This window comes from Dendrobates tinctorius, unplaced genomic scaffold (genome assembly GCF_039654945.1).
Source record: "Dendrobates tinctorius isolate UK_male_01 unplaced genomic scaffold, ASM3965494v1 ptg000022l, whole genome shotgun sequence".
Classification (NCBI taxonomy): Eukaryota; Metazoa; Chordata; class Amphibia; order Anura; family Dendrobatidae; genus Dendrobates; species Dendrobates tinctorius.
The window spans coordinates 46,657,501-47,150,225 of NW_027361690.1; the positions used below are offsets into that span (position 1 = coordinate 46,657,501).

At 43.7% G+C, this 492,725-nt stretch overlaps 3 protein-coding genes across 11 annotated transcripts; 1 reads left to right on the plus strand and 2 right to left on the minus strand.

Moving 5' to 3' along the window:
• The first annotated feature begins 50,804 nt into the window (after nucleotides 1-50,804).
• Nucleotides 50,805-297,777, plus strand: PEX11A (peroxisomal biogenesis factor 11 alpha). Of its 8 annotated transcripts, none has more exons than XM_073568685.1 (6): nucleotides 50,805-50,877; nucleotides 141,586-141,711; nucleotides 189,148-189,227; nucleotides 189,388-189,503; nucleotides 196,574-196,713; nucleotides 296,021-297,777. In XM_073568685.1, the coding sequence occupies exons 2-6, from the start codon at nucleotides 141,646-141,648 to the stop codon at nucleotides 296,057-296,059; spliced, it is 441 nt and encodes a 146-aa protein (XP_073424786.1). In that variant the 5' UTR covers nucleotides 50,805-50,877; nucleotides 141,586-141,645; the 3' UTR covers nucleotides 296,060-297,777. The 8 variants fall into 8 exon arrangements, with proteins under 8 accessions (XP_073424786.1, XP_073424779.1, XP_073424778.1 ...); XM_073568678.1 differs by lacking the exon at nucleotides 296,021-297,777 and adding an exon at nucleotides 108,789-108,846 and having other exon boundaries at nucleotides 196,574-198,917; XM_073568677.1 differs by lacking the exon at nucleotides 296,021-297,777 and having other exon boundaries at nucleotides 196,574-198,917.
• WDR93 (WD repeat domain 93) lies at nucleotides 85,745-183,542 on the minus strand. 2 transcript variants are annotated; one of them, XM_073568675.1, is made up of 16 exons: nucleotides 183,410-183,542; nucleotides 166,587-166,939; nucleotides 153,556-153,751; nucleotides 153,390-153,454; nucleotides 153,236-153,314; nucleotides 149,924-150,033; nucleotides 142,876-142,957; nucleotides 139,142-139,325; nucleotides 136,039-136,106; nucleotides 130,953-131,039; nucleotides 123,084-123,218; nucleotides 122,796-122,991; nucleotides 122,311-122,371; nucleotides 110,074-110,230; nucleotides 91,752-91,923; nucleotides 85,745-91,659 (listed from the first exon to the last, which is right to left on the minus strand). In XM_073568675.1, the coding sequence occupies exons 2-16, from the start codon at nucleotides 166,851-166,853 to the stop codon at nucleotides 91,557-91,559; spliced, it is 1,962 nt and encodes a 653-aa protein (XP_073424776.1). In that variant the 5' UTR covers nucleotides 166,854-166,939; nucleotides 183,410-183,542; the 3' UTR covers nucleotides 85,745-91,556. The 2 variants fall into 2 exon arrangements, with proteins under 2 accessions (XP_073424776.1, XP_073424777.1); XM_073568676.1 differs by lacking the exons at nucleotides 85,745-91,659; nucleotides 91,752-91,923; nucleotides 110,074-110,230 and adding an exon at nucleotides 119,984-121,030.
• Nucleotides 297,778-455,240: 157,463 nt separating the features above from the next.
• Nucleotides 455,241-467,622, minus strand: LOC141084177 (ras-related and estrogen-regulated growth inhibitor-like protein). The gene is made up of 4 exons (XM_073568686.1): nucleotides 467,366-467,622; nucleotides 465,549-465,602; nucleotides 464,395-464,471; nucleotides 455,241-458,393 (listed from the first exon to the last, which is right to left on the minus strand). Exons 1-4 carry the CDS (start codon nucleotides 467,511-467,513, stop codon nucleotides 457,965-457,967), a joined length of 708 nt encoding a protein of 235 aa, XP_073424787.1. The 5' UTR covers nucleotides 467,514-467,622; the 3' UTR covers nucleotides 455,241-457,964.
• Nucleotides 467,623-492,725: the final 25,103 nt, after the last annotated feature.

A 492,725-nucleotide genomic window follows, 5' to 3' on the forward strand; every position in this document is an offset into this window, starting at 1 on the left:
ACAGAGATACGGCACACAAAAAACTTGATAACTAACATTTCCCACATGTTTACTTTACATCAGTACAATTTTGGAACCAAAATTTTTTTGTTAGGAAGTTATAAGGGTTAAAAGTTGACCAGCGATTTCTCATTTTTACAACACCATTTTATTTTTACGGACCACATCACATTTGAAGCCACTTTGAGGGGTCTATATGATAGAAAATACCCAAAAGTGACACCATTCTAAAAACTGCACCCCTTAAGGTGCTCAAAACCACATTCAAGAAGTTTATTAACCCTTTAGGTGCGTCACAGGAATTTTTTTGAATATTTAAAAAAAAATGAACATCTATCTTTTTTTCACAAAAAAAGTACTTCAGGTTCAATTTTTTTTATTTTACCAAGGGTAACAAGAGAAATTGGACTGCAAAAGTTATTGTGCAATTTGTCCTGAGTACGCTGATACCTGATATGTGGGGGGGAACGACTGTTTCGGCGCATGGCAGAGCTCAGAATGGAAGGAGCGCCGTTTGACTTTTTCAATGCAAAATTGTCTGGAATTCAGATCGGACGCCATGTCACGTTTGGAGAGTCCCTGATGTACCTAAACAGTGGAAACCCCCTACAAGTGACCCCATTTTGGAAACTAGACCCCCCACGGAACTTATCTAGATGTGTGGTGAGCACTTTGAACCCCCAAGTGCTTCACAGAATTTTATAACGCTTGGACGTGAAAATAAAAAAATCATTTTTTTCCACAAAAATGATATTTTTGCCCCAAATTTTTTATTTTCCTAAGGGTAACAGGAGAAATTGGACCCCAAAAATTGTTTTGCAATTTGTCCTGAGTAGGCTGATACCCTACATGTGGGGGTAAAACACTGCTTGGGCGCATGTCAGAGCTTGGAAGGGAAGGAGCACCATTTGACTTTTTCAACTCAGAATTGGCTGGAATTGAAATCAGATGCCATGTTGCATTTGGAGAGCCCCTGATGTGCCCAAACAGTGGAAACCCCCAATTCTAACTCCAACCCGAACCCCAACACACCCCTAACCCTAATCTCAGCCCTAGCCCTAACCCTAGCCCTAACCCTAACCCAAGCCCTAACCCTAACCCTAGCCCTAACCCTAGCCCTAGCCCTAACCCTAACCCTACCCTAACCCTAACCCTAACCGTAATGGAAAAATGGAAATAAATACATTTTTTTTATTTTATTATTTTTCCCTAACTAAGGGGGTGATAACGGGCGGTTTGATTTACTATTTATGGCGGTTTTTATGTTTGGCGGCTGTCGCACGCTAAAAGACGCTTTCTATTGTAAAAATAGTTTTTGCATCACCACATATTGAGAGCTATAATTTTTCTGTATTTTGACCCACCGAGTCATGTGAGGTCTTATTTTTTGCGGGACGAGTTGACGTTTTTATTGGTACCATTTTTGGGCACGTGACATTTTTGATCACTTTTTATTCCGATTTTTGGGACGCAGAATGAACAAAAACCAGCGTTTCATGAATTTCTTTTGGGGGGGTGCGTTTACACCGTTCCGCATGCGGTAAAATTGATAAAGCGGTTTTATTCTTCGGGTCAGTACGGTTACAGCGATACCTCATTTAGGTCGTTTTTTATGTTTTGTCGGTTTTATGCAATGAAAACTATTTTATATAAAAAATAATTAATTTTGCATCGCTTTATTCTGCGAGCTATAACTTTTTTATTTTTTCGCTGATGATGCTGTGTGGCAGCTCGTTTTTTGCGGGACAAGATGACGTCTTCAGCGGTACCATGGAAATTTATATGCGTCTTTTTGATCGCACGTTATTACACTTTTTGTTTGGCGGTATGATAATAAATCATTATTTTTTGCTTTGTTTTTTATTTTTATTTTTTAAGGGGTTCGCTAAAGGGGTTAACTAATGGGACAGTTTTATAAGGCGGGTCATTACGGACGCGGCGATACCTAATATGTGTACTTTTATTGTTTGTTTTTTTTATTTTCAAAAAATGGATTTATTTGGGGGAATATTTTTTTTTTTTTTGTAATTTATTTGGCGATTTTTTTAAATTATTTTAACACTTTATTTTTTTTCACTTTATTAAATAGTCCCAGGTGGGACATCACTGTTCTGTGACAGATCGCTGATCTGTCACATCACAGATCACTGTGACAGGTCAGCGATCTGTCACAGGCAGTACACAAGGCTTCCTCATGCCGGCGCTTTGCAGGCACTGAGTAAGCCAACTTCCTGCAGGCCCCCGAAGGCCCCCGTCGCCATCTTGGATTCGGGGGCCTGCAGGAAAGGAGCCCCCGGCAGCAGCGCTGCACATTGCGCTGCCGTGGGGGCTCAGGGAAGCACGGAGGGAGCCCCCTCCCTGCCAATGCTTCCCTTTAACTCCCGGTACACCGCGATCATGTTTGATCGCGGTGTGCAAGGGGTTAACGTGTCGGGGGCGGTCCGTGACCGCCCCTGACACATTGTGCCAGGTGTCAGCTGTGATAATCAGCTGACATCCGGCCGCGATCAGCGGCGCTCACCACGTGGGCGCCGCTGATCGCGGTAGACGTACTATCCCGTCCATGGGCATAGGGGCCCGGGTCCCATGGACAGGATGGTACGTCTGATGTCAGGAAGGGGTTAAGTCTCCTCTCAGTCTTCTCTTTTGCAAACTAAACAATCCCAAATCCTGCAACCTTTCCTCATAAGACAGACAGGTCACCATTCTGGTTGCTCTTTTCTGAACTTGCTCCAGTTTGTTGATGTCTTTTTTAAAATGGGGTGCCCAAAACTGGACACAGTATTCCAGGTGAGGTCTGACCAAAGAGGAGTAGAGGGAAATGACTTCATGTGATCTAGACTGTATGCTTCTGTTGATACATTCTAGAATTGCATTTGCCTTTTTTGCTGCTGCATCACACTGTTGACTCATAATCAGTATACAGTATCAGGATACATAATATTTTTTGATTGCTTTTTATTCAGATTTTTTGCGCTGTTCACCGTGTGGTAAAAGTGATAAAACCAATTTGTTTGTTGGGTCGGTACGATTACAGCGAAACCGGATTTATGTTTTTTATGATTTGCTATTTTTACAGTTTTGGTTTTCCACTTATATATTTTTTTTTACATATGACTTTTTGATCGCTTTTTATTCACTTTTTTGTGAGTCACTATGATGAAAAAGCGACATTTTTGGCATGTTTTTTTTTTTTTACAGAGTTCGCTAAATGGAATAAATAACATGCCAGTTTTATAAGTTTTATAGAGTGGGTCGTTATGGATGCGACGATACTAATTATGTGTACTTTTTTTGTTGTTTCATCAGAAACGCTGAGTTTTGAGTGGTGAAACGGATTATAGTGATTTGTGTGTGTATTTTTGTGTGTTTTTCTCTTTTACATATTTTATTTTTTATTTTACTTTTTTCACTTTTTTACACTTTTTCTCTGTGGGCTATGTATAATTTTTACTTTGATCACTGGTCTAATACACATGCAAACATTATACATTAAAAAATATATATAAAATAATTTCGCGCACACAAACCTCACTATAATAAGAAATTTATTGAGATAAAAAAAACTCTTAGTTTGCAATACACACAATTCACCAAAGGAGTAGTGAATTAATTGGTTCCATGGAAAAAAACAAAAGTGCTTATGTTAAAAAAAATTTTCAAACCTGCTATTGGAGGCTCAATTGATGAAATTCCAATCAAGAAAACAATACTTTTGAGAATTAAGGAATGTGTTCTAAGGCTATAGCAATTTACTTAACATGCGTATAGATCTAGAAATTCTCATTAGAAGACAAAACCCCAATTATAAACATATAAGATTTCAACAGTAGGTAAATAAATAAAATGAATATAGCGCTATATCTCTAAAAAACTGCAAAAAGGTCAAAAAAAAGTGTAAATCACACCACCTGAGGTAAAAAAAGGTTACTAAATGTCATCCAGCTATAAAAAAATTCCTGAAATGCCGCTAGGCAAAATTAAAAAAAAAAAAAAAACAACATGAGATTCTTAGCTTATCATTCTGATCTTACTGTATGAAGCCCAATGCCACATCACGGCAAACCGCCCAGTGGGTCTCTAATTCCTAATTTAAAAGGTGTGGTGTTATGAGCCGACCACCACCAAAGCAACGGCACACCAGCGGGGGGGAGAAATCTGTTGCCACCAGTACCCATTGTGCAAAGCAAAGCCCCCACAGCTCCAGGTCACTCTACCCCACAGGCACACCACCACAGCAGGAATGGCCACCAGCACCTCCAGCACCACACAGCACCAACACCATGTGAAAGGAGCTAAAAAAATAGCCAAAATGTGAGCTGAGAGAAAAAATAGGAGGAACCCCTCTTGCAGTCTCTTGCTAATTATAAACACCTGGATCAAATGGGATGAGTTCTGATACAAGTAAAACAAAAAAGAAGGGGACAGTCCATTTATCTTGAAATTCTTCAGGAGCTCACCATACATGCACTGCTTCTTCTGATGAACCGACTCGGGTAATAGCGGCGCATGTGCAGGGGAGACAGATCACTTTATGAAGAGTGACCTGGCAATCAATGACCGGAGGCCGGCGGTTGGCAGCGAAGTACAGCAGAGCTGGTGAGTAGAGTTGAGCGATACCGTCCGATACTTCAAAGTATCGTATCGGATGGTATCGGCCGATCTTTAAAAAAAGTATCGGTATCGCCGATTCCGATACCGGAAGTCCCATTCAAGTCTATGGGACTTCCGGTATCGGAATAAGAAAAACCCTTTCCTGCCCTTGTACAGCCTCTCTGGGGTCTGTACGGGCCTTTCGGGGGGCTGTGCCGGCCTGCCAGGGGGTCTGTGCAGGCTCCGGTGGTCTGTGCCGGCCTGCCGGTGGTCTGTGCAGGCTCCGGGGGGCTGTGCCGGCCTGCCGGGGGGCTGTGCCGGCCTGCCGGGGGGCTGTGCCGGCCTGCCGGGGGGCTGTGCAGGCATCGTCCGATGGGACTACAAGTCCCATCGGGCGATGCCTGCTACCATGACAGTGATTGACACATTAGCCAATGATGGGACAGTAGTAGTCCCATCATCCGGCTAATGTGTTAAATGTAAAAAAAAAAAAAAAAAAAAAATTACATGCTACATACATACAACATGCATACTACATACATGCTACATACATACTACATATATACTACATGCATGCTACATACATACTGCATGCTACATACATACCACATACATACTACATACATACTACATACATACTACATGCTACATACATACCACATACATACTACATATATACTACATGCATGCTACATACATACTACATGCTACATACATACCACATATATACTACATACATACTACATATATACTGCATGCTACATACATACTACATATATACTACATGCATGCTACATACATACTACATGCTACATACATACCACATACATACTACATACATACTACATACATACTACATACATACTACATGCTACATACATACTACATATATACTACATGCATGCTACATACATACTACATGCTACATACATACCACATATATACTACATACATACTACATATATACTGCATGCTACATACATACTACATATATACTACATGCATGCTACATACATACTACATGCTACATACATACCACATATATACTACATACATACTACATATATACTGCATGCTACATACATACTACATATATACTACATGCATGCTACATACATACTACATGCTACATACATACCACATACATACTACATACATACTACATACATACTACATACATACTACATGCTACATACATACTACATATATACTACATGCATGCTACATACATGCTACATACATACCACATATATACTACATACATACTACATATATACTGCATGCTACATACATACTACATATATACTACATGCATGCTACATACATACTACATGCTACATACATACCACATACATACTACATACATACTACATACATACTACATACATACTACATTCATACTACATGCTACATACATACTACATATATACTACATGCATGCTACATACATACTACATATATACTACATGCATGCTACATACATACTACATGCTACATGCATGCTACATACATACTACATACATACTACATGCTACATACATACCACATATATACTACATACATACAATACATTCATACAATACATACATAGACATACAGTACATATAACATAGAGTAACATACTTACCAATACTTGTCACATTGTTCCCCGAAGCCATTGTCGTCTACGGAATAAATATTAACATAACAAACCACAAAAATACTCACCCACGATCCGAAGCAGTCCACGAGTGTGTCCCACGACGATCTTGGGTAGAGAACTGCAGCATCGGATGATGCTGCCGTTCTCTACGGGCTGCAGGAATCCAATGACGGAAGGTAGGTATCCTTCCGCACTGTATTCCTCCGCCACTTAAAAAAAAAAAAGTCCCTAGTCTCACTTTATGCCATTGCTGTGTGGGAATTTCCCACACAGCAATGGCATAAAGTGAGACTAGGGACTTTTTTTTTTTAAGTGGCGGAGGAATACAGTGCGGAAGGATACCTACCTTCCGTCATTGGATTCCTGCAGCCCGTAGAGAACGGCAGCATCATCCGATGCTGCAGTTCTCTACCCAAGATCGTCGTGGGACACACTCGTGGACTGCTTCGGATCGTGGGTGAGTATTTTTGTGGTTTGTTATGTTAATATTTATTCCGTAGACGACAATGGCTTCGGGGAACAATGTGACAAGTATTGGTAAGTATGTTACTCTATGTTATATGTACTGTATGTCTATGTATGTATTGTATGAATGTATTGTATGTATGTAGTATATATGTGGTATGTATGTAGCATGTAGTATGTATGTAGTATGTATGTAGCATGCATGTAGCATGTAGTATGTATGTAGCATGCATGTAGTATATATGTAGTATGTATGTAGCATGCATGTAGTATATATGTAGTATGTATGTAGCATGTAGTATGTATGTAGCATGTAGTATGTATGTAGTATGTATGTAGTATGTATGTGGTATGTATGTAGCATGTAGTATGTATGTAGCATGCATGTAGTATATATGTAGTATGTATGTAGCATGCAGTATATATGTAGTATGTATGTAGTATATATGTGGTATGTATGTAGCATGTAGTATGTATGTAGCATGCATGTAGTATATATGTAGTATGTATGTAGCATGCATGTAGTATATATGTAGTATGTAGTATGTATGTAGCATGCAGTATGTATGTAGTATGTATGTAGTATGTATGTAGCATGCATGTAGTATGTATGTAGCATGCATGTAGTATGTATGTAGCATGTATGTAGTATGTATGTAGCATGTAGTATGTATGTAGCATGCATGTAGTATGTATGTAGTATTTTTTTTTTTTTTTTTTTTTTTTAACATTTAACACATTAGCCGGATGATGGGACTACTACTGTCCCATCATTGGCTAATGTGTCAATCACTGTCATGGTAGCAGGCATCGCCCGATGGGACTTGTAGTCCCATCGGACGATGCTTGCACAGACCCCCGGACATCAGCACAGCCCCCCGGCAGGCCGGCACAGCCCCCCGGCAGGCCGGTACAGACCCCCACAGGGTGCACAGACCACCGGCAGGCCGGCACAGCCCCCCGGCAGGCCGGTACAGACCCCGGGCAGTCCACACAGCCCCCCGGCAGGCCGGCACAGCCCCCCGGCAGGCCGGCAGAGACCCCCGGAAGGCCCGAAATGACGGCGCATCATGATGCGCACACACCGCGCATCATGATGACGTCAGGCCGTCAATCAACTGAACTTCCGATTCCGATGCCGAATTCCGATATTGAAAAAATATCGGAAGTCGGTATCGGAATTCCGATACAGCAAGTATCGGCCGATACCCGATACTTGCGGTATCGGAATGCTCAACACTACTGGTGAGTGAAGTGCCCAATTTGATGCACTTGAGAATAAAGCTTCAAAAATAGATCTCAAAATATGCCCAAAAAATTCTGAAATAGGTATGAATATAATCACTAAAGGGGTCTTAAACTAATACCTTTCGCTAGGGGCGCAGATCCTGCTGAAGTGGAAGTTCTTATTTGCCCACATCCAGATATGCGCTAGAACAACATAAGAGCCAAAAATAAAAGAAGAGCTGTGCTAAAAACAATCCAGATGCTAAATAGGAACAAGGTTCTGCTTCATATTAAAAAATATAAATCTACCGTCATATTATTTTTAGCTTTCGCCTTTTACATTTTGCTAAAATAAGAGGAAAATAAAGCATTCACTGTGACAGAAAGGCAGGATCCGGTGTCTTAAGTGCACCCACGCATCAGTGTTGTTCAGTTTGTTATAAACCTTACTGGGGTCAAGATGACAGTATATTAGAGACGACACTTGGGAGAACAGTTTATCTTACCTTGTTACATCAAGAAGACGATAGTGGAAAATTTTGTATCATTACTGTCATACATCTGAATATAGGAGCACCAGCAGAGCATTATCACATTGCACATATTATATTTTATAGCACTCCCAGATAATATAATCTGTGCAATTACAGATCTTAAAACGAAACCTGGAAATAGTCTGTAAACTGTTTCCTTGTAGGAATTGAAATATTCTATATATAGATGTCCCTATGAGCTTCCTAGTATTAATACATGAATACCAAATGCAGGTTAACAGCCTCCAATAACAGCTTGTGTAGAAAGTCAGGGAATAAATGCACAACAGGACATTTCTTCCCACATAACCCTGTCTAATATATAAAATAAATAAATGCTTTGATCTGTTAAGTTATAGTAACATAGTTAGCAAAGCCAAAAAAAGACATTTGTCCATCCAGTTCTGCCTATATTCAGTCAGAATAAATGCCCAGATCTACGTCCTTCTAAAGAACCTAATCACTGTAAGATACAATATTGTTACGCTACAGGAAGACATCCATGTCTCTCTTGAACCCCTAGACTGAGTTCGCCATCACCACCTCCTCAGGCAAGGAATTCCAGATTCTCAGTGCCCTAACAGTAAAGAATCCTCTTCTATGTTAGTGAAAGAACCTTCTCTCCTCCAGGTGCAGAGAATGCACCCTTGTGACCGTCACCTTCCTTGGTATAAAGAGATCCTACATGGTTATAAGTTCGCACCTCTGTCGTCTTTTTTCTAGACTAAATAATCCTAATTTTGCTAAACTCTCTGGGTATTGTAGTTCCCCCATCCCCTTTATTAATTTTGTTGCCCTCCTTTGTACCTGCTCTAGTTCCATTATATCCTTCCTGAGTACCGGTGCCCAAAACTGTACACAGTACTCCATGTGCGGTCTAACCAGAGATTTGTACAGAGGCAGTATAATGCTCTCATCATGTGTATCCAGACCTCTTTTAATGCACCCCATGATCCTGTTTGCCTTGGCAGCCGCTGCCTGGCACTGGCTGCTCCAGGTAAGTTTATCATTAACTAGGATCCCCAAGTCCTTCTCCATGTCAGATTTACCCAGTGGTTTACCGTTCAGTGTGTAATGGTGATATTGATTCCTTCTTCCCATGTGTATAACCTTACATTTATCATTGTTAAATCGCATCTGCCACCTTTCGGCTCAAGTTTCCAACTTAACAAGATCCATCTGTAGCAGAATACTATCTTCTCTTGTATTGACTGCTTTACATAGTTTTCTATCATCTGCAAATATTGATATTTTACAGTGTAAACCTTCTACCAGATCGTTAATAAATATGTTGAAGAGAATAGGTCCCAACACTGACCCCTGCGGTACCCCACTGGTCACAGCGACCCAGTTAAAGAATATACCATTTATAACCACCCTCTGCTTTCTATCACTAAGCCAGTTACTTACCCATTTACACACATTTTCTCCCAGACCTAGCATTCTCATTTTGTGTACCAACCTCTTGTGTGGCATGGTATCAAACGGTTTGGAAAAATCAAGATATACCACTTCCAATGACTCACCTTGGTCCAGTCTATAGCTTACCTCTTCATAAAAACTGATTAGATTGGTCTGACAGGAGCGATTCCTCATAAACCCATGTTGATATGGAGTTAAACAGTTATTCTCATTGAGATAATCCAGAATAACATCCCTCAGAAACCCTTCAAATATTTTACCAACAATAGAGGTTAGACTTACTGGCCTATAAATTCCAGGTTCACTTTTAGAGCCCTTTTTGCATATTGGTACCACGTTTGCTATGCGCCAGTCCTGTGAAACAGACTCCGTCGCTATAGAGTCCCTAAATATAAGAAATAATAGCTTGTCTATTACATTACTTAGTTCTCTTAGTACTCATGGGTGTATGCCATCCGGACCTGGAGATTTACCTTCAGTATTTTAATCTTATTTAGCAGGTTTCGCACTTCTTCTTGGGTTAGATTGGTGACCCTTAATGTAGGGTTTTCTTTGTTTCTCGGCATTTCACCTAGCATTTCATTTTCCACCGTGAATACTGTGGAGAAGACGGTGTTTAATATATTAGCCTTTTCCTCTTCATCTACAACCATACTTTCCTCAATTTTTTAAGGGGCTTACACTTTCACTTATGATTCTTTTACTATTGATATAGTTGAAGAACAGTTTGGGATTAGTTTTACTCTCCTTAGCAATGTGCTTCTCTCTTTCCTTTTTGGCAGCTTTAATTATTTTTTTAGATAAAGTATTTTTCTCCCTATGGTTTTTTAGAGCTTCAAAGGTGCCATTCTGCTTTAGTAGGTTAAATGCTTTCTTTTTGCTGTTAATTGCCCCTCTTCTACTTCTTTGTTTAGCCACATTGGGTTTTTCCTATTTCTTGTCCTTTTATTCCCACAAGGTATAAACCGCTTACAGTGCCTATTATGGATGTTCATAAACATTTACCATTTATTATTGGATACAACAGATCCACTGTGTGACACAGTTTACCGGATATGTTCTGTTATTTATAGGATTCATTTCAAAAGTATCCTAAATTTTCAATATTTTTAAGAAGATTTTTTTTCCCATATGGATTGAATAAAACTTCTTAAGAGGAGGATTATACATAGATAACATCTGTGGCATGCATGTGAGCTATGCGGGCCTATTAGCATCCTTTAGTGGCTTCTTCTTAAAACAGAATGCAAGTAAGATAATGAATTAGTGAGAAAGAGGGCTAAATACTGAGCATGGTGGCTCAGTGATTAGCACTGTTTCTTTGCAGCGCTGGGGTCCTGGGTTCGAATAACACCAAGGACAAAATCTGTAAGGAGTTTGTATGTTCTCCCCATGTTTGCGTGAGTTTCCTCTGGGTACTCCGGTTTCCTCCGACACTCCAAAGACATACTGACAGTGATGATAACATTTAGAAAGCGCTGCAGAATATTAATAAATGATCTGGACTATAAGTTGGTATACGTGTAAAAGGAAGTTCTCACTGTGATCATTTCACAGACAAAACCCAAGAAAAAAAGCAAAATGAGCATATTCCCTATAGCAAGCAAATAAGTAGAAACTAATAGTACATGTAAATAACATAGGGTACAGAGTTAACACTATTTTGATCAAAAAAGCATGAAAGCCATCCTACCAAGACAAGGTATACCCATCGGGATGGTCTGACTGCTAACCTGTCACTAGAATGACCTATAATCGTAAGGAAAAAGTTCTTATATTATATTTTCACTATCATGGAACTTCATTTAAAAATATTTATCTCCAATGAACAACTTATGAAGTATGGTAGCCAATGTTCACTGTTGCAATGTCAGACATAAATGTATTTTTTTCTACCAGATTGAGTATAATGAGATACTGTACTGTAGCCTTTCCTGGCTATTAAAATGGAGGATCCCCCCCAAAAATGACATGGGGTCCCCCTATAATTAATAGCCAGCAAAGGCTATGCAGACAGCTGCGGACTGATATTAATAGCCTAGGAAGGGGTCATGGATACTGGCCCCTTGGCTAAAAGCATCAGCTCTCAGCTGCCACAGAAAAGGCGCATCTCTAAGATGCGCCAATTCTGGCACTTAGCCTCTGCTCTTCCCACTTGCCCTGTAACGGTGGCAAGTGGGGTAATAGTTGTGGGGTTAATATCACCTTTGTGACATCAAGCCCCAAGGTTAGTAATGGAGAGGCGTCAATAAGATGCCCCTATTACTAACCCCATAGTCAAATTGTAAATACAACACAGACACCCAGTAAAAAAAATCACATAATTGAAATAAAGACACAGAAGAATCCTTTAATATTCTTAATTAAACAATACTTACAACCACGCCTAATCCATGCAAAGCCCTTGATCTCCTTTAATAAAAGTAAAATAATAACCCAACAATATACCATACCTGTCCCACACAGTAATCCATACTGGGGTATATACAGTTTTCAACCAGGACGGTGCCAAGATGCAACCGCCTTGGCTGAAACCCATTGGTGAATGAGAAGATGCTAGGAGTGCAGACTCAGTGACCAGCGGTGACGTCACTGTGTCTGCGCTCCCTCACAGCCTAAACTGCTGTGCTCTCTGGACTATGGGAAAATGCCAGTGTTGAGGTGACCGCAGTTCATGCTCAGTGTATTCACAGCAGATTTTCTCACAGTGATCTGCTGTGAATACACTGAGCATGGACAGCAGAAGGCTGGGAGCTGATATTTTCAGGCTGGTAAGGGGCCATGGATATTAATCCCCCCAGCCTAAAAATAACAGCCTACAGCCACCCAGAAAAGGCACATCCATTACATGCGCCAATTCTGGCGTTTTGTCTGACTTTTCCCACTTGCTCTGTAGTGGTGGCAAGTGGGGTTCATATTTGTAAGGTTGATGTCACCTTTGTATTGTCTGGTGACATCAAGCCCACAGCTGAGTAATGGAGTGGTGTCTATAAGACACCTCTCCATTAGTAATCCTATAGATATATGGTAAATAAAGACACAACATGTATAAAGTCCTTTATCTAATATATAAAGCTCAATGTGTGTGTGTATGAATGTGTGTATGTCCGGGATTGGCATCTGCACCGCCGCAGCTAAAGCCACAAAATTTTGCACAGTCACACATCTGGACCCCGAGAGCATCATAGGCTATGTTGTGAGGTGACATTTTAACCCTGCGCGTTCCAATTCACCAAACGATTTTGCCACTATGTACATAATGAGGAAAAAGTGTATATATGTATGTACACTGTATGCAGAATTATTAGGCAAATTAGTATTTTGATCACATCATCCTTTTTATTCATGTTGTCCTACTGCAAGCTGTATAGGCTTAAAAGCCAACTGCCAGTTATGTAAATCAGGTGATTTGTATCTCTGTAATGAGGAGGGGTGTGGTCTAATGACATCAACTCCCTATGTAATGTGTGCTGAATTATTAGGCAACTTCCTTTCCTTTGGCAAAATGGGTCAGAATAAAGATTTGATGGACTCTGAAAAGTCAAAAATTGTGAGATGTCTTGCAGAGGGATGCAGCAGTCTTGAAATTGCCAAACTTTTGAAGCGTGATCACTGAACAATCAAGTGTTTCATGGCAAATAGCCAACAGGGTCGCAAGGAGCGTGTTGATAAAAAAGGGCACAAAATAACTGCCCATGAATTGAGGAAAATCGAGCGTGAAGCTGTCAAGATGCCATTTGCCATCAGTTTTGCCATATTTCAGAGCTGCAAGGTTACTGGAGTATCAAAAAGCACAAGGTGTGCCATACTCAGGGACATGGCCAAGGTAAGGAAGGCTGAAAAATGACGACCTTTGAACAAGAAACATAAGATAAAATGTCAAGACTGAGCCAAGAAATATCTTAAGACTGATTTTTCTAAGGTTTTATGGACTGGTGAAATGAGAGTGACTCTTGATGGGCCAGATGGATGGGCCGAGGCTGGATCATTAAAGGGCAGAGAGCTCCACTCTGACTCAGACGCCAGCAAGGTGGAGGTGGGGTACAGGTATGGGCTGGTATCATCAAAGATGAACTTGTGGGACCTTTTTGGGTTGAGGATGGAGTGAAGCTCAACTCCCAGACCTACTGCCAGTTTCAGGAAGACAACTTCTTCAAGCAGTGGTACAGGAAAAAGTCGGTATAGTTCAAGAAAAGCATGATTTTCCTGCAGGACAATGCTCCATCACATGCATCCAAATACTCCACAGCGTGGCTGCCCAGTAAAGGTCTAAATGAAGAAAAAATAATGACATGGCCCCCTTGTTCACCTGATCTGAACCCCATAGAGAACCTGTGGTCCCTTATAAAATGTGAGATCTACAAGGAGGGAAAACAGTACACCTCTCGGAACATTGTCTGGGAGGCTGTGGTGACTGCTGCTGCAGTGTTGATCGTAAACAGATCAAGCAACTGACAGAATCTATGGATGGAAGGCTTTTGAGTGTCGTCGTAAAGAAAGGTGGCTATATTAGTCACTGATTTTTTTTGTTTGTTTTTGAACATCAGAAATGTTTATTTCTAAATTTTGTGTTGTTATATTGGTTTACCTGGTGAAAATAAACAAGTGAGATGGGTATATATTTGTTTTTTATTGAGTTGCCTAATAATTCTGCACAGTAATAGTTTCCTGAAAAAACAGATATCCTCCTAAGATAGCCAAATCTAAAAAAAAACACTCCAAGTTCCAAAAATATTAACCTTTGATATTTATGAGTCTTTTGGGTTGATTGAGAACATAGTTGTTGTTCAATAATAAAAAGAATCCTCTCAAATACAACTTGCCTAATAATTCTGCACGCAGTATATGTATGTATGAATGTCCGGGATTGGCATCTGCACCGTCACAGCTACAGCCACAAAATTTTGCACAGGCACACGTCTGGACCCCGAGAGTGTCATAGGTAATGTTGTGAGGCAAAATTTTAACCCCGCGCATTCCAATTCACCAAACAATTTTTCCCCTATCTACATAATGGGGAAAATGTGAAAGGAAAAGTGTTGGAGGCAAATTGACAGCTGCTAGATGTGAACAAGGGGGACTTAAAGAATGAGAGTGTTGGCGCTAAAGAGTATATACCGCACAGTTGCTAAGGTGGGGCCCTGACATGCGATACTCATCACACACGGGGATATGAACACACACACAAAATGCGCCACACACTACCACGTGCTTCAACACATATACCACCCTCAGCACACATTTCACCACACATACACCAACCTCGCCACATAAAAGTCGAAACACAAAAGTCGCCACTCAAAACTCACCACGCTGTCCCAGAGCTGTTTAAAAGATGAAAAATGAGCTGTGATTGGTTGCTATCAGCAACAGTTTTCTTTGTAGACAGTTGTGGTAACTGAGGCCTATTATTCTTATCATTTCTATGGTGTTATCGTCCTTCTGTAAAGCTGGAAATAACACAATTTATTACCATGCCAACACAGACCACCCTCTGACACAGACTGCAGGGGGAGCCCAGTATCACACAGGATAGGATTAGATACACAGCTCAGCAGTCAGTATCACACAGGATAGGAATAGATACACGGCTCAGCAGTCAGTATCACACAGGAAAGGATTAAGGTCCCTTTACATTTAGCGATGCACCAGCGATCCGACCTGCGATCCGACCCAGTCAGGATCTCTGGTGCATCGCTAAATGATCGCTAGTGAGCTGTCACACAGGCAGACCTCACAGTGATGCAGCAGCGACGCAGTGCACGATACTCACCTTTCACGCACAGCGATCCTGACATCCTCCCGCCCGCCTCCACGCGTCGCTCGTCGGCGCCAGCAGGAAGCCCAGCAGGAAGCGCCCGACAAGAAATGGAGCCGGACATTCTCGCGCGATCAGCGATGGACAGCGGGGGAGCCGGTCGGAGGTAAGTATAACACATAGCGATATCGCTAGCGATATCGCTATAACGTCACAAAATCGGTGACGTTATAGCGATATCGCTAGCGATATCGCTATGTGTAAAACCCCCTTTAGACACATAGCTCAGCAGTTAGTATCACACAGGATAGGATTAGATACACAGCTCAGCAGTCAGTATCACACAGGATAGGAATTGATACATGGCTCAGCAGGCAGTATCACACAGGATAGGATTAGATACAAAGCTCAGCACACAGTATCACACAGAATAGTATTAGATACACAGCTCAGCAGACAGTATCACACAGGATAGGATTAGATACATGGCTCAGCAGTCAGTATCACACAGGATAGGATTAGATACATGGCTCAGCAGTCAGTATCACACAGCATAGGATTAGATACACGGCTCTGCAGTCAGTATCACACAGGATAGGATTAGATACACGTCTCAGCAGTTAGTATCACACAGGATAGGTTTAGATACACGGCTGAGCAGTCAGTAACACACATGATAGGATTAGGTACACTGCTCAGCAGTTAGTATAACAAAGGATAGGGTTAGACACATGGCTCAGCAGACAGTATCACACAGAATAGGATTAGATACACGGCTCTGCAGTCAGTATCACACAGGATAGGATTAGATACAAAGCTCAGCAGTCATTGTCACACAGGATAGGATTAGATACATGGCTCAGCAGTTAGTATAACACAGGATAGGATTAGATACACAGCTCAGCAGACAGTATCACACAGAATAAGATTAGATACACGGCTCAGCAGACAGTATCACACAGAATAGGATTAGATACACGGCTCTGCAGTCAGCATCACACAGGATAGGATTAGATACACAGCTCAGCAGTCATTATCACACAGGATAGGATTAGATACACACCTCAGCAGTCAGTATCACACAGGATAGGAATGGATACACGGCTCAGCAGACAGTATCACACACGATCGGATTAGATACACAGCTCAGCACACAGTATCACACAGAATAGTATTAGATACATGACTCAGCAGACAGTATCACACAGAATAGGATTAGATACATGGCTCTGCAGTCAGTATCACACAGGATAGGATTAGATACATGGCTCAGCAGTTAGTATAACACAGGATAGGATTAGATACACGGCTGAGCAGTCTGTAACACACATGATAGGATTAGGTACACAGCTCAGCAGTCAGTATCACACAGGATAGGGTTAGATACATGGCTCAGCAGATGGTATCTCACAAGATAGGATTAGATACACTGCTCAGCAGTCAGTATCACACAGGATAGGATTAGATACACAGCTCAGCAGTCAGTATCACACAGGAGAGGATTAGACACACAGCTCAGCAGACAGTATCACACAGAATAGGATTAGATACACGGCTCTGCAGTCAGTATCACACAGGATAGGATTAGATACACGGCTCAGCAGTTAGTATCACACAGGATAGGATTAGATACACGGCTGAGCAGTCAGTAACACACATGATAGGATTAGGTACACGGCTCAGCAGTTAGTATAACACAGGATAGGGTTAGACACACGGCTCAGCAGACAGTATCACACAGAATAGGATTAGATACACAGCTCTGCAGTCAGTATCACACAGGATAAGATTAGATACACAGCTCAGCAGTCATTATCACACAGGATAGGATTAGATACACAGCTCAGCAGTCAGTATCACACAGAATAGGAATGGATACACGGCTTAGCAGACAGTATCACACAGGACAGGATTAGATACACAGCTCAGCACATGTTAAATATTAATAATCCGTTAATTTCTTATAAGACTCAGTTCTGTACATTGCTTTAGCTTACACGACATAGGCTATTTTTAAGCTTGGCTCATGGTACAGGACAACTCCATATATACCGAGATCACGTGCTTTAAGAGACGTATATAATTCATGGCTCACTCTAGCGCTCGTTCCTTCCCTCATCATCATGAGACACAGACGCAAGATGTCATAACTGAACAGCTGGTATGTTACTTTACTACAAAGAAGCCTAAGAGAGACAGAGGCCATTTGCCATGTGGGATCTCAGAGAAAGAAGGTGACAAGCTTTTGCAATGAACTAATGGACAATTTCTCTTTCACCTATTTTTTATTTTTCTGTAATAATCTTTTCTTTGATGGAAGAATCCAAATAAACCACTACATTTTTATCTGGTAACTAGTCCTGAGTATTTTACAGGATAAGCATTATTTTACATTGGAGAGCCAGCCAGATCTGAATTTTTGTATTTTTTTTTGCGGATTGCCCTCAACTTGCCCAAAAGGGGGATTGAACTTTGCTAACGTCAGTCATATGTGCAAGTTATCAGGAACTCCACTATTCACAAGAATCAGACAGAATCTAGAAGTGGGGACTAAGAATTGCCAGATAGATTGAGAAGTACTACAAGTGCCAAAGTGCCAGACGTGCTGAAGCCAGACGTGTGAAGACAAGAGCCCAGCGTTGTCCATCAAAGGAACAAGCTGAGACATTTCAAGGTAAGAGAAATAAAATGGATGTCATTAATTCTTATGCTAAGCAGAGTAAATTGAAATTTAAATCTGTAGATGAGTCTAATGTAGACGTTTTATGGCTCAGCTTATATGCCGAGTGTGAAAAAGAGAATCAGAAGTTAGATTCTAAGTTTTTCAACAGAGAAAGAGATAAATTAAAAAATATTCTACAGATCGTAGATATATTTCATAGATCTGTGTCAGAGAAATCCAAAAATGATTGTGTGAAGGAAAATAGTGATGTTCCCGAGATTCACTGTAATGTGGAGAAACAGTTACAAGTAGCAGCAGCTATTGAAGGTGACCTTGCAGACGTTGAACAAGATGGAGAAGTAGGAGGAGACTTCAGAATTGACGTAGATGACGTACAAGAGAAAGACGTACCACTAAAAATAGATGACCTGTCCCAATTGGACAGACCATCAGCAGATTTGGCTTTCAGTACCATCTTTATGCTGATGACACACAACTATACACGTCTTCCCCCGACCTTACCCCCGCTGTACTACAGAACGCCAGTGACTGTCTGTCCGCAGTCTCCAATATCATGTCCGCTCTCTATCTGAAACTCAACCTCTCCAAAACTGAACTTCTTCTGCTCCCGCCGTCTACTAACCTCCCTAAATCTGACATTTCCTTCTCCGTGGGTGGTACCACAATAACACCCCGGCAGCAGGTGCGCTGTCTGGGTGTTATGTTTGACACCAATCTCTCCTTTACATCCCATATACAATCCCTTGCCCGCTCTTGCCGCTTACACCTAAAGAACATCTCTAGAATCCGCCCTTTTCTCACTATGGAAACAACAAAAACCCTCACTGTTGCATTGATCCACTCTCGCCTGGATTACTGCAATGCTCTATTAATTGGCCTCCCCATCACTCGACTATCCCCTCTCCAGTCCATACTCAATGCAGCAGCCAGGATCGTCCATCTGGGTAATCGGTACTCGGACGCGTCCGCTCTTCGCCAGTCCTTACATTGGCTGCCCATTCATTATAGGATCCAATTCAAAGTACTTGTTCTCACCCATAAAGCTCTCCACAGTGCGGCACCCCCTTACATCTCTTCTCTCATTTCTGTCTATCGGCCTAGCCGATCGCTGCGCTCTGCAAACGACTTTCGACTAACCTCTGCACTAATCCGTACCTCCCACTCCCGACTCCAAGACTTCTCCCGTGCTGCTCCTATCCTCTGGAATGCTCTACCCCAAGAAATCAGGACTATCCACAATTTGCATAGTTTTAGGCGCTCCCTCAAAACACACCTGTTCAGAGCGGCCTATCACATTCACTAATCAAAGTCATTCTCTGTGTAAGTGTGCGTGCGTAGCCCATTCACTATCTCCATCCATCCTTCACTCCTGCAAGATGGCTGGACCTTCATTGTAAATACACCATTGTAAATACACACCTGTACTCTGTATCTCCCTCACCTCATTGTAGATTGTACGCTCTCACGAGCAGGGTCGTCTTATTTCGTCTTATTTCGTCTTATTTCGCTTTAATTATTGTATTGTTAGCGTTGTTACTTATGACTTGTGTTTTGAAACTGTTAAACTGTAAAGCGCTGCGGAATATGTTGGCGCTATATAAATAAAGATTATTATTATTATTATTATGACTCACAGGCCCAACTCCGAAGTAACGTAAGAAAAACTTTGCTAAAAATATGCAAAATCATTCCTGCATATGATAACAAAATCCATGTTTGTAGAAACTCTGAGGTTTTTGAAAGTTGTGTTGACAAATTTGATTTATCTAACGAGGAGAAGAATCAGTTGTTCAAAATGTGGATCCCTGTAAACTTTGCTAGGAGATTATCTTTAAAGTTATCTGGTGAAAAACATGATAATTTATCTGATAAGGATAGATTACAAATTCTCATTTTTTGTTCAAATGAAAATCAGCCAGATATTGATATTCTTCAAAAATTAAGGATTGGTCGGAAGGAATGTACTTTTACGTTTATGTCCATATATGAACGTCTGTACAAAATGCTGAGTGAGGATGTCAATACACAGTCCCTCATAAGGAGTTTTGTAAGCAAATTTTGGTTTTTAAATCCTGCATCTCGTGTTATTGCATCACAAAAAGATTCTTTCTTGGAATGTGCGCAATCCCTTGATTTTGCCAGAAAACACGAGAATCGTGAAAGGAAAGTAAATTGTGCTAATTTTGTGAAGACAGGCAGAGTAAAATCTTATCAGAAGCCTGTATTAGCAAAGCCTTCTAAAACGAGTTTTCTCCAAAATCAAATCTATGAAGAACGAAGAAAATCACATGTTTGTTATAAGCGATATGGAATGATGCAAAGGATCACCGAAAAAACTTCACAGTTTAAGCCCTATAAAATTCCAAGTTCTGATTTTCTTTCTGTAACAAAGATGGCCGAATTTGACAGACAGAAGCAGGTGGTGAGTGACATCATGGCCTGTAAACTGAATACTCTGCTCCAAGAATCTATCAGCTTCAAAATGGCAAGAACCTTTCAGGATATTTTTTGCAGAGAAATAAGTATGGGTGTAGGAATTGGCTAGAAAAATTAATTATATATTGTGTAAAAGAATTATACAATGTATTAGTCAGTTATATGTAATTATTATATAGAGTATAATCTTGTAGTTCTATGGTTTGTGGATAGATACATATTCATACAGTATATACAGTATATAGTGTTTGTAGAAGTAATCTACTTCAGTAATAATATTTAGAATTATGAATATGATATTAACCTTCTCTTTTATTTTTCCTTAGAATTTTTATTTCAAAGCAGGACTTAATAGGAAAAAAATTCTCTTACAAGGATTTCTGCCTTCATTTACACAGGAAGTTGCAATAATTGCATGATTTCTTATATTTAACACTTAAAAGAAAATAACTAACTGCATTTTAAATGTGTTCTGTGTGTGCCTTTACTGCATGGCATGAATGACAACCACAGCATGTGAAATTTGAACCGTGTTCTAAAAAAAAAATAAGTATACCAGTATACTATGTCCCTGTTCTTTAGGAAAATAATTTTTAGGGGGTCTCAACTTTTGCAAACCAATGGAATTTCTTTTCCAGGCCTAAATGTCAAGTATAGCTATACAACATATATTTATGTCATGTGTATTTGTGGAATTTTCAAAGAAATATTAAGACTAAATTTAAATAGTTTACAATGCATTGATAATTAGGGTTAAAATATGTGTATTTATCACACCTTCGTATGTGGGATAATATGTGACACAGTCTGAGTGACAGTGACTGAGTGTATGAGCAGCTGCTGAGAGAGTAATGTGATACGCTTGTTGTGTGAGGCCTCAGGATTCTGAATGCAAGAAAAAAAAAAAAAACTGTCTTTAGGAGAAATATGCAGATCAGTTAAATTATTAGAATATTAAGATATAATAATATTATCTACACAACATATATTTCTATATTTCTATAGTAATTATTATTTCTTGACTTAGTTAATTGTGGATAAGTGCAATCGCACATCAAAATGGTTTATGAAGGAAATCTACATTTAAATTAATTTTCCAAAGGATAATTTTATGATATTCAAATTAGTTTTAATGGTTACATAGATGGTTACACCTCTTCAGACAAATAATGGTATAAGCAAGTATAATATTTACACAATTTATAAATTAATTATTTTTCATTTTGGTTTTGATAAATGAATTATTTTATGAAACAATATTTTTTGGTATTAAGGGGGAAAATATGTTTTTGATCCTGACTACATCATCACATTTGTTTAATACCTCTTCTTCACAAATTTTAATAGAAAAGAAATATTAATAAGGTACAATGGTATAAGTATTGGGTATAATAACAAGTATATAAAGAGTCATTTCTTTACACTAAGAGGAATATTATATGCAAAGTTGCATAATTTGAATATTTTGGTAACACAAGTTTATGACAATTATGAAATAATCCAGATCATGAAAATATTAAGGGTATATGTTACTGAAGACATAACTACTCTGCATCAACATAAAGGCCTTATTCTTATTCTTATTTTTATTTTTATTCTTATTCTTATTTTTAATTTTCAATTTTTTAATCTATTTTTATTTTAATTCTTAAATTTTTATTTTTTTCTTTCATCATGATGATATGGTTCTATTACAAAGGAAAATGTTTCACTTCTGAGTTATATGCAACAATTCTTTTATTCCTTCATTCGCTCACTCATATATTCTTATTTTGGTTCATGGCTATACATTCCTACATATTATTAGTATAATAAATATATTCCTTATTAATAAAGATGAAAACACTGGTTACATAAAACACACTGACACCTATGGGTTGAAAAAAGGTAATTACACCTGTGACATAAAAAATGTTCTATCACGTGAAGAATGTGGATAATAATCTATTATCACTTATTATTGGTTTATTATTTCAATCATTAAAATCCATATACGGTACAAATTCTGATAATGATTATATGGATATTACTGATTGCTATGGTACACTGTGATATTATAGGATAGGAAAACTACCAGATTTGGTATAGAATAGGGAATGAAGACTTCAAGCAAGATACTGAAATTACGTTAATAAAGACTTTTTCATATTTCTAAACTTTATTGATTCTTACCAGTTGCAAGAAAAAGAATGCCGCTATCCAGAAGTCCCAGAAGGTAACAAAGCTATGATTTCTGTGTTAATTACAAGTGCAGTATCCACCACTGACAGTCACAAGTGCAGTATCCACCACTGACAGTCACAATTAAAGTGTCTAACCTGATAACCGGAGGATGATGATCCTATGATGCTGAGATGAACTGTGTTATCACGTTCTTATCAAGTTCCAGAGGTTTCCAATCACCTGTAAAGCTTCGATGAAGGCTGGTGAACAATAAGGTAATTGTCAGGAAGCTACAACCCTGACATGTGTCCTGTGCATTAGGACAAGGACTGGTTATGGTGCTATGTTTAGCAAGGAAGAGTCATTTTAACACTTGCTTTGCTGACCAAAGACGTCACACCTGTTCAAAGACCAGTACCGATGAAGGATTCCAGAAATATCCAAGGCGAGCCAATGTAAGCCCAGGTTTTTAAAGATGACACTGCACAGATATTAAAGCTGCATTTCATCTATAAACTTTGTTTTCGTATTAACATTTGAATTTATGGACTTTGATTTGATACACAACACGATTTCTACAACATCTATATGCTATAGAAAAACTGTGTTTCTAAAAGAACCAAGAAGAAGACAGAAGACATCAAAATGAAGACCAGATGACATCAGATGATGATGACTGGACCTGAGATGCTTCAATTTAGACTTAGGGAAGTATAATTATACATATTTTATATGAATATTGTTCATGGCTTACCATAACATGAATTCACATCAATTATGTCATTGAGTACTTATAACGGTAATCTGATATTATTATTATTGATATTAAATTATTTTGTCAAAGAAGAAGAAAAGAAGAAAGAAGATCTTGTTATATTTTGAGGGTTCCAATTAATGTCTGTCTCCCTCAAAAGGGGGAATTGTTAAATATTAATAATCTGTTAATTTCTTATAAGACTCAGTTCTGTACATTGCTTTAGCTTACACGACATAGGCTATTTTTAAGCTTGGCTCATGGTACAGGACAACTCCATATATACCGAGATCACGTGCTTTAAGAGACGTATATAATTCATGGCTCACTCTAGCGCTCGTTCCTTCCCTCATCATCATGAGACACAGACGCAAGATGTCATAACTGAACAGCTGGTATGTTACTTTACTACAAAGAAGCCTAAGAGAGACAGAGGCCATTTGCCATGTGGGATCTCAGAGAAAGAAGGTGACAAGCTTTTGCAATGAACTAATGGACAATTTCTCTTTCACCTATTTTTATATTTTTCTGTAATAATCTTTTCTTTGATGGAAGAATCCAAATAAACCACTACTTTTTTATCTGGTAACTAGTCCTGAGTATTTTACTGGATAAGCATTATTTTACAGCACACAGTATCACACAGAATAGTATTAGATACATGGCTCAGCAGACAGTATCACACACGATAAGATTAGATACACAGCTCAGCACACAGTATCACACAGAATAGTATTAGATACATGGCTCAGCAGACAGTATCACACAGAATAGTATTAGATACATGGCTCGGCAGACAGTATCACACAGAATAGGATTAGATACACGGCTCTGCAGTCAGTATCACACAGGATAGGATTAGATACACGGCTCAGCAGTTAGTATCACACAGGATAAGATTAGATACACGGCTGAGCAGTCAGTAACACACATGATAGGATTAGGTACATGGCTCAGCAGTTAGTATAACACAGGATAGGGTTAGACACACAGCTCAGCAGTCAGTATCACACAGGATAGGATTAGATACACGGCTCAGCAGACAGTATCACACAGAATAGGATTAGATACACAGCTCAGCACAAAGTATCACACAGGATAGGATTAGATACACAGCTCTGCAGTCAGTATCACACAGGATAGGGTTAGACACACGGCTCAGCAGACAGTATCACACAGAATAGGATTAGATACACGGCTCTGCAGTCAGTATCACACAGGATAGGATTAGATACACAGCTCAGCAGTCATTATCACACAGGATAGGATTAGATACACACCTCAGCAGTCAGTATCACACAGGATAGGAATGGATACACGGCTCAGCAGACAGTATCACACACGATAGGATTAGATACACAGCTCAGCACACAGTATCACACAGAATAGTATTAGATACATGGCTCAGCAGACAGTATCACACAGAATAGGATTAGATACACGGCTCTGCAGTCAGTATCACACAGGATAGGATTAGATACACGGCTCAGCAGTTAGTATAACACAGGATAGGATTAGATACACAGCAGAGCAGTCAGTAACACACATGATAGGATTAGGTACACAGCTCAGCAGTCAGTATCACACAGGATAGGGTTAGATACATGGCTCAGCAGACGGTATCTCACAAGATAGGATTAGATACACTGCTCAGCAGTCAGTATCACACAGGATAGGATTAGATACACGGCTCAGCAGTCAGTATCACACAGGAGAGGATTAGATACACGGCTCAGCAGACATTATCACACAGAATAGGATTAGATACACGGCTCTGCAGTCAGTATCACACAGGATAGGATTAGATACACGGCTCAGCAGTTAGTATAACACAGGATAGGGTTAGACACACGGCTCAGCAGACAGTATCACACAGAATAGGATTAGATACACGGCTCTGCAGTCAGTATCACACAGGATAGGATTAGATACACAGCTCAGCAGTCATTATCACACAGGATAGGATTAGATACACAGCTCAGCAGTATCACACAGGATAGGAATGGATACACGGCTTAGCAGACAGTATCACACAGGACAGGATTAGATTCACAGCTCAGCACACAGTATCACACAGAATAGTATTAGATACATGGCTCAGCAGACAGTATCACACAGGATAGGATTAGATACACGGCTTAGCAGTTAGTATCCCACAGGATAGGATTAGATACACGGCTGAGCAGTCAGTAACACACATGATAGGATTAGGTACATGGCTCAGCAGTTAGTATAACACAGGATAGGGTTAGATACACGGCTCAGCAGACGATATCACTCAGGATAGGATTAGATACACTGCTCAGCAGTCCGTATCACACAGGATAGGATTAGATACACGGCTGAGCAGTCAGTAACACACAATAGGATTAGATACACAGCTCAGAAGAAAGTATCACACAGGAGAGCATTAGGTACACAGCTCAGCAAACATCACACAGAATAGGGTTAGATACACAGATACACATGTTGTTTATCAAAAGGCTCTTGAATGAGTTGAAAATAAAATACTATCAATACTTGGGCAATCGTTTAGTTAATTTGTGTTGCAAATCTGTAGTGTTGAATATATGATGTGAAATGTTTTTATGTGCCATATAATCATTATAATTTGTTATAACTAACCACAGTTGGTTACTGTGCCCAGGCAACGCTGGGCTCTTCAGCTAGTTTGAAATAAAACAAATCACAGATATACTCACCTAACACCTAATTCCACTGAATCTCTCGTCTCCTGTAATTAAAATAAAAATTAAAAAACAACAATATCTCTCACCTGTCCATCGCTCTGTCCCATGCCATAATCCATGTCTGGGGGATAAATAATTTTCAAACTGGATGGTGCCAAGATGCGACCGTCCAGGCTGAGAATCACTGCAATCATAGCATCAGTCACTGGCGATGACATCATCAAGGTTACCGCCAGTTAATGAGGCTGTGTTCCCAGCCAGGCTGAAATGTGGTGACCTCAGCACCGTGGGAAAAAGTCACTGAGTTCACCACAGTTCAGCTCAGTGATCTGTGGTGATGTCACTGAGTTTGAATTGCAGTGATGTCATCGCTGACTTTTCCCCAGTTTTGGAGATCACAGAAATGTATTCCACACTATGGTATAATATATGGCTGGGAAATGTAGCCCAGGAAAAGGTTTCAATGATTTTTGGGTGTGTCACATAACACAAAATAAGACCTCCAAGCACATAATACTTGATCAATCAAAATATATTAATAATCCCTGTCTACAGACTAGATTCTGTCACTCTCCCTGCTCCAGCGACTCTCTCTCCCTCCCTAGGCTAAATGCAGATTGTATATGATACAAACAGCAAAGCAAAAATTTAGCCCTTAGTATGATGGCTCAGCTTCAGCACCAGTATCAACACTACAGTCCTCTGATTCGTTATACTGTGCACACAGGTCTAAACAAGCACTCTCTCCATCCAGTACGAAGTGTCACAGAGCTGTGGCAATGGTGCCAGAGTGCTGAGCCGGGCAGAACCTGTTCTTTTATAATCAATGATGTCAGACGGCCAGCCAATCACAGCACTGCCACAACCAAGATTGCTATGGCATTATAGTGACTCACAGGCAATCCTCGCATGCTTATTGGCTGCATGTCAGGCACCAAAGATGAGAGGCAGGGATTTACATTGAGCACCAACTAACAAGGACATGAGCACGCTCGCTCATCCCCAGTGAGTAATGACAGCTGGGAAAAGGAACTGGAAGAGGTGTTGTTATTGTCTGTAGGGGTGGTTTGGAATGGGGATGGGGAGATTTGGAGTGGGGATGGGGAGATTTAATGTGTGTGGGGAGATTTGGAGTTGGGATGGGGAGATTTAATGTGTGGGATGATTTGGAGTGGGGATGGGGAGATTTAATGTGTAGGGATTGTGAGTGGGGATGGGGGATTTAAATATTATTATTTATTTATAAAGCACCATTGGTTCCATGGTGCTGTACATGAGAAGGGGTTACATACAAATTACAGATATCACTTACAGTAAACAAACTAACAATCACAGACTGACATAGAGGGGAGATAGGACCCTGCCCTTGCAGGCTTACATTCTACAGGATGATGGGGAAGGAGAGAGTAGGTTGGGGGTTTCAGCAGCTCCAGTGATGGTGATGCGGTAGCTCCAGTAGTGGTGAGGAGGCAGCGGGATCATTGCAGGCTGTAAGCTTTCCTGAAGAGATGGGTTTTCAGGTTCCGTCTGAAGGATCCGAGTGTGGTTGATAGTCGGACGTGTTGGGGCAGAGAATTCCAGAGGATGGTGGCTATTCGGGAGAAGTCTTGGAGGTGACTGGGTGAGGAGCGAATAAGTGTGGAGAGAAGGAGGTCTTGGGAGGACCGGAGATTACATAAGGGAAGATATCGGGAGATTAGTTCAGAGATATATGGAGGAGACAGGTTATAGATGGCCTTGTAGGTCAGTATTAGTAATCTGAATTGGATACACTGAGGAAATGGGAGTCAGTGAAGAGATTTGCACAGGGGAGAAGCGGGGGAGTAGCGAGGAGAGAGATTAATTAGTCAGGCAGCAGAGTTAAGGATGGACTGGAGAGGTGCGAGGGTGTTAGCAGGGAGGCCACAGAAAAGGATGTTGCAGTAGTCGAGACGGGAGATGATGAGGGCATGCACAAGCATTTTAGTAGAGTGAGGGTTGAGGGACAGATTCTGGAAATATTTTTGTGCTGGAGGCAACAGGAGGTGGAGAGAGCTTGGATGTGCGGTTTGAAGGACAGAGCAGAGTCAAGGGTTACTCTGAGGCAGCGGACCTCCGGTATGGGGGAAAGTGTGATGTCATCAATTGTTATGGATAGGTCGGGTAAGGAAGATCTGTGAGATGGGGGAAAGATGATCAGTTCATATTTGTCCACATTGAGTTTGAGGAAGCGGGAGTAGAAGGAGGATATGGCTGATAGACACTTCGGGATTCTGGAGAGCAGAGAGGTGACATCTGGGCCAGAGAGGTAGATCTGAGTATCATCGGCATAAAGGTGGTACTGGAATCCGTGGGACTTTATGAGTTGCCCCATGCCAAGTTTATAGATTGAGAAGAGTAGGGGTCCTAGAACAGAGCCTTGGGGGACTCCAACAGAGAGAGGGTGGGATGAGGAGGTAGTGTGGGAGTGGGAGATGCTGAATGTGCGGTTGGAGGGATATGAGGAGATCCAGGATAGGGCGAGGTCTTTGATGCCAAAGGAGGAGAGGATCTGTAGTAGGAGGCAGTGGTCAACTGTGTCAAAAGCAGAGGACAGGTTTAGAAGGAGTATAGAGTATTGTCTATTAGCTTTGGTCGGGGCTATCTCAGTGGAATGATGGGGACAGAAACCAGATTGTAGATTGTCAAAGAGCAAGTTAGATGAGAGGTGGGAGGAAAGTTCAGAGTGGACGTGCTGTTCCAGGAGTTTGGAAGCGAATGGGAGCAGCGATATTGGGCGATAGCTGGACATAGTGGTTGGGTCGAGGATTGGCTTTTTGAGGATAGAAGTGATTGTGGCATGTTTGAAAGCAGAAGGTGTAATATCCCTGCTGGCATCGTTGCATGGCCTCCCATTCCCCACTTACCAACTTGCTCACTGCTCTAGGCCATGCTGTGATTTCTGTCTGCTGCCAGCTCCATGTTCTGTGCCTCTTGTGTCCTCTATGCTCTGTGAATATATCCTTGCTGTGTGTATAGGGGGGCGGCGCCGGAACTCTCTGGTTCTTATGGAATCAGTGTGCACCTGCCTGATGTGTCCCTGGCCAATCACCAAGAGCCCTCTAGTATTTAGGGCAGCTGCTCCCAATGGACTAGGCCTGTACAATGTGTTAACTCAGTATCTTGCTACTGAGCCTGTCAGGTACTCTTCTGTTTATCTCCTTCTCTGGAGGTGTTGCTCCTAGCCTTGCTTGGTATCTGTGTATACTCTGTCCCAGTGTCCTTGGCCGTGTACCTTGTCTTGTACAGTTACCCTGTCTGAACTCTGTCCTACCTTGTCTCTCTGTCTCCTTGCCTGTGGCTTCTTTCCTTGCCGTGTCTTTCCTTGTGTCCTCCCTGTCTGTGCTCTGCCTGCTCTGTACCATTGCAAGCTCTAGCTGCTCTGCACCATCGCAAGCTTTGCCTGCTCTGCACCCTTGCGAGCTCTGCCTGCTCTGCACTCTTGCAAGCTCTGCTTGCTCTGCACCCTTGCAAGCTCTGCCTACTCTGCACCCTTGCAAGCTCTTTATCCATGGGAAAACAATCAAAAAGCAGGGATGCCCCTGATGGCAGGTCACTAGTATAGTTGTTGGAGATGTGTGAAGAGAATGCATCCGCTTCCCCCTCTTTGGAGACGTCATCACACCTTGACTCAGCGTCCAGCAGACTAGATAGAATCATAGAATCATAGAGTTGAAAGGGACCTCTTGGGCCATCTGGTCCAACCTCATGCTCAAAGCAGGATTCGCTAAATCATCCCAGTCAGATGTCTGTCCAGCCTCTGTTTGAAGACTTCCATTGAAGGAGAACTCACCACTTCTCATGGCAGCCTGTTCCACTCATTGATCACTCTGTCAAAAAGTTTTTTCTAATATCTAATCTGTGTCTCCTCCCATGCAGTTTCATCCCATTGCTTCTAGTCTTTCCTTGTGCAAAAGAGAATAAAGATGATCCTTCTACAATGTGACAGCCCTTTAGATATTTGTAGACAGCTATTAAGTCTCCTCTCAGTCTTCTCTTTTGCAAACTAAACATTCCCAAATCCTGCAACCTTTCCTCATAAGACAGGGTTTGCAGACCGGTCACCATTCTGGTCGCTCTTTTCTGAACTTGCTCCAGTTTGTTGATGTCTTTTTTAAAATGTGGTGCCCAAACCTGGACACAATATTCCAGATGAGGTCTGACCAAAGAGGAGTAGAGGGCAATAATGACTTCACATGATCTAGACTGTATGCTTCTGTTAATACATCCTAGAATTGCATTTGCCTTTTTTGCTGCTGCATCACACTGTTGACTCATATTCAGTCTGTGATCTATTAGTATACCCAAGTCTTTTTCACATGTGCTGTTGCTTAGCTCTATTCCTCCCATTCTGTATTTGCTTTTTTCATTTTTATTGCCCAAATGTAGTACTTTGCATTTTTCCCTGTTAAAAACCATTCTGTTAGTTGCTGCCCACTGCTCCAGTTTATTGATATCTTTTTGAATCCTCTCTCTCTCTTCTCCAGTATTAGCTATCCCTCTTAGCTTTGTGTCATCAGCAAATTTAATCAGTTTACCCTCAATTCCTTCATCTAAATCGTTGATAAAGATGTTGAACAATACAGGGCCCAGGACAGAGCCCTGTGGTACCCCACTTGAGACATTCTTCCAACTGGATGTGCAGCCATTTACGACCACTCTTTGGGTCCGATCACTAGAGAGATGAAGAAGATGAGACTGCCAACTGACTCTGAAGCAAGGGAACCAGACACCTTTTGTCACATTGTTTCAAGTGAAGCACCTTGCTGGGTCTCCAGACATAAATGGGTACTAGTATCTCTGGTGCAGAATGACCCATGGGCATACCAGTCAGCAAGTGGAAGATGACCTTCTTCGTGTATAAAGCTCCAACCTGGAGCTGTAGTTGTCCCTGCAGGACTAGACTGTTCTCAATTAGGGCTCGGCCACCTCGAGACAACGTCCACACTGGCTTCGGGAGCTGTACTACAGAGACCACACACTGACTCCGTATGGCAGGCGGCTTAAACACACAAAAGCTCCCGGAGGGCAGAGAAACAGTCATGGTTTTCACAGGGCAGAGACCGTCAGGATGTTCCTTCACAAGAGCAGTCTGCCATCCCCTTTTTATTAGGCCTCTTGGTTCTTACACGGGAGGCCAGCTTGGCAGGCTGTGGAACAGGAGTGTCAGGGACGGTTACAGGCGATTGAGACGATTCACCCTCAGGTTTTTTTCGTCTGGTCTGTTTCTGGAAGCTTGGGGGGAAGGCTTCTCAGGAGGCATGGTACTAGGCTTGTGGAAGGCTTTGCAGAAGGCCACCATGAAGGCTGAAAGACTCGAGGTAATAGGATCACCTGCTTCCCAGAAGGGGCTAAGCCACTCCAAGGTATCTCCTGTTAAGTAAGTCATTAGCAGTTCTACCTTTACCCGATCAGTGGCAAAGAAGGGAGCATGCCATTGGAAGTACCGTAAGCACTGTTCCAAGAAGACACAACACTGTTCAGGATCCCCATCATATCTTGCTGGCTCCGAGGGAGGTTTAACTTTAGGAATGCCAGCCTCAAGCTGAGAAAACAGTTCATTGGAGACCACAATGGTGGGTGGAGCAGTGAAGGACCCAGTTTCAGACACGGTAAAGAATATATTAGTTGCCCACGCTGGGAAAAATGTTCATCTCACTCCAGGAGCGAATGGACATGGGACTCAGCAGGGATGATGGCCTGTACAAACGTCACGCTTGTGCCTTGGCAGGTTGGCGTGAGCCGGTGTCTTGTGGCCCCACTGTGCCACAAACCAGTCTACCAGCCTGCCCTGTGTCAAGCCGTGCCCGCTTGCCAGTGTCTCAAGCTTTGCCTGCCTGCCCCTGTCTCTGCTGTGTCTGCCTGCCAGTGTCGCAGCCGTGTCCGCCTGCCAGTGTCTCAGCCATGGCAACGTCTGCCCAAGTGGGATCAGCAGCCACAGCCAGACACCACCCTGGAGTGGCACCTGGCAGCTGCCTGCCGCACAAGCCTGACTTCACCATCAGAGGCTCCAGTGAAAACCAAGGCAGCTGTCATAGTCATGCCCCTTCCAGGGTAGTGTGGCTTGTGGCACAGTAGGGCCACAACCCCCCGGCTCATGCCAACCTGTCAAAGCGCGAGCGTGACAGAAGGAAAGGTACCAGAAGTTAGTGATAGGTTAAAGAGGTGGGTTAGAGATGGGATAAGAGTGGTGGTGGTGATGTTGGGGAGGAGGTAAGATGGGATAGGGTCAAGTACACAAGTGGTGAGGTGTGACTTAGAGAGAAGATGAGCAAGCTCCCCTTCAGTGATGTTGCATAAGGAGGTTATGGGGTTTGGGCATTGGTCTGGTATACAAAGGGGTTGTGGTGGTTGAACAATAAAGACTTACTGTGTTTGTTCTATCTTGTTTTTGAAGTGTGTGGCAAAGTCCTCAGCAGAGATTAGGGAAGTCGGAGGGGGCAGTGGTAGGCGGAGGAGGGAGTTAAAAGTATTGAACAACTGTTTGGGTTTGTGGGATAAGGAAGATACAAGGGATGTAAAGTAGGCCTGTTTAGCAGAGGTGAGGGCAGATTTGAATTCGAATGTTGCTTGCTTGAGTGCAGTGAAGTCACCTTGCGAATGTGTTTTCTTCCAGCGCCGTTCTGCAATTCTGGATGCTTGCTGAAGCTTTTTAGTGATGTTATTGTGCCAGAGTTGTCTATTGATTTGTCACACTCTGTTATGCATGACATGGGCGACCGAGTTGATAGCTGATGCAAGAGTGGCATTGTAGAAATTAGTGGCAGTGTCTGTGTCGTGGAGTGAAGATATGGAGGACAGTGGTAGAATAGAGTCAGAGAGATTTGGAATGGGGATGGGGGATTTAATGGGTGAGGGGAGATTTGGAGTAAGGATGGGAGGATTTAATGTGTGGGGTGAGATTTAGAGTGGGCATGGAGGATTTAATGTGTGGGGAAATTTGGAGTGGGGATGGAGGATTTAATGTGTAGTGGGATTTGAGGACACAAAATGAGGAGCAAAAGGAGAGATGCAGGGCATGTATGAGGAAACAGCATGGGGGCATGAGTGCAGACACAGTACGGGGAGTGGGGGATGGGTGGAGACAGTATGGGGAGAGAACAGGGGAATATATGCGGACATAGTATGGGGAGTGAGGGTTATGGGATGTGCAGACACAGTATATGGAGTCGGAGGTATGTGTGAGCAGGCAGTATAGAGAGTGAGGGAGTAAATATATGAGGAAACAATATGGTGAACAGGGGGATGTAAGAGGAGACAGTATTGAGAGAGAGGGGAACAATGTGAGGAGACAGTATAGGGAGGAGAAAAGTGAGTGGGCACAGAAGAGACTTAGTAATGGTGGGCATAGCATGGGGGGAACAGGGTAAGGGTTCAGCCAGGAGGGGACAGTATACCAAGGGAGGGGTTGTGATGAGAGGGTACAATATAGAGACTGGGCTCTATAGGAAGGACACAGTGTGAGAGGACAGTGTGAAGAGGGGTTCCAGTATGGAAAGGAGAGGTCAGTGTGAAGAGCATGTACCATAAGAGAGACAGCTTGGGGTCATATTTTGTGCAGCTAATATAGTGAGGGGCAATTATTTATTTAGGGGCTCAGCATAAGGCAGATATTTAATATAAAACCACTGCCATCAACCCATTATCTACCAATGTTTTTTGGGACGCCTAATCTTTTGCTTCTAGCAACTAAGATTTTATAATTAGGTCCAATTTTTTGTGTTGTGTTTGTAAAATGAATGTTTTCAAAACAGGAAATCATGTCATTGTCATTTTTAATTGAATATTCTTCCACCCTGAGAGCTTTCAAAGCACCTATTTTTGAGGTTTTTTCAAAATTAGGATCATAAGCTGAAATTATTATTTAAAATCACAGTTCTGTGATCACAAAGTTATTAGAACTATTGTTTATACTTGAAGGAAGGTATATAATGCAATGGCATTGATGTAGATTTACCAAGGCCAGAGTTATATTCAAGTGAAATTGCCGTCCCATTTTTGGGACATTGGCAGAATGCACTATCTATTTTCGATGTTTTTTTTTACATGGAAATTTTTGTTTGATTCACTAGTTTTTAAACATAACCCTAAATCATTTACAACTGATATGGCAGGCAGAGGTCTTTTAGTTTCATTTCTTCCTTCTTACCAGATAGTCTGGAAATCCCTCACCCCTCCACCCCCCTTCCCCAGTACCTTTCTGACTATATATGCTTTGTGAAACCTGATATCTCAGCTGTACTGAAGACAATCAGGAGAACAGTCCCTGTAACTTGCTGGCTTGTCAGACATTGTTTACGATCACATCACTGTATTTAAGGTTGGTATTTTATGTTTTTATTCATCACAATTGTTTATTTAGCTTGTTTTATGAATGGATAGTGAAATGTGAAATATATTTACATATATATATATCTAAAATAATAATATATATTTTTATCTGTAGTTTTCTAAATGTTACTATACTAATTTTTGTTTTTGTTGTATCAGCAGTAAGAACATGGCATATCGATATAAAAAGGACTTACTGTTGATGAAATACTAGGTTATCTTGAGGAATTAGATGACCAAGAAGAGGAAGTTTCTGATGTTGAAGTAGTGATTGTGCCCCCTGACCCTGATGAGGCAACTGATGAGGAAGATTTTCAGGAAAATTAGCTTCTTGCTCATGAATTGAATGATGCAGCAGGAACTTTGGAGGTATTGCACACTTCAACAGAAATTGAAGAGGCTCCTGAGGTGGCATCAACTGAGAATTTACCATCCACCTCAGCAGGAACTTCAAGCACCAGTAGCAGAAAACGACCAAGGAATCAAACTTCAAAACCAGTTGTGAGCAAGAAAAAAAAAATGCAACAGAAATATTACAATTTGCAGCAACTCCAAAATGGAAAAAATGTCAACCAACATATGAAAGCAGTGCGAACCAGGATACGTCCGAAATACGCAACATTTGTGACCTTTTAGAAAATAAAAATGAAGTTGAAGTATTTGAAGAGTTTTTTTCTCATGATGTTATGAATATTATTTTGACCCAAAGCATGCTATATGCAAACCAAAAAAAAACCCCTCCTTTTCCATCAGCAAGGAAGAATTACAAGTTTTCTTAGGCATATTATTACTGTCTGGATATCATTCTCTCCCCCAAGAGGACATGTACTGGGAAGAAGCTCAAGATGTGGGAGTTCCATTAGTGTACAAAGCAATGTCAAAGAACCGTTTTAGGGAAATTAAAAAATATATACACCTAAATGACAATTCTAAAATTGACAAGTCTAACAAGATGTACAAAGTTAGTTTATTCTTTGAAGTACTGGGGAAAGAATTCCTGAAATTTGGTGTATTCCGCTAGGAACTTTCCTTAGATGAAATGATAGTTCGCGACTATGGCAAACACCCTACAAAAATGTACATGCGAGGTAAGCCAATAAAATTCGGCTACAAAATTTGGTGTCTGTGCAGTTCCAATGGCTACCTCTACAAATTTGTGCCATACTGTGGTAAGTCTGACAAAGAGGAAGGACCGTTAGGCTTGAGAGTAATTTCACAACTTACAAATGTAATTCCTAATTCCCAGTCATTCAGTTACAAGTTATTTTTTGACAATTTCTTTACAAGTATTGATGCTCTGGTGATGCTGAAAAACAAAAACATCCAAGCTACTGGCACTATGAGAGAAAATCGCACAACACAGTGTCCTCTTATGCCAAGCAAGGAGATTGAAAAACAAAAGGAAAGAGGATTTTGTGATTACCGGTTTGATAAAGCAAATAACATTCTTGTGGTGAAATGGAAGGATAAAAAGGTTTTCACGTTTGGCACGAACTTCAGCACAATAGAGCCTTTGTCAACAGCTCTTAGGTACTCTAAAAAACAGAAAAAACATGTCCAAATCTCAATGCCGCTGATGGTTCAGGAATATAATTCCCACTTGGGGGGAGTTGATTTATTGGACAAACAAATCTCCCTGTACCATGTCAGAATCCGTTCCAAAAAGTGGTGGTGGCCCCTTTTCACTCAAATGATAGACATTGCCATTGTCAACACCTGGAGGGCATATCAAAAGGCAAATCCAGAAGAAAGTGTGCCACTGCTAAGTGTAAGGAGGAGGATTGCATTGGCATATCTAAGCAAAAGAACACAATCAACCCCAAAGCGATGTGGACCTCAATGGAGTAAACTATTAGGTGCCTGAATTAGTGATGACATCAGATTTGATTCTGGTAATCATTTGATAGAGCCAATTGCTACACAAAGAAGGTGTGCTTTATGTAAGAAAAAAACAACCAGAATTTGCAAACGGTGTGATGTTCCCCTTCATGTTAAGTGTTTTGCTGTATTCCATTCCCCTAACTGAGTTATTTGGAGAATTTTGTAATTTAATATTTTGAAAAAAGTGCATAAACATATTGTTTGCATAATAGTTTGTAAGCAAAAAATGCAAAAAAATAAAGTTGAATAAGTTCTATCTTTTCTGAGTTTTTGCTATCACTTTCTGCCAATGTCCCAAAATTTGGACGCCCTTTTCTGAAAAATCCGTACTTGTAAAAATTTGGCAAATTATGTTTCTGATTCATTAGGACCCAAATCATTAAAAATCTGTCATTTAAAAAAAAAAAATGAAAATTGCTAATTTGGCAAGTAATGGGTTAAGGGCATTGTGTGGGGATGTTCTGCAGAAGACCGGAGAAGATGCAAGTCTGTAGGGATGGGCTGTGGATGAGAAAACTCATCATGGAATCTGGACAAGATGAAGAAAATAAGGAGGACGACTCCAGAGAAAACATCATCTATAAGGTACCTGGATGTAAATGTTATTTGTGACACTGACTAATTCTCATGTTATTATTTATGTTAAAGCATTAAAGGGGTTGTCCAGGGTTGCAGACTTTTGAATTCTCACAGTGCTCACTGCACGCTGTTAGGATTCTCTCGTGCCGGTGATTTACATACATGCGGTCACGTGCTGACTAGACATGTGTGGCCTCACTCAATGAAAATGAACTGAGCGAGGCCGGACACGTATAGTCTTAGAATCATGGAATCATAGAATCTTAGAGTTGGAAGGGACCTCCTGGGCCATCTGGTCCAACCCCCTGCTCAAAGCAGGATTCGCTAAATCATCCCAGTCAGATGTCTGTCCAGCCTCTGTTTGAAGACTTCCATTGAAGGAGAACTCACCACTTCTCGTGGCAGCCTGTTCCACTCAGTGATCACTCTAACTGTCAAAAAGTTTTTTCTAATATCTAATCTGTGTCTCCTCCCATGCAGTTTCATCCCATTGCTTCTAGTCTTTCCTTGTGCAAATGAGAATAAAGTTGATCCTTCTACAATGTGACAGCCATTTAGATATTTGTAGACAGCTATTAAGTCTCCTCTCAGTCTTCTCTTTTGCAAACTAAACATTCCCAAATCCTGCAACCTTTCCTCATAAGACAGGGTTTGCAGACCGATCACCATTCTGGTCGCTCTTTTCTGAACTTGCTCCAGTTTGTAGATGTCTTTTTTAAAATGTGGTGCCCAAAACTGGACACAATATTCCAGATGAGGTCTGACCAAAGAGGAGTAGAGGGAAATAATGACTTCACGTGATCTAGACTGTATGCTTCTGTTAATACATCCTAGAATTGCATTTGCCTTTTTTGCTGCTGCATCACACTGTTGACTCATATTCAGTCTGTGATCTATTAGTATACCCAAGTCTTTTTCACATGTGCTCTCACTTATCCCTATTCCTCCCATTCTGTATATGCTTTTTCATTTTTATTGCCCAGATGTAGTACTTTGTATTTCTACCTGTTAAAAACCATTCTGTTAGTTGCTGCCCACTTCTCCAGTTTATTTATATCTTTTTGAATCCTCTCTCTCTCTTCTATAGTATTAGCTATCCCTCCTAGCTTTGTGTCATCAGAAAATTTAATCAGTTTACCCTCAATTCCTTCATCTAAATCATTGATAAAGATGTTGAACAATAGAGGGCCCAGGACAGAGCCCTGTGGTACCCCACTTGCGACATTCTTCCAACTGGATGTACAGCCATTTATGACCACTCTTTGGGTCCGATCACTAAGCCAGTTATGAATCCACCTAACAGTTGCCTTGTCCATTCCATACTTAGTCATTTTTTCAATAAGGATTGTATGAGAGACTTTGTCAAATGCTTTGCTGAAGTCAAGATATACTATATCTTAATGTGAGCAAGGGGATGTGGAAACCACATAAATTACGACCAATAAATCCAATTGTCAAAAAATAATAATAAATACTTTATTCAGGGAATTGCACAGAACGGGTAGTGGGGAACATGTGTACAGAAATAACAAAGTGCAACAGTGCAAGAGGACACGTGGCCTGGCCCTGGCCATATATATCACTATATACACAAAACTCTATGAGTAAAAATGGCGTTATTACCAACTCCACAATAGGCAGGAAAATAGCCAAGCAGCCTAAAATTAAACAGGGGAAATGTGTTATACACAAGATCCCTTGTTAATGTGTATGCTTATGCTAATTAGCAGAAGAGCAATTGTTTGTAGCAAACATGTACTAAAACTACATCATAACCATGATTAGTTGCGCATACATAGACAGTAGAATCTGCCAAAGACTGCAATAGAATGACCACCCCTGTGTGTGACCGTAATCTGCCCACCCGCATAGGAGTGAGCAATGCTGGGGCAGAGCATACCTCGGATTGGGAAAAACCTGGATGGCCGGGAGGTCCACGCGTCACCCCGACGCGCGTTTTGGAGGGATTCTCCTTTGTCAGGGGGCATGTGGACTAATATACCGGGAGGTTTAAATACCGCCGGACCGGAAGTACCCATGTCGCGGACCAGAAGTGACGCGGGTGTAGTCATGGAGCCGGGAACGCCGGACAGCCGCGGCGTCATGGGGCGGGGAGGGGCTCACACGTGAGCCGGACCCACACCACATGAAGACACCGAGAGCCGACCAGCGCACCGGGACATGGCTCACCCGCGTGCAAAGTCCGCGGCACATCAGCTCCGCTTTCACAGAATCATGGAGGAATTGTCATAGAACATCGTACAGTGATCTCCATTGCAAAACGGGATCTGCTATATCCCAACAGCCAAATACATGAATACAAGTATTATAACATATTGCCATAATATCAGAGCCTCATAACATACATATTCAGATATGATGACAAATCAGATAAATAACATTACCATTATAATATCAGAGCCTCATAACATGTATATTCTGATATGATGACAAATCAAATGAATAACATTACCATTATAATATCAGAGCCTCATAACATATATATTCAGATATGATGACAAATCAGATAAGTGACAGCACAGTGCTATAAAAAATTATGATGTTAATAATAAAGCCATAATAAATGTTCCAATATATTATCCATTTGATTGTCTCACAAATCTCAGGACACGGGAGAAGGGAGGAGGGAAAGAAACAGATACCATGTATGCATATGGAGATATATATATATATCTCTCTCCAACTGTGTCACTCACAATATATATGGGAGGTGGAAAATCATATATTATGATTATAGCAAAAACTTGCTATAAATGTTATCAAAATCGAGCTATACATCAATGTAATATATGCAATACATATATATGACAATAAGGGAAAAGAAGAGGGAGGAGGAAAAAGGAAGGGGGGGGAGAAAGGGGGGGAAGGGGGAGGGGGAGAAGGAAGGGAGGGGAAGAAAGAAAGGAAATCTTCATCTGTGGCAGAGGAGCCGGGATCTTCTAGGTTGTTCTAGTCCGGACCATGAAAAATATGCTCTAAAAATAACTGAAACACAAAAACTCATTAAAATCATTAAAAAACAAAAGCTGCTGCACAGTGTATGACCATGCACTGCTCCAAACAGACAAAGAATCACAAGAATGGAACATACGATAGATTCTCATTTAATCCCAGAGGGTGCACCGTGTCTAGTGTCCATATCCATCGTGTTTCTTTCTGGGCCAATCGTTGAGACACTTTTCCACCCCGAATCCCCATATCAATCATGTCTATTCCCTTCACTTTTAGGCCACTACTGTCACAGCCATGATAGATCTTAAAATGTCTAGGTAGCGTTTTAAGTACATTTGGATCATTCTCCTTCACCGCGGCCTGTATGCCCAAAACATGTTCCCTGATCCTCACTTTTAACCTCTTCACGACCGCCCACAGTAGATAAACGTTGGCGCTTGCTGGGCTTTGTGCAGCGCCGACGTTTATCTACTGTCGGCGGTTTTGTGCCCCCCGGGACCCCCACATACCTTACAACGCGGGGATCCCGGTGCGCAATGCATGCTGGGACCCCCGACGTCATCGAGACCTGATTGGTTCAGGTCCCGATGACGTCAGCGTCACAGCAGCCAATGGGAGCGATCGCTGGGAAAGCTGCTTGTTTCCCGGCGATCTCCCTCATTGTATCGCGGCTTCTCCTTCTGATCTAACACTGACAGCTGGTCAGAGGTGAAGCAGCGTTATTGTGTGACTAGATCGCTGCCTGGCACAGCTGTGCCAGGCAGCGATCTTGTCACACAGTAACGCTGCTTCACCTCTGATCATCTGTCATTGTGAGATCAGAGGAGAAGTCGCGTTATTATGTGCCAGGCAGCGATCTTGTCACATAGTAACGCTGCTTCTCCTCTGATCTCACACTGACAGATGATCAGAGGTGAAGTGGCGTTACTATGAGTCAGATCGCAGGGCAGCGATCTTGTGACAAAAATAAAAAAAAAAGTAAAAAAAAAAAATGCTAGGGCTAGGGCTAGGGTTAGGGCTAGGGTTAGGGTTAGGGTTAGGGCTAGGGCTAGGGTTAGGGCTAGGGTTAGGGTTAGGGTTAGGGCTAGGGCTGGGATTAAGGTTATGGGTGTGTTGGTGTTAGGTTTGTGGTTAGGGTTATGGTTAGGGCTGAGATTAGGGTTAGGGTTGTGTTGGGGTTAGGGTTGGAATTAGAATTGGGGGTTTCCACTGTTTAGGTACATCAGGGGCTCTGTAAATGCAATATGACGCCCGCAGACCATTCCATCAAAGTCTGCATTTCAGAACGTCACTACTTCCCTTCCGAGCCCCACCGTGTGCCCAAACAGTAGTTTTCTCCAACATATGGCGTACCAGCATACTCAGGACAAATTGGACAACAACTCTTAGGGTCCAATTTCTCCTGTTACCCTTGTGAAAATAAAAATTGGGGGCTAAAAGATCATTTTTGTGGAAAAAAAATGATTTTTTTATTTTCACGCCTCTACATTATAAACTTTACTGAAACACTTGGGGGTTCAAAGTGCTCACCACACATCTATATAAGTTCCTTGGGGGGTCTAGTTTCCAAAATGGGGTCACTTGTGTGGGGTTTCCACTGTTTAGGTACATCAGGGGATCTGCAAACTCGACATGACACCCACAGACCATTCCATCAAAGTCTGCATTTCAGAACGTCACTACTTCCCTTCCGAGCCCCACCGTGTGCCCAAACAGTAGTTTTCTCCAACATATGGCATACCAGCATACTCAGGACAAATTGGACAACAACTCTTAGGGTCCAATTTCTCCTGTTACCCTTGTGAAAATAAAAATTGGGGGCTAAAAGATCATTTTTGTGGAAAAAAAAAGATTTTTTTATTTTCACGCCTCTACATTATAAACTTTACTGAAACACTTGGGGGTTCAAAGTGCTCACCACACATCTATATAAGTTCCTTGGGGGGTCTAGTTTCCAAAATGGGGTCACTTGTGGGGGGTTGCCACTGTTTAGGTACATCAGGGGCTCTGCAAACGCGACATGACACCTGCAGACCATTCCATCAAAGTCTGCATTTCAGAACGTCACTACTTCCCTTCCGAGCCCCACCGTGTGCCCAAACAGTAGTTTTCTCCAACATATGGCATACCAGCGTACTCAGGACAAATTGGACAACAACTCTTAGGGTCCAATTTCTCCTGTTACCCTTGTGAAAATAAAAATTGGGGGCTAAAAGATCATTTTTGTGGAAAAAAAATGATTTTTTTTTATTTTCACGGCTCTACATTATAAACTTTAGTGAAACACTTGGGGGTTCAAAGTGCTCACCACACATCTAGATAAGTCCCTTGGGGGGTCTAATTTCCAAAATGGGGTCACTTGTGGGGGGTTTCCACTGTTTAGGTACATCAGGGGCTCTCCAAATGCGACATGGCATCCGATCTCAATTCCAGCCAATTCTGCATTGAAAAAGTCAAACGGCACTCCTTCCGTTCTGAGCTCTGCCGTGTGCTCAAACAGTGCTTTAGCCCCACATACGGGGTATTGGCGTATTCGGGAGAAATTGCACAAAAAATTTAGTGGTTCATTTTCTCTTTTTACACTTGCGAAAATAAAAAAAATGGTTTTGAAGTAAAATGTTTGTGAAAAAAAGTTAAATGTTTATTTTTTCCTTCCATATTCCATTCATTCATGTAAAGCACCTGAAGGGTTAATAAACTTCTTGAATGTGGTTTTGAGTACATTGAGAGGTGCAGTTTTTAGAATGGTGTCAATTTTGGGTATTTTCTGTCATATTGACCCCCCAAACTCACTTCAAATGTGAGGTGGTCCCTAAAAAAAATGGTGTTGCAAATTTTGTTGTAAAAATGAGAAATCGCTGGTCAACTTTTAACCCTTATAACTTCCTAAAAAAAAAAATTATGTTTCCAAAATTGTGCAGATGTAAAGTAGACATGTGGGAAATGTTATTTATTAACTATTTTGTGCGATATCACTCTCTGATTTAAGGGCATAAAAATTAAAAGTTTGAAAATTGCAAAATTTTCTAAATTTTTGCCAAATTTTGATTTTTTTAACAAATAAGTGCAGATCAGATCTAAAAATTTTTACCACCATCATGAAGTACAATATGTCACGAGAAAACAATGTCAGAATCAGTAGGATCCGTTGAAGCGTTCTAGAGTTATGACCTCATAAAGTGACACTGGTCAGAATTGAAAAAATTGGCCCGGTCACGAAGGCAAAAACAGGCTCGGGTGCGAAGGGGTTAAATGTCGGGTAGTCAACCCTATATAAATCAAGGAGCAGGGACATGTGGCATAATAGATAACATTGCGGGAGGTGCAAGTGATGGATTGCCTGATCTTATATACCTTCTGGCCAGAGGAATCTACAAAGGTGTCCCCCTTAACCATGTTAGTGCACGCCACACAGTGGCCACAGGCCTTACTTCCACCTCTATTTTTTGGAGGAAGATCATCCAAAAATGTCTTAGATGGTTCACCTATATAGTGACTACGCACAATATGGTCACCTAGATTTCTGGCTCTCCTAAAAGTGATTTGCGGTCTATTCGGGATAATCTGAGCGATAATGGGATCCGTTTTCAATATAGCCCAAGAATTGTTCAGAATCCCACGCAGCTGCTCCGACCGTGCATTAAAGTTGGTAATGAATCTCACCGTATCCGATTTGCCATTAATATCCTTGGTTTTATATAAGAGAGAGTCTCTATTACTGTGCTTAGCACGAAAGTATGCTCTTTTAATTGAGCGGTTACTATATCCCCTGTCTAAAAAACGATTTCTCAAATCGGAAGCCTGGGACTCCTCTTCAGTTGAGCAGATGCGTCGGATATGCAGAAACTGGCCGACCGGTACGGATCGCACCATGTGTGCTGGATGGGAGGAGGATGCATGTAGGAGTGCATTCGTCGATGTCGGTTTGCGAAATATGGATGTTTGAATCAGACCTTCTCTTCCCTTCATTAAAGAGACATCCAAAAACTCGGCTTTATCTCTATTGATTACAGCGGTAAGGTGAATGTTCCGATCGTTCTCATTAAGGGTCCCTATAAAATCCTCCAAGGATGTGACATCACCCTGCCAGATGACCAGAATGTCATCTATGTAGCGCGTCCACAAGAGGACGGTCCGGCGGTATTTAAACATCCCGGTATATTAGTCCACACTCCCCCTGACGAAGGAGAATCCTTCCGAAACGCGCGTCGGGGTGACGCGTGAACCGCCCGGCCATCCAGGTTTTTCCCACTCCGAGGTATGTTCTGCCTCAGCATTGCTCACTCCTATGCGGGTGGGCAGATTACGGTCACACACAGGAGTGGTCATTCTATTGCAGTCTTTGGCAGATTCTACTGCCTATGTATGCGCAACTAATCATGGTTATGATGTAGTTTTAGTACATGTTTGCTACAAACAATTGCTCTTCTGCTAATTAGCATAAGCATACACATTAACAAGGGATCTTGTGTATAACACATTTCCCCTGTTTAATTTTAGGCTGCTTGGCTATTTTCCTGCCTATTGTGGAGTTGGTAATAACGCCATTTTTACTCATAGAGTTTTGTGTATATAGTGATATATATGGCCAGGGCCAGGCCATGTGACCTCTTGCACTGTTGCACTTTGTTATTTCTGTACACATGTTCCCCACTACCCGTTCTGTGCAATTCCCTGAATAAAGTATTTATTATTATTTTGCAGCGCTGGGGTCCTGGGTTCGAATCCCACCAAGGACAACATCTGCAAGGAGTTTGTATGTTCTCCCCGTGTTTGCGTGGGTTTCCTCCGGGCACTCCGGTTTCCTCCCACACTCCAAAGACATACTGATAGGGAATTTAGATTGTGAGCCCCATTGGGGACAGTGATGAAAATGTGTGCAAACTGTAAAGCGCTGCGGAATATGTTAGCGCTATATAAAAATAAAGATTAATAAAGATTATTATTATTTTTTGACAATTGGATTTATTGGTCGTAATTTATGTGGTTTCCACATCCCCTTGCTCTTATCATGTACGACTGATCCCATGACTATCCTATATTATCAGCTTGTATTATACAGAATGCTATTTTATACCTTTGCCTGCTTTTTCTACTGTTATTGTTCTGTGTTTCGCACAGGTTTTGGCACTGGTCAAATGGATTACAAGGCCAGGGAAAAATCCTGGCTGGGACAAATTGATGATGTCTTTGGTCAGGACGGGACTAGTGGTATACAGGCTGGTGATTTCAAGAATGATGTATTGTTTGATTCTATAAAGAAAATGCTTACCAAGCGTACTAAAATATGGTGGAATAGAATTTTCCTAGAGAAATACTTTACAAAAAATATGATACCAAGAGGTCTCCGTGTCCGTGTGTTGCCCACCTTTCCCATTGATGATGCAGAATTTGTGGCTGGATGGGAGGATGCATGTGGGACTTGCTCATTTACCCTTATGAAATTATTAGTGGGACATAACACCAAATCTATTAATTCTTTGGATAAAGAGATTGATCAGGCGTTAATTGACCTCCGGACCACATGCTCAACTGAACAGTTGAAAATATATGAAGAGACTCTTGATAAAGCTGTTGATGCAACTGTTAAGAAAATTAATGAGACACAGATCTCCAAATTCAACAGGGACCAAAAAGACTACCAAAATAAATCAGTATATCAATGGAGGAAAACCATTACACATCCATCCTCCATACATCGCAGTGTGTCTAATACTTCGGTATCATCATACAGTACACAATCCGATGTCTCAACCTCTTCTGTAGTCACCCGGTCTGGAATCAATCATGGGAGGATAAGGAGCCATAATTTCCATCCATATAAGAGAAATAAGAACCGGTCACCTGGAGGCTACAATAGGGGCAATAAGGTAATCAACCTCAGTACTTATACACTTACGCGAGCAGATTGTACACTTTTATGTAAAGGCCTGTCTTTCTCACCAGTGGCGGGTTTTGATAGGTTTACGGCTATCAAGGACTTACATATTTTCGCTAGGTCCCTCTTATTCAAATGTTTCTTTTTTGATGACAATCTGAATAAATTATTTCCCACAGAGGAAGAACGATCATCCTTGAGGATATTAGAGGATTTGTCTGATGAACATGCAACACCAGTAGGAGGTAAGATCCCTCCGTCAATCAGACCTCACTCTAAGAAATTTCCCCCTCTCTCGAGCTGTAATGCTATAGATCTCTTTGTAAAGGTGGTGAGCAAGGAGTTTTTGAAAGTACCTCAATACATCCAGAGAGATAATCTAACGGTAGAGGAAAGGAGGCGTCTTACTCACCTCAGGAATCTCCCTGGGGTTGTGATCAAACCAGCAGACAAGGGGGGAAACATTGTCATTTGGCCTAAACATCTCTATGAGAAGGAAGCCATGCGTCAGCTTTCTGACGGCACTTGCTACAGAAAGTTGACATATAACCCCTTGTCCGCTTTTTGTGGTCAACTCAGGGAGATTCTAACGAGGGCTATGATAGCTAATGTTAGCTCTAAAGTGCTCTTTTCTGCCCTTATTGTAGTTGAACCAACTATTCCCACCTTTTACTTACTTCCCAAGACTCATAAGAACATGCACACGCCACCAGGTAGACCCATAGTCTCGGGGCGGGGGAGTTACTTAGAGTGTGTCAACAAATGGCTGGATTCACTTCTCCAGCCGCTTGTTGAAACTATGCCCTCATATTTAAAAGACACTAATCAGCTGTTGCGTAAAACGGATGGTCTCTTTTTAGATGAGGACACCCTTTTAGTCACCATGGATGTGGAATCGTTGTACACCAGCATCCGTCATTGTGACGGTCTACGAGCCACGAAATTCTTTTTGTCCATGTCTGATTTCCCTTTGGGATTAAGGGCCCTTATCCTTGAGATTTTGGAATTTGCTCTTACGCACAGCTTTTTTGTCTTCAGGGGGTCCTTTTTTCTGCAGCTCCAGGGGACAGCCATGGGAGCGGCCTATGCGCCCTTCTATGCTAATCTGTTCCTGGGGCTGTGGGAAAGGGACCTCCTGATGTCTGACTGTCTGTCGTCTATGGAGCGCGTCCTCTTGTGGACGCGCTACATAGATGACATTCTGGTCATCTGGCAGGGTGATGTCACATCATTGGAGGATTTTATAGGGACTCTTAATGTGAACGATCGGAACATTAACCTTACCGCTGTAATCAATAGAGATGAGTTTTTGGATGTCTCTTTAATGAAGGGAAGAGAAGGTCTGATTCAAACATCCATATTTCGCAAACCGACATCGACGAATGCACTCCTACATGCATCCTCCTCCCATCCAGCACACATGGTGCGATCCGTACCGGTCAGCCAGTTTCTGCATATCCGACGCATCTGCTCAACTGAAGAGGATTTTGAGTCCCAGGCTTCCGATTTGAGAAATCGTTTTTTAGAGAGGGGATATAGTAACCGCTCAATTAAAAGAGCATACTTTCGTGCTAAGCACAGTAATAGAGACTCTCTCTTATATAAAACCAAGGATATTAATGGCAAATCGGATACGGCGATATTCATTACCAACTTTAATGCACGGTCGGAGCATCTGCGTGGGATTCTGAACAATTCTTGGGCTATATTGAAAACGGATCCCATTATCGCTCAGATTATCCCGAATAGACCACAAATCACTTTTAGGAGTGCCAGAAATCTAGGTGACCATATTGTGCGTAGTCACTATATAGGTGAACCATCTAAGACATTTTTGGATGATCTTCCTCCAAAAAATAGAGGTGGAAGTAAGGCCTGTGGCCACTGTGTGGCGTGCACTAACATGGTTAAGGGGGACACCTTTGTAGATTCCTCTGGCCAGAAGGTATATAAGATCAGGCAATCCATCACTTGCACCTCCCGCAATGTTATCTATTATGCCACATATCCCTGCTCCTTGATTTATTTAGGGTTGACTACCCGACAGTTAAAAGTGATGATCAGGGAACATGTTTTGGGCATACAGGCCGCGGTGAAGGAGGATGATCCAAATGTACTTAAAACGCTACCTAGACATTTTAAGATCTATCATGGCTGTGACAGTAGTGGCCTAAAAGTGAAGGGAATAGACATGATTGATATGGGGATTCGGGGTGGAAAAGTGTCTCAACGATTGGCCCAGAAAGAAACACGAAGGATATGGACACTAGACACGGTGCACCCTCTGGGATTAAATGAGAATCTATCGTATGTTCCATTCTTGTGATTCTTTGTCTGTTTGGAGCAGTGCATGGTCATACACTGTGCAGCAGCTTTTGTTTTTTAATGATTTTAATTAGTTTTTGTGCTTCAGTTATTTTTTGAGCATATTTTTCATGGTCCGGACTAGAACAACCTAGAAGATCCCGGCTCCTCTGCCACAGATGAAGATTTCCTTTCTTTCTTCCCCTCCCTTCCTTCTCCCCCTCCCCCCCTTTCCCCCCCCCCCTTCCTTTTTCATCCTCCCTCTTCTTTTCCCTTATTGTCATATATATGTATTGCATATATTACATTGATGTATAGCTCAATTTTGATAACATTTATAGCAAGTTTTTGCTTAACATGTATAATCCTTCTGGCAATCATAATATATGATTTTCCACCTCCCATATATATTGTGAGTGACACAGTTGGAGAGATATATACCGGGTGAGTCATAAAGGACGGACGTTTTTAAACTAATCATAAAATCGTTAAATATTTATTAAATATAAATGTATTCACAGATTTGGTTACGTATACTAATAGCATTTGACAAATTCAAGTGTGGAAAACAACATCTGCCATGTGGTGGCCATTATCAGTGATGCATTTCCAAAGGCGTTCTTGGAAGTTGGCATCAACACGTTCCAACACAACTCTGTCGATTTGGGCAACTTCCACTCGAATAGCTTCCTTCAGTTCTTGTAATGATCGAGGCTTAAGCTTGTATACACGTGATTTGAGGTGACCCCATAAGTAATAATCGCACATGGACAGGTCTGGGGACCTAGGAGGCCAATTAATATCGCCAAACCTGGAAATGATGCGACCAGGGAAGAGAGGGCGAAGAACGTTCATTGTTGCTCTGGCTGTGTGGGCCGTTGCCCCATCTTGTTGAAACCACACACTAGAGATGGGGATATGTTGCCGTCATAACTCAGGAACAAAGAAGTTATTTATCATGGCGATATAATGTTGTGAGTTCACGGTAACAGTATTGCCATTATCGCCTTCAAAAAAGTACGGACCGATCACGCCATATTTGCCCATAGCGCACCACACCGTTACCTTAGGGCTGTGCAGCGGTCGTTCATGTAATTCTTTCGGATTTTCATAGGCCCAATAATGGCAGTTCTGCTGATTAACCATGCCATTGACATGGAAATGAGCTTCATCACTCATGAATAAAATAAGGTTGTCGTTTTGCTCAATAATTGCTTCCATCTCATGTGCGAACTTCAGTCGCGCTGCGTAATCCCCGCGCTCCAACTGTTGCACAATGGCCAATTTATAGGGGTGGAAATGCAGGTCTAAATGCAAAATACGCCTTACTGTACGATTACTGAGGGCAAGTTCTAAAGAATGTTTCCGAGCAGATCGACTCGGACTACGCAGCATGGCTTGCCTGACGCGTTCCACATTTTCAGGGGTACGTGCCGTTCGTGGAGCCCCCGGTGGTCGTTTGTTCATTAGTGTACCTCGTGTACGGAGTGCTTCAACCCAACGTAGGATAGTGTTACGAGCGGGAACAGCTTGATTTCTGTGAATATTGAAATGACGCCGAAACTCACGCTGAACGGCTGTGATACACTCATTATTCTTGACAAAACTGTCGTACGCAAAAACGCGATGTTCTATCGTCCACGGCACCATAGCTTAAACTGAAACTAAAATAAAAACAATGCTTTCACCTCACAAACATAACCCCGCCTCCCGCACATCTCTACCTCCACCTGGTGGTGAGTTATAGCCACTTCAAATACATCCGTCCTTTATATTTAACGATTTTATGATTAGTTTAAAAACGTCCATCCTTTATGACTCACCCGGTATATATCTCCATATGCATACATGGTATCTGTTTGTTTCTTTCCCTCCTCCCTTCTCCCGTGTCCCGAGATTTGTGAGACAATCAAATGGATAATATATTGGAACATTTATTATGGCTTTATTATTAACATCATAATTTTTTATAGCACGGTGCTGTCACTTATCTGATTTGTCATCATATCTGAATATATATGTTATGAGGCTCTGATATTATAATGGTAATGTTATTTATCTGATTTGTCATCATATCTGAATATGTATGTTATGAGGCTCTGATATTATTATGGCAATATGTTATAATGCTTGTATTCATGTATTTGGCTGTTGGGATATAGCAGATCCCGTTTTGCAATGGAGATCACTGTACGATGTTCTATGACAGTTCCATGATTCTGCGACAGCGGAGCTGACGTGCCGTGGACTTTGCACGTGGGTGAGCCATGTCCCGGTGCGCTGGTCGGCTATCGGCGTCTTCATGTGGTGTGGGGCCGGCTCACGTGTGAGCCCCTCCCCGCCCCATGATGCCGCGGCTGTCCGGCGTTCCCGGCTCCATGACTACACCCGCGTCACTTCCGGTCCGCGACACGGGTACTTCCGGTCCGGCGGTATTTAAACCTCCCGGTATATTAGTCCACACGCCCCCTGAAGGAGAATCCCTCCGAAACGCTCGTCGGGGTGACGCGTGGACCTCCCGGCCATCCAGGTTTTTCCCACTCCAAGGTATGCTCTGCCCCAGCATTGCTCACTCCTATGCGGGTGGGCAGATTACGGTCACACACATGGGTGGTCATTCTATTGCAGTCTTTGGCAGATTCTACTGTCTATGTATGCGCAACTAATCATGGTTATGATGTAGTTTTAGTACATGTTTGCTACAAACAATTGCTCTTCTGCTAATTAGCATAAGCATACACATTAACAAGGGATCTTGTGTATAACACATTTCCCCTGTTTAATTTTAGGCTGCTTGGCTATTTTCCTGCCTATTGTGGAGTTGGTAATAACGCCATTTTTACTCATAGAGTTTTGTGTATATAGTGATATATATGGCCAGGGCCAGGCCACGTGTCCTCTTGCACTGTTGCACTTTGTTATTTCTGTACACATGTTCCCCACTACCCGTTCTGTGCAATTCCCTGAATAAAGTATTTATTATTATTATTATTTTTTGACAATTGGATTTATTGGTCATAATTTATGTGGTTTCCACATCCCCTTGCTCTTATCATGTACGACTGATCCCATGACTATCCTATATTATCAGCTTGTATTATACAGAATGCTGTTTTATACCTTTGCCTGCTTTTTCTACTATATCTTAATGTGGCCAGAAGTATACAAATCACATGCTTGTGCTGACATGACTGTGTACTCTTACCACCGGCCAAGGGGAATTTTAAAAGTGTGCAGTGCATTTGTCGTGAGAATTCAGAAGCCTGCAATGTCAGGATTCAGCTCTGCAGGTTCCAGTAGTCATCACATGGACACTTCACTCATATGTGATTTTCATACTTATGGTACTGTGACAACGAGCTTCTCTTCCTGCTTCTCTCAGTTTTTCACTGAATATTGAGAGCATTAGGGAGAGCAGCTCGTCGGTACATGACTATTTGTGCAAATTGCATATTTTCTTGAGGGGGAGCAGCAAACTGAATTCTTGCCCTGGTGCCAGAAAACCTAGATACACTTGTGCATTTTGATACAATATAGCATTGGAACATGGCATTTCTCAGATGTGCAGGTGGTCAGATAGGGTCCCAACCTGTAAAATTAATGTAGAAATGAATCAGGCACTATTAAGTGGATTATGTAGAAAAATTATTTAACTGTATGGTCTAATATAGCATATAAATCATGTGACCTTCTAGGCAAACCGACTTATCAAACATAAACTGTAAAAACAATGGTATAGCATCAGAAAAAGGCAAATAGGATAAATCAAATACATAAGACATCTGCAAATACCGTATATACTCGAGTATAAGTGGACTTGAGTATAAGCCGAGGCACCTAATTTTGCCACGGAAAACTGGGTAAGCTTATTGACGCAAGTGTAAGCCGGGTATGCATTGTCTCCTCATCCCTGTCCTGTCCTGTCCTGGTATGCGTGGCTCCTCTGTCCTGTCCTGGTATGCATAGCTCACCCCGTAGCTGTCCTGGTATGCGTGGCTCCCCGTAGATGTCCTGGTATGCATGGTTTCTCCCGTAGCTGTCCTGGTATGCGTGGCTTTCCCCATCGCTGTCCTGGTATGTGTGACTCTCCCCATCGCTGTCCTGGTATGCGTGGATCCCCCCTCCCATCCTTGTATACATGCTTCCTATTGCAAAAAAACAAACATCCTACTCAACCTGAAGCGTACCCTCACAGCACCTCGTTCCAGATTCAGCAGCTCTTTCTGTGCTGAACGATCAGGCAGCACCGCTCATTAAGGTAATGAATATTCCCTCCACGCCTATGGGAGTGGAGACACGTGCATATTCATTACCTTAATGAGCGGTGCCACGTGATTGCTAAGCACAGGAAGCGCTGCCGGAAGCCAGCATTAACAGGAGACTGCGAGGGCGCCAGGACGAATGAGATGTAGGGCACGCTGAAGGGTGAGTATGAGGTCTTCTGGAAGCTGGCAGCTGTCACTGTGTGTGCTATAAGAGGAATGAATATTCATAGTCAGTGCAGTGAATATTCATTTCTCTTTAGCATCGGTACAGGCTGTAGCCACAGCCGCCTGCTCCTGCCGCTGTCACCTACTGCTCCTCCCACTGCTCCGCCACTCCCCCTCCCCCGCTGGTCATCAGGGACAATTGAATTGCGTATAAGCTGAGGGGGGCGTTTTCAGCACAAAAAAATGTGCTGAAAAACTCGGCTTACATACCGTATACTAAAACAACACACAATCATGTCAGAGAAAATCTGTTCACAAAGAGTGACTAATGATAAGTATTGGAAAACGAACAGTACAAAGATTATCAGGTGAACAAAGGGTTAAGCACCAGGCCGATATATAATAGAAATATATAATGAAATATATATAGAAAGAAAAAAAAAAAAGGATACAAAAAACTTGAAGGTATGAACCAGGGACATAATATCCATGGCACATTGTTGACATACTATATGGTGATAAATATCTTGAAAATAAAAAAGTAAATCATAATAGAAACAGGATTCTTTCAGCAACTACAAAGGACATACCTAGCAATGGCTTATAGACTTAATAATATCATGACAAAACCTGTTCATGAGAGGAGACTTCAAACATACAATATAGGAGATACACTAGATAGCAAAGAGGATATGCAGGGAAGTAACGGTGAAACATCCATAGCTAGTATATCATGAAAATGTAAATAGAAATACAGAGTAAAACTTACCGATATGATCCAAATGCATAGCATACAATGTCCTCATCTATGATAGTCATAGGCAGGGCCGGACTGGCCATCTGGCATTTCTGGCAAATGCCGGAAGGGCCGGTCCCTGTAGTGGGCTGCTCAATCTATCATCACCTCCACTCTTGCTTCAGCAGGATGTCAGTCCGGCAGCATTATCTTCCTTGCACACATGATTGCACTGTACTGCACAGCTGAAACCAACAGGATCAGAGGGCGGTACACTATGCTGTTCTGTGCCACCCCTTGGCCATGCTGATTTCAGTTGTACATCATGATCGTATGCGCAAGGCAAACTAATGCTGTATGAGAACACTTGTGAAGGCAGCTCTATGTGAACTGTGACCACTGTCGCTGAAAGTAAGGCGAAGGTGAGCTGTGATGAGACGACTGCTTTAAATTACATCACCGGGGGTCATATCTGGTGATGGCGTCGGAAATGACATAAGAGCGGCTGGCAATGGATGACAGTGGATGGCAAGACGTATACTGGAAATGATGCCAACTAGAAGTGGCATCAGCATATCAATCAGAGTGAATATCTCAATGGAGACCACTAAACAAATCACACAGAAGTTCTCAAGTACAAAGGACGCAGAGAAGGAGGAATTAAAGCAAGCTAGGTATGAAGGAAAACTGCTTATGAGAAAAGGAAAGAAAGACAATCGGGAATAATGGGAAAAGAAAAAATAGAGATGCAGAACAAAGTGGTAGATAGAAAAGAAAATAGGCAAAGAAAAAGGAAAAGAGAAAAAAGTGCAATATGAGAAAAATAGAAAAATAAATAAAAATCAAGTGTAAAAAATAAATAAAAAACATTAAAAAAAGAAGAGATTTTCCAACTCTCACCATTACAATTTTTTTTTTTTTAACAAATTAAAGTACAATTCACTGTGATGAATTAAAACAGGTGTGTAAAAAACACATGTAACAGATATGTTTGGCTGCACACAAGCTATTTCTTGGTAAAGTGGCAGAGGACAACAAACTCAAGCACATGTCATTTATGATGACTGTAACTTGAAGCAATACTTCTGCGAATGTGACATGATGGGCCTCCAGCTTGCACTATACATTTCTATTAAATTGGATGCTACAAGAATGTCATAGATAATATATGAAATATAATAAAAGAACAACCCCAGGAATGTAAAAAATTAATTATGGTACTTTCGAATAATTAGATTTTTTGGATTGCAAGATCAGTGTGCCTCTATAAATGTGTTCTTGGATCTCTGCAACTTTTCAACTGAAACGGAGCCTTAAGGAAGGCAGGAAAATGAGGCTGCACCCAAAATTTATTTTACAAACATTTTATCAAAGGTTTAAAAGTGAGGTACAAAACAATAAGATATCACAACGTATCATACTGATAGAAAACCAATCTCTTCTAATAGTAGTATAAAAAAAATGGAAATAAATCCCATATGGTGTTTTTTTGTTTTAAGACTGTAGAGATAAAAGTTGTAAGGTACATGATTTAAATGTTCAAACATGTCCACTATTAAAAGAATAAGGGTATGTGCACACTAGGGTGACCGGATCTCATATGGGGGGGAAAAAATGTCAGAATTTTGTCCGTCTGGACCCCACAAAACGATTCCCCTTTCCAGATATTGAGATAGCCAAAATTTGAGCTCGATCAAACGACGTTAACCCGTGCCGCTCGTCGCTCAAAGTTTGAAAAAATCCAAATTGAGGTTTTTAAGATTTAGGTATTTTGCATAGTCTGTTAGACTATAAAGAATGTGACAACAACATTGCAGAAATAGCCCTGACCACATTTTCGAACCATTTGTGGTATTTGAATGCAGAGTTGGTGGGATTATCGTTTTTTGATCCCACCATTACAGACAATGAAAAGTTGTTAATGGCTAATAAATTGCTCAGTAGCACAGATGAACCATCAGAGCACGCTAACCTACATGAGTTGATAATTTTACATAGTTATCTAATCTATTCTAGAGCTTTTGTTAAAGTAGTTTTTGAAACGTCAGAATATAATGCTCGGCATTTGCTTACAACTTGCAGGACATATTGCTTTTGTTCTTCATCTTTTGTCAGAAGGTCGTTAAAGTCGGTTACTTCCTACCTCTTTTAATTTTTCTTTCCTAACTTTTGGATTTACAACCCTAGCGTGCTCTGATGGTTCATCTGTGCTACTGAGCAATTTATTAGCCATTAACAACTTTTCATTGTCTGTAATGGTGGGATCAAAAAACGATAATCCCACCAACTCTGCATTCAAATACCACAAATGGTTCGAAAATTTGGTCAGGGCTATATCTGCAATGTTGTTGTCACATTCTTTATAGTCTAACAGACTATGCAAAATACCTAAATCTTAAAATACCTCAATTTGGATTTTTTCAAACTCTGAGCGACGAGCGGCACGGGTTAACGTCGCTTGATCGAGCTCAAATTTTGGCTATCTCAATATCTGGAAAGGGGAATCGTTTTGTGGGGTCCAGATGGACAAAATTCCGACATCGATTTTTTACGGTCACCCTAGTGCACACGCTGCGGTTTTGCTGCGGTTTTGGCCCTGCAGAACTGCAGCAGTTCCGCAGACATGGTACTTTACCATGTTAGCCTATGGGTTTTCAAAACCGCAGTGCTCGCGCTGTGGTTTTTTACCTGCGGAAAAGCTGTGTTTTTTTTTCCGCAGCATGTCAATTGTTTCTGCGGATTCTGCTGCGGTTTCACACCTTTAACATAGTAGATGTGTGAAACCGCAGGGAAAAACCGCAGGCCAAACCGCAGCAAAACCGCAGGTCACTTTACCTGCGGTTTTACCTGCGTTTCCGCGGGAAAAAACCCGCAGCAGAATCCGCAGCGTGTGCACTCACCCTAAAGAAAGCTTTCAGGAATATCAAAGTGTCTAAAAGCAGAAAAAAGAAACAAAACAAAATCATGATTCAATGTTATATTCTTTATAAAAATTCTATTTATAATCAGGGTACAGCCAGGCCCATTAACGTTGGCGGTGTAAACTGGGGTGTCTGTCCTCATTGGATAGACTTATACAGTGATGGACATCCCGCCTAATCTAATAGTATGGGCGTCACTAATAGGCTGTAAGGCAGACACCGCATATTATCTGTGTGTGATCAATGCCCCATACAAGCCTTTTTTGTGTCTAATATTAATTTTAAACAATCACCCCCTCCATGAACTGGTAGGTTGTCTCAACAGTATTTTGCACCTGCGTTGCTGCCATCTTTATCACATGGATTTGCTGCATCCTGACTTCTGAGACCTGGGCAGGTAAATACTAATGCCCCTTTTTTGCTATGTGAATCTTTGAATTGCATTTTTGTTATTTTCTTACTCGCGAGGAGCGAGCACTAAAATGGCTCAGGCACTCGTTACTCGAGTTGAGTAAATCGTAATGCTCGGATGCTCGACCCAAGTAACGAATACAATGGAAGTCAATGGGAATCAAGCGTTTTTCTGGCGGCTCCCCAGAGGTTTGGAGGGGGATCTAGAAGTTGCTGAAAATTATGGAAACAGCACTGAAATGGCATGGGGAAAGCAGAGGAAAGACCCCTGGAAGCATCTCTGAATCCCAGTTTGATGCTAGGAACAATGTTGTCAGAGTACTACGCCACTTTTATGGACTGACAATAAAACATTCTTTCCAGGATAATGACTTGTATATAAGGAAAAATAAATGAGAGAAAAAAATGGTCTTCCATACCTTGGGCTATGTTCCCATGCAGTGTTTTTGCAAGTTGCATTGCTTTCAATAGTGAAAAAAACATTCAACAGGAAAAGTAATTTTATAATTTTAATACTTTATCTTGTCATGTGGTGTGTGAGATCAGATACATTCTGAAAGTCCCATTTTTTTTTTCTTTCGGGATCATCAGGTGGCCATCACGATTTGTAGAGGACCATCAGGCGGCCCTTTCTATTGTTAGAGGGCCAGCAGGTGGGTCTCACTATTGTCAGAGGGCCATCAGGCGGCCCCACTCTAATTTTTGGAGGGCCAGCAGACAGCTATGCTTTGCATAGCTGTATATTGATACTGCAATATAATTTATTCATCTGAGGTCAGCAAATTTTCTTTTTCCTCTTAATACTGTAAAGTTTGAAACTTGAAAAGCCAGCAGGTGGCCCTCCCAACTTGTAGAGGGCCAGCAGATGGTCCCCACTATTTCTAGAGGGCCAGTAGGTGTCTTGTGGACAGATAAGACCAAGACAGAGTTATTTGGTAAAGCACATCATTTTTCTGTTTACTGTAAACCGAATGAGGCCTACTAATAAAAGGACACAGTAGTTATAATCAAATATGGTGGTGGTTCAAAGATATTTTAGGGTTATTTTGCTGTCTCTAGCCCTGAGTGCATTGACTGTGTGCAAGGCATCATGAAATGTGAAGATTCCCAAAGAATTTTAGGTCGCAATGTAATGCCCGATGTCAGAAAACTGGGTTTGCATAGTAGGTCATGGGTCTTCCAGCAGGACAATGACCCCAAACATACTTCAAGAACCACCCAAAAATAGATGGAAAAAAAGCACTGCAGAGTTCAGAAGTGGTAATTCCAGCTCCAATAGTTTAACGTCACCCACCACTACCTCCTACATAAATATGCTACAGAGAAACTGCAAACACATTAAATCAGTTCATTTTGCCTGCTTTGATGAATTTCTGAGTACAGATCATAGTAAAAAAACATGAACCATCAATGAGTGCATGAAAAAAATCAGTAGCAAGGTTTTGAATTTATAAGGCATTAATCACTGACTAGATGCGTTTCATATGCTGTACCTGCTGCCACACCTAACCCTACATGAATTGCAGATAAGAACAGTATTATTGTAGAATAAAGAAGGGATTTTAACCTGCCCTGAAAAGATTTTTTCTTGTAAGTGACAGCAATAAACTCTGAAGGAACGCACGCAACACTGCCAGCTTTGATGAATTTCAGAGTAGAGATCACTGTAAAAAGCAAGAATCGGTCAATGAATGTTTGTAAAAAAGCAGTATCAAAGATTATAATTTATAAGGCAATAATCTCTGACTAGATACCTGTCATACACTATACCTACTGCCACACCTTGCTGTAGACAAAGTGCAGATAAGAGTGGTATTATTATAACAGAATAGAATCTATTTAAATTAGTCCTGAAATAAGTGATTAGTTTAATGCAGCAGGATCAAGGACTGTTATTTTATCAACCCTTATGGGGATTATAGTGGGGGATTTCGAATCTACTCGGCCTGATCTTCTGTACTTATTGTACAAAGTTTTTTCTCTGGCTAGGAAATCCTGTATGCATTGTGAGGACTCCCTAAGTGATGGCCACATGAGAGCAAACTGCATCGTATACTAATAGAACCCACCGGCTCTTTTGGTTTTCAAAAATTTTCCCTCAACTAGAGGTTGTAGCCTCAGAAAAACATTTATTCCCATTTATAAGGCGTGGGTCTCCTACACTGGTAAAGCATTGCACTAAGTGTAAGGGATGCAAAAAATTAGAAGGAATCACTCTAGTACCCCCTTAGAATAAACTTAGTGGAGGAGCCCTCAGAAAATATTTTTTTTCCAATTATTAAGGAGTGGGTATTCTAGACTGGTAATTTGCATGCAATAAGTGCATGGGCTAAAAAACATTTACCCCTGGGTAGTATACATATATATTAAAAAAGTTTGAGGTAGGCCTCTAAAAATTGTTATTGTGGGCTTCATAAACACTCAAACACCCTTAAACAATTTATAGCGAGGATAGCATGATCACTCTGTTGATATGGTGCTGGAGAATAAGAAGGATGACACAAAAAAGACAAAACCCTGAAGAGTATACCCAAGTTTGGGTGGGAAGGGGTGCATGGGAACAGAACAGAAAAAAAAAATAAAAAAACACTGGATTTGAGTTTATGTTCCACTGCTATCATCTGGTGGTGTACAGAAGTCAGGCCTAAGCCAGCCCAGAGGTGTTGATTCATGATTAATTTTCTTATTGATTATATTTCCTATTGCCTAGCACATTGGAGGAGGTGAGCTTTAGGTCCTCACATGGACCTTGAGTGGTGTTTCTATGGGGCCAATTTTTGGCTTTTTTAATTTTTTTTTAAGCTTTGTCTCTTTTGTGTGTCTTGTGTATCAATAAAAAATTGTTATTTTTTTATTATTGCCTCTATTGCGTGGTTGATCTCGACCTCTTTACACACTACTTTTTCTTTGTTTCTAGTTTACATGCATTTGTGTGTGGTCTGTGATCCCCTTTAATATTTAGTAGTGCCCTCAAGTTTCTACTTTTCAATAATTGCAGCAAGATAAATAGTGAATAAAATTTCACTACTGAAAAATATTGCAGTATTACAATAGCAGGAACATTGGCCCTCTTCAGATGGGCTTAATAAACTGCAGTATCAATATAATGATGCAATTTATAATGAAACAAGTTTTTGGATTTTGAGGCACAACTGCAGCATGATAAATGCCACATAAATTTTCGCTGCTGAAAAAAATTGCAGTATTACAATGGCAGGAATATTGGCCCACTTAAGATGCACTTCTATAGCTGCCGTATCAATATAGTGACGCTATTTCTAACGAAGCAAAGTTTTTTTTTTGTTTTGAGGCACAACTGGAGCACTATAAATGCTGTATTAAATTTCACTGCTCAAAAAATTTGCAGTATTACTATTGCAGGAAATTTTTCACACCTCAGATGGACTGGTTGCAGGAGCAATACAGCGATGCTATTGAGATCCAACCAAGCCTGGCTGTACTCCTTTGGCGCACAACTGCCGCAGTAAAAATGGTGTATAATATTTCCCTGCTCAAAACAATTTGCAGAATTAAGAGCACAAAGAATATTATTAGCCATGAGAAGGGTTTTGGTATGAGTTGCAGGCTGTAGCATAAAGGATGTTCAATTCACCCTATCCTGTCCTACACGATCCCTTCAGCACAATCTCCCCCAAAGTGCTTCTAACAGCAGTATTACTATTGATTATCACTGGCCCTAAGATGGGCTGTTGTACTTAATAGAAATGTAAATGAGTTTGAATCCCTGGCTAATGCACAGCTATAATTTTGTCCCTCTTTCACCAGCACCTTTCCGTATGCTGCTTGTTTCCGGGATACAGTTCGATGAGGATAGTGTCACGGGTCTTATATAGCCAATCATTACAGTGACTGGCAGACAATCCCCACATATTTATTGGCTGTCTAAAAAGCGCCAGGGGAGACTCGAGTTCCTGCTCAAGCATTAAAAAAATACTTGCTGCGTAATGAGCATCCTGAGCACACCGATGCTCGAGCGAGTTACGAATAGTGACGCGTACGCTTGCTCATCACCAAGCAGCACTCTTCGACTTCATACATTATTGAGTTGCAGGGCTGCATTATGTCAGGGTCCAAGGAACATTTAAAATCCATACAGATATAAAAGATTCACAGCACATAGCACTCCGAAAGTGATCCAAAAAATAAATAGTATTTAGTCAAACAGGTACTTGCAATGCTTCAAAACCAATGGCCAACAGTTGTTGACAAAGAACATCAATCGCTGAAACATTTCATGTCCCTAGAGAATAAGCACTGTTTGCTTTTGGGTCAATTTTGCAGTGTTGCAGATCTTGTCTTTTATAGTCCATAAAGAAGGCAATTACTATGCAAGTTATGTTAGAAATATAAGTTCCATAACAGCTGAGTAAGGCACCTCCTGCGTCTACAAACTGTTTCTAGGCTCAGACGCATGCAGAGAAGCAGGAAATAGAGTTTAATTTGATAAGGTCTCTACTGCATGTTCAATAGAATTTAAAGGGAACCTGTCACCATGATTGGCCGAGATGAGATACATCACTTTTCAGGACTGATATACAGCATTCTATAATGCTGTATATCTGCCCCCAACCTGACCTGAAAAATAAGAAAAAGAGCTTATATTATCCTCACTTGCGCAGCGTTCCGCTCCAAGGGGAGTCGTTCTTCTTGGTCAAGGGCCTTCCTTCTTCTTGTGATGGCGTCAACCTTCTTGCTTCATGTGGATGATGCGTCCCTACATTATCCACACAGTCTCCTCGGCATCGCGCTCTTGCACAGGCATACTTCTCTTGAGGGCAGAGCAAAGTACTGCAGTGCGCAGGTGCGCATGAAGCAAGAATGAGGACAGCATCGCAAGAAGTTACATAATAACATAGTTAGTGTTCTGTCCCCACATGAGGCGAATGGAGGTGTAGTTGATTGGGGCTGGGAGAGATTCCTACCTTCCGTTTCCTCATTACAGAGCAGACAGGACCAATGCTAGGCGTCCAGAGAGATGATGCAACCAGGGATTGTGAAGTCCAGACTTGTTTATTTGGAAGTCCGGACATACAGCATATGATTGTTAATACAGTACTTCTCCAGAAATGCAGGTGTAACAACCAAGGTGGTTCAGCAAAGTGGTCAAAAAATGATGCCTTTTACAGCTCGGTACAAGCATGTCTCTCCCAGAGAAAGTGAAACTAACAATGAGTGCTAGGAGGAAAAAGAAGGCGTGACCTTTGAACCGGAAGTGAAAGGCATGTACAATAATTACTTAGTTACAGGCTGCTATACAGAAAGGGCCATTAGGTGGCAGCAGATCAGAATGTAAGAACAGTACATTGCAAAACATGACAAATTCAATACTTAGAAACATAACATAACTTACACGGAACAGCACAGTTAGCAAGGCTGAAAAAAGACATTTGTCCACCCAGATCAGCCTATATTTCGTCAGAATAAATCCCCAGATCTACGTCCTTCTAAAGAACTTAATTGTAAGATACAATATTGTTACGCTCCAGGAAGACATCCAGGCCTCTCTTGAACCCCTCGACTGAGTTCTCCATCACCACCTCCTCAGGCAAGGAATTCCATATTCTCACTGCCCTAACAGTAAAGAATCCTCTTCTTCTCTCCTTGTGACAATCACAGGTATAAACAGATCCTCGGAGAGATATTTGTATTGTCCCCTTATATACTTATACATGGTTATTAGATCGCCCCTCAGTCGTCTTTTTTCTAGACTAAATAATCCTAATTTTGCTAATCTCTCTGGGTATTGTAGCAAAGCTCCCAACCATCCCGGATTTGTCGGGACAGTCCCATTTTTGATTGCATGTCCCGCTGTCCCGGGCAGTAGCTTATTTTTCCCGCATTTCACTGAGTTGCATGCCCTCCCAGACAGACCCACCAGCCACCGCAGCCCCACAGTGATGAATCCCAGCAATGACATCGCCGATCGCTGGGTTGTTCAGTGCGCACAGGACCTGTGATGAGGTCACAAGAGGGGAGGAGTCAGGGGTGACATGATCAGGGGTGTCCAAGGCCCCTGATCATGTGACCCCTGACTCCTCCCCTCCTGTGACCTCATCACAGGTCCTGTGCACACAGCCCTCAGTGTCTGAAGGACTCTGCTGTGCTGGTTGTCATGGTGCTGGATGAGGTGAAGTTTATGTGTGAGGTCAGGAGGTGTTTTCAGTGTGGATGTAGCAGAGCAGTTTGTGTACGAGGTGTACGGAGCGGAGCCGCGCATGTGTGAGGTGTACAGAGCGGAGCTGCATGTGTACAAGGTGTGCGGAGTGGAGCCGCGCGTGTACGAGGTGTGCGGAGTGGAGCTGCGCGTGTACGAGGTGTGCGGAGGGGAGCCACACGTGTACAAAGTGTGCGGAGGGGAGCCACGCGTGTACAAAAGTGTGCGGAGCGGAGCCGCACGTGTACGAGGTGTACGGAGCGGAGCCGTGCATGTACAAGGTGTGCGGAGCGGAGTCGCGTGTGTACGAGGTGTGCGGAGTGGAGCCGTGTGTGTATGGAGCAGAGCCACGTGTATTCGAGGTGTACGGAGCGGAGCCACGTATGTAGATGTACCGATTTTGATAGTCTGTCCCTGCCGGGAGCGTACTTTTCCCGCGGACACAGGAGTACACGGCGGAGCCCCAAAGAGCACTTTAAAATTCACACGTGACGTTCCACCAGAAGCGACGTGCTAGAAGCTGACCGGAAATTAGGTAATTTTGGGAGGAGATTATGACGGAACCATGGAGGCACTTCAGGGAATGCTTCAGATCCATCACCGTGTCCTCCTCCAATAGCGCGGACAGTGGGATCACCTTGGACTCGGGGATGCCAGCCATGTGAGTGGATCGTGATATGTCCTGCATCGGGAGGCTCAGATGGACATTACAATGGGGGCTGGGCTGCTATAGTATCTTTAGAGAATCTTTCACTTTCTCTCTGTTTCTTTCTTTCTCTCGCTAATCTTTCTTTCCTCTCTTTCTTTCTCTCTGTTCTTTCTTTCTCCTCTTCCTTTCTCTCGCTCTCTGTTCTTTCTTTCCCCTCTTTCTTTCTCTCTGTTCTTTCTTTCCTTTCTCTTTCTTTCTCTCTGTTCTTTATTTCTTTCCCCTCTTCCTTTCTCTCTCTGTTCTTTCTTTTGCTATGTTCTTTCTTTCCCCTCTTTCTTTCTGTTCTCTTTCTTTCTTTCCCCTCTTTCTTTCTCTCTATCTGTTCTTTTTCTCTCTCTGTTCTTCCTTTCTCTCTCTCTGTTCTTTCCTCTGTTTCTCTCTGTTCTTTCTTACTCTCTCTGTTCTTTCTGTACCATCTTTCTTTCTCTCCCATCTCTCTCTCTGTTCTTTTTCTTTCCCCTCTTTCTTTCTTTCCCCTCGCTCTCCTTTCTTTCTCTCTGTTTTCTTTTTTCTCTATTCTCTTTTCCTCAGTACCAGTCAGTGTGCCCACAGTACCAGCCTCTGTGCCCTCAGTACCAGTGTGATCAGCAGTGCTAAATGGGTGTGGCTGGGGCATGGACATGGGTGTGACTAGTTTAGAAATGGGTGTGGTCGGGGGCATGGCCTAAAATTGGCCTTTGTCCCTCTTTCCCTTCTTCAAAAGTTGGGAGATATGATTATAGTTCCCCATCCCCTTTAATTAATTAATTTTGTTGCCCTCCTTTGACCTTGCTCTAGTTCCATTATATCCTTCCTGAGCACCAGTGTCCAAAACTGTACACAGTACTCCAAGTGCGGTCTAACCAGGGATTTGTACAGAGGCAGTATAATGCTCTCATCATGTGTAGCAGACCTCTTTTAATGCACCTCATGATCCTGCTTGCCTTGGCAGCTGCTGCCTGGCACTAGATGCTCCAGGTAAGTTTATCATTAACTAAGAACCACAAGTCCTTCTCCATGTCAGATTTACCCAGTGGTTTCCCGTTCAGTGTATAATGGTGATATTGATTCCTTCTTCCCATGTGTATAACCTTACATTTATCATTGTTAAACCGCATCTGCCACCTTTTGGCCCAAGTTTCCAACTTATCCAGATCCATCTGTAGCAGAATACTATCTTCTCTTGTATTGACTGCTTTACATAGTTTTGTATCATCTGCAAATATCGATATTTTACTGTGTAAACCTTCTACCAGATCATTATTAAATATGTTGAAGAGAAAAGGTCCCAACACCGACCCCTGCAGTACCCCACTGGTCACAGCGACCCAGTTAGATAATATATCATTTATAACCACCCTCTGCATCTATTACTAAGGTGAGGTTTACATTTGCGGTTGAGTACACAGCGTATTGTCCGCAAACGCATTCAAAAACGATTGGCAAGTGCTATTTTCACGGCAAATTTTTGAATGTACACAAGCCATGCCCAATGGGTGTGTCTATGTAAATTCTTGCATATGCAAATCGTACTCCTGTGCTGGTGTACGCATGCGTTCCCATAGACTGTAATGCGTTATTTAGACGCATTCCTTCCGCAAGCGTCCACATGCATTTGGTGGCGCCAATTTGCCACCTTCAAAATCGCAGCATGTTGTGTTAGCCCCGCCGCACACCCCGAAATGATGCATGCGTAAGAAAACGCGGTTGAATGCATACAGACGCATGTACCTGCGTTCACAATGATAAAGATAGAAAAACACGACACATGCGGATGTATGCGTCAGAAACGCTGCGGACACAACCGCAAATGTTAACCCAGCCTAAGCCAATTACTTACCCATTTACAAACATTTTCAACCCAGACCCAGCATTCTCATTTTATGTACCATGCTCTTGTGGTACACAAAGGAAAGAAGAAGGGAATCGCTGAACCAAGACCAGCGACGCACCTCAGTCCGGACTGCTCAGCAGGTGAGTATAATAAAAGCTCTTTTTCTTCTCTTACAGGTCGGGTTGAGGGCTTATATACAGCATTATAGAATGCTATATATGAGCCCTGAAAAGTGGTGGACGAATCTCATATCAGTCAAACCTGGTGACAAGTTTGCTTTAAAGGCAATAAACACTATTACTATGGACAATTATTTTTACTTAGTCTCATAGTTTTTTTATAACTGCAATTTTTATTGTTAATTTGTTATTTTAAATTTTAACAAATGGAATAACCACAAATATTCATATTGTAAGAAGCAAAACAGAAAGTCAATGAAGATGGAGTACATTAAGGATTAACTCTTAGGAAGCATTTCCCTCTAGTGGTATCAAAGCATATTACATGTGGAAACAAAAGACAAAACTCCAATAAGTCTTTATATATTAGTTATACTTGATGCCATATTAAACAGACCCCATCCACAAATTAACTTCAAAAATCCTACATAACAGTTAACAAACAATGGACGAGACATACACACATAAAGATGTTTGGAAAGGGGAACAGCAGTTCAAAAAAGTCCTAGGTATTATTTTGAGCCCAGAAATAATCCGAGGTAGCCCAGATAACCTCAAATCTGGCAACCTTCACATTTATTAAAGCTTTCACGTATTACATTATGTGAATATCAACTTTTCTATTTAATTTGTTTTGGCAACAGGGAGGAGTGGTCCGTTTCCTTTGGAGAGCAAGCAAGAATCTAGCTGCAGTTAACATAGGCAATAGTAATTTTGAATAATTTCATACTTTTTTTAAGGTTTAAGGTCGACTTAAGTTCATCAAGTTCAACCTATAGCCTAACATGTTGATCCAGAGACTGGAAGAAACTCCTTGCGTCAGATGCTAATTGTCCCATATAAATTCCTTCCCGACTTCACATATGGCAATTGGACCAGTTCCCTGGATTAACCTCCCATTGCAGAACTTGGTAGTTAAAGGTGCTAAGTGTATAAGCCCCAGCGTCGGACATTCTCCAGGGTCTCAGCTACCGGGCCTAGCTGAGATCCCGGAGAACATGATTCGGGTCGGTTTTTAGCAACCCCAATGTTGTGATCATCGTTATTCACGGAATAACGGTGACCGCAAATAAAAAGTCAGATTTCCCATTTAATTTCTCTTTCCACTTATGTGATCTAGAGAAAAGGAGTCCTCAGAGCCACCCCGGTACCTCCGGTGTCATTGGACTCTCTTGCATCCCCTGGTCCTGTCCCCTGGCATCTTCTTCTGGGAAGAAACTGGAGGGCACATGTGTAGTGCGCCTGCTGAAATCTGCCGGCTGGCACCCGGCAACAATAGGAATTTTTTCCTATTGGTTCATTTTGATCACTGTGATAGCCCCGATCACAGTGATCAAAATAAAAAAATAGTAAATGAAACCCCCCTTTTTCTCCCCCTTAGTTAGTTAAACATAATAAAATAAAAATTTTTATTTATTTCCATTTTTCCATTAGGGTTAGGGTTGGGTCTAGAGTTAGGGTTGGTGCTAGAACTAGGGTTAGGGTTGGGGTTAGAGTTGGGGCTAGGGTTAGCCTAATGTTAGGGTTGGGGCTAGGGTTAGGGATGGCCTAATGATAAGATTGGGGCTAGAGTTAGGGTTGGGCTAGGATTGGGGCTAGGGCTAGGATTGGGGCTAGGATTAGGGTTGGAGCTAGGGTTAGGGTTGGAGATAGGGTTAGGGCTGGGAATATGGTTGGGGTTAGGGTTTGGCTACAGATATGGGTTAGACTAGAGGTAGGGTTGGGGCTTGGGTTGGGGATAGGGCTAGGGTTAGAGTTGCGGCTAGAGTTAGGGTTGGGGCTAGAGTTGGGCTAGGGTTAGGGTTGGGGCTAGGGTTAGAGTTGGGGCTAGGGTTGTGTTCGGGTTAGGGTTGTGGTTAAGGTTATGGTTGGGATTACGGTTAAGCTCGAGATTAGAGATAAGGGTGTGTTGGGATTAGGGTTGTGGTTAGGGTTATGTTTATGGCTGGGATTAGGGTTAGGGGTGTGTTGGGTTTAGGGTTGTGGTTAGGGTTATGGTTTGGGTTGGAATTAGGGTTAGGGGTATGTTGGCGTTAAGGTTGGAGATAGAATTTGGGGTTCCACTGTTAGGTACATCAGGGGGTCTCCAAACACAACAAGGCGCCCACCATTGAGTCCACCCAATTTTGCGTTCAAAAAGTCAAACGGTGCTCCCTCCTTTCTGAGCCCTGGCATTTGCTCTGTGGCTTTCACCTAAATATGGGGTATCGGCGGCATACTCAGGAGAAATTGCACAACAAATTTTGTGATTCATTTTCTCCCGATACCCTTGTGAAATTAAAAAAAATTGGTTCCAATGTATATTTTTTGTGAAAAAAGTAAAATATTCATTTTTTCCTTCATTACTTTAGTTCTCGTGAAGCACACAAAGTGTTAATAAACTTCTTGAATGTGGTTTTGCGCACCTTGAGGGGTGCAGTTTTTAGAATGGTATCACTTTTGGGTATTTTCTGTTATAAAGGACATCATTGTAGGCATTTACTACAGGCCACCTGTGCAAGCCGAAGATATGAATGAACTCTTTGTGCATCAAATGGCCAAGTTCTCCAAAAAATATGACATACTGGTCGTGGGAGATTTCAACTATCCAGACATTTGTTGGGATTCTCTCTCAGGCAAAACTAACAAGGTCAAGGAAATTCTTATCCTCTCTTGCTGACAATTTTATCTTCCAAAAGGTAGGGGAGAAAACAAGGGGATCTGCTACCTTGGATCTAATCCTTAAAAACAGGGAGGAAATGGTTGAGGAGGTAAAGGTCCCGTTACATTTAGCGATGCACCAGCGATCCTGACAACGATATGACCCGGTCATGATCGCTGGTGCATCGCTAAATGGTCGCTAGTGAGCTACCAAACAGGCAGATCTCACCAGCGATGCAGCAGTGGTCAGAGGTCGTCACTTACCTGTCACAGGCAGCGAGGGTGACGTCTTCCGCCCGCGTCCATGGAGTCGCTCGTTGGCGCCAGCAAGAAGCCGACGACGAGAAATGGACCATCCCGTTCTCGCACGATCAGTGACATCCAGCGGGGAGCCGGGTCGGAGGTAAGTGTCACATGTAGCGATATCGCTAGCGATATCGCTGCTGCGTCACAAAATCAATGACGCTTTAGCAATATCGCTAGCGATCTCGCTATGTGTGAAGGGGGCTTAAGAGTGGCTAGGACCCTAGGAGGTAGCGGCCAAGCTATTTTAGAATTTTGGATAACTAGAGGAGGAAGACCTGTGAAGACTCAGACGTCAAGGTTAGATTTAAGAAAGGCAGATTTTAAGGGACTCACAAAACTTACACGCATGCTAAAAAGGAAGAAATAAATGTTTATCAATTGGAAAGAGGGAGGCATATCTAAAGAAGAATATAATGCTGTCTGAAAAACCTCCAGGGCATGAATCAGATTAGCCCTGACAATGAATTAAGGCTTTCAAGAGACGTCAAAACTCAAAAGCAATAAAAAAAGATTTTGGGGATGTGTCAAAAGTGAAAGAAAAGTCAAAGATGCTATTGGATTTTTACGGGATGAAAATGATGAAATGGTAAGACAGTTGAGAAGGCCGAACTTTTAAATTCCTATTTTGCATCAGTTTTCTCTCTCAAAGGAAATGTAGCATCAACTGATTTTCACTGTCCTATTAAGGGAATAGAAGAATCCAGGATATCTATAAACAGAAAGATAGTGAGGAAACATTTAGCTAACCTAAATGAATTCAAGTCTCCATGTCCAGATGAATTATACCCCAGAGTACTGAAAGAGATAGCAGAAGAAATTTTTGAACCACTCTCCATAATCTTTGAAAAGTCTTGGAGAACAGGAGAAGTGCAAAACAGCAATAGCACAAAAAGAGGACTTAAAAATCCTCCAAAAATTCAAAAATACAACAAAAAAAGGCAGAAATGCTTACCTGCCCAGGCCTCCAAACAAATGCACTATAGCTATTGCTGTTTTGCAGTAAGGTTAGGGACTCGTAAACGTGGGGATCCGTGATGAGGATTACGAGCTTACGTATTTTGGCCAAAATATCAATTAATACCTCACATTTTGTATGTGTTTTTTGCACTTTATTTTTCAGGGTGCAGTTGGGCCCATTTGGTCTTGTAAACTGTGCTGTCTGTTCACATGGGATGCATTTTGATAGCGCTGGGCAGTCCGGCTGACCTAATAGAAGGGCGTAACTAATAGGCTGTTAACCTGGATGCTGTGCATTGCCATAGTGTGAACAGTGCCGCATACAAGTCTTCATTGTGCATTTATATACCAAGCAACCACCCCCTCCATGGATTGGTAGGATGTGAGCGATTGTTTCATCGGTATTCTTGTACCTGTGTTGCCACCATCTTAACTATATGGGTCCACTGCATCCTGATAGTGCATTTGTTTGGAGGCCTGGGCAGGTAAGAACAGGAGAAGTCCCAGAAGACTGAAGAAGAGCAAATGTTGTTCCTATCTTCAAAAAAAGCAAGAAGTTGGACCCAGGGAACTATAGGCCAGTGAGTCTGAATTCTACACCAGGAAAGATCTTTGAACAAATAATTAAACAACATGTATGTAAGTACCTGGATAAGAATAAAGTGATTAAACAGAGTCAGCATGGGTTTGTAACTAAAAAGTCATGTCAGACTAACTTAATTTCCTTGTTTGACAGAATCACTGACTGGGTGGATCAGGGAAATGTTGTAGATATAGTATATCTTGACTTCAGCAAAGCATTTGACAAAGTATCTCACACAATCCTTATTGAAAAAATGGCTAAGTATGGAATGGACAAGGCAACTGTTAGGTGGATTCATAACTGGCTTAGTGATCAGACGCAAAAAGTGGTCGTAAATGGCTGCACATCCAGTTGGAAGAATGTCTCAAGTGGGGTACCACAGGGCTCTGTCCTGGGCCCTGTATTGTTCAACATCTTTATCAATGATTTAGATGAAGGAATTGAGGGTAAACTGCTTAAATTTGCTGACGAGACAAAGCTAGGAGAGATAGCTAATACTAGAGAAGAGAGAGAGAGGATTCAAAAAGATATAAATAAACTGGAGCAGTGGGCAGCAACTAACAGAATGGTTTTAAACAGGGAAAAAATGCAAAGTACTACATCTAGGCAATAAAAATGAAAAAAAGCATATACAGAATGGAAGGAATAGGGCTAAGCAACAGCATATGTGAAAAAGATTTGGGTATACTAATAGATCACAGACTGAACACGAGTCAACAGTGTAATGCAGCAGCAAAAAAGGCAAATACAATTCTAGGATGTATTAACAGAAGCATACAGTCTAGATCACGTGAAGTCATTATTGCCCTCTACTCCTCTTTGGTCAGACCTCATCTGAAATACTGTGTCCAGTTTGGGGCACCACATTTTAAAAAATATATCAACAAACTGGAACAAGTTCAGAGAAGAGCTACCAGAATGGTGACCCGTCTGCAAACCATGTCCTATGAGGAACGGTTGCAGGATTTGGGAATGTTTATCTTGCAAATGAGAAGATTGAGAGGAGACTTAATAGCTGACTACAAATATCTGAAGGGCTGTCACATTGTAGAAGGATCATCTTTATTCTCATTTGCACAAGGAAAGACTACAAGCAATGGGATGAAACTGAATGGGAAGAGACACAGATTAGATATTAGAAAAAAACTTTTTGACAGTTAAGGCCCCGTCACACTAAGCGATCTCGGTAGCGAGATCGCTGCTGAGTCACAACTTTTGTGACGTAACAGCGATCTCACCAGCGAGATCGCTGTGTGTGACAGCGATCAGCGAGCGGCCCCACTGCCGGTATCGCTGATTGCTGGAAGAAACCTCTGGACATTTCTTTGGTCGCTGGTCTCCCGCTGGCCAGCACGCATCGCTGTGTGTGACAGGCAGGAGACCAGCGATCAGGTGTAAAAAATAATTAAAAAAATAAAAAATATAGTTATTCTCACCTTTCGACGTCCCGTTCAGCCATCCTGCCTCTCTCCACGCTCCAGTCCCAGTGATCCTTTGCACGAATGACCGCGAGACTTTGTTATCCCTCGAGACCGTGACATCTCGTGGTCATTTTCGCAAAGGATCACTGGGACTGGAGCGTGGAGAGAGGCAGGATGGCTGAACGGGACGTCGGAAGGTGAGAATAACTATATTTTTTATTTTGATTCTATTTTTTACAGGGATGGCCAGCGATGCCGGGCGCTCGGTGTCGCTGTGCTGATCGCTGGTGAAGCTGTCTGTGTGACAGCTCACCAGCGATCACATAGCGACTTACTAGCGATCCTGACACCTTGATATCGGTGTCGGGATCCCTGGTAAGTCGCTTAGTGTGACGGGGCCTTTAGGGTGATCAATGAGTGGAACAGGCTGCCACGAGAGGTGGTAAGTTCTCCTTCAAGTCTACAAACAGAGGCTGGACAGACATCTGTCTGGGATGATTTAGTGAATCCTGCTTTGAGCAGGGGGTTGGACCAGATGGCCCAGGAGGTCCTTTCTAACTCAACCATTCTATGATTCTATGATTTTATGATCTTCCTCTACATTCCAGAGGTTTTCAATGATGTTGAGAAGGCTGAACTTTTATATTCATATTTTGCATCTGTGTTTTCTAAGAAAGCAAATGTAACATCATTGGATCTTTAGGCTATGTGCAAACGGTGCAGATTCTGTGCAGGTCTGCAGCAGATTTGGCCCTGCAGAACTGCAGCAGAACTGCAGCAGAACTGCAAGTGATGTACAGTACCATTTAAGGCTATGTAAAACAAAAAACGCTGTGCACATGCTGCAGATTTTTCCATGCAGACTAGGTGCAGGTTTAAAACTGCAGCATGTCACTTCTTTTGTGCAGTTCTGCAGCAGTTTTTCATCTGCTCCATCTGAACCGCAGCAAAAACCACAGCATGTGCACATAGCCTAAGGCTATGTGCACACGGTGCGTATTCTGTGCATGCATTTTCTGCGCAGAATTCACGAAATCCGCAGGTCAAATGACCTGCAATTTTCCTGCAGAGTTCTTCCTGCTTTTTTGCAGTTTTCTTGCGGTTTTTGTGCGGTTTTCCACTGTGGTTTTCCACCTGCGGATTCCTATAGTGGAGTAGGTGGAAAACTGCAGGAGAACCGCACAAAAGAAGTCACATGCTGCTTTTTTTTTTCCGCACGAAAACCGCGCTGAAAAATACGCAGCATGTGCACAGCGCTTTTTTCTTCATAGTGTTTAATGGTACTGTACATCACCTGCAGTTCTGCTGCAGATCCGCAGCAGCAAAACCGCTGCCGATCTGCGGCAGAATCCGCACCGTGTGTACAGGGCCTAAAACTGCACTAAAACTGCAGGTAAAACGCAAGTCATTTTACCTGCAGATTTAGCCAAATCTGCACAGAAAATTCAACAGCAGAATCTGCACCGTGTGCACATAGCCTTACTGTGCTATCGAAGGAACAAAATAATCCACACTATCTATAAATAGAGAGATGGTGAGGGAATACTTAGCTAAGTTAAATGACTTTAAATCTCCTGGTTTAGATGAATTACATCCTAGGGTACTGAAAGAGATAGCAGAGGAAATTGCAGAACCATTAGCCAGAATTTTTAAAAATTCCTGGAGAACAGGAAAAGTCTCAGAAGATGGGAGAAGGGCAAATGTTGTCCCTATCTTCAAAAAATAAAAAGAATACGGAGCCAGTAAATTACAGGCCAGTGAGCCTTAATTCTATACCAGGAAAGATCTTTGAACAAATTATTAAACAGCGTGTATTTAAGTACTTGGATAAGAATACAGTAATTAACCAGAGCCAGCATGGGTTTGTAGCAAACAAGACAAGCCAGACTAATTTCCTTCTGTGGAGGAATCACTGACTGGATGGATCAGGGAAATGCAGTAGATATAGTATATCTCAACTTCAGGAATGCATTTAATAAAGTATCTCATACTATCTTTATTAAAAAAAAATACCAAATATGGGATTGACAAGGCTAGGGTTAGGTAAATTCATAACTGGCTCAGTGATAGTACTCAAAGAGTGGTAAAATTGGTTGCACATCCAGTTAGAAGAATGTTTCAAGTGGGGAAAAACAAGGCTCTGTCCCTTGTAAGGGAACTGAAGGCAAGCTAATCAAATTTGTAGACAATGCAAAGCTACAAAGGATAGCTTATACTAGTGGAGAGAGTGAAAGGATTCAGAAGAAACTAGATAAGCTTGAACAATGGGCAGCGACTAATAGAATGGCATTTAGCTGGGAGAAATGCAAGATTCTTCATTTGGGCAAGAAAAACTAAAATTACATCTACAGAATGACAGGATTAGAAGAAACAGCATGTGTAAAAAAAACTTGCATATACTAATAGATCACAGGCTGCACATGAGTCAACAGTGTGATTCAGCAGTACAAAAGGCAAACAGGACACACATTACTAAAGTGGCATCAATTTCCCCAAAGCAGATACAGTATAAGAGGGCTCTGAGACCCCATCCACTACAGGCAACCCACCAGATGGAGAGCCAACTTGGAGTCTCCACATTTCAAAAAATGATTGGCACGCACCACTAAAATCTTTGGATAGGATGAGCCAATGTTTGTTCAGTAACATTATTACCTACCTCACGTACTCCTCGAACACCACGCCTATTCCCCTTCAACCACGACCTCGCTTTTTCCCACTCATGTTTGATGTATCCTTCCCCTCTTTTAACCAGCTGTTTGACAAACCTAAGCACAAAACTGACACTAAATTATCAAAATTTATTTGCGGAGATAGTGTAGCTGGACCACACAATTAGCACAAAAGATTTTTATGCTGAAATGTGGACTGGTGGCTGGACCACACAATTTGCACAATGGATTAATATGCTGAAATGTGGACTGGTGGCTGGACCACACAACTTGAACAAAGGATTGATATGCTGAAATGTGGACTGGTGGTAGGACCACACAAATAGCACAAAGGATTGATATGCTGAAATGGAGACTGGTGGCTGGACACACAATTACCACAAAGGATTTATATGCTGAAGTGGTGACTCGCTGTACTACAGAATCAGCAGTACTATGGATTTATATGCTGACAAGGCGACTTGTGGTTGCACCACAGCAGCAACAGCTTTACTACGCTGTTACACTCACAAAATGGTGCCAAAGCCACACGTCCACTTTTATATGGAAAGAACATGTGATTTCGATGACCAATGACACAAGCTATTGTGTCTGGACGTTGTGGATGGTTTCTGTGCTCCGATTGGCTGCTGGAATCGCCACACATTAAGTTAATAAAATTAAAAAAAAAAAAACAGTCCGCCACTCCTCTGACCTCTCCCCACCCCTTCCCCTCATCAAACATGTCCCCACCCGCTCATCATACAGTACCACTACCCTAGTCAAAGTCCTAACAGAAGCATTAGTGCAAACTCTATCATTTTCCGAACTTTTACCGAATTTTGCTGAATTCGAGAAAAATGCTCGGGAATCCGAATGTGCAACTTTTGTGCCGTATTTGTGATTGGCGAGCAATTTTGGTGAGCATTTTCCAAACAAGTTTGCTCATCTCTAATTATGGTCACTCTGTACTCACTGATTTAAAAATAAAAGTAATTATGCTCACCTTCCCTCTGCTCACCCACTGTGGAGTCCACTTTTGAAGTCGGCAGTTGACGTCAGCGTATCAGCAACAGGTGCGCATGAAGTCACTGCCATACGTCCCCAGTCACGTGCACGCCGACATCAGCTGCTGGCCTCTGACTGACCATCAGCCTGGATTGCCGCACTCGGACCCGACTGGTCTGTGCACCATAATACACATCAACTGTATTAAAGTTTCTGCTGGCATCAGTGGGCCCCTCACCACCACAGGCCCGGTAGCAGTCACGACCTCTGAGACTGCCATCATTACACCCCTGCTAATAAGATTACCCCTATTGTTACGTGCTACAGAACCACTCAGCACCCAGAATATGTTGTGTAGTTATATGCATGTCCCTAATGCATCAGCCCACAGGCTGCGCCCCTGGGCAGAGGGGACACGATATTCTACTTTTGTCCGCCCTCCCCCCACCTTTGTAATTCCCACAGTAAACATCGGCAGGCTCCGGCCACCTGCGGCTTTTGTAATGCATGTCTGGCCTGCCGCTTTTCTATTGGCCTGCTCTCCTTATCTGTGTGATATATTCTGTGTCCTGTGAGTAAAGTGTTGTCAGACTGGAAATACGTGGAGAAGCAGTGATCTTTTATATGCGTCCATGTAACCAAGGAATTCCAGCCAGCGTCATTCATTCAGACTCCAGCCAACGCAGAGTGGACCTCCGAAAACACGGGGTGGTACTGAAAGAGGTACTCCAGCTTGGTAGACCCCGTTACACCTATGCCTTCCATTTTCCATTCTTAATAACCCCAAGTTTGATAACCTATCTTGATATTGCAGTCCATTCATTCCCTTACTAATCTTGGTTGGTCTTCTCTGCACCCTTTCTAGTTTAGCTACGTCCTACTTAAACATGTTTTCTTACAATACATTTTTTAGGCTCCCCACAGAAGGCTAGAGGAAAAAAATTCACCAAAAATCACACAATTTAACACCATCCTTAGGCTGGAGTCACACGCAACGTATAAAAATACGGTCCGTATTTTACGGCCGTAATACGCAGAAATGGCCTCTAAATAGTGACCCGTATGTGATCCGTTGTCAGGGTCAGTCCGCGTATTTTGCCCATGTAAGCATCCGTAAGTATGTGATTCGTATACCGTTTTTTTCCCGCAGGGTTGCAAAATGGACATATAATGGATCCCCAAGACAGGTTAAAACCCAAACGAAAGAATAGATATATACAAATAGAATGCATATATATATATATACACTCACTGGCCACTTTATTAGGTACACCATGCTAGTAACGGGTTGGACCCCCTTTTGCCTTCAGAACTGCCTCAATTCTTCGTGGCAGAGATTCAACAAGGTGCTGGAAGCATTCCTCAGAGATTTTGGACCATATTGACATGATGGCATCACACAGTTGGCGCGGATTTGTCGGCTGCACATCCCTGATACGAATCTCCCGTTCCACCACATCCCAAAGATGCTCTATTGGATTGAGATCTGGTGACTGAGGAGGCCATTTGAGTACAGTGAACTCATTGTCATGTTCAAGAAACCAATCTGAGATGATTCGAGCTTTATGACATGGCGCATTATCCTGCTGAAAGTAGCCATCAGATGCCTGTTCTTAGCTGAGAGGAGTGGTACCCAGTGTGGTCTTCTGCTGCTGTAGCCCATCTGCCTCAAAGTTCGACGCACTGTGCGTTCAGAGATGCTCTTCTGCCTACCTTGGTTGTAACGGGTGGCAATTTGAGTCACTGTTGCCTTTCTATCAGCTCGAACCAGTATGCCCATTCTCCTCTGACCTCTGGCATCAACAAGGCATTTCCGGCCACAGAACTGCCGCTCACTGGATTTTTTTTCTTTTTCGGACCATTCTCTGTAAACCCTAGAGATGGTTGTGCGTGAAAATCCCAGTAGATCAGCAGTTTCTGAAATACTCAGACCAGCCCTTCTGGCACCAACAATCTTGCCACGTTCAAAGGCACTCAAATCACCTTTCTTCCCCATACTGATGCTCGGTTTGAACTGCAGGAGATTGTCTTGACCATGTCTACATGCCTAAATGCACTGAGTTGCCGCCATGTGATTGGCTGATTAGAAATTAAGTCTTAACACACAGTTGGACAGGTGTACCTAATAAAGTGGCCAGTGAGTGTATATATATATATATATATATAGTCATGTCATGGAGGCACATACATATATAAATATATATATATATAAATAATATATATTTACATTTCATAGAGTTCTACATAGCAGAATAGCTGCTAATTCAATTGCCGACTTATGTAAAATCATTCCCAAAACCGACTTGAAATGACACATGGTTTACATACAGTAAACCATTTCATTTAATGTATTTTTTTATATGTCCCTGACTAATAATTAAAGTAGGATTTGTGAGTAATATTTGGGACGTCTAGATGTTAAATTAAGGGGTTGATTATTTGGAAAAAAATGCGTGGGCTCCCGTGGCAAAGTCGCAACCAGAGAGGTAAAGCAGGTGAGTGAGGGCAGATTTTAATAGCCTTCAGAGAGACCATTGTTTTTGCCCCCCCCGGCTACAAAAATCTGCCCCCAGACACCCAGAAAAGGCGCATCTGCGCCTTTTCTGGCACTTATCTTCTCTATTCCCATTGCCCTGTAGCGGTAGCTAATGGGTTAACCCCTTTCCTACATTAGACGTACTATTCCGTCCATGTGACCTGAGACCTAAGTCCCAAGGACGGAATAGTACGTCTAGGGCAATCAGCGGCGCTCACGGGGGGGGAGCGCCGCTGATCACAGCCGGGTGCCAGCTGATTATCACAGCTGACACCGGCACACCGACACATTAACCCCCGGTACACTGCGATCAAACATGATCGCAGTGTACAGGCGGCATAGGAGAGAAGCGGACAGGGCGGGAGCTCCCTCCGTGCTTCCGAGACCCCGCATCAGCGCGATGTGCTGCGCTGCTCTGGGGGCTTCCTTCCCTGCAGGTCCCCGGATCCAATATGGCGGCGGGGACCTTCGGGGGCCTGCAGGGAGCCGGCTTCCTCACTGCCTGCAGAGCGCAGTCAAGAGGAAGCCTGTGCAGCGCCTGTGACAGATCGCTGATCTGTCACAGCGATCTGTGATGTGACAGATCAGCGATCTGTCACATGACTGTGATGTCCCCCCTGGGACAATGTAATAAAGTTAAAAAAAAAAGTGCAAAAATAATTTATAAAAAAAAATCGCTAAATAAATAAAAAAAAAAAATTCCCTAATACAGGGGTCCCCAACCGCCGGTCCGCGGCCCAGCACCGGGCCGCTGCAGTGCCCTTGCCGGTCCGCGGACACAAGGTGAGCCAGGGGCGGTCAGTGGCATAGCGGGGGCAGGGGCGGCGCGCAGCAGTTCTTAGCGGCGGGCAGGGAGCGATCAAGCAGCTCCGCTGCCTGCAAGAGGGAATAGCAGGAGCGGAGCTGCAAGGACCCGTCCACTGCGTCCAGCTTCCTGCCCGCGGCCCGCGCTTCCTGTCTCTGACTGACACAGAGAGGAGAGCGCGGCCGCTGCTGTGTCAGAGCGAGGAAGCGCGGGCGGCGGGCAGGTGAGAGGAGAGAGGTGGTGTCTGTGTGTATATGTATGTCTGTCTGTGTGTGTGTGTATAATGTGTGTACATGTATGTCTGTGTGTGTGTTGGTCTGTGTTTGTGTAGCCTGGCCCTGGAGGAGATGGGGACATGAGGAGAAGGCCATGAGGGGAGTGATGGGGTGAAGGCAATGATGGGGAGAGGGGAGTGATGGGGTGAAGGCAATGATAGGGAGAAGGGAGTGATGGGGTGAAGGCAATGATGGGGAGAGGGGAGTGATGGGGTGAAGGCAGTGATGGGGAGAAGGGAGTGATGGGGTGAAGGCAATGATGGGGAGAAGGGAGTGATGGGGTGAAGGCAATGATGGGGAGAGGGGAGTGATGGGGTGAAGGCAGTGATGGGGAGAAGGGAGTGATGGGGTGAAGGCAATGATGGGGAGAAGGGAGTGATGGGGTGAAGGCAATGATGGGGAGAGGGGAGTGATGGGGTGAAGGCAATGATGGAGAGACGGCAGTGATGGGGTGAAGGCAATGATGGGGAGAAGGGAGTGATGGGGTGAAAGCAATGATGGGGAGAAGGGAGTGATGGGGTGAAGGCAATGATGGAGAGACGGCAGTGATGGGGTGAAGGCAATGATGGGGAGACAGCAGTGATGGGGTGAATGCAATGATGGGGAGATGGCAGTGATGGGGTGAAGGCAATGATGGAGAGACAGCAGTGATGGGGTGAAGGCAATGATGGGGAGACAGCAGTGATGGGGTGAAGGCAATGATGGGGAGACAGCAGTGATGGGGTGAAGGCAATGATGGAGAGATGGCAGTGATGGGGTGAAGGCAATGATGGAGAGATGGCAGTGATGGGGTGAAGGCAATGATGGGGAGAAGGGGGTGATGGAGCACTTATTCAAAACCTATGGTGAGTTGAGTCACATTATAAATGTTATTTAATTATAAGTATGCACTGCTACACTACAACTGTGTCCATAGCCCCGCCCCCTTATGACCAAAGCCCCACCCCTGCCACACCTCCATCCCCGCCCTGCCGGGCCATGGAAGAATGGTCTTGCTTGAAACCGGTCCCTGGTGCAAAAAAGGTTGGGGACCACTGCCCTAATAGATTCATTTTTTGAAAATAAAAAAACAATCAAAGTACAGATATTTGGTATCGCCGCGTCCGTAACGACCCGCCCTATAAAACTGTCCCACTATTTAACGCTTTTATTGAACCCCTTAAAAAATAAAAAACGAAGCAAAAAATAATGCTTTATCATCATACCGCCGAACAAAAAGTGCAATAACGCGCGATCAAAAAGACAGATATAAATAACCTTGGTACTGCTGAAAACGTCATCTTGTCCTGCAAAAAACGAGCCGCCACACAGCGTCATCAGCGTCATGCAAAAATAATTATTTTTTATATAAAATTGTTTTCATTGCATAAAAGCACCAAAACATAAAAAAAGACATAAATGAGGTATCTCTGTAACCGTACTGACCCGAAGAATAAAACCGCATTATCAATTTTACCACACGCGTAACGGTGTAAATGCACCCCCCAAAAGAAATTCATGAAACGCTGGCTTTTGTTCACTCTGCGTCCCAAAAATCCCAATAAAAAGCGATCAAAAAAGTCACGTGCCCGAAAATAGTACCAATAAAAACGTCAACTCGTCCCGCAAAAAATAAGACCTCGCATGACTCGGTGGGTCAAAATATGGAAAAATTATAGCTCTCAAAATGTGGTAATACATACAGTTGTGGCCAAAAGTATTGACACCCCTGCAATTTTGTCAGGTAATACTCAGTTTCTTCCTGAAAATGATTGCAAACACAAATTCTTTGGTATTATTATCTTCATTTAATTTGTCTTAAATGAAAAAACACAAAAAGAATTGTCCTAAAGCCAAATTGGATATAATTCCACACCAAACATAAAAAAGAGGGTGGACAAAAGTATTGGCACTGTTCGAAAAATCATGTGATGCTTCTCTAATTTGTGTAATTAACAGCACATGTAACTTACCTGTGGCACCTAACAGGTGTTGGCAATAACTAAATCACACTTGCAGCCAGTTGACATGGATTAAAGTTGACTCAACCTCTGTCCTGTGTCTTTGTGTGTACCACATTGAGCATGGAGAAAAGAAAGAAGACCAAAGAACTGTCTGAGGACTTGAAAAACCAAATTGTGAGGAAGCATGAGCAATCTCAAGGCTACAAGTCCATCTCCAAAGACCTGAATGTTCCTGTGTCTACCGTGCGCAGTGTCATCAAGAAGTTTAAAGCCCATGGCACTGTGGCTAACCTCCCTAGATGTGGACAGAAAAGAAAAATTGACAAAAGATTTCAACGCAAGATTGTGCGGATGTTGGATAAAGAACCTCGACTAACATCCAAACAAGTTCAAGCTGCCCTGCAGTCCGAGGGTACAACAGTGTCAACCCGTACTATCCGTCGGTGTCTGAATGAAAAGGGACTGTATGGTAGGAGACTCAGGAAGACCCCGCTTCTTACCCCGAGACATAAAAAAGCCAGGCTGGAGTTTGCCTAAACTTACCTGAAAAAGCCTAAAGCGTTTTGGAAGAAGGTTCTCTGGTCAGATGAGACAAAAGTAGAGCTTTTTGGGCAAAGGCATCAACATAGAGTTTACAGGAGAAAAAAAGGCATTCAAAGAAAAAAACACGGTCCCTACAGTCAAACATGGCGGAGGTTCCCTGATGTTTTGGGGTTGCTTTGCTGCCTCTGGCACTGGACTGCTTGACCGTGTGCATGGCATTATGAAGTCTGAAGACTACCAACAAATTTTGCAGCATAATGTACGGCCCAGTGTGAGAAAGCTGGGTCTCCCTCAGAGGTCATGAGTCTTCCAGCAGGACAATGACCCAAAACATACTTCAAAAAGCACTAGAAAATGGTTTGAGAGAAAGAACTGGAGACTTCTAAGGTGGCCAGCAATGAGTCCAGACCTGAATCCCATAGAACACCTGTGGTGAGATCTAAAAATGGCAGTTTGGAGAAGGCACCCTTCTAATATCAGGGACCTGGAGCAGTTTGCCAAAGAAGAATGGTCTAAAATTCCAGCAGAGCATTGTAAGAAACTCATTGATGGTTACCGGAAGCAGTTGGTCGCAGTTATTTTGGCTAAAAGTTGTGCAACCAAGTATTAGGCTGAGGGTGCCAATACTTTTGTCTGGCCGATTTTTGGAGTTTTGTGTGAAATGATCAATGTTTTGCTTTTTGCTTCATTCTCTTTTGTGTTTTTTCATTTAAGACAAATTAAATGAAGATAATAATACCAAAGAATTTGTGTTTGCGATCATTTTGAGGAAGAAACTGAGTATTATCTGACAGAATTGCAGGGGTGTCAATACTTTTGGCCACAACTGTAAACTATTTTTACAATAAAAAGCGTCTTTTAGCGTGCGACAGCTGCCAAATATAAAAACCTGCTATAAATAGTTAATCAAACCTCCCGTTATCACCCCCTTAGTAAAGGAAAAATAATAAAATTTAAAAAAAGTATTTATTTCCATTTTCCCATTAGGGCTAGGGTTAGGGCTATGGTTAGGGGTGTGTTGGGGTTAGGGTTGGAGTTAGAATTGGGGGGTTTCCACTGTTTTGGCACATCAGGGGCTTTCCAAACGCGACATGGCGTCCGATCTCAATTCCAGCCAAAAAAGTCAAATGGCGCTGCTTCCCTTCCGAGCTCTGTCATGCGCCCAAATAGTGGTTTACCCCACATGAGGTATCAGTGTACTCAGGACAAATTGCACAAAAAATTTTGGTGTCCTGTTACCCTTGGGAAAATAAAAATTAGGGGTGAAAAGATCTTTTTTGTGGAAAAAATATGATTTTTTAATTGTACGGCTGTACGTTATAAACTTCTGTGAAGCCCTGGGGGTTCAAAGTGCTCACCACATATCTAGATAAGTTCCTTGGGGGGGTCTAGCTTCCAAAATAGGGTCACTTGTGGGGGGTTTCTACTGTTTAGGCATATGAGGAGCTCTCCAAACTTGACATGGCATCCGATCTGAATTCCAGCCAATTTTGCAGTGTAAAAGTCAAACGGCGCTCCTTCCCTTCCAAGCTCTGCCATGCGCCCAAACAGTGGTTCCCCCCCCACATATCAGGTATCAGCGTACTCAGGACAAATTGCACAATAACTTTTCCAGTCCAATTTCTCCTGTTACCCTTGGTAAAATAAAAAAATTGAACCTGAACTAATTTTTTTGTGAAAAAAAGTTAAATTTTTTCATTTTTTTTTAAACATTCAAAAAATTCCTGTGAAGCACCTGAAGGGTTAATAAACTTCTTGAGTCTGGTTTTGAGCACCTTGAGGGGTGCAGTTTTTTTAATGGTGTCACTTTGGGGTATTTTCTATCATATAGACCCCTCAAAGTGACTTCAAATGTGATGTGGTCCCTAAAAATAAAATGGTGTTGTAAAAATGAGAAATCGCTGGTCAACTTTTAACCCTTATAACTTCCTAACAAAAAAAATTTTGGTTCCCAAATTGTGCTGATGTAAAGTAAACATGTGGGAAATGTTACTTATTAAGTTTTTTGAGTGCCATATCTCTGTGATTTAAGAGCATAAAAATTCTCAAAGTTGGAAAATTACAAAATTTTCAAAATTTTTGTCAAATTTCCGTTTTTTTCACAAATAAACATAAATTATATGAATGAAATTTTACCACTAAAATGAAGTACAATTTGTCACGAGAAAACAATGTCAGAATCACCGTAATCCATGGAAGCGTTCCAGAGTTATTACCTCATAGAGAGACAGTGGTCAGAATTGTAAAAATTGGCCCGGGCATTAAAATGCAAACCACCCTTGGGAGTAAAGGGATTAATATTAATGGGTTAATGTCATCTTGCAACTGGAAGGTGACATTAAGCCGATTAATAATGGAGAGGTGTCAATTAGACACTTATCCATTATTAACCCTAGACTATTAAACGGTTAAAAAACACACAGACATTAATTAAAAATTATTTTAATGAAATAAAGACACCTAGTTTTTGTTACAGGTCGATGGTTTATTTTTGGATTAGCAGAGCAATAAGTCTTGTCAAAAACTTATTGCTATGCTAATCCAAAAATAAACCATCGACCTGTAACAAAAATAAAACAAAAAATCAACCATATCCTTACCTCTCCGCTGCTCAGTCAGGTCCCCCGCTGCAATCCATCAGAAAGGGTTATGTGGTTTACACAGGGATCGGTGCTAATGTGACCAGCCCCATGTAAACCACTGCCAGAATGAATTATTTAATCTCTGCGCAGCCTCCCTGGCTGCCCTGGGATGAACTAATTACCGTGGGAAAGTTTCTGAATTTTTTCCCACGCTCATTAGTTCAGCTCGGGTCAGCCAAGGACTCCTGGTTGATTTTTTGCTTTATTTTTGTTACAGGTCGATGGTTTATTTTTGGATTAGCAGAGCAATAAATCTTGTCAAAAACTAGGTGTCTTTATTTCATTAAAATAATTTTTAATTATTGTCTGTGTTTTTTAACCGTTTAAAAGTCAAGGGTCAATAATGGATAAGTGTCTAATTGACACCTCTCCATTATTAATTGGCTTAATCCAATTGCAAGATGACATTAAGCCATTAATATTAACCCATTAGCCACCGCTACGGGGCAATGGCAAAAGAGAGGATAAGTGCCTGAAAAGGCGCATCTTATAGATGCGCCTTTTCTGGGGTGTCTGGGGGCAGATTTTTGTAGCCGGGGGGGGGGGGCAAAAACAATGGTCTCTCTCAAGGCTATTAAAATCTGCCCTCACTCACCTGCTTTATCTCTCTGGTTGCGATTTTGCCGCGGGAGCCCACGCATTTTTTCCAAATAATTAACCCCTTATGGCTGGGTCTTCTTGTGGCTAGGTCTTTTTGTAGCTTTTTGTAATTAACAAAAAGCTACAAAAAGACCTAGCCACAAGAAGACCCAGCCATAGGAAGATTTGACACAAGACCCAATGCCGCAAGCAGAAGACCCCATGCAACAAGCAGGACACACAGCCACAAGAGAAACAGTTACAAGAAGACCAAGCCATAAGAGGACCCAGCAACAACAAAAAGGGCTGATGCCACAAGAAGACCCAGCCAACAGAAGACCCAATACCACAAGAAGAGCCAGCCACAAGAAGACTACATAGAAGACCCAGCCAGAAGAATACAGCACAAAAAAAGACTCAATGTCATAAGAAGACACCATGCCACAAGAAGACCTGATGCCACAACACAAATTCCCAGCCACAGGACTCTATACATGACCCATCCAAAAGAAGATCCGATGCCACAAGAAGACCCAACCACAAGAAGACCCAGCCACAAGTAGATGATCCAGTCACATGATCCAGCCACAAGAAGATCCAGTCAGAAGACCCAGCCACAAGAAGACCCATTCACAAGAAGACCCATTCATGAGAAGACCTGATGCCACGAGACCAGATGCCACAAGAAGACCCAGCAACAAGAATAAGACCCAGCACCCAGCAATATGAAGACCCAACAAGAAGAATGCCCAGCAACAAGAAGACCCAGTAACAAGGAGAAGATCCAGTAACAAGAAGATCCAACTAGCTTTACTTCTTTGTAAAGTGGTAGAGGACGACAAACTCAAGCGCATGTCATTCCTGATCACTGTATCACCAGAGGCAATACACGTGTGAATGTTTTATGATTTGCCTCCAGACTGCACTAAACATTTCTATTAAATAGCATGATGCAAAAAAGTCCTAGATAATACATGAAAGATAATAAAAGAACAACCCTGGGTGTTTACAAAATTAATTACTTTCCAATAATTACATTTTTTGTATTGGAAAATCAGTGTGCCTCCATAAATGTATTCTTGGATATTTCCCACTTGTCAGCTGAAATTGTGACCTAACAAAAATAGAAAAATAAGGCTGCTCCCAAAATGTATTTTACAAACATTTTATTAAAGGTTTCAAAGCGCTGTACAACACAATAACATATCACAGGGCATCATACCCTGAGTAGTCTCGAAAGCTTGCAATGTGTTACCATCTTTTCAGTTAGCCATTAAAAGGTATCAACCACTGAGGACTCTCAAATCTTAATATTTTTCTGTATACTGGCTAATGCGGTACAAAGATATCATAGCATCATAGAATTCAAGAATTCAAGGAAACCCTGTCCCCCATAGAATCATAGAGTTGGAGGGGACCTCCTGGGCTATCTGGTCCAACCCCCTGCTCAAAGCAGGATTCGCTAAATCATCCCAGACAGATGTCTGTCCAGCCTCTGTTTGAAGACTTCTATTGAAGGAGAACTCACCACCTCTTGTGGCAGCCTGTTCCACTCATTGATCACTCTGTCAAAAAGTTTTTTCTAATATCTAATCTGTGTCTCCTCCCATTCAGTTTCATCCCATTGCTTCTAGTCTTTCCTTGTGCAAATGAGAATAAAGATGATCCTTCTACAATGTGACAGCCCTTGAGATATTTGTAGACAGCTATTAAGTCTCTTCTCAGTCTTCTCTTTTGCAAGCTAAACATTCCCAAATCCTGCAACCTTTCCTCATAAGACAGGGTTTACAGACCGGTCACCATTCTGGTAGCTCTTTTCTGAACTTGCTCCAGTTTGTTGATGTCTTTTTTAAAATGTGGTGCCCAAAACTGGACACAGTATTACAGATGAGGTCTGACCAAAGAGGAGTAGAGGGCAATAATGACTTCACGTGATCTAGACTGTATGCTTCTGTTAATACATCCTAGAATTGCATTTGCCTTTTTTGCTGCTGCATCACACTGTTGACTCATATTGAGTCTGTGATCTATTAGTATACCCAACACTTTTTCACATGTGCTGTTGCTTAGCCCTATTCCTCCCATTCTATATATGCTCTCTTCATTTTTATTGCCCAGATGTAGTACTTTGCATTTTTCCCTGTTAAAAACCATTCTGTTAGTTGCTGTGCACTGCTCCAGTTTATTTATATCTTTTTGAATCCTCTCTCTCTCTTCTCTGGTATTAGCTATCCCTCCTAGCTTTGTGTCATCAGCAAATTTAATCAGTTTACCCTCAATTCCTTCATCTAAATAGTTGATAAAGATGTTGAACAATACAGGGCCCAGGACAGAGCCCTGTGGTACCCCACTTGAGACATTCTTCCAAATGGATGTGCAGCCATTTACGACCACTCTTTGGGTCCGATCACTAAGCCAGTTATGAATCCACCTAACAGTTGCCTTGTCCATTCCATACTTAGTCATTTTTTCAATAAGAATTGTGTGAGATACTTTGTCAAATGCTTTGCTGAAGTCAAGATATACTATATCTACAGCATTTCCCTGATCCATCCAATCAGTGATTCTGTCATAGAAGGAAATTAAGTTAGTCTGACATGACTTATTAGTTACAAACCCATGCTGACTGTTTAATCACTTCACTCTTATCTAGGTACGTACATACATGTTGTTTAATAATTTGCTCAAAGATCTTTCCTGGTGTAGAAGTCAGACTCACTGGCCTATAGTTGCCTGAGTCCACCTTCTTCCCCTTTTTGAAGATAGGAACAACATTTGCCCTTCTCCAGTCTTCTGGGACTTCTGTTCTCCAAGAATTTTCAAAGATCATGGAGAGCGGTTCAAAAATTTCTTCTTCTATCTCCTTCAGTACTCTGGGGTGTAATTCATCTGTGGACCTGGAGACTTAAATTAATTTAGGTTAGCTAAGTGTTTCCTCACTATCTTTCTGCTTATAGATATCCTGGATTCTTCTATTCCCTTAATAGGACAGTGAAGAACAGTTGATGTTACATTTCCTTTCTGAGAGAAAACAGATGCAAAATAGGAATTTAAAAGTTTGGCCTTCTCAACATCCTGGCTTACCATTTCACCATTTTCATCCTGTAAAAATCCTATTGTATCTTTGACTTTTCTTTTACTTTTGACATATCCCCAAAATCCTTTATTATTGCTTTTGACGTCTTGCAAGCCTCAATTCATTGTCAGCTTTAGATAATCTGATTTGTGTCCTGCATGTTCTGCAGACAGCATTATATTCTTCTGTAGATATGCCTCCCTCTTTCCATTTTATAAACATTTCTTTCTTCCTTTTTAGCATGTGCTTAAGTTCTGTGTTCATCCATCCTGGTTTCCTTAAATGCTTCATATTCTTCCTTCTTTTTGGAATTGTTAATAATTGTGTTTTGAGAATTTCATTTTTCAAGATTTCCCATCCTTCCTGAACATTTTTGTCTTTAAGGATATCCAGCCATTGGATCCCTCCAATTCTCTTTCTGAGTCCCTTAAAATCTGCCTTTCTGAAATCTAACCTTGACGTCTGAGTCTTCACAGGTTGTCTTCCTCTAGTTATCCAAAATTCTAAAATAGCATGGTCGCTACCTCCTAGGGTCCCAGCCACTTTTACCTCCTCAACCATTTCATCCTTGTTTATAAGGATTAGATCCAAGGTAGCAGATCCCCTTGTTTTCTCCCCTACCTTTTGGAAGATAAAGTTGTCAGCAAGAGAGCATAAGAATTTCCTTGACCTGTTAGTTTTGCCTGAGAGAGATTCCCAACAAATGTTTGGATAGTTGAAATCTTCCATGACAACTATGTCATAATTTTTGGAGAACTTAGCCATTTGATGCATAAAGAGTTCATCCATATCTTCAGCTTGCCCAGGCGGCCTGTAGTAAATGCCTACAATGGTGTCCTTTCCATTGTTCTGTCCTTGTATTCTTACCCAAACAGTTTCCACATAACTCCCAGTCTCGGAAGCTTGGATCTCTGTGCAGATATACGCGTTTCTAACATACAATGCGACACCTCCTCCTCGTTTATCAAGTCTGTTTCTAGCAAATAAGTTGTATCCTTCTAGCCTTGTATTCCAATCATGTGTATCGTCTCACCAAGTTTCAGTGATTCCAAAGACATCATATTTCTTTTCCTGTGTTAGTAGTTCCAATTCTCCTTGTTTGTTGCCCATGCTTTGTGCCTTAGTATAGAAACATTTTAGTTTGTGATTGGTTTCTCTTTCTCCAATATTTTTATTATTTAGATTCTTTTGTCTTTGTTCTTCCTTTCCACTTTTAATAGCAGAGTTCTCAATAGCATTTATCAGGTGTATGGCTTTTTCTGGTCTTTTGCTTCTCTTCCCACATTGTTCTAGTACATATTTCCTGCTTGAAACAACAAACGCTTTTGTATGTATGTCAGGTTCTGACCATAGCTACAATAAATTGGATATGTTGGATGAGAAGATCACAAAATACAATAAAATAATTGCTACCAAAAGCCACAGCATGCTGAGCGCCATGTTACATTCCCTGTTCTGCATTCTGCACATTTATTGGTCATAGAAAGGGCAGTAAACAGAGGTCTTCACTTTTCAGAAAATCAATACTTTCCCATTTTTCTTAGTCTGAGTGAAGAGAAGACTTTCACTTACAGAATCTGACAACTTTACCATAAGTAATCTTTACCCATCAGCGTTCTCTTTTTTCAGGTAAAATGTGCAATACAGAACTCTTCATCTGAAATTTGGACATCAAGTCTGAAAACTTGTGTGGTTACATACAGTGCCACAGAAGTAGGAAACAAGGGTCTACTGCCTCATACCTGGCTGTAGAATATGCACAACCAGATCTACTCTTCTGTGCGAAGCTACTCACAAAAGTCATCTGGAGACCTGCTCTTCATAATCTGTTGCTAGGTCTGGTGCTAATACATCAATCTGACAGACAATTGCGAACCACACATCTTGGGCCCACAAGCTAAATATTGGGAACCCCTGGTTTAAGGGCTAACATTTTTGCATGGAGTGCTTCTTTAATGGAGACCCAAGTATTAGACCCATACCAAGTTCCTTTACTGAAAATAACATATCAAATATTATAAGTTGAAATAATTGATATACTGTTCTTCATGTAAAGACCCTTAGAGGGGTGGGCAGTCTATGAGAACATCATTTTGTTTTTACTTAAACACATGTATTTTGTTCAAAAAAATGATTTTGGCACTTGGCTTTCATTACAAACTGTGCACCATTTGGCTTTTACAGGCTCTTTGTTTCCCTGCATATTCAACTTTAATGTGGTCTGTGGCCATAGATAGGAAGAGAGGAGGTTGGAAACAGACATTAAATAAGTTAGAGAATTTCCAGTTGGACTGTCAGAACGAGCTGGCTGACAGATTCACAGGTAAAGAGGTCAACCAACATCTCGTTAATGCAGCATTCCTACAAACTCAGCACCAGCAGTTTTCCCATGTGAGGTGTTTTACAATTGGAGGAGGCTGATAGACTGGTCTGGTCACCGCTTCTCCGTTAGCTGCCATTTTTATGGACAGGCGCCGCCTTTACCTGAGAATACGTCATGGAGCTCGTCCTGGCAGTCTAACAGGAAAGTTTGTATCTCTTTATGTCTTTTCATTTTCTGAGCTTCTCTCAACCGATTGATGGTCACAGACTACATTAAAATTACATTATAGGGGCGTCCCAGTAGGCGCACAATCTATTTTTAAATACAGTAATCCCCCTTATATAATAAAAATAACAGATATGCACCCCAGTACCGATGCTGTTCCAGCATCGGATCTCCCAGGGCTCACCTACATTGTTATGCTATGTGAGCCCTGCAGCCAATCAGTGACTGCTATTAGGCTGCTGGGCTCTCACTACATCAGTATGTCCAAGGTTCAGACAAAGGATGTGATCATGCAGCAGCCAATAGTGGGAAGATTAGGTGCCAACATCACTGGAATGGCACAAGTGAGGTAGGTGACCATATCTTATTTTAATTTACCAGTATTTTTATATTATTTTTATTTTAAATTTTAAAGGGTGGCTACTTTATTTAAAAAGTATTTGCTCAGGTAGTGAACTGCATCTTTAAAGTTGAATGTGTTTGGAAAAAAAAGCCTGTAAAAGCCAAATGGAGAAACAGATGTAATGAAAATCAACTGCAAAAATTATTTTGGGCCCAAATTACATGTATTTAAGCAAAACAAAATTGTCCCTAAAGGCGATCAACCCCTTAGAAAGGGAATCTGTCACCCATCAAGTTTTTGGCACCTAATGTAAGAACAGTAGAATACAGGGGCAGAGATCCTGATCAGTCAATTCCTGACCTGTTTAGTGTAGTTTTGCTAAAAATCACTGTTTTATCAGTAGGAGATTATTAGGTAGTCAAGCATATTCATGAGCACTGTATAATCCAGCCCCCACCAGTGAGTGGCAGTTTTCTATATACACTGTATGTGGGCAGAAATCTGCCAATCGGTAGTGTGGGCGGGGTTATACAGAGCTCAGCATTCAGAGAACTGCTATATCTGCAGGAGATAAAACAGTGATTGTATCAAAATCACAGCAAACAGCACAGTAAGTGACACATTGATGAAATCAGGGTCTCTGAACCCACATCATGCTGCTCTCAGATGAAGTACCAAAAACCCGATGCCAGATTCCCTTTAACAGCAAAAGCTATACTACACAGAATTCAAGTTAATCTAACCTACTAAAGTCCTGTAAAAACATCACAACACAATAATTAGCTGCTTGCAGCTCCTGTGGTGGTCAGGTGTGCACAGTGCACAGAACCAGTGCAGCATAGCTTTATACAATGTAGGGGCATCTTCCACATACTACAACTAGGCCGGAGCTGTAAGATCCTGCAGTCCAATATCATCTTGGCACTTTAACTTGTCGATGAATTAAAAAAATAAATGATCCTCTAATTTAGGGTTTTTGCAAGTTTTTTTTTTCTCTCATCTGCTCAGGGTGTTACTCTGGGTAAAATCAGAGGCTTGCGTTCTGAGAAGGGACCAGGATTCCGAAATCTGCCTTTTTCTTTCAGAAAAAGTTTGTGACCTTAGAAAAACAAAAAGGCACATACAGGTAAGATCACAGTTTCCTCTGCATAAGTAAATTACCTGTATGTATGGAACATTGGATGAACTCACCTGATCTGAAACAACGACTTGCATCTTTCTTCCCACGGTATACTTTGTGCATGGAGAGAGGCCGGTGGTTCACACTTTAGCATAGATCCAAAAACTTCCAGACTGAACACAAATAGAGAACAAGTGGAATTTTCACTGGTCATGTTCTCTCCAGAAGCCGTGTCCTCATTAGCTACAAGATAAAAATAGAGAATGGGAAATGTACTGTACCTGCTGAGGAGCAAGGTGGTCATCTCTCATACACAACCCCATCCATCTGACCGGGCTGCTGTACGTAACAGTGACATAAAATAGGAATTATTCTGGAATCTGCGTATTGAGGTTAGTGACATGACTAAATGATAATACGTACAAATGTGCTGGACAGGACTTACAACCTGCAGGAATAAATACATGTGAAAATATGAAACTAATCCATCATATTAGGTGAATGCGGCATAGTCTTCACCTTCTACTAGCAGGTCTCCCGCTTTCCCTACTATCATCCTCTCGGGAACCCCTACGTTATCAGATACATGTGTCCTACTCAGTAAGTGATACTGTACATAGAAGACAATGGCCGGATGACATGATAAGGAAGAGCAATGCTGTAAATGATGATTTCTAGGTCTTCAATTTACAAACTATGCTAAATTATCACAAAAAGCTTAACTAATATTGAGAGCCCAAGTGCAGCAAATAATAAAATGGACAGGACTCACTTATTAAACTCTTTTGCTCCACAAGTTCCTATATAACAAGCCATCAGCGACATTGCACTGTCACACTGCCAGGTAAAGCCTGATCAATGCAGGATTGGCCGACCATCTAATGTGTATGGGGGCCTCCCAACACTCCCCCAACAGATGATGTTGGGGAAAAGACGGTTCCGGTGTGCTGAATTGCAGAGGTTAAACTGCTTGCTCTCTGGAAGATCAGCCTATGCCACATAGAAGCGGCTCTCAGAGAGAAAAAAGGAATGTTCCTGTTTGGGGAAATCATGAGAGACAACTTTCAGCGGAACCATTTTTTGGTCTACAGATATCTAATGTGCATGAGGACCTAAAGGAAAATGCAGATAAAAAATGCAATGACCTGTGGGCACCGATTTTTGCTTGTTGTACCCCAACTTTTCACCTTCACTAGTTCCTGGATTTAGCAATCTCTAGAGCCAAGGTAAAGAGATGAATGTAAATGCATTTACATGGACCAACTGGCGGTATGGTATGACCAAGGATCTGTAAACTGTAGATGTGTAAAGCAAACGATGTGCACTAAGAGATCTACACTAGCTCAATCATTGCGCATAGGCTGCCATGGTTCTTGGTAGTGCAAGACCTGATTACAAGGGACGATGTCCTGATGAGAACGAAGATCTTTAATGCTGCACAAAATCGTTCATTGTCAGCCTGTTTACACTGCAAGATAATCATAAAACATACTCATTCACCATTACCTTGCAGTATAAATGCCCATTTATACTAAATGTGGGTCATTCTTCATATGCTAGATACTGTGCACAAATATAGCATCACTTTGACAACTCTAATCTGATTTTAGCTTCAAATTATCTGCTAATTCTAAAGGTTCACATACTTTTGCCACTCAGTCACGTGATATTAGATCATTTTCACTATGGCTTTACTACGCCCAGGAGCAGTCTCAGACTAACAGACATTTTAAAAACATTCTATCCATGCAGTTTTCCTGGTTTTATCATAGATGTCGTGCAAAATACCAGTAGCTCGATTTTGTATATCAGTTTTTGTTATGCATGAGCAGGTAGTGAGGGGAAATTTTGCAGCTTTTTTAAGCACATAAGTGGAAGCACTAGTGTATCTGTATAGAAATTTCCTTATTTTGGAAATCTCTTATAGCCATATTTTATTTACAAGTAAACACAGCGGAGGTTGAAACTGAAATTTTCCCATTTAATTTAAAAAAAATTACTGGTAACTCATTTAGAAACTGATGGCAGAAACACATGTCAAAAAAGTTGGGACAGGATTAACTAAAGTCTGGAAAAGTAAGTGCCACTAATGAAAAACAGCTAGGGTCATTTTTTTTAATTAATTCATATGATTTTGTATAAAAAAAGAGCAAGAGGTTCACCAATCCATAAATAATTGCTTATAAAAATTGTGTAAGAATTTCAAAACAATGTACATCAATGTAAAATTGCAACGCAGAATTGCAAAGAATTTCCTTATCCCACCATCTACCGAACATAATCTCATGAAAAGATTCAGAGTTGATAGAAAACTCCATGTACACAAGGGACAAGGCCGATGGCCAATATTGGATGCTCGTGGTCTACGGTCCCTCAGGGGACACTGCATTAACCCCTTTGTGACCTCCGCCGTACTACTATTGTGCAGGTCCCTTCCCTTCCTTTGAGGTGGGGTCCGTCAGTGAGCCCACATCTTTCCCAGCACATATCAGGTGTTTTGAACAGCTGACATGTGTCCGCAACAGCTGCGGGTGGAATTGTGATCCACCCGCAACTCTTAACTCATTAAATGCTGCTGTCAAACTCTGTAGCTTTGCAGGGATGGAGTTTTGGGCTCAAATCCCAACAAAAACAACATCTGCAAGTAGTATGTTCTTCCTGTGTTTACATGGGTTTCCTCTTGGTTGTTCAAAAAGATATACTATTAAACACGAGTGTAGATATAAGGGGCCTTCAATCTCCCAGTAAAAGGGTTAAGATTATTGACTTTGTTATCATTAAGCCGCATTGTTACTATTTTAGCAGTATGATTTGGGTAATTGTTCATTTGGAAGACTCATTCCGCCCAAGCTTTAACTTCCTGGCTGATGCCTTGAAATGTTGCTTCAGTATTGCCAAATAATCTTCTTTTCTAATGATGCCACCTATTTTGTGACCTGCACCAGAGAGGGTTAAAGGGAATCTGTCACCACATTTGATCTAAACTATTAATATGGGCATATAGAATACTGAAAACAATCCTACCTGTGTGTCTCATATCAGATGTGTTGTTGCTGAGAAATCATCTTTTACCACTTTATATAAATGACCTATTGCAGGCTCTGGGGAGGACGCTGCCTGGAAAATATCTATGCCTCCTTAGCATTGTTTTAAGATAATGGGGAGTTTTCAATGTGATATGTAATGGCCGCTCTCTGCTCTCCTGATCTCACTGCAGAGCTGTGTGCGATTATACCTGATTCATTTGCAGGTTCCTCTCCGCTTCAGCTACCATTTCACAGGCAGACAGGTTTGCAATATTGTTACAATACAGCAGAGCTCAAGAGCTGCAAAAACGTGTTTGCAAGACAAATGTAATTTCTTCTGTTCTGTATTAGTTACTTGTCTCACACTGGGAACTCCACCTTCATGCAAAATCAGCTCTGGAGGCAGATTTATCTTCCAGGCAGTGACCTCCCAAGAGCCTGGAAGGGGTAATTTATATAAAATGATAAAACAGGATTTTTGGTTACTCACCATAAAATCTGTTTCTCGTAATCCTCTTTTCTCTATCGCTTCATTGGGGGACACAGGAAACCATAAGTGTATTCTGTTGCCACTAGGAGGCTGACACTATGCACAGAAAGGTTAGCTCCCCCTCCGCAGTGTACACCCCACCGACTGGCACTAGGTTAATCAGTTAGTGAGAAAGCAGTAGGAGAAGCAACAAGTAAAAGAAACAAACACAACTCAAACTGTAGCACAGTAAGCAGAGCTGATAAACATGGGAGGGTGCTGTGTCCCCCAAAGAAGGCTCCAAGAAATAGATTTTACGGTGAGTAACCAAAAATCCTGTTTTCTCTATCACTTCATTGGGGGACACAGGAAATCATGGGATGTCCCAAAGCAGTCCCCGGGGAGGGAACAGCAGAAACTCCATTCAGGTCGGAGAACTCACCACTGCCGCCTGCAAGATCCTTTTACCTAAGCTGGTGTCCGCCGAAGCGTACGCATGGACCCTGTAAAGTTTGGTGAACGTGTGGATGGAAGACCAGTTTGCCGCTTTGAAGAGTTGTAGGGCGGATGCCCTATGGTGTATCTCCCAGGAGGAGCCCACTGCTCGGGTAGAGTGTGCCTTAATCCCAGGGGAAGGCGCTCTGTTCTTAACCCGGTATGCCTAAAAAATTGCAGTCCAGTTCCAGTGAGCAGTCGTAGCCTTGGAGGTCAGCAGGCCTCTACGCACACACTCTGGAATGACAAAGAGAGAGTCTGTCTTACTAAAGGGGGCAGTCCTAGCCCTGACCAGGTCTATCCTGTTCAGTGAACACTCCAAAGGATGAATCAGAGCCGGGCAAAAGGAAAAGAGGACAATATCCTCATTTAGGTGAAAGGCAGACACCACTTTAGGAAGGAAAGAAAGTAGAGGCCGCAAAACCACTTTATCCTGGTGGAGAACCAGGAAAGGGGGACAACAGGAGAGAGCTGCCGAATCCGAGACACACCCAATGGAGCTGATGGCCACAAGAAACATCACCTTCCAAGACAAAAAGGACAGAGAGACCTCTCGGAGAGGTTCAAAGGAAGAACTCCTAAGGGCATCCAGGACCACATTGAGGTCCCAGGGTTCCAGGGGTGTCTGATACGGGGGTGCAGCATGAGCTACCCCTTAGAGAAAAGTTCTAATCTGAGAATGGGAGGATAAGTTTTTCTGAAAAAGAATAGAAAGCGCTGACACCTAGCCCTTTAGCGAACTAAGAGCCAGACCCACGTCATGTCCCAGCAGGAGAAAAGCCAGAATGAAAGGGAGAGGAAAGGACATAGCCGGTATGTGATTACACTCACACCTGCTGAAATAGGCTCTCCAATAATAGATCCAGGATCATGGTCTGAATCACCCGATCTGAAAACCTGGATGCTTTCAGAACCGCGGTTTCAACAGCCACGCCGTTAAATTGAGCGACCGAGAATTCTGGTGGCAGATCGGTCATTGTGACAGAATACCCGGTCTGTCTGGAAGCCTCCAGGTGGCGTCCGTGAGAAGATTGACGATCTCTGTGAACAAAGACCTCCTGGGCCAATCAAATGCAATCAGAATGACCGACACCCCTTCCGCCTTGATCTTCTTCAACAGCCTTGGAAGAAGAGGGAGAGGAGGAAACAGATAGGGAAGAACAAACTGTGACCAGGGTATTGCCAGAGCGTCGGGGCCACCGACGAACAGTGGAACCTTCCTGTTCAGCCAAGACACCATGAATCATAGAATCATAGAATCGCAGAGGGACTTCCAGGGCCATCTGGTCCAACCCCCTGTTCAAAGCAGGATTCGCTAAATCATCCCAGTCAGATGTCTGTCCAGCCTCTGTTTCAATACTTCCATTGAAGGAGAACTCACCACTTCTCGTGGCAGCCTGTTCCACTCATTGATCACTCTAACTGTCAAAAAGTTTTTTCTAATATCTAATCTGTGTCTCCTCCCATTCAGTTTCATCCCATTGCTTCTAGTCTTTCCTTGTGCAAATGAGAATAAAGATGATCCTTCTACAATGAGTCAGCCCATTAGATATTTGTAGACAGCTATTAAGTCTCCTCTCAGTCTTCTCTTTTGCAAACTAAACATTCCCAAATCCTGCAACCTTTCCTCATAAGACAGGGTTTGCAGACCGGTCACCATTCTAGTCGCTCTTTTCTGAACTTGCTTCAGTTTGTTGATGTCTTTTTTAAAATGTGGTGCCCAAAACTGGACACAATATTCCAGATGAGGTCTGACCAAAGAGGAGTAGAGGGCAGTAATGACTTCACGTAATCTAGACTGTATGCTTCTGTTAATACATCCTAGAATTGCATTTGCCTTTTTTGCTGCTGCATCACACTGTTGACTCATATTGAGTCTGTGATCTATTAGTATACCTGTTATGAATGAGTCACCGTAGGAGGCAAAAACAGAAATACAAGCTAAGTCCAGAAAACCAGAGAAGTTGGCAACTATCAGATTGCAGACCCCTGAACCTATCAACAACAACTAGCAGTAGCCGTGGGGGGTTCCTACGATGCCCTAGACCCCTCGATCACAGCCGGAGAATTAAATAGGCCTAAAGAAAGAGAGGGGAAATCTAAACTGCCCCAGAGCAGACCCCAAAGCAATAGGCAGCCCCCAACATATAATGACGGTGAAGCAAGATGAAAACACTAACACAGACAGAAAGATAGACTGAGCAAAGACGGGGCCCAAAACTACCTAGATAGGAAAGGACAGGAAGGCTGCTGTCTGCAATCTGCCAAAACCATATCAAAGACATAAGCCAACAAGCTGATATGAAAAAGGCCCTGAAGCAGCAAGGCTTCAAAAACTAAATCAGCACTCAGGTATTTTCAGAAGACAGAGCTAAAGGAATTCAGCACACCCCAGCAGGGAATGGCAGAAATCCAGAAAAACAAAGCAAAACAAAGTCAAAGCACCAATGCAAAAGGCCGAGCAGCAAACTTAGCTTTAGAGGAGCAGGAATTCAGACTGGTCTCCAAGGATCCCACAGAGAAATCACCCGCAGGGCAGAAGGGCGTCGGCAGCCTTATATCCAGTCAGTAACTCCACTCAGCCAGTCATCATCATCAGCCTCAGGTGTTTGATAATCAGGCTCACTACCTTTCTTTACCAGAAGAGGGAGTTCCTCAGGCCTCAGTAATGAAGGGGAAAATGAACTCACAACATATACCCATGTCTTTTTCACATGTGCTGTTGCTTAGCCCTATTCCTCCCATTCTTTATATGCTTTTTTCATTTTTATTGCCCAGATGTAGTACTTTGCATTTTTCCCTGTTAAAAACCATTCTTTTAGTTGCTGCCCACTGCTCCAGTTTATTTATATATTTTTGAATCCTCTCTCTCTCTTCTCTAGTATTAGCTATCCCTCCTAGCTTTGTGTCATCAGCAAATTTAATCAGTTTACCCTCAATTCCTTCATCTAAATCGTTGATAAAGATATTGAACAATACAGAGCCCAGGACAGAGCCCTGTGGTACCCCACTTGAGACATTCTTCCAACTGGATGTGCAGCCATTTACGACCAATCTTTGGGTCCGATCACTAAGCCAGTTATGAATCCACCTAACAGTTGCCTTGTCCATTTCATACTTAGTCATTTTTTCAATAAGGATTGTATGAGATACTTCGTCAAATGCTTTGCTGAAGTCAAGATATACTATATCTACAGCATTTCCTTGATCCACCCACTTAGTGATTCCGTCATAGAAGGAAATTAAGTTAGTCTGACATGACTTATTAGTTACAAACCCATGCTGACTCTGTTTAATCACTTCACTCTTATCTAGGTACGTACATACATGTTGTTTAATAATTTGTTCAAAGATCTTTCCTGGTATAGAAGTCAGACTCGCCGGCCTATAGTTGCCTGAGTCCACCTTCTTCCCCTTTTTGAAGATAGGAACATTTGCCCTTCTCCAGTCTTCTGGGACTTCTGTTCTCCAAGAATTTTCAAAGATTATGGAGAGGGGTTCAAAAATTTATTCTGCTATCTCCTTCAGTACTCTGAGGTGTAATTCATCTGGACCTGGAGACTTGAATTAATTTAGGTTAGCTAAGTGTTTCCTCACTATCTTTCTGTTTATAGATATCCTGGATTCTTCTATTCCCTTAATAGGACAGTGAAGAACAGTTGATGTTACATTTCCTTTCTGAGAGAAAACAGATGCAAAATAGGAATTTAAAAGTTCGGCCTTCTCAACATCCTGGCTTACCATTTCACCATTTTCATCCTGTAAAAATCCTATAGCATCTTTGACTTTTCTTTTACTTTTGACATATCCCCAAAATTCTTTATTATTGCTTTTGACGTCTCTTGCAAGCCTCAATTCATAATAATAATAATAATAATAATAATCTTTATTTATATAGCGCCAACATATTCCGCAGCGCTTTACAGTTTAACAGTTTCAAAACACAAGTTATAAGTAACAACACTAACAATACAATAATTAAAGCAAAATAAGACGAAATAAGACGACCCTGCTCGTGACAGCTTACAATCTACAATGAGGTGAGGGAGATACAGAGTACAGGTGTGTATTTACAATGGTGTATTTACAATGAAGGTCCAGCCATCTTGCGGGAGTGAAGGATGGATGGAGATAGTGAATGGGCTACACACGCACACTTACACAGAGAATGACTTTCATTTCAATTCATTGTCAGCTTTAGATAATCTGATTTGTGCCCTGCAGGTTGTGCAGACAGCATTACATTCTTCTTTAGATATGCCTCCCTCTTTCCATTTTATAAACATTTCTTTCTTCCTTTTTAGCATGTGCTTAAGTTCTGTGTTCATCCATCCTGGTTTCCTTAAATGCTTCCTGTTCTTCCTTCTTTTTGGAATTAACAATTGTGTTTTGAGAATTTCATTTTTCAAGATTTCCCATCCTTCCTGTACATTTTTGTCTTTAAGGATATCCAGCCATTGGATCCCTCCAATTCTCTTTCTGAGTCCCTTAAAATCTGCCTTTCTGAAATCTAACCTTGACGTCTGAGTCTTCATAGGTTGTCTTCCTCTAGTTATCCAAAATTCTAAAATAGCATGGTCGCTACCTCCTAGGGTCCCAGCCACTTTTACCTCCTCAACCATTTCCTCCCTGTTTATAAGGATTAGATCCAAGGTAGCAGATCCCCTTGTTTTCTCCCCTACCTTTTGGAAGATAAAGTTGTCAGCAAGAGAGCATAAGAATTTCCTTGACCTGTTAGTTTTGCCTGAGAGAGATTCCCAACAAATGTCTGGATAGTTGAAATCTCCCATGACAACTATGTCATATTTTTTGGAGAACTTGGCCATTTGATGCATAAAGAGTTCATCCATATCTTCAGCTTGCACAGGCGGCCTGTAGTAAATGCCTACAATGGTGTCCTTTCCATTGTTCTGTCCCTGTATTCTTACCCAAACAGGTTCCACAGAACTCCCAGTCTCTGAAACTTCAATCTCTGTGCAGATGTACGCGTTTCTAACATACAATGCGACACCTCCTCCTCGTTTATCAAGTCTGTTTCTTGCAAATAAGTTGTATCCTTCTAGCCATCGTCCCACCAAGTTTCAGTGATTCCAATGACATCATATTTCTTTTCCTGCGTTAGCAGTTCCAATTTTCCTTGTTTGTTGCCCATGCTTTGTGCATTAGTATAGAAACATTTTAGTTTGTGATTGGTTTCTCTTTCTCCAATATTTTTATTATTTAGATTCTTTTGTCTTTGTTCTTCCTTTCCACTTCTAATAGCAGAGTTCTCAATAGCATTTGTCAGGTGTATGGCTTTTTCTGGTCTTTTGCTTCCCTTCCCACGTTGTTCTAGTTTAAAGCTCTCCTTACAAGTGTAGCAAGGCGACTTCCAAATACTTGTTTTCCAGTCTTCGTAAGGTGCACCCCATTTCTAGCAAGTAGCCCATCGTATAGGTAATTCACTCCGTGATCCAGAAATCCAAATCGTTGCTGACGGCACCATCGACGTAGCCAATTGCTCACCTGCAGAATCTTATTCCACTTCCTTGTTCCATGGCCATCCACTGGCAGGATGGTAGAGAAGACCACCTGCGCTCCCAGTTCTTTCACTTTCTTGCCTAAGTTTCAAAGTCTCTGCAGATGGTTTCCAGGTCGTTTCTTGTGGTGTCATTTGTCCCCACATGTAGTAGCAGGATGTGAGCAGGGTACTACTAATGTGAGATCCACATTAGTAGTACCCCATCGAAGGCAAATCTGAGGGAAGACTTCCTGATGCAGAGTCCACTCTCCTGCCTTGAGACCCTCACAGCTGAGAAAGTTGGAGGCCCAACTGTTCAAGCAGGGGATACGTACTGCAGATATTGTCGGAACCTCTGCCCAGAGCAGAATCTTGGATACCTCAGCCATAGCCAACGGATTCCGAGTTCCTCCCTGGTGATTGACATATGCCACCGCCGTGGCATTGTCTGTCTGAACTCAGCAGACCCCTGAGAAGCCTTTCCCAGTGATATAGGGACAGAAGAATAGCCCTTTTCTCGTGGATGTTGATCAACAGAGATGATTCCTCTGCCGACCAACGACCCTAGACAGTCAGTTGGCAAAAGAAAGCACCCTAGCATCCATCGTCACCACCTGAGAGTGAACGGGAAGGAAAGACCAACTCTGGAAGAAGAGAGGGGATGACAGCCACCAATTGAGAGATCGTTTGACTCAGAAGGAGAGCCGAACTGGACGATCCAGAGATAGAACTTACTTGTTGTTATACTGAGATAGGGTGGCCTGCTGAAGCGGTCTTGAATGGAATTGCACAAAAGGAATCGCTTCCAATGCTGCCACCATCCTTCCCAGGACCGCAATGGAAGAGCGGAAGGAAGGAAGCCAAGGGACCTGCAGGGAGCGAATCCCCTGCTGGAGGATTGCTCTGTTTTCCTTGGGAAGAAAAACCCTTGTCTGGTGGGTGTTGAACAGCATGCCTAGAAAAATGAGTCGGGACAAGGCAAGACTTTGCCCTGTTGATTAGCCATCCAAATCGGGACAGACTTTCCTGGGCCTGATAAAAGGACGGAGTCTTGATGAGAATGTCGTTGAGGTACGGGATGAGAAACAGAATTCTGATCCACAAAATGGCCATTAAAGATGCCATGATTTTTGTGAAAACTGTTATGATGAGTCACCGAAGGAGGAAAAAACAAAATACCAGCTAAGTCCAGAAAAACCAGAGAGGTTGGCAGCTATCAGATTGCAGACCCCTGGACCTATCCACAACAACTAGCAGTAGCCGTGGGGGTTCCTACGGTGCCCTAGACCCCTCGATCACAGCCGGAGAACTACATAGCCTAAAGACAGAAAGGGGAAAAACTAAACTGCCCCAGAGCAGACCCCAAAGCAATAGGCAGCCCCCAACATATAATGACGGTGAGGCAAGATGAAAACACTAACCCAGATAGAAAGATAGGTTAAGCAAATGATGGGGCCCAAGCTAACTACATAGGACAGGATAGGAAAGCTGCTGTCTGCCATCCGCAAAAACCCTATCAAAATGAGCCAACCGACTGATAGGAAAAACAGGCCCTGAAGTCGCTAGGCTTCAAAAGACTATATCAGCACTCGGGTATATTCTGAAGACAGAGCAAAAGATCAACAGATCAGAGACAAAAATGGAATTCAGCTCACCCCCGGCCGGGGATGGCAGAACTCCCAAAAAACAAGGCAGAACAAAAACAAAACTGAAGAGTACAAAGCAGAGCAGAAAAATTTAGCTTTGAGATGCAGGAATCAGACTGGTCTCCAAGAATCCAGCAGGAAAATCACCAGCCAGGAAGAAGGGCGTCGGCAGCCTTATATCCAGTCCTCAATTCCAGCCACCCAGTCATCATCTAGCTGCCCAGGTGTTTGGTAATCAGCCTCACTACCTTCCTTCACATGAGGAGGGAGTTCATCAGACCTCAATGGTGAAGGGAAAAATGAACTCACAACAGTACCTCCCCCTTGAGGAGGGGTCACCGAACCCTCATCCACGCCACCAGGGCGATCCGGGAGAGCCCGATTAAAGGCACGCACCAATCTTTCGGCATGAATATCAGAGGCAGAGACGCAGGAATTATTCTCCTGACCATAACCCTTCCACTTAACCAAATACTGGAGTCTCCGTCTAGCCAGACGGGAATCCAGTATCTTCTCTACCTCATATTCCATGTTACCTTCAACCAATATAGGGTCAGGAGGTGCCACCACAGGAACTACTGGTTCAACAAACCTCTTCAACAAGGACTTATGAAACACATTATGAATTTTAAATGTGACAGGAAGAGCCAACCGAAAAGAGACCGGATTAATAATCTCCAAAATCTTGTAAGGTCCAATAAATCTAGGCTTAAACTTAGGAGAAGCCACCTTCATAGCGATATTTTTTGATGACAACCAAACCATATCACCCACCTTAAACTGGGGACCAATGGTCCTATGCCGGTTGGAAAACCGCTGGGCCTTTTCCTGGGAGAGAGACAACTTATCCACTACTTGGTCCCAGATCTGGTGCATTCTCTCCACCACAGTGTCAACACCTGGGCAGGCAGAAGGCTCCACCTGCCCTGAAGAAAATCGAGGGTGAAAACCAAAGTTACAAAAAAAAGGTGACATCAAAGTGGCAGAACTAGCTCTATTATTTAAAGCAAATTCGGCCAAGGGCAAAAATGAAACCAAATCATCCTGATCGGCAGAAATAAAACATCTCAAATACGATTCCAAGGTCTGGTTTGTTCTCTCCGTCTGCCCATTGGTCTGAGGGTGAAACGCAGAGGAGAAGGACAACTGAATTCCCAGCTTGGAACAGAAAGTCCTCCAAAATCTAGACACAAACTGAACTCCTCTGTCAGATACAATGTTCTCAGGAATCCCGTGCAAGCGAACCACCTGTTGCAAAAACAAGGGCACCAACTCAGAGGAAGATGGCAACTTAGGGAGTGGTACAAGATGGACCATCTTAGAGAATCTATCACAAATCACCCAAATAACAGTCATTCTCTGAGAGACAGGCATATCAGAGATAAAATCCATTGAAATATGGGTCCATGGCCTCCTGGGCACCGGCAAAGGCATCAACAAGCCACTAGAGCGAGAACAAGGTTTAGACCGGGAGCAAGTCCCACAGGACTGCACAAAATTCCTGACATCATGAGACAAGGCGGACCACCAAAAAGACCAACTCACCAGATCTCTAGTACCAAAAATACCTGAATCACCAGCCAGGAAGAAGGGCGTCGGCAGCCTTATATCCAGTCCTCAATTCCAGCCACCCAGTCATCATCTAGCTGCCCAGGTGTTTGGTAATCAACCTCACTACCTTCCTTCACCAGAGGAGGGAGTTCATCAGACCTCAATGGTGAAGGGAAAAATGAACTCACAACAGAAAACCCTGGGAGCGGTTGCAAGCCTGAATGGCAGGGCAACGAACTGAAAATGGTCCTGCCGCACTGCAAAACGCAGGAATCTCTGATGCACTGGGAAGATAGGGACATGGAGGTAGGAATTCTGGATGTCTATGGAGCACAGGAAACTCCAGCGACTCCATGGAAGCAATTACTGAACGAGGGGACTCCATGTTGAAATGTCGCAGACGAACCCTTTGTTCGGTAACTTTAAGGCTGAGTTCACACGTGGCGTTTTTTTCGCGTTTCCGCGGCTGTTTTAACCGCGCGATTTTGCCGCGAAAACGCGAAAAATAAGCATCCCATGCATTCCTATGGGATTCCGCAATGCTGTGCTAATGCTGCGGTTTTTACCGCGGCGGAATCACTTCGCGGTAAAAACCGCAGCATGCTCATTATTTTGCGGAATCGCGGCGATCCCGCACCCATAGGAATGCATTGTTCCGCTTACTTCCCGCATGTGGTTGTGCACAACATGCGGAAAGTAAGCAGAACAATTGCGGATGGTACCCACGGTCTGGAGGAGAGGAGACTGTCCTCCGGGCTTTGGGTACCATACCCCTGTAAAAAATAGAATTTAAAAATAAAAAATATTGTTATTCTTACCTTCCGACGTCCCGCGCAGTCTTTCCGCTTCTCTTCACGCTCCCGTTCCCAGTAGTCCTTTGCGAAAATGCCCGCGATGGCGTCCGTTCTCGCGGGATCGCGAAGTCTCGCGGTCATTTGCGCGACGTCATCGCGAATTACCGCGAGACGTCGCGATCCCGCGAGAACTGACGTCATCGCGGGCATTTTCGCAAAGGATTACTGGGAACGGATGCGCGGGACGTCGGAGGGTAAGAATAACACTATTTTTTATTTTTTTTTACATTTTATCTTTTACTATTGATGCCGCATAGGCGGCCTCAGTAGTAAAAAGTTGGTCACACTCGTCAAACACTATGTTTGACAAGTGTGACCAATCTGTCAATCAGTTCTCCCAGCGATGCTACAGATCGCTTGGAGAACGCTAGCATTTTGCAAGCTAATTACGCTTGCAAAATGCTAGTTTTTCCGCGGGAAAATCGCGAGAATTTAAAATGCGATTTTCCCGCGGACTGGAATTCCGGAATTCTCGCGGTAATTTCCGTGAGAGTTCCGGTACGTGTGCACTTAGCCTAAGTCCAGGATGGGTCGAACCGTGCCATCCTTCCACGGCACAACAAATAAAACAACGTGAAACGTTCCTGGTCTGGCATGGGAACGATGACACATGAACTGAGAAGAGAGATAATGGACGCAAAGAACCCAAGAGCCAGAGAAGCATCTCTTGGAGGATGGGATTCGAAGAATCGATCTTGGGGCCTCGAAACAAATTCTATTTTGTATCCAGAGGATACAACCACCCTAATTCAAGCGTCCTCCACCAAGGCGAGCCAAATATCTCTGAAACACTAGAGATGGCCGCCAAGCCTGCGAGATTTCCTGGAATCTGGAGATGAGTCATGCAGAGGGAGATCTGCCAGGTCTAGGCCTGGTGGATCTATCCTGTGCATTACAGGAATGCCAGGAGGATGTGGGTTTAAAAGAAGTCCTTTTCCTATCCTGGTGAGCCTGTGGCCTATCCTGGCAGGAAAAATCTTCCGTTGCAGAGAAACGGCGAAAAGGTCGAAAGGATTGAAACTTACGCTATAGAGGAAGCCGGCGAGATCTGGACTCAGGAAAGAGGGAGCTCATTCCTCCGGTGGCCTCCTTAATAATTTGGTCCCCCTTTGAGCCAAATAGACGGGAACCCTGGAAAGGCAAGCTGGTAAGGGACTTTTTTAAGATAAGTCCGCCTGCCAAACCTTAAGCCAAATAGTCTGTTGAACTTGAATGGCCGCAATATTGCTGGATGCCTGAGCAGCACATGTAGCGGCGTCCAGGGAGACGGATCCCATGTACTTCCCTGCATGAGAAATCTGGTCAGCGAGGTGTGACAATTCCTCCAGTCAGGCTTCAGAAAGAATGCCCTGATGGAGTTGTCTAACCCATGTGGCTAAGGACTTTGATACCCAGGTGGTGGCAAAGGCAGAGCACAATGCAGAAGCAGCCGCTTCGAAGGCAGACTTAGACAAAGACTCTATGATCCTGTCATTGGAGTCCTTGAGGGATGCTCCATTCGTAAGCGAGAGGACCATGTTGGTGGATAGTCCGCAGTTGGTGAAACTGTCCAGTTCGCCGTGAGCTTAGAGGCGAAGGGATAAAGGATGCCGAGGTGCTTCCCTCTTTGGAAGTGTCTGGTCGGGTTTTTCCATTCCCTGGAAAGTACTCCTCAAATTCTCTGTGTTTGGCAAAGACATTAGGAGCTGGTCTCGACCATCTAAATGAAACCGCCTGTTCTGCGAGTTCCGTAGGTCTGATTGACCGCCACAATGTGGCTTTGGACAATTTCTCTCATATTAGAGGCCAGGTCAGAATCCAGGTCCGAGTCATCCTATAACAGTGCGTCTGACACCGCCTCGCCTGACTTGGTGGAGGAGGATCAGCAAGAAGTAATCCGGTGGGAAAGAGCAAGAGGAGAGACAGAGTGGGAGGAGGACCTAGAACGACGCCCCTGCTTGGATCTCTTACGGACCATGTTGGTAGGCACAGCCGGTGAGTTCTGCGATCCGCTAGCAACGGCGGAGACAGGAAGGGGCAACCTGTCAAGAGTGGACACCAGGGTCTGCGAAACCTTGCTGAAGTCCGCCACAGATTGAGACAGAGAGGTAGCCCGCACTGGGATAGGGACACCACTATCCTGGGGCAGTAGGGGACTCCTGGGTAGCAGGCAGGAGGGGCTGCTGCAGTCCTGACAGAGGGGAGAGGATTGGCTTGAAGGGACTTTGCAATTACATGAAGAGCAAACAAAGTGCCTGACAAGAGCAAAATTAGAAGAGGGACCAGGAGGGCGAGAGCGCACTCCTTTAGGATTAGGCATGATAAGAAGCAGACCCACTAACTAACACCAGAAGGTTAGGGGACAGGAAGAGATATGCTGAGTAGAGTTTCAGTCTGCAGAGCAGAGCTACTCACAAGAAGATGCAGGACCTGCCTGGTTCCGGGTTGTATAGGGAGCTCCAGGACAGTTGCAGGAGTGAATGCAGAACTTCCTGCAGAGAAAAGCCACCTTCTGGATTCCGATGCCGGCAAATGGTGACTGCAGGGAGGAAGAGAAGGGCCTGCAGTGTGAAAAGCGCGCGAAAAATCCACGCCACTGGAGGAAAGCGGAGCGTGTGCAGAAGAACTTACACGATGAGGCCGGAAAAGGGAATGGAGCTAACTGTGGGAGCTCCAAGAAGGAGAAGGAGTTAACAGCAGGAGCTCCAATAAGGTGTGGAGCTAACCATTGGAGTCCCGATAAGGGGTGTAGCTATTAAGATGAGTTGGCGTGTCTACAACGGGCAGGAAAAAAGCCCATCCGATGATGCTGGAAAGAGGGGCGGAGCTAGTTGCCCAGGCTAGGTCGTGCTGAAATCGGGGACTAAAGTGGAAAACACTCAACAATGAAGCAGGGGAGGTGTCCACTTCCTACTCACACTAAGCTAAAACTGATTAACCTATCGCCAGTCGGTGGGGTGTACACTGCAGAGGAGGAGCTATCTTTTTTGTGCATAGTGTCAGCCTCCTAGTGGCAGCAGCATACATCTATGGTTTCATGCGTCCCCCAATGAAGCGATAGAGAAAAGAGGATTACTCAGCAACAAGGCATCTGATATGAGACACACAGGTAGGACTTTTTTCAGCATTCTGTAGCCTCTATGCCATTATTAATAGTTTAGTTACTGCTCTGCTAAACTATAATCCCTCACCAATAAAGCCCCTTAACATATTTTCGATGACATCATAGGTCTTTGTAAGTATGGAGGAACAATAATGAGTTCAGATTTATCCACATTGAGCTTGAGAAAGCGACAGGAGAAGAAGGAGGATATGGCTGATAGACACTCCGGGAACTCCATGGAACTTGAGTACAGAGCCCTAACAATCACCATTCATAGCCAAGAGATGGACAGAATTCCCATACAGCAGGGCTTAGTTTGCAAGATAGATGTGTGTCCTATTGGTGCGATCTGCATTGACTATACATTTATGTAACATTCTGTCAATCTGCCAAGTGCAGTACACCCACTGAGGGACACCTGTCACTGGCCGGGACAGTGCCCCAGAAGACTTCGTACAATCATCTTTTTTTTCTTTTTCCCTCAGAAGGATACTGTTTTAAGTGGACATTATTCACTCATTGGACGCATTCACTTCCACAAAGGTAAAATTATAAATGTGACACCATTGAATCATCAGCCTCTATTTAAGCAAGTAACCTCTAAATCACGCATCTCTGTATGTTTTTATGTTTATTATCATTTAAGAGCCATGCTTTGACTAATGCTAATTTCTTGGCAATTCAGGATACATATCAGCGCAAATTATATTTATATATTCTAATATGAAAAATATGTTCAAGATAAGAAAATCCATTTATGTTGAAGTGGTTGTCCAGACTTCGCATGCTATCAGGATACTCCGCTGTCGGAGACAAAAGCAGGAAGTCATATATGCGATTTGCATACTTCCAGCCACATTCCAACTAGACGGGTCATTACAGGTTGCAACCGGAAAAAACACCACTCAAAACATATGCCTCAATTGTTAGAGGATCAGCATTGCAAACAACTTACCTGATCTGCTCACTCAGCCAATGAATAGGGCTGAGGGAAAAAAACCGCTTTTCTTGACGCAGTGAGCACAACGGGCTTTGAGCAGTGTTTCTTCAAGCAGCAAGCTTCACTGACGTGTGACTAGAACGGGTTTGAGTTTGAAATATGTAATGGCGGCCATATTTATGAGATTCTTGTTGAACCCCTTTACGAAGTTCAAATAAAAAACAAAAACATATATTCACCATTTAAGAATAATGAAATGATGACACTCGTTAGAACTATTTCTCCATTCACTACTTATTAAGCTAGCCTGTATATCAGCAGTCATCATTGTATTGCATACACCGATATAAAAGTCCATTTCAGTAAAATGACAATTTGTATACAATGCAATCCATCCACTCGCTTCCCAACTGAATCCATCCAGAGTGAACTGCTCTGTACTTAAAATAATATGTAACTGTGATTGTGCAGAATGATTGTGGAGACCGTGTGAAGCACTGAAGGCAAGTCTCTTAGGGATATCTTGAAAAGAAGTTCAAAATGTTTGCTTGCATTTTTTTACAGCACAAATGCATTATACAAAGTAAAATAAGAAGTCATTCTGAAAGTGACACTAGATATTTTAGGTTTAATATTCTCTATAATATGAAGGAGCCTTGAAACAGAGTTTTTAAATCAAGTAATAACAATGTAATATGCCTGGTGCCAGATCTATAGTTAAAGTGATAATAAATGAAATGCAGTTTGAATAATGGGAAAAAATACAAGAAAGTCCTAGTGGAGTCAGTACTAAAGGTTTGAGCTACGCAATGTTAGATATTATTACCTACCTTTGACAATAAGATGGAGGGTCACTGCATCAAGAGCATATACTGGCTGCCAGGGAAATGCTACTTTATAGGGTGAAGGGAGACCAAACTGGCAAACTGGTTGCCGTTCTGCAGTATCTAGTAGCTTTACCATACCGTTGCGGTGGAATAGGAGAACCTAGAAAAAAATAATGAAAGCTTATCCAACTCAGCTATTGCAATATATTACACACAAGTTATATAAAATACTATCATCATAATATATTGATATATAATTTATTATAGCTTATAACATACGTCATGATCCAGAAACCGTCATCACTTCTGTCATTGCCCCCAATAAGGAACATACGGTAATCACTTTTTTCTATTTGACACATACATACATACAGGTGCTTCTCACAAAATTAGAATATCATCAAAAAGTTAATTTATTTCAGTTCTTCAATACAAAAAGTGAATCTCATATATTATATAGGGTCATTACACACAGAGTGATCTATTTCACATGTTTATTTCTGTTAATGTTGATGATTATGGCTTACAGCCAATGAAAACCAGTAAATTAAAATACTTTATAACACCAGCTTGAAAAATGATTTTAAAATCCGAAATGTTGGCCTACTGAAATCTATGTTCAGTAAATGCACTCAATACTTGGTCAGGGCTCCTTTTGCATCAATTACTGCGTCACTGCGGCGTGGTATGGAGGCGATCAGCCTGTGGCACTGCTGAGGTGTTATGGAAGCTTTTTGGCAGTGTGGACAGGTGCCAAGTCCTTCTGGAGAATGAAATTCCCATCTCCAAAAAGCTTGTCAGCAAAGGGAAGCATGAAGGGCATTAAAATTTCCTGGTAGACGGTTGCACTGACTTTGGTCTTGATAAAACACAGTGGACCTACACCAGCAGATGACAAGGCTCCCCAAACCATCACTGATTGTGGAAACTTCGCACTAGACCTCAAGCAGCTTGGATTGTCTGTCTCTCCACTCTTCTTCCAGACTCTGGGACCTTGATTACCAAATGGAATGCAAAATGTACTTTCATCTGAAAATAACACCCTGGAACACTGAGCAACAGTCCAGTTCTTTTTCTCCTTAGCCCAGGTAAGACGCTTCTGACATAGCCTAGTGGTCATGAATGGCTTGACACAAGGAATGCAACACTTGTAGCCCATGTCCTGGGTATGTCTGTGTGTGGTGGCTCTTGAAACAATGACTCCAGCAGCAGTCCACTCCTTGTGAATCTCACCCAAATTTTTGAATGGCCTTTTCAAGGCAGCAGTTATCCCGGTGGCTTATGCAACTTTTTCTACCACACTTTTTTCTTCTACTCAACTTTCCATTAATATGCTTGGATACAGCACTCTGTGAGCAGCCAGCTTCTTTAGCAATGACCTTTTGTGGCCTACCCTCCTTGTGGAGTGTGTCAATGACTGCCTTCTGGACATCTGTCAAATCAGCAGTCTTCCCCATGATTGTGGAGCCTACTGAAACAGACTACGGGACCTTTTTGAACGCTTAGGAAGACTTTGCAGGTGTTTTTGTCAATTATTCTAATTTACTGAGATATTAACTTTTTGGTTTTCATTGGTTGTAAGCCATAATCATCAACATTTTCTTGAGAAGCACCTATATATACATACACAGAAGCAAAATACCAATGAGACAACCACTCACAACCTACCAATTCATGGAGGGGGTGATAGCACAAAAAACGCTTGTATAGGGCATTCGTCACACACAGGTAATGCACAGTATATGTCTAACAACCTATTAGTGACGCTCATATTATTAGATTAGGCGGGCTGCCAAGCATTGAGAACCGACACCCTAGTTTACAAGGCCAAAAATGCTAGGCCTGGCTGCACCCTGAAAAATGAAGTGCAAAATATATATATATGTAATATATGAGGTACTGATCCATATTTTGGCCAAGATATGCGAGCTCGCAATCCGTGTCAAGGGCCTTCACACTTGCGAGTCCTAACAGTAAACTAAAAAGCAAAGCCACGAAAAGAGGAATAAAAATCCTCCAAAAATTCAGTATTTTGCACCTGTGTTGCCGCCATCTTTACTACATGGGATTGCTGCATCCTGAGAGTGCATTAGTTAGTTCTCAGTCCTGGGCAGGTAAACACTGCTGCCCTTTTTTGCTATATTAATTCTTTAATTTTGAACTGCAGAAACGGCTGACGGTTAGAGGGTGAGTGAATTAAGAGTGAGTTTTAACCCTTTCACCACCTTAGGTTTTTCCGTTTTTGAGTTTTCGCTTATTTTTCTGTCAATATGGCCATGTGAGGGCTTATTTTTAGCAGGAAGAGTTGCACTTTTGAACGACACCATTCATTTTACCATATAAGGTACTGGAAAATGGGAAAAAAATTCAAAGTGCAGTGAAATTGCAAAAAAAGTGCAATTCCACAATTGATTTTTGTTCTTTTTACTATGTTCACTAAATGCTAAAACAAGTTCATAGATACCAAACATGTCTAGGTTCTTTTTTATTTAAGTGGTGAAAAAAAAAATCCAATTTTGTAAAAAAAAAAAAAAAAAAAAAAAAAAGGCGCCATTTTCCGAGACCTGTAGGGTCTCCATTTTTTGTGATCTGGGGCTGAGTGAGGGCTTATTTTTTGTGTCCCGAGCTGACGTTTTTATTTGTACCATCTTAGGGTAGATATGATGTTTGATCGCCCGTTATTGCATTTTATTGCAATGGTGTGGCGACCAAAAAAAGTTATTATGGCTTTTTGACTTCTTTTCTCGTTACGCCGTTTACCAATCAGATTAACTCATATACCGATCCTGAATATGTATATATTTTTTTCAATTGTTTTATTTTGAATGGGGCAAGCAGAAAGTAACATAGTAACATAGTTATTAAGGTTGAAGGAAGACTTTAAGTCCATCTAGTTCAACCCATATCCTATCCTAACTTGCCCTAACATGTTGATCCAGAGGAAGGCAAAAAAACCCTATGTGGCAAACAGTAAGCTTCACATTGGGGAAAAAAATTCCTTCCCGACTCCACATACGGCAATCAGACTAGCTCCCTGGATCAACGCAATATTAAGGAAACTATTGTATATACCCTGTAATATTATACTTTTCAAGAAAGGCATCCAGTCCCTTTTAAATTTTAGTAGGGAATTACTCATTACAACATCATATGGCAGAGAGTTCCATAGTCTCACTGCTCTTACAGTAAAGAATCCGCGTCTGTGAGTATGCTTAAACCTTCTTTCCTCCAGACGTAGAGGATAATAATAATAATAATAAATTTTATTTCTATAGCGCCGACATATTCCGCAGCACTTTACATTTCAGATGGGACTTGTACAGACAATAGACATTACACCATAACAATAATCACATAGATTATAACAAATACCAAGAGGAATGAGGGCCCTGCTCGCAAGCTTACAGTCTATGAGGAAAGAGGTAGACACGAAAGGTGGGTGGTAACAGTTGCCCTGATTGTATGGACCAGCCATAATGTTAAGTGTGTAACAGTACAGACACAGAGGGCTAATGGATGCATAAAGCATGTGGGAACATGATGCGGGGAACCTGGTTATGGTAAAACTTTTGGCTGTGCCACACAGGGATAGATTAGGTTAATGTGTTGAGGCGATAGGCCAGTCTGAATAAATGCGTTTTCAGGGCACGCTTAAAATTGTGCGGATTGGGGACTAATCATATTGACCTGGGAAGTGCATTCCAAAGTTTGGCGCAGCATGTGTAAAGTCTTGGAGACGGGAGTGGGAGGTTCTGATTATTGAGGATGCTAACCTCAGGTCATCAGCAGAACGGAGGGCGCGGGTAGGGTGGTATACTGAAACAAGGGAGGAGATGTAGGGTGGTGCTAAGCCATGGAGGGCTTTGTGGGTGCGGGTAATAAGTTTATACTGAATTCTGGAGTGGATGGGTAGCCAGTGTAATGACTGGCACAAGGTAGAGGCATCGGTGTAACGATTGGTGAGGAATATGATCATGGCTGCAGCATTCAAGACAGATTGGAGAGGGGAGAGTTTGGTAAGAGGGAGACCGATTAGAATTAGAAGAGAGTTACAATAGTCGAGACGAGAATGAATAAGAGAAAGAGTAAGAGTTTTTGCAGAGTCAAAAGTAAGAAAAGGTCGAATTCTAGAAATGTTTTTGAGGTGCAGATGACAAGAGCGAGCCAGTGATCGAATGTGGGGGGCAAAGGAAAGCTCGGAGTCAAGTATGACCCCAAGACAGCGGGCATGTTGCTGGGGAGTAATAATGGAACCACACACAGAAATGGCAATGTTGGGTATAGGTACATTAGTAGAGGGAGGAAACACAAGGAGTTCAGTCTTTGACAGGTTCAGTTTCAGATATAGTGAAGACATGATGTTAGACACAGCGTTTAGACAATCGCCGGTGTTTTCTAGGAAGGCTGGCGTGATGTCAGGAGAAGAAGCGTATAATTGGGTGTCATCAGCATAGAGATGGTACTGGAAACCAAATCTACTGATTGTTTGACCAATAGGGGCAGTGTACAAGGAGAAGAGGAGGGGGCCTAGAACCGATCCTTGAGGAACCCCAACAGTAAGGGGAAGGCGAGAGGAGGAGAAACCGGCAAAAGATACAGTAAAGGAGCGGTCAAAGAGATAGGAGGAGAACCAGGAGAGAACGGTGTCCTTGAGGCCAATGGAACGGAGAATAGTGAGGAGGAGCTGATGATCCACAGTGTCGAATGCTGCAGAGAGATCCAAGAGAATTAGCATGGAGTAATGACCATTTCATTTAGCTGTTAGTAGATCATTAGAGACTTTAGTGAGGGCAGTTTCAGTAGAGTGGAGAGGGTCGAGAAGAGAGTTATCAAAGAGATAGCGGATGAGACGGAAGTGGACCAGGCATTCCAGGAGTTTAGAGATGAAGGGAAGATTAGAGACAGGTCTATAGTTAGCGGCACAGTTTTGGTTCGAGGGATGGTTTTTTAAGTAGTGGATGTATGATGGTATGCTTAATGAGGAGGGAAAGATACCAGAAGAGAGAGAGGTTAAATATTTTAGTTAGGTGAGAGGTGACAGCAGGGGAAAGGGACTGGAGGAGATGTGACGGAAATGGGTCACTGGTGCATGTGGTTGGGCGAGATGATGCAAGGAGCCTGCTTACTTCTTCTGTGACTGGTTCAAAATCAGAGAGTGAGCTAGATGCAGTGGGGGAGGGAGGACAGTGCATGGTATGAGGTGACTGGGAGATAATTTCCTGTCAAATCTGGTCAATTTTTTCTTTGAAGTAATTGGCCAGATCGTCAGCTCGGAGCTCCGTGGTTGGGGCGTGTACTCTTGGGTTGAGTAGAGAATAAAAAGTGTCAAAGAGACGTTTCGGGTTATTGGACAGTGAGGTGATGAGGGTGTTGAAATAGGTTTGTTTGGATACGTGAAGGGCAGTGTTGTATGTTCTAAGCATAAACTTATAATGGATGAAATCTTGGTGTAGATTGGATTTTCTCCACAGATGTTCGGCGCACCTGGAGCACCGCTGCAGAAAACGTGTTTGCAGGGTGTGCCAGGGTTGTCGCCGTCTGTGTTGTGGTGTTCTATTTATAGGGGGTGCAAATTCATCCAGGGCCCTTTGAAGTGTTTCATTGTAATGCTTCAATGCAGAATCAGGACATGAGAGAGAGGAGGAGGAGATAGGGGCCAATGATGACTGCAAGTTCTTCATAAGTTTCTGGGTGTTAATGGCCTGTATGTTTCTATAAGTATGGACAGTGGGGGTAACCTGAGCAGCCTGGCAGTTCTTGATAGAAAAAGAAAGAAGATTGTGGCCAGAGAGCGGGAGAGGGAAGTTTGCAAAATCATCCACTGCACAAAGCCGAGAGAAGACCAAGTCGAGGGAGTTTCCGTCTTCATGCGTTGGAGAATTAGTAAGCTGCAAAAGGCCAAACGAGGAGGTTAGAGATAAAAGGTGAGTAGCAGATGGGGAGAGGGGAAAAGCAATGGGGATGTTGAAATCTCCCATGATGAGGGTAGGTATGTCACAGGAGAGAAAATGTGGAAGCCAAGTGGCAAAATGATCCAGGAACTGATGGAAGGGGCCGGGAAGACGATAGACCACCGCCACTCGCATGGAGAAGGGGGTGTAGAGTCAGACGGCATGGACCTCAAAAGAAGGGAAGACAAGTGAGGGTACTTGAGGGATAACCTGAAAGGTACATTTTGGTGATAGGAGCACACCAACGCCTCCTCCTGCTCTATTTTCTGATCTTGGGGTATGAGAGAAGTGTAGCCCCCCGTATGAAAGAGCAGCAGCAGTGGTAGTGTCTGACTGCTGGATCCAGATTTCAGTAAGAGCCAGGAGGTTAAGAGAATTAGAAAGGAAAAAGTCATAAGTGAAGGAGCTTTTGTTACACACTGAGCGAGAATTCCAAAGTGCACAATTAAGAGAGACAGATGGCATGCAGGGAATATTAATAAGATTAGAGGGGTTTCTGAGTGTAGCAGTTGGGGGGTTTGACTTTGGATGCCCCCTTGTCCCCGTCACAGGTCTAAGAGTAAAAAGATCATTAGAATGGTCTTTGCATCGTTCCCGCATATATTTATACATTGTAATAAGATCACCCCTAAGTCTTCGATTTTCCAAACTAAATAACCCCAAGTGAACTAACCTATCTTGGTATTGCAGACCCCCCAGTTCCCTAATAACCTTGGTCGCTCTTCTCTGCATCCGCTCCAGTTCAGCTATGTCTTTCTTATACACCGGAGACCAGAACTGTACACAGTATTCTAAGTGTGGTCGCACTAGTGACTTATATAGAGGTAAAATTATGTTCTCCTCATGAGCATCTATGCCTCTTTTAATGCATCCTATTATTTTATTTGCCTTTGCAGCAGCTGCCTGACACTGGCCACTAAATGTGAGTTTGTCGTCCACCCATACACCCAGGTCTTTTTCAGTGACAGTTTTGCCCAGTGTTTTACAATTAAGCACATAATTATACATCTTGTTTGTTCTACCCAAGTGCATGACCTTACATTTATCCCCATTAAAGCTCATTTGCCATTTATCAGCCCAAGCTTCTGGTTTACATTAAACCTCCTGTAATATAAAATTGTCGTTCTCTGTATTAATTACCCTGCAGAGTTTAGTGTCATCTGCAAATATTGAAATTCTACTCTCTATGCCCCCTACAAGGTCATTAATAAATATGTTAAAAAGAAGCGGGCCCAAAACTGACCCCTGTGGTACCCCACTGCTATCCGTGACCCAGTCTGAGTGTGCTCCATTAATAACCACCCTTTGTTTCCTATATGTGAGCCAGCTCTTAACCCACTTACACATATTTTCCCTTATCCCCATTGTTCTCATTTTATGTATCAACCTTTTGTGTGGCACCGTATCAAAAGCTTTTGAAAAGTCCATGAACACCACGTCCACTGCATTCCCTTGGTCCAGTCCGGAACTTAGCTCCTCATAAAAGCTTATCAGATTAGTTTGACAGGAACGGTCCGTTGTAAACCAATGTTGATTTTGGGTCATGAGGTTATTCTTCTCCAGATACTCCAGTATAGTATCTCTTAGAAAACCCTCCAGGATTTTACCCACAGTTGAGGATAAACTTACTGGCCTATAATTTCCAAGTTCAGTTTTTGTCCCCTTTTTGAATATTGGCACCACATTTGCTATACGCCAATCCTGTGGTACAGACCCTGTTATTATGGAATCTTTAAAGATTAAAAATAATGGTCTATCTATGACTGTGCTTAATTCCTGCAGTACTTGGGGGTGTATCCCATCAGGGCCCGGGGATTTGTCATTTTTAGACGCCGCCGTACTTCCTGCTGGGTTAAGCAGGTGACATTTAAAATTAATGGAGAATTTTTATCCCTGATCATGCTATCCGTCATGGGATTTTCTTGTGTAAATAGTGTTGAAAAAAAGTCATTTAGCATATTGGCTTTTTCCTCATCCTCATCCACCATTTCACCCAGACTATTTTTAAGGGGACCAACACTATCATTTTTTAGTTTCTTACTATTTATGTAGTTAAATAATACTTTGGGATTATTTTTACTTTCTCTGGCAATGAGTCTCTCTGTCTCAATCTTTGCTATTTTGATTTGCTTTTTACAGAATTTATTTAATTTTTCCCCCTTCCCTTATCTCTACCCACAGGGACTCTACATTTTCATTAGATTCATATATAGTATCACGCAGGATGGGTTTTAAGGATGATTTTACATATAAACACATGCCTCCCCCTCGCTTATTTGTACGGTCATTTCTGAACAGACTATAGCCCTGTAAATTAACCGCCAGTCATGGCTCTCGTCCAGCCATGTCTCAGATATCCCCACCATGTCATAATTATGTTCCAACAACATTTAGGCCTCTTTCACACTTCAGTTTTTTTGCATCAGTCAAAATCCGCCAAAAGGACGGATGCTTGAAGAAGTTTAAAGGAATCGCAGCCTGGAAAAGGAGAGAGAGAGAGGAGAGAGAGGAGAGAGAGGAGAGAGAGAGAGAGATGCAACGGACAGCAATCCGTCACAATCCGCCATTAATGAAAGTCAATGGAGAAAAAAAACGGATCCTCAAAAGAAAATTGAGGATCCGTTTTTTTCAAAACCTGGCGGATTGTGACTGATTGTAAAAAACTGAAGTGTGAAACTCCAATTCCTCTATTTTGTTGGCGAGGCTTCTGGCATTAGTATACATGCACTTTATGTATCTCTCTGTACCTCTATTCTTTCTTGAATTATTACCTGTTCTAACAACACCCCCCACCCCCCATGCCACCACCACCCCCAATTTCATTATTTGTGCCCAGGTCTCTATCCCTAGTTTAAACACTCCTCCAACCTTCTAGCCATTTTCTCCCCCAGCACAGCTGCACCCTCCCCATTGAGGTGCAGCCCGTCCCTAGCGTAGAACCTGTAGCCAACTCAGAAATCGTCCCAGTTCTCCAGGAACCCAAACCCCTCCTTCCTACACCAATTCCTGAGCCACTTCTTAACCTCCCTAATCTCCCGTTGCCTCTCTGGTGTGGCACATGGTACAGGAAGTATTTCCGAAAATACCACCTTGGAGGTCCTCGCTTTAAGCTTGCAGCCTAATTCCCTGAAATCATTTTATACTTTTGAAAACTTTTATTTTTTTTACTGTCTTTAATAGTTTCCATTGGAGAGTAGAAGCTGCAATCATCCGATCGTCTGTGCTACACATAGCATGGCTTCAGTCCTGCTATATGTAGCTAAAATGCTCATCTGGCCGGCGCTCTTAGCGCTGGCTGGCGCTCATAGAAATCCGGCCATGACAACCACAGGGGTCTCCTGCAGACCCCGGGTTGTCATGCCAACCCATCAGCAACCCATGATCACGAGACATGGGCACAGCTAATGGGTGGGTAGAAATACAAATGAAATGGGCATTACCAGTGTGAAACAAGTTAGAAGTGAACTTTGTCTTCTTACAAGCATATTTGCTGTAGCTCTCACAGCTCTGCTGTTTTGCATCAAAATTGCAACCCTGTCTGCCTGTGAGATGAAAGCTGAGAGGAACCTGCAGAGGTGTCAGTTATAATCACACACAGCTCTGCAGTGAGATCAGGAGAGCAGAGAACATCCATTACACATCACTCTGGTAAATCCCATTTTATTCATAATAAGCTCTAGAGTAAAAGTCATATCTCTTTTTATTGAAAGGAATTACTGTCGGCTGAATAAGCATCGGGCTGGCAGCTATCTAAGGTGTATGGCTTCCATACACACTAGATCTTGTTTTAAAAAGAACAACAACTGTCCAATAGAAACCAGCCAGAAGATATACCTTATATTACTTGGATTTTCCTTATCATTTTATCTACAATAGTTTGGCATAATACTAAAGTCATAACTGTTCCAGAAAATGAAGTATTTCTCCCAGAAAATTATTGCAATTACACAGGTTTTGTAATATACATGTTTATTTCCTTTGTGTGTATTGACACAGCACAAGAAAAAAAGAGGAGAAAAGGAAAAATTGACATAATTTTACACAAAACCACAAAAATGGGCTGGACAAAATTGTTGGCACCCTCAGCTTAATATTTGGCTGTACACCCTTTGCAATAAATAATTGCAGTCAATCACTTCCTATAACCATCATCAAGCTTCTAGCACCTCTCAACTGGGATTTTGGACCACTCTTCTTTTGCAAACTGCTTCGGTCTCACATATTTGAAAGGTGCCTTCTCCCAACAGCAGTTTTAAGGTCTCTCTGCTGGTGTTCAATGGGTTTTAGATGAGGACTCATTGCAGGCCACTTCAGAACACTCACTCCAGTGCTTTGTTTCCATCCATTTCTGGGTGCTTCTTGAAGTATGTTTGGAGTCTCTGTCTTCCTGACAGACCTTGACCTAGGACACAAACCCAGCTTTCTGACACTTAGCACTACAATGTGACCCAAAATCCTTTGGTAATCTTCTGATTTAAAAATGCCTTATACACAGTCAAGGCACCTAGTGCCAGAGGCAGAATAACAACCCCAAAACATCTTTAAACCTCCACCGTATTTGACTGTAGGTAATGTGTTCTTTCATTTGTAGGCATCATTCTATTTTCAGTAAACAGTAGAATGATATGCTTTACCAAACAGCTCTATCTTTGTCTCATCTGTCCCAGAAGGATTTTGACTCACTCACGTATATTTTGGCAAACTGCAGTATAGCATTTTTATGTCTCTGTGTCAGCAGTGGGGTCCTCCTGGGTCTCCTGCCATATCATTTCATTTCATTCAAATGTCAATGGGTAGCTCGCAATAATTTTCTGGAAGAATTACTTCATTTTCTGGAACAATTTGAAGGGTGCCATCACTTTCGTCCATGACTGTACATATGTCAGAGTAGTGTGTCTGCATTGCTGTAACTCCAATACACAATGAGACCACAGGCACTGATGTGTGAAGCTGGTAAATATAAGACTTGTACGCCAGAGGATACGGTTAAGGAAGGAAAAGCACACGGACTTGATATTTAGATATTGATTGAAGAACAGACATGAAGCAGAGAAAAAAGTAAGAACACAAGAAAATTACATTTAAGATTACAAAGGTATATAGATAAATAGGAATGTTTACTGTATATATCAGAGTATAAGCCGAGTTTTTCAGCACATTTTTTGAGCTGAAAAAGCCCCCCTCGGCTTATACTCGAGTGAGGGTTCCAGAAGACGGAGGGGGAGCGGCAGTGGCGGAACAGCAGGTCACAGGAGGCAGGAATCGGCTGCTGAGGATAAAGCCTGTGCCCGCTGCTAAAGAGAATTTAATATTCACTATGCTCGCAGTGAATAATCGTTTCTCTTTAGCAGCGGGTACACGTGATCGCCCCACTGCCGCAGCATCGGAAGAAGACACTGCGAGGGAGCGCAGGGATGGTAAGTAGGATGGTTTTTTTTTTTCTGATGGGGGCCATGCATACCAGGATAGGGATGAGGAGCCATGCCGACCAGGATAGGGATGAGAAGCCATGCCTACCAGGATAGGGATGAGAAGCCATGCCTACCAGGATAGGGATGAGGAGCCATGCATATCAGGATAGGGATAAGGAGGGCCATGCATACCAGGATAGGGATAAGGAGGGCCATGCATACCAGGATAGGGATGAGGAGGCCATGTATACCAGGATAGGGATGAGGGGGTCATGCATACCAGGATAGAGATGAGGAGCCATGTCTACCAGGATAGGGATGAGGGGGCCAAGCATACCAGGATAGGGATGAAGAGCACTACATACCAGGATACGGATGAGGGGGCCATGCATACCAGAATAGGGATGAGGGGGCCATGCCAACCAGGATAGGGATGAGGAGCCATGCATACCAGGATAGGGATGAGGGGGCCATGTGTACCAGGATGAAGATGAGGAGGCCATGCATACCAGGATGGGGATGAGGAGGCCGTGCATACCAGGATGGGGATGAGGAGGCCATGCATACTAGGATGGGGATGAGGAGCCATGTATACCAAAATATGGATGAGGAGGCCATGCATACAGGATAGGGATGAGGAGGTCATGCATACAAGGATGGTGATGAGGAGGCCGTGTATACCAGGCTTATACTTGAGTTAAAAAGTTTTCCCAGTTTTTTGTGATAAAATTAGGTGCCTTTAACTCGAGAACATACGGTACTGAAGCACAGAGTAGCACAGATATGATTGTGACATGCAGGGAAACATGGGGGAGAATATGGGTACTACATTGATGGGGGGCAATGAGAGGTTTTAGTGGTAATAAACTAAAACTCACACGATTAGGAAGTGAGGACATCGGGACCACTGCACTTATAAGGTCATCTGACGAGCCAGCGCTATACAAATGAAGAAAGACAATGTCATTTACCGTATTACCTGCACATGTATATTATACACCCCCAGATAACTGTAGTCCAGAATAACATCTAACTTATTGATAGAAAATCTATTACGTTGTCTTTTTATTAATATTATAATGGGAAAACCCTAAGTAATGTACAATATCAAATGTATTGTTCATTAAAAAGGCAATTAGAACTTAGTTAAAAATTATAATTATAAATTAGGCAAAAGCAACCAATCATTATTAATGGCAGACACAGTAATGCAGCCATTGGCAACCAAGAGGCATAATCATAGATAAAAGGGTAAGTCATTGGACTAACTCTGTCATCAGGAACAGTCATGTGTAGACAAAGCCAACTACTGGCACCTAATGAAATTAAGATTTATAGACCAAAACATTAGTCTAGGACTCACCTGTCATGGATAAGAACAAGGCTGGACTCCTTTCCCCCAGCTGCAGTCACAAGGTAGAGAGACTTATCAGTACACCACACCATGACCCGGGCTCTTGGTATAGCTAGGGGACCTTCATTAGAAGGCAGGTGCTCCAAGAAATAAAGACTGCCTACAGATTTTCCCTCTGGCAGGACAACAACACCTAATGGGAATCCTGAAAAAGAGGAAAGAGGTTGTCCTTAAATTTCTATGGAAATATGGGCCAAGTCACAAAGAAACATGCCCGAGACAAACACAACCACTCACCAGACTGTTTCATGCCCCAAACCGTAATTGTTTCATCTTCAAGGCCAAAAGCTAAGTATGAGGAGCAAGAACTAATGGCTGAAACTTTTATAGGAGCTGCACACGGCCAAACCACATCAGGTTTCATGTCTGTATCTAAAAAGTATATACAGTAATTAATTCTGGTCTTATAATGAAAACACAGATAGCCACGCAAAAATATCTATATGCAGTATAAGTTTTATTTAACATTGTGAACAGTGAGAGTCGTACGTTGCTTATTGTTATACATTAGCACCATTGTTGCCGTTGGCCCACCGGTGACATAGATTCTGGGGGCCTACTGTTTAGTTACTTGCAATAGCACCTGATCCTTGTAAACAAATTTGACTTTGCTCCTATAAGCTGGGAAGATGTGAGGTGCTGCGCTTGTCTGTACATGTGGCAATAAAAGTACAGTGACAAAAACTGCAGGTAGGTGATTGGGTTGCCCACTCCTGCACATGGGCCTTCCAGGGAATTCACCAGTTCCCCTGTAGGCCAGTCTGAGTCTGCTTGGCTTACATTGGCGCTTTCAGTCATATTGGGTGGGGATACTCCAGACATGGCGAAAGTTGGCATCAGCCCTAACCGTTTGAAAAGAGGGTTATTGCCGGCACCTACTCCTGTGATTATCTCAGCTGAAATTGAAATCTACCTGGGTGTAAGCTGGGCACCAGACAACTGAGGGAATACAGGTGCATACCAAGAAATGAAGGAATACGTGGTCTTCCTCGTGAAATGTGCGTCGGGGGGCTGCTGTTGGGCACATACACTGACAGCCACTAATGGGTAAGACTCATACCTCTTTACTTATGACTTCCCATGTTTGGTATACATGACTATTGTTTGGTGTTAACCTTTTAACAGGTGTGGAGTCCAGGTTACAATGTATTGCACTTTATATGCACTTAGCACTTTTTTCTAGCCTTTTTGGGTATACATATACACTATCAGTAATTTTTGTGCAATTTTCTATTGAGGATTATGAGCTTTGCCCATGCTGTTATTGCAGTGTTTGGTGTGTCCTCACACATGAGCTTTGGGTTACGCTTTGTTTTATGAGCTTGTAGAATATATGTTTTATGTGAGCAATAAAATTTATGTGATATTTTTTCATACATATCTAGTTGGACTTTTTAGCTCCGGTGTTTTTGCTTGTAGGATCTATATTCTGTGGAGTGTCCATATTTACAACTTGTCCTAAAAATAGATTATCTCATGAATTAATATGTATCAGTGGGCAAATTGCCTCTTCAGAGAAAAAGATGACTTGAACTCTATAGCGCCACCTGTTGGTAGTAGCGATCCTATGTATCGGTGGACATTTTTCTTATGTTTAACGTGTGACTGAGCATATATATTAATGTATGCTTCCAACAGATGCAACAAAGTACCGTATTTTTCGGACTATAAGATGCACTTTTTTCCTCCAAAACTTTGGAGGAAAGTTGCGGTTGCATCTCATAGTCCGTATGTACCTTAAATATAAATATATGTCCTATGTGGCTGTGAATGAGGAGGAAGAGGGGGGAGCGGCAGAGGAGTGGGTCACAGGAGGCAGGAACCGGCTGCTGCAGCTAACACTGTGCCCGCTGTTAAAGAAAATGAATATTCACTGCTCTCCATGCCTTTAGTCTCTTCCACTATGCAATGAAGCCGGCGCCGAGAGGTGGGAAAGACTATGGGCATGTGGAGCAATGAATACAGTAACGGGCACACTGTTAGCAGCTTCTGGAGCCGGCCGCTGCTGCTGGGTGATCATGTGTGCCCGCTATTAAAGAGAATGAATATTCACTGCTCCCCACGTCCATGGGACTGGAGAGCAATGAATATTCTTTCTCTTTAATAGCGGGCACATGTAATCGCCCAGTGGCTGTATTCACTGTTCTGCACACCCATTATTTCAGGCGTGGAGAGCAGTGAATACTCTGGCAGCTGACTTTGGTGTTTGAGTACACATGGCAGTGATGTCATGTACTGCTTAATGTCATGACATCACTGCCATGTCATGTACTGCTTAAATACTACAGACCACTGCTGGCAACAGAACAGGACGCCGCTGCGAGGGAGCGGAAGGAAAGTAAGTAGAATTGTTTATTTTATGTTATGTGTGCAGCATGATGGGGGCCATGTATACCAGGTTGGATATGGGGGCCATGTATATCAGGATGGGGGGCATGTATATCAGGATGGGAATGGGGGCCATGTGTGCCAGGATGGGGATGGGGGCCATGTATACCAGGACGGAGATCGGGGGCCATGTATGCCAGGACGGAGATAGGAGCCATGTAAACCATGATGGGGATGGGAGCCATGTATACCAGGATGGAGGGGGGGGGGTCATGTATAAAAGGATGAGGGACCATGTACACCAGGATGGGGGACCATTTATGCCACTCAGCCTCAAACCAGCAGCAATTCCAGATCGTGGGCACATACCCTTATTGCTCTATGACATATATATTTATAATAGAGCAATTCTGGGAGTGTGGAGCAGGCTCAGGAGCTGAGCCCACACCACAAAGGGCAGATGTCGGCCTTGTTAAATAACTGGCATCAGCCTCTAATAACAACAAATGGCGATACTGCCAATTGTTGCTGATAACTTCTTAAAGAAAACTCGTATTACCACTGCTGCCCTCAGTAAACAGCTTTATTTTTATTTTTTTAAATTCACTATATGGTTCCAGAGATTAGTGAAGATTTCTACGGTTTTTACAAAGGAGTCGTGCATGACATGATTTCCTGCAATGTGTTTTTGGTAAGGACCATAAAAATTTGTACTAATATTACAGCAAATTAAGAAAAAAAATGCTCAGGAGATGATCGCAAATAAAATAAGCGCAAAATCTGCCCCCTTTTCACCTCATGACAGGTCCTCTTTATATGCTGCTGTCAACACTAACAGCGGAATTTATATGCTGCAATTCAGCCCAGGCGTTTGGTTGGGTATCTATCGGCCCCCACCCTACAACGCAGGGTGCCTACTAGTGATGAGCGAGTATACTCGTTGCTCGGGTTTCCTAAGCATGCTCGGGTGTCCTCCGAGTGTTTTGGCATGCTTGGAGATTTAGTTTTCGTCGTCTAATCTGCATGACTTGCGAATTGTAGACAGGCTGAATACATGTGGGAATTCCCTAACAAACAGGCATTCCACACATGTATTCAAGCTGTCTAGCAGTCGTAAATTATGCAGCTGAGAGGACGAAAACTAAATCTCCGAGCACTACAAAATACTCGGAGGACACCCGAGCATGCTCGGAAAACCCGAGCAACGAGTATACTCGCTCATCACTAGTGCCTACGTGTTGCCATTGTAACTAGGGGCCTGCTGAAGGTCCCTGACACTGCCATGTTCATTCTTCTGTGAAGTTTAGCCATAAACTAAGCTTTATGGGAGACCATAATTTTTACCATTTACAGAAATACTGAAGTATTATTGTATACAGTATCGTGCTTCCTCGAAAATAAACCTTAGCATGATGTTACAAGATTTTTGGAGTGTGTTTAAAATATAAGCCCTACTCCAAAAATAAGCCGTAGTTACAGTCAGGGCTGGCGTAAGGGGGAGTCAAATTGGGCAATTACTCAGCACCCTCTATCTCTTAGAGGCCCCAGCATTTCTATTCTGAGGTTAAGCCTGAGGACCTTGTTGCCATTACTGTCTTGTGATAATGATGTCACCAAAGGTTTCTTAACTGCAAGATTTCAGAGTAACTGAAGAGGAGACAGGCTGGTATGTACTGTATGTGCAGTGTATATATATATACACACACACATACACAAACTAGATGGAGGCCTGACGCTATTGCATAGGGAGGGCGGTAATGTCACGATGGGGGCAGGCTTTGCAGCGTTGAGAATCTCTCCCCCATGTGCTCACCCACCTATCCACTCTCTCTTTCCCCATGTGCTGACTTCGCCTGTCTGTGCTCTCTTTGACCTGTCTACCCCATGTGCTATCCCCCTTGACTGCGGTCTCTCTCCTTCCTGTGCTGTGTTCTCCCCTCATGTGATGTCCCGTTTGAGCTGTCTCGCCCCTGTGCTCTGTCTCTCTCACCCCTGTGAATGACCGTGTACAGAACATACCACAGCTCCTGGGCAGGGGAGGAAGCAAAAGATAATACTGACATTAGAGCAGGAGATCACAGATTATACAGTGCGCAGGATAACATTAAGGCTATGGTCACACTATCAGTATTTGGTCAGTATTTTACATCAGTATTTGTAAGCCAAAACCAGGAGTGGATCAATCAGAGGAAAAGTATAATAGAAACACGTCACCACTTCTGTATTTATCACCCACTCCTGGTTTTGGCTTATAAATACTGATGTAAAATACTGACCAAATACTGATAGTGTGACCATGGCCTAACATTACATTAACATAACTAACATTACAGCAGGATACACAGTGCAACGGTGTTCCGCTGTTGGTACTGCACAAGAGGCTGCATGAGTGTGAGAGTGTATGAGTGTACTGGATAAATGAAGATCCGCCGACGTTGAGGGAATTTTTCAGACAGTCTGTCTCTATTGTGAATATGGAAAAAAACATTTAAGTTAAGAGAAAAGGCATAAGAACATTTGAGACACTGTGGTCGCCTTGGATGGAGAGATGACTCTGAACTTAGGTTACACCATGCATTATTTGCTGCTCTTGTATGTAATGGGGGGGAGGGGAGGGAGGGAATTTATGAAACTAATGACCATGGTTAATGTTTTTCTCATAGTGATTTTTGTTCTATTGCTTTGTACCTTGAATTTGGTTAAATAAAAAATTATCTGATTTGAAAAAAAAAGAGAGTATGAGTGTGTGAGTGTGAATGTGAGTGAGTGTGTGATTCTGAGAGTGAGTGTGAGACTGTGAATGTGAGTGTGAGAGAGTGCATGTGTGATTCTGAGTGTGAATGTGAGTGTGTGCGAGTGTGAGAGTGTGAATGAGAGTGTCAGTGAGTGTGTGATTCTGAGAGTGAGTTTAAGTGTGAGAGTGTGAGAGTGTGAATGAGAGGGTGATTGTGTGAGAGTGAGTGTATGAGTGTGTGTGTGTGTGTGTGTGTGAGTGAGTGTGAGTGTGTGAGTCTGAGTGTGAATGTGAATGTGAGAGTGTGTGAGTGTGAATGTGAGTGTGTGTGTGAGTGTGTGTTGCGTACGGTGTATAGAGTGTGTGTGTGTGTGTGTGGTGCGACGGTGTTCCTCTGATGTTACTGCCCAACAGGTTTGTACCGGCAGCAGGTTCCATATTGAGACACCCATCACTTGGGTGTCCCAATATGTTGGTTGGTGAACTCCCTCCGCTTGGAATTCTGGGATACGGTGACATCTGGACAGAACAGGAAATGAAAACATTACAAGGCAATAATTTAAATAGATGTTCTGCCAAATGTGCACATTACTTGTAAGATTCCTAATGCATTAAGTGGTGCGCCTTATAGTGAATTAGGTGCATCTTACTGCAGTGGCCCAGTTCATTAACCCCTTAATGACAGCCAATACGTCTTTTTACTGACCTGAGATATAAGAGAATATCATCCCCACACAATCCAGCAGCTGTCGGCTGTCCACTATAGCTGACAACTTGCTGTATCACAAACAATCAGTGTTGGCGCCGTCCATATCTGTTTAACCCCTTAGTTGCTGCTGTCAAAAGTGACTACATCGGAAAAATGGTTAAAAGATTGTGGGGGCTTCCACTTTAATCTAATTGACACACCGAGAATATGATTGTGTGTGGTCCTGATGTTTGCCATAGCAGTACATGGCCAAATAGCGGCCTAAAGGCCCCTTTAATTTAGCGATGCACCAGCGATCCCGACCACGATACGACCCGGTCAGGATCGCTGGTGCATCACTAAATGGTCGCTAGTGAGCTGCTACACAGGCAGATCTCACCAGCGATGCAGCAGCGGTCGTTACTTACCTTTCAGACGCGACGATGATGACGTCCTCCTCCCGCGTCCACGCGTCGCTCGTCGGCGCCAGCAGGAAGCCCAGCAGGAAGCGCCTGATGAGAAATGGACCTTCTCGATCTCGCGCGATCAGCGACAGACAGCGGGGGAGCCGGTCGGAGGTAAGTATCACATGTAGCGATATTGCTAGCAATATTGCTGCTGCATCACAAAATCGGTGACACTTTAGCAATATTGCTAGCGATATCGCTATGTGTAAAGCCCCCTTTAGAGTCTCCCGGCTATAGCGTCAGTTCAGAAGTTAGCGACATTTAGGTGGTAAACAAACATTTTTTCATTCCTGCTAAACCACTTTGCATTAATTCCTGAAAATCACCTGAAGGGTTAATAAACTACCTGACAGATGTTTTCAATATGTCAGGGGGTGCTGTTTTTCAAATGGTATCACATTTGGGGTCTTCCAAAATATAGGACCCCCAAAGTCACTTCAAACCTGGGTAGGTCCCTCAAAAAAATAAATTATGTAACTTTCCTTGAAAAAATGAAAAATTACTGCTACAATTTTAAACCTCCTAAACGCCTAACAAAATAAATTAGCGGTTTAAAAATGGTGCTGATGTAAGGCAGACATGTGGGAAATGTTATTTATTAATGTTTTTGTGTGGTATGACTATCTGGATTAAACGGATAATCATTCAAAGTTTGAAAATTGCAATTCTTTTACATTTTTGTCAAGTTTCTGATATTTTTTATAAATAAACACAAAACATATCAACCTAAATGTACCATTATCATAAAGTATAATGTGCCACGAAAAAACAGTCTCAAAATCAATGGGATTTGTCGAAGTGTTCCAGAGTTATCCCCACATAAAGTGATATTGGCAAGAATTTTAAAAATTGCCTCCGTCACTAAAGGGTTAAGACTGGCCTGCACAACGCTAGTCTTCATTAATCAGGGCCATTGTTCTCGATAGCACATCGGCTGGCGTAAACAGGTGATGTGCTCCTGACACCATGATAAGTATGGGTACAAAATGATCTATAAGTGATCGCTCTAACCCCATTGTTCTTCGTCAGCATTTGTAAAGAGTAAATTATTGTACATGGAAAAAGGAAATAGAATCTCAAGAAATTCATGATGGAATTCAGGGTTTGGAAAATGATGTTGCTGTTCCAGAATGTGGTGACATGATTATATTTGAATAAATGTTGATTGTTGTTCATGGGTGAGAAAGAAAAAAAAACACACACACACCAAAGTAGCACTTTTTTATCGCAGCACCTATCAGAAATAATGCAATAAAAAGTGGTCAAAGCTTAGCATGTATCCTAAAATGGTATAATTTAAAAAAACAGCACCCACGCAGCGTCATTGAAGGAAAAATAAAAAAAAAGTTATGGGTCTGGAAAAATGGTGCTAAAACTTTTCATTTTCTTTTTAAACCACTAAATTAACAAAACAAAACCCTCTAAATTTGGTATATTGTGCTGCCCTATTAAAATAAAAATATGGAGTAAATGCATTTTTTTTTATTTTCACTACACTCAACTTTTTTCCTGATTTTAGTACATCACATGAATGGTGTTTGTCTTTCAAAAGTACAACTTGTCCTGAAAAATACAAACCTTTTATACCTCAATGTCTATGGAAAAAAATGCTTGCGCCTTTAAGGGGTTAATCTTTTTTTCTAACTAAATATTGGCTAAATATCCAGAATACAGAATAGTTAATAGTTTTACATTGGAGAATGACCTTATTTAATACCGGCACAATACATTTAGTAGCTCCAAGTCTCCCTTCAATATTTAATTTTGTAAAGTTATGGCAATTTTAATAGCACAATGGTTTAGAAATAACATTATATTGTTATATGTTGCAAAAACTGTTGGAATTAGATTTTTCAGCCTCGTGTATTTTGCACATTTACAGCATGTACCTGCTTTGTCCTTCGTCTGTTTGCCCAGTAGGTAGAAGAGATGATTGTGGCATGAATCCCAGTGCACACTTACAGCATTAGGTTCGGCTACAAGAAACAATTAGGAACAAATCATCACTGTATTATCCCAATACATTGAGGTGAATGGCAGATTGAGGTCATGCCACCATCTAGTGGGCAGGAGTAGAGTTACACACCAAAACCATACAGTTGGGGCAAATAGGTGCTAGACTGACACACATTTTGATTTCCACAGTTTGCTGTTTCAGTATTTTTTTTCATCTTTTAAGCAGATGATTCTATGGTCACTGAAGTACAGTTATCAGAATTCATAAGTTTTACTTTTATTGACAAACACATCAAATTTATATAAAGACCCAATATTTACAGGGTTGTCTCTTATTTTTCCAGACTTCTGCAATTCGCCCTGGCTACTGGATATAAGCTTCTGGGTTCCACGGCCAGGGAACTTCCCAGATCTCATTACTAGAGTTGAGCGATACCGTCCGATACTTCAAAGTATCGTATCGGATGGTATCGGCCGATCTTTAAAAAAAGTATCGGTATCGCCGATTCCGATACCGGAAGTCCCATTCAAGTCTATGGGACTTCCGGTATCGGAATAAGAAAAACCCTTTCCTGCCCTTGTACAGCCTCTCTGGGGTCTGTACGGGCCTTTCGGGGGGCTGTGCCGGCCTGCCAGGGGGTCTGTGCAGGCTCCGGTGGTCTGTGCCGGCCTGCCGGTGGTCTGTGCAGGCTCCGGGGGGCTGTGCCGGCCTGCCGGGGGGCTGTGCCGGCCTGCCGGGGGGCTGTGCAGGCTCCGGGGGGCTGTGCCGGCCTGCCGGGGGGCTGTGCCGGCCTGCCGGGGGGCTGTGCCGGCCTGCCGGTGGTCTGTGCAGGCTCCGGGGGTCTGTGCAGGCATCGTCCGATGGGACTACAAGTCCCATCGGGCGATGCCTGCTACCATGACAGTGATTGACACATTAGCCAATGATGGGACAGTAGTAGTCCCATCATCCGGCTAATGTGTTAAATGTAAAAAAAAAAAATAAAAATTACATGCTACATACATACAACATGCATACTACATACATGCTACATTCATACTACATAAATACTACATGCAACATACATACTACATATATACTACATGCATGCTACATACATACTGCATGCTACATACATACCACATATATACTACATACATACTACATGCATGCTACATGCATGCTACATGCTACATACATAACACATATATACTACATGCATGCTACATACATACTACCTGCTACATACTACATATATACTACATGCATGCTACATACTACATGCTACATACATACTACATATATACTACATGCATGCTACATACATACTGCATGCTACATGCATGCTACATACATACTACATACATACTACATGCTACATACATACTACATATATACTACATGCATGCTACATGCATGCTACATACATACCACATACATAACACATATATACTACATGCATGCTACATACATACTACATGCTACATACATAACACATATATACTACATGCATGCTACATACATACTACCTGCTACATACTACATATATACTACATGCATGCTACATACTACATGCTACATACATACTACATATATACTACATGCATGCTACATACATACTGCATGCTACATGCATGCTACATACATACTACATACATACTACATGCTACATACATACTGCATGCTACATACATACCACATATATACTACATACATACTACATGCATGCTACATGCATGCTACATACATACCACATACATAACACATATATACTACATGCATGCTACATACATACTACATGCTACATACATACCATATACATACTACATGCATGCTACATACATACTACATGCATGCTACATACATACTACATGCTACATACATACTACATATATACTACATGCATGCTACATACATACTACATGCTACATACATACTACATATATACTACATGCATGCTACATACTACATGCTACATACATACTACATATATACTACATGCATGCTACATACATACTACATGCTACATACCACATACATACTACATATATACTACATGCATGCTACATACATACTACATATATACTACATGCATGCTACATACATACTACATGCATGCTACATACATACTACATGCTACATACATACCACATACATGCTACATATATACTACATGCATGCTACATACATACTACATATATACTACATGCATGCTACATACATACTGCATGCTACATGCATGCTACATACATACTACATACATACTACATGCTACATACATACCACATATATACTACATACATACAATACATTCATACAATACATACATAGACATACAGTACATATAACATAGAGTAACATACTTACCAATACTTGTCACATTGTTCCCCGAAGCCATTGTCGTCTACGGAATAAATATTAACATAACAAACCACAAAAATACTCACCCACGATCCGAAGCAGTCCACGAGTGTGTCCCACGACGATCTTGGGTAGAGAACTGCAGCATCAGCTGTTGCTGCCGTTCTCTACGGGCTGCAGGAATCCAATGACGGAAGGTAGGTATCCTTCCGCACTGTATTCCTCCGCCACTTAAAAAAAAAAAGTCCCTAGTCTCACTTTATGCCATTGCTGTGTGGGAAATTCCCATGCAGCAATGGCATAAAGTGAGACTAGGGACTTTTTATTTTTTAAGTGGCGGAGGAATACAGTGCGGAAGGATACCTACCTTCCGTCATTGGATTCCTGCAGCCCGTAGAGAACGGCAGCATCATCTGATGCTGCAGTTCTCTACCCAAGATCGTCGTGGGACACACTCGTGGACTGCTTCGGATCGTGGGTGAGTATTTTTGTGGTTTGTTATGTTAATATTTATTCCGTAGACGACAATGGCTTCGGGGAACAATGTGACAAGTATTGGTAAGTATGTTACTCTATGTTATATGTACTGTATGTCTATGTATGTATTGTATGAATGTATTGTATGTATGTAGTATATATGTGGTATGTATGTAGCATGTAGTATGTATGTAGTATGTATGTAGCATGCATGTAGCATGTAGTATGTATGTAGCATGCATGTAGTATATATGTAGTATGTATGTAGCATGCATGTAGTATATATGTAGTATGTATGTAGCATGTAGTATGTATGTAGTATGTATGTAGTATGTATGTGGTATGTATGTAGCATGTAGTATGTATGTAGCATGCATGTAGTATATATGTAGTATGTATGTAGCATGTAGTATGTATGTAGTATGTATGTAGTATGTATTGTATGTATGTAGTATATATGTGGTATGTATGTAGCATGTAGTATGTATGTAGCATGCATGTAGTATATATGTAGTATGTAGTATGTATGTAGTATGTATGTGGTATGTATGTAGCATGTAGTATGTATGTAGCATGCATGTAGTATGTATGTAGTATGTATGTAGTATGTATGTAGTATGTATGTAGTATGTAGTATGTATGTAGCATGCATGTAGTATGTATGTAGTATGTATGTAGTATGTATGTAGCATGTATGTAGTATATATGTAGTATGTATGTAGCATGCATGTAGTATGTATGTAGCATGTATGTAGTATGTATGTAGTATATATGTAGTATGTATGTAGCATGTAGTATGTATGTAGCATGCATGTAGTATGTATGTAGTATTTTTTTTTTTTTTTTTTTTTTTTTAACATTTAACACATTAGCCGGATGATGGGACTACTACTGTCCCATCATTGGCTAATGTGTCAATCACTGTCATGGTAGCAGGCATCGCCAGATGGGACTTGTAGTCCCATCGGACGATGCTTGCACAGACCCCCGGACATCAGCACAGCCCCCCGGCAGGCCGGCACAGCCCCCCGGCAGGCCGGTACAGACCCCCACAGGGTGCACAGACCACCGGCAGGCCGGCACAGCCCCCCGGCAGGCCGGTACAGACCCCGGGCAGTCCACACAGCCCCCCGGCAGGCCGGCACAGCCCCCCGGCAGGCCGGCAGAGACCCCCGGAAGGCCCGAAATGACGGCGCATCATGATGCGCACACACCGCGCATCATGATGACGTCAGGCCGTCAATCAACTGAACTTCCGATTCCGATGCCGAATTCCGATATTGAAAAAATATCGGAAGTCGGTATCGGAATTCCGATACAGCAAGTATCGGCCGATACCCGATACTTGCGGTATCGGAATGCTCAACACTACTCATTACCATTAAGAACCTTTGGTCAATCCCAAAAAAAGTGAGTGGAAAAGCAAAAACACATAAAATGTAATCATCTTCAAGCCCTGATTAGACAAGAATGGGCTGTCATCACTCAGGATCTGGCCCAGAAGCGGATATTCAACATTAGAGATGGGAGAATGGATGTGAAGGATTCCAGTCCATCGGCAAGTCAGTAATCGGTGACCCCAGGACGGAAGCGCCGCAAATCTCCTTACCTCCTGTCCATGGGTCAGAGATTACGGACATGGCCGATGTACCAGAGTCCTGCAAATCCATTCTTCCATCTCTATTCAATATGCGAGGGCAAAATGGAGAAGTCTTGAAAAATAAGGGTCAACACTGGAAAAAATAGCTCTTTGCATAAACTATGTATTTGTCAATTAACAAACTAACTAGTGATCAATTCCCCCAATCCCCGAGGTCTACCCCAATCTTCACATATTGAATAAAACAATTTACCACTTTAGAATTAACATACTCAATGAGACCTAAATGTCCCACACTTATAATATTTAGAGTTGGTGTGAATGGATTCCAGGATCCTACTCAACATCCCTATCAGTAATCAGTGACTTCTGGACAGGAGCCTGGAGAACCCCATCCTACCTCCAGGCATTCACGGCTTTTCTTTTGATTGGTTGGCCTGATGTGACGTCCACATCAATGACGTTGACCCAGAAGAGCAGCAGATGCCATCAGTCTAGAGGCGGTTCTCAAGGCTCCTGTGAGTTACATGTTGCAGATTGGGCTAATGGCCAGGTCCCTGGGAACCGATTCGCACCAACTCTAATAATGTTGCGCACTTACCTGCGTTCCTCTGTTCTGAATTGCTGTGAATCATTTTATTACGTTGAAGAAAATGAAACATGGTGTTCCTAATAAAACAGAGTATTTTCAATGGTTACTCTAGTCACATATAGTACATGCACAATGCTAAAGTCAATACTATTCAGATTAGCTACAAGAAAACAAAATAACATAACATAGATTAAAAATTTAGAGCTAATTCTATAGAAAAGCAGCAGAGCTGAATTGTCATATTACTCTATAGAAAGCTGCATTGTGCATAAAAACACTGGTTCAAGACATTGTCACCGAAGTTGCTGGGGCAAATTTCTGTCTTTTAAAATAACAAAGACTCTTCTTTAGGGGGACCCTTCATCAGTTTAGAATGTTAAATTGGCCACAGAATAGTGGCTGTAGCGCTGAGAAAAACTTTTGTTTTTATATTTTAATTTCTCATTTCTATTGCTAAAATATTAGAATGTAAAGTCTAAGTTACAATTTATGATGTTCAATGGGGTGTTACCAAAGATTTGTCTCTGGGGTGTGGAGAGCCTCCCCTGCATGAAACTGACCCATCATCTGTGCAGACCAGAGTTGTGTCAATCAGTGCTGGGGGAGAGAGAGTAAAAGTTGCCAGCACTGTAGATTTGAAGTTTGGAAGCGTTTGTAATGATACAGAACAGCTCTGCACATCTCTCTACACAGTAGCTGCAGAGATCAGTGAGGAAAGGAGGGTGTTTTCTTTTCACCCCTGCATGAAACTGCCTGCATACGATTGGTCGTCCTCATGGAGAGGAAGAAGAACACGCCCCCAGAGGCAAATCTCTGGAAACACTCAGTTGAACTATGGCAAAAAAACATAACCGCAACTTTAGCAGCTAATATTTCCATTCTCAGCTCTGCAACCACTATTCCATGATGTGGCCAATTTAACCTACTCAAACTGGTGAATGTTTCTGTTCAAATGTGTCACAAGGTAAGATCCATCACTAAAAAAATGGCCAAAAAAAGTCCCATCACACAGGATCACACAGGCACTCTTCATCCATTAACATCTACAAAGTCTTAGTTTACTTTATTGCATACCTCTTACTATATACACAAAGCTAGAGATCTGCAACCTTTTACAGAACCATATTCAAAGAAAAGGGATCACTCTGAGGCACTTTACATGCTAGAAAATGAAATGTCTATAAAAGGCTGATCCAAATTAAAAAAATATATTAATAGCTACAGTTACAGCTGAAATTGTTGGCACCCTTGAAATTATTCCAGAAAATGAAGTATTTCTCCCAGAAAATTATTTCAATACACATGTTTTGTTATACACATGTTTATTTCCTTTGTGTGTATTAGAACAACACAAGAAAGCAGAGAAAAAAAGGCAATTTGGACATCATTTCACACAAAACCCCAGAAATAGGCTAGACAAAATTGTTGGCACCCTCAACTTAATATTTGGTTGTACACCCTTTGGAATAAATAACTGCAGTCAATCACTTCCTACAACTATCAGTAAACTTCTTACACCTCTCCAATGGAATTTTGGACTATTTATCGTTTGCAAACTGCTTCAGGTCTCTCATATTTCAAGGGTGCTTTATCCCAACAGCAATTTTAAGATTTCTCCACAGGTGTTCAATGGGATTTAGATCTGGACTCATGGTTGACCATTTCGGAACTTTTCAGAGATTTGTTTCCATCCATTTTTAGATGCTTCATGAAATATGTTTGGGGTCATTGTCCTGCTGGAAGACCCATGATCTAGGACATAAACCCAACTTTCTGGCATTGGGCTTTTTATTGCCACCCAAAATCTGTGGGTAGTCTTAGGATTTTATGATGCCTTGCATACAGTCAAGGCACCCAGTGCCCAAAGCAGCAAATCAAACCCAAAAAATCTTTGATCCTCCACAATATCTGACTGGAGGTACGGTGCTCTTTTCTTTGTAATCCTCATTCCACTTTCAGTATTTCAGTAAACAGTAGAATCGTGTTTTACCAAAAATCTCTATCTTGCTCTTATCAAGACACTTTCCCAGAAGGAGTTTGGCTTACTCACATGCATTTTATCGAACTGCAGTCTAGCTTTTTATGTCTCTGTGTCAGCAGTGGGGTCTTCCTGGATCTCCTGCAATAGCATTTCATTTCATTCAAATATCGATGTATAGTTCATGCTGACAATGATGCACCCTGAGCCTGCAGGACAGATTGAATTTCTTTGGACTTAATTAATTAGGGTTGCTCATCCACCATCCAGACTATCCTACGTTGCAGCCTTTTATCAATTTTTCTCTGCCGTCCATATCCAGGTAGATTAGCTACAGTGCCATGGGTTGTAAACTACTTGATTATGTTGCACACCATGGAGAAAGGAACATCAAGATCTCTGGAGATGCACTTGTAATCTTCAGATTGTTATTTTTCACCAATTTTGGTTCTCGCGTCCTCAGACAGTTCCCTTCTTTAAGCTTAGTATAGCACACACAGACACACATTGCAAAGATTGAGTCAACTTCTCTCCATTGAATCTGGTTTCAGGTATGATTTTCAGATTGTCCATACCTGTTTCTTGCCACAGTTGAGGTTGAATGAGCTTCACATGCTTGAAATAAAGTTGTTTACACACAATTTTGGAAGGGTGCCAACAATTTTGTTCGGACCAATTTAGGGGTTTTGTGTCCAATTTTAATTTTTTTTCTCTTTTTTTGTTGTTCCAATACACACTGGAAACAAACATGTTTATTACAAAATATGAGTAATTGAAATAATTTTCTGGGAGAAAATTTTTATTTTCTGGAACAATTTCAAGGGTGCCAAAACTTTCAGCCATGCCTGTATATTTTATTATGAAATTACAGACAAACTGGGTCTATTGCATGTTATATGAGCCTGACTTTCCAAGAGCGTTACTGGTAAGGTTGTTAACTAACTGCCGCTATGTTTCTGATCCTGATATAAAGATGTACTTGTGCTCTGCAATCCAAGGGGCCACAGCAGCACAAGGGCATTGGCATCTTGCAGGGGAGATGCAGGCAGGGAGCCGGAGAACCTCATGTGACTTATGAGGACACTGATGTAGAGCACATAGAAAGGTGTTCTATCCATCGGTCATCTCGTTTACCTTGACATCCTTACATCTTGGGTCTTTGGCAAGTCTAATGTCAGATACTTTTCAAACATTCCCATAAATATTGAATCTTGTTGATCCCACTGATGAGAACCGATCAAGTGATTCTGTCCAGTGCCAAACACATTGCAGTCTTCATTCTTCTGCACAGCCTCCTGCACACTTCTGAAGGTGCTGCCTGAGAGAGAAAACATCACTATGAAGTCGGGTTTGTACGGACATATGTGACGATCATGATATGGGTCATGGTGCCTAGACTGACCATGTGTTATGAGGCTGTTAAGTTGAGCTGGGAGAATCATGGTCAGTCCGGTCATTGCAGTCGAAATAAGGACCGTAGTATAACGCCTGCGCGTACATGGTCCTAAAACGGGGTGTAGAGCAGTTTTTAATAGGGCCTGTCAAAAGTGATCAGTTTCTGCTCTTACTTTATTCCCATTGCTTCCCTGAATATTCCTTTTTTTACTTCTTTCTTTGAAATCTGCTATATGCTTCCAGAAATCTGAGTATTTTTATTTTGTGCTAATTTTTCTGATCTACTGGTCTGACAAGGGGGCGTGGCTCACAGGATTATAATGCAGAGCAGCCTAAAGGCACGCCCCAAGGAATCCTGTATACTCCGCCCCCTTGGTAAAGACCACAAAAAATAGCACAGAATAAAAAGTCCCATGTCTCTGGAACCGTATGGTGGATTTAATAAAAAACAAAATAAATAGTCAGAAGAGCAGTGGAAATAAAATAGAAGAAAAAAATGGTCCTTTAGACCTATTTAAAGCATATTTTGTGTTCTTATTAATGGGGTTGTCTCACAAATTTAAGTCAACTAACTAATCAGCCACAGTGTTCTGCTGTGCCCCTGCTTGTGTGGGGGCAAGTATGCGCATACTGTACCTCCTCAACTGAAATAAATAGTTCTGCAATAGCTGTTTAGTCCCTTTCTCCACCTCCACTATCCATGTACAGTGGTTGTCAGGACAGCGTGTATGGGCCAGACTCAGGAGCTGACCCCACTCTATACGTGTGGGACAAATGCAGAGTTAGAGAGTCAGAACCTGCCAATAATAGCGACGATTCCCACTTCGTGCTAGCTCTCCATCGCTGCTGCTAAATTCTAACAGAAGTATTTAGGTTGTGTGAGCCAAAATGATGAGGTTTGTTCCGGCATCCAATGAGTTGATGTGTCAGCCTGCGGATGACTGTAGGAACCCATTATCCTAGTACATTTGCGTTTGCCTTCACAGAAGATCCTCACAAATGTAAAGTCCAAACTTTAGGCTGCAGTATTCAGTCATCACATCTAGTCAATAGATCATTTCTTTCCATTTCAAAGCCATATCCCAAATTCTCTCCATGGCAAACAAATACAGAGCTAAGTTTAAATTCCGTAAGTAAATATTTTTAGTAGAAAAAAGAGGGTTGTCAGTACCTGATATATCAGAGAATACTTGTATAACATATAAGCTCCACCAGGAAAAAGAGTGAACATTTTGTCCAGCAATATAATACATATGGTAAAAAAAAAGGAACTCGGAATATTTAATATAGATATGGCCATAAAAGCCGCTATGAAGCCAATTCCTTAAGGCCGATATTGCACAAGCCAGTCATACTAAAGGGGCTCACTGGAGTACAATGCACCTAATTCATTAAGAGGTGCACATTGCTTAATGAATTGGGTGAATCTATTAACTGGTGTGAGTCATCACCAGAGATATACTCTAGTCAAGGATTGGATTACATATTTCTGGAGTACCGTAAGTTAAACCATTAAAGTGGGGTAGTTTCTCATGAACTTGACAGGCAAAGCCACTCCAGTCCCATACCACGCACATATTGGTGTAGCTGCCCAAGGCCGGTGTGTAAACATCAAATATCAAAATATTTTTGAGCAAATTATGAGTTGTGCAAAAATATTGGAACATATTAAGGTGTTTTAAGCCAGAATTCTAGCATAAACAAATCAGACCCATAACAAGTACCCTCTACTAAAGGGGATATCCTGGATTTTGTAAAAAAACAAATGTGCCCGATGCCGTTCTTCGCCTGCACAGAGAGGTCACAGACCACTTCTGTTGGCGGTTCAGCTGCCTCAGATGATGTCCGCCTCGCTCTATCGATAAGGCGTGACTGCAGACATCATACTGATTGACAGCAAGCTCTCCCAGATAGGCAGCAGGATCCGGCTGTCAATCATCATGACGTCAGCAGCGCAGCGCTTTCAACAATGCAGAGTGGAAAAGAAGCCACTGCTCTGTCGACATAATGTCAGCACAGGCAGCTCAATCGCCAGCAGGAGCAGTCTGTGACCACTTTGTGCCGGTGAAAAACGGCGCTGAGTACAACAGGCAGTTAGGTAGTAACTACCTACCTGTTTGCTGCCTTCAAATGTTCATGTTTCAGGAATCCATTTTTTATACATGTCTGTTTTTTACCAACAGCATGGATGACAAGGTGGAATACAAGTCTATGGATCTATGTAAAACATGTAAGGAACACAGATGGCATTGCTGTTTCTTAAGCCACACTGGAAAAAAATGGATGGCACACTGATGACACCAGGACAGGTTTGTCTGGTACCAGCATTATACTGATGTGTGAAGGGCGTCTTAGTGTTTAGGCACTTTTTTTCTTTTTCTTTACCAAATCCCAGAAATCCCCTTCTAGGTCTTTTGATATTTGTTTACATGAATAATAAAGACTGACCGTCACTTCATATTTGCATGCTACAGTGCTACTTTATTTGTTGGTTATATGTGGAGATGGCTACTCTTAGTAAGCACCTATACACACCGGATTTCTGTTTGGCAGGGACGGTCAGTCTTTTGATATTTGTATACATTGGCTCTCTGAGTTCATCTGTGGAATTAGTAGCCATCAGAAAGTGTTTGTGACCATTAGATGTGTTTTACAGAAGCAGTATTGGTTTCATACAGTGCTACGCCTTGTTCCACATCTTTTTTAAAGTGAACCCGTCACCAGGTTTGACCGATATGAGATACGGCCACCACCTTTCAGGTCTGATACAAAGCATTCTGTAATGGAGACTATGATAAGCAACCAAGGACCTCAAACAAAAAGACTTGTTGGGGCCAAACAACACAAGGACTGGACATTAGATCAATGGAAATCTATACTACGGACCGATTAGTCAAAATTTGAGATTTCTGATACTAACGACCATGCCTTTGTAAATTGACAAAAAGGTAACTGGGTGGATTCTACAGGTGTTGTGCTGACTGTGAAGCATGGATGGTTGGTGTGATGGTGCTTTTATGGGGACACTGCTGGTAACTTATTACAAAGACAAGGCTCGCTTGCCCAGCATGGCTGCCACAGCATTCTAAAACGAAATGCCATCCAATATGGTTTGACCTTATTGGGTCCATCACTTGTGTTGCAACAAAACAATGACCTAATCAAAAAAATTGTTTATGGATTTTGAGATCATAGTGAGAATACATGATTGTACTAGATAACTTGGATAACTATGATTATTTTAAAGCAAATCTCATGTTTAGTTACAGGTTTGACAGCTGCCCCTTATTAACAGACCCCAAAATCAAAAATTGTGAAAATGCTGACAGTACAAAGAATGGGAATTGCACATCACTATGAGATGACAGCTTTCTTCATATATAACAGAGAAGGTATCCCAGAAGGAATATACCCAGTGCAGCTATATCTCATAAGAGGTTACTGCATATTCAACATAGATCATAAGACGTTACCTGCAAGTGGCTTAGGTGGCCGAATCTTCATTAAAAGTGCTGGTTGTGTTATCTTTGGGTCAGTCTCTGGCATACTGTCTGTCTAATGCAGATATAAAATATTTCAATATAATATAAGCTACATTGAAAGCACCATTACAAAAAAGTCACTGTAATAATGACATACCCGAGCAAACATACCTAACACGCCGCAGGCTTGATAGCTTCATTGACCGTACTCCCCCAAGCTTATACGCGAATAACGCTTGGTGAATTAAATATCTGACAATCATAGGAAGTATTAAATAGATGAATAGATGCTTGATTACCCTTTTATATTTCAGCAGGAATTTTCCCAAATGCTTTTACAAGGAACTTTCCCCACAACCCAACCAGAAACAGACTCTTCTACAATGCAGTGAAAGGGAGCCTGTCAGCACAGGAGACATTTGAAACCAAGCACAGGCGCTGGGTGCACCCTTGGCGTGAACAAACAGCTGAGTGCACCTTCCTAACTGCTTGCTTTCTATCTATTGCTCCTCCTTCTTCCTTAAAGGGAACATGTCGGCAGGATTGTGCATAGGAATCTAAACACAGTGTCAGGTCGGCGCCATTATACTGATTACAGTAATACCTTGGTTGATGAAATCCATCTGGTTGTTGTTTCTTAATCCTTATTTTTAGTTTTTAGTTAATGATATGCTGGTATCCTAAGGTAGGTCTGGAGGGGAGGTCTTCATGTGGTGCTGATTATATATTCATAATGCAGACTGCTGACAGGTCACTGCTCCCTCAGTGACCTCCCCCTTAGTTTGCATAATCAATATACATGTGTGTATTTGAAAAAAAAAGCATGTCACTTAATCAAAATGGTGGCGGGTGTGGACTTTCTCTTATCGATTAGTGCCTATTGTCTTCCTGTGTTTCAAAGAAAAAAAAAATCACCATCAACATGGCGCCGTCGGGTGCGCCTGCGCATTAGCATCTATTGCGTTCCGATAAATGCTACTGCGCAAGCACCGCCACCAGCTCCTTGTTGCTGCTACCAAAAAAAATGTACTCTACAAGAAAATGGCGCCGACGCTTGCGCAGTAGCATCTCTTGGTATGAGACAGATGCTACTGCACAAGCGCCTCCACCGGATTCTTGTTATCTTGTTGCTGCAGTAAAAAAAAAAAAAATTACACTACAACAAAATGGCGCCAAAGGCGACACATGCGCAATAGCATCTATCTACCAAGATATGCTACTGCGCAAGAGCCACGGCCATTTTCTAAGGGGGCGCTCGGATGGACCGACAGCTATCTATAGTATATGGAGCCTTAAAGGAGTATAGCCATCTCCTATATCCTATCCCAATATGTAGTAGGTGTAATAATAATAATAATAATAATAATGGCAAATACCTCCAGTTAGAAATGTAGTATAGTTTTTCTGATTCGCCATGTCTCTTTCCTCATGTGCTGGCATGGCAGGACCTTAGGTATATCCATAGTTATGACCACTAGCTAACTGTCACTATATCAGTGGTTGTAACCATGGATACCTAAGGTCCTGCAATGCCTGCACATGAGGAAAGAGAAATAGCGAATCAGAAAAACTATATTACATTTCTAATTGGAGGTATTTGCTAATATTATTATTATTGCACCTACTACAAATTGAGCCCAAGGGTGTTTATAATCAACTCTGGTTCCTACCAGCTTACTTTAACCCCTTTACCCCCAAGGGTGGCTTGCATGTTCATGACGGGCCAATTTTTACCATTCTGACCACTGTCCCTTTATGAGCTAATAACTCTGAAACGCTTCCATGGATCCCACTGATTCTGACATTGTTTTCTCGTGACATATTGTACTTCATGTTAGTGGTAAAATTTCATTGATATAACTTGCGTTTATTTGTGAAAAAAACTGAAATTTGGCGAAAATTTCGCAATTTTCCAAATTTGAATTTTTATGCCCTTAAATCACAGAGATGCAACATTTCACATATGTTTACTTTACATCAGCACAATTTTGGAACCAAAATTTTTTTGTTTGGTAGTTATAAGGGTTAAAAGTTGACCAGAGATTTCTAATTTTTGCAACACCATTTTATTTTTACGGACCACATCACATTTGAAGTCACTTTGAGGGGTCTATATGATAGAAAATACCCAAAAGTGACACCATTCTAAAAACTGCACCCCTCAAGGTGCTCAAAACCACATTCAAGAAGTTTATTAACCCTTCAGGTGCTTCACAGGAATTTTTTGAATGTTTAAAAAAAATTACTTCAGGTCCAATTTTTTTTTTATTTTACCAAGGGTAACAGGAGAAATTGGACTGCAAAAGTCATTGTGCAATTTGTCCTGAGTACGCTAATACCTGATATGTGGGGGGAAACCACTGTTTCGGCACATGGCAGAGCTCAGAAGGGAAGGAGCGCCGTTTGACTTTTTCAATGCAAAATTGGCTGGAATTCAGATCGGACGCCATGTCACGTTTCGAGAGCTGCTGATGTGCCTAAACAGTGGAAACCCCCCACAAGTGACCCCATTTTGGAACCTAGACCCCCCAAGGAACTTATCTAGATATGTGGTGAGAACTTTGAAAACATAAGGGCTTCACAGAAGTTTATAACGTACAGCCGTACAATTAAAAAATCATATTTTTTTCCACAAAAATGATCTTTTCACCCCCAATTTTTATTTTCCCAAGGGTAACAGGACCCCAAAAGTTATTGTGCAATTTGTCCTGAGTACGCTGATACCCCATATGTGGGTGTAAAACACTATTTGGGCGCATGGCAGAGCTTGGAAGGGAAGGAGCACCATTTGACTTTTTCAACGCAGAATTGGCTGGAATTGAGATCAGACGCCATGTTGCGTTTGGAGAGCACCTGATGTGCCCAAACAGTGGAAACCCCCAATTCTAACTCCAACCCTAACCCCAACACACCCCTAACCCTAATCTCAGCCCTAACCCTAGCCCTAACCCTAATGGGAAAATGGAAATAAATACATTTTCTTTTAATTTTATTATTTTTCCCTAACTAAGGGGGTGAAAAAGGGGGGTTTGATTTACTACTTATGGTGGGTTTTTATGTTTGGCAGCTGTCACACGCTAAAAGACGCTTTTTATTGCAAAAATAGTTTTTGCATCACCACATTTTGAGAGCTATAATTTTTCCATATTTTGACCCACCGAGTCCCATGAGGTCTTATTTTTTGCGGGACGAGTTGACGTTTTTATTGGTACCATTTTCGGCCACGTGACATTTTTTGATCGCTTTTTATTCCGATTTTTGGGACGCAGAATGAACAAAAACCAGCGTTTCATGAATTTCTTTTGGGTTGCAATTACACCGTTCCGTGTGCGGTAAAATTGATAAAGCGGCTTTATTCTTCGGGTCAGTACGGTTACAGCGATACCTCATTTATGTTTATTTTATGTTTTGGCGCTTTTATGCAATGTAAACAATTTTATATAAAAAATAATTATTTTTGCATCTCTTTATTCTGCGAGCTATAACTTTTTTATTTTTTCGCTGATGACGCTGTGTGGCGGCTCGTTCTTTGTGGGACAAGATGATGTTTTCAGCGGTACCATGGTTATTTATATCTGTCTTTTTGATCGTGCGTTATTGCACTTTTTGTTCGGCGGTATGATAATAAAGCATTATTTTTGGCTTTGTTTTTTATTTTTATTTTTTAAGGGGTTCGCTAAAGGGGTTAACTAATGGGACAGTTGTATAGGGCGGGTCGTTACGGACACGGCGATACTAAATATGTGTACTTTTATTGTTTTTTTTATTTCCAAAAAATTAATTTATTAGGGAATATTTTTTTTTTAAATTTATTTAGCGATTTTTTGATAAATTATTTTTACACTTTTTTTTTTTTTTTTAACTTTATTACACTGTCCCAGGGGGGACATCACTGTCATGTGTGAGATCGCTGATCTGACACATCACAGATCGCTGTGACAGATCAGCGATCTGACACAGGCACTGTTGAAGGCTTCCTCATGCCTGCGCTTTGCAGGCACTGAGGAAGCCGACTCCCTGCAGGCCCCCGAAGGTCCCCGCCACCATATTGGATCCGGGGACCTGCAGGGAAGGAGGCCCCCGCAGCAGCGCTGCACATCGCACTGCTGCGGGGGTCTCAGGGAAGCAAGGAGGGAGCCCCCTCCCTGCCGATGTTTCCCTAAACCCCCGGTACACTGCGATTGCGTTTGATCGCAGTGTGCCAGGGGTTAACGTGCCGGGGGCGGTGCGTGACCGCCCCTGACATATAGTGCCGGGTGTCAGCTGTGATAATCAGCTGACACCCGGCCACGATCAGCGGCGCTCCCCCCGTGAGCGCTGCTGATCGCTATGACGTACTATCCCGTCCATGGGCATAGGGGCCCGGGTCCCATGGACGGGATAGTACATCAGATGTCAGGAAGGGGTTAATGTGCAAGTTTGTTAATCAGGAGAGGCATGTTTGCCCATTCACACTGTAGACTTTTACAGCACAAGAGAGGCATTTATTAGATGATAGGACCAATTATAGAAGTGTCACCTCGGCAAGGTTGATGGGCTCACACGAATTGGCCAATTTATATGCTAAGAACCTTCACTTTTGTAAGTTTTTTTTACTTTTTATCACAGTTTACTCAGCAATTATGATAGATTTTGTGTTCGCATGTGTATTGGTCTCTACAGAGTGCTGCTGCGTTCCTACTTTTTGCAAGTTACATATTGAGATAGGATCATGGAAATGGGAAAAACTCTTTTAACATTATGAAGTCAGTTCAATAGACAACATGAAATTTAAAAAAAAATAGGTACATTATAATATAAACTAATAGCACAATATGTTTCCACTAGTATTCTATAACAAGGTTTCAAAATGTGGACTCTATGGAATTTTTCAGGATTCTCGGGCATTACAAATTGGTGTACTTTATATTATTTCATAAAGAAAAGTCACTTTAAGCATACTGTAATAAAAGATGAGGTGCGCCTTTTCACCTTTCATAAAGTGGTCTAACGGGTAACGTCTCCATGTGAAGAGTGACATACCAGTGTAAGGAGACTTACAGGCCACGCAATGATCATTTGTGAAATGAAATAAGCAAATTTGCCTCTTCAGAGAATGGTGTAGACAAAGATTTTTGACTGCATGTTGTTCAACAAGATCATTAACACAGGTGATCCATGTATGTTGACGTATTGTAATTGGGTCTTGTAGTAAACAAAATACACCAACTACATCTTCAACCATTTATTCCATGGGAGAGCAATACATTTTCCAGAGGTTCGACATGACAGGCCGTGACTGTTGTGGATGGATGAATAAATAGGCTTTAATTAATTCTGCTCAATAATAATATTAAGATATTAATAATTATTATTTTATAGTAATATTGATTGTATCACTTGATATGGAGAATTACAGTATGCCTTCAGAACCCTATATACTGTATGAGCCCACACACAGCCTCCCAATAAATATTATGCGCCCACACAGGCCCCTATATACAGTATGACCCCATCGCAGCCCCTCTATATACAGTATAAGCGTGCACAAAGCTCCCTCTATATAATACATTAGCTCCCTCCTAACCCTATCATACAAGCCCCCTCTAAATGCAGCATGAGCCCCACAGTCCCCCTATATACAGTGAACCATATATATATATATTTTGTGGTGTGACTGGTGGTCGCGTGGTTAATGGGAGGTATATGTCACAGGGATGGATGCTCCCTGCGATGTACCCTGGAGTATTTTGTCTCTAGTGCACACGAGCACTAATATGTCGTTTAGTGCACCTGGGTCCGGGTTGCGGGTAGCTATGAGAGATGGGCTGCTCAGTATTGAGCTAGTACAGCCATGAGTCTTCTTGGGAATGATGCAACAAGTTTTTCACACCTGGATTTAGGGATCCTGTGCCATTCTTCCTTGCAGATCCTCTCCAGTTCTGTCATGTTGAATGGTGAAAATTGTTGGACAGCCATTTTCAGGTCTCTCCAGAGATGCTCAATTGGGTTTAGGTCAGGGCTCTGGCTGGGCCAGTCAAGAATGGTCACAGGCCACTGGAACCATGAGTACTGTAGAAATTCCTTTGTAACCTTGGCCAGATCTGTGCCTTGCCACAATTCTGTCTCTGAGCTCCTTGGCCAGTTCCTTTGATCTCATGATTCTCATTTGGTCTGACATGCACTGTGAGCTGTGAGGTCTTATATAGACAGGTGTGTGCCTTTACAAATCAAGTCCTATCATTTAATTAAACACAGCTGGACTACAATGAAGGAGTAGAACCATCTTAAGGAGGATCACACGGAAATGGACAGCATGTGACTTAAATATGAGTGTCTGAGCAAAGGGTCTGAATACTTATGACCATGTGATATTTCAGTTTTTCTTTAATAAATTTGCAAAAATGTCTACATTTCTGTTTTTTTTCAGTCAAGATGGGGTGCAGAGTGTACATCAATGAGAAAAAAGATGAGTTTTTTGGAATTTAAAAAATGGCTGCAATGAAAAGAGTCTGAATACTTTCCGCACCCACTGTGTGTATATAGATATACTGTATATACACATGCACAGTATGAACCCTCACATAGCCCTCCTATATACAGTATGATCCTTCACATAGCCTCCTATTACATGCAGTGTAAAACCCTCACATAGCTTTTGTATATGCAGTATGGGCTCCACACAGCAGATGCAATGTAGTGATGTAATCATGTCTGCTGTCTCAGTCGCACTCGCTGATTGGTGGAAGAAGGAGCCGAGGCCCCTCTTCCACCACTATAATCACTGCTGCCTGAGACGCAGTCAGGGGTGGCAGCATAGTACAGCCCTTGAGCCAGTGTTTTCAGCCCTCCGGCTGTCTCGGCCAGGCCGGACTGGAACAGCCAGAGGGTCGGATGTGACCCGCGGGCTGCACTTTGCACATGTTTTGTCTACACCATGCTTACTTATGTAAAAACTGCATGCAGTTTTGATTGCATCAGATCTGCACTATGTGGCCTTACCTTCAATATCTGGTTCTGAAAAGTTTGAACAATAGGTTTCTTCTATAGACGCACTCACCTGGGTGTCGGATACAGCAGGTGTGGTTAGAAGAGCTGGAGAAGTTTCCAGCTCCTTTATCCAGATTTCCTTTGGCAACTTATACACTTCCAGACAAAAGTCTCCAACACCTGCAGCAAACATGTGAACAAGTTGGAATTTTAGTGCAGCATTAGATACTGTAAAGATGTATTAATTGTATAAGAATAACTGTGGTTTAAATTATTTTTCATCAATCAATAGTACACGTGACTTTCTTTCTCCTCCCGGACAGATCAATCTCAAATTCTCAATTCATAGGCAAAATGTGTCTTTAAAGATTATAGATTTCCCATTACTGAGCTAGGAGATGGCAGCTGGTGCTCATAAAGTTCTATGGAACTTGCAGTAGAATGTCTGTATCTGCCTCTAGCTCCTCCCACCACAGAATTTTAACCCCTTCCCTCAGCAGCCAATTTTTGTTTTGCAATTTTTTCCTCCCCTTCCAAGAGTAATAACTTTTTTATTTTTCCATCCACAAGGATGCATGAGGGATTGTTTTTCTGCGGGATGGGTTGTAGTTTTCAATGCCGCCATTCGTTTCTTCATTCAATGTGCTGAAAAATGGGGAACAAAATGCAATTCTGCAATTTTTTTTTAATTTTGTTTTTACAGCATACATCCTGTGGTAAAAATGAATCTGAAACATGTTTCTCCAGGTCAGTAAGATTAAGGCGGTACCAAACTTGTGTTAGTTTTCTTTTATTATTTAAGTGGAGAAAAAAAAAATCAGAAATGCATAAAAAAATTGTTTCGTTTGTATTCTGAGACTTGTTTCTTTTTTTTTTTTTTCCATTGTTTGAGATAAGTGAGGGCTTGTTTTTTGCTTGGGACGAGCTGACATTCTATTGAAGCCATTTTTGGCTATATATGTCATTTTTATCTATTTTATTACATTTTTTTTTAGGAAGTAGGGATATTTGGGGGTTTTGATTTTTTTCTTATTACAGCATATAATGATGGGTTTAATTAATTTTATATTTTGACATGTCCTGGATGTATTTTGCTGTGACATAGTTCACCCGGCGCATGCGCACTAATGCTTTTCGGCTTTGCGCGCAGTTGGGCAAAGCATACTGCGCACGCGCGGGAGGCAATTTGAATGGGCACACACGGGACCTGTACGTGGACAATGCTATTCACAGAACGGAATACATACAGCACGCCGATTTGGGGTGGAGAGAGGGACCAGAACCAACGCCCATCAGACCGAGGATATTACCATACCGCGCAGGAGCAATATAAAACGTTTTTATGGGGGATCCATGGGGAGTCAGGGGGTTTCACAAGTAGATGGGGAATGTATAGCTCACACTCTATTAGATCAGGGTTCCTCAACTCCAGTCCTCAAGGCCCACCAACAGATCATGTTTTCAGGATTTCCTTAGTATTGCTCTGGTGATAATTGCTTCACCTGTGCAATAAAAAGGAAATCCTGAAAACATGATCTGTTGGTGGGCCTTGAGGACTGGAGTTGGGGAACTCTGTATTAGATGATATTTTTTGCTGATAGGCCAAAAACTGGTGACAGATTCCCTTTAAGCTAAAACAAGGCAAATATAAAGCCAAATGTATCACCAAATGTCAGGAAGCTTATTATTCCTACAAAGTTGATCACATTATTAAGAAAAAGTCAGTATTTGATGTCCATAAAAGTGCTGTACAGATTTTGAACAAAATGAAGAAAGAATATGGCGTCAAAGTGAGTCACCAAACTGTGGGGCGACGGATAAGAGCAGTAGGGTTGAATGTACGAGTTCCAGTCAAGAAGCCTTTCATTTCTGCAAAGAACCGGAAGGTCCAACTTGAGTTTGCCAAAGAACACAGCCATTTTGCAAACTTTTGGTCGCTACTGTAGTGTAATTCTCAGTCTCCTTGGAACCTCAACATAGGGCTGTGCTTTGGAAAAGTACCAAGATGGAGTCCACTGGAGTCTTTTGCTGGTTGCCATTATAACCCATCGGCACCCCATAATTGCATCACAGGGTGCCGATGGGATCTGGTAGGCGCGAATAGTCGCGCACGTTCCATTTAAATGCCACTGTCTGAGATTGAAAGCAGAGTTTAAATGGTTAACAATCACGGCCGGAGCTCATCTCTGGCCTGGACTGTTAGATACAGACGCCGGCTATGTAGTATAGCTAGTATCTGCCACGTGTGGACACAGCTCCTGAGCTCCCTCCGTATCCAATCAAGGACATGTAGGTGATATTGCACTAAAGTGTTAAACGCATCAAATGTCACAGTCCATCGAATTTCCGAAAATAGATGAATTCTTTCCCTGAAAAGGACAAATGGCAGTGATAAAGATAGGCCCCATTTTGTCTCTACTGGTACTTGCAAAATGCATGGCTCACATCCATGTTGCTTTGGATGTAGGATTGGAGCATATTTTTTATGTTGCCTGAACAGTAGTATATTAGAGCACAATTCCAGCTAATTATTTGTTGGCATATTGAAAAGTGAGTCTGTGCATAGCATTTGGCTATTTTACATCGACAGCTACTATGCAGACAGTCGTTTCCATGGTAACAGACTACAATTACCGTGTAGTCTGACCTTATGGTCACAGTCCCATGCACCTGTCACCCGCATCTTACTAATATACAAGAAGTTGAGGACAAATAGACAGTAATATAACTGAAGGATTAGACTACAGAGTTTTCTTAGAGTTTAGATTCATAGGGGGTGTGCTGGAGTCAGACTTTCCTGATTCAAGAAAAGGTGCATGCGTCTTTATGAATCAGGAGGAGTGTGACAAAAGGAGTGCACCTCCGGGCGCCACGCCAGAAATCTGACTCCAGTCAGGTACCGGAGTTAGATTTCTGGCCTAGGGAACACCACAAATCATCATGAGATAAGCTCTTGAGTCTCGCCTCCGCCACACCCTTGTCCTGCTCCAGTTCCTCCTATTTTGACAGAGCTGGAAGCAAATTGCGCAAAGTTTAGATGTCAAAAAACTGGCAACTTTTCAAAGCTTTTACACCAGAATTCTGGCACGAAAGCTTTGATGAAGTAGTCCCACACTGTATTGTTTCAGGTCTCTGTCACCAGCTGGGATGTACACATGAAATAGAATGGGGTTTTTTTTAAGCAAAGATTATTTGCACGGTTGTTTTGTTTTAGAGCCATTAGAACAATAAAATATGATTTCGGAGGTGTATATTCTGTTAAGATGAATTTAGCAATAACACAAAAACATTACAAAGTCTTTACAGAGCAGAAAATGTTTATTGTGACAGCCGTGCAAAAAACTTAACACTAAAAGTCAAATCATTTTTACACTGTGCCCACCTTCTAAAAGAATGCCAGCATAAGCACCTCCGTGGGACAGCTGAAACATGATGCAGTTGGTCCTCTTACTGACATCTTCCTGTAAAAAAAGGATTACACATACAATTATGGAGTATAATCACCCCTGACACAAAAATTAAAAAACAGCTCCTACCGGCTCATTGAAGGTCTTCAGAAAACTAAGGTTTTCATCAGAAAAATAAAAGAGACGCGCGATACCTAGAGAAGAAGAGAGCAGAACATTATATAACGTACACAACCGTCCATCCACCTGAATGAAAATGACGTGCAGAATGCCCCTGGCAATTCCCATGCCTTACCCATGTCATCCACTGTGCCAAGGAAGTAGACTTGATCTTGCACTGCGCACACCGTGAGGGTGCACACCTCTACTTTATTGGCTTCCCAACCACAAATCCAGTCGTGATCAGCGAGGGCGTACACTTTCAGTCCCCCGGAAAGACCAATAAATAAATATGATCCTCCAACGGCCATACAATTAACTCTTTTGGACACCTAACAAAGCACAAAAAGAATAAAAAGTTAAAAGGGAATCTGTCACCAGGTTTTTTTCCACCTAGTCTGAGAGCAACATGATGTAGGGGCAGAGACCCTGATTCCAGCGACTTATTACTTACTGGGTTACTTGTTATAGGTTTTATAAAATCAGTTTTATCTGATATCAGGAGATGATATCATTAGAGGACTAGTAAACCTGCTGTCATGTATTCCTCCATATTCATGAGTTCTTTTCAACCCCATCCCCTCCACTGATTGTCAGCTTTCTGTGTACATTGTGCATGAGCGGAAAGCTGTCAATCAGTGGTGTGGGCGGGGTTATACAGAGCTCAGTATTCAGAGACCTGCTAGATCCGCAACAGATAAATCAATGTTTTTATCAAAATGATAGCTCAGTAAGTGACACATCGTTGGAATCGGGGGTCTCTTTGCTAACATTTTGCTCCTCTTAGATGGGTAAATCATACGAAAAAAACAAAGCGGAAGCTATATGCCAAAAAAACTATAGAATTTTATTATAAATCAATTTAAAAGCACTGAAATGCAATGCAATAGAAATGCAAAAAGACAAAGGCCTATAAATCAGGTACAGTCAATTTCATGAAAAAATATATGCACATATAGTAATTCAATAATCTATATATGGAGCTTTCCTTATATATAAAGCAAGCTTCCCGGAGGGATAGTTCCTAAAATGTGCAGATAACAAGGATTATATCAAAAATTCGTTACATGCAAAGGCCACAAAAAGCCATAATCAATATAGTAATTCAATAGTCCATATGTGGAGCTTTTACTATATATAAAACAAGCTTCCCCAAGGGATAGTTCCTAAAAATGTGCAGATAACAAGAATTATATCAAAAATTCTTTACATGCAAAGTCTGCAAAAAGCCATAATCAAAAAGTGGCAACAATATATATATACTTTTCAAAATATGCACTGTACAAAGATAAGTAATGTGCGCCAAAAAATAAGTTAGTATTTAAATTGCCTACATGAATCATGGCATACAGCAGTAGAGCAAATCCTCCATCCCTAATAAATGCAAATACTTAATCCTGAGCATAGTGCAGTAAGCAAATAGGCTAAGAGGAGAGGCATAATGCAGTCATAAAAGCCAAAAAGCTAAAGTAAACCAAGGAGAAAGAGTGGAGAGGAAAGGGTTAAGAGCTGCTGCTGCTGCTAGGCGGCAGATACTGTACCTGGATGGCTGAAGCACCCCTTGACACGTGTTTCGCAATGAAGCTTTATCTAAAGGATTGTGCAATATCTTTAGATAAAGCTTCATTGCGAAACATGTGTCAAGGGGTGCTTTGGCCATCCAGGTACAGTATCTGCCGCCTAGCAGCAGCAGCAGCTCTTAACCCTTTCCTCTCCCCTCTTTCTCCTTGGTTTACTTTAGCTTTTTGGCTTTTATGACTGCATTATGCCTCTCCTCTTAGCCTATTTGCTTACTGCACTATGCTCAGGATTAAGTATTTGCATTTATTAGGGATGGAGGATTTTCTCTACTGCTGTATGCCATGATTCATGTAGGCAATTTAAACACAAACTTATTTTTTTGGCGCACTTTACTTATCTTTGTACAGCGCATATTTTGAAGAGTATATATATATTGTTGCCACTTTTTGATTGTGGCTTTTTGCGGACTTTGCATGTAAAGAATTTTTGATATAATCCTTGTTATCTGCACATTTTAGGAACTATCCCTTCAGGAAGCTTGCTTTATATATAAGGAAAGCTCCATATACAGTATAGATTATTGAATTACTATATGTGCATATATTTTTTCATGAAATTGATTGTACCTGATTTATAGGCCTTTGTCTTTTCGCATTTATTGCCCCGAAAAATATTACATTGCATTTGAGTGTTTTTTAATTGATTTATAATAAAATTCTATTTTTATGGCATATAGTTTCCGCTTTGTTTCTTTCGTATGATTTATGAATTTATTGGAAATGCCGCCTTTATTAGGCAATATATAATATTATGATATTTTCCTCTTAGATGGGGTAGCAAAATGCTGGTGACAGATTCCCTTTATCTGGTTAATAAAGAAAAACGCAATCCATTGGATATTATATATTTATGACAAATCACACAAGCAGAACATTACTACCGTGCTCAGTAAAAGCCAAAATCTAACTGCACTTAAAAGCTGACATTTCAGGGGTGACAGCAGGTGTCTCCAATAACGGCTTGTTATGGTTGCTTTCTTTATAATGCCCTTTTACACAGGCCGATGATTGACTGAGCGAATGTCGATCACTGCCCACATAAACATGCCGGCAATCAGCCAACCAATGAGCAAAAACTTGTTATATCAGCAACTTACATCTTTAATGCTAGTTGTCAGCACATCATGCTATGTAATCAGCGGGTATACAGCCCAAATATGCAAATTACATAGGGGCCATTTGAAATAATGATCTTTCATCCCCACACTGTTTGCACTTTCTGTAAATCGATACAGTATATCGGTTATTGACACTGATGTGCAGATTATTTCCTAGAGTAAAAGGACCCTTCCACAAAGAACTTCACCCTACAGACATGCACCTAATAATACGGCACTCTAGATTGCAAAATCTATACCAAAAATTGAGCTGGAACACATGTTGATATAAGTGTAATGTGTATGCACTGTATACATTCACACTGTGAACATTAACAAACATAACCTAGACTAAAAACAGTATGAACAAATACCCTGCAGTAAGTAAAGAGTAATACTACAAGTAAATAACATGGTGCTTAGTTGACACTGTTTTGATCAATAAAGCGTAAAAGCCATCCCACCGCAACAAGGTGAACCCAATGAGGATGGTCCTATCCCTAAAGTAAAACCTCTCTATGAGCCAGCCGGCCTCTATAGATGCGGGCAGAGAAGGACCCAAGTCTGAGGGTTTAAAAACCTGACTGTGGAAAGCTATAAAAACTAAATACACAGCCCAAAAAAATTAGAAGTCCTTCCCTGCATGTACAAAGTACAAAAAACTAAAGCAACACCAAAAATTGAGCAGGAAGACAGGTTGATAACAGTGTAAAACGTAGGGATCTTCTAAGGACATGTGTTTAAACAAGGAGAGGCTTTACTTTTGTGATAGGACCATCCTGAGTGGGTACACCTTGTCGCGGTGGTGTCGTGGTTATTTACATGTATTATTACGATTTACTTACTGCAGGGTATTTGTTCATTTTGCTTTTATCCCAGGGTGCAAAATGTGACTGATTTGCCTCGAAATAATAACAGTAGTGCTATACCTTTATCATATCAATGGGGTTGTCCAGTGAGTGAAGACATCACCTACCAGGATAGGTTATAACTTACAGATCGATGAGGGTCCAACCGCTGGGACCTGTTTTGTTTGACAGAAACGGGGAACTTTTATCCCCATTACAATATGGAGCGGCAGGTTGGATGGCCGACCACCGTTCCTTTCATTCTCTAATGGGCTGTATGTGTATTGCCACTCCAGAGAGCCTCATTATGCGGATCCGTTACATTTTTAAAACACATCTACTAATATTTAAAAGGACTGTCAGCACAGAATGATTGTTCAAAGTATAGACACTCACTTGGTGCACCCTTGACGTGGCCAAATTTTTAAGTGCAACTTCCCACCCCCACCCTGCTTTTTCTTTGATCGACAGCTCTGGCTTTATAGAACCAGAGAAGGATACAGATAGATGGAAAACAAGCAGGTGGGAAGGTGCAGTTAAATGTTTGTCCAGGCCATGATGGACGGAGCACCTGTACTTGGTTTGAACAGTCATTCTGTGTTGAGAGAGTCCCCTTAACCCCTTAGTGACGGAGCCAATTTTGACCTTAATGACCAGGCCAAATTTTGCAATTCTGACCACTGTCACTTTATGTGGGAATAACTCTGGAACATTTCAACGGATCCCACTGATTCTGAGACTATTTTTTTGTGACATATTGTACTTCATGGTAGTGGTAAAATGTCTTAAATATGACTTACATTTATTTAAGAAAAAAAAGGAAAAAAAAAGTTATGTCACACAAAATAGTTCATAAATAACATTTCCCACGAGTCCACTTTATATCAGCATAAATTTGGAAAATTTTTGTTTTGATAGGACGCTATAAGGGTTAAAAGTTGACCAGCGATTTCTCATTGTTCCTACAAAAATTTACAAAACCATTTTTTTAAGGACCACATCACATTTGAAGTGACTTTGACGGGTCTATATGAAAGGAAATACCCCAAAATGACAACCATTCAAAAAACTGCACCTTCCCCCAAGGTGCTCAAAACCACATTCAAGAAGTTTATTAACCCTTCCGTTGCCCGGATGGGATACACCCCCGAGTACTGCAGGAATTAAGTACAGTCATAGATAGACCATTATTTTTAATCTTTAAAGATTCCATAATAACGGGTCTGTACCACAGCACTGGCGTATAGCAAATATGGTGCCAATATTCAAAAAGGGGACAAAAACTGAACTTTGAAATTATAGGCCAATAAGTTTAACCTCAACTGTGGGTAAAATCCTGGAGGGTTTTCTAAGAGATACTATACTGGAGTATCTCAAGAAGAATAACCTCATGACCCAACATCAACATGGGTTTACGAGGAACCGTTCCTGTCAGACTAATCTGATAAGCTTTTATGAAGAGGTAAGTTCAGGACTGGACCAAGGGAATGCAGTGGACGTGGTGTACATAGACTTTTCAAAAGCTTTTGATACGGTGCCACACAAAAGGTTGATACATAAAATGAGAACAATGGGGATAGGGGAAAATATGTGTAGGTAGGTTAAGAGCTGGCTCAGGGATAGGAAACAAAGGGTTGTTATTAATTGAGCACACTCGGACTGGGTCATGGTTAGCAGTGGGGTACCACAGGGGTCAGTTTTGGGCCCGCTTCTTTTTAACATATTTATTAATGACCTTGTAGGGGGCATAGAGAGTAGAATTTCAATATTTGCAGATGACACTAAACTCTGCAGGGTAATCAATACAGAGGAGGATAATTTTATAATACAGGAGGATTTATGTAAACTAGAAGCTTGGGCTGATAAATGGCAAATGAGCTTTAATGGGGATAAATGTAAGGTTATGCACTTGGCTAGAATGAACAAGATGTATAATTATGTGCTTACTTGTAAAACACTGGGCAAAACTGTCACTGAAAAAGACCTGGGTGTATGAGTGGACGATAAACTCACATTTAGTGGCCAGTGTCAGGCAGCTGCTGCAAAGGCAAATAAAATAATGGGATGCATTAAAAGAGGCATAGATGCTCATGAGGAGAACATAATTTTACCTCTATATAAGTTACTAGTGCGACCACACTTAGAATACTGTGTACAGTTCTGGTCTCCGGTGTATAAGAAAGACATAGCTGAACTGGAGCGGGTGCAGAGAAGAGCGACCAAGGTTATTAGGGAACTAGCGGGTCTGTAATACTAAGACAGGTTATTACACTTGGGGTTATTTAGTTTGGAAAATCGAAGGCTTAGGGGTGATCTTATTACAATGTATAAATATATGCGGGGACAATACAAAGTCCTTTCTAATGATCTTTTTACTCTTAGACCTGTGACGGGGACAAGGGGGCATCCTCTACGTCTGGAGGAAAGAAGGTTTAAGCATACTCACAGACGCGGATTCTTTACTGTAAGAGCAGTGAGACTATGGAACTCTCTGCCATATGATGTTGTAATGAGTGATTCCCTAATAAAATTTAAGAAGGGACTGGATGCCTTTCTTGAAAAGTATACTATTATAGGGTATATACACTAGATTCTATAATATTGCGTTGATCCAGGGAGCTAGTCTGATTGCCGTATGTGGAGTCGGGAAGGAATTTTTTTCCCCAATGTGAAGCTTACTGTTTGCCACATGGGTTTTTTTTTTGCCTTCCTCTGGATCAACATGTTAGGGCAAGTTAGGATAGGATATGGGTTGAACTAGATGGACTTAAAGTCTTCCTTCAACCTTAATAACTATGTTGCTTCACGAGAACTGAAGCAATGTGGAAGAAAAAATAACATTTAACTTTTTTCACAAAAAAATTACTTTAGAATTTTTTTTATTTTCTCAAGGGTAACAGGAGAAAATGGACCACAAAATTTGTTGTGCAATTTCTCTTGAGTACGCCGATAACCCATATGTGGGGGAATCCACTGTTTGGGCACACAGCAGGGCTTGCAAGGGAAAGACCGCCATTTGACTTTTTGAACGTAAAATTAGCTGGAATCAAGAGTGGACTTCATGTCACTTTTGGAGAGCTCCTGAAGAACATAAACAGTGCAAACCCCCCACAAATGACCCCATTTTGAAAACCACACCCCTCAAGGATTTTATCCATGGGTATAGTTAGCATTTTGAACAAACAGGTATGACACAGAATTGAATAATCTTTAATAATCTTTATTTTTATATAGCGCTAACATATTCCGCAGCGCTTTACAGTTTGCACATATTTTCAACACTGTCCCTGATGGGGCTCACAATGTAAATTCCCTATCAGTTTGTCTTTGGAATGTGGGAGGAAACCGGAGAACCCGGAGGAAACCCACACAAACACGGGGAGAACATACAAACTCCTTGCAGATGTTGTCCTTGGTGGGATTCGAAGCCAGGACTCCAGCGTTGCAAGGCAGCAGTGCTAACCACTGAGACACCGTGCTGCCCATATTAGGTTGACATATTGAGTATGTCGTCATTAGTGTTGAGCGCAAGTGCTCGCTACTCTAGTTTGCAACGGGTGCTCAGATATGCACCAAATATCGCGGGTGCTCGAGTGACATGCTCGCGTCCCTGCCCCACGTTTTGTGGCTGTTAGACACCCTAAAAAAACATGGAGGGATCCGCAATATTCCGTGCATACCCGAGCACCCGATGCATTTATCTCCAGGAAGATGACGCGGAGGCCAGGGGAAACTCGGGGGACTCCATTTCTCTCTTATCTGATATGTTAGATCATATCCGAGGAGAGAGAAATTAATTTTAAATCACACTTTTTTTGTTATTGCCGTTATTCACGATCATGATCATGTGACAGGGGACCGCAAAAACCGGCCCTGATCATGTTCTCCAGGGTTTCAGCTGCCTCCCATTACCCTGGAGATTTTCCGATGTTGGGGGGCGCTATAACCAAATTTCTCAGCACCGTTAAAAAGCAGCGCTGAAGAATAAGTAGCCTTAACTGTCGCCGTTAAAAATGTGTATCAGTCGTTAAGGTGTTAAAGGGAACTGATTATGAGCAGAAATGATATTTACCTGAAGGTAAAGGGTTATTCTGCAGATAAACATTGTTGAAACAATGACTGCCTGTCCTACTGGAGCAGAGATTACAGGGAGAAAATACATTTAAATTCTTCCTGCAGCCGCTGATTTCCAGTAAACGTGGCGGTGCAGGGAGTGGCTGCAGTCACGACACACTATACAGTTACTGCATCTATAATCACTCCCAGGGGCCCAGTTTACAAAGCGTAAGTGTGTAGGGCGTGTGGAGCAGAAGCTGTCAGAGTGCCGGGCAGTGATTACAGCCATGGTCACTGTGCAATGAGCGATGGCTGCAACCGCTCGCAGCGCTAACTGGAAAAGAGTGGCCGCAGGGAACATATACGTTTTTTCCTATGTCACTGCTCCAGTAATTGGCTTATCTATCAGAGAACTACAGGCCGGATCCTTATGACCCTCCCACACAATCTGTCTGGCGAGAGGTGAGACATCCCCATAAACATTAGCCAGGGTGTTATGAATGGGTCACCGAGGAGAAAAAAAAAGCAACACACGCTAAGTCTCAGAAAACCAGAGAGATTGGTAACTATGCAGATTGCAGATCCCTGATCTTAACACACAACTAGCAGCAGTCGTGGAGCGTGCCTACGATGGCCCTGGACGCCTTGTCACAACCGGAGAGCTAAATAAGCCTAAAGTAAGAAAAGAGGAAAACTAACTCCCCCAGAGCAGACCCCAAAGGAAAGACAGCCCCCCACATGTATTGACGGTGAAGCAAGATGAAAACACAAACAAAGGCAGAAAAATAGGCTGAGCAAACGATGGGGCCAAACTAACTTGAAAGGACAGGAAAGGAAAGATACTGTCTGCAATCTGCCAAAAAACCCTACCCAAAATAATGTCCAACACTTCTGATAACAAAATTAACCCTGAAGTCACTAGACTTCTCCCACTATAATCAGCACTCTGAAATATTCTGAGACAGAGCCAAAAAGAGGCCAATCTAATAAAGGACAAAAATGCAAATTGGCAAATACAGCTAAATAAGAGTGGAAGTTCAGCACAGCCCAGCCGGGCTGGCTGACTACAAAAAAACTGAGTTGACCAACAAGAGCAAGTGTGAACATTAGCAAAAACAAACTTAACTTGAGAAGACTGGAGCAGAGCTGAAGTCCAAGACCTGAGAAGCAGACTGAATCACCAGCAACTGGATAAGGCATCGGCTGTCTCACATCCAGTCCGACACTCCAGAGATCCAATCACTATCCTCCCCGTCAGGCGGCAGACCACCACCAACCAAACCAACCTCACCACCTCCCGTCACCACCAGAGGGAGAACGGAAGGAGAACTCCCAGCTGGTGGAGCAGAAAATTAGCTCATAACATCAGGGGTGGGGAACCTGAGGCCCGTTGGCCATTTACAGCCTGTGACGACCTTTTCTCCGGCCCCCGGGCAAATTCCCATGGACTGCAGTGCTTGGGCCGGCAGTTGCGTTTTGACAGCCACCGGCCTTTCAATTTCTTCTTAGTCTGTGAGCACTGAATCTGAAAATATCAGAAACACTAAAGGACTCTGATTAGTTAAACTGTGCACACCCAGGCCTGGACAAGAACTCTCTCCCTTTAATACGAAGTGTCCATGAGCTGTGCGATGGCGTCAGTGAGCTGAACATGGTGGAGACTGTCCTTTTATACCCCTGATGATGTCATACGTCCAGCCAATCACAGTAATGCTACTTCCAAGATGGCTACAGCATTACAGTGATGCACGGACAATCCCAGCATGCTTAGTGGCTGTGTAACAGGCGCCAGACACGCAAAGTGGGGAATCAAGTTTTTAATAGAGCAGCGCCCAATGCTCGCTGAGTAACAAGCACAACCGAGCACCCAGATACTGGAGTGATATCCAAGTATGACAGAGGACGTTCGCTCATCCCTATTCTGTACACATCCCCTGTGGCGTTGGATTACAAACAATTGTTCTTGAGATGGACTTGTAGGTTTTGGCCAAAATGAATACCCTCAGGCCTTTTTGACAGTAGGACTTTATTCTAAATCCAAGGACGCCAGCCACAGGAAGCTGATGACCATTGCAACCATATACTTTCTCATGTTGCCAAGAGAGGATTGGACATTCTGTCACAAAGGAAACCAGGGTAAGGGTGCAGTTGTGGGTTGTATGTGAATGTGGATGTGATCTTGTTTAGCATATATAGAAGGATCAATTAGATCTCTCTCTCTCACATGAAGGATTACTGCTATGTGCAAATAGATAACAAGACATACACATAGTATAAGGGTTTGTATTTTCTCTAATTATAGGACATTGAAGAAAGGTTTTGCCATTTACTTTGTTGTTTTAAATTTATTATTTCAAGTTAGGATTATTGCTTATAGTAGATATTCAGGTTAGGACAGTTAGCGGAAAAATAGAAAAACAGTAGAACAAAGTCCAGTCATAGAGATTGCATTATGCTTGGATAAATGTAGCAAAGGTGAACCTGACAATTAATTCTGGGGCTACATTGTTGTGATAAAGGAAACGTGATATTGTTTGCCGGTTCAGCTCTGCAACATCTGTATATATTATGTACTTTATACATGTGATTTTACATTGGACAGCAGAGAATCCACAATTCCTTATATTAACACATAGGAAACAGCGGACAAGCCCGACTCTCTCTGCACACTATTATTTTACACTACTTTGGTTTTCTCTAGGACTGCAGCATAAACTGGACTCTGCTACATCTTACAATAGGATACATTTTTATGCAGAGCTGCTGCGTTTACATAACATTTTACCCTCGGTTCACTGGTTCCATCGGGGCTTACGTCCGAACCCTCGAAATCAGGATTCAGGCGTATGCCATGACGAGGCCACTGTCTATAACGATGCCGGCTGAGTCACAGTGTGCTCTGACATACATCGTTTTCGGCCATATACAGATACTAGAAGCAGTCACCAAGACTTACAGTCATATGTAAAAGTTTGGGCACCCCTATTAATGTTAACCATTTTTCTTTATAACAATTTTGGTTTTTGCAACAGCTATTTCAGTTTCATATATCTAATAACTGATGGACTCAGTTATATTTCTGGATTCAAATGAGGTTTATTGTACTAACAGAAAATGTGCAATCTGCATTTAAACAAAATTTGACCGGTGCAAAAGTATGGGCACCCTTATCATTTTCTTGATTTGAACACTCCTAACTACTTTTTACTGACTTCCTGAAGCACTAAATTGGTTTTGTAACCTCATTGAGCTTTGAACTTCATAGCCAGGTGTATCAAATCATGAGAAAAGGTATTTAAAGTGGCCACTTGCAAGTAGTTCTCCTATTTGATTCTCCTATGAAGAGTGGCATCATGGGCTCCTCAAAACAACTCTCAAATGATCTGAAAACAAAGATTATTCAACATAGCTTTTCAGGGGAAGGATACAAAAAGTTGTCTCAGAGATTTAACCTGTCAGTTTCCACTGTGAGGAACATAGTAAGGAAATGGAAGAACACAGGTACAGTTCTTGTTAAGCCCAGAAGTGGCAGGCCAAGAAAAATATCAAAAAGGCAGAGAAGAAGAATGGTGAGAACAGTCAAGGACAATCCACAGACCACCTCCAAAGACCTGCAGCATCATCTTGCTGCAGATGGTGTCACTGTGCATCGGTCAACAATACAGCGCATGCATAACGCCTTTTTGTATGACCAAACAACTCAATCTTTGTTTCATCAGTCCACAGGACCTTCTTCCAAAATGTAACTGGCTTGTTCTAATGTGCTTTTGCATACCTCAGGTGACTCTGTTTGTGGCGTGCTTGCAGAAACGGCTTCTTTCGCATCACTCTCCCATACAGCTTCTCCTTGTGCAAAGTGCGCTGTATTGTTGACCGATGCACAGTGACACCATCTGCAGCAAGATGATGCTGCAGGTCTTTGGAGGTGGTCTGTGGATTGTCCTTGACAGTTCTCACCATTCTTCTTCTCTGCCTTTCTGATATTTTTCTTGGCCTGCCACTTCTGGGCTTAACAAGAACTGTACCTGTGTTCTTCCATTTCCTTACTATGTTCCTCACAGTGGAAACTGACAGGTTAAATCTCTGAGACAACTTTTTGTATCCTTCCCCTGAAAAGCTATGTTGAATAATCTTTATTTTCAGATCATTTGAGAGTTGTTTTGAGGAGTCCATGATGCCACTCTTCATAGGAGAATCAAATAGGAGAACGACTTGCAAGTGGCCACTTTAAATACCTTTTCTCATGATTTGATACACCTGGCTATGAAGTTCAAAGCTCAATGAGGTTACAAAACCAATTTAGTGCTTCAGGAAGTCAGTAAAAAGTAGTTAGGAGTGTTCAAATCAAGAAAATGATAAGGGTGCCCATACTTTTGCACCGGTCAAATTTTGTTTAAATGCAGATTGCACATTTTCTGTTAGTACAATAAACCTCATTTGAATCCAGAAATATAACTGAGTCCATCAGTTATTAGATATATGAAACTGAAATACCTGTTGCAAAAACCAAAATTGCTATTAAGAAAAAAGGTTAACATTAATAGGGGTGCCCAAACTTTTACATATGACTGTAGTTGACTGTGCCTTGCTGCCACCCTCAACTAGACATATACAGCCAAAAATTACGTATGACAGAGCCCTGTTAAAACATCCTGTTTTGCGTGGATTCGGACCTAAAGCACAATGGAGCCACTGAACGCAAGGTAAAACGTGATTTGAATGTTGCCTTAGTCGGAGTGCAGAGACGTGGCTAAATTTAGTGCGAAACCATAACCACTGTAAAATCATATGGTGGCCAGATGTAGCTTGAGAGAACACAAACCGAGCTCTGCTAGATCTGTGCACACTATGGTTATACATTCCGTGCTATCACACATGTTTATGACACTCTGATCTCGCCGTGTAGCAGAGCTGGTCGGCAGCTTGTCCTCTGTAAAGCCACAGATGACGATGTAGTGTGGTGTCATAACGTTTTCAGCTCTGTGGCCTTGCCTTATACTGCAGGGAGACCTCCTCTATTTCGATGCCCGGACTAAACAGATAACCAGATTTATTTGTTTTTTTATCAGATGTCATGCCTTCTTCAATGCAGAGGAGGGTCCAGGGCTAGTAGTGATGTGTCAGGGAGCAGAGGAAAGGGGTCTCTGTTGCAATGAGAGCATTTACATGGCATCGGCCACCTGATTTAAATACCAGCCTGTGCCTGCGTGCAGCAGAAGCCTCATGCGTAGTAATATGCATGAACCTTTTTTTAACGCATAAACCAGCTTGCACAGGCATCTATGACACGTCTACAGCCGTTATTACGACTTCTACGTTAGGCCTTAATCAGCAAAGATAGATGGATTTCAGCATCTATACCAACTAGGACTAACGGCATCATGGGCAGTTATGGTACTATTAGCCTGGCAATAACACCTGCATTTAGTGGTCAATTTCTTAAATAAGGGTCAGCACATACAATTTTCTTGCTCACATCCCTTCCCCCTTCCTATATAGATCCATGTAGTTCTTAAACACATATAGATGATAGAAACCCTGAAGCATGCCCCATCAACATGCGGATACATGTGTCACCGTCCTTACGTGAATTTCAGCAGTTGGCTGGAGGATGTTCAGTTTCGCCTTGAGTTTCTCCTCTTCTTGATTTTGCTGCCGTATGTTGATCCGCTGAATAGCCTGGTCTACGAGAAACTCCACCACTTTGGCAATCATCCTGTATGGCTGTGGTAGACGGTCTCGTGACTGCTCCGGATCCCTTAGAAAATATTTTTCCTCCTCTTCTTCATTGGCCCAATCTTTCTCAGATCCTGGAGGTATTTCTAAAGGCCCCTTTCTTATGTACACAGGCATAGTGTAAGCTGTGGTACTTGATGGCAAAATATTGGTAACCAGGTTCCTTGCCTAATTAATTAAAGAACTGTTTACTCACAAAACACCTAAGAAAAAAAACACAAATGTAACAAATTGAGAATATAACCACAAACTTTCTGAAGTTAATTACCTTCTTTTTCCTTCCCTTAAACCAGCCAATTGCTTCTGCATGGAAGAAAAACACTGAACTCCTCTGTGGTCACACCTGACTAGGAAGATTAACATCCATTTTGGCTGATTGCCCTTGATATATTTCTGAGAGTTTGAGCTCCTCGGATTTATCCTTCCCAAACTTCAAACACAGCAGAAATTTAGGCCCCGATTCATCATCATCATCATCATCATCATCATCACCATCATCGTCATCGTCATCGTCAGCGGTTTGGTTTAAGTCACTCCCTCTTTGCTTTGTGGCATTAGCTGCGGTTTTTGGCAACTTTTTTCTGCTTTCAACTGTATTTGCAACGAAACTATCACGTTTCACAAAATGATGGCAAAATACTGTGGTGCTCAAAAAATATACCAGATGGGCCTGTAGTGGACTTGAGCCAAATTTTGTTACTTTTTAAAAAGTTGCGATTGATGAATTAGTCAAAAACATTGGGAATCACTAAACTCAAATTTCAAAATGGAAAAAAAACAGACAAGCACATATAAAATAGACTAAAAAATAGCATAAATAGAATAACAAATCAAGTGTACACAAAAAGGGCACAAAACACACAAAAATAGACAAAAAACAGCTTCAAAGGCGATCATGAATCAGAGCCTTGCTGGTCTATGGTATACAGAGACTTTATTGCTGACCCTAGAGGTCACTGCCCAGCAATAGAGGGCTGAATATACCAATTCTTGTTTTTCTTTCCACTTTCATCCTTAATCTTTTTATGCTCTCTATGGTTCTCTAATAAATAGCTCGTCTTACCATGGCCTTTTTTGTTTTATCTTGATCACATAAAGGGGTAAAGGGGTTTCCACTACTTTAAGTGTTGGGTGCTGCAGATCAGATGCTATTGAAGAGAATAGGAACATCCTCCATGCACCTGTGCCCTATGTACACACTCCGTGCACCTATGCCCCGTACACCTGTGCCCTCAGTAAACCCCACGTTCACCTGCACCTTACGGACATCCCACATGCACCTGTAGTCTACATACACCCTCCGTGCCCCTGTGTCCTACATATAGCCTACACCCTTCGCTCACCTGTGCCCTACATACTGCCTACACCCTCCGTGCACCTGTGCCCTACAGACAGCCTATAACCTACGTGTACCTGTGCCCTACATGCAGCCTACACACTACGTCAGGGCCGGCGTTAGGGGAAGGCAGACCAGGCAGCTGCCTAGGGCCCCCCTCTCCCCCAGGGGCCCCCAGCAGGCGGCACATCATGCCGCCGCTATGGGGCCCCTATGAGGCAGGGTGGCCCGCCTGCCCCCGGCGCCGACTTCCCCCGCCACCATCACAGCAATGATGGAGGAGAGAGCGTCAGCTGACGCTCCCTCTCCCATCATTCCCGGCTCTGCGTGTCACACAGCGGGTGGGAGATGACGTCATCGCGCTCTCACTGTGTGCCAGGCAGCGCTGGAGACGGGAGCAGCGTGGGCACGAGGAGAAGGTGAGGAAAGTGTTTTGGTTTTTTTTTAATTTTTTTTTAGTACATCATTGTGGGTGCTGGACTGTGGTGCCACTCTCGGGGGTGAGGGGTATGCTATGTGTGGCTGGGCTATATATACCATGTGCGGCTGGGCTGTGTATACCATGTGGGGCTGGGCTATATATACCATGTGCGGCTGGGCTGTATATACCATGTGGGGCTGGGCTATATATACCATGTGGGGCTGGGCTGTATATACCATGTGGGGCTGGGCTGTGTATACCATGTGGGGCTGGGCTGTATATACCATGTGGGGCTGGGCTGTATATACCATGTGGGGCTGGGCTGTATATACCATATGGGGCTGGGCTGTATGTACCATGTGGTATTGGGCTGTGTATACCATGTGGGGCTAGGTTGTATATACCATGTGGGGCTGGGCTGTATATACCATGTGGGGCTGGGCTGTGTATACCATGTGGGGCTGGCCTGTATATACCATGTGCGGCTGGGCTGTATATACCATGTGGGGCTGGGCTGTGTATACCATGTGGGGCTGGGCTGTATATACCATGTGGGGCTGGGCTGTGTATACCATGTGGGGCTGGGCTGTATATACCATGTGGGCCTGGGCTGTATATACCATGTGGGGCTGGGCTGTGTATACAATGTGGGGATGGGCTGTATATACCATGTGGGGCTGAGCTGTATATACCATGTGGGGCTGGGCTGTATATACCATGTGGGGCTGGACTGTATATACCATGTGGGGCTGGGCTGTATATACCATATGGGGCTGGGCTATATATAACATGTGGGGCTGGGCTGTATATACCATGTGGGGCTGGGCTGTGTATACCATGTGGGGCTGGGCTGTATATACCATGTGGGGCTGGGCTGTGCGTACCATATGGGGCTGAGCTGTATATACCATGTGGGGCTGAGCTGTATATACCATGTGGGGCTGGCCTGTATATACCATGTGCGGCTGGGCTGTATATACCATGTGGGGCTGGGCTGTGTATACCATGTGGGGCTGGGCTGTATATACCATGTGGGGCTGGGCTGTGTATACCATGTGGGGCTGGGCTGTATATACCATGTGGGCCTGGGCTGTATATACCATGTGGGGCTGGGCTGTGTATACCATGGGGGGATGGGCTGTATATACCATGTGGGGCTGAGCTGTATATACCATGTGGGGCTGGGCTGTATATACCATGTGGGGCTGGGCTGTATATACCATGTGGGGCTGGGCTGTATATACCATATGGGGCTGGGCTATATATAACATGTGGGGCTGGGCTGTATATACCATGTGGGGCTGGGCTGTGTATACCATGTGGGGCTGGGCTGTATATACCATGTGGGGCTGGGCTGTGCGTACCATATGGGGCTGAGCTGTATATACCATGTGGGGCTGAGCTGTATATACTATGTGGGGCTGGGCTGTATATACAATGTGGGGCTGGGCTGTGTGTACCATGTGGGGCAGAGCTGTATATTCCATGCGGGGCTGGGCTGTGTATACCATGTGGGGCTGGGCTGTATATACCATGTGGGGCTCGGCTGTGTGTACCATGTGGGGCTGGGCTGTGTGTACCATGTGGGGCTGGGCTGTGTGTACCATGTGGGGCTGGGCTATATATACCATGTGGGGCTGGGCTGTTTATACCATGTGGGGCTGAGCTGTATATACCATGTGGGGCTGAGCTGTATATACCATGTGGGGCTGGGCTGTGTATACCATGTGGGGCTGGGCTATATATACCATGTGGGGCTGGGCTGTTTATACCATGTGGGGCTGAGCTGTATATACCATGTGGGGCTGAGCTGTATATACCATGTGGGGCTGGGCTGTGTATACCATGTGGGGATGGGCTGTATATACCATGTGGGAATGGGCTGTATATACCATGTGGGGCTGAGCTGTATATACCATGTGGGGCTGGGCTGTATATACCATGTGGGGCTGGGCTGTATATACCATGTGGGGCTGGGCTGTATATACCATGTGGGGCTGGGCTGTATATACCATGTGGGGCTGGGCTATATATAACATGTGGGGCTGGGCTGTATATACCATGTGGGGCTGGGCTGTGTATACCATGTGGGGCTGGGCTGTATATACCATGTGGGGCTGGGCTGTGCGTACCATATGGGGCTGAGCTGTATATACCATGTGGGGCTGAGCTGTATATACTATGTGGGGCTGGGCTGTATATACCAATATACCATGTGGGGCTGGGCTGTATATACCATGTGGGGCTGGGCTGTATATACCATGTGGGGCTGGGCTGTATATACCATGTGGGGCTGGGCTGTATATACCATATGGGGATGGGCTGTATGTACCATGTGGGGCTGGGCTGTGTATACCATGTGGGGCTGGGCTGTGTATACCATGTGGGGCAGGGCTGTATATACCATGTGGGGCTGGGCTGTATATACCATGTGGGGTTGGGCAGTGTATACCATGTGGGGCTGGGCTGTATATACCATTTTCGGCTGGGCTATATATACCATGTGGGGCTGGGCTGTATATACCATGTGGGGGTGGGCTGTATATACAATATGGTGCTGGGCTGTATATACCATGTGGGGCTGGGCTGTGTATACCATGTGGGGCTGGGCTGTGTATACCATGTGGGGCTGAGCTGTAAATACCATGTGGGGCTGGGCTGCGTATACCATGTGAGGCTGGGCTGCGTATACCATGTGAGGCTGGGCTGTATATACCATGTGGGGCTGGCCTGTATATACCATGTAGGGCTGGGCTGCATATACCATGTGCGGCTGCGCTGTATATACCATGTGGGGCTGGGCTGTATATACCATGTGGGGCTGGGCTGTATATACCATGTGGGGCTGGGCTGTATACTATGTGCGGCTGGGCTATATATACCATGTGCGGCTTGCTGTATATACCATGTGGGGCTGGGCTGTATACTATGTGCGGCTGGGCTGTATATACCATGTGCGGCTGGGCTGTATATACCATGTGCGGCTGGGCTGTATATACCATGTGCGGCTGGGCTATATATACCATGTGCGGCTGGGCTGTATATACCATGTGGGGCTCAACTGTATATACCATGTGGGGCTGGGCTGTATATACCATGTGATGCTGGGCTGTATATACCATGTGGTGCTGGGCTGTATATACCATGTGGTGCTGGGCTGTATATACACCATGTGGTGCTGGGCTGTATATACACCATGTGGTGCTGGGCTATATATACCATGTGGGGGCTGGGCTGTATATACCATGTTGTGCTTGGCTGTATATATCATGTGGGGCTGGGCTGTATATACCATGTGGGGCTGGGCTGTATATACCATGTGGGGCTGGGCTGTATATACCATGTGGGGCTGGGCTGTACATACCATGTGGGGCTGGGCTGTACATACCATGTGGGGCTGGGCTGTACATACCATGTGGGGGGCAGGGCTATATATACCATGTGGCACTGGGCTATATATACCATGTGGGACTGGGAGCTATATACTATGGTGCTGGGCGGTATACCATGTGTGGCTGGGCTATATATACCATGCGGTGCTGGGCTGTATACCATGTGTGGCTGGTATACATACAATGGGGCTGGGCTATATACCATGGTGGGGTTGGGCTATATAGTATGCGGCTGTGTTATATACCATGGGGGGTACATTTTACATTATATTCTATGGGGGAGGCTGTGTTATATAATATGGGGGGCTGCATTATTTTCTATGGGGAGGTGGACTATATTATATTCTATTTGGGGCTACATTGTATTCTATGGGGGGGCTTTATTATATTTATAATATTCTATAGGGGGTGATTGCATCCTTATACTATATAAGGAGGCTACATTGTATTCCATGGGGGGCTGCATTATATTCTGTTAGGGGGCTAGATTATATTGTATGGGGCTTCATTATACATTGAGGGGGCTCCATTATATTCTATGGGGGCTGCATTATACTATATGAGGAGGGCTAGATTGTATTCTATGGAGGGGCTACATTATACTATATAAGGGGCTGCATTATATTCTATGGGGGCTGCAATATACTCTATGAGGGGGCTACCATATATTCTATGGAGGGGCTGCATTATACTATATGAGGGGGGGCTGTATTATATTCTATGGGGGGGTTACATTATAGTCTGTGGAGTGGCTGCATTATACTCCGTGGGGTAGCTGCATTATACTATAAGAGGGGGGCTTCATTATATTCTATGGGGGGTTACGTTATATTGTATGGCGAGGCTGCTTTATACTCTGTGGGGTGGCTGCATTATGCTCTATGGGGTGGCTTCATTATACTATATCGAAGACTATGGGGAATACATTATATGAAGAACTATGTGGTGCATTACACTATGGTAAGTGAATTGTACTACATGGATGACTATGGAAGGGCTGTACACTATATGGAGCACTATGAGGAGTGTATTATACTATATGGAGGACTGAGCAGTGTATTTTAATATATGGGGGGCTATGAGGAGTGTATTATACTATATGGAGGACTATGGGGCACATTATATTATATGGAGGACTATGGGGTGTAAACTGTAGATGTGCTGCCGATAACATGATACTGTATTATGATCCATTAGTGATCATTCTGTCCCCATCATTCTTTCTCAGACGGTGGAAAGAGGGAAAGAAGTGTTGAACGACTTCAATATTGTTGATCACACTCATTTAGCGGCCTGAACTCAGCGCGTGTAACTACAACCAAAATGCTTCTGTGTGATGTGCAATATGTTAGCATTTGGGGCCCCATTTTAAACTTTGCCTAGGGCCCCACTTTGCCTAAAACCGGCCCTGAGTGTACCTGTGCCCTACAGACAGCCTACACCCTCTGTGCACCTGTGCCCTACATACAGCCTACGCCCTACGTGCACCTCTGCCCTTCATACAGCCTACACCCTACGTGCACCTGTGCCCCACATACAGCCAACACCCCACGTGCACCTGTGCCCTACATACAGCCAACACCTTACGCGCACCTGTGCCCTACATACAGTCTACACCCTAGGTGCACCTGTGCCCTACATAAAGCCTACACCCTGCATGCACCTGTGCCCTACATACAGCATACAGCCTACACCCTACATGCACCTGTGCCCTACATACAGCCTGCTTGCACCTGTGCCCCACATACAGCCCACACCCTGGTGTACCTGTGGCCTACACACAGCCAACACCCCACGTGCACCTGTGCCCTACATACAGCCAACACCCTACGTGCACCTGTGCCCTACATACAGTCTACACCCTAGGTGCACCTGTGCCTTACATACAGCCTACACCCTGCATGCACCTGTGCCCTACAAACAGCATACAGCCTACACCCTACATGCACCTGTGCCCTACATACAGCCTACACCCTACGTACACCTGTGCCCCACATACAGCCTACACCCTGCTTGCACCTGTGCCCACAAACAGCCCACACCCTGCGTGTACTTGTGGCCTACATACAGCCAACACCCCGCGTGCACCTGTGTCCTACATACAGCCTACACCCTACACCCTACATGTACCTGTGCCCTACATGCAGTCCACACCCTACGTGCACCTGTTCCCTACATACAGCATACACCCTACATGCACCTGTACCTTACATACAGCCTACACCCTACGTGCACCTGTGCCCCACATACAGCCTACACCCTGCTTGCACCTGTGACCCACATACAGCCCACACCCTGCGTGTACCTGTGGCCTACATACAGCCAACACCCCGCGTGCACCTGTGCCCTACATACAGCCCACACCCTGCGTGCACCTGTGTCCTACATACAGCCTACACCCTACGTGCACCTGTGTCCTACATACTGTCTACACCCTACGTGCACCTGTGCCCTACATACAGCCTACACCCTGCGTGTACCTGTGCCCTACATACAGCCCACACCCTACGTGCACCTGTGCCCTACATAAAGCCTACACCCTATGTGCACCTGTGCCCTACATACAGCCTACACCCTGCGTGTACCTGTGCCCTACATACAGCTTACACCCTGCGTGTACCTGTGTTCTACATGAAGCCCACACTCTACGTGCACCTGTTCCCTACATACAGCCTACACCCTACGTGTAAATGTGCCCTACATACAGCCTACCCCCTGCGTGCTCCTGTGCCCTACATACAGCCTACACCCTACATGCACCTGTACCCTACATACAGCCTACGTGCACCTGTGACCTATATACAGTCTACACCCTATGTGCACCTGTTCTCTACATACAGCCTACAACCTACGTGCACCTGTACCCTACATATAGCCTACACCCTATGTGCACATGTGCCCTACATACAGCCTACGCCCTGCGTGCACCTGTGCCCTACATACAACCTACACCCTCCCTGCACCTGTACCCTACATACAGCCTACACCCTATGTGCACATGTGCCCTACATACAGCCTACGCCCTATGTGCACCTCTGCCCTTCATACAGCCTACACCCTGCGTGCACCTGTGCCCTACATACAGCCTACACCCTCCGTGCACCTGTACCCTACATACAGCCTACACTCTATGTGCACATGTGCCCTGCATACAGCCTACACCCTGCGTGCACCTGTGCCCTACAAACAACCTACACCCTCCATGCACCTGTCCCTACATACAGCCTACGCCCTACGTGCACCTCTGCCCTTCATACAGCCTGCACCCTATGTGCACATGTGCCCTGCATACAGCCTACACCCTGCGTGTACCTGTGCCCTACATACAGCCTACACCCTGCGTGCACCTGTCCCTACATACAGCCTACACCCTATGTGCACATGTGCCCTACTTACAGCCAACACACTGCGTGCACCTGTGCCCTACATACAGCCTACACCCTCCGTGCACCTGTACCCTACATACAGCCTACACCCTGCGTGCACCTGTGCCCTACATACAGCCTACACCCTGCGTGCACCTGTGCCCCACATACAGCCCACACCCTACGTGCACCTTTGCCCTACATACAGCCTACGCCCTACGTGCACCTCTGCCCTTCATACAGCCTACACCCTGCGTGCACCTGTGCCCTACACACAACCTACACCCTCCGTGCACCTGTACTCTACATACAGCCTACACCCTATGTGCACATGTGCCCTGCATACAGCCTACACCCTCTGTGCACCTGTGCCCTACATACAGCCTACACCCTGCGTGCACCTGTGCCCTACGTACAGCCTACACCCTGCGTGCACCTGTGCCCCACATACAGCCCACACACTACGTGCACCTGTGCCCTACATACAGCCTACGCCCTACGTGCACCTCTGCCCTTCATACAGCCTACACCCTGCGTGCACCTGTGCCCTACATACAGCCTACACCCTGCGTGCACCTGTGCCCTACATACAGCCTACGCCCTACGTGCACCTCTGCCCTTCATACAGCCTACACCCTGCGTGCACCTGTGCCCTACATACAGCCTACACCATGCGTGCACCTGTGCCCTACATACAACCTACACCCTCCCTGCACCTGTACCCTACATACAGCCCACGCCCTACGTGCACCTGTGCCCTACATACAGCCTACACCCTGCGTGCACCTGTCCCTACATACAGCCTACACCCTCCGTGCACCTGTGCCCTACATACAGCCTACGCCCTACGTGCACCTCTGCCCTTCATATAGCCTACACCCTGCGTGCACCTGTGCCCTACATACAACCTACACCCTCCGTGCACCTGTGCCCTACATACAGCCTACACCCTGCGTGCACCTGTCCCTACATACACCTTACACCCTCCGTGCACCTGTGCCCTACATACAGCCTACGCTCTACGTGCACCTCTGCCCTTCATACAGCCTACACCCTGCGTGCACCTGTGCCCTACATACAACCTACACCCTCCGTGCACCTGTACCCTACATACAGCCTACACCCTATGTGCACATGTGCCCTGCATACAGCCTACACCCTCTGTGCACCTGTGCCCTACATACAGCCTACACCCTGCGTGCACCTGTGCCCCACATACAGCCCACACCCTACGTGCACCTCTGCCCTACATACAGCCTACGCCCTACGTGCACCTCTGCCCTTCATACAGCCTACGCCCTGCGTGCACCTGTGCCCTACATACAGCCTACGCCCTATGTGCACCTCTGCCCTTCATACAGCCTACACCCTGCGTGCACCTGTGCCCTACATACAGCCTACACCCTGCGTGCACCTGTGCCCTACATACAGCCTACACCCTACGTGCACCTCTGCCCTTCATACAGCCTACGCCCTGCGTGCACCTGTGCCCTACATACAGCCTACGCCCTGCGTGCACCTGTGCCCTACATACAGCCTACGCCCTACGTGCACCTCTGCCCTTCATACAGCCTACACCCTGCGTGCACCTGTGCCCTACATACAGCCTACGCCCTACGTGCACCTGTGCCCTACATACAGCCTACACCCTCCGTGCACCTGTACCCTACATACAGCCTACACGCTCCGTGCACCTGTACCCTACATACAGCCTACACCCTGCGTGCACCTGTACCCTACATACAGCCTACACCCTCCGTGCTCCTGCACACTACATACAGCCTACACCCTCCGTGCACCTGTACCCTACATACAGCCTACACCCTCCGTGCACCTGTACCCTACATACAGCCTACACCCTCCGTGCACCTGTACCCTACATACAGCCTACAACCTCCGTGCTCCTGCACACTACATACAGCCTACACCCTGCGTGCACCTGTACCCTACATACAGCCTACACCCTGCGTGCACCTGTACCCTACATACAGCCTACACCCTACGTGCACCTGTGCCCTACATACAGCCTACACCCTGCGTGCACTTGTACCCTACATACAGCCTACACCCTCCGTGCACCTGTACCCTACATACAGCCTACACCCTCCGTGCACCTGTACCCTACATACAGCCTACACCCTCCGTGCTCCTGCACACTACATACAGCCTACACCCTACGTGCACCTGTGCCCTACATACAGCCTACACCCTGCGTGCATCTGTACCCTACATACAGCCTACACCCTCCGTGCACCTGTACCCTACAGACAGCCCACACCCTGCGTGCACTTGTACCCTCCAAACAGCCTACACCCTCCGTGCACCTGTACCCTACATATAGCCTACACCCTATGTGCACATGTGCCCTACATACAGCCAACACCCTGCGTGCACCTTTGCCCTACATACAACCTACACCCTCCGTGCACCTGTACCCTACATACAGCCTACACCCTATGTGCACATGTGCCCTACATACAGCCTACACCCTGCGTGCACCTGTGCCCTACATACAGCCTACACCCTGCGTGCACCTGTCCCTACATACAGCCTACACCCTCCGTGCACCTGTGCCCTACATACAGCCTACGCCCTACGTGCACCTCTGTCCTTCATACAGCCTACACCCTGTGTGCACCTGTGCCCTACATACAGCCTACACCCTCCGTGCACCTGTACCCTACATACAGCCTACACTCTATGTGCACATGTGCCCTGCATACAGCCTACACCCTGCGTGCACCTGTGCCCTACAAACAACCTACACCCTCCATGCACCTGTCCCTACATACAGCCTACGCCCTACGTGCACCTCTGCCCTTCATACAGCCTGCACCCTATGTGCACATGTGCCCTGCATACAGCCTACACCCTGCGTGTACCTGTGCCCTACATACAGCCTACACCCTGCGTGCACCTGTCCCTACATACAGCCTACACCCTATGTGCACATGTGCCCTACATACAGCCAACACACTGCGTGCACCTGTGCCCTACATACAACCTACACCCTCCGTGCACCTGTACCCTACATACAGCCTACACCCTGCGTGCACCTGTGCCCTACCTACAGCCTACACCCTGCGTGCACCTGTGCCCCACATACAGCCCACACCCTACGTGCACCTTTGCCCTACATACAGCCTACGCCCTACGTGCACCTCTGCCCTTCATACAGCCTACACCCTGCGTGCACCTGTGCCCTACACACAACCTACACCCTCCGTGCACCTGTACTCTACATACAGCCTACACCCTATGTGCACATGTGCCCTGCATACAGCCTACACCCTCTGTGCACCTGTGCCCTACATACAGCCTACACCCTGCGTGCACCTGTGCCCTACGTACAGCCTACACCCTGCGTCCACCTGTGCCCCACATACAGCCCACACACTACGTGCACCTGTGCCCTACATACAGCCTACGCCCTACGTGCACCTCTGCCCTTCATACAGCCTACACCCTGCGTGCACCTGTGCCCTACATACAGCCTACACCCTGCGTGCACCTGTGCCCTACATACAGCCTACGCCCTACGTGCACCTCTGCCCTTCATACAGCCTACACCCTGCGTGCACCTGTGCCCTACATACAGCCTACACCCTGCGTGCACCTGTGCCCTACCTACAGCCCACGCCCTACGTGCACCTGTGCCCTACATACAGCCTACACCCTGCGTGCACCTGTCCCTACATACAGCCTACACCCTCCGTGCACCTGTGCCCTACATACAGCCTATGCCCTACGTGCACCTGTGCCCTACATACAGCCTACGCCCTACGTGCACCTCTGCCCTTCATACAGCCTACGCCCTGCGTGCACCTGTGCCCTACATACAACCTACGCCCTCCGTGCACCTGTGCCCTACATACAGCCTACACCCTGCGTGCACCTGTCCCTACATACACCCTACACCCTCCGTGCACCTGTGCCCTACATACAGCCTACGCTCTACGTGCACCTCTGCCCTTCATACAGCCTACACCCTGCTTGCACCTGTGCCCTACATACAGCCTACACCCTCCGTGCACCTGTGCCCTACATACAGCCTACACCCTGCTTGCACCTCTGCCCTTCATACACCCTACACCCTCCGTGCACCTGTGCCCTACATACAGCCTACGCTCTACGTGCACCTCTGCCCTACATACAACCTACACCCTCCGTGCACCTGTGCCCTTCATACAGCCTACACCCTGCTTGCACCTCTGCCCTTCATACACCCTACACCCTCCGTGCACCTGTGCCCTACATACAGCCTACGCTCTACGTGCACCTCTGCCCTACAACCTACACCCTCCGTGCACCTGTACCCTACATACAGCCTACACCCTATGTGCACATGTGTCCTGCATACAGCCTACACCCTCTGTGCACCTGTGCCCTACATACAGCTTACACCCTGCGTGCACCTGTGCCCTACATACAGCCTACACCCTGCGTGCACCTGTGCCCCACATACAGCCCACACCCTACGTGCACCTCTGCCCTTCATACAGCCTACACCCTGCGTGCACCTGTGCCCTACATACAGCCTACACCCTGCGTGCACCTGTGCCCTACATACAGCCTACACCCTACGTGCACCTCTGCCCTTCATACAGCCTACGCCCTGCGTGCACCTGTGCCCTACATACAGCCTACGCCCTGCGTGCACCTGTGCCCTACATACAGCCTACGCCCTACGTGCACCTCTGCCCTTCATACAGCCTACACCCTGCGTGCACCTGTGCCCTACATACAGCCTACGCCCTACGTGCACCTGTGCCCTACATACAGCCTACACCCTGCGTGCACTTGTGCCCTACATACAGCCTACACCCTCCGTGCATCTGTACCCTACATACAGCCTACACCCTCCGTGCACCTGTACCCTACATACAGCCTACACCCTGCGTGCACCTGTACCCTACATACAGCCTACACCCTCCGTGCTCCTGCACACTACATACAGCCTACACCCTCCGTGCACCTGTACCCTACATACAGCCTACACCCTCCGTGCACCTGTACCCTACATACAGCCTACACCCTCCGTGCACCTGTACCCTACATACAGCCTACAACCTCCGTGCTCCTGCACACTACATACAGCCTACACCCTGCGTGCACCTGTACCCTACATACAGCCTACACCCTGCGTGCACCTGTACCCTACATACAGCCTACACCCTACGTGCACCTGTGCCCTACATACAGCCTACACCCTGCGTGCACTTGTACCCTACATACAGCCTACACCCTCCGTGCACCTGTACCCTACATACAGCCTACACCCTCCGTGCACCTGTACCCTACATACAGCCTACACCCTCCGTGCTCCTGCACACTACATACAGCCTACACCCTACGTGCACCTGTGCCCTACATACAGCCTACACCCTGCGTGCACCTGTACCCTACATACAGCCTACACCCTCCGTGCACCTGTACCCTACAGACAGCCCACACCCTGCGTGCACTTGTACCCTACATACAGCCTACACCCTCCGTGCTCCTGCACACTACATACAGCCTACACCCTACGTGCACCTGTGCCCTACATACAGCCTACACCCTGCGTGCACCTGTGCCCTACATACAGCCTACACCCTCCGTGCTCCTGTACCCTACAGACAGCCCACACCCTGCGTGCACTTGTACCCTACATACAGCCTACACCCTGCGTGCACTTGTACCCTACATACAGCCTACACCCTCCGTGCACCTGTACCCTACATACAGCCTACACCCTGCGTGCTCCTGCACACTACATACAGCCTACACCCTCCGTGCACCTGTACCCTACAGACAGCCCACACCCTGCGTGCACATGTACCCTACATACAGCCTACACCCTCCGTGCTCCTGCACACTACATACAGCCTACACCCTACGTGCACCTGTACCCTACATACAGCCTACACCCTCCGTGCACCTGTACCCTACATACAGCCTACACCCTGCGTGCACCTGTACCCTACATACAGCCTACACCCTCCGTGCACCTGTACCCTACAGACAGCCCACACCCTGCGTGCACTTGTACCCTACATACAGCCTACACCCTCCGTGCTCCTGCACACTACATACAGCCTACACCCTACGTGCACCTGTACCCTACATACAGCCTACACCCTCCGTGCACCTGTACCCTACATACAGCCTACACCCTGCGTGCACCTGTACCCTACATACAGCCTACACCCTCCGTGCACCTGTACCCTACAGACAGCCCACACCCTACGTGCTCCTGCACACTACATACAGCCTACACCCTGCGTGCACCTGTACCCTACATACAGCCTACACCCTCCGTGCACCTGTACCCTACATACAGCCTACACCCTCCGTGCTCCTGCACACTACATACAGCCTACACCCTACGTGCACCTGTGCCCTACATACAGCCTACACCCTGCGTGCACCTGTACCCTACATACAGCCTACACCCTCCGTGCACCTGTACCCTACAGACAGCCCACACCCTGCGTGCACTTGTACCCTACATACAGCCTACACCCTGCGTGCACTTGTACCCTACATACAGCCTACACCCTCCGTGCACCTGTACCCTACATACAGCCTACACCCTGCGTGCTCCTGCACACTACATACAGCCTACACCCTCCGTGCACCTGTACCCTACAGACAGCCCACACCCTGCGTGCACTTGTACCCTACATACAGCCTACACCCTCCGTGCTCCTGCACACTACATACAGCCTACACCCTACGTGCACCTGTACCCTACATACAGCCTACACCCTCCGTGCACCTGTACCCTACATACAGCCTACACCCTGCGTGCACCTGTACCCTACATACAGCCTACACCCTCCGTGCACCTGTACCCTACAGACAGCCCACACCCTACGTGCTCCTGCACACTACATACAGCCTACACCCTGCGTGCACCTGTACCCTACATACAGCCTACACCCTCCGTGCACCTGTACCCTACAGACAGCCCACACCCTACGTGCTCCTGCACACTACATACAGCCTACACCCTGCGTGCACCTGTACCCTACATACAGCCTACACCCTCCGTGCACTTGTACCCTACATACAGCCTACACCCTCCGTGCTCCTGCACACTACATACAGCCTACACCCTGCGTGCACCTGTACCCTACATACAGCCTACACCCTCCGTGCACCTGTACCCTACATACAGCCTACACCCTCCGTGCTCCTGCACACTACATACAGCCTACACCCTGCGTGCTCCTGTACCCTACATACAGCCTACACCCTCCGTGCACCTGTACCCTACATACAGCCTACACCCTGCGTGCACCTGTACCCTACATACAGCCTACACCCTCCGTGCACCTGTACCCTACAGACAGCCCACACCCTACGTGCTCCTGCACACTACATACAGCCTACACCCTGCGTGCACCTGTACCCTACATACAGCCTACACCCTCCGTGCACCTGTACCCTACAGACAGCCCACACCCTACGTGCTCCTGCACACTACATACAGCCTACACCCTGCGTGCACCTGTACCCTACATACAGCCTACACCCTCCGTGCACTTGTACCCTACATACAGCCTACACCCTCCGTGCTCCTGCACACTACATACAGCCTACACCCTGCGTGCACCTGTACCCTACATACAGCCTACACCCTCCGTGCACCTGTACCCTACATACAGCCTACACCCTCCGTGCTCCTGCACACTACATACAGCCTACACCCTGCGTGCTCCTGTACCCTACATACAGCCTACACCCTCCGTGCACTTGTACCCTACATACAGCCTACACCCTCCGTGCACCTGTACCCTACATACAGCCTACACCCTGCGTGCTCCTGTACCCTACATACAGCCTACACCCTCCGTGCACTTGTACCCTACATACAGCCTACACCCTCCGTGCACCTGTACCCTACATACAGCCTACACCCTCCGTGCTCCTGCACACTACATACAGCCTACACCCTCCGTGCACCTGTACCCTACAGACAGCCCACACCCTCCGTGCACCTGTACCCTACATACAGCCTACACCCTCCGTGCACCTGTACCCTACAGACAGCCCACACCCTCCGTGCACCTGTACCCTACATACAGCCTACACCCTCCGTGCACCTGTACCCTACATACAGCCTACACCCTCCGTGCACCTGTACCCTACATAGATGATCAGATCTTCCTCACCTACTGCTCTCCCGGGGTCACCAGTACCAGACTCCTTGCACTTTGCTCCGCTTACTTCTCGTCACCATAGTAACCAAAAACAGGAAGAGCCTGAGGAAGCAGTCCCGGAAATAGAACAGGGCTCCGCTTTTTCTTTCTACCGCTGCCATTACTGAGTGTGGAGTCAGTCGCTGAGGCATTGTGGAGCAGGTGGTTAGACAGCATGTCGCGGATTCCTGGGTCGGGCTGGGGACGGTGAGACGACGGAACCTTCCTTCTATGTATGTACGGCACTTTCAGGCGGAACAGAAAGCAGGCGGACAGTCACGTGACCAGGCACTTGTCAGATGTCAGTCACTTGCTGGCGGGCGGCGGCGCTTCAGAGAATAGTGGCCGGCGGCTATGATCAGGTGGTAGGAGGAAACCCTGCCAGAGCCCGAGCAGCACCACTCTGTGGCATGAGGTGGGTGTCATGTCCGGACCGGAGAGATTTCTGGTTACAGATGGTGTTTTCAGTAATTGTTTGTGTAAAGCTGTAGTGGAAGGTTTCCCTGTAGAGCCCGTGTCTGTACCCCATGTAGCAATGGTGATCCAGCAATGGCTGCATACAGGTTGTACCTGACTCCTTCCATTCCTGCAGGTCACCAGACATGGAGATGGACAGGGGCCGGCTGAGCCTCATAATATGGGGACCGGCCGCAGTCTTCCTAAACTCAACAGCACCATATAAGGCTGTGTGCACACACACTGCGGATTATCCTGCGGTTTTACCATCTCCACAATGGAGGAGATGTTAAACCGCTGCGGAATCCGCAGAAAGAATTGACATGCATTTTTTTCTGTGGATTAGAAACCGCAGCAAAATCCGCGCGGAAAATTCCACAGCATCTGCACTGCGGTTTCCTTTTCCCATAGAGAATAATGGTACTGTACACCGCAGCAGAAACTGCTGCGCATCCGCAGAGCCAAATCCACTGCGGAACCGCAGCAGAATCCGCAGCGTGTGCATATACCCTAACCCTCCTCAGCTGCGGAGTCCCACACCGTGGGGCGCACTCGTCTTGTGAATGTCAGAAGTGTGAAGCTGGCCTCAGGAAAAGGAAGATAGTCCTCTGGAGGGGACGTCATGGGCACCCCGTGGGGCCAGTACCCCCCATTGACTATGTATGGGGTCCTTCAAGTTTCTGTCAAGATGTCTTTTCATATGAAAAAAAATTGCAACATTTTTTTTCCCGGCAAAATAGGAACTAGATGGACCTGAATACAGTTAATGGTGGTTTTTGGGGCCTTTGATATCCATCATCTGACATGTCGGTGCTTTCCACACTCTGCCTGAAGCTCATTTTTCTATTTCTAGAACAAACATATCAATTCTCGAACGCATATGTGACCCTTAACGGCGCCTTTAGAAGCCAATTTTTTTTTATTGCACCAATGCATTTATAGTAACAAATGAAGCTGCTCTACAAACAGTGTTAATAAATTGATACTGTTCTGTATCTATACTTAAAAACAAAAAAAATAAATACTCCACTGTTGAACTATTGCCGTTCTTGCATAAATCGCTCTGTCTCGCCCATCAGATTTCTGTGTGCTTCTGCTGATGGAGAGAGCATTGCAAGACCTCTGCAGCCAATCGGTGTCCCTGATTATCTGTGGCCGTAACATTTTGTCCTAGTCAGAAGAAATTTTCAGTTCCAGGTTTGGTGGTAAACAACGGCTGTCGACGGTCAAAAACGTTGATTGGCTGCATTCGGTCACATGATTCCTTTTGTCAGAACAAGCAGTCAGCAGTCGCCAGAGGACATTGTACAGATGAGCAACATCAGGTTGATAAGTGTGTGTGTATACATACAGCAGGGTAAAATGATTATTGAACACGTCTCCAGTTTTCTATTTAAATATATTTCTAAAGGTACTGTTGACGTGAAATTCTCACCAGATGTCGGTAACAACCCATCCAATACACACAGGCAAGGAAATCTGTTGTGAGTTCATTCTCTGGTTCACCAGTTGTGAGATCTCCTTCCAGACTCCCTCTGGTGATAACAGGAGGTAGTGAGGCTGATTTGGTCGGTGGAGATCTGCCACCTGAGAATGAGGATGACAATTGGACCTCGGGAGGCTCAGATTGGATTTAAGACAGCCGACGCCCTATTCAGTTGCTGGTGATTCCTTCTGGCTTGTCAGCTCTTGGTTTTCAGCTCTGTTCCAGTCATCTAAAGCTAAGTTTTTCTGCTAATGTTCACACTTGATTTTGTTGGTCTATTCGGTTTTTTTGTGTGGTCAGCCAGCCCCGGCTGGGGGCTGTGTTGAATTTCTACTCTTATTTATCAGTATTTTGCCAATTTTCTTTTTGTCCCTTACTAATTTGGCCTCTTTTTGCTCTGTCTCAGAATATTTCAGAGTGCTGATATAGTGGGATAAGTCTAGTGACTTCAGGGTTAATTTTGCTATCAGAAGTGTTGGACATTATTTTTGTAGGGTTTTTTGCAGGTTGCAGACAGTGCCTTTCCTTTCCTTTCTAGTTAGTCTGTGCTTTCATCTTGTTTCACCGTCAATACATGTGTGAGGGCTATCTATTCCTTTGGGGTCTGCTCTGGGGCAGTTAGTTTTCCCCTTTTCATGCTTGAAGCTTATTTAGTCCTCCGGCTGTGACGAATCGTCTAGGAACATCGTAGGTACGCTCCACAGCTGCTGCTAGTTGTGTGGTAGGATCAGGGATCTGCAATCTGCATAGTTACCAACCTCTCTGGTTTTCTGTGACTTAGCTTCTTTTGCTTTTTTCTCCTCGGTGACCCATTCATAACAGAAATCAAACCATAGATGTCCATAAACTAAGTTATGTGTAATAATGAGACGTGCCACCGGCAAAAAAGTATTGAACGCATGAAGAAAGAGGTGCAAAACGCCAAGTAAAGTCATGACGCAAGTTCAGATTTATCAGCAATTAGAAAGAAATATTGCCACTTAGTGAAAAATATCAGCTGGTTCAACTGATGGCCTATAAAAAGATGTCTAATTCCCAAGGTACCACACTAGAAACCTCTCATGATAGGTAAAACCAGTGAGCTGTCTCAAGACCTTCGCAACCTTATTGTTACAAAACATGCTGATGGCATTCATTACAGAACAATTTCTACACTACTGAAGGTTCCATTGAGCACTGTTGCGGCCATAATCCAGAAGTGGAAAGAACATAATTTTACCATAAAATAGGCCACAACTGGTGTTCCACGCAAGATTTCATTCAGGGGAATTAAAATAATAAGAGTTGTCCAAGAGCCAAGTAGCACCTGCGGAGAGCTACAGAAAGACCTGGAATCAGCATATACTATTGTTTTAAGGAAAACAGTAAGTAGTGCTCTCAATCTCCATGGCCTGTATGCACACGGTCACCATGCAAGACTCCATTGCTGAACAAAAAGCATGTTCAAGCGCGTTTAACCCCTTCGCGCCGGAGCCCTTTTTCGTTTTTGCGTTACCTGTTTTTCGCTCCCCTTCTTCCCAGAGCCATAGCTTTTCTTATTTTTCCATTAATATGGCCATGTGAGGGCTTGTTTTTTTGCAGGACGAGTTGTACTTTTGAACGACACCATTGGTTTTACCATATCGTGTACTCAAAAATGGGAAAAAAATTTAAAGTGCGGTGAAATTGCAAAAAAAAGTGCAATTCCACAAGGGTTTTTTTGGATTTTTTTTTTTTAATATCATGTTCACCAAATGCTAAAACTGACCTGCCATTATGATTTTCCAGGTCATTACGAGTTCATAGACACCAAGCATGTCTAGGTTCTTTTTTTATTTAAGTGGTGAAAAAATCCAAAGTTTGTTAAAAAAAAATTGCACTATTTTCTAACACCTGTAAAGTCTCCATTTTTCATGATCTCGAATTGGGTGAGGGCTTATTTTTCTCTTGCTTCATTGGGGGACACAGGAAACCATGGGTGTATGCTGCCACTAGGAGATTGACACTATGCGAAAAAAGGATTAGCTCCTCCCCAGCAGTATATACCCACGAACTGGCAGAAAGCTATTCAGTTTTAGCTTAGTATCAGTAGGAGGTGGACACGGGCTGCTCTCAGCCCCATATCTACCTTTAGGTTTTGTTGTATTTACAGTGAGTACCCAAAATCTAGGTTTTTTCTTTTGTTTTTGTTTTTTGCGCACCAAGCTGACATTTTTATTGATACCATTTTGGTGCAGATACGATCTTTTGATCGCTCGTTATTGCATTTTAATGCAATGTCATGACGACCAAAAAAACGTAATTCTGGCATATTGACTTTTTTCTCGCTCTGCCGTTTAGCGATCAGGTTAATCCTTTATTTTTTTTATTGTTAGAGCGATTCTGAACGTGGCGATACCAAATGTGTGTTTTTTTTTGTTTTTTTTTCAAGAATCTGCCAAACCCAATCGGCTCTGCTACATACAGGCGATGATCACATCACACCTGTATGTAGCAGAATGCCTCACTTGCTATGAGCGCCGGGCGACGCTCACATCAAGCCGGCAGTGACAACCATAGAGGTCTCCAGGAGACCTGTGGTTGTCATGCAAACCCATTGGTGACAGGCAATCATGTGACGGGGGTCACCGATGGGCAGATTTCCACCCCAGTGGCCGGATGTGCGCTTTGAATACCGTTGTCAGCTTGACTGAGGCATTTAACGGGTTAATAGCCGCAGGTGGATCACGATTCCACCTGCTTCTGTTCCGTGCACATGTCAGCTGTACAAAACAGCTGATATGTGCCAGGAAAGATGTGGGCTCACCGCCGGAGCCCACATCAAAAGGAGAGAAGCGGCATGCGCGGTACTAGTACGGCGCATGTCGCAAATGGGTTAAAGTTTGCTCAACAACATTTAGAGAAGGCTGATAAAAACTGGAAGAATATAGTATGGTCAGATGGGATCAAAATTGAACTTTTTTGATGCCATAATTCACACAATGTTTGGACGCCAACAGGCACTACATATCACACCCAAAAGCACCATACCAGCAGTGAAGTTTGGAGGTGGGTACATCATGGCGTGGGGCTGTTTTTCAGCATACGGACCTGGCAAACTTCATGTGCTTGAAGGAAGGATGAATAGACAAATGTGCCAAGACATTGTTGAAAAAAATCTGTCATCTACCAGGATGATGAAGATGAAACGAGGGTGGACATTTCACACAGCCAAGGAAATTCTCAATTGATTTCAGAGACAGAAGATAAAGCAGCTAGGATGGCCCAGCCAATAACCTGACCTGAATCCAAAAGAGAATTTATGGAAGGAACTAATGCTCAGAGTTCATAGGAGCCCATGAAGCCTTCAGGATTTGAAGAGGATTTGTGCGGAAGAATGTGTCAAAATTACACCTGAGCAATGGCTGTGACTAGCTGTGTACTAAATAAATATATGTAATTTTTTTTTTTTCACCATCACAAATCCATTTAGAATATGTTTAAAAAGTAGTGCCTTTTTAGAAAAAAAAAGTGTCCTACTATCCTGCACTTAGTAAAGTCCTTTTATTAAGTGATTTTAAACATTTAGTTGCTCATAAATGCAGTTAACTTGTAGGTGGTATTCTGTGGTGTGATGTGTTAATGAACGGCTTCAGCATTTTGTAACCGCGAGTCATGCACTGTATACAGTATATACTCGCTGTAAAAAATATTATATACATATGTTGTGATGTCTTTCTATATTCTAAGTACAGTATTTCTGTTCTGGGAGCAGGTTTGTCTGTAATAATTTGCCAAGTCTTACTTACAGAAGCCGCTCTGCATGTCACTAATGATGGAGTCATTCGTGAAGTTCACAAACCAAAGTCAGGGAAGAGACCGACTTTTCAGGTACTGTTTCTGACTTGATCATCCCTATAGTAACATATACACCCTGCAATACGTTTAGATTTAGTTCCTAAAATTTCACCCATAGTGTAAGAGAAGAGCCAGGAATCCTCATTCTGTTCCTTCATAAAACCTCCATCACACTCATTTTTTTCCATTTCAGAGCTACTCAGTATGCATGCATGTTGCTTAGTTATGTTTTAGAGAATAAGGCTGGCAGAGAGAAAGTGGTAAAGAAGCTCAAACGAGTGGAATCTAACATGAGTTCTGGCCGTAAATGTAAGTACTAGTATTGGGTGTCTCTAGTTGCGTTTATTTCCCTTCATCCACTAATTATTTCCCTGCTGTTTACTTGTCTGGCTACTTCTTGTGTCATTTTTCATTGTCCAATCTACCTAATACATTCATTTGTTAAACTAATGCCACGAAAACGTACGTATAATTTTTTTTTTTTTTGTTTTATTTAAAATGTTGCAAAACAGAAAACACGATGAGCTAGAACAAGATATGCAATCAAGGAGGTTTTCTAGTCTAGACACCCAGTTTTTATACTATTTTTGTGATTCTGCGGGAAATATAAACAAAAATTACTTTGATTGTCGCTATGTTTAATAGCAAAATTTAAAAAAAAAAATGGCGTCATGCTGAAAATTGAGTATCATTTTTTTGCCACAATTCGAGGCCTGTTAAAATTACTAAAAAAAAAAAAAAAAAAAAGATTTTGACTCGATTCTCGTATAGAAGATAGACACTTGTACACACATTTTCAGAATATAGTATATAAGCCCTGTTTAATTGAACAATTGGTTCTGGAGATATCGTGGCTACTGATTTGAAAAAAGTGGTTTCAAGAAAAACTTTAAGTTATTCGTACTGAATACACAGAGACACATTTACTTATGGCAATCATCAAATTCCTGCAAAGCTACACCCTTTTCTGTAGTGAGATCTGTCATCTCAAACGGAGGCAAACGCCGCTCCGAGCAACTTAAAGAAGCCTCGTCCCAAGTGTGCGCTTACGTCTCCGCCTGCTGTCCAATAGTCATTCTCATCATGTCCGTTACTTTAAGAATTAGCATAAATCCCTCGTTACAGATAATTATTGCCATAATCAGCTATGTTCACAATCTTTGCACCCGACTCAAGACATTTTGGAGCAAAAGTTCAAATGAGTGAGTTGAGCGATTCGTTGGTTTACGTTTCAGCTCCAACACAACGTTCCAGCAAATCATCCGATGACCGCTCTTCCTAAATTGGCTTTATTACCTCCAATACCTTTGCATTACAAGGTGGTTTATAGTGATGGAAGTCTGCAAGTGTACCTTTCTCTTTACGCCACTTGCACCAGCTCTCTTTACTCGGTGGACAGTTGTCATGTTGCAGTTTATAGCCAACCCAACATTCCAGCACCTTTTACCACCAATACTTTTTTGCATGGCCATTATTTTTTGTACGTGGCCGACACATTCTTTTATTCACTACAGTAGCTTCATCTTCATACAGATTCACATTTAAAATTCTGCAAGACATTTTGCTCTGTCTCCGATAATACTTTTCATAAAGAATTGTGTTTCTCCTGCGATCTCAAAAACATTTCAGTGACCGTGTCAGTCTCCATTTTACCCGCACCGCCTTCTTGATTTATGGAGCACTCTTCTTCGTGTGTTTCATACTATTCATTGTATTCCTCGATATTGTAGATTCTGAGATATATATATATTTCCGAGGCAAATGTAATAAGTGTTTGTTTATAGGCAAATGTCCAACAAGCCTCAAAATAAATTAGGGTCTTCTTGTCCAACATCTAATAGTTGAAAAACAAAGCGGAATACGACGGTTGATTTCAAATGCCTTGTCAATAATTGGCGAGGAAACCATCTAAACATCGTTAGAGCAGCACTTAGTTTTAATTCCTACATCTCGATGTGGCGTCTGAGAGATTTTTACATTCTTTTTGCAAGTTTGCATATTATGAGTGATGCAGTTGATGAAAACACTGGAAAAAATTCAGAATGTAGTAACCAAATTCTCTCTAAACGGGCAACTTGATATTTTTCAAAGTTCTTAGGTTTTTTTTTTGCCGACTTGCTTGCAAACTATGAATCCTGTTCACTCTTGTGTTGGTAGCTTCGAAATATCCAGTTTTTAGAACAATATAGATGCGCTTTGTAAATTTTTGACCCTTTTTTTATCAATTTCCACACATTTTTGGAACTTCTAAAATTCACAAATAACTTAGTTAGCGTCCTCTCGACTTGAGGTTTAAGACAAATTACCTATAGCAACCAGAGTGCAGCTTTTAGCATTGAAATTGCTGAGGTAAAGGTGAAAGTTTAGCTCTGATTGTTTGCTATGGACAACTAGAACAGTCTGTGAGGCAGTATTCATAACTGAGATTTGAGATCCTTCAGGACACGCATGCTTTGTCAGCATTCTGGGAGTCTCCTTGGGCAGCCCGGGTCTGCATCTACCTAGGAAGCGAGTGGATGAATCTGTCGTAACAACTTGCTTGACCATCTGGGCTGGAGGACTCCAGCTGCAACCACTTCTGTACCAGATGTAGTAGGTCACACCTTTGGGAATGAGGGGGTTTGTCGCCGCAGTATGCTTAGTGGTGGACCCTTTGGGCTCTAACAGATAGTCACTCCTGAGTGTGCCAATATCTCCGTGTTTTATTTGGCATACTCCTGGGCATCCTGTAAGGTTCGTTCAGAATTAGCTCAAATAATTTGAATTTTATTGCATGTAATATGTAAAAATCCTACAATGTGATTTTTATGGATTAGTGTACTTACGATAAAAATTAGACCTCTCCATTCTTTGTAGGTGGGAAAACTTGCTAAATCGACAGTGTATCAAATACTTATTTTCCTGTGTGTGTATTGTGACAAGTCACTGGCAAAGTGCTGGAGGGGAGAAATGTATCACTGAGGTTGTTGGCTTCAGTGATATGAACCTAAGAAAACGCTCCAGCAAACTAAGTGCTGAGAGGGGTTAATCGGCGATGTTTATGGGCCAGGTTTAGTGGACGGCTGTAGAGTGGGTGGGAGCCTGTTCACTATATCTCCGCACCAGGGTGGAGTCCAGAGGATAAATACACAGCCTTCTGGCTCATTCAGTGTTTGGTGTCTCTGAAGACAAGATCTCCAAAGCTGTGTTCATGTTAAAGCGGAACCTTGTGTTTGTTTTCTGAGTGGTCGGATCCCCGCAGCAACACGGACTGTGCCATTTAGTTTTGTCTTGTTTCCCTGTTAGGCAAGAAAGGCCATGTTTATTTGCTTACTCTACACTGGTTTATGCAGTCCTTCAATAAACCTGTGGCAGATTAAGAGAGACAGCTTTCCCGTGTCCACCTCTATGTGCAGCTGAGTAAGATGATCTGCCATTAACCCCTTCACTCCCGGAGCTTTTTTCGTTTTTCGCTCCCCTTCTTTCCAGAGCCATAACTTTTTTTATATTTCCATTAATATGGCCATGTGAGGGCTTATTGTTTGCGGGACGAGTTGTACTTTTAAACAACACCATTGGTTTTACCATGTCGTGTACTCGAAAACGGGAAAAAAATTCCAAGTGCGGTGAAATTGCAGAAAAAAGTGCAATCCCACACTTGCTTTTTGCTTGGCTTTTTTGCTAGGTTCACTATATACTAAATCTGACCTGCCATTATGATTCTCCAGGTCATTATGAGTTCATAGACACCAAACATGTCTATATTCTCTTTTATCTAAGTGGTGAAAAAAAATTCCAGTTTGCTAAAAAAAAAAAAAAAAAAAAAAAAAAATTTGCACAATATTCTGAGACCCGTAGTGTCTCATTTTTCGTGATCTGGGGTCGGGTGAGGGCCTATTTTTTGCATGCCGAGCTGACATTTTCAATGATACCACTTTTGTGCAAATACGTTCTTTTGATCGCCCGTTATTGCATTTTAATGCAATGTCGCAGCGACCAAAAAAACGTAATTCTGGCTTTGTGAATTTTTATTTCTCGCTACGCCGTTTAGCGATCAGGTTAATGCTTTTATTTATTTATTTTTTTTATTGTTTCATTTTGACTGGGGCAAAAGAGGGTGATTTGAACTTTTAGGTTTTTTTTATTTTTAAACTTTTTTTTTTTACTTTTGGCATGCTGCAATAGCCTCCAAAGGAGGCTAGAATCATGCACAACCCGATCGGCTCTGCTACATATGGGTGATGAGCAGATCTCCCATATGTAGCAGATTTACTGCTGTGCTTTGAGCCCCGACCACCGGGCGGCGCTCAAAGCCATCTGCCTGGAACATCCATAGAGGTCTCTGAGACCTGTGGTTGTCCAGGCAACATGACGCCGACCCCTGATCACATGACGGGGGTCAGCGATGAGCTCATTTCCGGCCCGGCGGCTGAAAATGCTATTTAAATGCCTGCTGTCAGCTTTTGACAGCGGGATTTAACTAGTTAATAGGTGTGGGCGGACGGCGATTCTGCTCGCGCTTATTGCGGGCACATGTCAGCTGTTCATAACAGCTGACATGTCGCGGCTTTGAGGTGGGCTCACCGCCGGAGCCCACCACAAAGCGGGGATCCTTACTGATGGCGTACTATTATCGGTAAGGAAGGGGTTAATCCTTCAATCAATGTGAGGTAGTGATTACTAAGGGGGCAAAGTACTAAGGACTGTGCACGTGCCAGAAAGTACTCACTGTAAGGTTCTATAAGTTTTTTTAATATTGCGAATTGATCTTAATTGTTTTGCTGATATATTCTCCACACTAAATACATGAAGAATTTTTTTTCTCTGATCCGCTTGACTAGAAGGCCCCCTTTAGCTGTTACAAATACAAAACAAATCCTATTAAAGCCTGGGAGACCATATACACTGCTCAAAGAAATAAAGGGAACACTTAAACAACAGAATATAACTCCAAGTAAATCCAACTTCTGTGAAATCAAACTGTCCACTTAGGAAGCAACACTGATTGACAATCAATTTCACATGCTGTTGTGCAAATAGAATAGACAACAGATGGACATTATTGGCAATTATCAAGACACCCTCAATAAAGGAGTGGTTCTGCAGGTGGGGACCACAGACCACATCTCAGTACCAATGCTTTCTGGCTGATGTTTTGGTCACTTTTGAATGTTGGATGTGCTTTCACATTCATGCTAGCATGAGACGGACTCTACAACCCACACAAGTGGCTCAGTTACTGCTGGTCATCCAGGATGGCACATGAATGCAGGCTGTGGCAAGAAGGTTTGCTGTGTCTGTCAGCATAGTTTCCAGAGGCTGGAGGCGCTACCAGGAGACAGGCCAGTACACTAGGAGACGTGGAGTGGGCTGTAGGAGGGCAACAACCCAGCAGCAGGACCGCTACCTCTGTCTTTGTGCAGGGAGGAACAGGAGGAGCACTGACAGAGCTCTGCAAAATGACCTCCAGCAGGCCACAAATGTGCATGTGTCTGCACAAACGGTTAGAAACTGACTCCATGAGGATGGCTGAGGGCCGGACGTCCACAGATGGGGGTTGTGCTCACAGCCCAACACTGTGCAGGATGTTTGGCATTTGCCACAGAACACCAGGATTGGCAAATTCGCCACTGGCGCCCTGTGATCTTCACAGATGAAAGCAGGTTCACACTGAGCACATGTGACAGTCTGGAGTTGCCGTGGAGAGCGATCTGTTGCCTGTAACATCCTTCGGCATGACCGGTTTGGCAGTGGGTCAGTAATGGTGTGGGGTGGCATATCTTTGGAGGGCCGCACAGCCCTCCATGTGCTCACAAGAGGTAGCCTGACTGCCATTAGGTACCGAGATGAGAGCCTCAGACCCCTTGTGAGACCATATGCTGGTGCGGTTGGCCCTGGGTTCTTCCTAATGCAGGACAATGCCAGACCCCATGTGGCTGAAGTGTCAGCAGTTCCTGCAAGATGAAGGCATTGAAGCTATGGACTGGCCCGCCTGTTCTCAGACCTGATTCCAATTGAGCACATCTGGGACATCATATTTTGCTCCATCCACCAACTTCATGTTGCACCACACACTGTCCAGGAGTTGGTGGATGCTTTAGTCCAGGTCTGGGAGGAGATCCCTCAGGAGACCATCCGCCGCCTCATCAGGAGCATGCCCAGGCGTTGTACAGTAGGGAGGTCATACAGGCACGTGGAGACCACACACAATACTGAGCATCTTTTCCTTGTCATGAGGCATTTCCACTGAAGTTGGATCAGCCTGTAATTTGATTTTCCACTTTGATTTTGAGTATCATTCCAAATCCAGAGCTCCATGGGATATTCATTTTGATTTACATTGATAATTGTTTTATTGTTCTGAACACATTCCACTATGCAATGAATAAAAATTTGCAACTGAAATATTTCATTCAGAGATATCTAGGATGTGGTATTTTAGTGTTCCCTTTATTTTTTGAGCTGTGTACATTAAACTGAGAAATATAAAGGATTCTCCGGCTAGATAAGATATTGGGACAAAGAGACCCAAGCCATGAGCCAAACCCAGGAGGGGTGCAGGTATCAGGTCCACAACAGTTCAGGCTGAGATGAGGGAAAGTAAAAAACACATATAACAGAAAAGGAACATAACAAGAATGAAACTTAACTACTGCGATACTTGCTTTCCCAGGGTTAGTAGACTAGCCATCCAAAGACCCTAGACCTTTATGTAGCTGGGCATTCCCTATTCTGAAAGACAAGGTTGAAGATGTATCTTGTAATCTTGCAACATTAAAGGTGATGTACAGTTAATTGTATTTTCAAGGTCACCAATAGTTTGTTCAGACCTTCTGTAATTTTTAGTCTTTTTTCACAAGTGTGAATTTTCCATCTTTTACATTTTTAGTCAAAAAATCCTTCTTGTCTAACCCAAACTTGCATGCAGAAGTAAAAATACTGGGTCAGTTCCATCTCCAGAAACCCCTGTGTTTAAAAATGTCAGGGGATGCATCATAATGACCATACCTTCCATCCTTGCATCTGTGCTGCAGAGACAAATAGTTATACATGGCAGAATTTTAAAAAAATGGCCAACCATGCATGGACAGGTCAGAGCAATAATTAGTGGCTTCCCATTGTGGCTCATAGGTGATATCGATATGATACCCTTATAGGTGGTGTATGGTCGGGATCCTGTTTCAGGGACATTCACCATTTCAGAGGGGTCTTTGTAAGTTCTTGTTATTTCTGTAGGAGAAACGGATATTGATATGTTGAGAATAATACCATGATCCGCTCTAAGTTACTGTTTTGGAATGTGCTTGGTGATAATGGGACATTATGACATTAATGTGACTGTGACATTTGTCACAATGGTGATCTCACAGATGTATAATTAACTATTTCTTGTCTTTTAGTATTTCGGCTGGGTAACATGGTGCATGCCATTGAAGCCTCAAAAGCCTCGATCCAACTGTCAGACCCCGTTCTGTGCTACTGCCTTACTGCTGCCAATCTGAACCGCGTTCTGTATTTTACCTGCGACACTGTCCTATGGGTAAGAAGTGTGGATCTAGTTTCTGACATCAACAAGGAGAAGTGGCAGCACCGAGCCAGCCAGTGTTATTTCTATTCTCTCCTCTTTCATCTAGCCAGGGATTTATATGTAATAATAAACTGCATAGAGAACGAAAGGAAATGTGGACAACGGTGGGCTAATCAGGAGAACGGTCCTGCTCTGAATTCAACCAATACTTCACTGAAAAGCCTTGAGAACGTCTTACTTTTCCTCCTTTTGAGTTTAAAGAAGCACTCTCCCGTCTTATTAGACACAATCAAAAATGTGTGTGATCTTTTTAGTCCTCTTGATCGTTTAGGATTTTACAAAACCAATCCTGGATTCATTGGCATTTGTGGCCTGATATCTTCAATTGTGGGTATTCTGACCATAGCAAATCCCCAACTAAGGTTAAAAAACTGATTGGAGGAAGGATATCCTCACAATTTTGATATTTCATTGGCAGCTAGTTGGTAAAAATCATACTTTTAGCTGTGTTGAAGGAACACAACACTAATGCTGGTTTTTGTGCAAAGCTGGCTACTCAAGCAGGCTGTAATGATTTCTCGTGCAATGCAAATAGTATTTTCAAATAATTTTTTATAGGGTGCCAACATATTGTACAGCACTTTACACTCAGGGGAAACTGAAATTTAATATGGACTGTTCAAAAAATAAGTGGAGAAATGACCCCGGTCGTCGATCGGTTGCAGTGTGCTAATTTTCTGGCTTTGGGTTGTTTTGGCAATCGCAAAGTTAAATATGCAGCAGAGTTGGTAGAAGATGGAATGACAAGGTCAGTTAAACCTGTCATTGGCCATGTTTATTGCTGCAGTACAGATTTGCAACATGCACCTAAAAGTTGCATTTTCTAGTCAGGCCTAAAATCATTTTGTAAAACTTTTTACATGTCTTTGCAATCATATAGAAAATCAATGAGTCATATTACTGCTCATTTGTCTCTGTGGAGAGCCAAGGAAAAATGAACGGACCCTCCTCTTCTGCCTCTGACTGCAATCTGCCCTTTTTCTCAGCACCCAGGTCAGCTATGCTTTATCCCATTTCCACTGCCTTACGTACTTTTTTTAAGAATTTAAAAACATTTTAAGCCCCTAAACTTAAAAAAATACACATTTTTAGTATCACCCTAATTGTACAGGCCAATTTTACTGCACGGATTGAATGCATGGGTTTGGTTTTTTTTTTTTTTTTTTTGAAAAGGCAGAATTTTTTATTTTATTTTACCATTTCACTTCACTTTGAATTTTGTTTTTTTGTTTTTCAGCATATTATGTGGTAAAGCTAATGGTGTTTGAAATTGCAATCCATTCTGGGAAAAAAAAAACCCTCATGCCTAGAGTTAAGCGAATATGTTCGGAAATGATCACCGAATTTGAATTTGCCTTCTTCATGCCGTATTGGTATTCTATTTGTGCCGAATATATTTGATCGGTTCCGAACATATTAGTTCATTTCTACTCCCATTGACGCCAATGATGATCGGCTATGTTTGGCGAATATTGCAAATTCATTATTCGACGCTAATCGTAATCCAAGCCGAATATTGAAAAATTCGCTCAACAACTACTCATGATCATGAGCATTTTCCAGGAGTCCAGTGTAATCCTAAGGGAAGCGCTTCCCCGCCCTTCTCACAATGATTGACATCTGGCACATGAATTACTGTGAGACTGTTGGGGGCAGTGATTCCACTATAAAGATACCAGACTTGGGGCCCATGCATACAGACATTATGGCTCTGTATGACCACCAGTATAAATGGAGGCATCACATGGCCCTTGTACGAAGCCCTGCTGTACCTCTGTATAGATTCTCTCTTTCTGTTGGATATACATCGTACACTGTGTTTTGGAGGTAATTGTCTCTAAATGAGCTGGAAATAAAAGGTTCGGATTAAGGCCAGGGTCACACTTGCGAGTGTGATGCGAGAAACTCACATCAATACTAGCCTCTGCCGCCGGCACTTGGGACCGGAGTGTGCAGCTGCATAGAAATACATGCAGCCGCACACTCTTGTCTCGAGTGCCGTGTATTGATGCGAGAGACTCGCGCATTGCACACGGAAGTGTGAACCCGGCATAAGGAGGAAAATGGCCATAACATACAGTTAGGTCCATATATATTTGGACAGAGACAACATTTACAACATTTTTCTAATTTTGGTTCTAGACATTACCACAATGAATTTTAAACAAAACAATTCAGATGCAGTTGAAGTTCAGACTTTCAGCTTTCATTTGAGGGTATCCACATTAAAATTGGATGAAGGGTTTAGGAGTTTCAGCTCCTTAACATGTGCCACCCTGTTTTTAAAGGGACCAAAAGTAATTGGACAGATTAAATAATTGTAAATAAAATGTTCATTTCTAGTACTTGGTTGAAAATTCTTTGTTGGCAATGACTGCCTGAAGTCTTGCACTCATGGACATCACCAGACGCTGTGTTTCCTCCTTTTTGATGCTCTGCCAGGCCTTCACTGCGGTGGTTTTCAGTTGCTGTTTGTTTGTGGGCCTTTCTGTCTGAAGTTTAGTCTTTAACAAGTGAAATGCATGCTCAATTGGGTTGAGATCAGGTGACTGACTTGGCCATTCAAGAATATTCCACTTATTTGCTTTAATAAACTCCTGGGTTGCTTTGGCTTTATGTTTTGGGTCATTGTCCATCTGTAGTATGAAACGACGACCAATCAGTTTGGCTGCATTTGGCTGGATCTGAGCACACAGTATGGCTCTGAATACCTTCGGCTGCTTCTGTCCTGTGTCACATCATCAATAAACACTAGTGACCCAGTGCCACTGGCAGCCATGCATGCCCAAGCCATCACACTGCCTCCGCCGTGTTTTACAGATGATGTGGTATGCTTTGGATCATGAGCTGTACCACGCCTTCACCATACTTTTCTCTTTCCATCATTCTGGTAGAGGTTGATCTTGGTTTCATCTGTCCAAAGAATGTTCATCCAGAACTGTGCTGACTTTTTTAGATGTGTTTAGCAAAGTCCAGTCTAGCCTTTGATTCTTGATGCTTATGAGTGGCTTGCACCGTGCAGTGAACCCTCTGTATTTACTTTCATGCAGTCTTCTCTTTATGGTAGATTTGGATATTGATACGCCTACCTCCTGGAGAGTGTTGTTCACTTGGTTGGCTGTTGTGAAGCGGTTTCTCCACCATGGAGATTATGCTGCGATCATCCACCACTGTTGTCTTCCGTGGTCGCCCAGGTCTTTTTGCATTGATGAGTTCACCAGTGCTTTCTTTCTCAGGATGTACCAAACTGTAGATTTTGCCACTCCTAATGTTGTAGCAATTTCTCGGATAGGTTTTTTCTGTTTTTGCAGTTTAAGGATGGCTTGTTTCACCTGCATGGAGAGCTCCTTTGACCGGATGTTTCCTTCACAGCAAAACCTTCCAAATGCAAGCACCACACCTCAAATCAACTCCAGGCCTTTTATCTGCTTAATTGAGAATGACATAACAAAAGGATTGCCCACACCTGTCCATGAAATAGCCTTGGAGTCATTTGTCCAATTACTTTTGGTCCCTTTAAAAACAGGGTGGCACATGTTAAGGAGCTGAAACGCCTAAACCCTTCATCCAGTTTTAATGTGGATACCCTCAAATGAAAGCTGAAAGTCTGAACTTCAACTGCATCTGAATTGTTTTGTTTAAAATTCATTGTGGTAATGTCTAGAACCAAAATTCGAAAAATGTTGTCTCTGTCCAAATATATATGGACCTAACTGTAATTGGTAGGAAAATGTAATCCTGATTTTTGATGAGAGCTGTGTAATGACATGTATTTGGCAGTCTGACAAGTCCTGAAGAAGAATAACATTCTGATTGTGGAGTTTCCATTGACAATGAAAAATATACAAAGTTTATGGCTCATTTCAAATAGTGTGAAAAGCCGTTCTCCGAAGGTGCACTCACCAAGACAAAGGGGCATTCCTAGCTGTAGAAAGAAGATTTAAAGACAATGACATAAAGAAAAGCTCATGTGATTTATTATTTTACATTATATAAAGTAAAATCATCCATTTTCTCATGTGTGTAGTACCTGCACATCACATACTGAGTGCAAGTGTATGGAGTGGGCTCAGGAGCTGAGCCTGCACAATAGCCGGCTGATCATGACTGTGTTACCCAGCTGGCGTCTGTATGTCACTGTAGCAAATGATGCAAAGCTCCAATCAATCCCATTAAATACCTTGCACTTTCTGATAGCAGCATTAAGGTGCACAGCACAAAAGGCAAACTGTTCTGGCTGCCCATCGCCCCTCGGGCCACTACTGTAAGATGCTGATTAGTTGGCATGCTATAATAAATATAAACTTTTGATTTAAAAAAAAAAATTCTAACTACCCTCCCCACTCCTTTTCCACTATTAAAAACTTTAAAAAATTGACATCGCCGCATTCATAGAAGTCCAATAATGTACTTATTTAACTTGTATAGTAAAAATTGAAACTCTTGATCATTTTTTCTTTATTTTCCTCTTCTCTTGACTGCTGCACTTTTTCCAAAAATACAATGAAAACATCCTGTGTACCCAAAATGGTATCAATAAAATCATCAGCTCGCTACTTAAAAAATATAATGCTATTGGGCCACCTATGGAAAAATTAGAAAATGTCAACATCTGCCAAGTGTGTGTGGTGTTTTTTTTTTTTTTTTTTTTTTTTATTCACACAAAAATAAGTAAAATAGTTATACAAGTTTGATCTCGCCAGACTTGTACGGACTTGGAGAATAGCGTTGCCTTGCTAGTTTTACCACACAATGAATGCTATAAAAACAAAATTAATTGTGGAATTTGGAATTTTGCCATTTCACCTTGCATGGGAAACTTTTTTTTTTTTTTTCATCACTTTTTATTGTATAGGTAAACTGATGTTGTTTGAAACCGTGACTCATCGCATAAAAAAGGCCTTTTACAGAGAACTAAAATTGTCTTTTGGAAGAAGGGCATGTCGCCATCGCCCTGGTTTGCACTTTTTATTTTGGGTATACAATTATTGTTTGTTGATTTTGTCTGATGGCCTTTTGGGGTTGGAACATTTTCCGGTTTCTAAGGCCGATAGTCTGTCCTTGGCTTTTTTCCTTCCTCTGGATCATTCTGTACGATGAATCATGGATGATAAAACTGATGACAACTTTTACATTAGTAATACAATTTTTACAGATTTGTTATCTTTTAAAGAGAATTTTTTTTTTTTTAACCGAGGCTTAATCAGAATCTGGTGCAGTCTTCACGGGCCTGACGATTACACAGGCATTGAGTTCACTACACCTGACGATTTCTCCAGCCATCACTACACTGTAACAAATCCTAGTGCAATAGTAACAGGTTTACAAAATCCGGGAGCGGACGCCCCCTGTTCTACTATTTCTCACATTGGGGAAGAATTACATTACGTTGGGTTTTCTTGTAGAGCTCCTGCCATCTGAAGTGTGTGTTGTATTCATAGAATCACTGCTATACTCAGATTCCTATACTGCAGGTCTGATTTTTAGTTGTTTGTTTTTTGTTAAATTAATATGTAAATGAAATGCTTGTAGCCTTAACTATGTCAAGACTAATGACTTTATTGCTGCCGTTTATGTACTACACTTCCTAATACTTTAAAACTATAAAGATGACTTGTTTGATCAGAAATAAAATACTCTAAACTTAAATATTCCTTTAGTATTTTATTTTCATTTTTTTTTTTTTAGTTCACACCTGTCCATGTGATGGAGATTCAGGTAAAAGAAAGGTTATGGTACAGTAGCAGAACATTGTAATAAGACAATCGAGAACCTGTGCTCCCATCACATGACCAAGACAGATTTTATCCATTGGAGACATACAATGAGGGTTCCAAATAATTTAGCTTGCAGAAGCCAAGGAATTGGTAATAGAAAGTATTAGTAATGTTTGGTGAACCCCTTTTGATAAACCACTTGCTCCCTATTTAGTTATGGTTGGCAGTTGTGTGTAGTCTTCGAATTCTCTGTCGTCTTGGTTTCTGTTTTTTTCTGGAGCTGATGGCACTTGCCACCAATTAGGAATCCATTAATACTGTAAATCTAACAGCTTCTCAACAGAGGATGATGACACAGATGGGTAAAGATGTGATAAAAAATACGTACTAGCAAATTTTATCAAAAATCAACAGCTATGGCTGGGGAATGTTTTGATTAAAATTTGAATCTGTGCTCTCCTAACAATTCCTCCATTTTTAGTCAGAGCAGCACATTTTCCACAAGGGGGCAGTAGTTACCAAATGGAAGCAGGCATCCAAATAATTAAGAATTAACTTCACTTCTGGCTTCCAAGGTCCTTGAATACCTGAGACATGTACAGCTCCTCTCAGGCCCTGCAATGAGCGTTACATAGTGTAAAGGTTTCACCTGGAGACTTTCCTTTTGGAAACATTTAATATTGAAGTTATCGAATCCCTTTAACTGGCATAGCATTTCTCCTTGTATATAAGTATCACCTCTTCAGATAAGTTGGACTTCTGTGAAATAGACCATCTAACTTAAAAGGAATATTTCCCTATAATGATTGGCGGGAACGAACACACTCTGTAAACTGTTTAGTGGCCGTTCCCATAGCAAATCCTATTGAAATGAATAGGGGCCGATTTGCAGTACTTGGGAGCGGCCATTATATAGGGTGACCTAGTGGTGGTCTATTCTGTACCTGACACCTATATGGTTTCCAAATTTATTTTCAGTTTGCCTTACCGGTACCGGGCAGGAAACTTATCGGTTTATTCTTCATATCCCCTGCCATTGTCGTCAATACAAAAATTTCTTCAGCACACAGACTTTAGTATAACATTGCATGCTATATTGAACCCTGATGAAAATTGTTTTCAGAAATCCTTGCACAATGGGTCAGGGAATGTAATGAGAAAACCAATTAAAGTCAGATGATGTCGTCCGCATACTCTGTGCACTCTAAGCATCCTGCATTTCTATCCATGACTCAGTAAGTGTACTCAAGTACTCACTTATTTTAGCAGAACTGTTAGGGAGTATATCAAAATGCAACTAAGTATTTTCTGTCTTCAGTGACTCCAGTAATGTTTAGTGATGTAGGAAGCATGAGTTAAATTGCAAGGAGTGAGTAGTTTTTGCACAAGAGGGATGCAAAATTAGTTTTTGTTTTAATGATCTACATAATCAGTCTTTAAACTGGATTTCTGATGCAAATTGTATATGTTATTCAATAAATCTCAAAAGATCTATAATGGAATAAATAGACCCAACTGATGTACTGTAGTTACTTTGAAAATCCCATGTCCGAATGGCTATAGAATACTTTTTTTAAAGATTTGTTCACATTAAAAGATAGTTCCTCAGTGTCCCTCCTGCTGCTGAGATCTCACACTGCTCAGTACAAGCTGCAGCTGCCAGTTAGGCAGAGAGCCTAAGTTGGACTCCGGAACTCTATCACTCTATAGATGGAATTTTAAAATGCTAATTTTAATACTGCGTTTATACAGCCATTTTGCATAGATTTTTCAAGGTAGATACGCCAAACTCATTAGTTCTAACATATTTTTTTTCTTTAGTACTGTATGCAATTTGTGAAATTAAGTGAAAGATCTGCTTGAAAGCACCACTTGTTTTTTATTTTATTTATCGCACTGTTAAAGTGATGCTTTAAATGTTATTCCCCTGCCCTCTGTCTCATACTCACTTGCTGCTGCCTTCATCCTGGGCCAGTGTCATTCCCATCTGTCTCCGGTGAAAAGTGACCTGCCGGCAGCTCCAGTGTTTCATGGAGATAACTTTTCAATAAGTCTCTGAGAGCCTCGTTCTGGCTGTCATAGCGTTGCATTGAGCTGTTGTGACATAGCTTCTGACTTCCGGCCAGTCAGAAGTTACGGGCTCAAGATGGCGCCGCGGGACCAGATCAGTGTCGGTAAAAGGTGAATGTAAGAACGGGGGAAGGGGATTTGCATTTAAAGCGCCACTCCAGCTAAGGAAAAAACACTGGATTGGTGCTTTACCTTTTGAATCCCCCATCATTTTTGTACGTGTACATTCTTCACTTAACTAATTGTATCTCGTCATTGCCTCAGCAGTTAGGCTGGCATGCACAGTATATGACAATTTAGGCCAGTGATTAGCTGCAGTGGTTTTGTGACTGTCATGCAGCGTATTTACAGTGGGGGAAAGAAGTATTTGATCCCTTGCTGATGTTCATAGACATGAACAGTCTATATTGTTAAGAGTAGTTTAATTTTAACATGTATAGATAGAATATCAAAACTAAAATCCAGAAAATCACATTGTATAAATTATATAAATTTATTTGCATTTTGCAGTGAGAAATAAGTATTTGATCCCCTACCAACCATTAAGAGTTCTGGCTCCTACAGACCAGTTAGACGCTCTTAATCAACTCCTTACCTGCATTAAAGGCAGCTGACTTAGGCTGGTTTCACAATAGCATATCGGGGCTCTACGGCGGGCTGCGTACTTCCCTGAATCTCGGCCCACTTTCCGCACTTTCATTTAGGTCCACCTACTTCTGCATGCGTCCTGTGTACCTATCTTTAACATTGGGTACACAGGACATGCGGATGTGTCGTTTTGATGCGCCTGCCGTCTGCAAAATGCAACTTGTTGCGTTCCCGTGCAGGCGGCAGGTGCGTCAAAATAACGCATCCACATGTCCTGCATATCAAATGTTAAAGATAGGTAGGCGGACCTAAATGGAAGTGGGCGGAGCTTCACAGAGGAAGTACGCAGCCCTTCGCAGAGCCCCGGTATGCTAATGTGAACCTAGCCTTACATAGTCACTTTTATAAAAGACTCCTGTCAACAGACTCAATCAGTCAGACTCTAACCTCTACAACATGGGTAAGACCAAATAGCTTTATAATGATGACAGGGACAAGATTGTAGACCTGTACAAAGCTGGAATGGGCTACAAAACTACGTAAGACACTGGGTGAGGAGACAACTGTTGGTGCAATAGTAAGAAAATGGAAGAAATACAAAATGACTGTCAATCGACATCGATCAGGGGCACCATGCAAAATCTCACCTCGTGGGGTGTCCTTGATCATGAGGAAGCTGAGTGATCAGCCTAAAACTACATGGGGAGAACATGTTAATGATCTCAAGGCAGCTGGGACCACAGTCACCAAGAAAACCATTGGTAACACATTACGCCCTAAAGGTTTAAAATCTTGCAGTGCCCGCAAGATCCCCCTGCTCAAGATGGCACATGTGCAGGCCTGTCTGAAGTTTGCTAATGAACACCTGGATGAGTCTGAGTGTTTGGGAGAAGGTGCTGTGGTCAGATGAGACACAAATTGAACTCTGGCATTAATTCAACTCCCTGTGTTCGGAGGAAGAGAAGTGCCTATGACCCAAAGAACACCGTCCCCACTGTCAAGCATGGAGGTGGAAACATTATGCTTTGGGGGTGTTTCTCTGCTAAGGGCACAGAACTACTTCCCCGCATCAATGGGAGAATGGATGGAGCCATGTACCGTAAAATCCTGAGTGACAACCTCCTTCCCTCTGCCAGGACATTAAAAATTGGTCGTGGCTGGGACTTACAGCAAGACAATGACCCAAAACATACAGCCAAGGCAACAAAGTAGTGGCTCAAAAAGAAGCACATTAAGGTCATGGAGTGGCTTAGCCAGTCTCCAGACCTTAATTCCATAGAAAACTTATGGGAGGGATTTGAAGCTCCAAGTTGCCAAGCGACAGCCTCAAAATCTTAATGATTTAGAGATGATCTGCAAAGAAGAGTGGACCAAAATTCCTCTTGACGTGTGCAAACCTGATCAACTACAAAAACCGTCTGACTGCTGTACTTGCCAACAAGGGTTTAGCCATCAAGTATTAAGCCTTCTTTGCTAGAGGGATCAAATACTTATTTCTCACTGCAAAATGCAAATAAATTTATATAATGTATACAATGTGATTTTCTGGATTCTAGTTTTAATCTATCTCTCAATGTTAAAATTAACCTACACTTAAAATTATAGACTATTCATGTCTTTGACAGTGGGCAAACTTAAAAAATCAGTAAGAGATCAAATACATATTTCTCCCACTGTATAAACATGGCCAAGGATTTGAAAGGCAAGTTATTATTACACATGTTTTATCATATAGAGAGATGTTGGGCAACTTTCATAAAATCTCAGAAAACTCCTTCATTTTTCTGTCAATATCGCTATGTGAAGGCTTGTTTTTTGTGGGACAAGTTGTACTTTTAATCGACACCATTACTTTTACCATATCGTGACTCAAAAGCGAGAAATATTCCAAGTGCGGTGAAATTGCAGAAAAAGTGCAATTCCACAATTGTTTTGGGATTTTTTTTTTTTTACAGTGTTCACCAAATACTAAAACTGACCTGCCATTATGATTCTCCAGGTCATTACGAGTTCTAGAGACACCAAATATGTCTAGGTTCTTTTTCATTTAAGTGGTGAAAAAAATCCAAAGTTTGCTTAAAAAAAATAGTTGCATCATTTTCCGAGACCCGTAGCGTCTCCATTTTTCGTGATCTCTGCTTGGGTGAGGGCTTGTTTTTTGCGTGCCCAGCTGATGTTTTTAGTGATACCATATTGGTGCAGATATGATCTTTTGATCGCCCGTTATTGCATTTTAATTCAATGTTGTGGCAACCAAAAAAAACGTAATTATGGCGCGTTTTAATTTTTTTCTTCTCTTTTAGCGATCGGGATAATTATTTTTTTATATTGATAGGGCGATTATGAACACGTCGATACCAAATATGTGTGTTTTTGATTTTTTTGATTTTTTTTTATTGCTTTATTTTGAATGGGACGAAAGGGGGGTGATTTGAACTTTTATATTTTTATTTTTTATTTTTTTTTTACTTTTGGCATGCTTCAATAGTCTCCATGAGAGACTAGAAGCTGCCATAACCCGATCGGGTCTGCTACATACAGGCGATGATCAGATCGCCTGTAAGGAGCAGAATTGCTAACCTGCTTTGAGCGCCGACCACCGGCTGCAGAAAATCTTCAAGATCTAAAACTAACCAAAAGCTCATCATGGGAACCTAGCCTTGGGCTATGTTTACATGTTGTCTTTCTCAGATTGATTCTGCCACAAAAGTGCCCCATAAAGTGAACCTAGTACACAACAATGTCAAAACTACATTGATGTGCACATATTCCATCTTGTGTCCCATCTTTTAACTGCTTCAAGGTTTCTGAACTCTCAAGTAGTTTAAAGAAGTGACATGCTCATTCTTTGGGCGGCTTCAGCTCTGAAGTTTCCCACTCTCTATATTTCATACTTTAGAGTAAAAAAAAAAGCAAGCGGGAGTGTCACCAGATGAACGATGGTAAAACTGCATGTGATGCCTCTACAGGAAAATGACTGTCATGCCTCCACCGCCGCCAAGTACTCACCCTGCCTCCGCTCCCTTGTCGCAGCCTCCCGCCGCCCGGCAGCTGCGGCGGTCTCTCCTTCCAGGTCTGCGGCCGATGGCATCTCTGCATGCTATGCGCATGTGCCGTAGGCCGCGGCCGCGCCTCCTCCCCGTCTCTTGTGCTCCGGCGGTGCCCTGACCCGGAAGCACCGCCGGGCCAATAGGAGACCGGGCAGGGGCATATCGGGCCACCCTCCTGTAATGGAGGCGCCTGATCTTTGTTTTAAGTCACGTTAAGCCCTCTTCCCCTACCTCTGCATTTACCCTGCTACTCCTGTCTTCCGTAGTCCTACTCCGATCCTGCTGTCTACTCCAGTTCCCTTCCTGCTGTCTGTGGTCCAGTCCTACTTTGGTCCTGCTGTCCATGCTCCAGTCCCCGTCCTGCTGTCTGTGGTCCAGTCCTACTTTGGTCCTGCTGTCCATGCTCCAGTCCCCGTCCTGCTGTCTGTGGTCCAGTCCTACTCCGGTCCTACTGTCCGTGCTCCAGTCCCCATCTTGCTGTCTGTGGTCCAGCCCTACTCCGGTCTGGCTCCGTCCTGCCCGTACTCCAGTCCCCGTCCTGCTGTCTGTGGTCCAGTCCTACTCCGGTCCTGTCCTCCGTGTCCTTGTTCCGTCCTGCTGTCTGTGGTCCAGTCTTACTCCGGTCCAGCTCTGTTCTGTTGTCCGTACGCTAGTCCCCGTCCTGCTGTCTGTGGTCCAGTCCTGCCTTCCGACTCCAGTCCTGTCTTCCGTGTCCTTGTTCCATCCTCCTGTCTGTGGTCTTACTCCAGTCCATTCTGAGCCGCCCCTCTCGGTACCGGCTATCATGGTACCCGAGCCCCTGGGCCTGCTCTTAACGATCCCTGTATATGGGTCGGCTCCACCTGGTGGTTCGCCCAGGGCCCCTCGGTGCCACGATCCAGAGGGTCCACTCCTGGAGACTTTCTCACCTGACCAGTTTGCTTACAGTAAGATCAGGCCATGGATCCCGCCGGTACTCCTGCTGCCACCCAAAAAGAGTTGCTCTTTTTATGGGAGAACCAGGGACGCCTAATGTCCATCATGAAGTCCATGGACTCCCGATTGTTGGCCCTGCAGGTGGCCGATCCTGGAAATACTACTCAGCTGGCCAGCCTTCAGCAGGAGCTGGGTCAGCAACGGGATACCCAAGCTCATTTTAAGTTATATGGCCTCTGTCGATAGCCGTTTGGTGGCCCTCCAGTCAGCCGCCGCGGTCCAGACTCCACCCCCTGTCTCGGCTGCTCTCCCCTCGCCCCGCCTCGCCAAGACACCCCGGTTTAGTGGCGACCCCAAACTCTGTAGGGGGTTCTTTAAACCAGTGTAGCCTCCATTTTGAATGGTTGCCTCCGCAATATCCGTCTGACCGGTCCAAAGTAGCCTTCATTATGTCCCATCTGGAGGGAGAGGCCCTGTCCTGGCTGAACCCACTCTGGGAACGGGATGACCCCGTTGTCTCAAGCCTCCCGGCCTTCTTGGATACATTTCGCAGGGTCTTTGACGAACCGGGTCAGTTAGCGTCTCTCACCGAATCCCTTTTCAACTTTCATCAGGGTTCCCTCACGGTTGGGCAGTATGCCATCCGCTTTCGTACTCTCTCCTCGGAGCTTGGATGGAATAATGCGGCGTTGGTAGGGGCATTTTGGCGCGGTCTCGAGCAGGATAAAAGATGAACGCACAGGCCGGGATACCCCGACCACCCTGGAAGACCTTATCTCGCTGGCCACACGTATTGACCTGCGATTCCAGGAACGCGCTCGGGAGTTTGCGAGAGGAGACCGACTAGACCAGTTCCCCTTCCCAATCGATCCACCAGCCCTCGTCCAGCTGGGCCCTCTGCTTCCTCCCCTGTCGAAACCATGAACTCATGCAGGTGGATCGCCTCAAGGTGGCTGAGTTACGTCGGAGGGAGAGACGGGCGCAAGGTCTATGCCTCTATTGCGGAGGTTCTTCGCATTTGGTCCGCACCTGTCCGGAGAGACCGGGAAACTCCTCCACCTAGGTCAGGTAAGAGAGGCCTCCCTAGGTGCTATTGATTCCTCTCAATCTCTTACCATGACTGTTCTTGTGGTTTCAGGACAGAGACGTGGGTCCGAGGTGGCCTACGTGGATTCGGGCTCGGCAGGTAACTTCATCCGGCGTGAAGAGGTGGACAAGTACCAAATTCCCGTGGTTACCCTATGTAATCCTCGCCTGATTGCTGCAGTGGATGGCAAACCGCTACAGGAGACCGTCACCTTGGTCACGGAGGAGGTGGAGTTGCAAGTCGGAGCCTTACATCGAGAGAAGATGGCCTTTTACGTTTTGCCTAAGTTGTCCCATGCGAGTCTTCTTGGTCTTCCCTGGCTAAGGACATACCAGCCGGTCCTCGACTGGTCTTCTGGGGAGGTACTCCGCTGGGTACACTCGTGCCAGGATCATTGCCTATCTCCGGTCTGACTTGCTGCCGCTCCCCAGCCACTCCCTAACCTTGCGGGCCTCCCTTCAGCCTACAGTTCTTACGCAGACGTCTTTGATAAGAGGGAGGCAGAGGTTCTTCCCCCACACCGGCCCTTTGACTGCCCAGTTGAACTAATCCCCGGTTCAACTCCTCCAAGGGGCAGAATCTACCCACTGTCTCCTGCTGTGACCTTAGCCATGTCTGAATACATGCGGAAGAACCTCGCCAAGGGGTTTATACAGAAGTCCTCATCGCCCGCGGGAGCCGGGTTTTCCTTCGTCAAGAAGGACTGAACTCTGCGGCCGTGTATTGACTATAGAGGATTGAATGAGATTACCATCAAGAACAGGTATCCTCTTCCCCTCATTCCGGAGTTGTTTGACCGTCTTAGAGGGGCCCGGGTTTTCTCCAAGTTGGACCTTAGGGGAGCCTACAATCTGATCCGTATCCGCGCAGGGATGAGTGGAAGACTGCGTTCAACACTCGAGACGGCCACTACGAGTACCTGGTTATGCCCTTTGGTCTTTGCAATGCTCCCGCTGTGTTTCAAGAGTTTGTCAACGAGATCTTCTGGGACCTCTTGTACTCCTGTGTGGTGGTTTACCTGGATGACATTCTAGTCTTCTCGCCGGATCTTGCATCCCACAGAAAGAGTGTTCGCCTGTTGTTACAGCGTCTTTGGGAGAATCGCCTGTACGCCAAGATAGAGAAATGCCTCTTTGAGCAAACCTCCCTGCCGCTTCTGGGCTACATTATCTCCGACGCTGGATTAAGAATGGATCCCGAGAAACTGACTACAGTCCTCAAATGGCCTCGTCCCGTCAGGGTAAAAGCCATACAACGGTTTCTCGGATTTGCCAATTACTACAATCACTAAACCTATTTCTGCTCTCACCCGGAAGGGGACGAGTCCCAATTCCTGGACTTTCGGTCTCTAAAACAGGCTTTCGCAGCAGCCCCGGTGTTGCACTGCCCCGAGAGTAACCGACCCATTGTGCTTGAAGTAGACGCTTCCTCAACAGGGGCCGGGGCAGTACTGTCCCCGAGATCTGCCTCCGGCTGACTATGTCCCTATGGCTTCTTTTCGAAGGCTTTCTCTTCGTCCGAGTGCAGCTACTCGATCGGCGACCGGGAACTGCTGGCCATAAAATTAGCCCTGGAGGAATGGCGTCACCTTCTGGAGGGGGCTGTCCACCCCTTTGTAATCTTCTCTGACCACATAAACTTGGCCTATCTTCAGTCTGCCCACAGACTCAACCCTCGTCAGGCCAGGTGGTCCTTATTCTTCGCTCGTTTTGATTTCGAGCTCCATTTTCGCCCAGGCAACAAGAACGCTAAAGCCGACGCCTTATCCAGAGCATTCCAGCCGACCGAGACAGTGGAGGAACCTTCGCACATTATTGAGCCCACTAAAATCATCACTGTGGCTCTGGTGAATTGGCTGTCTGCACCTCCAGGCAAGACCCTGGTACCAGAGCATCTCAAGAAAAAGGTTCTACTCCGGGGCCATTCCTCCAAACTGGCTGGTCATGCCAGAACCAAGAAGACGCTAGCCCTCATCACGCGTCACTACTGGTGGCCTACGCTTCGCCAAGACTTGCTTGATTTCGTGGCCTCTTGTCCCTCCTGCGCCAAGAACAAAGTGCCACGACAACTTCCGTCCGGCCTGCTGCTCCCTTTGCCAGTCCCTACGGTTCCCTGGGAACATATCGCCATGGATTTTATCACTGAACTGCCTCGGTCTTCCGGTTGTACAGTCATCCGGGTGGTGGTGGTCCGGTTCTCCAAGATGGCCCATTTCATCCCTCTGTCCGGTCTTCCCTCGGCTCCTGAGTTAGCCAAAGTATTTATCCATCAGATCTTCAGACTCCATGGACTACCTCAACGTATTGTGACTGACCGGGGGGTCCAGTTCACCTCCAAGTTATGGCGGGCACTTTGTAAGCTCAAGAACGATTCCCTCGGCTTCTCCTCCACTTACCATCCGCAGTCTAACGGGCAGGTGGAGCGAACCAACCAGACGTTGACTGGGTACCTATGCCATTTCTCCAACGCTCACCAAAACGACTGGGTTGATCTGCTTCCCTGGGCAGAATTCGCCTATAACAACCATACTTGTGAATCTTCGACCAAGTCTCCATTCTTCATTGTATTTGGCAGACACCCCAGCATTCCTGTTCCTGTAACTCCTGCCTCCGAGGTAGCCAACGCCTTGTCCTCTGAATTTTCCAAAATCTGGGCCGAGACCAACACGTCACTCAGGAGGGCCAGTGATCGGATAAAAAATTATGCCGATAAGAAGAGATTGGACCCTCCACCGTATTGCACCGGAGACAAAGTCTGGCTGTCATCCAAATATATCCGGTTGAAATTGCCCTCTTACAAGTTGGGCCCGCGGTACATCAGTCCTTTTGAAATTCTTGGTCGTGTCAATAAAGTCGCCTACAAATTGAGGTTGCCTGCTTCGCTATGGGTCCCGAACACCTTCCATGTCTCTCTCCTGAACCCCATGGTGCTGAATCGCTTCCACTCTGTGCCTGATCCGTTTCTCAGCCAGTTGGTTCCGACAATATCTTTGAGGTGGAGGATATCCTCGCCATGAAAAAGGTTAGAGGTAGGACCCTTTTTCTTATTGATTGGAAGGGCTTTGGTCCTGAGGAGAAGTCCTGGAAACTTCGGGAGAACATCGATGCCCCCTGCATTCTCAGGAGATTTTTTGCAAATCTCAGGGGAGAGCGGCTTAAGGGAGGGGGTACTGTCACGCCTCCACTGCCGCCAAGTACTCACCCTGCCTCCGCTCCCGCGTCGCAGCCTTCCGCCGCCCGGCAGCTGCGGCGGTCTCTCCTTCCAGGTCCGCGGCCAATGGCGTCTCTGCATGCTAAGCGCATGTGCCGTAGGCCGCGGCCGCGCCTCCTCCCCGTCTCTTGTGCTCCGGCGGTGCCCTAACCTGGAAGCACCGCCGGGCCAATAGGAGACCAAGCAGGGGCATATCAGGCCACCCTCCTGTAATGGAGGCGCCTGATTTTTGTGTTAAGTCACGTTAGGCCCTCTTTCGCTACCTCTGCATTTACCCTGCTACTCCTGTCTTCAGCAGTCCTACTCCGGTCCTGCTGTCTGTGCTCCAGTCCCCGTCCTGCTGTCTGTGGTTCAGTCCTACTCCGGTCCTGCTGTCCGTGCTCCATTCCCTGTCATGCTGTCTGTGGTCCAGTCCTACTCCGGTCCTGCTGTCCGTGCTCCAGTCCCCATCCTGCTGTCTGTGGCCCAGTCCTACTCCGGTCCTGCTGTCCGTGCTCCAGTCCCTGTCCTGCTGTCTGTGGTCCAGTCCTACTCCGGTCCTGCTGTCCGTGCTCCAGTCCCCATCCTGCTGTCTGTGGCCCAGTCCTACTCCGGTCCTGCTGTCCGTGCTCCAGTCCCTGTCCTGCTGTCTGTGGTCCAGTCCTACTCCAGTCCTGCTGTCTGTGTTCCAGTCCCCGTCTTGCTGTCTGTGGTCCAGTCTTACTCCGGTCCTGCTCCGTTCTGTTCTTCATGCGGCAGTCCCCGTCCTGCTGTCTGTGATCCAGTCCTGCCTTCTGACTCCAGTCCTGTCTTCCATGTCCTTGCTCCATCCTCCTGTCTGTGGTCTTACTCCAGTCCATTCTGAACGGCCCCACCCGGTACCGGCTATCGTGGTACCCAAGCCCCTGGGCCTGCTCTTAACGATCCCTGTATAAGGGTCGGCTCCACCTGGCGGTTCGCCCAGGGCCCCTCGGTGCCACGATCCAGAGGGTCCACTCCTGGAGACTTTTTCTCACCTGACCAGTTTGCTTACAATGACTACTGTCGTTTTCCTAAAGGGGCTTCACATGGGAAAACTCGGTGACTCTGCCAGTGTCTAAAAGACGTCATGTGCACATGGCCTCGAGCAGGATGACGCCTGTATTTCTGGCTTTTCAAGATTTTAGCTTTTAGTATCAGATAATATGGAAGCTGTGAAGACCTAAGGTATAAAGTTACAGACACTATGAGTACATATATTCCATAACAGAGGGATCTTACTTTTATTGTATGTCTACTATACATGGTGATCAGGTTTATGCAGACTTTTGTGGGAAAAGAGATTGATTTAAATACCTGCTCCCTCGGGGCTCAGGAGTCCTGTGTGGGTCGACAGTTTTCTGTATATTCTCTCACACAGAATGCTGTGAATAATTGACTGAGATCACCTGTTGCCTAGTTAATTATATAATGGTAAGGCCAGGTGGAGCATCTAGGGAGCTGTCACAAACCTCGGTAGCAGTTAACCTTTGCAGTTTATTTATTGTGTAGCTATCCCTTAACTGCCTCTGAGGCTTGTGGCCATATCCTCTATACCACCATAAGATGCACCAATTCTGGTGCTTATCCTCGCACTCCCCACTTCACCTAGTGTGTTGGCAAGTGGAGTGATGGTATTGGGGTTGATGTTAGCTTCCAGTACAAAGCTGACATCAACCTCAAGACTCATCAACACACTTGCCACCCTGCACCAGGGCAAGTGGTAAGAGCGAGGCTAAGTGCCAGAATTGGAGCATCTTATGGATCTGCCATTTCTGGGGCAGCTGAGGTGATTTTTTTTCTGGGAGGGGCCAAAATGCGTGGCCCCTTGCTAGGCTATTTAATGTCAGTCTGCAGATTTCTGCCTAGCCTTTGGTAATTAATTATAGGGGCACCTGGGCTAAAGTTAGGGTGGGGCAAGGGTTAGGGTGAGGCTAAAGTTAGTGTTAGGGATGTGTTAGGGTTGTGATTAGGGTTAGGGGTGTTTTGGGGTTAGGGAGGAAGTTAGATTTGGAGGGTTCCACTGTTTAGGTACATCAGGGGGTTCCCAAGCAACATGATACTACCATTGATTCCAGCCAATTTTGCGTTTAAAACGTCAAATGGTGCTCCCTCCCTTCTGAACCCTGCCATGCACTCAAACAGCTTTACCCCACATATGGGGTATCAGCGTATTCAGGAGAAATTACACAACAAATTTTGTGGTTTATTTTCTCCTGATACTCTTATGGAATTAAAAAAAAATGGTTCCAAAGTAAAAAAAAATTTGTGAAAAAAGTAAAATGTTAATTTTTTCCTTCCACATTACTTTAGTTCTCGTGAAGCACCTGTAGGGTTAATAAGCTTAGTGAATGTGGTTTTGCGCACCTTAAGGGGTGCAGTTTTTACAATGTTGTCACTTTTGGGTATTTTCTGGTATATTGACCCCCCAGACTCCCTTCAAATGTGAGGTGGTCCCTAAACAATGGTTTTGTAAATTTTGTTGGAAAAATGAGAAATCACTGGTCAAATTTTAACCCTTATAACATCCTAACAAAAAAATTGTTTCCAAAATTGTGCTGAAGTAAAGTAGACATGTGGGAAACGTTATTTATTAACTATTTTGTGTGACACCACTCTCTGATTTAAGGGTACAAAAATTAAAAATTTAGAAAATTGCAAAATTTTCAATTTTTGCCAAATTTCCATTTTTTTCATAAATAAACGCACGTTACATCACAGAAATGTTACCACTAACGTGAAGTACAATATGTCATGAAAAAATCTCAGAATCAGTGGGATCCATGGAAGCGTTCCAGAGCTATAACCTCTTAAATTGACTGTGGTCAGAATTGTAAAAATTGGCCTGGTCATTAACTCCTTTCTGACATCAGACGTACTATCCCGTCCATGGGACCTGGGCCCCTATGCCCATGGACGGGATAGTACGTCTAGCGCGATCAGCGGCGCCCACTTGGTGAGCGCCGCTAATCGCGGCCGGGTGTCAGCTGATTATCACAGCTGACAGCCGGCACTGTGTCGGGGCGGTCACGGACCGCCCCCGACACATTAACCCCTTGCACACCGCGATCAAACATGATCGCGGTGTACCGGGGGTTAAAGGGAAGCATCGGCAGGGAGGGTGCTTCCCTGAGCCCCCCACAGTAGCGCAATGTGCAGCGCTGCTGCGGGGGGCTCTTTCCCTGCAGTCCCCCGAATCCAAGATGGCGACGGGGGCCTTCGGGGGCCTGCAGGGAGCTGACTTCCTCAGTGCCTGCAAAGCGCAGGCATGAGGAAGTCTGCAGCAGTGCCTGTGACAGATCGCTGATCTGTCACAGTGATCTGTGATGTGACAGATCAGCGATCTGTCACAGGACAGTGATGTCCCACCTGGGACTATGTAATAAAGTTTAAAAAAAAAAAAGAAAGTGTTACAATTTTTAAAAAATTGCCAAATAAATTAGAAAAAAAGAAAAAATATTCCCCCAATAAATCCATTTTTTGGAAATAAAAAAAACAATTAAAGTACACATATTAGGTATCGCCGCGTCCGTAACGACCTGCCCTATAAAACTGTCCCATTAGTTAACCCCTTTAGCGAACCCCTTAAAAAATAAAAATAAAAAACGAGGCAAAAAATAATGATTTATTATCATACCGCCTAGCAAAAAGTGCAATAATGCGCGATCAAAAAGACACATATAAATATCCATGGTACCGCTGAAAACGTCATCTTGTCCCGCAAAAAACGAGCCACCATACAGCATCATCAGCGAAAAAATTAAAAAAGTGATAGCTCGCAGAATAAAGCGATGCAAAAATAATTATTTTTTATATAAAATAGTTTTCATTGCATAAAACCGACAAAACAAAAAACGACCTAAATGAGGTATCGCTGTAACCGTACTGACCCGAAGAATAAAACCGCTTTATCAATTTTACCACACGCGGAACGGTGTAAACGCACCCTCCACAAAAGAAATTCATGAAACGCTGGTTTTTGTTCACTCTGCGTCCCAAAAATCGGAATAAAAAGCGATCAAAAAATGTCACATGCCCGAAAATGGTACCAATAAAAACGTCAACTCGTCCCGCAAAAAATAAGACCTCACATGACTCGGTGGGTCAAAATACGAAAAAATTATAGCTCTCAATATGTGGTGATGCTAAAAGTATTTTTACAATAAAAAGCGTCTTTTAGGCTGTGTGCCCACAATGCGATTTTTAAGCGTTTTTGCCGCGATTTTCGGCGCAAAAACGTTTAAAAATCGTGTACAGACTGCCCTCCATTCATTCCTATGGCATTCCGCACATGCTGTGCTAATGCTGCGCTTTTTTCCGCGGCGGAATCACATCGCGGAAAAAATCGCAGCATGATCATTCTTTTGTGCGGAATCGCAAAGAATTGCCGCGATTCCGCACCCATAGGAATGCATGAGAATCGCTTACTTCCCGCATGTGGCTATGCCCACCATGCGGGATTTTAAGCGTCTCATGTGCGGTTGGTACCCACGGTGTGGAGGAGAGGAGACTGTCCTCCAGGCCCTGGGTACCATACCGCTGTAAAAAAAAGAATAAAAAGTAAAAAATCGGGGTATATTTACCTTCCGATGTTCCGTGCTGCATTCCCGGCCTAAGCGTTCCCAGTAATGCCTTGCGGCAGGGTCCTGTGATGACGTAGTCTCGCGTGACTCTAGCGGTCTCGCGAGATCGCTATAGTAACGCGAGACCAACGTCATCACAGGTCTCGCAAGGCATTACTGGGAACGCTGAGGCCCGGGATGGCAGCGCGGGACGTCGGTAGGTAAATATACCCCGATTTTTTTATTTTTTTAACATTTTATCTTTTACTATTGAGGCCGCATAGGCGGCCTCAATAGTAAAAAGCTGCTCACACTTGTCAAACACTATGTTTGACAAGTGTGACCAACCTGTCAATTACTTTCCAAGCGATGCTTCAAATTGCTTGGAAAGTGCTTGAGAAAATCGCGGCAAAATCGCAAACAGAATCGCGGTGAAATCGCACGGAAAACAACGCGCGATTTCTGGGGAGGAGTCCGGTTTTCAGTGTGCGTTTTAACACGCAACGTGGGCACATAGCCTTAGCGTATGACAGCTGCCAAAAATAAAAACCGCCATAAATAGTAAATCAGACCCCCCGTTATCACCCCCTTAGTTAGGGAAAAATAATAAAATTAAAAGAAAATGTATTTATTTCCATTTTCCCGTTAGGGCCAGGGCTAGGGCTAGGGTTAGGGCTGAGATTAGGGTTAGGAGTGTGTTGGGGTTTGGGTTGGAGTTAGAATTGGGGGTTTCCACTGTTTGGGCACATCAGGTGCTCTCCAAATGCAACATGGCGTGTGATCTCAATTCCAGCCAATTCTGAGTTAAAAAGTCAAATGGTGCTCCTTCCCTTCCAAGCTCTGCCATGCGCCCAAACAGTGTTTTACCCCCACATGTAGGGTATCAGCCTACTCAGGACAAATTGGACAACAACTTTTGGGGTTCAATTTCTCCTGTTACCCTTGGGAAAATAAAACAATTGGGGACTAATTGATCATGTTTGTGGAAAAAATACAATTTTTTTATTTTCCTGCCCGGGCATTATAAACTTCTGTGAAGCCCTTGGGGGGTCAAAGTGCTCACCACACATCTAGATAAGTTCCTTAGGGGGTCTAGTTTCCAAAATAGGGTCATTTGTGGGGGGTTTCCACTGTTTAGGTACATTAGGGGCTCTCCAAAGGCAACATGACACCCGCAGACCATTCCATCAAAGTCTGCATTCCAAAACGTCACTACTTCTCTTCCGAGCCCCGACATGTGCCTATACAGTAGTTTTCTCCCGCATATGGGGTATCCGCATACTCAGGACAAATTGGACAACAACATTTGGGGTCCAATTTCTCCTGGTACCCTTGGGAAAATAAAAAACATTGGTGACTAAAAGATCATGTTTGTGGAAAAAATACGAATTTTTTATTTTCACGCCCGGGCGTTATAAACTTCTGTGAAGCACTGGGGGGGTTCAAAGTGCTCACCACACATCTAGATAAGTTCCTTGGGGGGGTCTAGTTTCCAAAATGGTGTAATTTGTGGGGGGTTTCCACTGTTTTGGTACATCAGGGTTTTCCAATCACGACATGGTGTCCGATCTCAATTCCAGCCAAAAACGTCAAATGGCGCTGCTTCCCTTCCGAGCTCTGCCATGCACCCAAATAGTGGTTTACCCCCACATGTGGGGTATCAGCATACTCAGGACAAATTGCACAATAACTTTTAGGGTCCTATTACCCTTGTAAAAATAAGAATGGAGGGTGAAAAGATCATTTTTTTGGAAAAAATATGATTTTTTAATTGTACCGCTGTACGTTATAAACTTCTGTGAAGCCCTTGTGGGTTCAAAGTTCTCACCACATATCTAGATAAGTTCCTTGGGGGGTCTAGTTTCCAAAATTGGGTCACTTGTGGGGGGTTTCCACTGTTTAGGTACATCAGGGGCTCTCCAAACGTGACATGGCGTACGATCTGAATTCCAGCCAATTTTGCATTGAAAAAGTCAAACGGCGCGCTCCTTCCCTTCTGAGCTCTGCCATGCGCCGAAACAGTGGTTCCCCCCCACATATCAGGTATCAGCGTACTCAGGACAAATTGCACAATAACTTTTGCAGTCCAATTTCTCCTGTTACCCTTGGTAAAATAAAAAAAATTGAACCTGAATTTTTTTTTGTGAAAAAAAGTTAGATGTTCATATTTTTTTTAAATATTCAAAAAATTCCTGTGATGCACCTAAAGGGTTAATAAACTTCTTGAATGTGGTTTTGAGCACCTTAAGGAGTGCAGTTTTTAGAATGGTGTCACTTTTGGGTATTTTCTATCATATAGACCCCTCAAAGTGGCTTCAAATGTGATGTGGTCCATAAAAATAAAATGGCGTTGCAAAAATGAGAAATCGCTGGTCAATTTTTAACCCTTATAACTTCCTAACAACAAAAAATGTTGGTTCCAAAATTGTGCTGATGTAAAGTAAACATGTGAGAAATGTTACTTATCAAGTTTTTTGCGTGTCGTATCTCTGTGATTTAAGGGCATAAAAATTCAAAGTTGGAAAATTGCAAAATTTTCAAAATGTTCGCCAAATTTCCATTTTTTTCACAAATAAACGCAAGTTATTTAAATGAAATTTTACCACTATCATGAAGTACAATATGTCACGAGAAAACAATGTCAGAATCACCTGGATCCATGGAAGCGTTCCAGAGTTATGACCTCATAAAGGGACAGTGGTCAGAATTGTAAAAATTGGCCCGGTCATGAACGTGCAAACCACCCTTGGGGGTGAAGGGGTTAAGTACTAAATTGGCTCTGTCACTAAGGGGCTAATGGTGTTGCAGCCTCTGTGGCCTCTGAGAAAAGGTGTGTATATACTGACAGACCATGTGACACTTAAGGCCGGGGTCACACTAACCGACGCAAAATACGGTCAGTATTTTACATGCGTAATACGGATCAATTGCCCCTAAACAGTGCTCCGTATGTCATCCGTAATCAAGGTGTGGTCGCGTATTTTGCGCATGTAAGCATCCGTATGCAATCCGTATGGCGAGATTTTCTCGTCACCTTGCAAAATGGACATATAATGGAGCCCTATGACAGGTTTTATAACACAAACCAAAGAATAGATATATACTCATAGAATGCATAGAATGTGTGTGTGTGTGTGTGTGTGTGTGTGTGTGTGTATATATCTGTTCTTTTGTTTCTTTATTAAAACTGTCAGTGTGAGTTTACTGTATAGCGCACTGAATTGCCGGCTTTGCTAAAAGACACCGGGTGCGTGTTTCTCGCAAGTCACATGTGTGGTCCATGTGTAATCCGTATTTTTTGCGCACCCATAGACTTGCATTGGCGTACTACGGCCATAGTACGCTGACAATCGCAGCATGCTGCGATTGGCACGGACCGTAGAATACGGATGAGAAATATACAGCTGGTGCGAGGGACCCCATAGAGAATCATTGGTCCGTGTCTAATGCGTGCTTTTAGCGCCTCTCACTCGGCCGTATTCCTCGCCAGTGTGACCCCGGCCTAAGGTTCATTCACACATCAGTATTTGGTCAGTATTTTGCATCATGTTTGTATGCCAAAGCCATGAATGGAACTTACCGAGAAAAAAATATAATTGAAAGACTGACTCCTGTTCCTTATTTTGGAGGCATTCCTGGTTTTAGCATACAAATACTGATGAAATACTGATCAAAAATACTGATGTGTGAAAGAGGCCTTAGATTGTACACAGGGGGACTTCCTTTCACTAAGCATGTGACTTATGAAGGTAATTGCTTACACCAAAAATTTGTAGGGGCTTCATAGCAAAAGGGGTGAATACATATGCACATGCCAATTTTTAGTTGTTTGATTCTATAAATTAAATTTTAACCTGTATTTTTCTCACTTCAATAACTTGGACTATTTAGTGCTGATGCACCATACATAAATCGGATTACAAAGATATTTAAACACAGGTTGTAATGTAACAAAATAGGTAAAAAGCCAAGTGGGTGCACTGGCTCCGAACCATGTCAACTTTTGTTGGTTCTGCTGATTTGGTTGTTCAGAGGGAGCTTTTTGAAGAGTCTGTATCTCCCCAATTATCATCAAAAGTTCTTAGCCCTATCATTGACTCACATTTATATTTGTCTGTTGAAAACATTTTTCATAATTATGCTATATGCTGTACAATCTCCTTTTAAAATGCGTCTTTTCCTAATCCAATGGAGGTACACCTTGTAAAAATAACATTTTTCAGGCGGGTTTGTTCTTTAGGAACAATTGAAATGTTTGGCAAAAAGTCCAGGATGGATGAGTCATTTTTGTCCAAAAATTGATACCAGAGTCGTCTTAAAATCCCTCATACAAAAGTTTGTAGGCAATTTTGAAATAGTTTTAAAGTCATTCCGCTACTTGAGCCTCCTGAAGCTTTTACGGGAGACATGCCCTCGCCTCCTTTTTAAACTGTTTTATAACTTGTCATTGAAAAAGATTGTTGTTTAAAATAACTAAAATGAGACTGGTCTTTGGAACGCTACTTCATTAGAGTCATTCACTCTGCCTCCTCCTCGAGGCCTGGAACAAAACCCTTTACAATCTCCCAGAGAGATCGTAACTAAACACAACAAAAGTGAAGTTGTTCCATAAAGGCATCTCACTTTTATCTGTATCTAAATTTAAACCGTGATTAATGGAATGAAATGAAAAAAAATATTTGTGCAGGAATGTAGGATCTGAAAAAAAGTAAAACAGCAGAAAGAAAAATAGCCAGAGGAAATACCTAACTGAAGAGAAGTCTACACAAAGCGCTGTATAGGGTTTTTGCAGATCTCAGAATGATTGCAGAGAATAAACGATCAGATCTTAAAAATCTAGAGATTAGCAGTCCGGCACAGGCTGTTCAGTGCGGAATGTGCTGTATTACTTCTAAATATGTTCTGCTTGTGTGACAGACAGAAAAATTGCATATGGTGCAGTCCTGAAAACCCACTCACTGTTTGTAAAGCTACTGCATTTCTGAGCTGTTTATAGCTCAATTGGCTTATGAACTAGTGATAGAATTTATTCTCTAGGTAGATGTATTAAATATTTCCCCTTTAACAAAATATTTTGAACTTTAATTTTTCACATTTAACTTTTAGCTGACCAACATACATTTGTTTTAAATGGAAATTCACACTTTAAAGAGGTTTAGTACTTCATTTTTTGGGGGAGTTTAAGAAACTTTCTGCAGCCTGGTGACCCGGGGGTCATCACAACGATCCCGGGTCACCTTGCCAATGTTTGGGCTCTTTTCTCTCCCTGCCTCCATTTAGGGAGTTAAACAGCCAGTGGCGGTGCTGGCACAGTGTCTGGCTGTCACAGTAGGAGCTCTTCCACTAGCATCCTTGAGCTCCTGCTGTGATTGGGCAGGAGGTGCTGATATTTCTCCAACACTTGCACGATCATGCTGTGATCGGTCAGTCAGATTTCTGAGTGCGGGGACCCATTGCTTGGGTTCCCACACCTTTTCCTGTGACGCTCAGCTGTCATTGACCGCAGTCGGCATGGAACTGTCGCTGCCTGTTTACATGCAGTGACAGTTTAAAGTTATGACAGATAAAGCACGTCATGATGCGGGAACGGACACCCGCTCATGATGTGCTCTGTCCATCATTGGTGGTTAAGGGACTAAACAAAAAAAAAACTAGTGGACAATCCATTCAACTTTCAGGCATATCTGCAGGATTCACTGTTCATTTTTAACCCCTTCACCCCCAAGGGTGGTTTGCACGTTCATGACCGGGCCAATTTTTACAATTCTGACCACTGTACCTTTATGAGGTCATAACTCTCGAACGCTTCCTTGGATCCCGGTGATTCTGACATTGTTTTCTCGTGACATATTGTACTTCATGTTAGTGGTAAAATTTCATTCAAATAACTTGCGTTTATTTGTGAGAAAAACGGAAATTTGGCGAAAATTTTGAAAATTTCGCAATTTTCCAACTTTGAATTTTTATGCCCTTAAATCACAGAGATACGGCACACAAAAAACTTGATAACTAACATTTCCCACATGTTTACTTTACATCAGCACAATTTTGGAACCAAAATTTTTTTTTGTTAGGAAGTTATAAGGGTTAAAAGTTGACCAGCGATTTCTCATTTTTACAACACCATTTTATTTTTAGGACCACATCACATTTGAAGCCACTTTGAGGGGTCTATATGATAGAAAATACACAAAAGTGACACCATTCTAAAAACTGCACCCCTTAAGGTGCTCAAAACCACATTCAAGAAGTTTATTAACCCTTTAGGTGCGTCACAGGAATTTTTTTGAATATTTAAAAAAAAATGAACATCTAACTTTTTTTCATAAAAAAAATACTTCAGGTTCAATTTTTTTTATTTTACCAAGGGTAACAGGAGAAATTGAACTGCAAAAGTTATTGTGCAATTTGTCCTGAGTACGCAGATACCTGATATGTGGGGGGGAACGACTGTTTCGGCGCATGGCAGAGCTCAGAATGGAAGGAGCGCCGTTTGACTTTTTCAATGCAAAATTGGCTAGAATTCAGATTGGACGCCATGTCACATTTGGAGAGTCCCTGATGTACCTAAACAGTGGAAACCCCCTACAAGTGACCCCATTTTGGAAACTAGACCCCCCCAAGGAACTTATCTAGATATGTGGTGAGAACTTTGAACCCACAAGGGCTTTACAGAAGTTTATAACGTACAGCGGTACAATTAAAAAATCATATTTTTTTCCACAAAAATGATCTTTTCACCCCAATTTTTATTTTCCCAAGGGTAACAGGACCCTAAAAGTTATTGTGCAATTTGTCCTGAGTACGCTGATACCCCACATGTGGGGGTAAACCACTATTTGGGCGCATGGCAGAGCTCGGAAGGGAAGCAGCGCCATTTGACGTTTTTGGCTGGAATTGAGATCGGACACCATGTCGCGTTTGGAAAACCCCTGATGTATCAAAACAGTGGAAACCCCCCACAAATGACACCATTTTGGAAACTAGACCCCCTAAGGAACTTATCTAGATGTGTGGTGAGAACTTTGAACCCCCATGGGCTTCACAGAAGTTTATAACATAAAGCCATACAATTAAAAAAATCATATTTTTTCAACAAAAATGATCTTTTCACCCTCAATTCTTATTTTTCCAAGGGTAACAGGACCCTAAAAGTTATTGTGCAATTTGTCCTGAGTACGCTGATACCCCACATGTGGGGGTAAACCACTATTTGGGCGCATGGCAGAGCTCGGAAGGGAAGCAGCGCCATTTGACGTTTTTGGCTGGAATTGAGATCGGACACCATGTCGCGTTTGGAAAACTCCTGATGTACCAAAACAGTGGAACCCCCCACAAATGACACCATTTTGGAAACTAGACCCCCTAAGGAACTTATCTAGATGTGTGGTGAGCACTTTGACCCCCCCAGTGCTTCACAGAAGTTTACAACGCCCGGGCGTGAAAATAAAAAATTCATATTTTTTCCACAAACATGATCTTTTAGTCACCATTTTTTTATTTTCCCAAGGGTACCAGGAGAAATTGGACCCCAAAAGTTGTTGTCCAATTTGTCCTGAGTATGCTGATACCCCATATGTGGGAGAAAACTACTGTATGGGCACACGTCGGGGATCGGAAGGGAAGTAGTGACGTTTTGGAATGCAGACTTTGATGGAATGGTCTGCGGGTGTCATGTTGCCTTTGGAGAGCCCCTAATGTACCTAAACAGTGGAAACCCCCCACAAATGACACCATTTTGTAAACTAGACCCCCCAAGGAACTTATCTAGATGTGTGGTGAGCACTTTGAACCCCCCAGTGCTTCACAGAAGTTTACAACGCCCGGGCGTGAAAATAAAAAATTCGTATTTTTTCCACAAACATGATCTTTTAGTCACCATTTTTTTATTTTCCCAAGGGTACCAGGAGAAATTGGACCCCAAAAGTTGTTGTCCAATTTGTCCTGAGTATGCTGATACCCCATATGTGGGAGAAAACTACTGTATGGGCACACGTTGGGGCTCGGAAGGGAGGTAGTGAGGTTTTGGAATGCAGACTTTGATGGAATGGTCTGCGGGTGTCATTGCCTTTGGAGAGCCCCTAATGTACCTAAACAGTGGAAACCCCCCACAAATGACACCATTTTGTAAACTAGACCCCCCAAGGAACTTATCTAGATGTGTGGTGAGCACTTTGACCCCCCCAGTGCTTCACAGAAGTTTACAACGCCCGGGCGTGAAAATAAAAAATTCGTATTTTTTCCGCAAACATGATCTTTTAGTCACCATTTTTATATTTTCCCAAGGGTACCAGGATAAATTGGACCCCAAAAGTTGTTTTCCAATTTGTCCTGAGTACGCTGCTACCCCATATGTGGGAGAAAACTACTGTATGGACACACGTCGGGGCTCGGAAGGGAAGCAGTGACGTTTTGGAATGCAGACTTTGATGGAATGGTCTGCGGGTGTCATGTGCGTTTGGAGAGCCCCTGATGTACCTAAACTATTGAAACTCCCCACAAGTGACCCCATTTTGGACACTAGACCCCCCACGGAACTTATCTAGATGTGTGGTGAGCACTTTGAACCCCCAAGTGCTTCACAGAAGTTTATAACACTCGGACGTGAAAATAAAAAAATCATTTTTTTCCACAAAAATGATATTTTTGCCCCCAATTTTTTATTTTCCTAAGGGTAACAGGAGAAATTGGACCCCAAAAATTGTTTTGCAATTTGTCCTGAGTAGGCTGATACCCTACATGAGGGGGTAAAACACTGTTTGGGCGCATAGCAGAGCTTGGAAGGGAAGGAGCACCATTTGACTTTTTCAACTCAGAATTGGCTGGAATTGAGATCAGACGCCATGTTGCATTTGGAGAGCCCCTGATGTGCCCAAACAGTGGAAACCCCCAATTCTAACTCCAACCCGAACCCTAACCCTAGCCCTAGCCCTAACCCTAACCCTAGCCCTAACCCTAACCCTAGCCCTAACCCTAACCCTAGCCCTAACCCTAACCCTAACCTAACCCTACCCTAACCCTACCCCAACACACCCCTAGCCCTAACCCTAGCCCTAACCCTAATGGAAAAATGGAAATAAATACATTTTTTTTATTTTATTATTTTTCCCTAACTAAAGGGGTGATAACGGGGGGTTTGATTTACTATTTATGGCGGTTTTTATGTTTGCACGCTAAAAGACGCTTTTTATTGTAAAAATAGTTTTTGCATCACCACATATTGAGAGCTATAATTTTTCCGTATTTTGACCCACCGAGTCATGTGAGGTCTTATTTTTTGCGGGACGAGTTGACGTTTTTATTGGTACCATTTTCGGGCACGTGAAATTTTTTGATCGCTTTTTATTCCGATTTTTGGGACGCAGAATGAACAAAAACCAGCGTTTCATGAATTTCTTTTGGGGGGGTGCGTTTACACTGTTCCGCGTGCGGTAAAATTGATAAAGCGGTTTTATTCTTCGGGTCAGTACGGTTACAGCGATACCTCATTTAGGTCTTTTTTTATGTTTTTGTCGGTTTTATGCAATGAAAACTATTTTATATAAAAAATAATTATTTTTGCATCGCTTTATTCTGCGAGTTATAACTTTTTTGTTTTTTCGCTGATGATGCTGTGTGGCGGCTTGTTTTTTGCAGGACAAGATGACGTTTTCAGCGGTACCATGGATATTTATATGCGTCTTTTTGATCGCGCGTTATTGCACTTTTTGTTTGGCGGTATGATAATAAATCATTATTTTTTGCTTCGTTTTTTATTTTTTTTTTTTAAGGGGTTCGCTAAAGGGGTTAACTAATGGGACAGTTTTATAGGGCAGGTCGTTACGGACGCGGCGATACCTAATATGTGTACATTTATTGTTTTTTTTTATTATTATTTTAAAAAAATGAATTTATTGGGGAATATTTTTTTTTTTTTTTACTAATTTATTTGGCGATTTTTTTTTTAATTTATTTTTACACTTTTTTTTTACTTTATTACATAGTCCCAGGTGGGACATCACTGTCCTGTGACAGATCGCTGATCTGTCACATCACAGATCACTGTGACAGATCAGCAATCTGTCACAGGCAGTGCACAAGGCTTCCTCATGCCTGCGCTTTGCAGGCACTGAGGAAGCCAGCTTCCCCAGGCCCCCGAAGGCCCCCGTCGCCATCTTGGATTCGGGGGCCTGGAGGATAGGAGTCCCCCGCAGCAGCGCTGCACATTGCGCTGCCGTGGGGGGCTCAGGGAAGCACGGAGGGAGCCCCCTCCCTGCCGATGCTTCCCTTTAACTCCCGGTACACCGCGATCGCGTTTGATCGCGGTGTGCAAGGGGTTAACGTGTCGGGGGCGGTCCGTGACCGCCCCTGACACATTGTGCCGGGTGTCAGCTGTGATAATCAGCTGACACTCGGCCGCGATCAGCGGCGCTCACCACGTGGGCGCCGCTGATCGCGGTAGACGTACTATCCCGTCCCCGGTCATACGGGCCCGGGTACCGTGGACGGGATAGTACGTCTCATGTCAGGAAGGGGTTAAAGTGTTGTGAAATATAATGGCTATACTGAGATAAAAAAAAATTCTATAATCCTCAGACTTTAATCTATGAATATCATAACCTCTAATTGACTTCATTGGGGACAATAAATTGACAAATAGGTTTATATCACCATTATCCACTTAATAGATGAGACACCTATGAGGAATTTATGGGAGATATAATAGACATGCCATAAATGTTGTATATGGTGTAAGGATTCTACTCGCTTAGGTGTGACGGGAGACAGTCAGGAGGCAGGTTCCCTTAAAGTTCATGCGGTTTATTACGTCATAAACCAAACAGCACATCACCAAAATAAACAGCCTTCAGTTCAGGAGACAAAGTAACATCGAATGTCCTTTCCTTCAGGCTCAGTCCGCGAGCCTCAGCGCACACAGGAGGTGTATACCCCCCTTACACACAGCCCCCTGGTTCAGGAGCAGGCCACATTATAAGGGTGTAGCCACACCCACAAACCCAGCAGCTGACTGGTCACATGACTTTGACCTCACCACAGGTCCTTCAAACAATAATAATACAGCAATATTTGTTTTGCCTTACATTATGGAGACAAGCCATTTATGAGACACATATCTCCCATCGACTACACAACCCTTAGCCACGCCACAATGGGAATAGTCTTGTCTAAACAGATTGCAGGAGAGCAAGGCATATTACCATTTAATTTCTGGGGTTTAGTACTGATGCATTACCTGGCTTCAAAGAGTTGTCCACTACTTGGACAACCCTATCTTAAATACCTGAGTCATCGGAGTAATATAGAAAAAAGCTTGTACTTTCCCTGTGCACCAGTGTTGTTCTAGCCACGTGTTCACATGGTCTCCTGGAGCTTGCGTGACATTATTATTACATGTGAGCAGATATTTCAACGTTTGCTGATTGGCAGCAATGGTCACATGACAATGTCACGTCATCCACTGGGAACGGTAGCATTAGCATCGCTGGAACGACGGTGCTGTAGGAGGCACAGCTGTGGAGTCGGTAAGTCAAACCTCTGACTCCTCAACTTCTCTGACTCCACAGCACTGGTCACTACTGAGCATGTGCATAAAGTGCAGCACAGATTCATCTCCATTGAAAGCAGAGATCCTTAGATCAGGAGCAGAACAGACATTTATAGGACATTTCATAATTTAATAAGTTATCTTTTAAAGCTGTGGTCCTCTCAACAAAGGTGGTGACAGAACATAATAAATGATAAAACTGAAATTCTGTCACCGGAAATATAATGGATGATATATTCTGGAAATAGTGGACATACTACTCAAAGAGGGGGCTGTTCAAACAGCCGTACATGCATTATTTTATTACATCTCCTCTACGCCTTTGTAATGTAAAGGTACTGTCACACTTAGCGATGTACCAGCGATCCCGACCAGCGATATGACGCGGTCAGGATCGCTGGTACATCGCTAAGTGGTCGCTAGTGAGCTGTCACATAGGCAGATCTCACTAGCAACATCGCTGGGGACGGGGGTCGCTACTTACCTGTCACACCAGGCGATCCTGCGTCCTCCCGCCCGGCTCCATGCGTCGCTCGTCCTCACAGCAGGAAGCGCCACAGGAAGCTGACGACGAGAAACAGTCCTGAACGTTCTCGCGCGATCAGCGATAACCAGCGGGGGAGCCGGTCGTAGGTAAGTATCAGACACAGAGATATCGCTAGCAATATCGCTATAACGTCACAAGTTATAGCGATATTGCTAGCGATATCTCTTAGTGTGACATGCCCTTTAGTATAGGTCCTTCATCAGTGAGCTGTTGTAGAGATTGTGCTTCTCTATCCATGTTATCATTATTGGACATCACAGATACTCACATTATTTTCTCCCTTTCATTGCTTTATTTTGGACAAAACAAGCTCTTTCTCCTGGATGCGCCTGATGGTACAAATTAGATGTCCTGATGTACATGTCATAAATCAAAAAGCATGAACTACACATGAAAAAGAGAACTTTGCTTTTTTTTGTCCCCAGAAGAGTTGGAATATGCTAAATAAAGACTGGGAATTTGGGAAAATGTTGCTATGTTTACACATCAGTGTTATTATGTTCTCACCGAAACTACTCATTTACTCTCGCTATCTGTTGCAGGAAAATTTGCCAGTGTTTGTTATGCTGGATTTCAAGTCATGTCTGTAAGCACGTATAGATATAATGCAGGAAGACATGTTTTCTGGTTTTGTCACACATGGTATTTATATTGTTTTGTTCTTTCCTATAAATAAACTTTCCAAGTATGTTAAAAATAGAGGAAACGTAACAAAGCCTACTATTCCCAGGAAGTGGTAACATGTCATTAAGTGCAAACTCGTCTATCATTACCTCGACGCAAAATGATAGGGTCAAGAAAAGTCCTGGAAATGTACTAGAGCTGGACACTGCATGTAACTTGGTGGATGGCATTTTCCATTCTGAGGCTCCCCCCATCCTTAAGAAAGAAGGCAATCACAGATTAAATCAAATCCAATTGTAGATGGTTACTAAGCACAAGACATTTTTGCTTTAGAATCATAGAATCGTAGAGTTGGAAGGGACCTCCAGGGCCATCTGGTCCAACCCCCTGCTCAAAGCAAGATTCGCTAAATCATCCCAGTCAGATGTCTGTCGAGCCTCTGTTTGAAAACTTCCATTGAAGGAGAACTCACCACTTCTCGTGGCAGCCTGTTCCACTCATTGATCACTCTAACTGTCAAAAAGTTTTTTCTAATATCTAATCTGTGTCTCCTCCCATTCAGTTTCATCCCATTGCTTCTAGTCTTTCCTTGTGCAAATGAGAATAAAGTTGATCCTTCTACAATGTGACAGCCCTTGAGATAATTGTAGACCGCTATTAAGTCTCCTCTCAGTCTTCTCTTTTGCAAACTAAACATTCCCAAATCCTGCAACCTTTCCTCATAAGACAGGGTTTGCAGACCGGTCACCATTCTGGTCGCTCTTTTCTGAACTTGCTCCAGTTTGTTGATGTCTTTTTTAAAATGTGGTGCCCAAAACTGGACACAATATTCCAGATGAGGTCTGACCAAAGAGGAGTAGAGGGAAATAATGACTTCACGTGATCTAGACTGTATGCTTCTGTTAATACATCCTAGAATTGCATTTGCCTTTTTTGCTGCTGCATCACACTGTTGACTCATATTCAGTCTGTGATCTATTAGTATACCCAAGTCTTTTTCACATGTGCTGTCACTTAGCCCTATTCCTCCCATTCTATATATGCTTTTTTCATTTTTATTGCCCAGATGTAGTACTTTGCATTTCTCCCTGTTAAAAACCATTCTGTTAGTTGCTGCCCACTTCTCCAGTTTATTTAAATCTTTTTGAATCCTCTCTCTCTCTTCTCTTGTATTAGCTATCCCTCCTAGCTTTGTGTCATCAGCAAATTTAATCAGTTTACCCTAAATTCCTTCATCTAAATCGTTGATAAAGATGTTGAACAATACAGGGCCCAGGACAGAGCCCTGTGGTACCCCACTTGAGACATTCTTCCAACTGGATGTGCAGCCATTTACGACCACTCTTTGGGTCCGATCACTAAGCCAGTTATGAATCCACCTAACAGTTGCCTTGTCCATTCCATACTTAGTCATTTTTTCAATAAGGATTGTATGAGAGACTTTGTCAAATGCTTTGCTGAAGTCAAGATATACTATATCTACAGCATTTCCTTGATCCACCCAATCAGTAATACCATCGTAGAAGGAAATTAAATTAGTCTGACATGACTTATTAGTTACAAACCCATGCTGACTCTGTTTAATCACTTCATTCTTATCCAGGTATTGACATACATGTTGTTTAATAATTTGTTCAAAGATCTTTCCTGGTATAGAAGTCAGACTCACTGGCCTATAGTTGCCTGGGTCCACCTTCTTCCCCTTTTTGAAGATAGGAACAACATTTGCTCTATGTAACTTTAAATGTACAGCAGGTTTGCAAAGTTTTCAACTACTTATATCCGCACCAGCCCAGACTTGTTGAGGGCTCCTGTCACACTGCTCATTCACCGTTTAGGGATAGGATAGATAATTTTCCCAAGGAGCCACATGAGAGACTGTGACCGTTGTGGAGAACCAATATGTTGAAATTAAGTCTGTTCAATATTAACATATATTATTTTAGATTTTAATTTTATTGATTATTAATGATGAGCAAGTATACTCGTTACTCGAGAATTCCCGAGCAGTGACAGGAACTAAATCTCTAAGCACATCCAAATACGTGGAGATCACCCGAGCATGCTCGCGAAATCTCGAGTAACGAGTATACTCGCTCTTCACTATTGATAATTATTATTGAGAAGATCAAAACCATATAATTTGCTGATTTTTAAAAAGTTTGTAAAAAAAAAACCCTTATATATTATCAACAGCTCTCCAAAAATCTGTATGATGTCACCACATCCCCCACACACAGTATGATGGTATCTCAGGTTCCACAGGGTATACTGGATTCCACAGCCCTCATACACAGTATGATGCCCCTACAGCCACCCAACATGGTATGATAGGTCTCCCAAAAGGTATACCAGACATATTATGATTGCTCCCACAAATTATGGTTGCCCACACAGTGTGATGGCCCTCACAGAACCCCAAAAGTATGATCCCATATACAGAATGACACCCCTTCAGTATGAGTCCCCCCTACAGCTCCCTATATACAGAATAAAGACCCTCACAGTATAATCCATTATAGGCTCCAGCACATTATGATGGCACCACACAGGCCCCTAAACACAGTATGATGGTTCCTACTGTCCTCAACGGAGTCTAATTCCCCAGTGCCCTCAGTTACAGAATGTTGACTCTCACAGCATTATCCCACTTAGCCTACCAACAAATTATGATGGTCTTCACACCATATTATTCCCGGTAGCATGATACACTTAAACACGATATGATGGCCCCCTCAGCAGCCCCAACACCATATGATACCCAACAGCCCCCAAACACAAAATTGTGACTCCACATAGTGTCTCCAAACAAAGAATGATGACCCCGGCAGAATTATCACACACAAACAGCCTCCAACATAGTTTGATGGTCACTCCCACAGTCCCCAAACACAGACTAATGACCCCACATATCCCCAACTAATCCACAACACACTATATTCCCACAGTCCCCAAACAAATCATGGCGCCACATATTCCTCCCCTAAAAGTGAATGACAATAAAAAAAAAACCTGAAAACTGTACTTACCTTGACCCTTTGTCCCCAGCATGCTGCTCCGTTCTTAGCTCTGCACACTGAGGCTCCACAGCAGGGTCCTCATCATCACCCCTGTTGTGCTGACACACTCAATTGCACAGGCTGAATAGTGGAAGACCGAGTTGATGGTTCCCTCCTCCACCATTATATTCATTGACCACAAAAAAGGATGTAGCTCAATAGTGCAAGGAACCTGCTGACTCGCAGGTAAAACTAGAAAGCGGGAGGAAGCACCCAGGCTCCTGGGAGACTCAAAAACGCAATCCAGCATCTGTGTGAGTAAAATTTCTAGCCTTATTTATTTGTTTAAAATAGGACAAAAATAAATCACGAACTATATATAGTTGGTTTCACACTTGCGTTGGGCAGAGCTTCCTCCATTAAGCCCCACTCACTGCTGCACCTCCTCCATTCAGCTCCGCCTACATCTGCATGCGTCATGCGTACCTATCCTTAACAATAGGTTCGCAGGCCATGCGGATGTATGCATTTTGACACTGCGCCGAACTGCATCAAACGCAACATGTTGCATTTTTTTGCAGTTGGCGGGCGCGTCAAAACGACGCATGCGGACGCATCCGCATACATCCACATGGCCTGCGTACCCAATGTTAAAGATAGGTAAGCTTGCAGATGTAGGCGGAGCTGAATGGAAGAGGTGCGGCAGTGGGCAGGGCTTAACAGAGGAAGTACGCAGCCCTCCGCAGCTCTGCCCATCGCAAGTGTGAAACCAGCCATATTCAGCAAAAGTTGCAACCTACTCTTTTCAAGCAATATAGGCCCTCAATTCCTGACCCAGCTTTTCTACACCTCCCACCTATCAGGGACTTTGTAGTGATGATTCTTGCAGGGAAAACAGACCTCCTGTTTCGACATAGAGCTTAGAAGGATTCAGCTAGTTTGTTTTTAGTCACGTGATGTCATAGACCTAAAGGAAAAGAGAAGAATTAACTGGGTAGAAAAGCAAAATGAGCAATTGTAAGTACAGAGTGCTATAATATGATGACTGCAATATATTAAGATTATATAAAATTTTGATTTGAGCGCTTCTTTAAAGATGGTGCTGCCAGAGCCTGGTTTATTATTGATTTTGTCAGGTCTTTAGTATTTCATGCCCTTTTTTGTTTGCACCATATTCATTATTCCATTTGCGCCAATTTTAAAGTGTATTTAGTATGTGTTAGCCTGTTTTGTTTTTGCAACTCCAAGAAGGAAAAATTCTGGAAATCACAGGAAGAATAATGTTGTTAATAATATGCATAACATGAATAAACGGAAACAAAATTTTCAAAACATACCAATTTATTCATTATGATCAGAAGCATAAAGTGCAGAAATTCATACAAACACTGGGAGAAGATACAAGCTCTCTTTAGATGTTGTCAACGGTGGAATTTGGATCCAAGACCCCAGTTCTCCAAGTCTAGGAACTTAATCTTAGAGAGCCAAAACTCAAGATTTGGAGTAGAAATAAAGCCCTACTGAATACCCATTATTATTTTTCTTGGAAAGACAGCCTTAATGGGCAGCAATATTTCCTAATTGTGATGAGCATCAAAATGGCTAATGTCATGATCCAGGACGGGGTTTTGTCTTTGGCTCGTCCTGGTCAGACAGGGGTTAATTGTTTCTGCCTCTCTCTGGCAGAGGGCGGCTATTTAGTGGCCACTCGACCTAGGTCCGGTGTCAGTTATACTCCTGCCCTTGGCTGAGTTAGTTGACCCCTTGCGTACGTGTGCCTTGTGCCTGATAACTTGTTGCTTGCTTGGTTTTGATCCGGTTCCGCCCCTGTTACGAGTTCTGCCTGTCCCTCTTGTACTGCGCTACCTTCTCTGTGTATGACTCTCTGCCTGTGACTTGACTATTCTCTGCTAGTCCCTCTGGTACCGCGCCGCCTTCTCCGTTTATGACCTCTGCTTGTGTGACCTGCGTTTCCCTCTCCTCTACTACAGTATCCCTGCAGTTAGTATATTACATCATCTGCAGCAGTAGGACGCTAAGCCCCGCCCCTTGCAGTCACATGATCGTACGTCCTTGGACTCCTTACTATTTTCAGTGTCGCAGGTCCTGTCTGCTTGAACTTTCACTGCAGTATCGGACCCTGGGCACTCCCGTAGTGTTGGTAAGTCTCCCTGCTCAGCCGTGGCAGTTTGCCGACGCTGACAGGATCCTGACAGCTAACTTGTCCACCACCATTCTACATTGTATACAGTCATGTATGATTTATGGCTAAAAGATAAAACTAAATGGTCATCATTGTCCCACAGTGTGTCGCATGGTGGCTCAGTGTCTAGCGCTGGTAACATGCATGGAGTTTGTATGTTCTCCCTGTGTTTATATGGATTTTCTTAGGGTACTCTGGTTTCATCTCTTACAGATTTGTAGCACAAATTATTAGTAAAACCAAGAGGTGAAGAAGGAAGAACCAATATTACTGCGCAAATGTAGCATGCACCATAATTTGCGATTTTTATTTTTTTTGTACTCTTCCTTCTGATGAATTCCCTTTGTGATTGTATTTGGTATAAATTATACCATAAGCCATGCTACATAGAAATTCAAAAAGTATATTACAGAGGCCATCATTCTTATACTCATTCGGAGAAGCAAATTGCCTCCTTGATCCCACCAGCCCACATACAAAATATCATTCAAAATCCACTTTGCTCAGCATGATTGTCCTTTCCTCTATTAAAAAATGTTCTCGATCTGCGTCATCCTTCTTTTATGCTTTTGATTTTATCCAAAAGCTGCTTTGGGTCAGTATAAATAACTGCACTCTGGTCTGTGATTTAAGGTTCATTTATTTTTTAAGTTATTTTTATATGTATTGAAATCTATTACCCTGCAGTATTTGTATCTTTTCATCTGCTCCTCATAAATAGATGTAGACTTTAAGATTTATTACTATTTTGTTTTCACAAACAGAAGGGGATATTTTTTTCAAATTAAAGAAAGGTGAATGTCTGATGCAGTTATATTCAATTTCAGCCGTATTCTGTGGAGCTGGCAGGTTTTTTTACTTAATGGATTTCAGATGCTTTAGAAGAGACTTGGAATGGAATATTTTACTGCAACCAAGTGGCAGAGTAACAAACAGATTCTAGTCATTGACGTATCACTAATTCCTGTGTAGCCATATTAGAAGATTTTCAGAAATTCATAGAGTTTAACTACAGCACCACCACATGGGAAAAATGAAGCACTATGTGGTACCAGATAGCGAAGAGCAAATCGATTCAAGGTCAATCTAATCACTTCATTGTTCACAAAAAATGGATTCTTTTTAGGGACCTGAAAGACGTAAAAAACCTGATTATACTGGTTCTGCCTTCTTCCATGTATGACGCTGTGTGGATTCCAGCATACGGCTTAACCTTTCATCCATTCCCAGTAACAAGACTGTGTGGGTGCTTAACTCTATTTATTGGGATGATATGGACAACGATGGGAGATGATAACAGCTGGATAATTCAGCAGATTGTTGTTCAAAATGTGAATGATTCAGCTAAAAACGGAATTCGCTTGATATAGCAATGGTTTTGCAAAAAGCTGAGCTAAACAGGTGGGCTGCTCAGGAGACTGCAGAATGGTTACATGTTGTTGACCAAGGCTAAAAGAAGGGGCAGTTCTGAACAATTAACCATTCGGGGAACAAAAAAATTCCAAACACATGAATAAAAGGAGAAGGGCAACTTATGACACCTACTGGCGATAGCTGGAACAGCACTTAAAAATATCTAGCTGCACAAAATGGGCAGAATACTCACCTTGCCCCTCACTTGTTCTGGTACCGCAGCTTCTTGCCCTGTCCTATGCTGGATCAGGTCTCCTTTTCCATCTTCACTCTTTTGGCTCATCCAGCACAGACGAGGCCTCAGATGACACCTTGAGGAAGACTCAAGAGTAAACTGTAGCCAAATGTAGGAAGCTGGAGACAGGGCAGGAAGCTGTGATGCCAGGACAGGTGAGTGGTGTGGTGAGTATAATATTTTTCTTTAATTTTTAACCCCTCCTTTTATTATGTTCTGGGGTCTGGGAAGACCTTAGAACAGGGGTGGACAACCCTGCGGCCCAAGGGCAACATGTGGTCCAAGACTCCTCTGTGTCTAGGAGGTCTCAAACTGTTTTGGATAGCTACACTCATTGTATGGTCATCTTGACTCCTTTTTCTGGAGTGTTAAAGAGCGGAAAAGTGAACAAGGCGTTTTCTCATCATAGATAGATAGATTATATATATATATATATATATATCAGATCAGTCTACCTCTTCAAATTTTATGCAGTCAATGGGAGTGGTACAATCACAAAATTTGGCACTCAAACCAAGAAAAGGTTTGCACCAGTGCCGACGAGCATAATGTTCAACTTTTACTGGCATTTAGCTTCACTTAGACTAAATTTTCTATCTGAATTCAAGCAAATCTGAATAATGGAACTTCAGCAAATTCTCTAGTACCAGTTGAAATAAATAGGCTGTTCTTGCTGTGTACACACAAACTGGGTCCTCACCTCCAGAGAGAAATGCTTTTTGTAGTATCTCTCTGCTTTGGCTAATAAAATGAGGTTTGTTATGAGGCTTCCTCCTCAATGTCCTAATGGGATGTTTTAAAAATTATTTTCGCAGTACAGTCAAAAGTAGCACATTTAAATAGAAAAATTGGTAGAAATGTAAAAAAAAAGCAACTTTAATTTAGCTATTTAATTCCTGTTTCTGGGAAAACTAATCTCATAAGGGAACAATTTCTTCTTACGTAGACCGCCAGCTGGCAAGAAGAGTCTTAAAAAGCAGGCAATGCTCTCTGGGAAAAGGTATGCAAATTAGCTTGGCGCCCGATAGAAGGAAAAATGTGTCTGTAATTCTACCATTTGGAGGTAGCTACCCTGTAAGTAATAAGTCAGTAATGAGCATTGGAAAGTTGATCTCAGGGAGTACTGTTTCTTCTAGGCTGCCAGTTGACATAGGGAATCTTACAGTACTCTCTGGAATTAGATGTGCAAATTAGTCCTCCTCCATATACATGTAAAATTATCTCTTTAGGTCGACCTGTTAGTGGTATGTCTCTGTTCTATGTGCAGAATTTGTCTGTCTAAAAAATTAAAACAAACGGAACTTAGGTGGATCTGATAATCCATGGAGTTCCTTTGTTTCCATTTACATCACTTAAGGCCTGTTTCACATTTCCGTTTTTTGACATCAGTCAAAATCCATCAGTTTTAGAACAAAAGGGATCTGCCCCATTTTTTGGCGGATGCGTTTTTTCCCCAATAGACTTACACTAGCGGCAGATTTTGACTGACGGTCGTCCGTCGCATCCGTTTTTTGACGGATCCATCAGAATTGTAGCGGCTCCCAGGCGGAGGAGTCGGACTCTGAAACGTTTTTTCTGAGCGAAGGGCCGCTATTTTCTATTGCGCATGCCTGACAGATTTGCTCTGCCAGGGATTTTAACCCTGAATAGTGTTTTGGAAAGCCCATGCAATCTCTCTCTCTCTCTCCTTTTCCAGACCGCGATTCCTTTAAATTTCTTCCACTTCCTGTCTGCAGCGGATCTGACCTAAAAACGGATCCTGAAGCATCCATTTGGCCCACAATGGAAACGGATCCGTTTTTGTCACCTTTGGCGGATTTTGACTGACAAACTAAGACGGAAATGTGAAACAGGCCTAAGGATCACTTTAGTACATTACTTGTTTGTTTCTAAAATATACACACATCGGAAGTGGGTTTTAGTCAATGCTCAACACTGTAATGCTCATGGGAAATCTGAATGACAATTAGTATAACGAAATCGGACATGGAAAAAGACTTAGGCATCTAAGGCCTCTTTCACACTTCAGTTTTTTGCATCAGTCAAAATCCGCCAAAAGGATGGATGGCGGATCCGTTTTAGTACTGATGACAACGGATGCCACCCGTCCGTTTTTTTGACGGATCCGACAAATGAAGAATTTTAAAGGAATCGCAGCCTGGAAAAGGGGAGAGAGAGAGAGAGAGAGAATTTTTTTTTGTCCGGCAGCCAGAAAGAATTTCGGATTAAATCAGTGTCTGGAGGATCCGCTAGAGAAAAAAACGTTGCAAGCTCCGTTTTGAAATCTTTGAGGATGGTGACGGACAGCAACTTTTGGCGGATCCGCAAAAAATGGATGCAACGGACGGCAATCCGTCACAATCCGCCATTAATGGAAGACAATGGGGAAAAAATCGGATCCGCAAAAGAAAATTGAGGATCCGTTTTTTACAAAACCTGGCGGATTGTGACTGATTGTAAAAAACTGAAGTGTTAAAGAGGCCTTAGTCAATAAGAAGCTAAATTGGAGTGCCCAGTGTCAGGCAGCTGCCACCAAAGCAAATAGGGTCAATGGGATGCATTAGAAGAGGTCTGGGGACACGAGATGAAAACATAATTCTCCCTCTGTACAAATCACTCGTCAGACCACACTTGGAGTATTGTGTGCAATTTTGGACACCGGTGCTTAAGAAAGACATTACTGAACTTGAAAGGGCTCAAAGGCGGGCTGCTAAAATTATAAATGGAGTTGGTTCACTACAATACCCAGAAAGGTTATCAAAATTAGGTCTATTTACTCTAGAAAAGAGAAGACTTAGGGGAGACTTAATATATATGTACAAGTATATCAGGGGGCAATACAGAGATCTCTCCAATGAACTGTTTGTACCAACGACTGTGACAAGAACAAGGGGGCATTCTCTTCGTTTGGAGGAAAGACAATTTCTGCACAGCATAGAAGAGGGTTCTTCACGGTAAGAGCAGTGAGGCTCTGGAATTCTCTTCCTGAGGAAGTGGTGATGGCCAACTCACTGAATGAATTTAAGAAAGGAATGGATGCTTTTCTTGTGAGTAACAGTATAGAAGGTTACGAATAGCATAATATTATAGGTAGATGGTTGACCCAGCTTAGGGGAAGGAATTTTTTTCCCTATGGAGAAAATTGGCTTCTACTCTGTGGGTTTTTTGCCTTCCCCAGGATCAACAATGCAGAACAGCTGCACTAAGAATAGGCTGAACTAGATGGACATAAGATCTTCCTTCAGCCTTCAAAACTATGTTACTATGTTAATATGTAACATTACATCTCCCACAGAGATTACTTCATTGAGTGGCAAATCCAGGCTACTTTAGTAGCTCTTTGGAAAATGGAGTCGAAAAAGAATTCATTACCAAGTTTATGCCACATAATCTGAGAGCAGCATAATATATAGACAGAGATCCTGATTCCTGCGATCATTAGAGGACTAGTAGACCTGCAGCCAGGTAGTCCTCCATATTCATGAACTCTGTATAACCCCGCCCCACCATTGATTGGCAGCTTTCTTCCTATGCACAGCATACACAGAAAGCTGCCAATCTGTAGTGTGGGCGGGGTTATACAGAGCTCAGCATTTAGAGCAAACAGGGATTTTTATCACAATGACAGCAAGTAGTCTAGTAAGTGCTAATCCCTGTTTACCTAATCAGAATGGTTGTCTGATTTTCCAAAAGCAGATATAATAAGAAATAACTAACTTTACCTTAGCTAACTTTACATTAAATGTGTGGGAAGGTAAAGAACCTGAAAAAGCCAACTGTTGCAAAATGTTTAATTAAACTGAATTACAAAATGAGTTTAGCCCCAAATACATGCATTTAAGTAAAGAAAAAAAGTATCTAGGGGTGGACAGCTCCTTTAATGGAAATTTTGTAACTAAGTAAATTGCTGCAAATCGGAAGACTTCATAGAGACCCTTACATGAACAGTATGACACTTACTGGGTGTCATGATGTAATTTTGCCGAAATCACTATTTTATCCTCTTAATGATGAGCCCTGACTACCACGCTCAACTGAATTGGATTGTGTTTCTATATATAATTTACATAGGTAGAACACTGTCAGCTTTTGGGTGCAAGAACAGCCAGAGCTCATGAATATCAAGGATTACCATATATAGAAGGAGCTCATCATTGAGAGGACTAGCAGAGCTGCAGCAAATGAAAGTATTCTTTCACAGTTGCAGCATGAAGCCCAGTAAGTGACTCAGCATTAAAATAAAGAGTCACTGCCCCTATTTCATCCTATCCTAACATAGGACAATTCAAAATTGGTGCCAGAGTTTCTTTATTGCTTATATACAAACACTATGCTTCAGCATGCTGTAGACATTATATACAACACTTGAATTCCAGTATTTCTACATGTGTAAAAATGTGGGTTTCTTTGTACACATTTGATGAAAGCCCGTGAATCCATCCACCAACAAGAATGGAAACCTCTTTTTAGGTGGGACTCCAAGTCATGTGTGCCCATACCCCCAAAGAAACTAAGGCAGTATTGGATCGAGCTATACTTTACTCTAATTAAAAGCAGTCTCTTCCATCCAATGCAGACTGCAGAATTTATATGATAAGGCCAGGACGCCTTTAGCTGTCACGGCACAGCTGTCAAGTTACCCAGGACCAGGGGCTCCTTCCCTGTCCCTATCACTAGGGGGCACCGTAGCTTGCCCTACTCCCCGGGATACTTCTGAAGGTGAAGAGGCCGGGGCCTCCACCCTTGCCTTCTGAGTTAGCCCTCCGTCTGTTCTCTTCCCCCACCCAGGGACGAGGGGCGCTAATGTGTACCGTAGTACATCAACACGACAAATGAGGGAACACAAACAAGGGTTTATAGAAAACTTCAGGCATACAAAATATTCACTCACATGTAGCAGAGGAGGTAGGCAAATAAACCAAAATAGAGAAGGATAGGGAATTGCCATGCATACAAACCAAGCAACAGTCACAGATAACTCCTCCAATTCTCCTTCTCATACGAACTCCCCTCCCTCCGTTAGCCATGTAGTAAATGCTTGCTCTATCAAGGATTTGTAACAGAGCCCAAATTATAAAGGGGAAAGGAGTGGCTAACCGAGCTCAGCTGTGAGCACTAGAATTCCCAACATGGCTGAATAATCTGCCAGAATAAACACATTTAAAATGAAGGAGAATTGCTTCTTCTCAGTCCTGTAGTAGGAGCAATCAGATGCTGCGGTCTTCTGGCTCCACACTGTCACTGTAACCCCGTGACAATAGCATTATACATTCATTTTATTATCCCAGGCAGAACAATATATGGTAATAAAAAAAGATATCTTCTGGTGTAGGGAAGGTGACATATACCTGGCTGACGTGACAAATCCAGTTTCAAATTCATGCTGACCATAAATGAGCAGACGGGTTTTCTTTAACAGGAACATATTCAGTTATCTTCAATGCTGGTAATTGTTACATCTAATAGCAGGAATGAAATATGGTTCCCAGCAGAACATGAATAGTTTTTTGCCTTTTTTGCTGTCTAAAAATTCACCAGCATTGCTACTTGTCTTTATACGTCCTAATTCAATGCGCCACAGCGTCTTGGTATGAAGATGGCACAAACACTTCAGCGTATTTATATATCCATTATCAGCAAGTACAATACGTCTCCTGCCTCAGAGAAGTGTCCAGATTTGCCTGATGCACGGCATGATATTGAGGAAGCACCACCTTGTGGAGGAAACTTTTCCCACTCCTGAAGTAACAATACTTAACATGGCAACACAAGTACACTGGCATGTAAAAGTTTGGGCACCCCTGGTCAAAATTACTATTATTGTGAACAGTTAAGCAAGTTGAATATTAAATGATCTCTAAAAGGCTTAAAGTTAAAGATGACATATTTCCTTTTTATTTTAGGCAAAAAACATATAATGTCATTTTTTTTATTACTGTAAAAATTACAAAAAGTAAAATAGGCCAATACAAAAGTTTGGGTACCCTTGGAGATTTGTGTACTCAGTTAACTTTGACCAAATTTCCAGACTTCAATTATCCTGTTAGGGTTATGTTCACTATCACCGTTAGGAAAGGCCAGCTGATGCAAATTTCCTAGCTTTACAAAAAGCCATCCTCCTCTAATGTTGTGCCAAAAAACAGCTTCTAAGAAGCTGCTTACCACTCTGAAAATGGTGGCGGCCCAAAAAGTAGGAGAAAGTCTATAAGAACAAAGCAAAGCATTTTCAAGTTGCCCTTTCCTCAGTTCCAGATATTATTAATAATTATATCACTGATCACTCAAAGGACTGCTGAAAATTGTGCCTCTTGTGGGGCAGAAGTGTACAATTACTGCCTCAGCATGAATGTCTATTGGTGATTAGTGAGTATGCTCTGTACTTGGATTTTCCTGAGCATGCTCGGGAAAACCCAAGTACCGAGCATACTCGCTCATCACTAATGTCGATAACTGTTGTATCTGTACTTTGCTCTATGTGTGGGCTAAATCTGGAGTTTTGTGCTCCTGCATCAAGGTCTGAACACTTTTCAGTCACTATTTGAGTGATTGGTGGAGGCCTCAGGACCTGGACCCCATCGTTCATGAGGCATGAAAAATGTATACAACACAGACAATAAGGTTTAGTCACGCTTTAAGTAATAACTGGGCAGCAATCATTTGATTTTTTTTGGTTAAGAATTAGCCATAGAGAACATTTCTGAGTAGACTTGCTCTTTTAGTTACTTTTTTGCTTCACAGTCTGAACTAGTTATCTGAATGTTTAGTTTAATATGTAATAAAGATAAGATATATTACATTCAGAGATTTACATAACACACAGTGATGACTAATTGCCTCTTCATAAACAAGAAAACTCTCAATGTTCCAAGAACTTCATATTTGGAGAAAACTCCTCTTCAGTCCTCACTCCAGCACAGGAAGTCTAGTTAACTCCTACTAGTGACAGGAGACATACTGACAGTAATGTGTGTGACCTTAGATCAGGTCTTCCTTGCTCCCAGGATTGCAAAGTTTTCTCATAGGAATTTTGCATCCTGACAGCTTTGATAAACTTTAAAAAAAAGGAACATACTAGATTAACTGTCTACAAAAGTTTACCTTGTGATTACAAGTCATCAAATGCAAAAAAACAAAACAAAACTGCATTATTATTTATTACTTTTGGGTTCGGGTGGCCATGCCCTGACTTGATCATCCCTCCTACACCTTGGAGAGACGATGGTAGTGGAAAAAGGGTTGTAAGATTGTCTTAGTTCTTAACCATGTTCTTCAACTTCCCTCTATTTACCAAGACTTTTCATTAAAGGGTTATTTTTGCAAATTGATTTTTCCAATTTACCTGTTATTAAAATTTGTCTCTGTTCCCAAGAGCAAAAGGATAAAAAGGATTATTAATTTTTAGTGTTCATTGCCAGGGTTACCAGCCACCACTGCAGGCTATCAGCTGCAGCTGGTCTAGGTAAGTAGTGTTGCAAATACAAGCTCTTTCCAATAGAGCTTGCAAGCACCTCTCTGAAGCTGTCTGGATCTGGCCAACTTCAAAGCTGCCTTAGTTTGAGATTATCAGAGATTACATTGTTTCTGTCAATGGCTCAAAGGTGCCACTTGTCCAAACTGTAAATAAATCGGCAGTGTGCTGACCCTCAGCGAGCAGGAAGTCGGGAGGCCACCATGGAAACAAATGTTTAGACAACCCCTTTCAATTAAACCAGCCCCTGTGAGCATATCCATGTTTCTAATCTAAATGGGCAAGGTAAAGGTAACTTTTTCATGAAATTAATGCTGTCCAAGCTACAGGCAGCATGAATCAGAGGCCAGTGTTGTGGCATTTCAGAGTAACCATGCTTTGAAAAGCTGGTCGTGTGGCTATGTGTCTTAGCTGAGTAGTCCAAGGCAGGTGCTCGCTTTTCCCTGCCCCCTTCCAGTTGAATGACAGGTCACTCCTTATGAATCTGATGACAAGTTTAAAGAGCATTTTTACTTTTGTTTAGTCTACCAGTAGAGCTGTTTTCTTCCATGCTGTCATATTGCTTAGGCTACTTTCTCACTTGCTTTTTTTGCAGCACGTTTTTCCCGCAAAAAAACGCATACAAATGCATACCAATGCTGCGTTTTTTTCAAGCATTTTTATGCGCATGCATGAAAAAACGCAGCGTTTTTATGCGTTTTTAGTGCGTTTTTACCTCGTTTGCGTTTTTTTCCAGCATTAGTTGGCCCCTCACACTAACTCAAACCATGACTTTACTAACCCTAACCCTTAACCAAACCATACCCTAACCCTAACCCTTAACCAAACCATACTAACCCTAACCTTAACCCTGACCCTAACCCTTAATCAAACCATACTAAACCTAACCCTAACCCTTAACCAAACCCTACTAACCCTAACCCAAACCCTAACTAACCCTAAACCCTAACCCTTAACCAAACCATACCAACCCTAACCCTAAACCCCCTTAACTAACCCTAACTCTAACCCAAACCCCTAATTTCCATTGTCTAACCAATGGTCAACAAAAAAACGCATACATGAGCATGCCAATGCGCACGTATGCACACCCATAGACTTATAATGGGTGTCTTGCTGTAAAAAAAGCATTGCGCGCGCATGCGTTTTTTTGAGGCAAGTCAGACGCCCAAAAAATGCAGCAGGATACATTTTGTGCGCCCGAGCGCACACCACAAAAAACGCATGCGTGTAAAAACGCATACAAACGCATGTGTATGCGCACATAAGCGCATCCCATGCAAAATATAGGGAAAAAAAAGCATGCGTTTTTTAGCGCTAAAATACAGCGCAAAAAAACGCAAGTGTGAAACCAGCCTTAGACTAGGTAATCAGGTGTAATTTATAAGTACGGTAACTCATTCAGAACATTTTAGGTTCTCTTTCAACACATCTGCAAGTAAAATTAAAAATTACTTAGTTTCCATTTAAATCAATTGGTCTTCTGTGTAATCCATGGAAGTGTTGGGTCCCCCTAAGTTAGTGACACTCTTTGTAGCCCCGCTGTACTCTGGCTGACAGATAAAAGCCCTGCATGGGGCAGACATCTTTGAATTTTCTAATAGAGTAGCGTTAGTATATGCTACTCTGTTTCTTTTGCAGCGCCGTTAATAAACTGTACTGTACTTTTCTACACACAGTAAACCTCGTTTTAGCGCTTCTTTAAACTGATCCTCACAAAGTGTATTTTTATTAGACAGATTACTAACAGAAGTCGTTATAACTGTAGTAGCCCAGGTGGGTGTAGAATATAATGTACAGTGATTATGACAAATCTCATTCCTGAACACACATGGTATAAATCTGGTTTGCGAACAAATAGGATGAAAACATTTTTAAGTTTAGATATGGTTATACAACAAATTGGGGACGTGAGCACTTTTCTATAAACAACTTTTGTAGTGATGCTTGTGTCCAGAAAAGTAAAGTAGCAGATTTTGACCTCATATGTACAGAAAGCTCACTCTCAGCCTCCACCCAGCCACATGTCGTTCCAGTAGAAGAAGACTGAGGTTGCCTGCGCAGTAGTTTTATTGAATCCAGTGCCCAAAGAGGTGTAAAGTGGGTGACCAGATGCAGCACACTGACATGAGACGGCAACAGCCAATGATCTATTTATCCTCCCTGATATGGAGTAAAATTGTGGTAGTTATGGCAACAGATAAACAATGTGAAACAGATCCAACACACGTGGATTATACAATGCTGACTGTGCAGTGAGTCCTAGAATTCATTTTAAACTTTATGGAAGTCTCTGATTATTTTCATAACCCTCTAATAAGGGTTTTCCGCCATTTACTGTGGGAGCTAACATGCTGGCTCTTCCTCTGGTAATTGCCATAGCACTGGTCACCAGTTCTTACCTCTAGGCCTTAAGTCCTCCTGACAAAGTCTACCCAAACCCTTTGGGCCTCCTTGGCTTCAATCAACCCCCACCCTAGCTTAGGCCGACCACTGTACCGTACATCAGTGCAGGAAGCGATGGCCTAGCTCACTCAAGTCTCCCATTCACTACTGCAAGCGTCCTCTCCCGGACAGATTCTCATCATGGATCTTCGGTGTTTGACCGATGGTAGGTGTCTCCCAGTTCTGAAGGGATGAGAACTGGACTCCAACTCTGGACTTGCATCGTCTGGGCTGTGGATCTTGACCGACACAGGTCTCAGATCCGGGTCTTGACAGTTCACAGTCTGTACTCCTGGTCTTGACTGACACACATCGGGTCCTGATGCCTTGACCGGCATAGCCTGAACTTAGGGCCTGGTCTTATGCTGATTGGGTCCTGTTTCAAAGCGGACTATTTGACACGCAGACCTTTTATATTCAGGAACCTCGTCGTTAATGTTGCCTGACTAGGAGCTTCATCAAACCTCAGCTCCCCTTGAAGCTCTTCCTCTTCCGGTTGGTTCCATATGGTCCTGTTTGGATGGTAGGTGGCAGTCTTCTCGCTCCAATGACGCACAATGCTGGGAATTTTCATAATTATTGTCACATCCTCTTACAGAGGGGCATAACCAAGGGAATAGCGATCAAACCTGTAGAGGAGGGGGGCCTGCTGACGCCAGCAGCTGTTTCAGCTGGATGTGCATCAGAGAATGCACATTCAGCTGAAATGTATTGCGGCGTAGAGACCCACCAACTACCTACCCTGCACTACACGCCGCTGGACATTCAGAGGCCAGCAGCTAATTGAGTGTAAGTCACTGTCACTGGCAGCGCATGGCAGTGCCATCATGTGCTGCCCGTTGCTAATGGTAGCCCTCCCCCATAAAAAAATAATAAAGGGGGGGTCTCATGGTAACACAGACCCGGAATTAAACAGATTTGTTCACTGGTGTGTATTAGATTTCAATGGTAATGGCTATCATACCAGAGTCAAAGGTCAGCTCAAGTAATCTGTTGTGTTCCACGAGCAGGTAATTTCTGGTTCTGACCGATTCTTTTGGCACACTTTTCCTTTAATCTCATTGGTGGGTTTGTAAAAAAACGGGAAAAGCTGTTCTATATAAGGCCCACTTCAGGGTTATTTTCTCCATTCATCATTTTCCGAAGAAAAGATCGCACCCCCCCCCCCCCCCCGTTATTAAAAATGCTACTGATATTCCCCGTCGTGATGTTTTATTTGAGGGAAAATTGCCCAGCTCTCTGGGTGGATTGGTTGATCGGTGGTTTATTTATGGTTATTCTGTTTATTTATTTATTTTTTAGCAAATTAATTTAGTTACCCTGAATAAACATCACAGCCATTTTCTTCCATTTACTGTGTTGGAGTCTTTTTTAGGAGTATGGATGGGTTTTGTGTTACCTTGTAAGCAGGTGACTCGATGCAACGAACAAACAACCAAAAAGCGGAAGCAACCAATGAAACTATTTATTTCCCTGATGTGGCGGGAAATTGCATTAGCTATAGCAACAGTGAATAATGTAAAACAGGATAATTACAGCATCAAAATATACAATATCAGAAATACCATGAATCTTCAGGTTCATTCTAACTATCATAACAGTCTCTTGTTATATTTTCTTCTAACTTCTGACAGGGGCGATAGTCCCAGTATCAAAAGTCACTGTACTATCTCTTCTAACACAGACTTTAGCGGGGGTCTCCGGTTCTTCCCACTAGGCCACAAGTCCTCTTGACAAAGTCTAACATGGCTCACTGGGCTGCCTTCACCTAAACTGGCACCAGCACTTTCTGCTGTTCTGGCCCAGATCAACCCCTGAACTGTACATTATTGCTGAAAGCAATGGCTCAGCTCATTCGCTGCTCCCATTTACCACTGCAGTCTTACACCCCTGAACGGAGCGAATTTTCGGAGTTTGACAGACAGTGAATGTCTCTCATATCCGGTGAGATGAGAACTAGCACATGGCTCTTGACTGGAATAGTCTGGACTTGAGGTCTTGAACTGCGCAGGTCTGGTTCTTAGACCTTAACCAGCATAGTTTAGCCTCTGAGATTCATCTGGCGCCTCCTGGGCTCTGCTTTTAGGCGTCCCACAACCTGCTGCCTTGAGATATCTGCAACGGCCTGTATCTCAGCCTCAGTGTCTCTGGATACTTGTCTCACCTGTTCCTTTACTTGGTACCAAGTCCACTCCTGTTTGGAGCGCTGACCTTTTATATCGGGGAACTGCGTCATCATGATCACTTGACCTGGTCTCCCATCTAAACTCTTACTTCCTGAAACTCTCCCCCTTCTGGTTGGTTACAAAGTGTCCCACTTGTATGGTAGATGGCAGTCTTCTTCCACAAATGCTGTACGCCTTCTTACCTCTGCACACTGGAATCAACTGCTGGATTCTGCGCAGTCTAGGGTTAAGGATACTGCTCATTGTGGGAGCAGGGTAAGGTGAGTAGAATTTGTTTTTTAACATTTGTTGGAGAAGAGCTGCAGAACAAGGACATTATTTCTTGAGGTCCAAGATGAGGAACATATATTACTGGAAGGGATCCAGAATGGGGGACAATATACCAAGAAAAGGCCCAGGATGAAGGGCATTAAACTTGGAAATGGCAAAGGATAGGGGACATTAAAGAAAGGTGTCAGGATGGAGGACATTATTACAGGAAGGGGTCAGGATGGTGGACATTATTACAGGAAAGGGTACAGGATTGGGACAATATTACAGGATGTGTGACATTGTTACATGAGATAGAGAACACGTATCTGGAATGCAACAAAGGCCCATACATCTGACAAACATGCACGTTGGGGGCCAGATCCAAATTTTGCACCCGGGCCCATCAGACTATAGTTACACCACTGGGCATAGCTTTGCATAGAAGCGAAGAGTGGGGTGATCTGCATATGCCCAAGACTTTAGGAAAGGAGACTGATGTCACAGAAGCTGTGGGAGAAGAATTTACATAAACATGCATGGCTAAAGTTCTTGAAATAGACTCTCAGGAAGAGCTTTGTCCCACCCAGGGATCTTATCATCTCATTTGTATATTATGAAAAACATGAATTTCTCTACAATGTACAGTTGTGCTCAAAAGTTTACATACCTCGGCAGAATTTTTGCTTTCTTGGCCTTTTTTCAGAAAATATGAATGATAACACCCAAACTTTTTTTCCACTCATGGTTAGTGGTTGATGAAGCCATTTATTGTCAAACTACTGTGATTTCTCTTTTTAAATCATAATGACAACCCAAAACATCCAAATGACCCTGATCAAAAGTTCACATACCCCATTTCTTAATACCGTGTTTTGCCCCCTATAACATCAAGGACAGCTTGAAGTCTTTTGTGGTAGTTGTGGATGAGGTTTTCTATTTTCTCAGATGATAAAGCTGTCCATTCTTCTTAGCAAAAAAGCCTCCATTTCCTGTAAATTCCTGGGCTGTCTAGCATGAACTGCGAGCTGGAGATCTCGCCAAAGTGCCTCATTGATATTGAGGCCTGGAGACTCAGATGGCCACTCCAAAACCTTCACTTTGTTCTGCTTTAGCCAACAACAGGTCGACTTAGCCTTGTGTTTTGGATCGTTGTCATGTTGGAACGTCCAAGTACGTAACATGCGCAGCTTCCGGGCTGATGATTGCAAATTTGCCTCTAGTATTTGCTGATAACGTGCTGCATACATCTTTCCTTCAACTTTGACCAAGTTTCCTGTTCCTCTGTAGCTCACACATCCCCAAAACATCAGCGATCCACCTCCGTCCTTTCCAGTTGGAATGGTGTTCCTTTCACCTTAGGCCTTGTTGACCTCTCTCCAAATGTAACATTTATGGTTGTGGCTAAAAAGCTCAGTTTTGGTCTCATCATTCCAAATTACTTTGTGGCATTTGCGCAGTAATGGCCTTCTTCTGGCGACTTGACCATACAGCCCATTTTTCTTCAAGTGCCTCCTAAATTGTGCATCTTGAAACAACCACACCGCTAGTTTTCAGAGAGTCCAGTATTTAAAGGGAAGGTGCCGCAATTTTATATAATTTGCAAAAAAATAGTAAGTTACAAAACATGTTGTTAAAGCAAATGCTGTACTAACCAGGATTTATGGTTTGTTTGTAATAATGTTTTCATGTAGCCACTGGGCGCTGACATCTTGATTTGCAGATCTGTGGAGGACTCATACAGTCTGCAAACATGGCCGTCCCTGGACATAGAAGACTGCGGTCGGCTTCCGACCCCACATTGCAGCCTCAGTAGCAGAGAACTGGGCACGCCCCTGTGGGCTGCACCATTCACTGCTGTAGGTGTGGCTGGGCGCCATTGTACTGTAGCCCAGTGCTATCTGCTGAGCTCCACTTACCCTCTATCACAGGACCACTTGTGGCATAACAGGTCCTGTGTTGTCAGGAGAGGCTGAAGAAAAGGAGAAGGTGGTCAGCAGAGGAGAGAAGCGCTCACTGGAGCCGGAGGATGGAGAGTGGTGAGTGCGGGTGACTTTCATCTATGCTCCTCTGTCCTGCTTACTCCAGGCTCAGCCCTGTGCTTCCTGCTCCAGCGTCCTCCTGCTCTTTCTCCGCCTCCTCACTCACAGCCCCAGTGATCTCCGGTAATCTGACACCTTTGCTTTTATGGCTGTCTGAGGAGGACAGTGACTTATACAGCCCATAGTCTTGTGTATAATTGGGGGGGGCTGGAAGTTTCACCAGTGTGGGCATATCTGTAATACTGTCTGCTGAGCCGTGTATCTAATCCTCTCCTGTGTGATACTGCCTGCTGAGCCGTGCATCTAATCCTCTTCTGTGTGATACTGCCTGCTGAGCCGTGCATCTAATCCTCTTCTGTGTGATACTGCCTGCTGAGCCGTGCATCTAATCCTCTTCTGTGTGATACTGCCTGCTGAGCCGTGCATCTAATCCTCTTCTGTGTGATACTGCCTGCTGAGCCGTGTATCTAATCCTCTTCTGTGTGATACTGCCTGCTGAGCCGTGTATCTAATCCTATCCTGTGTGATACTGACTGCTGAGCCGTGCATCTAATCCTCTTCTGTGTGATACTGCCTGCTGAGCCGTGCATCTAATCCTCTTCAGTGTGATACTGACTGCTGAGCTGTGTATCTAATCCTATCCTGTGTGAAGCTGCCTGCTGAGCCGTGTATCTAATCCTATCCTGTGTGATACTGACTGCTGAGCCGTGCATCTAATCCTCTTCTGTGTGATACTGACTGCTGAGCTGTGTATCTAATCCTCTCCTGTGTGATACTGACTGCTGAGCCGTGCATCTAATCCTCTTCTGTGTGATACTGCCATACTGAGCCGTGCATCTAATCCTATCCTGTGTGATACTGACTGCTGAGCTGTGTATCTAATCCTATCCTGTGTGATGCTGCCTGCTGAGCCGTGTATCTAATCTTATCCCGTGTGATACTGCTCTCCTGAAATACTCTGTGCTGCTGTCACTCTGCTCCCAGAATCCTTGCTGCCTGCCATCCTCGGTGACCGAAGACCCCATTCCTCTCCTCAGATCCCGTCCTGGCGATGTGTGAAACCGAGGGGACAGGGGCCTGATGTATGGTGGAAGGAGCAGGGCGACAGCAGCACAGAGTATTTCAGGAGAGCAGTGTGCTGGTCTGTGGGGGGCGCCCTGTTCGGTGCCAGGGATTGTACAAAGAGCGCTGTGTTTTATTCACATGGATGGACCGTCTGCTTGTCTGCTCCACAGAAATCCAGGAAACATGTCTGCTGATTGATGGCCTGTTCTGATCTAGACTTTACATGCAAAGACAGTCAGTAACTTTGCAAGCCCCATCAAAATGGCTGCTCACTGTGTCTATAGATGTCATAGGTTTTTGTGCCAGATTTCAGTAGCTGCTCCCCCTAGTGTTAACAAGTGGAAATGCCAAACTTTTTAAAATTATTTTTCATATTTTGCAAAATTAAAAACAAACGATAATATTTTTTAAGAAAATGTAAACATTAATTCTTTACATTTTTTCAATTGCTGAAAAAAAAATTTTTGGATGGCACCTTCCCTTTAAGCTGATTTTAATTGTGGGTTTTTCTTTGTATCCCAAACAATTTTCCTGGCAGTTGTGGACAAAATTTTTGTTGGTCTACCTGACCGTGTTTTTTTTTTTTACAGAGCTCCTAATTTTCCATTTGTTAATTACAGTTTGAACGCTGCCGACTGGCATTATCAATTCCTTGGATATCTTTTAGTATCCCTTTTCTGTTTTATATAGTTCAACTACCTTTTCCCGTAGATTTGTTGACAATTCTTTTGCTTTCCCCATGACTCACAATCCAGAAACGTCAGTGGCTGGATGAAAGATGCAAGAGCCTGTATGGATCCAAGAAACTCACTCAGCTTTTATGCACACACTGATTGCAAGCAAACAGGTCACAGGTGATGATGTTACCTTTAGTAGCCATTCAAACCCATTTGTGTCAACTTCTGTGCATATTATCAGGCCAAAATCACCTGGGTATGTAAACTTTTTATGAGGGTCATTTGGATGTTTTGGGTTGTCATTATGATTTAAAAAGAGAAAACACAGAAGTTTGACAATAAATGGCTTCACCCAACCACTAACCATGAGTGGAGAAAAAGTTTTTGTGTTATCATTCATATTCTCCGAGAAAAGGTCAAGAAAGCAAAAATTCTGCCGGGGTATGTAAACTTTTGAGCACAACTGTATATTTGTATCCAGACAATACAGCATGTGATTGCAAATTATTCTTTCTTTGAGGCAAAACACTGCTTAAAAATGGGCAGTGAAATGTTTTACATCACAAAAAGAATCATTTGCAATCAAATGCTGTCCTGTCTGTAACCTCTTTTGTGTCCTCTCAATCCTAGGAGTTGTAGAATGATCAGACCATGTCCCTGTAACGGTCAGAAGCAGCCATTACACAGCACACAGCAGGGTCACGTTTATAAAATTATCTTCGCACATGAACATTTTTGTTTAACACATCCAACTGTAGAGCTTATTTTTATTCCAAGATCTATTGATTAAAATGGACTTAGTTTGTGGAACAACACCTTTGACTGTAACATCACATCTGTAATATGTTGTAATAGTAAGGGTATGTGCACACGTTTCTGTGTGGAATTTTCCACGCGGAATCTGCAACATTTGGCAGAATCTGCAGGTCAAAATCCGTGCGTTTTTTACTGCAGATTTATTGCATTTTTTGTGTGGATTTGGTATGCGTTTTACACCTGCGGATTCCTATAATGTAAAAACGCTGCGAAATCCGCACAAAGAATTAACATGCTGCAGAAAATAAACCGCTGCGTTTCCACGCGGATTTCTTTCTCCATAGATTAACATTGTACTGTAAATCACTAGCCAATCTGCAGCGGATACGCAACGTGTGCACATACCCTAGGCTACTTTCACACATCAGTTTTTTGCCGTCAGGCAGGATCCGGCTATTTTTAGAAAAAACGGATCCGGCATAAATTTTGGAGAACTGTAGAAATGGATCTGTTTTTCTGCCGGATCCGTCTAGCAGGTTATATCTGTTTCCTGGGGGCTGGCCAATTGGATCTGAGCATGCGCAGACTTAAAAAAACGGATCCGGTGGCTGGATCCGTCTTTTTCTGGATCCGGCGCATTCCGGCGCCCATAGACTTTCATTGTGGCAAAAAGCCGGAAGCATCGGATCCGGCGCTTCCGGCTTTTTCGCCGGAGACAAAAAACGTTACAGTAGCCGTTTTTTCCAGACGCCGGAATGAGACAAGTAGCCGGATCCGGCAAAAAACGGATGAAACGCAATGCCATCCGGCGCGATCTGGCGCTAATGCAAGTCAATGGGGAAAAACTGGATCCGGCATTGAATTTCGCCGGATCCGGTTTTACAAAAGAAAGCCGGATCGCGCCTGACGGCGAAAAACTGATGTGTGAAAGAGGCCTAAGGGTGCTAAAATGCAGCCACACTTTTACAATTTTAAGAAACACAGACTTTAACCCCTGAGTAACCACCAATACAACTTAAAACTGACCAAAGACATAAGTGAATAGCATCCCCTGACAGGTCAAAATGCAGCAGTGGTCAGCTGTACACTATAGCTGACACCGTGCTGCATCAGACACGATCGGTATTGACACCGACCATGACCGTTTAACTCATTAGATACTACTGTCAATAATGACTACAGCATCTAGATGGTTAACAGAGGGTGGGGGCTCCCTCTTTAACCTAATCGGCACCCTGAGATCACAATTGTGTGGTCCTGATGGTTGCCATGGCAATTCAAGGCCAAATAATGGTCTTAGGGCCTGCCGGCTATAGTGACCTATAGTGTTAGCAACATTTGGGGGGTAAAAAATAACATTTTTCTTATCTGTCATGCCACTTGCATTAATTCCTGAACATTTCCTGAAGGGTTAAAACATTTTCTGAAAGCAGTTTTGAAAATGTTGAGGGGTGCTGTTTTTAAAATGGTATCACTTTCAGGTCCCCCAAAGTCACTTCAAAACTGAATAAGCTCCTAAAAAATACATTTTGTAAATTTCCTTGAAAAAATGTTATTACGATTTTAAAGCTTCCAGCATCCTAATAAAATAAAAGAACATTTTACAGATGGTGCTGATGAAAAGCAGACATGAAGTAAAAGTTTTTTATTAACCTTTATGTGTGGTATGACTATCTGGATTAAAGGGACAATCAATCAAACTTTGAAGATTGTACATTTTTAGAATTTTGTCAAATTTCTAATATTTTCATAAATAAGCACTAAACAGAGTGACCTAAATTTACCATTATCATAAAATATAATATGTTGTGATAATACATTAATAAAAACACTGGGATATATTGAAACATTCCAGAGTTATTGCCACATAAAGTGACACATAAATTTGGCTTGGTCTCTAAAGTGCAGGAAAATCTGCTAGTCCTCATTGTCAGCAGGAACATCTTTCAGCCAGTTATCATTACATGGGGTTTGACTGTAATACCAGACACAGCCCATTGATAAGTTGGAAAAAAAAAACTTTTGATGTAATTCAACTTCTTTACCTGTCATGTGGATTTTACACATCAAACTAATGGCATGTATGTACAGGCGCTTCCATGTTAACTAAATCCTTACTTTGATTTTAAAAGTCATTTTTTTAGTTTCTGGGAAATACAACATTGAAACTGCATGGAAATAACCTTCAAATTTTTCAGGGTGGGGCACTGCACTTGCAGTTCTTCTGCCCTCCCTCCCGATTTCCTGTCTGCTGCCTACCTTCTGTGCCTGACAATTCACTCTTGTGCATTTGACATGATATCACCACACAGGACATGACTGCCTGCCTCCCGTTCTGACTGACAGGTTAGCAGTGACAGGTGGCTGAAAAAAATGTGACCTGTCAGGCACATTAAGCACGTGGTGGGCAATGAGTAGTGGGGGACAGCAGGTAAGCTGCAAGTGCAATATCCAAACCTGACGCACTTGTGGCTCATTGGAGAAATCCAGTGTTGAAATTTTAAGAAAACTCAACAAGATACATTTTTACAATCAATGCATTTGAGGTGTAAATTCTTTGACAGGTTTGCTGTTTTTTGATTATTTCCCTTCAGAAATCTTTTTGCCTGCTGGTCCGGTTCATCTGCTGGTCATAAGCTGAGTCTCTAGAGTTCAGAAACTCATGCTGTCTACATCGGCAGAGCCACTTTGTTCAGTGTTTGACTGCAGAACCGTCAACGTGACGTCACTGATAGAACTTAAACATAGTCACCAGAGCCGCCCATGAGACACAGCTCTCGACCCAGGGAGGGTAAGTAAACTACTGTTTTGTTTTTGTTTTTTTTTACAATGAACATCCTTTCAGGCAAACATTTTCTGAAAGGGGACAATCCCTTTAAAGGGAAGGTGCCGCAATTTTATATAATTTGCAAAAAAAGAGTAAGTAACAAAACATGTTGTTAAAGCAAATGTTGTACTAACCAGGATTTATGGTTTGTTTGTAATAATGTTTTAATGTAGCCACTGGGCGCTGCCATCTTGATTTGCAGATCTGTGGGGGACTCATACAGTCTGCAAATATGGCCGTCCCTGGACATAGGAGACTGCGGTCGGCTCCCGACCCCACCATGCAGCCTCATTAGCAGAGAACTGGGCACGCCCCTGTGGGCTGCACCATTCACTGCTGTAGGTGTGGCTGGGCGCCATTTTACTGTAGCCCAGTGCTATCTGCTGAGCTCCACTTTCTGCACCGTGCTTCCTGCTCCAGCTCCACTGTCCTCCTGCTCTGTCTCCGCCTCCTCACTCACAGCCCCAGTGATCTCCGGTAATCTGACACCTTTGCTTTTATGAGAGATTTTATGGCTGTCTGAGGAGGACAGTGACATATACAGCCCATAGTCTAGTGTTTAATTGGGGGGGGCTGGAAGTTTCACCAGTGTCGGCATATCTGTAATACTGTCTCCTGTGATACTGCCTGCTGAGCCGTGTATCTAATCCTCCCCTGTGTGATACTGCCTGCTGAGCCGTGTATCTAATCCTCTCCTGTGTGATACTGACTGCTGAGCTGTGTATCTAATCCTCCCCTGTGTGATACTGACTGCTGAACCGTGTATCTAATCCTCCCCTGTGTGATACTGCCTGCTGAGCCGTGTATCTAATCCTCCCCTGTGTGATACTGACTGCTGAACCGTGTATCTAATCTCTCCTGTGTGATACTGACTGCTGAGCCGTGTATCTAATCCTCTCCTGTGTGATACTGACTGCTGAACCGTGTATTTAATCCTCTCTTGTGTGATACTGACTGCTGAACCGTGTATCTAATCCTCTCCTGTGTGATACTGACTGCTGAGCCGTGTATCTAATCCTCTCCTGTGTGATACTGACTGCTGAACCGTGTATCTAATCCTCTCCTGTGTGATACTGACTGCTGAACCGTGTATCTAATACTCTCCTGTGTGATACTGTCTGCTGAGCCGTGTATCTAGTCCTATTCTGTGTGATACTGACTGCTGAGCCGTGAATCTAATCCTCTCCTGTGTGATACTGACTGCTGAGCCATGTATCTAATCCTATCCTGTGTGATACTGACTGCTGAACCGTGTATCTCATCCTCTCCTGTGTGATAGTCTGCTGATCCGTGTATCTATTCCTATCCTGTGTGATACTGTCTGCTGATCCGTGTATCTATTCCTATCCTGTGTGATACTGTCTGCTGAGCCGTGTATCTAATCCTCTCCTGTGTGATACTGTCTGCTGAGCCGTGTATCTAATTCTCTGCCGTGTGATACTGCTCTCCTGAAATACTCTATGCTGCTGTCACCCTGCTGGTTTTATGTGTGATCTACATGGTGGTATTGTGTATGATCTATATGGCGGCATTGTGTGTGAAGTATATGGCAGTATTATTTGTGATCTGCTAAAAGGGGACCCATTCTAGGGTGGTTCTGGCTGAGCACCTGCACACGGGTCAGGGGGGTAATAGTCAGGTGCAGTCAGGGGAGGGCTGGTGAAGCAGCTGAAGAGAGGGGTCTTATTTTTATCGTTACTGTATGGCTCCATTCCCCCCCAGCCTGCTTCCCAGCATCACCCCGGACTGCGCCTGTCGCCTTGCTTTCACACATCGCCAGGACAGGATCTGAGGAGGGGAATGGGGTCTCTGCATGCAAAGTCTGGATCAGAACAGGCCATCAATCAGTAGAAATGTTTCCTGGATTTCTGTGGTGCTGTCACCCTGCTCCTCCCCCATATATCTCCCTCTGTGCCCCCCATAGACCAGCGCACTGCTCTCCTGAAATACTCTGTGCTGCTGTCACCCTGCTCCTCCACCATTTATCTCCCTCTGTGCCCTCCATAGACCAGCACACTGCTCTGCTGAAATACTCTGTGCTGCTGTCACCCTGCTCCCAGAATCCTTGCTGCCTGCCATCCTCGGTGACCGAAGACCCCATTCCTCTCCTCAGATCCCGTCCTGGCGATGTGTGAAAGCGAGGTGACAGGGGCCTGATATATGGTGGAAGGAGCAGGGCGACAGCAGCACAGAGTATTTCAGGAGAGCAGTGTGCTGGTCTATGGGGGGCGCCCTGTTCAGTGCCAGGGATTGTACATAGAGTGCTGTGTTTTATACACATGGATGGACCGTCTTCTTGTCTGCTCCACAGAAATCCAGGAAACATTTCTGCTGATTGATGACCTGTTCTGATCCAGACTTTACATGCAAAGACCATCAGTAACTTTGCAAGCCCCATCAAAATGGCTGCTCACTGTGTTCCTAAATGTCATCCTCTCTTTTCCCTTAGCAAGCACCCAGTAGGGGAGGAGAGGAGTGACACCACACCCATGTCAGCAGATTCCGCCCATACAGTGTCCATTTTAGGGCATGATCATATATCAAAATCAAACATCATGGACACTGTACACCCATAATTACTGCAGGACAGTAATGTGAGCTAGTTGTACACTAGGTTTTTGTGCCAAATTTCAGTATCTGCTCCCCCTAGTGTTAACAAGTGGAAATGCCAAACTTTTTAAAATTATTTTTCATATTTTACAAAATTAAAAACAAATGATAATATTTTTTAAGAAAATGTAAACATTAATTCTTTACATTTTTTCAATTGCTGAAAAAAATTTTTTGGGATGGCACCTTCCCTTTAAAGGGAACCTGTTAGCAGGTTAAATAGTAAATCAAACCCCCCGTTATCACCCCCTTAGTTGTATTTATTTCCATTTTTCCATTAGGGTTAGGGTTAGGGGTAGGGTAGGGTTAGGGCTAGGGTTAGGGTTAGGGTTAGGGCTGAGATTAGGGTTAGGGGTGTGTTGGGGTTCGGGTTGGAGTTAGAATTGGGGGTTTCCACTGTTTGGGCACATCAGGGGCTCTCCAAATACAACATGGCGTCTGATCTCAATTCCAGCCAATTCTGAGTTGAAAAAGTCAAATGGTGCTCCTTCCCTTCCAAGCTCTGCCATGCACCCAAACAGTGTTTTACCCCCACATGTAGGGTATCAGCCTACTCAGGTCAAATTGCAAAACAATTTTTGGGGTCCAAATTCTCCTGTTACCCTTGGGAAAATAAAAAATTGGGGGCAAAAATATCATTTTTGTGGAAAAAAATGATTTTTTTATTTTCACGTCCGAGTGTTATAAACTTCTGTGAAGCACTTGGGGGTTCAAAGTGCTCACCACACATCTAGATAAGTTCCGTGGGGGGTCTAGTGTCCAAAATGGGGTCACTTGTGGGGAGTTTCAATAGTTTAGGTACATCAGGGGCTCTCCAAACGCACATGACACCCGCAGACCATTCCATCAAAGTCTGCATTCCAAAACGTCACTGCTTCCCTTCCGAGCCCCGACGTGTGTCCATACAGTAGTTTTCTCCCACATATGGGGTGTCAGTGTACTCATGACAAATTGGACAACAAATTTTGGGGTCCAATTTCTCCTGTTACCCTTGGGAAAATGAAAAAATTGGGGACTAATTGATCATGTTTGTGGAAAAAATACGATTTTTTTTATTTTCATGCCCTGGCATTATAAACTTCTGTGAAGCCCTTAGGGGTTCAAAGTGCTCACCACACATCTAGATAAGTTCCTTAGGGGGGTCTAGTTTTCAAAATGGGGTCATTTGTGGGGGGTTTCCACTGTTTCGGTACATTATGGGTTCTCCAAAGGCAACATGACACCCGCAGACCATTCCATCAAAGTCTGCATTCCAAAACGTCACTACTTCCCTTCCGAGCCCTGACGTGTGTCCATACAGTAGTTTTCTCCCACATATGGGGTGTCAGCGTACTCAGGACAAATTGGACAACAACTTTTGGGGTTCAATTTCTCCTGTTACCCTTGGGAAAATAAAAAAATTGGGGACTAATTGATCATGTTTGTGGAAAAAATACGATTTTTTTATTTTCATGCCCTGGCATTATAAACTTCTGTGAAGCACTGGGGGTTCAAAGTGCTCACCACACATCTAGATAAGTTCCTTGGGGGGTCTAGTTTACAAAATGGTGTCATTTGTGGGGGTTTCCACTGTTTAGGTACATAAGGGGTTTTCCAATCGCGACATGGTGTCCGATCTCAATTCCAGCCAAAAACGTCAAATGGCGCTGCTTCCCTTCCGAGCTCTGCCATGCGCCCAAATTGTGGTTTACCCCCACATGTGGGGTTTCAGTGTACTCAGGACAAATTGCACAATAACTTTTAGGGTCCTGTTACCCTTGGAAAAATAAGAATTGAGGGTGAAAAGATCATTTTTGTGGAAAAAATATGATTTTTTTAATTGTACGGCTTTATGTTATAAACTTCTGTGAAGCCCTTGGGGGTTCAAAGTTCTCACCACACATCTAGATAAGTTCCTTAGGGGGTCTAGTTTCCAAAATTGTGTCATTTGTGGGGGGTTTCCACTGTTTTGGTACATCAGGGGTTTTCCAATCGCGACATGGTGTCCGATCTCAATTCCAGCCAAAAACGTCAAATGGCGCTGCTTCCCTTCCGAGCTCTGCCATGCGCCCAAATAGTGGTTTACCCCCACATGTGGGGTATCAGCGTACTCAGGACAAATTGCCCAATAACTTTTAGGGTCCTGTTACCCTTGGAAAAATAAGAATTGAGGGTGAAAAGATCATTTTTGTGGAAAAAATATGATTTTTTAATTGTACCGCTGTACGTTATAAACTTCTGTAAAGCCCTTGTGGGTTCAAGGTTCTCACCACATATCTAGATAAGTTCCTTGGGGGGTCTAGTTTCCAAAATGGGGTCACTTGTAGGGGTTTCCACTGTTTAGGTACATCAGGGACTCTCCAAACGTGACATGGCGTCCGATCTGAATTCCAGCCAATTTTGCATTGAAAAAGTCAAACGGCGCTCCTTCCATTCTGAGCTCTGCCATGGCCGAAACAGTCGTTCCCCCCCCACATATCAGGTATCAGCGTACTCAGAACAAATTGCACAATAGCTTTTGCAGTCCAATTTCTCCTGTTACCCTTGGTAAAATAAAAAAAAATTGAACCTGAAGTATTTTTTTTGTGAAAAAAAGTTAGATGTTCATTTTTTTTTTTAAATATTCAAAAAAATTCCTGTGACGCACCTAAAGGGTTAATAAACTTTGTGAATGTGGTTTTGAGCACCTTAAGGGGTGCAGTTTTTAGAATGGTGTCACTTTTGGGTATTTTCTATCATATAGACCCCTCAAAGTGGCTTCAAATGTGATGTGGTCCTAAAAATAAAATGGTGTTGTAAAAATGAGAAATCGCTGGTCAACTTTTAACCCTTATAACTTCCTAACAAAAAAAAATTTTGGTTCCAAAATTGTGCTGATGTAAAGTAAACATGTGGGAAATGTTAGTTATCAAGTTTTTTGTGTGCAGTATCTCTGTGATTTAAGGGCATAAAAATTCAAAGTTGGAAAATTGCAAAATTTTCAAAATTTTCGCCAAATTTCCGTTTTTCTGACAAATAAATGCAAGTTATTTGAATGAAATTTTACCACTAACATGAAGTACAATATGTCACGAGAAAACAATCTCAGAATCACCGGGATCCATGGAAGCGTTCCAGAGTTATGACCTCATAAAAGTACAGTGGTCAGAATTGTAAAAATTGGCCCGGTCATGAACGTGCAAACCACCCTTGGGGGTGAAGGGGTTAAGGTCAGTCACCTAATAGCATCTAAGGGGTTAGGTGGCTGCCCCTGCAAGTGATGTAAACCACATCATTCCAGTCGCAATATCACAGGCCTGGAGCCACATTTTTTTGGGAGGTGAGAGGACAAATAGATGGTCAAACTGTAATATACTGGATATAAATGTGAATAAACAAGAAGGTAACCAGTAGGTCACTATAAAGCACATACAATTAGTTTTTTTCTATCTCAGTTACTAGCGCTATATAACATCTGACCTAAGCTTGTGAGAACAAACATTTCATCCCGGTTTTTTTTTTGGAAAGAGAACAAAAAGTCTTTAAAAGAACTTAATGAAGCACAAGTCAATTTCTCAACTGCTTGACCTCATCCAAATCTAAGATTATTGGCTTTTCTGTACAATATGCCTCTTCTGCCTTTTTTTCTTGTCTGTTCTTCATTGGCCTCCCTTTTCTTGTGTAGCCTACAAATCCAGAACTTGAAATCGTAACCTGGTTACTCTGCCAGAACACAACCATTCTGGTGCTGCTAGATAGCTGATCTTATCCCTTCAGCTAATATAGTTTTTAAATGTTAGGTTAAAGTCCTGATTCAATAAAGGCTTTACTCCAGAAAACTGGCATAAAAGCTTTAAAAAGTCTCAAAATTTTGCGCTATGAGAAGTTGGGCAAAAACATTGCGACTTTTGGAAGTTTTTAGGCCATTTTTGCCCAGTTCTAACAAAATGGCCAGAGGTGATCAGTATATGGAAGTGGCGCCCTTTACACCAAAAAGCTCACGCCAGTCACCAACTAGAGTAAGATTTGTGGCCAGTCACTTACGGAGTTCCACGATACTTTACTCCTCACCTGATTCTTTCAGGAGTGTGCACCTCTTAATGAGTCAGGCCTCTTGCACTTCACCTCGCCCAGTCTTCAAAACTGGCATGAAAAGTGTTATGTCACCAATAGTGTTGAGCATTCCGATACCGCAAGTATCGGAATTCCGATACCGACTTCCGATATTTTTTCAATATCGGAAGTCGGCATCGGAATCGGAAGTTCAAAGTTGATTGACAGCCGAAATGACGTCATCATGATGCGCGGTGTGTGCGCATCATGATGCGCCGTCATTTCGGGCCTTCCGGGGGTCTCTGCCGGCCTGCCGGGGGGCTGTGCCGGCCTGCCGGGGGGCTGTATGGACTGCCCGGGGTCTGTACCGGCCTGCCGGGGGGCTGTGCCGGCCTGCCGGTGGTCTGTGCACCCTGTGGGGGTCTGTACCGGCCTGCCGGGGGGCTGTGCCGGCCTGCCGGGGGGCTGTGCTGATGTCCGGGGGTCTGTGCAAGCATCGTCCGATGGGACTACAAGTCCCATCTGGCGATGCCTGCTACCATGACAGTGATTGACACATTAGCCAATGATGGGACAGTAGTAGTCCCATCATCCGGCTAATGTGTTAAATGTTAAAAAAAATATATATATATATATATATACTACATGCATGCTACATACATACTACATGCTACATACATACTACATATATACTACATGCATGCTACATACATACTACATGCTACATACATACCACATATATACTACATACATACTACATGCATGCTACATACATACTACATGCTACATACATACCACATATATACTACATACATACTACATGCATGCTACATGCCACATACATACCACATACATACATACTACATACATACTACATGCATGCTACATACATACTACATGCTACATACATAACACATATATACTACATGCATGCTACATACATACTACATGCTACATACATACCACATATATACTACATACATACTACATGCATGCTACATGCTACATACATACCACATACATACTACATACATGCTACATGCATGCTACATACATACTACATGCATGCTACATACATACTACATACATAACACATATATACTACATGCATGCTACATACATACTACATGCTACATACATACCACATACATACTACATACATACTACATATATACTACATGCATGCTACATACATACTGCATGCTACATACATACTACATACATACTACATGCATGCTACATACATACTACATACATACTACATGCTACATACATACCACATATATACTACATACATGCTACATACATACTACATGCTACATACATACCACATATATACTACATACATACTACATGCATGCTACATACAATACATACATAGACATAAAGTACATTTAACATAGAGTAACATACTTACCAATACTTGTCACATTGTTCCCCGAAGCCATTGTCTTTTACGGAATAAATATTAACATAACAAACCACAAAAATACTCACCCATGATGCGTGGGAAATTCCCACACAGCAATGGCATAAAGTGAGACTAGGGACTATTTTTTTAAGTGGCGGAGGAATACAGTGCGGAAGGATACCTACCTTCCGTCATTGGATTCCTGCAGCCCGTAGAGAACGGCAGCATCAGCTGATGCTGCAGTTCTCTACCCAAGATCGTCGTGGGACACACTCGTGGACTGCTTCGGATCATGGGTGAGTATTTTTGTGGTTTGTTATGTTAATATTTATTCCGTAAAAGACAATGGCTTCGGGGAACAATGTGACAAGTATTGGTAAGTATGTTACTCTATGTTATATGTACTGTATGTCTATGTATGTATTGTATGAATGTATTGTATGTAGCATGCATGTAGCATGTATGTAGTATGTATGTAGCATGCATGTAGTATGTATGTAGCATGCATGTAGTATGTATGTAGTATATATGTAGCATGTAGTATGTATGTAGCATGCATGTAGTATGTATGTAGCATGCATGTAGTATGTATGTAGCATGCATGTAGTATGTATGTAGCATGCATGTAGTATGTATGTAATATGTATGTAGCATGCATGTAGTATGTATGTAGCATGCATGTAGTATGTAGCATGTATGTAGTATGCATGTAGTATATATGTAGTATGTATGTTACATGTAGTATATATGTAGTATGCATGTTGCATGCATGTAGTATGTAGCATGTATGTAGTATGCATGTAGTATATATGTAGTATGCATGTTGCATGCATGTAGTATATATGTTGTATGTATGTTGCATGCATGTAGTATATATGTAGTATGTATGTTGCATGTAGTATATATGTAGTATGAATGTAGCATGTATGTAGTATGAATGTAGCATGTATGTAGTATGCATGTTGCATGTAGTATATATGTAGTATGTATGTTACATGTAGTATGCATGTTGTATGTATGTAGCATGTATGTAGCATGTAATTTTTTAATTTTTTTTTTACATTCAACACATTAGCCGGATGATGGGACTACTACTGTCCCATCATTGGCTAATGTGTCAATCACTGTCATGGTAGCAGGCATCGCCCGATGGGACTTGTAGTCCCATCGGACGATGCCTGCACAGCCCCCCGGAGCCTGCACAACCCCCCCGGCAGGCCGGCACAGCCCCCCGGCAGGCCGGCACAGCCCCCCGGAGCCTGCACAGCCCCCCGGCAGGCCGGCACAGCCCCCGGCAGGCCGGCACAGCCCACCGGAGCCTGCACAGACCACCGGCAGGCCGGCACAGCCCACCGGCAGGCCGGCACAGACCACCGGAGCCTGCACAGACCCCCTGGCAGGCCGGCACAGCCCCCCGAAAGGCCCATACAGACCCCAGAGAGGCTGTACAAGGCAAAAACAGGGTTTTTCTTATTCCGATACCGGAAGTCCCATAGACTTGAATGGGACTTCCGGTATCGGAATCGGCGATACCGATACTTTTTTTTAAGATCGTCCGATCCATTCCGATCCGATACTTTGAAGTATCGGACGGTATCGCTCAACTCTAGTCACCAATGTTTGCTTGAAAAATATCTAACAGTTTTTTCATTGTTAATGGAGTTAAAAAAAAAGTCCAGAAAGTGCCAGTAAAAAAACATCCTGAAAACAATCACAAAAACACCAGTGGTCAAAAACTCAGTAAACGACCACAGAACAATAAACTAAAACAATAACTAAAGATACATGAAGCTTACAAAATGCCAACACCAGAGACATAGGTAGGGTTTTGGTTCAGGAGGGGTCGAAACTTGTGAGTGGGCCCCTAACCAGGTGGCCTTAATTACATCTGGGTGACGCACCCTAATAGTGGATGTAGGAGAACATTTGACAGTCACAGCAAGCTGAGTTCCCCTATTACAATAAGTACCCATTTTACATTTAATAATGTCCTGAGTCTCCCCCTGTACAGCTCCCCTATACACAGTATAATGCCCCCTCACTGTATAGTACCACCGACACAGTATACTGACCTCTTAGTAGTCCCCAAACTGTTTAATGACTCCAACACTGTGTTATGGCCCCCTCACTGTAATCTCCACAATGTATGATGCCCCCTCACTGTAGTCTCCACACAGTATTATGGCCCCCTAGTTAGCCTCCATAGTATAATGCACCAGATATTTTTCAATATAGTATAACGCATCCCCATAAGCCTCCATATAGTGTAATGCACTCCCAATAGGCAGATTTCACATACAAATGAATGCATTGAGCTTTCCACCAGTTTTTGTAATAGCTTTTCAATAGAATTTTTTTGAGAATCCACAAAAAAACCCTCAAATACTCTGTGTGAACATAGTGTAAGTGTTTTAGTGTATCCATTTCTAAATGTCCCTATCAGAGTATCTGGATCTCTTCGGTCTCATAACACCATCCATTTGCCATTATTTTACTGGATCAAAATTAACTTGAACTATTATCCAATGCGCGGATGCTGCTGTGGCAGAGACATGTATTCCCAATTGGATGACCACCTCTGGACAAAGCCTTTCTCACTCGAACCATCTACTTGCACAAAACTACCCCTTGATGTGTTGCAGTCATACAACTTCAGTGCCTCAGCCTAGACTTTTGCTTCTTTAGGTTTGGTACTGACTTTTCAGAGATACCCCTCTCTCAGACATCGCTGACAGTCGGCCTCCTGTACTTCCTCTTATTTGTCTGCAAAGCAGCGTCAACTGCTTGACGACTCCGATGAATATTCTGCTCCACTCCCATCAAATTGCATATTCACCATCTCTACACTAGATCCCTAGAGGGCTTCCACTATGACTCAACCTTACAGAGAAGTGCCATTGGTTTCACTAGCATCTCTGACTGCACAGTGCACACTGCTGGCTCTTGTCACAATTGCTGTTGATAATGTGCCATCCATCCACCATCACAACACTTGTCTTAGAAGTGAACCACAGTCAATCAGCTAGGCTACAGTAAGATGCAATGGAGGGATCTGCAGCTAGATACACAGGAGGCACCTACAAGGGTCTGAAACCACTCAGTCAAGATACCACCCACAATAACAAAAAAAATTTGTGCTTTTTGCCTAAATGTGACACATTTCCTCCTACCCCCACTTTTACACGCATGACCTTATATTTTTAATATATAACCTCACTCCACCATAGAAAAGAGGCTATGTGGCTCCAATACTACATGCACACACAACTCAAGACCCAATATTGCTTGTAAAGCCAGCTTTCACTTCACTATCATAGTGCATAGAGCAATATAGTAACACAATTTGGGTACGTAACACATCAGTTTCTAAGCAATGTCCACATTTACTGGTATTAAGCAATCCGTTTAATATCACACCAGTACAATGTTCAATATAGTGTACATACAGTATATATATTACTGTGCTTGGTGCACGCACAAGCATCTTCAGTCCGGACTTATGGAAGGTCTCAAGCACTTTATGACATCCATCTTCCTTAATAAGGCTGATGCCAACCTCCCATTACACTTTATCCCCAATAGTTTTCTTACAAGGATAAGTGTTTAATTATTTCTATAAGTACAACCCCAGTAATGCTATTTCACTGAATGCAATAATTCTGAACCTGTGGCTGCTTTGCTGTGTAAGGGCTGTGTTTTATCGAATAGTACTCGAACCAATGTTATACTATGAGGCAGGGCATATCCGCATTTTTTTCTCATGCCGATTCAGCATAAGAAGACAATCGCAGCATGCTGCGAGTGGCTCCACAGATAGGATCATGCTCGCCCATTTAAGTGTCACGTGCCCCGTCCTGAGTGACACGGCCAGCAGGCCGGTAACTGATACAACAGGACACGGCACGTGTAACTGTCCTATGTGACGCGGCCCGCAGGCCGGTAACTAATACAATAAGACAAAGGGGGATAGGGAAAACCTGGGTAACAATAGCAATGGTGGCCCTGTGATATGGAAACGGGGAAGTGGAAACCTCCTGCACTCCCCTGAGTCAGTGTCTCTACACTCCTAACGTTCCCTAGGCCTGTTCCGCACCGGGCGACGACAGGAACCTCAAAACCCTGACTCGCCCTGCACCTAAACCCTCACTAGGGAATTGGTCGGTGCGGAAACTAATCCCACCACTGCACTAAACACACATAAGGAAAAATGACATAACAGGGGAACACCACTTAGCTTTGCTCTGTTGCTTACGCTCCCAGCAACAGAGCCAACCACCTGCGCGCATCTTTTCCTCCACCGTGTCCGACATCTGGGTGCGCTGTCCAGAAACGGACCTTCTCAGCATCATAGTGCAGCCTTGGAGCAAACAGAGTCCACACCTGCATGCAGCTGTCCAGAAACAGAGTCCCGCAAATGAGTCCAGCTTTTCTGCCAAAAAGTCCAGCATGCTTGAGTCCAGCTCTCAGCAACCAAGTCCAGCATTTTGAGTGCAGCTCTACACCGCAGCTGCCACTCCACCGATTCATGCACGAACTCCTTGCTAACACCATAGCTGCGACTCCACCATGCCATGCCAGCACTCCTTGCAGACACCATAGCTGACATTCCAGGAATCTCACTGAGCTGCCCGTGACTCTCCTTTAGCTCCATTCTTCAACCAGGCTTGCTTGCAAATGAATACTTTATCACCAACAGTGATTAACACACCTGATACTCTCTTATAGAGCTACCACATCTGATACCTAATTACATGCACAAACTAAGGTAACCAAAGTGCAATGACCCTAATGGCCACCGGGGGGAAAACTACAACTGAAATCACCACAGTGCAATGACCCTAATGGCCACCGGGGGCAAAACCACCCTTGGCACACAGCCAAGTGAAAAAAAAAGGTTACTTTGTGCATTTACTCTGTCAGATCCAACCTGGATCGTGACATTAAGTCTATGAGTGTGTGTAAAACATCACCAATTTACGTGGACACAGACAATGGAGAAGATGGAGAAATTATGTTCTCCATCTTCTCCGGACCGGTGATACGATTCTCTCATGCAACAGAATCAAATCACAGTAAACTGACATTTGGCTCAAAGTATCCTGATCAGAGTTTAAGCCGAATATCTTTAGCATAATCGAGACGATTCTCTCGCATGAGAGACTCATCGCTCCTGTGATCCTGATCTAATAATGATATTCTGTGATATTGCTGGAATGTCAGATTTCCTTGGAAGTTATGGAAATTTTTATAGAAACTTGATTTAGACAGAACACTTTGTAGTCCTTAAGCTCAGATTACACTGAATGAGCTAATTATCCAATAAAGCTTACTTGGCTTGGCAATGACAATAGAAATAAATAACATCAGAGGAGACTAGCTTTCTTGATAAGGAAGGAATAATAAATTGGCTCGCCTAGTGTATCGTGTAAAAACTAAAACCATGTGTGGTGTGTCAGAATTAACCTCTCATGTAACTTGTATTTAGCTCTACAAACTTTTCTTGTTACAAATGTGGTTGGACTACCTTCAGTGGTTACCATGAGCCACTGACTTGTTTAGATGCAGAAATACATTCTTGTTATAATTCTCCAACAATTATACTCTGGTATCTGTAGGGTTCATGAGATGATCCCTTCATGATCCATAAAATGAAGGCGCTGATTTTTGCCTCTTCTGTGTGACTTGCCCTTCATTATTTTGCTAAGAAATCTTAGTGCCTAGGCTAGGACTGGCCCAAAGGTGACCAGGTGAATCACCTGGTGGGCCCCCACTCCACCTATATGAGCAGTTGCTGGCACAAAATATTTGATTCACTATGTACAGACACAGACAAGGGAAACTTACCGTAATTCAATTAACAAACTAACCAGTTTATTAATATATAAAAGCATGGGTAAGTTTGTGAATGAGGGTACTATAATATTTGTAAGTAGCTGAACAGTGAGCCTCCAGAGTCAATGTCACTGATGGTACCTTGGAACCCCAGTCTGACACTGTCAGTACCTCCAAGTTAATGTTGACAAGACAGATGTGGACTTCAATATAACTGTGTTCTCAAGCTAAAAGATCATGGTGCTTGTGTTTGGGAGGGATCACAACTTCTTAGTTTGAGTAGTATTTCACTTGTTAGAACAGCAGCTAGTATTTCAAATGTTTTCTTTTGCTGCTGTAAGAATGTGGAAAATTGTCTCCTATATGAACTTATGAAGGTTAGTCTACAAATCACCAAGCCATCACCCATATAAAAAACTACAGGTGCCCCCCTATCTCTCTTCTCTATATGTCTAGCAGTCTAGTTCAACAGTCCTCAGCTGGCATACCATGGTCAGAATTCGGACTATGGACACAACTTGTCCAAGCCCCAGACCTGCCATCATAGAATCCTTGAAGAAAGCAGTGTTTCCTTTAAAGAGTAAATTAATTTTCATATTTTTTACTATCACACTGAGCTGAACAGATTTGTAGTTTTCTTTATTAGTCAATTTGTTTTGTGAAATGTGTGAAATGTGGCATATAACAACCGCTTGGAGATGTCAACACCAGGAACCTAAAGATGGATTTGAGCTCTATGTGGACGGATCCTTCACAGCAAATACAGGTTCCGCAGACTTTCAGTAAGTGCTTAGTGCTAAGTGCATGGTTCCTTTGAAAATACTGCCCCTACACACAAGCATTGGGCACTCTGCACTATGCATTTACTTAGCGTCTCAGCATGAGTGTGATCAGGAAAAAAGTGAATGATATGCATTGCTAAAGCAATGCTTCATTTCAGGATTGCTGGGGAAATACAGTTTGGATCCCCACAAATCATAAAATTATGGCAAATCCTAATATAAGATAGGAAAGCCCCTTTAAGAGTTAGTCTAAAGTCTAACTAATTTTTGGTTCTGGTCTGGGGTCTGTATAATTTTACTTGTCTGTTCTGAGGTTTGAATTAACTTTAAAGTTCTTCTTAGGGGTTGGAATAAGTTTAGGGGTCTCATCTGGGGTCTGAATGAGTATATTTATAAATAATACATTTTGTTGTACCTAGTTCAATTTGTCTTGCAGAACATTAAACAAGACAACATCTTAAATTTTTGCAGAGTGTGGCAATTTACTAAAATTAGCAGATTTGTGAAGCATAAGTCATTTTTCCCTGTAGGAGTAATAAGTCACTGCAAAAGTCTTTGGAGAGAAGCAAGCAGCTGGGTTAGGAGTTGGAGGAGAATGATAAATGCAGGGACAAGAGACTTCCTGTTTCTATATGGAGCAGAGAAAATAGAAGAATTAGCTGATTAGAAAGACAAAATGAGCAATTATAAGTACACAGTGCCATATAATGTGATGACTGCACTATATTAAGAGGATAAAATCTTTGATGTGAGTGCTTCTTTAAATCCATTGTCATGCTCATGTGCCCTTCAATCCCTTCCCAACATGCATCATACATATACAGTGCTGCGGGAGCTACGTTCCTGAAATCTGCAGTATATGTATGGCGCCACTTTCACGCAGGCTCACGCTGTGCACTGTGGCGATCGGGTGCAGGTGGCAGTTCTATGTGAGACACTATGTGCTGACACCCTACAGCAATGCCCACGATTGGTGCGAGCACCAATTGCGGATGTTTCACCAATCTGATGCCGCTGTCAATAGTGACAGCGACATCAAAGAGCATCACACAGGGAGTAAACTCCCTGTCTGCTCCCATCTGCACAAGGATCGCATTGTGCTGAAGGTCTCTATGATGACCCCCGGCCGCAAGATGGCCTTCGGGTTCTTCGGGGTCCTGCAGGGAAGGTGGCTTGTGAGTGTAATAATACAGCCGGGTGGTAGACTCATCAGAACACTCCGTACTCACTGTGCTGTCTGCTGCTTCTTCCCTTGCGCGTCCCACATTCTTCCTGGAGTTCAATGGACTGGAGGCAGAGCCCAGGATAGCTTCAAACAAGAATGATTTATTCTCTTCATGACACAACACATCCAATACACATTTAGGACACTTGACACGGTACCAGCAATACATTTTCTTCAGCTTTCCCTAGCTTCTTCAGCTACACCAGAATGGACCACAAAGTAACAGCGGGACGAGGAGCCAGGTGAAAACGGCACTTCAACATATCTCCCTGGAACCGACTTCAGTCCAGACACAGAAATAATCATCTACTAGGTCGTCCACCCTTTTGGTTATCCTGCCCGTGCACTTGCTGGTGGCCCACTCGACTACTTCTTCAGAACCCAGACTTCTGCTGACACTTCATCAGTGACTTCTTCAATGACCTCTTCACTAAGTTGCTGAAGATACCATACTCCACTTCTTTGCTCTGACAATTCTCCCACATCTACTCTGGATGGCTATGGATTCCACTTCACACTTTGTGTGGCAGCTACACAGCTCAGGAACAGGACATCTGAGCAGCACCAGGGGTCTACCCCCGACTGACTATAACCAGGAAATCTCTCTAGCTAATTCCCAGCTACCACTCCTACAATTAACCTCTAAAAGTGTCCTACCATACTGCCCTATTATGTAGTGTACTCAGTGCCCCATCTAGTGGCCTTTTCCCTAACTGCACTGTCCTTAACTTACATACAATATGGCAATAAACACATATATATATAGCTTACACATAATGCACAGATACATACATACTACACATTCAAGTATGGCAATCATATACAGGTAACTAGTAGCAACAACATTTACAGGGCTAGGCCCTGACCCTCTTACATGACAGGTAAGTAGCGACCCCCGACCCCCGACCCCTGCTATGTCGCTAGTGAGATCTGCCTGTGTGGCAGCTCACTAGTGACCTCTTAGCGATGCACCAGCGATCCATATCGTTGTCGGGATCGCTGGTGCATCGCTAAATGTAACGGTACCCTTAGAACTATTTGTGAAACAAGAGTTCTCAAGATTGTGTCACATCAGAAATGCAGCTTTCTAATGGTCTGATAAATACACTACACACAGAGGTTACGTCATTGTCTCTGTCTGTAAGTGACCAGAAATGCAGCTCTGTAATATATAGAATTCATTCTATATATATATATATATATTTCAATATGGACTCAAAATAGCCATTTTTATATTCACACTACAATCCACCCTTGGCTATTTTGAGGCAAATATTATTTATACAAGGTACCATATAAGTGTACACTGTATACAACAACACAAAGCAATGCATGCACAAATTATAGCAAAAATTCCTATTGCATGTGAAGTTCTGGGTAATATTTTCTTCTTGTATGTCTTCATCTTGAATAGATACCCCTATCAGTTTTGTCCATAACTGTAAAGGGGTTGGTACCGCCACCAGACAAGTTTTTAATGTATTGGTAGCAGTAGTAGTCTTTGTCATATCAAAATGACGAGTGTTCATCAGCTAAGCAAAGTAAATCCATAGATTCTGTTTGGTTTTCCATAAAGCTCTCTTTTCCATGGTTGGTTTCTCGGTTTTTCACCTGAAGATCTCTTGGGTAGTGGCAGAAGTTGAAAGGACCATGAGGCTGTGTGCAGTTTTTGCTGCGGTGTACAGTACCATGATTCCCTATGGGAATCAAAAACCGCAGTGCAGACGGTGTGGAATTTTCCGCGGTTTTCAATCCGCAGAAAGAATTGACATGTCAATTCTTTCTGCGGATTCTCCTGCGGTTTGCCATCTCCTCTATTGAGGAGATGAAAAACCGCAGGGCAAAACCGCAGAGCAATCCGCAGGTAAAACCGCAGGTATTTTGACCTGCGGTTTCACCTGCGGATTTTACAAAATCCGCGCCGATGAATCCGCACCTAATCCGCAGCGTGTGCACACAGCCTCACACTGTGGCTGCAGCGATGCACCATTTCCTGATTCTGACCTAAAGGGAAAAATATATATATATTATTCTCTGAGATAACACCTGTCAGTTGGGACGTGTTCCCTCTTCTTTTGCTCGGGTTTCAAAACTATCAGCACATTATCTGCTTCACAAACAATTACTTTAGCAGGTTCTGGAGGACCTTTGTCCCCCAGATTTTTACACCATCATTGATTGGATGTGAGGATCCAAATCCTTTATCAAATCTAACCTGATGGGTAACCCTCTGGTCTGTGCCCATTGGTAAGCAGCTATTTCTCCATATTTCTGGTGTGCCCACTGAGTCAATCTGAGCAGTCCCTCAGTGGCGTCAGTCTTTGAACTGGATTCAGAGACTGATATTTTGGAAGGTTCCTCTGGTAATAAGTTGAAGAGTCTTTCCAGTGTACCTGAAGCACAATAAGCATCAACATTAAACACAGTCACTTTCATTCTTTATACAATTGGTGAGATAACTTTCCACAACTCTTTCTCCACACACAGGATGGTTCCATTCAGTAATAGTAGGCACAAGCACACCAGTCTAAACTTGTGTCCACTGAATTGTTTTGGATTTACATAAATCAACTGGCCTCCACCCTCCACTCTTGTATCTTCAAAAGCTTTATCAAGTTGGCTGTTTTTATTGTTCAGATAATCACTAAATCTACATGGAGGCATCTATCCATTTGTGGAGTGTGGCCAGCAAGTCAATAACTCTCATCTTCTTCCCTCCATTGATCCTCCATTTTAGATGATAACATCTTGGAAGGCTCAAATGATAACCTCTTCATATGGGCTTTGAATTCCTGTATCAAGGATTTCATTTCAGCATAAAGATCCTCAATCCCCGGTGCTGTGGGCTTTGATGAAGACAGAAAGGGAGTGGGCCCTTTCTCTCCCCGTGTCTTGTCTCGCCCCTGCTGTGGAGATTCAGAATCTTTTACTATAACCTCTCTATTATGGGAAACATCCGGCTTTTTATTAATTCCTCTCTTTTGATACAGTTTCCACGTCTCTCCTGTACCAATCCCATCTATTCTATCCCTGTGGACGCAATCCTTTATTAAGGCCTTAAACATATATTTCCGGGTAATACGGGGTCTAGGATTGTAATGACTTTTGTCACTGTAATGCTGCTCTTCAGAGGGAAAATTACCTTTTTGTTTGGGACCCCAATCTCCCAGATCCCTTAACTCTCGAATTGCCTCCAATGTATTAGCGATTGTTTTCCCAGTCTGATTTACATAAGCGTCATCATAACATGTTTATAAGCTGGAGGGGCATGTCTAATGATACGATTTCTAACAGATACACAAACACAAACTTGCATATAATCATTATAGGTGTTTGCTGAAATAGCATTTTTCATTATCTACTCCTTCAACCTCTGAGCACAATCTTTTAACGTAAACCATGGTTTTTCATTGGGCGGCCAGTCCACCTCAGATGGGTATTTATGCCACAATGCCATAGTCACAACATCAAGCATACCACACACCACATGTGGTTGCTGGATTATCAAGGTACGGAATGCCTCCTTCACTACTGGCTCATGACTGAGATGGACAAATTTTGGGCCATCCACAGCATCTACCTGTACTTTATGATCCCCTATCTCCCATAATCTGACTGCCCAAGCTACCAGGGATTCATTTGACTTTTGAGAAAAACGATTATGAAGATCATTAAGCTCCTGCTGACTGTAATCCTCTACCGCATTCTCATTCCGTTTACCTGTCGCTGTCTCTACAATCTGTCTCCGACATATAGGATGAACTTTCACTGGGTTAAGAGGAGGAGCAATTTCCCTCTTTCCATGGAAATGCTCATCCTCAAACTCAGGATCGGTGATGTTTTCGGAGTCAGTTGAATTCCACACATCACCATCCCACTGATCAGGATTCCACGCTGTTCCTGCTTGACTTAGGAAAGTCTGACTGACGGCTTCACTGTAATGACCCCTCCCAAAACCCACACTTACCCCTTCTTAACTTAAATAAGACACGACTGCGTGACATTGGATGTAAAAGGCCACAGCAGCCCCGTTTATTAACACCAAACAAGCAATAACATTTTATCCATAAACGTAGAAATATTCCATAAACATAACCACCAGCAAAAGGAGGGGGGGTAAATGAAGAGTCCATTGTACATGATTGCAACACCAGCTCCACCACGTGCCCTCAGCCGCACCACACCGGCTCGAGGACACCCAGCCGAGTGTTGCAAAACCCATTGTACATGATTGCAACACCAGCTCCACCACGTGCCCTCAGCCGCACCACACCGGCTCGAGGACACCCAGGAGAGTGTTGCCCAACCAATATCCTGCTGGGACCCAGCCCAGCAGGGACCCACGTTAACATGCCCCGCTGTGACCGAGCACAGCAGGGTCCCACGTTAACATGTCCCGCTGTGACCCAGCACAGCTGGGACCCACCTTAACCAAGTATACCATTGCACCACCAGGGGTAACCCGCTCCTGCACTGGGTTCACCCCCCCGCTCTTTGTGCAATCCACCGACTTCAAATACCCCCCTCCTTTCCGCCGACTGCTGCGACAACGTCAAACCTCTTCTTCTCTTCACCATGTCGATCTCCAGAAGATCCTAAAATTAGGGCGGGAGGGCGGGACGATTCCGGACATCTGCAAGGTAAGGAATGACCATCCCCCACAGTTCTGCCCTATATATCCATCCCACTACTGACCACTCCCTGCCAACTCACATTGCACAATAAGCCCCATAGCTCCAACCCACACCTTCCCCACAAGCACAAAGCACTACTGACCACTCCCTGCCAACTCACATTGCACCATAAGCCCCATAGCTCCAACCCACACCTTCCCCACAAACACAAAAGCACTACACCTTACCCTTCACTAACCCTCAGGCCTAGCATCCCTCCTTAGTCATGTGCGCCCTCCCTGTAGCCCCTTTGGGGCAGGCGTCCGGGCTTGCCTTGACTTAGGAAAGTCTGACTGATGGCTTCACTGTAATGACCCCTCCCAAAACCCACACTTACCCCTTCTTAACTTAAATAAGACACGACTGCGTGACATTGGATGTAAAAGGCCACAGCAGCCCCGTTTATTAACACCAAACAAGCAATAACATTTTATCCATAAACGTAGAAATATTCCATAAACATAACCACCAGCAAAAGGAGGGGGGGTAAATGAAGAGTCCATTGTACATGATTGCAACACCAGCTCCACCACGTGCCCTCAGCCGCACCACACCGGCTCGAGGACACCCAGCCGAGTGTTGCAAAACCCATTGTACATGATTGCAACACCAGCTCCACCACGTGCCCTCAGCCGCACCACACCGGCTCGAGGACACCCAGCCGAGTGTTGCCCAACCAATGTCCTGCTGGGACCCAGCCCAGCAGGGACCCACGTTAACATGCCCCGCTGTGACCGAGCACAGCAGGGTCCCACGTTAACATGTCCCGCTGTGACCCAGCACAGCTGGGACCCACCTTAACCAAGTATACCATTGCACCACCAGGGGTAACCCGCTCCTGCACTGGGTTCACCCCCCCGCTCTTTGTGCAATCCACCGACTTCAAATACCCCCCTCCTTTCCGCCACCGCGAGCACGTATGACACCTTGTACGTGCGAGTACCACCACCAAAAACCCAACCCGAGCCGACTCTGCGGCTCGAGTAACCAATGTTTCTGTACCAAGACCAATCAATCAAAACTGATCCCCATTAGACCTCACAATGCCAACCTACACCAAAATACCAGTACAACAAGGTCAGCCACACCCAAGACCTGCAACTAGCCAACCACATCGTCCAATCCTATGCACCGCCTGCGCGACCAGTCCCCAACCTGAGCCGCCGCCTCTGCCTCATTGAGACCGCAACATTGCAGGCGCCTCCGAAAATTATACTTCACCTAATAATTAATCAAAGCCAACCATTATTGCCGTGAACAAAAGAACCTACATTGGTTCCCCAAACCTCCGATAGATTCTTGAAAATGTGCCCAGTAAAAAACCCACTATGTAGTCATTCCAAACAGGAGCCCCTATGGACACCAACATGAGCACGGCTCCCAGGCAGAAAATTGCACTCCACCTGATAATAATCAAAGCCAACCATTATAGACGTAACAACAGAACCTACACTGGTTCCCCAACCTCCGACAGATTCTTGATAAACGTGCCCCACTATATAGTCATGAACAACAACATGAGCATGGCTCCCAGGCAGGAGCATTCAGGCCCGATGTCTCAGATCAAACTCCTTGACGCCCCAGCGACCAAGTCTCCACCACACACGTGCAGTACCAAAACGCTGTTGGTCCCGTCAACCCTGCGTGATAGCATCTATCTTAAAATATCCACCCAACTAGAAAACATAAACCAATCCACCCCGTAATCACCATGACCCGGAACGAATTAATTGTGTGCATCACCCGTGCACTTCGAACCCAGAATCACAACACTATTGTTGCCACCCTCTTACCAAAAGTGAGATGTACTCCGCACCCATTCCCCGCTGAACTGCGGATTCGACACTACTCACAAAAGAAAGAAAAGCGACTCCACACCACCTGAAGTCCAGGAAAACTCAGACACATCACGTCTCCCGAAAACCCCAGACACCATAAACCCGGGCCATCCGTCAAAACATTGCACTCACCGGTGCCCGATGCTTGTCCACCACTCAGCCTTAAAGCACCGCAATAAGCACCCCCAAACGGAGCACAGCCCCAGATGATTACCAGGTCCTTAGAATCATTAAAAGTCAATGCACATCGCACTAGCTTCCCCTGCCACAGCGTACCACCAGCCCAACATTAATGAAAGTAATGTTATAGCTGCAACCTGCTAACCCACTATCTAAAGTACACCTCCCCCGCAGCAGCGCTGCACCACAACCGTGTCCCCATAATACCAGCCGGTCCTGACAAGTGCGCATAACGGAATAAATGACATAGCCATGTATTGCCGGACGGGCTACACCCACGCGGGAGACCATTCACACGGCCATCGAAACAACATGTCCTGCCTCATGCTCTATACAGAATTCCTGACAAATGGAACAACACCCGCTGGATAAACAAACCGTTCACCAACCAGGACCCCCGAGACCAGTAAAGCACACGCTGGGTTACCCAACTCAAATGTTGCATCATCCTTGCGCAACACTTCACCCTGGCCCCCCCATCCGGGGGCACCCAAAAAGAAAAGACTCTAAGGAGAGCTGTATACCCAGAAGGCAAAGCAGGACCAGCTGCACCCACAATAAACCTCCTAGCCCATTGTAACGAAAAACTATCCACTCTGTATAATAAACCCCTACGTAGCTACAATCAACGGCTGTAACAAATACCACCCGATACAGTCTGCCAAAAGCTCAATCGGCAACCCTAAAGAACCGCAGTGAGAACCCACCAGTCCTTACGTACAAAAGTTGTTAAAACTGCCCCAGGGCAGCCACGACCAGCAAATTACCGTAAGAATGCCATATGACTGCAGATCATGCAAAAACCCCCAGTGGATTGTAGCCCCACGTATTCAATAACCAAAATCAACCCCCCAAAACAGCAGCGCGATATACACGGGAACCTAATAACGACCCCCGACCTGACACGATGTACTCGTTAACCTAACCTGACTTAGACATAGGGCCCCAGGTGAATCAAACACTTTGACTTATCCAAACACATGATAACCGCAACAACGCCCTGAGCATGAAGAAACCCAAAGTAGTCAAGGGTTGGACCATGAACAGAAATAAGCACACCACCTTCCCTAATACCAGATAGTAGCTCCAGGTTGGACCATGAACAGAAAATAAGCACTGCACCATCCCTAATACCAGATAATCCCCGACTACCACACAGAAACCAAATCACGGACCTCAACAACCGGACATTGACCAACCATAACCCCAGCTCCACGCCATATCTACGTATCCCCAGAAATTAACCAGGAAAACAAATCCGGTAAAAGGTCAACTCCAAGCCCCCCGGGGGAAATGTCATCCATTGCTGCCAGAAAGGCAGGTTCCCGAAAGATCTGCCGTCCCAAGCATCTCGACCTCACCAGAACGTCTGCCGCAACAAACCAAAATGCCCCTAGTGAACATGAAAACCCTTAGTACACTCAAAGCCCCTATTGGAGAACCGAACCCGGCATATAAATAAAACACACCCTAATGAAAACTCGACCACCTACCCCCTCACCTCTGACCAGCAATAGAACACACCCCACTGTAACGTGAAAGATTAAGCCGCCCGATGCACTACCCAAACATATCACCACGTCAGTGAACTGCCATCCAACCAATATCAAATACTTGGCGCGGCGATAATCCTCCAGCCCAAAGACCCCATGCCTATAACAATAAACCATAAAACTGGCATGGATATGGCTATCCACCACCGCTCTGCCAATATCCGTATCACCACCTGAATTACTCACAAACCGCCATGGAATCACCACCAGTCATACACAAACACCCAGAGAATGCAAGCACAATTATACTAACCAAAATAAAATGATGTCGTCACCTATAGATATACCCACTATCATAAAAGCAAACTAGCATGAAATTAAAAAATACCTCCCAACACTCATGAAGTGCACAAAACAGCCTCCTGGACCACAAAGCAACCATTCCCTCACAGATTCGAACGCTGTCCACATGGACCAGCCGCGCATCTTTCCGAACCCCCAGACAAACACCCGAAACCATACGTAGCAACACCCTTCCCAACCAATATAATCTAGACATTAATAAAGGTTTAAGTGAGCCTTACTTACTAGGCTGACTCCGCGGAACCCCACGGAACAGCCGTCACGTGTCCTCCGCGTCGAGCACCGCAGCTGCGATCTTCTCCATGGATCTATGCCGACTGCAGCCCTCCTGGGCCGCAGCGCCAGCGCCCAGACCGACTGTCCGTCCGGGAACGCATGGCAAAAAGTCACTGGCTCGGAGCCTCAAACGGGGGGGGGGAGGTTGGTGCTCCAGCCGCAGGCAACACCTCCTGAATCTGGCACCCAACGCCGGGGGAACGCGACGCCGGACCACATGACCTGTGGCCCCTGGCAGCTGAAGGGTGGCCACATGACCGAGCCACCGCCCGCTTCCCCCCAGCACCGCGAGAAAGGAAATGAGGCTGGTGAAGTCACACACCACCTCGCCACCGGGCTCCTTGCCGCGTCACGTCACCGCCGTCCACCGATGCCGATGACCGCGCCGGGTCAGGTGACCACGCCGGGTAACGTGGCCGCGACGTGCGCGTCACCACTGTGTGACGCGATCCGAAATGGAGGGGAGGCCGGCCACGTCACTCACCGCCCCGTTACCTTGCTGCCTGCTTCTCGACTTCTGGCTCCGGCCCCGCGATGTCTTCTGCAACAGGTCTGCTAATGGGGCTCTTCCTCCGCTGCAAACTTAACTCCGGGCTGAGGTGCTCAGGAGGCCGTGATCGTCGCTGCCGCTTCGGAGGCAGAGGGGTCCCATCTTCTCCGCCGTCGCCATCACCAGACCATCGCTGCAGCTGTTCCTTCATCCACTGCTGGCCGCGCTGCTCCATCATCCTCTTCATCTGTGCCACGAGGTATTCCATCTTCTGGATCCAAAGATTCAAGCTGAAGTCCCAGTTGTGAGGAGCTGACGATTCCGGACGTCTGCAAGGTAAGGAATGACCATCCCCCCACAGTTCCACGCTGTTCCTACTTTGGCTATGGCCAAAGCTACTTTCTTTTTATTCACCTTGCCTTTCCTCCTTCTGTTCTTATACTCTGCTACACGTACGGCAGCCTTTTCTGCAACATTTTGATAACCATCACATTTATCCATTAGCAGCTTATTCTGACAGTGCACCATTGTCACAGCACTCTGCATCTCACACACTTGCTGTTCTAATGCTTGCATTCTTTGCAGCAATTTAAGTTGTTCCTCATGCTGCCGCCTATAAGCATGTAACAAGATCCACCCTCTCCTGCTCACAGCACCCAGCTCTTTGTTTTTTTCCACTCTCACTCTCTGCAGACATGTCACCACATCAGCAGGTTCAGCCTCTTTTAAACATTTATCCCATGATTCACTTAATCCTACACATTGCGACCATTCATTGGCCAAAATATGGTAAGGAGCCTGCTCCCACCCTGGAATTTCAACAGAAACATTTACAACCTCATTTTTCTTAAAGAGAGACATTTTGTACGCAATATCACACAATTTTTCTGGACTATCGGAATTTGCAGTTTAAATTCCGGATTATCGGAAGTTTAACAAAAAATTCAATTCTAAGCCTTCTGCATATCCTGCCGACTATGCCAATTTATGTATTGCCAACTGTTTAGCAATAAGGTTCGGATACGGCTTTAAAGAAGACACCACTTAGATATGGCACAATTTTATTATACAATGATTAATTTAAATGATAAAACACCAAATTAATGGAATGGCAGATATAATATTATTACCCTGTTTTGTTAATTAATTTCATGTGAATCATACAATTAATATGAATTATAGTACATAGAGAAATAAGCATCAATACATTACCAAGTATTGTAACATCACTTCTCCACTGGAGGGACCACAATGTCAGCGGGAAGGAAATACTCTGGTTTTGTCATCACAGAAACCCTGCATCCACGATACCTTTTGGAAATGTCCCTCCCTCACTGACACAAGGTCCACCTTTTTATAAACAACTTCCACATCCTCCCCTATGACATCTGTGCAGTATGTTTAGGCTGAATCATCAGTATCTTGCCATTGCGCAATTGGTTGCTGTCTTGATAATAGCACAAGACTTCAAGGTCTGTTTGTTATAGACTACTACAATCTTAAAGTTTGTTTGCACCAACCCAAGATTTATTTGCCACTGGTATGTCTCTTAACAATAGCACAATGCTTGAAGGTTGTCTGCTACTGATTACAACCCAAGATCTATTTACCACTGGCATGTCTTCTAACAATCAAGATTGTCTGTCACTGATTGTCAATGTTCAAAGTTCAACATATGTTGCTTGTTACAAAGTTAACTCTTCATGATCATAGCATAACGCTCTAAGATGGTGGCATGTGATCAGCATGACTTCCATAATCACCTATTCTGAAAACTGGATACCTATCGTAACCCAGGCACACACTCATACTTGTCTCATTTGTATCACAATATATCCATAGATATATCCATAGATATATCTATAGATATATCCATAGTTATATAGCCATATATATATATTTTTTTTTTTTAAATGGCGTGGGCTCCCATGCAATTTTCTGCACCAGAGGGGGAAAGCCGACGGCCGGGGGCCAATATTTGTAGCCTGGGAAGGGGGTAATACCCATGGCCCCTTCCCAGGCTATGAATATCAGCCTGCAGCTGTCTGCATAGCCTTTACAGGCTATTAAAATAGGGGGACCTCAAAAAAATGACATGAGGTCCCCCTATATTTTATAGCCAGAAAGGCTATGCATACAGCTGCGGGTTAATATTCATAGCCTTGGAAGGGGCCATGGATATTGGCCCCCCCGGCTACAAATACCAGCCCTCAGCCACCCCAGACATGCTATTGTAAGGTGACATTAAGCCCGGTTAATAATGGAGAGGCGTGAATAAGACCCCCGCACAGCCCCTCACAAACTCCCGCACAGCCCCGCATACCCCTGCACATACCCCCGCACAGACCCCCACACAGACCCACACAGACCCGCATACCCCCGCACAGACTCCTGCACAGCCCCGCATACCCCCGCACAGACTCTCGCACAGACCCCTGCACAGCTCCGCATACCCCTGCACAGACTCCCAAACAGACCCGCACAGACTCTCGCACAGCCCCACATACCCTGGCACAGACCCCCGCACAGACCCCCCGCATACCCCCACACAGACCCCCCACATACCCCCGCACAGACCTGCACACCTTCGCACAGCCCCGCACAGCCCCACACAGACCCCCACACAGACTCCCACACAGACTCCCGCACAGCCCCACATACCTCCACACAGCCCTGCATACCCCCGCACAGACCCGCATACCCCCGCACAGACTCCTGCACAGCCCCGCACAGACCCCCCGCATACCACCGCACAGACCCGCACAGACCCCACACAGAACCCTGCACAGCCCCGCATAGACCCCCGCACAGACCCGCATACCCCCACACAGCCCCCGCACAGACACGCATACCACCAGCACAGACACGCATACCCCCGCACAGACCCATGCACAGCCCTGCAGACCCCCACACACACAACATACACGCACACAGTGTCGAAGCATGCGCAGTTTAAAAAACGGAATCTGTCAATTCTACCATTTGTCGGACAGCGACGGATCCTGAGCTCCTAGGCTTTCATTCTAGCAAAAATCGAACAGCGACAGATCCGTCGCTGTCCGATTTTTCAACCAACACAAAAAAAGTTGCTCTGTGCGTCGTGTCCGGCCGCCGGACAAAGAATTTCCGACGGATCCGACCAATGACGGACGAAACGTGAGGCCACCCGTCGTAATCCGTCGCTAATACAAGTCTATGAGAAAAAAACTGATCCAGCGGCATCAGTTGCCGGAATCGTTTTTTTTCCAAATTTTTTTCGATTGTGACTAATGGCAAAAAACTGATATGTGAAAGGGGCCTTAGGCCACATGCAACCTGGCCATTATGAATAAAATCTTCTATGTTAAGATTTCGCTATCATTTCATCAGAGATTGAAACATGGGGACAGAACTATATATTATAGTATGAAATTAAGCTGTATATTAATGCAGCTTCCTCTGGTTTTACCATAAAATAGGGTTTCTAAAATTGTCCCTTTCTAATCTCCGAACCCACAATAATCTGGATATACAATAGTGTTATGTACAAGTGAGTTGTTTCTTAATGAGTGGCCAGATAATGTGACTAAGTTAAGACCATATTGTTGTTTATTTTTCAGACAATGAATGAGATTTTTCAGTTTTGAACTCTGATCCATTAATGCTACGTAGGAAATGGAGCGCAGTTCACCCGTCACAGCAGTCTGTCCACTATTCCAAATACTGAGCAGTGGGAAACGAAGGCAGAGTACATACATAATCAGGCTGTGTGTCTCATAGTCTTGCGTTCCCCCCAGATCATTAATTAAGCTTTAAAGAGCCTACTGCCTATGAAGAGTGTTGAACTTAAACATGAATGTTATGATTTACCATGAAAAGCGCAACATTATATCATCTTTTACTGACACGCTAAATCTTAAGGTATTCATCTTCTACACATTCTGCATACGACTGTTTATATCTATTCTACTGTATGTTTTCACTGCCGATCATGTAGATATGAAGTAATCCAGAAGGAAGTATCTCTACAGACATGCCAGAGCCGTAACTAGACACTCACGGGAAAATATACAGAAATCTATTCCATTAAAATATTATGCTAAGTGAATGTATAGTCCTCCATTCTTCTGATTAAAGAAGCGGAACATTTTTTATTCGAAGAACGGAATAAATATGTTGTAAATGGCTTAGCGAACTAGAATTACATTGCATGAAAGTTTGATTTGTCAGTTTGGAAATCTAAACAGGAATTACAATTTTGGAAGAAACTTAGAAACATCTGTTCTTGATGCCAGAGCTTTATATAACAGAATACAGTTGCACTTTATTTAGAGTGTGTTACCTTCTATCCAAAGAAGTGTATACAGACCAGAGAAAAATATGTTAAAAAAATAACACCTTCCCATTTTGAAATGCTTTTTTTTTTTTAAAAATGTAATGTATTTTAATTTACTATTACTCTCCCTGTTGCTCTATCCTTTAACCCCACTAAAGAAAGGAAATAGAAGGGTCAGCTATTGCTATCATCTTAGGGATGTCCCTGGTACAAGTGTTAGATATAGACTGCAGAAGTTTCTGTGCAAGAAACGTATCTATGCTATGGTCAAATTACATTTATGGAGACCTTGGAGCAAAATAGTCCACAACTGAAAATAATTAAAGCAAATTTTGCATCTGGGACCCTGAACCCACCCTGGCCCATATACCAGTCACATACAGTGTGTTTGAAAGGTTTTGAACCGTTCAGAATTTTCCATATTTCTGAATATATTTTTCCGCAAGTCCTAAAAGTAGATGAAAAGAACTACCGTAAATAAAAGAAAAGAATCAAAAGTATTAGACTTTCATTTTTTTTAAATGAGAAAACTAATCCAATATCACGTCTGTGAATAGAAAACTTATTTGGACCTATAGGATTAGCAGCTAATTTGATGGTGAAATTAAAATCTGTTTTCAATTAATGGGATGACAATCTGAGTGAGCGATCAATTTTATTTAAAGAACAGAGGTCTATCGAAGTCTGATATTAACAACATATGTTTTTGGAAGTGTGTCATGACATTAACAAATTACTCATACTCATCAGGCTAGAAAAGGTGAAATCATTATTGCCCTCTACTCCTCTTTGGTCAGACCTCATCTGGAATACTGTGTCCAGGTTTGGGCGCCACATTTAAAACAAACATCAACAAACTGGAGCAAGTTCAGAGAAGAGCGACCAGAATGGTGACCAGTATGCAAACCCTGTCCTATGAGGAACGGTTACAGGAGTTGGTAATGTTTAGCTTGCCAAAGAGACGATTGAGAGGAGACTTAATAGCTGTCTACAAATATCTAAAGGGCTGTCACATTGTAGAAGGATCATCTTTATTCTCATTAGCACAAGGAAAGACTAGAAGCAATGGGATGAAACTGAATGGGAGGAGACACAGACTAGATATTAGAAAAAACTTTTTGACAGTGAGGGTGGTCAATGAGTGGAACAGGCTGCCACGAAAGGTGGTGAGTTCTTCAATAGAAGAGGCTGGACAGACATCTGTCTAGGGTGATTTAGTGAATCCTGCTTTGAGCAGGGGGTTGGACAAGATGGCTCAGGAAGTCCCTTACAATTCTACCATTCTATGATTCTATGATCTAGGTTACAAAACCATCTCTAAGAGTTTGGATGTCACCAGTCTATAGTCAGATTGTGTACAAATGGAGAAAATTCAAGACCATTATTACCCAACAAAGATTACTTCAAGAGCAAGGTAGTCTGGGAGGCAGGGCTGGGACAAGGTATTTTGGTTCCCTAGGCAGATGAAGCTAATGACGCCCTCACCATGATAAACCATCAGCCCCTAATATACAGTATGATGTCTATCACAGCCTACTATACAATATGATCACCAGAGTCACCTATACAGAATGAAGTCCCCTACAGCGCCTTATAAAAATTGGTCCAAACAGCCCCCAATACAGTACGATCACCACATACTCCATTATGTTCCCTACAGGCCCCTATACAGTATTGTCATCAACATCTCCCTATAAAGTGTGATGTCTTGATAGTGAGCAGTCCCTAGTATTATGCCCCCCACAGCCAGCCTCCAGTATTATAGTCACCAGCAGCCCCCAGTACTATGTCCCCAACAGCCACAAGCTGCCAGTATTCTGTCCCCCACAGCCAGCAGCCCCCCATATGTCTTCCACAGCCAGAAGCCCCTAGAATTATGCCCCCCACAACTAGCCCCTAGTATTGAAAATATTCACGGCGATTCCATAGAAATTGATTTGTTCAATATGGAGAAACAGATTGCCCATATGGTGTGCTGCAATGTGTGCTCTATGTTTACAGACTAGCCAGAAGAAAAGACAAACTTTACGTGCCAGAAATGCAAGCTTGTGACTCTGTTAGGGTGCGTTCCCACGATCCGGAACTAGAAGCACTTTGAACGTAGCATATGTTTTCTGCGTCCAAAGCGCTGCCTTCTATTGAATACAGGTAAATTCGCATGTGTTCACTGAACCATGCAGGTTTACCGCATCCAATACATTCTATCGATTAAATTAGATTCCAGGACCAGTAAGAGTGCAAGAAGACGTGAATCAATCGTCATCCCGCACGTGTGCTCCTTCCCTCTCTGCAGTCAGTTTTAAACATGTTTTTCTGAATAGACATTGGATTTTAAAGGACTGGTAAGTGCCACTACTTTTTCTTCCTATATACACACTAATCTATTTTCCTTCTATGATGGAATCAGTGACTGGCTGGATCTCATCCTATCCTTATTGAAAAAGTATCAAGTATGGGATTGACAAGGCTATGGTTAGATGCATTCATAACTGGTTCAGTGATTGTACTCAAAGAGTGGTAATAAATGGTTGCATGTACATTTGGAAAAGTGTTTCAAGTGGGGTACCACAAGGATCTATACTGGTCCCAGTGTTGTTCAAAATTTTTATAAATGATCTAGATAGGGAAACTGAAGGTAAACTTATCAAATTTGCAGACGATGCAAAGCTAGGAGGGATAAGGAACACTAGAGAATCAGATCGTCGACATTACTAACAATCCTTAAAATTATTTATTATGCACATGATACAACAAGATCATAATTATTATTATTATTATTATTATTATTTATTATTATAGTGCCATTTATTCCATGGCGCTTTACATGTGAAAAGGGGTATACATAATAAAAAATATGTACAGAAATCTTAAACAATACAAGTCACCACTGGTAAAGGAGGAGAGAGGACCCTGCCCGTGAGGGCTCACAATCTACAAGTGATGGGTGAGGATAGAATAGGCAAGGGCAAAGCTGGTCGTGCATTGGTTTGGTGGATCGGTGGTTACTGCAGGTTGTAGGCTTGTCGGAAGAGGTGAGAGTCTTCAGGTTAATTTTGAAGCGAGATTCTGATATGTTGGGGTAGAGAGTTCCAGAGTAGGGGATGTGCGAGAGAAAGCTTGTATGCGATTGTGGGAAGAGGAGATGAGGGGAGTAGAGAAGGAGATCTTGTGAGGATCGGAGGTTGTGTGTAGGTTAGTGTTGAGCATTCCGATACCGCAAGTATCGGGTATCGGCCGATACTTGCTGTATCGGAATTCCGATACCGACTTCCGATATTTTTTCAATATCGGAATTCGGCATATCAATCGGAAGTTCAGTTGATTGACGGCCTGACGTCATCATGATGCGCGGTGTGTGCGCATCATGATGCGCCGTCATTTCGGGCCTTCCGGGGGTCTCTGCCGGCCTGCCGGGGGGCTGTGCCGGCCTGCCGGGGGGCTGTGCCGGCCTGCCGGGGGGCTGTGTGGACTGCCCGGGGTCTGTACCGGCCTGCCGGGGGGCTGTGCCGGCCTGCCGGTGGTCTGTGCACCCTGTGGGGGTCTGTACCGGCCTGCCGGGGGGCTGTGCCGGCCTGCCGGGGGGCTGTGCTGATGTCCGGGGGTCTGTGCAAGCATCGTCCGATGGGACTACAAGTCCCATTGGGCGATGCCTGCTACCATGACAGTGATTGACACATTAGCCAATGATGGGACAGTAGTAGTCCCATCATCCGGCTAATGTGTTAAATGTTAAAAAAAAAAAAAAAAAAAAAATACTACATACATACTACATGCATGCTACATACATGCTACATGCATGCTACATACATACTACATATATACTACATACATACTACATACATGCTACATACATACTACATACATACTACATGCATGCTACATACTACATATATACTACATACATACTACATACATGCTACATACATGCTGCATGCTACATACATGCTGCATGCTACATACATACTACATACATACTACATGCATGCTACATACATACTACATGCATGCTACATACATACTACATACTACATACATACTGCATGCTACATACATACTACATACATACTACATGCATGCTACATACATACTACATGCATGCTACATACATACTACATATATACTACATACATACTACATACATGCTACATACATACTGCATGCTACATACATACTACATACATACTACATGCATGCTACATACATACTACATGCATGCTACATACATACCACATATATACTACATACATACAATACATTCATACAATACATACATAGGCATACAGTACATATAACATAGAGTAACATACTTACCAATACTTGTCACATTGTTCCCCGAAGCCATTGTCTTTTCCGGGATAAATATTAACATAACAAACCACAAAAATACTCACCCACGATCCGAAGCAGTCCACGAGTGTGTCCCACGACGATCTTGGGTAGAGAACTGCAGCATCAGATGATGCTGCCGTTCTCTACGGGCTGCAGGAATCCAATGACGGAAGGTAGGTATCCTTCCGCACTGTATTCCTCCGCCACTTAAAAAAAAAAAGTCCCTAGTCTCACTTTATGCCATTGCTGTGTGGGAAATTCCCACGCAGCAATGGCATAAAGTGAGACTAGGGACTTTTTTTTTTTAAGTGGCGGAGGAATACAGTGCGGAAGGATACCTACCTTCCGTCATTGGATTCCTGCAGCCCGTAGAGAACGGCAGCATCATCTGATGCTGCAGTTCTCTACCCAAGATCGTCGTGGGACACACTCGTGGACTGCTTCGGATCGTGGGTGAGTATTTTTGTGGTTTGTTATGTTAATATTTATCCCGGAAAAGACAATGGCTTCGGGGAACAATGTGACAAGTATTGGTAAGTATGTTACTCTATGTTATATGTACTGTATGTCTATGTATGTATTGTATGAATGTATTGTATGTATGTAGTATATATGTGGTATGTATGTAGCATGTAGTATGTATGTAGCATGCATGTAGTATATATGTAGTATGTATGTAGCATGTAGTATGTAGCATGCATGTAGTATATATGTAGTATGTAGCATGTAGTATGTATGTAGCATGCATGTAGTATATATGTAGTATGTATGTAGCATGTAGTATGTATGTAGCATGCATGTAGTATATATGTATGTATGTAGCATGCATGTAGTATGTATGTAGTATGTATGTAGCATGCATGTAGCATGCAGTATGTATGTAGCATGCATGTAGTATATATGTAGTATGTATGTAGCATGTAGTATGTAGCATGCATGTAGTATATATGTAGTATGTAGCATGTAGTATGTATGTAGCATGCAGTATGTATGTAGCATGCATGTAGTATATATGTAGTATGTATGTTGCATGTAGTATTTATGTAGTATGAATGTAGCATGTATGTAGTATGTTGTATGTATGTAGCATGTAATTTTTTTTTTTTTTTTTTTTTTTACATTCAACACATTAGCCGGATGATGGGACTACTACTGTCCCATCATTGGCTAATGTGTCAATCACTGTCATGGTAGCAGGCATCGCCCGATGGGACTTGTAGTCCCATCGGACGATGCCTGCACAGACCCCCGGAGCCTGCACAGACCCCCGGCAGGCTGGCACAGCCCCCCGGCAGGCCGGCACAGCCCCCCGGCAGGCCGGCACAGCCCCCCGGAGCCTGCACAGCCCCCCGGCAGGCCGGCACAGCCCCCCGGCAGGCCGGCACAGCCCCCCGGAGCCTGCACAGACCACCGGCAGGCCGGCACAGACCACCGGAGCCTGCACAGACCCCCTGGCAGGCCGGCACAGCCCCCCGAAAGGCCCGTACAGACCCCAGAGAGGCTGTACAAGGGCAGGAAAGGGTTTTTCTTATTCCGATACCGGAAGTCCCATAGACTTGAATGGGACTTCCGGTATCGGAATCGGCGATACCGATACTTTTTTTAAAGATCGGCCGATACCATCCGATACGATACTTTGAAGTATCGGACGGTATCGCTCAACTCTAGTGTAGGTAACTATTGGGAGACAAGGTCACAGATGTATGGAGGAGACAGGTTGTGGATGGTTTTGTATGCCATGGTTAGGGTTTTGAACTGGAGTCCCTGGGCAATAGGGAGCCAGTGAAGGGATTGACAGAGCAAGGCTGGGGAATAGTGGGGAGACAGTTGGATTAGTCAGGCATCAGAGTTTAGGATAGATTGGAGTAGGAGGTTGCAGTAGTCAAGGCGAGAGATGATGTGGACATGCACTCGAGTTTTTGCAGATTCTAGATTAAGGAATGCACAGATCCGGGAAATATTTTTAAGTTGAAGTTGGCAAGAAGTGGAAAGGGCTTAGATAAGTGGTTTGAAGAACAGATCAGAGTCAAGGATTACCCCAAGGCAGCGAGCTTGTGGGACTGGGGAAAGTGACCTGTCACTTACTTTAATGAATAGGTCTGTTGGGGGAGTCGAGTAAGATGGGGGAAAGATGATGAATTCTGTTTTGTCCGTGTTAAGTTTTAGAAATCTAGCGGAGAAGAAGAATGAAATAGCGGACAGACATTCTGGATTTTTAGTTAGTAGGGAGGTGATATCTGGTCCAGAGAGGTAGATCTGTGTGTCATCAGCATAGAGGTGATACTGCAAGCTGTGAGATTCTATGAGCTGCCCCAGGCCAAAGGTATAAATGGGAAGAGTAGGGGCCCTAGGACTGAACCTTGCGGGACTCCAACAGATAGGTGGCAAGGTGAGGAGGTGGTGTGTGAGTGGGAGATACTGAAAGTCCGGTCTGTTAGGTATGACGCGATCCAAGATATGGCCAAGTCAGTGATGCTAAGAGATGAGAGGGTCTGTAGTAATAGGGAGTGGTCCACTGTGTCAAAGGCAGGAGGAGGAGGACAGAGTAGTGTCGCTTGGCTTTGGCAGTCAGTAAGTAATTGGTGACTTTTGTTAGGTCAGTTTCAGTGAAGTGATGCAGTCGGAAGCCAGATCGTAAGCAGTCGATGAGGGAGGAGGAAGAGAGGTGAGAGGACAGTTCGAAATGGACACGTTGTTCCTGGAGTTTTGAGGCAAAGGGAGAAGTGATATGGGGCGATAGCTAAATACAGAGGATGGGTCAAACAAGTGCCTTTTAAGGATTGGTGTGATTGAGGCATGTCTGAAGCATGAGGGGAAAATGCCAGTTGTTAGTGATAGTTTAAAGAGATGGGTTAGGGTTGGGATGAATACAGTTGTGAGGTTTGAGATGAAGTGGGATGTGACCTCGAGAGTAGGTTGGAAAGTTGGCCTTCTGTAATGGTTGAGAAGCTGTTTTTGTAGGAGTAGGGCTGAGTAGTTAGGAGGAGGGACTCTGAGGGTTGTAGGCCAAAGCTTTGTCTCATGTTATCAATCTTCTGTTTGAAGAATGAGGCAATGTCTTCAGCTGAGATTAGTGGAGAGGGAGGAGGTGCTGGGGGAAGGAGGAGAGAATTGAAGGTGTTGAATAGCTGTTTAGAGTTGTGAGACAAGGAGGATATGAGAGATGAGAAGTAGGTTTGTTTTGCTGTGGTGAGTTTGGCCTTGAAAATAGTGAGGGACTGTTTGTTGGAGTGTGATCTTCTCTGCTCAGCAACCATGGAAGCCCGCCTCAGTTCTTTGGTCAGGCTGGTGTTCCAGGATTGTCTGTTGATTTTGCGAGCTTTGGTATGTGAGAGAGGGGTGACCAATTCAAGAGCTGCAGCTATTGCGATGTTATATAAAGCAGCAGCAGCATCTGCATTGTGTAAGGAACTTATGTCTGTAAGAGGAAGAAGGTATACCCCGAGCGACATGCAGCTGTAATCGCAGCAAAAGGTGGCGCAACAAGTTAAAGGGGCCGAATAATATTGCACGCCCCACTTTTCAGTTTTTGAATTTCCACAAAAATTTGAAATAACCAATACATTTTGTTCAACTTCACAATTGTGTTCCACTTGTTGATTCTTCACCAAAATTTTACATTTGGTATCTTTATGTTTGAAGTATGATATGTAGGAAAAGGTTGAAAAGTTCTAGGGGGCCGAATACTTTCGCAAGGCACTGTATGTATGTGTGTATATATATATATATATATATATATATATATATATATATATATATATATATATATTCTATGTGTATATATCTATTCTTTTCTAACCTGTCAGTGAGATTTTACAGTACACCGCACATGAAATACCTGCTTTCCATCTACCTATCTATGTAATATAAAAACATATACTGTATATGGTGCGAGTGCTGTGTGATTTTTTTCTCACACCTATTGACTTGCATTGGAGAGTCTCATCCGAGATACGCAGCAATACGCAGCATGCTACGATTTTTTTCTCAGTCCGATTTCAGCTGAGAAAAAAAATCGCAGATGAGATGTCACCCACTGAATAACATTGGTCCGAGTGCAATCTGAATTTTTATTGGATTGCACTTGCCGGTATTTCTCGCAAATGGGTATGAGCCCTAACAGTGAGATCAGGAGCGGCTGATGGGTGTATTGATTAGCCAGTTCCTGCGCTGTAAATAAATAATTTAAAAAAAAAAACCTGTGTGGGTTCCCCCCTATTTTTGATAACCAGCCCGGCAAAACTCACAACCGAGGGCTGGAACCCTCAGCTGTCAGCTTCAGTAAGGCTTTTTATCAAGAATAGAGGGGTCCCCACCCTGTTTTTTTTAATAATTTAAATAATTTTAAAAAAGGCATGGCATCCCCCCATTTTTGACAACCAGCCATGCTAAAGCAGACAGCTGGGTGCTGGTATTCTCAGGCTCATAAGGGGCGGATATTGCCCCCCCCCAGCCTAAAAATAGCAGCCTGCAGCTGACCAGAAAAGGCACATTTGTTAGATGCACCAATTCTGGCACAATATCCGGCTCTTCCCACCTGTAATGGTGGCAAGTGGGGTTCATATTTGTGGGGTTGATGTCACCTTTGAATTGTCAGGTGACATCAAACCCACGACTTAGTAATGGAGAGGCTTCTATAAGACACCTATGCATTACTAATCCTATAGCTACATGGTAAATAAAGACACAGCCAGAATAAAGTCCTTTATTAGAAATAAGACAACACAGTTTTCCATTTTTATTTAAAAACTAGCTGAAGAGCCCGGCGTTGCCTGGGCATAGTAACCAACTGTGGTTAGTTATAACAAATTATAATGATTATATTGCACATAAAAACATTTCACATCATATATTCAACACTACAGGTTTGCAACACAAATTAACTAAATTATTACTTAAGCAAAGATAGTATTTAATTTTCAACTCATTCAAGATTTTTGGTTTTTCCTTTCAGTGCAAAGATGAACAGATTTTTGGCAGTTCCAACTCTTGAACAGACCATGTAAAGTTGACCATGAGAAAAGCATGGAGATTGCAAATCGATTCCTACTACTTTCAAGGACTGTCCCTGAGCATTGTTAATGGACATTGCAAATAGCAGTTGAACTGGAAACTGGAGGCGTTTAAAATCAAAAAACAAATCAGATGGAATGAGTGGAATTCTTGTAATGAAAATGTCCTCTCCTTTTGTACCTCCTGTTTCTGAGCTGTGTATCTAACCCTATCCTGTGTTATAATGTCTGCTGAGCTGTGTACCTAATCCTTTCCTGTGTGATACTTTCTGCTGAGCTGTGTATCTAATCCTATCGTGTGTTACTGACTGCTCAGCTGTGTATCTAATTGTATCCTGTGTGATACTGACTGCTGAGCAGTGTATCTCATCCTATCCTGTGTGATACTGTCTGCTGAGCCGTGTATCTAACCCTATCCTGTGTGATACTGACTGCTGAGCAGTGTATCTCATCCTATCCTGTGTGCTACTGACTGCTCAGCCGTGTATCTAATCCTATCCTGTGTGATACTGACTGCTGAGCTGTGTATCTAATCCTATCCTGTGTGATACTGACTGCAGAGCTGTGTATCTAATCCTATTCTGTGTGATACTGTCTGCTGAACCGTGTATCTAATACTATTCTGTGTGATACTGTTTGCTGAGCTGTGTATCTAATCCTATCCTGTGTGATACTGTCTGCTGAGCCGTGTATCTATTCCTATCCTGTGTGATACTGACTGCTGAGCTGTGTATCTAATCCTATCCTGTGTGATACTGACTGCTGAGCTGTGTATCTAATCCTATCCTGTGTGATACTGACTGCTGAGCCATGTGTCTAATCCTCTCCTGTGTGATACTGACTGCTGAGCTGTGTATCTAATCCTATCCTGTGTGATACTGACTGCTGAGGCGTGTAGCTAATCCTATCCTGTATGATACTGACTGCTGAGCAGTGTATCTAATCCTGTCTGAGTTGGCACGGTAATAAATTGTGTTATTTCCAGCTTTACAGAAGGACGATAACACCATAGAAATGATAAGAATAATAGGCCAAATTGTTTGGTGAATTGGAATGCGCGGTGTTAAAATTTCACCTTACAACATAGCCTATGACGCTCTTGGGGTCCAGACGTGTGACTGTGCAAAATTTTGTGGCTGTAGCTGCGACGGTGCAGATGCCAATCCCGGACATACACACACACACATTCAGCTTTATATATTAGATAACAAATACAGTTAAAACTCACCTAACATCTAATTCTACCGAAGTCCTCGTTCTCCTGTAATAAAACTAAAATAAAAAAAACAATATCTCTCACCTGTCGGTCGTTGTGTTCCACGCCATAATCTATGTCTGGGGGGTAAACAGCTTTCAACCTGGACGGTGCCAAGATACGATCATCCAGGCTGAGAACCACTGGTGACTGAAATGCTGCGAGTGCAACATTAGTGACCGGAGGTAACCTCGATGACGTCACCGACGGTCACTGACGCTGTGCTCGCAGCAGCTCAGTCACCAGTGGTTCTCAGTCTGGACAGTAACATGGACTTCCTGGTGAAGTCTGTGTTCAGTGTCCGTGCCCAAACAGTATGTGTTCAGTATGGACGCCGAACTTTACTGTGATTCGCCCATCTCTATATATAATACATTGGGTGCAGGATGTGATGTAATTTGGGAAAGCTATGAAATGTCCAATAAATGTCAGTTCTGTTACTGATCTAAGAATCTCTGCATTTTATGTACATGCTCAGTAGTAACCAGTGCTGTGGAGTTGGGAGTCAGGGAAGTTGAGGAGTCGGAGTTTGAGGTATGGCTTACCGACTCCACAGCTCTGATTAGCATAATATCTGCAGCTTACACCGACAATGTGCTGCCAAGAACAATGATTTATGTTCTGCCATAAACAATCCAATCACCCGATGAAAAAGTAGCATTTTGCTCATTTACTGGACGATTGCCAACATATTTATATGTATACGAACTCTTGTCTGTGCGGCCGGTACTTAAAAATGTGCAATACACACACACACACTGCCACGGTGTGTCTCTACCCATCTACATATACTAATAACATATATTCAAGTTAGAGTAATGCAAAAAAAAAAAATTATATATCGCACACACTTATATACACACATGTACATGGCACACACTTATACACATGCGTACATGGCACACACTTATACTCACACACATACATGGCACACACTTATACACACACACATGTACATCGCGCACACTTATACACACATGACACACATACACGGCACATACTTACATGGCACACACTTATACACACGTGGCACATGTACATGGCACACACTTATACACACACGTACACAGCACACATACACATACATGTACATGGTACACACTTATACACACACATTTACATGGCACACACACAAACACATGGCACACACTTATACACACGTACACGGCACACACATACATGGCACACTCACACACATGTACATGGCACACACTTATACACACTCACGTACGTGGCACACACATACATACATGGCACACACTTATACACACATGTACATGGCACACACTTATACACACGGCACACACATACATACATGGCACACACTCATACATGGCACACATTTGCACACACATACATGTACATGGTACACACTTATACACACACACGTACATGGCACACACTTATACACACACACATACATGGCACACACTTATACACACACACATGTACATCGCGCACACTTATACACACATGACACACATACACGGCACATACTTACATGGCACACACTTATACACACATGGCACATGTACATGGCACACACTTGTACACAGCACACATACATGTACATGGTACACACTTATACACACACATTTACATGGCACACACAAACACATGGCACACACTTATACACACGTACACGGCACACACATACATGGCACACTCACACACATGTACATGGCACACACTTATACACACTCACGTACGTGGCACACACATACATACATGGCACACACTTATACACACATGTACATGGCACACACTTATACACACGGCACACACATACATACATGGCACACACTCATACATGGCACACATTTGCACACACATACATGTACATGGTACACACTTATACACACACACGTACATGGCACACACTTATACACACACATACATGGCACACACTTATACACACACACATGTACATCGCGCACACTTATACACACATGACACACATACACGGCACATACTTACATGGCACACACTTATACACACATGGCACATGTACATGGCACACACTTATACACACACGTACACAGCACACATACATGTACATGGTACACACTTATACACACACATTTACATGGCACACACACAAACACATGGCACACACTTATACACATGTACACGGCACACACTTACAAACATGGCACACACTTATACACACGGCACACACATACATACATGGCACACACTCATACATGGCACACATTTGCACACACATACATGTACATGGTACACACTTATACACACACACGTACATGGCACACACTTATACACACACACGTACATGGCACACACTTATACACACACACGTACATGGCACACACTTATACACATACAGTACATGGTACACACTTATATACACACACACGTACATGACACACACTTATACACACACACACGTACATGGCACACACTTATACACACATACATGTACATGGCACACATATACACACACATGTATATGGCACACGCTTACATACATGGCACACACTTATACATGGTACACACACACATACATACATGCCACACACTTATACACACATACACGGCACACACTTATACACACACACACACAAACACATGTACATTGCACGCACTTATACACACATGACACATGTACATGGCACACACTTATACACACACGTACACAGCACACATACATGTACATGGTACACACTTATACACACACATTTACATGGCACACACACAAACACATGGCACACACTTATACACACGTACACAGCACACACTTACAAACATGGCACACACTTATACACACGGCACACACATACATACATGGCACACACTCATACATGGCACACATTTGCACACACATACATGTACATGGTACACACTTATACACACACACGTACATGGCACACACTTATACACACACACGTACATGGCACACACTTATACACACACATACAGTACATGGTACACACTTATATACACACACGTACATGACACACACTTATACACACATACATGTACATGGCACACATATACACACACATGTATATGGCACACGCTTACATACATGGCACACACTTATACATGGTACACACACACATACATACATGCCACACACTTATACACACATACACGGCACACACTTATACACACACACACACAAACACATGTACATTGCACGCACTTATACACACATGACACATGTACATGGCACACACTTATACACACACGTACACAGCACACATACATGTACTTGGTACACACTTATACACACACATTTACATGGCACACACACAAACACATGGCACACACTTATACACACGTACACGGCACACACTTACAAACATGGCACACACTTATACACACGGCACACACATACATACATGGCACACACTCATACATGGCACACATTTGCACACACATACATGTACATGGTACACACTTATACACACACACGTACATGGCACACACTTATACACACACACGTACATGGCACACACTTATACACACACATACAGTACATGGTACACACTTATATACACACACGTACATGACACACACTTATACACACATACATGTACATGGCACACATATACACACACATGTATATGGCACACGCTTACATACATGGCACACACTTATACATGGTACACACACACATACATACATGCCACACACTTATACACACATACACGGCACACACTTATACACACACACACACAAACACATGTACATTGCACGCACTTATACACACATGACACATGTACATGGCACACACTTATACACACACGTACACAGCACACATACATGTACTTGGTACACACTTATACACACACATTTACATGGCACACACACAAACACATGGCACACACTTATACACACGTACACGGCACACACTTACAAACATGGCACACACTTATACACACGGCACACACATACATACATGGCACACACTCATACATGGCACACATTTGCACACACATACATGTACATGGTACACACTTATACACACACACACGTACATGGCACACACTTACACACACACACGTACATGGCACACACTTATACACACACACGTACATGGCACACACTTATACACACACACGTACATGGCACACACTTATACACACACATACAGTACATGGTACACACTTATATACACACACACGTACATGACACACACTTATACACACACACACGTACATGGCACACACTTATACACACATACATGTACATGGCACACATATACACACACATGTATATGGCACACGCTTACATACATGGCACACACTTATACATGGTACACACACACATACATACATGCCACACACTTATACACACATACACGGCACACACTTATACACACACACACAAACACATGTACATTGCACGCACTTATACACACATGACACACATACACGTACACGGCACATACTTACATGGCACACACTTATACACACATGGCACATGTACAAGGTGCACACTTATACACACATGTACATAACACACACACATACATGTACATGGCACACACCTATACACACACATTTACATGGCACGCAATTATATACACACATGTACATGGCACACATAAACACATAGCACTTATACACTTATTAGACTTAATATACTTATTAGACTCTTGTGATGATATGGTGTTGAATTTAACTGATCATGCTCTGAATAGCTCACATGTGTCTGTTCTTTCAAAGGGATTGGGTTTTTGTGTTTCAGAAGCGTTTAATTTTGTGGACTTTAAACTAGATCTCTTTAGAGCTATGCGAAAAATTCATTTACACAAATCATTTGCTTCCGGTGTTTCAGAGGTAACAGCATTAGAAGGAGAGAGTCCATGTCAGGTGGGCCCCTTGGGGTTTCTTGCTGGCACCAATTCACTGGCCGATGTTAGGGCAGATGCCCAGGTTTTGTGCGATCTGACTGCTAAAGAATTGTCTCATTCTGCAGATTCAGTTCCCTTGAAACCCTTTACAGGAGGTGTACCGTCCACTTTCATGCCCCAGGTGGTCCCTGGGAATGTTATCGATTTATTTGAAACGCAGGTGTTGAAGGATGTTGAGTCCATTGTACAGTATATCCGACTGCTCCGCCCAATCTGTTGGCCTCGGAAAGACGTGCCCTCTTTGAGATCAGAGAGTGGTCTGATGTGGTCGTGAGGAACGCTGATAAGGGCGGTAATATAGTCCTATTACAAAGAGAGCAGTATATGATGGAGGCTATGAGACAGTTATCTGACACATCTACTTATGTAAAATTGGCACAGGACCCGACGATTAAGTATAAAAATGAATTGCGGAGTTTTTTACGGAAAAAGTGGAATTAGGCGTGCTGTCTAAGAAATAGGCTGGAAGGCTATTACCGGAGTTCCCACGCCGCCCCCATTGGTATTATATTCCAAAGGTGCATAAATCCCCTATTGCTCCACCAGGATGCCCCATTGTGTCAGGGATTGGATCCCTCTCAGAAACATTGTCACAATACATGGATTGGTTGTTGCACCCTGTATTGCAAGATATCCCTTCCTACATCAAAGACACTGATGAATTTTTGGGGGCGCTTAGAGGCATTGTATGGCAAAAGCGAAGTGACAGTTTTGTCAATTTTGTATGCGATGGGGTTGATTTTGTTTTAAAACACAATGCATTTAAGTTTGAAGAAGCATGGTTTTTACAATGCACTGGGACCGCGATGGGAACTCCGGTTGCTTGTACTTTCGCGAACCTCTTTCTAGCTGTGTTGGAGGAGGACTATGTGTACAATGAGGGGAACAATTTTCTGAGACGTATCAGACTTTTTGTGCGCTATGTGGACGATATATTCATGATATAGGATGGACCCTGTGAATCATTTGTTGAATTTGTCCAGTACCTAAATAAGTCCAATGGCATGAATATGTCATTCACGTCTAGATATGGAGGTCTTAACCTCGATTTTTTGGATGTACAGATCAGTATTGTAGATGGCGAGTTGCAGACCAAGGTATTTCGTAAGCCCTCCGCCACAAATGCCGTTCTGCAGTTTGATAGCTTCCATCCAAATCATGTAAAACGGTTTCTCCCTTATAGCCAATTATTAAGACTGAAGAGAATTAATAATACTCAGGAAGATTATAATCAGCAAGCAGAGGAATTATGTGATCGGTTCCGTTGTAGGGGCTATCCTAATGGTTTTCTTAATGAGGCTAGGGCTGATCAGTCAGGAGGTCGCAACCGTAGTCCTGCCCGTGGATCTGAAAAGAGATTCCTTTTTTGTTTCAAATTTGGCCCTATGGATGGGGTTATACGATCTGCCATTCGCAGGAACTGGCATATTTTGGAGCGTGATAAGGATATCGTAGAGGCGGCAGCAAGGGGTCCCATTATTTCCAGTAGACTGAGTACTACCTTGGGTGACATAGTAGTAAAAAAACGGATGGTGAAGCAGCAAAGTAATTGGTTAAGCAAGAGTGTCCCACATGGTAATTTTAAGTGTGGACATTGTCCATTCTGTAGTTGCCATATTGTAGATAGAACACTGTGCATCGGGGGAGTGTCTCATGTTGTTAAGGATTTTATCACCTGTAAAACAACTCAAGTGGTTTATGTTGTTTTATGTTGTTGTAAAGCTTTTTACATCAGTAAGACCATTCGCCCCCTATATGTGAGATTTAGGGAGCATTATAATTCGGTTGGATCAGGTAAAGGTGTCCCACGCCTAATTAAGCATGTCAGGGAATCTCATGGAGGAAATCCAGAGGTACTTTCTTTTGCTGGCTTGGAAAGGGTGTCTCTTCCAGTGCAAGGGGGAGATTTACATAAACTTCTATTGAAAAGAGAGGCCACATGGATCATGCGCACTCGGGCAGAAGAATCTGCTGGTCTAAATGAGAAATTGGATATGTCTGTTTTCCTATAATAAGCTTTCATGATTGTATATGTGTTTTTTTATTTGTTTTTCTAAAATATTTTATCTGTCATTGATAATTGCTGCATATGTGTTGAAGCAGTGGGGTGGGGTTTGATTGTCTCCCTCTGTTAAGAGGTGAGACTGGGCTCACTCCCCTCTGAGACCAGAAGAAGCGCCACTGCAGCGCGAAACAGCTGTCATCATCTCCACTCCTGCTCCCATCCTCCCTATGCCGATGTTTTAAAGAAATAGAATAAAGAAGATTTTAACCGGTGATTGCCATCTGTATTTCTTTTTTGGTGAAAGTTATACACACGTACACGGCACACACACACATACATGGCACACACTTTTACACACACCTACATGGCACACACTTATAAACACACATGTACATGGCACACACTTATACATACACATGTGTACATGGAACACACATACATACATACATGGCACACACTTACAAACATGGCACACACTTATACACACATACACGGCACACACACATACATACATGGCACACACTTACACACACATACATGGCACACACTTACACACACATGTGTACATGGAACACACATACATACATGGCACACACTTATACACACACACATGTACATGGCACACACTTACAAACATGGCACACACTTATACACACATACACGGCACACACATACATACATGGTACACACTTATTCACACACATATATGGCACACACATGCACATGGCACACACTTATACACACACACACACACACACGTACATGGCACACACTTATACACACACACGTACATGGCACACACTTATACACACACACGTACATGGCACACACTTATACACACACACACGTACATGGCACACACTTAAACACACACACATGTACATGGCACACATATACACACACATGTACATGGCACACACTTATACACACACACACACGTACATGGCACACACTTATACACACACACACGTACATGGCACACATATACACACACACGTACATGGCACACACTTATACACACACACGTACATGGCACACACTTATACACACACACACGTACATGGCACACACTTATACACACACACATGTACATGGCACACATATACACACACACGTACATGGCACACACTTATACACACACACGTACATGGCACACACTTATACACACACACACATGTACATGGCACACATATACACACACACACATGTACATGGCACACATATACACACACACACGTACATGGCACACACTTATACACACACACACGTACATGGCACACACTTAAACACACACACATGTACATGGCACACATATACACACACACGTACATGGCACACACTTATACACACACACACGTACATGGCACACACTTAAACACACATACATGTACATGGCACACATATACACACACATGTACATGGCACACACATACATGGCACAAACTTATACACGGCACACATACATACTGTATGTACATACATTGCACACACTTACTGTTAGGAACGGCGGAACACACTAAATAAAAATATAAAGAAAGTGTGTTCGCCGCTCGGAGTCCAACGTGCGGTGGATGGAAAAAACGCAGCTAGGTGATGACAGAGCAGTATGGCGGTAGTGTGCACAGGGTTTGACGTCACCCGAGTGCACAGAGCAATCTCTGTTGAATCACAGAGCTGCAACAAAGAGATAAACACAATAAGTCTCTTGCTCTGGAGAATACTCCCGTCACAAACTGGTTGGCAGCGGTGGGATCAGAGCAGAAGAAATGGAGGACAACGGCCCATCAACTTCTGGAACCAGAGCCTCAGAGTACAAGAACTGGACTGCAAAGAACCTACAAACAAAGGCCCGTGAACTGGGAGTCAGCTGCAAGGGACTCTCCAAGGAGCAGCTGATTGAAGCTTTGGAAGCAGTTCGCCTGCAAGATGATGCTGAGGAAGGATCCTCACAGCAAAGAGAGGAAAGGCGGCAGTCGGAGGTAAATACCCAAAAAAGTCAGTGGGTTGTGTGGTACGAGGAGGAGATGGCCTTACTGGGAGAAGAGGCTACCATAGAAGATAAGAGGGAGGTCATGCGCACAGCCAAGGAGAGGCAGCGCAGGATGGAGGAGAGGGCAATGCTGGAGAGGGAGATCGCTTTGGAGGCAGCGAGAAGCTCCAGACAGACTGTACCCACAGCATCCCCCATGAGGGAACTCCCCAGAGTGTCCCGCAAAGACTTCAAGCCGTTTAATGAGGCTTCCGGTGACATTGAGGGCTTCTTCCTGGACTTTGAGCATCAGTGTCGATTAATGGAAGTCCCGGAAAGGGAGCGCGTCCGACATCTTGTGGGGCTCTTAGAGGGTGGAGCTGCCGCAGCATATAGAGCTATGGACCCTCGGTGGAACTGTGAGTATGCAGAGATTAAACGGACTGTTCTAGAACATTATGCTGTGACCCCAGACACTTACAGGACCCAGTTTCGTACTTTAGCCTGTAATGAGGAAGTGTCTTTCAAGATGTATGCCCACAGACTCAAACAAATATGTAATCGCTGGCTGGAGGCAGAGGAGGCCTTAACCTGGAACACCTGTCTCCAGGTTATCCTAAAAGAACAATTTTTTGCCCAGTGCCCCGCTGAGATCAGGGAATGGGTGCGTGAGAGGAAACCTGCTACAGTGGAAGAAGCTGCATCTCTCGCTGATGAGGCTCTCACCATCAAGCCTCGGTGGAGAGTTCTGTTGGAGGATGGAGAGAGGCCTACCAGCTCCACAACACCGGTGGCCCCCAGTTCTTCTGTCCCCATTGTTCCCCGTTCCTCTGAGCCACCACCTCGTGTTGATACCTGTGTTAATGTGCCTCCTGTTGCTTCCACTGCGTTTTCTGGAATACGACGAGGAGAGGAAGTAGCAGAGCGCAGGTGTTATGGTTGTGGGCATCCGGGGCATCTGCAGGCCTCATGTCCAGCCAGCTCATGGAGGAATCGTCCTCAAACCCCTACAGCACCTTCAGGTGGGAGCCGACCGGCAGGTTCCCTTACTCCTCGCCCAAGAGGACGCATTGGATGGAGTGAGACACAGCACAGATGCTATCGATGTGGGCAGCCTGGGCATCTGCAAGCCTCCTGCCCAGCTGTTCAAATGAGGATTGATCCTGTACCCAATCATATTATTAATTATGTACAGCCAAGTGCCATGGAGGAAGACGTGTCACCACTAAGTGAGGACTGGCCTAGTGCCTCACCCACCCATGTTGCACCACTAGGAGTTTATGGTGTGCGACCCGCAGCTATGACGACTTCAGCTCATCGAGGTAAGCACTTGCAGGAGGTCGTGCTGGATGGACAAAGACTTGTTGGATTTTGTGACTCAGGAGCTTTCCTCACGCTGGCTGATCCCCGAGTGGTTCGGCCTGAGGCAATCCATAGAGGACCTGGAATTGTCATTGAACTGGCTGGTGGACAATGGAGGACTATTCCCACAGCCACTGTGGATCTGAACTTTGGTTTTGGGGTCAGGCGATGTTTGGTTGGGGTGATGGGTGGTCTGCCTGCAGCTGTTCTCCTGGGCAATGATGTGGGAAAGCTACGATGCCAATTCGTGGCTGCATGAAGCCACATGTAAGTTACGCCATGCCTGTGTGTACTTAACCAGTGACCTGTAGAGGTCCCTAGTACGTACACAAATTAGGAGGGGAAGGGATTGTCATGATTTGTAGTCTTGCCCTGTCCTGTATTTTGTATAATAGGTCATTTAACTTTCCTCTGATTCATTTGCTGTAAATTAACCATGTCTCCTTCCCCCAATACTTTGCAATGTCTTGTGATGTACCTGGACCATAATCTAATTTAGGCTTGTGTCAACAGCTAGTGGAACTTTGGCTATTGTTTTCCTAAGCAGAAGATAACCTACAATACACATCCTGTAGACTAAGTGGAGCCCTTACATTTCTAGAATCTTCTGATGGACCAAACCATTGAATAGTAGGTGTGACCCCTACCCCCCTTCAGATGGACTGATCCCAGGAGCCCTGACAATACATTCTTGCTTTAAGATCAGATGTGAGTTGGATGCTAAAAGAGAAGGATGAGGCTGTCTGAGGAAGCTTCGGCCTCTGTGTGATCGTGGTGGATTTCTGGGACTCTTAAAGGACTATGGTTTTGTGATCTGGCACAAGGATTGTCGGGAGGTGCCCCCGAATCAGTTTCCTGTGGACTTATTTTGGGACTCTGCAAATTACCTTCGTGTTGTTCCTGTTTTTTGGTCAATAAATCTGTTGGATTATTCCCAGGCCTGTTGTCCCTCCTTGCTCTGGAGAATACTCCCGTCACAAACGTCAAAAGTATTCTCCAGAACAAGCTTTCCTACATCCATGATCTTTTTGTCACTACCAAACTCTCCTTCCTCGCCATCACCGAAACCTGGCTCACCCCTTCTGACACAGCCTCTCCTGCTGCACTTTCGTATAGCGGCTTCCACCTTTCTCACACCCCCCGCCCCAGCAGCAAACATGGTGGAGGAGTTGGTTTTCTCCTGTCAGATACCTGCTCCTTCACCCCAATCCCACTGCCACCCTCTGTTACCCTCCCTTCCTTTGAGGTGCACTCTGTGCGCATCTACTCCCCCTCCAACCTCCAACTGGCTGTCATCTACCGCCCCCCAGGGCCAGCCACCACCTTCTTTGACCACTTCACCACCTGGTTACTTCATTTCCTTTCCGCGGACATCCCTACTATCATCATGGGCGACTTCAACATCCCCATTGACACTTCCCTCTCAGCTGCCACTAAACTTCTATCTCTCACTTCCTCCTTCGGCCTCACTCAATGGTCTTCTACAGCCACCCACAAAGATGGCCACACACTGGACCTCATCTTCACCCGCCTCTGCTCCCTATCTAACCTCTCTAACTCACCTCTTCCTCTCTCTGACCACAACCTGCTCACATTCTCTTCCCTCTTCACTCCATGTCTACAATCCCCACCCCACAAACTTTCACACCCTCGCAGGAATCTTAAACACCTTGACCTACACTCATTCTCCGAATCCCTCCTCCCTCTTACAGATATAAGTTCCTTACACAATGCGGATGACGCTGCCGCTCTATATAACACCACAATAGCTGTAGCTTTGGAATCCGCTGCCCCACTTACACATACCAAAACTCGCAAAATCAACAGACAGCCCTGGCACACCAGCCTGACCAAAGAGCTGAGGCGAGCTTCCAGGGCTGCTGAGCGCAGATGGAAAAGATCCCACTCCAACGAGCATTTCATCGCATTCAAACAGTCCCTCACTACTTTCAAGACCACACTCGCCACAGCTAAACAAACCTACTTCTCATCTCTCATATCCTCCCTGTCTCACAACCCTAAACAGTTATTCAACACCTTCAATTCTCTCCTCCGCCCCCCAGCACCTCCTCCCTCCCCACTCATCTCAGCTGAAGACTTTGCCTCATTTTTCAAGCAGAAAATTGATAACATCAGGGACAGTTTTGGTCAACAACCCCCAGAGCCCTTCCTCCCGACTTCCCAGCCCTCCACCTTCAAAACCAACTTCTCCACCATTACAGAAGATCGACTCTCCACTCTACTCTCAAGATCACATCTCACCACCTGTGCACTCGACCCGATCCCATCCCACTTCATCCCAAACCTCACCACAGTCTTCATCCCAACCCTAACCCATCTCTTCAACCTATCACTAACAACTGGTGTTTTCCCCTCAAGCTTTAAACATGCCTCCATCACACCTATCCTCAAAAAGCCCTCTCTTGACCCATCCTCTGTATCTAGCTATCGCCCTATATCACTTCTCCCATACGCCTCCAAGCTACTGGAACAACACGTCTACCTTGAACTGTCCTCCCATCTCTCTTCTTGCTCCCTCTTCGACCGCTTACAATCTGGCTTCCGGTCACACCACTCCACTGAAACTGCCCTTACTAAGGTCACCAATGACCTCTTAACTGCCAAGAGCAAGCGACACTACTCTGTCCTCCTCCTCCTGGACCTGTCGGCTGCCTTTGACACAGTGGACCATTCCCTATTATTACAGACCCTCTCATCCCTCGGCATCACAGACTTGGCCCTCTCCTGGATCTCATCATACCTAACAGACCGGACATTCAGCGTCTCCCACTCACACACCACCTCCTAACCTCGCCCCCTATCTGTCGGAGTCCCACAAGGTTCAGTCCTAGGGCCCCTGCTGTTCTCTATTTACACCTTTGGCCTGGGACAGCTCATAGAATCTCATGGCTTTCAGTATCATCTTTATGCTGATGACACACAGATCTACATCTCTGGACCAGATATCACCTCCCTACTAACCAGAATCCCTCAATGTCTGTCCACTATTTCATCCTTCTTCTCCACTAGATATCTGAAACTCAACATGGACAAAACAGAATTCATCATCTTTCCCCCATCTCACGTGACCCCCCCTACGAACCTATCAATTACAGTAAATGACTGCCCACTCTCCCCAGTCCCACATGCTCGCTGCCTCGGAGTAATCCTTGATGCTGATCTCTCCTTCAAACCACATATCCAAACCCTTTCCACTTCCTGCCGACTTCAACTCAAAAATATTTCACGCATCCGTTCATTCCTTACCCAAGAATCTGCAAAAACCCTAGTCCATGCCCTCATCATCTCTCGCCTTGACTACTGCAACCTCATGCTCTGCGGCCTCCCCTCAAACACTCTCGCACCCCTCCAATCTATTCTAAACTCTGCTGCCCGACTAATCCACCTGTCCCCCCGCTATTCCCCAGCTTCTCCCCTCTGTCAATCCCTTCACTGGCTCCCAATTGCCCAGAGACTCCATTACAAAACCCTAACCATGACATACAAAGCCATCCACAACTTGTCTCCTCCATACATCTGTGACCTCGTCTCCCGGTACTTTCCTGCACGCAACCTCCGATCCTCACAAGATCTCCTTCTCTACTCCCCTTTTATCTCCTCTTCCCACAATCGCATACAAGATTTCTCTTGCGCATCACCCCTACTCTGGAACTCTCTACCACAACATATCAGACTCTCACCTACCATCGAAACCTTCAAAAAGAGCCTGAAGACCCACCTCTTCCGACAAGCCTATAACCTGCAGTAACCACCGATCGACCAAACCGCTGCACGACCAGCTCTACCCCCGCCTACTGTATTATCACCCATCCCTTGAAGATTGTGAGCCCTCGCGGGCAGGGTCCTCTCTCCTCCTGTACCAGTTATGACTTGTACTGTTTAAGATTATTGTACTTGTTTTTATGTATACCCCCCTCACATGTAAAGCGCCATGGAATAAATGGCGCTATAACAATAAATAATAATAATAATAATAAGTCTGAGCCTGTTAATGTCACAGGTACTCAGAGTAACACACGCGGTAATGCGGTCACAGGAGTAGCCCTAGATGGCGGTACTACATCCATCTAGACCTACCGTAGCTATTTGTGTATCGAGCATAGCAACTGCGGACGCCCAAGTAGGCTGCTACTGCAGCGCGATGTGGATATTGCCGCAGAGTGACACCGCTGAACAGCAGGCGCGATGTCTAATGCTAGCAAGTGTGCCTGGAGCAATGGCGCGCTGGCGCTGGTACTGGCTAGATAACTCAATCCCACACACAGTCATAATATCCAAGGAAAGGGATTTCAAATGAGTCATTAACCAGATCATGCATCCATCAACAAGCACACAGCAGCAAGTATGACTATACTAACGCATGGCGGAACAGCCATGCGCACTTTTTTTAGCGAACGGAACCTTCCGGAAGTCTCCAGAACCCTGAGCTGGACCAATTGAATCAGGAGCAGGACCTGAGCACCTGACTCCTGAACTCCAATGGGAAATCATCCCACAAGCATGCTCAGAGGATGGGATGAAGGACAGCCTCCGGAGAGAGTCGCTGCAAAGCAATCTCCTCTGCAATCTCATCTGCAGTGGACCGAGAGCAGGAGACTGCAAAATGTGAGGGTCTTTATTCCTGCATAGTCAGGACAGAAATCTGACTCCTAACATTACCCCCCTCCTAGGGCCCCCCTCCCTGAACCCTCCGATCCACCAGCCTGTGCCCGACAGTGGCACAGGCCTCAGACTCGTTCAAAGGCGAGCCTGATGTCCTAGTAGGTGAAACAAAACCGGGACACACGGACAGTGGAGGCCAGGTCGCCAGGTTTCAGGAGGGACACCCGGGAGATAATGGGAGCGGGAGTTTAAGGAGAACGCCGCCGTGTATCGATGGCCATCTCCACACTCCGTCTGGGAAGGCTATCCCGAGCACATGAGGTGCATGCCCGAATAAATTTTTTCACGTCCAGAGCCCTGTGCGGCCACCAATACGATCCGGCCAGAGACTTCGTGGTCTGCATATAGAGCCACGATGGCCGTCCGCATTGGACGCGTGTGCCCACGCGAGAATCATAGGCCGCAAGCGAGGAGGGACAAAGGTGTCGCCGACCGACTCACCGTCAGACCATTGCGGGGCGCTGTCTTCCTGGGAAGCAGAGTGTAGATGGTGACAACCGCACGTGGACTCTTGAGCCGGGCGTGTCCCAAAAATGGCGCGAGACACCTCCATGGGCTCTGGGGGTAGAACCTCCGGCTCGGGCAGCTCCAGAGGTGCAAGAAAGTTGGGAGCCGGAGTACCTCTCCGTTTGGAGTGAGCATGCTCCATACCGCACTCCAAAAAACGGAGGTCAAAACGAGTGGAGATGGAAATTAACTCCTCCAGAGTTAAACCTCTCCAGAATACCTGAATAAGAGCCTTGTCGGACCACTCCAACTCGGAAGCCAGTGTCCGAAAACGGACGGCATACTGGCTAACCGAGAGGGATCCCTGAGACAAGGCAAGCAGCTGCAGAGAGGTGTCGTGTGTGACCCGTGGACCGAGGAAGACTTGCTTGATGGCTGCTAGCAAGTGAGCAGCGGTCTGAATCTCGGAGTCACCAAGCTCCCATAAAGGCGTAGCCCATTCCAACACCTTGCCCGACAGTAGGAAAATAATAAATGCCACCTTGGCCCGTTCCATAGGGAATTGCTCAGCCAGCAGCTCCAGCTGAATTGAGCACTGGCTGATGAAACCCCTACAGGAGGCGCCATCTCCAGAAAACTTAGCGGGCAACGGGAGGCGGGTCACTGTCGGCGCAAGGGAGGACTTGGACATACCGCCTACCGCGTCTGTAAGTGCTTTTACAGCAGCATCAGTGCCTTGCGCAGCTGAGAGAGTCCTCTCAAGAGTAGCCAAGCCGCCCTCGAGCTGCCGCGCACACTGCAAATGTTGCTGCTGTTCTGCCATCACTAGCCAGACCCTGGCGCTAGTATAATGTTAGGAACGGCAGAACACACTAAATAAAAATATAAATAAAGTGTGTTCGCCGCTCGGGGTCCACCGTGCAGTGGATGGGAAAAACGCAGCTAGGTGATGACAGAGCAGTATGGCGGTAGTGTGCACAGGGTTTGACGTCACCCGAGTGCACAGAGCAATCTCTGTTGAATCACAAAGCTGCAACACAGAGATAAACACAATAAGTCTGAGCCTGTTAATGTCACAGGTACTCAGAGTAACACACGTGGTAATGCGGTCACAGGTGTAGCCCTAGAAGGCGGTACTGCGTCTGTCTAGACCTACCGTAGCTATTCGTGTGTCGAGCATCGCAACCGCGGATGCCCACGTAGGCTGCTACTGCAGCGCGGCGTGGATAGTGCTGCAGAGTGACACCGTTGAACAGCAGGCGCGATGTCTGACGCTAGCAAGTGTGCCTGGAACAATGGCGCGCTGGCGCTGGTACTGGCTAGATAACTCAATCCCACACACAGTCGTAATATCCAAGGAAAGGAGTTTCAAATGAGTCATTCACCAGATCATGCATCCATCAACAAGCACACAGCAGCAAGTATGGCGGAACAGCCATGCGCACTTTTTATAGCGAACGGAACCTTCCGGAAGTCTCCAGAACCCTGAGCTGGACCAATGGAATCAGGAGCAGGACCTGAGCACCTGACTCCTGAACTCCAATGGGAGATCGTCCCACGAGCATGCTCAGAGGATGGGATGAAGGACTTAGCCTCCGGAGAGAGTCGCTGCAAAGTAATCTCTGCAATCTCCTCTGCAGTGGACAGAGAGCTTGAGACTGCAGAATGTGAGGGTCTTTATTTCTGCATAGTCAGGGCAGAAATCTGACTCCTAACACTTACATGCACGTACATGGCACACACTTATATACCCACGTACATGGCACACAGTTACACACACACGTATATGGCACACATATACACACATACACACACACATGTACATGGCACACACATATACACACACGTACATGGCACACACATACATGGCACACACTTATACACACACACGTACATGGCAGACACATATACACACACACGTGCATGGCACATACTTATACACACACGTACTTGTCACACACTATACACACACACATACATGGCACACACTTACATGGCACATACTTATACACACCTGGCACACATACACATACATGTACATGGCACACATACATGACACACACATGTACATGTGTGGCGCCCCTGAGGCTCAGTCGCCACAGAGGTACTGCACCTTCTCCTAAGGTGTAGTGCCCCACCACCTAGGTAAGTTGGGAACTCCTTTCCACACTCCAACACCTGCATTCCACACACAGGATAGTTCACAAATGGACCAGATTGTGGCTCCATGCTTAGAGGGTAGCAGAGCACCTTTCATGGGTCCTTGCTTCGTAACACAAGATGTGCTGGGAGGTGGGTGAAGTTAGATATAAAAGAGTGGGAAAGCTTAGAATTGGGGGAGAGTTCAGTCTGACAGAGGGTCAGTCAGTCAGGAGAGACTGAGGATGGATCCCTGGAAGAAGGGATGGAGGAAGGAGTGCTGCAGCTGCCTCAGTGACCTGAGCCAGCTGGCACGGGAAAGGAACAGAAGGAGAAAGACGTAGAACTGCAACCTAAGCTTCCATAAGAGAGAGAATGAACAGCGAGGAACGAAGGAGTAGGAGAACAGAGAGGAGTTTTGGGTTGGAAGAGGAACCCTGCCTATAGGTTCTCAGCGCAAGGCCGGGGCCCGGTCCCCGAGGTTGTATGGACACTTATAGTTCTGCAGCAGACACCGGTGGAGTAGTTGGCTGTAAATGCACTACTCCCATCTAAGACTTGGGACACAATAGCAACTGAATAAAGAGCCAGGACTCTGGAGAAAGGAGTCCCCGAGAGAGGCTACAGCTGTCTGTCATACAAGTAGAGTTGTTAGGAACATCTGACAGGAGGAATTTCAGAGTACCACGGTCATGGAGCTTTTCACACTAAAAGGCGCAATAGAGGCGTTGTTCAGGAAAGGTACATGTTGGCGGAGTGTTGGAGAGGAGAATCCTGACTTGCCCGGGTGGTTGATTGTGTCTCTATCCCGGAGGACACGGCACAGAGGCAGGCACCAGTGTGTACCACGAACTGCGAGTAAAGCTTTGGAACTGCAAGCCTTGGTGTCTTCCATTCATTTGTGCGCCAGCACTGCTACATCTGGGTACCAACATTTCTCACACCGCCTGCGCCTATTCACTGCCCTGGGGTTACAGCTTCACCTGTGGGGAGCTACACCATCTATGCTGCAACATACCATCAGCCCCAGAGGATCTGCATGCAGCGTTGGCTTAACATCTTACTTGCCAAACACCACAGGTGGCGTCACGAACTATTCCATTCCATTAAACCATTATATTCCCCCCATTACTTGGGCACCCAGGCCACGGACCGGGTCACTGCTGCTGTGACACATCCCACTGACACCGGCCCGGTACCGAGTACGCCACAGCCCTGGGACGGAGGGCGACCCACATGGAACACACTTATACACGCATAAATACATGGCACACACTTATACATATGTACATGGCACACACACATACATATACGGCACAGACTTATACACACATGTACATGGCACTCACTTATACACACACATGTACATGGCACACATACATACATGGCATACACTTATACACACATGTACATGGCACACACACGTACATGGTAAACACTTATACACACACACACGTACATACATGGCACACACTTATAAACACATATACATGGCACACACATGCTGCACTACAAATGCTCATTTGATATGTGTGATTTATATAAACACATACACATAGCTCACAGACAGCACACACTACACATACAACACACTACACACCTCAGATACACACACTGCACACACCTCAGATACACACACCTCAGATACACGCACTACACACACCTCAGATACACGCACTGCACACACCTCAGATACACACACTACACACACCTCAGATACATACACTGCACACATCCCAGATACACATGTGGCGCCCCTGAGGCTCAGTCGCCACAGAGGTACTGCACCTTCTCCTAAGGTGTAGTGCCCCACCACCTAGGTAAGTTGGGAACTCCTTTCCACACTCCAACACTCGCACCCCACACAACAGAGTAGTTCTGCACAACCACATTGAGGTGTCTCTTTCCTCCTAGACATTAGGAGTGCCTTGGTGGTTCCCTGCATGGAACACTGGATGTGCTGGGAGGTGGGTGGAGTTGAGATCCATATAAAAGGTTGGGAAGGTTTAGAATTACAGTTCAGTCTGGAGGTCAGTCTGAGGGGAGTCTGGACAGTCAGTCAGGAGAGTCTGAGCACGGGTCCGAGAGGAAGGAGATCCCTAGAAGAGGGAGAGAAGAAAGAGTGCTGCAGCTGCCTCAGTGATCTGAGCCAGCTGGCACGGGAGAGGAACAGAAGGAGAAAGATGTAAAACTGCAACCTAAGCTTCCATAAGAAAGAGGAGTAGAGAGAACAGAGAGGAGTTGTGGGTCGGAAGAGGAACCCTGCCTAGAGGTTCTCAGCGCAAGGCCGGGGCCCGGTCCCCGAGGTTGTATGGACGCTTATAGTTCTGCAGCAGACACCGGTGGAGTAGTTGGCTGTAAATGCACTACTCCCATCTAAGACTTGGGGCACAACAGCAGCTGAATAGAGAGCCAGGACTCCGGAGAAGGGAGTCCCCGAGAGAGGCTACAGCTGTCTGCCATACAAGTAGAGTTGTTAGGAACATCTGACAGGAGGAACTCCAGAGTACCATGGTACTGGAGCTCTTCACACCTTAAGGCGCAATAGAGGAGTCGTTCAGGAGAGGAACATGTTGGCGGAGTGTTGGAGAGGAGAATCCTGACTTGCCTGGGAGGTTGATTGAGTCTCTGCCCCGGAGGACACGGCACGGAGGCAGGCACCAGTGTGTACCACGGACTGTGAGTAAAGCTTTGGAACTGCAAGCCCTGGTGTCTTCCATTCATTTGTGAGCTAACACCGTCAGCACCGTTACATCTGGGTTCCAGCATTCCTCACACCGCCTGCGCCTATTCTCATCTATTGCCATTACACTGCCCTGGGGTTACAGCTTCACCTGTGGGGAGCTACACCATCTATGCTGCAACACACCATCAGCCCCAGAGGATCTGCACGCAGCGTTGGCTTAACATCTTGCTTGCCAAACACCACAGGTGGCGTCACGAACTATCACATAAACTATATCACAAACCACCATTGATTTGGGTGCCCAGGGCCACGGACCGGGTCACCGCCACTGTGACACCTTTTCCACTGACACCGGCCCGGGACCGAGTACCCCACAGCCCTGGGAGGGCGACCCACACACACTACGTACCTCAGATTCATACACTGCACACACCTCAGATACATACACTGCACACACCTCAGATACACACGCTGCGTTATGCTGGAGGGAATGAGATGTTCCGCACTATGAGCTGCAGCTTCTCCTGCTCCCAGCAGATACCTCCCTGCCCTCTCCTCTGCTGTGACTGCCAACAAGAGCAGTAGCATAGTAACATAGTTATTAAGGTTGAAGGGAGACTTTAAGTCCATCTAGTTTAACCCATATCCTGTCCTAACCTGCCCTAACATGTTGATCCAGAGGAAGGCAAAAAAAAACCATGTGGCAAACAATAAGCTTCACATTGGGGAAAAAAATTCCTTCCCGACTCCACATATGGCAATCAGACTAGCTCCCTGGATCAACGCAATATTAAGGAAACTAGTGTATATACCCTGTAATATTATACTTTTCAAGAAAGGCATCCAGTCCCTTCTTAAATTTTAGTAGGGAATCACTCATTACAACATCATATGGCAGAGAGTTCCATAGTCTCACTGCTATTACAGTAAAGAATCCACGTCTGTGAGTTTGCTTAAACCTTCTTTCCTCCAGACATAGAGGATGCCTCCTTGTCCCCGTCACAGGTCTAAGAGTAAAAAGATCATTAGAAAGGTCTTTGTGCTGTCCCCGCATATATTTATACATTGTAATAAGATCACCCCTAAGCCTTCGATTGTCCAAACTAAATAACCCCAAGTGTAATAACCTGTCTTGGTATTGCAGACCCCCTAGTTCCCTAATAACCTTGGTCGCTCTTCTCTGCACCCGCTCCAGTTCAGCTATGTCTTTCTTATACACCGGAGACCAGAACTGTACACAGTATTCTAAGTGTGGTCGCACTGGTGACTTATATAGAGGTAAAATTATGTTCTCCTCATGAGCATCTATGCCTCTTTTAATGCATCCCATTATTTTATTTGCCTTTGCAGCTGCTGCCTGACACTGGCCACTAAATGTGAGTTTGTCATCCACCCATACACCCAGGTCTTTTTTATTGACAGTTTTGCCCAGTGTTTTACAATTAAGCACATAATTATACATCTTATTCATTCTACCCAAGTGCATGACCTTACATTTATCCCCATTAAAGCTCATTTGCCATTTATCAGCCCAAGCTTCTAGTTTACAACAATCCTCCTGTAATATAAAATTATCCTCCTCTGTATTGATTACCCTGCAGAGTTTAGTGTCATCTGCAAATATTGAAATTCTACTCTCTATGCGCCCTACAAGGTCAATAATAAATATGTTAAAAAGAAGCGGGCCCAAAACTGACCCCTGTGGTACCCCACTGCTAACCGTGACCCAGTCCGAGTGTGCTCCATTAATAACCACCCTTTGTTTCCTATCCATGAGCCAGCTCTTAACCCACCTACACATATTTTTCCCTATCCCCATTGTTCTCATTTTATGTATCAACCTTTTGTGTGGCACCGTATCAAAAGCTTTTGAAAAGTCCATGTACACCACGTCCACTGCATTCCCTTGGTCCAGTCCGAAACTTACCTCTTCATAAAAGCTTATCAGATTAGTCTGACAGGAACGGTCCCTTGTAAACCCATATTGATATTGGGTCATGAGGTTATTCTTCTCCAGATACTCCAGTATAATATCTCTTAGAAAAACCTCCAGGATTTTACCCACAGTTGAGGTTAAACTTACTGGCCTATAATTTCCGAGTTCGGTTTTTGTCCCCTTTTTGAATATTGGCACCACATTTGCTATACGCCAGTCCTGTGGTACAGACCCTGTTATTATGGAATCTTTAAAGATTAAAAATAATGGTCTATCTATGACTGTGCTTAATTCCTGCAGTACTCGGGGGTGTATCCCATCCAGGCCCAGGGATTTGTCAATTTTAGTGATTTCTAGACGCCGCCATACTTCCTGCTGGGTTAAGCAGGTGACATTTAATGGAGAATTTTTATCCCTGATCATGTTATCCGTCATGGGATTTTCTTGTGTAAATACTGTTGAAAAAAAGTCATTTAGCATATTGGCTTTTTCCTCATCCTCATCCACCATTTCACCCAGACTATTTTTAAGGGGACCAACACTATCATTTTTTAGTTTCTTACTATTTATGTAGTTAAAGAATGTTTTGGGATTATTTTTACTTTCTCTGGCAAAGAGTCTCTCTGTCTTAATCTTTGCTGTCTTGATTTGCTTTTTACAGAATTTATTTAATTTTCTGTATTTAGTTAATTCCTCATCACTACCTACTTGCTTTAATTCTCTAAATGCTTTATTTTTATCTCTTATTGCACCCCTTACAGCTCTATTTAGCCATAGTGATTTCCTCCTATTTCTCGCATGTTTATTCCCATACGGTATATATTGTGCACAGGTCCTATTCAGGATGCTAATAAACGTCTCCCATTTTCTTTGTGTATTTTTATGTCTCAGGATATCGTCCCAGTGGAAATTTGCTTTCCTGAAGTTTAGTGTCCTTGTAACCCCTCTACTACACATCTTATTAAAGGATACATGAAAACTTATTAATTTGTGATCACTATTACCCAAGTGACCCCCAACCCTTACATTTGATATGCGGTCTGGCCTGTTGGTTAATATTAGGTCTAGCAGTGCCCCCCATCTTGTTGGGTCCTGAACCAGTTGTGAAAGGTAATTGTCTCTCATAGTAGTCAAAAACCTATTACCTTTGCTGGAACTGCAGGTTTCGGTTCCCCAATGTATTTGAGGGTAGTTGAAGTCCCCCATAATAATGACTTCTCCTTGAGTCGCAGCTTCATCTATTTGCTTTATGAGGATATTCTCTGTTGCTTCCATTATTTTTGGAGACTTATAACAAACCCCTATCAGTAATTTATTATTTTTCCCCCCTCCCCTTATCTCTACCCACAGGGACTCTACATTTTCATTAGATTCATATATATTATCACGAAGGATGGGTTTTAAGGATGATTTTACATATAAACACAAGCCTCCCCCTTGTATATTTGTACGGTCATTTCTGAACAGACTACAGCCCTGTAAATTAACCGCCCAGTCATGGCTCTCATCCAGCCATATCTCAGATATCCCCAGTAGGAGCTGACAGAAGGAAAGGAGCCATCATCACCAGGAGCAGCACACTCAGTGGGTGCTGCACTACTTATCTCACAGCTCAGGTTGGTCGGTGCCGGGTCTCTAGCTCTCCTTTCCCCTCTGAGGCTCCGCACAGGATGACAGGTGCACTGGCCAATGAGTACATGGCCTGTGGTGACACCATGGTCACATGGCAGGTCACATGATCGTGATGGCACTACAAGTCCTCAACCAGTCTCTACATCGGAAGCTTTACTGATTATCAGTGGAGCTTCTGCTGTAGAGGCTGGGGGTCCCCAAGGGAGAGGGGCCCTAGGCAGCTGCCTAGTCTGCCTTGCCCTAACGCTGACCCTGCCTATACATACATGACGTCAATAACGCAGCCAATGCCTGATTCATGGAGACTGTGATGTGGATAGCAGGAATTCCATGTCAGGTTCACTTGTAAATGCTAAGAGAAGTTGTCTTGACATATGCCATTGATGATCTACCCATTGCATAGGTCATCAATAAAAGATTGGGGGTCTGACACTCATCACCCCCACTAATAAATGTTATCAGCCACTGCCAAATGCTGCTCTTCAACTCAAATTCAAGAGCGCTGATAGTCACTGCTTGTTCGGGGTGCCCAGTGTCAGACACCCTCCAATTTGAGGATAGGTCCTAAATGTCATTTAACTGGACAATCCTTTTAAGGTTCTTTCCAAAATAGTGAGTGATCCACTATTCATTTGGTAGCGGATTACTTACTGATCGCTGGGACCTTCAATGATCCCAAGAACAGGGCTTTGCATCCTGGAAACTCCGTTCTGCAAAGCTCAGTCTTGAATTAAGCAGTGATGTGTATGCTCGACCCCCGCTCATTCATGGACTATGGGACTGCTCTCGTGTATCCAGCTGTTCCATAAACAATGAAAAAAGACTCGACATCTAATGTGTCTAAAGTTACAGTGCCCCCTGAATAGTGTTCCCAAATACAGTTCCTTCATCAAAGTTTTCTCCCTTATACACTGCCACAGTGACACATTATCTACATAGGAGACAATGGCACTGCCACTGCACATGGTGTCCATTGTGTTACATAGGACTGCAAGTGACATCTACTACATTATCTGTAATTAGTGAGTGTGAGATATGGGATCATTATATAATTTTGATTTCTGATGGAATTCCCCATCAAGATAAGTTTGAACCAAAAATGCTTTCTTCAGACCACTGAGCCCCCTCCCTTGGCATGCATTCTCCAAGGCCATAAAAAGCCATGCAATGTTTATCTTTAATTAAAAACCAGGAACAAACCCTTTGAAGCTCCGTGACCACAAATTAGCACCAGGGTGTGAACTCTCCTGCAGCTACAGGCAAACTGATTCAAGCACATGGAGACAGCGTGGCACTATAAGTCACAGCAGGCTTTGAGGTATTGAATCTGGAAAATGACCTATATTAACAGAATACAATATATCTGAGACTAAGCTGAGTATATTATCCGAATCAGCATTCCTTCCCCCACATGCCCATGCCCGGCAGCCAACTGTAGCAAAATGCAGCTGAACCCAGTGGCGGCACCACTGACCCACTCATAGCTTCGGGTGGAAAGTTATGGGCCATCGACGATTCTGGACAGAAAATAATATTCTCAGACATGGGAAGAGGGAGACAGCCCAGCCCAGGGGTGGCAGCAGAGTGTGGGAGGGAACAGCCCAGGAGGCAGACCCTCATTTTGGACTTATTTTTCTACTGGCAGGAGGAACCGTTATCTGACACGGCCAAGGGAACCACGTAACTAAGATTTGAGCCTGTGATCCATCAGCGCCTCCCTGTGGTCACATGCTACATAAGAGAAAGTTATTAGTGTGTTATCTGTGGTATTACATAGGATGGCAGATGATATCTACTACATTATCTGTACTCAGAGTTATTGTGGTGTTACATAGGACTGCGGGTGACATCTACATTACCTGTACTCAGAGAGTTATCGCTGTGTTATCTGTGGTGTTACATAGGACTGCAGGCGACATCTACTACATTATTTGTACTCGGAGAGTTATCACTGTTATCTGTGGTGTTACATAGGACTGCATGTGATATTTACTACATTATCTGTACTTAGAGTTATAACGTTGTTCTCTGTGGTGTTACATAGGACTGCAGGTGACATCTACTACATTATTTGTACTCAGTTATCACGATGTTATCTGCAGTGTTAAAAAAAATTTAGGAGGGGGTTGGGGGCAACTTTGTCTTATAGCTTGAGGCCCTAATCTTTCCTGACCCTAGCAACGCCCCAACTGCTAATAGTCGCAGACCACTTGGCCGATATGAGACCGATATGAGACCCCTGAATATGGGGAACACGGTGCCAGCACTGGCTCCAGGACCCTCCGCCAACTGTATCCGCATCCTGCTCATGTAATGTAACCTAAATGTTTCTGTGTGATGGTGCAATATGATAGCATTTGGGGCCCCACTTTAAACTTTTGCCCAGGGCCCCACTTTGTCTAAAACCAGCCCTGCCTGGCTCCATTGAATCTGTTGTGGTCCCGGCTATTACTAGGCAATCTCACCAGTTGATCATTCATTGCGCATAACAGGTTGAAACAAATATGCGGATCATTGTTTAAAACTAATGTCAAGTCCAAATATTTTCTGTGGAAGGTAAAGTGAGAGCGACATGACGGATACTGAACTGTATATGGCTGCAGGGTACTATGGATAAAAAGGATACATGTCATTCTCATATAGGAAACACTTGTTAAGCCTTATGTGTACATACAGTATGTACTTGGGGGATTTTTCGGCTCCTCTTTCCTAAAGGACAATGAAGAGGGTAATGTAATAGTCCTGGATGGAAAGCTTAGAAGAAGTTGGACATTTATTTGGTATTAATTAATGTAACGAATGGAAGCGGAGGCACAGATGTTGCAGTGTACATTCGTTTATTGCTATTTTAGTGGACCTACAGGACCACGGTACAGGGGGTCCGAAGGGGGCGTGACTATGCGAGACCCAGACACCCGTAGTAAGACCCCTCGAGCAGGGTCAGATTGGAATGTCCAAGGGACGCAGGTGTTACCTCCAGTTAGACCCCGGACACAAGGTAGCTGACCCAGCAGAACAGGTGGGCTGGCTGAGATTGCAGTCCTGGGAGACGGAGTGACGAGCGGCTGAGCGAGATGGAACTGGCACCCTGTAGTGGTGGCGAATGGGTTAATAGCAAAGGATTAATGTCACCATTCAATTGTCACAAGTTTTGTGACGGAACAGCGATCTCACCAGCGAGATCGCTGTGTGACACTGACCAGCGACCGGCCCCCTGCCAGTTATCGCTGATCCAATAGTATAACGTGGCACAGCTGTGTCTGTGCACAAAAGAAGGTTCCCACACCAGTAAAGAATAATCAAAAAAAATTTTTGGCACTCAACTCGTTGCAAAGATGAAGAATTTTTATTTGCAGTCACAAATACAGCCGAAACGTCTATATCAACTAGCATTCATCAGTAAATAAGACTGCTCCTAGCTCTATAATTTTCTGGACACCAGGTCACCTGCCACACCAGCGGTGGATACCGCGTTTACACAGGTCCTGCTGCCGCCCACCAATGACAGACATTTGAAACTACAGCCAGCTGCTGTTCTTACAGCGTGAAATTGGGGTTTTCTATGAGTCACAGGATTTAACAATCCCACAAGTAATCCCCTTTGGGACAATTCCCTTCAGGCATAGCCATAGGATGTTTATGCCAACTTCTGGTTGTTGCAACCTTTGGAGCTTTTCAAAGTCACAGATCTAATAATCCTGTATATGATCTCGTTTGGAATCTTTCTCTACTACCCCTTCTCTTTGAAATCAACAGGCTTATATACCAGTTCTTACATGGTGGATGGTATCACCTCCAATAGCAGCTAATTAACTATTGGTCATCTATAATAATAAATGCCCTAAGCAACTTCCGGTTGTAACAACTTCCGTCCAGTTGTAACCGGTGACGTCACCGCACACCTCTTGCCATGTTAACCCTCAACACACACACTCCACTCACCTTTCACCATCTCCACTCACGTCCACTCACTCTTTCACTCCACATACGACCCTTTCTCTCACTCCGTCTCTCATACTCACGCCATCATCGCCGCTGATCCACGATCCCCGACATCTTCTTCCGCCGGCGCCATCCTGGATCCAGACGTCCTCCACGCCGGCGACATGTTCTTGCGGCGACGCCATTTTGGATCGGCGAAATCCCGCGATAGTCAAGATGGCGTCGCCGCAAGAACATGTCGCCGGCGAGGACAACGTTGGGATCCAAAATGGCGTCGGCGAAAACTCGCGAGATTTCGCCGACGCCATTTTGGATCCCGACGTCATCCACGCCGGCGACATGTTCTTGCGGCGACGCCATTTTGGATCGGCGAAATCCCGCGATAGTCAAGATGGCATCGCTGCAAGAACATGTCGCCGGCGAGGACGACGTCGGGATCCAAAATGGCGTCGGCGAAAACTCGCGAGATTTCGCCGACGCCATTTTGGATCCCGACGTCGTCCACGCCGGCGACATGTTCTTCCGGCGACGCCATCTTGACTATCGCGGGATTTCACGATACTCAAGATGGCGTCGCCGCAAGAACATGTCGCCGGCGTGGACAACGTCTGGATCCAGGATGGCGCCGGCGGAAGAAGATGTCGGGGATCGTGGAGCAGCGGCGATGACGGCGTGAGTATGAGAGACGGAGTGAGAGAAGGGGTCGTATGTGGAGTGAAAGAGTGAGTGGAGATGGTGAAAGGTGAGAGGAGTGTGTGTTGAGGAGTGTGTGTGTTGAGGGTTAACATGGCAAGAGGTGTGATGCTATCGCATCCTCCCGATGCGATAGCATCGGGCCATAATCTAGTACAATATAATGTCCAGAAAATTATAGAGATAGGAGCAGTCTTGTTTACTGATGAAGGCTAGTTGATGCAGCCGAAACGTCTATATTTGTGACTGCAAATAAAAAGTCTTCATCTTTGCAACGAGTGGAGTGCCAAAAATTTTTTTGGTTATCGCTGATCGTCCTGGAATAGCCAGGACATTTTTTTTGATCGCTGGTCTCCCGCTGGCCAGCACGCATCGCTGCGTGTGACCGGCAGGAGAGCAGCGATCAGCGCGCTGGTAACTAAGGTAAACGCAGGGTTTTAAGCACTGCACGCCGCTTAGAAACCCGATGTGTACCTTAGTTACCAGCTCCCTGCATCAGCGCGCTGGTAACTAACGAACACAGCGACGCCGCGTGCTCGGCGTCGCTGTGCTGATCGCTGGTGAAGCTGCCTGTGTGACAGCTCACGAGCGATCACATAGCGACTCACCAGCGATCCTGAAACACGTTGATATCATTGTCGGGATCGCTGGTGAGTCGCTATGTGTGACGGGACCTTAAGACACTGATCCATTATTAACCCTAGACTATGAAAGGGTTAAAAACACACACACACACACACACACACACACACATATTAATTAAAAGTCCCCGGCTGACCTGAGGTGAACTGATGAGTGTGGGAAAAAAGTCAGAAACTTTCCCACTCTAATTAGTTCATCTCCAGGCAGCCAGTGAGGCTGCGCAGAACTGAATTAATTCATTCTGTAGTAGTTTACAGTGGGGCTGGTCGCATTAGCATCGGTCCTCATTGTAAACTATTTAACCCCTTGTGAAGGATTACAGCTTGGGACATGACTGAACAGCGAAGAGGTTAGGATATTGTTGATTTTTTATGGGGTTTTTTTGCAGGTCATGGTTTAATTTTGGAATAGCAGAGTAATAAAAATTAGTAAAAAACGTAGTGTCTTTATTTCATTAAAAGACTTTTTAAATAATGTCTGTGTGTTTTTTTTAACCCTTTCATAGTCTAGGGTTAATAATGGATCGGTGTCTTATTGACACCTCTCCATTATTAATCGGCTTAATGTCACCTTACAATCGAATGGTGACATTAACCCTTTGTTATTAACCCATTCGCCACCGCTACAGGGCAATGGGAATAGAGAGGATAAGTGCCAGAAAAGGCACTTCTTAGGCTACTTTCACACTTGCCTTTCTTTGCGCTGCGCACCATGCGCAGTGCAAACGCACATAAAAAACACATCATGCGTTTTTGTGCTTTTTTTGCAGGTTTGTGCACTTTTTTTGCGCTGACGTGCGCATTACCATGTGCACGTCAGCGCACCCATAGACTTTAATGGGTGGTTGGGTGAAAAAAAAATGCATTGCGTGCGCATGCACTTTTTTGGGGAAAATCGGACTCTCAAAAAATGCAACAGAGCGCATTTTGTGCGCCTGAGTGCGCACTACAAAAAAATGCATGCGCGTACAAACGCAAGTGTATGCGCACCCATGTTAAGAATAGGAAAAAAACGCATGCATTTTTTTGCGCAAAAAAACAGCGCAAAAAAATGCAAGTGTGAAACCAGCCTTATAGATACGCCTTTTCTGTGGTGTCTGGGGGCAGATTTTTTTTATCCGCAGCAGAGGTGACTCTTGGTCTTCCTTTCCTGGGGCAAAAACAATGGCTATTAAAATCTGCCCCCACTCACCTGCTTTACCTCTCTGGTTGACAAATTACCGCAGGAGCCCATGCATTCTTTTACAACGAATTAACCCCTTAAATTAACACCTACACCTCCCAAATTTTACACACAAACCCTCATCTAATTACTAGTGAAAGACATATAAAAAAAAACATGAAATTAAATGGTTTACTGTATGTAAACCATGTGTCATTTCATGTCGGGTTGGGGAATGATTTTACAAAAGCCGGCAATTGATTTTGCCGCTATTCTGCTATGTAGAACTATATGAAATATTTATATATATATAAACCAATATAGAAAAATTGGAGTATAGCATCCAAAGTAATAAATTACAAAAGAACAAAACTGTGATAAAAAGGTATAAATTTTATTAATACAAAAATTGAATAAAAAGTTTTTTGTTCACATATATAATGCAATAATGTAATCAGGTATCAGATAAGACACAATGTAGGAAAAGACAACAGCATGTGTGAAATGCAAGGGTCTATACAAAAATGTGCAAATGGAAAAACCCTGTAATGGTCAGACAGCCGCAAAAGAATATTTTTTTGCGTTGAAGTACTATGCTGTCATAAAGACTAATGAAAAGCGCACAAGGGGTTACCTAACTAAAACCCATAGGAAGTTGTGAAGAAAACCAAGCGTAAAGTGCTGAAGTGCTAAAATGCAAATAGGGTTATATGAAAGGAAGGTACCCCGATAGACCATGCTTACCCATGTGGGACATGTCAGCTGTAAGTCGAATCCAGAGACCCAACGCACGTTTCGCGCTGGGCTTCGTCGGGGGGCTTAGTGTGGTACTGGTTAACTGTCGGGGTATAAATCTGCAAGACACAGCTGATGGTGATTAGCACCGCTGCTCACTGGGGCGCATGAGAGGCAGATCCCAGTCACCGGAACGTCACGTCCGTCTGTCAGAGCCTGCGGGAGGGACAAGGAGAACGGACGCTCTCCTGACGTCACTGTCCCGCCCCAGGCTCAAATGATGCCTTTCGGAACGCCCATTCGGCAGGGAACTACCGCGCATGCACGCACCACAGCGGCCATCTTAACTACTGGCCAAAAGAAGGGAAAGGCAGAACATGTAAACAGAAAAGGGAATACATACATATATAGTGCGGTCATCATGCCAAATAGTAAGTGTAATCCACTAAAATATAATAATATAATTATATTAGAACCTCCCCTATTGATTATCTCTGCAGAATGCCTATCACATTCAAAACGAGAGAAACAACGAGCGGATCCAAAGAATGGGATCATACAAGTGGACATAACAAACGCATAACAATATGAAATATAAATCAATTCTATCCCACTTAGAATACTGTACCAAAAAGTTATAACATAGGCACCATTCAAAAAGTAATAATTGCGTCCATATGAGGAAAATAACACACAGACAGAATGGTCATTTCAATATAGAAGTTGTTCCAGTCATCCATATGGGGATCCATGCTCGTCATTGAAAGACATATAAAAAAAAACATGAAATTAAATGGTTTACTGCATGTAAACCATGTGTCATTTCATGTCGGGTTGGGGAATGATTTTACAAAAGCCGGCAATTGATTTTGCGGCTATTCTGCTATGTAGAACTATATGAAATATTTATATATATATATATATATATATATATATATACAGTACAGACCAAAAGTTTGGACACACCGTCTCATTCAAAGAGTTTTCTTTATTTTCATGACTATGAACATTGTAGATTTACTCTGAAGGCATCAAAACTATGAATTAACACATGTGGAATAATATAATTAACAAAAAAAAGTGTGAAACAACTGAAAATATGTCTTAGGTTCTTCAAAGTAGCCACCTTTTGCTTTGATTACTGCTTTGAACATTCTTGGCATTCTCTTGATGAGCTTCAAGAGGTAGTCACCGAAATGGTCTTCCAACAGTCTTGAAGGAGTTCCCAGAAATGCTTAGCACTTGTTGGCCCTTTTGCCTTCACTCTGCGGTCCAACTCAACCCAAACCATCTCGATTGGTTTCAGGTCTGGTGACTGGAGGTCATCTGGCGTAGCACCCTATCACTCTCCTTCTTGGTCACATAGCCCTTACACAGCCTGGATGTGTGTTTGGGGTCATTGTCCTGTTGAAAAATAAATGATGGTCCAACTAAACGCATACCGGATGGAATAGCATGCCGCTGCAAGATGCTGTGATAGCCATGCTGGTTCAGTATACCTTCAATTTTGAATAAATCCCCTACAGTGTCACCAGCAAAGCACCCCCACACCATCACACCTCCTCCTCCATGCTTCACGGTGGGAACCAGGCATGTAGAGTCCATCCGTTCACCTTTTCTGCGTCGCACAAAGACACGGTGGTTGCAACCAAAGATCTCAAATTTGGGCTCATCAGACCAAAGCACAGATTTCCACTGGTCTAATGTCCATTCCTTGTGTTCTCTAGCCCAAACAAGTCTCTTCTGCTTGTTGCCTGTCCTTAGCAGTGGTTTCCTAGCAGCTATTTTACCATGAAGGCCTGCTGCACAAAGTCTCCTCTTAAGGGCAGAGACACACTGGCAAATTTTTAGTCCGAGAATCGGATCATAAAACTTGCCTTGGCCGGCACCTCTCCTGACCTGAACTTGACAGCTGCATAGTAATCCATCACGCTGTCATGCTCAGGTCAGGAGAGGTGCCGGCCAGGGCAAGTTTTACGATCCGATTCTCAGACGAAAAATTCGCTAGTGTGTCTCTGCCGTAACAGTTGTTCTAGAGATGTGTCTGCTGCTCGAACTCTGTGTGGCATTGACCTGGTCTCTAATCTGAGCTGCTGTTAACCTGCGATTTCAGAGGCTGGTGACTCGGATGAACTTATCCTCTGCAGCAGAGGTGGCTCTTGGTCTTCCTTTCCTGGGGCGGTCCACATGTGAGCCAGTTTCTTTGTAGCTCTTGATGGTTTTTGCCACTGCACTTGGGGACACTTTCAAAGTTTCCCCAATTTTTCGGACTGACTGACCTTCATTTCTTAAAGGGAATCTGTCACCCCTTTTTTGAGATATCATATAATGATATCATTCAATTGTGTGTCACATAAGGATTCTCTTAGTACTTTTGCTTCCCCCTGACCCCGCACCTTTCATGCATAAATACCTTTTTTATATTGGTTCAGATGTATGCAAACTGCCACGGTCCGGTCCGATGGGCGGGGCTTATTCAACTGGTCCCCCCTCCCTGTCTTGCTCTACACAAGAAGAAATGCGTAGAGCAAGACAGGGAGGGGGGGAGCAGGTGAATAAGTCCCGCCCAGCGGACCGGACAGCGCTACAAAGAAACTGGCTCACATGTGGACCTCAAAAAGGGGTGACAGATTCCCTTTAAAGTAATGATGGCCACTTGTTTTTCTTCACTTAGCTGCTTTCTTCTTGCCATAATACAAATTCTAACAGTCTATTAAGTAGGACTATCAGCTGTGTATCCACCAGACTTCTGCACAACCCCATTTATAAGGCAAGAAATCCCACTTGTTAAACCTGACAATGCACACCTGTGAAGTGAAAACCATTTCCGGTGACTACCTCTTGAAGCTCATCAAGAGAATGCCAAGAGTGTGCAAAGCAGTAAACAAAGCAAAAGGTGGCTACTTTGAAGAACCTAGAATATAAGACATATTTTCAGTTGTTTCACACTTTTTTGTTCATTATATAATTCCACATGTCTTAATTCATAGTTTTGATGCCTTCAGAGTGAATCTACAATGTTCATAGTCATGAAAATAAAGAAAACTCTTTGGATGAGGTGTGTCCAAACTTTTGGTCTGTACTGTATGTGTATCTATGACATGTATATACTGTATATATATATATATATATGCATACACACAGTTTATACCCATATATATATATACTGTATGCATTCTATGGGTCTATATCTATTCTTTTGTTTATGTTTGAAAACCTGTCATTGGGCTCCATTATATGTCCATTTTGCAAGCCTGCGAGAAAATCTCGGTAGACGGATGCCATACGGATGTCACACGGATGCTTTGATGCGACAAAATCGCATCATTGCCTTTAAATCGGATGACATACAGATCACTGCTCATGAAACATTTGTGCGATTTTGGTCCGTCAAAAACAGACTGGTTTTTTTGTCGCTGTGTGTGACTCCGGCCTTAGCAGGATACTGGCCGGAAACTGGTGGTACACAGATAAAACGCAGGCACGACAGTAAAGGAACCGGAAGCTAGCAACAGGAAACACTTGTTGCTCCGGTGCCTCCTCTATGGCAGAGGAGCCAGAAATAGTACTCACTGTTCTATCATTGGTTTGGAGCATATTTGAAAAATGCATGCTGTCTCTTTAAGAGACCGGGAGTGTGCGCGCGAACCCTCAGAGTCATAGCCAGAGACCTGCTGGCTGCGCGCCAGGAAGCAGCAGCAGGAGGGGAGACATAGACCGAGGCTGGGCAGCGGGAAGCGGACCGAGAGCGGGGACCCTGAAGGGACCCCCGCAGAGGTACGGACGCCAGCGCTACAATACCCCCCTTTACGCCCCCTCTATTTCAAATCTGTCAGAAATCTCTCCAGTAGGAGAGGAGCCTAGATATTCTCTTTGGGCTCCCAAGACCTCTCCTCAGGACAGAAGCCCTGTCAATCCACTAGGAAAAAGGTTTTTCTCCTTACCCTTTTTGTGGCCAAAATATTCTCTACCTCAAAGACATCCTCCTTGCTGACGGGATCAGGAGTGGTACCCGGGTCCTTAAAGAAGGAGCTCAAGACTACTGGTTTGAGGAGGGAAACATGAAAAGAATTATGCACACATAATGAGGCAGGCAATTTCAATTTATACAAAACTGCGTTGATTCGTTTCAAGAACTCAAAGGGACCAATAAAGCGGGCACCCAATTTGTAGGAGGGCATCTTCAAACGGATGTACTTGGAGGAGAGCACACTTTATCCCCGGGGCCAAAAGGTTGGAGTATCCAAGCGTCTTTTGTCCACATGTTTCTTCATCCGTTGTGAGGCTTTTTCCAAAGCGGACTTGGTATCTCTCCACACTTCAGAAAACTCCTCTGCAAAGGTGTCAGCTGCTGGAATGCCCGAAGGCTCAGAGATGGTAAGAGGGATTCCGGGTTGAAATCCAAAGTGTTATGATCGCGAACGCAGTGTGGCTTACCCAGCCAACGCTCCAATGTCCTCGAACCATAACGACAACGGGTATGCGTCCCAGGTGATCGTGGAATGTGGACCCACTGGACCACAGGGGAGACCCGGGCCTACGCGGACTAGGGAAGGATAGCAACCAGGGTCTGTGTCAGCTGAGCTTGTGGACAAGATGGCCATATGAAGGAGTAAAAGACACCGCTCAACTTCAGGTATGGAGAAACATCAGGAGAACATCAGACACCGACCTCAGACTAGCTTCAGACGATGGCAAGAGGTCATCACGGGTTGTCGCAGTCCAGGGTTACCTGGCAGGGGCATACTATGATGGCCTCTCTCTCAGGCCTCGGGCATAGCACAGGCTCAGCAGGAGAACATCAGACACTCACCTCAGGCAGCCTTCAGACAACGGCAGGAGCCATCACGGTTAGACCTCAGGGAACCGGCAGGACATCAGAACATAAGCAAGACACAGATTGCACAGGTTCAGGAACGTGGGCACTACAGCACCGCGCATCGGCTGGTCAGGTCCAGGACTCACTGGTGGGAGCATCTCCGGGGAGCAGAGCTGGAGACTCCCGGAAACCACGGAGGAGGAATCCATCCAGGAACACGAGCGGGCCGGCTCAAGAGCACAACTTGGACCACCAGAAGCATGGACTGGACATCTAGACACAGGCTGTTCATCGGAACACGGACTGGACATCGGAACGTGGACAGACATCCGGACTCAGGCAGGACATCTGGACACAGGAGGGACATCGGAACACGGACTGGATATCGGAACACGGATTGGACATCGGAACACGGACAGACATCCAGACTCAAGCAGGACATCTGGACACAGACAAGACATCAGGCCATTAGGACTCATGTAGGACATCAGGACACAGGTAGGACATCAGGGCACCAGGCGGACATCAGGTCTCAGACAGGACATCTGGACATCAGGTCTCAGGCAGGACATCAGAACTTCAGGAATCAGCTCTCAGATAGAACATCAGAACACTGGCATCAGACTCCGGACATCTGGCAGCGATCGGCAGGCTCCGGACATAAGGCTGCGGACATCAGGCTCCGGACAAGAGGCCACAGTCATCAGGCTCCGGACATCTGGCAGTGATTGGCTGGCTCCGGGCATCGGGCAGGGAAAGACAGGATCCAGACATCTGGCGGACTTTAGGCACCGGACATGTGGAAGTGGTAGTCAGACACCGGACATCAGGCCACGGTCATCAGGCTCCGGACAAGAGGCCACGGTCATCGGGCTCCGGACATCTGGCAGCGACCTAAAAAGGAACTCAAGCGGTCTGGTGAAGCCCCGCCGGATTGGACTGGAGCCGGCCGGGGTAGGCACCAAATAACAAGCTGAGCACAGAGTAGCAGAAACTCAGCAGACACATCGGACTCCTACTTCCAAGATGAACCCAGGTAGATCACAGAAAGTCAGTTAGCAAAGAGGCACAGTCACTGGGCACAGGGTTCATGACACAGAAGGACTTCAGGAACATAACACAGCAGGAAGGACTTCAGGAACATAACACAACAGGAATCAGGACTAGGACTTTGGTACCAACACATAAACAGGAAAAGTCCAGGAACTCAGACATCAGCTGTCACAAACAGAACCGGATCTGGGTACTCCTACAGCAGGCGGAAGACAGGCATCAGCTCACCTAGAACTGCAGGCAGGCAGGACAGGTGCTGAACACCAAACAGACATAACAAGACTCAGAAACTTGATGCGAAGCTCTGGCAACGCCTCACAGGGTAGGGGAACTTTATATAGGAGGTGCCTCACAGCGATAGTCTAGGAGCAGCAATTCAAGCACACATCCATTCTTCATAAAAGCAGGGGAGGTTTGGCCACGTGCACCCTATGCACAGCCAGAAACAAATCAGCATAGCAAAGGACAACTGGCATTGGCTGCAAGCCTAGACACACGTGGTGAGTCATGCACAACTGCATAGGACCTAGCAACCCGCGGGTAACTTCCACAGCGGCAGCCAGGGACCGCACATGCAGGAGGTCATGCAGCGCAGCGGAGACATTCACGCATGTACAGCTACGCAGGGGAGCCAGGAACTGAGCAGCATCCATACAGGTAACTGACAACAGCATTCCAGCTCATTAAAGGGAAAGGAGTGAAGGGTTAAAACAGAGATATGCAGAGTAACGCTAGGTAAACAGAGTACAAACACAGTGGCGTTACACAAAGACAATCTGGAAGGGAGACCTTCCAGAGGATTCACTCACGTTATTATTGTACTAGAATTCTGCCCACTTGACCCAGTCATCATGATGCAAGTTGACAAAATGACGCAGGAATCCAGACACATTTTGATTGGTCCTCTCCACCTGCCCATTGGATTGAGGATGATAAGCAGAAGAAAAATCCAGCTCCACCTTCATTAGATTACAGATCGCTCTCCAAACCTTCGAAGTGAACTGGACACCCCTGTCGGACACAATGTGGAGAGAAAACCCATGGAGACGGAAAATATGCTGTATGAAGTAGTCGGCAAGCTCAAGAGCAGACGGAAGACCAGACAGAGGAACAAAGTGAGCCATTTTCGAAAAGCGATCTACCCCAACCCAAATAGTGGAACAGCCAGAAGAGACGGGAAGATCCATAATAAAGTCCATAGCAATGTGCTGCCAGGGAACGAAAGGGACAGGAAGTGGCAGGAGACGCCCAGCCGGAAGACGCTTTGTAGTCTTGTTACGGGCACACGAGGGGCAGGCTGCGACATATTCCAGGATATCCTTCCCCATGGTAGACCACCAGTAATAACGGGAAATAAGTTGCAAAGTTTTCTTTTGTCCAGCATGACCGCCCAACTTGGAGGAGTGGCCCCACCGAAGGACATGATTCCTGTTCGAGGCGGACACAAGAGTTTTTCCAGGAGGAAGCTGAGAAAGATTGACAGAGGCTACTGACACTAACCTGGATGGCTTGATGATGTGTTGAGGTTCTTCTTCAAGGTCAGGGGGCAGGAAGGCTCTAGAGAGTGCATTGGCTTTGACGTTTTTATCAACTGGGCGAAAGTGAAGAACAAAGTTAAATCTTGCAAAGAACAAAGCCCAACCTCTGTGCAGACTGGAGGTAGGCAAGGTTTTTATGGGCACGCTACAACTGACCTATGCAATCTTTAGGGTTCCAAATGTTTGGAATGTGGGGGAGGGAGGGTTGGGGTTGTTTTTTATGTTATGAATTTTTCATGTTTGTAATTTCTTGGAAAATGTTCAATAAAAACTACCTTTTTAAAAAAAAAAAAAAAAAAAGAAGAAGTCATATGACTGCAGAATTAGACTGCAAACCAACAAAAGATAGACCCCTAAAATATGGCTTTTTATAATTATCTTTAAAAACTCTCAAAAACACTCTAAATGGGCAATATGGGAGCTGCAGCTGCTGCACCCTGAGCGTCGCTGGGATTAGACATCTCCCACCTCTAGTTAACCCTTGCAGGGGTGCGACTCACCGCTTCAGTTGCTGCAGGTCGTTGCTCCTATAGGAATTTAGGCACGCATTGGATCCTGTTCGTGATGCCAAGTTTTGTCTCGCCCAGAGCGGGGTACTCAGGTCGCTGGGCAGGGTTAGATTCAGGAGGTCACGGGGGTGGTGGCCGTGCCCGGTGCCTGTGCTCCAGGGACAGTGAAATGGGAGTTGAAAAATAAAAGAAGTTTGAAAAAGAGTATGTGACGCCAGTTGGAGTGTTCGACTGTAGTATAGCCAGGCACTGCAGATGATCCCTGGGGGAGTAGATGGTGATGGCAGTGCAGATGTTTAACCCCCTCCAATCAGGGCTGACCCCCAGAGATTGTGAAGGAAGTAGAAGGCACGGATTAATAAGACAGGAGACAAGGAAAGTCACTTTATCATTTACCGTAGTTCAAATGCAGTTCAGAGGAGATATTACAACTCTCACCACGTTTACAGTCTGATCTGCAAGATGGGAGTTATCCTTCTCTCTGCTGTGACTCGGTGTAAGCTTCCTACTATTCTATTTCCTTCAGGGACCAAGGCTTCCTGGAGTTTGGAACTTCCAGTATAGCCACTACTCACTGTGTTTTCCTCCTCTGGCAACTTGCAGCTTGGATCCTGTGTGAAGCTCATGTTCCTTCTTCCACAATCCTTCACTGATCCTAGCTTGCTGCAGTTTTCCTGGGGGAAAACACTCTGCTGTTGGTTGTATAAACCCACACAGTCTCTCAACTTACCACCCTGCTCTAAAAGCATGGATGGCCTAGGGGCTGACTCCCTGATTCTTCTTAGCTTTACTCCTGGAGGGAGCACATGTTATGGCTTCCAGGAGCGTTCTCTATTTTTCTTCTCCGTCTTCTTCTCAGAAAACAACAACTCGACTCCTCCCTCTCCAAGTTAGGGTATGTCTGCAAAGCTCTAAGCTTCAGACAAGTAAGGGAGTGAGGTAAATTGTGTGTGTGTGTTGTGGTCTCTAGCAGAAAAAGCATAACTCCCATTGCTCACAAAACACATACAAAACAGTACATATTTAACCCTTTTGTGGCAACAAAGACACAGGGCGCCACAGAACCCTATGTGCATGTCAGATTAAGACATACTGTATATTTAAGTCTGGACAATACCCAAACTCAGAATAATTATAAACTAAATTGACAGACCAATACATATGTCAATAAAGAAAAATCACTATGTCCCTGAAATAATAAATTATGCAAATGTTCAAGGAATATGTACAGGGAGTAAGGATGAGCGAACTATAAAATTTGGGGTTCTTACAAGACACCTAGTGTCCGGTGCTGAACTCCAAACATAGACTTCTCCCGGAAGTCCGTGAGAAGTCCATGTTATTGTGGAGTTCGGATGCTAAATAAAGCTTGTTGAAAGGCTGCAGAGCAGCAAATCAACAAGTTTGTAGGCTGTTGGCACTTCTGCAGTCATCACAGCCATGCACACATATGTCAGATTCCTGTTTAGAAGAGGGGTTTGGGGACTAAGAAAAGACAGTACCTGCCCACAGCAAAGGCCCTGGCCTCTTCCTTTAGGCTGTGTGCACACGTTGCGGATTTTGATGCGTTTCTGCAGCGTTTTTGGATGCGCAGAATTGCATCAAATCCACAGTGTAGTACAGTACCAATGATAGTCAATGGGAATTTGAGATTTGCTGTGCACATGCTGCGGAAAAATACGCTCGGATTCGCTGCGTTTTTTTTCCGCAGCATGTCAATTCTTTGTGTGAATCCACAGCGTTTCTGCACCCATTGACTATACATTGAGAAAGGCAAATCCGCACATCAAAAAATGCTTGACAAACCGCAAGAAATCCGCATCAATTCCGCATTAATTCCTCAAGCATTTTGGCCTGCGTTTTCTGCCAAGAGCAGCAGATTCTGTGCGGAAAATTCCGCACGTCAATCTGCAATGTGTGCACACACCCTTACTGTCACACTCTGATCAGGAAAGCTACTGACCACTCCATGCAATGTGTTCCGATCTCGGTCCGATTTATACAGCCGTCTGACTGCGCCCTTAAACGCATTATCGAGGCTAATGATATTGATGAATTATCTATAGGTTAGGTCATAAATAGATCAATGGGGTGCGTCACCTAGCACTTAACAGAAGAAAAGCTGTCGCACCTCTCAATGACTACCAACACACGGTGGACAAAGCTGTGCTGTTCAGCTCCGTTCACTGTTTAAATTTGGCCAGAGCTGATAAATTGTGCACAGACTTAGAGGTTATAATTTTGTAGTTTACGTTATCAACAAATAAATAATATATTGATTCATATTTGAATAGGTTTATAATAATAATAATCTTTATTTTTTATATAGTGCTAACATATTCCGCAGCGCTTTACAGTTTGCACACATTATCATCACTGTCCCCGATGGGGCTCACAAGCCAAATTCCCTATCAGTATGTCTTTGGAATGTGGGAGGAAACCGGAGAACCCAGAGGAAACCCACGCAAACCTAAGAAAGCATACAAACTCCTTGTCTGATTTCAGAAGCCCTACTATGTCTGATAGAGAACGGACCCCCGTACCCTCATTGTACCTTCATGTATTAGCAAGAGCAGAAAGCAGCTCGAAAAAAAAACACTTCTCCCTATGAATGCTAGGCAGGTCATTGAGTTTTAATACTAAAATAATGCTTCATATCTCCTATGGTGGCACTAGAGAGCAGTTGCTGTCAGGTTCCCCCATAGACTACAGGTTATCATTCCATTTCTTTGATCTGGTCAGCTTATCAAATCCATTTACTATAAAGAGTTTGATCAAAATGGACAGCGCCCTTAAGGATTTTTTTTTCTATACAATGCCGTTATTCCAACTTGAAGAAGTGAGTCCTTTTTTTTTTCTGTTTCAACATGTCACCAACTGTTTGGATTGGATTAATGACACTAGCTCTGCATAAATAGAGGTATAATAAACTTTATGTGTTTGGCCTGCGTTGGATTTCTTCCATATAAATATTAAGGATACTGGACTTCAAATGGAGCCTGTAAAGCGTTCCACTTCTAGACATTTGTGAGGTTAATGGAAAGTTACCAGCTCTGCAACCGCGGCGGCACGTGTAAGCTCATTAAACGATTGAAAATTTGCTGAGAGCAGTTCAGGCTTTTCTTTTCAAGGTAAGATCTAAGGGAAGGTAACATTTCAAAAGAGCGTTAAAAATAATTCCAAATTACTTCTAAAATTTATTTTCAATAGTAAAGAGAAAAGTTCACCTGAACAAAAGGTTATAAAGTATAATTAATTTAAAAAAAATTGAAAGTACTAGATTATCTCATTTATTTCCTTGTTATTTTACTATGATATCTGGTATTTTCCAAACAAATAGTTGTTACCAAATCTTATTCTAAGTTTACCTTATGAAGGAAGAGCACCCTAAAATGTCCCGATTACTATTCTTGAATTGTTATATGTGCTTTAGAAAGTGTTATAGGGAATCTGTCACCAGGATTTTTCCACCTAGTCTAAGAACAGCATGATGTAGAGACAGAAACCCTGATTCCAAAGATGTGTCACTTACTGGGCTACTTGCTATAGTTTTGCTAAATTTACTTTTATCAGTAGGAGATTATCCCTAGAGGACTAGTAAACTTGCTGCTATGTAATACTCCATATTCATGAGCTCTGTCAAACCCCGCCTACACCATTTATTTAGTGCTTGCTGCCTATGCACAGTGTACATAGAAAGCTACCAATGACTTGTGTGTATGGCAGGGCCGCCATCAGGGCATTACTGCCCTGACTGGCGTATGGGGCCCGGCGGGCAAAGGGGGCCTGCATCAGGCCCCATCTCATCTGCTCGCCGGACCCCTACTGGCAGGCTAAACCGTACCCTTAGCAGCACTGCAGTGCGGCAGTTGACCGCTATTGACATGCGGGCCCGTTGACCCGCACGTGAATAGTTAACAGCCTCCAGCCAATCGGAGGCTGGCAGCTGACGTCAGCCGCAGCGCGCACGTCGCCGGCGTCTGACGTCACTGGGACCATTTGAATGCACGCGCGCGGTAATTCTCCGTGAACACAGGAATTACCCGAAAGGAATGCGTAGTTCAAGCCAGGAGGTGTAAAGCAAGCTAACGGGGGCACCACCGAAATATTAAAAGGGAATCCAACCCTGGCCTGCAAACTACATAAGACAGTCAAAAACAGAAAAGAATAGGCCCCTGAAGAAGCCACCAAGAGTGGCGACACGCATCGGATCATTGGTCCAGCCTGCCCCACTCCTCTTCACTTCACATGTGATGTATTGGGTTCTGTGCATCTGTGTATATTATTTGAAGGTGGACATATAGATGTACTTTGGTTGTTTGCACTCCTTATAGCCCATTTCTGGTCTGGATGACCTGGTCTGCTCTTGGAGCCTGTTTTCAGGCTGAGGTATTTCCAAATGAGGTTTATTCAGTACATTCCAGAAACGTTTGTTTTTTATGTACCGCATTGTGAATAAGAGTATGCTAGAGCTATATAATTGTATGCACTGCTTCAAGGCATTATCTGAGCTTGTGATACCATCCATTTAATATATATCTGCATTACTGATATCTATGATTCAATTGTGATTGCTACAGTGTATTAGTGTGCTTTCAAAACCTTTTAATTAAGTATTAGTTTACATGGACCTTGGGTATAGGACATTTTCTCCGCCAAAAGTGGTAGTGGGTATCAGGTTTGGTTCTCTACTATGAGATATGTATATCTTTTGAATGTGTCACATGTGTGACCATTTTTAAATGTTTTTAATGTGGTGTTGTTGTTTGTTGTGCTCAATTTAATAAAATAAAAATTGTAATATTTTTGGTAACTCCTATTCAGGATGTTCAAGCCAGGGGGGGGGGGGTGATACAGACAATAAGCCCCGCCCATCAGACTGGACCGAGCATATTTACAAACATCGCTGGAGGAATAAAAAACGGTATTTATGTATCATTGGTGGTGAGTCAAGGGGTATAAAAAGTACTTGTATAATGCAGAGCTGACACTAAATTGAATGACATTTTTACATGATATGCCAAAAAAGTGGTGACAGATTCCCTTTAAAAAGATCAGGATGGATGAGCTCAGAACTTAATCACTTGTTCAAATGGAAAAAAAGACATGTATATTACGGTAAATGTAAAGAGGGGAGCACATCTAAAGAAGAATATAAATCTGCTTGCTGGGAAAGCAGGGCAAGTGTTAAGGGGTAGGGATTTTGGGGGTATGTCAAAAACAAAAGAAAAGTCAAAGATGCTATAGGACTTTTACAGGATGAAAAGGGTGAAGTGGTCAAAAATGATATTGAGAAGGCTGAACTTTTAAGTTCCTATTTTGCATCTGTGTTTTCTAAGAAAGCATTTGAAACATCAACTGATTTTCATGGTAACATCGAAGGAATAAAATAATTCACACTGTTTAGAAACAGAGAGATGGTGAAGGAACAGTTAGCTAATTAAAATGAATTTAAATCTCCTGGTCCAGATTAATTACATCCTAGGGTGCTGAAAGAGATAGCAGAGGAAATTGCAGAACCACTATCCAGAATCTTTGAAAAATCCCGGAGAACAGGAAAAGTCCAAAAAGATTGAAGAAGGGCAAATGTTGTCCCTTTCTTCAAAAAAAGGAAAGATGGAGCCAGGAAATTACAGGCCAGTGAGCCTTACTTCTATGCCAGGAAAGATCTTTGAACAAATTATTAAACAGCATGTATGTAAGTACATGGAAAAGAAAACAGTAGTTAACCAGAGCCAGCATGGGTTGGTAGCAAACAAGTAATTACAGACTAATTAAATTTCCTTCTATGATGGAATCACTGACTGGGCAGATCAGGGAAATGCGGTAGATATAGTATATTGCGACTTCAGCAAAGCATTTGATAAATTATCTCTTACAATCCTTACTGAAAAAAATGACCAAGTATTGGATTGACAAGGCAACAGTTAAGTGGATTCATAACTGGCTCAGTGATCGCACTCAAAGAGTGGTAATAAATGGTTGCGCATCCAATTGGAATAGTGTTTCAAGTGGAGTACCACAAGGCTCTGTCCTGGCCAAAGTGTCGTTCAACATTTTTATAAATGATCTAGATCAGGGGTCCTTAAACTGCGGGCCACATGTGGCCCGCTGAGGAATTTTATCCAGCACCCTGGGCCCAGCCGACATTGAACTTCAATGCAGTTCAATGCCGGCGGGCCCTGTAATTGCGGGCAGAACAACGAGGCACCAAGGAAAGGCATTGCGCAGCCTTCCATATGTAGCGATCACACACAGACGACGTGATTGTCATCACGCCACCTGCGCGGTCTGATGACGTCATGCTGCCTGTGCCTGTGCCAGAAGAAGACGGAGATGAGCGGGCGTCTCTTCAGAGCTGCGGGGGACATTGGTGAGTACTGTTTTTTGGGGGGGTTTAAACGCCGGGTCCTATTGGGGACATTTACCTGCCTATTGGGGACCTGTGCTGCCTATTGGGGATATTTACCTGCCTATTGGGGACCTGTGCTGCCTATTGGGGACATTTACCTGCCTATTGGGGACCTGTGCTGCCTATTGGGGATATTAACCTGCCTATTGGGGACCTGTGCTGCGCTGCCTATTGGGGACATTTACCAGCCTATTGGGGACCTATGCTGCCTAATGGGGACCAATGCTGCCTATTATGACTTTTACCTGCTTATTGGGGACCAATGCTGACTATTGGGGATCTGTGCTACCTATTGGGGACATTTACCTGCCTGTTGGGGACCAATGCTGACTATTAGGACATATACCTGTTTATTGGGGACCAATGCTGCCTATTGGGGACCTATGCTGCCTATTGAGGACCTATGCTGCCTATTGGGAACCTATGCTGCCTATTGGGAACCTATGCTGCCTATTGGCATATTTACCTGCCTATTAGGGACCAATTCTGCCTATTGGAGTCCTATGCTGCCTATTGGGGACATTTACCTGCCTATTGGAGACCTATGCTGCCTACTGGAGACATTTACCTGCCTATTGGGGACTCTCGCACCACACCAGTCTGAGCCTGAGGTTAAAGCGGAGTTCCACCAATATGGGCACTAGTGAGGCTGAAATGATATGGACTGGCAAGGCTGCATTGATGGGCACTGATCAGACTGCATTGATGGGCACTGATCAGACTGCATTGATGGGCACTGATCAGACTGCTTTGATGGGCACTGATCAGACTGCATTGATGGGCATTGATCAGACTCTATTTCTCTGTGTGGGCAATTTTATTGCTGGTATATTGTTTTTGTAGCTCTGTATATATATTGGTATTTTACTAATAGCAATTTCAAAAAATAAAAAGAGGGGGAGCGCACTAAGGCGGTAAATGAGGGACACCAGCGTGTTTAACAAAGGTAATCCACTCACCTGATGTGGTTGTGAAGGGTCACAACCACCTAAAGAAGTTTTGGCCGCTGTAGATCCCGGGATGCAGATAAAACAATAGAGAAGAGAAAAGCCGGGGTTTGTCCGCGCTAGACCACAAGAAACCAACCGAAGATGCAAGCAAACCTTTATTCACATTCAAGCCAACCTGTTTCATGGCCTCCTGGCCACTTCATCAACATTGCTGCCCTGATGAAGTGGCCAGGAGGCCATAAAACGCGTTGGCTTGAATGTGAATAAAGGTTTGCTTGCAACTTCGGTTGGTTTATTGTGGTCTAGCGCGGACAAACCCCGGCTTTTCTCTTCTCTATTGTACTAATAGCAATTTGGAATTCCTAGGAAACAATGATATCAAGAAAGAGAAAAATTGTTTCACTTGTTACGACTGGCAGTGACAAATATGGAACCGAACATTGACCATCTCATTAGCCAAAAGCAGGCCCATAGTTCCCATTGAAATATTGGTAAGTTTGTTGATTTAACGTTACTTGTTCTTTATTTTAAATATTGTATTTTGTCCTGTTTTGTTTTTTTACTTCAAAATAAGATATGTGCAGTGTGCATAGGAATTTTTTCATCTTTTTTTAACCTATGTACCGGCCCTCCAGTGGTATGAGGGACCTTGAACTGGCCCCCTGTTTAAAAAGTATGAGGATCCCTGATCTAGATAAAGGAACTGAAGGTAAACTAAGCAAATTTGCAGACAATACAAAGCTAGGAGGTGTAGCTAACACTAGAGAAGACATATAAAGTATTCAGAAGGATCTAGATAAGCTTGAACAATGGACAGCAACTAATAGAATGGTATGTAACAGGATTTTACATCTGGCAAAAAAAAACAAAAATTACATCTACAGGGAGGAATAGAACTAAGCAACAGCACGTGTGAAAAAGACTTGGGTATGCTAGTACTGTAGATCACAGATTGCACATAAGCCAACAGTGTGATGTGGCAGCAAAGAGAGGTTTAACATTGTATATCCATTGTGAACATCAAATTTCAACTAAGAATGTTTCTTATATCAATGCAACACATAATTTGAGAAGTTGCGGCATGGCTCTTCTATGTGCATGCTTATAACAACTTGTTTGAAAACAGAAAGTGATAGAGATGAAATATTCTATAAAGATGAGCTGGAAAAAAACAATAGCTCAATGGGGTCTTATCCAAATGACAAGGATGCTAAGATACAGAGAATTGATCACTGGTCAGGTTGTGATATCACAACACACAATATGCTTTATATGGATGCTATAGACCCGCATGAATATGCACAGTACAAGAAACAGGAGAATGTTTTTTTTTCTGCGCTGCCAAGAACGCCAATGAGAAATCCAGAGATCATCGGTGGAAAAGTCAGGAGACTAGGGTGGATAAATGCAGAAGATGAGATTAGAGATTGAATATTAAGATATTCAATTATGCTAGCAATATACTGATGAGCAAAAGGGTAGCAATTAATTGAACTTTTGACTTTCAGGCTTCATATCTCACCATCCACTTCTGCTTCGAACGTGAGACTTCCATCATTTTATAGACAAATATCTTATCTTATACATAAATTTGACTTGCAACTATTTAGCATATGATTAGTTATGCAGATTCTTGTCATGTCACTGCATCGTTACTGTTTTGTTCCTGGTGGTGGAAAAATCTTTCTTCCCTTATACTACAAACCTGTTCTCACATTCCCATATGCTCAGTGTATTATTAGGTTGATTCCTAAGTGAAAGGTCACTGGTTCAAATCAAGGAGCAGCCATGAAGGCAATTTCCCAAGAAAAGAGAAACAGCAATGTAATAACGTGCAGCAGGGGAGGTATATGTCATCACGGAGCAGGCAGACCAACAGTAAAAGGGGAGGTTTATTTACAGGGGATAATACTGGTAAAACAAGCAGTATAAAAGTGGATATGATATGAAACAGATTATATCAGAAGCAGAGAGACATATACAAGGTTCAAACAGAAGAAAAGTTATTTTCCTATGAGACAAAACTTATCAGTCCTCGGGTTTTGATTGTAGGGATCACTCTGGTCCAACGTTGGCACCGAGGCACCAGCGGTGCTTGCTGTCATCTGTCTCTGGGGTCCTTAATAAAGTTCAGCCGGAGTATGAGGGGGTAACGCGAGAGCCAAAGGGGTATGAAGTTGATGATATCCCCCTTTGCTCCCAGCTCTCCTCTCTGATATGACAACGGTGTCCTCCCGCTGAGGTCAGGGCTCTACCTCACACGGTCTCTCTTTGCAGGTCACTGCCCCGTCACTGAACGCCCCTTGCTCACAGGGGAGCGTCTCAGCACCTAACGCGGTCTCACTGTGGGGGAGCGTCTGGTCAAGGTACGCACTGTCTCTGTGGGGCAAAGTCTCATCAAGAGGGGAGTCAGAAGCCTTTTTTGGCAGTGCGGCACCAGGCTTCTCGTACTCACTGCCCACCGCCTGTGTCCACGGTCTCTCCGACTCCAGCGGCGGTACACGTTTCCTCTCCCCTCCTGCGTTCCTGCGTCAGTGTCCTCTCTGCTCTGGTCTCTGCTGAAAGCGCGCACAGCTTTCCCGCTCCCAGTCTTGTCCACTTCCTGTGTCTGGCTACAGTCCATCCCCTAAAGCGTCCCCCAGGGAACCTAATGCCCTGCTCAATGGTTCCGGGCACGGAACTGGGAAGGCAACTCTCCCTCGGCTCCTTCGGTGCTTCACCCCTTACAGCATCAGCCAGCTCATTGATAGCAGTCTCTCGACCAAGGAAAAATTGCCAATCTACATCATGTGAGTGCCATGGCAGTTGGAAGAATATGAAATGAAGTCCGTCCATCCATTCAGAAACCAAGAGGTGGATGTCCAGGAGAAATATCAGCATCAACTAGTCAGCTCATCACAAGGTCTATCAGTTCTGACTCGACAAACAAGGCAGTGGAAGTGGCTCGTCTTAATAGTGATATCACAGAAATCCATGCAAGCACCAAATGTTACACAAGTCTAGAACGGTTGTTCCAAAAATGGTGAAGAAGCTTCAACTTCATTATTGTCATAAGAAGCGTCGGTTTGAGTTTGGAGCGATGATCCCAAAGTCAATAGACTAAGCTCTAATTGGTTCAAATGGGTCTAGAAGAAATAAGGGAAAAAAGGGCTAACAGACTGAGAAATTTAAGGAATTGTCAAGTTCTTTTTTTTTAAGTTTTACAATTTGGCTTCCCCCAATTGGCCACAGTAATTTTGTCTTACAATTTGCACCATATAGTAATTCTGGCAAACATCCTGCTGTAATGTGCCTCATCCTGGTCCCCATCTTGTAGTAATGCCCCAATCACGGTCTCTATCTTGTAGTAATGCCCAATCCTGGTCCTTTTCTTGTAGTAATGTTCCATCTTGGTCCACATCTTGTAGTAATGTGACCTTGTCTTCATCTTGTAATGCTGCCGCATTCTGGTCCCCATATTGCATTTATGTCCTCATCCAGGTCCCCATCCATGTACCCATATTGTAGTTATGTCCCCATCTATGTACCCATATTGTAGTTTGTCCAAATCCAGTTCCTCCTATTATAGTTATATCCCCATCCATGTCCCCTTAATGTAATTATGCCCCCATCCAGGTCCCTATATTGTGGTTATGCTCCCATATTGTACTTATGTCCCCATCCTGGTCCCCATATTGCAGTTATGTCCCCATCCAGGTCCCTACATTGTTGCTATCAATTTCCAAAACTGACCGTCACATCCAAGCATAAACATTGTGTGAACAGGTGCTTAACCTAGAGTCACCAACTCATATACATTCAAGCAAAAAAGGAAGCACACTGTAGCGCCATAACATGCAAATATGAAAATAGAAAAAATAAAAAATAAATTGCATTACTGCATTAGAAAAATGAAAAATTGAGAAAGTTTAGCGCATAAAATGGCCAAGTTACTGTATGTGTACCTGGAAGCCACGTTAAGGCATTTCTCGTTTTCCAGGTCGCTGTCTATGCCAATCCTCACTAAGACTGAAGTCTCCATCTGAATGGGAACCTATGAAAAATCCTCTGTTTAGACTGAAGTCTTGTGGAGGGGAAGTGGCCCTGCTTTGATTAAAAACGCCTGCGGCTAACAGGTGGAGTTCTCAGTCAGAAAGTAAATGAATACAAATTTCAAAAACTGACTGTCACATCCAATCATAAACATTGTGTGAACAGGTGCTTAACCTAGAGTCACCAACTCATGTACATTCAAGCAAAAAAGGAAGCACACTGTAGCGCCATAACATGCAAATATGAAAATAGAAAAAAGAAAACATAAATTGCATTACTGCATTAGAAATATGAAAAATTGAGAAAGTTTAGCGCATAAAATGGCCAAGTTATGTGTACCTGGAAGCCAAGTTAAGGCATTTCTCGTTTTCCAGGTCCCTGTCTATGCCAATCCTCACTAAGACTGAAGTATCTATCTGAATGGGAACCTATGAAAAATCCTCTGTTTAGACTGAAGTCTTGTGGAGGGGAAGTGGCCCTGCTTTGATTAAAAATGCCTGTGGCTAACAGGTGGAGTGCTCAGTCAGAAAGTAAATGAATACAAATTTCAAAGTCTGACAGTCACATCCAAGCATAAACATTGTGTGAACAGGTGCTTAACCTAGAGTCACCAACTCATATACATTCAAGCAAAAAAGCTTCCAGGTACACATAACTTGGCCATTTTATGCGCTAAACTTTCTCAATTTTACATATTTCTAATGCAGTAATGCAATTTATTTTTTATTTTTTCTATTTTCATATTTGCATGTTATGGCGCTACAGTGTGCTTCCTTTTTTGCTTGAACCCATATTGTAGCTATGGCCCCATCCAGGTCCCCATATTGTAGTTATGTTCCCATCTAGTTCCCTATATTGTAGTTATGTCCCCATCCAGGTACCCCTATTGTAATTATGTTCCCATCCAGGTCACCATATTATAGTTATGACCCCATCCAGTTCCACATATTGTAGTTATGTTACCATATTGTAATAATGTCCCCATCCAGGTCCCCATATTGTAGTTATGTCCCCATCCAGGTCCCTACATTGTAGTGATATCCCCATATTGTAGTTATGTCCCCATATTGTTGTTGTGTCCCCATCCAGGTCCCCCTATAGTAATTATGTTACCATATTGTAGTTATGTCTCCATATTGTAATTATGTCCCCATCTAGGTCACCATATTGTAGTTATATCCCTATGTTGTAATTATATTCCAATCCAGGTCACCATATTGTAATTGTCCCCATCCAGGTATCTACATTGTAGTGATGTCCCCATATTGTAGTTATGTCCCCATATTGTAGTTATGTTCCCATCCAATTTCCTTATATTGTAATGATGTCCCCATACTGTAGTTAATTCCCCATCCTGGTCCCCATTATGTAGTTATGTCCCCATATTGTAGTTATGTCCCCATCTAAGTCCCCATATTGTAGTTACGTCCCCATCCAGGTCATTATATTGTAATGATGTCCCCATACTGTAGCTATGTACCCATCCTGGTTCCTATTTTGTAGTTATGTCCTCATATTGTAGCTATGTCCCGATCCTGGTCCCAATATTGTTGTTATGTCCCCATATTGTAATTATGTCCCCATCCAGGTCCCCATATTGTAGTTATGTCCCCATCCAGGTCCCTATATTGTAGTTATGTCCCCATATTGTAGTTACTGTATGTCCCCATCCAATTCCCCATATTGTAGTTATGTCTCCATATTGTAGTTATTTCCCATATTGTAGTGTCCCCATATAGGTCCCTATATTGTAATGATGACCTGGAATCAATGGTGCTATATAAATAAATAATAATAATATTGTAGTTATGTCCCCATCCAAGTCCCCATATTGTAGTTATGTCCCCATCCAGGTCCCTATATTGTAATGATGTCCCCATATTGTAGTTATTTTTCCTCCACATCCCCTTATTGTAGTTATGTCCCCATCCTTGTCCCCACACTGTAGTTATGTCCCCATCCAGGTCCCTATATTGTAGTTATGTCTCCATATTGTAGTTATGTCCCCATCCAAGTCTCTATATTGTAATGATGTCCCCATATTGAAGTTATTTTTTCTTCCACGTACCCATATTGTAGTTATGTACCCATCCTGGTCCCAATGTTGGATTTACGACCCCATATTGTAGTTATGTCCCCATATTGTAGATATGTCCCTATCTAGGTGCCCATATTGTAGGTATGTCCACTATTGTTTCGTTCTTCACATACACATAAAAGTCCGACTCTGCACAGCAATATCAATGCCAATCGCTGGCCAATCAGAGACCAGCAGCTGCCACCTGCATGCCAGCGCATGACAGTGACGTCATACGCCACAGCACCGATGTCAGCGGCTGGCCTCTGATTTGCCGGCGGCTGGTATTAGTATTGCTGTGCAGAGAGCCGTTCTGTGTGGAGCAATATATTTCAATTGAATGTGCGTCCAAATTCAAATCATTGTTATCTTTATGATCGTCAGTGTACTACATATATTTCATATATACTGCTCAAAAAAATAAAGGGAACACTAAAATACGACATCCTAGATATCTCTGAATAAAATATTCCAGTTGCAAATTTTTATTCATTGCATAGTGGAATGTGTTCAGAACAATAAAACATAACAATTATCAATGTAAATCAAAATGAATATCGCATGGAGGTCTGGATTTGGAATGATACTCAAAATCAAAGTGGAAAATCAAATTACAGGCTGATCCAACTTCAGTGGAAATGCCTCATGACAAGGAAAAGATGCTCAGTATTGTGTATGGCCTCCACGTGCCTGTATGACCTCCCTACTGTACAATGCCTGGGCATGCTCCTGATGAGGCAGCGGATGGTCTCCTGAGGGATCTCCTCCCAGACCTGGACTAAAGCATCCACCAACTCCTGGACTCTATGCGGTGCAACGTGACGTTGGTAGATGGAGAGAGACATGATGTCCCAGATGTGCTTAATCGGATTCAGGTCTGGGGAACGGGCGGGCAAGTCCACTGCTTCAATGCCTTCATTTTGCAGGAACTGCTGACACACTCCAGCCACATGAGGTCTGGCATTGCCCTGCATTAGGAGGAACCCAGGGCCAACCACACCAGCATATGGTCTCACAAGGGGTCTGAGGATCTCATCTCGGTACCTAATGGCAGTCAGGCTACCTCTGGCAAGCACATGGAGGGCTCTGTGGCTTCCAAAAAAATGCCACCCCACACCATTACTGACTGACTCACTACCAAACCGGTCATGCTGAAGGATGTTAATAGAATCATAGAATCGTAGAGTTGGAAGGAACCTCCTGGGCCATCTGGTCCAACCCCCTGCTCAAAGCAGGATTCGCTAAATCATCCCAGTCAGATGTCTGTCAGCCTCTGTTTGAAGACTTCCATTGAAGGAGAACTCACCACTTCTCGTGGCAGCCTGTTCCATTCATTGATCCTCTAACTGTCAAAAAGTTTTTTCTAATATCTAATCTGTGTCTCCTCCCATTCAGTTTCATCCCATTGCTTCTAGTCTTTCCTTGTGCAAATGAGAATAAAGCTGATCCTTCTACAATGTGACAGCCCTTGAGATATTTGTAGACGGCTATTAAGTCTCCTCTCAGTCTTCTCTTTTGCAAACTAAACATTCCCAAATCCTGCAACCTTTCCCCATAAGACAGGGTTTGCAGACCGGTCACCATTCTGGTCGCTCTTTTCTGAACTTGCTCCAGTTTGTTGATGTCTTTTTTAAAATGTGGCACCCAAAACTGGACACAATATTCCAGATGAGGTCTGACCAAAGAGGAGTAGAGGGAAAAAATGACTTCACGCGATCTAAACTGTATGCTTCTGTTAATACATCCTAGAATTGCATTTGCCTTTTTTGCTGCTGCATCACACTGTTGACTCATATTCAGTCTGTGATCTATTAGTATACCCAAGTCTTTCTCACATGTGCTGTTGCTTAGCCCTATTCCTCCCATTCTGTATATGCTTTTTTCATTTTTATTGCCCAGATGTAGTACTTTGCATTTTTCCCTGTTAAAAACCATTCTGTTAGTTGCTGCCCACTTCTCCAGTTTATTTATATCTTTTTGAATCCTCTCTCTATCTTCTATAGTATTAGCTATCCCTCCTAGCTTTGTGTCATCAGCAAATTTAATCAGTTTACCCTCAATTCCTTCATTTAAATCATTGATAAAGATGTTGAACAATACAGGGCCCAGGACAGAGCCCTGTGGTACCCCACTTGAGACATTTTTCCAACTGGATGTGCAGCCATTTACGACCACTCTTTGGGTCCGATCACTAAACCAGTTATTAATCCACCTAACAGTTGCCTTGTCCATTCCATACTTAGTCATTTTTTCAATAAGGATTGTATGAGATACTTTGTCAAATGCTTTGCTGAAGTCAAGATATACTATATCTACAGCATTTCCTTGATCCACCCAATCAGTGATTCCGTCATAGAAGGAAATTAAGTTAGTCTGACATGACTTATTAGTTACAAACCCATGCTGACTCTGTTTAATCACTTCATTCTTATCCAGGTACTGACATACAGTGGGGCAAAAAAGTATTTAGTCAGTCAGCAATAGTGCAAGTTCCACCACTTAAAAAGATGAGAGGCGTCTGTAATTTACATCATAGGTAGACCTCAACTATGGGAGACAAACTGAGAAAAAAAAATCCAGAAAATCACATTGTCTGTTTTTTTTCCTTTTATTTGCATATTATGGTGGAAAATAAGTATTTGGTCAGAAACAAAATTTCATCTCAATACTTTGTGATATATCCTTTGTTGGCAATGACAGAGGTCAAACGTTTTCTGTAAGTCTTCACAAGGTTGCCACACACTGTTGTTGGTATGTTGGCCCATTCCTCCATGCAGATCTCCTCTAGAGCAGTGATGTTTTTGGCTTTTCGCTTGGCAACACGGACTTTCAACTCCCTCCAAAGGTTTTCTATAGGGTTGAGATCTGGAGACTGGCTAGGCCACTCCAGGACCTTGAAATGCTTCTTACGAAGCCACTCCTTCATTGCCCTGGCGGTGTGCTTTGGATCATTGTCATGTTGAAAGACCCAGCCACGTTTCATCTTCAATGCCCTTGCTGATGGAAGGAGGTTTGGACTCAAAATCTCACGATACATGGCCCCATTCATTCTTTCATGTACCCGGATCAGTCGTCCTGGCCCCTTTGCAGAGAAACAGCCCCAAAGCATGATGGTTCCACCACCATGCTTTACAGTAGGTATGGTGTTTGATGGATGCAACTCAGTATTCTTTTTCCTCCAAACACGACAAGTTGTGTTTCTACCAAACAGTTCCAGTTTGGTTTCATCAGACCATAGGACATTCTCCCAAAACTCCTCTGGATCATCCAAATGCTCTCTAGCAAACTTCAGACGGGCCCGGACATGTACAGACTTAAGCAGTGGGACACGTCTGGCACTGCAAGATCTGAGTCCATGGTGGCGTAGTGTGTTACTTATGGTAGGCCTTGTTACATGGGTCCCAGCTCTCTGCAGTTCATTCACTAGGTCCCCCCGCGTGGTTCTGGGATTTTTGCTCACCGATCTTGTGATCATTCTGACCCCACGGGGTGGGATTTTGCGTGGAGCACCAGATCGAGGGAGATTATCAGTGGTCTTGTATGTCTTCCATTTTCTAATTATTGCTCCCACAGTTGATTTCTTCACTCCAAGCTGGTTGGCTATTGCAGATTCAGTCTTCCCAGCCTGGTGCAGGGCTACAATTTTGTTTCTGGTGTCCTTTGACAGCTCTTTGGTCTTCACCATAGTGGAGTTTGGAGTCAGACTGTTTGAGGGTGTGCACAGGTGTCTTTTTATACTGATAACAAGTTTAAACAGGTGCCATTACTACAGGTAATGAGTGGAGGAAAGAGGAGACTCTTAAAGAAGAAGTTACAGGTCTGTGAGAGCCAGAAATCTTGTTTGCTTGTTTCTGACCAAATACTTATTTTCCACCATAATATGCAAATAAAATGAAAAAAAAACAGACAATGTGATTTTCTGGATTTTTTTTTCTCAGTTTGTCTCCCATAGTTGAGGTCTACCTATGATGTAAATTACAGACGCCTCTCATCTTTTTAAGTGGTGGAACTTGCACTATTGCTGACTGACTAAATACTTTTTTGCCCCACTGTACATGTTGTTTAATAATTTGTTCAAAGATCTTTCCTGGGATAGAAGTTAGACTCACCGGCCTATAGTTGCCTGGGTCCACCTTCTTCCCCTTTTTGAAGATAGGAACAACATTTGCTCTTCTCCAGTCTTCTGGGACTTCTCCTGTTCTCCAAGAATTTGCAAAGATTATGGAGAGGGGTTCAAAATTTCTTTTGCTATCTCCTTCAGTACTCTGGGGTGTAGTTCATCTGGACCTGGAGACTTGAAGTCATTTAGGTTAGCTAAGTGTTTCCTCACTGTATTTCTGTTTATAGATATCCTGGATTCTTCTATTCCCTTAATAGGACAGTGAAGAACAGTTGATGTTACATTTCCTTTCTGAGAGAAAACAGATGCAAAATAGGAATTCAAAAGTTCGGCCTTCTCAACATCCTGTCTTACCATTTCATCATTTTCATCCTGTAAAAATCCTATAGCATCTTTGACTTTTCTTTTACTTTTGACATATCCCCAAAATCCTTTATTATTGCTTTTGACATATCTTGCAAGCCTCAATTCATTGTCAGCTTTAGATAATCTGATTTGTGCCCTGCAGGTTCTGCAGACAGCATTATATTCTTCTTTAAATATGCCTCCATCTTTCCATTTTATAAACATTTTTTTCTTCCTTTTTAGCATGTGCTTAAGTTCTGTGTTCATCCATCCAGGTTTCCTTAAACGCTTCCTATTCTTCCCTCTTTTCGGAATTGTTAACATTTGTGCTTTGAGAATTTCATTTTTCAAGATTTCCCATCCTTCCTGGACATTTTTGTCTTTAAGGATATCCAGCCATTGGATCCCTCCAATTCTCTTTCTGAATCCCTTAAAATCTGCCTTTCTGAAATCTAACCTTGACGTCTGAGTCTTCAGAGGTCTTCCTCCTCTAGTTATCCAAAATTCTAAAATAGCATGGTCGCTACCTCCTAGGGTCCCAGCCACTTTTACTTATACAACAGATCGCTCTCCATGGCATCTCCAGACTGTCACATCTGTCACATGTGCTCAGTGTGAACCTGCTTTCATTGGTGATGAGCACAGGGTGCCAGTGGCGAATTTGGCAATCCTGGTGTTCTGTGGCAAATGTCAAGCGTCCTGCACGGTGTTGGGCTGTGAGCACAAACCCCATCTGTGGATGTCAGGCCCTCAGACCATCTTCATGGAGTCGGTTTCATTCACTATTATTTGTTAGCCATTAAAAGGTACAATACCCACGAGATTCCTAATTTGTTTCTCTCACTGAGAGCACTTTATATATTTTTAACCATTTGTGCAGACACATGAACATTTGTGGCCTGCTGGAGGTCATTTTGCAGGGCTCTGGCAGTGCTCCTCCTGTTCCTCCTTGCACAAAGGCAGAGGTAGCGGTCCTGCTGCTGGGTTGTTGCCCTCCTACAGCCCCCTCCACATCTCTTGGTGTCCTGTCTACTGGTAGCGCATCCAGCATCTGGACACTACGCTGACAGACACAGCAAACCTTCTTGCCACAGCTCACATTGATGTGCCATCCTGGATGAGCTGCACTACCTGAGCCACTTGTGTGGGTTGTAGAGTCCGTCTCATGCTACCACGAGTGTGAAAGCACAACCAACATTCAAAAGTGACCAAAACATCAGCCACAAAGCATTGCCAATAATTTCCATCTGTTGTCTATTCCATTTGCACAACAGCATGTGAAATTGATTGTCAATCAGTGTTGCTTCCTAAGTGGACAGCTTGATTTCCCAGAAGTTTGATTTACTTGGAGTTATATTCTGTTGTTTAAGTGTTCCCTTTATTTTTTTGAGCAGTGTATATCACATAAATTCTTATTGTTCAGGAAACAGAATTTAAATTCTATTACATCAATTTGTTTTGTCCGGGAATTGGGGAAACAGATTTAACCAGTGGAAAAAATGATTATAAAAAACTCTACATAATTGACAGGTTTAATGCACCTCTTCTAATTACAGCAGCTCATCAATAAACCTGATTAATCTGATAAAAAAACAAAATGACTTTCATCTATCTATCTATCTTTATAGCTGTCAGTCTTTCATTAGTAATTGTTAGAAAATATGATGCACCGTGATTTAATTTCTTTGCAAGAAATAAATATTCCATAAATACATTTTCTTCATCATTAATAGCAGGTATACCTATTAATCTAACAGCAGGTTCATTATCTAGACTGAGAATATAAAACCCACGCTAGTGTTGCCTTTAATTAGGTACGTTTACCTCCTATCAGGAAATCTTTCTTTCAAGCTTCCTGATGTGCAGAGCTTTTACTAATCCTAAATGGCAAGGACACATTGTACTGAATATAACAAATGAACCTGTGGAAATTTCCGAAATATTACTATTGCATTTATTAATGAAATAAGGATATTAACACTTAGCACTCAGCACTAATAAGATGCTCCTCAGTGACCAGGGGAGTAGTATCACCCAATTCTTATTTCATTCATCCATTTGCATGAGTTACCATCTAAAACAGTCATGTCTGAGAGCTAAACAGCCCTGTTTAAAAGCTCACATTGAGGCTGGGCTCACAAAGCAGTATATTCTCTCATCTGAGAGAATCGGGCCTATTATGCTAATCATACTCTTATCAGAGTTTGATCAGATTGGGGTCATAGTGTGATCCAAGTTTTTCTGGATAAGGAGAAGATGGAGTGTTAAAAAAATCACACTCAGATATCATCCAGATGCAGTCCAGTGTTTTCCACGCACTCAGTGACTTCCATGGCCGAATGTGATACGAATATTCGATGCAAATCGAGCATGCTGTGATTTTGGACATGTGCACGGCCCCATAGTATAATATTGGTCTGGGATTGATCCAGTGTTATGTCGGATTGCATTCAGACCAATAATATAGTCATCTGCAAGAGCCCTCAGAAACTGATCAGTAGGCTCAAGGTACTGAGACACCACCCAATCACTAAAATGATGGGACTTTAGTCAATTTCCACCCACCCACATTTCCTCAGGCCCCTCACTATGTGCTATATACAAGATATATCTGCATATTCCCATTGCCACGGAATCAATACAAATAAAACGGGATTCTCCATATAGCTCAAGTCCTAAAATTCTGCTTTACGTTTTGGATCATTGACCTTCTGTGCCATCCAGTACGCTATTGGAAAGTGAAAATGAACATGGTGGTTTGTTCTGCAGAAAGTTGATTTTGACACTATGACTTTAAGTTCCTGCATGCTGCTTAGTTGTCAATGTGGCACTGATGTTGACGATCACAGATAATATGTGCTATGCTGCTAGTTGTATGCGAGCAGGACATGTAATCACTTGACTAGATCTATAGGTCCTGAAGTCAGCGAAGTATGCAGGTTATGGCAGGAGGAAACACCTGCTAACTCTATAGAAGAGATACAATAGAAGCACAAATATTATGTAGTGTGCATGGTGCGCTTTGGCAAATTTTGACCATGACCCCAGCACCCTCGTTTACAATTTCTACCCTGGCAGAAGATTAAATCAGAGGAGACTGGTGTATTGGTGACAGTGAGAGATATTCAGCCAATCGCCCAGAACAAAAACGTACTTACTATGATTATTTGTCATTATTTTATAGGAAGAAAAAATATCCAAGTTTTATTTTACCTCTAGAATAAAGTTACCTAGACATGTACCGATACATACAGATATAGCACTGTGCACCAGCACAATCTGCCTGTAAAGAAAAAGAATACATTGCACAGAAAATTCTCCGATGAGGTTACGTTCCCACAATGAGATTTTGTTGGGTTTTTGATATTGCAGATTTTCTACACCATTTCTACACCTATTATGTAAATTAGGTTACTTGAATCTATCCTTTGCTTTTTTGAGTACATGTTTTTTACATGTGCTTTTATCGTTTCTTTTTTCTCTTGTTGGTGTGTCATATTTTAAAGCTGCTTTGGTTTTCATACTTCTTGGAATTTGGCTTTAACAAAACATTATATCAATCATGTCATGTGCGGATTACAGTACATTCATTTTTTAATGCATTTCTGCCTCGGAAACGCACTTAAACCACATGTGCGTTTTTTACCTGCGGATTTTTCACATCTAATGCAAGTCTATGGGGAAAATCTGCACATAACACTCAGCATCCCCACAATAGAAACTGAAATGGTGCGGATTAGAAACACTCACCACAGGTAAGTTTTCACTGATTAAATAAAAAACAGCAGGTCTGAGATCTCTATATATCCCATTCATTTTGCTGAAACTGTACACTGCATTTTTCACCCACTCCTGATTGAGGCTTACAAATACTGATGTAAAATACTGACCAAATACTGAACGAGTGAATGTGGCCTAAGACGCAGCATTTTGGATGCAGCGAAAATAAGTAGCATCAAAAAGTAATTGTGGACACACAAGTTAATTGCAAGTTGGAGAAAACAGGAGGTCTATTCCTAGAGCATGGCGGTGCATTAACCAGTTCAAGGCCAGGCTATTTACCCCCAAATCATGACCATGCACATTTTCAGGTTTTTTTGTACATGTGGCTGTAAAATTTAATTTAATTTTTTTTTTTTTGTGATACATAGGGTTTCATTTTTCTGTCATTGTCATTCTCTCTTTTTTCTGCTTTTCCCATTAATTTTTTTTTTTAATCACAAATTGCAATGTATCTTAAAAAGTGTTCCTTTTCCTGTTACAATTAATTGTGTGCATCAGATACTTTATTTCTTTGGCAGGGCTGGTAACAGTCATTTGGAGTAACAATTTTTTTTATTATTACTTAACTGTTTTTTATCTGCTTTCTATTTTTTTATTTTTTTTTTCCTTTATTTCACATGTTGTGCCCCATAAGATCATAAAATTCCTTTGGGGGGCATTTCAGTATTTTAATTTTTTTTTTTTAAGTGATTTCCCTTGTAACTGGGGATGGTATATTAGCTCCAGTTACAGTGGAAATGCAGGCTGCATAGCAGAGATAACTAAGTTTACTGAGATACAGCACCTACTGCTACCTCTATAGATGCATCTAGTGATGGAGCAGGACTGATGGAAGCATTACTAGGGATGGGAAGACCAGTGGAAATTTGAGTTCTGGGTACCTGACCACAACATTTTCTCTTTTGCGCTCTTTCTCACTCGCTCTCACTCTCTTGCTCTCTCTTTGACTCTCTTCCTCTCACGCTACCATGGGCTTACCCAAACACCGCATCAGACTTCAGCAGAAAGTCCGGTTTTGGCATTCAGGCATGACCAGTATGAACACCAAACATTTCTGTTTGGTTTTGCCCATCTCTACATATGACCACTGTCAATCTGCATACAAAGTGCTTATTTAATTCTGTGCATGCAGTGATCAAGAACGCTGAGATGGTAATAAACTGTTCATGTCTTCTCTATGGGGAATCCAACTGTGTCTAATAGCTGAGTCTTTGCTCACATACAGCTGCTATACTATGCAGCTCTACAATTCAGGGTAGAACATGGACCATCAATACGTTTGTAATCTATGGGTGGTCCAGAAGTGGTTAAAGGGATTGCACAGTCTTAAACTACAAGTCCCCCGTGCCGACCCCTGCAAGTACAATTGTACTCAAAAGTTTACATACCCCGGCAGAACATTTTGTATGATTGAGTTGGTCAGACCCAAACCCCGGGGGGGGGGGGAGACCTTGATAAAATTATACAAAGAAGAGAGCCAGAATGGATATTTAGACTCCAATCCCTTTCCCCAAAAGGTCTGAATGAGTGTCTGTCATTCACGTGTTTCCTCTAAGGCCGGGATCACACTGGCGATTTAAACGGCCGAGTTTCGCATAGTAATACACGGCGCTGCCGCCGGGACTCAGGAGCGGGGCGTGCGGCCGCATAGCAATACATGGAGCTGCACACCCCGCTCCTGAGTCCCGGCGGCAGCACCGTGTATTACTATGCGAAACTTGGCCGTTTAAATTGCCAGTGTGATCCCGGCCTAAGAGTCATGATTGCTTTTGCCCTTATAAATTTTTCTTACTTTGATAATGTGTAGCTAGTCCTTTTGTAAGTAGTGTGTAATTTTCGCACTAACTCTATTATGAGTTTGTTTATTATAAATAAATATGATATTTATCATTATTTAAGCATATTATTATAAATTCATTTTTCCTAGTGCTATTACATTAATACATCCCTGTTGTTGGAGACGCTTACATTTAATTTTAATAGCTCAGCTATGGATATATTATAGTTGTTCAAATTGAAATTGATATATGTGCCATTTTTATGTGCGCTTGCGCGATAGTGCGTTTTGACCTGGACATCGTTTCTACTTATTTTATTATATATGCTGACACTTCCGGGTTTTTGCCCGGATGATTATGCGTCTGCACGATATTGCGGTAGAACCTGGACATTGTTCCTATCTATTCTATCTATATATGCTGATACTTCCGGTTATGTAATAAAGTCCGGATGTTTGTGCGTCTGTGGATAGTGCGGTATAGTCTGGATATTGTTTTTATATATGCTGGCACTTCCTGATCTTTGTACTCGCCCGGATGTTACTGCGAGGTAACGTGCTTTGATTCTTTCTGAGTACATCATTTCCGGTACATCATTTCCGGTCATGCGCACTTGACTTGACACGCACGCTGGCTTTGTTTTGTTTTGGAACGCAGCAGGGTGAGGAAATGTAAAACACGTAGCAATTGGCTAGGTTAAATGAATGATCTGTATCCTGTGTGACCGTGCGCCCAATGGGCTTAGTTGGTACATGATAGCGGGGGTATTTAATCCTATCTCTTGAGACCGCCGCCATGCCTTTTTACATCTTGTTATCTGGAGCATCATGGAGTATATCCAGTATCAATGGTACTAAAGTCTGCGGCCTCCTGATGAACTGTTACATCGGGGAAACGCGTCGAGGCGACTTTAAATGATAAGTAAAACCACTAGGTGGTGTTTGATTTATGTTTTCATCTATGTGTCTGTTTTATGGGACAATTTAATATCATGTCTATTCTATTGCACCACCTGGGGTTATTCTAATTATCAGAAGGCGACTATCCGCCATATACTGCTATATTCTATTTGTTGGACTATTTATGTCCTTGGTGCATGTATATTCTGTGAAACATGCTCTGAGCAATGTATGGTGGTTTATTGGCCCATTGTTCTATAGTAGGAAATAATTAATTGTTTTTGACATTTCCATGTTTGTGAGGTTAAATGTCAGTGGTCAGCCCTATTATAATCTAGGTTTGGGCATACCTTTTTATTGTGGCTATTTTTTCTATTTGAGAAAGGTTTTCCTTTTTTTTCCCTTCCTTCATTTCTTTTCTATTTGACATTGTTTTCCCACCTGTGTTACTAGGGTGAGATAGGGGAGACAGGGTCAGTCGACGTTGCGTGGGGGCGCCAAACAATCGTATCTATTAGGGTGCCAACCTCCATGGCAAGGAAGGGTACAGATAGTCCATTGTTGCCTTTAATAGGGCTTTTTTGTATACAATTTGTCTTCTTTATTATTTGCTCACGGGAATAGGTCTTTTTAAATTTATCATTAAAATCTAATGGCAATACATGTCCGGCAGAACTTTTGGCTTTTCAGAGAATATGAATAACACCAAAACTTTTTCTTCACTCATCGTTGTGGTTGGGTGAAGCCATTTATTGTCAAACTACTGTGTTTTCTCTTTTTAAATCATGACAACCCAAAACATCCAAATGACCCTGATCAAAAGTTCACATACCCTGGTGATTTTGGCCTGATAACATACACAGAAATAGACATAAATGGGTTTGAATGGCTACTAAAGGCAACATCCTCACCCGTGACCTGTTTGCTAGTAATCAGTGTGTGTGCACAAAAGCTGAGTGAGTTTCTGGGATCCAGACTGACTCTTGCTTCTTTCATCGTGGTTTGTGTATAAAACAGGAAAGGGATACAAAAAAGATTTCCAAAGAAATGATAATGCCAGTCAGCAGCATTCAAACTGTGATTAAGAAATGGAAAATCAGGGGCTCTGTAAAAACAAAACCATGGTCAGGTAGAGCAACAAAAATTTTGCCCAAAACTGCCAGGAAAATTGTTCGGGATGCAAAGAAAAACCCACAAATAACATCAGCTGAAATACAGGCCTCTCTGAAAACTAGCGGTGTGGCTGTTTCAAGATGCACAATAAGGAGGCACTTGAAGAAAAATGGGCTGCATGGTCGAGTCGCCAGAACAAAGTCGCTACTGCGCAAATACCACAAAGTATCTTGTCTATAATACGCAAAACAACACAGAGACATGCCTCAAAACTTCTGGAACAAGGTAATTTGGAGTGATGAGACCAAAATTGAACTTTTTGGCTACAATTATAAATGTTACATTTGGAGAGAGGTCAGCAAGGTCTATGATGAAAGAATATCATTCCTACTGTAAAGTACGGAGGTGGACTGCTGATGTTTTGGGGATGTGTGAGCTACAAAGGCACAGGAAACTTGGTCAAAGTTGAAGGAAACATGAATGCAGCACGTTATCAGAAAATACTGGAGGCAAAGTTGCAATCATCAGCATGGAAGCTGCGCATGGGACGTACTTGAATGTTCCATCATGACAACGATCCAAAACACAAGGCCAAGTCGACCTGTCATTGGCTACAGCAGAACAAAGTGAAGGTTCTGGAGTGGCTATCTCAGTCTCCTGACCTCAATACCATTGAGGTACTCTGGGGAGATCGCAAGCGCGCAGTTCATGCTAGACAGCCCAGGAGTTTACAGGAACTGGAGGCTTTTTGCCAAGAAGAGTGGGCAACTTTATCATCTGAGAAAATAAAGAACTTCATCTCACATTTCATGAATTGAAATTAAATATGTTTGAATGCATATGAGTCCAGTGGGCCATGGTACTCAGTATACATGTTATGTATGCTATATAAGCAGAGGATATAGAATAATTTATCTTATGGGCCAAAGGAACTCAACCGCCATTGGCAACTAAGCAGGACATGTGAGACTGACCTTACTGTGAAGCTTTTTGTTCACAAGTTCACAGGCTTGTACATATTTTGTCATATTTTTTCTGTTTGTGCTTCGATTGGACATGGACAGATTATTTGCTCCAGAGACACGGTCGATTTGAGAAGTTTAGGCATGTTTATGCATCTCTTTTGAATATTAGTTTAGGGAATAAACATCACAAGGGTGACTTTCCCAATCATATCATGTTGTAAAGTAGTTAGACTGTCACGCACATAGTGGACGAGGCAGTGCATGCTGTGACAGGCATGGAGCCAGCAGATTCCCTGTCATACATATCTCCAAGTGAAAGTAAAGAAGGTTATTACAAAACATCTGCTGGAAACTTTATGACTGCAAAATAGTACTAACAAAATATACTTCACCTCCAAGCAAGTTCTTATCAAAAACACTTTAAAATCCAATTTCAATGTAATTTTAGCAGTTTGGGTTGAACACCATTAAATGCAACTACTGCTCCACAGCAAGTTCGATACATTTAACCCATAAATATATCACCATGCCATGGAGAGTGGCTTGGCCAAGGAAACGCATGTTCATCTCTATGCCATCCTGACCTGAAGAAACCGCTGTCCTATCGACAAACAGCAGCACAGACACAACAAATGGATGTGAAAAAAAGAGAAACTGAACCCAAAGTACCTCTTTCGCTACTGTAGGATTACCTCCACAAGGTATTAAACATTTTTTGACCAGACTTACCCTTGCTGACTACCCGCCACAGACATGGCGGATGACCCACTGCCCTCTTTATACCGTTTGGAAGTGGCCGGAGCCATGACCCGACAGGCAGGACCACTGACTGTTGCTCAGATGGAAGGGGACTCCCAGGACTGTATCCAGGGTCCTTTGCACACAGGGATAGATGTGCCACTGTCCATGTAGTGGAGGCAAGATATTGCAGCAACAGAGGCATGGAAACAGGGAATAAATACCCTTTATGGATACCAACAGTTGTCTGTAATGACACCAGCAATGAAGACACATTTAATGGAAACACCAGGAGAGGCTGCAGCTCCTAGAAACCCCACAAACAGAAACATAACCTAAGGTAAAGGAAACACAATCACTAACCTCATTTACTGCAACCAACACCTTTGTGGCTTCCATTGGAGTAGGGAACAGGGCTCCTTTGGCTGGAACATCTTCAGATGGTACTGTCCTCTCTCAATTCACCTACAAAGGGATGGTTTCCAGGTTTCCACTGACAGGCTACATACCAATGGAGGACCAAGGGGTATCGCTGATTATCAACAACAGGCACAAAGCACAGGGCCTATGATGGATCTCTGGGACTTTAGTGCTTGAATTAAGTTACCACTAAAAGGGAGGATATGGAACACTATGTTTCATGACCTAGAAAATTCATATAGAACTGAACTTTCATCTTTGAGAAATGAAGTCCAAAAATACAAAAACTGGGCAAAAGGGTTTCAGAGGTAGAATCATTTACATCTATTATATCTGTCAAAATAGGCTCTCATCATGCCGAATTGTCGTCGCACTGATATCAGATACAATATGTTGAAGATTTGCTGGACAATGCAGAAAACAGAGGAAGTGAAAATAAGAATTTGAGGTCTTCCTGAAACTATTAAATTAATGGGTTTAAGCAAACCGCTTTACCATCTTCTCAACTCTATATTGAGCGATCCTCTAGACCAGTGTTGCTCAACTCCAGTCCTCAAGACCCACCACCAACAGGTCATGTTTTCAGGATTTCCTTAGTATTGCCCAGGTGATGGAATTAATGCTTGAGCAGGTGTTGAAATTATCCCCTGTGCAATACTAAAGATATCCTGAAAACTTGACCTGTTGGTGGGTCTTGAGGACTGGAGTTGAGAAACACTGCTCTAGACTCTCACTTGGAGCTTCACTGAGCGCATAGTTCATTAGGACCTAAACTTCTGGATTCCAACCACCCCAGAGATAGGGTATGCCGAGTAAACAGAAACAAAAGGATGCCATAATGTCACAGGATATTTGTTTGGCAATATGTAGGATCAGGGTAAGATAATACAAATAATTCAAGATTTATTTAGCTGCTCATTGCAAAAAGAAAGGCATTGAATCTCCTTTTAGAACTATCACAGTACATCTTCACAATATTTCTTACACCTGGAGCTTCCTCTTTCGAGGAATGCCTGCTTTCACAGCGACACTACACATTTCTTTGGTCACGATCTTGGACTGGCCGTATGGGTTTCAAGATCTACCACTTCTATTTAATCCACAAAGACAAAGGGAACCCAGAAAGAGAAATGACCAAGCTCATACTAGTGCAAGAGAAAAAAAACAGTTGATCCTATTTCCACCTGATTGTGGAATGTGTATTTTTTTATTCCCACCTTCATAGCTATGATGGGACTTGTATATGTATATAAACACAGTTGAAAGTAATTACACATAGTATCTTATTGCTTTGTAATGATGATTTATTTATGTTTGAGTTATGCATTATGGTAAAAGAATGATAACTTGTGCTAGGTATTTGTATTACTGTTTGGGATCTGTACTATAACAATTAATAATCAGTGATCTTGTTACATAAATACATAAATATCTTTGTGGGATAGAAGATCAGTGACTCACATACTGGATAGTGGATCATCATGCAGACCTGATAGAGAATGATTTTCTATGATCCCTATTTTATAAGTAAGACATATTATAGGTTATCTCTTCACCATTTCATAGGATATTCTCTATACTAATTTTATGCTACAGTTGCCATATATATATATATATATATATATATATATACACACAGTATATATATATATATATATATATATATATATATATATATATATACTAGCTGAAGAGCCCGGCGCTGCCCGGGCATAGTAACTAACTGTGGCTAATTATAGCAAATTATAATTATCCTCCATCCCATAGTCCCGTGCCCATATACCCATCATACATATCCACAATCCCGTAGGCCCATGCCCATATACCCATCATACATATCCTCCATCCCATAGTCGAGTGCCCATATACCCATCACACATCCTCCATCCCATAGTCCCATGCCCATATACCCATCATACATATTCTCCATCCCATAGTCCCATGCCCATATACCCATCATACATATTCGCCATCCCATAGTCGAGTGCCCATATACCCATCACACATCCTCCATCCCATAGTCCCATGCCCATATACCCATCATACATATTCGCCATCCCATAGTCGAGTGCCCATATACCCATCACACATCCTTTATCTCATAGTCCCATGTCCATATACCCATCATACATATCCACGATCCCGTAGGCCTGTGCCCATATACCCATCATACATATCCTCCATCCCATAGTCGAGTGCCCATATACCCATCACACATCCTCCATCCCATAGTCCCATGCCCATATACCCATCATACATATTCTCCATCCCATAGTCCCATGCCCATATACCCATCATACATATCCTCCATCCCATAGTCGAGTGCCCATATACCCATCACACATCCTCCATCCCATAGTCCCATGCCCATATACCCATCATACATATTCGCCATCCCATAGTCGAGTACCCATATAACCATCACACATCCTTCATCTCATAGTCCCATGCCCATATACCCATCATACATATCCTCCATCCCATAGTCCCGTGCCCATATACCCATCATACATATCCGCCATCCCATTGTCCCGTGCCCATATACCCATCATACATATCCTCCATCCCATAGTCCAGTGCCCATACACCCATCACACATCCTCCATCCCATAGTCCCGTGCCCATATACCCGCCATACATATCCTCCATCCCATAGTCCAGTGCCCATATACCCATCACACATCCTCCATCCCATAGTCAACCATTATGACATCATAGTGAACAGCGGGGCTTGCAACCTATGAAGAGCCATCCCATAGTCGAGTGCCCATATAACCATCACACATCCTTCATCTCATAGTCCCATGCCCATATACCCATCATACATATCCTCCATCCCATAGTCCCGTGCCCATATACCCGCCATACATATCCTCCATCCCATAGTCCCGTGCCCATATACCCATCATACATATCCACCATCCCATAGGCCCGTGCCCACATACCCATCATACATATTCTCCATCCCATAGTCCCATGCCCATATACCCATCATATATATTCTCCATGCCATAGTCCCATGCCCATATACCCATCATACATATTCGCCATCCCATAGTCGAGTGCCCATATATCCATCACACATCCTCCATCCCATAGTCCCATGCCCATATACCCATCATACATATCCACGATCCCATAGGCCCATGCCCATATACCCATCATACATATCCTCCATCCCATAGTCGAATGCCCATATACCCATCACATATCCTCCATCCCATAGTCCCATGCCCATATACCCATCCTCCATCCCATAGTCCCATGCCCATGTACCCATCATACATATTCGCCATCCCATAGTCGATTGCCCATATACCCATCACAAATCCTTCATCTCATAGTCCCATGCCTATATACCCATCATACATATCCTCCATCCCATAGTCCAGTACCCATATACCCATCACACATCCTCCATCCCATAGTCAACCATTATGACATCATAATGAGCGGCGGCAGGGCTTGCAACCTATGATGACATCAGCGTCGCCATGGCAACCATTGTGACATCATAATGAGGGGCGGGGCTTGATGCACACACACTTTTTCCCCAGTGTATAGATAGGGGCAAAATTGTTTGGTGTATTGGAACACGCGGGGTTAAAATTTTGCCTCACAACATAGCTTAGGACGCTCTCGGGGTCCAGATGTGTGACTGTGCCAAATTTTGTGGCTGTAGCTGCGATGGTGCGGATGCCTATCCCGGACATACACACACACACACATACATACACACATACATACATATACACACTTGAGCTTTATATATTAGATATATATATATATATACACACACAGTTTATATATTTACTAATTGATCCCTTAACGACCAGAGGTATTTTTCATTTTGCATTTTCACAATCAGTGATGGTTTGAGGAGCTATGTCATCTGCTGGTGTAGGTCCACTGTGTTTTATCAAGACAAAAGTCAGCGCAGCCATCTACCAGGAAATTGTAGAGCACTTCATGCTTCCCTCTGCTGACAAGCTTTTAGGAGATGGAAATTTTATTCTCCAGAAGGACTTGGCACCTGTCCACACTGCCAAAAGTACCAATACCTGGTTTAAAAACAACAGTATCACTGTGCTTGATTGGCCAGCAAACTCGCCTGACCTTAACCACATAGAGAATCTATGGGATATTGTCAAGGGGAAGATGAGAGACACCAGACCGAACAATGAAGATGAGCTGAAGGCTGCTATCAAAGCAACCTGGGCTTCCATAACACCTCAGCAGTGTCACAGGCTGATCGCCTCCATGCCACTCTGCATTGATGCAGTAACTGATGCAAAAGGAGCCCTGATCAAGTATTGAGTGCATTTACTGAACATACATTTCAGTAGGCCAACATTTCAGATATTAAAATCATTTTTCAAGCTGGTGTTATAAAGTATTCTAATTTACTGAGATAATGACATTTGGGTTTTCATTGTCTGTAAGCCATAATCATCAACATTAACAAAAATAAACACTTGAAATAGATCACTCTGTCTATAATGACGCTATATAATATGAATTCCACTTTTTGCATTGAAGAACTGAAATAAATTAACTTTTTAATGATAATTCAATATTGTGAGATGCACCTGTGTGTGTGTGCATTAGGGTGACCGGATCTCATATGGGGGGGGGAAATGTCAGAATCTTGTTCGTCTGGACCCCACAAAACGATTCCCCTTTCCAGATATTGAGATAGCCAAAATTTGAGCTCGATCAAACGACGTTAACCCGTGCCGCTCGTCGCTCAAAGTTTGAAAAAAATCCAAATTGAGGTATTTTAAGATTTAGGTATTTTGCATAGTCTGTTAGACTATAAAGGATGTGACAACAACATTGCAGAAATAGCCCTGACCAAATTTTCGAACCATTTGTGGTATTTGAATGCAGAGTTGGTGGGATTATCGTTTTTTGATCCCACCATTACAGACAATGAAAAGTTGTTAATGGCTAATAAATTGCTCAGTAGCACAGATGAACCATCAGAGCACGCTAACCTACATGAGTTGATAATTTTACATAGTTATCTAATCTATTCTAGAGCTTTTGTTAAAGTAGTTTTTGAAACATCAGAATATAATGCTCGGCATTTGCTTACAACTTGCAGGACATATTGCTTTTGTTCTTCATCTTTTGTCAGAAGGTCGTTAAAGTCGGTTACTTCCTACCTCTTTTAATTTTTCTTTCCTAACTTTTGGATTTACAACCCTAGCGTGCTCTGATGGTTCATCTGTGCTACTGAGCAATTTATTAGCCATTAACAACTTTTCATTGTCTGTAATGGTGGGATCAAAAAACGATAATCCCACCAACTCTGCATTCAAATACCACAAATGGTTCGAAAATTTGGTCAGGGCTATTTCTGCAATGTTGTTGTCACATTCTTTATAGTCTAACAGACTATGCAAAATACCTAAATCTTAAAATACCTCAATTTGGATTTTTTCAAACTTTGAGCGACGAGCGGCACGGGTTAACGTCGTTTGATCGAGCTCAAATTTTGGCTCTCTCAATATCTGGAAAGGGGAATCGTTTTGTGGGGTCCAGACGGACAAAATTCCAACATCGATTTTTTGCGGTCACCCTAGTGTGCATATATATATTTACAGTCATATGTTAAAGTTTGGGCACCCCTATTAATGTTAACATTTTTTTTTATATAACAATTTTGGTTTTTGCAGCAGCTATTTCAGTTTCATATATCTAATAACTGATGAACTCAGTTATATTTCTGGATTCAAATGAGGTTTATTGTACTAACAGAAAATGTGCAATCTGCATTTAAACTAAATTTGACCGGTGCAAAAGAATGGGCACCTCAACATAAAAGTGACATTAATATTTCGTAGATCCTCCTTTTGCAAAAATAACAGCCTCTAGTCGCTTCCTGTAGCTATTAATGAGTTCCTGGATGAAGGTATTTGTGACCATTCCTATTTACAAAACAATTCCAGTTCAGTTAAGTTTGATGGTCGCCGAGCATGGACAGCCCGCTCCAAATCATCCCACAGATGTTCAATGATATTCAGGTTTGGGGACTGGGATGGCCATTCCAGAACATTGCAATTGTTCCTCTGCATGAATGCCTGAGTAGATTTGGAGCGGTGTTTTGGATCATTGTCTTGCTGAAATATCCATCCCCTGCGTAACTTCAACTTCGTCACTGATTCTTGCACATTATTGTCAAGAATCTGCTGATACTGAGTTGAATCCATGCGACCCTCAACTTTAACAAGATTCCCGGTGCCGGCATTGGCCACACAGCCCCAAAGCATGATGGAACCTCCACCAAATTTTACTGTGGGGAGCAAGTGTTTTTCTTGGAATGCTGTGTTTTTTAGCCTCCATGCATAACGCCTTTTTGTATGACCAAACAACTCAATCTTTGTTTCATCAGTCCACAGGACCTTCTTCCAAAATGTAACTGGCTTGTCCAAATGTGCTTTTGCATACCTCAGGCGACTCTGTTTGTGGCGTGCTTGCAGAAACGGCTTCTTTCGCATCACTCTCCCATACAGCTTCCCCTTGTGCAAAGTGCGCTGTATTGTTGACTGATGCATAGTGACACCATCTGCAGCAAGATGATGCTGCAGGTATTTGGAGGTGGTCTGTGGATTGTCCTTGACAGTTCTCACCATTCTTCTTCTCTGCCTTTCTGATATTTTTCTTGGCCTGCCACTTCTGGGCTTAACAAGAACTGTACCTGTGTTCTTCCATTTCCTTACTATGTTCCTCACAGTGGAAACTGACAGGTTAAATCTCTGAGACAACTTTTTGTATCCTTCCCCTGAAAAGCTATGTTGAATAATCTTTGTTTTCAGATCATTTGAGAGTTGTTTTGAGGAGTCCATGATGCCACTCTTCATAGGAGAATCAAATAGGAGAACTACTTGCAAGTGGCCTCCTTAAATACCTTTTCTCATGATTTGATACACCGGGCTATGAAGTTCAAAGCTCAATGAGGTTACAAAACCAATTTAGTGCTTCAGGAAGTCAGTAAAAAGTAGTTAGGAGTGTTCAAATCAAGAAAATGATAAGGGTGCCCATACTTTTGCACCGGTCAAATTTAGTTTAAATGCAGATTGCTCATTTTCTGTTAGTACAATGAACCTCATTTGAATCCAGAAATATAACTGAGTCCATCAGTTATTAGATATATGAAACTGAAATAGCTGTTGCAAAAACCAAAATTGTTATAAAGAAGAAAGGTTAACATTAATAGGGGTGCCCAAACTTTAACATATGACTGTATATATACATACACTAGCTGAAGAGCCCGGTGCTGTCCGGGCATAGTAGCTAACTATGGTTAGTTATAACAAATTATAATGATTATGTCTATATACAGTATATAAAGCTGAGTGTATAGCCTCGCCCACTCCGCATAGCCACATTCACTATAATGATGTGGGAACATCATCCCGTCAGCCAGAGCTACCGGACTACTACCCATAATATCCCACATCGTCCTGTCAGCCAGAGCCACCAGACTACTAATATCCCACATCATCCCGTCAAAGCCACCGGACTACTACCCCTAATATCCCACATCATCCCATCAGCTATAGCCACTAGACAACTACCACTAATATCCCACATCATCCCGTCAGCCAGAGCCACTAGACTACTACCCCTAATACAATCAACATAAAAGAAAGGTCCTCCAATGAGGTAAAAAGATATATTTTTATTCAACATGTGGTGCACCTGAGGCTCAGTTGCCACAGAGGTACTGCACCTTCTCCTAAGGTGTAGTGCCCCACCGCCTAGGTAAGTTGGGAATTCCTTTCCTCACTCCAACACCTGCATCCCACACACAGAATAGTTCAGTAGGTCCACCTAGCAGCTCCAGGCTGGGGGTAGCAGAGCACCCTTCGTGCAACCCTGCTTCGTAACACGAGATGTGCTGGGAAGTGGGTGGAGTTAGTATAAAAGAGAGGGAAAATTTAGAATGACAGGTCAGTTCAGTCTGAGGTCAGTCAGTCTGGCAGAGGCCAGGGAGAGAGCAGGATGACAGCAGGTCATCCTGACGGGAGTGAGGCGGAGGAAGACAGTCAGTCAGGAGAGGCTGAGGACTGGTCTTAGTGGAAGATCTCCCATGGAACGGAATAGAAGGAAGAGTGCTGCAGCTGTCTCTGTGATCTGAGTCAGCTGGCACTAGAAAGGAACAGAAGGAGAAAGACGTAGACCTGCAACCTAAGCTTCCATAAGAGAGAGAAGGAACAGCGCGGAACGAAGGAGAAGGAGAACAGAGAGGAGTTGTTGGTGGAGAGAGTACCCTGCCTATAGGTTCTCAGCGCAAGGCCGGGGCCCGGTCCCCGAGGTTGTATGGACACTTATGGTTCTGCAGCAGACACCGCTGGAGTAATTGGCTGTAAATGCATTACTCCCATCAAAGACTTGGGACACAACAGCAACTGCATAGTGAGCCAGGACTTCTGAGAAGGGAGTCCCCGATAGAGGCTACAGCTGTCTGTCATACAAGTAGAGACTAGGAACACCTAGAGAGAGGCATTCTGGGGTAACTAAGTACTGGAGTGCTTCGCCCTAAAAGGCGCATTGGAGGAGTCGTTCAGAAAGGTACATGTTGGCGGAGTGTTGGAGAGGAGAAGCCTGACTTGCCCGGGAGGTTGATTGAGTCTCTACCCCGGAGGACACGGCACGGAGGCAGGCACCAGTGGGTACTGTTATGAATGGGAAACCAAAGAGGAAAAAAAGACAACAAGCTAAGTCTCAGAAAACCAGAGAAGTTGGTAACTATGCAGATTGCAGATCCCTGATCTTACCCGCACAACTAGCAGCAGTCGTGGAGCGCTCCTACGTTGGTTCTAGACGCCTCGTCACAACCGGAGAACTACTTAAGCCTAAAGCAGGAAAAGAGGAAAACTAACTGCCCCAAAGCAGATCCCAAAGGAAAGACAGCCCCCCACATGTATTGAAGGTGAAACAAGATCAAAATACAAACAAAGGCAGGAAAATAGGCTGAGCAAACGATGGGGCCCGGCTAACTAAAAAGGACAGAAAAGGAAAGACACTGTCTGCAATCTGCCAAAAAAAACCTACAAAAATATTGTCCAACACTTCTGATAGCAAAATTAACCCTGAAGTCACCAGACTTCTAAACCTATATCAGCACTCTGAAATATTCTGAGACAGAGCAAAAAAGAGGCCAATCTAATAAGGGACAAAAAGCAGATTGTCAAATACTGATTAATAGGAGTGGAATTTCAGCATAGCCCCAGCAGGGGCAGGCTGATTACACAAAAAACTGAATTGACCGACAAGCGCAAGTGTGAACATTAGCAAAAAACAAACTTAACTTGAGAAGACTGGAAGAGAGCTGAAGTCCAGGACCTGAGAAGCAGACTGAATCACCAGCACCCGGATAGGGCGTCGGCTGTCTTATATCCAGACTGATACTCCAGAGATCCAATCGTTATCTTCCTCATCAGGTGGCAGATCACTACCACTTAGACCAACCGCACTACCTCCTGTCACCACCAGAGGGAGAACGGAAGGGGAACTCTCAACTGGTGGAGCAGAAACTGAGTTCATGACAGGGTACCACGAACTGTGAGTAAAGCTTTGAAACTGCAAGCCCTGGTGTCCTCCATTCATTCGCCGCTAACACCTTCAGCACCGCTACATCTGGGTACCAGTATCTATGCCATTCTGCGCCTCTCCTCATCCATTGCACCTACACTGCCCTGGGACTACAGCTCCACCTGTGGGGAGCTACACCATCTTTGCTGCACCACACCATCAGTCTCAGTGGAACTGTATGCAGTGTTGTCTCAACATCTTACTTGCCAAACACCACGGGTAGCGTCACGAACTATCCATATAAACTTTACTATTAACATCACCGCCATTGATATTGGGCATCCAGGGCCACGGACTGGGTCACCGCTGCTGTGACACGCATCCCACTGACGCCGGCCCGGTACCGAGTACCCCCGCTGCCCTGGGTGTGAGGGCGACCCAATTTTGGCGTCATGAACAGGATGACGAGACCCGATGCCAGCGGGATCTGTGTGCTTGAAATTTGTGAGACTTTATACTTTTGAAAATGTGCAGAAGACCTGATTTGATAGACTGTAAAATGGACATTAGAAATGGCCGTTGGCGCGGAGAAGAAGGGCGTGAAGAGATGGGAGGTCCTAAGAAAAGACCGAGAAGAGTATTGGACCTCCCCTGCCTGAATTACTATGTGAGAGCGACATGGCCCACCCCCCGAGGGGTTCGTATACTGGCTTGATATGGAGGCGCTGGAAGGAGACGCCGCCCCCGGAAGGAGGAGCAGAAGAAGCCAGTGGCGGGAAAGGGGCCAAGGAAGGAAGAATGCCAGAGCGCCATTTTGGAGAGTGAGGGAAGGAGGTCTGCGGAGCGCGGGGAAGCAGATCTCCCTGGCGCCATGGCTGATGGCTCCAACCCAAGCACCGGAATGAACCGCCAGCGACTAGAGGACGAAATTGCTGAACTGACCACCCATCTGCAGCTGAGGAAGGAAGCCTTAGAGAAGCTGAGACGGCAGCACGCCCCGGCGGGGCCTACACCAACGGTACCCCCTCCATCGGTACCCGCCGCTACCGCACCGGACTGTCCCCGGGCAACGCTGATCTATACTATACTAACCAGAGCGCTGAGTGGAATGGCACTAACTTCAATACCGAGAAAGGCCAATTTTTGCAATTCTGACCACTGTCCCTTTATGAGGTAATAACTCTGAAACGCTTCCATGGATCCCACTGATTCTGACAGTTTTCTCGTGACATATTATACTGCATGATAGTGGTAAAATTTCATTCAAATAACTTGCATTTATTTGTGAAAAGAACGGAAATTTGGCAAAAATTTTGAAAATTTTGCAATTTTCCAAATTTGAATTTTTATGCCCTTAATTCACAGAGATATGGCACACAAAAAACTTAATAAGTAACATTTCACATATGTTTACTTTACATCAGCACAATTTTTGAACCAACTTTTTTTTGTTAGGAAGTAATAAGGGTTAAAAGTTGACCAGCGATTTCTCATTTTTGCAACACCATTTTATTTTTACGGACCACATCACATTTGAAGTCACTTTGAGGGGTCTATATGATAGAAAATACCCAAAAGTGACACCATTCTAAAAACTGCACCCCTCAAGGTGCTCAAAACCACACTCAAGAAGTTTATTAACCCTTCAGGGTGCTTCACAGAAATTTTTTGAATGTTTAAAAAAAATGAACATTTAACTTTTCTTCACAAAAAAATTACTTCAGGTCCAATTTTTTTATTTTACCAAGGGTAATAGGAGAAATTGTACTGCAAAAGTTATTGTGCAATTTGTCCTGAGTATGCTGATACCTGATATGTGGAGGGGAACCACTGTTTAGGCGCATGGCAGAGCTCAGAAGGGAAGGAGCGCCGTTTGACTTCTTCAATGCAAAATTGGCTGGAATTCAGATCGGACGCCATGTCACATTTGGAGAGCCCCTGATGTGCCTGAACAGTGGAAACCCCCCACAAGTGACCCCATTTTGGAAATTAGACCCCCCAAGGAACTTATCTAGATATGTGGTGAGAACGTTGAACCCACAAGGGCTTCACAGAAGTTTAAAACGTACAGCAGTACAATTAAAAAATCATATTTTTTCCACAAAAATGATCTTTTCACCCTCAATTTTTATTTTTCCAAGGGTAACAGGACCCCAAAAGTTATTGTGAAATATGTATTGAGTACGCTGATACCCCATATGTGGGTGTAAACGACTAGTTGGGTGCATGGCAGAGCTCGGAAGGGAAGCAGCGCCATTTGACTTTTTTTGGCTGGAATTGAGATCGGACACCATGTCGCGTTTGGAAAACCCTTGATGTGCCAAAACAGTGGAAACCCCCCACAAATTACCCCATTTTGGAAACTAGACCCCCCAAGGAACTTATCTAGATATGTGGTGAGAACTTTGAACCCCCAAAGGCTTCACAGAAGTTTATAACGTACAGCCGTACAATTACAAAATCATATTTTTTCCACAAAAATGATCTTTTCTCCCTCAATTTGTATTTTTCCAAGGGTAACAGGACCCCAAAAGTTATTGTGCAATATGTCTTGAGTATGCTGATACCCCACATGTGGGGGTAAACCACTATTTGGACGCATGGCAGAGCTCGGAAGGGAAGCAGCGCCATTTGACTTTTTTGGCTGGAATTGAGATCGGCGACACCATGTCGCGTTTGGAGAACCTCTGATGTGCCACAACAGTGGAAACCCCCCACAAATGACACCATTTTGGAAACTAGACCCCTCAAGGAACTTATCTAGATGTGTGGTGAGAACTTTAAACCCCCAAGGGCTTCACAGAAGTTTATAACGCCCGGGCTTGAAAATAAAAAAAATCATATTTTTCCACAAACATGATCTTTTAGTCCCCAATTTTTTTATTTTCCAAGGGTAACAGGAGAAATTGGACCCCAAAAGTTGTTGTCCAATTTGTCCTGAGTACGCTGATACCCCATATGTGGGAGAAAACTACTGTATAGGGAAACGTCGGGGCTTGGAAGGGAAGTAGCAACGTTTTGGAATGCAGACTTTGATGGAATGGTCTGCGGGTGTCATGTCGCGTTTGGAGAGCCTCTGATGTGCCTAAGCTGTTGAAACTCCCCACAAGTGACCCCATTTTGGAAACTAGACCCCCACAGAACTTAGCTAGATGTGTGGTGAGCACTTTGAACCCCCAAGTGCTTCACAGAAGTTTATAACGCCCGGGCGTGAAAATGAAAAAATCATATTTTTTTTAGACAAAAATGATATTTTTGCCCTCAATTTTTTATTTTCCTAAGGGTAACAGGAGAAATTGGACCCCAAAAGTTGTTTTGCAATTTGTCCTGAGTAGGTTGATACCCCATATGTGGGGGTAAAACACTGTTTGGGTGCATGGCAGAGCTTGGAAGGGAAGGAGCACCATTTGACTTTTTCAACGCAGAATTGGTCGGAATTGAGATCAGACGCCATGTTGCGTTTGGAGAGCACCTGATGTGCCCAAACAGTGGAAACCCCCAATTCTAACGCCAACCTTAACCGAACACACCCCTAACCCTAATCTCAGCCCTAACCCTAGCCCTAACCCTAATGGGAAAATGGAAATAAATGCATTTTTTTATTTTATTATTTTTCCCTAACTAATGGGGTGATAAAGGGGGGGGTTTGATTTACTATTTATGGCGGTTTTTATGTTTGGCAGCTGTCGCACGCTAAAAGACGCTTTTTATTGTAAAAATAGTTTTTGCATCACCACATTTTGAGAGCTATAATTTTTCCACATTTTGTCCCACCGAGTCATGTGAGGTCTTATTTTTTGCGGGACGAGTTGACGTTTTTATTGGTTCCATTTTTGGGCACATGACATTTTTTGTTCGCTTTTTATTCCGATTTTTGGGACGCAGAATGAACAAAAACCAGCATTTCAAGAATTTCTTTTGGGGGGTGCGTTTACACTGGTCTGCGTGCGGTAAAATTGATAAAGCGGTTTTATTCTTCGGGTCAGTACGATTACAGCGATACTTCATTTATGTCGTTTTTTATGTTTTGACGCTTTTATGCAATGAAAACAATTTTATATAAAAAATAATTATTTTTGCATCACTTTATTCTGTGAGCTATAACTTTTATATTTTTTCGCTGATGACACTGTATGGTGGCTTGTTTTTTGCGGGACAAGATGACGTTTTCAGTGGTACCATGGTTATTTACATCCGTCTTTTTGATCGCGCGTTATTGCACTTTTTGTTCGGCGGTATGATAATAAAGCATTATTTTTTGCTTTGTTTTTTTTTTTATTTTTTAAGGGGTTCACTAAAAGGGGTTAACTAATGGGACAGTTTTATAGGGCGGGTGGTTACGGATGCGGCGATACTAAATATGTGTACTTTTATTGTTTTGATTTTTTTTATTTCCAAAAAATGAATTTATTAGGGAATTTTTCTTTTTTTATTTAGCGATTTTTTTATAAATTATTTTTACACTTTTTTTTTTTTTACTTTATTATACTGTCCCAGGGGGGACACCACTGTCATGTGTGAGATCGCTGATCTGACACATCACAGATCGCTGTGACAGATCAGCAATCTCACACAGGCGCTGCACAGGATTCCTCATGCCTGCGCTTTACAGGCACTGAGGAAGCCGGCTCCCTGCAGGCCCCCTCCGCCATATTGGATCCGGGGGGACATGCAGGGAAGGAGGACAACAGAGCAGCGCAGCACATCGAGCTGCTCCGGTGGGCTCAGGGAAGCACGGAGGGAGCCCCCTCCCTGCCAATGCTTCCCTAAACCCCCGGTACACTGCCATCGTGTTTGATCGCAGTGTGCCAGAGGTTAATGTGTCGGGGTGGTCCGTGACCGCCCCTGACACATAGTGCTGGGTGTCAGCTGTGATAATCAGCTGACTCCCGGCCGCTGATCGCTATGATGTATGATGTACAATCCCTTCCATGGGCATAGGGGCCCAGGTCCCATGGACGGGATAGTACGTCAGATGTCAGAAAAGGGTTAACAGAAGCCTGGGGTGAGAATCAGAGAGCTGAGGGATTTACCCTAACTTCCATACCGGAGATCCATTTAAGAGAGGCTTGGGGTCAGAGTCAGAGCACAGAGTGTATTTGCCCTCACTTCCATACCGGGGATCCCTTTAAGAGGGGCCTGGGGTCAGAATCAGAGCGCAGAGTGGATTTGCCCTCACTTCCATACTGGGGATCCTTTTAAGAGGGGCCTGGGATCAGAACCAGAGTGCTGAGTGGAATTGCCCTAACTTCCATACCAATGATCCAATTAAGAGGCCCTGGAGTCATAACCACAGCGCTGAGTGGAACGGTCCTAACCTCCATACTAGGGATCCCTTTAAGAGAGGCCTGGGGTCAAAACCAAAGCGCTGGATGGATTTGCCCTGACTTCCATACCAATGATCCCTTTAATAGAGGCCTGGGGTCAGTACCAGAGCATTTGAAGGCAATTGTCCTGACTTCCATACAGGGGATCCCTTTAAGAGAGCATGGGGTCAGAACCAGAACGCTGAGGGATTTGCCCTAACTTCCATAATGGAGATCCCTTTAAGAGAGACCTGGGGTCAGTACCAAAGCACAGAGTGGATTTGCCCTTGCTTCCGTACCGGGGACCCCTTTAAGAGGGGCCTGGGGTCAGAACCAGAGTTCTTAGTGGAATTGCCCTAACGTCCATAACAATGATCCCTTTAAGAGACCCTGGGGGGTCAGAACCTCAGAGCTGAGTTGAACCGTCCTAACTTCCATACCAGGGATCCCTTTAAGAGAGGCCTGGGATCAGAACCAGAGCGCTTCGTGGAGTTGCCCTAACTTCCATACAAATGATACCTTTAAGAGACTCTGGGGGGGTCAGAACCACAGAGCTGAGTGGAACGGTCCTAACTTCCGTACCGGGGATCCCTTTAAGAGAGGCCTGGGGTCAAAACCAAAGAGATGGATGGATTTGCCCTAACTTCCATACTGGAGATCCCTTTAAGAGGGAAGATGTGCCTATGGGATGGAGGATGTGTGATGGGGATATGGGCACTGGAGGGGGGATTCATTTCTGTCATGTGCTCTCTGCTCCTTTCTGGGGGGCAGACAATGGCTGGGAGCTTATGTTGCTAGATTTCTCCCACCATGTCAGTGTCTGCTGAGGTGTGGAGTGAGAAAACTGCTGCTCATAGCAACCCATCACAGCTCAGCTTCTTTTAAACAGCGCTGGTGAAATGAAAGATGCTTCGTGATTGGTTGGTGATACACTCACACACATTCAATTATATATATATATATATATATATGTATACAGTATATATACTGCTCAAAAAAATAGAGGGAACACTATTCCACTTTTCAACAGGCTGTTTGTGTTCCCTTTATTTCTTTGCGCAGTGTATATATATATCTATATATATATATATATATAGATATATATATACACTCACTGGCCACTTTATTAGGTACACCTGTCCAACTGTGTGTTAAGACTTAATTTCTAATCAGCCAATCACATGGCGGCAACTCAGTGCATTTAGGCATGTAGACATGGTCAAGACAATCTCCTGCAGTTCAAACCGAGCATCAGTATGGGGAAGAAAGGTGATTTGAGTGCCTTTGAACGTGGCATGATTGTTGGTGCCAGAAGGGCTGGTCTGAGAATTTCAGAAACTGCTGATCTACTGGGATTTTCACGCACAACCATCTCTAGGGTTTACAGAGAATGGTCCGAAAAAGAAAAAAAAAACAGTGAGCGGCAGTTCTGTGGCCGGAAATGCCATGTTGATGCCAGAGGTCAGAGGAGAATGGGCAGACTGGTTCGAGCTGATAGAAAGGCAACAGTGACTCAAATTGCCACCCGTTACAACCAAGGTAGGCAGAAGAGCATCTCTGAACGCACAGTGCGTCGAACTTTGAGGCAGATGGGCTACAGCAGCAGAAGACCACACTGGGTACCACTCCTCTCAGCTAAGAACAGGAAACTGAGGCTACAATTTGCACAAGCTCATCGAAATTGGACAGTAGAAGATTGGAAAAACGTTGCCTGGTCTGATGAGTCTCGATTTCTGCTGCGACATTCGGATGGTAGGGTCAGAATTTGGCGTAAACAACATGAAAGCATGGATCCATCCTGCCTTGTATCAACGGTTCAGGCTGGTGGTGGTGGTGTCATGGTGTGGGGAATTTTTTCTGGGTACTCTTTGGGCCCCTTGGTACCAATTGAGCATCGTTGCAACGCCACAGCCTACCTGAGTATTGTTGCTGACCATGTCCATCCCTTTATGACCACAATGTACCCAACATCTGATGGCTACTTTCAGCAGGATAATGCGCCATGTCATAAAGCTCGAATCATCTCAGATTGGTTTCTTGAACATGACAATGAGTTTACTGTACTCAAATGGCCTCCTCAGTCACCAGATCTCAATCCAATAGAGCATCTTTGGGATGTGGTGGAACGGGAGATTCGCATCAGGGATGTGCAGCCGACAAATCTGCGCCAACTGTGTGATGCCATCATGTCAATATGGTCCAAAATCTCTGAGGAATGCTTCCAGCACCTTGTTGAATCTCTGCCACGAAGAATTGAGGCAGTTCTGAAGGCAAAAGGGGGTCCAACCCCTTACTAGCATGGTGTACCTAATAAAGTGGCCAGTGAGTGTATATTGTATATACTGTATATATATATTTATTTATATAATTGCCTTGTAATGTTTTCATTTCCTGTTATGTCCAGATGTCACCGTATCCCAGAATTCCAAGGGGAGGAAGTTCATCGACCACCATATTGGGACACCCAAGTGATGGGTGCCTCAATATGGAAACTGCTGTTGGTACCAACCTATTGCGCGGTACCACCAGCGGAACACCGTCGCACCACTCACACACACACTCTATACGCCGTACGCACCACTCACGCACTCAGGCACTCACACTCACGCAGCCTCTTGCGTGGTACCACCAGCGGAACATAGTCGCACTGCACCTGTGCGAATTCCACGCATTCGCAGTGAATCATTCAGCTGACCCCGGCGGCAGATGCGTGTCTACAGGCAGAGGAAGCCGGTCACATTAAAGGGGTTTTCCCACAAACGAAAGTTCATTTTAAAAATTGTCTGTGTCTGACCATGCACGGAGCATACCTCATCTCCTGGGCAGGGGAGGAAGCAAAAGACAATACTGACATTACAGCAGGGGATCACAGAGGATTCATTTTGTGAGGTAAAATATTTCACTGACTGTTTTTAAACAATATTTTACCTCACAAAATGTATCCTCTGCGATCTCCTGCTGTAATGTCAGTATTTGTCTTTTGCTTCCTCCCCTGCCCAGGAGCTGTGGTATGTTCTGTACACGATCAGACACAGGGGTGAGAGAGACAGAGCACAGGGGGGAGACAGCTCAAACGGGACAGCACATGAGGGGAGAACACAGGAAGGAGAGAGACAGCAGACAAGGGGGATAGCACATGGAGTAGACAGGTCAAAGAAGAGAGCACAGATGGGAGAAGTCAGCACATGGGGAAAGAGAGAGTGGATAGGTGGGTGAGCACATGGGGGGGGGGGAGATTCTCAACGATGCAATGCCTTCCCCCATCGTGACATTACCGCCCTCCTGATGCAATAGCATTGGGCCTCCATCTAGTTAGTGTGTGTAAAAAAAATAAAAAACAAATCTGAACTGAGAAAAGTAAGTTAATGTGTATGCACAATGTAAGTGCATATTAACACATGACCATTAACCAGAGAAAACAAAAAGCAAAAAACACAAATATCCTGAACTAAAAGTAAAAAATATACTGCAAATAATGCATAAAGGTAATAATAATAATAATAAGGGTATTTAGTAAACATAATTTTGATCAAAATAATGTACAAGCCATCCCGCCACGTCACGGCAACCCTTGTGGGACAGTCCCTACTCTAGTATTTAAAACCTTTTCACTTGCCAAGTGATCAAAATTATGTTTAGTAAATACCCTTATTATTATTATTATTACCTTTATGCATTATTTGCAGTATATTTTTTACTTTTAGTTCAGGATATTTGTGTTTTTTGCTTTTTGTTTTCTCTGGTTAATGGTCATGTGTTAATATGCACTTACATTGTGCATACACATTAACTTACTTTTCTCAGTTCAGATTTGTTTTTTATTCATTTCATTGTGCATTCAGTGCATATATGGGTGTGACCGCCCTCTTTCTGAGCTGGGAAAGCCATCCAGTCTGGCCTAAGCTGTTACAAGTGGTTCAGCCGCTCGACCCTTATTCACATTCACGCCACTTGGCAAGTGAAAAGGTTTTAAATACTAGAGTAGGGACTGTCCCACAAGGGTTGCCGTGACGCGGCGGGATGGCTTGTACATTATTTTGATCAAAATTATGTTTACTAAATACCATTATTATTATTATTATTATTATTACCTTTATGCATTATTTGCAGTATATTTTTTACTTTTAGTTCAGGATATTTGTGTTTTTTGCTTTTTGTTTTCTCTGGTTAATGGTCATGTGTTAATATGCACTTACATTGTGCATACACATTAACTTACTTTTCTCAGTTCAGATTTGTTTTTTTTTCATTTCATTGTGCATTCAGTGCATATATGGGTGTGACCGCCCTCTTTCTGAGCTGGGAAAGCCATCCAGTCTGGCCTAAGCTGTTACAAGTGGTTCAGCCGCTCGACCCTTATTCACATTCACGCCACTTGGCAAGTGAAAAGGTTTTAAATACACAAGGGTTGACGTGGTGGGGTGGCTTGTACATTATTTTGATCAAAATTATGTTTACTAAATACCCTTATTATTATTATTATTACCTTTATGCATTATTTGCAGTATATTTTTTACTTTTAGTTCAGGATATTTGTGTTTTTTGCTTTTTGTTTTCTCTGGTTAATGGTCATGTGTTAATATGCACTTACATTGTGCATACACATTAACTTACTTTTCTCAGTTCAGATTTGTTTTTTATTCATTTCATTGTGCATTCAGTGCATATATGGGTGTGACCGCCCTCTTTCTGAGCTGGGAAAGCCATCCAGTCTGGCCTAAGCTGTTACAAGTGGTTCAGCCGCTCGACCCTTATTCACATTCACGCCACTTGGCAAGTGAAAAGGTTTTAAATACTAGAGTAGGGACTGTCCCACAAGGGTTGCCGTGACGCGGCGGGATGGCTTGTACATTATTTTGATCAAAATTATGTTTACTAAATACCATTATTATTATTATTATTATTATTATTATTACCTTTATGCATTATTTGCAGTATATTTTTTACTTTTAGTTCAGGATATTTGTGTTTTTTGCTTTTTGTTTTCTCTGGTTAATGGTCATGTGTTAATATGCACTTACATTGTGCATACACATTAACTTACTTTTCTCAGTTCAGATTTGTTTTTTTTTCATTTCATTGTGCATTCAGTGCATATATGGGTGTGACCGCCCTCTTTCTGAGCTGGGAAAGCCATCCAGTCTGGCCTAAGCTGTTACAAGTGGTTCAGCCGCTCGACCCTTATTCACATTCACGCCACTTGGCAAGTGAAAAGGTTTTAAATACACAAGGGTTGACGTGGTGGGGTGGCTTGTACATTATTTTGATCAAAATTATGTTTACTAAATACCCTTATTATTATTATTATTACCTTTATGCATTATTTGCAGTATATTTTTTACTTTTAGTTCAGGATATTTGTGTTTTTTGCTTTTTGTTTTCTCTGGTTAATGGTCATGTGTTAATATGCACTTACATTGTGCATACACATTAACTTACTTTTCTCAGTTCAGATTTGTTTTTTATTCATTTCATTGTGCATTCAGTGCATATATGGGTGTGACCGCCCTCTTTCTGAGCTGGGAAAGCCATCCAGTCTGGCCTAAGCTGTTACAAGTGGTTCAGCCGCTCGACCCTTATTCACATTCACGCCACTTGGCAAGTGAAAAGGTTTTAAATACTAGAGTAGGGACTGTCTCACAAGGGTTGCCGTGACGTGGCGGGATGGCTTGTACATTATTTTGATCAAAATTATGTTTACTAAATACTATTATTATTATTATTATTATTATTATTATTACCTTTATGCATTATTTGCAGTATATTTTTTACTTTTAGTTCAGGATATTTGTGTTTTTTGCTTTTTGTTTTCTCTAGTTAGTGTGTGTGTGTGTATGTGTGTGTATGTGTGTGTGTATATATATATATATATATATATATATTTACTAAGACGTAAAAAATAAGTTACCAGCACAGCAAAGAAAAAAAATCTGCACTGTACCTGTTATTCCAGTGTATGAGAGTGCATATAAGTGAACTGGGGGTTGATAATGAATACAAAAATAGAATATACTATACAATTAATATCAGAAAAATATCTATTGGTTAAATATAAAAATACATTTTAGTAGTTTATTATTTGTACAGAAAGATCTTAATAGTAGACAGATCAAATACATAACCTAAAAATCTGATCAGATGACAACAGGTACAACTAAAAACCTTGTGAAGGCCAAAGTCAACACCTTCCTCTTGGATGTCCGATTCGTTGTCGAAATGACAATGCAAATACAGTCCCTCAGTGTGTGTCAAATAGGATACTAGAAGTAGATTTTAGTGTGGGGTAATGACACCAGATGTATAGTCCCTCTAATGCTAGTGATGGACGAGTAGCATCGTTGATCGAGTCTCCCTGAACATGCTCGGATGATCTCCGAGTATTTTGGTGTGCTCGGAGATTTAGTTTTCGTCGTCTCAGCTGCATGATTTGCGACTTGTAGTCAGGCTGAATACATGTGGGGATTCCCTAACAAACAGGCATTCCACACATGTATTCAAGCTGTCTAGCAGTCGCAAATCATGCAGCTGAGGCGACGAAAACGAAATCTCCGAGCACTTCCAAATACTCGGAGACTAATGCCCATGGGAAGGAACACGAAGGTCTTGCTGTAAATTGATGACAGCATATATTTAGTCTCTTCAATCCACAAATGATTAGCTGACCATCTTATGAGATGCCAAACACTAATGCCACCCTTCTGCTTGGCATAGATGGCAGAAAGTGGTGATTACAGTATGGGTACATTACCTCTGATTGGCAATTGAAAACATGAGAATCTAAAAGCAAAAAAATACAAGAAATATAGCTAGAGTTATAGATATGATATACATGTTAAAATCAGCATAAAAAACAATGGTTGCAATTGTGAAAATGACAGAAGTCAATAATTAAATGTATAATTCACAAAGCAAAATTGAATGTGAACAAAAGAGAATTTTTCTTCTGAAGTGTGTGATTTACATCAGCCTACAACACTTCAATCCTGTATTTCTGTGTCCCTGCTAATAGCAGGAAAAGATCTGTCTCACAATGATCGACATTTAGTTAATAAAAGTTTATACCCAACTTGTTAAAGCTAAGTAACAAATATTACACAGTTGCATAAACATTATTCAACCCTTAGTGCAAATTATATTTATTAGCAAAAGTTACAAACTTTCTACTGTTTGTAGTAAACCAATCCCATAAAGAACAATTAATGTAACACAACTAATGTAACAAGTGGGGTCTCCAAATTCAACACAAAATGCAATTTTTAATCACTACCACAGTCTTGGAATTATTTAAAGGGAATCTGTCACCATATTTGACCTGTGTGAACTTTTAATATGGCCATACAGGGTATAGACTACTGAGGAGAGTGATCCCTGTACGCCTCACATCATATGCCTTGTTGAGAAATCATCTTTTATGACTTTATATAAACGACCTCTTCCAGGCTCTGGACAGAACGTTGCCTGGAGATAACTCTGCCTCCTGAGATGATTTTACGTGAAGGGGAGTTACCAGAGTGATAGGTAACGGTTGCCATTGCACCATACATAGTAACATAGTAACACTGTATTTAAGGTTGAAGGGAGACTTTAAGTTCATCTAGTTCAACCCATAGCCTAACATGTTGATCCAGGGGAAGGCAAAAAATCCCATGCGGCAAACACTAAGCTCCACATTGGGGAAAAAAATTCCTTCCCGACTCCACATACGGCAATCAGACTAGTTCCCTGGATCAACGCCCTGTCAAGGAATCTAGTATATATATACCCTGTAACATTATACTTTTCAAGAAAGGCATGAGGCCCTTCTTAAATTTTAGTAGTGAATCACTCATTACAACCTCATATGGCAGAGAGTTCCATTGTCTCACTGCTCTTACAGTAGAGAACCTGCATCTATAATTATTATTAAACCTTCTTTCCTCCAGACATAGAGGATGCCCCCTTGTCCTCGTCACAGGTCTAAGAGTAAAAAGATCATTAGGAAGGTCTTTGTACTGTCCCCGCATATATTTATACACTGTAATAAGATCACCCCTAAGCCTTCATTTTTCCAAACTAAATAACCCCAAGTGTAATAACCTGTCTTGGTATTGCAGACCCCCCCAGTTCTCTAATAACCTTGGTCGCTCTTCTCTGCACCCGCTCCAGTTCAGCTATGTTTTTCTTATACTTCAGAGACCAGAACTGTACACAGTATTCCAAGTATGGTCGCTCTAGTGAATAGAGGTAAAATTATGTTCTCCTCATGAGCATCTATGCCTCTTTTAATGCATCCCATTATTTTATTTGTCTTTGCAGCAGCTGCCTGACACTGGCCACTATATGTGAGTTTGTCGTCCACCCATATACCCAGGTCTTTTTCAGTGACAGTTTTGCCCAGTGTTTTACAATTAAGCACATAATTATACATCTTGTTTGTTCTACCCAAGTGCATGACCTTACATTAATCCCCATTAAAGCTCATTTGCCATTTATCAGCCCAAGCTTCTAGTTTGCATAAATCTTCCAGCAATATTAAATTGTCCTCATTTGTATTGATTACCCTGCAGAGTTTAGTGCCATCTGCAAATATTGAAGTTCTACTATGTATGCCCCCTACAAGGTCATTAATAAATATGTTAAAAAGAAGCGTGCCCAACACCAACCCGAGGTACCCCACTGCTAACCGTGACCCAGTCCGAGTATGCTCCATTTACGCGTATAACCACCCTTTGTTTCCTATCCCTGAGCCAGCTCTTAATCCACTTACACATGTACTGCTCAAAAAAATAAAGGGAACGCTGTTGTGAGCACGTTTGACCTGGCTTCTGAGTTTGGGCTCCCTCTAGTGGTTGCTGCTGCCAATGGAGCTGGTTTAGCTGACAGAAGTCAATCACCTGAGCAGGATGATTGGAGGTCAGGTTTTACAGACTGGGGAGATTTAAGTGAACAACTTTCCCTCAGCTCTTGCCAGTGATTTGGTTTTCTTCCTGAACATATTTTGAAGTCTGCTTGTCTCCTGCTCTGTCCTGCATCTTTCAGATAAGTTATTTGTCTTCTTGAATTTTTTTTTCATTGGATCCATTTTTGCTTGTCTCTGATTTTTGCTTAGCTGGTGTGAGTTCAGCATGGTTCCCTGATGGGACCTGTGCGGGGCTCTGTTTCATATGCCACAGCGTATGTTAGTCTTTCAGAATTTTTTATATATTCTTTCCTCTTTTTCTCTGGGGGCTGTAGGAGGATTTTTTCTGTAATGGATACTAAGCAATTGTCTGATCGTGTTGAGCAGCTCGCTGCTGAAGTTCACAGAATTTCTGCCTATCTCGCTCAGTTGTCTGCTGTAAAACCTAAAATCCCTATTCCTGATTTATTTTCTGGGGATCAGTCTAAATTTTTGAACTTTAAGAATAATTGTAAACTGTTTTTTGCCTTGAAACCTAATTCCTCAGGGAACTCAGTGCAGCAGGTTAAAATTGTCATCTCCCTGTTGCACGGCGACCCTCAGGATTGGGCTTTTTCCCTGACACCTGAGGATCCTATTCTGACTAATGTGGATGTGTTTTTTCAGGCTCTGGGGTTATTGTATGATGAACCTAATGTTATTGATCAAGCTGAGAAAACCTTATTGTCATTGAACCAGGTTCAGGAATCAGCAGAGTTATATTGTCAGAAATTCCGAAAGTGGCCGGTCCTTACTAAATGGAACGATGATGCCCTAGCGGCTCTTTTTGGGAAGGGTCTGGCAGAGACCGTTAAAGATGTTATGGTGGGATTTCCTGTCCCCTCTGGTCTCAACGACTATGTCACTGGCCATTCAAATTGACAAACGTTTATGTGAACGTAATACTATGCGAGAGTTGGTGTTGCCTTTCAGACAAACTTCTGAGCCCATGCAGTGTGATAGGGTTTTTTTCTAGGGCTCAACGTCAAGAATTTAGAAAGCGTAATAAGTTGTGCTTTTTTTGTGGGGACGCCTCTCATACTATTTCCGCCTGCCCTAAGCGGGAAAAACGTTTTGCTCACTCATCTGTTTTGGGCAATGTATAGCCTAGATTCCTTCTGTCGGTTTTCTTGATCTGTACCTTATCTTCATTTTCTGCTGAGGCTTTTGTTGATTCAGGAGCAGCCCTGAACCTGATGGATTTTGACTTTGCCAAACGTTGTGGTTTTCCCATGGTACCCCTGCGGACTTCTATTCCTTTGAGGGGTATTGATGCTACCCCTTTGGCGGAGAATAAACCCCAGTTTTGGATCCATGTGATAATGCGGGTAGCCCCAGACCACCAAGAGAATTGTAAATTTTTGGTGTTGCATAATTTACTTAACATTATTGTGCTGGATTTTCCTTGGTTGCAGACCCATAATCCTGTTCTGGATTGGAAATCTGTGTCTGTGGTTAGTTGGGGTTGTCACTGTGTTCTTAGTGACACTCCTGTTTTCGCTACCTCTCCCCAGTCTCAGGATGATGTCCCTGACTATGTGTTTAGCAAGAGTAAGTCTGCGTCCTTGCCTCCTCATAGGAGTTATGACTGCGCGATCAAGTTAGTGCCGTTTGTAAATTTCCCAAGGGGTGGCTCTTCAATTTATCTGTACCTGAACATGATGCTATGCGATCCTATATCAAAGAATCCTCAGAGAAGGGTCATATCAGACCCTCCTCTTCACCTTTAGGTGCCGGCTTTTTCATTGTGGCCAAGAAAGATGGCTCATTGAGGCCATGTATTGACTATCGTCTCCTTAATAAAATCACTGTTAAATATCAGTATCTGCTACCCCTGATTTCTGATTTATTCTCCAGACAGAAAGGTGCTAGTTGGTTTACCAAGCTTGACCTTAGGGGGCCGTATAATCTTATTCGCATCAAGCACGGTGATGAATGGAAGACGGCGTTTAATACTCCTGAGGGGCATTTTGAGTACCTAGTGATGACTTTTGGGTGTACTAATGCCCCTTCCATCTTCCAATCTTTCATGAAGGATATTTTCCAGGATTTTGTGGACAAGTTTTTGATCGTTTATTTGGACGATATTTAGATTTTATCCAATGATTGGGATTCTCGTGTGGAACATGTTCGGACTGTATTCTGGATTTTGAGAGAAAATGCTCTTATGTTAAGGGATCGAAATGTCTCTTTGGCGTACAAAAAATTTTGTTTTTGGGATTCATTTTGTCCCCGTCCGCTATTGAAATGGACCCGGTCAAGGTCCAGGCCATTTATGATTGGGTTCAGCCAACTTCCATGAAGGCTCTAGAGAAATTTTTGGGTTTTGCTAATTTCTACCGTAAATTCATAAGTAATTTTTCTGGTATTGTTAAACCACTGACGGATTTGACCAAAAATGGCGCTGATGTGGTGAATTGGTCTCCACAGGCAGTTTCAGCATTTCAGGAGCTTAAGCAGAGATTCACTTCTGCTCCTGTTCTATGGCAACCTGATGTTTCTCTCCCATTTCAGGTGGAGATGCTTCTGAGATTGGTGCAGGAGCCGTTTTGTCTCAAAGAGATCCAGTAACCTCTAAGATGAATCCTTGTGCCTTCTTTTCTCGAAAATTCTCCTCATCTGAACGTAATTATGATGTGGGGAATCAGGAGTTGTTGGCTATGAAGTGGGCGTTTGAAGAGTGGAGACATTGGTTGGAGGGGGTCAGACATCAAGTTGTGGTCCTCACCGACCACAAGAACTTGATCTATTTCGAATCAGCCAAGCGATTGAATCCTAGACAGGCTAGGTGGGCCTTGTTTTTCACGCGTTTTAATTTCGTGGTCTCCTTTTTTTCCGGGCACTAAGAATATTAAGGCAGATGCCCTCTGTAGGAGTTTCTTTGTGGATTCTCTTGATGTGACTGAGCCTACTACCATTCTAAATGAGGGTGTGGTTCTTTCCGCTATTTCACCCGATTTGAGACTTGCCCTGGAGGAATTTCAGGAGGACAAACCTTAACGATGCCCTATGGGGAAATTGTATGTCCCCGACCAGTGGAGGAGAAGAGTAATGTCAAACAAGATGGAAGAACTAGAAGCAGAAATATCTACAGGTAACTATGACAAAGTGGGAATAACCGAGACATGGTTAGATGAAAGCTATGACTGGGCAGTTAACTTACAGGGTTACAGTCTGTTTAGAAAGGATCGCAAAAATCGGAGAGGAGGAGGGGTTTGTCTTTATGTAAAGTCTTGTCTAAAGTCCACTTTAAGGGAAGATATTAGCGAAGGGAATGAGGAGGTCGAGTCCATATGGATTGAAATACATGGAGGGAAAAATAGTAACAAAATTCTCTTTGGGGTCTGTTACAAACCCCCAAATATAACAGAAATCATGGAAAGTTTACTACTAAGGCAGATAGATGAAGCTGCAACCCATAATGAGGTACTTGTTATGGGGGACTTTAACTACCCGGATATTAACTGGGAAACAGAGACCTGCGAAACCCATAAAGGCAACAGGTTTCTGCTAATAACCAAGAATAATTATCTTTCACAATTGGTGCAGAATCCAACCACAGAGGAGCAGCACTTTTAGACCTAATACTATCTAACAGACCTGACAGAATAACAAATCTGAAGGTTGTTGGGCATCTAGGAAATAGCGACCACAATATTGTACAGTTTCACTTGTCTTTCGCTAGGGGGACATGTCAGGGAGTCACAAAAACACAACTTTAGGAAGGCAAAGTTTGACCAGCTTAGAGATGCCCTTATTCTGGTTGACTGGGACAATGTCCTCAGAAATAAGAATACAGAAAATAAATGGGAAATGTTTAAGAACATCCTTAATAGGCACTGTAAGCGGTTTATACCTTGTGGGAATAAAAGGACAAGAAATAGGAAAAACCCAATGTGGCTAAACAAAGACGTAAGAGGGGCAATTAACAGTAAAACGAAAGCATTTAAACTACTAAAGCAGGATGGTACCGTTGAAGCTCTAAAAAACTATAAAGAGAAAAATTCTTTATCTAAAAAAATAATTAAAGCTGCCAAAAAGGAAACAGAGAAGCACATTGCTGAGGAGAGTAAAACTAATCCCAAGCTGTTCTTCAACTATATCAATAGTAAAAGTATCAAAAGTGAAAGTGTAGGCCCATTAAAAAATTGTGAGGAAAGTATGGTTGTAGATGATGAGGAAAAAGCTAATATATTAAACACCTTCTTCTCCACGGTATTCACGGTGGAAAATGAAATGCTAGGTAAAATGCCGAGAGACAATTAAGGGTCACCAATCTAACCCAAGAAGAGGGGCAAATCCGGCTAAATAAGATTAAAATAGATAAATCTCCGGGTCCGTATGGCATACACCCACAAGTACTAAGAGAACTAAGTAATATAATAGACAAACCATTATTTCTTATATTTAGAGACTCTATAGCGACGGGGTCTGTTCCACAGGACTGGCGCATAGCAAATGTGGTACCAATATTCAAAAAGGGCTCTAAAAGTGAACCTGGAAATTATAGGCCAGTAAGTCTAACCTTTATTGTTGGTAAAATATTTAAAGGGTTTCGGAGGGATGTTATTCTGGATTATCTCAATGAGAATAACTGTTTAACGCCATATCAGCATGGGTGTGACGAGCGTCAGCTTACGCTGAGTCGTTTTTCTTGAATGAGTGGACCCTCTGGGCTGTGGCACCCATCCACTTAGGGCGAGCTGACCTAGTGAGGAACCACCTCCTATACAGGGAGTCTCAGGGGCAAGACCAAGGGGGTGAGCCACCACGGCAGCTGGACCAGACGGCCGTCTCAGGGAAACAAGACAAGGCGAGACAAGACGTTAGTTCAAGGATACATCATTAAGGAACACTTCAGGGTATAACAGTGGCAAAACGTGAAAACACAGAGTACATAGAGCAAGGTGCGTGCAAGGACTCTCCGAGGTCCAAAGTATGGTACATGCAGATGGTAGACAGAAGCACAAGGACATCGGACTCCGGACAGCAGGCAACGATCAACGGGGACATCAGGTTCTGTAGCTCTGAAGGTGATCGGCAGGTTCTGGACATCCGGTAAGCAAACCAGGGTTCCATGCAAGGAGACAAGACAAAGTTAGAAACAGGATGCGTTTCAACGAACACGCCCGGGTCAGGTTCACAGGACGGAGGTGTGCGCATGCCAAGGGGCATGCCAGGGACAGGTACAGGGACACTGGCCTGCGCGTGCGAAGAGACAAGCCAGGGAGAGATACAGGACGGAGGCCTGCGCGTGCAGAGGACACGCCAGGGACCAAGATAGGGTACGGTGGCATCGGAATCCGGGGTGCTGACATCGACCGACAGGGTCCAGTAATCAGACTGCGGAAATCAGCTCCGGACATCAGGCCGCAGTCATCTAGGTCCGGACCTCTGGCAGCGGTCGGCAGGTTACGGAATCCGGCAGGCAAGACAGGGTTCAGAGCAGAGCAAAGTAAGCAAAAGACTTTGTGCAAGAGTAGCACGAAAAGGCACAATGCGAAAACCAGCGTGCGTGCAAGGGAGCACGGAAACCACAGCTGGGGCACCGGCAGGCGGTACCAACGGTGGCATAAGCATGCGGGCACGACTTAGAGGTGGCACAGCTGCGGCTCACACAGCCGGTAACCACTATAGCACTGGACGGCTGGCACGGCTGAGACACACAGGCGAGCACGACTAGAGCGGCACAGCTGAGGCACAACAGGCAGGCACAGGGCGACCAGGTGCTTGCAAGATGGCACGTAGCCACAAGGCAGGGCTAGGCAAAGGTACAGGACAGAGACGCGTGCGAAACAGCATGTCAAAGCCTAGTGCGAAAAGTGCAAGGGCGCACGAAACATCAGAGTCAAGGCATAGGGTAAGAGGCAGAATCCTGCGCATGCAGAGGGCATGCCAGGGGCAAAGTACAAGATGAGGCCTGCGCGTGTGGAGAGACACGCCAGGGACAGAGTCTAGCAGCGGAGCATAGGCCAAAGCCCAGAGCCGGGCCAAGGGAGAGCCTTGGGACTAGACAGAGTACAGAGCGGAGGCCTGCACGTGTAGAGAGGCACACCAGGGACAGGGTACAGAACGGAGGCCTGCACGTGTAGAGAGACACGTCAGGGACAGGGTACAGAGCGGAGGCCTGCACGTGTAGAGAGGCACGCTAGGGACAGGGTACAGAACGGAGGTCTGCACGTGTAGAGAGACATGTCAGGGACAGGGTACAGAGCGGTGGCCTGAACGTGTAGAAAGACACGTCAGGGACAGGGTACAGAACATAGCATAACAAGGAAGCATAGCGAGGACAAACAAAGCATGAAGGACAACACGAGACAAAGCACAAGACAAGAGACGGAATATGAGCACGGACTGTGTGCAGAGACGCACGACAGAGCAGAGTGCATAGGCACAGAATAGAGGGAGCAACCCTGCAGACCAAGCAGCCATGCAGGGAAGCAACACAGTACTCAGGCCCTGAGCATAGGAAGGGGCGGTCTGATATAGGGCACAGCACCTCCACTTCCGGGTCAGGACCAGGGAGGAACTTCCAGTTCAGCTCCTCCAGGATCACAGGGAGCAGTCACATGATCAGGATTCCAGACATGCAGGGATGATTGCAGAACCAGTGCTGAAACCTAGGCAGGTCACATGATCAGAATTCCAGACATGCAGAGATGATAGCAGAACCAGTGCTGAAACCTAGGCAGGTCACATGATCAGAGTTCCAGACATGCAGAGATGAATGCAAAACCAGCCTCTGCTGGAACATAGGAAGGACACATGATCAGGGGTTCTAGACATGACGAGACTATCACAGAAGGCAGAGCAGAAACACAGACATCCTGCAGCTCAACAGACATGAGGTGAGTGTGCACACTGCTCTAGGGAACATGCAGGATAGCAGACATGAGATGCGCGTGCACACCGCTCCAGGGGTCATGAGGCAAAACAGACATGGCGGACATGACAGACATGGCGAGTATGACAATGGGTTTATGAGGAATCGCTCCTGTCAAACCAATCTAATCAGTTTTTATGAAGAGGTAAGCTATAGACTGGACCAAGGTGAGTCATTGGATGTAGTATATCTTGATTTTTCCAAAGCGTTTGATACCGTGCCACACAAGAGGTTAGTACACAAAATGAGAATGCTGGGTCTGGGGGAAAATGTGTGTAAATGGGTAAGTAACTGGCTTAGTGATAGAAAGCAGAGGGTGGTTATAAATGGTATATTCTCTAACTGGGTCGCTGTGACCAGTGGGGTACCGCAGGGGTCGGTGTTGGGACCTATTCTCTTCAAAATATTTATTAACGATCTGGTAGAAGGTTTGCACAGTAAAATATTGATATTTGCAGATGATACAAAACTATGTAAAGCAGTCAATGCAAGATAAGATAGTATTCTGCTACAGATGGATCTGGATAAGTTGGGAACTTGGGCCGAAACGTGGCAGATGCAGTTTAACAATGATAAATGTAAGGTTATACACATGGGAAGAAGGAATCAATATCACCATTACACACTGAACGGTAAACCACTGGGTAAATCTGACATGGAGAAGGACTTGGGGATCCTTAGTTAATGATAAACTTACCTGGATCAGACAGCGGCTGCCAAGGCAAACAGGATCATGGGGTGCATTAAAAGAGGTCTGGATACACATGATGAGAGCATTATACTGCCTCTGTACAATTCTCTGGTTAGACCGCACATGGAGTACTGTGTACAGTTTTGGGCACCGGTGCTCAGGAAGGATATAATGGAACTAGAGCGGGTACAAAGGAGGGCAACAAAATTAATAAAGGGGATGGGGGAACTACAATACCCAGAGAGATTAGCAAAATTAGGATTATTTAGCCTAGAGAAAAGATGACTGAGGGGCGATCTAATAAACATGTATAAGTATATAAGGGGACAATACAAATATCTCTCCGAGGATCTGTTTGTACCAAGGAAGGTGACGGTCACAAGGGGGCATTCTCTGCGCGTGGAGGAGAAAAGGTTTTTCCACCAACATAGAAGAGGATTCTTTACAGTTAGGGCAGTGAGAATCTGGAATTCCCTGCCTGAGGAGGTGGTGATGGCAAACTCAGTCGAAGGGTTCAAGAGAACCCTGGATGTCTTCCTGGAGCGTAACAATATTGTATCTTAAGGTACTGTCACACTTAGCGATGTACCAGCGATCCCGACCAGCGATATGACGCGGTCAGGATCGCTGGTACATCGCTAAGTGGTCGCTAGTGAGCTGCCACACAGGCAGATCTCACCAGCGACATCGCAGGGGACAGGGGTCGCTACTTACCTGTCACACCAGGCGATCCCGCGTCCTCCCGCCCGGCTCCACGCGTCGCTCGTCGTCACAGCAGGAAGCGCCGCAGGAAGCTGACGACGAGAAACGGTCCAGGATGTTCTCACGTGATCAGCGATAACCAGCGGGGGAGCGGGTCGTAGGTAAGTATCAGACATAGCGATATCGCTAGCAATATCGCTATAACGTCACAAGTTATAGCGATATTGCTAGCGATATCGCTTAGTGTGACAGGCCCTTTACAGTTATTGTTAGGTTCTTTAGAAGGAAGTAGATCTGGGGATTTATTCTGACAGAATTTTATAGGCTGAACTGGATGGACTAATGTCTTTTTCGGCCTTACTAACTATGTTACTATGTAAATTCATTGCTCCCCGTTAGCTGGTCATCCTGGTATTTTTGGTACCAGAGATTTGGTGAGTCGGTCTTTTTGGTGGCCTGCTTTTTCTCGTGATGTCAGGAATTTTGTGTAGTCCTGTGGGACTTGTCATGGTCCAAAGCCTGTTCTCATTCTAGTGGATTGTTAGTGCCACTGCCGGTGCCCAGGAGGCCATGGACCCATATATCAATGGATTTTATTTCCGACCTCCCTGTCTCTCAGAGAATGACTGTTATCTGGGTGATCTGTGACAGATTTTCCAAGATGGTCCATCTTGTAACACTTCAGAAATTGCCATCTTCTTCTGAGTTTGTGCCCTTGTTTTTACAGCAGGTGGTTCGTTTGCGCGGTATTCCGGAGAACATTGTGTCTGACAGAGGAGTCCAGTTTGTTTCCATATTTTGGAGAGCTTTTTGTTCTAAACTGGGAATTCAGTTGTCCTTCTCCTCTGCGTTTCACCCTCAGACCAATGGGCAGACTGAGAGAGCAAACCAGACCTTTGAAACCTATTTGAGATGTTTTGTGTCTGCTGATCAAGAAGACTTGGTTTCTTTTTTGCCCTTGGCTGAATTTGCTGTAAATAATAGGGCTAGTTCTGCCACTTTGATGTCTCCTTTTTTCTGCAACTTCGGGTTTCATCCTCGGTTTTCTTCAGGGCAGGTGGATGCTTCGGCCTGTCCGGTGTTGTTTCTGTGGTAGAGAGAATGCAGCAGATTTGGGATCAAGTAGTGGAGAAGTTGTCTCACTCTCAGGAGAAGGCCCAACGGTTTGCCAACCAGCATAGGACTGATGGTCCCTGGTTTAAAGTGGGTGACATGGTTTGGTTGTCCTCAAAAAATATTCCTATGAAAGTTGCGTCTTCAAAATTTAAGCCAAGGTTCATTAGATATTATCAATAAAGCATAAGACAATTTCTGTTAGGAATTGACATAGATTAAATCTCACCCAAATAATAAGATATATAATAAAGCAATAGGTGGAAAATAAAACATAACTTTTAATCCGCCAATTAAAAGAGTACTAACATGTGTCACCCATGTGAAAATAAAACAGCATACAAATGCTCATCTAGCAAATGGGCCTCAAACAGAGAAGAAAGGAGCCCCACCTAGATGCATTAAGGATATAGATGGTCACCTATTAATCTGTTGTATAGGTAGGTAAAACATCTAAAAGGTACAGCAATCGAGACATATTCAACTTATAAATGCCATAGCCTAATTGCACATATATGTAAGCATCATGCAAAATTATGAAAAAGAAGGTCTCTCAGGACCACAAAATAGATAGTCAGGTGAGATAGTAATGTATAAAAGGAACAGTCTCACCAATTAGAGTAGCGGGTCAGGAGTCCCAGAAGATCCTCTGTTCAATCAAACTGAAGGATAAATTAGGGGAAGACAATACCCTGCCACATCCCTAAGGGGCTAACAATCAGCTAATCCCCAGACTCCTGCCCTAACAAGGGCAGTCCACAGCTAGCCCTAAATTGCACATGCCCTGCACTTTCCCTAAGGTGGTGTCCCAATGCGCTTCATCCAAGTAAAATCTTCAGGGGACTAAACTTGTAAAGTGCCATAGTGCTATAAATGAGAGGAAACAAAACCTTCCACTCCCTATGCTGTCCGTGGGAAATGGAGGAAAAAGGGCATATTTATAGATAACCTCATGTGCAATCACACATAGTTGGTAGCACCTTTCGCAACATTTGATTACCTCATATGTCACATGTGCTTTTACACGTGCACGGACCATTGCTTTGGCGGCCCCCCTGAAAGCGCCATCAGCCACGCCATTTCCGGTCGTGAAACAACGCCGAAAAGGAAAGAGGCGTGAATCCGCCTCCGGTACCGCCAGTGCACGCTGAAACAGCGGCCGACTTCCGGTCCGTGGGGAAATCCAGAACACGCCCCTAACAGAGGCATGACCCCGCCTCCCACAGGCTGGCGCCCGATGTACATCATAGAAAAGCGGCCGACTTACGGTCCGCGAGAAATGACAGGGGGCGGACATAACTCCGCCTCCCAAAACATTGGCGCACAATGTACACCCTGGGGAAGACCGGCAGACTTCCGGTCCACGGGGAGATATATGGGCGCTGAATAGTTCCGTCTTACTTCCAACGGTGGCAATTACTGTATGCACGCCGTAGGCACTTCCGGTCCGCGCGGGATAAACACCTCACAGCCGGTGACATCATCAGATGTGTACCGGTTCCAGTCCAAAGTGAAAGTGCCCCCGCCTAAAAAAAGGGGGGTCCAGCAGTCACAGGGGTATATTTCCCCCTATATAACGCATAAATATTGCGCCGCCTAAGGCCTGTTTCACACTTCCGTTTTTTCAAATCCGTCAAAATCCGTTGGTTTCCGTAAAAAAACGGATCCGCCATTTTTTTGCAGGATCCGTTTTTTTTGTCCCATAGACTTCCATTAGTGGTTACCGCGGATCCGTCAAAAAAACGGATCCGTTTTTTTAAAAACGGATCCGTTTGCATCAGTTTCCGTCAAAAAAACGGAAACGGATCCGTTTGGCGGACACAAAAACGGAAGTGTGAAACAGGCCTAATAGACATATTCCATACAACGCATCAGCGCTAGTCCAATACTGCTAAGGGACCGCCGAACAATCCCTTCATATGATGGAAACACAATCACTAAAGGGAATACCAATTTGTTCTTATAAACCACTTCTAGTGAGAGGAGGGTACTCATTAATTAAGACATATTTGAAAGGCGACAAAATTTAAATGATTGCGTATATGTAAACATAATCCTGACATGAGGTGACAAAGAAAGAGATTATGGCATAATGGTTAGAGAACTACTGCAGGTGGAGATACCAAGGAAAAATTCAAATAAAACATCCAAAATTTATCTGATCATTAAGGCCTTTGGGTGCAACTGTACCCAAATAAAAAATCCACTTGGCCTCTCGCTGAAGAAGCAACTGATCCCAGTTGCCCCCCTTTTTGGTTTGAAAACCCTATCAATGGCCATGAACTTCAAAAATCTGATTTGTCCATCGTGTACGCTGTGGATATGTCTCGAAATCTGGGTGTCCCTCTTATGTAACACATCGCCAACATGCTCACCAATCCTCCTCCTAAATTCACGAATGGTTTTACCCACGTATTCCAATCCGCATGTGCAAGTAGCCTTGTATATGACGCCTTTCGTGCCACAGTTCATGAAATGTGTAATGTGGTGACTCTTCCCCGTTACGTTGCTCACAAAAATCTTACCCACTCCAATGTGTTGACAAGTCAAATCTCATAAGTGTCTCCATCAGCGAGAATTGAGTCGCATGATTGTTGGTAATGGTCCACTCCCAGGATGACAACTTTGTCCCCCTTATCCGAGGGTTTAATTACAATGCTGTCATCCAATTCAAGCCATTTAATGGCCTCCATTTCATCCCTAGAACAATTAAAGTTACAGGGGAACTTAGAATGTGAAAGTTCAATTAGATCTTTGGTCACCAGATTACAGAAAACGTCAACTGCAGACAAATCACCTGTCGGTGGAGGCATTCTAGTGCTTTTAAACTTCAATTCCGTAAAAGGACCAAGGCCTATGGTATTAGGGTCAACTTCCGCAATGGAATCAAGTTATCTAACATCAGGCAACATATCTTCCGGTATGCCCAGTTCCAAGCTATCAATACAAAAAATGGTGGGGGAACAAGAGGCGCAATAGTGCCCTATCACTAGTGACACTTGAAGTATGAGCGGTATAATACAGTTCCACTCACCTATTCCAGTTGTGTAACCCACAACTGGCTTGAGAGCATATCACAGAATCAGCTGCTGCAGGACCTCCACCAACCACTCGCACGTGGAAAAACCTTCAGAAAGTTGTGGGAAGCAGGGTGTGTTGCAGTCCGCGCTGCCGAGATTAACAAATCACCTGGGATGCAAGATGTTGTAGCAGTGTACTTCTTTATTTCCTCCTACGCGTTTCGGCGCCCTTCCTGGCACATTCCTCAGGGATCCCTGAGGAAGGTGCCAGTTCCAAGCTAGTCCTAGATTCCTGTTTTCGAAAAAACTTTTTCCACCTAACTTTTCTGAAAAACAGATTAAGATCCTTAACTGTCCTAAAGAGATCAAAATCCCTAATAGAGGGCGGAATAGAGGTCAGGGTAGAGGTCGGGGTTCACGGGGACCACTTGGTAGGTCTGATAATACCTCTTGTGGACATTTTTTAGACCAAGTTTATACCCTCAGGAACAGACCCCCTCAAACCAAGAAGTGATCGAACCTATAGCTAATGAGCCGTCATCTGCTCAGAGCATTCAAATAATCAACTTATCAGAAAGAGTTATTGATTGTTTTGAAAGATCTGTGCTGAGTAGGGGCCTCTCTTTTGTCCCAAATACAGATTTCGATCTCTTTAGGACAGTTAAGGATCTTAATCTGTTTTTGAGAAAAGTTAGGTGGAAATAGTTTTTTCGAAAACAGGAATCTAGGACTAGCTTGGAACTGGGCATACCGGAAGATATGTTGACTGATGTTAGATTACTTGATTCCATTGTGGAAGTTGACCCTAATACCATAGGCCTTGGTCCTTTTACGGAATTGAAGTGTAAAAGCACTAGAATGCCTCCACCGACAGGTGATTTGTCTGCAGTTGACGTTTTCTGTAATCTGGTGACCCAAGATCTAATTGAACTTTCACATTCTAAGTTCCCCTGTAACTTTAATTGTTCTAGGGATGAAATGGAGGCCATTAAATGGCTTGAACGGGATGACCGCATTGTAATTAAACCCTCGGATAAGGGGGGCAATGTTGTCATCCTGGGAGTGGACCATTACCAACAGTTATGCGACTCAATTCTCGCTGATGGAGACACTTATGAGATTTTGTCATTTAACCCTATGAATATGTATTGCGAGGAATTACGACAAATATTATTAGAGGCACTATCAGACAAGATTATCAGTAAAACTGAATTTGACTTTATTTATCCTAGTCATCCAGTCATTGCCACATTTTATTGCCTGCCAAAGGTTCACAAGGGGCTTAGTTCCCTTAAAGGCAGGCCAATCGTCTCAGGGATAGGCAGTCTTTGTCAGAATGCTGGAATTTATTTGGATCAGATTTTGTCTCCGTTTGTCTCTTCTCTTCAATCTTTTGTAAAAGATACACCTGACCTTCTCCGCCGTTTAGAAGGACTTACTGTTGATCCTCAGTCATACTTGGCAAGTATAGATGTTGAGGCCTTGTATTCATCTATACCTCATGTACATGGGCTGGAAGCGGTCAAATACTTTCTGAATTTGAGAGGTTGCCAGTACCGTGAACATAATCATTTTGTATTGAAGCTCCTCCGATTTTGTCTAACACACAATTTTTTCACATTTAACCGTAAATTCTACCACCAGTTGAGGGGGACCGCCATGGGGAGTCCCTGTGCGCCTGCTTACGCTAATCTCCTCCTCGGCTGGTGGGAGGAGACAGTGGTGTATGGGGGTGACCAGTTGGTTGGTTCGTCTATGTGCCGTGTCCCCGAAATATGGACACGGTACATAGATGATATATTCATTGTCTGGAAAGACTCAGTCAAGGAGTTTGGTGAATTTGTAAATAGGCTGAATTGTAATGATATAGGTCTCTTTTTCACATCAGTAATTGAGGCCTCGAAAGTGCCCTTTCTGGACATTCTTATCGAGAAAAATGAAAAAGGGGATTTGGTTACTTCTACATATAGGAAGCCAACAACTACCAACTCCTTGCTACTTTGGGGTAGCCACCACCCTCAACACCTGAAGAGAGCTATTCTTAAGGGACAGTACCTTAGAATTCGAAGAAACTGTTCCAACACTATGACTTTTGAGGCCCAAGCCAGAGACTTGAGGGACAGATTTCATGATAGGGGCTATCCCCGGAATGTACTAAAAGAAGCATACCAAAAAGCCAAAGGCTGTGAGCGGGTTGAGCTGTTGAATTCTAACAACAGTAAAAAAGGTGTTGAAAATGAGACTTTGAGGTTTATTACGACTTACGATAATGGGGCGGTCCCAGTGAGGAACATTATTCAAAAACATTGGGCTATCTTACAGATGGATAATGATGTTTCTCCCTTTTTAAGCAACCATCCTCAAATCACCTATAAGAAAGCTAGGTCCCTAAACAATAGACACGTGTATAGTCATTTCTCCACCCCAACTACAAAAACATGGTTGGATAGTGACATTGTGGGCTGCTATAAATGTGGCCACTGTGTGGCTTGTCAACACATTGGAGTGGGTAAGATTTTTGTGAGCAACGTAACGGGGAAGAGTCACTACATTAAACATTTCATGAACTGTGGCATGAAAGGCGTCATATACAAGGCTACTTGCACATGCGGATTGGAATACGTGGGTAAGACCATTCGTGAATTTAGGATTGGTGAGCATGTTGGCGATATGTTACATATGAGGGACACCCAGATTTCGAGACATGTCCACAGCATACACGATATATTGATAGGGTTTTCAAACCAAAAAGGGGGGCAACTTGGATCAGTTGCTTCTTCAGCGAGAGGCCAAGTGGATTTTTTATTTGGGTACAGTTGCACCCAAAGGCCTTAATGATCAGATAAATTTTGGATGTTTTATTTGAATTTTTCCTTGGTACCTCCACCTGCAGTAGTTCTCTAACCATTATGCCATAATCTCTTTCTTTGTCACCTCATGTCAGGATTATGTTTACATATATGCAATCATTTAAATTTTGTCGCCTTTCAAATACAGTATGTCTTAATTAATGAGTACCCTCCTCTCACTAGAAGTGGTTTATAAGAACAAATTGGTATTCCCTTTAGTGATTGTGTTTCCATCATATGGAGGGATTGTTTGGCGGTCCCTTAGCAGTATTTGACTAGCGCTGATGCGTTGTATGGAATGTGTCTATTAGGCGGCGCAATATTTATGCGTTATATAGGGGGAAATATACCCCTGCGACTGCTGGACCCTTTTTTTAGGCGGGGGCACTTTCACTTTGGACTGGAACCGGTACACATCTGATGATGTCACCGGCTGTGAGGTGTTTATCCCGCGCGGACCGGAAGTGCGCATGGCGTGCATACAGTAATTGCCACCGTTGGAAGTAAGACGGAACTATTCAGTGCCCATATATCTCCCCGCGGACCGGAAGTCGTACATTGTGTACATTGTGCGCCGATGTTTTGGGAGGCGGAGTTATGTCTGCCCCTGTCATTTCTCGTGGACCGGAAGTCGGCCGCTTTTCTATGATGTACATCGGGTGCCGGCCTGTGGGAGGCGGGGTCATGCCTCTGTTAGGGGCATGTTCTGGAATTCCCCGCGGACCGGAAGTCGGCTGCTGTTTCAGTGTGCACTGGCAGTACCGGAGGCGTAGTCACGCCTCTTTCCTTTTCGGCATTGTTTCACGACCGGAAATGGCGTGGCTGATGGCGCTTGTCGGGGGGGGGGGGCCGCCAAAGCAATGGTCCATCCACGTGTAAAAGCACATGTGACATATGAGGTAATCAAATGTGGCGACAGGTGCTACCAACTATGTGATTGCACATGAGGTTATCTATAAATATGTCCTTTTTCCTCCATTTCCCACGGACAGCATAGGGAGTGGAAGGATTTGTTTCCTCTCATTTATAGCACTATGGCACTTTACAAGTTTAGTCCCCTGAAGATTTTACTTGGATGAAGCGCATTGGGACACCACCTTAGGGAAAGTGCAGAGCATGTGCAATTTAGGGCTAGCTGTGGACTGCCCTTGTTAGGGCAGGAGTCTGGGGATTAGCTGATTGATAGCCCCTTAGGGATGTGGCAGGGTATTGTCTTCCCCTAATTTATCCTTCAGTTTGATTGAACAGAGGATCTTCTGGGACTCCTGACCCGCTACTCTAATTGGTGAGACTGTTCCTTTTATACATTACTATCTCACCTGACTATCTATTTTGTGGTCCTGAGAGGCCTTCTTTTCCATAATTTTGCATGATGCTTACATATATGTGCAATTAGGCTATGGCATTTATGAGTTGAATATGTCTCGATTGCTGTACCTTTTAGATGTTTTGCCTACCTATACAACAGATTAATAGGTGACTATATATATCCTTAATGCATCTAGGTGGGGTTCCTTTCTTCTCTGTTTGAGGCCCATTCGCTAGATGAGCATTTGTATGCTGTTTTATTTTCACATGGGTGACACATGTTAGTACTCTTTTAATTGGCAGATTAAAAGTTATGTTTTATTTTCCACCTATTGCTTTATTATACAAGGTTCATTAGACCTTATAAGATTTTGGAAATCCTTAATCCCGTTTCTTTCCGTTTGGCTCTTCCAGGAACGTTCACGATTCACAACATCTTTCATAAATCTTTGTCGAAAAGGTTTGTGGAGCCAGTAGTTCCCATGGCTGCGCCCCATGATCCTGTATTGGTTAAGGGTAATCTGGAGTATGAAGTAGAGAAGGTATTGGATTCTCGCCTGGCTAGACGAGGACTCCAGTACTTGGTCAAGTGTAAAGGTTATAGTCAGGAGGATAATTCTTGGGTCTTTGCTTCAGACATTCATGCCGAGAGATTGGTTCACGCCTTTCACCGGGCCCATCCTGATCGGCCTGGTGGCGTGGGTGAGGGTTCGCTGACCCCTCCTCAAGGGGGGGTACTGTTGTGAACACGTTTGACCTGGCTTCTGAGTTTGGGCTCCCTCTGGTGGTTACTGCTGGTAATGGAGCTGGTTTAGCTGACAGAAGTCAATCACCTGAGCAGGATGATTGGAGGTCAGGTGTTACAGACTCGGGAGATTTAAGTGAACAACCTTGCCTCAGCTCTTGCCAGTGATTTGGTTTTCTTCCTGAGCATATTTTGAAGTCTGCTTGTCTCCTGCTCCGTCCTGCATCTTTCAGATAAGTTATTTGTCTTCTTGAATCTTTTTTTGCATTGAATCCATTTTTGCTTGTCTCTGATTTTTGCTTAGCTTGTGTGAGTTCAGCCTGGTTCCCTGATGGGACCTGCGCTGGGTTCTGTTCCATATGCCACAGCATATGTTAGTCTTTTTAGTAACCAATTCACACCAGAGTTCTGACTTAGTGGGGGAGAGGTCGTGTGGCCTCAGTATTTTTGCATATCAGACGTGTTGGATTTTTCTTAGGGTTTTTTGCGTGATTGCAGACAGTATCCTTTCCTGTCCTGTTCAATCTAGGCAGTTTGGGCCCCATCATTTGCTTACTCTATTCTCTGACTGTGTTTTGTGCTTCATCTTGTCTCACCGGCAATATATGTTCGGGGGCTATCTATTTTTTTGGGGTTCTACTCCGGGGCAGTTTAGCTTGCCCATTTCTCTCTTTAGGCTTAGTTGATTCTGTGGCTGTGCCGAGGCGTCTAGGGCATCGTAGGTACGTCCCACGGCTAATTCTAGTTGTGTTGTCAGTTTAGGGATCTGCAATCTGCTAGCTACCAACCTTTCTGGTTGCCTAGTCTAATCCCCCGTTATCCTCCTCGGTTACCTAATCATAACAGAACACTATTCCATTTGCAACAGGCTGTTTGTGTTCCCTTTATTTTTTGAGCAGCATATTTTCTCTTATCCTAATGTTCTCATTTTGTGTATCAACCTTTTGTGTGGCACCGTATCAAAGGCTTTTGAAAAGTCCATGTACACCACGTCCACTGAATTTTCTTGGTCCATTCGGAACTTACCTCTTCATAGAAGCTTATCAGATTAGTCTGACAGGAACGGTCCCTTGTAAACCCATGTTGATCTTGGGTCATGAGGTTATTCTTCTCCAGATACTCCAGTATAGTATCTCTTAGAAAATCCTCCAGGATTTTACCTACAGTAGAGGTTAAGCTTACTGGCCTATAATTTTGAAGTTCAGTTTTTGTCCCCTTTTTGAATATTGGCACCACATTTGCTATACGCGAGTCCTGTGGTACAGACCCTGTTATTATGGAATCTTTAAAGATTAAAAATAATGGTCTATCTATGATTGTACTTAATTCATGCAGTACTCGGGGGTGTATCCCATCCGGGCCCCGGGATTTGACAATTTTAGCGATTTTTAGACTCCGCTGTACTTCCTGCTGGGTTAAGCAGGTGACATTTAATGGAGAATTTCTATCACTGATCATGTTATCCGTCATGGGATTTTCTTGTGTAAATGCTGTAGAAAAAAAGTCTTTAAGCATATTGGCTTTTTCTTCATCCTCATCCACCATTTCACCCAGACTATTTTTAAGGGGGCCAACACTATCATTTTTTAGTTTCTTACTATTTATGTATTTAAAGAATATTTTGGGATTATTTTTACTTTCTCTGGCAATGAGTCTCTGTCTCAATCTTTGCCGTCTTGATTTGCTTTTTACAGAATTTATTTAATCTTCTGTATCTATTTAATGCCTCATCACTACCTACTTGCTTTATTTCTCTAAATGATTTCTTTTTGTCACTTTTTGGGCTCCTTACAGCTCTATTTAACCATAGTGGTTTCCTCCTATTTCTAGCATGTTTATTCCCATACGGTATATATTGTGCACAGGTCCTATTCAGGATGCTAATAAACGTCTCCCATTTTCTTTGTGTATTTTTATGTCTCAGGATATGGTCCCAATTCATTGCATCGAGATCATCTCTCATCCGTTGGAAATTTGCCTTCCTGAAGTTTAGTGTCCTTGTAACCCCTCTACTACATATCTTATTAAAGGACACATGAAAACTTATTAACTTGTGATCACTATTACCCAAGTGACCCTCAAGCCTTATATTTGATATGCGGTCTCGCCTGTTGGTTAATATTAGGTCTAGCAGTGCCCTCCCTCTTGTTGGGTACTGAAACAGTTGTGAAAGGTAATTGTCTCTTAGTTGTCAAAAACCTATTACCTTTGCTGGAACTGCAGGTTTCGGTTCCTCAATGTATTTCAGGGTAGTTAAAGTCTCCCATAATAATGACTTCTCCTTGAGTCGCTGCTTCATCTATTTGCTTTACGAGGATATTCTCTGTTGCTTCCATTATTTTTGGAGACTTATAACAAACCCCAATCAGTAATTTATTATTTTTTCCCCCTCCCCTTATCTCCACCCACAGCGACTTGTGGTATGTTACGGACACTCTCCTGATCTCACTGCAGAGCTGTGTGTGATTATACCTGACCGATCTGCAGGTTCCTCTCGGCTTCAGCTTCTATCTTACAGGCAGACAGGAATGCAATATTATTACAATACAGCAGAGCTGAGAAAGAAGCAAAAAATGTGTTTGAAAAAAGACAAACTTAATTTTTCCTGTTCTGTGTTAGGCTAGTTTCACACTAGCGTTACAGGGCGCAGCGCACGGCTGCCGCTAAGCTCCGCCCCGGCTGCGCCCCCTCCGGACAGCTCCTCCTCTGATCGCATGATGCTGCATGCGATCAGCGTCCCCTAAATTTAGCGTTGGGTACGCTGGTCGTGCGCTGGCAAACTTTTGTCAGCGCAATAATCGACACTTTTGCTGCAATAATCGACAGGTTACCTGCTATTCCCCTTACAGGCTTTTATATTTTGTTACATTTTATCCAGTTGATACATTAGTTTGAATCCTGGACCACCATTCTAATAGGTGGGAAGAGTATGTCTTGTAAGCTACTATAGTCATATTACTATTGTTATGCTATAGAGACCTAGTGCAATACAGCGCAGCTTACAATTTTTATAAGTCTTAAAAGCAAATAAAGTGTTGTGCAAGATATATCAATAACCACATTCAGTAACCCCATAATGTTTAGCTTTTAAGTAACTGTCTATGACGAACAAAGATCACACTCAGTGACAACTACTTAGTAATGGCTGAAATTCATTTCAATATTTCATAAAGCATGTGCTGACTGTACTTTCTGAAATCCCTCGGGCTTAGGCTACTTTCACACATCAGGTTTTCGGCTTCAGGCGCGATCCGGCGTCGTGCCGGAACGCCGGATCCGGCAAATGTTTCTCAAAACCGGATGTGACGGATCCGGTTTTCTGCCGGATCCGTCTTTTTCTGGACAGACAAAACCGGATCCGTCTCATCCGGTTCATCCGTTTTTCTATCCGTTTTTTCGATGGATTACGCCGGATCCGGTTTTTAAAATTGACCCTTGTGGCCTTCCGAACGGGATTGGCTACTGGAAAACTATATATAGCGTGTTCCTACAGCCCTTCTTTGACAGGTTGTAGAGGAGAAAGTGCAGGTTGGAGAGAAGAGCAAGTTACTGGCGAAGATGGATGTTGTGATTGGAAATATTTTGAAGAATTTGGCGGATTTTACAGCGGAGGCGAATCGTTTGAGGGTGATTGTTCTGGAGAAGGAGAGAGCGAGACAGCAGCGCATCAGGCATCGTAGACAACGTTTGTGGATCCACCCCATCACAGCCAAGAGAATGACGCGTGGGGTCTATTCTACACTATGCATGGACCTTCGACGAAACCCGGATACATTTTTTGGATATGTTAGGATGAAAATGGAGAATTTTGATTACTTGGTGGAGCGCATTGCACACCTCATAAGAAAAGCGGACACCTATTGCCGCTTCTCTGTTTCACCCGCAGAGCGTCTGATGGTGACTTTAAGGTAAGCCACATTTATTGGATATGATCGCATCAGAGCACACTTTCACTGCAATCTTGTTGGTGGTAATTTGTATCTCCAAGTGTTATAGGTCAGTTTTGGTATGTAATGCTGTGATTTAAAACTAATTTATTGTTTTTTAATTCCCCACAGATTTCTTGCAACTGGAGAATCCCTTTCGTCACTGCATTTCCAGTACAGACTCGGGATTTCCACCATATCTGGAATTGTGAAGTACACATGCCGTGCACTGTGGGACTCCTTAGCTGAAGAGTTTTTACCAGAGCCCACAACAGAGAGGTGGATTGAAATTGCTGACAAGTTTCAACAGATATGTCAGTTTCCAAACTGCTTGGGCGCTGTGGACTGGAAACATATCCGCATTGTAAAGCCAGCTGGATCGGGATCGGAATATTTCAATTACAAGAAATATTTTTCAATTGTCCTCATGGCCATCGCTGACGCGGAATACAAATTTATTGCGGTTGATATTGGGGCCTATGGCCGCTCCAATGACTCTCAAGTTTTCAAACTGTCTGCCATGGGGCGTAAACTGTATGGAAACACCTTCCAGTTCCCACCACCTAGACCGCTGCCGCAAACATCTGGTCCACCTATGCCATTTGTCTGTGTAGGGGATGAAGCCTTCCAGCTGTCAGAACACCTTTTGAAACCGTACTCTAGCAGAGGATTGACAAGACCAAAACGCATTTTTAATTACCGCCTCACAAGAGCAAGAAGAATGGTTGAATGTACCTTTGGTATTCTGACAGCCAAATGGCGGGTCCTATTGACTGCGATCAACCTCAAGACAGAAACTGTGGACGAGGTGATCAAAGCGTGCGTGGTACTCCACAATTTTGTTATCTGCAAGGAACCCATTTCCATTGAGGACACCTCTGAAGAAACCACCTTGCAAGATTACCATGACATTACCACTAGAAGTTCTGTGACGGTTTCAGTAATGAGGGACAATTTTGCACTATACTTTATGTCACCTCAAGGCAGAGTACACTGGCAGGATGACAGAGTGTGAAAGATTTGTGCCCTAACCAAACTTGTGTACCTTCTGGACCAACAGTATATACCTTTGCCAACCAAAGTTGGCTATCTTGTCATGGTCTCTATTTTTAGCTTTAGGCCACAGGTGTGTACCTGGTTGTGTTTTATGCAAAGTATTTCACCTTTTAACAAAAGTTGTGTACATTGTTAGGAAATCACCAACAATAAACACAACTTTTTAGGTGAAATACTTTGCTTCAAACACAACCAGGAACACAACTGTGGCAAAAAGCTAAAATTTACCCACAGTTATATACCTAGTTTTGAATACCATTTCACCTTTTAAATACCCTGTATTTAACCTTTTTCGCCGCAGAAAGAAATGACAGACAACCAGTGTAAAATAATTTAACTTTTATTGAAAAATGTTTTTTTTAGTAAACTTTTTTAAAATTTTAATAAACTTGTTTAATAAAACTTTGAAACTATAAAACTGAAACCATAAAACTGGTCATTTTTATTTAAATACACACATTATAATTCTGTGTAGTGTGTGGTGGAAATACTGCTGTAGGGGCTGCGGGACACTTCGACACTGGGAGTGTGGAGAGAGGACTGGGATCGTGGTGGGGAAGGAACAGTTAGAGGTGAAGGTGTGGAAAAAACTACAGAATGGGTGGACATGTGGGAAGCAGAAGAGGTGGTGGGTGGTGGAGTGGAGGGTTGGGCAGGGACTGTAGGAGCAGATGATGTTGATGGCAAGTTGTATGGGGAAGGAGTTTGGTACGGGGCAGGTTGCTGGAAGTGGGGAGATGTCTGGTACGGGGCAGGTTGCTGGAAGTGGGGAGATGTCTGGTACGGGGCAGGTTGCTGGAAGTGGGGAGATGTCTGGTACGGGGCAGGTTGCTGGAAGTGGGGAGATGTCTGGTACGGGGCAGGTTGCTGGAAGTGGGGAGATGTCTGGTACGGGGCAGGTTGCTGGAAGTGGGGAGATGTCTGGTACTGGGGAGGTTGCTGGTACTGTGGAGTTTGCAGGTACTGTGGAGGTTGCTGGTGCTGGTGAGGTTGCTGGTGCTGGGGAGGTTGCTGGTGCTGGGGAGGTTGCTGGTGCTGGGGAGGTGGATGGTATGTAATAGGAGGGGGAGGATGGAAAGTGGCTGGAGGTGGATGGTATGTAATAGGAGGGGGAGGATGGAAAGTGGCTGGAGGGGGTGTAGATGTAATAGGAGGGGGAGGATGGAAAGTGGCTGGAGGGGGTGTAGATGTAATAGGAGGGGGAGGATGGAAAGTGGCTGGAGGGGGTGCAGGTGGAGGAACTACTGTGGTGGGAGGAGGAGGAGGTTGGGAGGTAACTTGCTGGAGAGCAGCGTGGCATGAATGCATTACATGCATCTGCTGGGCAGGAGAGAGCGTTTCCATGCGCTCCACAACAGACCTGAAAAAGGTGTGGTTTGGCGAAGATCTTGCTTCTGAATGCATGGTTTGCAGAAATGTCTTCACCTCCAGAATGCTGGAGTTGATCTGCTGATAGCCTGCGGATATTTGCTCTGACAAGACTTTTAGACAGTTCTGGAAAGATGCATTCAGATGCAAGAACTCTGGCGCATAAGTCTTTTCCTGACCCCTCTGCCGCTGCCGCCCAGTACCCGCAGGTGTACTAGAGGTGGCAGGGGCAGAAGGGTGGGGTAAAGGGAAAGCGATCTCCTCACCAGCAGCTTCATGTAATGTAGGCGGCCACGATGCTCCTGTGCTGGTGGATGGGACAGATGGGTCGAATGTGTGGGAAGGCTGGGAAGGTGCAGATGTACCGGGGCGGTCGAAGTGTCCCTCGGTGCCGGTCTCCTCAGGGATCGCCTCAGAAGGGTCCAATCGTGCCGGCTCCCGAGTGCTGCTCACCGTGCTGTGGAATAAAGAGAAAAAAAAACAATTAAAATACTGACATGGTATGGCCCTGGCTGAAAAAAAAATTTACATATAACATTTTTTTTCACATGTGGTGTGTAATATTTACCTTCTGGTGACCATTGTTTCCCGGAGGAACGACAGGGCTTCTGCGTACTTGTACTTGCTCCTGCGTCCTCCAGATCCACTCGGGGCCCGCATCTCTTTATTGAACTCCTTCTTGAAACGATCCCTCACAGACCGCCACCGATTCACAATTCTGTTCCCTGAAACGAGAAAGGAGTGGTTAGTATACAACATCAGTGTTTCCCAAACTCCAGTCCTCATGGTCCCCAGGGGTCATGTTTTCATGATTTCTATAGTAAATAGAAATCCTGAACACATGATCCGTGGGGACCACGAGGACTGGAGTTCGGGAAACACTGGTTTACATCAAGCAACCGGTACTGTATATACTTACGCTCTTTAATCTGGGCCCGAGCTTCGAGGTCCTCCCAGCGGCCCACAAGGAGAGAACAGATTTCCTCCCAGAGTCGTCGGGTAACAATCAGGTCAGCGTGGCGGCGGTCAGCCATATTCCAGAGCGGCTCCCTTTCTCTGACGAGATCGATGAGGCGGTCCACATCAATCCCTCCATCCTCACCGTCAGAGTCGGGAGCACGCTGTGAAGGCTGTTAAAGAAAAAGACAAAAATAACATAATTAGCCTCCACAAAAGAAATGAAATAAAAAGTGCAAAAAAACAAAGCAAAAATATTTATACTTACACGCTGGTGACCGCCGCGTTGCTGTCGCCGACGACCCTGGGAGGCACTGCGAGGACCTCTTGGCCAAGCACCAGATTGGGAAGACTAGAGAAGAAAACAAAAAAAGTTATGTCTTTGGATGTAGGCATTTGTTTGCTGTGTGTGGTCTGCAGAACATTGTTTTCTATGTGTTGTGTGTAGTGTGATGTTGTGTTTCTGCGTTTGATGCAAAAAACTTACGAATTGTGAGCCCACTCCAGGTGTCTGTCCACCCCTTCCTTCTTCTTCTGGGAGCTCCTCTTCATCTTGTGATTCCTGTTTTGAAATAAAAGGCAATGAATAGACATATATTACAGAGAAGATGGATTTTGGAAATAAAAACTTACCGTCAAACGCTGACGATGCGAGGGAGGGCTCCCAGAAGATGATGTGCTGTCTTCCTGGTGGCCACACTCCATGCCTGTGGGTGGTGTTCCAGCTGCTGCCATTGCTGCTGCTGCATCTATTGGGAGGCTGTTGAATAAAGAGAAACAAAGGGCCAATGAATATCTTGATATTCAATAGCCCTAGTTTGGAGGAATGGGGGATTTGATAATTACCGTCTCTCATCTGCTGCTGGCCTCCCCTCCTCAGCATGTTCTATTTGCTGCTCCATTTGGGGTGGTGGTGGTGCGGATGGTGCTGCAGTGGTCTCCTGCCTTCTCCTGCGCCTGGTTGCTGTCTTGGGTGGCATGTTGGGTGTGGCTGTGGGTCCCACTGTCTTGCTTTTATATATGTCTTGTGGGCAGAGCTACTGAGCATGCTCAGACCAAAAAACCGGATCCGGCCGACGGATCCGGCTTTCGCCGGATCCGGCGCATTGCGGCGCTCATAGGCTTTCGTTGTGTAAAAAAGCCGGACGCGCCGGATCCGGCGTGTCCGGCTTTTTCGACGGAGACAAAAAACGTTACAGTCACCGTTTTTTCCAGACGCCGGATCGCGACACATTGCCTGATCCGGCGAAAACCGGATGAAACGCATGGCCATCCGGCGCGATCCGGCGCAAATGCAAGTCAATGGGGGGGGAAAACGGATCCGGCATTGCATTTCGCCGGATCCGGTTTCTGTCAAAAGCGCCGGATCGCGCCTGACGGCGAAAACCTGATGTGTGAAAGAGGCCTTAGGCCTCATATTTTGACTTTTTGGAAAGAGCCATTTTAGATTATACCGTGTGATGGGAGAATCCGGAGTAAAACCTGGTAAAAACAGATCTTTAAGCGTCACTGGAAACATTGTGTACTTCCAAGATGTGTTCCTGCTCTTGGTCTGATTCCTAGTGGATGATGAACTGTTACTGACGGCTCATCCATCATTGATCTGCAGATTATAAACAGTCCTGCCTTCTATACTTAGCTTGTGGTCTCCATCTGCAAATAAGAACACAGAAAATTAGACCGGGAGCCACAGGAACAGTACTGCGGCTTATTCACACCTCATGTCTGTGTGGTATCTGGCCAAAAGTACACTCAAGGATGAAATAATATGTAATATGCAATGTCAAGTTTTGCAATACAGATGTCTAAGTCAGAGGCGTAGCTAGGGGTTTGGTTCAGGGGGAGTGAAACTTCTGAGTGGCCCCTAACCAGGTAACCTTGGTTACAACTGGATGACACACCCTAATAGCGGAGAACTTCAGCAGATGGCTGCGCTGTTACCGAAAATAATTTCTATACAAAGACCAACACTGATAATACCACCATATGGTGACAATAAAGTGGTAGAAACAAGGTCTGCAGAACACATAAGAGATTACAGTGCAGTTATAGATGGTGACTTATAGCTGATGTTCTTTCTGGTGCAGTCATTCACTTTTCCCGTCTTTTCCATCTGGCCCAGACCGACGTGGTAACAACTCCAGCCAGGACCCAGCTGCAGAGATTACAACATACACACTGTCATGATCCATGCTGGATTATGACAGATAAAATGCGCTTGTAACCTTTTTTTTTTTCCTTAAGCTGTGGTGCTTAAAGATAGTTTTGCCCCCGGTGGCCATTAGGGTCATTGCACTGTGGTGGTTTCAGTTCTAGTTTTGCCCCCGGTGGCCGTTAGGGTCATTGCACTCTGGTTTCTTTTGTTTAGTGCATGTGATTATAAAGCAGGTGTGATTGTTCTGGCTCTGCTATAAAAGAGTGTCAGGTGTTGCAAACACTGTTGGTGATAGCGTCTTTTTGAGATTCCAACCACGGTGAAGGGAGCAGCTGGCTGAGGTGTGAAGCCACTGCAGAAACTTGGTGAAGTTAGCAGCTGGCTTGAAGGTTGGAGCCACTGCTGAAACTGGTGTTGAACTCTGGCTGCCCGGTGTCCGCAGCAAAGTGAGATGGTCAGTGCCTGGTGCTGCAGCAGAGCAAGATAAGTCTTTTTGTGTTTCCCCTGTTTGTATTTTTCCCTGGTGTGTATTAGTACAGCGGTGGGGCCAGCGCCTGCACCCCTCAGCTCCCTAGCAAGGGATAGGTGTAGGGTGTGCTAGGGTGACAGGTATCCTGATCAGCGCCCGGTGCGGAACCGGCCTAGGGATCGTTAGGAGTGGAGGGACACTGACTCAGGGGAGTGCAGGAGTTCTCCACGTCCCCGTTCCCTATCGTAGGGCTCACCGTTGTAACTGTTGCCCCTTTCCCCGTGTCTTGTTGTTTTAGTACCGGCCTGCGGGCCGTGTCACACAGGACAGTTACACGTGCCGTGTCTTGTTGTCTGAGTTACCGGCCTACGGGTCGTGTCACACAGGACGGGTCCATGTGACACACACTTCTGACTTCTCACATTTCCAGCACCATCTCCATCTATCCTCAACCTGCACAAACTCCTCATGCTGCTGATACCCCAATACTGAGCCGCTGCTGCCTATTACTGCACCTACTGTGTGGCACTGTGTGCCCTCTAATTTTCCTCCTTCTGGAGCCCTAGATTCCCCTTTCACTGCACTCATAAAGTATGATGTCAGCAAAAGTGCCCCACAACCACTGTAAGTGTGAGGAGACTGCAGGCACGAAGGATGCAGTAAGGACTGTACACAGACCAAGGGTGAAAGGGGTTTATTATACAGTAGAAACTCCATGCAGGGAGAAAACAGAGGGATAATATTCCCTAATACAGCAAAAGACTAATGGGGATAACTTAAGGAACAGGGACAAGTAAAGCCGACAATACAATAAAATATAACTTATCACTCAGGTGTCAGTCATGGTTGAACTTCTGTTTGTGACTGGTGCTGCCTAGATTGCGTTGCAGTGGGGGTCTGTCAGGGTCGGACTGGGGTGTCTGGGGCCCACCAGGGGAATGGACTCTAGGGGCCCACCCTACAGCTATATGCAAATATCTGTCAGTCGTTATCCCCATTATAGTGGAGCATTGGCTGTAAAACACAGGCGGCTCTGCACATCTACTGTGCGCCCCCATAACTGGGATGTATAATTGCGGTAGTTTACATTAATAGGGTTCTTTGGTTAAAGCAAGTTATCACCGATCCATGGGCTCCATAGGATAGTTGATTGCTTAGCTCCGACCATTAGAAACTGCACCATCGGAAGAATGAGGAAGTTTTATCGTTGATAGTACACTTATCCCCATTTTAAAATGGAGCGGCAGGTGGGATATCTGACTGCAGCTCCATTCATTCTCTTTGAAGCTTCTAGAAAAAAACAAGTGCAGCCACTGAGGGAATGAATAGATCAGTGGTCAAGTCGGACATGCCACTCCAGTCTAATGTGGAATAAAAAGTTCCACATTTTGCTGAATGGGTCCAAGTAGTCAGAGTCTCACCAATCAATAAGTTATCACTTATCCTGTGGAGAGGTGATCACTTTTTTCCACAGAAACCCCCTGTAAGTGTATCTCTGCCGCTGTGTACAAAGTATTTAATCTCTAATGGAAATCTTCTAAATAATATCAGAGAGAACCAATGACTGCCATACACAACACAATCCCCTATACCAAGACCAATACCACCATATACAGGAAGAAATACAACCACACCATGACCAGACCACATAGTGACCGAAAAATACTACATACAATGGACAAATACCGCCACACCATGACCACACCACATATAACCAACACATAGTGACCAAATAATGACATATTACTAGCATATAGGGACCAAATAATACCACATACAAGGAGAAATACTGCCACCAGACCACAAATTACCACCATATAGTGACCGAATATTACAATACTGATTATGAATACAAACCACAATACTAACAACACTGTTATTACCACCAGTGACATTATACACAGGAGTTCTGTAAATAGTGTCAGTGTACAGGTAATACAGTGATCACAGGTAACATTATACACAAGAGCTCTGTATATAGTGTCAGTGTACAGATAACAGTGATCACTAGTGACATTATACACAAGAGCTCTGTGTGTATAATACAGGAGCTCTGTATATAGTGTCAGTGTACAGATAATAGTGGTCACCAGTGACATTATACCCAGGAGCTCTGTATAGAGTGTCAGTGTACAGGTAATAGTGACCACCAGTGACATTATACACAGGAGCTCAGTATATAGTGTCAGGATACAGGTAATACAGTGATCACCAGTGATATTATACACAGGAGCTCTGTATATAGTGTCAGTGTACAGGTAATACAGTGATCATCAGTGACATTATATACAGGAGCTCTGTTCACAGTATAAAGTGTGCATGTACATGTAATACACTGACTCACCAGTGACATCTGTAGTTGAAGTCCTTCATCTTAGCTTTTTTTTCAACCAGCACAGACCGTTGTTACTTCTTCCAGCCAGGACTCGTCTCTGCAAAAAATAACACAGTCATCAATAGCTGATCATTTCCAGAGCACATTCCCCATTTTTTCCCTGACTTCTACACTACGTCAGATGAAGAACAAAAGCGAAATAGTACCGCCCTGCACAGTAACAGGACCTCCCTTTGTTCCCTCCAAGGAAAAACGTTTCCTAAAAAGTAAATTCTAATACAGTAGTATTGATGTCACTAATTGGACCCTAAATAAATTATGTTCCCCACTTTTCACCATAAACTAATATAGCATGTTCCTCATTCTGGCCCTCGAACAGTAATTAAGTCCCTCATCCTGGCCCCCTTTATTTAATAATCTCACCCAGCCCTGCCCCCTATAGTTTGTAATATGCCACAGCCAGGCCCCCTTTTTTTATAATATGCCCCAGCCTGGCCCCCTATGTCTCTTGTCCAGCCTGGCCCCCAGATATCCATCTCGCTTATCCAGCTATATATACTGACCCTCATATGTCCCTTGTCCTGGTCCCCCATATACTGTATCGTTCCTGGTCCCTTGTCCTGGCTCCCCCATATATCTGCATCCTGCCCCCCCATATATATGCTTCCTGGTCTCTTGTATTGCCCCCCATATATCCATCCTGGCCCCACATCTATGCAACCTGCCCCCCATATATCCATCCTGCCCCCCCATATATATGCATCCTGGTCCTTGTCCTGCCCCTCTCCCCCATAAATCCATCTTGGCCCCCATATATATGCATCCTGGCTGTACCATATATATGCATCCTGGCTCCCCATATATCCATCCTGGCCCCCTTCCCCCCCGAATGTGTATCCATCCTGGGCCTCTTCCCCCCCGTATGTGTATCCATTCTGGGCCCCTTCCCCCGTATGTGTATCCATCCTGGCCCCCTTCCTCTGTATGTGTATCCATCCTGGGCCCCTTCCCCCAGTATGTGTATCCATCCTGAGCCCCTTCCCCCAGTATGTGTATCCATCCTGAGCCCCTTCCCCCCCGTATGTGTATCCATCCTGGTCCCCTTCCCCCATATGTGTATCCATCCTGGGCCCTCCCCATATATCCATCCTGCCCCCCCATATATATGCATCCTGGTCCCTTGTCCTGCCCTTCTCCCCCATAAATCCATCTTGGCTCCCCATATATACAGTTTGCATCCTGGCTGTACCATATATATGCATCCTGGCTACCCATATATCCATCCTGGTCCCTTGTCCTGCCCCTCCCCCATATATCCATCTTGGCCCCCCATATATCCATCTTGGCCCCCCATATATCCATCTTGGCCGCCCCATATATGCATCCTGGCTCCTTGTCCTGCCCCCCGTATGTGTATGCATCCTGGCACCCCGTATGTGTAGCCATCCTGGGCCCCTTCCCCCGTATTTGTAGCCATCCTGGACCCCTTCCCCCCCCATATGTGTAACCATCCTGGGCCCCTTCCCCCCTGAATGTGTAGCCATCCTGGGCCCCTTCCCCCCTTATGTGTACTGTAGCTATCCTGGGCCCCTTCCCCCACTTATGTGTAGCCATCCTGGGCAGCCCCCTTCCCCCCTCATTTGTAGCCATCGTGGGCCCCTTCCCCCCGAAAATGTAGCCATCCTGGACTCCTTCCCCCCTTATGTGTAGCCATCCTGTGCCCCTTCCCCCATATGTATAGCCATCCTGGGCCCCTTCGCCCCGTATGAGAGAGAAGACAAAAAAACCAAACATTGTTCTTACCTGCCTGCGCTCCCGGCGGCATCCTCCTCCTCCCTCTGCAGGTCGGCATGCTCATACTAAAATGGCTGCCGACATAGCAGAGGCCGGTGAATGTGTGCGCCCGTCGCAAGCGGCGCATGACACTAACGTCATACGCTGGTGATGGCGGGCACACACTTGCCAGTAGCGATTGGGATGTGCTCTGCAGCGGTTCAGGTAATAAACTCTGCATGTGCGCACCCCTGTACATACGCGGCCTGCGCTTTTAAAGGGCCCATGCCCCTAAAAACCGCAGCCTTTTTTTTTCTTCCTTCCTTCTCCTCCTTTCCTTCCAACAGCCCAGGGAACACCGAGGAAATCCCCAGTGCCCCGCCAGGCCAGACCGACCCTGGGGTCTGTCACAATCCTGAGGTAAATTATGTAGCATCTTTTGACGTTGGCGGTGTCCTACCGTGGTCCTGACGATGGTGGCGAATCTTCGGGATCTTGATGCGGGTCTTGGGCCCAGCAGATGAGGTGATGAAGAGGGATATGTCCTTATCCTCAGCGGTGAGTGTCCCAACACTACAGAGATTTGCAGCACTGCCCAAACACAGTTTACAACGGGCAACCCGGTTCGCTGTGCCGAATCGACACACGCCTAAGTCCCGTTCACAGACCTTGTCTCTCACAGGCAGTACTGTCAGTGGGGGGTGGCTGTGTCAGTGATGTCGGCTGGGACAGCGTTGTCTGAGCAGTACTCAGTCGACGGTATCCTGTCAAAGTGCTCTGCTGTCTCAGGCTCTGCTCTGCTTTGCCCAAATGCCGCTCAGCTGATTTTACATCACAGGCGTCCCGTGCGCCCGAAGTTCCCGCCCAAACTGTCTTGTCACTCGCGCGCTGCAGCTCTGTCCGCTTAGCCACGCCCCCTTTTATCAAACACACTCACGCTTTCTACCTCGCAATATAGGTGACAGCACCGATGGTCCTGACGGTTCCGGACCCTTCACGGAGGAGACATGCCTAGTTAGTTTCTTCCCCTTACATAAGAAACCCCCACATTGAATTCCCCCACAGTGGTGTAGTTCCGGGTGGGCCCCTCAGAAGCGCCCCCTGGTCTATGCTATTTCTAGGACTATTTGTCTTTATGCAAACTTTACTGTCAATTGTGCTATCCCAAAAGTGATGGTATTAGGCTGGTTTCACATTTGCGTTCAGGAGGGCTGCAGATGGCTGCCTACTTCCTCCTTTCTTCCTTCCTAAAGCTCCTCCTACGCTTTGCCTACTTCTGTATGCTACCTGCGTACCCAATGTTAAAGATCGGTACGCAGGGACATGCATTGCATGAAGATGCGTCCATATGTGTCGATTTGACGTGTGCGGAGACCGCACGGAAACGCAAAATTTCAAAAGCTCACTATGACGTATTCCGGAGGAGGAAAGAGGCGGAGGGAGATAGGGACAGGCACAGAGATCCTCACTGCGCAGGTGCCAGATTTCCAGGCCCGCAGTGTGAATACATCATAACACACTGTGGGGCGGGATCTGAGGCCTCCTCTACACGCAGGTGCAATATGCTTACATCACCCGATGTAAGTTCCCGGGCAGCACGCACGGCGCATGCCCGAGAAATGATTGCAGAGCGCAGGTGCCAGTGACGTAACAAGAAAGAGAGGAGGCGGCGCCAGGAGGCCAGAGGGGGGTGATGGATGGCTGCGAGGCGGTTGAGTCAGGGGGAGAAAATATACCTCCCTGACTCAATAGAGGTATGGCGGGAAATTTATAAAAGTCATTATTTCAGCGTTCCTAGGGATAATAAACATAAGAGCCACCTTCACCTCTTTTACTTTAATAGGCCCTTGGGGGGATGACAGGTTCCCTTTATGTTGGAGGCCAAGGCAACCCCTGGGTTCTGGGAAACGGAGTAGATTGTGCCAAGCCTGTTTGTGGTTTTGGAGCTGCAAGGTGACTAAGAACAGTTCTTGTCTGACACCATGTTAGAATGGCTGTATGATGCGTTTGAATCCATCTAAAGAGTGAAAGTGCTTGTGGGTCCCAAGTGTATTCATTGTCCAACCAGCCTGACAGCTGCAGCTTGTACTGAGAAGTGTGAGATTTCAGCAGACGGAGTGAGAAGAGGGACATTGAGGAGCTATTGATCAGGCTAGGTAGGGGTGGGGATTCATCAGCAGTAGGGTAGAAGTGACAGTGAGAAGCTGGTAATTTGGCTAGGTGGGTTGGTTTTTCAGCAACTGGGAGGAAGGACAATGGGGACTCGGGCTGAGTGAAGGCAGTTTGAGTTTAACCTTTCGAAAAGGATTTTAAAACCATTCTGATGTGGATTTTTAAAGTAAGTACAGCAGCCACATCAGGTCTCATAGATCTGGTAAACAATAAATGTATTTTATATTCTGAAATCTTCTGATATACTGTATCTACGTTAATACTACTACATATCAATATATGGTGGTGAATAAATAAAATCCACACAAAGCTGTGTGTTCACCATAGGAAACAAGGTTGCAAGAGTATGTGTCACTGTCACCAAATGATAGGGCATCTCAGAAATGCACACACATCAAATGATCACCATGTGTCCTGACTGCTTAGGCCTGTTTCACACTTACGTTTTTTTTGTCAGTAGTCATCCGCCAAAAAGACGGAGAACGGATCCGTAGCCGTGGAAACACCAACGGGAGCCACCGGACAGTTGGTGCGCCGGGAACCGCCGACCTGGGACAGTTAAAGGAACCGCGCTGAAAAAATAAAAAAAATACTGCCGATGTAGCTGGATCCGAGAGCAGGCAACTCGCGCTGTCAAGAGCCGTGCCGGGATATCGCGGGATGACGAGCCATGCCGGGATATCGCGGGATGACGAGCCATGCCGGGATGAGAGAGAGATTTTGCTGCCGCCGGTACAGTATTTAGGGTTAAATCTCCAGAGTAGCATAAATGCGGATCCGACGTTGCAAAAAACGTTGCATTGTCCGTCCAGTGATGTCAGCGGATACCAAAATTTTGGCGGATCCGCAAAATATCGGATCCAACGGATGAACATCCGTCAAGATCCGCCGATAATGCACGTCTATGGGGGAAAAAACGGATCCGCCAAGAAAAATGGCGGATCCGTTTTTTTTCCAAATCGGCGGATCTTGACTGATGCTGACAAACGGATGTGTGAAACAGGCCTTAGCCTAAAAATTGCATCTGTGATCTGATATTTTTTTTGCTGTGAAAAAACTTCCATTTTTCTTTGCATCCATAAAGGTATTCACTGGGCTTTTCCAGAAACAGATATATTAAAGGCATCTGTCACCAGGTTTTTGCTACCTCATCTGATAACCGCATAATGTAGGGAAAGAGACCCTGATTTCAACGATGTATCAATTAATTTACTGGGTGCAGCAGTTATGACGCAATCAGAGTTTTTAGATGGAGCAGCTATCAGAAAGCTAACCCTGCCCACCCCATAGCTTGACTTATGGATATGGGACGGACCCCCACTCCATCTTAAAACCACCATAACTACAGTAAACCTAGGCACTAGAATAAATACACAACACATTATTTTGGTTGTCAAAATGGCCACAGCTTTATTTAAATCACAGGATTAAAACAATCACAGTAGGAGTCAGGTGAAGTGCTAGTACATTGGGATTCACAAGTACTGTGATATCCCCAGCTGTCTGACGTACAGAACAAGGACAGATAGCCATGAAGGGGCGGCACGCACTGGCTTGCCATTCAAGAAGAGCCAGTAAACTTTCAGCGCACCAATGACCCTATTATCCTCACTCCTGTGCTTAACCACTGTGCCCGCCCCTGATTGACGTTACCATTACAACGTCCTTGAGGCTGGCCACCAAAGCCGAGCCTGTTCACCACCATCAGTATCTATTAGTTAAAATGAGTCCACCTTAACTTGCCTGCAACTTCCACCTGACTCATAAACTGCAAAGCTGTGACGGGTTATAAATTCACATTTGACACTTTTTTTTTTTTTTTTTTTAATAAATCACTTTAGTAAACTTATAAACTAGAAGTCCCTGCAAAAGCATTAAGGGGACTAACTTGGCAAACCTCCGACTCACAAAGAGTCATCCTACAGCACTCAGGAGAGAAAAAACCCCCTGTGGAGGAAACCTCTAGGGAACCATGGCTGAAGGATGGCCCTTCCCTTGGGCTTAGAAGGTTAATGCTGTTAACTCTTTATAGCCATGATAAAATTGAACCTGGAACAAAATATACAATGGGAAGTTCAAAAATACAATAAAGCATTCATCATACAAGCAATAATTAAAACGTTTTAGGACAATGATTATAAACAGGGCGGGTGGGCGGGAAATGCTTCCTCCTGTTCATCCTGTGCAAGAAAGAGGAAGAGACACAGATTTCCTGCTCTATATAAGCCCCACCCTCCTCACAGTAACCCACCAGGCACAGACATACTGTGCTTTTCTCCTCTTAAAGCAACATCCCTCGTGCTTAAAAATCTACACCACTATACCAAAAAAGCTGCAGGAGTAAAGGTCCACCCATCCCCAAGTCATGTCCTCCTCCGCCTATGGCTCCAGTGGTTTCTTGACTTATGGATATGGGACGGACCCCCACTCCATCTTAAAACCACCATAACTACAGTAAACCTAGGCACTAGAATAAATACACAACACATTATTTTGGTTGTCAAAATGGCCACAGCTTTATTTAAATCACAGGATTAAAACAATCACAGTAGGAGTCAGGTGAAGTGCTAGTACATTGGGATTCACAAGTACTGTGATATCCCCAGCTGTCTGACATACAGAACCAGGCCAGACAGCCATAAAGGGGCGGCACACATTGGCTTGCCATTCAAGCAGAGCCAGTAAACTTTCAGGGCACCAATGACCCTATTATCCTCACTCCTGTGCTTAACCACTGTGCCCGCCCCTGATTGACGTTACCATTACAACGTCCTTGAGGCTGGCCACCAAAGCCGAGCCTGTTCACCACCATGAGGTTTTACATCCTCTATTAGTTAAAATGAGTCCACCTTAACTTGCCTGCAACTTCCACCTGACTCCTAAACCGCAACCAGAGAGGCCATTTGACACCTTAAATGGACTCGACCCCCATCAACCATGCCTAACAAAGCCATCAACCATTTCTACATGCTATGGAAAGTCTGTGCACACAAGTAATAAAATTAAAATTCCAGAGCTCCGACAGATTAATTTTATCAATGCCATGCTACCAAGTTATGATCGATAATACGGTAACTACAGCAAAATAGCAGTTGCTAAACATCCTGCAATGAGGATCCCATAATGGGGAATGTGGAAAGTAAACCATAATTAAGGTCGTAGCCACAATCTGAATGCCTGTATAATGACATCTGTCATGCCTCAAAAAAACTATTATGCCGCACGTATTGTAGCCAGCTCTAATAATTCACCAAATCACAGATTTTAGTTCTAGAAACCACCATTATTTACAGTAGCTGTGCAGTAAAATTTCTTAAACCCACTTACTATCACTACCCGAAAAGTGATGAACATATCAATAGAAAGATATTATAAATAGGGAGTAATTAAAAACTATACACAATATAACAACATTATAACCGACCATAAAATAACGTTCAGAATATCTGGAAGTAGTAATTTAAATAAACCTAAAGCAGAAAAAGTCTACAAAGGCATTAATAATAAAACTGCCACGCCATTGTTAATTGTTTTTCATGCGCTTGATAACATTTACTGTTGACCTCTCCAACTGGGTCAAAGGCATTGGGAATAGGCATATTGCCCTTTGTGTTAATGCACTTGATTACTTTACCATTAGCCACTTCCACTGGCTCAAGGGCACCGGGAGTAGGCATACTGTCCTTTGTGTTAATGCACTTGATTATACCCTTAGCCGCTCCCACCAGCTCAAGGGCATCGGGAATAGGCATATTGCCCGTCATGTTAATGCACTTGATTACTTTACCCTTAGTCACTCCCACTGACTCAAGGGCACACAGATGAGGTACATTGCTCTTCAGTTTCATGCACTAGATAACTGCATTGTCCAGACGACGACCTTGTTCTCTTCTCCCCTCCAGCCGCTGTTCCTGGCTCAGAGGAGCCAATTTCTTCTGTAGGCATGCAAAATATGATTGCCATGACCCCAGGGACTTTACCCTAACAGTGTCCTATAAAATATAAATGCTTCTGGAGACCAGGGGGCCATACCGTGATGGTCACCCCTCCATACCAGGGGGCCATACCCGATGGTTACCCCCTCCACACCAGGGGGCCATACACCACCAGCTTGAGGGCACCAAACATCCCGTTCTGGGAAGTCCAACCACCAAAAGCTCCCGGGTAACACCCCGTCCAGAGTTACCCATCCAGAGCCGTAACCAAAAGCCAGATCCAGAATTTTAACTTCCAATTCCTTTTCGTTGATTCAGCGTCAACTCCAAGAACCCCACCCCAGAGGTCCATACTTAATATGGTTATCTCTACTGACCAATTTATAAATAACTTCCAAGGACCCACTAAAAGGAAAACAAATAACTGTTTGTTTGTTTTTTTTTAAATTTTAAATTCATGTTCTTATTAAAATAAACATAAAATAAACATCAAAGCATAAATAACATTAACACGCTGGGGGGAGTCCTTGAAGCTCCCAAATCTGGTGATTACCAAACATAAAATGTACCAACAATTACTCCCAGCCGTTACCCCACTAGCTCGGGAGCACCATAGCCACAAGGGTTCCAATGTTCACTTGAATTTCCTGGGGATCCGACAAACTCTTGCCGAAACTCCCCTCCACCTTTCACCAGGTCCAGAACCATATTAACTTCCAAGAAGAGGAATCCATATCCCAATGGATCCCCTAGACCAATTTCTAACCAACGTCAAGGACCCCCCAACCACCAGGCTCTAAGTAATACACTCAGGCCTGTGCTATCCGCCATCTTAAGTAATATAAAATAAGCACTTGGTGGGTATACACTGATCCCTTTTTTTTTTTAATTTTTTTAAATAATTATTATTCACACCCTTATTAAAACAAACATACCATAAAACATCAAAGCATAAATAATATTAACACGCTGGTAGGAGTCCTTGAAGCTCCCAAAAATCTGGTGATTACCAAACATAAAGTGAACATGAAATGTACCAACAATTACTCCCAGCCGTTACCCCACCAGCTCGGGAGCACCATAACCACAAGGGTTCCAATGTTCACTTGAATTTCCTGGGGATCCGACAAACCCTTGCCGAAACTCCCCTCCACCTTTCACCAGATCCAGAACCATATTGAATTCCAAAAGGAGGAGACCATATCCCAATGGATCCCCCAGACCATATTTAAACAACTTCAAGGACCCCTCCAACCACACAAGATGTGGGATAAGTGAGGGTGAAAACCATGCAGGTTTACAACCAAGGTATACAACAGGTTAATAATGGAAAATATCCCATCGTAAGGTCCAGAAATAGACAGAGATGGGCAATACTGTGTTATATGCTGTAACAATAAATGAGAAGCCGCCTGCTCCTCTACAGCAGTTACAGACAGACTCTAATCACCAGCTGCACATAAATGGTAAGAAATATAATATGTAGGTCTAATATAAGCTGTCTGCAGCCATAGGTGTGTGAGCAGAAAACTGCAAGTTCTGTATCCCAGTCAGTCACTCTACTACATACAATTACAATAGACAAGAGACAGGGCTGAAAACTGGGCCCATGATGTGTCCTCCAGAGCAATGTGCAGCATCACACTAGGAGTGCCCCCTCACTGCCCGCCATGTGCTGAGTTATTAGTTCCCACTCACTGCCCGCCATGTGCTGAGTTATTAGTGCCCCCTCACTGCCCGCCATGTGCTGAGTTATTAGTGCCCACTCACTGCCCGCCATGTGCTGAGTTATTAGTGACCACTCAAATGTGCTGAGTAATCAGGGCCGGACTGGGACTAAAATTCAGCCCTGGCATTTGAAGTTACACAGGCCCACTAGTCACATGGTGACTATATAATATTTTTGTACAGTTGTAGGTTACAAGAAGTGAGAGGAGATTAACACGACTATATAACATGTAGTCACAGCTGTGTCCAGTATTTCAGCTCAGTCCTATTTATTGCTTTTAGGTACAGTATTCCTACCAAAGCTCTGTCCCCTTTTGTACGCATAGTGACAGAATTCCTGGCAGAACTGCTATCCATAGGGCAACCAGACCCCCTGGTCATAGGTGCCCCTATCATACCTCCCAACTTTTGAGGAAGGGAAAGAGGGAGAAAGACTGCGGCGCGCTGCAAATTTTAGGCCACGCCCGGTGACACCCATTCCGCAACTAGCCACACCCATGTACACGCCTAATCGCACCCATTTAGCACTGCTGATCACACTGACTTGTACTGAGGGCACAGTGGCTGGCATTATGGGCACACTGACTGGAACTAAGGAAGAGAGAAAACAGAGAGAAAAAAGAGAAAGAAAGAACAGAGAGAGACAGAGAAAGAACAGAGAGAAAGAAAGAGGGGAAAGAGAACAGAGAGAGACAAAGAGAATAGAGAGGGAAAGAAAGTAAAGAAAAGAGAACAGAGAGAAAGAAAGAGAGGAAAAAGAAAGAGGGGAAAGAAAGAACAGAGAGAGAGAAAGAAAAAAGAAAGATTAGAAAGAGAAAGAAAGAACAGAGAGAGAGAAAGAAAATGAGGGAAAGACAGAACAGAGAATGAGAAAGAAAGAACAGAGAAAGAAAGAAAAAGAGAGAAAGAAATAAAGAAAGATTCTATAAAGATACTATAGCAGCCCAGCTCCCATTGTAGTGCCCACCTGAGCCTCCCGATGCAGGACATATCATGATCCGCTTACGTGGCTGGCATCCCCGATTCCAAGGCGATCATGCTGTCTGCGCTGTCGGAGGAGGACAAGGTGATGGATCTGAAGCATTCCTGGTTCTGTTACAATCTCCTTAAGAAATTATCTCATTTCCGGTCAGCTTCAAGCACATCACTTCAGGTGGAACATCATGTGTGTGTTTTAAAATGCTCCTCGGGGCTCCGCCATGTACTCCTGTGTCCGTGGGAAAAGCCCGCTTTGTATGCTTCGTACACACTTGGCTCTGCTCCGTACATCCCGTACACATATGGCTCCACTCCGTACACACACGGCTCCGCTCCATATACCCCATACACACGCGGCTCCGCTCCGTACACCAAGTACACACGCGGCTCCGCTCCATACACCTCATACACACGGCTCCGCTCCGTACACCTCATACACGCGGCTCCGCTCCGTACACCTCATACACGCGGCTCCGCTCCGTACACCTCATACACGCGGCTCCGCTCCGTACACCTCATACACGCGGCTCCGCTCCGTACACCTCGTACACGCGGCTCCGCTCCGTACACCTCGTACACGCGGCTCCGCTCCGTACACGCGGCTCCGCTCCGTACACCTCGTACATGCGGCTCCTCTCCGTACACTTCGTACACACGCGGCTCCGCTCCGTACACCTCGTACACGCGGCTCCGCTCCGTACACCTCATACTCACGCGGCTCCGTTCCGTACACCTCGTGCACGCGGCTCCGTTCCGTACACCTCGTGCACGCGGCTCCGCTCCGTACACCTCGTACACGCGGCTCCGCTCCGTACACCTCGTACACACGGCTCCGCTCCGTACACCTCGTACACACGCGGCTCCTCTCCGTACACTTCGTACACACGCGGCTCCTCTCCGTACACTTCGTACACACGCGGCTCCGCTCCGTACACCTCGTGCACGCGGCTCCGTTCCGTACACCTCGTGCACGCGGCTCCGTTCCGTACACCTCGTGCACGCGGCTCCGTTCCGTACACCTCGTGCACGCGGCTCCGTTCCGTACACCTCGTGCACGCGGCTCCGTTCCGTACACCTCGTGCACGCGGCTCCGTTCCGTACACCTCGTGCACGTGGCTCCGTTCCGTACACCTCGTGCACACACGGCTCTGCTACATCTACCCTGTAAACCCCTCCTGACCCCACACATACTTATCTCATCCAGCACCATGACAACTGCCAACAGCACAGCAGAGTCTTGCAGACACCAAGTGGCAAGGCTGAGCGCACAGGACCTGTGATGAGGTCACAGGAGGGGCGGAGTCAGGGTTCACATGATCAGGGGTCTTGACAAAGGCTCCTGATCATGTGACCCCTGACTCCTCCCCTCCTGTGACCTCATCACAGGTCCTGCGAACAGAGAAGGCAAGCGACACTGTGAGTGTCTGCGGGGGGTCTCATGCTACGGCGAGGATGGGGTGTGTGGGGGGGGGCGTTGTGGCTTATCTCCCTGCAGTGCGGGAGGAACTTGGAAACTATCACTGCCGTGCCCGCAGAGGGCCGGCAGCAGGAGCAACAGTGGCCGCAGCAGCTGGCAAGCGGCCAGATGATCGGGCGCTGCCGCCCGCGGCCCACATGACAGCGGCCCAGCGGGAAAATGCCCGGTTGGTTATATTGCCAATCCGGGCCTGGCTGAGTTACTCCCCGATTATTTATTTTACACATGATAAAACATAATCCATTCAGGCCTGTGCTATCCACCATCTTAGGTAATATAAAATAAGCTCTTGGTGGGTATACTCTGATCATGCAGCATACGAGGGAGACAATACACAGAAACAGGATGGATATATCCAGCAGGACAGCATGTAACATAAGAGGACTAAAGGCAGCAATAGCTACAGAAATTAAGCACTAAGCTGGAAGTCATGTCCAGATTATATGTACAGCCAGGAAAATAACCTGGAGACACAGGATGTCTATACCCAGCATGATCCGTATATAGCAGAGTGAGGAGTGATATCATGTATACAGACCTGTGGTACAGGTTAAGTATACAGCACAGGAATAGAGGCTTTATACATATACCACATATAGTGAGTAACCTGGTTACACTGGATCTGCACACCCAGCCTCACAGTATGTAACAGAGATGAGGTCACATACAGATCATCAGACTCCATAACTGGGAAGGGGGGATAATCAGCACACAGCAGGGTCAGTATACACTGCACTGACATGAAGTGCAGCCTCTCATCATCATACATATACCATCCCCCGACTGCTCCTCTCACCAGTGTCTCTAATACATGTGACTGCCCAGCTCCACCATAGTAATGGCAGACACTGTATGTGTCCCTGTTCTGTCCTAGCATACATAAACCCAGAACTCATGAAGACTCTGTATAATACAGCAGTAATGTGGTATATCAGAAATGTCTGCAAGGTGGACACACAAAAGCTGCCTCTGCAATAAGTGAGGGAACATGGCAGCTACATGAATTTCTGAGGTAATCTTGATCCCAGAGATGATGTAGGAGCGGATACTATCCTAGTACACACTACACAATGTCTAAGGTGAATGCAGAGTAGTATATCAAACATGTCTGCAGGGAGGTCACACAGAAGTTGTCTCACAGTCTGTGAGGAAAATGTAGCATGCACATGAGGGACCTGGCAGCTACATGAATCGCTGAGGTAATATTGATCCCATACATAATGTAGGAGCTGATACTACACTAGTACATGATGTCTGAGGTGAATGTGCTCCTATCATCTGTCATGTGAGGTGATAACCCCAGTATTATACTCCCTGACACTGCATAAATGCTTCCTCCTGTTCATCCTGTGCATGAAAGAGAGAGAGAGACCAATGTCCTGCTCTATATAATCCCCACCCTCCTCACAGTAACTCACCAGGCACAGACATACTGTGCTTCTTACTCTAAAAGCAACATCCCTCGTGCTTAAAAATCTACACCACTATACCAAAAAAGCTGCAGGAGTAAAGGTCCACCCATCCCCAAGTCATGTCCTCCTCCGCCTATGGCTCCAGTGGTTTCTATCTGTGTACACTGTCTATTGATAGAAAGCTGCTTATCAGAGGAGGTGGCGTAGCTGTACTAGGGCTCACGTGTTATGTAGTTCAGCCTGTGATAATCTCCTGGTTATTAATCCTTCATTGTAAGTAAACAGCAAACTATTAGATAGCTTAAGTTTAAACTAAATATCTAAGTATCCACCCAATATATCACCAACATAAGTCAAATTTGGGGCATTTTATACTGTCTAATCATTGTCTAAATGTTATGTAGTTTAAGTAAATTTTCAGCATTGTTTTTATTAAAGTCGTTCTGTGTCTATGTGGCGCCCCTGAAGGTTCAGTCGCCCCAGAGGTACTGCACCTCACCCAGAGGTGTGGTACCCCATTCTCAGGTAAGGAGGGAGCACCACCCAGGACTCCAGCACTTGTATGCCAACACACATTACACAGCAGTTTCTTTCGTCTGTTCCTGCTGGGTAGGAAAGGGTGTTGGGAGGTGAGTGGAGTGTAACAGGAGGACAGCAGAAGGATAGTGCAGAGTGAGGTAGAAGTCAGGAGGAAGTGAAAGGGAGCAGCTGTTGTCATGATCCCAGTGCAGGTTTTTGAGCACTGGGATCATGGACCAGAGGAGCGCTCATGGGTCCCTGCTCGCTCTGTACATGCAGATCGCCTCATTCGGGCTTTCCATGCCAAGTACCCGAGGAAACCTGGGGGTCCAGAGGCCCCCCGTTGAGAGGGGGTACTGTCGTGATCCCAGTGCAGGTTTTTGAGCTGCACGTCAGGGGTTAATGTCTGGAGCTCAGTGCAGGTTTTGACCTGCACACCTGGGGTTAATGATTGTGGCCTCTTTCTGGTTCTGGGAGAGCTTCTTAAACCCCTGGGAAGCTCCAATCCCTGCCAGTTATACTTTTGCCTTTGGCCTAGTGTGCTGACCCCTGTGTGCCTGTTTGTTGCTATAGCTTGTTTATATGGTTCTGACCCGGTTCTGTTTCCCGTTGTGAGTTTGCCTGTTGATTCTGTACTACGCTATCCTCTCTGTGTATGACTCATTGCCTGTGATCCAACTATTCTCTGCTCGCCCCTCTTGTACCTTGCAGCTATCTCTGTGTATGACTCATTGGCTACGTCCTGACTATCCTCCCTGTCTATGCCCCTTGGTAACTTTGTCTCGCAGTTACCCTGCTAGGAGTTCTCTTGCAGCTCCTAGCTCCCTGGAGTTTAGGCCACGCCCCTAGCAGTCACGTGCTTCAGGTCCTGCGGTTCTGAAGTACACATCTACTCGGTTGCTGCCCGGTCCACAGGTATCTTTGAGCACTGTTTCGCTTTTCTCAGGACACACGCACTGGCTCAGTGAGCAAGTTCAATGCGGTGTTCCTGACATAATAACTGGCCTTCTATTTTTTTCTCTCCTCACTTCTGCAGCATGGACCCAATGTGTGCTTTACCTGAGCAGGTGAAATTCTTGACTCAGTCACTGCAGAAGCTTAGTTTGGAACACCAAGCTCTGGCCCAGTCCCAACGGCGGGGTGAGGACTTAGTTCAGGGGGTACTTTCCGCAGGCTTCCAGCAGGTGGGGAATAGAGATGTCATTTTAGTCCCACCCGAATTCCCCGGTTAAATTGCCAGATACGTTTTCTGGTAACAAAGATGATTTCACAGCATTTAAGGAGGGCTGTAAGCTCTTTTTCTCTTTGAGACCCCGCTCCTCAGGGGATGAGAAACAGAGGGTGGGGGTGGTTATGTCCCTGCTTAGGGGGTCCCCACAAGCCTGGGCATTTTTGCTTTCCTCTTCTGCCCCTGAGAGAATGTCTGTGGATGTGTTTTTTGAAGCCTTAGGGCTTATTTATGATGAGCCAGATAGAATGCGTTTGGCTGAGGACAAGGTGATGAGTGTCTGTCAGGGGGAGCACTCGGCCGAATGGTTCTGTACTGAATACAGACGTTGGGCAGCCGAGATTTCCTGGAGTGATGCCGCCCTTCGGGGGCTGTTCCGTAGAGGCCTGTGTGAACGTCTGAAGGATGCTTTGGCACTCCATCCTCCGCCTGACTCCCTGGAGGATGCCATGACCCAAGCGGTTCGCATGGATCGCAGACAGCGGGCTAGAGGTGTTATGCAACAGGAAACACCTTTATTCTTCAGTGGAGATGAGACCTGGACTCTTCCTGTGGCTATGGAGGTGAGCGCTGTCACCTGTGAGGAAAAGGAAAGAAGACTCCGCCGGGAGAAGCAGTTGTGCTTCTATTGTGGGGAATCTGGACACTGGAAGAAGGACTGCCCCTCCTGTCCGTCATCCTCCAAGATGGCGGGAAACGACTAGGTCTGGGTAGTAGTCGAGGAGGCTACCCAGACCTTCAGGTACAATTTTCCTCACGTGCAAAAATGGTGCTGCAGATGGAACTGGAACTTGGTAATGGTCCGGTTCAGATTTCTGCTTTTGTTGACTGTGGTTCTGCTGTGAACCTGATTGATACCAAACTTATGACTCTTAATAAGATAGGGACAGTCAGGCTTCAGGAACCTGTTAAACTTGTGGTAATTGACTCGTCTCCTCTTACCCAGGACGGTATCTGTTGCAGGTCTGAACTTTTTTCTCTAAAAGTGGGTTCCACTCATGTGGAAAAACTAAGTTGTCTTGTGCTAGATAACTTGCCTGCAGGACTGGTACTGGGGATGCCTTGGCTTCAATGCCATAATCCTACCATTGATTGGGTTACAGGGGAGATCACTCAATGGGGATGTAAGGATAAATGTGGTAACCTGGGACATCTTCTTAACGCTGTTAAATCCGTATCTGTGTCGTCTGTTGGTCTGGAAGGTATTCCGGAGTACCTGAAGGATTTTGAAGACATTTTTTCCGAAAGTGAGGCTGAGGCGCTGCCACCACATAGACCCTACGATTGCGCCATTGATTTAGTACCCGGAGACAAGTTACCTAAGGCTTGATTGTTCAATTTGTCTGGGCCTGAGCGCCAAGCCATGAAGGAGTACATAGCTGAGAGTCTCCGCAAAGGGCATATCAGGCCTTCTGTGTCACCTGTGGCAGCAGGATTCTTCTTTGTGAAGACGAAAGATGGTGGTTTGCGGCCGTGCCTCGACTTTCCGGAACTGAACAAGATAACGGTTAGGAATACTTACCCGCTTCCCCTCATCCCAGACTTATGTAACCAGTTAGCTGGGGCCCAATGATTCTCCAAGTTAGATCTGCGGGGGGCCTACAATCTGATAAGGGCTAGGGAAGGGGAAGAGTGGAAAACTGCATTCCTCACATCAGAAGGACTCTTTGAAAACCTGGTAATGCCGTTTGGGTTAACTAATGCACCCACTATTTTCCAGAATTTCATCAATGTTGTGTTTTTTGACCTGATAGGCCGTTTTGTTATTTATTTGGATGACCTTTTGGTGTATTCCCCGGACAGCCAATCTCACTTGCAACATCTACAGACAGTTCTCCAGAGACTCAGGGAGAACCAATTGTTCGCTAAATTGGAAAAATATCAAATCAAATCAAATTTATTATCGCCAAGTACATATTACATATATACAAGGAATTCTTTGTGGCAAAGAGGCAACATAATATATAACAACAGATACAACAAGTAACATCTAACAAGACAGATACAGTATATAGTCTACACATGACGATTTAATTGTTGAACAGAGAGTGGATAGAAGCTGTTCATATGGCGGTTGGTGCTAAAAATATTAGTTTTTTTGTACAGGAACTGTCTTTTTTGGGGTTGATTATGTCCTGTGAGGGGTTTCGTATGGATCCTAAGAAGGTGCTGGCGATCACTGACTGGGCTCAGCCTCGAGATCTCAAGGGGCTCCAGCGCTTCTTAGGATTTGCGAACTATTATCGAGGATTCATTAAAGGTTTCTCACAAGTGGTTAAACCACTCACGGATCTTACCCAGAAGGGCGCTGATGTAAAAAATTGGTCTGTACTCGCAAAGGAGTCCTTCTCAGCGATTAAGAAATGTTTCATGTCTGCCCCGGTATTGGTACAACCAGACCCGTCAAAACCATTCATTGTGGAGGTGGATGCTTCTGAAGTGGGGGTGGTGCTGTCCCAGGGTCTGGCCACCCTTACCAATCTCAAACCCTGTGCCTTCTTCTCCAAGAAGTTCTCCTCAGCTGAGAAAAACTATGATGTAGGCAATAGAGAACTTCTTGCGGTCAAGCTTGCATTTGAGGAATGGAGGCACTTTTTGGAAGGGGCGGCTCACCCTATCACTGTTGTCACGGATCACAAAAATTTGGCATACCTTGAATCTGCTAAGAGGCTTACTCCTAGACAAGCCCGTTGGTCACTTTTTTTTTCACGATTTCAGTTCTCCATTTCTTTTCGACCAAGGTCCAAAAATGTTAAAGCGGATGCCCTGTCCAGAAGTTTTGACCCAGTGTCTACACCTGAGCCACCATCCTCCATTCTTCCCCCAGGGGTGGTAGTGGCGGGGGTCTCAACTGAGTTGGAACAAGAAATTCTAAGGGCTCAGGCCCTAGCTCCGGCAACCAGGCCAGGGGATAAACTGTTTGTTCCAGATTCATTGCGGCCTAGACTTCTGCAGGAGTTTCATGAGTCTAGGCTGAGTGCTCATCCAGGTATCACGGCCACTAGAGAGGCAGTAGCCAGGGTTTTTGGTGGCCTTCATTAAGGTCCAATGTCAAGGAATTTGTTTCTGCTTGTGGCGTGTGTGCCTGTTCCAAAAGCTCGCATAACCGGCCGGCTGGGGAACTCATACCTTTACCGGTTCCTGATAGGCCATGGACTCATCTTTCCATGGATTTTATTACCAGCCTTCCACCTTCCAGGGGCAATACCGTGACCTGGGTGGTGGTGGATAGGTTTTCTAAACAGGCCCATTTAATTCCCTTGGCAGCATTACCCTCAGCAGAAACATTATCAAGGTTGTTTGTGCAGCATGTGGTCCGATTGCATGGGGTACCCCTGAATGTTGTGTTTGACAGAGGTGTGCAGTTTGTGGCCAAATTTTGGAGGGCATTCTGTATGAAATTGGGCATCTTACTCTCCTTCTCGTCGGCATATCACCCGGAGAGTAATGGTCAGACAGAATGCACCAATCAATCCCTGGAACAAATTCTCAGGTGTCTGACCTCCGCCAGACAGGAGGATTGGTGTGATGCGTTACCGTTGGCGGAATTCGCTTTTAACAACCGGGTGAGTCAGTCCACCAACATGTCCTCATTCCTGATTATGGGTTTAATCCGCATTTTGGGGAGTTTTCACGGGTGGATTCCGGTTGTCCAGGGGTAGAGGGGTCTGTTCAACGGTTAAAAAACCTCTGGGCTGAAGTCCAGTGTAATATCTCTCGGGCCCAGGGGAGGTATAAATATTTTGCTGACAAAAAGAGAGACTCGGGAGACATGTTTCAGGTAGGAGAGAAGGTTTGGCTTTCCACACGTAACATCAACTTAAAAGTACCATCAGCTAAGTTGGGACCAAAGTCCATTGGTCCGTACGAGATTATGGAGATAGTCAACCCAGTGGCATGTAGGTTGCGTCTCCCGGCCTCCTTAAAAATATCCAATGTGTTCCATAATTCTCTGTTCAAATCCGTAGGGTCTGTCAAAGAGGACTCCGAGCCTGTTGTTCCTCCAGTGCTGGTGGAGGGTCAATTGGAGTATGAGGTCGGACATATTGTGGACTCTCGGCGGGTGCGCCGCTCTTTGCAGTACCTGGTCCACTGGAAGGGATATGGACCAGAGGAGCGCTCATGGGTCCCTGCTTGCTCTGTACATGCAGATCGCCTCGTTCGGGCTTTCCATGCCAAGTACCCGGGGAAGCCTGGGGGTCCAGAGGCCTCCCGTTGAGAGGGGGGTACTGTCATGATCCCAGTGCAGGTTTTTGAGCTGCACGTCAGGGGTTAATGTCTGGAGCTCAGTGCAGGTTTTGACCTGCACACCTGGGGTTAATGATTGTGGCCTCTTTCTGGTTCTGGGAGAGCTTCTTAAACCCCTGGGAATCTCCAATCCCTGCCAGTTATACTTTTGCCTTTGGCCGAGTGTGCTGACCTCTGTGTGCCTGTTCGTTGTTATAGCTTTTTTATATGGTTCTGACCCGGTTCTGTTTCCTATTGTGAGTTTGCCTGTTGATTCTGCACTGCGCTATCCTCTCTGTGTATGACTCATTGCCTATGATCCGACTACTCTCTGCTCGCCCCTCTTGTACCTTGCAGCTATCTCTGTGTATGACTCATTGGCTATGTCTTGACTCTCCTCCCTGTCTATGCCCCTTGGTAACTTTGGTAAGCACAATACCCAAGCCCATTATCCTTCAAAGGAGCGGGCTACACTCTCAATGCACAAATATATCACAAAGGTTATGTCACTGTCAGGTGACCCAATAACCAAGAGTGTCACTCATTTCATAAAATACATGTTTTATTAAACATTAATTGAAAAACAACCATAAAACCATTGCCTCAAACCAACACTTATAGGAAGGAGAAACAGCAAAAGGATACAAATTCAATTATATAATGAGTCAAAATTTAAAGAAAATGACTACAGTATCCTGAATAATATAATATGCCCAACAATATACTTAGTATTTATTGATTAGATACATTTTTAATAAAACTATAGAAAATTGCATGCAAAAAACCTGCATAGGTGTGAATAAAATTTACTGCCTTAATTTGAATAGAATCTAACACATAATTCACACCATTGAATAACTATTCATTAATCAGCTGTTCCTGCTGCTACACCACCATAGCATGGCTGTAGAAAATTGCATGCGAAAAAACTGCATAGATGTGAATAAAATTTACTGCCTTAATGTGAATAGAACTTAACACACAATTCACACCATTGAATAACAATTCATTAATCAGCTGTTGCTGCTGCTACACCGCCATTCCTAACACATGGCTGCAAAAAATTGCATGCAAAAACCTGCATAGATGTGAATAAAATTTACTGCCTTAATTTGAATCTAACACATAATTCACACCATTGAATAACTATTCATTAATCAGCTGTTGTTGCTGCTGCTACACCACCATAGCATGGCTGTAGAAAATTGCATGCGAAAAACCTGCATAGATGTGAATAAAATTTACTGCCTTAATGTGAATAGAATCTAACACATAATTCACACCATTAATCAGCTGTTGCTGCTGCTGCTACACCACCATAGCTTTACACATATAATATGCCCCTCAATATACTTAGTATCTTTAATTAGATACAACAGGGCTAAATGGCTGTAGAAAATTGCATGCAAAAACCTGCATAGATGTGAATGAAATATACTGCCTTGATTTGAATAGAATCTAACACACAATTCACACCATTAAATAACTATTCATTAATCAGCTATGGCTGCTGCTACACCACAATAGCCTTACACATATGTGGATTCTAATCACCCACAATATGCAATATATGCAGCCATTGCTGCTACAGCGCTACCACAGCCTCTCATGTATGCAGGTTAAAATGACCCAAAGCATGAAAATAAATGTGATGAATGAATGGCCAAATACATATTACCTAAGCAGTGTGCACAGTGGAGTTAGGCATAGAGTAGGATGCTGCTTCCCCGCACCCCAACGCGCATTTCACCCGTGCTTCTTCCTGGGGGTGTGAATTATGTGTTAGATTCAAATTAAGGCAGTAAATTTTATTCACATCTATGCAGGTTTTTGCATGCAATTTTTTGCAGCCATGTGTTAGGCTATGGCGGTGTAGCAGCAGCAACAGCTGATTAATGAATAGTTATTCAATGGTGTGAATTGTGTGTTAAGTTCTATTCACATTAAGGCAGTAAATTTTATTCACATCTATGCAGTTTTTTCGCATGCAATTTTCTACAGTCATGCTATGGTGGTGTAGCAGCAGGAACAGCTGATTAATGAATAGTTATTCAATGGTGTGAATTATGTGTTAGATTCTATTCAAATTAAGGCAGTAAATTTTATTCACACCTATGCAGGTTTTTTGCATGCAATTTTCTATAGTTTTATTAAAAATGTATCTAATCAATAAATACTAAGTATATTGTTGGGCATATTATATTATTCAGGATACTGTAGTCATTTTCTTTAAATTTTGACTCATTATATAATTGAATTTGTATCCTTTTGCTGTTTCTCCTTCCTATAAGTGTTGGTTTGAGGCAATGGTTTTATGGTTGTTTTTCAATTAATGTTTAATAAAACATGTATTTTATGAAATGAGTGACACTCTTGGTTATTGGGTCACCTGACAGTGACACAACCTTTGTGATACCCTTGGTAACTTTGTCTCGCAGTTACCCTGCTAGGAGTTCTCTTGCAGCTCCTAGCTCTCTGGAGTTTAGGCCACGCCCCTAGCAGTCACGTGCTTCAGGTCCTGCGGTTCTGAAGTACGCATCTACTCGGCTGCTGCCCGCTCCACAGGGATCTTTGAGCACAGTTTGCTTTTCTCAGGACACGCTCACTGGCTCAGTGAGCAAGTTCAGTGCGGTGTTCCTGACAGCTGTGCTGACAAGCAGCTCCCTGGAAAGTTGAAGGAAACAGACAGAAAGGAGCTTCTGGAGGTGAGCAGAAGGGGTCTTAGGGGCAAAGGATGAGCGGATGCCACCCATGGGGCCCGATCCAAGAGTGGAGAGACCAGGTTGCTGTGGGGTACTGGCCCCCGAGTCCAGTGGAATAATCATCAGACTCAGCTGGCAAGCCAGAGGCAGAGGCATCTGTAGGTGCTTCAGTCACAAGCCACAGTTATCTTCGCCGGAAAGGCAGCCATAGAGGAGCAAGGGAACGCAGAGAATACGTTACCCGACTAGGTCCGCGGTTGCTGGCCTGGGACAGTGACTGTGAGGTGTTGGGTAGGAGAGGTGAGAAACCAACACAGTAAGACGGCCAGGAAAGGCATACACTGAAAAGAGTCCTGCAAAGGTGTATCCCGATCTACCTGGGAGTTTGCTGGACCCCTCACCTGGAGGACACAGCACCAAGTGGGCATATGCGCATCAGAACAGTGACTAAAGCTTTGGAACTGCACCCAGCTGTGTCCTCTGAATTCTTCCTACGACAACCACTCAGCACTGCTACATCCATTGCCAAATACTACATACCTACCATCTTCCACATAGTTCCTCTGCCCTGGGACTCAGTTTCACCTGTGGGAAGCTATTCCAACTCGGCGGCATCACCGTCAGTCCCAGAGGATCTGCACCGCAGCGCTGGTCACCTCTGACCAGAAACCACAGGTGGCATCACGAACACTTTGCAAACTACGTTATAAACTTTATCTCCCTTGTAAATATCTCCTTTTAGACGCCCAGGGTCACGGACCGGGTCACCGCTGCCGTGACATTTCCCCTTTAAGAGGCGGCCCGGTACCGCGTATCCCCACGGCCCTGGCGCGCCATCCATCTAAAGCTGCTGTGCAGATATATGAGTCTCCATAATAATCATCAAAAAACTGTGTAGTCTAGTCCTTACTGCTTTTTAACCTACATCTTACAGGTTAACAAGACATGAGGACATTTTTAGGAAGATTAGTTTCTATGTGAAGACCTACTGTCCATATCGCTTACTGAATAAACAATCTGTCTTTACTCCGCTTGTTGATTTTTGCTACTTTCCTAGATGCGGGTTATCTACCCATGGTTACAATGGTTATGTGCATAAAACTAACGTGAGTCTTAGGCTGGAGTCACACTGGCGAATAAAACGGACGAATGCAATGCGATAAAAAATCGCATTGCATTCAAACCCATGTTATTCTATGGGGCAGCTCCCATCATGCGATTTTTTTTATCACATGCGATCCTCTGACCGAGACAATCGCAGCATGCTGCGATTGTCACCGATTTTCAGATCGGATTCGACAATGCATGTCTATGGGGGCGAGAAAAAATGGGAGTAAAAACAGACTCGATGTGTGAGTTGCGATAAAAATCGCACCAAAAGCCGGCAATTTTTTTTCCTATAGACAGTAAAATCACAGTGTCCAGTTAAATAAAGCAACGAATTAATAGATATAGACACATTAAATAAATATATATATTTTATACATGTCAAAGAGACACATTTATATATATATATTTATAGTTCATACAGTTCTTAATTGCAGAATAGCCGCTGACACATTAGCCGACTTTTGTATAACATTCTCCTGCCCGACATGAAATGACACATGGTTTACATATAGTTAACCATTTCATTTCATGTTTTTTATTTTATGTCTCTCACTATTAATTTTATGAGGGCTTGTGGGTTAAATTTTGGTCTTGTAGGGGTTCATTTAAGGGGTTAATTCGTTGTATTACATTACGGGGACTCCCTGCAGCCTCAGTGACGTCAGCAGGAGTCTCCGCAATTTAATACAACGAATTAACCCCTTAAATGAACCCCTACAAGCCCAAAATTTAACCCACAATCCCTCATATAATTAATAGTGAGAGACATAAAATAAAAAACATGAAATTAAATGGTTAACTATAAGTAAACCATGTGTCATTTCATGTCGGGCAGGAGCATAATTATACAAAAGCCGGCTAATGTGTCAGCGGCTATTCTGCAATTAAGAACTGTATGAACTAGAAATATATATATTAATGTGTCTCTATAACATGTATAAAATATATATATATATATTTAATGTGTCTATATCTATTAATTAGTTTGTGTGGAGAAACCTGTCATTGGGCTCCATTATTTGTCCATTTTGCTTTCCTGCGAGAAAATCTCGCCAGAAGGATGTCAAAAGGATGCTTACATGCGATTAAAATCGCATCAATGAAGATAAATCGCATCAAAAACGCATCACTGGTTAAGATACCTTTGTGCGATTTCGGACCGTTAAAATGGGACCGATTTTTTATTCGTTGTGTGTGACTCCAGCCTAAGGGTACTGTCACACTTAGCGATGTACCAGCGATCCCGACCAGCGATATGACGCTGTCAGGATCGCTGGTACATCGCTAAGTGGTCACTAGTGAGCTGCCACACAGGCAGATCTCACCAGCGACATCGCTGGGGATGGGGGTCGCTACTTACCTGTCACACCAGGCGATCCTGACGTCCTCCCGCCCGGCTCCACGCGTCGCTCGTCGTCACAGCAGGAAGCGCCGCAGGAAGCAGACGACGAGAAACGGTCCAGCCTGTTCTCGCGCGATCAGCGATAACCAGCGGGGGAGCGGGTCGTAGGTAAGTATCACACACAGCGATATCGCTAGCAATATCGCTATAACGTCACAAGTTATAGCGATACTGCTAGCGATATCGCTTAGTGTGACAGGCCCTTAAAGCTGGAGTCACACATAGCAATCTCGCTAGCGAGATCGCTGCTGAGTCACTACTTTTGTGACACAACAGCGATCTCACCAGCGAGATCGCTGTGTGTGACAGCGATCAGCGACCGGCCCCCCTGCCGGTATCGCTGAGCGCTGCAAGAAACCTCTGGACTTTTTTTTCGTCGCTGGTCTCCCGCTGGCCAGCACGCATCGCTGCGTGTGACAGGTGGGAGACCAGCGATCAGCTGTAAAAAATAATTAAAAAAATAAAAAATATTGTTATTCTCACCTTCCGACGTCCCGCGCAGCCATCCCGCCTCGCTCCACGCTCCCGGTCCCAGTGATCCTTTGCACGAATGACCGCGAGACGTCGCGCTCCCGCGAGACCGTGACATTCTCGCGGTCATTATCGCAAAGGATCACTGGGACCGGGAGCTTGGAGAGAGGCGGGATGGCTGCGTGGGACGTCGGAAGGTGAGAATAACAATATTTTTTATTTTAATTCTATTTTTTTACAGGGATGGCATCAGCGCTAACGTACACAGCGACGCTGATATCGTTGTCGGGATCGCTGGTAAGTCGCTATGTGTGACTCCAGCCTTACTTTCATAGCATCCCGGTGATGTTGGCTTTTATTTACAAAACTTGTGGGGCAATGTTGAATTTATAGGAAAATGGCAGATGGTTGTAGAATGCAGTCATACAAAAGCATTCTTTTCACAGTTTGGTTCTGGAATAATGAAGCTGAAAGTAAACAAAGCCCTTTGCCTGCACTTGTACGCGGGTTCATTTATTTTGCACGTGGATGTTCTTCTTTTCATTCACAGCTGTAAGTAATTCAAACAGAAGGTTAGGAAAGTCCATGTTATGCTGTATGATATACATACACAGAACTGGCGCTCATTACTGTGGTTATACTGTATATAATATTGAGCACCAATGCTATATATATATATATACACACAGCACTAGTATTATAAATATATAACATACAACTTAACAATATGAGCATCTGTTTTTAGGGCAAAAAAGATTATCTGGTTATCTGGACTGTCAAAATAAAGGAGTTTTCTGGGCTGAAGAAATTTCTGCAGATGCTCATCAATGTGACTGCAGATTTCCATATCAAGTATATCTACAAAAATAACAAGCAAGTCAGCACATGACCATAACTATGTAAATCGGCCACTTACTCTAGAAACAGAGGGGTATCCTGACAGTGTACTTCTTGCACTATCACGATTTGTCAATCTGCAGTCAAATAAAGTGACTGCAGAAATGTCTCTTGAGCCGATAAAATCCATTTTAAAGGGAATATTAGATATTTAAAGAGGAGCTGTCACAAATACCTTACAAAAATCCCTAAAATTCCAATTCTGCTGCTTTTTGTTCATTTTTTTGCTACTTTTCTACATTGCAGGCAGATTTACATTTTTTTGCTTTTGGAGCACATTAGGTGAAATCTCTGCTTGTAGTTCAACTGAGTCTTCTTTGGGGCATGCACTTTCACTCCTCGATCCCATACGCCACTGCCATTCACAGCTCGGCAACTGATCCAGCAGTCTAGTAGTCTCAGAGGTCGCCCAGCTGTGCTTAGCAGTGTTTTAGAAGAAAGCGAATGGAAGTGAAAGTGCATGCCCCTAGAGAAGACTGAACAAATAACCAGTTTGTCTGCAAGCAGAGATTTCACATACTGCACTACAAAAGCAACAAATTATTATTAGTTATTATCTCTGCAATGGGAAAAGCAGCAGAATTAGGGGAGCACAGGGATATTTTACAGTGTTTAATTAAATTTTTTGTGCAAGTGACAGGTTCTCTTTAAGGACCAAATTGACGTTTCTAGTTCGGTCACTTGAAGAATCCACTGTAAAAATGTATAGTTCAGATTTAGTGACATTTCCAGCAACTGTCTACTTAGGCAATGGCAAAGTTCAGTAAGCAAAGTGATCAATCTGTAGGAGTGTCTTCAGAAGGGAAAGACATAAATTCACTTCAGCAGTGACAAACTGCAGATAAGTGGGAGATTACTGGGCACTCAACCAAAGCTGAATGGTTAGTTTATAATAGGCTAATCCAGTACAAACATACAAGACACATCAATTAGACCAAGTGATTTGACTCCCACCAAACAGAATAGTGGTGATTGTATTTTAATGCTTTGGGCAGGAGTGTAACTATAGTGGTAGCAGGGGTTGCTGTCAGTCCGAGGCTCCGGAGTCTAGGGGTCCCAATATCCTTTTGGTCCATATGCAAATGCATTTACAAATAAAATTGGGGGGGGGGGGGCACATTTGGAGATTTCGCATTGGGGCAAACACCACAGGCCTAGAGCATATTTCTGGTCAATTTTCCCCAGATTTATTTTTCTAATATGGTTATGGTTTAGGTCTTTGGTTGCTAAACTGGCCTGCATGGCCTCCTAAGTTCAGAAAGATTTCCATGTGATTTTAAAACTTGCGCTTTCAGATATCACAGATAATGTAAGTCAAGCGCTGTGGAATATGATAGCGCTGTATAAATAATAAATAACCACCTTGTGATTAGAAGTTATTTCAGTATATAATCAGCAGGACTAATTGACCAAATGCATAAACATCATATTATACATATACAGCCATGCCTCAAAATATTGGCACCCTTGAAATTGTTCCAGAAAATGAAGCATCTCTCCCAGAAAATTATTGCATTTACACATGTTTTGTTATACACATTTATTCACTTTGTGCATAATAGAACAACAGAAAAAAACAGAGGAAAAACTCTTCCTTACCTCTCTTGGTCAGTATACTCATCAGTTTGAACATCTAACCAGTGCAAATTATTTTATTAATGTATCCTGCTTTCCCATTTGATCTATATGGTTTTAGATTGTTATTTGCAGCAGGTCTCCTATGTTCATATACAAGCACCACTATAAATGAACCTGTACTTTTTGTTATACATGTTTATTTCCTTTGTGTGTATTGGAACAACAGAAAAAACAGAGGAAACAAAAGGCAAATTGGACATACAGTAATTTCACACAAAACCCCCAAAATGCACTGGAGAAAATTGTTGTCAACTTTCAAAAATTGTGGGTAAACAACTTTGATTCAAGCATGTAATGCTCGTTCAAACTCACCTGTGGTAAAAGAATATGAAAATCACACTTGAAACCAGATAAAAAGGGGAGAAGTTGACTCAATCTTTACAGTGTGTGTCCGTGTGTGCCACACTAAACATGGAGAACAGAAAGAGGAGAAGAGAACTGTCTGGGAACTTGAGATCCAAAATTGTTGAAAAATATCAACAAGCTTAATGTTATAAGTCCATCTCCAGAGATATTCATGTTCCCTTGTCCATGGTGCGAAGCATAATCAAGAAGTTTAGACTGTTAACTGGTTCATGCAGCAACAGGAACACCTGATTCTTACATTAGGGATGGTCCAAACAATAAAATCAATAAAAGCAATTGTTACCATTCACCTTTCGTGCCTCCCCTTTTCCCTTATAGATTGTAAGCTTGCGAGCACGACCCTCATTCCTATTGGTATCTGTTTTGATCTATGTGTTTATTGCTAAAATAAAGATGATTATTGCTATGCTATGCTGTAATGTCTATTGTCTGTAGCAGTCCCCTCTATAATGTAAAGTGTTGCGGAATATGTTGGCGCTATAATAATAATAATAATAATAATAATAATTTTATTTCTAAGTTTACAACCCATGTCCTTTTAGCTAAGCTTCCTGAAAGGCAGAGAAAAATTGTTGAAAGTCTTACAATGTAGGATAGTCTGGTTGGTGGAAAAGCAGCCCCAATTAAGTTCCAAAGAAATTCAAGCTGTCTTGCAGGCTCAGGGTGCATCAGTGTTCGTGCAAACTATCCGTTGACATTTGAATGGAATGAAAAGCTCTGGCAGGAGACCCAGGAGTACCCCAATGCTGACACAGAGACATAGAAAAGCTAGACTGCAGTTTGCCAAAATGTACGTAAGCCAAAATCTTTCTGAGAAAGTGTCTTATGAACAGATGAGACAAAGATAGAGCTTTTTGATAAAGCAAATAATTCTTTTACCAAAAATGGAATGAGGCCTATAAAAAAAAGATCACAATACCTAAAGTCAAATATGGTGGAGGTTCAAAGATGTTTTCGGGTTGTTTTGCTGCCTCAGGCACTGGGTGCCTTGACTGTGTGCAAGTCCTCATGAAATTGCCAAAAGATTTTGGGTTGCAATGTAGTGCCCAGTGTATGATATCTGGGTTTGCGTCCTAGGTCAGGACAGCAACACAATGCAAGAAGCCCCCAGAAATGGATGGAATCAGAGCGCTGGAGAGTTCTGACGTGGCTAGCAATGAGCCCAAATCTAAATCCCACTGAACACCTGTGGAGAGATCTTTAAATTGTAGGGAGAGGTCACTCTTCAAATATGAGAGACCTGGAGCAGTTTGCAAAAGAAGAGTGGTTCAAAATTCCAATTGAGAGGTGTAAGAATCTTGATGGTTATAAGAAACGATTGATTGCAGTTATTGATTTCAAAGAGCTCACAACCAAATATTAAGCTGAGGGTGCCAACAATTAAGTCTTCTGCCTGAGCGGAGTGTGAATAAGCTGAGTGTGACCTGAGCGTAAGTGCAAACTATGGTGTGTGACTTGTGATTCAGTGAAGAGGTATTTGGAAAACCTTTAACAAATACCTGTGTGAATTGGTGTAAGATGCTGAATTGTGGGTTGCTGAGTGCTTTTCTACCTGTTCAATTTTTGGGGGGCTTGTTTAACCTATTTTTTCTCTCTATAGGGTTAATCTCTTATTTTACTATCTGTGGTTCTAAGGGTTAACTATATTGCATTTATATCTTGAGGTGTAACTATATTCACAAGGGGTTAATTAAGGGTGGGGGTTCATAATTAAGGGTTTATAAAGGGCAGCTGGTTGGGGCTCAACTCCTTTTGGAAGTGCATGGAGCAGCAGGGTGGTTTGCTGGTAAAAGGGAAAAAAATCTCTTTAAGTCTTCTGCCTGAGCGAGTGTGAACGAGCTGAGTGTGACCTGAGCGTAAGTGCGAACTGTGGTAAGTGTGTGACTTGTGATTCAGTGACTTTGGATTCAGGGAGTTTCCAAAGGAGGTATTACTGAATTATTGTTATATTTTATTAATACTTTTTATTTATTTATTTATTATTTTTTTTTTAATTATCTTTTCTGTCTGGTGCAATCCCCATTAGGATGTGCTCCACTATTGCCAATGCCATCCAGTGTACATCTTGCCGCATGTATGAAATCCATGTAGAAGAAAAAGACGCGCACTCTTGCTATTTAGATATGTGCTGACTGAGCATGGAAAATACACAAGCAATAGTCACTAAATAGACAGTCGCACACAAAAATGACTTGGTCTTATTGAAGAATCTTTGTAATTTTTATTTTTATTTTTCAAATCAACAAATAGTGTAAGGCTGGTTTCACACTTGTGTTTTTTTGCGCTGCTTTTTAGCGCAAAAAAGCATGCGTTTTTTCCCCTATACTTTAACATGGGTGCGCATATGTGCGCATACATATGCGCACGTACGCTTTTGTATGCGCATGCGTTTTTTTGCAGTGTGCGCTCGGGCGCACAAAATGCATCCTGTTGCATTTTTAGTGCGCCCGACTTGCCCCAAAAATACGCATGCGCACGCAATGTGGTTTTTTTACAGCAAAACACCCATTAAAGTCTATGGGTGCGCATACGTGCGCATTGTAATGCGCACGTATGTGCAAAAGAACGCATGCGTTTTTTTAAAAAATGCACCAAAACCCGCAAAAAAACGCACACAAACGCATGATGCGTTTTTTCATGCATTTGTGTGCGCAAAAAACGCGCAGCAAAAAAAACGCAAGTGTGAAAGTAGCCTAACACCACAATAAATCCCAGAAGTGTACTCTATATGGTTAAGTTTCGACCTAACCATAGGTCTTTTTTAAACCATACTCAAATAGAAGTTTCAGAGTGGGAGATAAGAAAATTATTTTCAGAGTCCCTGTTAGGGGCTGGTGGCTTGTGGGAAGCAGGGAAATGCAGTGACCATTGAAAAAGACCTATGGTTAGGTCGAAACGTAACCATATAGAGTACACTTCTGTGATTTATTGCGGTGTTACACTATCTGTTGAATTGAAAAATAAAAATTACAAATATTACAAAGATTCTTCAATAAGACCAAGTCATTTTTGAGAGCGACTGTCTATTTAGTGACTGTATAAAATCCTTGACTAGCCGGTCGAGGGTGCATACTGCTGTGCAAGATGTGAGCACGTTGTGCATTTGGAAGCCCAGATACTGTATCTAAATGTGCAGCTGGCAACACTGAGATCCATAGACAATATGGAAAGGAGTCTTCTGCTCACTGAGCAGACGCTCAATGGGATAGATGAGGGGGGGATGCTAGGTTGGAGCTGCAGGACAATGAAGCAGCTAGCTGGGTGACAGTTAGAAGGCGGGGTAGAGGGAAGAGTGCCAGAGAGGCTAGTCCTGATCTGGCACATCCCAATAAGTTTGCTAAGTTGGCAGATGAGGGGAGTTTCAGTTCAGGAGTAGCACTGCTGCAGCAAGGCATGTCCTCTGAAAGCCGGAGGAGTGTCTGCTCCAGTAAGGGGGGAAATAGGAGAGCAGGGCAGGCCAGACAGGTTCTGGTAGTGGGGGACTCAATTATTAGGGGATCAGATAGGGAAATCTGTCACAAAGACAGGGATCATCGAACGGTGTGCTGCCTACCTGGCGCTCGAGTCCGACACATTACAGATTGACAGATTACTGGGAGGGGCTGGTGAGGATCCAGCGGTCATGGTGCACATTGGCACAAATGACAAAGTTAGAGGTAGGTGGAAGGTCCTTAAAGATGACTTCAGGGAATTAGGCTGCAAGCTTAAAGCAAGGACCTCCAAGGTGGTATTTTTGGAAATACTTCTTGTACCGCGTGCCACACCAGAGAGGCAACGGGAGATTAGGGAGGTTAATAAATGGCTCAAGAATTGCTGTAGGAAGGAGGGGTTTGGGTTTCTGAAGAACTGGGCCGACTTCTCAGTTGGCTACAGGTTCCACGCTAGGGACGGGCTGCACCTCAATGGGGAGGGTGCAGCTGTGCTGGGGGAGAAAATGGCTAGAAGGTTGGAGGAATGTTTAAACTGGGGACGGGGGGGGAGGGTATTTCTTTTATAGGAGGGGAAGACAGAGCAGATAGAGACCTGGGCACAAATAATGAAATTGGGGCTGGGGGTGGCATGGGGGGTGGGGTTAGAACAGTTAATAATTTAAGAAAGAATCAAGGTACAGTGAGATACATAAAGTGCATGTATACTAATGCCAGAAGACGCCAATAAAATGGAGGAATTAGAATTAATTTTGTTGGACCATAATTATGACATGGTGGGGCTATCTGAGACATGGCTGGGCGGTTAATTTACAGGGCTATAGTCTGTTCAGAAATGACCGTGCAAATAAGCGAGAGGGAGGTGTGTGTTTATATGTAAAATCATCCTTAAAACCCATCCTACGTAATAATATATATGAATCTAATGAAAATGTAGAGTCTCTGTGGGTGGAGAAAAGGGGAGGGGGGAAAATAATAAATTACTGAAAAATAATGGAAGCAATGGAGAATATCTTCATAAAGCAAATAGATGAAGCTGCAACTCAAGGAGAAGTCATTATTATGGGGGACTTCAACTACCCTGAAATACATTGGGGAACCGAAACCTGCAGTTCCAGCAAAGGTAATAGGTTTTTGACTACTATGAGAGACAATTACCTTTCACAACTGGTTCAGGACCCAACAAGAGGTGGGGCACTGCTAGACCTAATATTAACCAACAGGCCAGACCGCATATCAAATATAAGGGTTGAGGGTCAATTGGGTAATAGTGATCACAAAATAACAAGTTTTCATGTATCCTTTAATAAGATGTGTAGTAGAGGAGTTACAAGGACACTAAACTTCAGAAAGGCAAATTTCCAACAGATGAGAGATGATCTTGGTGCAATGAACTGGGATGATATCCTGAGACATAAAAATACACAAAGAAAATGGGAGACGTTTATTAGCATCCTGAATAGGACCTGTGCACAATATATATGGGAATAAACATGCTAGAAATAGGAGGAAACCACTATGGCTAAATAGAGCTGTAAGGGGAGCAATAAGAGATAAAAATAAAGCATTTAGAGAATTAAAGCAAGTAGGTAGTGATGAGGCATTAAATAAATACAGAAAATTAAATAAATTCTGTAAAAAGCAAATCAAGACAGCAAAGATTGAGACAGAGAGACTCATTGCCAGAGAAAGTAAAAATAATCCCAAAATATTCTTTAACTACATAAATAGTAAGAAACTAAAAAATGATAGTGTTGGCCCCCTTAAAAATAGTCTGGGTGAAATGGTGGATGAGGATGAGGAAAAAGCCAATATGCTAAATGACTTTTTTTCAACAGTATTTACACAAGAAAATCCCATGACGGAAAACATGATCAGTGATAAAAATTCTCCTTTAAATGTCACCTGCTTAACCCAGCGGGAAGTACAGCGGCGTCTAAAAATCACTAAAATTGACAAATCCCAGGGCCCGGATGGGATACACCCCCGAGTACTGCAGGAATTAAGTACAGTCGTAGATAGACCATTATTTTTAATCTTTAAAGATTCCATAAAAACAGGGTCTGTACCACAGGACTGGGTATAGCAAATGTGGTGCCAATATTCAAAAAGGGGACAAAAACTGAACTTGGAAATTATAGGCCAGTAAGCTTAACCTCTACTGTGGGTAAAATCCTGGAGGGTTTTCTAAGAGATACTATACTGGAGTATCTGAAGAAGAATAACCTCATGACCCAATATCAACATGGGTTTATGAGGGACCGTTCCTGTCAGACTAATCTGATAAGCTTTTATGAAGAGGTAAGTTCTGGACTGGACCAAGGGAATGCAGTGGACGTGGTGTACATGGACTTTTCAAAAGCTTTTGATACAGTGCCACACAAAAGGTTGATACATAAAATGAGAACAATGGGGATAGGGGAAAATATGTGTAAGTGGGTTAAGAGCTGGCTCAGGGATAGGAAACAAAGGGTGGTTATTAATGGAGCACACTCGGACTGGGTTAGGGTAAGCAGTGGGCTACCACAGGGGTCAGTATTGGGCCCACTTCTTTTTAACAGATTTATTAATGACCTTGTAGGGGGCATAGAGAGAATTTGAATATTTGCCGATGACACTAAACTCTGCAGGGTAATCAATAGAGGAGGACAATTTTATACTACAGGAGAATTTATGTAAACTAGAATCTTGGGCTGATAAATGGCAAATGAGCTTTAATGGGGATAAATGTAAGGTCATGCAGTTGGGTAGAACAAACAAGAGGTATAATTATGTGCTTAATTGTAAAACACTGGGCAAAACTGTCACTGAAAAAGACCTGGGTGTATGGGTGGATGACAAACTCACATTTAGTGACCAGTGTCAGGCAGCTGCTGCAAAGGCAAATAAAATAATGGGAAGAATTAAAATCGGCATAGATGCTCTTGAGGAGAACATAATTTTACCTCTATATAAGTCACTAGTGCAACCACATTTAGAATACTGCGTACAGTTCTGGTCTCCGGTGTATAAGAAAGACATAGCTGAACTGGAGCGAGTGCAGAGAAGAGCGACCAAGGTTATTAGGGAACTAGGGGGTCTGCAATACCAAGACAGGTTATTACACTTGGGGCTATTTAGTTTGGAAAAACGAAGGCTTAGGGGTGATCTTATTACAATGTATAAATATTTGTGGGGACAGTACAAAGACCTTTCTAATGATCTTTTTACTCTTAAGGGCCTTTTACACATAGCGATATCACTAAAGCGTCACCGATTTTGTGACGCAACAGCGATATCGCTAGCGATATCGCTACATGTGACAATTACCTCCGACCAGCCCGCCCGCTGGATATCACTGATCGCGTGAGAACGTCCTGGGCAGTTTTCTTCTCACTGGAGTTCCACTGGCGCCGACGATCGACGCATGGATGCAGGCGGAAGACGTCATCATCGCTGTCGTCTGACAGGAAAGTAATGACCGCCGAGAATCGCTGTGTCGCTGGTGAGATCTGCCTGTTTGGCAGCTTACTAGCGACCATTTAGCGATGCACCAGCGATCCTGACCGGGTCGTATCGTTGTCGGGATCGCTGGTGCATCGCTAAATGTAACTGGACCTTTATACCTGTGACGGGGACAAAGGGGCATCCTCTACGTCTGGAGGAAAGAAGGTTTAAGCATACTCACAGACGTGGATTCTTTACTATAAGAGCAGTGAGACTATGGAACTCTCTGCCATATGATGTTGTAATGAGTGATTCCCTAATAAAATTTAAGAAGGGACTGGATGCCTTTCTTGAAAAGTATAATATTACAGGGTATATACACTAGTTTCCTTAATATTGCGTTGATCCAGGGAGCTAGTCTGATTGCCGTATGTGGAGTCGGGAAGGAATTTTTTTCCCCAATGTGAAGCTTACTGTTTGCCACATTGGTTTTTTTGCCTTCCTCTGGATCAACATGTTAGGGCAAGTTAGGATAGGATATGGGTTGAACTAGATGGACTTAAAGTCTCCCTTCAACCTTAATTACTATGTTACAATGTTACTAATTTGACAATATTTTGGCCCACCGCATTTTGGGGGTTTTGTGTGAAATTATATCCAATTTTCTTTTTTTTCCTCTGTTTTTTTGTGTTCTATTATACACAAAGTAAATAAACATGTATGTCGTATATAAGAAAACATGTGTAATTGCAATAATTTTCTGGGAGAAATGTTTCATTTTCTGAAACTATTTCAAGGCTGCCAACACTATCGTCCATGACTGTATGAGGTATGACAATCATTTTCAACTATCGTCTATTGAGCAGTCATCTGTTATTGTAAGGCTTTATAAATGTTACTGTATTTAAAGTTCTTTATTTAGTACCAAAAATTAAATGGTATCTTGTCGGTGAAAAGTAGGAAAGAATGAATGATCAGGTATCATGTGTAACAGGGTCGAGATTGCCAATGGAGCAGTTATACTAGCATACTGTTAATAACAAAGGAGGTCCCAAGCTGGTTATACTGACAGAAACCAGTTCTAAAATGTTAATAGGACAGGTGCCAGGGCAGTAGGAAGCTACACTCACCCCTCCTTCATATGAAGAAAGAGGAGATTTTCAAATATATTCTAATCTAAAACTGGAGAGACAAGAGAGACTAGAAGTGCTGAGGTATGAAGAGGCTGCTCACACTGCTGCCCACCCTGTCTGTTAGATCTAATACTGGACATCCAAGAAGTGCTGAGGTAAGGACAGGCAGCTCACACTGCATCTGATCTAATACTTGGAGATACCAGATACCAGGAGTGCAGAGGTAAGTAGAGGCTGCTCACACTGCATCTAATCTAAAAATATCATATTGTAGATACCAGGGTTGATGAGGTGAGAACAGTCTGTTCACACTACTATCCAACTTTCTGAATGCAGAGCTGCTGCTGTGTTCTGCAGATAATTTATACCACATACTGTCAGGCTGTCTGCGGAACACAGCAACGAAGCTTTCAACTATTCATGCTCACAGGCACCTGTACCATTAAGATTTATGAACAGGTTTCTATCAGTGTAACAAAAAAGTGGCCATTTTAATCATATATTAATTACCTCCATAGTTATAACAAGTGTGATTTGCTAATTGAAATTCACAGTGAACCCATTTATCTAGTCCAGCTCTGCATCCCATATATAGTGGGTACAGAAAGTATTCAGACCCCTTTAAATTTTTCACTCTTTTTGTTTCATTGCAGCCATTTGATAAATTCAAAAAAATTCATTTTCTCATTAATGTACACTCTGCACCCCATCTTGACTGAAATAAAAACAGAAAAGGAAAAAACGTATTAAAAAAGAAAAACTGAAATATCACATGGTCATAAGTATTCAGACCCTTTTGGTCAGTATTGAGTAGAAGCACCCTTTTGAGCTATGAGTCTTCATACCTGGATTCGGGGATCCTCTGCCATTCTTCCTTGCAGATCCTCTCCAGTTCCTTCAGGTTGGATGGTGAACGTTGATGGACAGCCACTTTCAGGTCTCTCAAGAGATGCTTAGTTGGGTTTAGGTCAGGGCTATGTCTGGGCCAGTCAAGAATGGTCACAGAGTTGTTCTGAAGCCACTCCTTTGTTATTTTAGATGTGTGCTTAGGGTCATTGTCTTGTAGGAAGGTGAACCTTCAGCCACGTCTGAGGTCCAGAGCACTCTGGAAGAGGTTTTCTTCCAGGATCTCTCTGTATTTGGCCGCATTCATGTTTCCTTCAATTGCAACAAATCGTCCTGTCCCTGCAGCTGAAAAACACCCCCATAGCATGATGCTGCCACCACCATGTTTCACTGTTGGGATTGTATTGGGCAGGTGAGGAGCAGTGCCTGGTTTTCTCCACACATACCACTTAGAATTATCGCCAAAAGAAAAAAAAAAAGTATCTTCGCCTCATCATACCAGAGAATCTTATTTTCTAATCGTCTGGGAGTCCTTCATGTGCTATTTTTAGCAAACTCTATGCGGGCTTTCATATGTCTGGCACTGAGGAGAGGCTTCCGTCGGGCCACTCTGCCATAAAGTCCTATATAGACTGGTGAGTGCCTTTCCAAATCAAGTCCTATCAGTTTAATTAAACACAGCTGGACTCCAATGAAGGAGTAGATCCATCTCAAGGAAGATCACAAGGAAATGGAGAGCATGTGACTAAAATATGAGTGTCTGAGCAAAGGGTCTGAATACTTATGTCATATTTCAGTTTTTCTTTTTTAAATTTGCAAAAATTTCTGCATGTTTTTTTTCAGTCAAGATGGGGTGCAGAGTGTACATTAATGAGAAAAAAAAATGAACTTTTTTGAATTTATCAAATGGCTGCAATGAAACAGAGTGAATAATGTAAAGGGGTCAGAATACTTTCCGTACTCAGTGTATATAACCACATGAGCTTACATTTCTTGCCCTACTCCTCCGGCACAGTGATGCCACCTCGTGCAGTCAATTACATTGATCCAATCTGACCATGACCAGTGATGGCTACTACAACATGACACAGGGTCCAAGTCTGAGGACCATCTCTAGTTATTCGGTGGTGCAGCTATAAATTACTGTCTGTGACCACCTGCTGGAGTAACAGGTAAGCTCCTAAGAGTAGTTTCTTCTAAATAAGGATATTAAGAAAATTACATGCATACATACGTTAAGAGTATTTTATTTGTATATTGAATATATTATGCACACTGTTTTAAATATTTTTCTTTGCTATGTACATATACATTTCTTTGACCAGTTTACACATATGAACGTATGGTGTTCATATACAACAAGACACCGCTCTATACAAATTATATATGTACACACTATATACTACACTTACAGAAACTTCTGGATATGTTACATTTATAAAGCAATTGCAAAACATGACAGATTGTCAAATACTGTAACACAGACAGTCACTTGTTCCACAGCAGTTAGAAATTAATCTATAATATATGAATCAATGGTACACATTAAAATTAAGTGCATGTAATCTGTTTGCTCAGTTTGCACATGGTATGGTTTATGCTTACGGTCTTTTCACATTCCAATTTTGGGATTCTGTGGGCCGGAATGCATCAGAATATTTTATTTTTCCTAAATGTTACAAGAAAGTTTAGCCTGATTAACTTTCCTATACAGAATGACATTTTTTTTTCCTTTCATGGGAGGTATACTTTGAAGGGGGGGGGGGGACTCCAAACATATACCTCTAAGTATGTTAACAGACCCTTACCATGAACAGACCCCTGGAATTTGCAATCAGTGGTGCTTTTACCAGGAATGGAGGACACATTAATAGACAAAGGAAGACATACTGTTACAGACAACTACAATTAAGACTGTACTACATAGTATAAAGAACACTTAGGAGTGCATAGTGATGACTGAATCTATTACAGGGGAATTTTGACAGTTTAAGGGCTTTACTTTGACAGAATAAATAAATTACGAGCAATTTTAATAGATTGGAACATTATGGACAAAACGATTATGTAAAACATACTATAATTGGTATCAGTTGGAAAAGTACATTTTGCACTTATGAATTTATTTTTTTGTATCACAAGGTGACTTATACAAGTGATTTACATGTGTAATACCTTTGTATTATTGCCTTCATATAAACCTTTGGCCTAAAATGAGTAAAAAGAGGGCAGACACAGGGACTTCCTTAGGCCTCCAGCTGCTTGGACAGCTCACTGGCACCCCTTAGATCATGCTATCGGAGAGTGGGGGCTCGATATTTCGACAAGGTAGTTGCCTCCCTTTGTCTAGCTACTTTGATCTCATAGTAGCCATTTACCATGGTATATAAAGGGGTTGAAAGACCCAGGAGTTTCTCTGATCCTGGTCACTGCTGCTCTGTAAGGAAATGGCCCACTCCACACAATACCTTTTACCACAAATAATGTTGTTACTTGAAGCTAGTGGGGCAAAGTCTCCAACAGGGCCCCCAATTATTAGGGGTCTTTGATAGTACTGGTCTTCTAATATTGCCCAAAGGGACCTCTTTACCCCCTTAAGTTCTATGGCTCCTGGCCACAGATGTAAATGAAATGAGGATCGTGCCAAAAGGTTACTAACAAAATTACATCCCTTAAATAAGGTCTAAGGGGTAAGGTTTCTCCTTGTGGAGAGTGACATGCCAGCTCTGGCTTGTCAAGGTAAGGCGGCTTATTCGCCATGCAATGCTCCTCTGGAAAAATAATATGCAAATTGCCTTTTCAGAGAAAAAGAGGACTTGAACTCTATAGCGCCACAATCAACCCTTTAACGAGTCTTGTAATATGACATAGGATAAAAGCCAAATCTGACTCCTGATCAGATTCTGATTTGGCTTTTATCCTAATATACAAGACTCGTTAAAGGGTTGATTGTGACTTGTAGGATCGCTACTACCAACAGGTGGCGCTATAGAGTCCAAGTCCTCTTTTTCTCTGAAGAGGCAATTTGCATATCCCTTAAATAATTACTGATTCTACTGGTCAAGTGTATAACTGGCCTAAGTGTACAGCTGGCCTAAAACTCCCCTTGCATGTAAGATTGGTGATACTGCCAATGTACACTTGTGAGTGATACAGGAAAGATGTATATCTTTGTACCCTGTTAGCCAGTAGATAGAAAAATCTGAATATTTTTCTAATTGTGAGTGAACAGCTTCAGCATAAAGTCCATAAGCTTGTTATTCCCAGTCTGGGTTATGAATTAGTTCACTTTATGATTTAACCACAAAGTGTACAGACATCTGTTTATTGTGATTTCTGCAATTAGCCATGAGGTGCCTCTGTATTGTCACAGCATGGAATGTCTGCACCACACATTCCTTACCCTCATAAAGGAGCATTCCTCTCAGCGCAGGCAAGGGACATCGCCGAGAACACACAGAGCCTGGAAATAAGGCACAAATGGGAATATGTGCATCACTTTACCAAGCAGGAGCCACTCGCTTATATTCATGTACCTTTCACTGTGCATGCAAATCTCCGGAAAGATGGAGCCAAGGTACATGACTGAAAACAAAACCGCGCAGGCAGCAAGCGCCGACAAGTCTGATAAAAGATCATACGCAGATGAAAGATGAGGACTCTTTTGATCCTCCTAATTTGCGGTAAATCTCATCAGACTGAAGTTTCCACTGCTTTGCAGCAATTTGTGGTTATTTCTAACATCTCTCTGATTGTCCCACATTTCAGCGACAACTATAGAAGCTGTCAAGTAAACCATTTAACCAAATGAAAAAAAAAAAAAAACACAATGGGTCAACATCAGAGAATGGCACAATTCCAGATAAACTGCAGTCTGTGAGGCAAGAAACTCCACAGTAAAGACAAAAATGAAGTGGTTTCAAGTTCTCTAAGTGTTGGCAGCTTATCTCCCGTATTACAGAGAATCCGTTCTTCTCCTGGCAAACACTGCTGACATACTCTTTACAATGCCTCGTATTCCTGTCCCCTTTTTTGTAACCAACTTGGATTCCTTAATTTTGTCTACTAGTCCATGAAATACCATCAGGACACCATGATAGGCCTCTGCCGCTGAAACCTCGTAGAAGTCACAGTCCATAGAAAGAGCCAAGAGCCTTCCTTCTTCACTAGACACTGTTCGCAGATGATGGAGATCACGTTTGTTTCCCACAATCACTATTGGCAGTTTCTCTGGGCCTAAGCAGTCTTTGGAAGCTTTGATAAGCTCGATCGTCTGGCTTATGACATTAAAACTCGTTCTATCACAAATGCTGTAGACAAGGACAAAACCATCTGCCCACTGAATACGTTTCTCCTCCTCAGCACAGCTTTCTTCTGTAGGCTCCTACGGGGAAATAAGGAAATGTCATCATTAGTAAAGACCGGAGACCTAATTACTATCACTGAGCAGATATCCAGAGTTTGGAATTAAGGATCGGAAACCTATCAAGAAACATCCCATAATCAAATAATCATGCTCATGTGGCAGATCCTCCAATTAATAGTCTCACTGCTGGTCACCTAATATTAACAGGGGAATCACTGATTATATAACTTTGAATAAAAAAACAATGCGTGTGATTGGTTCTTGTTCTTCAAGACCACCCTTTCAAGCAGCACATTGAGGGGGTTCTACGCTATTGCAAGCCTGTGCAATTACCATCAGAGTCCTTTATATGGTATGTATTACGAATTTATCTCAGAAGGAGGTCAAATGGATTTCTCAAAAAAAATTGAGGCTGGACAAACCTTATGCAACATGTAACTTGTGAGCACTCAATGCTAATCAGTTTAAGATTCATTAAAGGGGGGGTTTGGGGTTGACAAAAACTGTGCTAAATGGCATAATATTACAAAAGAGCCATTAATTACAAGATGAATCCAATGACGCCTAAGTGTTCCACGCTGGTCTCTACCAACATGACCACAACAGCTTATTACTGACCTCAACAGTGAAGCCAAGGAAGACAGCAGAGACCAGTGAGACGAGTGACTGACTGCAGCGGTCATGTGGAGGTGGCACATGAAAGTAAACAGACCAGAAGGAAACAAAAGAGCAGTGCTATTTACTACTTTTAGAGAACTTGAATATATGTAGCAAATGTTTCTGCACCAAAAACCAAAGTGTTGCCCGGATAAACATATAAAATAAGTGCGTTTTTGATTGTTTTTCCCCCCATTCGTTTGACAGGATGAATGATGTTCACAATCACATACTGCAGGTCTGAAAAAAAAACGCTTTGGCTCAAATTTGAAAGGAAAAAATAAGCCACAAATGCATGAGATTTTAGAATGTTATGGTGAGCCGAGCCCAACCCTAATGGTAATTGTATATTGGTAACTTGGTAAACAGCCATTAGATCTTTTACCATTTACTGTCAGGACAGTTGACATATATAGTGTATGGAAATCATTAAGAAGAGCGTGGCACTTGATGAATTCGGTGCCTCTTGTAAGTGGCATAGGTGTCAGTGTGCTGGAAATGCTACTCCATTCAAAGACTGAAGGACAATTTCTGGGTAATAAAACCTTGCACTGCCAATTTTGGTGTTGCCGAGTCACACTGGCCAAAAAATGACAAAAAGTTGCAACATTTGTGAGCAACTCCCCATTGAGCAAAATTGTTGCTACTTTTCAAAGCTTTTACATCAGTTTACCAGCATAAAATCTGAGAAATCGGTCCCAATATTTCTTAAAATTGATTGCCATTGCATCTACACTAATGCTCATTTAATGCCAGATGAGTGGGACACTGAAGGCTCACATACACAATGGACTAAAGTTGGCTAAATGGTAAATGTGTATGGTGGCCTCCCGACTCTCCTTGTACATGATGTTGGGGGAAACAAGTGTTGGGTACTGAAAAGCCTGCCTGCTCATTCTACTTCTATTATCCTACTATAGTGAGATTTGAAAAAGACCCAGGCTGGGTCGAAACGTAACCTTCACTTATTCCTATTTTCTCATTTCTGTGGTGAATAACTATATATCCATGCAATAAATACGGACACTTTTTGCAACCAAATACGCATGAGTGTGGCGGATTCCTCTTTTCTTGATACGTTGGATTTCTCCAGTTCAGCCTGCACCTCCTGGACAACTGAGTGCGCATCATATATTCTTCCTACAACCCACGTGTTATTCAGAGTTGCCTGGTAGAGGTTTACTTCACTTTCCCCTTTGAACACACGAGTGTTCGGCCACGCCAATAGTCCCTTTGTATGGCAAAGTCGATCATTCGTGCAACGGCTGATTGTATAGACTCAAATCCCCCATACACATGCGATGGCAAAGAGATCCCAAATTTCTATTATGCGTGGGGAATTTGAATAATATCTAGTGATTCACATTAGGGCAGCACAAATGTACTGATTTTTCTACAGCGCAAAATATACCAGGTGGGATTTTAGTTTTGTTGCTTATTTTAAATGAACACATTAATAAAAGTTACGTTTTAGATACATTCCACTCTTAATTCGCAGAACATAACCTAGTACATTCTTCAATCATTGAGCAAACTGGAAAACACGTGAAACCAGTTTGTGAAATGGCATAAACAAGCTAGCGGTGAGAACTCCGGCAGGTGGTAGTAATTCTCCTTATCTCATTTGACATTCTACCCATGATCATACGCTGGCACAGCAGGTTTGGAGCTCTACTTGTTATGCTCTTCAGATGCCTGTTCTGTCTTTTCAAATCTCCAACCAATCAATACTGTTATTGAGGATCTGTGCAGCGGGCTATGGAAAGTCACTGGTATTCTCTCTGCTACTTTTAGTTACATGTTAAAGGTTTAAGAGTAACTTATTAAAAAGACATTGTGCCCGTGCCTTGTTCCAATTTTGTTTACTTTTTTATTTCTCTAAAGGCTGAATGTGTCCGGTCACCATTCCCTTTACAAGCAGGACAATAACCCATACAAACCTTGCATATTTCCCACCACTACGCAATAAAAGATGACAACCTTGTATTACCTGGCATGAGGTATCAACTTACAAGGCATCAGGGGAATAACGTTTGTGGTCACAGAGGGTGGAACCTAGACCAGGCCTGTAGATGCCAATTTCACCTGGATGTGCAACCTCGGACGCACATTCAGTTGAAATCTATTGTAGCACAGAGACCCCTTGCAGCGTGGGAGGGAAGGAAGGTGAGTAGAATCATTGTTTTTTGTTTTTAAATGTGCAGAAGAATAGAAGGGGACGAGCATGGGGGGACATTATACTAGGATGGTGAAAAATCCAAATTTTGTACCAGGGCCATTGGACTCTAGTTTGGGCACTGCAAGGAATGTAAAAATTTTAGCTGCTTCCCTACCTGTAGGGTCAGCAGGATACAGACTGTGTTTATGACAGTCTGTACCCGAGCAATACAATGCCTGTGAGCACATCAGCCGTAAACAATGCCTGTCTTCTGCGGATATTAGGGAGGTGAATAAAACAAATTTCTGAAATTCTGATGTCTCACTGCATCACACTTAGACAAAGGTGCTCTACTGGGTACTAAAGACCCTTGTCAAGGCCCTTGTAAGGCAGTGAATAATTCGGAGACTGTGGTATCAATAAAAGTGGCATTTTTAGTAGAATCCACTTGTTTTATTAGTTGTGTTGAATTATTTAAATTACTCTTGTTTAATTGGTTTATTGCAAATAGCAGGAAATTTGTAAATTTTGATAATTTGCTTACTTAAGGACTAATTGCGTCTGCAATCATTTTAATATTTAATATATGATTAAAGGTTATGTTTTATTTTACTTCTTTGTTTGATGGATGCTAATTTGCAATGGGGGTTGAATAATTTGATTGCAACAGTATACAAATAAACTTTTACTTAGTTGTTTGTAAAATAGTGCTAGAATTCCTTTGATTTACTAAATAGTGCTAGGCCCTTGATTAGCGAGAACATTAAAACCACCTACTGAATACTGTGTGGGGCCACCTAGGGCCAACAAGCCAGCTTATCCAGAAACATGCATCCTGTGGCATCTAGCACTGGGACATTAGCAGCTGAACCTTTACATTGCCAAGCTAACTTTTTAAGTTGTCAGGTGAGGACTGATGTCTTGAATTTGTTTTTCCAGCACATCCCACAGATGATTTATGGCCTTAAAATCTGGGAAATTTGGAGGCCAAGTCAACACTTTTGAACTTTTTTTTTTTCAACTATTGCTCAACAGTTTTTGCAGTATGGTTGGATACATAATACTGCTTAAAGAGGCCACTGCAACAATGAAGTAATGTACTTGGTCTGTACAAAGTTTAGATATGTGGAATATGTCAAAGCGATATCCACATGAGTGCCAACACTCTAGGTTTCCCAGCAGAACATGACACTTCCTCCATCCATTTTGCCTTCTTCCCATAGGGCATACTGGTGCCATCTAGTGATGAGCGAGCACGTTTGTCACTCGGGTTTTCTCGAGCATGCTCGGGTGATCTCCGAGTATTTTGACATGCTTGGAGATTTAGTTTGTGTTGCTGCAGCTGCATGATTTGTGGCTGCTAGACAGCCTGAATTCATGTGGGGATTTCCCAACAAACAGGCAATCCCCACATGTATTCAGGCTGTCTATCAGCTATAAATCATGCAGCTGCAGCGACAGAAACTAAATCTCCGAGCACGCCAAAATACTCGGAGATCACCCGAGCATGCTTGGAAAACTCACTCATCACTAGTGCCATCTCTTCCCATAAAATTGAAATTCTGATGCTTGGCTGTGGACAGTGGTCAACATGGATATTTCATGTAGTCTGAACTATGAAGCCCCTACACTTCAAGCTTTAATGCTCTGTATGCCCATTTCTATTTTAGCCAACATTAATATTTTCACAAATTCGTGCTCCAATAGTTCTTCTGTGGGATAGGACCAGAAAGACTAACCTCGTCCATCACTACATGCATCAAAAAGCCCCAGAACCCATCACCCCATTGCCGGTTCACTTGATGTCCTTTTCTTAATATCTCAAGCCACTGCTGAGACACGGAAGACCCCACAATTACGTGGTAGATACCCTGATCCGGTCATGCAGCCATCACAATTTGGTCCTGCTCAAAAGCAAGGATCCTAACACAGGCACATTTTTCCAATACATCAACTTGTAGAACTGATTGTTTACTTGCTTACAATATATTATACACCCTAAAGGCTAATTCACATGACAGTATAGCAGGCATAAGTTCTTGATATGGCTGCAAGTCCAGGACTAACTCATACACATCTGTGAAGATGTTAATTCTGGTCAATGGCCATGCTGTGACCGCTGCAGCCACAGTATGGATAAGAAATTACGGCCAACATGCCATTGCGTGAACTAGTCCAAAGAGCTACCATTGTATTGATATACTCCGTGTCATTTAGGCTTTATTCACTACATGAGTGTTTTTCCATCAGTATTTGTATGCCAAAACCAGGTGTGTCTCCAAAACACAGAACAGGTGTCAGTATTTCAGTTATCATTTTTCTCTATAAGGTCCACTCCTGGTTTTGGCATACAAACATTGATGACTAAATACTGGCGTTTGAATGAGCCATTACTGCACCTGTTTAATGTTATGGCAGATCAGTGTTTTGTTCGTATCTTATCACACCTTAATAATAATAATAATCTTTATTTTTATATAGCGCTAACATATTCCGCAGCGCTTTACAGTTTGCACACATTTTCATCACTGTCCCCAATGGGGCTCACAATCTAAATTCCCTATCAGTATGTCTTTGGAGTGTGGGAGGAAACCGGAGTACCCGGAGGAAACCCACGCAAACACGGGGAGAACATACAAACTCCTTGCAGATGTTGTCCTTGGTGGGATTCGAACCCAGGACCCCAGCGCTGCAAGGCTGCAGCGCTAACCACTGAGCCACCGTGCTGCCCTCATTAGGCCTCATTCAGATGTCGCCTTCTATCTGTTTTTTTCACAGATATAACATGTAACTATTATAATCTATGGTGCTGTTCACCTGTCTGTGCTTTTTCACGAACTGTGGGTCCATGCAAAATACACGGAGACATGTCCATTTTTCACTGGCAGCACGGATGACAAGGGCCAATACAAGTATATGGGTCCGTGAAAAACACTTACAGAATGCGGATGACACCAGTGTGCAGTCCGTGTTTAACACTGCAAAGTATAGGAGAAGCTTTGTCATTTATTACTTTAGCCATCCGCAAAAAACACTGATGACACGCTGATGGTAAAAATGGACACACTGACAACACCGGTACCATTTTTCACATATGTGTTTAAACACAGGCGTGTGAATGAGACCTTATACAAATAAATGATAACGTTTTCTGGAAAACAACACAGTGAAGTGATCAGGCCGGGAGAAATACAAGTCACATACCTTGGAATATGGAAAATCCCAAATATTAAAGACGACTTCCTTTCCATCCACCAAAACATTGTGGCTGTATATAGATTCTACAATGAAAGCACAGGCAGAGTCAGAACTGCACTAAGACCGGAGGATCGGCGCGTGCATTGCAGGAAAACCAGTCTGCGCATTCGGGACCTGAATGCATCAATAACCACATCTGCTTCTGGTCACCTTAATACTGCGCCTTTATCTCATTACATCTATATGTAGGATTGTACACAAAGCCTCAGACAAACGATGTTATCCTACAGTTTAGAAGCTAATTAGGCAGCTTCTTTACTTTACATGAATGGCATCATCTAAAAATAGGTTTATTATGACGTTAGGATCAAACAGGAGGATGACAAGTACAATGCACTTTGCAGTAATATGACATTAGTGATGTTTCCCAGGCATTCAGATTATGGAAAATGGAATATATGGCCCACAACAGGATCTGCAACGGTTCTTTACTATACAATGCATAGTATATTTTACACTGGACACTACTATACTGTACATACACACTGTAATAGACCCCACACGTATAGACTGTATGGTTATATATCTGTAGATGTCCCTGAAACAGGCCGGGGTACAGGGGAAATAGGGCAGAATGCAATCAGTCTATGGCAAAGTATATAGAAGATCTTATTGCTATATATTTTGCACTAAGAATAAAGTTGTATTATAGGCCTTAAAAGCTCCTTTAGGACTTGCCCTTTAACCTGACTGCTCAGCAATAAAATGCAGTCCCCTCAGGCGATACATGGGTTTCCCATTCTGCCTGAAATCATCATATTAAACTTGACCTTTTCATTATGGACCTTTAGGGGTTTTACAATGGTATCAGATTTGCGGCTTTCTTTATTGCATGACATGATATACTTTTCTAGAGAGTTCAGCAGATCCACCTTTCAGATAGAGGGGTCTACCCATCTGACATCTGATGGAAAATTCATTTACTAAATATTCACTTCATTAAATCAAAAGATATGCCCAAGCATGGCAAGTAATGCTGACGGGCCCATGACAAGCTGGCAAAACTAGTACACAAATTTGATTTACCATGGAAATGTTTCCACTGCCTATGTTCACTTAGTTATAACACATACAACATAAAATATAAAGTATGCATTTACCGAGATCACCATATTCTCCAATGAAACGTCTGGTTAGAAATCGGACTGTCAGAGCTGGAAAGAAACAATATCCAATGTTACAATTAGCAGAAGCCAACACAGATCCTGTCCTGCTATACAATATGACTAGTTGTCCTGGTTCTGTCTGTGCCATCAGTGGTGTATTGCACAAAGTCCATGTATTTAACCATAAACTGACACCTTATTTTTTTCAAAGTGGTTTATTCTTCACCACATGTAAAGAAAATAATTTAATTACTCAGGAGACCTGAATTGTGTTTTTACCATGCAGCACACTCCTGCAGCGAGCCAGAGGCTACAGTCAGACGGCCATAGATGCAAATGACACTCTGATCAGAGTGTCAGCATAGTGTGATCCGATTGAGAGAACCGTAACACACGGTGAGGAGAAGATGCAGAACAAGATTTTTCAATATTCTATATTCTGTGAGCCCACGGAAACTGGACTGCACTCAGATGTCATCCGAGCGCAGTTCTGTGCTTTCCACGCATCTAGGGACTTGAATGGGTGAGTGGCATCTGATTTCAGAGTGAAATTACAGCATGCTGTGATTTTCTTGCACTGACAGACTCCGTCAGTGGAAAAGATCGTGCATCAGCACTGCCCCATTGACTAACATTGGTCAGCTGAGTGCTAGCTGATAAAAAAAAAACAAAAACAAAAAAAAACGGATAGCACTTGTCCAAAGTATATGCTGGTGTTAAGAATGCGAGAATCCATCCTTAGTAAAAGTTATTCAGTGTTCCTTCCCTGTAATAAAGACATGTAGTGGGCAATCTGAGCCCTATGGCGCATGCACAATGAGGTCCAATGGACATAATTATAGCACATTTTAGTACATGTCCAAAAAACAGTATGCATTTAAGGGTCACTCCATGTTGAAATGATGGCATAACGATGGAATCTACCCATCCTAAGAATGAAGGGGACACAGCACCAATTTCACCCCACCTAAATGGAGCTTGACCCCTACAGTAGGTGGCTGGGACAATGTAGGGAGCACAAACCTAAATTAATGATGCGGCCCCTTTATTCACAGGATCAGATTGGCCCAATATGTCAGATATCAACCAACTGTACCCTAATGATATACCGCCACTTAAAATATGCGAATAGTGATATAAAATGGAACAATTGCTTAGCTTGACTCACATTTCTCAGGTTTACAAGACAATTATGGCTTCTGCAGCTAGTATGATTCATCAACAAGTCAAACTTACAACTGGTGACAACTGTTGTCAAAACAACATCAATTGTCATCTAGCATTTTCACCAATTTTTATTGGAAAATAAGTGAGCCGAATAGAATAACGCAACATGTGGTGTTTTCTGTCCCAGCTCTTTGATGAATCTGCATTGGATAAGTATGAGCGATCCCATGGCAAACTAGGACGCCTGTTCTCATATCAGTTTCCCTGTGGCATTTCACTGACACGCAAATAATTCTAGATGCCCGGCCTGAGACTCAGTCCATGGGCAGAAGCGTCCATACAGTATTGGCCACCCTGGCAGAGCACTCACATTGCACCTATCTCAGCACCTCCAACAGTAATGGAAATAACAGGAAAGTCACTTTCAATTGTTTACAAAATTATGGAAACTAAAGTCCCTGATGCCACATAAAGTACCTGGTAATGGAGGAGGGCGCCTACCAGGAGTATACAGCACAGAACTATGGAATCACACATCCTGTGAGAAATGTGGACACCTGGACTTCCCCATCTGTAGGAGAACTCCCTGGCGGCATGCTGGGAGTTGTAGTCCCCCCACAGGCTGCTCACCTCTGGTACCTCACCTGATTTTCCGACTCCGTCTGCACCAAGAACTAAGATATTTGCTTCCATCTTTAGCGCAGTGGGTCCGGTCATGTCTGCTGGGGAAACAGAGGGCTGATGTTCAGGGCTCAGGCTGACAGATCTCCGCAGAGGGATTTTTAGAACCATTTGCAGACAAGGTCTGCAATGACTGCCGGCAGCGGCTGCCTCCCTCCGCCTGCGGCCGCTCAGTGTGAGCCGTGCACCGAGAGCAGCGCAGGCATTTCAGTGGACTCTACCATTTAGCACCAGACATGGGGGTGCGGGAGAACTGTACTGAGAATATTTACGTCACGCACGTTGAATCTTGTAAGGCAGTGAAGATAGGTCAGTACTTTCTCTGAGCAGAAAAATGTGCGAAAATAGTCATTTTAGTTTATAGGAGAATATAACTTTCGGCGATTTGGTATATTCCACTATTTATTATTCTTCTGGCTGATGGATCACAATACTGATAATATGGATGTGAGGTAAATAGCGGAGGGTCTGCGGTGCAGAGAAGGGTATGTGAGGTGCAGAGCGGGGTACGTGAGGTACAGAGCGGGGTACGTGAGGTACAGAGCGGGGAATGTGAGGTACAGAGCGGGGTACGTGAGGTGCAGAGCGGGGTATGTGAGGTACAGAGCGGGGTACGTGAGGTACAGAGCGGAGTACGTGAGGTACAGAGCGGGGTATGTGAGGTACAGAGCGGAGTACGTGAGGTACAGAGCGGGGAATGTGAGGTACAGAGCGGGTTACGTGAGGTACAGAGCGGGGTACGTGAGGTATAGAGTGGGGTAGGTGAGGTACAGAGCGGGGTACGTGAGGTACAGAGCGGGGTACGTGAGGTACAGAGCGGGGTACGTGAGGTATAGAGCGGGGTACGTGAGGTATAGAGCGGGGTATGTGGGGTAGGTGAGGTACAGAGCGGGGTACGTGAGGTACAGAGCGGGGTACGTGAGGTACAGAGCGGGGTACGTGAGGTATAGAGCGGGGAACGTGAGGTACAGAGCGGGGTACTTGAGGTATAGAGCGGGGTACGTGAGGTTCAGAGCGGGGTACGTGAGGTACAGAGCGGGGTACGTGAGGTTCAGAGCGGGGTACGTGAGGTACAGAGCGGAGTACGTGAGGTACAGAGCGGGGTACATGAGGTACAGAGCGGGGTACGTGAAGTACAGAGCGGGGTACGTGAGGTACACAGCGGGGTACGTGAGGTACAGAGCGGGGTACGTGAAGTACAGAGCGGGGTATGTGAGGTACAGAGCGGGGTACGTGAGGTACAGAGCGGGGTACGTGAGGTACAGAGCGGGTTACGTGAGGTACAGAGCGGGTTACGTGAGGTACAGAGCGGGGTGCGTGAAGTACAGAGCGGGGTACGTGAAGTACAGAGCGGGGTACGTGAGGTACAGAGCGGGGTACGTGAGGTACAGAGCGGGTTACGTGAGGTACAGAGCGGGGTGCGTGAAGTACAGAGCGGGGTATGTGAAGTACAGAGCGGGGTACGTGAGGTACAGAGCGGGGTACGTGAGGTACAGAGCGGGTTACGTGAGGTACAGAGCGGGTTACGTGAGGTACAGAGCGGGGTGCGTGAGGTATAGAGCTGGTTACGTGAGGTACAGAGCGGGGTACGTGAGGTATAGAGCGGGGTACGTGAGGTACAGAGAGGGGTACGTGAGGTATAGAGCTGGTTACGTGAGGTACAGAGCGGGGTACGTGAGGTGCAGAGCGGGGTGCGTGAGGTACAGAGCGGGGTACGTGAGGTACAGAGCGGGGTACGTGAGGTACAGAGCGGAATACGTGAGGTACAGAGCGGAGTACGTGAGGTACGGAGCGGGGTACGTGAGGTACAGAGCGGGGTACGTGAGGTACAGAGCGGAATACGTGAGGTACAGAGCGGAATACGTGAGGTACAGAGCGGAGTACGTGAGGTACAGAGCGGGGTACATGAGGTACAGAGAGGGGTATGTGAGGCATAAATCGGGGTATGTGAGGTACAGAGCGGGGTATGTCATGTACAGAGCTGGGAACGTGAGGTACAGAGCTGAGTACAGGAAGTATAACGCTGATTACAGATCCGAGTATGTGAGCTACAGCGTTAAGTAGATGAGATATAGCACTGAGTAGGTGAGGTAAAAGCTGAGTAGAGCTAGGACGAGGGGTGGGCATCTATCTATCTAATTACCAAATAGTATAATGGTCCCACATAACCCTCAAAATATTATAATTTCTCTCATGTAGCGCAGTACCACCAGCCGAACACCGTCGTCCATCGCACCACACACATACACACTCTATACGCCGTACGCATCACACACACACAGTCACACACTCACATTCTCACAGTCACACACTCACAGTCACACACACACTCAGACTAAACAGCAAACAAAACTTGAGGGCACTACCAAAATATGTAAGGGGGACTGCTGACCACACACATAATGCATAGAGAACCAAAGCAGAAAAAAGGTGTGTACCAAGGGAGCGATCAACCCCGAAATCAAGATTATATTGTAATATCAAGAAATACTAAGAAAAATAATTTCGGGGTTGATCGCGCCCTTGGTACACACATCTTTTTCTGCTTTGGTACACACACTCAGACTCACACACATGCACTCACACTCATACACTCACAGTCACACTCAGACTCACACACATACACTCTCACACTCAGACTCACATGCTCGCACTCACAATCACACTCACTCACACACTCACTTTCTCACACTCATACACTCTTCACTCACACACTCACTTTCTCACACTCATACACTCATGCAGTCACACACACACACAATCACATTCATACTCACACATTCACACACACTCAGACTCACACATTCACATTCTCACACTCACATTCATACTCACACACTCAGACTCACACACACACATACATTCACACTCATACACTCACTCTCACATTCACACTCACATTCATACACTCACATTCACACTCTCACAGTCACACTCACACACTCAGACACACACTCTCATATTCACACTCAAACACTCAGGCTGAGTTCACACGTGGCTTTTTTTCGCGTTTCCGCGGCGGTTTTAACCGTGTTATTTTGTCGCGAAAAATAAGCATCCCATGCATTCCTATGGGATTCCACAATGCTGTGCTAATGCAGCGGTTTTTACCGCGGCGGAATCGCTTCACGGTAAAAAACGCAGCATGCTCATTAATTTTGCGGAATCGCGGCGATCCCGCACCCATAGGAATGCATTGTTCTGCTTACTTTCTGCATGTGGCTATGCACACCATGCGAAAAGTAAGCAGAACATTTGCGGATGGTACCCACGGTCCAGAGGAGAGGAGACTGTCCTCTGGGCTCTGGGTACCATATCCCTGTAAAAAATAGCATTTAAAATAAAAAATATTGTTATTCTCACCTTCCGACGTCCCGTGCAGCCTTCCCGCCTCTCTCCACGCTCCCGTTCCCAGTAAGCCTTTGCGAGCGATGACGTCCGTTCTCGCGGGATCGCGAAGTCTCGCGGTCATTCGCGCGAAGTCTCGTGGTCATTCGCGCGAAGTCATCGCGAATGACCGCGAGACGTCGCGATCCCGCGAGAACAGACGTCATCTCGGTAATTGTCGCAAAGGATTACTGGGACTGGGAGCGTGGAGAGAGGCGGGAAGGCTGCGCGGGACGTCGGAAGGTGAGAATAACAATATTTTTTTATTATTATTTTTTACATCCTATCTTTTACTATTGAGGCCGCATAGGCGGCCTCAATAGTAAAAAGTTGGTCACACTCGTCAAACACTATGTTTGACGAGTGTGACCAACCTGTCAATCAGTTCTCCAAGCGATGCTCCAGATCGCTTGGAAAACGCTAGCAATTCTGCAAGCTAATTACGCTTGCAAAATGCTAGTTTTTCCGCGGGAAAATCACGGGAATTTCAAATGCGATTTTCCCGCGGAATGGAATTCTGGAATTCTCGCGGTAATTTCCACGAGAATTCCGCTACGTGTGAACCCAGCCTCACACTCTCATACTCACACTCACTCATATACTCACACACACACGCAGCCTCTTGCACGGTACCATCAGCAGAACACCGTCACACTGCGCCTGGGCAAATTCTGCGCAGACGCAGATAATCATTTGTCTGATCTCGGCGGCAGATGCGCGATGTGTCTACAGGCAGAGGAAGCCGGTCACATTAAAGGAGTTTTCCCACGAACGAAAATTAATTTTAAAAATTGTCTGTGTCTGACCAAGTACAGAGCATACCACATCACAGACGGGAGAAGTCAGCACATGGAGAAAGAGAGAGTGGATAAGTGGGTAAGCACATGAGGGGAGAGATTTTCAAAGCTGCAAAGCCTACCCCCATCGTGACATTACCACCCTCCTGATGCGATAGCATCGGGCCTCCATCTTTTATAGTATAATGGCCCCCATGTAACCCTCTATTTAGTTTAATGGCCCCCACATAGCCTTTCAAATACTATAATGGACCCATATAGCCCTATATAATATAATTGACCCCACAAACCCCTTCACATCATATAATGGGCCCCACATAGCCTTAGTATATTGTGCCTGTCATTGCCTTCTCTTAGCACCATGCCAGATCCCTGCTCTGAAAGGCAGGGTCTCCGGCACGTTAGTTCACTCACCTGCGCTTCGTCTGTTCTTCCCTTTCCCATACTCTGCATGTTTCCAGCAGAGCTTCCAGCCAGGCCTCCAACCATGTCCTTAAAACAGGCACGCGCTCCCGACCTCTTAAAGGGCCAGCGCGTGCACTTGCTATTTCCTCCCCAGCCAATCGCTGTGGGGTATTGTGTATATATATATTGCTTCCTCCCCAGTGGGGAGGTGCCTGAGCAACCTTCCTGTTCCGCAGTCTAAGTTGTGTAAATTTGTGTACCAGTCCCTGCTGGACTCTGGTGCAGACCCTGTCTACTGCACTCTGGTGCAGACTCTCCTGCTGCACTCTGATGCAGACCCTGCCTTCTGCACTCTGATGCGAACTCTGCCTGCAGCACTCTGATGCGAACTCGTGCCTGCTGCACTCTGACGCGAACTCTGCCTGTTGCACTCTGATGCGAACACTGCCTTCTGCACTCTGATACAAACTCTGCCTGGTGCACCATCCAGTCTGTCCTACTGGGTCCAGCAGCATCTGTTAGTGTGTCCTGGAGTGGCACCTGGCGTTCATTGGGAGCCAAGTCTAACCTCACCATCATAGGCTCTCTGCGGTCCGTAGCACAGTGGTACCACAAACCACGTCCGTGACACCTTCCACATCCATATAGTAGTACATGCCCCAGATTGCCTTCCACCTAGTATAATGCGCCCCACATTGCCTTCCATGTAGTATAATGCACCCCACATTGTATTCCATGTAGTATAATGTGCCCCACATTTCCTTCTACCGAGTATAATGCGCCCCACATTGCCTTCCATGTAGTATAATGCACCCACATTGTATTCCATGTAGTATAATGCGCCGCACATTGCCTTCTACCGAGTATAATGCGCCCCACATTGCCTTCCACCAAGTATAATACCCCCACATTGCTTTCCACCTAGTATAATACACCCCACATTGCCTTCCACATAGTATAATGCACCCTGACTTCCTACTGCCTCCAAACAATGTAATGCCCCCACAATGTATTCAATGATTTAATAAAAATAAAGAAATACCTCTCCTCGGTACTCTGTTGCTCCGGTCTGATGAATAGTTGGCTCTGTACTGATACACTGCTGAGCCAGCTGTCAGACAGTGCCCAGGCGCAGTTACAGCCACCACGTACTGAGTGATTACTGAAGCCGCACCTCTATGACTGAAAGCCAGAGGGTGCTGGGAGGAATAAATTTAATTTTCTCCAGGTGACCAGGCTATCAGTGTAGTGATTACACTGCACCTGCAGATTGACCCCATATCTGAAGGTTAACAGTGTTTGGAGACATGACAGGTTCCCTTTAATGCAGTCTATGGTCATAAATCAGCTGCCATGAGCTAAAAAAGACAGATTAGCGTTAAAAACTCTCTCATCAGACAGTTACTGATGGATTCCCCTTAAGAGGGTATGAAGAATATTGGAGATATTCATGTTAATCATTTGTATCCTACTTGGCACGGGATTATAAAACCTTCCTGTGTGCAGCTGTAACAAGACACCTTGCTCACTGGTTGGTCAAATCTCAAATAGCTGTGAGTGGCAGAGTTCACACCTACACCATGTTCAAAATTATTATACAAATTGAGTTTAAGTGTCATAGCGTTTTTGTTTTGTTTTTTAATGAAACCCATTGATGGTATTGTGTCTTGGGGTTCTTTGGATCACTGAAATCAATCTCAGATACCTGTGATAATTAGTTTACCATGTGAGCCCAATAAAAGGAAAACTAGATGTTCCACACTATTGAGAAGGCCACAGTTTTCAAGTAACATGGGAAAGAAAAAGGATCTCTCTGCTGCCGAAAAGCATCAAATAGTGCAGTGCCTTGGTCAAGGGATGAAAACATTAGATATTTCCCGAAAACTTATGCGTAATCATCATACTGTTAAGAGATTTGTGGCTGATTCTGAGCACAGACGTGTTTGTGCAGATAAAGGCAGAATGAGGAAGGTTTCTGCCAGGCAAGTTCATCAGATTAAGAGAGCAGCTGCTAAAAAGCCATTACAAACCTGCAAACAGATACAGTTAGGTCCATATATATTTGGACAGAGACATTTTTCTAATTTTGGTTCTAGACATTACCACAATTAATTTTAAACAAAACAATTCAGATGCAGTTGAAGTTCAGACTTTCAGCTTTCATTTGAGGGTAACCACATTAAAATTGGATGAAGGGTTTAGGAGTTTCAGCTCCTTAACATGTGCCACCCTGTTTTTAAAGGGGCCAAAAGTAATTGGACAGATTAAATATTGTAAAAAAAAAATGTTCATTTATAGTACTTGGTTGAAAACCCTTTGTTGGCAATGACTGCCTGAAGTCTTGAACTCATGGACATCACCAGACGCTGTGTTTCCTCCTTTTTGATGCTCTGCCAGGCCTTCACTGCGGTGATTTTCAGTTGCTGTTTGTTTGTGGGCCTTTCTGTCTGAAGTTTAGTCTATAACAAGTGAAATGCATGCTCAATTGGGTTGAGATCATGTGACTGACTTGGCCATTCAAGAATATTCCAATTTGCTTTAATAAACTCCAGGGTTGCTTTGGCTTTATGTTTTGGGTCATTGTCCATCTGTAGTATGAAACGGCGACCAATCAGTTTGCCTACATTTGCCTGGATCTGAGCAAACAGTATGGCTTTGAATACCTCAGAATTAATTTGGCTGCTTCTGTCCTGTGTCACATCATCAATAAACACTAGTAACCCAGTGCCACTGGCAGCCATGCATGCCCAAGCCATCACACTGCCTCTGCCGTATTTTACAGATGATGTGGTATGCTTTGGATCATGAGCTGTACCACGCCTTCGCCATACTTTTTGTCACGCCGCTGCCTGCCCCGCTGCTGCGCGCACCACCGCTGCCTGCGCCCCGTCATACTCACCGGGTCCCGCACGTCCCCGTCCTCTCTCCTCCTCCTGCAGCAGCGTCTACTTTCTGTCGGGCGCGCGCGCACGGCCGGCCCTACCGCGCACGCGCACACCGCACTCTGTGAGACCGGCCGCCCTCCTGTCTCACTATAGGACCCTGACCCGGAATCACCTCCGCACTTGCCCTTATCAGGCCGCCCCTTCCTCCTGGTGTTGCCTGATCGTCACTTGTGCTAAGCGAGTGATCCTGGCCCCACGCCTGCCTGTCTCCTACGTCCTTCCTGCCGCGCTTCCCGGCTTCCTATCACCTCCGCCCTGACTAACGTTCTCCATTGTGTCTCTCCCAGTGCTCGCCTGCCTGTGTCAACTCCCAGCCTGAGTTCCTGTGGCTCACCTTATCCTCCAGCCTGTGTCTCCATCCTGCCCGTGTCTCTGTGTTCCAGCTGTGCCAGCCTGTGTCTCCCAGTCCCTGTCTCTGTGTACCAGCCGTGCCAGCCTGTGTCTCCGTCCTCTGCGTCTTCCGTGGTGCTTGCCTTGCACGTCTGTCCGTCGGCCTCGCTAGTCTCCTGCTGTGTCTCCTGTGTCCGCCCCGGGTACCGGCTGCCGTGGTCATAGTTTCCCCTGGGCCTGTCCCTAACGCTCCCTGTATAGGGGGTGGTCCACCTGGCCCGCTCGCCTAGGGGAGGTTCATTGCCGCGGTCCAGTGGTTTCACCCTTGGGAATCCTCACACTTTTCTCTTTCCATCATTCTGGTACAGGTTGATCTTGGTTTCATCTGTCCAAAGAATGTTCTTCCAGAACTGTGCTGGCTTTTTTAGATTTTTTTTTAGCAAAGTCCAGTCTAGCCTTTTTAGTCTTAATGCTCATGAGTGGCTTGCACTGTGCAGTGAACCCTCTGTATTTACTTTCATGCAGTCTTCTCTTTATGGTAGATGTGAATATTGATACGCCTACCTCCTGGAGAGTGTTGTTCACTTGGTTGGCTGTTGTGAAGGGGTTTCTCTTCACCATGGAGATTATTCTGCGATCATCCACCACTGTTGTCTTCCGTGGGCGCCCAGGTCTTTTTGCATTGATGAGTTCACCAGTGCTTTCTTTCTTTCTCAGGATGTACCAAACTGTAGATTTTGCCACTCCTAATGTTGTAGCAATTTCTCAGATGGGTTTTTTCTGTTTTTGCAGCTTAAGCATGGCTTGTTTCACCTGCATGGAGAGCTCCTTTGACCGAATGTTTCCTACACAGCAAAACCTTCCAAATGCAAGCACCACACCTCAAATCAACTCCAGGCCTTTTATCTGCTTAATTGAGAATGACATAATGAAGGGATTGCCCACACCTATCCATGAAATAGCCTTGGAGTCAATTGTCCAATTACTTTTGGTCCCTATGAAAACAGGGTGGCACATGTTAAGGAGCTGAAACTTCTAAACCCTTCATCCAATTTTAATGTGGATACCCTCAAATGAAAGCTGAAAGTCTGAACTTCAACTGCATCTGAATTAACATAGTAACATAGTTAGTAAGGCCGAAAAAAGACATTAGTCCATCCAATTCAGCCTATAAAATTCTGTCAGAATAAATCCCCAGATCTACGTCCTTCTTAAGAACTTAGCAAAAAAAAAACAAAAAAAATTGTTTTGTTTAAAATCCATCGTGGTAATGTCTAGAACCAAAATTAGAAAAATGTCTCTGTCCAAATATATATGGACCTAACTGTATTTGAAGCTGCTGGTGCCTCTGGAGTCCCTCGAACCTCAAGGTGTAGGATCCTTCAAAGGCTTGCTGTGGTGCATAAACCTACTATTCGGTCACCCCTAAACAGTGCTCACAAGCAGAAACGGTTGCAGTGGGCCCAGACATACATGAAGACTAATTTTCAAACAGTCTTGTTTACTGATGAGTGTCGAGCAACCATGGATGGTCCAGATGGATGGAGTAGTGGATGGTTGGTGGATGGCCACCATGTCCCAACAAGGCAAGGAGGTGGAGGAGACATGTTTTGCGCTGGAATCATGGGGAAACAGCTGGTAGGGCCCTTTAAGGTTCCTGAAGGTGTGAAAATGATCTCTGCAAAGTATATAGAGTTTCTGACTGACAACTTTCTTCCATGGTATAAAAAGCAGAAACGTGCCTTCAGGAGCAAAATCATCTTCATGCATGACAATGCACCATCTCATGCTTCAAAGAATACCTCTGAGTCATTGGCTGCTATGGGCATAAAAGGAGATAAACTCATGGTGTGGCCACCATCTTCCTTTGACCTCAACCCTATAGAGAACCTTTGGATTATCATCATCATCAAGCAAAAGATCTATGATGGTGGGAGGCAGATCACATCAAAACAGCAGCTCTGGGAGGCTATTCTGACTTCATGCAAAGAAATACAAGCAGAAACTCTCCAAAACTTCCAATAATAATAATAATAATAATTTTTATTTATATAGCGCCAACATATTCCGCAGCACTTTACAATTAAGCGGGGACATGTACAGACAATAAATTCAATACAAGTTAAGACAATTCAAACAATGACATTAGGAGTGAGGTCCCTGCTCGCAAGCTTACAATCTACAAGGAAATGGGGGGGACAATAGATGCAAGAATTGTGAAGGTGATATCAAAGAAGGGTTCCTATGTTAACATGTAACTTGGCCTGTTAGGATGTTTTGGAGTTAAATAGTTTTTGTTCAGTGAATGTGACCTCCTAATGCTGCAAATTCCACAAATGAGCATTTTCAGTTCTTTAAAACATATCAAATGTTTAGAAATTCCACTGTGCCTAATAATTTGGAACAGTGCATTTTTAGTTTTTATTCATTTTGGAACTTATTGTTGGGCGATTTTAATATAGTTCCAGACAGTGACCTAGACTCTTCATCTTCAGTCCGACACAAAGCCCCAGTTTTGAAAAATTGGTTAATCCAAAATGAATTTTATGATGTCTTTCGCTGTCTGGACACCTCATCCCACGAATTCTCCCATTTCTCCAATGTGCATAAAGCAGCTTCCCGAATTGACTTAATGCTCACAAATGTACTCACTTTGGCCAAATTGAAAAACATAAAATTTCTAAAAAAAAAACTATTTCGGATCACACCCCTGTCCTTGCTGAATTCTTACTGGGCCCCCCTTCTGAAAAACCGTTTCTGTGGAAAAATAACCCAGCCTTATACGTAATCCCAGAATTTAAACAAGAGATAGAAAAGCCCTTCTCAAACTATTTTAAGGAAAATCTATCACACTAGGTGAATTCATTCACTCTGTGGAACGCCCACAAGGCTGTGCTTAGGAGGCGTCTTATACAAATTTATTCGAGGCACAAAAAAAGAAATAGGGAAAGAATTGCCCATTTACAAGCTCAAATAAGTAAAAAAAGAGGAACAACAAACTAATTCAAGAGTCCCTTCTTCATCTATCCAGGCAGAGATTTTGAGTCTCAGACAGAGTCTAAGATCGGAGATTTTTAAGGAATATGATGCGGTCATTAAACTTCAAAGTTCAGGGTTTACACCGCCTTGAACAAGCCTGTAAAGTACATGATGAGGAAACTCAAGAGAGAGAGAATTAATAGAAGGATATCTAAGATTGTTTCCCTCTCTGGTGAAGCCAGGACTCACCCTAGAGATATAGTTAACTCATTTGCGGAATTATTCGGAAATCTCTACAACCTGAAGGAAGACCCTCAAACCCCCATGGTAAATTTGGACTTAATAGACTCCTTTCTACAAGTATTAACTGTGACGCTTCTGGGAATGGCAGCGTCCGAGAGTGGACCCTCTGGGTCGCGGAACTGAGGCCCCTGAGGGGCGAGCGCACCAGATGGAGCCGACCCCTATACAGGGACTGTTAGGGGCAGGCCCGCGGGAGTCAGACACTGCGACAGCTGGAACCAAGGGAGTCGGCTCAAGGGACCGGGATATACTACAGGCAGGACCAGAGTACAGGATGGGGCACAGCGTACTGGAGCGAGGGGTACCGGACAGGGTACGGAGGTCTGGGACCAGACAGCAGGAGGTGGTCAAAGCTCTAGGTAGCAGGTATTGGGTGGTGGATACCGGACTGGGCACAGAACACTGCGCAATAAGCACAGATAGGAGCACGGGGCACAGGACTACCGGAAAACGAGTAGGACAAGCACAGGGCAGGAGAACCAGAGCAAGGAGCAGGACGGACACAGGGAAGAGGAACCAAGACAAGGAGCAGAGCGGACACAGGCATGATAACCAGGACAAGGGACAGGGCGGACCACAGGACAGGAAATATTACTTATAGGGAAACTACTATAAGGCGGCCAGGATTAACGCAGGAGTGACACACAATAATCAGGCGTCTCCAATAAGGAGGAGTCGCCTGATATACCCCAGCAGGTGATTGGCCGGCCATAACCTCTGAACGGCCGCTGCAGGGTTAATAATCCTGCAGGGCACGCGCCCGCAGCCTAAGGCGCATGCACAGGACCACAGCTGGCGAGAGGAAGGAAGCGAGGAGGCAACAGGCGGGACCGCGTGAGTGAGGAGAGCAGCACGGCGGGACGCGGCCCGGTGAGTGGAAGTGGCGGCGGGCACAACCGCCGACGTAACATTAACCTTCCAAGGATTAGTGTATCAGACCTGAATTATATCAATGGTCCTTTCTCAGAGAAGGAGATAATTGGGACAATTAACAAACTGCAGGGTCAAAAGGCTCCCGGGCCAGACGGCTTCTCTGGCGAATATTACAAGTCTTTCTCAAAACTGTTGGCTCCACATTTGGCTTTGGTTTACGGTCTGGCATCCTCTCTTGGTTTATTCCCAAAAGAAATGTTGGAGGCTACAATTGTAATGATCCCAAAGGCAGGGGGGACCCCGAGAGGATACAGAGCTACAGGCCGATTTCACTTATCAATAGTGACATTAAAATCTTTTCCAAGATGTTTGCAGACCGCTTAAAAAACATTATTCCACATTTGTTGAGGGATGACCAGATTGGCTTTACGGTAGGTAGACAGGCATCGGATGGAACCAGAAGAGTATTAAACCTGTTGAATCAGGCTAGGACTTCAGGTTTTCAATCGGCTTTTCTGGCACTGGACGCCGAGAAGGCCTTTAATAAGCTAAACTGGCCTTATCTAAAAACAACCCTTACGAAATTTGTTTTTGATGAAAAGTTCTTGTTTATGGTTTTTGCGCTTTACTCTGGTCCCAGTGCCAGAATATATGCTAACAATTCTTTGACCCATTTTGTATCACCAATGGAACTAGGCAGGGGTGCCCTTTATCCCCCCTACTGTTTTCTCTCGCCATCGAGCCCCTGGCTGAAAAAATTAGATTGAACCAAGAAATTATGGGTTTTACACTTTCATCTCATCAGTATAAAGTGGGTTTATTTGCTGACGACTTGTTCCTTACATTGACCGACCCTTTAAACTCTATTGAGGTCCTCACAAAGGTACTAGAAGAATTTTATAGTGCCTCTTATTTTAAGATAAATTCTCACAAATCTAAATTTATTACTTTTAATATGAGTGGCTCTGAAATCGATGCGTTGAGTAGACATACCGAGTTCGCCTGGGAAGAAAAGGAACTAGTCTATTTGGGGAACAAAATAGCAGGAACAATCCAAGCTATAGTTAGAGCCAATCTGGAGAATATCATCAAAACAATAGCATCTGATTTTTCATTTTTTGCGCAACTTGATCTCTCAATTTTCGGGAGAGTTCTGTCCGTCAAGTCATTTGTTCTACCTAAGATCTTGTATATTTTCAGGTCCTTACCGGTAATTATTCCTTACCAGTCTATAAACAAGATTCAGGGAATGATACACTCTTTCGTATGGAACGGCAAGAGGGCTAGAATTTCAGCGGATATACTTTACAAACATAAATCCCATGGGGGTGCAGGTCTACCAAATATTCATGCATACTACCTGGTTTCCTTAGTGAAGCAGAGTTGGCATTGGTTCACTGATAACGAGGTACATTCAGCCTGGCTTCATCTGGAGAGGGACATGAGTGGGACCGGTTTGGAAGCTTTTTTTTTGTTTCCTTTTTAAAAAATGGCGTAAAAACTCATCGCATCCCATTTTTCATGCGCATGAAACCACGCAAAAAATTTTACAAAAAAGAACAAATCCTGAAATTTCCTCTCTCTCTTTTGGCCCTAATAACCGATATTCCTATACCGGAGATATGGAGCAAGTCAGGAGTAAAAAAGGTGGGGGACATCTTTCTCAGAGAAAAATTCATGACATTCAGTGAGCTCAAAGTTAAATATAATTTGCCTTTCTCTGAACTGATCTTTACTATGCTGAAAGATAAATTTACAGAAATCATAACGGGGAAGGCCTGGAACTATGAAATTTTATCTTTACTGTTGTGCAACACTAAAAATAAAAATATCTGGAGTTTAATTAACTTGTATGGGCTTATTATCAGGGATCATGGTGGTATCAAAAACATATACATAAAAAGGTGGGAGTCTGACTTAGGGACGGACGTCCAGGCGGAGCAATGGGACGGTGCTATCAAAAATACATATAGAGCTAATATATCAATGGCTCTCCATGAGTGTCATTTTAAATTAATGACAAGATGGTATTACACCCCAATTAGGCTGTCACATATTCAGAGCACTCTTCTTTGTGTTGGAGGGACTGCTTGCAAGGAGGGAAGCCTCTATCATCTGTTTTGGAGCTGTCCAAAAAGTAAAGGCCTCTTGTTTCAAGTCTCCCATCACATTAATCTTTTCTCTAAAGATTTTCAAATTTCACCTTGGAGAGCGCTCTTGTCTCTGGACATGAAGCATTTTGATTGTTCGATAAGATTTATCATTATACATATCTTCCTGGTGGTAAAGGTTACTTTGGCGCAATGGTGGAAAAAAACGTGAGGTACCCAAGTTTCCTGATATTTTGGATAGGATAAGTCAACATAGCGACTTGGAAAGGAGATTTGCGATTGCCAACAATAACATACAAAGATATGATACAAAATGGAAGATCTGAAATAGTATGTTTCATTCTCTGCAGGCCTGCTGACACTGGTCATTTTGTTAACTTCACTTCTGGCTGACTTGGATTTTTCGTGTCGCATCTCATTCAGTAGAGCCTCCAATAAGCAAGTACGATATTACTACTGTTTTTTTATTGTTTCTAATTTCTGCTTATTCTCAGAGATTGTCTGAGGGTTCTCTAATTTTATTGTTCCCTTTACCTAATTAAGGTATATTTTCTGTACCCTCCCTCCCCATTGTTCTCCCTACCCCGGTTTAAATATAAAATTAATAAAAATATTTAAAAAGAAATAGGGTTAGGGTTAGAAATAGGGTTAGCGTTGGAATTAGGGTTAGGGTTGGAATTAGGGTTAGGGTTAGAATTAGGGTTAGAGTTAGAATTAGGGTTAGGGTTGGGATTAGGGTTAGGGTTGCAATTAGGGTTAAGATTAGAGTTAGGGGTGGGTTGGGGTTGGGATTAGGGTTAGACTTGTGGTAGGGTTAGAGTTGGGATTAGGTTTAGGGGTGTGTTGGGGTTAGGGTTGTGGTTAGGGCTATGATTAGGGTTGGGATTAGGGTTAGGGGTGTGTTGGGGTTAGAATTGAGGGGTTTCCATTGTTTAGGCACATCACGGGGTCTCCAAACACAACATGGCGCCACCATTTATTGCAGCCAATTTTGCGTTCAAAAAGTCAAACAGTGCTCCCTCCATTCCAAGCCCCGACGTGTGCTCAAACAGTGGTTTACCCCCACATATGGGGTATCAACATACTCAGGAAAAATTGCACAACACCTTTGGTGGTCTAATTTCTCCTGTTACCCTTGGGAAAATAAAAAATTGGGGGCTAAAAAAATTATTTTTATGGGGAAAAAATTATTTTTTATTTTCACGTCTCTGTGTTATAAACTTCTGTGAAGCACTTGGGGGTTCAAAGTGCTCACCACACATCTAGATAAGTTCCTTGGGCAGTCTAGTTTCCAAAATAGGGTCACTTGTGGGGGTTTCCACTGTTTAGGCACATCAGGGGCTCTGCAAAAGTAACATGACGCCCAGACCATTCCATCAAGTTGGCATTTCAAAACGTCACTACTTCCCTTTCAAGCCCCAACGTGTGCCCAAACAATGGTCCCCCACACATATAGGGTACCAACGTACTCAGGACAAACTGGACAACAACTTTTGGGGTCCAATTTCTCCTGTTACCATTGTGAAAATAAAAAATAATGGGCTAAAAAAATCATTTTTGAGGAAAAAAATGATTTTTTATTTTCATGGCTCTGCGTTTATAAACTTCTGTGTAGCATTTGAGGGTTCAAAGTGCTCACTACACATCTAGATAAGCTCCTTGAGGGTTCTAGTTTCCAAAATGGGGTCACTTGTGGGGGATTTCAACTGTTTAGGCACATCAGCGGATCTGCAAACGCAACATGACGCCCGCAGAACATTCCATCAAGGTCTGCATTCCAAAATGGCACTCCTTCCCTTCTGAGCTCTCCCATGCGTCCAAACAGTGGTTCCCCTCCCACATATGGGGTATCGGTGTACTCAGGACAAATTGCAGAACAACTTTTGTGGTTCAATTTCTCCTGTTAACCTTGTGAAAATAAAAAATAGCGGGCTAAAAAATCATTTTTAAGGAAAAAAATGATTTTTTATTTTCACTGCTCTGCGTTATAAACTTCTGTGAAGCACTTGGGGGTTCAAAGTGCTCACCACACATCTAGATAAATTCCTTCGGGGGGTCTAGTTTCCAAAATGGGGTCACTTGTGGGGGAGCTCCAATGTTTGGGCTCACAGGGGCTCTCTAAACGCAACATGGTGTCCGCTAACGATTGGAGCTAATCTTCCATTCAAAAACTCAAATGGCGCTCCTTCCCTTCTGGGCCCTGCCGTGTGCCCAAACAGTGGTTTATGAGCACATATGAGGTATCAGTGTACTCAGGAGAAATTGCCCAACAAATTTTAGGATCCATTTTATCCTGTTGCCCATGTGAAAATGAAAAAACTGAGGCTAAAAGAAAATTTTTGTGAAAAAAAAGTATTTTTTTTTACGGATCAATTTGTGAAGCACCTGGGGGTTCAAAGTGCTGACTATGCATCTAGATAAGTTCCTTGGAGGGTCTAGTTTCCACAATGGCGTCACTTGTGGGGGAGCTCCAATGTTTAGGCACACAGGGACTCTCCAAAGGCGACATGGCAACCGCTAAATATTCCAGCATATTTTTCATTCAAAAAGTCAAATAGCGCTCCTTCCCTTCTGAGCCCTGCCGTATGTCCAAACAGTTGTTTATGACCACATATGAGGTATCGGTGTACTCAGAAGAAATTGCCCAACAAATTTTAGGATCCATTTTATCCTGTTACCCATGTGAAAGTGAAAAAATTGATGCTAAAAGAAAATTTTTGTTGGAAAAATTAAAATGTCCATTTTTTCCTTCCACGTTGCTTTAGTTCCTGTGAAGCACCTGAAGGGTTAATAATCTTCTTGAATGTAGTTTTGAGTAGCTTGAAGGGTGCTGTTTTTAGAATGGTGTCACTTTTGTGTATTTTCTGCCATATAGACCCCTCAAAGTGACTTCAAATGTGAGGTGGTCCCTAAAAAAAATGGTTTTGTAAATTTTGTTGTAAAAATTAGAAATCGCTGGTCAACTTTTAACCCTTATAACTTCCTAACAAAAAAATGTTGTTTCCAAAATTGTGCTGATGTAAAGTAGACATGTGGGAAATGTTATTTATTAACCATTTTGCGTCACATAACTCTTTTGTTTAACAGAATAAAGATTCAAAATTTGAAAATTGCGAAATTTTAAAAATTTTTGCCAAATTTCTGTTTTTTTCACAGATAAACACAAAAATTATCGATCTAACTTTACCACTAACATGAAGCACAATATGTCATGAAAAAACAGTCTCAGAATCGCTAGGATCCGTTGAAACGTTCCTGAGTTATTACCTCATAAAGGGACACGGGTCAGAATTGCAAAAAATATCCTGGTCATTAAGGTAAAAATAGGCTGGGTCATGAAGGGGTTAAAATGAACTTTCGTTCGTAGGAAAACCCCTTTAATGTGACCGGCTTCCTCTGCCTGTAGACATGTCGTGCATCTGCCGCCGAAATCAGCCGAATGATTCACTGTGCCTGCGCGGAATTCGCACAGGTGCAGTGCGACAGTGTTCCACTGGTGGTACCACGCAAGAGGCTGGGTGAGTGTATGAGTGTGAGTGTGTGAATGTGAGTGTGTGACTGAGAGTGTGAGTTTTAGTCTGGGTGTGTGAGTGAGAGTGAGTGTGTGTGAGTATGAGAGTGAGTGTATGAGTGTGAGTCTGAGTGTGTGGGTGTGTGAGAGTGAGTATGAGAGTGTGAGTATGAGAGTGAAAGTGTTATTGTAAGTGTGTGAGTGTATGAGTGTGAGTCTGAGTGTGTGTGAGTGTTAGTGTGAGAGTGAGTCTGAGTGTGGGAGTGTGATTGTGTGTGTGAGAGTGAGTATGTGAGTGTGAGCATGAAAGTGTGAGTGTATGAGTGTTAGTGTGGTGTTAGTCTGAGTGAGTGTGAGTGTGTGTGAGTCTGAGTGTGTGAGTGTGAGAGTCTGAGTGTGAATGTGAGTGTGAGTTTGAGTCTGGGTGTGTGAGTGAGAGTGAGTGTGAGTATGAGAGTGAGTGTATGGGTGTGCGAGTGTGAGAGTGAGTATGAGAGTGTGAGTATGAGAGTGAAAGTGTTATTGTAAGTGTGTATGAGTGTGAGTCTGAGTGTGTGTGAGAGTGTTAGTGTGAGTGTGTGAGTCTGAGTGTGGGAGTGTGAATGTGAGTGTGTGAGTCTGAGTGTGTGGGTGTGTGAGAGTGAGTGTGTGAGCATGAGAGTGTGAGTGTATGAGTGTTAGTGTGTGTGTGTGAGTCTGAGTGTGAGAGTGTGCGTGTGTGTGAGTCTGTGTGTGTGAGTCTGAGTGTGAATGTGTGAGTGGGAGTGTGAGTGTGTGTGTGAGTCTGTAAGTGTGGGTGTGAGAGAGTATGTGTGTGTGGTGCGTACAGCGTATAGAGTGTGTGTGTCTGGTGCGACGGTGTTCCGCTGGTAGTACCGCGCAATAGGTTCGTACCAGCAGCAGTTTCCATATTGGGACACCATCACTTGGGTGTCCCAATATGGTGATCGATGAATTTCCTCCGCTTGGAATTCTGGGATGCGGTGACATCTGGACAGAACAGGAAATTAAAACATTACAAGGCAATTATATAAATAGATGACCCATCTTAGGTTTTGGAGTATTTTGCAGCTAGAGGCAAAGGAAGTAGATTGACCCAAAGGGGTTAAATGCTGGTGTACAGCATGGCCTAATGCTTTTTCTCTGAGGAGGTTGGGACATCACGTATGGAGAAGAGAAAGAAAAGACGGGACCACCAGCCTCCCATGTGGCTTCCCCTCCCCCGCAAAACAGGACTTTCATCTGACTAGTAACTGACTCTTATATTCTGCATACTTTATCTGTGTCAGAAGAAATATTTGTGGAAATCATCCACGCTGCTGAATAGTTGAAACGATGTCAGTCCGAGATGAAATTTAATAAATATATTGTGGTTTTACTTTGACGCGTTCCAAAGTTACAAGATCTTCAGGAAAAAGATGGACCACATGTAAGTTAAGAGTTAAAATGGATTCTTATATGTGTGCTTTTTGAATCTAGGCACCAATTGCACCACCTGACAATCCAAGTCATGTCAAGGTTCAGTGTGACCTCACATGATTCAGTATAATGCACAATAAAATGCAAATTTCACATAAAAATATATTACATAAAAATCCTTAAAAATATCCAAAGATTAATCATATACTGTACCTGCTTTAGAATAAGAAATAATAAAACATACAAAATGCAATTAATCTAGAACCCATGTGCCTCTGATTAAAAAGCACTCAATATGCTACATTTTTTATGTCTTCATCTATTCTATCCTGTGCTATGTATGTGCTGGTGTATGTATTTGAAGCAGGTGGGAATTTATATATGTGAGATCGTTTGGACGTTGCAGTTCAAGTCTTATTCATTTCTTTTTGTTGATAAGCTAGAATTAGATGTTTAAGGCTATGTGCCCACGCTAGCGTTTTTAAACGCTCAGGAAAAGGATCCCCTTTCCCAGAAAACGCGCGTCTTTTTCCGCGCGTTCTTTGTGCGATTTTTTACGCGTTTTTGACGCGTTTTTTGACACGCGATTTCTGGGATCATTGGGGATGGCTAAAAACGCTGAGCAATGCGGGAATTAATGAGCATGCTACGTTTTTAGCCGCTAAGCGATTCCTGAGCGGTTAAAAACGCATGCATTGGCGCAAAAATCCAAAAACGCATGCTAATTAATTAGAAGCATCTTGTAAGCATTTCTGCAGCGTCTGAGCCGGCACAAACGCTGCGGAAACGCTTACAAAAACGCAACGTGGGCACACAGCCTAAATGAGATTTCATATTCCTCAGTCTATATGTATAAATTGATGATCTCATGGTTCTTGTAGAGAAAAATGTAGAAAAAGAACTGGACTGTTGTTCAGTGTTCCATGGTTTTGTTTTCACGTGAAAATAAATTTTACAGTCATTTGGAAATCAAGGTCCCAGAGTCTGGAGGAAGAGTGGAGAGACACACAATCCAAGCTGCTTGAGGTCTAGTGTGAAGTTTCCACAATCAGTGATGGTTTTGGGAGCCATGTCATCCGCTGGTGTAGGTCCACTGTGTTTTATCAAGACCAAAGTCAGTGCAGCCGTCTACCAGGAAATTTTAGAGCACTTCATGCTTCCCTCTGCCGACAAGCATTTTGGAGATGGAAATTTCATTCTCCAGCAGGACTTGGCACCTGTCCACACTGCCAAAATTTACCAATACCTGGTTTAAAAACAACAGTATCACTGTGCTTGATTGGCCAGCACACTCGTCTGACCTTAACCCCATAGAGAATCTATGGGGTATTGTCAAGAGGAAGATGAGAGACACCAGACCGAACGATGCAGACGAGCTGAAGGCTGCTATCAAAGCAACCTGGGCTTCCATAACACAGCAGTGTTACAGACTGATCGCCTCCATGCTACGCCACATTGATGCAGTAATTGATGCAAAAGGAGCCCCAACCAAGTGTTGAGTGCATTTACTGAACATACATTTCGGTAGGCTAACATTTCAGATTTTAAAATCATTTTTCAAGCTGGTGTTCTAAAGTATTCTAATTTACTGAGATAATGACTTTTGGGTTTTCATTGGCTGTAAGCCATAATCATCAACATTAACAGAAATAAACAATTGAAAAACAGTTAGGTCCATATATATTTGGACAGAGACAACATTTTTCTAATTTTGGTTCTAGACATTACCACAATGTATTTTATACAAAACAATTCAGATGCAGTTGAAGTTCAGACTTTCAGCTTTCATTTGAGGGTATCCACATTAAAACTGGATGAAGGGTTTAGGCGTTTCAGCTCCTTAACATGTGCCACTCTGTTTTTAAAGGGACCAAAAGTAATTGGACAATTGACCCCAAGGCTATTTCATGGACAGGTGTGGGCAATCCCTTTGTTATGTCATTCTCAATTAAGCAGATAAAAGGCCTGGAGTTGATTTGAGGTCCTGGAGACAAGCCATCCTTAAGCTGCAAAAACAGAAAAAAACCCATCCGAGAAATTGCTACAACATTAGGAGTGGCAAAATCTACAGTTTGGTACATCCTGAGAAAGAAAGAAAGAAAGAAAGAAAGCACTGGTGAACTCATCAATGCAAAAAGACATAGGCGCCCACAGAAGACAACAGTGGTGGATGATCGCAGAATCCCTTCACAACAGCCAACCAAGTGAACAACGTTCTCCAGGAGGTAGGCGTATCAATATCCAAATCTACCATAAAGAGAAGACTGCATGAAAGTAAATACAGAGGGTTCACTGCACGCTGCAAGCCACACATAAGCATCAAGAATAAAAAGGATAGACTGGACTTTGCTAAAAAACATCTAAAAAAGCCAGCACAGTTCTGGAAGAACATTCTTTGGACAGATGAAACCAAGATCAACCTCTACCAGAATAATGGAAAGAGAAAACTATGGCGAAGGCGTGGTACAGCTCATGATCCAAAGCATACCACATCATCTGTAAAACACGGCGGAGGCAGTGTGATGGCTTGGGCATGCATGGCTGCCAGTGGCACTGGGTCACTAGTGTTTATTGATGATGTGACACAGGGCAGAAGCAGCCGAATGAATTCTGAGGTATTCAGAGCCATACTATGTGCTCAAATTCACAACTTCAACTGCATCTGAATTGCTTTGTTTAAAATTCTTTGTGGTAATGTCTAGAACCAAAATTAGAAAAATGTTGTCTCTGTCCAAATATATATGGACCTAACTGTAGATCACACTGTTTGTAATGACTCTATATAATATATGTTTCACTTTTTGTATTGAAAAACTGAAATAGATTAACTGTTTGATGATATTCTAATTTTGTGAGAAGCACCTGTATATGATTATACTTTGGATATTTTTTGAGCCAATGTGCGCCAAGTCATACTGCGATCTTTGGGATTCAGAATGAACAAATCAACAGCGGGTGAAGAATTGGTTTTATTTATTTTTTTATTCTATTCCTCATGCAGTATAAGTGATGAGACAACATTATTCTTTGGGTCGGTGCCTTTACAGTGCTACAGATTTATATCTTTTTTAGCTGACTGTCACACACTAAGAGATGATTTTTATTGCAAAAACTTGGCATCTCTTTATTTTGAAAGCTATAATTTTTCCATATTTTGACTGACTGAGTCATATGAGGGCTTGTTTTTTGCCGGACAAGTTGACATTTTTATTGGTACCATTTTTCGCCACATGACATTTATTGATCGCTTCTATTCTGATTTTTGGGGAGGCAGAATGAACAACCAGCAATTCAGGAATTGTTTGCATATGGTAAAATTGATAAGGCAGCTGTATTCTTCAGGTATGGATTTTTTTATGTTTTGGCACTTTTACATTAACTATTTTATAGAAAAAAAGATTTTTTTTTGCATTGCTTTATTCTATAACTTTTTTATTTTTCTGCTGACTGAGCTATATGAGGGCTTGTTTCTTTAGAGGACAAGATGACATATTCAGAGATACAATTTTTATTTACATTGGTCTTTTTTATCGCATTTTATTCCACTTTTTTTCGGTATTATGATGATAAAGCATAGTTCTTTGCCTCGTTTTTTAATTTTTTTTTAATGGTGTTCACTGAAGGGGTTAACTAGTTGGACAGTTTTATAGGCTGGGTCGTTCTGGATGCGGCAATGCGAAATATGTGTACTTTTTTTTAACATAAGTAAATGTATTTATTGGATTAATATTTTTTCTTTTTTTCCTTCTTTAGTTTGTGATTTTTTTAAAAAATATATTTTTACAATTGTTATTAACTTTTTTTTTACTTTTTTACATTGTCACAGGATGGGACATCACCTTCAGGCTAAGTGCACACGTTGCAGAAAATTTCTGCTCAAAACCTGATTCCCTTCCCAGAAACCGCACCTATTTTTCCACGGCGGTTTTTGTGCGTTTTTTTGCGCGGTTTTGATGCGTTTGTGATGTGTTTTTTTCTGCAGCGGTTTCAAACCGCATGGAAGAAGCCAAAACCGCGGAAAAATCCGCAAAATTAATGAGCATGCTGCGTTTTTTACCGGGATGCGGTCTTTTCGCGGTAAAAAGCGCATCAATGTGCACAAAAAGTGCAAAATGCATAGAAATGACTGGGAAGCTTATTTTTAGCGGTTTTATAGTGAAAACTGTGGTAAAAACCGCTAAAAAAACGCTGTGTGTCAACACAGCCTCACACTGACAGATCGCTGATCTAATACTCTGCAATGCATTCCAGAGCACTAGATCAGCGTCTGACATGCAGTGAGGAGGTGTATCAGCTCGCGCTCTGAGCATGAGCTGACAGGCCACCGTCCCTGGGTGGCCTCATGACTATTTTCGGCTTGGGGTCACCATGGAGACCATAGCAATCGCATTGGGGTCCTCCACAATTTTGTGCACATAGGAAAAGGAGGACACTGCTGAACAGAGGCCAGACGGAGTCCAGAGTAACTTTGCTGCCTCATTATAGTGAATAGATCTTCCTTTCCTCCATCCAGGGTAATATTAGTAATATATCCCATCTGGTTCATGGGGACGGCGACAAAATGGGCCTGTGTGATTTCAAATGCCAGGGCTTAATTCCAGCCCCAGTCCATACCTGCTACCATGTACTGGTGACTACCAAGTAAAGGTCACTGCAACTTACTGGTCACTACAGCCTACTGGGCACTACAAGGACAGTTTGCAATTTTCACTCAGCAACATCCACTGTTGCTTGTTTCTGGAATAAACCCATGAAGTCAAAATCATCAATACACCTGTAAATAAATTCCCAAAGGGTTATAATTTCCAAAATAAGGTCACTTGAAGGGGGATTCTGCTCTTCTAGCACTTAGGGGCTTTGTATATGGAGTCTGCAAGCTTTTCTAGCAAAATCTATGCTCCAGGAGGCTTCGTCCCTCTTGAGTCTCGCCTTATGGCTAAGCAGTACTGTACAGCCACATATGGGATATTTCCACATTCAGCAGAATTTGTGGGACAAATTTTGATGCCATTTTTACCCATTTCCTCGTGTGAAAATCGGGCTAAAAAAGTTGGTGATAAAAATGTAATTATTTTTTCTCACTGCCCAATGGTATAAAATTCCGTGACACACTTGTGTCAATATGATCGCTGCACCCATAGATTAATTCATTGGGAGGTGTAGTTTATAAAAGAGGTTCATTATTGGAGTTCTGCTGTTCTGGTACCTCAAGGGCTCTACCAATGTGACATGAGACACTCAAACTAGTCCAGCAGAATCTGAACTCCAATATGGATCTTCTTCCCTTCTGAGCTTTGAACTGTGCTTCAAAAGTAGTTTTCAACCACATATGGGATATTGTACTCAGGAGAAATTGCACAACTCATTTTGGGGTCCATGTTTCCCTGTTGTGGAAATATATTTGCGGCTAAAATAACATTTTGTGAGAAAAAATGTGATTTTTTTTTTTACTTTCATGGCTCAACATTATATACTTCTGTGAAGCACCTGTGGGTTCAAGGTGCTCACCATACATCTAGATAAGTTCCTAGAGTGGTTTATTTCTAAAATTCTGCCATTTATGGATGGTTTATACTGTTTAGACACATCAGGAACTCTCCAAACGTGACATGACACACACATAACATTCCATCAAAACCTGTGTTCCAAAACATCACTCCATAAATTCTAAGCCCTGCTGTGCACCCAAACAGTAGTTTTCCCTCACATAAGGGGTATCTGCCTACTCAGGAGAAATTGCTTAACAAATTTTGGAGTCCATTTTCTCCTGTTACCCTTGGGAAAAAATGGAGCTAAAAAACCTTTTGTTGGGAAAATGTGATTTTTTTTATTTTCACGGCTCAACGTTGTAAACTTCTATGAAACACCTGGGGGTTTAAGGTACTCACCACACATCTAGATAAGTTTCTTGAGGAGTCTGGTTTCTAAAATGGGGTCACATGTGGGTGTTTCCATTCTTTAGACACATCGGGCTCTCCAAACTCGAGATGGTGGCTGCTAATGATTCCAGAAAATTTTGCATTCAAAAAGTCAAATTGCGCTCATTCCCTTTTGAGCTCTGCCGTGCGCCAAAACAAGTTTTCCCCCACATATGGGATATCTACGTACTCAGAAGAAATTGCACAACAAATTGTATGGTGCAATTTCTCCCGTTTAGTGAAAATGCCAAATTTGGGGCCAAAAAAGATTTGTGTGTGAAGAATGTGTTGTTATTTTTTTATTTTCACTGCTCAATGTTACAAACTTCTATGAAGCACCTGGGG

Excerpts from the sequence above, each read along its gene's own strand:
- PEX11A (XM_073568678.1), top strand. The coding sequence starts at position 141,646 with ATGGCATTGCTGTTTCTTAAGCCACACTGGAAAAAAATGGATGGCACA. Across the intron at positions 141,712-189,147 it reads CACTGATGACACCAGGACAG|AAGCCGCTCTGCATGTCACT; the intron begins GTTTGTCTGGTA and ends TCTTACTTACAG. Across the intron at positions 189,228-189,387 it reads GGAAGAGACCGACTTTTCAG|AGCTACTCAGTATGCATGCA; the intron begins GTACTGTTTCTG and ends TTTCCATTTCAG.
- WDR93 (XM_073568675.1), bottom strand. The coding sequence starts at position 166,853 with ATGCCTGTGTACATAAGAAAGGGGCCTTTAGAAATACCTCCAGGATCT. Across the intron at positions 131,040-136,038 it reads TTCAGAACAGAGGAACGCAG|CCGAACCTAATGCTGTAAGT; the intron begins GTAAGTGCGCAA and ends TGTTTCTTGTAG. Across the intron at positions 91,924-110,073 it reads CCTCCATCTTATTGTCAAAG|CTAATGAGGACACGGCTTCT; the intron begins GTAGGTAATAAT and ends TTTATCTTGTAG.
- LOC141084177 (XM_073568686.1), bottom strand. The coding sequence starts at position 467,513 with ATGGTTCTAAAAATCCCTCTGCGGAGATCTGTCAGCCTGAGCCCTGAA. Across the intron at positions 464,472-465,548 it reads TGGAGAATATGGTGATCTCG|AATCTATATACAGCCACAAT; the intron begins GTAAATGCATAC and ends CTTTCATTGTAG. Across the intron at positions 458,394-464,394 it reads GGGATTTTCCATATTCCAAG|GAGCCTACAGAAGAAAGCTG; the intron begins GTATGTGACTTG and ends ATTTCCCCGTAG.